General features: G+C 40.3%; 8 protein-coding genes and 1 non-coding gene across 11 annotated transcripts; 2 read left to right on the top strand and 7 right to left on the bottom strand.

The window, feature by feature from the left end:
• Positions 1 to 88,788: 88,788 nt before the first annotated feature.
• Positions 88,789 to 106,657, bottom strand: klf15 (Kruppel like factor 15). The gene is made up of 3 exons (XM_042496567.2): positions 106,461 to 106,657; positions 101,964 to 103,443; positions 88,789 to 90,796 (listed from the first exon to the last, which is right to left on the bottom strand). Exons 2-3 carry the CDS (start codon positions 103,211 to 103,213, stop codon positions 90,628 to 90,630), a joined length of 1,419 nt encoding a protein of 472 aa, XP_042352501.1. The 5' UTR covers positions 103,214 to 103,443; positions 106,461 to 106,657; the 3' UTR covers positions 88,789 to 90,627.
• Positions 106,658 to 128,025: 21,368 nt separating this feature from the next.
• Positions 128,026 to 147,394, bottom strand: LOC121951862 (zinc finger protein ZXDC). Its single transcript, XM_042498350.2, has 10 exons — positions 144,986 to 147,394; positions 144,200 to 144,352; positions 142,961 to 143,039; positions 139,877 to 140,007; positions 138,340 to 138,510; positions 136,353 to 137,137; positions 132,296 to 132,380; positions 132,005 to 132,177; positions 130,639 to 130,740; positions 128,026 to 128,762 (listed from the first exon to the last, which is right to left on the bottom strand). Exons 1-10 carry the CDS (start codon positions 146,967 to 146,969, stop codon positions 128,676 to 128,678), a joined length of 3,750 nt encoding a protein of 1,249 aa, XP_042354284.2. The 5' UTR covers positions 146,970 to 147,394; the 3' UTR covers positions 128,026 to 128,675.
• Positions 147,395 to 150,111: 2,717 nt separating this feature from the next.
• Positions 150,112 to 396,265, bottom strand: LOC121949536 (copine-9-like). The gene is made up of 20 exons (XM_088082828.1): positions 395,877 to 396,265; positions 376,199 to 376,239; positions 352,910 to 352,956; positions 318,361 to 318,464; positions 292,661 to 292,700; positions 286,323 to 286,402; positions 225,052 to 225,115; positions 222,114 to 222,217; positions 221,451 to 221,555; positions 217,415 to 217,456; positions 208,918 to 208,993; positions 208,576 to 208,629; positions 208,337 to 208,398; positions 204,972 to 205,018; positions 203,646 to 203,827; positions 180,008 to 180,135; positions 170,871 to 170,973; positions 170,059 to 170,116; positions 155,579 to 155,652; positions 150,112 to 154,232 (listed from the first exon to the last, which is right to left on the bottom strand). The coding sequence occupies exons 1-20, from the start codon at positions 395,951 to 395,953 to the stop codon at positions 154,002 to 154,004; spliced, it is 1,719 nt and encodes a 572-aa protein (XP_087938954.1). The 5' UTR covers positions 395,954 to 396,265; the 3' UTR covers positions 150,112 to 154,001.
• On the top strand, positions 186,105 to 189,176 carry LOC148190119 (uncharacterized). The gene is made up of 3 exons (XM_088072120.1): positions 186,105 to 187,100; positions 188,754 to 188,922; positions 189,047 to 189,176. Exons 1-3 carry the CDS (start codon positions 186,200 to 186,202, stop codon positions 189,174 to 189,176), a joined length of 1,200 nt encoding a protein of 399 aa, XP_087928246.1. The 5' UTR covers positions 186,105 to 186,199.
• Positions 396,266 to 404,846: 8,581 nt separating the features above from the next.
• Positions 404,847 to 455,499, bottom strand: mtmr14 (myotubularin related protein 14). Its single transcript, XM_042498775.2, has 19 exons — positions 454,220 to 455,499; positions 452,648 to 452,796; positions 450,189 to 450,297; positions 447,966 to 448,041; positions 446,188 to 446,248; positions 445,068 to 445,190; positions 443,788 to 443,861; positions 442,550 to 442,620; positions 442,382 to 442,456; positions 441,371 to 441,437; positions 434,551 to 434,636; positions 433,989 to 434,065; positions 431,441 to 431,477; positions 424,267 to 424,337; positions 423,938 to 423,996; positions 420,164 to 420,296; positions 416,632 to 416,805; positions 415,254 to 415,460; positions 404,847 to 411,547 (listed from the first exon to the last, which is right to left on the bottom strand). Exons 1-19 carry the CDS (start codon positions 454,352 to 454,354, stop codon positions 411,367 to 411,369), a joined length of 1,965 nt encoding a protein of 654 aa, XP_042354709.2. The 5' UTR covers positions 454,355 to 455,499; the 3' UTR covers positions 404,847 to 411,366.
• A 6,160-nt stretch (positions 455,500 to 461,659) lies between these two features.
• Positions 461,660 to 509,838, top strand: lhfpl4a (LHFPL tetraspan subfamily member 4a). 3 transcript variants are annotated; one of them, XM_088082813.1, is made up of 5 exons: positions 461,666 to 462,212; positions 485,470 to 485,706; positions 488,012 to 488,028; positions 500,905 to 500,937; positions 504,900 to 509,838. In XM_088082813.1, exons 1-5 carry the CDS (start codon positions 461,807 to 461,809, stop codon positions 504,951 to 504,953), a joined length of 747 nt encoding a protein of 248 aa, XP_087938939.1. In that variant the 5' UTR covers positions 461,666 to 461,806; the 3' UTR covers positions 504,954 to 509,838. The 3 variants fall into 3 exon arrangements, with proteins under 3 accessions (XP_087938938.1, XP_087938939.1, XP_042352946.1); XM_088082812.1 differs by having other exon boundaries at positions 461,660 to 462,212; positions 500,905 to 509,838; XM_042497012.2 differs by lacking the exon at positions 500,905 to 500,937.
• On the bottom strand, positions 496,859 to 501,045 carry LOC148190118 (uncharacterized). The gene has a single exon (XM_088082803.1). It carries the CDS (start codon positions 497,752 to 497,754, stop codon positions 496,873 to 496,875), a length of 882 nt encoding a protein of 293 aa, XP_087938929.1. The 5' UTR covers positions 497,755 to 501,045; the 3' UTR covers positions 496,859 to 496,872.
• Positions 509,839 to 531,044: 21,206 nt separating the features above from the next.
• On the bottom strand, positions 531,045 to 552,058 carry slc60a1a (solute carrier family 60 member 1a). The gene is made up of 10 exons (XM_042498859.2): positions 551,706 to 552,058; positions 548,140 to 548,338; positions 546,145 to 546,396; positions 543,226 to 543,355; positions 543,021 to 543,136; positions 542,162 to 542,335; positions 538,298 to 538,445; positions 537,168 to 537,238; positions 535,531 to 535,651; positions 531,045 to 531,395 (listed from the first exon to the last, which is right to left on the bottom strand). The coding sequence occupies exons 1-10, from the start codon at positions 551,936 to 551,938 to the stop codon at positions 531,343 to 531,345; spliced, it is 1,497 nt and encodes a 498-aa protein (XP_042354793.2). The 5' UTR covers positions 551,939 to 552,058; the 3' UTR covers positions 531,045 to 531,342.
• Positions 541,325 to 541,398, bottom strand: trnaf-gaa (transfer RNA phenylalanine (anticodon GAA)). Its single transcript has one exon. It is a non-coding gene; the product is annotated as a tRNA-Phe (tRNA).
• Positions 552,059 to 576,716: the final 24,658 nt, after the last annotated feature.

The following is a 576,716-nucleotide window of genomic DNA, read 5'->3' as shown; positions in this document are numbered from 1 at the left end:
CCAGACTAAATAAATAGGTTTTCCGTTGTCGTTTAAAAATGTTCACAGACACCGCTTCTCTTATGGCTTTTGGAAGGGTGTTCCATAGTTTTGGCGCATAGTGAACAAAAGCTGCACTGCCTATTTTCTTGTGTGTATAATTGTGTGTATTTAAAAACCCAGCAGTAGAGGATCTAAGGGCTTGTGAAGGATTATAAAACAACTGTGAGTCTGCAATGTAGGCTGGCCCCAAACCATTAAGAGCTTTAAAAACAATTAAAATAATCTTAAAATCTATTCTAAAAGATACTGGGAGACAGTGGAGTGAAGCTGAGTGTCATGGACATGCTGTTTCTCCTCCTCACCTGCTGCCAGTAGTTTTCCATTCACCCTCCCTCTGCTCTGCTCTACCTGCTAGCCACGCCCACTGCTGCAGCCTGCTCTCCCCTCAGCTGCAGCTCATCATCAATCAGCGCAGTATATAGGACACTCCAGCTCACTCACTCTCTGCCAGATTGTGCCTCTGCACTATGCATGTCTTTCCAGCGTTTACCTACCAGATCTCCCGTTGCCGACTCTGCCTGTTCCTGACCTGCTCTCCTCGCCTGACTCCCCGTGAACCTACCTGCCTTTTGTCCTTGACCACATGTTCAGTTTCGGCGTTCCGGAAATCTGACGGCTCTCCTGGTAAAGACTCCTTCGCTCGGCTTCGACGCTTCTTCTGCCTGATCCCTGTCGGTGCTGTTACCCCCGCGGACGGACTTCCTGGTTTCCGAACTCCTGCCTGCTCCCGACCATTCCTCTGCTCGATCCCCGTTGGCGTTCCAGCACGTGTCGACGGCTCGTGGAGCTACGGGGTTTCCTCCTCGCCAGCCACAGTGGGTACAAACTTCGTTTCTTCGCTTCGTGGGAGACCCAGAGACATTGCTTGGGCTGTCTGCTCGAAGAACGAACTCTCTGCCTGTAAGCTGAGCTTTATTTGTGTTGGTTTAAATAAAAGTTATTACCAACCGAACGAGAGTTTTGGTGTACTGCATCTGGGTCCTAAAACCACCCGTTACACTGAGACCAGGATAATGTGCTCAGTCTTCCTTGTATTGGTTAAAAGTTTTGAATAAGCTGGAGTTGCATTGCATATTAATCCTTTAAAACCTGAGTAAATTGGTTTGATATCTTTCAAAAATATGTTTATAATCGATGAGCAAGTTAGCAAAACATGTCCCAAATATTAGCAGGAAATTGTTGTTATTTTTTTTAAGTAACAAAATATCACCTGAAAATAAGAAAAAGAATAGTGAAAAACAAAATCAAACAAGAAGACAACCCAATCAGAAGACTTCCATTTTATTCAAATGAAAATACTGATGCAAGCAAAACCTGACACAAAACAGTGTGATGCTGGAGTGGCGGATGATGTACTCACACTCAGCTGGCAGCAACACCATCCACTTTGCAGATCACACAGGAATCTAGTCGGCAATGCCCACGTCCTGACTGACGAAGGTTGTCAAAAACCAGCTGGCTCTATTGGATGCTGTGAGGGTCGTAGCGACAGAAATTAAAGAAGTTTTACTGGATGTCCTCATGAATAAATATGTGTAAAATAAGTGTTGTGTGTTTCATTTGCTTTAGAAAAAATGCGCCAAATATAGTATAGTAGCCTATTAGTGACTTAATGCAAAACTCATGGCGAGCCTGAACTGCAGCCACAAGGTCTCGCGTTTTTTGGTGCACCATGTGGCAGTTTGCAGTCTAGTTGCGGCTCTGCTCCAGGGGGTAGAGGAATGCCATGACCTCCTAACACAATGCCACTGTGCTGATCCGTGAAATGAGGGAGTCGTGGCCGCCTCCTGGCCACGATGTTGAGGATGCGGCAGTTAGCATCACAGATTACCTTGCATTGATTGAATGGTAATTTTTCCTCCGCATAAAATGGATGGAGTTGGTGGATGGAGCTTTGATACGCACGTGCAACACATTCTCACTCCAAACACCTCACATGGTGATGCTAGGACAGGTGACCTTCCACGTCAACCGACGAAGTTTTAGGTATCCTTTCCACATCAAGCCACGACCTGCCGGGATGCCGTCACAGAAATGCACGTGGTGGATGATGTCATGGTGGGATTACCCGTTACAGTGATGTCAACAAACGCACGTGTGGTGGGATGAGTCCCTATGTTCACACAACAGCATGGACTGTCATGATGATTGGGATTAGGCACCAAAGTCTTAGATGGTTAAAGGCAAAGGCAAAAGAGGCACATGGTAAAGTGTAGAAAACACAGACACACACACACACACACACACACTGTATGTGATCTCCAGACCCCTGCATGGCCCATCCACCCACCGTATAAGCGCACTTGTGCTCCTTAATCTTATGTGGTTATGTAACCCATTCTTACTCCGAACTCGAAACGTCAAAGCTTGAAGTGGCAGGGATAAATAACAAGTTAGGTTAGGTAGAGGTGGATGGTCACTGCCCGACTGTCACCACATGACGACTTCGGAGTGAGAATGAGTTGCATGGATGCTGTCTATTGCCCCAATGGCACTTGGCATTCCAGCAACACCATGAGACCCCCTCTTCACTTGACTCTGATGTTCTTCCTCATAAGGGAATCTTATTTGGTTGGCCATTTGCCTTATGATGCCATGCACACTGCTCAAGGATGGTTATGAAATCCGTGCCTGACCTGCTATTTCCTCTGAAATGTCCCTGCAGCCAGGAAACCAAGGGTGGACCAGACTTGAACCTGAGAAGGTATCAGGTGCTGTGCCCGATAACTTAAATGCAGTTCCAGGGAGTTGTAGAGCTGTAGTAAAACTTCCCTTGGCAGTCAGAAACTACTGATAAGCCACTCATCACCCTCTTCAAACATGTTATTTCAGTCTCTGAAAATGTCCTCTCTCCTGGAGGCACAGTCTTTAATATCTCCCAGCATCGCTCCATAAGCCATCTAATGTTTGCTTACAAGTAGATCAGCATCTTTTTATCTAACCTGCATGTCTTTCAGTAGGCTTCAAATTAACCAGCTGCAAACCAAGTAACATTCATGGCACTAAATGATGGGAGAGACCGATCATTACAAGCCATGTCAGTATAAACAATAAAAATCAAGACTGCTATATCTGAATATGAACATTCTCTGATACTCCATTGTAAACTAGGACTAGGACACAGTTTTTGAGATTTGAGATCATGAGTGTGTCTCAGATTGGAGAGTTGATGTGACAAGGAATGACCTTGATGGATCTGAATTGAACTTTATTTAACCAGGAAGAGTCCCACTGAGATTCCTGAAGTCCTGGCCAAGACAGTAGCACAAAGAATTACAGATAAAAAAACAAGAAGACAATGATGATGCTACAACCAAATATTGTAGGTGCTGATAAGAGTCCCATGCGTATATTGATAGTGGAGGAATGACTCATAATAATGGTAGTAGAAGGTCGCGACAAGCAGGATCACATCATCTGTGCAACCAAGGGCCACGACACAGGCGCAGCTTAAGACAGGACCACAGCAACAGCATAACCAAGACCACAATCAAGGCGAGCCAGAGGTACAGTATCAATGCAGCCACTGCATAAGCATGGCCAAAAGCAGGGTCACAGCACCAGCAGAGCTATCACCATCAGGCGCAGCCAAGATTGCAGCCATGATCTGGGAAAACTAGGAAATAATGGAGCACCTATGCTCTGGAGGAGCAACTGAGTTAGTATTATGCAGCAAATACAGTAGACATGAGTGTGTGCAGATGGAGGGAGCAAGAGAAGGAAAATGGTAAGAGCTCAGTGTATCCTAGAAAATCCCCTGGCAGATTAAACCTATGTCAGCCTAACTAGGGGCTGGTCCAGGCAACCTGAGCCAGCCCTCATTATAAGCTTTATTAAAGAGTAAGGTCTTAAGTCTACCCTTAAAAGTGGAGATGGTGTCTCCCTCCCTGACCGAACCTGGAAGATGGTTCCATAAAAGAGGAGCATGGTAACTGAAGGGTCTGGCTCCTATCAATGTGCATTCAGTGTCCAAAAGGTCCTTAATACAGTTTTAATAATCTCCCAGGCTGATAAAAGAGTCCAGTTTAAGTGACTCTGCAGCTAACACCAAGATTACGGAGTAAAAACACCAAAAGCACTTTCACCAAAGACAGTACAGGCTCCAGGAATGACATACAAAAGTTGCCCATGTGACCGAAGGTTGCAGATACTGACAGTTTTAGGAGTAAGTAAACAACATGAAAAAGAAAGCAGTTTCTGTAAAATGGCTTATGAAGAAAAATTTACCAGTGTTCCGCATACAGTTGGACAGAGAAGGTATTATGCCTCCCCACCCACGGCCGGCACATCCATACATGTTAACTATAGGTAGTCGGCTAGGGCAGCACTTTGGCAAGGGCAGCAAAATATGTGTGTGCCAAGTATTCATGATGAAATTGTGTCGTAACCATTAGCAGGCTACATCATACTAGCATACTACACTACACCCTCTGTAAGCACGATGAATAGTTGAGACGTGTCAATCACGCTGCACCTGCAGCTGCCTCCCTCCCCCACATACCAGCCTTGACGACTGACACCAACTTTGATTGTCTTTGAAAAAAGCCAAAAACAACACAATATGTTACAAGTGAGTTCAGATGTGGACCAAAATAGAGTGGTGAAGTAATGGGTCCTGAAACGCAGAAGTCCGTTGTCGCACTTCCGGTTCCCTTGTCTTGAAGTCTCTGTTTTTTTTAATGGATTTTCTGTAAAATGCCTTAAATAAGGTCTGTGGTTAACACAGGCTAAAGATATTTAGACGTTTTGTTCTACAACATAAATTTTTGAACTTTTAAGGTTTTACTCATCTTGAAAAAGGCAGTTGCTAATAAGTGGCTAAAAGGGACTTCAGTGTTTGTTGGGGACGTTAGACGTCATCACACCGGACACAGAAACTCATTAAACCCACTTGTACGCCTTTACAGCTTTACAGAGTCGTACTCCAACTTGTAGATTTATCTGTTTATAGTATTTTTTTTTAGTGTTTTTACAGTGTTTGTAGTTGTGACGTTTAAGTTGTTCAACCACAGTGTAGTTTGTGTATAGCCTAACAATAGCTTTTTGATTCTGGCGATTTCATTTACGCCTCAAAACTCACAAAAGTGGTGTTCTGTGAAGATCAAAACGAACAACGAACAAAATGTTTAAGTCTCACATACTTGTGTTCGTCATAGAGCTTACATTTGACGGTAATAGAAAATCAAATTCAAAAATCCCATAAGGTTTTGGATAAGGGAACCAGTGCTAACTTCCTGGTTGGCCTACAAAAATATGTCATCCCTTCACCACTTTATGCAGAATAAAAAAGGGAGACAGGTGGACAAACAAAAAGCCAGCTTAAGTGCCGATAATGATGTCTAAAAAACAAGCAGGTGACAAAAACACAAAATACAAATAAAACACGAATCAAAAAACTAAACTGAAACCAACCAGGATAACAAGGAACACAAGGAAACAAGGGTGAAAGTGGTGAGACACACAGGCATATATACACAGGGAATAATCAGGAGAAGGTGACAGAACTGAGGGAGGTGGACACAGGGAACAGAAGGTGAACAGAAGGTGTGTCAGGAACACAAGGGTGGAGCAAACAAGACTAAAACATAAACAGGTGTGAAGAGAAGACTGAAAACAGGGAAGTTTGATCAAGACTGATAAAAGACAGAAACTAATCAGGGAAATACTGGATGGAAAACACACATAGACAGGAAGAAAAACAAGACATGACACATAAGGACTGATACTAAAACAGGGAAAAGAACATGAGTAACAAGAAAACATAACAGAAAACCCAAAGCAAAGTCCACAATATAAAGAAAACCTACTATCATGACACAATAGGCATAAATGTGATGACAAGGGAGCAGGTAACATTACTGACTGAAAATGTCCTTTGCCATTATAGTTGGATGATAACAATTAAAGAGAGTCTGAAAAGGTCGGGGCTCATTTATCCAAGTGAGAGAAAGTAAACTCTTGCAAGAGATGGTGTTGAAGACTGAAAAATACAGTACGTATGTCAATCATCCTTAGCACCCAAGAAAAATCAGCTGAGCATGTCAGAAGTTTTCATGTAGTCTATGGAACAAGTCGGACAGAAGTTCAACTTTGCAAAACACTGTATATTTGCTTTATAGTTGCAGTCCATATTAGTCATATGTTTCTGATGCACAATTGCAGACAAGAAAGTAGAATGTAGAGATTTGGTGTTGAAAAATTTTATAAAGCTGTGTGCTGTCATCACTGCTATATAGAATTCTAAATGAGGTTCTTGAAGTTGTTATAAAGATTTAATTAGTGCATTATTTGTATTTGGAGTCACAAAATGCCGCGATGATGTCATACATACTTTGATATTGTTGACACTTTAAACACATAATCATTGCACTGACCATTTGTCTTTTGTCTAAGCCACACGTTTGTTGTTACAGTTTGCTTTATGTGTGTGGCATATTGGCCTAAGGTGTTTTTAAACAGGCATTGTTTAGGTTGGCCCAGACCAACATTGGGCCAGAGTGCGGTGCATCTCGGACAGTATGAACACAGCAGTCGCACTCTAGTGTCGATCAAAACGGCCATACCGGGACCTCCCTGAGGTTACCAGCGAACTCTAGCGCGATCTGTTTGTGGTGTGAAAGCGCCCGCACTCAATCTGCCCCTACTATCTGGTGTAATTCATTAGTTCGAGCTAGAAAGGCTCCCGTAGTTAGTAATGCACATTTGGCGTCTACAGTGCGTCAACACAATACTGTCGCAGCTGCGCTTCACTTTCAAACTGTATCGTTTGTTGAAAGTTGTACATACAAACGATAAAGAATACAACGACCAGCACCAGGAACAACGCGCATAGTAGTTGTTATTCCTCTTTACTTCTCAACACTTTTTAATGGAAACACAATGCTCCACCAGCAGTGCGACCTTTGGACAAGAGTAAAAACAAAGGTGTGTGAAAGCAAGCCATACTAGCTGAAAAATGAAACAATGTATAATTTTCTCATCTGGTGCGCACCAAGGGACCGCTCTAGCATATGTGAAAACTACCTTAGTGTGTTATCACTGGTACATGCAAATACAGGGGCAGCATAATAGTTTTTTGCCTAGAGCAGCAAAAGTGCATTTGCCAGCCCTGCCCCCATCCCAGAAAATAAAGAAAGAATACTGACTTACCCACCTGATGGTCTGAGACCTCGGGTCTGTTTAGCTTGGCTCAGCAGCTACTCAGATCTGGCTGCTGCTTCACAAAATCAATCAATTTTGTTTTCAAAATGAACAGGTGTTCTGACAAACACTGGCAGCATGACTGCTGAATGAAAAAATGAGGGTATGGCACACATCCAATTCCCTCATTGAGATTCAGCCTTTTGGTAATTCATTTTCATATAGAACAGAGCTGTGCATTTAGAAGTGGAAAAAAGAAAGAAAAAAGGGTGTGTGTGGCTTACTTCTTTCGGAAATAGCAGGAAAAGGACAGTAAATGCGCTACAGGAATTGAATGATGCCATCAGCAGCAACATGCCCAAGCAACCTGATGGAATCTTCACAGTAGCTGCTATTTTTAATCAACTCATTGTTCAACTCCAAAGATGTAGCAGGATAAAAGACAAATGTAATTTTGTTTTTAAACTTTGTTTAAAAATTGACTAATAAATCTACCTTCTGCCTTGTAATGAAAGTGAGGGCAGGAAGACTGTAGTGGAAACTGCTGCTTGAATCAGGCTGTACACATAGGTACAGATCAATACAGTAGATTTCTGTGGCCTACAACTAAGTCCTGGTTCTAATGTATCTAGATACATTTGTTTGACCACCAAAAGTATATTTTGGATCCGAGTTTCCAACCATGTTTGTGCGGACTAAAGCAGGTTGTTTGTAGCAAGAGGAGGACATTTACAGCCGAGACAAAACCAAGTATTTTGTAAGTTCGCGACATCTCCAACTATGTTTGTAGCAACAGAAGAGCATATTTTTTTGATGAAAGGGTGGGACATTTCCAACTGTATTTGTCACGACAAAAACTAATATTATTTAACAAGTGGTTGGGACATTTCAGGCTGTGTTTTTAGCATCAAAAATAAATATTTTTAAACAAGAAGCCCGTGTGCTGGCCTCTTGTCAAAAAAACTTTTTATTTTTTAACAAGAGGCCAGGACACTGTCAACTGTGTTTGTAGCTGTGGTTATAGCAACAAAAGCATGCATTTTTTTTTTTAAAAAAAGAGGTTAGAATATCTCTGATTGTGTTTGTACCAGCAAGTGCATATTTTTAGCAAGAGGTCGGGACACCTCTGGTCGTTCATATAGTGACAAAAGCAAAGATTTTTTAACGAGGGGTTGGAATATCTATAGCAATGTTTGTAGCAACAAATGCAGATGTGTTTTTTAATAAAGGGGTAGGTCTTTTCCAACCATGTCTGTTGCAACAAAAATGCATAATTTTTAACAAGTGGTCGGGACATCTCTAACTATGTTTTTGGGGCAAAAGCGTATATTTTTTAATGAGCGGTCGGGACATCGCTGGCAGTATTTGTAGCCACTAAACTCATACTTTTTAAGGAGAGGATAGGACATCTCCGGCTATGTTTGTCACCACCAAAGCGCATATCTTTTTTTAATGAGGGGTTTGGACATCTCTGGCCATGTTTGTATGTCAATAGTGAATATTTTTAACAAGAGTCTGGGGAATTTCCAACAAGGTTTTGGCAACAAAACACATATTTTTAAACAAAAGTTTGTGACATCTCCATTCCTAAACTTAACCAAGTCGTTTATGTGCCTAAACCTAATCACACATCAGTGCTGCCACAACATAAAATTGAAACTGTAAAACGTAAGGAAAGTTTCAACAAATCCCCTACATATAAACTTGCAAATGTAACATATCTGCAGTTTGCAGAAATGTAGAAAGAGAACTTCTATACTGGCCACTGGGTCGATCCCAGAGCTCCTCGTAAAATGCAACGATTTTATCACATTGTTCTAACCATCTAACCATCTGTGCCAGCATGTTCCGGCCTTGGTTGCCATGTGCTTTTGTTGCACAAACATAACCGTGTGCAGCATAATTCCACCATGTGCTTGTGTTGACATGGTAGTGGCATCCTCAACGTCAACAGCAGACAAAGAAGGATACCAAGAGTGTAATATGTTATCTGTGGGTGTATGCACAGAATACTAACAAAAACATCATCGCTCAATAGCGCTACCAGACATCCAAAACAGGATATCTTTAAGACTGATAATACTTGGCAAGTTTACATATATATTTCTCTGTAGTCTGCTACATAAAGTCAATATGCATTGAGTTTTATATCAGTGTAGCATTTCAAATAATTCATATGGCATTTTCTGTAGAAGAATGAGGCAATCTTGCTCTACATGCTACTGTCTGCTACAGTGGTCTGTTTTAGTGTCACCACTGGGGGGGGGGCCTCAAAGTTCAAAGCTTTAATGTTGCATGACAGTTCTCAGCATTGCTGTTTGTTTTTGTTCACAGGAGATATGTAATATCTGAGTCGTCATTAATCCACAAGAATCTTTGAATACAGAGTGAAACAGTCTGTCAGATCTAGCTGCATGTGATCTTCTTTTTTCAAGAGCACAAAGAGTTTTAGGAGTCGCTTTAGATTTAGGGGCTTTGTCAGGGTGGACTTTTGCTTTGTTTAGGTTTAATAAAGGTAAGAATGTAATGAAAAGCCTGAGGTGTGAGGATGATGATAACACATCACAATGTAAGGCCACATTTACAGTGTGTAAAATGCAGTTACAGGCCTGCACTCAAATCGAATGTACATGGATTTATGGGCATTCCTTCACGCACTGTGGAGAAGAAACCCCCGCTTGTTCCCCCTGAGCCCCAATCCAACCCCCACACCACACACACACACACACACATACACACACACACAGAGCTTTCTATTACATAACCAGAGCCCCATTATCACACACTCAGTTTTAAAGCCTGGGGGTCCCTCTTTCCCAGCAGCACTGTCACTCAGTTAAACATGTAACACACATACATACATGTACCATGGAGAGAAAGAGAGAAAGAAAGGAGTGAGAGAGAGAGAGAGCTCTCTTGCTTGTCCTCATTCCAGGAATACACACAATTATGTGCTTCTTCACTCATGAGGTCATACACAGCATACATGCAGTTGTGTCTCTCTCTCTCTCTCTCTCCCCCCCTCTCATATTTCAATGATGTGGATTTCCTGAAGTCACATGTTGAAGCTATGTTCTCCTCAATGTCCTTGTGTGTGTGAACTGGAGGGAATGACAACAACAATGACAAGTCACACACACACACACACACATGAATGCACGCACACACGTTTCTGTGTGGTCAACATTCACCTAGCAACCTCTATTTTGGTCTTTTATATGAGCTGCAAACATATCAAACATATTTTCAGACCCAGGAATGTGAAAGTCACCCAGAATAAGAAGAGACATATGATAAAAATGTGTGTGTGTGTGTGTGTGAGTGTGTGTGTGTGTGTATCTGTGGAGGCTCAACAACACCTTACACCAATGTCACCCTGTGATTGTGTTTGTAAGTGCAGCCTGTTCTAATTCCAAACTTGTGAAATAGCGCAGCTTTGACCGTGCTTTCGGTGTAAGATCACAACACCAAAAGCCACCTTACACTTGTGCATGAAACACCACTGGATGGCGTCAGGTGAGAACCTTTTCCTTTATTATTATACGACCAGACAGAACCTGTCGCATATCCATGAAATGCGTTAGGACAGCATCAGGTTAAAGTGCTGCCGGCTACAATATCATATATGAAAGGTGAGGTTGCCTATAAGATGGGTGTGTCCAACAATCCCTGGACTTCCATGCAGGAGTCCAGTGTTTGCCTCTGGATGTGATGGCTTTTTTTCTACACCTTACTCATGGCCTCCTTGCCCTAACCCTCACCATCCATGCCCTTGTTGCCTGATCTTAACCATTTGTACCAGCATGTGCGTTTTTTGACATTCGGCATTGGTTGCCACGTGCTTGTGTTGTCTAAACATGCCGCATCATCCCACCATATGCATTTGTTGACATCACAGTAGTGCCATCCTCCGACATAAACAGTAGACTCAGAAGGATACCTAAAACATGATATTTAGACGTGGAAGTCCACTGCAAGCAAATGTGACGACTTGGGATGTGATTGTGTTGGTAAGTGTATGTGTGTGTGAAGTAAACTTTGGGATGATGTTATGAATTCCAATATGTTCCTAATATTCTTTCAAAACAGTTTACAGGGCTAAAAAAGTCTGTTGTATATCTTTCTATAAGATCAAAACATGAAAATAACTAACCATCATACCTAAATGTTGATGTAGGTTGTTTGACCCTTAAGAGCCAGAAAAACAACAAAAAAAAACAACAACAAAAAAATCACTGTTCACTAGCAACAACCTGTAAATTTAAAGAGAAGACAGTCAATATTCAATGGCCAAAACTAGTCAAGAATAAAAGTGAATGTTTGTTTAAGGATTTGAACAAACATCCACCGCTGTTGCTTCTCTGTTGAAAGACGGTCTGTGAAAATGTAGAACTTTTTTATTTTAAATATATATACTTTATTTTTCCCATACCATTTTCATACAGTTTTTCAGTTTGCAATACATTACAAAGACATTTTTCAATCATAATCAAAATATATATTATTAAAACACAAAAATAACCAATATCTACCAAAAAAGAGAGAGAAAGATAGAAAGAAAGGAAAAAAGAAGGAAAAAAAGAGAAAAGTTTAAGAGATGCAGACAATTTAGTACAGGTAATGACTACCGGATTCTAGTTTGTCACACACTTTACACATTTTTATACTTTAAATTGATTAAATTCATTGGTGTAGTAACAGTTCCCCATCTTCCAAAAGCCACCTTTTCTCAAACAAATCCTAATTTTATGAGTCACTTTTTCCATAAATTTTACTTCTTCAATCATATTTTTCCATTTTATTGATTCTGTGGGGGTTGGGTCTTTTCCACCCTTTTTGTTATCTGTTCCCCAAAATGATATGTTCTGCTTTTAAATAAAGGTTTTTTAATGCTGATGTCTTCCATCGACCTAAATACTTCCAACTAATTTGTATTTAATACTTTGCATTAAAAAAATGCAAATAATTGGCATTATTTTCTCTACATTTTGTTTTTCCAGCACCGTGAGCTTAATCTTTTCTATTTTGATACTATTTCTGGAGTCAAGAAGTATCTCATATTTATTTTCCAAGCAATTTTTTAATTTCAATAAACATCTGTTTCCATTCTTCATCTGTTATTTGTATCTATAACTCTTCTTAACACCTTTCTTTCATGACGTTGGTTGTTTTTTTCCTGTTTTCCTTATAGTATTGCATACACTATAATAGCTATTCCTAATATATTTCAAAAGAGGATCAATATCCTGTATATTCTTTCTCTGTTTACTTTTTACATAACTTTTTATGTGTAGATATTTATAAAAATGATTACTTGATATTTTATAATGTTTAGAGATATTTTCAATCTCATTTTCCTTGTACATTTGCTAGAATCTTACCAGTTCCTTTTCAGAACTTTTCTTTCTTGGGTTAAAGTTCTCATCTATCAATTGGTTTGCTGGATTAAAAAACTATCTTACACTTTTCAAGAACAAAACTAGGCCACAACAAATAATATGTCAACAAACCATCAGAGGCACACACACAAACACACACACACACACACACCAGGAAACACCAATGACTGTAATATGGCATCCTGCAGATGTGTATATAGGATGCATGGATGAACATTACCATTTAGATAGCAGGTCATTTGGCAGCAGCTAGCTATTGTTCTCGGTTGCTGTGTTTTGGAAGGTCCCAGCAGTTTGTGGGCTGATCAGTATTCATTGCAATGGGTCAATTTCACTCTGAATGCTAAAAGATGCTATCTGCTCATCTCTCCATAATAGCAGCAGATTTTTCCCCCCACAAACTGAATGAAAGCAACATTTTCCAATGTAAATATGACAGAGAAGTTGTGCAGTCTGGTCATGTTTGACTTATATGTCTGGGATAAGCAACGGCCATTTCTTCTTTGCTTTTACAGGTATGTGTCTACATTTTTTTCCAAAAGTATTTTCTCAACTTTTGGTGTGTACATCAGTGTGATTTGGAGACAACCATTCTTTTATATCGCATTTATCGCCTCCATAGTTTAGACTGGGGCTACTACTACTGGGGCACTGCAGGGTAACAGGAAGGGCGACAATCTAGGACAACTAACCAAATCCCTATATGGATGTCTTGCGTCTTACAGACTATGTTCAGACTTTATCAATATACTTATTGGTTTGTCTGCGACTGACAATGGTATCAGTGGTAAATCTTGTGATTTTCTTTAAGGCACTAATCCCCTGCTTTGAGTAAAACCAGATGGCTACATTGCAAAACAAAAATTACGGGTTTAGCAGGTTCTTATCTCATTTTCACACTTGAGTGATTTATTTTTAGTCTCTGCAGACATGCAGTTAGTTATAGTGTGCCTGTGGATCAGTCAATGTAATTTTACCAAATGTTAGAATGAGCTGTCACATGTGTCACAGAGTTTTACTAAAATCTGAGCAGGGACATCTGAGACACATAGAGGGACGCATGGACCAGACTTTCCACACTGGAGACAATAGATGCTCTTTGAGGCAGACTTTAGTATGTTAACATGCCCAAAACAATGATTTTATCCAATGAATATTATTTATGGTACACTTAGATTGCTGCTAAACTGCCTCACTACTATGTGTATGCCTTCCTTATTTGCAGGACACCAGATAGCAAGCAGCTTTGGATCAACATATTCTCATCCCAAGTTGTCATATACTACCGCTTTGAAGTCTTCTGTTGCCGCTTTGCAGAGGATCTCTGTGCCTACATATTACACTCCAGGTAACCTTCTCTGTCTGCTTTTAAAGTTCTGGGATGCCATGACCATGATTTCAACACAAGCACATGGTGGGATGTAGGCAACAACAGCACATGGCAACCAAAGCTGGGATGTCAACAAATGCACATGTCTACACCTTACCATGTGCCCCCTTCCTCTAATTCTAACCATCCATGCCAGCATGTGTGTTTGCTGACATCCTGGTGTTAGTTGCGATGTGCCTTTGTTGCCTAAACGTTACTATGTGCAGCATCATCCCACCATGTGCTTCAGTTGACTTCACAGTAGCAGCATCCCAGAACATAAAGAGCAGACGCAAAAGAACACCTAGAGCATAATATTTAGACATAGACGTACACTGCAAAGTGGCAACATGTGATGACTTGGAAAAAGAACATGATGTTGGATGCTACAGTGTCATGTGATAGGGGTCATGGAGGCATTTCTTTAAATCATGTTTCATCAACTTTTTTAAGAATGGGCTACTCATTTTTTTTTACGCAACAGCAAAGATAATGCATTGCAATGCATTTACCATAGTTGATGAGATATTTCCAGTAGTGGACAAACAGACCCACGTAAATATTGCCATCCATAGATATGTATTTAGGGTGGCTAAAAACAAGAGCATCATAATTATCATCATCAAGAAAAGAGGAACTGTTACTTGAATCCCAAGCTTTAGAAATAGTTTTATGCTGTTACTTCATCAGCCAGCAAGGTGCTTGAATAACGAAGGACCAAGTGCAAAAAACAGTTCCAACAATTATTGTAATTGTTAACTGTGGATTTTTTCTAATCTCAACAAGTGGTTTCCTGGGCATAACCACAACGAACCAGGAGGCAGATCAGAAAATGTCTCTGTAGATAGCTTTTGCAACAGTGCTGACAAATGATGTCCTCTTGCCACACCAGAAAATTGTCTTAAGTGTTATTTATGAAGACACAAACAACACAAATGTCCCTTGTGGGTCAATCCACACGTGTGAGTTTTATTGTTCCATAAATGCCTCTCTGCATGTCCCTTTCATTGGGTGACTGTTGGATCAGCCGTCAGGCATTACACCACCAGACAGAAATCTCACCTTAGCCATTTTCACATTTTACGCTTCAGGAGCACAGGCACACAAAATGCTTGCATATGTCTCACATACTAGTACATTTAGTACATGACAAACACACACTTCATGACAAATGCATGCTGTGACTTTCTCTCTTTCTCTTTTATTGTTTGCTCTATCTTTACACACTCAGAAGAATCCCATGTGCTGTAAACAACACATCACCCTGTCCACTGGGCCATGGTGTGGACTGGCATGAATGTGATGAGGAGGTGACCTCCCCAAACAGCCTATGGGGTTTAATAACCATGACACCTGGTTCCTTCATAGGAAACTTCCATTTGCATTCTATGTTTAGCCTCAACTCATGTCTTCTCTCACATTCTCCTTTATAGGGTCATGTTCTGCTGTGCTAGAAAATATAATACATTTAGGGTGCTATGAGTGACATTTTAGAATTTTAGTACCAAAACTAAAAGGTAGTCTTAACTTTAAAAATGAAGCAAAGAATTCTCTCAGAGTCTTATTCCAGTAAGGATGGAGGTCTGGCACATCGGGACACTCACTTATTGCCCTACTCTACAGACATAACACTAGCACCAAAATCTTCAGTATGTCTCCAATAAATTGGAGTATGTTGAGTGGAAAGTGTAGACTTTCACACAAATTTCTATCAAATCATATATGTGATATATCTGAACAACAGAGTTAAGGCAACAGAAACCCTACAGAATTGTTCAATGTTATAGGCTGAGCTTTAAGAAGATCTTTTAAATACTGCAAGAACACAAATGCTCACATCTGTGTAGGTTCGTCTGGATCATGCAGGTGGTGAAATAATAAAGAAAATGTTTTCAATCATAGCTGTACACCTGTAAATTCCAAATAAACCTTCATGGAAACATCCATCCATTGTGTGGTACTACACCAAGAGAAAAAAAAAGGAAATTATTGCTGATTAAACACCCAGGTAAAGCCCACTGAATACAATCTCCCATACACTGTCGTAAACAATAACAAGACTGCTACCAGCTCTGTGGGGGCAGCACCAACACATTTTCATCTCAACTTGTCTAATGGTGCCACTTTGCCTTTGGTTGTGCTCGTGCTGTGGCTGCACTGATACTGTACCCCCCGCTCGCCCTGATCGTGGTCTTGGTCCTGGTTGCGCCCATGCCATTATCATGCCTTTGGACACCTCCCTATCAATATATGCATGAGACTCTTATCAACACCCACAATATCATCATAGAGTGCATTTGATAATTTCACACCTATCGTTATTGTAATATGACATGCATCTGTTTCTATTATTGCTGTGCCTCTCTCCCCCTCTCTCCCCCTCTCTTCCCCTCCCCCTCTCTCTTTCTCTTTCCTTTTTCCCACAATTGTATTTCCATTTGTTATTTACGACATCTGTTGCTCGTCTGTCCGTCCTGGAAGAGGGATCCCTCATCATCCTCTGTCGCTCTTCCTGAGGTTTCTTCCTTTTTTGTTTTTCCTCGTTACAGGGCTTCTTTTTTAGGAGTTTTTCCTTGGGTGATGTGAGGGTCTAAGGGCAGAGGAATGTTGTACACTGTAAAGCCCTCTGAGGCAAACCATGTTTTGTTATAATGGGCTCTATAAATAAAATGACTTGACTTGACTTGTCAGTGACCTTCCATATCAACCTATGATGTATTAGCTGTTTATGGTCCAGGATGCCGTTACAGTGATGTAAACAAATACACATGGTGGGATGACTCAGCCGTTACCCTGATGTTACAGCATGCAGAAAGCAGCATGGTCCTTATGTTAACACAACATCGCAGACTGTCACTATGGTTGGGATTAGGCAACAAAGTCACAGATGGTTAGACAAAAGAGGCACATGGTAAAGTGTAGAAAAAAACACACACACATCCACACAAGAAGCCAACTCCACACTCCCTCATAAAAGTTGGTTGTTTGTGGGACCCAAACACCTCCCCACCATCCTACTGTATAAGCACACTCAAGCTCCTTATATAACATGGTTACTGGCAGCGTTATTACCTTACCCTGTCCTTCAGCTTCTTTTGGCATCACGCTCAATGGTGAAAGCACTGACGGGGCGTCTGTATTTGATGAGTTCCGAATGAGCATGGGCTGGCAGCACTTTGGCAAAGAGTTGCTTTAAGCTAGCTGATGTTGAGCAGGCTTAATATTTACTCTGCTCCATATATTCGCTTAGTGTGTTAGACAATCGATAGTGGGAATGATAACAGGATTGAAATGTCTTTTCTGCAAAATTATTAATGGGTGTTCATGAGGAGAAACAGATACAGCATTGGAGGCAGAGCCCACTCATTCCTGTCAAAGTTGCTCAGTGGCACATGAAGCCAATTAACGCTTGATCTCCACAGTATGGAATTACCTGGATCTTCCATAACCTGGAGCCAGTTAGAAAGCAGACAAAGGACTATGTGCAGCGAACTTCCGCTGGCCGAGCAGTTAACTTTGGGTTAAGCCCCTTTCTAAACTTCAATTTTAGAATGAAATTACTTTGATTTACAAACATAACATAAGTCAATGGGAAAAAGTCTTTTGGGTCCCATGGCATCACGTAATGGACCCAGGTGTTGTAATTCCACATTTGGCCACTATGTTAAATTGGCTTCTAAGCTTGGCACACTTCCTGGGGGTTTGAACTCTACACGGAAAGTCAAGGGAATCACTAAGGTTATTCTAATTCCTCCTGAGGGGAAAGACTGTATGAAATTCCAGGGCAATCCAACCAATAGTTGTTGATATTTCACTAATAGGTACAAAAGTATGACACGAATGGTGGTCCGAGAGTAAAAGTCAGGGGGTCTCAAAAATCATTAAAACACAATGATTTTTTTCTGGGAACCATGATTGTTGATGCCAAATGTTACAACACATTGAAAAGAAGCAGAGATATTATACAAGACAAATAAAACCGTGCCTAGTAGGTGCTTCATCCTCCAGGAACCATGTTTGTACAAAATGTCATTGGAATCAGTTGAATAGCTGTAGAGATTTTTCAGTCTGGACAAAGCCAACAGCCTGAATTTGCCATCCAAAGAAAACAGATTGAGGAGAAACAAATTATTCCTTAACATTTGATTGTAGCAAATCTGGCTTTTTTATTAACCTCAAATTGGATCCAAAATGTAACCAGCTATTGGAAGTCAATCCTACAACTGGCCCAGACTAGAACCAACTCAGTCCAGCTGTGTCAGATCAGTATGTGTGTATATAAAACACTTTCTTATCTCTGCTTTATCCTTGACAACATAAAGTAGGTGATACTATGTGCATCTTTGATGGATTGTACAGAAATTATGTGGTCGCAATCTATTCTGTAGGAAAAGAATCGCCCTGTGGTCAAAGCACAGCAGATAAAAGATTATATAGTAGTGTGTTGTGTCTTTATGCATTCGTTGCATTCATTAAATGGTCAACGTGAATATTTATGCAGAAAATGGCCTCACAGAAGACTAAAAGCTCAGTATGAATGTTATTCAGACACAAATATACAAGCACTCATGTTTTCCAGCAAAGGACCACCTACTTTTGTTGGCATGAGTTTGGGACATTGTGTGGCATCATTCACCAGTACAAACTGAGTGTGACCACAAGCAACGCCCTGAGGCACCTCGCCACCTCACCACGAACAGATCCGCGCCATAAAATGCTTCAGCAAAACACATCAAAATAACAACCAAAGCTCCAAAACTGCAGTGCCACATTGCTGAGCTACATCCAACACCACTCGACACTAACGGATTACATAGGATTCACACACATTTTCTGATGCACAGTGGAACTAGAGATAACCTTTGGTTTGCCAAAGTCGTTGAGCAGTTTGATGTAAGTGTTTTTCGCTTGGTGTAAGAGTATCAACAGATCTTATAACCTCAGTCACATACACACATACACACAAACACTAATACATTTAGTACTGTACATATACATACAGTTGTGGCATCACATGCACCACATCAAAAATACAACAAGCAAAATCGTGATAAAAGTATGGTGGATAATTATGGACAATACTGCAGTTGATGTTAAATATAAAATGTCATACATTATGTCATACATTATATATATATATATATATATTTACAACCTGGACCTTATTTAAATAGTTTTGGCAGTCATTCCTCCTGGTCATAATCATATTTCACATATTTCACTCACTAATTTTACTGCTGATTTTTAAATAATAAAACTGTATTACAAAGAACTTGAAATTTAGTTATCTTTCAGTTCCTTTAACATTTGGATTTCACAGGATTTCTAGGCTGAGTTTCTTTGTTTATATACATATATACATATACACACACACACACACACACACACACACACACACACACGCACACAGCTGTAAAGTTGGACATTTTAACATAGGGGGTCTATGATTGACTCTGTTTAGCCTCAAGTGGACATGCAGTTTTTGGCACTTCCACGTTAGCTTCATTTTTCAGGCTTCATGGTTCCCCCTTGCTCCAACTTGGGGGACACAGTCATCAGTGTGCACATAATCACACCAAGCCACCTTATTGTTGCCCTCATGTTGCCCTCATTATGGGTGAGACTTTCAGTTGTTCCTTTCACTAAACTGGTACTACTAGGGGACTGGAACACCAATTTGAAAATGGTTGCAGATTAGTTTCTGGCCAGTGGATTAACCAATTACATTGAACGTTCAGAAATGTTAGTTATATAATATCAAACGAAACGCATATATCTGACCTTAGGGTTGAAACCCACAGACTACGAAAATCTACAAAGAGCAATACACTACAAATTACATCAACATACGCAGATTTCTTTGCATACAGAAAAAAGCCAATATTCAGCAGCTACTGGGGACTATGATTACAACTGCTTCAACTGCCAAAATTCCACAAGAACACAGACTTTCACTGTTTATTGACATCTGTGAGTAAACAATTTGCTCATTTGTGCTGTAACGTGCAGAAAAGCCACAAGGATAATAAAAAACAAATATATGATAAATAATAGAATAAAAATGTGGCCTGAGATCTTTAACTCCTATGAGACAGAGAAAGGAAAACTTTACAGAGAGGAGGTGAACCTTAGGGAGCTGTGGCTGAAACCTTTCTGTCAACACTTTGTAACTGGGACTATGTCTTTAGCACAAAGTACTTCCAATTAAAACTGTTGACAGTGAGGTCTGTGGATTATTCTGAGTAACTGGGACGCTGTTTCTGGAAAGACACACTGCTTTCTACAGTATCATTTTTGCCATTTGAAGGGAAGAGTAACCTTTTAAGCCAGTGAAACTCAAATTATGGCCTGCAGCTTGAATTTGGCCCTTAATAGTCTGCCCAGTGCCGCCAACAAACAAACCAACCAACCTTTTTCAAATTCTCAATAAAGATAAAGTAATTCACATTTGGAATTGTTTTGTACTTTTACATAAGGTGCCAGAGTGCATAAAACAGCATTATAATAGAGCTGGTATATCAAAAAAGTCCCAATGAAGGATCCCCCGCAACCTTCGACAGAGGTCCAAAGTAAGCCCCTAATGTCCTAATGTGCCCCTAAAGTCCTAGAATGTCACAAAATCCTTGAAATGTCCTGACAATGTAAAAATTTCCTAAGATCCCAAAAATTTCCTAAGATCCCAAAAATTTCCTAAGATCCTATAAATGTCCTAAAATTCTAGACATTTCCTAAAATCCTAGAACATTTCGAAGTCCTAGAAATTTCATTTAGTCCTAGAAATGTCCTAAAATCCTTGAAACATGTATGGGGCTGTTGTGACTAGCCCCTGGCCTCCTGTCATTTTTCAAAAGTGCCCCCCTAGCAAAGCAAGTGCTTCTTATTTTCTAACTGCTTCTTATTTTGCTCCAAAGTCAGCGTTGGATGCTTTAAAATCAGCAGTGCAGAAGGCCACAAATCTGGCAGTGCTGCAGATTTGTGGTTTTGGAGACACTCAGCAATGGGAAGTCAGCCACAGTCACAATAACTTAATTACATTGACAGCTTACAATTTCCAAAATCAGAATCAGTAAAGACAAAACACCAAAATGTGTGCAGTGGGAGGTTTAGTAAACAGCAAGGGGAATATACATGAACTTTCCCACTAACAAACTCTTTTTATTAGTTTGGTTAAAATTACTTAGTGTTTATAAGAATTTAAAATTAGCACCTTTTAATTGATGTTCAACATGTTCACATAAGCATAAAGTAAAAAGAGGTCAGCAGAGATGAGTTACTGGAAGCATCTGGGAAGATATGAAGTTCAATAATGAGATGGCAACATCGCTGCACATTGACCTGCTTTTATTTTGAAATATTAATCAATTCATTTTTCACACAGAGCGATTTCATGCCCCATTTCTCCCCCTTCCTTTTGTGTTAGTTTTGTCAGTGGTTGTGTGTGTGTGTGTGTGTGTGTGTGTGTGTGTGTGTGTGTGTGTGTGTGCGTGTGTGTGTGTGTGTGTGTGTGTGCGTGTGTGTGTGTGTGTGGGAAATGTGCATTCTTTTAGGCCTTCCATATTTGCTTAATTGATTGTGTTTTTCCTGTGAGTGTGTCAGAATTTGAACATGCACACGTGCACCCAGATTAATATGGATAGATTTGTGTGTGTGTGTGTGTGTGTGTGTGTGTTTCCACAAAAGAAAACAAAGCCATGTCTATACATTTACATTCATGAGGAAAATCTTGTTGAATCTCCATCAGACATGTGGCAGCCATTGTAAACATGGCCCAGATTTCTTGGAGTGTGTATGTGTGTCAGTGTCTGCTTTCCATTTGGGGCTCTGTTTTGACCAAACCAAGCATGACCGGGTGTGGATGGCGTGGGACCTGGAGAGCAGCAGGGGTGAATGGCCCTTTGCAGCCCCTCACTGTCAACAGGAGGCCACAGAGTGCTCGATTAACTCTGCATTATCACCATGTCCTTCACTGTGTACTGTATGTTGAAGATGATTTAGTTACTCAAATGGCCTTTTGGTTACAGCTGTTATCCCGCATGGCACTGATGCTGCGGCATAGAGTTAGCATAGAATAATCCGGTTTACAGACCTGATACTGACTGTATATGATGCAAGTACATCACACAGGCCATGGATGATGTCGTTTTCACCAATTTGCTGAGATAACATATGACAACATCCTCCTAATGTAGGGGGATATTACACAATTAGGCAGTCAAAGACTTCCACAACATTAATGTCTCCACCAGTGAGTTCTTTGTTCTCTGTTATTGGGACATCTCATTATCTCTTTCACAACATGGTCACTGATGACGCGGGATAAAACTGCGTTTAAAGCGGAGTTACAGTAGTTGACTTTTTCGGGGGGGCACTTTGGGCACAAGAACTGAACAACAACATGACACATGGTCCTGACATTTTGATTTATACTATTGCAGCGAACATTGTAGCAAACAAATGAGTGTCACAGAGCACCATCGTGAATGGAACTCTGGGGCGACATTCCAACTTGTCACATGATGCCACTCTGTCAGTAACCTTCTGCATCGACTTCTGACATTTTAGGTACCCTTTTGTGCAGCTGTTTATGCTCCCGGATGTCGTTACTGTGATGTCAACAAATGCAGATATCATGGTGGGACTGTCACAATGGTTAGGATAAGGCATAGACTGTAAAAAAAAAGATGGGCGATGCGTCTCCACTTCCTCCCAAAGTGTCAGAGTGCGGTCAAAATATCCTTGATACGGGCATTGAAATCTTGCAAGGATGATGTTATTGAGAGCCAGAGACTGTGCAGTAGTGATATCCGTGGTGGGGGAGTTCCAGCCAAAACACCCATCCAACCAGCAGCTCCAATAAATGCTAGCGCACGACTTAGCTGTCACAGCTGCCAGCCTTTTGTATAATTTAATAATACATTAAAACCAAACTTTTAAAAACAAACACAAACAAACATGAAGGTGATGAGAGCTACCTTCTAGTGACAGAAACCATCTTTGGGAAAAAGGTGCTTGGCATGCACTTTGAATTTTTAGTTTGGACTATGGCCCATACATTAACATTTAGGGGTAGGCTTTATGACCTATACTGGGAGGGGGGTCCACATTGAAAAGCCAGACTTTGGGGAGCTGTCATGTTGTCCATCTTTATATGCAGTCTATGGTATTAGGCAACAAAGTTGCAGATGGTTAAGTTTAGGCAAAAGTGGCAAATGGCAAGGTGTAGGAAAAAATCCCCAAAACAACACACATCCACACAGGAAGCATACTCTGTTGTTTATGGGACCCATCAACCTCCCCACCCACTGTAAGCGCACTTGCGCTCCTTTTATTACGTTGTTACTGGCAGCGTTATTACCTGACACAGTACTTCAGCGTTTCATGCTCACATGTTGGGAAAGTTAAGGCTAAGGTGTTGTTGTCATACAGCTGTCCACTGCAGCAGATCATTCTGTGCTCTTTTTGCTCATGTGATGGCTGTCACAGAAAGAGTCGTAAACAACAACAACAAAAAACATGCTAGATTTCTGTTGGGATGTCATGATATGTCAAAAACACTGTAGTGGTTGTCGTTTACCATGACACACTACTTGGGATAAAACGATCGACTGTTGCTTACAACTCTCGTTGTTCATGATCGATGCCACCATGGTTGAGTCAGAATGCAATGTCGGACTATAATCAGGCTGATACCATGTAGTCTGACCCCAGCATTAACTGTAAAATAACAAACCAAGGTACATCAGTGCGTGATTCCTTGACTCTCCATACTGGCATTTCCAGGCTTTTTTGACTAGGGTGGCCCAAGTGGGTCACTGACTTATGAAGGGGTGGCATAAAGTACGAGCATGAGCATGCGCATGCTCACACACACACGCATGCACGCACACAGCAGAATAGCATTAATTTACCTTTTTGTCTCCACTACCCATACTTACTTTAATTACTAACTGTAAGTGTTTTGCATTCCTGTGTTGAAAGTTTAATTTAAAACATAAGTAGACCTACCAATCACAACAAAGTGTCACCATAGAAATGTAATATAACGCTTTCAGGCTTTATTGGCACAATGAGTAGGATTTTCTAATCAAAACTAAAAATAAATAAAACAGACTCATACAAAATTCTGAGGTATATATACACAAATTAAATAAAATAAACCTGAAAAGTTACAGTTTTATTGTTGTTTGTTGTTGTTTTTTTTTTTGTTTTTTTTACAATGGCAGGGTGCACTCTGGTTCAGAAGTGCTTCAGAAGGATTTAGTTTTAGGTATGCTGACATTGTATAGAATAATCGTTAAGAATTACATGTATAGAATAAGCTTTCTAAATGAATTGTATGCTCTGTAAATGCAAACAAATCCCCTTTCCCTAAAACAGCAAAGCGCCCCTATAAAGAAATTGTACTTCCAAAAGTAGGCCACATTTAAAAGTAAAGAATGCACATTCAAAAATACGGTAACATTATAAAGTACCAAGAAAATAAATTAAATAAGCCTTTGTGGACAAAATAAATAGCAAAATAGATTAACCCTTGTAATGTCCTCCCAATTGCCATACAGCTTTTGTCCTCTGGGGGGAAAAATGACCCCGCCTGATTTGACTGTTATTTACAGCATATAGTATAAATTGTTGATAAATTCTGTGTTACACCTTTAGTCTTGTTTCAGTACAACCCATTACCACAAAATCTTTCCCTTCATTTTGGAATTTAGGGCCAATAGACCTTGTTTACATAAAAGTATACCCTGTTTATGAGTTTAAATAAAATTTAAAAAAATGAAGTATTTTGACTATATATTATTTAGACTATTTGACTTTTTTTTTTTTTTGTAAGAGATCTGGACGCCTTGAGGCGCCATAACAGATTTGCTCTGCAAAGGAGGAGTCTGATATACTTCTTCCTGTTGCAGTCTGCACTGAGATTTATTGGCAAGGCTACCAGACAGCACAACGTTTGAGTGGATAGGGAGAGAGAAAAGAGAGAGGCTGGGGGACACAGAAGGGAGGGGAAGACACAAGAGACAACAAAAACAACAACAAAAATGACAATGAAAACGATGACAACAATGCTAACTACAATAATGATAGCTGCAAATATTTACAACAGTATTAATGGTGGAAGCAGGAAGAAAATCAATAAGTAAAAAAGAGAAAAAAAATAATTAAAAAAAACAAAACAAATAAACAAAAACAAACAAACTAACAAACAAAAAAACAGATTGCATAAATACTTACCCAAAATAACCTTGACATGGATAACATCAACATTTGTAACTGTTGTACGTGTGTGATTGTATAACAGTTGTGTACTGTGTGTGTGTGTGTGTGTGTGTGTGTGTGTGTGTGTGTGAGGGTTTGTCATTGGATGTGGTTTGTAGTTGATGGGGGGGCTGCAACAACACCCCCCAAACTTCCAGGGGCAAGCAGGCCAAGACCCAAGCCACCAGAGCACCCAACAGCCCCCCAGAACACTACAGATCCAACACCACGTGCCCCAGAGACAGCCACGCACCCCACCCAAGGGGGAACAAGCAAGGGAACACAGAGGCAACACCCCCCCGGCCGGGGGAAGCCCACAGAGGGACAAGGGACAGGAGGCCCAGCCCAAGGCCACCAACCCCGGCACGATCTGAGCCCACAGCCACAGGGCCCCACCAACCAGAGACCCGCCCAGACCCACAAAGGGGAGCCCGCCACGGACCAGAGAGGCCAGAGCCCCCCCAACACCTGGCCCCAACGGAGCGGGCCATGGCTCGGGGCCCACCGGCCCCGGGCCAAACCATATACCCCGTAGGGAAGACGGCAGGAGGCCACAGCGGCCACCCCCCCCGTCCCCACCCCAGCCAGGGACGAGACCCCAGGAAGGCCGGGGAGAGCAAGCCCCCAGCCCAGCCAGAGGCCAAACCCTCCACAGGCGCAGACAGAGCCCAGAGCATCCCAGAGCTACCCGAATCACCAGCAGTGAGACCGCCACACAGCAGCAGGGTCACAGAAAGGCCGACCACCAACCCAGAGCCGCCGGCGACACCCCCGCAGCAGAAATGACGCCACCTCCCCCAGACCACAGACCCCCACCCGCCCCTGCCAACCCCCGTCCAACATGGATGCAGGGTGTATGCATGTGAAGGTGTGTGTGTGTAGATGTAGGGGTTGTTATGAGATGTGTGCGTGACTACGGTGCAATTTAAAATTGGGGGGAACAGCCAGGGCATGGGCACCCCACCGCTGGCAGGCAGCGGAGTCTCCCAAGATGCCCCACCGCCCCCATGCCCTCAGTGTCTCCTGTGCAATTAAAATTAAGGGGTGGTGCAATGACCAGAGCAGGGAGGAGGGCCAGGCCGCCATAACGCAGCCCCACCCCCACCCCCACCCACTGGCCCCCTGGTCCCACCCCTCAAGGCCCTAGTGTCTTATGAGGTGAGATATAATGGGATAGGGGGTCGACAAGGAGGTAAAGTGGGGACCGTCCCCATGTGGCCAGCTTCCCGACTGGCCCTGAAACTTACCCCCATCACTGTCCCCACATAGCCAATAGGGAGTCAGGCCTACCTGGCCAAGGGGTCGCACACGAACACCCAAGGGAGCCACCAGAGGACCCAAGAAGGAGGTCCACCACCCATGCGGGAGCAGGCCAGGAGGACACAGACCCCCCGTGCATGGCGAGCCCCCAGCCAGGGGCCCGGAGCCAGGACACCCTAGACCCAGCCACGCCCTGACGGCCTGACCAAGCAGGGGGCCCACCACCCCCAGGCACCCAACATCCCCTATCCCCCTGAGTACCCGGGGGCACGCCTGTTCCGAGACGCCACAGTAGGCACCGACCCGCCCCCCCAGGGCCGGGCCCGGGCAGGCACGCCCCACATGCGCACGACCCCCCCCACCGGTGGACAGCACGGGCCCCAAGCATGCATATAACTATCTAATAAGCCACCCGTGCAGTTCAAACAGATGTTTCTGTGTGTAAGACCCATTTTGAACATCCTTTGTCCTGTGTAGTGTGTTCTGTGAAGAACTTTGTACTGTATGAGAAGACCTATTTATTTTAAGAAATTCCCACCAGGCTGTCAGAGAAGTGCTAATATTAATGCTCTTAAAGCAGCTATGTCCTTTGATAATGGGACTGAAAAATGGCAGGTCAGGGATTTGGGTTTCTTAACAAAACGTCTGTTCAATATCTAACCATGCTTGATCTAATGGACTTTTTGTAATCCATTTTAAGATATATTGTAGTCTATTGGCAAGGTAGTAATTATAAAAATCTGGTAGCTCCAAACCACCGTGATCTTTAGCCTTTTGAAGAGTTTTTAAACTTATACGTGGTGGTTTAGTTTGCCATAGAAATTTGGAAATGCTCGAGTCTAATGATTTGAACCAAGTCAGGGGAGGTTGAGATGGAACCATTGAGAAAATATAATTTATTTTTGGCAGGACCATCATTTTAACTGTTGCCACTCTTCCCATAAGCGATATGGGCAGATTCCTCCACCGAGTGAAGTCATCCTCTATTGTTTTAAGTAGCGGAATGTGATTTAGCCGTGTCAGGTCAGACAGCCTGGCAGAGATGTTGATACCTAGGTATCTAATGTTTCCCGATTGTAGTGGGGCGGTTGACCCACTCTTGAAGTTAGAGTTTATAGGTAGGACTGTTGATTTGTTCCAATTAATAGAGTAGTCCGAAATAGAGGAACATTTGTCTATAAGTGCTGTTGTCTCAGAGAGAGAGGCTTGTGCATTTTGAAGGAAAAGTAGTACATCATCAGCATAAAGGCTTATCTTATGGTTCACATTTGCTGTTTGAAGCTTGGGGAAGTTCGATCATTTGTTCTGACACAAGCCCTGGGTGAACTGCATAATATTTTGATCCAGAACAGAAAATTATCCCAGAACCCAAATTTTTGTAATGTAGCAAAGAGAAATTTCCAATTCACCCGGTCAAAAGCTTTTTCAGCATCTAGTGAGACTATTATGGCTTCCTTATTCTGAATATTACAGTAGTCTATCAAACTGATTAGTCTGCGTGTGTTATTTGTAAAGTGTCTGCCCTTGATAAATCCAGTTTGGTCAGGATGTATTATGTGAGGTGTTATTTTTTCAAGTCTTCTAGCCAGCACCTTGCAAATGATTTTTAGATCTGCATTTATAAATGATATTGGATGATAGCTAGATGGGAGTGATGGGTCTTTATCTGGTCTAAGGAGGAGGCTAATGTTTGCATGGTTCATGTTAGGGGGAGTATGGAAGTTTCCTTAATTTCAGCAACCATTCTGTTGAATATTGGTGTGAGCATTGGCCAGAATTCTTAGTAGAATTTTGCGGGAAAACCATCGGGTCCTGGGGCTTTCTTGTTCGGCATATGCTGGAGGGCTTCATGAAGTTCCTCCATTGAAATAGGTGACTCCAAAGCCACGATCTGTTCATTATTTAATTTTGGTAGTTCAACTGTACTTAAAAATGCATCTGTGCTAGAGTTTGATGGATTCATTTGTGATGAATACAAGTTTTTATAAAAATCCCTAAATGTATTATTTATTTCTTCTGGGATGTGGGTTGTTTTCCCAGCAGAGTCCTTTACTGAGGAAATTGTTACTTTTTCTTTATTCTGTTTTAGTTGGTTTGTTAAGAGTCTACTGGATTTGTTGCTGTGTTCAAAGTTCTCCAAGCGTAATCTCTGTAGCTGAAATTGTGTTTTTATGTCAAGTAATTCATTTAATTTCAGTTTTAATTTTCTCAATTCACTCAACAAATGTTTATCTTGGGAAGCGGCACGAGCTGTCTCCAAAGCTTTAAGTTTCTGTTCTAACCCTATTTCAAGTGCTTTCTCCTTTTTTTTCTTGTATGCGGAATAAGAAATTATTTTACCTCACATGACTGCTTTTGCCGCCTCCCAAAGAACACAGGGGGAGATGTTGCTGATGGTGATAGGGCGAATGTGTGTGTCAGAGATCAGTCAGTCAGTCATTTTCTGTAACCGCTTGTCCTTGTAAGGGGGGGGCTGGAGCCAATCCCAGCTGTCATCGGGTGGAAGGTCCAACCTGGACAGTTTGCCAGACTATCGCAGGGCCGACACATATAGACAGACAACCATACATGCTCACAGTCACACCTAAGGGCAATTTAGAGTCACCAATCAACCTGAGCTGCATGTCTTTGGACTGTGGGAGGAAGCCGGAGACGCCGGAGAGAACCCACGCAGACACGGGGAGAACATGCAAACTCCGCACAGAAAGGCCCCGGCCCGGAACGAACCCCGTTCCAACCGGAACCGAACCAGGGACCCTCTTGCTGTGAGGCAACAGTGCTAACCACAAAGCCACCATGCCACCCTGTGTCAGAGATGTCCATCATAATTGAGTTACTTGTTAAAAAGTAGTCTAAACGGGAATAAGAGTGGTGGACTGGTGAGAAGAAGGTGTATTCTTTGAGCGTGGGGTGACAAGAGCGCCAAGCATCGCAGAGACCACAATCACTCATGTATTGTTTTATTATATCGCTTGATTGCCAGTGGCGATAACTACCTGCTGTGCTAAGTCTGTCAAATTCTGGATTGAATACCAAGTTGAAGTCCCCTTCCCACTATAAGTGTTGTGTCTGAGTGTGCCGAAAGTGCAGTGAAAAAGCTGTGGAAGAAGGAGGGGTCATCAACATTTGGACCGTATATATTGGCAATGCATAACTCTGTATTATGTGTTGATATATTGATTATTATAAATCTTCCTTCTGGGTCTGTGATAGTATTATTACAAGTGAAATTTATTTTTTTACTAATTAAAATAGCTACGCCTCTTTGTTTGGTATTATAGCTAGCTAAGTATGTGTGAGGAAACTGTGATGAACGAAGTTTATGATGTCCTACTTTGGATGTGTGAGTCTCCTGCAATAGAACAATGTCTGCTTGAAGGTTATTAAGGTGTTCAAAAATCTTTTTTCATGTGAGCCAACTCCACGCACATTCCAAGTGACAAACCATAATGTGTTCATATCTAAACTAACTTATGGAGTATAAATTGTAATTTAAATAAGTAGAGGTGTGCGTGTGTGTGTTTGTGTGTGTGTGTGTGTCTGTGACAAGTGTATCCTTGTAAAATATGTGGTAGAACTGAACATCATTGAAACACAATAGATTTAAGCATAAGTGGTGACCCATTGCAACAACTACAACAGGAAACAAAACAAACAGAACAGGTAACACAAATATACAGATTAACAGTCTGGGAGGAAAACAGTACATTATGAGACGTGCACTGTGACTTTAGTTAATAAAGGCCCAAAAGGAAATTAGTGGAGAAATTGTTCTGTAACAATGTTCTGTATTACCTTATTCAGAGACTACCTTTAAATGCGGGAGAAGACGTGCATTCAGTAGAGCCAAGGAGTGACTTCTGGATCACGGAACAGCTGTCCATTAACGTAGAGTTTGTCCACAGTGATGATAGCCCGGGATCCTCCATCGATAAATTTTTTTCTGATTGGGAACAGGCATCTGCGGCACTCCAGGATTGGGGAATTGATCGTTCATGCTGAAGTCCATTCCTCTCAGCTCCCTGCCTTGGCTCATCATGAGCTCCTTTTGCTTGAAGTGTCCAAACTTCGCAGCAATGGGTCTCGGGCGCCGGCTGTCCGGTCTCTTCCCTCCAAGGCGGTGGATCCGATGGAAGGTGATGTTCTTCACAGTGTCCGTTGGGAGTTTCAGTTGTTTCTGGAGAAACTCCTTGATGGACGCTTCGGGATCTTCTTTGCCCGCAGGTTGTCTTGCATACTGCGCCCCTGAATATCGAGGATGGACTCCTTCATTCGTTTGTTATCCTTGGAAAGCTTCGTCATACCCTTGGTGAGCGATTTGACTGAGCCCCTCAGGGTCTCGTTTTCAGCCGCTAGTGACTATTTGACTTATCACTGTGTGGTATATGTCAAAGTTTAGGGAGGATGTTGTTTTTGAATCATTTTAATTTTTTTAATGGCAGCACATAATCACACCTGTTGTCCTCTGGGGTCAAAGTTGACCCCGTGTGGTTAGACTATTATTAAAGAATATAAATTTCACCCAATTCTGTGTTACACCTTTGCTGCCAACTTCATTCAAACACATTAACACCATTTCTTTGTTCCATTTGAAATTTAATAATAGCAAATGTCACACCCCTCCTCATATCTCTCCTGCTTTCTACATTCAGGTTTAAGGCCTGTAGTCTGAACAACCTCAGACTCTACAGTTTTGTGTAAAAACAGTTTCACTAGTTTATGAACACAATACTAGGAACAGTGCAAAAACAACAATTCCTAAATATAGGTCACACTGTGTTATTTACAACAGGCAACCTTTGTCACATTGTTCAGATCAAATGAATGATCACTCATTGCAATTAAGTAGGCACCATAAAAAAGAAAACATTCAAAAATACAATGACAGTATAAAGTGCTATCAAAAATAAATTAAAATAATAATAGTAATCTTACAGAGACCTGAGACCTGTACTACAAAGCTACTAGTTCAACATACCCAGCATTTTTTATTTTCTAAATAATTGACTGGCCAATACGTAGTGCCTTTTATGTTTTGATCACTAGTTAACATAAAATATATCCATAGTAAAAGGTAAACCAATGTTTGTGACACCGATAACCAAGCGTTAAGTTACCTCGCTAACCCCCAAATCCAGCTTCGCATTTCAGGCCTCTAAACTCACACAAGCTTACTTGACATTAAAAAAAACCCTTCAAACACTTCACAAACCAGCAAATCTTGCTTCAACACTGTAAATAAAGTAAACCAGCAAACTATCAACATTACACTAAATTTATCCTCAGGGATAAACTAACATAGGAAATTATTATGAAAAGAGACTAATATGAATCTTACCCCCTAGGGCCTATGTGCTTACCATAGAGCAAATCTCCATAGGGCCTACCATTACTGTTTGCTACAAAAGATACTAGCTGCTTCTTGCAACACAATCTAGGATTATTTAAAACAGTTTGATTCGCCCGTTCTTGTGTTGGCTTGCAAACACTTTTCATCCATGTTCAATGCCTTAGCTCTTCGAGACTCAATGCTTAGCACACCTAAATGGCTTAGCCTGCCTGGTTTCGAGAACCTTCTTTCCATTTCACTAATTATAGAGTCAAGGATGGGGTAGAGTAGTCTCTGTCTGAATGCATCCTTGTCATCAATAGTCTGGCGCAGGCCTTTAGTACATGTCACATAAGATCCACCAAGTTTGGAGTGAACTTTTTGCGGTCTATTCTTCTCAGTATTCTCGACAGCTATATTGCACTGTTTGGTTGTCTCTACTATGTTGTGCCACAGTTGATCAGTAAATGTCCCAGTCCTGTACTCCTGAAATGTTCCACGAAGTGACTCCACCATGTCTACTGCCATAGGCAAATCAACTAAGGGGGACTCTAGCAGGTCAGAAGCCTTGTGTTTCCAAACAGTTTTCGGAAGATCTCAAGGAGGCCTACGAATGTGAGATCAATCTGTACAAGCAAACCTCTTGCATCAATGGATCTGTCTCTATGATTTTCTGTGCTTATATTTTGAAGAACACACAACACCACTGGTAACCGATCCATCAAGTTCCTGCAAACCAACGCTCCACATGCCCATCTTGTGTCACTAACTTTTTGTAACTCTCTAGGCTGGCCACCATACATCTCCTTTTGAACATCCAGCCATTTCTCGTGCACATAAGATCCTGACATGTACACATACAGCTTCTCAAGCAGTGAGAAGAAGCAATTAGCCTCTGGAACTGACTTGACTGTGTCGACTAAAACCAGGTTCAGACAGTATGCATTACAATGCTGTGGCTGTACTGATACTGTGCCCCCCGTTCTCCCTGATTGTGGTCTGGTCCTGGTTGCGCTGATGTTGTGATCTTGCCTTTGGTCATCTCCCTATCAACGTATGCATGAGACTCTTATCATCACCCTCAACATCATCATAGAGTGCAAATAATAATTTCACACCTACCATTATTGTAATATGGCATGCATCTGTTTCTATTATTACTGTGCCTCTCTCCCCCTCTCTCTCCCTCTCTCAACCTCTTTCACCCTCTCCTCCCCTCTCTCTTTCTCTTTCCTTTTTGTCATGATTGTATTTCATTTGTTATTTACGACATCTATTACACGTCTGCCCGTCCTGGAAGAGGGATCTCTCATCATCCTCTGCCACTCTTCCTGAGGTTTCTTCCTTTTTTTCCCCGTTACAGGGGTTCTTTTGCGGGAGTTTTTCCTTGGGTGATGTGAGGGTCTAAGGGCAGAGGGATGTAGTAAACTGTACAGCCCATTGAGGCAAACCATGTTTTGTGATTATGGGCTCTATAAATAAAATTGACTTGACTTGACAATGGACATAAAACGCATTTTTAGCCTCCGTCTTTATTCTGGCTGCCACACCTGAGTGCTTTCCACTCATTACTGAGGCCTCGTCATAACCTTGACCAACAAGATTTGACTTGTGTTGAAGGCCATAGCTTTCTAAACACTGGATGATCAGTTGGCTGAGCCCCTTAGCATTTTGATGTTGTGCATGCTGGAAATCCAGAAAGCTTTTGTGCACAGCCCCATTGTAGTAATACCTAACTACTAATAACAGCTGCTCCTTCTTTTTCAGATCTTTTCTTTCATCAGCAATAACAGAGAATACCTCGCTCTCCTTTACCTCCTTCACAATCGAATCATGCACCATACTTGCCAAACACTGCAGGATCTCATTTTGTATCGTACTGCTGGTGTATTTTGCATTTCCCTGTGCCTTCATTTTTTTGGCTACCACAGGATTGTGTTTTGCTTTCATTTCTAGAATTTCTAAGAAATTCCCTTTGTTATCAGATTCTTCAGTTTCTCTGTGACCTCTTTGTGCTGCATTCTGTGTTGCTGTCAAAAGCAGTACATCTGCAACCATTTTCATGTAACTGCGATTCTTTTCCACTTTATTTCTATACTCTTGTTAATCATGTCTAATATCAAAGAATCTGTAAGTGCTACCCTCTTGTGCTCATTTCAAGCAAACATGGCATTAATATGAGATTCATATTCTCATGCAACTTAAAGCCACCATCTTTGAACATTGTTTTTTTCCAATTAGAAAAACCTGACTCTGAGGTAAAAACAAATTCTGATGCATGAGGCATGGCACCATGAATACTGGTTTTACCACAATGATTAATTAATAATAATAAATTAATAAAGGATCTCCTCTTTACACCTTGCATGGTTCTCGGGAAAAGCTTTAAATGAGGTTGGGTCGGATCAGCTTCTCTTGATTGTGAGATATCTGAAAGTGACAAAAGCATGAGAATCAGTATCTTGCACAGTAAGTCAAGGGACAGAAGTGCTCTTGGGACATTAATATAACTGAAATAAGTGAATGAAGTGCAATATATGAATGAAACACAATATATTTAATATGAAAAATGATAGACTGAGGCATACCATGTGGTCCAGGTGGGGCAACAAGGGCTGCCACATCATCACTACCCCTGTGTGTGTGTGTGTGTGTGTGTGTGTGTGTGTGTGTGTGTGACCTATCAGATAACGTTGCATCAAACAGCGGCAAAGAACCCAATGTTAGCAGATGAAGTATGTGAGCCAAAAAGTTCTAACTAAGCCCAGCTCCTAACTGGTCAGGTAGCCAATCATCGTTTAGGACGATGGGGTGGCACCTGGGGTGGGCAATCAGATTCTAGGGCCACCCCCTGGACTCGCCCCTGTCCACACTAACACTTTTCAACCAGCCTATATGCATCAACAGCTTAATCAAATTCCTGTGGGATTATGCAATACATACATAAACTACAGAATGGTAATTATGCATGAAAACGGAAAGCAGGAATTAGACACGTAAAAGTGTAAAAAGTGTCACAATACGCTTGGGATGTTATTTATGTGTGTTTAGCATGAGTAAAGTGCAAGCATTGACACAGCCTGTTTTCACTGATGGGTTGCAGTTCATCAGTTCTGTCTGTGAGATGGACATCTGAAAAAAGCTGATCTGACCAAAGATGAGTGATATTTCTTTGTGGGTTCATCATTACAGATTACAGAGGTGGAAAATATGGATTACTTTGCTCATTCGTATTGTTTTTATCCGTTCAGTTTTATGACCTGTCGTCAAGGTGTTAGTTGGGAATTAGTTTGTCATTGATTTAAAGCTTTCTTATTAAGAAAAGGTAGGTTTAGAAAGAATTTGAGTCACAGGTCCTTCATTTTTTACCCATTAGAGAAAACTTTTCCATTTGCATGACATTTGAGAAATCAGGTGATTCCAAATTACTGACAATTCATGTGATGACACTGCTGATAGACATCTCTCAGAGAGTTAAGCGATTAACACTACGTTATGTTTGAGAGAAGGAGCTAAACTAACTAAATGAGACACTGACTTTGCAACTGGAGCTTTCATTTATCACACAGAGGTATTGTGTAGCGTAATCTATCCCTTCTCTAATTTAAGACTCGGGGACAGGAAAGGTAGGACAAGGAAGCAGACCTCAGGTATCAGTCACACAATTGTGAGAGTTTATTGCATCTTACAATAGAATACCACAAAAGCAGGTCAAATTATGTCATTTTTCATGACTTACATTACATTATGTTTAAAACACCAGTCACCCTGCACATTGCAAATATTACTTGACCACCACAATACAGTTTGTTTGCTCTTGCAGAATTCTTCTTTCCCATCTGATTCACTCCATGCACTTATGCCTTTTTCAGTGCAGATTACATATTTCATCTTCATCTAGATTTTCTTCTTCCTTTTTTCCTTTCCATCTCTGTAAATTTCCCCCTGCTCTCCCCCTCCTCCTGCCTGGCAAAGCCACAGTGGGTTTTTATGACTGTAAAATACTGCACCAGGAAAGCCGGGGCCAGTTGTACGACAGAATTCCTTTCCCAAGAGGCCTGCTGGAAAGATCTGGAATGAAGGACAATAGTGTCAGCACAATGTGCTAGTCTGTTTGTAAGTATAGCTGCCAGGCTCCTCTCAAAGTGTAGCACAGGGTCACACATGATTACATCTGTCCTGACTGTGAACTCTCTTTATTATCACATTATCATGGAAGACACCCTTTGGCTTACACCTTGAATGGGCTGAAGGAAGATAATTAGAAGGCACAGAGGACTTTTGGGTGACGTAACACACCCTCTGCTAGCCATAATAATAGCACTCAGCAGCTGGTGTTGGGATAAATATCCATACTGATAAAAGAAATATGAAAACGCATCTTTTATTTGCATCTTGAGCATGGAATATGGAGCATTTTGATTATTTTTAAAAAGCCAAATGCAAAGAGGTCTTGAAATGAGGTGGATGTGAGCTTTTTAAAAACACTATGGTGTGATTGACAGCTTGTTGGCAAATCATTACCATGGCCAAAGCGGTTGGCAGACATTTTAGGAGAATTTGTGAATATTAATGCTGGAAACGTGAATGAAGCTAATCAATGACCTTGGACAGCTGCCTTCTTTTTAAAGGGAGACTGTAACTTCTTCAACATGTTCTCATCTCAAGTCATCAAATGTTGCTTCTTGGCAGTGTAATTCCACATGTACATATTATGCTCTAGGTATCCTTCTGTGTTCCAAGATGCCATTACTTTGATGACAACACAAGCACATGGTTTGATTACCCTGTATGTGGCTATGTTTAGGCAACATGGGAACCAATGCTGGGATGTCAACAAATGCACATGCTGGTACAGATGGTTAGTTTTAGGACACAAGGGCACAGATGGTTAGGTTTAAGGGAAGAAGGCACATGGTAAGGTGTAGAAAAATATCATCACATTCAGACAGGAATGAAACACCTGATTCCCACATGAAAATCCAGTGTTTGTTGGACCCATCCATCTTGCCTCCTGCCTGCCCAAAAGGCTCCCACGCACTCCTCATATTACGGTGTTACCAGCAGCGTTTCAACCTGATACCACTTACATAGCTGCATATCATGCGGACACCACAGGTCCTGTATTCTGCTGCATTCTCAAGTGATTCTACCCATCTGCATATCATGCTGCTGCGGCACTTGCATATTATTTTGTCCAGCTGTGTTCTCAACTAATGCCATCCAGTGGCGTATCATGCTGATGACTATGGACTAAGAGTTTTAAAAAAATTCACTTCAACCAAGAATTTAACTTCTACTTATATACCAGACCAACCTGGTGGCTAATGTTACCAAATGTTACCTAACTTTAAGGAAATGTTGCAATATAAAATGCATTACTAATTCAAATGGTTGATTGTCGACAAAGTTAAACAAATTGAACCTTTACTATAATGGCATTAATGTGTGTTGGAAAAAGTCAGAAGAAGAGGAGGAGGAGAATGTGGATGCAGTTGTGGCTAGGGAAATGAGGCCAACTTTGCACGCCATCTACTAACATTGGCCTTTTTGATTATCTCACAATCCCTGACAGGGATGTGTGTAAGGCCTCTCCCAATTCTTCAGACCTATAAGTTATGTTTAGGAGTTTGTAAAAGTGCTCTTTCCACCCCTTGGCAAAATCTCCAAACGTGTCCACAGTTTCCTTCCCTTGCTGAACACAGCCTGAGAGAAGCCCTATTTTCCCTTCCTGAGCCATCTAAAAGTTTGCCAGAATTTCCTTGAGGCAAGCTAATCGTTGCTCTCCATAGCCTCCCTGAACTCCTTCCACCCTCAACCCACATCTGTCTGCTGCTTCAGGAGCACCCTGGCCAAGCCTGACAACCTCCAAGGATCCACCAAAAACTGAACTGAAAACCAGTATATATATATACAAAGTAGACTGATGGGGGGATGACGTTTAGGTAAAGAGGAAGGCAGGAAAAGCTCAGGTGAGAGGAATGAGGTGAAGGACTGTCAGGGAGCTGATTGGCTGGGAAAAACACAGGGGCAGGGGGAGACTAACAAGGCTGATGCAGGACAGGTGTGTAGCTGGGTAAATGAGGGAAAGGCAGCATAGGACAACAGGAGGGGAGGAAGACGGTAAACTGAAATCCTAAAGGCAAGAAAACACAATTTTCTTAATAAGAAACTGGCCGAGTGTAAACAAAGTGAGACCATCTCATAAAGACAACTTAAATGGGTCTTCTACAGACACTTAGTCTATTCTTTCCAAAAGTCTGATGGCATTAAGGCACAGCAGACTGTGACAGATGTGGTGTTTCCATAGTTTACCCATTCGTTTTCATACTCATGCCTTTGATAAGGCCAATGCCTTCAACTGTAGCAAGTGTGACTTCATGCATTACACTGTACGGGAATGATCAATCTGTGAACACTGAGTATGTTTGGAAAAAGAAAAAGATGACTGGTTCCTCTTCAGGCTATGATCAATTAGGTCAAAAACTTGTGTTGGATGCTCATCAAAAAGCACCCGACACAACCAACAGGATAAATGCGAAGGAAATCCAGGCACTCCAAAAATGTGGGAAAAAACACAAAAAACAAGGTGGAATTACAGTAAAAAGACTTTATTATAGTGGCTAAATCATGAAAAAGCCAACATGTTTTGATCACTGCTAGTCTTTATATATATATATATATATAGATAGATAGATAGATAGATAGATAGATAGATATTTTTTCATACATTGACTGTGAGAAACAAATCACAAATAAAACATGTGATCAATGTCCTCATTGAGACGAAGATACCTTAAAGGATCCAGCCAATGCATCCAAAAGCTTACTGAAGCTTACTTACTCTCTAGCCATGTCTCTTTAGTAACAGTTGGTGTGTGTTGGTGTATGTGTGTGTGTGTGTGGGTGGTAAGGGGGGGTGTTCGGGTGCCTTTGCGAATATGTGTGGGAATATCTACATGAATGTGTATGTTTTGTTGCGTACGTATATGTGGGGGTGGGAGGGTCAGGCTGTCTGTATTTTTCTTGATTTTCTTTGATGTTTTTCATTTCTGTTATTGTTTTTAATCTCTGTTAGGCACTTTGTGTTACTCTTTGTATGAAAAGTGCCATACAAATAAAGATTTGATTTGATTTGATTTGATTTGAAGTGTCTAGCCATGGGGTAATAGATGTTACAAGTTCTACCGACAGATTTATGCTCAGCAAGGCATTCGGTCAGGTGTCTGAGCTTCACCACCAGTTGCCTTAATACTAGATTTGATCAAAACAATAGACCTTAAATGATATGAATGCACACATTCTGTTGACATATAAACTGCTGCTGACACAGTTGCCAAGAGCTCTTAACTTGACACTTTCACAAGATTTAAAGAGTTGTTTTAGGGTGATCTCGGCATGATAATGCTGGTCAGCTAGTTGATCCACCACTTTGGTCCAGACTGAAATATCTCAACAACCACAAGACTTGATTCCAAAGAAATTTTGTATAGGCACTCATGGTCCCCAGAGGATGATTCTAGTCCGTTTTCACTCTAAACTTGTCAAATGTATCTGCTCTGTTAGTGCTTTTGGGGTACAAGTGTGAAGCCAAAAGCTACCATCTGCATCCAACCAGAACATGGCTGGACAGCGTCAGATGAGAATGTATTGGGACAGAACCAGTGGCATTGTTATTTCATGGCACTGGGCGTGTCCACATGCATCATTCACAGGCAGCATCACTTGAGAACGTGGCTGGATGGAACCGGTGGCATGCATCATGATTTTTGTGTCAGAGTCCAGAATTTGCTTCCTGTGTGGATGTGCGTTTTTTTTATCCACACCTTTTTCCTAATCCTAACCATCCTGATGGTGGGTGTTGGTTGCCATGTAAACATTAGGACTGTGCTGCTTCATTCCATCATGTGCATTTGTTGACATCACAGTAACCGCATCCCGGAGCGTAAACAGCTGACACAGGAGGATAAAACATCTTTAGAAGATGCAGAGGGTCGCTGACAGAGTGGCACCATGTGGATAAGAATGTGTTAATCACTCTGGTGAAGCCATGACTTCTGCGGTAATGCCACCATGATGTTGACATTATGGGTTTAATATAAACTATCTTCATAAAAATGTTGTGTAATTTCAGGCCTCAATAACATGTTCTGAATGTTGCTTTGAAAATGTTCTTTCTTTGTTGTCATGTAACATTGTGGGAATGCTTTACAGAAGAACATTCTATGATCTGTCGCCTCTAGACATCAGCAAAACATCCTCAGAATGTTGCAGTTGTAACATTACGTCTTAGTTAGCATTTAACTTTACAGGGACATTATTTGAAATAGTAAACATCCGTAAAACGTTTTTTTGAACATTAGATTCAAATGTTTTCTTTAAAACATTATTACAACTTGTAGGTAATGTTAGCCAATGTTGTGGGAACGTTCCGTCTGTTCAGTCACTTGGCTACATAAAACAGTCAGTGGGGACACCCAGTAATAAGGGCACAGGTTAGTCTTTGAAGCTGGCCTGTGACAGTTAAAGGGCAGAAAAAAGCCTACACACGTGGATGTCAGCAGACGTTACTTTGCATCCATGCATACAAACACATTTACATACAGGCAATATCCCTTGACAGCTCATTCACATATAGTGAGTATTGTTCACCTTCTATCCTTCTGTTCTACTTATGTCAGAAGTAAGACCATCTCAGAAGACACAGGAGCCAACTTTGGCTGACAGAGCATATCTGTGCAGCCTGACATGCCATCACATTAATAAAAACACTACACCTCCCATGAGAACTAATTAAGGCCCCCGCTACCGTGCTGATAGGACAGAATGTGGCTCTCGCTTTGTATGTTGGACTACATCACTACCTCTAGCAGGCAGAGAGAAGAAAAAAAAACAGTCCCAAGAATAAAGGTCCATTGTCCGAATTCTGCCTCCACTCACTGTGTCACTGTTCATCCTTCAAACGCAGACCCTGCCACAACAAGCCCCATGCCAAATGTTCCTGCTCCACTGGGCCTGGGAATTTGGCAGCTAGTTTACACACTCAAAAATAGAGGTACAGTTTTGCGGACAGCCACATAATGAGTGGCACAGATGTGAACCATGTGATCCACCAGCAAAGCAGTTTCAGATAGTTAACAGTAAAAGTTCTAACCAGTTGAGCCTCAACTTAATATACAAGAGTGATCCCTCACTGTCACTCATGACTGTTTGACACTGAATCATGCTTTAGTAATCTATTGCAAAGCATTTTCTCTCAAACTCTCAAGTATTTTTGAAATTGTTAATATTTAACATTAAATAAATTTAACTTTTTGCACATTTTCTTTTGTGTCAATGTAGTGTTTCTTTAGCCATCAATACGATTTTGAAATACAATGTATAAACAGAATTAAAAAATCTGAAACCTGAGCAAAGAGGCTTCTCTTTTTGATATATGGGAAGAAGACTATCAGTAATTTCAAAATAATTGAATTTGAAAAACAACAACAACAAATCAACAAAACAAACAAACAAACAAACAAACAAACACAACAAAACAAAATGTAAAAGACAATTATATGATTATTAGGGAAAAGGGTAGGAAATAAGTAAACAAACAAGGAAATGACCTGAGAAAAAGTGCTTAAAAATGATAACTATATTGTAAGAATATTAAAAACTATAAGACTAAACGAAACAAAAATAACATTATTTTATATATAAAATATTTTACAAGACAGTTATCATTTTTATGTTTTTTCTGGGCATACCTTTTAAAAAAATATTTTCCAAATTTACTAATTAGTCAAGTTACTCATTGATTTTCCTCCGTTTTTTTTTTTTTTTTTTTTTAAAGCAAATCATTATTTGTTGATGGGATGGCAGTGAGGGATTACATTCTTGTTACTGCACAAAAAACTTCTACTGGTTGGTTGGGCCACTTTTGTGAAAAGGAAGTAGGATGTGGGGAATATGCCATTAGCCTCTGTGCATTATATGAGATATTGCCATAATATCACTATTGTGCATTATTTTAGCCACGAAAAATGTTGTCAAAATCTGACATCCTGCCAGCACTACTATACAGTCAAAAAAGTCGGTTCTCACTCCAAATGTGTTGAATTGCGCCACTCTGTCAGTGCTTTCGGGCATACCAGCGTGATGCCAAAAGCCACCTTTCACTTCCAACTGGAACTCAGCTGGATAATGTCTGATGAGAAAGCAGTTGGACAGAACCAGTGGCATTGTTAGTGTATGCTGCGGGCCGGCCGAAAGGTGCCAGGCACAATTGGTGGCATCGTTATCATATGCTCGAGGATGGCTGCATGGCACTGGGGTGCGTCTACATGCAATGCACACAGGTGGCGTCATTTGATAAAGCGGATGGACAGAAATGGTCATGTGCATCGAACACTGAAGGACAGTGTCAGGTAATAACCTCATAATATAAGAACGAAAGTATGCTTATAGGATGGGTGGATCCCACAGATTTTCTACACCTTACCATGTTTCTCTTCTGTCTAAACCTAACTATCTGTGACTTTGTTGCCTAATCCCAACCATTGTGACAGTCTGTGCTGTTGTGCAAGCACAAGGACCATGCTGCTTTCTGCATGCTTTGTTATCAAGGTAACAGGCGGCTTCATCCCACAGTGTGCATTTGCTGACATCACCGTAACGGCATAAATAGCTTAAATAGCGGGCACAGAAGGACACCTAAACATCATAAGTAGATACAGAAAGTGACTGACAGCGCGGCACCATGTGACGAGTTGGGATTTAGAATGTGTTGTCAATGACTACAACTCTTTATATTGAAATGAACAAGGTGATTTGAATCAACAGAGTAATTTGTGATTTTTACCTCGGATATGCCCTCCTGGTAAAATTCCTCTCTGTCTACACTGTCTCAAAGACAACTACCACTTATTTCTCAATACTGCCATATGTGACACGTTTTGTTCATTTGGGGCAGATTATTGTAAATGTAAAAACACAGATAAAGGTAGGGGTACAATGCTTTATTTGCAAAACATTTCCCAAGAGAACTGCTGTAAAGACCCGGAACAAAGGACAATAGCATCAGCACAGTGTGCTGGTCTGTTTCTAAGTATAGCTGCCATGCTCCTGTCAAAGTGTAACATAGAATCCCACATGATTACTTCTGTTCTGACTGTGAACTCTTTTACCATATTATCATGGAAAAAAAGGCTCTGCATTACATTACCTGGTCACAATACCCATATTCCAAAGGAAGCATCAACAGCTGAGGTAAATACAGTAAAATTGGCACATTTGGCCTAATAATCAAACTGAAAATCATTCCAAATCATTGACATCCTGTTCATGTTAGCCAATTTCTGCTTGGGATTGTTCAATATTTTTGCTCTAAACAGTGGCAAGTGATGTTTCAGTCTCTGCAACATCATTTCCTGTGCTGATACAGTTTTTAAGAGCAGAGAATTTTTTACATAAGAAATATGCCAATATAAGATTTGTTTTACGTACATCTGGGCCAGTGGATCTCAAGCAGGGGTCCAGAAGCTCCGGGGGTGCTTAAGGGAGTTCCAAGGGATCCCCATAAAAATGGGGAATAGTATTTTTTCACCAATGTGATCATGAGTCATAAGAATTACTATTTTGATTATTGGTTTCACTTCTTCCACGGCCACGTATCCTCCTCAGCTCCTGCTGTGTGGAGTTCCTCAGGGGTCGGTCGGTCTTTGGTTTAGTGCTCTTTTCATTGTACATGCTTCCCTGGGTCATTTGTTCAGCCGTTTCGAAGATGTGTCATATCATTGTTATGCCGATGATACTGGGATCTATTTCTCCGCTAAACCCAATAACCTGAATCAATTGTCCTCCCTCCACGATTGTTTTGTTGCCGCCAAAGGCTGGATGTCTCTCAATTTTCTTCACTTAAGCCCAGAAAAAACAAAAATTCTCTTTATTGGTCCTGATAGCTTTACCTTAGCTGTCAATCAGTTTATTGGTCCATTACAGTCTCTTATAAAACCTGTTGCTAGAAATCTGGGTATCGTCTTTGATCAGTGTATGACTTTTGACCATCATGTCACTAAGCTTGTGCAGTCCTGTTTCCTTCAATTAAAAGATATTGCAAAAATCAGATGCATGTTGTCTTCCAAGGATCTTGAGCCATTAATGCACACTTGCATTTCTCTCTTGCTACACTTATCTCAGTCAGACTGCTCTAAATCATTTACAACTGGTTTAAAATGCAGCTGCAAGACTTCTGACTAGGATGAGCTGCCAGTTCCACATAACTCTTGTTCTTGCATCCCTTCATTGGCTTCACATACAAGGCACTGCACTACCTCGCCCCCAGTTACATTTCTGATCTCCTTGTTCCTTATTCTTCTTTTCAACCACTCTGATCCTCAAATTTTGGCCTTTTATCCATTCACTGCTCCAACTGAAAAACAAACAGTGGTCATGCATTTGCTGTTTTAGCCCTTACCCTCTACCAAAAACCCACCTTTTAGGCAAGCCCTCTAATAGCATTTCAACGTGTTACATTTTTCATTGTTTGTTTTGGTCTTGTCTGTCCCTTACTGTACTGTGTTCCATGTTGTCATTTATTGAAACTCAATTAATTATTCATTCACTCATTTATTTTGAGAGAGTGTACATGTGTTTGTGAAGTGCTTTGTAACTGCATGTCTTTAAAAAGTGCTATATAGATAAAGTTTTACTTACTTCCAATTATTTCAATTGTTGAGGACAGAACTAAAAGCAGTGAAAACATTTCAATATTGATTAATCTACATTTCATGTTCACAATGAATTGATTTATCTCTTTGTTTATAAAATATGTAATTTCCCAGAGCTCAACATAATGTCTTTGAATTTTGTTTTATCCAACCAGCTTTCCAAAAATCAGTTTTGATTTATAGCTTAGAAACATATAAATCCAATCAGTGATCAGAGAGATGTGCCCAGACTCCAAGATCATGGCTGATATCCCTGAGGTCAGGGGGATCAAGCACACCACCTGCATAGAAAGTAACGTAATTCAAAGTCCTTACTTCCTTCGTTGATGAGCAGGGTACCCAGTCATAGGTACAGTCTGAACAACAAGGCTTTTTTTTCTTAGAGTGTGTGAAGCCCTCAGCTGCTGCCCGGCAGGGTGATCTGAGTTTCCAGCACTGATGAGCAACACACTAACTGGGTTAGAGGAAAAATAGGGCACTCTGGGAAATAAAACAAGGTTTGTTTTTAGTCAAATCAAAGCTCTGGTTCCATGTCAACGAGCACATGGGGAGATCAGAAATCAAAAGACGCTAGTGTTAGAACCACTTAAAACACTCAATAAAGAACAGTAGCAGCTCCCTGTATGCCACTTTCTCTGTTTAATGAGGAACTTGAAAAAGAGACGCAATTGTTCCAAATGCAGTGAATGATTTTTCCATTTGTCTCTATTTCCATGTAGGCACAGTGAATATGATAGCCTGTGTGCCTATACAGTGTCCTAACGCATTGCAGTGAAATTGTATAGCTCAGTCAACAGCTTGTAGACGTACCATGATATCCTGGTCCACAGACACCAGTAATCAGATCTCAGTGCTCCCAGCAACAGGGATTCTTTCATGCTTTTAACTTCCTCATCTCTGATCAGACTAGAATAAAGGTCACTCTGCTAACAGCAGACTTCAATAAACACATCAAGTCCATCAAGTCATTTGATTATTTTATTTATGGTATATGTGTTCTTCACATTTATCTATTACTATCATCATCATTATTATCCTGATTATTATTATTAGTATTATTTGCAATTATGTTATTGCAGTTGCTGTACTTATGGTGGCCATCGTCAAAGTAGTATTAGTAGAAGAAGTAGGATTTTTTAAAATTTCTTTCTGTACTCTTTTAGTCCTTGACCCTGTTACTCCTGGATTGATATCAGTTTTCTTGCGCTGCATTCAGATGCCTTTTACTAACATTTTAACCTCTGAAACTTTAACCAGAAAACCTGGAGTAGTACTAACTAGATACAGTTTGGCTCACCTCTACATACAGTACAGGTTATGTAACCAAAGCCCTGGAAATGGGCTGGACTCTCAACTTTTTGAGAGTTGCCCTGGGTGAGAGGCACCAGGCAGATGTAGGGATATTCACAAGCCTCCGGCTGCTGTGTTGGAATTCTCTTCAGGGAATCCCCAGAGGCTGCCTTGATGTGGCTGTGGGTTGCTGTGAGGAGGTCTCTGACTGTTCTTTGTGGCTGTGTACCGAACAGCACTGGCCCTCTTGGAGTCTCTGGGCAGTGTCCTGGAAAGGATGCCAAGTGGGGACTCCATTCCTCTGGGGGCCTTTAATGCTTACATAGGCAAATATGGAGAAACCTGGAGGGGCATGATTGGGAGGAATGGCCTACCCGATCTGAACCCGAGTGGTGTTCTGTTACTGGACTTCTGTGCTAGTCATGGATTGTCCATAACGAACACTATGTTTGAGTATAGGGAAGTTCAATTTACGTTGCATGTGCTTAAAAAAAACTGGTTCTGTGAGTGAGCCTGAGGTACAGAGGAGACCTGCAAGGGGAAAATGTACACATTCACACACGCACGCACGCATATATGCACGCATGCACGCATACACACATGCACACACTTGGCCTTAACTAAAAGTACAGAATGCTACAGTGCTCAAAGAGAAGCCCACTTCTGATTGAAGTCCAGCAGACTCCTGTGTGGAAAAGTAATGTCATATGAATATTATACATGAATAGTAGGTTAAAGTCTATATTTTGACAAGGCACAAATATCCTTTCTACTAAAAACCAACACAAGCATGTATACAGTAGAACTTTATTATTTAGTTATTCAGAGTTTATGATGCCATTCAATTAGCTGAACACACACCAGGTCATTTGAAAGAGAAAAGGGGAAAAGTAAATTCATCATTAAAGCTATCATAACAAAAATTCCTGATTGTTTGAAAACAACATCCAAAGAGTGGTATACAGAATGCTGTGTTTAGCTCACAGAGATCAACCTTTTTAAGCTGTCAACACTCAAACCGTTCTCATTCCAAAGTCGTCAAATACTGCCACTTTATCAGTGATTTTGGTGTGAGATACAGTCGCCAAACCAATCTTTTGCACCAGTTTGATATGCTGCACAGTGGTGGCAGTTTGTTATGTGGCTGGAGGGAACCTTTTGCTGTGTTATGAAATGCCACCAGTCAGGTGCACTGGACAGCTGTGTATGATTTGCAGACAGGTGATGAGTGTTGATAACACAGCTGGCTGGAACCTGTCATGGCCATATGATATGCCTCTGGGCGGCGTCACGTTAAAATGCTACCAGTAAATGTAATGTAAGAGCAGCCAGGAAGGGTGGTGGATGGGTCCAGCAAAGCCCAGACTTTCACCTGGGAGCCTGGCATTTGCTTCCCATATGAATATAGAGGCAAACGATAATTTTTCCTAAACCTTAGAATGTGCTTTTGTTGCCTAAACCTAACCCACCATGCCTTTGTAGCCTAATCCTAACCATGTGCTTTTGTTAACTTATCCTAACACTGTGTTTTGGTTGCAGTATCCCAGAATGTCACCAGCAGACACAGGTGGATGCCTAGAGCATACTATGTAGGTGTGTAAGTCTACCACAAAGCAACAATATGTGATGACTTGGGAAGAGACTGAGCCATGGCTTTTGTTGTCTGGAAACATACTGGCTTGTTATGGATTAAACAAGCAAGAATTAATTCATGAATCCTAACAGCAGCATGCTTATTGTCTAATCATGATTGATAGGCAGTAACAGTGCTTCCATAACCTGCGGAATCAAATGAACTGAGATGAATTAACAAATATGTCCTGCACCAGAATATGTTTAGACATAACGCAAACTGCCTTCGCCAAGCTGCTTTCAGTGGTTACTTTATTGGCTGTTGACACATGACAGTTTTTAAAGCTGGTAATGGAAAGGAGTATTTATCACCACCACTGAAATAAGGTCCTGTTGATGGAGCGTTATGCAATGTGTTTACTGAACGCTCATTCAGAGCCCCTGCAATATTCATATATGCTCGCCTCCCTATATCTTCAAGAACAACATGTATAATAGAGGGTGTCCCTAGATAGAGCAGCTGCTGTTATGGGCTACAGATACTGTACATACCTCAGAGGGTGTTGAGCTCCACAGTGAGAACCACAGCCCTCTAAAGCTCTGGTGTCATTTCTAGAAAGCTTCCACTGGAACATGACTGAGGTGTGGTGGACATCGCAGTGATGATGCAAACAAATTCAATTTCATGTCCGGTAATTCTACCAAAGCATGATATGCTTAAGCCTCATTTATTTATTTCTAATTATTATTTACTCATTTTATCACCGGTGTCCAAATCAGTTGAGAAGACAGGAAAAACTGGCGGAATATGAGCTCTCTTTCAAACTGCTGGTTATATTGTTACAGTCGGACTTTCATGCATGACGAACTGCTGCTATCAGATATTCCTGAAGTAAAACATGATGTCCTGTTTGAACGATAGCCAACGACAGTGACTCAACTTACAGACCGTGGGCTCCGATAGAGTGCCAGATGGCCCCCCAACAATTTTCTAATAACTATTTTCACAATAAAAACAAAATGTTTCACACTGGAAATTGTTTTTGTACTTTAAGTATATGTGAGATGCCAGAGTACATAAAACAGCATCTAAATCAGAATCAGAAAAAGAAATACATAATTGATCCCCAGGGGTAAATATTGGGAAAAGAAGAGCTCCTTGCTAAATCCCTAATATCCTAAAATCCTTAACAGATTAATTCTGAGATCCTACAAATTTCCTAAAATCCTGGAAGTGTCCTAAAATCCTAGGAAATGTCCTGAAGTCCCAGAAACGTCAGAAAATCCAAGGAATGTCCCAAAGTCCTAGAAATGTTCTAAAGTTCTGGGATTGTCCCATAAAATCCCATAAACATCATGAAGTCTTAAAAATGTCAGAAAATTCTAGGAACATGCTACAGTTTCTAAAAAATGCCAAACTATCCCAGAAATGCCCTAAAATCCTAAAAAAAAATGTTCTAAAATATGACAAATGTCTTAAAATCCTATAAACATTCTAAAATCTAAAAAATGTACCAAAATTCTAAAAATGTCCCAAAGTCCAAGAAATTTCCTGAAGTCATTGAAATGTCCTTAAACACAAACAAACATGTATGGTCTGGTGAGACTGGCCCCTGCAAAAGTAGCCCCCAAGCAAAGCTAGTTACATATCCCTGGCCTACAGTCACTATCTATTGAGTCAAGTAAAGTTAATTTTATTTATAAAGCCCATTATCACATTTTACAGCATAGGGCATCCCTCTGTCCTTAGACCCTCACATCGTCTAAGGAAAAACTCCACCCAAAAAAACCCTGTTACTGGGGAAATAATGGTAGAAACCTCAGGAAGAGTGATTGAGGAGGGATTCCTCTTCCAGGTAGGACAGACATGCAATAGATGTTGTAAATAACAATTAAATTATGGTAATGACAAAGAGGAAAGAGAGAGGGAAAGAGAGTGGTGGAGGGTGGGAGAGATGCAACAGCAATAATGGCAACAATAGAATGTCATATAACAATAGTGATAGACGTAAAATTACTAAATGCACTCTATGACAACATGTGATCTTACATGCAAATATTATTCATGTTGATAAGAGTCCCATACGTATATTGATCATGGAGGCATGACTCATAATAATGGCAGTAGAAGGTCGCGTCAAGCAGGATCACGGCGTTTGCACAACCAGAGCCCACGAAACAGGTGTAGCTTCAGACAGGACCACAGCAACAGCACAACCAAGACCATGATCAAGGCAAGCTGGATAACCCCCGGGAGATTAAACCTATGTCAACCTATGTCAGCCTAGCTATCACAATCCACTGGTGTGACCACACCCAGTGCAGAGATATCCCACATATTTGTATTCATATATTTTTAAAATGTCCATATTAAGATGCAGCCCACATTTAACAGGATTTTGAGGAAACATCCAAATGATTATGATGTCCAGCATGAGCCTGATGACTGCTTATACTGTGGGGAGATATGTGCAAGCATGTTATCACAGAGTAATTAGAAGTAATTAGAAATCGTAGTAATTAGAAATCCTTCATTTATATCTTTGTCTCACCACTCTAACAGCGGTAACACATGGGACACGAACAAAATGTGTCATGCTACACAGACACCGTCTTTTTAGTGTGTGGTTGCTGCCAACTTCACTGTGTGTGTATCGAGTTTTGCTGAGTAATAGCTAGTTATGCAGTGTTTGGAGGAGAAGGATGCAAGTTAAAGGAACTGATGGATCACATTTTATTGAAGTTGTACCTTTGTGTAATTTCTATGTGAAGAATAAATGTTAATTTGATTGATTGATTGATTGATTGATTGATTGGAGTGGTGTATGACATCATCATGACTTCATGTGGGACAGCTGCAGGGAACATTGCGTAATGAAACAACAAGAACCCTGGAAAAAAGATGCAATATATAACATCAGGGGCTGCATGTAATAAACGTGAAAGATTATATTTTGGGAACACTTAATCGTCTGTGAATGCATCGGAACCTTTGCCTTCGGGGAACACACACTATTTCACACTGTTGTTCCCAGCTGGAGAACACAACAACACAGGGCTCCGTTCTTGCTGCTGTGTATTAGTGTACCATGTTTGTTGATACTGACATAAGGCAGAGAGGCTCGGGCCTCCAGTGAGGCCAGAACACCGAGATTTCTGAGCATGTGAGAATATGCAATATGCAGAACACGCAAAAAAATGCTCATCAGTGATATTAATGTATTTTAAAGTACTTACATTTAACAATTATTATGGAAATAAAACCTTTTTTTTTTTTTAAAGGGATACTTCACCAATTTTCAACCAGCTTTGTATCAAAAAATGTGGGTAGTATGTGTAGAAAAGCTATGGTAAACTTTGCTTCATCTGACCAGTGCCTGGATATCCCTCCTGCCCCCGGCAAAACTCTGCCAGATGATATAAACTTCCACATTTTCGTATAGCCCACCACCCATGCTGCCACTGTGGAGGAAAATAATATAGAGGCAGATTCATTCTGAGTTCCATTGCAAGTCTGAAGTCGTTTATTCCGTGTCGGTTTTTCCGACTTCCAATCTAAATGCGTTCCAGTGCATCTGCTTGGGAAAACATGGATGCACGCAGGAAACTCTTGGTTCTTTAGCTTGCCTCTGAACATCAGAAACATTTACTGAGGACCTACATAAGCTACCACAGCACCAGACACCCCGCCTCGCATAAAAACTTCATTGATGTATGTAGCTAACAGAGACAGGAAGGCTAGGAGGCTACTACATGCCTTCACTCAAACACAAATCAACTAAGTGGAAATGGAAATGCCACTACAAAGTTGTTATAGCATGTTTCACAACACAAACACAAAATGTAAGTTAAAACTGACAACCAGGTGACACTGCACTCCATTCACAGTGTGCGCTGTCATATTGCTGTGACATCAATTTTTCCAAGTTGGAGGTAATTTTTTCCGAGTTCCAAGTACAATTCAACGCAGTTTAAGACACAGACCAGCCCTTCTCTGTATCTCAAACTCAGACTGAAATCCAATCAAATGGAAAAACTAAGCAGTGCTGCACGAATATCAAGATTATGTTACTGCACTGCCTATTTCTTCATGGCACAATGCATTCTGGTAGTTGTAAGTCCTTTTTCTCTATTTTCTCTGGTAATGTTGCACCAATTTCAGAAGTATTTGCTTCTTTCTAATGCAGGAACAGCCTGTGTGAGGACCAACTTTATATCGGTAAAATAGTTCTTAAAGCAACCTAAGCAAAATGTCCTTAGGAGCAGAAATACTGTGCTTTTTGCTCAAAATGTGACAGAAATGTGTAGTGGTGGAGGAAGCGGGTACGACTCGAAAATGTATGTGCCGGTTAACTCTTGTGATTTGGCTTTGATGATATAAAGTTTTTTTGTGTTTGAAATTAACTTTTTACGTCTTTGCAATTATAAAGGCAGGACAGCTTAAGTGTGAAAGAGGGAGAGGGGATGACATGCAGCAAAGGGCTGCAGGCTGGATTCAAACCCGTGGCTGCTGCAGCGGGCACATAACCTCAGCACATGGGGCGCCCATGCTACCAAAGGGGCACCCCTGACATGAAGTTTTTGACTGGGAGGGTAGCTTTTATTTGCAGATAAATGTCATCTTAACCTTGACCAACGCCTGTCTCTTCCCTAAGTGACTTTAGTTTACATACTGTGTAAAACCAGGGGGAACTCTCTTCCTGCTGTAGTCATGTGGTCGCGTTGAGGATTCTAATGTTTACATGAATGTTCTCCACAACACTGACAGGTCAATGACAAGTTGTTCCAAAGAGCAGCTGCCATCTTCTGAAGGATGACTGATTGACAGGCTGGTTTCATGTCTGCTGCCGTCATCAGCTGTTTACCTGTGTTAGTTTTGGCCTTGCTGCCTGCACAAATATTGACCAGAGCACAGAGCCGCTGTCGTCATCAGCTGCCAGCAGGTCAGCGGCACAGAGTTCGCTGAGGCGAGCCATGAGTGTGGCTTTAAATGTAGAGTATTGCAACATGTGTGTGTTTACACACTGATAACCAGTGGAGGAAACTCCTAACTAAGTACATTTACTCTGGCAGTTTACTGATGTACACTTTTGAGGTACCTGTATACACCTTTGATATTTTTAATTTTGCGCAGCCCACAAATTGCTAGTGAACAAGGCTCAGTGCAACTGAGAATAATCAGTTCACTTCATTGGCATGAATGTTATATGAACAATATTGCCAACGCATCAGGTATAATACAAATCAGTGATGATATTTTTAAAATCAAATAAATGTTGAATATATATGTACATAAATAAGGACAAGATCAAATGTCAGGAAACACTAAACACATGTTTTGTGTGTGTGTGCGTGCGTGTTGTATGTCTAGTGTATATAGTAGTTAATGTTTGTTTTGAGTTGAAAAAAATTTAAATAGCAAAAATATAAAACTTGCAAATGTGGAGAAATGAAGATAAGTGGGCTGAATCAACAGGGCAGGGTGTGAGTGGTGAGGTAGGATCTAGTCTGTTCTAGTTGTCAGGTTATTGTGCTGGTTGTGATATGCGAATAATGTACAGGACAAAACATACAGAAACATTTATGAGATGTGTCCTTTTAAGTTTTTGAGACCTTTCTTCTTAACTCTCTTATTGTCTTTTCCCATGTTTAAAAGAAAAAAGCCAATTGACACAGGTTTTAAAAGGTCAACATGCTAATATCAATCAATGTGACACAAATAACTATAACATTTTCAGAAGGTACACAGGTACCTTTGACACCTGTCAAATACAAACTCTAAACCATATCTGACTGTACCTCTGAAAATGTTATATTAAGGACTTTTTCTTGTAATTATGTGTGTATTTCTTTTTCCACCCCAGTAAAGGGTCTGAATACTTCTGCCACCCTGTGCTGATGTGTTTTGACATTTTGTCAAGCATGCTCTGACACAACAAATAATCCCTGACATGTCCAAGTGCCTCTTTTGCCTGAACTGTGACTTTAATGCGTGATGTTAACCATCATGAAGGTTGCCATGCAGGGTTGCCAAATACATGATAATTTTCTTTTTTTCGTATTTGTGGGATAATTTTGCTCTCTATATGATGTACGATCAGTAATTCCAAAATTGCCGTAATGTCCGATAATTTGACCATTGTGACACATAAGCAGTTTAGTTAACACGTCTCATTTTATAATAATAATAATAATAATAATAATAATAATAATAATAATAATAATAATAATAATAATAATAATTTTGAGCCTCTGGTAGGATAGTTTAACTTTTTCAATGTGGCAACACTGTAGCCATGTGCTGCTTTGTAAACATAAGGATTGTGCAGCATTATCCCACCATGTGCATTTGTTGACATTACAGTACTGGCATCCTGGAAACCTAAGCAGACTTCCTTGCTCTATATAATCGTCAGCTGCTTTTAGCATCAAATTTTGCTGCGGATGTGTCATGGTCTGCGGCCTGTCTGGTGTTTTGTTTTCTCCCTCATGTTTCATTTCTTGTCTTCCTGTTTTATTTTGGTATCACTCACCTCTGTCTCTGTTCCAGGTTCCTGTCTGCCCTGCCCCCTCCTTGTCGGTGTGCACCTGATCCCTGATTGTGTTTCCCGCACCTGTTTCTCATCACGGCCCATTAGTCCCGTATATATTCCCCCCTTTGTGTCTTGTCTCGTCGCCAGTTCGTTGATTATCCTCGTCCACGTTACAGCCTAGTTCCGCAGCCTTGTCAGTAGGTCTTTTTGTGTTTGAACCTCGCTTGTTTTTTTGACCTTGCTTTCTGCCTCGTGCTCTGGACTGCTCAGCTGGTAATAAACCTTGTTTCGCTGCTCTACCTGGTCTGAGTTTTGCATTTGGGTCCTACCTTCCTGCACCACAGTTCATGACAGAACGAACTGGCCATTATGGACTCAGCAGACTCAGATCCGGTTCGTCAAGCCCTTCGGGCACAGGGACACAAGCTGGCTCAGCAGCAAGAGCAGCTAACATCTTTGTGTGCCGATCTGAGAGAACTGGCTGCTCGCTAGGACTCGATGACATCATTGGGCTCACAGATTAACGAGTTACTCGTTCATCTGCTATGTGAAGCACAGGCAGCTGCTCCGGCTGCCTCGGTCACTCTTCCGGGTTTACCCCCGGACTCACAGCCCTCGGCCAGCGCTGTTTCACCGTCTGCGGCTCTCCCGTCCGGAACGATTCTCGGGGGAATCAGGTGATGTGAGACCCTTTTTGACCCAGTGTGAACTGCATTTTGAACTACAAGCGTTGGCTTTTATCATCTCCCACCTCACGGGGCGAGCGGAAGCATGGGCGACCGCTGAATGGAGCCGCACGTCGGTAGCCTGTTCAACCCTCGCTAGATTCACTCGAGCCCTCGAGCAGGTCTTCCAGCACACATCGCCGGGCAGGGAAGCCGCCAGGTCATTGCTGAAATTGAGACAAGGTAAACGCAAGGTTTCTGATTACGCTATTGACTTCCGCACCCTCACGTCTGAAAGCGAGTGGAATCCCCGTGGCTTTGTCTGAGGCTTTTTCAAGGACTCTCTGAAGCTGTTAAAGATCAGCTGGTTTCCATTGACCTTCCTGAGGATCTGTATTCACTCATCGCCTTGGCCATCAGAATTGATAAAAGGCTCGCGGAATGAGATCAGGAGCGGGGACGTCTGCGGACTCGTCAGCCGCCACATCGAGGGTTGAGGAGCGACTCCCAGGATCGGCCGAGTCACGTCCGTCCGCCGGCATCCAGTTTGGTTCCCACAAACCACCCGTCGGAGGAGCCTATGCAGCTGGGTCGGACTCATCTCCCTGTACAGGAACGTCTCCGCCGACAACGGGATGGAAGGTGTTTTCACTGCGGTCAGCTGGGACATTTAGTAAGTGCCCGCCATGTTAAAGGAGGAGCTCAGGTTAAGAAACAGCTCTTTGTGAGTCGAAGTTTTGTTATTAGCAATCCTGCCCAATTCCAGCCCCAAGTTAACATTGTTTCAGACACCAATTCATTGCTGGTCTCCGTGTTCATTGATTCTGGTGCTGACGCTAATTTTATGAACTCTTCTCTCGTCAGGAGACTGGGGCTGAGAAAATTCACTCTCCAACGCCCCCTTGAAGTCAAGGCCGTAGATGGCACCCTGTTAGGCAGAATAACTCACCATGCACAATCGGTTCAGCTAGTTTTCCCTGACGCTCACTCCGAAAAAACTAAGTTTCCACATTTTTGGCTCATCAGGTCATTTTAGGACATCCCTGGCTTAAGACTCATAACCTCATGATTTTGACTGGGTCAGTGGGAGGACTACCTCCTGGGGACCTAAATGTGTAGATTCCTGTCTTCCCAAGTCCTGCAATTCGGCTGCTTCTGATTCTAAAGACCCTGACCTGATTAATGTGCCGCCATGTTACCATGACTTAGCTGAGGTTTTCAGTAAGGCTAAAGCCACCTCCCTGCCGCCACATTGTCCTTATGATTGTGCTATTGACCTATTGCCAGGTAGTACCCCGCCTAGGGGTAGACTGTTCTCTCTCTCTGCTCCAGAACGTAAAGACATGGATGACTACGTGAGGGATTCCCTTGCCGCTGGAATCATCCATCACGTCCGTCTCCTGCTGGAGCAGGATTTTTCTTTGTGGAAAAGAAGGACAAAACCCTCAGACCCTGTATTGACTATCGCGGCATCAACAACATCACTGTAAGGAACAGGTACCCTCTCCCCCTCATCTCAACAGCCTTCGAGCTGTTGGAGGGGGCCACGATTTTTACCAAGCTCGATCTTCGCAATGCTTACCATTTGGTAAGAATTAGGGAAGGTGACAAATGGAAGACGGCCTTTAACACTCCCACGGGTCACTATGAATATCTTGTCATGCCGTATGGTCTTACTAACGCTCCTGCTGTCTTTCAAAACCTGGTTAATGATGTGCTTCATGATATGTTAAATGTTTTTGTTTTTGTGTATTTAGACGACATCCTGATCTTCTCCCCCGATGAGGAGACTCACCCCCACCATGTCCGCTTGGTGCTGCAGCGGTTGCTTCAGAACCAGCTGTTTGTGAAAGCGGAGAAATGCAAGTTTCACAAGCCCTCGGTCTCGTTCCTTGGGTTTGTGCTTGCTGAGGGGGAGATCAGGATGGACCCTGGGAAGGAATCCGCAGTTGCGGATTGGACCACTCCCAGTTCACAGAAAGAGGTTCAACGGTTTCTGGGTTTTGCCAATTTTTATAGAAAATTCATTCGTACTTATAGCACCATAGCCTCGCCTCTGCATGACATTTCCTCTCCTCACAGACCATTTGTTTGGAGCCCTGAATGTGAAGCCGCATTTCAGGGCCTCAAGAAAAGCTTTACCCCCGCCATTGTCCTCATCCTCCCAGACCCCAGCCAGCAGTTCGTGGTGGAAGTAGACGCTTCTGACGTTGGAGTCGGAGCGGTTCTCTCACAAATTAATCCCAGGGATGGTAAGTTGCACCCTTGTGCATTTTTGTCCAAGACACTCTCTTCGTCTGAACGAAATTATGATATTGGTGATCGTGAGCTGCTGGCTGTGAAAGTGGCCCTGGAGGAGTGGAGACACTGGCTGGAGGGGGCTTCTCAGCCATTTCAGGTATGGACAGATCATTAAAACCTTGAGTATTTGAAAACTGCTAAGAGGCTTAATGCAAGGCAGGCTAGGTGGGCTATCTTTTTTAGTCGCTTTGACTTTACACTTTCTTACCGACCTGGTTCTAAGAATGTGAAGCCTGATTCTCTGTCCCGCCTGTTTGCTCATGAACCAGCCGAACCTGAACCCAAATGTATCTTACCTGAAACCTGTTTTGTTGCTATGCTCTCATGGGAGGTGGAGAGTAAAGTCAAGGGGGCTAATGAAGGGGTCACCATTCCTGTGTCCTGATGACAAGCTTTTTGTGACTCAGGCCCTCAGGGGGGAGGTGATCCATTGGGCTCATACCCATAAGACTGTTTGTCACCCTGGTATAGGTAAAACATTGTTTGTAGTGCAGCAACGTTTTTGGTGGCCTAAAATTGCTCAAGATGTTTCGGACTATGTCAATGCTTGCTCTGTAGGTGCCTGTAACAAAGTCTCTCACCAGAAGTCCTCAGGAGAACTCAGGCCCTTGCCCATTCCTCGTCGCCCCTGGTCCCATATTTCTATGGACTTCATCACGGGGTTACCCCCCTCAAACGGTAACACAGTGGTTTTGACGATGGTTGACAGACTGTCTAAGATGGTTCATTTCATTGCCCTTCCTAAGCTTCCCTCAGCCAAAGAAACGGCTGAGGTGATGATGAATAACGTTTTTCGAATTCATGGTTTCCCCAAGGATGTCGTTTCTGACCATGGCCCTCAGTTCATCTCCCGATTTTGGAAGGAGTTCAGCAGCTTCCTTGGTGCCACAGTCAGGCTCTCTTCCGGGATTCACCCACAGACCAATGGACAGTCCAAGTGCCTCAACCAGGAACTGGAGACCGGTCTGCGCATCACTGCTGCCCAGAATCCAGACACATGGTCACAGAAACTGGTTTGGATTGAGTTTGCTCATAACACTCTCCCGTCCGCTTCCACTGGTCTATCACCATTCCACATTGTTCATGGTCATCAACGTTCTCTGTTCCCCTCCATAGACTCTGAGTCCTCGATGCCCTCCGCATTGGCCTTGGTGAGACGCTGCAGGCGAACCTGGGAGTGAGCTCGCCAGACACTCCAACGTCAGTCCGACCTCTACAAGGCGGCTGCGGATCGCAAGAGGACGCCTGCTCCCCACTATAAGGATGGCCAGAGGGTGTGGTTATCCAGGTTCTTGGTTAACCAAGAACCTGCCCCTTCGGGTGGAATCCAGGAAGCTCGCTCCCAGGTTCGTCGGCCCGTTCCCCATTACCAAGGTCATCAATCCTGTCACCGTCAAGTTGAAGCTCCCAAGGTCAATGCGGGTCCACCCCACCTTCCACGTCAGCCATGTCAAACCCGTCAGGACCAGTGGGCTCGTCCCTCCGGCCAGGCCCCCTCCGCCCGCCCGGTTTGTTGATGGCGGTCCTGTGTTTGCCGTCAGGAGGCTCCTGTCTGCTCGCCGTCGGGGTCGGGGGGTCCAGTACCTCGTTGACTGGGAGGGCTATGGGCCTGAGGAGCACTCCTGGGTCCCTTTGTGGTTCGTCGTGGACCCCTCCCTCATCTGGGACTTCCATGCCGCCCACCCTGATGCGCCTGGGCCGTCAGGGGCCGGCCCTTGAGGGTACTGTCATGGTCTGTGGTCTGCGGTCTGTCTGGTGTTTTGTTTTCTCCCTCATGTTTCATTTCTTGTCTTCCTGTTTTATTTTGGTATCACTCACCTCTGTCTCTGTTCCAGGTTCCTGTCTGCCCTGCCCCCTCCTTGTCGGTGTGCACCTGATCCCTGATTGTGTTTCCCGCACCTGTTTCTCATCACGCCCCATTAGTCCCGTATATATTCCCCCTTTGTGTCTTGTCTCGTCGCCAGTTCGTTGATCCTCCTCATCCACGTTACAGCTTAGTTCCGCAGGTCTTTTTTGTGTTTGAACCTCGCTTGTTTTTTTGACCTTGCTTTCTGCCTCGTGCTCTGGAGTGCTCAGCTGGTAATAAACCTTGTTTCGTTGCTCTACCTGGTCTGAGTTTTGCATTTGGGTCCTACCTTCCTGCGCCACAGTTCATGACAGGATGGGTTTACATTGGCTTTGGTTGAAAGCACGGTGCATCTCATATAGGTGCTAAAGGTGCCTTTAGCATCAATATTATACGCTGAGGGGAGTGACAAAGCGACCTGGACATAAGAACGGGCTAAGATACCCATTAACTAAGCTAAGCATGGCCAAGCTCACTAATGAAACTGTATCCAGAGACATCAAAAACAGCAAAGAAGGCTGAATACAATCTCCTCCAAATCCCTACTGTTTTCTTTTTTTGGTGCTTTTAGCCTCTGAAACAGTCTTTATTCAGACACATCATTTGGGGAGGAAGTCAGCAGAAGTTTCAGCTTTCATTCATTTCCAACCTTAATAAAAAGGATTTGTGTTTCTGCTGTAGTGTAATGTCTCTGGTTTACATTAATCATCATGAGGAAACATTACATTACCAAAACGTAATTTTCTCATCATGAAAAAACACCATCAAACCGCTGTTTCATTGTGTTATTGCATAACTTTTGGCTGTTTGAGTGAGCGAGTTTCCAAAGGGATATTTCAGACTGTACTCTCCAAAGAGAACACGCTGCACCAGTAATGCACATTCCTCATATGGAAATCTTTATCATCATTTTGGGCCATGTTGTATTCTTTTAAATGTAATTGAAGACATAAACTGTTGTGCTGTTCACCGAGTTCTTATGTGGATGAGGAGTTCATTTACAGCCGAGGCATTCCTATCAGAAACATATGTTACTGTTGGGAGCTACTGACACTGAAATTGCAGTGTTCTACCCCCCAACACAAACACACACACGCACACACAACTGTGTATTTCTATACTTATGAGGATCCTCACTGACTTAACGTTTTCCCAGCCCCTAACCCTAACCTTCACCATCGCAATCTATGGGGCGTGTCCTTCAGCAGGTTGGTTCTGTGAGATTTCACAAAGGAATTGTGGATTCAAAACTTCTCAATGTCCGCTAAATTTTAAAGAGTTTAAAGAGTAGCATCTGCTGCATCATGCCTGAGGGAGACAGTTCCTGCTGACAAACACATAGCCATAGTATCATGTGACCTAGAAAAGCCTGAAAAAGTGTTTCCATTGAAGTTCTGCAAAATATACTTTTTTCTAATTGTGTGAAATACCACCTCATGCGAGCATAGACACTTTTTTGCAATAAATGGGAGGTTTTTTTTTTTAAGTTGACGCAATTTAAATTTGCGCAATTTAAAGGTTAATAAAACCCGCCTAGTGTCATGCTCACAGCCTTTCTCTCCTGTGTTTTCCTGTGTTTCTCTTCTCTCCCGTGTGTCCCCTGTTTGTCTCTGTGTGTATATGTGTCTTATTACTGTCTTGTGGCTCACCTGGACCCAGCTCTCCACACACTTGAGCTTGTGATCCACAGTTTATCTGCTGCAGCTCTCCTCCCACTCATCATGTAATCACAGTTCCAGTCTCAGTGGTGGCCACACTCAGGCTGAGCTCTTACAGAACGCTTTTTTTTTTTCAGGCTGAGGTAAAGCTAGATATCAAAATCACTACTTGAGTTAAAGTACAAATAATTACTGGAGTTACTTATTAAGTAAAAGAAAAATAACATCACGATTCTAACTTTGTCCCCTGTCTTTTCAAACACAGATAACTAATAATTCTTAGCGCTGACTGAACTGACACAGTTACTCCTCTGTCAGTTCTCTGACAACATACTGACCTCAGAACAGTGATCACACCCACAGCCTGCTGCAAGGTGTGCTGTAGTCTGTTGATATCAGTCTCTAGCGCTGTTTGAAAGCTGGTTGAGAAAGAAAAGGATGTTTTATCTCATATGATTCTTTAGTGACTTTTCAGCAATTATTATGCTGTAAACAGTCATGAGTGGGCCTGGCTGAAGCAGGAGAACAAAGTGTCAGCAGACCTGGAACCAACAGATCTGTTCTTGGCAGGATGTGCATGAATGCATGGAAAAATACATGAATCAAAGCAGCACTAAAAATATATCAAAATGTATCTGACCAAAAATACATAATTTTCTCTAAAAATCTATTAAAGTTGTATAAAAGTATGCTGCATTAAAACCACTACAACAAGTACAATTTACAAAAAAATAAGAATAAAATTTTAACACGTCATGGAGAAAATGCACCATGTCCCTACCCTCCTCTGCTTAACATAACCCTGTCCAGCCTCATTACCTCTATCATGGAGCTCACCAGGTCTGTTTGTCTGATCAACTATTGACTTTATTTTCATGAAACTTGTTGGAATGATGGAGCATGGGTTCAGGAAGAACTCATTTAATTTTGTGACAAATTTGAAACACATGGCAGATACACTCATTATTTTTTACCTTCTCTGACACTGAGAGATGAGAGGCATTTGACCTCTCAGAGTGCCGTTCTAGATAAACCATAGTTTTATTTTATCATTGGTCTGGAACCATCAGCTTTCTGTAATTGTGCCACAGCAGCTGTAATTTACATTAGTTTTCTCTCTACAGTGGTAAATAATTTGTGTGATGTTGATTATACATAACTGTTTCCATGTATCCAACACGTTCTCATTCCAAGTCGTCACAATTGCAGCATCTAGTATCATCAAGTATTACGCTCTAGGTATCCTTCTGTGTCTGCTGGTTATGTTTAGACAACAAAAGCACATGGTCACCAACAACGGAACGTCAACAGATGCACGTGGTGGCGTGGATGGTAAGGAAAAGACAACAAGGGCACATGGTAAGGTGTAAAAAAAACCCATCAAATTGAGATTAGAAGTTAACACCACACTCAGGCATAAAAGTCCAGGGTTTGTTGGACCCATCCACCACCCCTCCCGCCCACCTTACACAAACGTTTTTGCTCCTTATATTATGTTGTTACTGGCAGTGTTTCAACCTGACACCGTGTAGCTGCCTATCATGTGGTCACAGCAGGTTCCATGTCATACTGCCACAGCAGGTGCCGTCCTTCTTTTTGCATATATAATAACACCTTAAACATTTCTGTCCGGAGCGGCGTATCATGTGGACATAAAAGGTGGCTTTTGGGGTTGGGATTGTGCTGAAAGCACTGCAAAAGTGGCAGTATTTGACAACTTCAGAATGAGAACAGGCTGATATATGTGATGTTTGCCACTGTGTTGAGACTGTTGTCCACTGTATTATATCATGTATTATATCATGTATTCTTCAGTCACCTGAAGCAAAAAGCATCAAATGTATCAATTGAACAGTCATAATGGTACCTTTAAAGAAAGAGCTGAGAGAGGTTCTATAGAGTTCAATGCAATTCAGCCAGCAGGGATATAAAAAGTCTCTGACTCATGCAAACACACACACACACACACACTTTCACCCTTGAGAAATCCCTACACAGACAGCTGACACTGCATGTCAAAATTTTGCATGTTGTGCAATTGACCCATCCCTCTGAGCCCCTCTATTTGATGCTTCATTACATAAGTGATTTCAGAGGGCCCGGTTAGCCTGACCTGCTCACCTTGGCAGCCCTCAGATGAAGAGATAATTCACAGGCGGTTGGGCCCACACCTGCTGGTGGGAAGGATTGGCACTGCAATAGGTTTATCAAAAATACAAAGGAGGAATGCATTGCACACTCTTCATATTGCCTCTTAATTTTAATGCTACTAAATCTGTAGCTACAAATATCCTATTTAGTGGTAGTTACACATTAAATCTATATATTAAATATAAAATAATACGCAAAAGCAAAGGAAGAAGTAGAGCGACACAGTTAGTGCTCGACTTTGACATAAGACACTAACAGAAGCTTGTTTCCTACTAAAACTAAATGTTGGCATCATTTAACCATAACTATCAGGGACATGCACGGGTATGGGGTATGCTACTTGCTTGAGATGCTTGCAAGTTGCTTGAGCACCAGTCTATTTGCCCTCTATTTGAAAGAGATTTACAAGTAGCCCATAATTAAAAAGGTGATGGAATGTGATTTAAAACACTGGCTCTATGACCCCTATCACACAGCACATGTTGCATCCAACATTGTGTTCTTGTTCCAAGTTGGCACATTTTGCTGCTTTGTAGTAAACTTCTGCGTCTATTTATTTTACTTACATTTATTTAAGGTAATCATCTGTGTCTGCAGTTTACATTCTGGGATGGCACCACTGTGATGTCAACAAATGCACATTGTGGGCTTACGCTGTATGTGGTTATGTTTAGGCAACAAAAGCACATGGCAACCAATACCTCGTCATCAACAAATGCATCTACTGGCACAGATGGTTAGGGTTAGGCAACAGGGGCACATGGTAAAGTGTAAAAAAAACAATCACATACAGTCAGGAAACAAATACCAGACTGCTGCATGAAAGATGAAAGTCCACGGTTTGTTGGTTTTTGTTTGACCCATCCACCATCCCTCCCACCAGCCCTATAGGGACCTTCGTGCTCCTTATATAACACTTTTACTGGCAGCATTTCAATCTGATGCCATCCAGCAGCGTATCGTGTGCATGCAAGTTCCGTCTGCTGGTGTATAAATGGTAAATAGACTGTACTTGTACTGTGCATTTCTAGTCTCCCAACCACTCAAAGGGCTTTTGCACTATATGTCGCAATCACTCATTCACACACACATTCACATAGTGTTGGCCAAGGTCACCATACATGGTGCCCCCTGGTACTAAGTTACGAATCATGCACATTCACATACCGATGGAACAGCCGTCAGGGGCAATTCGGGCCTCAGTATCATGCCTAAGGATACTTCAATATGTGGAGTGGAGGAGCCGGGGATTAAACCACCATCTACTGATTAGTGCACAACCTGCTCTTCCTCTGAGCCTCAGCCACCCTCTGTATACTAACACTGCTACTGGTTCTGTCTGGCTGCGTTTTCACCAGACACTGTCCAGCAGCATTTCATGTGGCCACAAAAGGTGGCTTTTGGCGTCTGAATCTTAAGCCAAAAGCTCTGTTAAAGCACTAGTATGTGATGACTTAGAAATGAGAACAGGTGTATCCACACTTGGTATTGCTTTAGTTGTGAATCTTTTTTAGTTGTGGAAATGATTAAAGATGAAATGTTTAACGAATGGGATGCTTGGCAAGTGAATCTCTACATATGATTACAAACTATCAACAGCTTGTCACTTTTGCATCACAGCATGCAAAAATGCCATAGGTTATGTTATCACATGAACTTGACAGCAGACTGCATGCAAGAGACACACGCTGGCATGGATGGTTAAGATTAGGCAACAAAGGAACATGGTAAGGCATAGAAAAAAAACCATCACATTCAGACAGGAAGCAGGGACAAAGTCCAAGTGTCTCACCTAATGCTGACCGTGCACCTGTAAAAGCTGCTTTTTGGTGTCAGGATTGAATGCCGAAAGCACTAACAAAGTGGCTGTATCTAATGAGTTTGGAATGAGAATGGGATGGGTGGTAAGGTGTTACCATGTTACACCTTACAATGTCTGTGCACGTCTCTGATGACTTTTATTCTTTCCTTTTCTTAATCAAACAGCTTTGGTGCCTAAATCTAACCAGACCTTAATCAGAGTGATGGCAGATGAGGAAGCACTCACATTGACCATTTTGGTAGAGTTACAACAACATTTTCTGATGTTTCCAGCAGAAAAAAAGCTGCTGCTGGGATCAGTCAGTTCCCACTCTCAGTGAAAGTCTCTCTAACCACTAATATTTTTAGTCTGGCAGTTTAATTGAGCTAAAACCCAGGAATTAAAACCTCTAAACCACACTGGACAGTTGACCCCCATAAAGAGGCATTCAGTTGAATGGTTTCCAAAAAATCTGAGCAGTATTTTTAACAACTGTGTTGGCTAAGAGTTGGCCACTGTTATATTACTGTACTGAGTTTGTGCTTCTTCACTTTGGTTTATAACCACTAAGACAGTTTTTTTCTTAGTGTATGTCTTTTCACATCTTTTTTTCTTTGCCTTAACTTTCTCCTCCTTTCTCTATTTCCAGACTACTCCTACGCAGATATGCAACCTCTACTCTTAAGCAATTGTCTGTCCACTGAGACGTCTGCAGCATCTATTTTCACTCCTCTTCTCTGTCTCGTTGTGTTCTCTCCTTCTGAAACCACACAGTAAGGGGAGATTTCAACAGTAAACCGCTGTAAACAGGACTGCTGTAGCACTGTACTGTACACTAATGCCAGGAGGGATTTATGTGGGGTACATACCTGTTCGGATAACACCATGAACCAATTTGTCACAGTAGACTTCTGTGTCTACTTCTATTGCTTATATTTATTTAAGGTATCCTTCTGTGTCTGCAGTTATGATGCTGGCAAAAACGTACTCCTCATTATTTTCTTTTCCATGTGTCTAAATCAGTGATTGTCAATTTACAGCCCGTGGGTCAAATCTGTCAGAAGGGTGCCAGGCAGCTGCCCAACCATTTTGTAATTCACAATGAAATAAAATTGATTCACACTGGGAATTGGATTTTATTTTTTTGTACTTTATGTAAATACAGTGTCAGTGTGCATTTTAAAAGGCAGCAAAATAGAGCTGTTTAAAATAATAATAATTTGATCAAGAAATCCACTTGCAAGGTACATCGGCTATGACTCGTGTTCCAGCTCCTTTGTGCAAACCCAAGCACTCACATGAGGCTGGAAAAACTTTAATGAGGTTTATTTGGAAAAGCAAAAAAATCCCCCCAAAATACAGCAGGCTAAGTCCATCCAAAATTACATCTTGACTGGTCCACAACTGGCTTGATGTCCTGAAACGATAAATAAAGCATGCTCCAGACTGTGATGCACAATTATGCATGGTGATGCACGAAAACTTATTTCGAACTGCGCCTATGCCGACTTCTTCTTTCCAAGCATGATGTCATCACATCCATGTTTGTCATATGCACTACACAAAAGCTGCGGTACACAGGTAGCCCGCATTCTAATAGAAACACTATAGGTAATACAAATATAAGCATGCACACCACTCAGAACACACAGAAACTGCTAAGTAAACCTTAATAAATCAGAGCCTATATTATGCGTCATAAGCCAGCACAAACATATTTACCAAGTATGAAACCTGTAATCAAGTCGCTCCTACACTGAATGTCCTCAAATCCTAAAGACGCCCCTTCAGACACCATAGCAAAGTGGGAACAAAGTGTGGGCATCCGTTTTAAGCGTTTTGTGTCAGTAGGTAGGTTTCCATTAACCCTCAAAATGCACTAACTGAAATTGCAAATGTATAATACCCCTATGGAAAAAAAACAAAACCTCCCTATTGCAAAAAAAGTTTTTACACTCACATGAGCTGATTTGAAAAAGCTATATTTTACAAATTTGCAATGGAAACACTTTTTTGGCTTTTCTAGGTCACATGATGCTATGGCTATGTGCTTGCTAGTAGGAACTGGCTCCCTCATGATGCAGCAGGAGCTACAAGAGCTGTTACTGCATCGCCTAACTCCTCAAACAAACCCCCCTGGAAATTTTGAATCCACAAATTCCTTATATGTGGCCACTGCCAGTATAAGGGGCTTGCCTTTCCATCACTGCTACATAACTTGGCTACGTGGCCTTGGATTGGAAATAATAATGGTTAGTGCGGTGGCTGCAATAGAAATAAACCTGCAAATTTTTTGAACATCCATCACCATGCTTCTTGGAATGTTAACACCAGAGGAGAAGTTGCAGAACATCACTCAGTGGAAACACAGTCATCTCTGAACTGTATTTTATTTTCTGTCCCCTTGTGCTCAGATCACAGAAACACATGTTAATACCAGGGGTAAACAGGCTCTTGGTAGAGCAGTACTCTGTTGCTGATTTGTGCTCCGAAGCACTTTGCAGCAAATCATTGCAAATATGGTTTTACATGATAAAATGCCTCTTTTCTTCACTGTAAATTCAGTTTAATGCAGCTGTGAAGTGTCAGTGTTTAAATGGTGTACTTGCAGTGTAATGGATTGTTTGATTAATGATCTCATGAGTTTGATGTTAAAGGTTCTGCTGATTTGCAGCTTCATGATGTTCAGTTAAGCTGTTGTTTGAAATTCCCTATGAGTTATAAATGATTTCCTCCTACACGCTGCTGCACAAAGTGCATAAAGAGGTGTAACTGCAAGTCATGGAGAATACTGCTAGCTTTGTTCCAAACTTGTCATACTGGTAGTTAGGAGGACGTCAAAATCACACACACGCATACACACACACACACACACACACACACACACACACACACACACACACACACACACACAACCACATGATCATATGTGTAATGGCCCACAGATGTGTTCTCAGCTCTGAGGAGAGGATATCCTGATGACTGCCTGTTGGAGCTGCCAAATCTGCACTCAAACACAACAAAAGAATAATGCAGAGACAAGATGCAGATGAGAGCATTACTCACATTTAATGTTTTTTTTTTTTAAAGACACTGAAATTGGACTTATTTTGTTAGAGCCAACATACTCTATATATAGTGTTGTGTGTTGAGATGGAGCAGAGTACAGTCTGAAGGGAACATCTGCACACATGATGGAACAAACTAGACAAAATAAGTTCTTTATCAAGTCAGTCTTTACCTTGCCTTGGTATTATGGTGCTCACACCAACAAAAAAATCAGTTTAAGTGGTATTTATTTTACCTACACCAAGAAATGTTTATATTGCTTCTTGCGATTAAGGAGCTCAATATTATATTGTTTTGGGATTTTAAAGCTTAATTAGTGTTCCTGGCATTAGCAGGTAGCAGCAAAGTCAGACACGTCAGACAAAGTGTAAAGTAAATTTTTATCTTGAATTAGTTGGCGGGTTTCCATTACAGATTTGTGCAAAACTTAAGTGATATTTTCAAAATGTCAATAATACACAATTTCCACTGAGTAACATTCTTCAACTTCTTCTCCACTTGGATGTTCAAAACATCAGCAGCTTTATTTCTATTGCAGCCACCGCACTAGCCGTCATTAATCTCAATTGAAGGCAACGAAGGCGTGTCATGCGAGCGATAATGGAAAGGCAAGCCCTTATACGTGGGAGAGGTCATGGGAGGTGATAGTCCACGATTTCACAGAAGAATTGTGAATTCAAAACCTACAGATGATCCGCTGAACTTTTGAAGAGTTATGTGATGCAATAACAGCTCTTGTAGCTCCTGCTGCATTATGTCCGAGGCAGCCAGTTCCTACTGAAAAGCACATGGCCATAGCATCATGTGACCCTAGAAAAGCCAAAAAAGTGTTTCCATTGTAGTTTTGTAAAATATAGATTTTTTTAATCTACTGACATACCACCTCATGCGAGCGTAAAAACTTTTTTGCTATAAATGGTCATTTTTTCTAAATGTTTCCATTAGGATTTGCAGTATCAATTTGCTGAATTTTAGCGTTAATGGAATACTACTGACCTAGTATCACATCCACAGTCTTTCTCTCCCTTGTTTTCCTGTGTTCCTCTTCTCTTCCATGTCCTGTTTGTCTCTGTGTGTATGTGTGTCTTGTTATTGTCTTGCGGCTCACCTCGACCCAGCTCTCCACACACCTAGCCACAATCAGCTCATCATCCACAGTTTATCTGCTGCAGCTCTCCTCCCACTCATCATCAGATTGCAGTTCCAGTCTCAGTGGTGGCCACACTCAGGCTAAGCTCTTGAGTCTTACAGAATACTTTCCTTGTGATGTTGGTAGCAGTACAAAAGTGGGTTTGTGGTGATGGAGAGAACCTTTATAAAGCATTGAAGATTTCTAGCAAATTGGTTCCCAAAAAGGTTCCTTTTCTTGAGGCTTCATTTGGACACAGTTCAAGGTTTCTTTATTTGCAAATCCATGTTAAAACTAAAACTAAATTAAACTTTACAGATGAAAAAAAATAACAAGAAAACATTACAGCGTGGTACAAAAGCCAGTTTTGGTCTCTGTAGCTAATTCAAACATTCGTGAAAACTGTACAGGATATTTTCTCTTTTCTTTGTCATTTACATTTTTTTATTAATTTTCTTTTAATCAGACATTCCACACAAAGACGTGTGGCTTATAAAACAACAAACAGAACAACACAAAACAAACAACAACAATACAATGACAGTTTAAAACTACACAAACACACACACACATTTGTATATAACTTAACTGTTCACATTTTATTAAGGCTTAGAGTTACACATTTAAGAGCATGGTTCTGCTTGAGTGACAGACTGTCTTTCTGTCATGGTTATAAGTCAGATCCACGCCTCGCTCCTTCACATCTCCACACTCTAATCCAAGTATAGTCATTTCTAGCTCCAAAAAGCCTGGATAGCGAAGTCTGAAAAGCAGACCACAAGGCTTCAAAACAGTCGTCTTGGATCAATTGGTGAAGTCAAGATAGCACAAAAACCTGACCGGAAGCTTGTACATCAACCTCTGTCCCTTGGAGGGGTCCTCCAATTGTCCAGTGCAAAGACAAGTACAGCTGGACCACCATCATGCCATCAGCCATCACATTTTTGGTACCACACTGTCGTCCATATGATGCCACAGTTTGTTACCTGAGATTAAAGCAGACCGTGTTAGTGAGTGTAGTATTTATTCCAAATTGACCTTAAAACCAAAAATAAAAATGACCTAGGGTTACAGGTTCAGCATCCTGTGATGTTGATGGCTGTTCTGATGGTGATTCAAGGGCCTAATCATGGCTGCACACTCAGATGAGATGTAATAATGATAATATTTTTTCTTTAAATGGTAAATGGACTGTACTTGTATAGTGCTTTTCTAGTCTTATTGACCACTCAAAGCGCTTGCACACTACATTGTCACATTCATCCATTCACACACACTGGGGGCCGAGGCTACCATACAAGGTGCCACCTGCTACTCAGTAATCATTCACACGCACTCACATTCCGATGACGCGGCATTGGGAGCAATTCGGGGTTCAGTATCTTGCCCAAGGATACTTTGACATGTTGCCAGGAGCTGGGGATCAAACCGCTGATCTTCCGATTAGAGGATGACCCACTCTACCTCTGAGCCACAGCTGCCCCTAAGTATGTAACATCACAATGCCATCCATGGGACGCTAATATGAATCAGCCCGTTCTTATTCCAGAGTTTCCAAATACTGCCACTTTTGCAGTGATTTCCACGTTAAATCCTGACACCGAAAGTAAGCTGCATTATACGTATGTCGCCAGATGGTGTTGGGTCGAAATGCTGCCACTAATGATGTAATATAAGGAGCATAAAGGTCCCTATAGGGTAAGTGGGATGGTAGGTGGATGGATCCAACAAACCCTGGACTTTCATGCGGGAGTCCAGTGTATACCTCCCATTTGACTGTGTTATCCCAACCATCCGTGCTGGCATGTGCTTTTGCTGATGTCCTAATGTTGGTTGCCATGTGCTTTTGTTGCCTAAACATAACCAAGTGCAGTATCATCCCATCTATCTACCATGCCATCATGGTAGATAGATAGAGTGACTTTATTGTCCACCTCAGTGGAAATTTGTCTTTGACTTGGCTGTCAATGCACAAATTTACAAGATAGAATAGTGCAAACAGGTATTTATATTTATATATAAATATAATCATATTATAAAAGAGAGCACATAAAAATAGTAGTTTTTCCCTTTCCATTCTAGAATTTAAACAGCAGACACAGAAGGATACCTAGAGCGTAAGATGTAGGCAAGAAAGTCCAATGACAAAGCAGCAACAAGTGAGGACTTTGAATGTGTTGTAAGAAGCATTGTATGAGGATAAGTGACAGAGAAAGGCCCTCACACTGGTGTATTCACCAGGTGTCAGTGTGAGGATATCAGTGTGTAGAATAGCTAAAGCTGCCCTCATTGGCTCTCTGAGCTCCATCAGATGAGGCAGCATGTGGTAAGTGCTGCTCTCCTTTTTAAAAAATCCAAACAGCATTTACAAGTATCCTAACACAACAGTAACACAAAAAATAATAATAATAGCTTTGGATTTAATGCCTTTTAAGAGACCAGAGGATGCTTTACACAGTAGAGTAAACTAAACAAAACAACATACAGAAACAAATACCAAAAAAAAAAAACATAGTATTATAGAAAATTCTCAAAATTGTCAAAGAGCATACCTTAGCAGCGGTGCTGCTTCTGAAATATCTCACCAGTTTCCTCAACTTGGCCAAAATGTCAGAGCACAGGGATCAGGTAAAGGGCCTTTTCTACAATCAGGTTCAGTGTATTTGCAATTCAGTTTGTGTGATGGAGCCACAGTTCACCACCACAGATGATCTGACCAGAGGCACCATCTGTAACCAGACATGTAACCATATAAGTTAGCTGTCATTCCTCCATGAAGGAGGCTTTCACACTTGCTTAATTCAGCAGCGTGTGTGTGAGGGAATAATCAGACAGGTGGTGTTGTCCACACGTCAGAGGCAAGGTTTACTGTAGTCCCCTTTTGCACTCCAACTTTGGCCTTCTCATGATTTGTTCTGTTTGGCCTCCACCATGGCCTTTATGGCCTAAGACAAGAAAAAACAATGTGTAGTTGTCAAATGCAATGTGAACATACTCTTTTGCTTCATCCATACACCTGCCTTTAGGGGAGAACATAGGTAGATACTAATTTGGAAAAGTCCCTAAATCCCACATCTTCACAGAACTGAATGTCTGTGTGTCCTTATGCAGCTCTTGGTCTCTGTTTGCTAGGGAAAAAGCTAGAAGCTATGTAACTATTGCATCTTTTATTTTTCTATTATTTGCATGAATAACAAAAGTCAACATGGTAAAATTGTAAAGGTGTATTACTTGAACATTTTCAACAACCCATCTTGGCTGAGTCCACCTGTATTTCGCTCATTGTTCTCTGGCAAGGCACCAAGTGTTATTATTGTAAGCCAGTTCCTCTGAGTACAATTAATCAGCACTTTACCTTCGAATAAAAGACAAGATAATGAAAAATTAAGCGTTTTTTTAAACAAATGTAATGCCCCTATAATATTACTATGTGAGTATCTTATAAAGTGAATGGGAAGATCTTGCTCTTCCTTGGCGGCTCCATACAAACAACTACCAAAACTATCAAACTACCAAAACTCACCTTTTTTTCTATCACAAACATGCTGATGTCAATAATGCCAAAGAAGGATTTTGAAGGGATTCCACACTGTGGATCTGTTACAGTCTTGTACCAAGATCTGAACCACTTCCTAAACCAGACTGGTTCATTAACTGGTCACATTCCCAGTTTGAAGTCAAACCAATGTAAAGCAATGCAGTATAATTTGTACATAATCCATGCAACCATAAACCAGGGGGGCTGTGATTACATGACCTTTGCACTGCTGTCCTCCTTTATATGATGTTAGCAAAAGAACAAGTCAGGTCGTCACATGATACATTAAGTGACAATGTCCCCATGGAGAGGAAGGTCAGGGTGGTGGGTCAAATAAAACAAACACAGGACTTTGACCCAGTAGACGGGGTTCCTTTCTCGTGTGAAACTAAAAGTCAGTTTTGAGTCAGTTATGTATGTCACATCATCACATTGCACGATAAAGGCCAACCGTAATTGTTTTCCTAGAACCAACCTAAATGGTAGGTCATTCGTAAGATTTTGCATCTTTATGCAAATTTCATGAGACTTTTCTGCGCTATCTTTGGGATCTGCTCAGTAATGTTTTGGGTTTTTCCTTGAATCATGCAACACCCATATACCAAGTTTCATGAAAATTGGGCCAGTAGTTTTTCAGTAACTTTACAGACAAACTGAACATACTGAAAACACAGCTATAGGTAATAAGTAAGCATACAAATGGTAGTAGGCATATGTACTCCTCCCAGTCTGTACAATAACCAAATGCATCATCTTTTAAAGGAAAAACCATGGTGCCCTACAATTTTAATCACAATCATTGTCTGGCTTTGTCCTATTGCTGATTACACAATGTATAACTATCAAAAAATTGTGCAGCTGTTAGTTTATAGAAATATATAGATACGTCGTGATTTATTAATAAAATTCAATTGCATTAACATTATTCAATTCAAGCCCTGTGGTCCCTACATCCCAAGGTACATGCCCTTATGTAGCAACATACAGGATAACAAGGATTTGCATTGTATTTTGAATATATTCATTTCCCAAAGCATGTGAGTTTTTTTGCATTTTGCTCTGCAACTCTGGGAGCTGCAATCTGACTAAACCAGTTTACAAGTAATAATTGTCACTGCACAGTGTGTGGTGTTGATTGCATCATGCAGATGTGCATGAGGTGATGTGTTCAAAGTAAATGAGAAAGGAGGAGCATGAGCGGTCCATTGTCTGACTCTTTCCCCTCTCACAGGAAATGTTGTTCCGTGTGAGGTACCTCACGTTGCTTGGCAGACATATAGATACACATGTGAGTAGAACAAGTGGGCACTCACATACTCACTTGTCCAAAATAAACACGCTTCCTTTTGACACACAAAGTGCAGAACACTCATCAGCCCATGCTCTATCTATCATTATGTCTACAGTATGAATGATAGATCACCGAGATTCTGCACAGCACCCGACAACTGCAGATCTGCAATCCTTGAAGCCAGTTAATCAGACCAGACTGCTCAGCCCTGGCTCACTGAACCCCATTCAGACATAAGCTATCACCATGTAACCTTGAGCCTGTGTGAACACCATAAAGCCAGCTGGGACACTGATAAGATACAGAAAGTGTATGCGCACCATACAGTTTCATGTGTATGGCACTCAGTGTTACAGAACACGGTGATGTTACAGAACACTGTGATAGGAAATGAGTTTGTGGACTTAAATAACCTCTGGTTAACAGAAGTATTGTGCTGTCTACAAAAAGTGGGGAAAAGAAACAGTTTACTGAATGCTTCCAAAAGACATCAAGACAACTCAGTCTTTTCAGCTGTTAGCATTAGCCTCGAGATTGTCAGATGTGTAGTGCTTAAGTGTAAGGCTGCAACAAACTATCAACTCTTTTTTTTGTATTGAATATATTTTACTATTAGTTGATTCATTTCTCTCTCCAATAAACTCTGTCAACTCTGCTTAATTTGTGCTAAATTTGGGCTCTTATGTCTATTTTGCAAGTGTGGTGGTGCTTTTTGTGGTCGGCTTTTGATGGTGGTTGTGTGTGGCTGTGAGTCACTCATCAGGATAAGTAAATTAAATCACCAGTCTGTAAACTCTAGCTGACTTCTAGCTAGCTGCCAGCTAGCAAGGTCAAAGTTTTTTAATGTCAACATCAGGAAAAGATGGAGGAGATGGGCACCCGCTGAGCTAGCATCCTGCCCTCAACTGTACAGGCAGTGGATATTAAAGAGGATGACCTCCATGCTGTATCAGGTTGAAACAGGAACTTAATATCCTTTGATTCACAGAAACTTGACTAAATAGCTGCGTTCATCAGGTGATTCTTTTTCTAAATGCTGATCTGACAGAGCAGAGGACTCTGAGAGAGAATTAGAGGAAGCCTGTGCTATATGGTGAATGGACTGGTATGTCAATGGGAATATGAGGTGTTGTCCTGTTGTGCTGTGCCACACTCAGAAACTATAAATTACTAGAACCGTCTGGAAACATAGACAATCATGGATCATTGACCAGCAATGTAAGAAGATGCAAAAAGGACTAAATTATAGAGCACAAGCTAAACACTTGGGATGACATTTCACTGGAGTTGTACTGTGATAATTCCACAAATAAATGACAAATATATTATTGATTGATTAAGTCCAACATACTTTTAGGCCAACATGGATAGTGTATAAAAAATTTGTAGATCATGTGTTAGTGATTGAAATGATGAGTAGTTTAAGTTACAGTTCAAAGAGGTTGCTAATCTAACTCAATATTAAACTTTGCTCAATTCTTAAGGGACAGCAAGTGTTCAGTTAGCATTTCAGTGGAGGAATGTTAGCATGTCTACATGCTCTGCAGTCAGACTCACTCTTTTCTTGTTTGTGTATCCTGCAGCTGAGAAGAGGTGTTTTGGATGTGGTTGATGTTGCAGACAGAACAGTGTGATTTTCCAGGATGGCCAAGGTGGGAACCTTGCTTCATTTTCCTTCTACCATTTCAAAGGATTCTCATTCTTTGCTATAGGTGGTTTTGCAAAGTATATCAGTATCTCTTTCCTCACTGTTTTACTGTTAATGTTATCATCTTAATCAGTGTCTTCCTTGCTCACCTTAATCAGCACTGACGGCACGTGCTGTCATTCTGTCATTCTGTTCCAGCCAGTGATACTACTGTGTTTCCTCTCTCTATGATCTTTTTGCTTGCTGTGCAAGAGCTTGAACTATGATTTGCACTTGTATGTGCTCCTCTGTTGATGGGACCATCAGTTTAAAAAATCATATCTCAAGGACAGCTGCAATAGTATACACATTTTGTGCATCATCTCTGAATGTGGTCTCCAGCTCCCATTGTGAAGTCATCTCCTGTGCAGCTGAAGGCTGGAAAGCCTAGACAAGCATGGTCTGATATGGTGTCCTCCGTGTGGACTTTTGGAGACCCTTCACCATCTGAGGCAGAGCAGAAACAGTGACCTACTGATGGTGGCCTCTCCACTCAGGATGACAGTGGCACACTCCAAAGTAGACTCTACTAACAACATCAACCTTTCTTAGTTAAAGAAACTTAACTAATAAATGAATATGCTGACAGATGTTAACAACAACTCTTTATGTGGCTTATTTTGTCAAGTAGCTCCTGAGCCAAACCAGGTGCAGCCTGTACACAGTGTTTGTGTCTGTGAGCAGTTGTCAAGGTAAATGCTTCTGCAGCGGACGGATCATATGGGATGAATTAACTGTTTCTTCTCCCACCTACCAGCTCTCTGTGCTCTCAATAACTACTCTACCAAACTAATACATGTACACACACACACATACATGCTTACCCCTTACATGCTGCACATCATTACCACTGTTCAGTCTCCAGACAAGATCTCTATGAATGGTTAGTCAGGAACTTCTTGTGACTTTAAGGCTCAGACTGTGGTGGTTTTGTGCTGTCTGGGAGTGTTTGTTACTGTGTGTCTGTGTTCTTGGTGTGTCATCTCCTTGTTCTGTGTTTCAGGGGCTGGGCGTGGCTTCCAGGTGCTGGAGCTCACGACACACTTCCTCACCTACTCCTCATCAGTGATCAACCCTCTGCAGTATATATACCGCGGCTTCTCTCCTGTTCGGTGCTAGCTTGTCTTTCCACCTTACCCGTGGTATATCAGCAGACTCTCATGAGTACTTTTTCCTGTGCTTCTAGTAACCGCTACTACTTTGAGATCTATTCTTGTTTCAGTACTTCCGCCTCAGAGCTCCAGGACATCGCCATCCAGTCCCCACCGCCTTTGTGTTTGGAACCTCGTCACTCACCTACAAGGATCTGCACCGCTCAACCAGCTCCACCGCTCAACCAGCTCCACCATTCCCTCCAGCTTCACCAGCCCTCACCACCTACCTCGCCCCTTCGTTTCTCCAAGCCACTCCAGCCTCCTCCGCCATCTCAGCCACTGGACTCATTCTCTCAATACCATTCCCTTCATTCATTCCCTACGCACATTAAAATCATTGTTATATGATTTAACTCCTTGTCTATGTTTGCTCTTGGGTCCTCCTTTCGTTTAGTGAACCCAGAGTCCATTAAGGACGTCCTTTTCTGTCAAGGAGCCCTCATTGCACGCCATGACGACATGCTACGTGTAGTTATGGAAACCCTGCAGAATCTTAATGGCCACATCTCCAATATCACTGCTCAGCTCTCCCAATTATCACTCCACTCTGCAACTTGCATTACCGCCAATCCTGTGAGTAATCCACCTGCTTCGGCAGCTCTGACTCCCCTTTCCCACTCTACTGAAGAGCCCTTTGTTCCTCCGCGTGAGCATTATGGGATTTGGGTTCATGTAGCCATTTCTTGCTCAAGTGTTCTAGTATTAGTATTCCAACAATAGCCCTCCAGTTACCCTTCCGACAAATCACAGGTAGCCTGTGTTATGAATTGTATAATAACGACACGGGACTCGCTGGACTTCTGTCGGAACGTCTGTATTCATACAAAAACAGGAAGTGCCCCCCCCTGTAGGCACAAAGCATTATGGGACGTGTAGTCTAACAGTCCTACCATTACACCTCCTCCTTTTAGCTAAAGTCATACTCATTTTCAAGCAAACAACAATAAAGCATTTGACAGCTTATATGAACATTAATGTACTGTATACTCATTTCAACATAAACATTGTAATGTTTCTCTGTGTTTTCTTTCCATTAACACCATAAACACAAACTGTTTCAAACAACTGCATAAACAGCATTTTGAACATTCGTTTTGTCATTTAAATGAACAGCTGTCCTCTATTTCACCAATCTAGCCTATAAGGAGGTCTTACGACTCGACCAGACCGTGTAATGGAACCTGTAGGTCTAAGGTGACTCCTGTTTCTCCTTAGAAAACCTCTATCAGTCTCTACCACGTAAGATCTGGGAGTACTGGCAGGTCTAACTACTGCTCCTGTAGTTCCTTCTGTAGTAATCCAAACTTTCTGTCCCGGTGTTAGTTTTGGAAGTGGTCTGGTACGGTGTCTCCGGTTGTAGTGTTTTGCCTGCTCACGCCTCCCCTCCTCATCCTTCTTTCGAAAAGCTTGCAAGTCCGGCCACTTAGGATCCAGCTTGGCTGTGGGCTGAGGTAGAGAGGTGCGCAGGTTTCTCCCCATTAGCAGCTGAGCTGGCGAGAACCCATGTTCCAGCGGGGTGGCTCTGTACACCAGCAGTGCTTTGTTGAAGTCATTGTCCTTTTTCCACAAGTCCTTGATGGTGTGAACAGCGCGTTCGGCCTCCCTGTTGGCCTGGGGGTACTGGGGGCTGCTCGTGATGTGCCTGAACTGGTATTCCTTCGCAAACTGCTTGAACTGTTCTGATGAAAACTGCGGTCCGTTATCTGATACCACAGTCTCTGCAGTTCCATGTCTAGCAAAGGCCTCTTTAACAGCACTGATAGTGACCTCTGCCGACGTGTGTTTGAGTTGTGCTACTTCAATATATCTTGAGAAAAAGTCAATGATCAAAAGGTACTGTTTCTTTGACCACTCAAACAGATCCATGCCTACCTTCTGCCATGGGCGGTGCGGAAGTGGAGTGGGTAACAGTGGTTCACGGTTCTGTAGTCTGTATTTTTGACATGTTTCACACTTGTCCACCATTTGGCCTATCTGTGCTGAGATGCCGGGCCACCAGACTGACTCCTTGGCTCTAGCCCTGCATTTCGAGATCCCTTGATGGCCTTCGTGCAGACACTGCAGAACGTCTCCTCTCAGAGGTGATGGTATCACAAGTCTGTCTCCTTTCATGAGAAGGCCATTAGCGATGTGTAAATCCATCCTGTGTTGCCAGTGCGCTTTGATGTCTGCATCTAGCTTGTATTTCTCTGCCCAACCTGCTAGACAATAGTCCTTCACTTTTCTACACAGTTCGTCATTGTCCTGTGCTGACTTTATCTCCTCCAACCTCTTGTCCGTGGCTGGGAGACAGGATACAACTGAGTCCACAAAAACCTCCACCTCTTTCTCCAGATGAAGTTCACCTGCAGAGGGTGGACCTCCCACTGGAGCACATGACAGGGCGTCGGCTGTGACAAGGTTTTTACCTGGAACATGGATGATTTTGAATGAGAAACGTAGCAGCCTCAGCCGAAACCTTAGGATGCGTGGAGGAAGGTCATCCAAACCTCTCGTGCTCAGAAGAGGGACGAGGGGTTTGTGGTCAGTAATCAGTGTGAACTGTAGTCCCATGAGATATGACGAAAGTCTTTCACATGCCCACATGACCGCGAGAGCCTCCTTTTCTATTTGCGCATAGTGCCTCTCAGTGTCTGTCAGCCCTCTTGAAATGTATGTCACTGGTCGCCACATACCATCTACCTGCTTCTGTGTAAGTACGGCTCCGATCCCGTACAGGGATGCATCTGCAGCAACTCTTGTGTCTGCTGTATTAGAGTACTGAGCGAGCACTTCAGGGGAGCTTAGTATGTCTTTTAGTTTCTGAAACGCTGTTTCCTGTGGCTCTGCCCATATCCACTCATTTCTCTCTTTTTGAAGCTCCTTAAGCGGTGTGGTTATCGTGGCCAACCGTGGCATGAACTTAGCGAGGTAATTAGCCATGCCCATGAGATGCCGTACATCTTCCACACACTTGGGCTGTGGCAGCTGCTGGATCGCTTTTACCTTGTTAGGGTCAGCCTCAATGCCTTTCGCTGAAACTTTGTGTCCAACGAACATGATTTCTTCCTTGGCAAACTCACACTTCTCGTTGAGAGTGAGGCCCTCCTTTTGGAACTTTTGGAGCACACGATGCAGTCTTTGGTCATGCTCCTGTCTGTCTCTACCATATACAAGCACATCATCAGCATGACAGACTATTCCATCAAAGTCCTCCAGCATCTGTGACATTCTCCTTTGGAAATGTTCTGGTGCTGATGCTATGCCAAAGGGAAGGCGGTTGAACTGATACCTCCCAAAAGGCGTGATGAATGTTGTGAGGGACCGTGACTCTGGTGTGAGAGGTATTTGCCAAAATCCGGAACGGGCATCCAGCTTTGTGAACACTTAAGCGTCTTTCATCATAGCCAGTGTTTGATCCACTGCTGGGAGGATAAGGCGTTCTCTTTTCACTGATGTATTCAGAGGTGTGAGATCTACACATATTCTGGGTGGCTTTTTGTCTGGTCTGGGAATGACAACAATGCCTGAACACCACTCCGTAGGCTCAGTGACTTTAGAAATAACTCCCATCGCTTCCATTCTGTTTAACTCTTCTCTCACTGCATCTCTGAGAGGGAGGGGAACACGTTGTGGGGCAGAGAGAGCTATTGGTATGGCTCCCTGTTCTAATTCTATGTGGTAAGGGTCTTTCAGCTTGCCTAAACCCTGAAACACATCTCGGTACGCTGCTCTGAAATCTGTCAGGTTCCTTGACTGTGTCTACTCTGTACACTAACCCCAATTCCTCACAGGCTGGTCTGCTTAACAGTGGCTGCACTAGGCCTGACACCAGGTAGACTTCTTGTGATGTACTGCGTCCTTTCGCTACCAACTGTGCCCTAAAACAGCCCTTAACTTTGAGTGGGTGGTTGCCTGGCCCTAAAAGTTTCTTTTTGGGTTTCTGCAGCTTACCGTCTCTTTTGGGTTTGTACAGTTTCTCTGGAATAGACGTGACATCTGCCCCAGTGTCAAGTTTAAACTCCACTTTTGTCCCATTCAGTTCTACCTTTGCAACCCAGGGTTCTGATGTGTTTGTGCCTACTTCTCCCAGGAACACACAATCCTCACAGTCTGTGTCGTCTTGATTTTCTGTGACTTCCCGTAATCCTGCAGCTTCACTACTGCGACAAACTACAGCAAAATGTCCCTTTTTCTGACATTTTCTACACTGTACCTCTCTCGCTGGGCAGTCTTTCCACGAGTGTCTGTTCTTACGACCACAGCAGCCGCACTCTTTTTCGACCTGCTGAACTGGCTTTTGTCCCTTCTTTAACTGTTGCCATGTCTGAGTTCTTCCTTTTTTCATGTTCATCCTTACAATGTCCATGTTCAGTGTTTTGTTTTCCACAGAGCTGCTATGTAATATTGCTTGTTGCTTCTTTACAGTTTCACTCTGTCTGACTTTCTGTATGGCTTTAGGAAGTGTTAACTCTGAGTCCAGTTGTAGCTGTTCTGAAAGTCTTTTGTCCTTTATGCCAACTACAATTCTGTCCCTTATGAGTTCATCTTTAAGCACTCCGAATCCACAGTTTTCTGCAAGTTTGTGTACAGCTGTGATGAATGATTCGGCACTCTCACCGTCCTGTTGACGTCTGGAATTAAACTGTGCCCTCTCAAAGATCACATTATATTTTCCCACATAGTGCTTCTCAAACGCTGCTTTAACAGCTTCATATTTCCTTTTGTCTTCAGCAGTTAATGGCAAAACTGCTAAAACATCGTCAGCAGCATCTCCTATTGCGTATAACAGTGAATTCACCTGATATTCCTCTGTTTTACTGTCCAAAGCAGTTGCAATACGAAACCTTTCAAATCTTCTGATCCACTTTGGCCAATCTGTCGGACATGAAAAGTCAAATGGCTCTGGGGGAGTTAACTGCACAGTGGTCGCCATCGCCGTTGCTGAATCCCTCGTCTCCTCACGTTCAGAATCCGAACTTGATGCGCCGTCTCCCTGCAGTTCGCCCCCTGCCGCCAACATGCGCCAAGTGGGGCCGTATGCTAGCAACGCTCGTACGCTAGCAGCTAGCTACGATCTGCCGTCGTCTTTTTGCCGGTCATTTTCGGTCTAAAACTGCACGACTTCTTCCGCCAGTTTACTGCCCTATACTGCACCTGAAAATACCGCGGAGACTTGCAGTTCGCCGCTTCTGACACCATGTATAATAACGACATGGGACTCGCTGGACTTCTGTCGGAACGTCTGTATTCATACAAAAACAGGAAGTGCCCCCCCCCGTAGGCACAAAGCATTATGGGACGTATAGTCTAACAGTCCTACCATTACATGAATCTTTTGCGGGGTAAGGCAGCTCAGTGGGATACTGCTTTATGGGAGAGGGGGTCCCCCATGTTGCATTCTTTCGTGGAGTTCTCTACTGAGCTCTGCAGGGTTTTTGATCATCCTGTGTAGGGTCAGGAGGCAGCTAACTGTCTATTGTCCCTATGCCAGGGCGCTAATTCCGCCGCTGGGTACTCTATAGATTTCCGTATCCTGGCCTCTGAAAGTGGGTGGGATGAACTGGCACTTATGAGGGTATTTCTCAGGGGATTATCTGACGAATTAAAGCATGAATTGGCTACTTGTGATTAGCCTACGTCACTTGAAAGTTTGATTTCCCTAACCATTAGGATAGATAATCGATTCAGAGAGAGAGACAGGGACAGAGCAGGGATATTCCGCAGGTCTGCACAACCTCCCACTCTAAACTCCCTTTCCACAACTCCCAATGCCACTCAACCCCTTTCCCAGCCTCCAGTGCCCCCTGCAGTATCGGAGGAACCCATGCAGTTGGGAAGGGCCCGGCTCACCCCTGCAGAACATCAGCATTGATTGGAAAGGAACCTGTGCATCTACTATGGTCGAGCTGGACATTACTCACAAGCTGGACTCAAGCTCTCCCCCTCACATTTCCCTACCCGCCAATATCTTGTGTCCCCCTCACTCTTTCCAAATTCAGGTATTGATTTAGGGATTGATGACAATTTCATTGATAAATCTGTAGTCAACCAATTTGCCATCCCCCTCGAACCACTTGATTTTTCGAAGAAAGTTACGGCCCTTGACGGCAGATTAATCGCATCCGTTACCCATCGCACTGTTCCCATTTCCCTTTGCATTTCTGGTAACCACCACGAAACTTTCCAGCTCTTTGTAATCCCTTCCACCCTCACACCTCTGGTATTGCGGTTACCTTGGTTAAAAATTCACAATCCTCAAATGGATTCAGACTGGAAGACTTCAACCATTTCTGGTTGGAGCCTTTATTTTCATTCCCTCTGTTTACACTCGGCTTCTTCCCTCAATTGTCCTGCTTCCCATCCTTCAGCTCCTCCAGATTTGTTGTCATGAACTGTGGCGCAGGAAGGTAGGACCCAAATGCAAAACTCAGACCAGGTAGAGCAGCGAAACAAGGTTTATTACCAGCTGAGCAGTCCAGAGCGAAAGGCAAAAAACAAGGTCAAAAAACAAGCGAGGTTCAAACACAAAAAGAGCTACTGACAAGGCTGCGGACCGGAGCTGTAACATGGACGAGGAGAATCAACGAACTGGCGACGAGACAAGACACAAAGGGGGAATATATACAGGACTAATGGGGCGGGATGAAAAGCAGGTGCGGGAAACACAATCAGGGATCAGGTGCACACTGACAAGGAGGGGGCAGGGCAGACAGGAACCTGGAACAGAGACAGAGGTGAGTGATACCAAAATAAAACAGGAAGACAAGACATGAAACATGAGGGAGAAAACAAAACACCAGACAGACCGCAGACCATGACATTTGTTCACTGTGCCCCCTGAATATCATGATCTCACCACAGTTTTCAGTAAAGACCTTGCCCTGTCCCTACCTCCCCACCATCCGTATGATTGTGCTATTGAATTACTCCCCAGAGCCTCTCTGCCCACCAGCCGGTTGTACAACCTTTCCCGTACTGAAAAGGAAGCTATGGAGAACTACATCCAAGACTCCCTTAACGCGGGTCTCATTCGCCTCTCCTCCTCTCCGTTGGGCGCTGGATTCTTTTTTTGTTAAAATGAAAGACACTTTGCTTCGTCCATGTATTGATTTCCGTGGCCTTAATGACGTAACCGTAAAAAACAAATACCCACTCCCTCACATCGACCCTTCTTTCGAGCCCTTCTGCCATGCCCAAATTTTCAGTAAACTGGTTCTACGTAACACATACCACCTGATTCGAATTAAAGAGGGGGACGAATGGAAGACCGCCTTCAACACGCCCCTCGGCCATTTTGAATATTTGGTCATGCTGTTTGGACTTACTAATGCCCTAGCAGTTTTCCAGGCCCTGATTAATGACATTCTTCGAGACATGCTTAACCGGTTTTTGTTTGTCTATCTTGATGATATTTTGAACTTCTCTCATTCTTTGGAGGAACACAGACGCCATGTGAGGCTGGTTTTACAGAGGTTGTTGGAGAACCGGCTCTATGTGAAACCAGAAAAGTGCGACTTCAATTCCCCCTCAGTCAGTTTCCTGGGCTACGTCATCGAGGACAACTTCAACTGGACCCATCCAAGATTCAAGTGGTACTGGAGTGGCCTACACCATCCTCTCGCAAAGAGTTGCAATGGTTCCTGGGGTTTGCTAATTTTTACCGTAGATTCATCCGTGACTACAGTAAGGTGGCTGCTCCTCTCACCTGTCTTACCTCCGTCAATGCCCCCTACAACTGGTCAAGTGAGGCGGAGACCGCTTTTGTGAAACTCAAGCAAGTCCCTGTTTACCAGTGCCCCTGTACTAATCCATCCCAATCCTTCCCTACAGTTTGTTGTGGAGGTGGACACCTCGGACACTGGAGTTGGGGCGGTACTCTCTCAGCGTAACCTGAACACTCAGAAGCTGCATCCCTGTGCGTTCTTCTCACGACGCCTTTCTCCCACCGAGAGGAATTACTTTTTCGATTTGGACGGACCACAAGAACCTCGATTACCTGCGCTCAGCTAAATGTCTCAATTCCAGGCAAGCCTGCTGGTCTCTTTTCCTGAGTCGTTTCAACTTCACCCTCTCATATCGACCCAGTACCAGGAACACAAAGCCAGACTCCCTTTTGAGATTTCATTCCCCTTCCTCTGGTTCGGGAGACACTGAACCCATCATCCCTGACTCCTTTGTGGTGGGGGCCGCCACATGGGAGATAGAAGCTGTGGTGAGACAGGCACGGAAGGACGGATTGTGGGACTGTGGTGGTTTTGTGCTGTCTGGGAGTGTTTGTTACTGTGTGTCTGTGTTCTTGGTGTGTCGTCTCCTTGTTCTGTGTTGCAGGGGCTGGGCGTGGCTTCCAGGTGCTGGACCTCACGGCACACTTCCTCACCTGCTCTTCATCGGTGATCAACCCTCTGCCGCATATATACTGCAACTTCTCTCCTGTTCAGTGCCAGATTGTCTTTCCACCTTACCCGTGGTATATCAGCAGACTCTCATGAGTACTTTTTCCTGTGCTTCTAGTAACCGCTACTACTTTGAGATTTTTTGCGCTTATCATGTTTCTATGCTTGTTTCAGTACCTGCCACCTCAGAGCTCTGGCGCATCGCTGCCCAGCCCCCACCGCCTTTGTGTGTGGAACCTCGTCACTCACCTACAAGGATCTGCACCGCTTCACCAGCTCCACCATACCCTCCAGCTTCAGCAGCCCTCACCACCTACCTCGCCTCTCCTCCACTGGACTCAGTCCCTCAATACCATTCCCTTCATTCATTCCCTATGCACATTAAAATCATTGTTATACGATTTAACGGCTTGTCTGTGTTTGCTCTTGGGTCCTCTCATTTATGGTACTCGGTACCGCAACACAGACACACCAAACCATGTCGGTTTGGAGAACTAGTGGCAATGAAAGCACCCTGCTGTGTCACCTCACATTGCTGTGTCTCCATCCATCAATAACTTGCACATTAACACACCACACCAACAAGCAACTAGTGCCTGTGTGGGAGGAAGTATGCCTCCACAACAGCAGACAGTGGTTGTCTGTAATCATAATCCAAAAAAGGAAACCAAAAGGCTGTCTTGACGCTAGTTTGCCAGTTAGCATATTAACAACACAGTCCAGTGTGAAAGAACAAAGTATATTTACCAGCAACACAAACCATCAGGAAATGTTTCTCTCTAAAGAGCTTAATGGCTAAAAATAAATAAATAAATAAATAGATAAATAAAAAAGCTCACCTTAGCCAGTTGTTTACATTTCTTACTACTGTTTCTCCTCTCGTGTTTTTCAAGATTATTAGGATTTAGGGCTTTTTCCACCTTAATTTGATAGGACACATCGCGAGGGAGACGACATGCAGCAAAGGGCACAGGCCGGAGTCGAACCCGTGACCGCTGCGGCGAGGACTCAGCCTTGGCACATGGGGCGCCTGCTCTGGCGAGGACTCTGCCTCTGCACATGCGGCGCCCGCTCTATCCACTGAGCTACCGACGCCCCTGACACTCTTTTTTTTACTTACATCTTTTCTTAAAAAAAAAAAATAATAAATATATATATATATATATATATATATATAAAATATCAGTCTAATTTGTGCAGTGAGCACTGTGATTGGCAGTTAAACACTATGATGTCACCCCTAAAATAAGAAATTACTCTCTCCACCACTGGCTTAAGTTTTGACACACCAAAATTGGCCTTCAGATATAGTAACAAAGTCTCCTGGGTTCAACACTGCAGGAGGTCCCAAGGAAAATCATGTACACTGATGTGTCTAAAGAGAATCTTCATAAGTTATACTGGCTCACCTATGATTGTACTTTTGGAATTAGACAGTGTAGCAGCTATCTTGTGACTCTAAAGTTAATAGTTAATCTCAGGATGAGTACAGGGCTCCCCTTTTATTTCAATGTATAGATGCTGCAGATGATGAACAATCACCATGTGTTTAACGCTGTAGGTAATATGATAACATGTCAGGAGATAGAGCGGGTCGTCCTCTAATGGGAAGGATGGCCCAGCTCCTCCGGTCTGCATGTCGAAGTATCTTTTGGGAAGATACTGAACCCCAAATTGCTGCCAGTGGCTGTGCCATTGGGGTGTAACTGTGTATGAATGTGGGAAAGTGGCACCTTGTAAAGTAGCCTCGGCCACCAGTGTATGAATGCATGTGTGAATGGCTAAATGTGACTCATAGTGTTAAAGTGTTTTGAGTGTCAAACAACTAGTAAAGTGTTATGTAAGTACAATTCTATTTACCATTTACCACGATCAGCCATGCACCACAGGCCATTCTTTTTCTAGAGACTGACTGGACGGTAAATATTGGTTATGATTGATTGTATTTACATGCTAATGTGATTTTTGATTGTGAATCAAATTAAAGCGTGTAACAGACAAGGAGTGGATTTTTATAAGCTAGCTTTACAGTTTACAGGGATTTTTTTTTGGGTTGATGCCTAACTCTGAGTGTTGACTTTATGCTCAACTTCTGCGTAGCTTGCAGCTACTATTCATATCCTCTATCTTTTGCTCAGAAAATACTTGAGAATCTGCAGAGCAGTTTATATTTTATAACTTCAAATCAAAGTGTCCTTTTGATCAAGAAAAATGAAGACATATATACATATGAATAAATACACATTTAAATAACTTTGACCACTACAACTTATTTAAAGAAAACAGCTTTTATTGTTACACAGTTTTCAAAGTGTAACACTGTGGCTCTCTCACACAAAATCATTTGACACTGCAGAAAACATAAAGAGGTGATGATTTTCAGACTAGTTCTGTAGTTATAAAGGGTGTCTATCTTTGATGACTTCTACATGGTTTTCTATGTGATTATTTATGAGATGATATCCTCAGGCAGTGTAAGACACCAAATCTAAAAACATGTATCATGGCTGCGTTCACATTTGAATAATTCATTACTCATTTTTTCCACTACAACTGATTACAGAAATCAGGTGCTTAGGCTTTAATCCTTTGCAACCTGAGGAAATAAGCTTGATATTTTTTTCTTAATCATGGGAAAGAGGCAATGATCAGCTTAACAAGAAATGGCCCAACAATTAGCAAGAAATTTGTAAAAAGTTATGAGAAAATTATCTGAAAATAAGAAACAGAAGTAAAAAACAGAAGAAAAAATAGGTGCCAAAAATATATATTTATATGTTAATGTATGTTTGTTATTCTGTAACATAATTTCAAATATATCATGATAAGAATTAAAAATATAGTTTTTTGGACATTTTCCAGATTTTTTTGACAATATTTAATAATCCCTCCGAGCTATTTTTTTTTCTTGTCACCTTTCACTTATTTATTCCAAATTGTGGGATAATTCTTGTAAAGTTGCTTATTATCTTTCCTCCCATGTTCTCAAAAGAAATCAAACCAAATTTTCAGAGGTTTAAATGCTTGTGAAAGGCATCTGAATGCAGTTTAAGAAAACTGATGTCGACCTGGGTGTTAAAGGGTTAACATGGTTAACATGCCTACTGTAATTGCCTGCATGACCTATGTAACAGCCTCACAGTTTGAAAACCTCTGATTTAGGGAACACAACTGTCATTACATGCATAAAAATATATAATAAATAAATATAAAAAATATAAAGGAGAAGTATGGACTATCCAGAATGTCTTTTCAAAATGATCTTTGACAGCTGAGACCAAAACAAACAAAGTCCAAACTAAGGTCCGAACCAGGGTTTGCATTTTTGTTACATTGTGTGCATTTGATGCTGTTAGTTTTGCTTTCACACTGGAATTATGTGAAAGCAGACTCTATATGACAAACCCATATGCTGTCTTCAACAGTCACTTGAGCTGTTGTTGTTAAGCTATCCTCGTGTAGCTATCTCATCCTCTTAGAAAATAATTTAAAAGTGTGAACGGAGAGCGTTGTTTTTGCGAATGACTCTATGAAGTCGTCTCCTTCTCCTCATGCCACCACTCATTTTGTCATTTTGCGTTGTTCATGGACAAACTGAAACCTACTCCGTACATTTGTTACTACATAAAAACTCAACTGCTAATTTCTCCTTTGCTGTGATTGCGATCTGCTGTCTACTCTGATGTTAAACCAAATACACACTCCCAGGTGCCACACTACTCTTATCACTTAATGATAGTCTGCTAAAACTTATATAATTGGTCCAAATGTCTGAACAATCTAGAAAATGTTTTCACACTAGAAACAAACCAAACAGTGCTTTCATTTGATCAACATTGTGCTCACCTGTTTGTCGGACCAAGGTTTTGCTGCTTGAGTCCAGATGGTGATCCAGTTTACACATTGATTTTAATTCAAATAAAACAGATAAGTCAAAAATTTTGAACCGAACATGCTTGGCCTGAAATAGCCCTTAGATTTATAGTACTTCTGAATTCATAACCATGGACCTGGTGAGATGAAAAATGGCATGCTTTTACCTGCAATTTTGGCTGGATTGAGTGTTATATTCTGGGCTTTACTGTGTCACCTCTTATGCAAGTAATGGCCGATTTACTCAAGGATGATGAAACAGGTGTGGCTGGATGAGGGATTGACCCTCAAAACGTGTTTGCAAAAGATTATGTCACTCACTTGGTAAAAACAACAACGGTGTAGACATGTTTTTCTTTCTTTTCAGTTTTATTTGTAAATGCATCTTGGATAGAACAAACAAAAAAATATAATATATTCATATGTACTGAAACGTTAAGTTATGTACACATTTAGAGTTTACACAATAAATCTTCACAACCACTGATTTGTTTTAAGATATGGTATCAGAATCGTCTCTGTGTGTTTCCTGGATGCAGCCATGTACACTCCTGCATATTTACATACATTCATAGGATGCGATAAAACACCTGTGTTCACACAAGCATTAAAAATTCAAAAATTGAATGAAAGGAATGATGTACAATGTTGTATACCCCTGCTTGTTGTCGCTGTACACACATGAATTACACATGGACGGCATCGTCACACCCCTACATACACACAGCAAACAAAGTTTGAGAGCAATTACAAAGTGTGTCATGGCCTCAAAAGGGATGTTGTGACTACATTTCCCAGAAGTTTTTTGTCCTGGTAGTTCAGCACCATGGTGTGTAGTGTGTCCACTGATGTCACCTCAAAGTAACGCAACCTGCCGGCTGAGGTCGAAGGCTGTCAGGGTGTCTCCAGTAACAGATAAAGCAGAGTTGAGGCAGATTTTGTGTCAAGTCGTCAGCAAAATAACATTTCAAATAATAATAGCAGACTGAGACATTCAGTTCTGGGGCAATGCACTGGCTGACATAGCTTTCAAACTGTCACTTAACACCTTGTTACAATATGGATCACTGAAAGGCCCGATTTTCCAAACCACTTGACTCTCCAGTAAGGATTTTGTAGTACAGTAAGGCCAGAAAAGCAATACAGCAAGTAGATACACATGACTTAGCTTCATAAAAAAGATCACATAACACTGATCAAGGCTGATTGACATATCACTGTGCACTTAACCTTTTAGTTGCATTTCACATTTGCATTTCTTTTGTTGTTCTGCCATTCTCCTCCTCAGGTCCCAGCACGATTACAAAGTTACTATTAAATGCGAAACCAGACCCAGGGAAATTCTCTCTCCTAGGTCTCTCCTTGTTCTTCTCTAGGTCATCCCTAGTTCTGTCCTCGGTCTCTCCTAGTTTTCTCAAAGTTCTCTTCTAGGTCTCTCCTAGTTCTTTCTTAGGTCTCTCCTATCTCTCTTCTAGGCCTCTTTTAGGTCTTCCCTAGTTCTCACCTAGATTTCTCCCTGGTCTTTCCCTGTGCATCAACGCCAAGTTGAATAACAAAGGTAAACTCAACCAAACTGTCAGTAAACTGTGATGCAAGGCAGCAAGAACTAGGACAAAGCTTTCAGAACACCCTCACATGAGAAACATCTGTGGACCCCTGGAAGAGTAACTACTGTTCTGGTAGCAGCTAATGAGGAGCCCAATCAAATTCCTCGGACTTCCGAAACATTGCATAAGATGAGGAATGTCCAAGACATTGGCAGCTTTTGGGAAGATTAAAGGCAGTTGTTTTGATCCAGGTAGGATGGACACACAAGACTATTAGCAAAGCTATCACATAATCCAGGCTGAATGAAAATAAGCTTATCTTATCTTGTGCTGAGGCAGGCGATAAGGACAGAACAAACATAAGGAGTACAACATACTAAAGCACCAACAGCAAAAACATTAGCTGATTACAGACAGGATGCTCACTGTGCTGGTTTACTTTTGTACAATAAATTAGAACAATCACAGACTGCTGAAACAAAGAGCAAGGCATGCTTCCACTCACATATTCAAACTGACTTGACGTTGGTGCAAACATTTGCGCGCACACTCATGTGCGTTCACACTCACACTGTGCTCCCCTGGCCTATGTCTGTATGAGAGTGATCCCAGCATTCCCAATGATCCAGCAGGGCGTCAGTTTGCTGAACGAACTGTCCGGCTGTTTCTTGGAAAACGGTGGACTTTGATGTGTTTTGACAGATGGTCACTGCGGGCGAACTTTTTCTCACAGACCGGACACTGGTAGGGCTTGACACCTGAGTGGGAACGCCGGTGTCGGGACAGCTCGTCCGACCGGGAAAACCTGAAAGAAGAATATGCATTGTTTGATATTCAGCAAAGACAAATGGAAAAAGTCAGAATTGTGGACTTGTGCCACATAACTTGGTCTCGAGTCAGGAATCTGATGACCTAAGAGTCAAACTGACAAAATCAAAACAGACTTGCAACTTGACTTCAGCTTAACAAACAATCAGCTCAGTCCCCAGATGAAAATGTTGGCATTGTACATTGCTGCAAACCATAAATACATCACATCTGTACATTTCATACATATATCAACATTTCTACAGTAATATATGAGCTGACTTGTCACTGAGAGGTAGAGGGGATGGGTGATGGTGTGACACCTGTGCGAGTCATACAGGTGGGAGACCTATCAAGCTGCAGATCACTGTCTGAGACCAAAAAACAACAAAACCAGTTGTTCTTTAGTGAGTCATTGCTGTATTCTAGCAGCTTTTCAGTGCCCAAACATGGGTGTTTTTAGCAACATGTTGCTGCTTTTCTAGCAGGAATACAGGTGCAGAATTTTTATTTTTTTATTTTTTTAATTAAGACATCGCTGCATTTCCAGCAGGACCTAGGCCCCTAAAACCAGGCATTTTCAGCCAGACACCCCCCTAACTTTTCCTAACTATATCTAAGAGGTAAACATAACATGTTAACCACAGTGTTGTTGACATGTGAGGTTTCAGCATATCCACTGTATGCTAACATGCAAAATGGAATGTATCCTTTCATTCAATGTATCCTAACATTTTTCTGATGAATGAGTTGCAAAAATTACTCATTTCACTTTAACCTTTTGACTTGGGATGACTTGATATCCAAAAATAAGATTCAAATCAATGTCATTAAAGTGTGCAGCAAATCCTCTTGTTTTTCCTGACAACAGATAGAATTTTAGTCAATCTGACAGAAGCAAATCATGTTGCACAAGCAGGAGAAAATCCAGCACACTACCACACTCAGATATTAAAACATTCAAACATACTCTTGGCATTTTTTCCTTTCCCTGCTTGAGATGATCAGATGCTCTTTCAGATCACAGAAGTTGTATTAGCTGTAGCTAAAGGCCTAGGTGATTTGCTAAAAAACAAATAAAACTTGTCTGTACTCAGCTGCAGATCATTTGTTAGGCAAAACAATCATGACTCTGTAACACTATCATCATATAACATGGAAACCAAAAGAATGGTGAGTCTTCACTGCTGAAACTATGTAGTTGCTTCACATTAGTTTGGGTGTGACTAAAAATGTCACTACTTCTAATAACTGTAGTGTTTCTGCTGTTAAGCTTTGAGTTTTATTTAACTTTTGCTGCAGCTGTTAAAAGCTGAAGACACATGGAAACAGTAAGAGATTCCAAACTAGATTCAGATTGGATGAAATGCTGTTGGCACACCCCATCATTATGCTGTCAAAAAACATAAAAACAAAAAGCTTTCAATAATTTATTATTCCTGTAACTTTACCAACTCTTATTGTGACACATTTCTAATGGCATTAAATTTGGCGCATAATGACTTGCTCAAAACACAAAGTTTAGGGACTTGAACTTGCACCTCAAAGCCTAAAGATTTGCTTGATAGTGACCCCCCGAAAACATGGGGAAAATGAGCAACTTAAGAAATTACCTAAAAACAATTTGAAAAAAAAAGTAAAAAGTACACTAAAAATAATAATAATAATAATAAATAATAATAATAATTAGTAAAATAATTTTAAATATGAAATTATGATCATTTAAACATATTTTTTAATTTTTTTTCCAAGCATTTATTTATTTTTTTCATATCTAGTAATACCTTGCAATTTGCAGGACAGCATTCAGGATTGAACACTGTTGGTTTTTATGTTAATGTGTTTGTTATCTTACCAGATTAGACTGACTGGTCATATATACCCTCTTTAAAGGTTTGTTTTTTCACGTGACTGGGCAATAATAGCAGATTCTAGCATGTATAAGCATGCTTTAAAAGGGTTTAACTCTTTGAAACCTGCACAAATTGGCTTGATTTCTTTCAAAAAGGCAATGAGCAACAAAAGAAGAAATGAACCAAAAGCTATAAAGAAATGAATACGTATACAAAGTATAAGAAAATTACATGGAAGACAAAAAAACAAGGAACTAGCCTGGAAAAGGTGCTTAAAAATTATCACAATTTTGTAACATAATTTTAGATATGCAATTTAAAATGATTAATAGTTTTTCCCCCTAGCTTTTGGATTTTTTTCCCCTGGACATTTTCCCCTAACTTTAAAAAAAAAAAATCTATGAAGCTACCTTTTCCTTGAATATGTGGAAAATTTCTTGCCAAGTTGCTCATTGCCTTTTTTTTTTACGAATAAAAGAAAAGAAAATATCTCTGCCTAAATGCAGCACCAGAAAAGTGATGCCAATCCAGATTTGAAAGGGTTAAAAAGTGATTGCTAGAGAAGTCCTGCTTTATCAGTGTGTGTTCCTGGCAGAGATTATCCCGCTCCACGTGTCAAAGCAGCTGCGTACAACACATGCAGAAAGTGTTCAGTTCATGAGGAAACTATTCCTCTTTGGCTCCTCCGAGCAAACCACGACAAAAACATTTACATTTACAGTAAACACCCCTATGTGTTCTGAGGATATTCAACAGTTCTGAATTTGGCGAGTGACTCGTGAGGTAACCAAAGATGGACACCTTGATGTTTCCGCCTTCATGCTGTTACTTTGTATGTAGTTGTAGCGACTCGATTTGTCCTAACATGTACACAACACAAGGCCAGAGATGCTCTCACTGAGCTACACAGCATAATTACCCCTCACAACCAGGAATGCTTCACACATTGATGCTGCAGCTCATTTGTCTGTTAGTCATTTGGGTGAGTGAAACATCGCAGCAGGGTTAGCATGCGAGGCTACTTGGCTACAGCTGCAGCGATGACAGCTACACTGCTTCTTCCCGGCAACCTAGTTCTCTGAAAGCGCCTGTCCCCTGCCAGGCTCTGCGTCCCAGATGCTGCTCTGCTGACCTGACAAGATGATGAATCGATACAATCGCACCCTGTAATTAAGCAGCAACACATAAGGAAGGAGCTACAGTAAAAACCTCTGTCGTATGTAGATACAACAATTTCACAGCTATGGGTTAAAGAAAAGCTGCTGCAGTTACAGACATGATTCAATTGCAACATGCAACATCTGGCAGCAGTTAAAACAGGAGGAAAGTGCCAATACAACCATTCCAAGAACATCCAACACACCTTCCACAAACTCAGGGGTAAAGATTGAAACAAGCTGATGAAGTCTGCACAGGGACTCGAGGATTTGATTCTGTTTTTTACAGAGGTTCTGACCCAGTTCTATCTTCTCACAAGAGGACCAACAGTGCACTGGGATCCCAGAGGAACCAACACGTGTCGCATGTAAGGCTGGATGCAAACATTTAGCTATTCAAATGTTCGATAATTGGGCAGGTTTTTGGTTTTTAATTTATGGACTTGGATATTCGCAGTTTTTTTTTCAAAGTGTCATTTCAGTGTTTGTGAGAAAAAATAAATAAGAACATGTTAAATTTTAGATTTGTTGAAGTTCGTACACTGTTTGTATTTCACAGAGCTTTTCAGGTTATTATGAGTAGCTTGTAGGTCTATAATAATTTGTCCATGATAACAGAAATTATCACAAGCTGCACAATGTCACAAAAAGTCACTGAACCCAACACCTTGGGCGTTTGGAATGCCTTTAACCAGTCCCTCCAGGATTTCACCATGTTGCGATCTCAACAATTCATATGAAATCAGGCAATCCCTGTGAATTCTGCCAGCCTTGCAATTTTGTCAATTCACTACAACTTTACCCCAACTTTGACTCATTTCATTGTACAGCTGCACACAGTGTATTGATCAGACCAGCCCCTCTCTTTGTCTCTCTGTTTATCATGATCCTGTTGCTGCATCTGTCTCACACACAGTGACAGGAATGATAATTTTACTCAACATTTATTGAATGAGTCAAGCCATTTTCATTTCAGTGTGAGCAGCACTGCAATGCAATAGCCTGAGCTCCCCCGCAGCCCAGTCGTGCAGCACAGAACAGGAAAATTTTCATCTTCCATAGTAAGGACACTTATCATGTCAGATGCACATGGAAGTGGAAATTTAACTTATTTAGAACAATGGACACAGATTATTGTATTGAGTAACTGAGTATTTTAACCTTCCAAACAATAAAGTGTCACATCCACTGTCAAGCAGTCTGAGTCATCTAATGCTGAAACTCTGGAGCACGATGTCTCTCCTTCACCTGATACTTAAAATGTTAGGGGTGATGATCCAGGGCTCTCCCTCTCCTGACAGTGAAACTGTGAAGCACACAGCGTCTCTCCCTCACCTAACACTGAAACTGTTGGGGGTCAGGATCTGCACATTGACGGAAGCTTCAAGTAATCACTGTTGATCAGTGCCAAAGATACAGAGCCCCCCCAAAAAATGGTATTGGGGACAGTCCTAGTTGCATGCAGAATATATTTAGTGTAATGAAGAGCAGTCAGCATCATCCCTGCAAGATGAATGTGGGATGAAACTTTACACATGAACATAAAAGAGGCTACTAGCTCAGACAAATGTCCTATAAACTGCACTGTCTCCCACTACACTGCATGCACAGAAATCTGATCTAGAATCAGTTTATGTAGTTTGTAAAGATGGTCCCATTTTGTAAATGGTAACACCGTCACTACCACTCTGAAGTCTGAGGCTCCAACATCTGCTTTGGATCTGCTGCTGCGCCAAATCACAAAGAATCAGACAAACAGATATGATTTTTTTTATGTTTTTGTCCCTTTTTATAGTCCCAACTAAATCAATCTAAAGCAGTTTTCTTTGTTTCAAAAGAAATTTGTTTTCATTTCATGTCAGCTAAAGGTGCTTTCATTTAAACGGTTGAATAACAGATTTTGAATCAAACCCAAGAAGGCTTTAGTGCCGACTGATTTTCAGCAGAAACCAGTGTTGGTGCATCTGTAGAAGCAGGCAGGAATAAAAATCAGTCCATTCTCTGCAAACCTTCTTCTGACCTTGAAAGAGAGAGGTGCACTGCATCCAGTAAGTTTCTGTGTGTGTGTGTGTGTGTGTGTGTGTGTGTGTGTGTGTGTGTGTGTGTGTGTGTGCGGGCACGTTGCTCCCAGAAACCCCCCCAGGGACTCCCCAGCTTCATACTGCCAACAGTCAGCCTGACAGAGTTTAGTAACACAGCCTGGGCTTCATGATATTATACTCTCTTTCGAGACAAAATAGGCACCATTGTACTGGACAGCTATAACAGTCAGGCATTTAGATTAATGGAGAGTTGCTCAGTGAATACTGAAATACACAGTATGCTGAGAAAGGTGAAAGCTCTGTATGCTCAAAAGCTCTAAGTCGACTTTTAGAGGATGACACAAAGCAACGACTGTAACTAATACCTCTCAGAATACCTTTCTTTGACCTGTTTTGCCACAAAGGAAGATATACAGTATTTAACATGACTTATAGGTGGGTTTCCCTTAACTCTCAAACTGTGCAAACTGAAATTGCGAATATAAAATATGCCAAATGGAAACACGTCAATTTCGAAAAATTTTTATGCTTGAATGAGTATTTTATAACTTCAATGAAAACACTATTGGCCTTTACTATGGGCCTTGCATTGGAAATAACAGCTAGTGTGGTGGCTGCAATAGAAATAAAGCTGCCAATGTTTGGAACATCCATCACCATGCTTCTTGGAATGTTATCAACAGAGAAGAAGTCGCAGAACATCAATCTATGGAAACACAGTCATCTCGTAATTTGTGTTTTACTGACAGTTTGAAAATATTGCTTCAGTTTTGCACAAATCTGAAATGGAAACCCGCTTATTGACACTATGGCAGATGCAGAACCCTGCTGATGATGCAAACTAGTAATGTTGTCTTTATTGAGCAGAAATGAAAAACGCAGTGTTCTTACCATTCTTATCATTTTAGTTCCCTTTGTATGACCTCCACTGTTTGCTGTCTATGTCATCAAAACACCATCTTTGTAAATGTGAGCACCTTTCTTTGGGTGCCACCACTTTGTTGTTACAACACAGAGCTTTAAAACTAAATATAGAATAGACTATATATTTAATTTCAGGGTGGAATTTTTTCTTCAGCCCACTGTGTGTGTTTGTTAGTGAACTTTACTTTTGCTTGTGAACCCACCAAAACAGGGTTTAACCCTGTAACACCTGGATCGGCCACCGTTTTCTTTTTCTTTTTTTTTTGCCTTTCACTAGTATTTAAACTTCTGAAACTTGAGAAAAATGCTTTGATTCAAAAACAAAGGAAAAAAACATAATGAGCAACTCAGCAAGAAATGTCCTGCAAACAGCAAAAAAAATGTATATATATTAAAATATATATATTACTTAAAGTAATAATAATTAGATGTGATGAAAAAACAAGGGAATATGTTCCAGAGAACTGTTTTATAATTCTTCTAATTATATATTTAAAATATGTTACAGAAAAATAAATTAACTTTCTTGAGGTCATTTTCTTCTTTTGTTTCTTTTTTGCTATTTTCAGGTAAAACTTCTTAAAACGTTTTCTAAATTGTTGGTAATTTTTTTTGCCATTTCTTATTAAACTGCTTGTTGCTGCCTCCCTGAAGAACTTCTGGTTAGTCCAATTGCCCATAATATGGCATTCAGATTTGCCATGACCTGGGCGACAAAGAGTCTCACAACATTCAGTGTTATTATGGAGCACTAGAGATCCATAGCTCTGGAGACAGGAGAACGGTTCTGGAGTCTATGTTCTCACAATATATGAAGTGCAAAGCTGACCAGCAAAGCAATCCACTAAAAAATGAGCTGGGATATTTTGGGAGGTTGGTCTACCTGTAAGAGCCTTTGCACTGTACATTAGAAATCTACAGTTGCATGCAGAGTGCACAGTTCCCTCCCTGTTCCTCCAGCTCTGTGTGAGGAACTTCGACTGATCCCTCTCTTCCTTTTCATGCAGCGTGGCAGCCTGGACGTTCCTGGCCCACAGTCATGGTAACTATTCAACACTTTGTCTTTGTTCGCTCCACTTCCTCACTGCTGCTCCCTTCAAGTGATTGTGTGCAAAACTGAAACAGGCCTTTTTCTCCCCCTCTGTCAGCCTCTCTAACCCCCACTCTCTGCCACTTCCACTCTCCTCCTGTCTTTTCTGAAAAAAAAAAATATATATATATATATATCATATATTCTGTGCTCCTCATCCATTTGCTTGCTTCTTTCACAATTCGCAAACTTTTTTCCTTGGTCGGCCCCCTCATTTACCCCATCACACACACACACACACACACACAAACTTGGTTCTCACACACACTTCCATCCAAACTACATCCTGCCTTTTGTGTCCAGACAAGAGCCCTTTGTTAGTGGGAACACACAGCCTGGATTACTACTGGACAAATTTCTGCAGCTCCCTTTTTGTATTAGAACGTACACAGCATTACAAGTACAGTACATGATGGTGGCGGGTTGCCAGCTCGTTGCTACACAGTTAAATGGACCAACACAAAGCTTTTAAGAGAGATTATTGATCACTCAGTACCTGCATGCAGACAGAGGCTTTGAAATGATTGAATGTTTAAAGAGGAGGCTCCTCTGACACTGATCTGTGCAGGCTGTGGCAGCTACATGCAAATGACACACCGGCTTGCTGGCTGGGTTTGACTAACGTGTTCATGCAAGTAAATGTCAGCATACCATATGCATAGATCAATGTACGCATGCAAAACACATCAAAACACGCACACGCACACGCACACGCACACACACACACACACACACACATATACACACCATGTTAGCACTTGCCTCTGACTCACAGGTCTCAGTACTGAGTGTGTGTGGAGCATTTAGACCCCCCAATGATCTAGTACTAGGGCTCATATCTGTCCTTATTACATCCCCTGAGGAATTTTTTTCAGCGCACTTTGTTTGTCTGTGTCAGCAGGATTATAGAAAAAAAACTACTGGCCTGATTTCTGTGAAACTTGGTGAAGGATGCAGTACTGGCCGAAGAAGAACCAATTGCATTTTGATCCTGATCCAGATGGTTGTGCTTAAGCACAAAACCCCTTGATTATGGTTAGAAAAAGGTTATGTTTTGGCTTAAAATACCCACTTTGGGGGGCACAATCACTGCTAGAAAAACAGCAGCGGGTCGCTAAAAGAAAAAATGATTTTGTTTGCTGGTCTTAAACAGTGGTCTGCAGCCTGACAGACGTCTTGCTGTGCTGATATGCCATCCACTATCGCCTTCATATCCAGATGGCAGTCAGCTCTACATCACTTTACAAACAGTCGGTATCACAGTGTTCGAGGATATTTAGAAATCCCAAAGGTATAGTTTTTTTAATACCGTCATAAATACAAATGCTCCTCTTTCTGTTTGACTCATTGTTTGTAGTGCATAGTATGCACCACCAGAGCTCAGTCTCTAGCCTCAACTGATGCAACATGCAGCTGAGCTGAAATACACAGAGACACCTAGTGGTGGAGGGAGAAGTTACTGGACTGTAAACAGCCAGCGGCCAGCAGGCAGAAAGACTTTGGGGAATAATGGCATGTTTTTACATCTAACTTGGTGAATTAAGGATTTATTTGGATCAAACCGGTGCTGGTGATTGTTGGAACAGTGGACTTACTAACTAGATTACTATCCAGAGTAACCAAGAGGATTTGGGTGAGTTTTGAATGAAGTGTGTTTTATGATGAGTTAACTAGACAAGAAAGCTTTGTCAGTCTTATGTGACTGAGAGAAAGTTGATTCAAAAGGTGTGCAGCTGTATTTCTCGTTTCTTTTGTGTATTTATTAATCTGAAAAGCTGGACAAAAAAGGTACTGAAACTTATACCATCATATACCTATACCCCAGTGAAATTTAATAAAGATATGAAATATTATATACCCCCCTCAAGCCTAATGCAAATGTAATGTATTTGTGGTTTACAGAAACGTAGCATGCTAACATGGTGATTGGGCTGCTAACACAATCACAATCCTTTTTCTTTGTCTTTTCTAAGGAGTCACTGATCAGGGGCCACCAGTCAGGGGCAACCGGTCAGGGGCCACCGTTTAAAGACAATATGACTGAGGAAGTGAAACACTGCACTTATTTAACCAGTTTGATCTCACTGGCTGACCTGGTGTCCTCAGGAAAACTGCCAGCTCAACACTGGCAACACACACACACACACACACACACACACACACACACACACACACACTTACAGACTGATAAATGTAAAAAAGTGTCTAACTTTAATGAGTAAAGAAATTGCCTCACTGATACAGTCATTCAAGTTCTCTCCATTACACGCAGCAGGTTCCAAATTAGATCTTGCTGCTTTATACTTAGAATACACAAATACACACACACACACACACACACACACACACACACACACACACACACACACACACACAGATACTGCCCCAGCAACTGCACAGCTGTCGAGTCTCACCAGGAGGTGCCCATGTTGTGTCCATGTGACTGTGGCCCTCATCCTCCGTCCCAGATTTAGTTTACACTCTCAAAAAAAGACAGCCCAGCTATTCTTGCACTGATATCTCACTGCCTGCCACCAAGTATGATTGTGTAAGCCAGCCTGTTTATGTTGCCACCACATCACATCGTTCCAATTAACACTTGGGAGGCTTGCATGACAGCCTTTAAGATGTCTACAGCTCCAGGGCTCCGTGAAAAGAACTGCTGTAGCTCGACTTTTCTATTGCAGATCCGTGAATAATTGTGAGTTCTGTCTCGTTGCTAACTCCACAAACACAGACCCAGTGCAGCCTTGCTTGCATTGTAATGAACCTGATTAAGAATAATGACATTCATGTTGTCGAGCTGCTTCTCTTAATTTTGGGTTGACTGGAGCTTTAGGGGGGTTGAGGGAGAAGGAGGGGTTTGTCTAAGTCCCCTCTCCAGTGCTACAGGATGACCCTCAGAGCGACAGGTCAGATCAAATGTCAGTTAAAATCTGTACCAAACTTGGCTCCATTGAGCAACATGACACCATGCACAGCACATGCACATGCCCCACTGACATATCATTACTGCAGCTTCCAAACAGGCAGCTATGACAAATAAAAGATAACTCTTTGAAACCTGGTGCTACTTTAAGATGCCTTTCACAAGGATTGAAACCTTTGAACCCTAAGCAAATTGGTGTGATTTCTTTAAGAAACATGGGGAAAAAAGGTGGCAACATGGCAAGAAATCATCTACAAATTGCAAGAGAGATAGATTGAGAAAACTATTTTTTAAGCTGGGGAAAATTTCAAGGAAAAAGAAAAAAGCTAGGAAAAAACTTTCTTTATAATAAGTATAATTACATATTAGAATTATGTTACAAGGTCGGACTCAAGGGTTTTTGCAGAAATTATAGAAACCATTGAAATCTCTGGGAGTTCAATATAATTTTGACTTAAACAGATAAAAACTGTGGACAAATGTCTGAATTGAGGACACTGGATTTGAATCGTATTAACATATTCAATGATTATCATTTAACTTCATTGTATTGTGCCTCTTATTATGCAAGTGCAATGCATCCTTTTTTTTCATTAATGGACATGGTTATGGTTATTGTTACTTTGTAAACTTACTTATTGAAAAATATTTAATTTTCTTTACAGTAATCCATTTGCCAAACAGCAGGGGATTTCACAAATCTTAGGTAGACTGAAAAGAATTTTAATCAGAATAATTCCAATAAATATAATTAACAAAGAAATCCTGGACAGCAGCATGTAAAGCTCTTTGTGCAGACGATTTAAGACATTTTTTAAAGTTTTTTTAGTATCAATTTAATCAGAATAAATGGACAAAACAGTTAATCTAAAAAATGTTACAAAATTGTTGTAACTTTTTAAAGTGGATTTTTAGGTAATTTTCTTGTGCTTTCACGCTAATCATGCTAATGCTTGCTCAAGTGTGCTGTTATTGCCCAGTCGTGTGAAAAAAACAAACGTTTAAATAGGCTTCATACAAGTCATATACTGTATATGAGTCTAATCTGGTGAGATAAGGAACACATAAACATAAAAATGTACAGGGTTTAATTCTGATGCTTGATGTAGTCAGCCTGTAATTTCAAGTGCACAAAGCAGCACATTGATTGACACAGTAAGCAGTACCCACCTCCATCCACAGCCCTGCCAGTTGCAGGCGAAAGGCTTCTCCCCCGTGTGCCTCCTCAGGTGGGCCTTCAGGTGGCTGCTCTTGGTGTACATCTTGGTGCAGCCGGGAAAATTGCATTTGTGCATTTTGATAAGATCCGCCACTGGGTTCTTCTGGAACTTCTGACCTCCAACGAGAATTCCTGATCCCTGGCTGGCTGAGCTCTCCCCGAGCCCAAGAGGCTTGGCCGCGATGGGTACTGGGGCGATGCGTACAAACTTGGAGGAGATGTTGAGACTGGGGGAGGGCAGGATGTGGGGCACCAGGGCAAAGGTCTGACCTTGGATGTTGACGAGTAGCTGCGTAATTTTGATGTCTGATGGCGGGGCGGGCAGCGGGGGCTGGGCCGCAGGGGTGAGCGGTGCGACTGTGGGCTCCTGCTTGATGTGAAGGGGCTGGATCTGCAGGATGACCGGCATCCCACTGCTGTTTGTGCCACTGTCTGCTGACGAGGGTTTGCTGGCTGAGGCCTTCTTGGCCCCTGTGCTGGACTCATGTGAGGAGTTAACTGATGAAGTTTTGGTCTCACTAGAGGCAGCAGTGGTTGGGCCAGCAGTGCTGGCAGTGGGGACAGTCTGGTCTGAATACTTTGCCTCTGGCTCCAGCTTAGGCTCAGGGGAGGCATCCCTGCACCAGTCCAAGCCAACCTCTAAACCAAGAGCCTCCTCCAATTCTGCTCCCAACTCTGAACAACCCTCCCGGGTCTCCTGCTTCATCGTTACCACCTCCATATTCTCCTCCAGGAATTCTTCGATCTCTTCCAGTGTGGGCTGGAAGGACACCCCCAGCTGCTCCTCTGTCTCCACATTGGACCAGGGAAGGAAGTCAAAGTTCTCCTCCTTAATGGGCTCGCGTTTGGAGGGCTCATCTTTCCGTGAGTCCCAGAAGAAAGTGGATAATGGGACAGGAGCTGCAGACCCTGCCGGTACACCACTGGTACCTCCCAAAGAGGCCTGGGACAGCAGGTGGTCAAGGATGCTGTCCTGACTCTCAGCGCTGGAGTTGCTGCCGTAACTGGAACTGAGCACCTGGGAGTCCGGGCTGGAGCAGGACCGAGGGCTAGACGACTCGCTCAGGTCGTCCTCTGAAAACGGTGACGGCATCACCTGGTAGGAGCTCAGGTCCGTCACCATGTCAGAAAGCCGGTATGCCTGTGGAGAGTCGCTGTAAGGAAGAAATGTCCCCTTGCTCACTAGGGAGTTATCCACCATCCCTGGACACTGCCAAACGCCTGTCTCTGCTTGGACTAAGACTCTGTCTTTAGGAAGGATTTGTGAGATAATTATTCCTAGTGCTGCTGGGAAAGTAACGTCAAACAGACCCGGGTCACCAAGGCCACACTTCCCACTGCGGTGAGATAGTGGAACACCTGGTGCGCTCCCTCAGTGAGCGTCGGGAAACACTCTTACAATCCAAGGTCTCCAGCCAGGACACAGTACGTCTAAACACAAGTAAAGAGAAAGACACAAGTCTGTTAATATTCACCCCAAACCTGCATTCTGCTCACATGCAAAAAGACAGACTCTGACTCTGAAGCAACAGTGTTACACGATTGCAAGTTTGCAAGTTTTCTTTTAGTTCCCAGGATGTTCTTTCTAAAGTTAGGGTAACATTCTCTATAAATATCAAAAAATGTTAAGTTTTTTTTCTTTTTTAAAATATATCACATTACATTACATTTTCATTAAAAATGTGTAATTTCTGGCCTCAGTAATATATTACGAATGTTGCTTTGAAAATGTTCCTCCTTCAAGAAACATTGTGGGAACGTTTTATAAAAGAACAGTCTATGATCTGTCACCTCTCAACATCACCAAAACATCCCCAGAATGTTGCAGTCATAACGTTGCGTCTAAGTCAGCATGTAACCTTATAGGAACATTATTTGAAATGATAAACATCCTTATAATGTTCTTGGAACATTTGATTAAAATGTTTTCTTTAAAACATAATTGCAACTTAACTTATAAGTTACATTAGCCACTGCTGTAGGAACTTTTCCTGCTTGCTGGGTACTTCAGCCCATGTAACTGAGCACAATGGCTTGATTTCTTTCAAAAATGTGGGAAGAAGGCAATAAGCAACAAACAAAGAAATGACACAAACATTTTCAATAAGTTAGTAAAAAGTATAAGAAAATTACCTGATAATTAGTTTTAAAAAATAAGTTAATTAATTTAAAAAAAACAAGAAATGGCCTTAATTTTGACATAATTTTAATATTTAATTATGATAACTACAAATATAGTTTTTCCCTAGCTTGTTTGACACAGCTCTTTGACCTTTCCACCAAACTTTAAAAAATTGCAATCTGAGGGACATTTCCTACTAAGCAGCTCGTTGCCTTTTTCCCCAAATTTTTGAAACAAATTGCACCAATCTGCTCTGGGTTCAAAGGGTTAAATACTTGTGACAGACATCTGAAAGCAGCACAAACAAAGTGCTGTCGCTCCAAGTTTCAAAGGGTTAAGTGACTGATAGCTTACTAGAATATAAAAATCTGTCACTTTTTCAGCCCTCTAGATATATTTTGCGGCAATAAAAAGACCTCGGACATTGGCTTTTAAATAAAACTGATGTGGACAGTTCTGAAGTTTTTCTTTCCTATAAATTACAGCTGAAAAAGATAATAAAGCAGTAAATGTTATTGGAATACTTAACATTTAAAATCACAATCACCATTAACGATGGTCAGTCTGTGTACATGCAAATCCTTAATTGCTGCAGGAGCATTTTGCAGGTTGACAGTTGTAGGTGAGTGTCACTTGAAGAGCAGCCATGTGACAATATGAGTGACAAAAATATGAACTTAATGACATCACACAGATGACACTGAGTCACTTTTTATCTGCTGCATTACATGTCTTTATTTTCTATGATATCATAACAAGGTTATCAATCAAGAATTATTTTTTTATGTTGGCTTATACAAGTATCTGGCAAAGTGTATGATTTAACCCTTTTAAACCAAAATTGACATCACTTTTCTGGGGCTGTGCTCAGAGGCCTTCACAAGTAATTAAACCTGGCAGAATGGTTTGTTTTTTCCTTTTTCCTTTTTCTGAAGTGGAAAAGAAGGCAAGGAGCAACTTAACAAGAACTGTTCCACATATTACAAGAATTTAGTGGATTTTGAAAATATATTTTCTTAAAAAGCTAGGAAAAAACGTCTGAAAACATGTACATTTTTAAGAATCAATACATATTTGAGATTATTTTTAAGAATTATTTTTATTTTATGAGCACTTTTTCAGTTCATTGGGTTCTCTCTTACTTGTTTCCCCCTTTTTTGGTGGTAGTTTTCGTGTACTACTTACATTGTCTGCTATTTTTGGGGTCATTTTCTCATGTTTCTGACAGAAATTAAGCCACTTTGCTCAGGTTATATTAATTTTAACGCCTTTTAGGTCATTTCCTTTGGGGCCACTCTTGTTTTTTTTCCCTTTATTCTTTTTTAATATATTTTTGCAAATTTGCAAATTTTTGGGTCAGTTAAGTTGCTTATTGCCGTTTTCCCATGTTTTTGACAGAAATCAAGCCAATTTGCTCAGGTTTCAAAGGGTTAAACATCAGTAGGTTGCAGTTATGTCTCAGCAACAATGAGAGGAGTTGTTAATCTGTTTTTAAAAATGTCCTGGTACACACTTCATAAGTAGGTTATTTTCTTGCGTCGGTCATTCTCAGCCCCCCCCGCCTCTGTCCGCCCTCCCTGTCCGGGGCCCCTGCATGGTCTGAGTGACCGGGAATAAACCCGGCCACCGGGGGAAAAAAACACATGATTATCAGACAGCACCGCGTGGGGCAGCCAGGAGCAGCGTGCGTAAATCAGCTCGGCTTGTTTACGGGACACGTAAAGAGCAGTGAATCAGTCACAGCGCCGCCTCTCAACTTTATGCAGAGGAAGATTTTAGACAGCAGCCTTTAGATTTATCATTAGACAGCAGGCTCGTGCGTTACTGTCGACTCCTGCGGGCGCGTTTTGATTCACCTCACGTGTTCTCTGAGAGGAAAGCTTCTTCTTTTCTAATTATCTTTTTTTCATGAGCAACTTAACATTTCTTAAAATAAATCAATAATACGTCATCTTTTTTTAAAGCATAAAAGTAATCAAATTTACATAATTTTACTGTTCCACACCATCATAATTTGCAGGGAGTGTGGGTCGGAGAACTTAAAAATCCTGTCATATACACAGCTGCAAACACAAAACCAAAACTAATTCTAAATCCATTCATTTCCATTGTTGTTAGACTGCAACAGACCTCATCTGACAGTCCACAACACGGATTGCGCGCTGTTTTGCTGCCGTCCTCTCCCGCGGCGCACAACGCATGAGTAGACGCGCGTCTCCGCTCTCAACGTAAACATGTTTTCGTCCTGCCTGCTGCAGCATATGGCAGCGAGCGGACACACGCGCCCCGCAGCCTGTCATTACATAAAACAAACCTCCAGTCTTACCTTGTTCACTCAAATCAAATATAATCCCACTGCAAGAGGCGCGAGGAGGCTTGTATTTCTCCGGTGCATCGGTGTGTTTTCAGAGCAGCTTTTGCCCTTGAGACTCTCCACGCAGCAGCAGCAGCGTTCGCACTGGACTGAGGCTCGCTGAGTTGTACTATATGACCGTCACATGACTGCCAGTGTGTTCCAGGGTTACTGTAGTGAGAAATAAGAGGCTGCTGATGAAGGCTCGTCCCCGCTCTGCAGCCTCATTGGTCAGTTGTGGTGGGCTGGGGGCGGGTCTTTTGTGCTGTCACTCACAGACTCTACTGCGTGGAACAACATGTGGGAGTCCCAGTGAAGGACGGCAGCTGAACTGAGAGCTGTGCACCTGATAAAGAGCAGTGTCTAGGGACATCATAAAGTGTGTCAGATGAATTCATGTTTTCATCAGAAGACACAGTTTAAAGGGTGAAATTTAGAGTCTTAAAGTTCTGTGCACATGGTTTTCAACATGGAGGCTACTCAGCCAGCTGCATGCATGAGCAGACTGAACTTGTGCAGCTTGCCTGCTTGTGGTATTCACACAGACAGTTGTTTGACTGTTTTCCCACAATTAATACTCCACTTATTAATGAAGGTGTAAAGTTTCTACATTGTCAGCAACGCAGTTCTGCAATTGTTTCACAGAAAAATGCCTGGTTCCAACAACTGAGGAGATTCTGTTGACAGAAACATTGTCAGGGGGCTTTTATTTTGAAACGGAAACAGGAAAGGTTGAGTCAAACGGATATATTTGTATATCCTGGTGTCTGTGACAAAACAAAAAACCAAAAGGTTCGGCAATGCACACATGCTGCTCATGTAGGCAGTGTGGCCCAGGCGTAAAGATGCATACTCCTTAAAAAGCGTGAGATTTTATATACCTCATGTATTCATGTGCATCCATAATTAACGTGTTAATATTGGTTACCTGAGTAACCTGAGGAATCCAGTGGTATCATGCCATGCCAGCTTCGCAGAAAGGGGGCTAAATAACGCCCCAAAATAAGTTTTGGTGATGGAATAGTGGCATGATCATTTCAAACCTCTGACCTTCAGATATCTGAATGAAAATGGGTTCTGTGGGTTCCAATGAGTCTCAGCTTTACTACAATGCCCACTTTATGCCAATCCCATGCAGTTTTTTGGTGATTCCTAATCAAGACAATGTGGTTAGAAATAACATACCATACTCATTTGGACTGTTTTTTAATGCAAAATAATGGAATTGAAAACACGGCATTAAAAAAATGCAAGGAATCTCAATATCCAGATGAACTATTGAAATTCTGAAATTAATTGTGATTAAAAAAAGTAGTCGTTTGACAGTCGGAATATATATATCTACAGTACATACATATATATATGTGTGTGTGTGTGTGTGTGTGTGTGACATGTAGTGTGAAAGCACCTTGAGTGGTGAAAAGACTAGAAAAGCGCAACACAAGCTCAGTCCATATACCATTTAGCTCCTGCTGCTGCTGTCCCAGCATGATTACAACACATCAGCTCAGTTGCTGGCTGTCGGTTGGCCTATCAGAGGCTTGTCAGAGGTAAGTGTGGGTCACTGTGGGTCAGAGGCACTCAGAGAGCATCAGTAAGTGGCCCCACATCAACAGCAACACTTCCTCACACAGAGGAACTCACCCTCTCAGGAACAATGCGGGTGAAGCAGTCGAGCTTGACAGGAAGTGTTTCAGAAGCAATGAGTTGTTGCTTAACGTGCTGTTACTCCAAGACTCTAAGAGACTAACAGATCACAGAGCTGGTTATTTTGGGAACAGCAGCTGTAATGAGGTTTAACCACAGAAGTGGCTGTGAGGTAGCAATCTCCTGTACCTCACATTTCCACATTTTAGTGCCTAGAGGAAGCAGCTGAAAATAGAGTGTGAGGCAGCGTGGTGTTTTCAGCTCTCTTTGGGATGATTGTGTTTGTGATTACATGGAGAGCCTATCTGCCCTGATGAGCCTTTGTTCTTATTTTCCTGTTGAGAAAGGGAGAGTGCTGCTGATGACAGGGCTAAATCATCACTTACACTAACAACAGCTGTTACTTACTGTGACCAGAAGAGCCGTGGAAATAAACTTGGGCTGTCAGCGTTTGCACGTTACTCACAACGCATTTACCCTTAGGGCCTGCTTTAATATTACACACACTCGTATTTTTAACCAACATCAGTTCTAATCTTAAATATCAAATTCGTTTTCAGAATTTTACTCTTGAAATGCAAGGTTTGTGTCATGATACCACAATGTTTCTAAAAACATAAAAAAAAGTAAAAATGAACTATTTTCAATATTTTATATGCAAAATAGATTTTTTTTTTATGATAACAGTCTGGGATATGTCAGTGATCAGCAACAACACTGATTTTTATACATTGTGTTTTTTGTGTCAAATACTCACACTCATACCACTCTGTACACAATATGCACTTTCAAAATCAGGCTATAAAAATATAACATACATTAACATGATTTTCTTCTTTCATTGAGTTAATTGTTTTTTAACCAATATCATATATATATAAATATCAGTCCTAATCATTCATATCAGATATTCATTCATTTTCCTAATTTTAACCCTTTAAATGCCAGGTTTTTGTCATGATGCCACTATATTTTTAAATGACATAATCCCAATAAATACGTTATTCATTGGGATATGTGAATTATTTGCAGCAACATTGATTGTCACAGTGCACGTAGTGGAAACAGCATGTATTTCCTTCATATGCCAAATATGGTCAAAATGACGTCATCAGGTGAGAATAGTAAAAATGACAAATTCCAAGGCAAAAGCCCAGAATGACACACAGAAAAAATACAATGCATGTTTTTATGCTTTGATGGCTGTGGGATCAAAAATTGCAGTTTGAATGGGTTTCAATGGAGCATTTTTTGAACTTTTTGAACAGTATGTGTGAAACAGTTTTGTGTTCACAGTGTATTTTAGACTTATTGTAGGAGCTGAGACGGGGATTCCAATATTCTGCATATTGGGGTCCCTAAACAGCATTGAAATGGTGAAAGCACACAGCTGCGGCTAATCAGACTAATGTCAGCAGGCGACCGCATCACCAAAGCCAGCAAAGCACTATTTAGGAGTGTGAGTTAAACACAGCAGTGCTAAATGGTGGAAACTGACTTCAGAGCAGACAGCATCATGAAAGATTCGGGTCTGAATGATGTCATCAGGTTGGCATTTTGTGACCAGTCATATGTCTTACCATCACATGGAGCAATAGTTTCACACATACAGGAACTGTATAAATCAGAGACAGCAGTTAAACTGGAACTCATGAAAAGTACAAATGCTACCATCATTTGATTCCTTATCAAGACAATCTGATAAGAATTGCTTTACCTTGTCAATACGGACTTCAAAACCTTTTGATATGCACAATAACTCATTTCAACAACATTAAACCACTTCAAGCACAGAACAAGTACAAGTACAGTTTTTAGTACAGTAACGGAACATTTCAAAGGGAAATATTTTCCTGCAATTTGTTTCTTTGATGGCTACTAATTACTTTGCAGATTAAACTGTTACATACAGCATATGATCAGCATTTTAAATGTGATGCATTGTTATAGAAAAACACCCTGAATACTAGTTCCACCACCACCCTCAACATTTAATACTGCTTATATGTTTAAATATCAGTGATAATGATCCAAAATTGTATATCATATTACAACATAGAGGCATTCTGTTTGAGGATTACTAATACTTTGTGAATTTAAGGTGTATTTAGCTGCTAATACTAAAGCACTTTTACTTAAACATAATATAAAAGTAGGACTTTTAACAGCATTTTGACAGTGAGGTGTTCCTACTTTTAAGAAGCATGAATTAATATTTTAACTACATGGAGACAGCACAAACCAGCCTACTTTGGCTAAAAATACTTGGTTTTGGTAGTTACGTGTTATAAAGCACCCATTTTGGTTTGGAACCTAAAAAGCAGATGTAAAAACAGCAATGACTTACTAAAACAGCCAGTTTTGTTGATTGTTGGTGTGGAACAGTGGTCTGCAACTTGGCCGGCTTCTTGCCACCATGTCAGTTTAGAAACATTAATATGTCATATATCAAACATGCAAATGTGACACATTCTTAGTTTGCAGAAATTTACAATGCCAACATTTTCTTCTGGTGACTGGGCTGCATTTTGTAAGATCTGGACATAATTTTAGTTTAAAACATTCAAAAAATGAACTAACCCTATCAACAGAGAGTGAAGAAGTAACACCTTTGATGTTCTGTCCAAGATGCCTTTGTATTGTATTACAGGGACAGGCTATCCCCTCTGTAATAATGCAACCTGGCCTGAGAAGCGACAATGAGCCTTCTAGTGAGCCGCAGAGGAAGCATAAAGTCAATGGATACAGCTAGTGCACTGGAATAAACAGAAGCCTGACAACGGAAGTTCAAAATGCTTGAGAGTCACATGACTTACATAGACTGTAGATAGTTCCCCGAAAGTCTTTGGCAGGCTGTTTGGATACATAATACGGGGAGACAAAACTAATATAGTACATGTAGCACATCTTATGTAGTGACATCTTTTGTCGCTTTTAAAGTAAAATGTGCTAAAATTTGAAGATTAGTGTGAACAGCTAGGGTTAGATTACACTTTATTAATCCAACACTAGGGAGATTCACACATTTCAGCAGCGAGTCAGAGGCAACAGAAAAAAAAAGTGATTGAGTGATAAGTAAAGATAATAACATGATTAAAATCCCAAATGTATATAATAAGAAAAATCTATGTACATTTTAAGTATATACATATATATAAATATAAAATATAAAAAAAAGAAAGGTATGAATGTGCTTGAAGACCATAACATTTTTACATTTCAGTGGTTTCTGTAGCTGAAAGACACAGAGAAAGACAGAAAGACAGACAGGTTTTGATTTTACAAAAATACTTTATTTACATTTATGTACCCAACATATTCATAGGCACATCAGTATATCACTAAAAAAAATCCATACTCCTTCCTTTGTTAGAGTTTTTTTTAAAAAATCACTCGATACATGTGCAAACTGCAGCTGCCACTTCATTGGGTTTGTCTTTCTGTAACCTGCACCCGAAATAAAGCTCACCACAGAAAACTTTGCACCAATCAGAATAAAAACGTTCAGTAAAACAGTAAAAAAAAACTCTATGAGCCTCCTGCATTCAGCAAAGATGTGGAATACAGTAGATCACAGAAAGGACATTTGTTAGAGACAGTGGGGTTAAGAACAGAAACAAAAGCATATGATAGCATCGTGTAAAATCCTTCACTGGAGGTCGGCTGTCTGTTTGTTGAGGGGAGGTTTGTATAAAATCCTCCACTGTGGGCTCAGTCCATTGTTTCCGCTAAGCTTGTCCATCCACATGCTGATTGGTCAGTTTTCCTGTCTGCCCTGTGAAGGGTTAATTTTCCAGGATTACATGCCGTCAACAGAGGCCACTTAACTCCTTAAACACATTACTCAGGAATATTTTTGGGAACGGGTCTCTGTGATCAGGTTCAACAGTTCCCTGTCTGTGCTTCAGAGACCCCTTTCTTTCCCAGAAAGCCTCTGTCTCCAGAGCTCCAACACCCTCTGAGCCAGCCGAAAAGACCAGCCACCCAGGAGAGAAAGAAAGAGACAGCGTGACAGACAGAGAGAGAGAAATGGAGAGACAGAGGTTGAGAAAGACATCCTACAGCAAAAGACTCTCAGTTGTTTTGTTAAAATATCTTTACTGTGAGGACAGCACACAAGACTTTGCTGAAGACACCAGTGTATCATTTGTGTGGATAAAGTAAAAGATGACAGAGAAATCACAGGTTTAAAAAGTCCCGACACTGGGGTTTTGCTCAGAATGAAATTAACACTGCAGAATGGTGCTGGGAGGAATCTCTTGCTGCTTTAAGGCAAAAAAAGAAAACAAATCTTTGGCCTATTGCTTAAATGAGCACATGAGGTGAAAGAAGACAAAAATATCTACGTTTTGATCAACAAATTGTTTATGTCGACTGTGGGCACCACAGGAAATTTAGTGAGAAATTTTTGTCAAAGGCCAGAGGCAGAAAGGAAGGAAGAGAATGGTGACTGCTTACTGGTTATGATTCAGGAAAGGCAGTGCTCATCAGAAGACAAAACAGCTGAGATTTCATCAGCTACAGATACAGATATACAAATCATCAAGTTCATCATTGAAAAGCTGGTTTTGCAGGAAGGCAAAGATGAGGTGGTCCAGGCCTTCGTTATGTGTCTTACTAAAAGAACATTGGCCGAGTTCAAGGATGTAGACTTTGATATGACCAGAAAAGATTTAAAAAGCCTTGCTAAGGCCATTTTCCAGGACCTATTTAGGAAGTGGGGTAATGCAGAAAATGTGCTCATGGCCCTGGCTTTATGCGAACAAGCCTGGGTAGACTCCACTGTCATGTCTGTGAAATATCATCTCATGTCGCCACCAAAAAGGGAAGCTTAATCTGCAGGTTCCTCTCCTCGGTGGGAAGAGCCATCGCCGACATCTGATGATGTAGCTGTTGGGGCGATGTGTAAATAAAATGCAAGTTGTCATATAGGTTTACTCCGGGGGCTCCAGTTCACCCAAAATCAGTGAGTATAAACTTCTAACTACTTATTAAATTATTTTTAAAAAGTACATGTTGTATTCATTTTGAAGGAAAAATTATATTTGCACTCTTTTTTCCTTCAAAATGCATTTAGCCCAGAGCTCCACTCCTGCCTCACATTCAAGTTACCGCCTCTTCCACTGACCTTTGCCCTTCATTATAGGAGACACCAGTGGAGCTTGAGGTTACACAAATGTTGGGCAGGACTTGAGCTCTCAGGGCCAATAAATTATTATTATTATTATTATTATTATTATTATTATTATTATTTATTAAATCATCTAGTTCACCTTTTATATCTTATATCTAGTTCGCCTTTTATATCTTATCTCTTAGCACTTTTATTGTAACTCTGTATCCTTTATTATGTTTTATGTTGTACTGCTCAGTGAAGCACTTTGAATTGCTTGTTCTATGAACTGTGCAATACAAATAAAGCTACCTTGACTTGCCTCTGAATTTCCTACTGAGTTGTGATAGAGGAGTATCAAATTGTAGAAAATATAAATGTATCTAAATACATCTAAGTCATATTTAGGCAATTGGGTAAATGAGTGTGTTCCCCTGTAAAAGAGTGTTTCCCACAAGTGCACAAGGACAAGGTGACTAAGAAAATACTTCAAGTTTTCTTTATAAAAACTATACAAGGGCAGAGGAAGGATCACTTATGTAGTTACAGAGTTAAACGGATATTTTACTTAAGTAATTGTAATAATACAGCAGTGCAGAAATAGGCTTCTCTCCTACAAGTAAAAGTCTTGCTTTGAAAGTTTAACTTGTGTTATGCTTTGCTTATTCTTGCACTCCACTACATTTCATATGGAATACTGTACTCCTCACTCCACTACATTTATTTGACACCTGGAGCCAGCTTACCAGCTACTTTATAGATTAAATTAACCCTAACCCATCAACAAAACAAATTTGAAAAAGCATTTCCTTTGGAAAATGTGTGGGGATGCTAAAAGCTGAAAGGAATTCAAAACCATGGCTGAAAATTCAGAAACATAATTAGAATTGCCTGAAACATCTGAAATTCTGGCAAAAATAGAAGCTGACCTGCATTACCGGAAGGGGCTACAAGCAGGAATACATGCCAGAAAAGCTGCAAGTTAACTTATACTAGAAAATGCATTTCCTGCAGAAAGTGCCTGTGAATGCTGACAAATTAATTTCAAACCATGACTGAAAATGCAGAAATATAAAAAAGAATGCCGGAAATATCATAATATCTAGCAGAAATGGAAGCAGAACTGTGTTATCGAAAGAAACTAAGAGTTGAAATACAATACTGTGACAACTCCAGAGTTGGATCCTTTGGGTATAGAGTTGGGTCTTGTGGGCGTGTATACTGGGTATGCTTTGTGTCTCCAGGTCCTGGGCCATGTGGAGCGGACTGCATAATTAGGAACACCTGTGCCAGTGCTCCTGATTATTTAATGCATGCTGCTGATAGTCCCCTGTTTTCTTCTGCCTCGCCGTCAGCCAGCCTCACCACCCTGCACCATTCTTCCCTTTTATTTTCTTTGCACCGACAACACGCACTACACATCTCTTTCTCTTTCCTTTTTGTCATGATTGTATTTCAACTGTTATTTACGACATCTATTGCTCGTCTGTTTGTCCTGGAAGAGGGATCCCTCATCATCCTCTACCACTCTTACTGAAGTGTCTTCCTTTTTTACCCCCCAGTTACAGGGGTTCTTTTTCGGGAGTTTTTCCTTAGGTGATGTGAGGGTCTAAGGGCAGAGGGATGTCATACACTGTAAAGCCCTCTGAGGCAAACCATGTTTTTTGAAAATGGGCTTTATAAATAAAATTGATTTGACTTGACTTGACATTATCACAGCATCCATTCACTTGCAAACACCACTGATGCACCAATCATAAATAGCGTCATTTTATAGTATGTCGTCCAAAAATCATTTTAAAACTTGAAAAATCATAAAAAACAACATCATATACTGTGTCATCCAGAAATCAGAGTTTAGTTTGTCATTCAAAAATTATAAAAAAAAAACATTCATAGTATAGTATACCCTCCAAAAATCATAGAAAAATATGTCATCCAAAAAGCATAAAAAAACGACATAATAAAGTATGTTAGCCAAAAATCATAAAAAAAAACCCCTCATACTTTCGTATGTCATCCAAAAATCATAAAAAATCCACATACTACTGTAAGTTGTACAAAAATCATCAAAAAGACATAGTATATGTTGCTCAAAAATCATGAAAAAACAGCATAGTATAGTATGTCATCAAAAAAAAAAGACATAGTAAAAAACAACATAGTATAATATGTCGTCCAAAAATCACAAAAACGACATAGTATAGTATGTAGCAAAAACTCGAAACGACAGTGTAGTAGGTTGTCTAGAAATCATAATCAAACAACATAGTTGTCTATATCATCCATCATCCAAAAATCCTAAAAAGTGACATAATATAGTATATAGTCCAAAAATCATAAACAACAAGGTATAATATATCGTCCAAAATTCGTAAAACAATACACAGTATAGTATGTCGTACAAAAATAATAAGAAACGACATAGTAAAGCACGTCGTCCAAAATCCTAAAAAGAGACATAATATAATATATCTTCCAAAAATTGTAAAAAAAAAAAAAAAAAAAAAGTATGGTATACTATGTCATACAAAAATCATAAAAACATCATAGTATACTATGTCATACAAAAATCCTAAAAAGTGACATAGTATTAGTAGTAAATTAGTAGAAGTAGTATAGTGTCCTCAAAAATCATTAAAAATCCATACGTATGTCATCCAAAAATCATAAAGCTAGAGCTTCAGCTCCAACCTTCGGGAGAGCTTCGACCATGTCCCGGGGGAGGCAGGGGACATTGAGTCCGAGTGGGCCATGTTCCGGGCCTCCGTTGTTGAGGCAGCCGATCGGTGCTGTGGCTGTAAAGTGGCCATTGCCTGTCAGGGCGACAACACCCGAATCCGTTGGTGGACTCAGGCGGTGAGGGAATGCTGTCAAGCTGAAGAAGGAGTCCTATCGGGCCTTCTAGGCCTTTGGGGCTCCCGAGGCAGGTCAAGCGGCGCGCAGCTACGGCGGTCGCCACAGCGAAAACCCGGGCATGGGAGGAGTTTGGTGAGGCCATGGAGAACGACTTCCGGATGGCTTTGAAGAGGTTCTGGACCACCATCCAGTTTCTCAGGAGGGGAAAGCGGTGCTCCGTCTCCACTGTATATTGTTGGGACAGTGCGCTGCTGACCTTGACTTGGGACATTGTGGACCGGTGGAAGGAATACTTCAAAGACCTCAATCCCACTGACATGCCTTCCGGTGTGGAAGCAGGGCCTGGGGACTTGGGGGTGGGCTCTTCCATCTCTGGGGCTGAGGTCGCTGAGGTGGTCAAAAAGCTCCTCAGTGGCAGGGCCTTGGATGTTGTGGGGCTGTCATGGTTGACACGACTCTGCAACATTGCGTGGACATCGGGGGCAGTGCCTCTGGACTGGCAGACCGGGGTGGTGGTCCCTCTTTTTAAGAAGGGGGACCAAAGGGTGTGTTCCAACTACAGGAAGATCACACTCCTCAGGTCTATTCGGGAGTACTGGAGAGGAGGGTCTGCCAGACAGTCGAACCTCGGATTTAGGAGGAGCAATGAGGTTTTCGTACTGGTCGTGGAACTGTGGACCAGCTCTGGACCCTTGGCAGGATGCTTAGGGTGCTTGGGAGTTTGCCCAACCAGTCCACATGTGCTTTGTGGACTTGGAGAAGGCATTCGACCGTGTCCCGCGGGGAGTCCTGTGGAGGGTACTCTTGGAATATGGGGTATCGGACCCCCTGATACGGGCTGTCTGTTCCCTGTATGACCGGTGCCAGAGCTTGGTCCGCATTGTCGTCTGTAAGTCGGACTTGTTTCCGTTGAGGGTTGGACTCCACCAGGGCTGCCCTTTGTCACAGATTCTGTTCATAACTTTTATGAACAGAATTTCTAGTCGCAGCCAGGGTGTTGAGGTGGTCTGGTTTTGTGACCTCAGTATTTGGTGGCTGCTTTTCGCAGATGATGTGGTCCTGTTGGCTTCATCAGGCCGTGACTTTCAGCTCTAACTGGATCAGTTTGCAGCCAAGTGTGAAGTGGCCAGGATGAGAATCAGCACCTCCAAATCCGAGGCCATGGTTTTAAGCCGTTAAAGGGTGGCGTGCCCTCTCCAGATCGGGGAGGAGATCCTGCCCCAAGTGGAGGAGTTTAAGTACCTCGGGGTCTTGTTCACGAGTGAGGGAAGGATGGAGCGGGAGATCATCGATGCATCTGCACCGATCTGTCGTGGTGAAGAGGGAGCTGAGCCGAAAGGCAAAGCTCTTGATTTACCAGTTAATCTTCGTTCCTACCCTCACCTATGGTCAGTGACATAGTATAGTATATTGTCCAAAAATCATGAAAAAAGACATGGTATAGTATGTCATCCAAATTTTTTTTTGAAATATCTCATACTTTTGTATGTCGCCAAACCTCATGAAAAACGACATAGTATAACATGTAGTCCAAAAATCAACATAGTTTTGTAAGATGTACAAAAATAATCAAAAATGATATAGTAGTGTAAATAGTGTAGCATGTCGTCAAAAAATCATAAAAAAAAAGAACCAGTATAATATGTCGCCCAAAAATCCTCAAAAATAACATAGTACAGTATGTAGCCCAAGACTCGTCAAAAACGACATAGTATACTATGTTGATCAAAGATAATCAAAAACTTCATAGTATAGTATGTATCCCAAAAATGAGCCAAAACTACATAGTATAGTATCTCAACCAAAAATCGTCAAAAACAACATAGTATAGTATGTTGTCGAAAAATCATGAAAAAAACAACACAGTATAGTTTGCTTTCCAAAAATCTGAAAAAACGACATAGTATTATATGACGTCCAAATTCATAAAAACATCATAGTATAGCATGTCCAAAAATTATGAAAGTCGTCATGGTGTAGTATGTCTTCCCATAATCATTAAAGGCGTCTTAGTAATCATTAAATCGCTATTATAGTATGTTGTCCAAAAATCATGAAAAACGTTATAGTACACTATGTAATCCAAAAATCATAAAAAAACCCTAATAGTATAGTCCATTTAAAAAAAAATAGTCATAGTATAGTATGTCATCAAAAAATCATTAAAAAAACTTAGTATAGTATTTCGTCAGAGAATGATAAAAAACGTTGTAGTATAGTATGTCATCCAAAAATCCTGAAAACATCATAGAATAGTATGTTGTCCAAAAATCATGTAAATCGTCATACTATAGTATATTGTCCAAAATTAATGTAAAACATCATAGTATGATATGTTATAAATAAAATAACAACTTGATATAATGATAAAAAATGTCATAGCATGGGAAGTCGTCCAAAAATCATAAAAATTAAAATAGCATAGTATTCTATTTTTTGCTCCTGTAAAGAGCTTTGATTTGCTTCATGTCTGAAGATAAACTTGCCTTGCTTGTACTGCTAGCTCTTGTCTTCTCCCTCTGACCCCACAGTGTCTCCATTGAAGGATAAAGTGAAGAGCTTGACCAGGCTCTGCATGGAGCCCATACAAAATGCATTATGGTAACTGGATGATATTAGGCCTACCATGTTGTACGAAAGGCACGTCTGATCCCACTTGACATCTTAATCCAGCCATCAAACAGCTGGAGCCAAAAGCCATGAGGCTGTCCCTGCAGGGAGGATCTGCCACAGATTACAGGCTCGCTGTGGAGGGATGTGAGTGCCGCTGAATTGAGGATTAGTCTCGTTCCTTTGCCCTACTTCTTTCTCTCTGTCTCTGTCCCCCCGGGAATGAGTACAGGCTCTAACTTTCAGATGGCACATGTAGAAATGTGGTTACTTTTTCCCTCCAGAGATGCAACAAATCTGAGGAGGACACAACACTGATGGAGAAGCTGTCATAAATAAGATTTATTCCAACCGGATTGAGCAGCTCAGAGCACCTATTCATACATTTCCTTTATGATGAAACATATAGCAAAATACAGGAAACAGTGACATTTTTTCTGTCTTTGTGTAAATTCAGCATGTGTAGGTGGTGAAAGACAAATTTGACCTTTTTAAACCCTTACAGTACATAACTTTCACTGTTCAGCACTTTTATCCACATATTTTCTTTCTGTTATTGAGGGTATTCCAACATATGTCTTTCACTTTTGTCATTTTACTTTATACACTATACATAAGCTTTAATAAAACATAGTCAAGTCAAGTCAAGTCAAGTCAGTTTTATTTATAGAGCCCATTATCACAAAACATGGTTTGCCTCAGAGGGCTTTACAGTGTACGACATCCCTCTGCCCTTAGACCCTCACATTACCCAAGGAAAAACTCCCGAAAAAGAACCCCTGTAACGAAAAAAAAAAGGAAAAAAAAGGAAGAAACCTCAAGAAGAGCGGCAGAGGATGATGAGGGATCCCTCTTCCAGGACGGACAGACATGCAATAGATGCCGTAAATAACAAATGAAATACAATCATGACAAACAGGAAAGAGAAAGAGAGAGGGGAGGAGAGGGGGAGAGAGGGGGAGAGAGGCACAGCAATAATGTAAACAGACGCATGTCATATTACAATAACGATAGGTGCAAAATTATCAAGTGCACTCTATAATGATATTGTGGGTCATTGTGGGTCTGTGATGATATTGATAAGATTCTCTTGCATATGTTGATGCAGAGGTGTCCAAAGGCAAGATCACAGCATTGGCGCAACCAGGACCGAGAGCCCGATCAGGGCGAGCGGGGGGTACAGTATCAGTACAGCCACAGCACGAGCACAACCAAAGGCAGGGTCACAGCATCAGCACAGCTATCACCACGGTCAGGCACAGCCAGGGTTGCGGCCAGGATCCAGGAAAGTTAGGAAACAAGGGAGCAGGAACGCTCCGGAGAGGCAAACGGGATTAGCATTGTGCAGTTCAACAGAACCAAGGTGGTGAACAGTAAAAAGGATAGACTTGTGAGTTATATAAAAATTCACCTCCGATACAGTTGTCTTTCGAAAACATGGGGGGAAAAGCAGTGAGCAACTTCGCAAGAAGTGTCCTGCACACTGCAAGAAATTAGTGAAAGGTGACAAAATAAAGACAGGAAAATTAGTTTTTTTTAAAGGACATTAAAAACAAAATTCAGAAAACTATATTCAAAATTATTATTATTATTATTCACAATTATGTTAAACAATTAAGTTAGTCATTTTCCTGTGATTTTATTTCTTTTTTTTAATCTATCTATTCTCTTGCCCTATTTTTAATTTTCTTGTATTTTTCAAAAATACACTTTTAGAAACTTTTTGGCCAACTTGTTAACTTGTTAAGTTGGTCGTTTCCTTCTCCTCAGTGTTTTCAACAGAAATCAAATCAATTTGCCCAGGTTTGCTCAGGGGAGGAGACCTCTATGGATAATTTTGTTCCAGGTAAAAACCTGAATGTCTGGATCTTATCGGAGAAAAAATGGTGAGCACACATTAGCAGGTGGTGGATGAGCCGCCCGCACTGACATGCCAAACACTATTGGAGAATTTTAACATGAAACCGCTCTCTCTGGTGTTTTTATCTGCTGAAACTACAATGTCTGTTTGTTTTGGAAAGGAAGAGACTTCGGTGAATTCAGCTCCTGGTAAAAATCTCCTGAAACATGAAGACTTGTCTTTAGGAATTCTAACCAGGAGAAGTTTCAGTTGGTTGCAACCTGCAGCCCTCATCCCTAGACATGACTGACCTTAAGGTGAAGCTAAGTGATCAGTGGTGTGTACAATACTTTACAATACAATACCCTGCTTCAGTGTGAACCCTGTAATGATAAATGCACCTCCACAATAATAAAATACAATATTTGTACTGTGGAAATGTGCCTGTCAGTCTGTGACCTCTTTAAGATCTTTGACTTCTCCGTGTCGCTGGACAGTGACACGGAGACCTTCATAAAGGTCATAGGCCATTTAATGCCTCTGTCTGGTACAGTAAGTCTCTGTAAATAACAATGCAATATACTGTATGATGTAATTTACTGATGTACTGTAGAAAGTTCCTTTACTTATCTAAAACTGCAAACACTGGACATTTTGCCAAAGGCCAAAGATTTGTCTGTGGTCAGGTTAGAGAGGGGATGAGTAGAGCACAGACAGAGAGCTGCTCCTCACTCTGTCAACACAACTATCAGAGATGCACCACAAGATAAAATCATGGAATCCAGCCATAAAGACTGAGCTGTGTGGAAATCCTGCTCTCATTTCTAAACCAGGGACTGTAATCTTATCAAGAGAAAATACCCACTGGTGCGCGCACACACAGACACACACACACACACACACACACACACACACATTCACACACTCACACTCACCTTTATTACCATTTGGTTCTTTAGGCTCCAGGCTTAAGGTCCAAAGGATAACACCATGGTATCATTTATTTAAGGTTTAGCCTCAAGGGCCATCCATACCAAGAATGATAACTATAATGATAACTATAACTATAATCAAAACTATAAAAAGATAGTTTTAACTGAAGTGGTCGTGGGAAGGGAGGCAAAGGACTTGGTAAAGGAGACACTAAGTGTCACCGCAAAGTACACTATGAAAACATCCATGTAAGTGGAGTCCACACTGCAGTTATAATGACAACAAAAGTGGCAATCAATAGAGCTCGGCAACGTGACATCATCACGCAGTGCATTGTGGGTGTTGTTTGGTTGGAATGGTCTGATCGCCATATTGTGTGGCCACTCAGCAAATTCATAGCTAACAGGTAATAGGTAACAGCTAGCATTACTGGTTAGTTTATGCTCATTTTTCACTCAGTGTGCTGAAAAGTAGTTCAAAAGACAGTGGATTGTCCACGGAAAAACTTTTACCCGACACAAAAAAACATTACATTGAGAAGTTTAACTTTATCAGACGAGCAGATCTCTATTAAGTACCAAAAGAAGATCCGTGACCCAGACGCCTTCCCTCTCCTTATGGCCCTGATATTTTTAGTTATCTTGTGTGGTGTTAGTGCCTACACTGCTTCCCAGTTTCCAAATTTTAAATCTTAGAAGTCCACGTTTAGTTTACATGATCTGGAAATTTATATGATTTATTCACAGCTAGTAGTCTAGTGACATTACAATCATCGACACAAGTCCTTCTTTCCATGCTATTTCCACCGGTTGCATGTTCATTGCGTTACGGCTCCGCTGCAGCTTTTCTCCGTGCTCCCTCATCTGTCAACTCCCACCGGTGACGGGTTGAGTCCGGCAGAGCTCAGCACTCCCGAAACAGCTGGACAACCATAGAAAGGAAATTGCGTGGAAAAACTTATTGGGAGTTATGGGAGTGAATGGAGTTACTGCTTCTTCTTCTGTACTGATATAATGCGCGTGATTCTGTAATAACTGCAGGCTGAAAAGTGGAACTACAGTGTCACGTGATGCACACTGGCCCAGAAAGACTTTTCTCCATTTGTTAACATTGGGAAAGAGATCTCCTTAAATCACTGGATAATTTTTTTTGAGATATGTTGACTTTTCAGAACGCATTTTTTTATAGCCATTATTAAAAATATTAAGTCCTAAAGACGTAAAATGCGCTATTTTCCGAATCAAGATTTGGAATTCGGTCTTTCTCCAGACATAAAATGAATGCACATCGGACTGGCGGGACTCTACCATGAGAGCGCGCATGTAACTCTAAGAGTTTCTGACACAAAACAGGCTTCGCACCAGCTGTAGTAATGGATATTTTTGCTGTAATTCATCATTTTTTAATCACAATTCATCATTTTTACCATTTTACAACACATCCATACACTGTTGGCTGTAAAGCCTGTAATATCTGTCTTACCGTGTCTGTATCAGAGACCGTACAGTCTACGGTCTGTATTCAAACTACCGGTTATCAGTGAGCAGCGCGGAGCACTAGTGACAGTTACTGAAAGGTACTGAACATAGTATTTACTTAAAGTTGAGCTGTGTAATAAATCACGGGGCAATATTACAAGGCACCGCCTTTTATTACCTTTTTATGGGTACAACACGTTCCGATTCTGTTAATTTGATTTGATTTGATGATCCAGACTTCCTTATGATACATCCATGATTTTCTGGGTGGCCACACAATATGGCAGTTCTGACCCAAACAACACCCACAATGCACTGCGTGATGACATTGGTTTCCAAGCTCTATATTGTTTGGATCACTCCTAAATCAATTTCATGAACAAAATATATACTAATAGCCAATCAGAATCTGTCTTATTTAGATGCCACATCAAACATAGATCCTAACATCTAATCTGAACCACATAATGTTTGTTTTATGTTGAAAAAGATGAATGAAGTTGTGCACTATTTTACTGTTTGCTTTTTTTTGTTATTCCTGTGACTTTAGTCATCAGTAGTTGATCCGTCTCACTGACTGTTGCAGATTCTGGCCAGTAGATGGAGCTGCTGACTGCTGTCAGGAGAAGAAGATGAAAGAAGAAGTTCCTTTAGTTAAAAGAATATCACCTTGTCATGATGATTTAAAGGCTACACAGAAAATTTTGAAATAAGATCCAAATCTTTTTCTACAAAATACAAAGTTTCAGGAGTGCTTGAAATATCAGCTTCTTAATATCAGCTGATCTCTTTCATTCAGGATTTAGGAACAACCTTTAACATGCTGTAATCACTCAATCATGCCTACTGACGGCTGTGTGACCCAGTACAGGGCTGCAGATGACACAGAAAAGGAATTTTTCGCTCAGACACTGGCGGGGGTCTCTAAAGTTGGTTTTGTCTTCACTGATGTCCTCTTTTACCATCGCCAGAATGTCAGCAAATTGATGTTGACTCGAACCAAAGGATGAATAAAACTCGTCTTCAAAAGATGACAGCTAGAGATAACAGTGTTTGATTCTTGCTGTCGTCTTTGAAGACTTTGGTGAACCTATATCGTACATTTGCGTACAGCAGCAGCAGCTCATCAACATCCATTTTTGTGGAGTGCGTAGCGCGTTGTCTGCGCTGCTGTTTACAGAACACAGAATCACCAAACCCCGCCAATCACCAAACGGTGGAGTCCACATTACAACTATAATGACAACAAAAGTGGCGATCAACATTGTCTGGACCACTCCTAGAGCAATTTCATGAACAACAGAAATACTAACAGCTTGTCTTATTTATATGTTACAACCAACATAGATCCACCAGTGTGGATGCTGACATTGTTATCATTATAGGCACATCATATAATGAGTCAGAATTTGCCAAACACCAAATGGTTCTTCTTTCCCTGGAATAGACCGTTTCCACAGTGTTATAAACATGGCATTGCAAAAAAAAGCACTCATGTGCCCAATGACACCACATAATGTAAGTGTCCCAGTGAGCCATGTCCCTGAGACATCTGAGTGTACTGCAGCAATCATAAACAGTATTAATTATATCTGTGCTTTTCCTGCTGCATTGAGTCAAAGTCCACTCTGTCTGCAAAATAACATGCATGCAAATGCCTGTGCATTTAACAATATGCACTTTGAATATATTGTTATATTTAAGTATATTTCTATATTTATTACATTGTTGAGCTTGTTTATATTTAATTTTTAATTTAATTTTCACTTCTTTTTGCTTCCTAAGATCTGTTTTAGTTGCATTGATATTTGCCCTGTAGGACAGGACAGTGCATGTATAATATAAAGTCTCTGCAGGCTTGATTACTGGCTTGTTTTGTAAATCTATAAATTAATTATTCCTTCCTCACAATATAGGGAGCGTGCAACTGTCTGATTACATTTTATGTTATGTATTTTTCTTTTTCTTTGCAGATGCTGTTGTTTGTACTGTCCACAACAGTTTGTTAAATTGAGTGGTTCATGCCAGTACAAGCTATATCACATCACTGCTGCTGCTGTCTGTATGGAAGCCACAGGGAGTCTAATAAGTCTATATGACTTGGACGCCATCTACTGGTTCAGAAACAATACTGTACAAAAAAAACGTGGAGGTGGACTACTTGGCTTATCGTGGCTGCAAACCTAATTTCCCTAGTGGGACAATAAAGCTGAACTATGCTGAACTGAATACTTGTGTCACTAGGCTGGTTTTCATTAACCCACAAATTGCGCAAATTGAAATTGTGAATATAAAATATGCCTAATGGAAACATGTCAATATCTAAAAAATTCCCATTTATTGCAAAGAAGTATTTTGCTCCCATGAGGCATTTCAGGCGATTTGAAAAATAGCCATATTTTGCAGAGCTGTAATGGACACTTTTTTTGGCTTTTCTAGGTCACATGATGCTATGGCTATGTGCTTGTCAGTATGAACTGGCTCCCTCATGATGCAGCAGGAGCTACAAGAGGTGTTATTGCATCACATAACTCTACAAAAGTTGGGTGGATCATTCAGAAGTCCACAATTCCACCGTGAAATCGTGGACTATCACCTCCCAGAAATCCCTCATATGTGGCTGCTCCCATGTATAAGGGATGACAGCTAGTGTGGTGGCTGCAATAGAAATAAAGCTGCTAATATTTTAATCATCCATCACCATGCTTCTTGGAACGTAAGGAACAGCCTTAATGAAGCCTCCCAGACAGCCTGTTACTCAAGTGCTCTGCACCAAGATTATGTGGAAATTAATACCTGAATAAAATGTAAACGAATGAGTTATATAATAATCCATCCCCCATACATTTGTCCTGAATGTTGAAATTATCCATAGAAAAAACTCTTTTTGTTACTATGCGCCACGTTTGTGGAGCAGCCCTGCCTGAAGACCTGAGGGCAGCAGAGGAGGCTGATATTTTTAAAAGCAAACTCAAGACCTACTAGTTTTGTTTGCTTTTTAATAGAACTTTATCTACTGACTATTTATTTACATATTTTTGTCAGTTTCACAGTTTTATTACTTCCTATATCATTTCATTTTATTTTTAACATATTTATTATTTTACTTTGTGCTGTTATCCTTTAATATTCCTTATTTACAGTTTGAGTAATATACTTATTTATCTTTTATTATTACTATTATCATTTTATCTGTTTATTTATTTATTTATATATTTACCTTTTTTTTAAAAAACAAAAATCTTTTTATTTATGGGTTGTACCATGCTTCTGCTGCAGTCTTGGTTTATTCATGTGTTAATGTGCTTTTGTGTTTGTGTGTGTACCGGGCTGTAAACATGTTTTTTTTTCTGCTGTATAGTGTTTTAACATGGGGATCTGTGAAGAATGAGATGCTTTTACAGTCAGCCTCTAGTGGCCATTAGAGAAACTGCAGTTTTTGGCACTAACGTGTTGGCTCCTTTTGTCCCTTAATTTAAAATCATGTTTTGGCTTTGCCATTATGGGGTAATGAGTGCAGATCGATAAGGAAGCGAGGGGTGACTTTAACAATTTAAGCATCAATCTGTAACATAAAAAAATTAGAAAAAAGTGAAGGAGTCTAAATATCTCTTACATGCAATATAAATACAGATAATACATGGGTGGTAACTATCGCATGCATCAAATTAATGTTCAACCCAGATATTCCAACAGTCATTAGTGTTTGAGCTGAAGAAGGCTACAATCTCTCAAGGTTCTAATTTTAACATTTTAAAGATTCTTGTCATTACAACATACCAAATTATCATGGAGAATCAGAACTTTGCTATTAGTTGGTTTTGTGAAACATATTTTGTAATATGACAAGACGAAGTGAAATGTTTCTATTAGAAGAAACATTCATTGTTAAAGCTGTGTTCAGAGTTCCCACAGCTTAAGGCAAGTAAGAGTTAAGACTTCTTAAGATGTTTTTAATGACACTCAGAATTAAATAAAAGACCAATTTTACAATAAACAAAATTGCAGTAAAACATGAACTCTCATGAATTAGGGAGAATTTTGTCCCAAATGTTTATGTAACATAAACCTTTTTGGTCAAGTTAAAAAGTCAGATGATGTGCTTCAAACGTTCAAGATTTTATTTAACTTCCTCCTTCCATCCTGAGCTGTGTGACATTAATGCGAGAGGCATTTGGTAAATTCTATTTAAAAAATAGATGTAATTATTATTATTTTGAGATTTTATGGTGCAATGTTTGAAAATAAAATCCTAATATCCTACTTCCTATGTCTTAGCATTTTGAGAGATTGATTTAACCCTTTAAACACTAAGCAAATTGAATTGCTCTTTAAAAAAAACCATGTAATTCTGTAACATATTTGCATAATTTTGATAATTATAAATATAGTTAAATGGACATTTACCCTGGTTTTTAAAAAAAAGAAAAAAAGAACCTTTTCTTAATCTACTAATTTTTGCAATTTCTTATACTTCTAGCCAAGTTGCTCCATGCCCTTTTTTTCCCAATGATATCAAAAGAAACCAAACCAATTTGTTTAGGGTTCAAAGATTTCAATACCTGAGAAAGTGATCTGAAACTGGCACAAGAAAACTGCTGTCGATCCATGTTTCAAAGGGTTAAGACATTTTAATGTCATTTAAGGCTTTGTTTTTAGATTGATGAATTTAATGCCTTTTAAGACTTTTTCAGGACACGTGAGAAATCTATTATTTGGTATCGAACGTAAAAAATCTTTCATAAATCAATTGTCATAAAATCCTGTCATAAATTAAAAATGAACATTTTTGTCAGTTTCTGGTCTGATTTTTTTCATTCTCTCCAATAAAGCAGGTATTCAGTTGTTGTTGAAAGCTCTGTATGTGCAATGTTCTCATCTTGAGCTTGAGCTGAAACATACATCATACAAGTTTAGTTAAATGACTTTCCCGCATACTGCTGAATATTACATTCACTTGCTTTCCTTCATTAAAGATTTATCTGGTCAAAATGAAAAAAAAACCCAAACATCTAATATAATCAAAGGCAGTGAAAAGAAGACATCTCCACAAGCTGCTGTGATTGTGCTTTGATTCTTTAATTCATCTCTGTGTTTGGCTCTGCCATTCTGTAAACCCACAGCTAAATAATAAATAACAAACAGATACAATTATTACAAGAAGATAGTAACTCCTCACATACTGTATAGAAACACATGATCAGGCATGTTCTCAACATGGACTTACTGCTGCCATAGAAAAATAAATCTAAAACTAAATCAAAATAGCAACAAATAAAGCAGATAACCCGCCAGTGGAGGAATGCACAGCGTGAGGTGTCAGTAAGGCAACTGGAGCGGAGACAGCACACTGTGTGTGCATGAGTGGCGATGTGGCACCATGGAATAGACACCGGTACTAGAAAAACCCACAGGACACAGAGAACAGAGAGCCTCCCAGGAAGAGAGCTCTCAGCTTTGATTTTGGTACAAACTGGACTTCAGTAATAAACATAATCTTCTGAACAAACAAATCCTAATCTCCTCTTATCAAGGTGCATTATCTGTGGACTCGTGTCCACACGCCCTCCGAAAACTACGCTAACCTCATGTCCAAAAAGGCTTTTAAAGTCCTGGGAAAAGACGAGGCATCTGTTTGATGGAGTCAAACATGTCGGAGTATGTTTGTTGGTGTAAACTGTGGACGTCAGACCTGCAGCTCTGTGCGCTCACTCCAAGTCCTGGAGGTTGATTGTGCTTCCTGTGAACTGGGAGTTGTCGGAACCGTTGTCATCCTCCGTCATCACTGAAGGCTCCTGGGAGGAAAAACGTCACAGAGCTCAGTTCTCTTCAATCAAAACTCATAAGAAAGAATCCTGCAGAAATCATCGTGCTCTGCATTCATTGGGAAAGTTCACCTTCACTTCCACATGCTGGTTACTACAAAGACACTGCTCACATCAGCTGTCCAGTCAGTGGAAAGTGCTAATTCCAAATTCCCTGATTGAAATGTCACAGATTGCTTCTTCAAACAGACAAGAGTCAAAAAACATTTTTTTGGGTCATTTTTCCATTACCTGCTGTGTACCGGCTGGTATTAATTTTTTAGCCTTGTGAGTCCATTTGCGTATCATCTAGAGATATTCCAATACCATTTTTTTCCTTCCCAATACTGATTCTGATACCTGAACTCATGTATCGCCTGATACACAATACCAATGTGATAAAAAAAACAAACAAAAACTGTCGTGACTAACCCTATATGGATTTGAAATGACTGCTTTCGTTGTTGTAAAGCATGGCCACTCACTGTAACTCTTTGTAAAACACCAACAGATTCATACAGAAAACACATCATAGAACTTTTATTCAGTGTAAACCCCAGTAATGAGTCCTAAAACCCAGAAATGAGATAGCATTTTAGCAGCTCCGTCCACTCGTCTAACAGTCAATGTGTTTTTCAGTTAGATGCTTAATACAAGCTTAGGAGAGCACATACAATGAAATACATCAACATAAAACATAAAATACAGCAAAAAAGACCGCCTGGTAAATTCTGAAGCTTTTATTTGCCTTAAAAAAAGGTGGTTGCTAAAAGTGGCTAAATGAGACTACAAGATGTCATCACGCTGAGCTGAGCAGATCATGAGACGGGGATGCAATTTGTTGACAGCCTAACGTTAGCTTTGTACTTCTGATGTCTGCATTTAGGCTTCTGAAAGTGTTGCTCATTAGTGAAGATTATCTTGCTGAACAAAACATGTAAATATCATAAACATTTGTTTACCACTGAACTTATTTTCTACAGCAATCCAAAAAACAGAGAACCAGGGTGACGCTAACTTCCATGTCAGCCTGCAGACAAACCTCACTGGGGCATTTTATTTTAAGACTATCCCATTCTTCACTAGAAATCATGTCTTCTTCACCGCTCTTGAACAGGAGTTGTCAGTGGCTGCAAATGCAACCCAATGTGTAGGCTACTGTTTTAGAGTAGCAGAGAAGAACTGATTCCCTGGAAAACTGCTGTTTTCTCCATGTGTGACACTACTTTCAAGTTTATTTTTGAAATACTTGGAATCAGATCAATACATAGACTTGCGTACTCGCCGATACTCAAACAGACATTTGAGGAAGTATTGGAGGCATTTCTGATTTCCGTATTGTGATTGGAACATCTTTAGCGTCATCATGGCGAAACGTGGTCCAGGTGACACAATTTGTGGCAGGGACGAGCCCAGAAGTGGGTTTAAGTGTTTTTACGTCTGTCTGACTGTGGATAGATTTCGTGAACATGATTATGTCACAACAGTGTAAGATGCAGTCACCAAACTCTACAGGTCAGATCTACAGATCAAAATGAAGACTGCGTTTGAAGATGACTGTGGTCTGAGTAAGGTGCCGGTAGTAGGGGGACAGGAAGTAGGAAACGAACCACATTAATTTTAAGTCATGGATTACTGTATCACAGCTAGAGTGATCCCATCACAACATGGTCTCTATTTTTTATTTATCTAAAAGTATCATTCTGACATTGTCTATCATCTTTATTTCAGTTTGTGGTTGTAATAAATAATAAATATAAATCCAATTTCTGTCAAATAACACGTCACTGTATCTCAAGGTCAAATTGTGTGAGTGTTTTTGTTCTAGCAGCTGGCATCAGAAACAGCAGATAATAAAGTTTCTCACCTGTAGAATGTTGACGGGCAGGTCTGCAGTGAGCTGAGAGTGGGAGCTGGAGGGCTGAGAGCTCAGCTGGAAGGCCAGCTCTCCATCACTTGCTGGATCATCCTACATTCACACACACACGCACGCACACACTCTCTCTGATCAATAACAACTATGCTTTTCTCTCAACACTAATCAGCTTTAACTCTTTGAAACCTGGAGCAACATCCCTTTTCTTGTGCTGCTTTCAAACCAAGCCTATCAAAAGTATTTAAATCTTTGAACCCCAGACAAATTGTGCAAAATTGTGTGGCGTCTTTCAAAAACATTTATAAATTTATATAAGGACAGTGAGCTACTTGGTAGGAAATTTCCACAAACTGCAAGAATTTGTAGATTTAGAAAATTATTTTGAAAAAGCTAGGGGAAAATGCCCAGGGAAAAAAATAATGCTAGGTTAAAAACTATACTTACAATTATCATAATTAAATATTTAATTAAACATTTAAAATCATGTTACAATGTTACAATTGCTTCTTACCATGTTTTTGCAAGAAAATCAAGCCAATTTGCTCAGGTTTCAAAGGGTTAATCAGGTTTGGTCAGGTGGTAATGTAATCACATCTACAGACATTGTAGCTGTATTATATGCTGCCTTCTCATGCTCCACGGAAATATCGCATTTACTGTATTTACAAGTTACAAGCACATGAACGGCCCTCCAAAGTCACAACTACGATTGGGGAAATTTTGATGATACCCGAGTTGCTGAGTAGTGATGTTTGAGTGCCGTTTCAGGGCAGCAGAAATGACAGAAAGCATGGAAACAGTGTCAACAATCGACAGTAAAAAATATATATATTTGGTTATTTTGTTCCTAGTAGCTATCATTTACTTTTAGTAGTTGGGACATTTCAGTATATGCATCTATTATCTATAGCTTACCAGGCCAGTATACTAATATTGATAAAAAAGTTATTTTATAACATGAGTTGCTGACTTGATATCATAAATGCATAAACATGGTGGGCAAATGTCAATGTTTGATCAACATTAACAAACTTTTCAATTAATTCATGTATTAATATCGTTATTTATCACATGTAAAATATATTACATATTTTTACTGCTGCCCATGCAGAGTGACCTAGATTAAATCTAAAAATATATTAAAATAACATATATGTGAAATATATAAAAAAAGAAAATAATATACAAAATATAAACTGGAAACAGCTATCATCCTCATGTTTAAACATTCTCAGCATTAAAATATAACCCATCTTCTCATGTTGTTCACAATTTACGACCTCAAAGCTCATGAACACAACGAAGTCAGAAGAACGACTTCCCAACTCAGCATTAATCAGATGTGTGGGGGTCTCACCTGCAGCAGCTGAATCTGGACATACTGGGCCCCTGTGACGGGGTCACGCAGCGTCAGGCCCCCGTTGACAGCTGCAGCTCCTTCACCGTATCGAACAGCAGAGGGAGCCATCGGTGCAGGAGCGGGGGCTGTCTTCGCTCCTTTGGTTTTTCTTTGACTTGATCCTGAGGTCCCTGGATTCAGCGAGGAGAACGCCATCATCACTCACTGTTGTACCATCACTACAGTCTCTGTCTAATCTGACTGAGGAGCTGAAAATAAAGGCCTGAAATCAGTCCATATGAGTCTTACCAGAGGAGGCTAAGGGGCCTCTCTGCTTCTTCTTCTTGGCCAGCTGGATGGCTCTGTAATCAGTCCTGGCTGAGCCTCCACTCTCCTGAAAAACAAAACAGGCACACATTAGCTACAACACATCATTATACATGCTATAATAGATTAAGTAGACAGGAATCTGGAAAAGGCAAAAGAAAGGGAAGAATTTTAAAGTAAACCCTCTACCTGCATCTCTCCCCTCTCTGTCCTAAGCCCCTACCACCAGATGACCACAAGCATATATACATGCTTAATACAGTAACCTGTTGTCTCCCATAAATTTATTGATTTAATCTTATTTCATTCTAGAGCCAATAAGAGACAAGAATTAGCACGCTCTCTTATCGCTGTGAACTGCGCTGCCTGGAGGAGAGCAGGCAGCAGCTCTGGAGAGTTGTGGAGGCTACAAATGGGACATCGCAAAGCCTATTTGTGTAGTTCAACACCCTCTTGCAATATTTTTTGTCCTTTCTGTTATCTTCTTGCCTTTATTACTTTATGACTTATGGAAGCTCAAATGCCACCACACTTCGATTAAAAACCAAAGGGTACACCTTTTATTCCAGTATCACCTGTTGCAGAGCCTTTGCTTTGTCTTATTTTCGTTGGCGAGGGCTGGGGTCACGTGTCGACATAATCGATTACATCAATATGTCGATTCACGTAACGTGCAATGACGTGTTGCACTGTTTCACACAGCGTGCATAATGAAAGCATGAGGAGCGCAGCGTGTGTTGTTTTTTGTTTCGGCGCTCATGTATCAAGTTAGAGCGTGCACACTGCTCGCCTAAGCAGCGATTATCAGGCGGGTCTAAGCTGCGTGTCAACCGCAGCACATCTAGAGAAACGGCGGCTCGCCGTTTTTTACGCGTGACGCTCACGTTTGTTGACTCTGTACCACTTTATACTGCAGTGTCAAGTCTCTGTCACAGAGAGGAGGAAATACAAAGACGTTTGTTTTACCTCAACTTCCATCAGTTGCTGATACAATGCATTTTATCTTGAAACATTTACAGGATGGGGTTGTCAGTTGTGCAGGAGCTTGCATAACTTCATAAGTGAGTGGAATATGTGCTTACAAATATGAAAATACTGCACTCATATCAGCAGGCAGCAGTATGCCTTAAGGCCCAGTTAAGGCTGGACTATTCTGATGCAGAAAGAATGTAATAGTTATAATTATTTCTGTTAGAAAAAAGTTAGTGTTATTCAAATTGCACTAATTTTACTGTAAGATGTTTTGTTGGACTGCTAGATTTGAGGTTTGTTACTGTAACAAAGAGTAACTGTTTTGTTAAGAGACTTGAATTTTACATTGTTTTATTTATTTTGCTGTTGGATTGCTGAATGTAGATTGCACTACATTCCTTGAGTGGAACAAGCTCTTGCATTAATTTTATTTTGGAGAGACTTTATATCAGACTGTAGATAACAGACAGATTACCAGTTAAGACTGGGCTGTTTTTGGTGGAGAATAATGCCCTGCAGTGTTTGACAAGTTTTAAGATGTTATTTTCAGTAAATTTAGTTGTTATATTTATTGAGTAATAAAAAAATAATAGTTAGATCAATTCAAAAAATAATCGATAAATAGATATTAATCAATTAATCAAAAAATAATTGATAGAATAATTGATAAAAAAATAATCGTTAGGTGCAGCCCTAAACACGTATTGACATGGCATGTCGAGTAAGTGAAGTCAAAAGCAGATTACGCCCTCTGTTGTTCAAAAAGAGTATCACGGTCGATTTTTCATCTCATGGATTTGAATCTCACATATTTTATATCCATTTTTAACTGTCCTGAGATGCATTGTTACATCCCTAATTCACAGTGGGAATTGCTTTTGTACTTTTAGTATACATAAGGTGCCAGAGTGCATAAAACAGCATCAAAATAGAGCTTGTTGATCAAAAAAGTTCCATCCTAATGAAATCCTAATAGAAATGTCATGAAATCCTACAAACATCTTAAAATCAAAGAAATGCCCTGTAATCCTAGAAATGCAGTAAAATTTGAGAATCATTCTAAAATGTGAAAAACATTCTAAAATCCTAGAAATGCACTAAAATCTGAAGTTTGAGCAACACTCTAAAATCTAAGAAAGTTCCTCAAATTCTACCAACATCCGAAAATCTGAGAAATGTCCTTAAATCCTGTAAACATGGCCCCCAAGCAAAGCAGGTTGAGTATCCCCGCTCTAGTCTGTAGCAGAGATAAGCAGCAGTAGCAGAGATAAGCAGCAGGCAACAAAGGTCCTATAAGCTCACTTCTTCTAACTCCACACCCCCAGATTTTTTTACTTTTGAAACTTCCAAGACTTTAGACCACTGACACTGACAATTTAATTTCTCTAGATGGCATTACCTTGGCCTCTAGCACAACTGTAAGGAACCTCTGAGTTTTATTTGACCAGGATTTATCCTTTGCCTCCCATATAAAACAAACTTCAAGGACGGCTTTCTTTCACTTGCGTAACATCGCAAAAATTAGACACATCCTATCCCAAACAGATGCTGAAAAATTAGTACATGCATTTGTCACTTCTAGGCTGGATTACTGTAATTCCCTATTATTTGGTTGCCCCAACAAATCTCTTAGGTCTCTCCAACTGGTGCAGAACGCTGCTGCTCGTGTTTTAACGGGAAGCAAGAAAAGGGATCATATTTCTCCTGTTTTAGCTTCTCTGCACTGGCTCCCTGTGAAATCCAGGATTGAATTTAAAATCCTCCTCCTTACTTACAAAGCTCTAAATGGTCAGGCTCTATCCTATCTGTCACAGCTCATAGTTCCTTACCAACCCTCAAGATCACTGCGCTCTGAAAACGCAGGGTTACTTGTGGTTCCCAAAATTTCCAAAAGTAGGTTAGGAACCAGAGCCTTCAGCTACCACGCTCCTCTCCTATGGAACCATCTTCCATTTTCGGTCAGGGAGGCAGACACCGTTTCAACTTTTAAGGGTAGACTTAAGACCTTCCTCTTTGATAAAGCTTATAATTAGGGCTGGCTCAGGCTGCCTGGACCAGCCCATAGTTAGGCTGACATAGGTTTAACCTGCCGGGGGACTTCCTCTGATACGCTGAGCTCCTTTCCTTCTCTCAATGCCGCCATCAGAAATCATGCATGTCTGTTTACTGCATTGCCATTTGCAAGCTTAGCTTAGCTCTGTGATAGCCATGTGGTACTCTCACTACCTGGGGCTCACGATTACAGAGCCTGGGTCTGTTGAACTGCACTACGCTAATCCTGTTGCCTCTCGGGAGCGTTCCTGCTCCCTTGTTTCCTAGTTTCCCTGGATCCTGGCCGTAACCTTGACTGTGCCTGACCGTGGTGATAGCTGTGCTGATGCTGCAACCCTGCCTTTGGTTGTGCTCGTGCTGTGGCTGTACTGATTCTGTGCCCCCGTCAGCCTCTGATCGTGGTCTGGTCCTGGTTGCGCCGATGCTGTGATCTTGCCTTTGGACAGCCCCCTTTCACATATGCATGAGACTGTTATCATCTCTATCAACATCATCATAGAGAGCAATTACTAATTTCACACCTACCATTATTGTAATATGACATGCATCTGTTTCTATTATTCTGTGCCCCCCCCCTCTCTTTCCTTTTTTGTCATGATTGTATTTCACTTGCTATTTACGACATCTATTGCTCGTCTGTCCGTCCTGGAAGAGGGATCCCTCACTATCCTCTACCGCTCTTCCTGAGGTTTCTTCCTCTTTTTTTTCCCCGTTACAGGGGTTCTTTTTGGGGAGTTTTTCCTTGGGTGATGTGAGGGTCTAAGGGCAGAGGGATGTCGTACACTGTAAAGCCCTCTGAGGCAAACCATGTTTTGTGATAATGGGCTATATAAATAAAACTGACTTGACTTGACTAACTGACTCATGTGACATCACTTGAAGACATTTATCAGACCTCCAACAGCTCACTCTGGACACACTAAAGGTTTATACTGTTTTTTTTTTTACATGCACCCAACACCTGCAGACAGTGTGATGTGTGAAATCTGTGCTGCATGACAGTGTGAGCGCTCACCAGGAAGCTGCTTGGTGACACAGCGTTGAGTTCCTGGTCTTTCTGTGGGCTGAAACTGCTGCTGTGACCAGGGAAAACAAACTGGGTGAGGACCTTTCCTCCCTCTTGAGGTCCCAGCACCCCCACACAGCCCAGCAGAGGCCCCGATCCCGCCGGGCCACCCACCTCCACCACCTTTGAGGGTGAGGCCAGCAGCTCGGCAACAGGAGCCACAGCCAGGGAGGCTGTGGGCTCCACGCTCAGGGCGCTGGAGGAGCTGAGTGGGTGCTGCAGAGTGGGGTCCACAGCAGCACCAGCACCCTGAATGGTGAGAGCTGTGAGGGTCCCCAGGGCCTCCGGGGTAACTGTCTGCACGTCATCCAGGTTGAGAGTGCCCTGTGGGGGCAGGACATCACCCACTGTTCCTTCCAAACTGTGGTGGGGGCCCATGTCAGCACTGGCTGCCAGGATCAGAGGGTCCACAGCTTTGGCCAACGTAGTGCTGGTGCCGGTACCCAGCGCGGTGCCAACTGAGGAAGGGTCGATGGTGAGGATGCCTGAGCTGACCAGGGACAGGTCCATGGTGAAGGTGCCATTAGAGCTGCTCCCAGCGACGGGGATTCCCATTCCAATGCCAGAGGTGGGTGCAGTGCCACCAGGCACAGCAGAGAAAAGAGAGCTGAGGTCCAAGTTGGTCAGCTGGTCGCCCCCAGCAATACCAGGCCCTGCCACTGTTGTTGGGGGGGAGCTGATAAGCTCACTGCTGGGGGTCAGGGTGGGCGTGGTTTCCATCTGGCTTAGAACATCTAGGATGGAGGAGATGGAAAGGTTTGGAAGTTAAAGGATGGTAAAGATTTTCCCCAGACACAATTGCAATTCGTTATAACCATCAGTTTCAAAGAAAAAGGCATCCTCATTTTCGTCATGTAAACATGTTGCTATTGTCTAATTTCACAGCTAAATAAGCATTTATATACACCGACTAAAATGTGTAAACTAGTCATATCAGCTCAACATCTTTGTGAACATTTTTTGGTGCATTTTATAATTTCTGTTTTTGTCACCAAATAAAAACTTCCATTTAGCATGTTCTTAAACTGTACAAAGACACAAGTGGGTCACCAATGAGTTGCACCACTCAGGTTAAGGAGGAGGCTTAAACAGTATTAACCTAGCCTGCTAAGAACGTCTTGAAGATGTGAGCTCAACATTCATTTTGGTTCTCTGCTTCAGTCCAGACTTGTTGCCACCGTAAACACTTTCCAAAAATTACAGTCCAGTCGACGCCAATCAGGGATCCGCACTGTAGTTAACAGCAAATGGACTGCTTTGTAGTTCATGATGTAAAATCTATGTGTAAAATGCAGGCTGGCGCTTGCAGGACAGTAATGGCGGCTTCTGAAGCAACAATCGCTAACCCTAATGTTAGCAGAGTAAACACAGCAATAAGTCAAGTAAAATCAGTAATACAGTTGATAACATTTAAAAACAACAAGAGGATGCACTCAAAATTTCTCAGAGAAAAAAAGACTTCTTGGTTGTTTGTCTGAGGGGATTTGGCAAAAACTTGATTTACTAACTGGCTCTGTTGGTGAAGAAGATGTTCCCTGGTGCAAATACAATGTTCATTGTTGTTTCACCACTGATTGGCTAATAGACGAGCAGATAGGAGAAGCTGCAAAGCTGGGGATCACAGCCATGCAGATCAGTGTTTACAATGCTTCAGACAGACAGCAAGGATGTCGTCAGCGTATCCCGGTGTCCTGGGAAACCTAATGGGGATTCGGGATTTGGGGACCGTTACTATCTTGCGTAACCACATAATTGTGTAGTAGAGGCTAGTGTTAATGTCAGGATTAGCTGGAGGAGTTTGTCTGTCAAAATGAGTACTCCGGCCCACTGTGCTTGAGGCGGCTGAGAGAGACCGAGACAGAGAGCTCATCAGGACAGTCTTACCAGGCTAGTATTAACCCCCACATTTAAACAATTCCACTGGGACATCACTGACCAGGACTGAGGTGGTGGTGTTTGAGCATGTGGCTCTTAAGGCTGCTGCGAGAGGAGAAGTGCTTGGAGCAGTTGGCCATAGGGCAGCGGGTCCTCAGGGTGCTGGCATCCTGCTTATGCTTCTTGGAGTGGATGTACAGGCTGCTGCGTGCTGAGAACTTGGCGTTACAGCCTGAAGAACATAAAGGAGATAGACAATTATGTTACTGTTTGTCCCAGAGGACAATTTGTGTTGCAGCATGTGTAAAAACATAATAAAAACACAAGAAACTCAAACAATGTGACACAGAAACATACAACAGATTACATTAATCTTTACACAGGATGACTTGCACCTTAACTCCATAGGGCCTGTAATAATTCAGTGAGTGTTAAATATGAAAAATAGTTCCTAATAACTTCAACCACTTCCAATGTAGTATACAGCACCATCACTAGGTCATGACAGTCACAATAATGCAGCATCAGGACCGGCACCATGAAGGCTGATGCTATTGCGCAGTACAAAATGTACTGTTACTGTCACTCTCACATCAACAGATGTCTATTAGCTCTGAACTATAACCTGTGCAGAGCATCAAATGGTGACATTTATGTTTTAAACTGTACATGGCCATTTTTAAATGAAAATAAAATAAATAAATAAATCATCATCAAGACTACAATACAATATGTACTATTACTGTCACCCCATCATCGTCAGTGACTACCTTTTCAGAAAATGTTAAACTACTACAAGTGAAATTTATCTTTTTAAATGCACTTGGTATACTATGCAGGAAGTGTCAGTTACTGTTTGTAAACAGTATAACCTGTGAGAGTGAAAGCCAACCCCATTTCAATATTTGCATTTTCCCCTGTGCTATGTCCATGATTTTCATAGCTTGGATGTGTACTGTGCTGTTTACGCGGTCACAAACTTTTTATAAAGTCGGGACCTGACCCTGCATGCTGTGCCCAGAAATTTCCAGAACACAGCAAAATAAGAAGAAAATAATCAGATCCAGGCAGAAGGCAGAGTCTCTGCAGATACAGACACCACCATACACTGAGAGTGGCTCAGAAGTGATGACTCAAAAAACCATATAACTAGGGATGTCCTGATGAAGTAGCTTTTGGGAATATGTCAATACAAACTTCTGACACTTCTATTTTTCTAGATAACACAACCACACACTGCACACATTAAGTACTTTAAAGTTATCACAGTCAATCTAATGTATATTTTTAACAACTGAACAGGTTTAAACTTGTACTTTCTACTAGAACATGTCAGCATGCTCTAATGGTCAAAGATCACTTTTTTTACTTAAACTGTCTGTGTTGGAACACCTATATTCACCATCTGTCTGAAACACTCCGTTTAGCACCTGTCTCTTTACACCCTCCTCCCAGTCTACTCTGATTGGTCAGCATTTCTGCATCTCAATGAAAAAGCCTTGATCAGCCTCAATATCAATCCTTGAGGTCGGCACATCTCTGTAGGAGCTTTATCATAATTCCTACAGCTGTGTTGAGATTTCAGTAACTGTACCTACCTTCTGCATGGCACTGGAAGGGCTTGGTACCCAGATGGGTGATACTGTGACCCTTGAGGTGCTCTGCACGGGTGAAGGATTTCCCACAACCCACCTCTGTACAGACAAAACGACGGTCATCATCATGTTTCCTGGTTAACACAGAAAGAGACTTTGGTCAGTGAGACACTCATTATCATAGGTGCAACAGGTGGACGGACAGAGAGAGTGAAATTAGACTCAATGCTCAGCTCACCGTTTTCCCCCGTGAGCACGAGCTACACAGCTGCAGCCAACACCATGCTGTTAAACATTCCCAACAAACTCACCCGACACCAAAAGGGCTAAACGCCGTCATTTAACTCTGTGTGTTTATGTGTGTGTGTGTGTGCGTGTGCAGCTGGGTGGACTCTTGCACTCAGCAGCAGAAGCTGAAGTTTCAATTTCTCTGGTCTCCAGATGTTAAAACCTAAACTCCAGTGAATGTAAAAGTCTAACAATGTTGGTGACCAGCTGGGTTGTTTTAGAGGACGAAGAGAGGTGCTGTAATCCTGGTGCTGTTAAACAAATGTCGGTATGCTCTCTCTCTCTGTCTATCCTTCCATCTCTCTAATGATTGAAGCAAATAAAAGCCCAATAACCTGACGTTTTCTGGTATACGTGCCACTACATTCACATTAGGGGTATTCAATTAAGTACTCTATGGTATCAATATCCCTTTATGGGTACTGATATTATACAATTTTAAACAATACCCAGCCATACTAAGCTAAAAATGAGTTAAATGACTTATATGTTAAATCCTAGTTTCACAGAAGATGTTGTGGTTAATGCACATTGTGCTGTGTGCACCACAAAACCCAGAACCCCGTGTAATGCCAAAAGGTGAGAGGTCAAAAGTAAATTTAGCTCTACTTCTTATTTGGTATGAATTGGCAGTAACTAATTGGGTTTCCATTAACCCTCAAATTGCGCAAACTGAAATTAATTAATAAAATATGCCTAATGGAAACATGTCAACTGGAAAAAAACTCCCATTTATCGCAAAGACGATTTTACACTCGCATGAGGTGGTATTTTAGGCAATTCAAAAAAGCCACATGTGGCAAAACTGCAATGGAAACACTTTGATGCTTTTCTAGGTCACATGATGCTATGGCTATGTGCTCGGTAGGAACTGGCTCCCTCTGGCATGATGCAGCAGGCGATACAAGAGCTGTTTTAACTCATTCGAAAGTTTTGAATCTTGAATCCACAGTTCCTCTGTGAAATCTTGGACTATCGCCTCCCAGAAATCCCTCATACATGGTTGCTCCCATGTATAACCCCTGACAAAAAATATGGAATTACCAGTCTCGGAGGATGTTCATTCAGTTGTTTAATTTTGTAGAAAAAAAGGAGATCACAGACATGCCACAAAACTAAAGTCATTTAAAATGGCAACTTTCTGGCTTTAAAAAAACCCTAAAAGAAATCAAGAAAAAAAATTGTAGTAGTCAATAACAATTGCTTTATTCGACCAAGCAGAGGGAAAAAATATGGAATCACTCAATTCTGAGAAAAAAATATGGAATCCTGAAAAAAAAAACCCAAAACAGAACACTACAACACACATCACTAGTACTTTGTTGCACCACCTCTGGCTTTTAACAGCTTGCAGTCTCTGAGGCATGGACTTAACGAGTGACAAACAGTACTCTTCATCAATCTGGCTCCAACTTTCTCTGATTGCTGTTGCCAGATCAGCTTTGTAGGTTGGAGCCGTGTCATGGAGCATTTTCTTCAAATTCCACCATAGATTTTCAATTGGATTGAGATCTGGACTATTTACAGGCCATGACATTGACCTTATGTGTCTTTCTTCAAGGAAAGTTTTCAAAGTTTTTGCTCTACGGCAAGATGCATCATCATCTTGAAAAATGATGTCATCATCCCCAAACATCCTTTCAAATGATGGAATAAGAAAAGTGTCCAAAATGTCAACATAAACTTTTGCATTTATTGAAGATGTAATGACAGCCATCTCCCCAGTGCCTTTACCTGACATGCAGCCCAATATCATCAATAACTGAGGAAATTTGCATGTTTTCTTCAGAAAGTCATCTTCATAAATCTCACTGGAACGGCACCAAACAAAAGTTGCAGCATCATCACCTAGCCCAATGCAGATTTGCGATTCATCACTGAATATGACTTTCTCCAGTTTCTGCCCATTTGTTCCTCATTTGTTTTGCTGTGCATTTTCTGTTTTCAAGACATATTGCTTTAAGTGTTCTGTCTTGATGCTCTGATGTCTTCCTTGGTCTACCAGTATGCTTGCCTTTTACAACCTTCCCATGTTGTTTATACTTGGTCCAGATTTTAGACACAGCTGACTGTCAACAACCAACATCTTTTGCAACATTCCGTGATGATTTACCTTCTTTAATAAGTTTGATAATCCTCTCCTTTGTTTTAACTGACATCTCTCGTGTTGGAGCCATGATTAATGTCAATCCACTTGGTGCAACAGCTCTCCAAGGACGAGCACTCCTTTGTAACTGCAGACTAATGAGCAGATTTAATCTGATGCAGGTGTTAGTTTTGGAAATGTAAATTTACAGGGTGAATCCATAATTTTTTTTCTCAGAATTGAGTTATTCCATATTTTTTTCCCTCTGCTTGATCTAAAAAAGCAATTGTTATTGACTACCACATTTTTTTCTTGATTTCTTTTAGAGCTACTTAAAGCCAGAAAGTTGCCATTTTAAATGACTTTAGTTTTGTGGCATGTCTGTGATCTGCTTTTTTTCTACAAAATTAAACAATCGAGTGAACGTCCTCCAAGACTGGTGATTCCATAATTTTTGCCAGGGGTTGAATAAGGGACTTGCCTTTCCAGTATCGCTCCATAACTCACCTATGTGGCAGCTACAACAGAAATAAAGCTGCTCATGTTTTGAACATCTATCACCATGCTTCTGGAGAAGTCACAGAACATCACTGAGTGGAAATGCATCTCACAGTTGTGCTTAAATTTTGCACAAATCTGTAATGGAAACCTGCCTACTGTTCGCATTCACCCTGTTTATATAGATGGGAAAGAATATGTTAATAAGCGCTTACCGTTTATGTCGGAGCAACTTAGACATGCTGGTGAAGGACCAGCCACATCCCTCCGAGTCACAGACAAACGGCCTCTCACCTGGAAACAAGAAATGAAGATGTTTATTTACCAGCCAACAGTGTCTACGACATGTAACACCAACATTGATGAGTGGTAACCATCTAACTTTGGGCTTCAGCCAGGCTTTCTGATATCACAAAGCTGGTCCATGTTTACTCGGTGAAACCTGTGCTGCACGGCTGAGCTGCTCCAGAGGGGTTCAAGGTAGAGTATTCAGGGCAGGTATATTTTTAGTTTCCAGTCACTCATTTTGTAATTATACTGTTTTGTAAATATGCGGCATTAAAAGCTGCTCTCATGGGAAATGAGTAAACCGAGAGCAGCACATTTGTGGAAATCATGTGATTGAGGAATGACTAATTCTTTATTTAGTGTCACAAACATCTCAGTGGACTGAATACTCACTATTGTAGAATTTAAGAACAAGGTTTAGTCAGAGGCACTGTGCACTGACTACAGTTGGTATAATTCTCTTTTGAACTGATACTGGCACCAGTTCCTGGAATTCTGTGCCAATGTCCAAACTTTTTTTTTATTATTTTACTTTATCTGTAATAAAAAAGGGTAAGTTTTAGGAAAGCTGCAGGGGTGACAGAGTAACATGTAATTCTGCTCCTCTACGCCTTTATTAATCACAAATAGAGCTCACGTTCTGTCTCTGTCTGCTTGTGTGTATGTGTGTGTGCACATCTAGCAGTAATGCCAGGCTATTACTAAAATAATAAAGTAAAGAGAAAAGACCAGGTGCCAAAATTATCGTGGCAGATTGGCGCTGCAGTGATATTCTGGCTTGCTGGGAAGCCAACAGAGCGGCCTCCCAGCTCTGTGGCCAGTTTCCTGGCTTCTGGATGCGTCCCCCTCCCGTCTGAAGTTGTACCCGGTGGCATTGCTACCCTCGGAGCTCCATAACTGGCTTCCAGGCTTTGGGGTGCTTCACAGAATTTCTGCATCTTGTCTAAACCTTGCGTTCTCACCCAGATGTACGCTTAGGTATTGACATTTCAAGATTTAACTTGAATTGGTGCTTGGCAGTACCAATGTAATACTGTTGTTCCTTTAAAATGCCAAGATGGCGCCCAACCCTGGCAGTGACCCTGTATAAGGGCACTGCCTCCCTCCTGGACCACTGGGCAACAGTATAGTAATGTTGCTGACACTCTAATCTCATGTCATCTTACCAGTGTGACTTCTCATATGGATTTTGAGACGACAGGCTTTGTCATACATCTTGTCGCAGCCTGGGTACGTGCAGGAGAAGTGGCCCGTTTCTCTGAAGTGCGTGCGATTGTGGGAGAACAGGGCACTGAAGGTGATGAAGGTTTTCTCACAACCTGCACATGACAGAAGGGAGCATGTACAAAGGTAATGGTAGATGGCATCTGAAATAATGCATTAGACTGATACAGATGGTTAACATGACTATCTTATGTACAGTTTATTTGCAATACCTTACACACTAACAGCTCCAAACACTGTGGGCAGTTTTAAACTGATTATCATTTAAGGTAATTTGCTTCATATTCTATATAACCACATGCCTGTTGTATGATATCAGATCATCAGCCAACAGCAAATGGTAATTGTGTAGAGCTTGACCGATATTGGCCCATAACAGATATATATCGATATCTGCATATATTTTGTCCAATATGGCCTTCATGAAAAGCAAATTTCTAAATGAACATAATGCATTAAAAGTACTTAAGAGTAATGTGTATCTATTCAAATCCCAATTAAATTTACTGTAAGTATATGATAACCATAACCATATCTGAAGGATAATACCAACCAATAAATCAATATTGGATTTTTTTGCGCCACAATATTGGTATTGGAGGCAGTTTTAAACTGATTATCATTTAAGGAGGACTCCGGTATTGGTCAGGCTCTATAAGTGCGTAAGGATTAATGGGGCACTGTAAAGTGACCAATAAAAGACACATCCAACATTTTGCTTGTGTTACCTGGGAATTCACACTTGTGGGGCCTCTGCGGCTCAAAGTGGACCCTCTGGTGATTGGTGAGTCGTGTCGCACTGCGAAACCTCTCACTGCAGATCTCGCAGATGAAGGCATTATCCTGCTCATGGACTTTAACATGAGCCTTGAGGTTGTAGACAGTGGTGAAGCGCCGCCCACAGCCTTCAAACTGACAGGTGTGTGGCCGCTGCTTGTCATGGGACTGAAGGTGCCGCTTTAGCTTGTAAGAGGTGGCAAAAGCCCAGCCGCAGCCATCTACTGTGCACTGATAGGGACGTGGGTCCTCCGCATGATTTAGGAGGTGAACCTTGAGTTTCTGTCGTGTATCAAATGTACAGCAGCAGCCCGGCTCTGGGCACCCAAAGGAGGCCACAGTCTCTTTCTTGGACCTTATTAGTTGTAAAGACTGATAGTCCCCATTGTCACAGTCTGCCACAGTGGCTTTGGGGGACGGGGTGACCAGATCAGCCTCTGTGACAGCACACAGCGCCCCTGCCTCCTGCTTGACAATTGGACAGGAGTCCAGAGAGGTGCCCAGCTCTGATAATGAACAATCATCCACCAGAGCCAGCTCCGAGTCACTCACAGACAAGCCGGGCCTGGGCTCTTCCTGCGGGTTGGAGCTGGACACTGCCAGTGTGCTGATCTTCCCAATGGATTTGGTGCCACTGTCATAGTTTAAAAGAACAATATCCTCATGGTCTTTCATGCCTAGGTGCTCCTTTAGGCTGACCATGTCGTCCTCTTTGTGTACATACCCCTCCGGAGGGGCAGCCAGAGTCAGTATCCCGTTCTCTATGGTCACTATGATGCTTTGGTTGTTTATTGTGATAGTCCCGGAAAAGGTTTCACCAGCAGGCGGACTTGTGGAGGCCGTGACCGGGTTAGCACCAACCTGCAGCCCCGCTGAAATGAAGTCCGAGGTGTCCATGGCTTCAACGATACCCGGGTTCCCTGATATCAAGGTGCTGCTGTCGGAGTGCGACGAAAGCTCCTTGACCAGTTTACTTTCATTGTTTTCGGTACAAATTTGGCCACAAATCTTATCGCCATATTTGTTTGTCAAAACAACGTCTTCGACAGTGTGGTGGTAGCCTGTCTGTTTAGGCACGGCGGAACTGTCGTTTAGTACACTGAAAACACGCTCGGCTTTTTTCAGGGCCTGGGTATCAAGACAGTTCAAGTTGTCATTAGATTCACAGAGAATAACGTCACTGCTGTTTCCAACCTCCATGGAGCCACAGGGACTGGCTCTATCGGGTTTTTTACCTTTCATTTTATCGCCGCTCTCTGCTGATACATCCGGTCGGTGCTTGCTCGCTTCGCCGCTGCCATCGTCCTGAGCCACATTAAAAACAACATACAGTTCCCGGGTGCTTTTCTCGGTCCCGTTGGGCGTGTTGGAGCTCCCCGGCGGGGCAATAACGCTGTGGCTGGCCGCTGAGGGCTGCTTCAAGGCGCCGTCCTCACGCTGCTGCCGTAAAACTGGAGACGGTAACGTTAAGTGCCGCTGCGGCATCGGTTCCTCTTCCCCTTCAAACAGCGGCAGCGCCATTTGCATTACACTGTCCCCGCTTTCTGCCCCGTATTTCCACGCTGTCCTTACAAACTCCTGCGAGCCAAGCAGGGCGTCTAACTCATGTTCTTTCCCCGTGTTCACGTTATAAACATTCGGTCTATTAGCCGGTAAACTGGTTTTCTCGGTTGTTTCTGGTTTGCCGACAAGCGAACAAGCCACTCCGCTGCCATTTTCCGCCAGTAGGTGAAACGGTGCAGTCCTCGGCCTGGTGTTGTTGTTGTTGTCACTTTGAGGCTCGGGCGAATCCGATAGTCCGTCCACGTCATTTTCGGTGGAAATAAAACGAGATGTAGAGCCCGTCGCTGCTCGAAGTGGAGACGAAGTGGTTCTGTGTAGGGCGCCATGTTGAGAGTGAATGTTTTGGGCTTCAGAAAGCCCCTGGATTTCCATCTTGGTATCCCTGTAGCAGCGGAACAGTCAGGGCCCGCCCTGGTAGACGGAGGCGATCCGCAGCACGAGCCATCGAGCCGGTACACAGTTTACAGCAGGCCCGGGGCTGCCTTCAGGGCACGCATGGAAATACTGGAGTCAAGGGTGGAGCAACAAACCTCGTCGAACTTAAAAATGTGTTAATTAATTTATCAATTACCAAGAGTTTTGAAATTGCGAATTTTCCACACGAACCTCTGCGATACAAACTTCAAGTGTGTGTGTGTGTGTGTGTGTGTGTGTGTGTGTTTTGTTTTTCACAATAAATGCATGACCACATATGATGCGTTGACTGACAGGCACAATCATAACGAGCATATGTCAGATAACACGTCTGCGTTTTGGTTTGTCATTTCAGTAGTGTAGCTGTATGACATAAGTAGACAGTGTTGGGCAGGTAACTTTTGAAATGTAATAGGTTACAGATTATTAGTTACTCTGTTAAAATGTAATAAAATCACATAATTATTTTAATTAGGTCTTCCTTCAAAGTAATGTAACTTATTGAATTACACTATTTTTTTTAACAAATGTTTTAAACAGGGCAATAAAGCTGAAAAGACTTAAAAATATAAGTGCATAAAAGTGCTAAAATTTGTCTCAGTGGCTTTGCTGACCCACATTGTCCAAAAATCTGCGAAAAGAAGGCATTCCTGCAAAGGTGTAAAGAAAAAATTATTGTTTTATTCAGCAGACTTTATTGTAAAGATTTTTTTTAAATAACCTATGTAACAATCACCAACATTTTGATCACTAACTATAATTTAACCCTTTCAAACTTTGCGACATCAACTCTTGTGCTGCTTTCAGTATGTAAAGTATGTAAACCTCTGCACCCTGAGCAATTTGGTTCAATATTTTTCTTTTCAGTTAGCAACTTGGTTGTAAATATTTCACAACCTGCAAGGAATTAGTAGATTTAGAAAAAAAAGACTAAAATAAAAATGTCTAAGGAAAAAAAAAAGCTAAGGAAAAACGATTTTATTATCTTAATTACATATTTTAAAGTATGTTATAAAATTATTAGATTTTTTAAAAACTCGATTTCCCCCAAGGTAATTTGTGTTTTTTTTTTTTTTTAAAAATTCTGTACTAACTTTTAGGTGATTTTCTTGTATTGTTTACCTACATTTTGCGATTTTTTGGTGGAATTTTGTCTTTGTCTCTGTTGCTTATTGCCTTCTTTCTTTTTATAAAAAAATATCAAAAAAAATTACTTAGGTTTTAAAAGGTTAATTGCTTTTATTTTGTAATTTAATTATGCCACTGTAATGATACACATTTAGATACTGCCTAACACTGCAAGTACAACAGCCTGTAAGAGGGTAACTTTTCAGAGGGCTGTGCACTGCCTGAGGTTGAAGCTACGAGGAGTACCTGAAGGCAGCATCAGCATATTTCACTTGCGTCAAACCGTGGAGTGGATTTTGTAGCAGTGGATCTACTGACATCTGTTATTACAAATGAGCAGAATATATCAATATAATTGTATGGTCAATCTACAAACGAGGCCTTAATTTTTAATTGCATTATAAGGCCAAAGATCTTTTCGTAATTTAAAGAAATCAACATTCTCAGTCTGTGACAGTGTTCTTTCACTGTACTTCCACTGAGCGGCAGTGTAGTAACATAAAACATTTTAAAAAATCATTCTAAAAAAAAAACAACAAACAAACAAACAAAAAAAAAAAAAAAAAAAAAAGTCGTTGAATCATTGTTATTAACCTCCGTGATTAAACCAATGTTTAAATATCATGGCACCCCCGGGGTTTAAACAATGCATTAAACATTTTCTACTACAAATAAATTACTGATTTTGATGATAAAGGCATGCAGAGGAAAATAAAACATAGGCCACTCTATGTTGTTTTAAAAAAAAAGTTTTTAAAAAATTCAGTAAATAATAAATTGTATGATAAAATCACTTCACTACAGTCTGACAACTTTCTATAAGGTGTAGGCCAATAGCAAAGATGTATTTCTTCACTGAGTAGGCCTGTAGTGAAGGACTGTAGTACTGATATTACTGGAGTGGAGAAGGGGGTGGATCCCTAATAAAGGCAAAAAATTTACAATTTTATCTGGTGTAATCTATATAATATTTTTTTTGTGTGTTTGTTTATAATTTTTAACACATCCCCTATGATGCAAAGTCAACAAAACATTAGGTTACATCACTGATTATGTGTCTTAGTTGCATCATAAGGTGTGGAAAAAAGGGATTTTTTAAAAAGTAGCTACCAATGTGTATATTAGAAGTATAATTTGCAATTTTTAGATTTATTTATTAAAAACTAAAGGCTGAACATTAAAGGTCTAGTTTGTAGGACTTAGTGGCATTTAGTGGTGAAGTTGTTAAATGGAGACCTCTCCCGTGTGCCAAGCATGTAAGAAACTATAGTGGCCGATGAAGGTGAAAATTGCCCTAAAGCCAGAGTTAAATTTGTCTGCTCTGGTATACTGTGAAACAACATGGCAGACTCTGTGGAAGAGGACCCACTTTGTACGTTGATATAAACAACTCACTCTAAGGCAACAAAAACACTATTTGCTTATAAATTAAAGGAAACACAATGATGAATATTATACAAGTTTTGCTAATAAATGCCCCTTAATCTTGCATATAATAATGTAATAATGTAATGTAATTGCATACTTTACATGACACATTACTTTTTAAATGTCTGTTATCATGCACATCAAAATAAAATTAGAGAAAAATGAGGCAAATAACACCTTTATGACCCACTGCACACACTAAAGCAACTTTGCAACTATTTGATACCATTGTTTAAAAAAAAAAGTTTTAACTTAAAAAATATAGTATCCAGGCAGCTTTACAAGTTTAAGTTGAATGAATTTGAGAAGACAATTTTGTTATGATTCAACTTCTCAAATTCAGTCATCTTAAATAAAAATCAGGCAGCCAGGACATTAACATCTTTTAAATTAAACTATTTACATTAATCCCACAACGGTATCAAAATATAAATTTGGGAGGACTAAAAGTCAATAGGCCTTTCTCAGACTGCTCTTCTTTCAGCAAGTTTTTTTCTACAGTCATAACATAACCCAGTAATTACCGTCAGGCACGGACTAGAGATGAGCCTTAAACAATATCTTTATTTGGTTTCTAAGCAAAAGCTAGAAAACACTGACAAACCTCTATATAATTTCTGGCCAACACAAATGGAGACAAAAATAATAGACATATTTTGAGTATCAGAGAGGAACAAAATGGAAGGAAGACTTCACAAAATATTCTGTACATGGCCTCAGATGTATTTTTCACCGTACCTACATATAGGCTGTACAGAACACACAAGACTGGGGAAAGTAGTGAGCAGTATAATGTCTGTCAGTGTCATCAACTAATACTGTACACACTGTATAGAAAGCTCAACATGCTTTATAGAAAAGTATCCAATACATTTTGTGACTTTGGGTTGGTGTACTTGTTGACCACAACACACGTGCATGCATACTATTCACGAATCTCCTCTATGTTTGGGATTATTACATCGGCAGTTCCTTCAGGTAAACTGTACATTGTAGAAATAGAAAGAACGCTCCTGCACAGTACACACGTGAACACATGTAGGAATGTTGTTTGAAGTCATTTTCAGATATGAATAAAGATACATGTACATTATTTTTTCCGAACAAGTACAATCATTGGCAGCATATCAGCCAAATAAGCATGCAAAATAACATGGATATCCTGTTTTATCATAGAAAAATAGAGTCCTCCCTCGCACTTGTAGGATTATGACAGAAATAAGGCCACATATCCATTTCCTTTCTGATACAATATGACACATGCTTAATAATCCAGAGAAATTCGGATGAATCCATTCATTATTGTTATTCTTGGCTTTACACACCTCACTGAATTTCTATTTTGGTGCTGCTGTTAGGTTGAACCTTTCCTTTTTAGTGGTTGTAAGCCCACAGCACGTGTCAAGAGAGCAAAAAGTTCCAAATGAGCTGCACAGTATCAGTTTTTTAGGAGTGTATGTGAGGAAAAGAGAGCACAGCTTGTCAAAGAGAAATGAATGTGGGGTTTCTACTGCAGTACTCGCCCACTTTCACTTGAATCATTCATGCACACAACAAAGGCATAATGAATGGAATCAGGGAATAAAAAGAGCACATTTGGAAAAAATTCAGCATTCATTGCAAATCAGTGTGTTGAGTCTACAGGAGCTGATGAGCCCTGACTGACAGCCGCAGGAATTATGAAGCCATATATCAAACAGCAGAACTGATGAGGGAAAACTGTGCATTTCCAGAAGCAGTCAGGCCGAGGGACTTTAAAAACACAAGCCAGGTGCCAGAATAAATGTTGGCATTGTACATTTCTTCAAACCATGAATATATTGCATTTGCACATTATGTAACATATACATTGAAACCAAAGAGCAGCACCTGCTTTGCTTGGGGGCCAATTTTGCTAAGTGACAGAAGGCCAAAGGCCAATCCCAGCAGCCCCATTCATGTCTCTGGGATTTTAGGACATTTCTAGGATTTGGGGACATTTCTAAAATGTTAGGCTGTTTCTAAGATTTAGGACATTTCTAGGATTTTAGCACGATTCAAGAAATTTAGGACATTTCCAGGATTTCAGGACATCTCTAGGACATTTGGACATTGGACATTTGTCCCAATTAGAAATTTGTCCCCCTGAAATGTCCCAATTAAGGGACATTTCTAGGGTTTTAGGACATTTCTAGAATGTTAGACTGTTTCTAAGATTTAGGACATTTCTAGGATTTTAGTATGATTCAAGGGATTTAGGACAATTCCAGGATTTTAGGACATCTCTAGGATGTTTGGACATTTTTAGGACTTTAGGACATTTCTAGGATTTTAGGATGTCTAAGATTTTAGGACAGCCCGGTGCCATTCGGCCATTTGCCAGCGTATGATAACAACGCCATCGGCTCTGTTCTCAACTGACACCGTTGCAGAAGGTGCCTTTTGGCATCATGCTTGTACTCCAAAAGCACTGACAGAGTGGCGCTATTTAATGAGTCTGGAGTGAGAACGGCTGCCTCCTGATGACAAAGTCAGGTCATACATGCCATCAATTCATATGATGTATGTGAAACATGCAAATGTAACATATTTGTGGTTTGCAGAAACATACAATGCCCATATTTTATAATGGCCGCTGGGTTGTGACACGGCACTGAACCTTTCTCACACTTTTTGCTCTTTTTAGTGGTTTCTTTTTTACAGGTTAAAAAAAAAGAAGAAGAAAAGTAAAGGTGACCCTGACACTTTCACACATTCTCTGCTACATATGAAATGTTTTGGCCTGTGAAATGCACACTGGCCATCTCGATTCATTTTAAACAGGTACACGCTGCAGACGGTTTGAGAACCAGAGGCACCCACCTCATGAATGATTCATCCCAAATGACAGCCCCAGCTGGGAGAGTTACAATTCAGAGGAAGAGGGGGGACAGCAGGGCACAGGGCTTTGAAACCGCGGCTGAAATAGTCTGTTCCTCACAATATTGTTAAATTGTACGGCGGGTGGGGTGGAGAATATTTCAGTCTGTTCTCCATCCCCAGCCAATTTCATGGCCATATATATTTCCTGCTTGCAGCAGGTGCTTGTAGGAGCCTCCCTTTGTGTCCACGAGGGATGAGTTTCAACTTTCTGACGCTCAGTCTCTGGAAGCTGACCTTGAAATGTAGAACATTCTCTGACTCTTTACATAAAAGCACATTTGAATTTCATGTTTAGCATACAGTAATGTACAGCATATATTTTCATGAAGGAATAAAAACAACTGGCTCCCTGATTCCACCACCAGGACAAAATTAAACCCTCTCAAACCTGGAGCGACATCACTTTTCTTGTGCTGCTTTCTGATGCCTTTCACAATTATTTCAACCTTTGATCAAATTGGTTTTAATTTCTTTCAAAAACATCAGTGAGCAACTTGATAAGAAAAGGTTCACAAACTGTGAAAAGTTGGTAGAGTTAGAAAATTATTTTTAAAAAGCTAGGGAAAATGTCTATGGAGAAGGAAAACAGATAGGGAAAAACTTTATTTATAAATGTAATTACATATTTATACTTTTTCAAAATTAAAAAATTATTATTATTCAAAATTCTAATCTTTAAGCACTTTTCCCAAATCATATTCTTGTTCTTTTTATTCTTTTTTTAAATTTTTTTTTATTTTTTTTTACTAATTTTAGGTAATTTTCTTGTACCTTTTTAAAATGTCTTGCTAATTTTTGGGGCTCCTTCCTTTTTAAGCTGCTCATTGCCTTCTTTCAAAAGAATTCAAGCCAATTTTATCAAGTTTTAAATTTCTGCTTCTCCATTTTGAAATTGTCTGTGTTGCTGTCAAGCTATTGAAATGCCCTGAGAATAAACACACAAGGAAAGGACATCAGCCTCGGTGCCGTCTTCTTTACAACTGATAGTAATCAGTTACAGACAACTTCAGGATTTATTACTCGATTACAGCAGACACTTTTCTCACTGTGAGCAGGAACAATGTCATCTGTAGACTCAATCTCAGCAGAAGTTGTTTTGGCAAAAAGTCCACAGAGGCTTTAGTCACTTATTTGAAATGTTGGAACTGATGAGAGGAAAAAGTGCCAAACTACGTCTGTCCTTTTGATTGAGATGCAGCTTGTGGGTATTTTCAGAGTTGTGTTACACCTCCAGAGGGGTGCATCGTGACAGCTGATGACCAAGTCAGAACCAGAAATGTTAAAGAATCGAAAGTGCATTTTCTACATTTCTGGTGTAGATCTTGTTGGAGGAATCCTGCACACCAACACTTTGAAACAAATGTATTCTCCTCTGGCAGGTGTCAATGTGAAAATCAAAATCCTTGCAACACAAATACACACACGCACACACACACACACACACACACACACACACACACACACACACACACACACACATCTCCCTTTGCCTGAATCTCTAACTACCGTACTGTCCCGCTCACTGTCCTCGTCTCAGGCGTGCATGTTGCGTTCCTTGGGGGAGAGTTTGGTGGTTGTGGTGGTGGTGGTGGACATTGATGGGGAGTCAGAGATTGCGGGCAGAGGGGGGCGGGGTTCAATGCCCCGGCTCTTCATGAAGGACAGCAGCTGGTCTGGGATCTCTGCCAGGACGTCCTTAGCCAGCCGGGCCATGCTCAGCACCTGGTTCCCTGAGCGGTCGATGTAGTCCCGGAATGGAACAAACTGGATGAAAAAAATGAAATGGTCAATTATGACAACAGGGAAATTTACCCAAATTTAATATTTGTGAAAGTGATTGGCCTCATGCTTTCTAGTTTGCAGTTCAAAATCTGTTTGGAATGGCAACTTAGGGGCCATTTACACTGCAACAGTTCTTGCATGAAATGTTAAACTTCTGTTGCAGTTTGGCCCTTTGTTTACACAAAAACAGTGATTTGGGGACCTGAAAACTCAAAACCAGGTTGCTGAGTGTAATCTTCTGAAAATGCCACCCTTTCCATCGCCATGCAATGCACAGATCCTGTGAGAATGGTGACATCACAGCTGCACTTCCCGCATGTTCACAGTGTTCTTCTTTGATGTGTCATAACAGAGTTACACCACCATTTACTGGCCTGGCATGCAAACTACAGCATTTTTGGTTTATTATGCAGATCCATGTACACAAGGATCATTCTCACAATGTTATAATATGCATGCAGATTTAAAAAAAGACAAAAAAGTAAAAAATCCCCATCATTTGTGACAAAAAACAGAAAAATGGAATCATTTGCTAAGAGTAGGGATGCAAGATAATATCAGCTTGTCATCGGTATTGGAATATATATAGATATATATACACACACACACACACACACACACATATATACGTATATACTTTGAACTTTTGGCTATCAAGTGAGATGGGCAAAGAAAGTTAGGGTATATGGCAAAATTGTTGTCTTTCTTAAAGTTATTTTTCATATTCAAATTTTCTTGGAATTTAATCTGTCATTATATTATAAAAATAGTCTATTACTTTCAGACAGAAGTAGAAACCAGCAACATCACGAAAAAGCAGATGCAGAATTGTAATCTGCTACTAAAATCTGCAGAAATAAATAATCTCCAATATGAATACTGTATATTTCCAATGTAATTCCTATTAGGAATGCACAATATTATCGGTATGTCACTGGTATCTGCAGGTGTTGGCTTTAAAATGAAATATTGGAGCCAGCCAACATGCAGATTTCTACCGATATGACAAACAGTATTATTTATAATTACTGTTATTGAAAAGAGTCAATATGTACAAAACATCAACCCTACGTTGAAGTATTTTTTAAAGTATTTTTCTTGTTTTGCAGTTTTCAGTGCTGTCTTTCTTGTTTAAAAATCTCATGTGGGTCTCTATTTAAGTTGAATGTCGAACTGAAACAAAGAATCAGTTCTGTGTGTCATGTCTCTGTCTATGCAGTAAACTTTGAAACTGAACAAAGTCAGCTCAATGCAGGTTTTTGCTGATGAACATCAAAGATGCGACAAATGAGCGTTACAGGGCAGAGTGTACATAAAATAAACTTTACCTGGACGATGTCTCTCTCAGCAAAGCGTCCCCTGGAGGACACTCTGACCTCATCCCCGTCCAGCTCCTCCATAGCTGCAGACAATAAACGCAACTTTTAACTGTTAGTTGGCATAATATATTATTTATTATACATGTTGATTCTAGCTCTGTCCAGGTGTATTTTTTGGATTCTGTATTTTATGTCATTACTTCTATCCCATTTTACTGTAGGTATGCGTACCATCCAGAGAATCACTGTCTATGATATTCAGTTCATGGCATCCCTGTCATCTGTCCTCTGTTCATATGCCATTTTTACACTGCATGGTGCAGATCAGCTCGACGCAACAGCAAAAGTCACCTTTCTTAGCCGATACTAAAAGGTGGAGTTAAAACACTGCAGACCACTGAGAGCTTAAAGAATCTCCACTGGAATAGCGACTTCTATCACACAGTTTCCCTTACAAAACTACTTTTTTTTAAGCTACCAGCAACTGCAGACGCATTTTTTTTTACATTTATTGGCAGCATGCAAAACAATGCCAGATCAATTGAAAAGGTGCAAGGTCTCCTTATCCTGGCTGTGGATGAAAAGATCCAGGGAGAGCTAAAGGGAGTTAATAAGCTAAGGATACCAGGACATGTCTACACTGTTGGTCACATATGGTTACAACATTTTTTTTTTTTAAAAAAGGGAAAGTGATTATTAAGCCATCAAAGACCACAGCAACTAGAGTGGTCCCAGCAGGAAGAGCTGGAAATGGTTTCACCTGATGGATGAAATTTATGGCCACAGATGGGAGGCAGGGTGGTCTCGACTCTCCAAAGGCTTTTTTGGAGTCCGTGATGGAGAATGGTAAGTTTTTATGATCAAATTTTGCTTTTGTTTTGTGCAGAGTATAATAATAAATCATATATACATGGCTGTGACTCATCCATATGTGCCCATGTGTTTTTCAGTTTTTTTTTGCTATTGACACCCCAAAGGGAAAGTTAACCCTCTGTCTAACTCTCCCCTCACCTACCCATGCCGGCTGGCTTAGAATGACCTGGGTATCAAAGTTGTATAATTAAAAAAATTACTAAACGAATCAATACATAAATTAATTAATAACAATAATTAAAAATAAAAACATTGAAATGAGACAAAAAGATGAATGATTATGGAAAAAGAAAGCGTGTTTTTGGTCACTGGGAAAGCTCATACAACCAAGCCTATTTTACTCTTTAACGTATATAAAATCAACTTGTTGATCACAACCTCTTTGTGGAGCCCTGAGGAGCTAGCTAGCTGATTAGCTAGTGCTAGTAGCTAGTTCTAGTGTTGTGCTCGTGTTATCATTTACATTTATTCTTCCAGAGTAGTTGTCGCTGTTTCAATATGTGTTGCTGTAGCTTGAGTAATTAAAAAGTCATATGACATATGCTAGGACAATCAGCTACAAATTGCACCAGCATTGAGGGGGTACTGTGTAGTCGATGTTTGTGCTAAATTTGAAAAAAAAAAGAAAAAAAGCTGTCCTTTATATTGTGTTAACAAAAATGACACAGATGAGGTCACAGTAACCTTGACCTTTGATGTATGACCATTAAAATCTAACCATTCCATCACTGAGTCCAAGTGGACATTTGTGCCAATTTAAAAAAAAAAGAAAATTCCTTCTAGACATTCTTAACATATCACATTCATGAGGATGTGACATATGTACAGGTGGACAGACAACCTGAAAATATAATGCCTTCAGCCTTGGCTGCTGCCAGTACGGAGGCATGAAAGCTGAGTCGAGTTTAGTCAAACAGAGTCATACCATGCAGTGGAAACTTTACCATATGAAAAGTCCACTCCATAGTGTAGTTTGGTAAAAGCCCATTGTCATTTCAAAGTCAGAAAATAGTGATGTTTTTTAAGTCCTTTCAGCTTGAGACCATGACACCAAAAGCCACCACCTTTTGTGGCTGCATGATATGCCACTGGACGACGTCAGATGAGAATGTGGCCGGACAGAACTGTTTGTGGTGTCATTATACGCCACAGGGCAGCCAGAACATACCTGCCGCAGCAGCATGATACACGGACAGTACAAATGTGACTGGACAGAACTGGTCACATCTGCATGATACACCACTAGACATGAAATGCTGACCATCTGTGCCAGCATGTGCGTGTGTAGAGGTCCCGGTGTTGGTTGCCATGTGCTTGTGTTGCCTAAACATAACCACATGATGCAGAGTGATACATGGAGCATAATATGTAGATGCGGAGGTCCACTGCAAAGCGGTAACATTGATGACTTGAGATGAGAATCTGTTGTTTATTATTCTATCTTTTTTTCACAAGTGTTGCAAACAAAATCTCAGTCATTAGTGGAATTTATTATAAATTAACAGCACAAAACTTAAGCTGTCTGGCTAACTTGACTCCCTTCCAGTGTAAACAAAGTTAATTGCATCTCAAAGGGAAAACGTCGGCCTCGACAAGTGCATTATGTATTGTTTGTTTCTGTTTTACCAATTCTCTGAACAATAACTGAAATAACTCTCCACTACTTTTAGACAACACTGATAACAAACATTTTCAGATAATAATGTGCTGGCATGTACACAGCTGATTTCTGTGCCAAGACTTTTGTCTTATCATGTGGCTAATGTGACCAAAGCAGCAAACTTCCTACAATTCCAAACAACTCTGTTACTGAAGAGACTAATAAAGAGCTCAGACCAAAGAAAGGTTGTAGGTCCTTCTGTACCACATCTGTTCCCAGCTGCTCTCTAAGTGAAGGAGGAAACAACAAGTTATTCTGTAAATCAACCTCATTAGTGCTTATATAGGCCACAGGAAGGAAGGTAAAGTTCCTAACAGGAAAAACATCGGAGTTCTGCATCAGTCTATTTATAATTTCTATCAACAAAGCAAATCAGATGAGCAAGTGACAAACAATCTGTGACATTCCCAAGAGAGGGACCCTTTCCGTATTTGAATTTAAAGGGGAAAGGAAAAGATGCTGAGGGAGGGATTCTGATGGAGACTGGTGAGGCTCCACATGGCACACAGACATGGCAGATGGTGATCAGGAGCAGCAGGGGAAAAGAAGAGGAGAAGGGGGGAAGGAATAATTTGACATGCTTGTATAACAGAGGAAAGGGTAAAGCAGTCGCCAGAGAGACCAGGCAACCCAGCATCCTGAAAAAAATGTTGGCATTGTACACTTTTGCAAACGATGGATACATTGAGCCAACACTCTGGTTAACATGTGGTTAGGTTTAGGCACAAAAACCACATGGGTATGGTTGGGTAAAGATCATGTTTTGATTTAAACTATCTGGTTTTGGGGGCACAATCTCCCTTGGAAAAGCAACTATGTCTGTGTAAAAAAAACTGTGATGGGATGCTAAAAAAACACTAAATAGCTGCTGGAGAAACAGTGATGGAATAGTACAAAATATGGTTGGTGCCAAAATAAAAAAACACTGAAAAAATTGTGATGGGATGCTAAAAACATTTATGTTCAGTGCATAAAACACCATTAGAAACAGAGACATGTTGCTAAAAAAATATCCACATTTGGTTCCAAAATAGTTGATAGAGAAGCAGTGATGGAATAATACAAAATACCATTTGGTGCCTAAAATCCTCTGGAAACACAGTAACAAGTCGCTACACCCACGTTTAGTCCCTAAAAAGCCACTGGAAAAACTGCAATGGGACACCACAAAACACCAACATTATGTGCCTAAAAAGCCACTAGAAATACAGTCACTTGTCATTACAAAACATGTTGCCCAAAAAGCTGCTGGAAAAACAGCAGTGAGATGAAAAAATAAAATCTGCTGCTTAAAAAAGCTGCTGGAAACACAGTGACAGGTCATTACAAAACATACATGTTTGGTACAACAACAAAAAAAAAAGCCACGGGAAAAACAGCGACGGGATGATAAAAAATATTGTTTGGTGCTTAAAAGCCACTGGAAACACAGGGATAGGTCACTACAAACATTCATGCTTGGCACAAAAAAAGTCACTAGATAACATAACAGCAACATAACAGCAATGGGATGATAGAAAATACATTTTGGTGCCTAAAAAGCCGCAGGAAAAACAGTGATGTTGTTGCTACAGAACACTCATGTTTGGTGCCAAAAAAGCCTTAAAAAACCAAGCTGGAAACATAGCAATGACTTGCTTTTTTTTTTTGTTGGTTTGGAATATTTGTCTGCATTCTGTCCTGCCCCTCCACCTCCTCATGACAAAGTCATTTATGAAACATAAATGTAATGTATTCATGGTTTGCAGAAATGTACAGTGTCAACATTTTTTTGAGGCGAATGCTGGACCAGGTGAGGATGCACAGAGACAGGAGAGATAAGAAGAGATGGACTAGAAATAAGTTCAGGTAGAAGGTGTTGGGACAGTGGTAGTGAAGGAGGGCAAACCTTTGCATGTTGTTGGGGGGAGATCCACAGAGACACTGAACCTCATAGAAAACCTCCCGCCACCCTGAATAACACGACAGCCGTGTGTCTGCGTGTAGATCTCCATTGTGCCAACACTCTCAGAGGCATAAAGATGTTTGAAGATAAAACTCAGCGCCCGAGCTCTCAGGCCTGACACACATTTACACACACGCACGCACGCACACACAAACACACACACACACACACACACACACACACACACACTACACTTATGGGAACATGTGTTTCAATACATGGTTTATAGGGATTTGGAGTGACATGAAAATTCTTAATGATGCTGAGAGTGGGGAAAAAGATGGGAGAGCAGATTGTTTCATCATTTTTAAACATCAGCATGCAATCGTCCGAATAATAGTGATAGTCTGGTTTCATCAGCACTCATTGTCTAATAGTAAAGGTCTAAAAATGTCTTTGTATTAAAACCACATTTCCCATAAATCTTGTTGTTTTTTCCTCTTGTAGAGGATGCACATATCAAAGGTTAGAGGGATCTTTCACAATCGTTACTTTAAATTGTTAATTAACAGTGTTGACAATTAAATTGTCGACAAAACAATCTCATCCCAATGTCCATTTAGTCGATTAGTTTGCCAGATACTGTTTTGATAATCAACAATGGACTTTGTATCTCAGGTTAATTAAAATGCAGTCGCCTCTCAACTCAGAACTGGAAAAGTGAAAAAAATAAAATGAATATAAAGACCATGACATTCATTTTTGAGAGAACATTAATCAGGCTTTGGATACACACACAGTAGCCTGCTCGCTGGTAGATACATTCAGTGTTGGTTTTGGTCTTTTCATAATGACAATTATAGAATATCATCAGCCTTATTTATTAAAGGAGGACATTCAAAACATTCATCCTCAAACAGCTGTAAGCTGTGTAAAGATATGGAAGCGTAAGAGCGTCCTGAGCAGTGTGTGTGTGTTGCAGTCTCAGCTTCTGTGTTCATTGTTGTGGAAGGTGGTCCAGCTGCATGTGAGTGCCTGTATGTTTATCCCACTGGCCAGAAAATCGCCATCCCTCTGCACTTCACAAAGGTGGTAACCGCTGACAACACTGTCCTGTTTCATGGTGTTTGTCAGAGAGGGGTAGCACCAACCCGTTCTCATTCCGAATTCATCAAATAGCACCGCTCTGTTAGTGCTTTCAGCATACAAGCATGATGCCAAAAACCACCTTCTGCATCCAACCTGAATGCGGCAAGACAGCATCAGATTAGAACACGGTCGGGTAGATTCATTGGTGTTGTTATTGTATGCTGGCAGATGGCCAGAAGGTCTACATGCAAAGCACACAGGCAGCGTTACGTGAGAATGCGACCAGACAGAACCAGCCATGTGCGCATGAAACGCTTAAACAGCATCAGGTGATAATGCTGCGGGTAACCATGTAATATAAGGACTGCGAGTGCACTAATAGACTATGCTACTATGCTACTTTCTGTATGCTGTGGCATCAGGGTAATACGCTGCGTCATCCCACCACGTGCATTTGTTGACATCACTGTAACAAAATCCATGAATGTGAACAGCTAATGCAGAATGGTACCGAAAATGTCATAGGTAGATACAGAAGGTCACTGAGACAGAGCGGCACCATGTGATGAGTTTGGAGTGAGCCTGTCCTTCAGTTCTTCCCCTATGCTAACAATAACCAATTTTTTCACAGAGATAGAACTATTGAGCCACCATGAAGTCCCTTTTATATGCCTCCTTTGCATTTTTAAGCATCAAACAAATGATCCGCACACTGCACTTAAAACTCCTAATTTTATTCTTCAACGCTTCGATCAGAGATCTTATTCCTTATATGCAGGAAACAGCGAAGGGGTGTAAAATAAGATTGCTGCCTTGAACAGGCAGTGAGTTGTATGTTATCTAATAACTCTTTGCATCTGTACCATGTGGCCGAGGGGGCGTCTACACCAAGAAGAAGGGCAATCCAACCTAATGAGTGGAAGTGGTGGTAGTGTGAGCAGCTGAGGCTTTGTGTTTTTCTATCTGCAGAGCTCTGATTGCAACTATCTAGTCACATTTTGTGACCACGGAGCAGCAGTGAAACTTGGAAATCTTTGCAATCTCTGAACTGGATCACTTTTAATTTTTAGTTTCCAGCTCGCAGTGGATGAATCCTCTTATCACATGTACACTTTATCTTTCTACTAATATGGTCATCCCGACTCTTGACCGGAAGCTTCATGACCACAGCAAAAACATCGACACTTCCTACCCGACATGAGCCGGGTCCTTCCAAATAAAAGCACCATGGGCGCCACTTTGATATATTCATTTATAACAATACTTTATTTAACTCTTCTATAACAGTAATTTAATTTACTAATTATTTTCTTATTTAACATAACATCAGTGTTAAACAATAGTTTTATGTAACTTTATTCTATGGCAGTAGCTGCTTAATTTGTAACTGTAGTTCATTTAATAATTTTGTATTTTTGTAGTTTACAGTAGTTTAGAGGAGATTTCAAAATATCCAGATATATATTGTGTATCGCGATGTAGCCTAAAAATATTGTGATATCATTTTAAAGCAATATCGGCCAGCCATAAGTGCTGTCATTCAAAATATGAAGAAATTACATAAAAATGAAATTGTAAGTGATATTCAAAAGATGTCTGTCTGACTTGCATGCTATCAAAAGATGTGCTTCATGCTGTGTTCTTGATGTTCACATATTTCGTACTTTTCATTTTTACAGTTTAAAGCCATACGTCCATGTGTTGTAATTTCATGTTTAATATTTCTCAACCGATTGCTTTAACTTCCCCACAGGAATGAACAAAAGTGATTCTGATCTTCTGTTATCTTCATCTTTATCTTTAACATTATGTGAATGAAAGCTACACATATATAAACATGTTTATGGCCCACTTTTATTTCAAACAAATCTTTCAAACATATTCTAAAATATGCATAAAATGTATTTTTAACGGTGCGGGAAGAAAAGAGGCAAGAGGGGAAACCAGCAAGAACAGAGTGAGTTCTACATAAATTTGGCTCGGTGAGAGGCTGGGCTCCGGCTGGGGGTGAGTGATGTGTGGAGTTCTACTCAACCAGGGAGCAGACCTGGGCAGAACTGTAACTGAATACATTTCCAGCACCAAAATCACAAGCGACGCGTCTGCTTTTGAAGCTTTTCAAGCATCACAGACGGTAAATCAGGCACACATCAAGAAGTTCTCGGTGAAGAGTGACAGAGTGTGCAAAATGTTTTGTGTGGCTCTGACTGCCATTGATAGACAGTGAGCAAAAAGGAGAATCAAAGATGGTTCACCAAACACAGCAGTGAAGCTCTGCTCGTGTCACATTAATTTCCCCAGGTCTTTCTCTTTCCTCACAGAGCTCCGTGATTAAAATGAAGACTGTGGAAGATAAATCTATAAATAAGTTGAGCACACGTGTACCATCTTGTCCTCTAACTTTCAACGCTCCGTTCTGTGCTTCTCCTCCTGCCATGCTCCTTCACTTCCATTCTCTGTACTGTAATTTATCTCTCTCTGTCACACACATGCGCTGACCTCTAACCCGAGTCTTACATCAGTGCGCTGAATAATAGGTCCCAACGAGGGTTGTCTACTCCTTCAGGTAGAATCATTTCTTGCATTACCTTTCTTCATGGGGATTTAATTCAAATCATTTTGGCAATGAACTTTTACATAGACAGCTTTGCATTTGGACAGTGCTTGCATGATGAGCATGAGATGAGTCTCTTGTTTTGTACTGAGCTGTTCTGTAAAGCAGACTGAACTTCAGTGCTAAAATCATATATCTGCTGCTGACATAAAATCCTGCAGTTGGTTCGTTTTCTTTCACACCACAAACAAACTGCACCTTTCCTTCAACGCTGACGTGAAAGAAAGAAATAACTAATATTGAATTAACCCTTTGGAACCTGGATCGACATCAGTCTTCTAGAGCTGCATTCAGACGGCTTTCACAAGCTGTTTGAGCCATTTAAACCTGAGAAAATTGGCTTTAAAGCATCGGTTAAAGAGGAAATGACCAACTTGGCAAGCAATGTTCCACAAGTTACTAGAAATTAGTAAAAGATGACAATATTATTACCAAAAAATGAACTTTAAAAAAGTCGTGAGGATATAAAAAAAAAATTAAATGTATAATAATAATAATTTTATATTAAAAATTAAGTTACAGAAAAATATATAAAATAAATACTTTTTTTTTCTTTTTCAGCAGTTTTTAAGTTTTTTCTTGTTTGTTTTTGAGCTTTCCCCCCACATTTTTCATTTTTTGTTTTTTTTGACTAATTCGTTTTTGCTTGTTGCCTTCTCCACATGTTTTTGAAAGAAATCAAACCAATTTGCTCAGGTTTAAAAGGGTTAAAGATGTGCTGATATTAGATGGTGATTACAAATCAAGCTTGCGGAATTGTTCGGCGTTTGAAAAAAGGATTTTCTCAGTCGGATGGAGGGGTCTGAAAAGATGACAGATTCTTCCTCTGGCTTTGAGGAAATAAAAAGAAAATCCATAAAGTGTTAGTGTGTCTCTGCCAGGACTCATTTTGACAAATATCTAATCATCATCTCACTCATCACAGACTGAGGAAGCTGCAGCCTGGTGTCTGTCAGCGTGGCTCGGAGCTCAAAGTGTTTTATAAGAGTCAGAGCTGTTCACTCTGAACTGCAGCCCATCATGACCCTGCAAATGTCCTGTGTGAGATAAATCTGTTTCATAGCCTGTTCAAATGTCATGGCAACCATTAAACATCGTCGTCTGCCAATCTATATTCTTTTCACATCAACTTTTTTTTCTCTCCCACAGACAGCGTCTCTGTTTGCGCAGCGTGTCCTCTTCAAATGGAACGAGTTCAGCCTCCAACGAGTAATCCTTCATCAGAGTACACCAGGTGCTTTTTCAGTTGAAATAACAGCCAGTGCTTGTGATCAGAGTCAAAGGGAGTGTGTTGAACTATATGTTCTCTAAGATGCAGCCAGACTCTCTCTCCGAAAGGAAAAGACTTTCACATCTCCATGGCAACTGATTTGGTAAACAGGTATGTGATAGACCCAGTGTGCATAAGCCAAGTCTTTATAATACTTGTTCATATGAGATGTTGTCAGTCAGTCAAATGCAGTGGTGATTTAATACTTTAAAACAACTTAGGCAGGCAGCACGGTGGCGTCGTGGTTAGCACTGTTGCCTCACAGCAAGAGGGTCCCTGGTTCAAACCCAGGTTGGAACGGGGTTCAGTCTGTGGGCAGGGGCCCATCTAAGCGGAGTTTGCATGTTCTCCCCGTGTCTGCGTGGGTTCTCTCCGGGGTCTCTGGCTTCCTCCCACAGTCCAAAGACATGCAGCTCAGGTTGATTGGTGGCTCTAAATTGCCCTTAGGTGTGATTGTGACTGTGCGTGTATGTGTCGGTCCTGTGATAGTCTGGCGACCTGTCCAGGGTGTACCCCCACAACCCTTGCTAGGACAAAGCGGTTATAGAAAATGAATGAATGAATGAACAACTTTCCTGTTGATGAACGCTGTAGCCACTGGCGCCGAATTGGGTTCAACATGCTATTAGTACATTAGTTTCAGTCTAATGGTGTGTTATACCTTAAAAATATACATATATTAAGTTACTTATATCAAGCGTCACCTTATTTAATGAATTTGTGCAAAAATGTTGTGGAAGCAGCAGCGGGTGTGCCCCATTGTGTCTGTCTATCTAAAGCTGCCACACCCAGCCAAAGCCTAAGAAATATGAATTAACAGCAAATTAAAAGATAATTAAAAAGTTAATTTAATTAATAATTTCTCCTTAGACATTATTATTCCATTCTGCACAGTAGAGCACTTGTTTTTTTCACTGCTAACCAGATCAATACCAGCAACATGGTGACTCTGCTCACTGACCGATTGAACAGTTTCTCTATTCTTTCATTTGGAAAGGAGCTTGCGGAGACTTTGGATTAGAATATAATCATTTCATTCTTTAAGACTGAGCCCTGTCGCCTTACACTGTGCTGTGTCAGTATGTAGTCTGTGTGACGCCCATAAAATATGTGGTCACAATTTTTGGTGAATAAATAATTTTGTTAATATGTTCAAGTTATGATGTAAGTGCACAAGGTACAGATAGTTGACTAGTTTTCAAGTCAAAAATATATGTGCATCCCTGCAGACACTAGATGGCAGCAGAGTGCTTGGAGCCACAGGACTGTCTTTATGATGTAGGTCCTCTCCTTGCCATTCTGTCTAGACCGACCAGACGAACGGCATCAAGTTTCCTCTGCATCATTATTTTTCCTTTTTTTACAGGTCAGTATCGTGTTTAAACACTAAAGATGCATATTTGAGCTTAGCTAGACAGTGTGGGTCAATACTAAAGAGTGCGTCACTATTTTCTGTGGAGTTTACTGTGTGGTGAAAGTGCTAATGAAGCTCCGCCATATTGGAAAATGATAATACCTGTGTGAGTAATGTAGTACAAAGAGACTCCCGCTTCATTATAAATGCCGAGCTTTATGTTAATAACTCCTGTGCACTTTGTTAAATGTTTTGATGTATATTAATTGTATATTGTTTGTAAGTATGAAATGTAGATACATAGTTTGATTGATATGCCATTATCTAACTGTAAACACAAAGCATTAAAGTTAAAATAAGCACAGTAAACTGTAACTTTAGTAGCTACAGAGCTAATTAAGGGTGTGAATCTTTCAGTATCTCACGATTCGTTTCGATTTCGATTTCGATTCTTGGGGTCACGATTCGATTCAGAATCGATTCTCGATTCAAAATTGATTCCCGATTCAAAATATAGGAGGTGCAATTTCAGGATCTACTCCAGTCTGTTTTGCCAGTGGCATATTATGTTATGAAAGCAAACTGTGTATGAAATTATGGAGGTTTTATTATATACAAGCTTTTTTGTTGTAGAAAGCATTTCTCCCAAGTGTTGGGAATCAGAAAGTGAAAAAATAAACATTGTAATTATTATAGTTTATAAAATGGACACACTTTTCCAAAAAAGTCCCATCGTTTTTTGTTTTGCAGTTGTTTGTGTATCCCATTATCTGTGCCATTCTGCAAAGCAGCTCCTATCTGCGCTGCTGCAGAGGGCCACATCACAGTCCTGACACTTCAGAGAGGGGCCTGATTCTCCTGCCTGCTCTGCCTGCAGCAATATGAGGCCCTGCTGCTTGTTAGACTGTCTCCTGATTTATCCTTGTCTCGTTATTATTATTATAGGGGCTACCAGAGTTTATTCTAATACACGAGGCGCTACCGATGACAAAGAGCTATAGATACAGTAGGATTAGGCCAATCACTGTGCAGTTTTCTCCAGATTATGTGTGGCATACGTAAGCGGATACAAAGTGTCGGATCGTTTTCTGATTGCTGGACAAGATCGAAACAAACCTCTGACCTCTCCATAGAACCTTGGGAGACCAATATGGCGTTTAGCATTGATAATATGCTTTTATTATCAAAAATATGGATAAGATATGGACGGAAGACACCCAATATCAGATCTATCATGATGCATTTATTGAACAAGGTCCCGTAAAAACACTTTAATACCCAGGCTGGATACTGAGGCTTCTAAAAGAGCTACGATGCATCAGAGACATCCATCTGAACGGCACAGCCAGCAGCCTTCACTGCTTCACTGGTGAAAAAAGTAAGGTGATCTGACAAATGGTCTCAAAATTATTAAAAACTAAGACACCGCAGTGAAAATGTCTTTTTTTTTTTTGTTTTTACGGAAACCGCCAAATATATGGGTTGAAGCAGGAATTTCTGTCAGATAAATTCCATATCTTTTCAATAAATGTTGACTTTTTGACTTCTTAACACTGAAGTTATAGGACATGTTGGGATCACAGCGAAAACTGTTCAGCTTTGATGATAGATGCCTTTGCATTCTTCATCAGCAGGGCACACGGACACTCATTAATTTTAAGTCATTTTAAATTACTTAATAGGCCAATGTTCATAGCTGAGATGCGGGAACACGGCAGCACAGTTCAACAGAACAATGGGCTTTTAGATGAGGCAACAGTTTATCGAGATTGTCATTAAAAAATGAACCACACCTGTAATATAACAGTAATGTATAACTGTGATAATAGTTGCTCATCGAATTGAAGGCATACTTCACCTATAAACATTTAAAGGATACATTTGTATCCTTTAAATGAGTCACGTTGTATTACATTGAAATTACGAAGTTAAGGTTTTCTCACAAGCCTCTATGGAAAACAGCGGACGTATTGATTCATTGATTAATTGGTCACCACGTTTAACAAGAGCATACTCGATCAAAAGATTTGTTAACAAACTCTCAGACACTCGTTCAGTAATATATTTCAAGAGTTATTTATCAGATGCTCAGTACTTCCCAAACACATGTGTTTTACCTAAAACCTTATGACTGAAAAATGAACTGAAAATGATACTTATGTGTGCTGTCTTTAAAGTCACAATCCAATACTGCAATTTGATGTAAAATGATAACATGTGTGACTCAGGTCACACATGTTATCTAAACTATGTCATACATATGAAACAGACAATAATAAATGCATCATGATAGATCTGCTTTGTTATTTAGCTTTGTTAGCTGATGCTATGCTAGCTTGAAACATGATGTTAAAATGGGCCTCAGACATTAATGAAAAGCAAAGATTTGTTTTGACCAAATTCAGATGAAGTTCAGTCAAGTTGCTTTGTAGCAGGCAGCAGACACACAAACCCATGACAACATAACATTAATGAGCACTTGTGTTGTCAATCAGTGTGAACACAGCATCACAGTTAACCCTGTCAGTGTGTGTGCGTGTGTGTGAGACACTTCTTTCATGTGATGTTGGAAGCTCGAAGTTGGAAAGTCGTTCTTCCAACTTAATTGTGTTCATTAGCTTTGAGGTCGCAAAGTGGGAACAACATGGAAGCTACAAAGAAGATGGGCTTTATTTTAATGCTCAGAATGTTTAATCAAGAGGTTGATAGCTGTTTCCATGACAATGACACTTTACCACATGATCCAAAATTTATATTTAATATTTAATATTTAATATTTAATATTTAATATTTAATATTTAATATTTAATATTTAATATTTATTTAATTATAATTTACCATTGACCAAACACTGACTTTTGCTGCCATGTTTATGCATTTATGACGTCAATTCAGCAACTTGTGTTACAAATTAACATTATCAGTGTTAGTGTACTTGCCTCGCATGCTTCAGAGTTCAAAGTTTGTTTGCTTGTTACAGCTAATAGATGCAGATACTAAAATGTGCAGCTACTAAAACGCAAACGTCACAGCTAGACAACCTGGTTATCATCAAAATTTCCCAATATCCCACTCATAATTACAACTTCGGAGGGCTGTTCATGTGCTTGTAAGTCGTAAATACAGTAACTACAATATTTGTGAGGAGCAGGTGAAGGCAGCATCTGGTCCCAGGCACAGAGCTGTGAACACCAGTCTCATGATAAACAGAGAGAGGGGCTGAGCAAATCAAAACACTGCATGCAGCTCCACAATGAAATGAGATTTTAACAGTTTTAAATGTAAAAAAATTGTTTGCTCACAGGGACAGGCTGAATTTGCATTAACTTAGCAGTCACCACTTTTTGAAATCCTGGATGGACTGTTCTCTTTTCATGCAGATATCAATTTGCTCTTCAGCATAAACAGGTTGGCTTTACCACTGAGATGTTTCTCTCTGTTTCACAGGACTGTAGCTGACATTCTCTGTGTGTCCGCGGCTTACCACAGTCCCCTGGTAAATAATGAAACAGTGTGGATGACTGATATTACTGCTACCTAAGCGGAGGCGACTGAGGATAAATAGAGGATTTACATGTCTATGCCGTGGAAGCTTGAGAGGCATAAAATAGGCTTAAATTTGCGATGTTCATGTGTATTTAAATAATTTCAACAATGCGGCAGGATGGATGCAACCACACAGCTCCCTGATTGTCCTGGTGAAACAGGTGATAAAACCTGTGACACACACACATACACACTTACCATCAAACTCAGCAGGGCCCACTCCCACTATGATGATAGACATGGGCAGGGAGGCTGCCTGTGGAGACAACACAGGAGGGGTGTGAGCCGGCTACTGTTCCCCACTCCAAAATTCAAGTAGTGCTTGAATGTACAGTGTATACAAATGTTGAGAGAAAAAATGCTTTTGGACCATTTTCATCTCTTTAAACTGTTCATAGTTTAGAGTCCAGAGTTCACTTGTGCCCCCTTGACCTGACAGCACTGGTCTGTTCTCACTCAGGTTGTTTATTGTTATTCTGATGAGAGTCTGTTGTCCTGCTTTTCTTGTTCTTCAGTCAACAGAATGCATAATGTTGTAGCATTAATGTGGGCTTAAATAGTTGCTTTTACACTGCCTGTTCAAGGCTGGAATATTGTGCCGTTCTGCTGCCTCAGCGTTCTGCATATAAGGCATGATTGCTAAATGTGGGGACCGACTGGTCTCACGTGTAGGCCACCACGGGAGGTGGTAACAGAACCAACACAGAAGCTCTTTTAACCCTTTGAAAACTGAGCAAATTGGTTGGATATGTATATATATATTTATATATATATTTTTTTCAAATACAAGGGTAGAAGGCAATGAGCAGCTTAAAAAGACATGGCCCAAAAATCAGAAATCAGAAAGAAATTAGTTAAAAAAAAAAAAAGGGAACAAGAAAATTACCTAAAAATAAGCAAAACAAATGAACAAACAAACAAACAAAAACAAAAAAAAACACATAAAAAAAGGAAAATAACGAAGAAAAAAAAAGTGGCTGTGTTTTGTGTGCGGTGTTGTGCCGACTCACGTTGACCACAGCCTCTTTGGTTTGAGCCATGTCTGAGATGACGCCATCTGTGATCATCAGCAGCACAAAGTACTGGGAGCCATCAGTGACCTCTGCAGCACACCTACCATCAACACACACACACACACACACACACACACACACACACGCAAAAGTAAGGTTGTGTGTAGACATAAAATCCAACATCTCAATTCTGATAAAGTGGTGCAAAACACTGGCAGCAGAATGAGTTTTGTTTGTGTGCTAACCTCTGCCAGTCCCACCCCAATCTTGTTGAGTTTCCTGTGATCACACAGCCAAAAATGAGTGAATCTGCAGACCTGATTTTATTTTTTGATAAATTGCGGCAATGTTTTACCAAATTACAAAACCACAGGAAAGAATCCCAGTGAAGAAATATGAGTTAAGTTCAAGGAAGATTATAACTGTTCCACAGAAGAGTTACCAGAATGCTTAAATGGGGAACATACAAAATGTTCTCATCCCTAGTCGTCACGTTGCCGCTTCGCAGTGGACTGCTCTCCTTCAGTTCATCATTGCTGAGTTATGTTACAACAGTAAAAATTCTAATATGGCCTATCCCTTTTTGAAAAAGGTCAGTGTTTTCATGTCTTAGATAAACAGATAAACAAAAATAATACAAAATACTACATGCAAGGAAGATATTTTTTTATGACAGCCTGGGATATGTCAGTGATTAGCAGCAACATTAATTGTGACAATGCAACTAGTGGAAATAGCATGTATTTTCTCCATATGCCAAATATGGTAAAAATGACATAATCAGGTAGAAAATAGTAAAAACTGGAAATTCAACAAAATTACACAGTCTTGCCAAAATGTAAGCCAAATGCATGAACATAGCCACAATTATCAAAAAGCGAAGAATGAAAAGCATGTAAAATGCGCCAAACAGTTGCTAAGGGTTAACAAACATTAGCCCACCCACTGTGTCAGGTCAAATTTAATGCGTTTCAAGATGATAATTTATAAACATTATCCAGGTAACCTAAACCTTGCTAATGTTATATAAAGTAAATGCAGAGCAGAGAGCTGTGTAGACCTGAAGAACACAGGACTCAGGGAACAGGAATGACCCCATTGGGACCATGAAAAGGTTCAGAGGATACAACCTGCTGTGTCACTCATTTATCAGATGGGCTCCACACAATTCTTCTAAGCTTCTGAATGGAATATGTACGTCACGCTCTGCATGTAACCTTAAAATTATCAGACATAAAGATGTTTTTCTGCTGCTTGTTTAGTATGTGCTTTGGATTGAAATGTTCAGGTGACACACACTAAAGACCGGATGCAGAGTCTTTACTTGCCAGCACAGCCTTCTCATAATATAGCTCCCATAAAACAGTGTTGTATAATACAATATTTGTTCTACACTGGCTCTGTGTGTGTGTGTGTGTGTGTGTTGCTGGTAATGCTAGGATCCCAGCAGGGAGAAGGGAGACCTGCTGTCTGACACACTGTTTGATTGGCTCACACTCTCAGTCTGGCCCGAGGCTGAGAGCAGGCAAAATGGCAAACTGTCTCTCTCTCTCTTCCTGTCTGCTGGATACCTCTCTGCCTGTCCTCCTGACTGTCTCAGCAGCCGTCCCTCATGTGTTTCTTCAGTTTTCCTGCCTCTCTCATCAGACATCATCCTCTGCTGTCCCCCAGCTCTCTCACTGTGTCTCTGCAGAACAACGGGGAAGTGACCCAGCAGGTGAAACAGGAGCGCGGTTACAGCTCAAACTACACATCTGCAGTCATGTCTTCCTGTCACATCAGCTGTTAGGAGCATTGTCTTTTTCTGTTGTGCATTCTTTCTCTTGAGTGGAAAACATAATGACAGAGCAAACTTGGTTCACAGTTCTACATAGATTTACTTAAGTATTGCACATAAGTACAAACTGGAGGTACGTGTGCTTTACTTATGTATTTTCTTTTTCATGTCAATTTATACTTTTACTCTACTACATCTCAGTGGAAATATATACAATATATATATATATATATATATATATATATATATATATATATATACACGTGTGTGTGTGTGTGTTTGTGTGATGTTTAATCTGAATGCTTTTGTTACTTTACAGATTAAGATTTTTGCACAAAAAATATGACAAATCTATAAAATTGTGCATTTTATAATGATTTTATTATGCCAGTAAACCACATAGGGTCCTGCCCACTTGGTACCCAGTCCTAGCGTGTGGGGTTAAGCTGCAGCTATAAGTATGGCTGTGGCTCAGATCATCCTCTAATCAGATGGTCAGCGGAGTGTATCAGAGTGTGAGTGCATGTGATTGGTTACTGAGTAGCAGGTGGCACCTTGCACAGTAGCCTTGGCCACCAATGTGTGTGTGAATGGGTCAATATGACATAGTGTCAAAGCGCTTTGAGTGGTCAAAAAGACTAGAAAAGCTCTATACAAGTGCAGTCCATTCACCACAAATTTTACCAGCTCCAAATAGACAGTGCTTTGACATGCAGCACTAAAGCTCCCTGAAGCGATGGAGTGTCTGACTAAAAGGAAAGTTTGTTTTGTATTTCATGTCTTTTTTTCTTAAAAATCAACTGGTCAGGGGGCGCCCCATGTATAAAAGACAACTGCTGCAGCAGCAGCAGCAGGTTCCGTTCTGACCTTAGCCCTGCTGCAGGTCCCCTCTTTCGTGCTGTCACTGTCTTGTAAACAAAGGCAAAAAGCCCCAGAAATGTTAAAAAAAAAGAAACATTTAGTTACCGGTTAATGGATGCTGGCATATCGAAAGCAAAATTCACCAACTGAACTATTGCTGTTTATCTAATTCTGTAATTCTGTCACAAATTGAAAAGTCGGTGTGAATAATTGTTAGGTCTCAGCCTCTAACCTGAGGAGCTGAGGAGGGGAGGGTGTGCTTTTCTTCTACAACCTTCTCTAATCCTCTAATGTATCACCATATGTAGCTGCCAGACCTAAAATCCAAACACAGCTATCCGTTATCAGAGGGGCCCCTACGATCTGGACCTTAACTTATAGGCTTCACCTTCACAGACTTCAAACACCTCATGCAGAACTCAACAACAGCCTTGAAGCTTCAGTTCTGCCGCACGAGGCGAACAAACTGTAGACTCTTTGATGCGGGCTGTGTTTGTGTGTGTAGGCTGGTTACTTGTTTCCAATAATAACAGAAATAGTATTTTCATAGACCGTCAACAGAAAAACAGTCCAGCTCCTCTGCCTACAGATTCACACAACATGGCATCTGACAACACACAGGAGCATACGGACAAAACTTGGACCAAAAAAAGCAGCAGAGACAACAAAATATGTCTAAACACACTAACTGTTGGAGAGAGGCAGTGTCTTTTTCACTGGCTGTGAAAACAACAGGAGCCTTGTTCCAATGAGTTACCGGTATGACTTGTTGCATGTATATTTATAGACATATGAATTATACCATGCATCTTCCTCATCTTCTTCCACCTCTCTTCTATTCTTCATCACTACTCTAAAGTTTCCACATGGATGAAAACAATGAGGAGATGGATAAAGAGGAGGGACAGTGTGAGGAGTGGCAACAAAAAATGTTTAGCCAAGAGGACAAAGAAGAGAAGGATGGGGAGTTTCATTAAAAAAAGAAAAGAAAAGAGGAGGAAGTCAGAGGAGAAGCAGAGAGAGCACATGAGAGATAGCAAAAAAAATGGGAGGATGACAACAAAAAAGATGTAGAGGAGGAGGAGGAAGGTGACAAGCAGGGACAATCGACTTGCTTTGCTCGGGGGCCACTTTTGCAAAAAGACTGGAAGCCAGGGGCCAGTCACAACAGCCCCATACATGTTTCTAGGATTTGAGGACATTTCTATGACTTTAGGACGTTAATAGAATTTTAGGACATTTCTAGGATTTTATGGTCTTTTCTGGGATACAAGGACATTTCTAGGATTGTAAGATGTTTCTAGAATTTTAGGATGTTACCATTTTAGGACATTTTTGGGATTTTAGGATTTTTCTAGGATTTTAAGACATTTCTAGGATTTATAAGACCTCCAGGACCTCTGTCAGTGCAGGGGATCTTCCATTCACACTTTTTTTTGATCAACAAGCTCTATTTTGATGCTTTTTTATGCACTTTGGTGCCTAATGTATACTAAAAGTACAAAAACAATTCCCAGTGTGAATCACTCTATTTTTATTGTGAATTAGAAAATGGTTGGGGGGACAACCCGGCAGGTGCCAGATTTGACTGAAGCTGAGTATCACTGGTGTATAGCAAATCAGCGGAAGGTTTGGAGGGAGAGAGTCGAAAGAAAAAGTGAGAGAGGGACGGGAAGTGCATCATGATCACAAAGCAAAAAATATCTGGAGTTGTAAAAAAATGTGAGGATGGAGAGAAACAGAAAGTTTCATGTTCTCTCTCTGAATGGATGAGAGTTTTGAAGCTCTTGAGCCCACAGCTGAACAACACAACACTGTTCCACTCCACTCCATTATGCAACCACAATCCCACAGAACTGGGACAGCATTTCATTGCTTCATATGGGGGCTAAAAATACAATAGCAGGTGATAAGCAGCCAAGATCCATTAAAAACTTAACAGGGGCTGGACTCCAGCAGAGTTTTATTGGTGAAATTTAGTTTGCTTTTAAAAAGAGCTTGTAGGATTATGTGCTGCAGGGTTCAACAGGCTGAGTTCATGTTTTCCTGTGTTTTTTGAAGCACTGACCTGTTCAGAACATAATCAGAAAATAATCAGTTGTGATGACTCTGCATCTCTTTGTGGTGGTTTTTAATCTGTGCTTTTCTTTTTTTGCCTCTCTGTGGACACTTTGCATCTCTTGGTTTTTGGTTTTTTGTGGGTGTTTAATATCTCTCTGTAGCCATTTTATGACTTTGTGGCCATTTTGACTCTCTTACTGGTTGTTTAAGTCGTGGCTGGTCTGTCCATAAAGACAAACTAGGCAGTGGCCTATGGCGGCACTTTGGCAGGGCACGGAAATGTGTGCCAACTATTAATGAGTTAAATCACGACACCGGTAACTGCAGGCTCCGAGCATACCAGGCTACACTGTAATCACAATGGATTATTGAGATGTGTGTCAAACACACCGCACCTCTCTCTGTTTAGAGATTTGATCCCTCCTCTTTTATTTTGTTTATTCCAAGGTTGTATTTCTTCTTACTTTCATCTTTTTTATTATTTTTCCTGTCTTTTTTTGTTAGTCATTTATTGGCTTGTTATTTGTTTTCTTCATTGTATGTCTTGAAACACTGTGTCTTGTACTATTCTGTTCTCCATTTGTTTTATGAATTTTTTTTTTGGTATCCTCTCAAAAACAATGTGATGCTTCTTGGGAGTTTATCTTAAAATGATAAATTCCAATACATTTCAACAAAAGATAATTAGGGTTAATTCTAACATTATTTCCTTTTTCAATTATTTGGTCATCACACCCAGAAAAAAAGTGTGATACACATTTGCAACTACCCTGAGTGGTCAGATGATCAGACAGAACAAAACTGAAATTTAGAGATATTCCGGTGTTTTCATCCAAGAGAGAGTCAAAGCCTCCAGCTGCAAAAGCAGCAGGGCTCTGTGTTGCTGATCTGAAGGGGCTGGCATATTTTGCAGAGCAGGGTATCATTAACCTTTACGGTGACACTGACACGCTCTGTGGGGAGCGTCCTCCCTCGGCTGCCCCCAAAACACACTGAATATAGCTGTATGCAGGAAGCAACTTTGTCCACCAGGGGTTAAGGAGAGTCATCTACAGCTGAGATGGATCTGAGTGCCCAAAATTCAGTTTTCAGAATGAAAGAACTTTCCCTTCATGGCCGTATTGACAACCGAGGTCACCGAGGTCAGCACCTTTTCCGAGGTATATGCCTAAAATAACTTTACTTTCGTCTGGCAACTGCAAAGTACAACGTCAAGAGAACAGCTTGCTCCTCTGGTAACGGTCATTGATGTGTGTGTGGGGGGGTGGGTGGTAAAGTAAAAGCTCTTGTCCTCAATATGCAATCATTTGTAGGCGCAGTGGTTTTTGGGTACTTTATGGATGGTATTCACGGCATGTGAGGAATGTCAGGATAACCATCAGACAGAATCGAAGCAAAATGCTACAGATGAGGTGATGTAACTAGATCCTTTTACTTGTGAACTGTTTGTAGTTCAGTGTTGTTCATCCCCAGTCAGACATAATTTGAGCTGCAATAATTCTGATCAAACTTTGATGAGATTTATTATATCTTATGCGCCACAGCGGTATACATGCTCCATTTATTCAAGTTTAATGTAACTTTACAGTGAGGAGCACTGATTCACCAAAGCTGCTTGCTTGCAGCAACCAGATTTCTTCTGCTTTCACTTCGTAACCAAGATGTTTTGCGTAAAATGTTATGGAGTGAAAGTACACATTTTATTTAGGAAATGTAGTGGAGGAAAAGTGAAAGTTTGCAGAAATAGAAATATTCCGGTACAGTACAAATTTTCCCAGAAAATACCTAACTACTGTAACAATGTACTAATGCTTCACACCACTGGTCAATATCACACACATAAAAAAACAGATCAGTTATGCTACTGCCCACTGACATGGTTGTAAAGCTATTGTTATCCAATTTTTGCCCTCAAAACGTCTAAAAATGCATATATTTAGAAAGCAAGCTCAGTTTTTGGACCTCAGTATGTCTAAAACCCTCTGAACGGTCCCGTCTCCACTGGAACGCTTTCAGGTTCTTTTGCTTTTTTTTTCTGATTGTAGGTCTACATTGTAGCCGCGGTCCATGTGTGCATGCCTACAAACCTGTCTGTTTATATGTGCCAGAGAGATAATGCAACAGCAGAGGAGGTTTGTAGCCTCGCAGAGAGAGTGTGCAAGGTTTGTTATCTCAGGTGTGGATGTCTGTCCATCTGATGCAGCATCCTGGCTGCATTGTGCATCACTGAAATCCTTGACTGAATGTTATTAGACATCGTCGAAAATGTGTGCCGGGATTTCTTACATAACAAGTGCTAAATTTGTGGAAATGTATGAAATTATGCACAATAATCGCAATATTGCACTAAAATTGAGTTCTGTGTTATTCATACCAAAAGGGCACTAAATCATAGAGAAAGCCACTCGAGGTCAAAACCATAAAAAAGTCATATCACATAAATAAAGTTTTGATTTTAATTAGATTTTAATACTCTGTTGTAGTTGACAGATGAGATCAGTTATGATGACCTGAGGTCACAGGTTCAACAATAAGCACTTTTATCTTATTATCAGAGGAAATAACTCAGTTCCATGATGTATGTGTGGACATGAGTCAGCAGCTGGAGTTCAGCAGGGACCTGGTTTAGTCCAAACAGCTGAGACAAAAGCTCAGTCATGGTGACCGCTTGCTTTTTAATTAACATAATTTCTTTGTACTTCTACTTTCAATACTTATGAACATTTGATATCATAAAATGACTATACAGTAAAAATCAGATACTTTAAGACTTTTACTGAAGTCATATTCTAATAGGTGGCTTTAACTTATATCAAAATCTTCTTCTGGTAAGATGCCTGTACTTTTACTCAAGTTTTCAGGTACTTGATCCAGCAAAGGTTGACACCTGGTGCCAGCTTGGCTTGTTGCATCTACGAATCGTGTTCTAGCTGTTCTTAAAAAATAAAAGTCATCTGCTACAATTATGCTTGTATTTGACGGAGGGGGGGGGGGGCATCTTTTTAATGTTGATATTGATAATATTTGATTTATCCATAGATTTTTTTTGTTTGTTTATATTTCTGATTTAAACTACAAACAGTTGTCCTATTTTTCATTTGAAACACTGAGGGGGAGGGGGTATTTTTAGCAAAATGTGTCAACTGAGTGACAGGTCAGAGTAAAGACTTTACAGCACTGAAGCTCCAACACATTCTCATCCCAGCTCGTCACGTGGTGCCGCTCTGTCAGTGACCTTCCGTGTCTACTTGTGATGTTTTAAGTATCCTTCTGCGTCAGCTGTTTACGCTCCGACATACCGTTACATTGTCAACAAATTAACATTATGGGATGACTCAGCATGGTTCTTAAGTTTATACAATAACACATGGCAACCAACGCAGACTGTCATGGATTAGGCAACAAAGTCATGGATTGTTAGTTTTAGGCAAAAGAGGCACATGGTAAGGTGTAGAAAAAAACCACACAGACTCCCAGCAACGCTGTTACCTGACACTGTCCTTCACGGTTTTATGCGCACCTGACCAGTTCAGTCTGGCCACGTTTTCAAGTAACACTGCACTTTTAAACTTTCACCGCATTCTCATCTGATGCTGTCCAACCGCATTCTGGTTGGACGTGGAATATGGCTTTTGGCATCACGTTCACACACTGAAAGCACTGACAGCGCGAACATATCTGACGAGTTGAGAGTGAGAACGGGCTGGAGGCTCTCTAAACCAGAGGGGCAGAGCTTTAATGAGGCATCATTCTCTGGTAAAACCAGCCCAGGCCGGTTGTGGCTTCTCATTAGTGCATGCGAAGTTTAAACACCTTGTGACAGACTTTTTAAGCCAGTTATTATGAGCTCTATAGATCTGGGGGAACCTTGTTGAAAAGTAAAAAGTCCTCTGACAGATTTCTGTGTGTGAGTGTGTGTGGGAGTAGATTGACAGAAAAGGCAAAGTTTAAGTTGAATGTAAATAGAATCTTTGTTGTTGACACCCCCCCCCTCTGCAGGGCCTCTTTAAAATTTGAAGATGTCTATTAAAAAAAGCAAAATGTAAACTGTGATTCCTCTACAAAGACAGGGATGATTGACAGTTTGTGTGAGCTGCTCATCACGTCTCCCGCTCTCTGCCGACAAGCCACCTCAGATACATTCGGTTTGTATTGATGACACGCATACATAAACAGCTGGCTCCCCATGACTGCACAGGGTAAGTGACACATGCATATGAAACTTATGGAAATGTGCAGATTTTATGTATGAGAGACATTATTTATGAGTGTGTATGAAGCTATGTAGCTATGTGTTTGTAAATGTATGTGAGTGCCTGTGTGTGTGTGTGTGTATATGTGATTATGTGACACATATAGAACACACTTATGTGTAAATGTGTGTGTCTCTTTCCATATACGTATTTGTGTGTGTGTGTGTGTGTTTATCTCTCACCGAGCCACCTGGTTGATGACAGGAGCGAAGTTGGTCGGGCCGTACAGCTGAACGGTCCGCAGGCTCTGGAAGTAAGCTTCGAGTACCCCCTCGATGCCCACGCAGTTTGGGTTTTCTGAGTTTGAATTCTGCGAGAGAGAAAACTGTTTAACAAACAGTGAAACTATTGAAAGGAAACAGATAAGGACTCTTGATCTCTGTCTTGTTGCTGTTCCTGACAGACAGTAAAATACAGTATCAAAAGCCTTCAGGTATAGAGAGGGGCAAGACATGATATCCTTTTAACATTTTATGGCCCGCTTTAATATTACACACACTTATATCTCTCTGCACACAAAATGTGCTTTTCAAAATCAAGCTTTAAAAAATATTATACAATATATATTATACATCAGTTTTGACTGAGTCATTTTTTAACCAACATCAGTCCTATTCATAAATATCATATTTTCAATACTTACTACATTACTTAGAAGTTCAATTAATTTCAATATGCTACATGCTAAGTGGATTTTTTTTTATGATGACAGCCTGGGATATGTCAATGACTAGCAGTCTTTTTTTTTTTACCATATGCCCAATATGGTAAAAATTCTGTTATCATGTGGAAAATAGTAAAAATGACTAATTCCAAGGCAGAATGACACCCTGAAATAATACAATACGTGATTTTATGGTTTGATGGCCGTGGGTTTAAAAATTGCAGTTTGAATGGGTTTCAATGGAGCAGTTTTTGCACATAACATCCTGAATGTAACAATTTAGTTTCCATGATGTGTTTTAGACTTATTGTAGGAGCTGAGCAGGAAATTCCACGATTAAACAAAAATACACAATCTTGCCAAAATGTATGCCATATGCATGAACACAGCCAAAATGATCAGAAAATGAAAAATAAAAAGCACGTAAAATGAGACAAACTAAGGGTTAATTAAGTTTTACAATAAAAGACTTCATCACCTCCAGGTCCTGAAACTACTTTTAGCTTCTTCTATATAGTTGCTTAAGCTTGCAGGGAGAGGTGGCGTTAGGTGACCTTAAAATGGGTTATTAAATGCTCCAAGTCACAAACATCACATTTCTCCCACTGCTCTTAACAACAAGTGAACCCCTTGACTGTGTCTCTGTGCTTTTATGCACTGTGTTGCTGCCACATTGGACGAGTTAATATTTGCATTGATGAGCAGCTGTACTGGTGTACACTGTAAAAAATGTCAGTGGAATTAACAGGGAAATACTGTAAATTCATGACATTAAAAAAATGTAAACGAAAAAATAGTTTAGCACTGTAAAACTTACAGTTATATTCCGCAAAATAGTGAGCCAAGCACAACTGTTAATTTGACAGTATTAACATGTTAAGAAAAATGTACTTTTCTGTATAATTTACGCATTACTGTTGGTTAAACACAGAAAAACTGTAATACAGTAAGCAATGCAATACAGTAAAAATTACAACATGAGGGTGTCAAAATCATGGTTTTCTTAGATAGATTTTTCCTAGCCTACAAAAAAGAAATGTATTTAATTTTACAAATTCATACTTTGTAATCTATGGATGAGAATATGTACAAAAACAGTCAAATTATGTTAAGACATTTTAAAAACAGGGTCAGCTATAACATGTAGTTGACATAGCTAAGTGCAGCATTATGCCTTATGCATTGCCCTTTATTTCCTATGGATTCATGAGAGGTTACATTATCCATAATAAAAAAAATATATATATATTATTATTATTATTTTTTAATCTGCTGCTCACATGAAACATAAATGTTAAACATGACAATTTTTGACCTACTTTGTAAATTTTTAAGTGAAGAAATAATATCTTAGTCCAGTAAATAGGCAATTTGCTTTACATTATAACTTTAATTTTGAACGATGTTAATCACATTTTTATGATCAGAATTGTGTTCTATTTTCATCAATTAATAATTTATGACGATATTATGATTTTCCACATACATTTTGCATTCCCGCAAAAAGTAACGGCTGTGGTTTAGTTTAAAAACTCTGCCGCCATAGAGCGCGCAGCAGCAGGGTTTTATTTGTGATTTCATTGGACGCTTTACTTTTGCAGGAGGAGCCGCCCACTGTGCGTCGAGCAGAGGAGCTCCGCGAGCTGACCGTGACCACGCCGGACCAGACGCATTTTGGACCAGACCAACTTCTACATAGCAACTTCTACCTCACTGTTTTTTCAAATGTGTTGGAACTGACTGTAAGCGGACGTTTTGTAGCTACGCAGCCTTTAAAGCTCACTTTTACCGTGCCCACAATGTGCCCGAACCCCCTGTTATTACCAGGGCCGTTACGGACTTGAAGTGTGCAATGGCGCTGTGTGAGTGCCAATTTCACACTGTGAAGGAACTTATCTCTCACTTAAAACAACATATAGAAGAGGGGCAACCTGTGGCATGCCCATTTGCTGGTTGTAAAAAAACGTTCACTGTTAAATCGTCATTTACTGCTCATATGTCGAGGAATCATCGAGCTTTTACAGTGGATAGTTTAAGTGACTTGTACAGGGGACGTCTGTCTGCGTCTGAACCTGATACTGCATGTACAGATGCTGGGGAGTGCTCAAATGATGCAGCAATGAATGAAAGCACAGAATTACCGCACGATTTCAGTGAGAGCTTTCTTAGGAATCTTTGCTTATTCTATCTAAAATTGCAAGGGCAGCTCCTCCTACCAGCTTCAACAATACAGAAAATTGTTGAAGAGATTCAAAATGTGCATGAGTTGGGACAGGAGTACACTATGAGTAAACTGCATTCACTTCTCAAAAATGACATGTGTCTAACAGATGATTCTGTTGCTAAAATCTGTGATTGTGTAAAGGATTCAGATTTGTTTTCTTCCTGTCATCAGGGACCTCTCAGAACAACATTTTCAAGAGCCCAGACATTTAAAAAGATGTTCAATTACATTGAGCCTAAAAAAGTAAAACTGGGAAATGATGAAAACATGTCTGAAAGGTTTGCCTATTACATACCTTTAAAGGAAACACTAAATAACTTAGTGGAATCTGAATTATGGAAGAATTCAGTGTCACAACGTTATTTTGAAACAGACTGTAACCCTGATGATTTTGGTGACATAAGTGATGGAAAAAACTTTACATCCAACCAGTTCTTCATTGAAAATCCAGGGTAAAGCTTATCCTGTACCAGGACGCTTTTGAAATAGTAAATCCACTTGGCTCTGCCAAGAAAAAACACAAAGTTGTTGCCGTGTATCTCTCTGTGGCTAATCTACCTGTTCATGTACGGTCAAACACTGATCACATGTCACTTGTCCTGTTGTGTGGTGAAAATGACCTCAAACACTTTGGCTGTGCTAAGGCTTTCTCAGAGTTGCTTGAGGATTTGAGTGATTTGGAGGAAAATGGCATCACTGTAGGTGGTGAAACAGTCAAAGGGACACTGTATTCCATTGCTGGTGATAACTTGGGTTCCCATGGCATTGGTGGGTTTACTGAGAACTTCAGTCGTTCTCAGTACTTTTGCAGGTACTGTGAAATAACACTGGATGACTTTCATAACGATCCAAATGTATTTGGTCCACAGCGCACCCCAGAGAGCTACAATTCTGCTGTTTGTGAGCTACAAGCTGGAGACAGTAAACACAACAGAGGCATGAAGGTAAACTCTGTGTTTAATGCTCTGAAGTCTTTTCATGTTTGCCTGCCTGGTCTCCCTCCTTGTTTAGGCCATGACATATTTGAGGGCATCTTATCATATGATGTTGCACTGTACTTGAAATATTTCATTAAGAAAAAAAAGTGGTTTACATATTCACTTTTTAACCGACTGATGCACTCACAAAGCCATGTGCTGTCAACCCAGAGGCTTCCAAGCTTTCAGGTCAAGCTATTCAAAACTGGAATTTCTTAAGGTTGCTGCCTGTAATAATTGGTGACAAAATACAAAATCCAGAAGATGATGTGTGGCAGTTAATGCTCCAGCTCAAAGATATTGTTGATTTTATTTGTGCACAAAAAATTTCCCTCTCACAGGTAACATATCTCGATGTTTTAATCCAAGAATATTTGGAATCAAGAAAGTGCCAGTTTCCTGAGACTCCACTCAAACCAAACCACCATTTCTTGCGGAACTATCCAGGACTTATTTTGAAATTCGGCCCCTTGATTAGAGTGTGGACGATGAGATTTGAAAGTAAACACAGTTACTTTAAAAGATGTGCCAGGCATATGAAAAACTTTAAAAACATCTGCCTAACATTGTCAGAGAGACATCAGATGTTTCAGGCATATCTTTCAGCTGGGCCAGGATGCATTCAGCTTTTGCATGTCAGACAGTTGTACTTTTTACCCCAGCCTTTACAGTGATGCAATTAAGCATGCAGTGGAAGACTTTGGCTTTTCAGAAAACAATACTAGAGTTTCCACACACATACAGTATAAAGGCACATCCTATCAAAAAGGGCATTTTGTTGTGTCAAAAAATGATGAGTTCATGGAGTTTGGAGAGCTTGTCATTGTTTTAATTCACAATGATACAGGTGTGTATTTTGTGATGGACACATTTAAAGCTGACTATCATTCTGAATACCATCTGTACTCGGTGACAAAACAGAGTACAAGGCTGCAGTGTCTTAACATCAACAACCTGGCAGATTTTTTTCCATTAACATCATACATAGTTAATGAGCACCAAGTTATTCTGTTGAAACACAGTGTGCTGTCAAAGTAAACATGATGTTGGTTACTGTGGTGGAGAAACCATACCAATAATGCCTGATGCTATACTATAAAACAAAAAAAGATAAATTGTATCAAGAGAATTGTGAGTGCTGGTTTTGTCCCTGTAATGTTACACTACTGGCTGAGTTATTGTTTACTATGTATTGTTCTTGTATATACTTTAATTCCATGGTTCTGTTTCTTGCACTGTTACACTGTTACTTGTGTTACTTGTTTTGTTTTGCACTGTAAGACTCGTACTTTTTATATTTTATATTTTATATTTTATATTTGTATCTTCTATTTTATCTGTTTTCTTTTTCTATATTTATGTTGCACCAACCCACCAGAACAAATTCCTCGTATTGTGTTAACTATACCTGGCAATAAATCTTTTTCTGATTCTGATTCTGATTCTGATTCTGTATTATGCCATTTGTCAAATTGTACAAAATTGCTTTCCTGAATGTTTAAAAAGTGCTGAAATAAGTTAAAATCCTTGCTCATATTCTATACTCATGGTAGAGGCAATATGTGTATATGTACAGTGTTACTTCACAAAAATGCATAATGCCTTTTGTTGTTCAATTTTAAAAAACACATTCTTCCTTGATTCCAGAAATGACTGACTGCACGCAAACCTTTCTACGCACTGCCATAATTGAGGTCTTGCCAGATCTTCCAGAGGTTTCCAAAGACATTCTTGAAGAGACACTTCAAAACCTTGGTGTGGAGACCTATGATGATTTTCAGTTTATCGAGGAAGCAGATTTGCTGTCAGCACTAAGGCCAATTCAAGCTCGAAAAATCCTTGCAGCTTGGAAGCTTAGATGTAAGTATTGAACCACAGGGTGCAGCCAGCCAAATATTTTGATGAGCACCATGAGCACTCCTCTAATGCGCAACATGGGTCAGAAATGGCCTGCATTTATTTCGATGGCTTTTTAATGCTGGGTAATTTTATCTTTTGCTCCATCTTTATAAATCAATTCCTGTAATTTTGTCACTCATATACACAGATAACTGGTAACAGACAATGCGGCTACTGAACTGTACTTAAATCCATGTTGCGCATTAGAGGGGTAGTGATAAAAAAAAGGTTTTATTAAAAAAGTAAGAAGGAGAAAAGTAAAATACGGATACAAGATGATAAAACAAGCTAATTAAGGAATACCTTAAAGACTGAATGATGAAATTAATTTATGGCAAAGATACAGATAATTAAAATTCAGAGTCACTTTAGACCCATGGTGCACATCGAAGGGTTAACAAAGTGTTCCTATTGTTGTGTGTATGTGTTGGTAGGTCAAACTCCAGAAACCAGCAGCTCTCCTGCCTGTGCCTCGCCAGGACATCCCTCATCATTGCTGTCTATATCACCCAGAAGCTCATCTTCAACCTCTTCCAACAGCTGCCAGAGCCCTGACATAGACTGGGTGGACACCTTTGTCATCCCATGGGAGGAGTTTCCAGAGGAATTGATGCAGTTGTTGGAGAGAGGTAAACGTCCAAGTCCACGAATGAGAAGAGAGATGGTTCGGATTGTGGTTCGTGAAATGTTGAAGAAGAGTTCTTCCATAAGTAAAAGGAGCACCACTGAAGTTGCTAAAAAGATTGTGGCAAAATATCCACAGTCTTTGCAAGATATAATAGAGGGAGAAGTGATTGGGCCAGGCTATCACTCTCTAGTCAAGCAATTGCAAAACAGGATAGAAAATTCAAAGCGATGTACGACCCCAAAAATAAGAAAACGAAAGCATCACTCTGATGAGTATGATACAGAAGAAGTCCCTCCAGAGCAAAGAGCAGCCATCCAGGACACCTATGGGTGCATTAGTTGTGATTTGAAATTCCCACCCCGAGGTGAGACCCATGAGAGCCAGCAGGAGAAGAGAGACAAACTCCAGAAGATGTCTCAGCAAGCTGATGCAGATCCAGAAGAGGTCAAACATCTGATGAAGTTGACTTTCTACACACAGCGTAAGCAAGTAAACCAGGGAAAAAACATTAAATACCTTCTGGAACAGTGGCCGTTTTGGTTCAGTGAACTTGGCATGGCAGTCCACTTCAAGGAGCTAACTGGAATTGGGCTGAAAGAAACCTTCGCAAAGAATGTGGATCTGAAGGGGAAATGGCTCCTGAACTACATGAATACTGTGGCTGTGAACAAAAACAAAAAGTTCCTACAGGCTTCAACAAGATATAAAGTGATGAGGGGAGATCTGAGCGGTTGCTCTGAAGACATCAAGGAGATGATTCTGCTTCTGCTGGCCTACTTTGATGAGAAGGAAGACGTGATGTTCTGCTACGTGGAGGACACATGCCTGGCAGGGGAAGTGAAGATGGATCAAGTGCCCCTGACTCCGACCATTGTTGTTTGTGGTAAGTTAAAGTGAATTTCCTTTTTTGGAGGTCTTTCATTTTTCAGACCAGTAAGGTGCTTTCTTGTTTCACATTGTTGTTGTCTTTTGCTCACTTCTTAAATTAATTGTTTTGCATGTTTGAAGTGAAATTGTATGTTGTATAAACTACTAGACAGTGGTCAGCCTGCCCCAAATTTGGTACCGTTAAAAAAATCTTTGTGCCCTGAATTTGCAGTTTTAAAGCCACAATTTTAGCTACTGTAAACAAATCATGAATATTTTTTTTACCTAGATCTCTTCATCAACATCCACCCTGATCAAAAATATGATTAGATTTGTTTTATATTATGGGATTCTACCCTTTAAATGCCAAACTCACAAGAGATGTCACTATTTTGGAAAAAAACCCCCACAAAGCTACAAATTTTTATTAAAAGAAATGATCAGAGGCTGGAGATATATTACGTGTCTTTCACAGTCTTGAATATCTCAATTTGGTAAAAACATTGACTTTGGTGCATGATAATTTTTTTGCGTGGCGTCAGATTTTAATTTTTTCTCGAGAATTTTTCTTTTTTTCTTTGCTCAAATCTCTTCCTAAAGCTCAGTCCTGATCAAAAATAACAACATTTTTTTTTTTTAAATATGGAGTATTTAAATGCCAATTTCATAGAATATGTTGCTGATTTGGGGAAAAACACCTACACTTGACTGATACTCAGTAAGAACAGTGATCGTGGGATGGAGATTTTTTTATGTGCTGTCACACTTTTGTATATGTCAAAGATTCGTAAAGGTATTGGCTTTAATGCATAATTTTTTTTTTCTGCTGAACTAGATTTTAATTTCTTGTCCCTTCGGTCCTGTTAAAAGCCACAACTTTAGCTACTGTAGAAGCCTATCAATTGTTTAATCAAACATAGTTTTTACTGTATTTTAAAACAGGAAACGTTTATTTTCACTGTTGGAAAATTTATATTAACATTGGCTTTGTTGCGTGATTATTTTTTATCTTCAGCATAAGATTATTTCTTCCGGTCCACATTTACTCCCATTATAACCATGCATTTTTGAATGCAGCCAGGACACAGCAGAGTCATGCATTCTGCAATTGTGGTGATGTGTTTTTGGTTATTGGTTTTTGGTGTGTGTGGGTCTGGTAATCTGATGCTGCTCAAATAATAATCATGCACAAAAACCACTAGTTTTACTAAAGTTTGATTTAACCAAGACTGTGATAGTAAATAAAACATCTCATACATCTGATTTTTATTCATATTAAAATCTGTCATTTTGTCTGTATTTTTCCCCAAATCAGTTATGTATCCTATGGAATTGGCATTTAAAGGGTTTAAAGCCCTAATTTTTTTCAAAAAAAAAATCCACATTTTTTATCACACCTGCTTATGTTTAAACTACATAATCAACCTTTATGACACAGACTTTGACTTAAAGAGGGAAATATTTAGACAACATAAAGGCAAAACTTGATTTTTTTCATTTTTATGATACTTTTTTTTTTTCTTGTTTGGGTTTTTTTAGAGGAAAAAATTGATTAAAACTGGAAATCCAGTGTTGAAAAAATCAGGGATATTATTTCTAGGCCATATCGCCCAGCCCCAGCTTCAGGAAGACATCTTATTTTTTATTAATTTTTTTATTTTTTTTTTAGGAAGTTCCTGCTACTCTTCAAGGCGGTTTATGCTGAGCGTCGATCAAAACATTGTACATGACAACATCCACTCCTTCATTTCCGCCCTGTGCCTGATGTTTGGAAGTTATTACTGCTTTAATATCCACTACCCATCAGAGCTGGCATCAACCCTGGAGTTTCTGCAGAGGTGAGTCTTTTTGGATAGGCCTTATCCAACATAAATACATGCTTGAATATAAAAATGGGAAGTTTGTCTTGTTGTTACTGAGGATGTGAATTGATACTGACATCTGGTTTTTCTATTTTCCAAGGTGCTTTTTCTCCATCAACCCAGAGAAGGGCACCAAAGTGGAGAAGACCCTAACGTCTCGTCTTCACGTGAACCCAAGAGTCTTTACTTTGATCCAGGAACTTTCTGATCATGAGTGGCGTGATATCTGAACAAGGACTGAAACCAAGTAAGACTTTGACTTTGAAGATTGTCATTGTTAAGAGCAAGTAAGTTTTATTTTTGTTGGTTAAAGTATGCAATTGTTATTACACTGTTGTAGTTCTACATCATATCTTCACAAGATCTCTAATGTGATGTACGACTAAATACTAAAAACATGTGGTGATGTGCATCATTCAGGTTAAAATTTCATTTTTGGGTCATAATCTGTCCAGTTTGTCATGCTTAAGAAGCAGATAATGATTCAAGCACAAAATTGTTCTGAGTTTGTATTGTTAAAATGTTATAGATTAATGAGACAAAAAAACCACACTGGTCATTCCATTGTTCATGCTGGCTGCATATCACTATCACTGGAAACCTTAATGGAGCAGAATCGCTGTTATAAAGCCCAACTGTGTTTTTCCAGCTTTGGCAGAACCAAATGCCTGTTGAACAGTCAGTTTACTGTTAGAAAGCTTGTTTGAAAGTATTGGTATGCATGTATGTATGTTGAAAAGGAATGCAATAATCACCCAAGGATGTTTCATTTAATACTTTCTTTATAGAAAAAAAAAGAGGGGAAGTCTTCTCCCTCTTTCTTGCCCTTTTTCAGTCCCAGTAAAATAATCTGACAGACTTTCTACTCTGTAAAATTCATGTAGCAAATGCATGTTTTGGGAAATAACAGATGTTGATCACTGCTCTTGAATAAATTCTTGGAAAGGCAACTTACTTTTTATGATTTTTTTTTCAGTACAGTAACTCTCAGGGTTAATCTTTGCTTTATAACTTTCACTGTTTAATCTTGGTACACTATTTTGTATTACTGGTAAAAGTCACATGTCTATGACAACACGGTGCTTTTTAAATATCCAGTCTCTGTAATGTGTTGAACATGAGCAATAATCCAGATTTTAAAAATGAAAATTTTTTTCTGTTTAATATTTTATAGTTGAAATTGATGTTAAGTATTCATACAGTGCAGATTTATGCCTTTGTTATTACAGTTCTTAGATGTTACTATTACTTAAAAAAAAAAATAAATACTGTAGAAGACATTAAATTATAAATCACTTTCCCGTAGAATTCACAGGAAAATTCATTTCAATAACAGTTTTTTAATGATGTTTTTACAGTTCAATATTGTTTTTTTCCGTTAAATTGAGTGGGATTTAATGTAAAGTAAGCAAAAACTGCACTTAAATTTTACTGAGTTATTTTGTTTTAAAAGCAGCATGTTCATGCTAATTTAGCAAAAAAAAAAAAACTGTTGGATTTACTAGTGAAAAATGTATTTTTATACAGATTTTAACTGTAAAATATACAGGTTGTTTTATAATTGTATTTACATATATACTGTATTTTTTACGGAATTTCTCTGGCAACCACAGCTGCCAGTTTTTTTCCGTAAAAACTACGGGATTTTTTTTACAGTGTACTCATAGACTCTATAAAAAGATGGACGACATGACAACTCCCCCAAAGTGAGGATTTTCAATCTGGATCGCCCCCTGGTGTCTGACTGCAGTATAGGTCATAAAGCCCACCCCTCTATGTTAGTGAATGGATATAGGCCAAACTAAAAACTCAAAGTACACGCCAAATACATTTTTCCCAAAGATGGTCTCTGTCACTGAAGGTAGCTCTCATCACCCTGATGTTTGTTCAAGTATTTGTTTTTATGATGAGTTTGGTATTAATGAGATAATAAATTATACAAAGGGGGACTTTTTTGCCATGATTGACAGCTGTGACAGCCAATCTGTGCGCTTGCATTCCATGGAGCTGCTCACGATTGGTCGGACGGGTGTTTTGGCGGGAAATCTCCACCCACAGATATCGCTACTGTGCAGATGCAGGCTTTCAATGACATCACCCTTGCAAGATGGCAACGCTTGTATCTCTGATATTTTAACCTCACTTCAGCATAGCGGGGGTAAGGGGGGCATGTTGTCCATCCTTATACAGTCTATGGGTGTACCTAATTAAGTGGCCACTGAGAGTTTACACTTTAGAAAGGCTCAAAAATTTTGAACTCAAACAGGTTAAAATCACTAATCCATTTTCCAGTCATGGCTCAGCACTGTCATGTGATGTGAGAACAAAATACAGGATCTTTATTTTCATGTGCTGTACGTCTAAAAAGCCCCTGTGCTTAATTCTCACAGGTTCCATGAATTATCCATGGATGGGTTTTCTCTTGTGACACTTGTGTATCTGACACAAGTTGCACTCGTCTGAATCACTCTGACATGTCTACTTTGTTCTGCCTGAGCCAGTCAGCTCTTCAGACTGCATCATTTAGACGAGCATGTGTCAGGCCTGCGAAACGCTCTTTGATCGCCGTCCTCAGTCAAAAAGAAGAGGAATTGCAGGAGAGAAAGATCTCATTACTCAAAAAGGGGAGGAATGATTGACATCATAACCTTCTTACTTCTAACAAATCCCCCACAGGAGTGTCTTCAGATTCTTTTCCAAGACCTGAAATACTCTCCCTGCATCACTGTTGTAAATGTGCCGTTCCTAAATGCAACAAACATCCATCCACACACATTCATTTTTCATTTTTCAGCCCAGCCATGGTCAATTATCTATTTCTGATGAGGGCTGTGGAAAGCTGCAGATTTATTAGGATACGCACTTCAGGCTCTTTCTAAAGAACAAAGAGATCTCCTGAATCATACTGTATTAACCTTCTCTTGCAGTTATGCAGACAAACAGACAGTTGCAGGGTGTCTTAAGGTAACAGACACTTAAATTTAATGCGCTTAAGAGCTTTTCAAAGCAATTTTTATCTAAATTTAAGACTGATTTTTGGACAAATCATCATTTTGTTATTGATGCATTGCAGGTGATCATAAAGGTAAGTAGTATGTGTACCTGTACAAAGGTAGGCTTTATATGGAAATGTAGTTATTAAAGAGAGCTAGATTCGTTTACATTTTGCTAACAGGAATGTACAAGTATAAAATGAAAAGTCAGTGTTTGGTTTTGTGGAAGGTTTACAGATTTGTAACATCAGAATTCTAAACTTTTGCACAGAAGAGCTTGACTCATTTTGACACACAAAAAAATTGAATAAATTAAATTAGATGTCTGTGGCCTTAAAGACATCAAACATTCAAATTTAAGACAATTTCATGACTTGTAAACCCCCTCTCCATAAATTCCTGATGATTAGTTATCTCACTTCCTATAAACAATGAGAACTGATCAAATTATATATTTCTCCATTTTAAGTCTTGTTCTGCAGACTTCTTCTATCTAATGAATGTAATAGAGCTGAGACTGAGTCACTGTTTTCCAAGTCCCAAGTAACTGGCACTCAAGCCCCAAAACAAGACAAACAAGTCCCAAGTCCAGTTGCAAATCAAGACTGACAAGTCCCAAGTCAACTTCCGCTTTTTTCCCATGTAGGCACTTCAGACTCACACCTTGAGTAGAATGATTGTGCAGTTGAGACAGCTCATGTGTTTGTTAACCACAAAAAAGGAATCTAGTGGATTTTCTTTGTATTGTCATACCAACACATTCTCTTCCCATGTTGTCTCATACTACACTCTAGGTAACCTTCTGCGTCTGCTGTTGATGTTCCAGGACGTTCTGGTGCTTTCAATGCCGGGATGTTAACATATGCACATGGTGGTATTACGCTACAAAAGCATGTTGTTACATGTGGGCAAGAAAAGCACATAAAAACTAATGCCATGGTGTCAACAAAAAAAGCACATACCTAGGATTATGCAACCAAGGCACAGTTGGTTAGCTTTAGGCAAAAAGGGCACATGGTGAGGTGTAGAAAAAAATCCCCATCACATTCAGCTGGGAAGTGAACATCAGAGTCCTGCATGAAATTCTGGGGTTTGTTGAATTCATCCACCACCCCTTCCGCCCACCCAGCACTTTCGCCCACCGAACACTTTTGCATCCCAGCTTGTCACATGGTGCCGCTCTGTCAGTGATCTTCTGCGTCTACTTATGATGTTTTAGGTATCCTTATGCTTCTGCTGTTTACACTCTGGGATGCTGTTATCAGGATGTCAACAAATACACACTGTGAGATGATACAGCATGGTCCCTCTGTTTACACAACAGCACATGGCAACCAACGCAAACCGTCATGATGGTTAGGATTAGGCAACAGAGTCACAGATGGTTAGGTTTGGGCAAAAGAGACACATGGTGTAGAAAAAAACCCTTATAGCTACACAGAAAGTGCAATCCATCGCGAAGGGTTCTGTCCGGCCGCGTTCTCAACTGACACCGCTCGGCGTGGCTTTTGGATTTTTCACTGAAAGCATTGCAAAAGCAATAGTATTTGATGACTTTGGAATGAGAATGGGCTGGTATTACTCACATTTAGATTTCATCGCTAAGTAGAATCATCCAACATGAATAAAGCATGGCTCCATCCACAGAGCACGAAAAGATAGAAATGATTCATCACTTCCTATCACCTGCTTTCAACCACATTCAGTATTTGCTAACATTTAGTAAAACACCACATCTCTGTGTCTCTCTGGCAGTGACCTGATACAGTAGCTGTTGACGGCTAATCTTCTCTTTCTCAAAGACAGGTTCACACACACACACACACACACACACACAAACACACACACACACACACACACACACACACACACTCACACACACTCACACACACTGAGGCTTTCTGTTATCTCTCTACAAGATTACTTTTTAATTATTCCCCCTGAGATTGAAGTTTTAGTTTAATAATATGGATTTCTTTAAAGTATCAAAAACAGATTATGAGGTCGCTGTTAATTAAGCACGATCACAGAGGAGCTGCACAGTGGAGGATCAGAGTTAATCAGTGTCAAATAACCCTTGTGAAAGACAAATATTTTATCTAATGTCCTTGTGAAAGAGAGCCCGCTTCAAGGTACATTTACTCTTAATGTACTGCAAATGTGAGCTATTTAAAACAGCACATGTTTTGTTATTGGGAGTTAATGTATACAAGTGCTGCTTTTTAATGAATTATTCTGACTTTTATCTGAAGCAGGGATGTGTCTAATTACAGAGGCTTTTTGCACAATGCCAGCTTCACTTTATAAACAGAATGGTTGTGAAAGGGTTCTTTTCTGTTCTACATGAGCCATCATGAGACAAGATGCTAAAACTTTGCATTTGATGAACTCTAGATGGCTTGACATGCTTGAAGCAGTTTCCAAACAATAGATTCCTAATTAGAGCTGCCTTAGCTCGACACCACGACGGGATTTGTCACGCTGAGGTGAACTCTAATTGGGAAAGCTGATTGAGCGGTCGCTCACATGGAAAGGAGCAAAGTTAGAACAAAGTAATGAATGTAGACGAGCCAGATGCTGACACTCTTGTCCACCACTGACTTCTGACTGGGAGAGAGCCAGTACGATCTATGTTTGACAAACCTGATTGAAAAAGACAGTTTCAGTTGGTGAAAAAATTCTTCCAGACCACTAATGAAAGACCTGAGGCATGTCACTGAGATGTTTACACCCATATGGAAAAATCCGCCCATATTATCATCTGCTTAAAAAACTGCTAATCTTATCCTGCAGCCTTGGAGCTGCACCAAATATAAGACTCTTTTATTATGTTCGTCTCTCGCCCCCTTTTCTCCTTATTTCCTCTAAAGTAACCATCTAGAGAGGCAGACATTTGGAATCCAAAGATTCTTTTTATGTCATCGCTTTGCTAATTGCTATTGTTTCCATCCTATTGGCTGACAATGCTTAGCGAAGCAGTGCATCATCAGAGTGTTTCTCTGCATGCCTGTCTCTCTGTCCGCTCTCTATTCTCTCTCCATCACTCCCTTACCATCAAACAGATGAACTTCTTTTCTCTTGACGTGCAGGGTGATTCACAGTGTTTTCTTCCTCCCACCTCTTGTTCCTTTCCTCTGCCTCAGTCATCCACTTCACAACACTACTCCACCATGCCTACAGCTTTCATTGACTTTACAAGTGTCCTAAACTCAAGCGAATTCAGTAGATAACGCCATTTTGGGTTAGGAGACTCACACAAACACAATGTTCCTTAAAAAATGTAAATATATGTGAAAAATAAAAAAACGACAAGATGGCAGCTTAGTTTAGGAGCTCCCGACTGCACCCTCTAGAAAGTCATTGAACTACCCCCAAGAAAGCGAAATTTCAACTTTATAGACTTTGTTAAAACGGGGGTAACGATGGATCCCAGGCAGAAGGGCAAGAAGGGGACTCAGCAGCCAGAAATAAATGACGACGAAAGACCACGAGGTGACACGCAGACCACCGCTAGCAAACAGGCTAATGTAATGCCAGGTGAAGAGAGGGCTGATCTGGACTTGATCCTTCAGGAACTGAGGGGTTTTCGCCAGGACAACAAGCAACAGTTGGAGGACATTAAGGGGGAAATTTTAAAGACTAACGTAAGACTAGACGAGGCAGAAGAGCGAATAATGAAAGTCGAGGAACGAGTCCAAAACACTGAGGATATTTTAGCAGAAATGCTAAAGCTACACAACTCGCTAGATGCTAAAATAACCGACCAGGAGAGCCGTTCTAGACGTGAAAACATACGGATCTACGGGGTCGCCGAGGGAGCCGAAAAGCAGTCTCAATCCATGACTTCATTTGTGGAAAAGTTACTCCGCGAAAATCTCGACATACCCGACGAGACGCCTTTGCAGCTGGAGAGAGCGCACCGCGCACTCGGTCCACAGCCACCTGAGGATGCAGCACCAAGATCCATCCTGGTGAGATTCCTCAGCTTCAAAACAAAGGAAAATGTTCTCCGCGCAGCTTGGCAGAAAAGGGGCTTTACCTGGCAAGGGAGGCGAATAAACCTGGATAACGACTACGCACCGCATATTCTTCAGAAAAGAAGGGCATATACAGAAATACGCAAGATCCTGAAGGATCGCCAGATCCCTTTCCAAACCCTGTACCCAGCGCGGCTTAAAGTTAAATATAACAATGAAACCCGGATCTACGAGAGCGCCGAGGAAGCGGCAATTGACATGTCAAACAGAGGATACCCGGTGGAGATCATCAAACCTCCAGAGACTCTGATGGACAAATTGCAGCAGCTGACGTGGGAGAGGAGCAGCCAGTGAAGGGGGAGACGTGCATCCCACCCCAGACGAGAGTCTAACTTCAAGGAGAGACTGCAGTCTTTCAGGCGGACCTCACCTCCAACAACTTAAGCTAAGATTGGTCATTTTTGTCTGGTAGATGGGCCCCCTTTTTGATGTTTTTCCCCCCAATGCCTGATGGATTGGGTAGGTGCATTTACAAATATAAAAACCTAAATTTAAATGGGGAAAAGGCTATATTACCTGGTTATTCTGGTTAATAATGTTATTTACAAAATGTAAGAATCACAGGGGGCAACAAGGTACTCTGGTGCAGCTAACCTGAGTAAGGGCCCCCTCTTCTGGACACGGGGAGGGGCTTTCCCTAGAGGCTCGAACAGGGTCACAACAAAGACCTCTGAAGTGGAAGCCATACACAGCTTTGTTATATTACATGTTTATCTGTTTGACATTTTTGGTTCAATGTTGTTTTTCTATGTTCACTCCCTGTCAGTTCCTTCAGGGAAGGGGGGCTTTCCTAGGAAGTATATGGAGGCTGATTTTTGTTCACATACATGCAAGGTAAAACCTTAAAAGTAGCTTCTTTTAATGTTAATGGTTTACACAGTCCAATCAAAAGATGGAAAATTTTATCCAAATTAAAAAAAGAAAAAATTCAAATCGCTTACAGGAAACGCATTTAAGTGATTTAGAGCATAATAAGCTAAACAGAATGGGTTCCAAATACATATACTCATCTTCTCACAAATCAGGACGGCGCAGAGGAGTGGCTGTATTGATATCTGGTCAAGTTAAATATGAATACGTGTCAGAAATTAGGGACAAAGAAGGAAGATTTGTTTTGGTTACTGGGAGAATCAATGGAGCCCTAATAAGCCTCCTAAATGTCTATGTCCCCCCTGGAAGTGATTGGCTATTTTACAAGAAAATATTTGAAATAATGACTACAAAAAGCCAGGGCATTTTAATCAGTGGAGGAGACTTTAATATTCGTTTAAATTCTCGATTAGACTCCTCCAATAGAAAGTCAGACTCAAATGCAATCAGTAAGAAAGTGAATGCTTTGATGAAAGAAGTGGGAACTATTGACGTTTGGAGAGAATTGTACCCGTCTTTCCGAGATTTTACTCACTTCTCCTCACCCCACGCAGTCTACTCCAGAATAGATTATTTTTTCACCTTTAGTAAGGACTTTCACAGAATAGAGCAATGTGATATTGGTCCGATTGCCTTATCTGACCATAACCCTATATACATGTCAATAAATTTAGACAATAAACCAAGATCTTTACCTTGGCACCTGAATTCAAACCTTCTAAACAACCCACAGATTAAAGAAAAAATTAGGAAAGAAATTAAAACATATCTGGAGCTAAATGATAATGAGGAGGTGACGCCATCTGTGCTCTGGGATGCACTGAAAGCGGTACTCCGAGGGAAAATAATAGCTATCTCGTCGTATGAAAAGAAACTCAGAAAAGAAAGGCTCATTAATTTGGAAGAGAAATTAAAAGAATTACAAAGAGACCATGTAGAGACTCTAAATAAGGAAACCAGACTAAAAATGAACAAAATAAAAAAGGAAATAGATGAAATCAATACTTTAGAAATACAGAAAATGCTGTTATTTACAAAACAACGTTACTATGAAGCTGGTGGAAAATCTCTCAAACTCCTATCTTACAGATTACGCAAACAACAAGCAGACAATTCAATACATAAAATAAGAAATCCTTACTCTGGGAACATTGAGACTCATACAGAGAGAATTCAGCAAAGTTTTGAAATGTTTTATAAACCGTTGTACTCCCAACCAAAAATGAATAATGACCTTCAGATTGAATCATTTTTAGCCACTCTTAATTTACCTACCGTTACCAACGAACAAAATGACAAACTATTGTCTGAAATAGGAATAGGAGAATTAAATGCAGCAATAAGTAAATTGAAAACAGGAAAATCGCTGGGCGCAGATGGCTTTACCTCTGAATGGTACAGGACTATGAAAGAATCACTGGCTCCAGTACTATTGAGAACTTTTAATTGGTTGTTGAAGAAGAAAGAAATTCTGGCCTCCTGGAGATATGCCATTATTTCTGTGTTACCAAAAGATGGAAAAGACAAGTTGGAGTGCAGCAATTACTGGCCAATTAGTGTATTGAATATTGACTATAAATTATTTACAACTATACTGTCCAAGAGAATTGATAATATACTACCAGATCTGATCCACTTCGACCAAACTGGTTTTGTAAGACAAAGACAAACACAGGATAATACTAGGAGAACTTTGCATATGATAGATCAGATTATTGAACAAGGAATAGAATCAGCCATTATTAGCCTAGATGCCAAAAAGGCTTTTGATTCGGTCAGGTGGTCTTTTTTGTATAAAGTTTTAGAAAGATTCGGCTTTCATAAATCTATTATTGAAGTATTTGAAGCCCTATATGACAAACCTTCTGCAAAAATAAAAATTAATGGTGACTTATCTAATCCATTCATCCTTGAAAGAGGAACTAGACAAGGTTGCTGTGCCTCACCTCTCCTCTTCTCTCTATTTATTGAGCCCTTGGCTCAATGGATCAGACAAAATACAGACATTAAAGGAATAAATATGCCATCAGGAGAAAATAAATTGGCCTTATTCGCGGATGATGTATTGATATATCTATCACAACCCACTCAGTCACTTCCAAAGCTTATGAACCTGCTAGAACAATATGGGATGTACTCAGGATATAAACTTAATATACAAAAAACACAGGTAATCACCTTTAATTATTACCCACCTAATCACATCAGAAGCAAATAAAAAATGAAATGGGATGCAGAATTAATTAGATACTTAGGGGTAAACTTAACAAAGGATATTACAAAATTATTTGATTTTAATTATAACCCCTTAAATTCCCAGTTGAAATCCGATATTTCATGTTGGAATGTTATCCCTTTCTTGAGCTTAAGCTCCAGGGTGGAGTCCATTAAAATGAACATTCTGCCAAGATTGCTCTATCTTTTCCAAAATCTTCCAGTGTCAATACCAACCAAACAATTCATAGAATGGGATATGATGATATCCAGGTATTTATGGCAGGGGAAAAAACCCAGGATCAGGTTTAAGACCTTACAACTAAGTAAAGAGAGGGGGTGTATGAGTCTCCCCTCCTTAAGAGAATATTACTTAGCAGCACAGCTGAGGCCATTGATCTGCTTATGTACCCCAGATTGTTCTGCACATTGGAAAGAAGTTGAAAATGCCTTACTAGAAGGGATACCTATTGAAGCTACTATTGCAGATAATGAACTTTTAAATAAACAATTGAACATAAGCAACCCTTGGTTAAATATACTATTGAGAACCTGGCAGGAAATTGTAAAAACTTGTAATTTAAATGACTCAATTAAACTACTGCGATGGTGTGCTTATGACACTGACTTTATTCCAAACAGATCTGATGGCAGATTTAAAAAATGGGCTGCTAAAGGCCTAACAAATTATTACTCATTTACTAAGGAGGGGACATTCCATAGTTTTGAATTCTTAAAGAAGAGATACAATCTTGAGCAAAAGGATTTCTATAGATATCTTCAAGTTAGAAACTATTTTAACCAGAATCTGAGACCAAATGTAGGTAAAGTAGAAACAGGAATTCTGAAAATTCTTTTGTCAGTATCAGAATCTCCGTGTACTAAGATTATCTCTAAACTATATAAAGATGTACTCCATCCCAAATCAGGAAATACGTAGTATATAAAAGAAAAGTGGGAAAAAGAAGGCAATTTGATTATAACAGAGGATGCTTGGAAAAGAATATGTCTCATACAATGGACTTCAACTTGCTCGACTACTTGGCGTGAATTCTGTTGGAAAAACGTTGCTAGGTTTTTTATTACACCTTTACAAAAGAGACATGGGGGAGGGGGTTCCAGCTGCTGGAGACAATGTGGGATGGACGACGCCAATCATTATCATGTTTTCTGGAACTGCCCAGTCATTGTTCCTTACTGGCAGGAAATCCACAAACACATTAACAATATATTTGGAGTCAATATTCCTTTTATTATGAATACAGTTTATATGGGAGATATTCAATTTGATGGATGGAGAAATAACGATAAAAAGTTGGTTCAAATTCTCCTGGCTGGAAGCAAAAAAGTTATTACGAGAAACTGGCTCAAACCCCACTTACCCACTATAAATGAATGGATAGACATTATTTATGAAATTTACATAATGGAGCGGCTATCATATTCCCTTCAAGTCCAGAAAGATAGATTTTACAAAATTTGGAGCAAATGGACTGAGTATGTTAAACCTATAAGACCAGACTTCTCTTAAATTATTGGAAAAGGTCAGGCAAACAGTGTTGTATTGACCTAGGTAATTTTTTGTGACCTTTAACCTGAACCTTTTTATTTTGTTATATGGATGTACTGATATTTTGTTTCTATACCTCTCCAATGTGAAGGCCTCCCGTGTTCATATAAATAATTCACATTTAATGTTTACATAAAGGCTCAAAAACATCTGAAAGAGCTATATGGAGATATAAAAAAAAAAAAAAGAAAAAGAAAAACATATTTATATTCAGTTAGTGTGTCTCTGTCTGTCTGTCTGTCTCTCTCTCTCTATATATATGTATATATACACACAGTATACACACACACACACACATAGATATACATATATCTATCTATCTATCTGTCTATCTATCTATCTATCTATCTATCTATCTATCTATCTATATATATATATATATACAGCATTTAGGGCAAGATGGTGTGATATGACTTTAAAATAATATCACAATATTTTTAGGCTTTACAATGTATATATCTCAGTGTTTTAACATGTCCTCTAAACTACTGTAAACTACTAAAATACAAAATTATTATAAAGTTACAAATAAAGTAGCTACTGCCATGAAATACAGTTATATAAACTACTGTTGAAATAAAGTTTAATAAAATGCTGTTACAATTGTTAATAAAGAAAAGTATTTAGTTCAAAAAAAGTACTGTTTTGGTGAATGTAAATTAAGTATTGTTATAATTAAATAAATCAAAGTGGAACCCATGGGTCTTTTATGTGAAGGACCTGGCTCATCTCGGGCGAAAGCCGTAGGAGAGAGGGAGAAAAACGAAATGCAGATATGTCTCATGCCAGCTGCTAAAAGAACAATGAGACAGTTTATACTTAATGTTTGCAATAAAGTTATTTTATGCATCGCATGTTGAAAAGCCTAAATACAGTATATTCGTTTATTTACCAGCCTCTAGGTCTGTGTCTACACACAGCAAAGGATGGCCCTCTTTTAGGGACGAACTCCTCCTTGTTTTGAGGAGGCCGGTTGATGTCAATGTTTTATGCTGAATCCCCGCGTTCAGTATCGCTTCTTTAGATTTCTTACATCAGCATATCAACATGTATGGCAGCCATTCCATTAAATTCTAACACCTCATTTATTTGACTAAATGAGGGTCTGTTTAGGTGAACCACCTGAGCCAAACCTTGTTTAACAAAGAAAAGTATTAAAACCACGGCTGTGGTCATCAATATCCTCATGCAATGGGACCAGCTGTATTACAAAAAAGAACGAGAAGTACCTGAAAAATAACTGGAATGGAAAAATAACTAAGTTGAAGTTTGACAAAGGCCACAAGGATTGGACCGTAGATCAGCTACATTAAAGTCCGGGTAAAGTGATAATTAAAATGTGTTCTGAGTTTGTTACATCACAGAAAGATGTGTTATTAAACACCTGACCAAATTTGATGTATGTAAAAGAAGGTCTTAAAATCATGAAAAAAAAAAGGACAGTATTCTCTGATCTGAAATGCTGGGGGCGTGTCCGCTGGAGGAGCAGAGGCCACACCCAGTCGTGGGACTATACTGATGATGCTTCTCGTTTTGCTGCGTATAGCTCCATTGCATTATTGGGCTATGGTTTTAGGCCCACCCAAAAAATCTTAAAACAGGAAAATGGTGAAAAAACAGTCAACCGTTTAACTCCACAATTCAGTTCTATATAGTAAAGGGTCTTTGTAACATGTTTTCATCAATCAGTTTCCAACATATGTAATGTGTTCTGAAACAAATCTCCGAATTCATTTTAACCGGACTTTAAGGTAGTTTTCTCTGCGGTGTCTCACTTTTTTTTTTTTTTTTACAGTGGATGCATCATTCTTATTTACTCCATTGTTCATACAAAACAACAAAACAAAACAAAAAAGAACTATTTGAGTGGAAAACACTCAAGTCTCACTGGATCCTATTTTTTGCTCCTTGTTGGATTCACAGTGTTTCATTGCATTTTTGGCCAAAGTCAGTTTTGAAGAAAGTCCAAAAGCAAAGTGGGCTCTGCAACATCGGCCAGGGAGACCTGACATCTAACAGATGGACACATTTACCATCCTGGCAGTGATTTAGCCAGTTACACAAGTCAGCCATAAAACTCAACCTTTAAAAAAGCAAGTTCAAGTTGGCAGCCTTCTTTCTCTGCTGTTGCAAAAATGTGCTTTATATGTGAAAACAGATCATCAGCTGAGGTGTCTTCTTAGTAGAGTAAAAGCAGACGTACTATTCACTGAATATCACAAAATATCTGTCACTTGTATTTAACCCTTAGGGACTGTTTGGTGTATTTTACACACTTTTCATACTTCATTTTTGATAGTTTTGGCTGTGTTCATGCATGTGGCACAAATTTTGACAAGATTTTGTATTTTTATTTAATCTTGGAATTTCCAGCTCAGCTCCTACACAAAGTCTAAAATACACAGTGAAAGTAAATTGTTACATTTATACTGTTAAGTAAAAGCAAAGTAAAAAAAAAAATTAAAAAAAAATCTACTTTGCATGTCATATATTGAAAATTATTCATCTTTTTTGTGTTCCTTTTTTCCATCTAAAAACATAGTGGCATCATGACAAAAACCTGGCATTCAAAGGGTGTGAGTATTTGACAATACAAAAAAAAAAATCAGTGTTGCTACTAATCATTGACATTTCCCAGGCTGTGATAATAAAACAAAATCTGCTGAGCATGTAGTATATTGAAAATGATAGTTTTTTTTGATGTTTTTTAAAATCTAAAATCATTGTGGCATCGTGATAAAAACCTGGCACTGAAAGAGTGAATATTCTAAAAATTGATGAATATTTGATATTTATGATTAGGTTTGACGTTTAAAGAATTAACTCAATGAAAGCAGAAAATAATAACGTTGTGTAATATTTATAAAGAAAGATTTTGAAAAGCGCATTCTGTGCTCAGAGTGATACGAGTGTGTGTAATATTAAAGCCATAAGGGTTAATCAAACAGAGACAACAAAACCACCCTCTCTCTTTCTCATTTTCTCTCTGTGTGTTTTTAGATCGGTGTCTCTTACCAGTGGGAAAGCGTGGGAGATCTTGCCATCCGGAGGAAGTTTAGCTCCAAATCCGTATGCTGGGAAGAGTTTGTCACTGTCGTAGTCCTGGATAATCTCCCCCACAGCCTTCAGAGCCATGGCGTACGCGTTCATCTGGTACGGACTCATGTAGTGCAGGGAGGTGGGCTGGGACGGGTTACCTGGAGAGAGAAGCACCACCACGCCCAACACACACAGAGGGATTAAAAGAATCATGTGGCAACATTAGCACGACCAAATACTTCTTTAGAGATTCAGGACATACAGTCTTTCATCTGTTTATGGTAAATTCATCACTCATGTTCAGTGAAAAAAATAATGGGCACATTGATAAAAGTCTATTATATGAAATATTTGCAAGATACGCATGCAGACATCACACATGAAGCCACAAGTTGCGAGGGAGATGTGGTCTCAAGGTTTATAATTTTTAGTTTTGTGAATGCAGGGGTTCGCCCTCAAGAAATTATTAAAACTTAAAAAGAAAATTACCTAAAAAACAAAACAAAAAAAGAGTTTTAAAAAAGAGGGGGCGATTATTAAAATTGTCCCCCAAAAAGTCCTGGAAACTATCTTTATAATTCTAAGAATTTTAGAATTAGAAATAATTAAAATGCATAATTAGTATAAAATCAATTCAGTTTTTATTTTTCAGCACTTTTTTAAAGGTATTTTATTTAAACTAGGTTTTTTGTGTGCATATTTTCAGCTTTGTTTTTTTGTGTGCATATTTTCAGCTAATATTCTTACTCATTTTTGGGCCATGTTTTGTTATGTTACTCGTTGTCTTCGGCCCATATGTTTGAAAGAAACCAACCAAATTACTCCGGTTTCCAAAGGGTTAAAATGCACCTGGTGCCTGCAATGTATCCCTCGATTATCTGTTATGGTGCAGTTTAAAGTCAGTTCATTATGTGTGGCCTCCACAAGCACATTGCAGTATTTCCATTGTTTTTTTTCTGACACTAATTAGTCATTAGTGCTTTAAATTACTGGGTATGAAGATTAAATTCTAAAATACAGCAGTGAGGAAAATTTGGACTTAACATCTCGGCCTACTGGGGATAGGGGCTCCAGTTCCAAGTTTTATTATTATATGCTTTTATTCACAAAAATTTTTATTTTAATAAAATATCAAAGTTCTATCTTTTATACCTGCAGTAACAATAATAAACTGTGGAAATATTACAAAGAGAACCAACCCAAAGATGAGAACACAATCCAAAACTAAAGTAATAACTGCGACAATCACATATGTTAAAGGCAAAACAATTTCACTGAACACCAGATGTACCCTGGTCTTACCGTTGGATGCTGTGAAGTCTATGGCCACGGTGAAATTGAGTTGTGTCCTGGTGGGAGATGAAGCACATGAGTATCATTCAAAGCAGAGATGCTCAAACTGTGCCAGTATCTCCAGATGGGAGCACATTTACAGATGTCCATGGAAGACTGAGAAACTCATCAACAGCTTACTGCTGACTCAGGGTGGAGGATCTGCACCATGACTCATATAGTATAACAGTGATTTCAAATTCAGTGCTCATTATCACTGTTTTGCACTAAGTTTTTACATTTGTCTGTTTTCATGCTGAAGTCTTTCCATGTGAATGTCCAGCAGTTTTATTCATTTTCTACAAATCACATTTACTGTATTCTACTTTGGAATTGCAGATACAGACTTATTTTAGATTTGTGCTCATGCTTTACAAGCAGCCACTGATTTCAAAGTTTGAAAAAATGTACTTCCAGATCAACTCATAAAGCCTTTTGGTAACACTTTCTATGAAGACCACATCTATAATGCATTATGAAGGCATTCATAGTGAATTCTATTGCATTCCTAAGGCCTGTTTTACACAGCATGCGTCTGCAGCACTGAACATGTTGCTTTTTATTTTGGCGCCCATGTTAATATGTTAGAGCATCCACAATGCCCGCCTGAGCAGCACTTCTCAGGGCCATCCCAGCTACCTGTCAGCCACGGCACATCTAGAGAAACGGAGGCTCGCCGATTTTTTTAAGCGTGTCATGCGCATGTGTCAGCAGAAATAGACAGTGAAAATGATGTTCTGATGATTATATTGACTCTATACCACCTTCTACTTCCGTTTAAAAGTCTCTCTCTGTCACAGAGATGAGGAAATACAAAGCTGTCTGTTTTACTCCAACCAGTCTGTGGATTGAATCCCATCAGTTGCTGACACAAGTCATTTTATTTTGAAACATTTGCTTGACCGTATTGTTGGCAATGCAGGAGCTGCACAACTTCATAAATGAGTGGAATTTGTGCTTATGAATGTGGGAATACAGTACTCGTAGTAGCAGGCAGCGATGCAACAGGAACATTGCAACAACGCTGCAGTTAGGCAGGACTGCCTATGCATGCTGTGTGAAGCGGGCTTAATGCTTTGTGACTAAATTCATACACATAATGCTTACTGATGCACTATATCAACAGTCATAAAACATTATAGATGTGACTTATAATGAATTATAAGTATCTAGTGTCTTATGTATGCTCTTGACTCGTTAAACTAAGGTTGACTGATGGAGCTTATAATGCATTATAAATACACATACTCACCTATAAACACATCAAAAGTTAACTGTAGTAAGTGCCGAAAAAAGTTATCCTTGTTGTCACTGTCAACATGCAACCCACTTGCCGCTTGCAAACTTGTTTAGTATACGATGTAACAGGTCAACCGGAAGTAGGTCCAGTAGCAACTAGCTGAAAAGGGGGCATATCTCCACCTACTGTGGAAGAGTCGAAAGTAATTCTGTCAATAAATTGATTCTCCCCCTGTGCTTGTTTACTGAGACAAGGACAGTAGTCCGATGAAATGGCCTCATCAAGCTATGACTATAGCTCAACTCAACTGCGCATGTACACGTACTGATAGTCTCCTAAGAAAAGGCAAAGACTTTGGTAAAATGGGTACCAGTATGTGACAGAATGATCAGAGCCAGCTTCATTTCCAAACATTGTAAATTAACAATCATACAGTGCTATGCAACAATGAACAAAGCTGAGCGAGAGGACAAGAATAATTTTTATGAGTTACAAGGTCCCGCAATACGCCACTTATCATGGGTAATATTAACGGCAAGGTCAGAACTGAAAATGTCAACCATGGCAGAGCTACCACCTTCCTTCATAAGAACAGCCATAAAATCACTTGAAGGTCACCTGAAAGTCTTACAGCAAACCAGACTGTCTACATCAGGCATGTCAAACCAGTCCACAGGGGGGCCGGTGTGGCTGCAGGTTTTGTTTCCAACCAAGTAGCAGCACACCAGACTTGACTCATTTAATCAACTGATCTCCGTCTTCAGACAGTTGATTGGTCAAACTGTGTGCTCTTGGTTGGTTGGCACAAAAACCTGCAGCCACACCGGCCCCCCTGTGGACCAGTTTGACATGCCTGGTCTACATCATCGATGGGAAGTTGCGCAGGTCTCTCCAAGATGTTAGACTTTGTCTTGATGCAAATTTCAACAGTGACCACTATCTGATGACATGCTGAATCACTGCAATAGTGGATTTGCTTGCAGGTACAAAGTAAATCATTGCATATTTTTCACATCCGATTTTAACCAATACCAAGCTGTGGCAATGTATAAGAGGACAGAGGGTCCATTGTCAAAGAAGCTGTTATAACTTCTTACCACTTCTATTTAAAATGCTCTGTCAGAGTAACATACTGTATCTAGTCTGCACGCAGTAATGAGACAGAGTTGATGGTACTTAAACAGCTTTTGAATTGATCTCAGTGAACGTATTGTTCTGTTGGTGACCGAACATACCCAGCTAGCAGGGAATGTTCCCAAGCATTGGCTAACGTAACCTACATGTTGCAATAATGTTTTAAAGAAAATATTTTAATCTAATGCTCAAAGAAAGTTTTAAGGCTGTTTATCATCTCAAATAATGTCCCTGTAAGGGACATTATTACTGCAACACTGAGTATGTTTTGGTGATGTTGAGAGGTGACAGCTCATAGAATGTTCTTTTATAAAACATTCCCACAATGTTACATGGGAGCAAAGAAAGAACATTTTTAAAGGAATATTCAGAACATGTTATTAAGGACTAAGATTACAGACCATTTTTTATGATGATGTAGTGTAATGTGATATGTTAATAATTTTTTGGATGTTTATACAATATGCTACCCTAACTTTAAGAAGGACATTCTAGGAACTAAAAAAAAAGTGTTGATGAAAACATTACTAAAACATTGCATAGGTTGTGTTGTGCCATTGTTCGATCCAAAAATTGCTAGCTGGGAAGTCAATGAGCTAACAACTTTTCAGTCAACCAACCAATTAATCAAGCTTGTTAGCTCTGATAGCTTCTTTCATCTTTAATAACTTTTTATTGAAGAAAATGGTTAATACAATGCCAGGGGGAGTAAATGAAAAATTTATGACAAAATAGAGACAAGCTCTGGGAGTTATTGTAACTCAGTGGAGCTGGCTGGAGTTAGTTAGCATATTAGCATTAGCTGACGAGCTTCAGCAGTTCACCAGCTAGCTCTGAGTAGTCTCTCAGACTCTAAAATCAAAGATTTTGCAAAGACAGGCAGATTAATTTCACCGTTCCACTGTCTGGCGTGAGTTCTTAAAACAAGTAAAGCCTGTGGTGTAACTGACTGAGCTCTTACCCTCCTCTGATGAAGTCCACAAAAGTGTGTTCTGAGTCCACTTTGAAGGACAGCAGAGTGACCTTGAAGACAAAGAGAGAGTGAAAGGTGAAACAGGGAGGGAGCAACAAACAGAAGACAGAGATAGATTACAAGCAGGCTCATGGCAAACACCATCCGTTTATTGCTCTGACGCATCACGGCTGCTACTACTCATGTCCATGGAAGATGCTGATGAAACACATTCTGACAGGTCTTACCGTCCCTGAATTGACATATTTCTTCTTCTTGCCTTTCTTTTTGGGATTCAAAACCTTGATAGCAAGAAAGAAAACAGGAAGTGAGTTTCTGTTTAGTCATGTTGTTTAGTCATACAAAGCTACCTGTGGTTGGACTTTGATAATAAATTGTGCTCAGATGACAATTAATAACACAAGAAACAAATGAATAACATAACACTGTCAATGAACTATTGATGTTGTCGCAAGTTCCTGAAACAATGTTATATTTTTAATATAATGTGCACTTTTAGAAAAGTTTTGGAGAAAGTCTTGGAATGTTTTTTAATTATCTGCTGTGAATTCCTTGCTGTTGTATTTTACCTCATAGACATTGAACTGGCTTTGGCCTCTGGACAGCTCTCTGTAGCTGGTCGTGAACTCTCCGATAAAGTCGTGACTGGAGGAAAGATTAATTTGGACAGAAACAGACAGAAAGACAAGAAAAATGAAAATAGCTTTAGTACAAGTGCAATATGATTTCAAATCTCTCGTGTGGTTGAAGAAAGGACAAAGTCACACAGGAGAGACAACAAATCCAAGTGTGTGGTATTTTGTCCTAATAAATGCAAGAAAAACATAACATTAAAGCTGTATGAAAACATTTTTGTCTTGTTTGGCAGTGGAACAAGCTGAGAGCACAACTTTATCATATTGTCATCCTTTTAAGGTTGGGCAAACATATCAGCCAACATCACAGGAAACTCTTGGTGCAGATTCTGTGGGGTTGAAGAGGAAGATTTAATGCATCTGTTTTACTTTTGCCCATATGTGGCCCAATTTTGGATGGCTGTTAAGAAATGGTTGTTTGAATTCAAAATTAAAATAGACATTTGTCCCATTAACGTGATGTTTGGAGAGTTTGAGAACTTTCAAATCAATGTAGTGAATACAATATATTTTGTGGGAAAAATCTTAATTTTTAAGGGGAAATCAAAGGAAGATCTATGTATAACCAGATTTAAAAATAAATTACACCAAAAATTCACACTTGAAAAAGTCATAGCGGCAAATCTAGGCAAATTATGCACTCACAAAAAAAAATGGGAAAAAATATTCTGGGACATACTCTGAATAATTTTGGATTCAAATAAGAAACTAAAAACAACCATTTTCTTTTCATTTGCTGTGTACAAATTTATTATAAAACGTACTGTGTATGATTAATTTTGGGTTAGAAAGGGAAGAAAGAAGAAAGGAAAGAAAAAAAAAAAAAAACTTAAATAAATTAAAGCTGTGTATGTATAAAAAATGAAATATACGAATTTAGATATGTATAAGGAACTTGCATGATGAGAAGAGATTATGTCAAATCTTTGGTATATATGTAGGTATGAATGTACGAGTGTTTGAATGTTTTTGTTTTTTTTTTGGGTGGCTCTAGTGTACCAATAGTGCGCACAGTGTATGGTGTAGGTGTTGGTATATATGGAAATTTGTATGTAATATTTTCTTTGTAATCATTGTATGTTGGTACATACATTAATAAAAAAAAAAAAAAAAAAAAACATATCAGCCAACAGTTGCCTACTAACCACTAACATAAGAATTCATTTTGAATCATGTTAACAGTCCAATATTTTCTGTTCGTTGACTCAGTTTTTGTCTTCACTAACTCCTGAAAAGAATGTGTCTCTTTAGTTGCAAGCTTTTATCAAATCAGTGTAATTCCTTTATTCTTTTTTTCTAAAGGTTTTTCAAGAGCACCCAAATCCAGACCAATCCTCTTGTCAAATACACAGTATGTACCAACACATTCTCATCTCAAGTCCTCACATAGTGCTGCTTCTTACACTCTATCTACTGTTGTCAACAAAGGTATGAGTGGTTAGAATTAGAGGAAGGATGCACAAGGCAAGTTGTACAAGAAAAACATCACATTCAGATGGCAAGTGAACAGTGACGCCCCGCATAAAAGATATGTTGGACCCATCCACTGCCCATCCTGCCTGCTGTACAGGGCATTTCCAGACCCTTATAGAACATAATTACCAGCAGTGTTTTAACCTGACGCTGTCCAGCGGTTTATCATGTGGACACCACAGGTTATGGTTATGTATGGCTGTGTTCTCAGCTGACACCGCCTGGCGGGGCATCATACAGCCATAAATTGTGGCTTTTGGCATCGGGATCTTATACCGAAATTAGTGTAAAAGCAGCAGGTTTGAATAAGGACAGGCTGTATGTACAATACAATCTCTGCACCACATATTTACCTTTTAAAACAACTGCAAAACAACCGTGATGTTATCACACCACATTCTGCACTTTATGTCACAGCCTCATGGACTTTCCATGCTGTGACCTCCATTACGTAACATCTGGCCCAGGTCACATATCCACCAAGAGTCCTCAAAGTAGTCATTGCTGAACTTACTTGTGTTGTCTATTCTATTGCTTCCATGATAAAAAAAGTTGACCTGATGGATTTTAATCACATAGATTTCAAAAAGTATGATAAAAGGTCTTACAGATCTTTCAAAATGAACTGAGATTTAAACTCCAATATTGACAGTATGTGGCACGCTCCCCTTTTTTTTAAAATTCTGGTTTTGTCTCTTAACTTTTGGTCACCGTCACTGGCTATAATGAACCCCAATAGCAAGGTCTTTTTAAAACATGGGAAGGGGGTGACAGGCAACTTAACCAGAAATGGCCAAACAATGAGAAAAAAATACAAAAAATAAAAAAAGAAGAAGAGGAAAAAGAAGAAAGAAAATGACCTCAAGAAAATGTTAAAAATTACACATATTTCTTCTGTAACATAATATTAAATATATTTTTCTTATTTTTTATTCATTATTATTTATTTGTTTGTATTTTTGAATAATATCTAATAATCGATTCAGAATCACCTTTTACAAAGGGACAATACTTGCTAAGTTGCTCATTATTTTTTTCCCCATGTTTTTGAAAGAAATCAAACCAATTTCCTCAGGTTTCAGAGATACAGTAGGATATATGTAATAAAACCATGGCATGCATTTGAGCTGCTTTAACAGATGTACGTGGTCTGTCAACTAAAATTTGTTTTGATAGTCTTGGAGATTTTCTTAATATGAGCATCAAACTTGAGTCAGGATCCAAAATGATACTTAGATCTTTAAATTCACCCACTTTCTTAATTTCCTTTCTGTTTTAATCAGTGTTAATATCCTGCAGCCACTGGGAGACTCTGACCAGCTGTCTAGTTCCAGCTCTGCAGCCTAATGAGTTTCTGCCCTTACATAAATGATTGTGCCATCTGCAATACATTTAGTACCCAATCTTTTTACAGCTTTCAGGTAGCTCCTGGAAATGTGAGCAGAGCAAAGGGACCATTATTGAACCTTGCGGAACACCCAATTTGCAAGTTTTGCAGGCCTATACGATAATACATTCTATAGTTAGCAGTGCACCTTGAAAATTGAAAGCTGCCCACCTAAAGTCCTATCTTAGGCACTGTTTGACAGATATGTCCAGATATCATTCTTCAATCATTCTTTTTATTTTTTGCTCTCTTTTCTTTAAAAAATGTTACAGCCATAAGCAGATGCTGGTCAGAATGTGCTGGCATTTTGGATTCATTATGTTTTTGTTTTTTTTTACTTTATAGTCTATCCCAAATGGTGACAGGAATTCTCCTTTAACAGGCTCAATACAATACACACAGTTTGCATAAAAACTCAATCAAAACATCTTAAAAATGCATTAAAAAAAAAAAAAAAAGAAAAAAGAATAATTTAAAAACATTAAAAAAGTTTCTATTTTATGTTGTTCAGAGTGATTATGTGGATATATATATAAATCCTGGTTTGCACTGTGCTGGGCAGGCAGCAGTGTGTATGCACAACATGCTCTCATCCCAAGTCATCACATGTTGCACTTTGCAGTGGATTTCCACATCTACACATTACGCTCTAGGTATCCCTCTGCATCTGCTGTTGATGTTCTGGGATGCTGCTCCTGTAATGTCAACAATATCATGGTGGGAATACGCTGCACGTGGTTATGTTAAAACAACAAAAGCACGTGGCAACCAACACCAGTACATCAACAAATGTATATGCTGGCACGGATGGTCAGGATTAGGGAAAAGAGGTACATGGTAAGGTGTAGAAAAAAACCTCATCACATTCATATGGGAAGCAAACACAGGACTATGAAAGGTTTCTTAAACCCATCCATCACCCAGTCGGGGCCTTTGTGCTTCTTACCGGTAGCGTTTTAACCTGATGCTGTCCAGCGGCATATCACGCAGACATGACAAGTTCCATCCAGTCGTGTTCTCAGCTGATGCTGCCTCATGTTGCCCATTGACTTATCAGTGTTGCAGCAGGTGCCTTCTGGCCATCCATCAGTGTATTATAACACTGTGAATGGTTCTTAGCTGACGCGGTCCAGCAGACATGTCATGCCAACATGAGAGGTGGCCTTTGGTGTCAGGATCACACAGTATTTGACAACTTTGGAATGAGAATGACCTGGTATGGGCCCATGCCAGAGCAAGTTGTTTGCAAATGTCAGCATTGACAGAATGCCCATGTTGGCAGTGGGGTTATGGTGCACAGGTGCATTTTATTGATGGCAGTTTGAAAGCCCAAAAATACCCCGGTGAGATCCTATAACACGTTGTCATGGCATTCATCTGCCGCCATGACTTAATGTTGCAGCATGCTAATGCACAGCCTCATGTTGCAAAGATCTGTACATAATTCCTGGAAGCTAAAAAACATCCCAGTTCTTACACGTATTCTCATTCTCACCAGACATGACAACCACTGAGCACTCACAGACATTTTCACTGACCAAGAAAAATATATATCTTTTAAATTTGAGAGTATATATCTTATAAGATAGGTAGATAGATAGTGTTATGGACGGTGGCGTTGTTTCAGTTGTTTTGCATATGGGGGTTGTGGCAGTCTCATTTTTAGGCAGTGCGACTGATTACGCAGGAGGTTCGGAGGTTCGCCACGTCACTGGGGACTCCTTCCTTCTGTACCCTGGGGGGTTCCTCTGCCTGGGGCTCGTTTCCCCTCTTCCTGCTGCACGCCTTCCTACCGACCAATCGGTTGGTGCCAGTGGTCCCGCCTTCCCCCCTTCGATGAGTGCTTCCTCCAATCATGTGTCTTTTTGTTGTCTATTTAAGTCCGCTGTACCATTGCCAGTGGCGGCTGTTCTTACCAATGGGCAGTTCGCCTCGATATTGTGCTGGCGTGAGTGATGTAAACTTGTAACTGTTAACTCTGTACTGTATGTTAACTTGTGTATGAGGGAGCTGGGCTCTAGATTACCTTTTATTGTATTTCATGTCACACGCAGGCAACCAATTGTCTAGCACACTAGGCTTAGGGGTGGTTGTGCTGTTTGTGTTTTTGGCGACGAAGATGAAGTTACAGTAGTCTGTGGGGTGGGTTTGGGTAGGCTTAACAGGTTCTGTTTTTTGTTTATTGTTTTGCTGCCACCCGCTGCCCTCTCCCTTTGTTTGTTTGTGTGCGTATTGCCCGTTTGATGCTGGGCCAGTTCATTCATACATGCTTGTGCTGAACAATAAACGGGTTTCCCGCCTGTTCAACACCACAGTGCTGTGTTGCTTCCCTTTGTCCCTAGACTTAACATCTGTGGGTTGTAACAGATAGATAGATAGATAGATAGTCAGCCTTCTCTCATGTTGTCACATGGTTGTGGTTGTGGTCACTTTTTTCCCTGTTTAAGGTTTTTGGGGGGCAGTTTTTTCTTATCTACTGTGAGGGTCCAAAGACAGAGGGATGCCGTGTGCAGCCCTCTGAGGCAAATTGTGATTTGTGATAATGGGCTTTATAATTAATTGACTTGACTTGATGTAACTGTGGTATCTGTTTTGGATGAGATGTAACTGTGCAGAGCATTTTGAAATGCTCCCTCCAGATGGTAACTTAACCATCTGAAGGACAACACCACATATTGTAAATACTTGACTAATAATGTCCGGTCCATTAATCTAGCTACACAGAGACCGCCTAGCTGATACTAAAACAGAATGTGAATTAGTCTGAAATTTCTCTGCCTCCCCAGTATATGGTCACTGTACTTGATCTATGCCAGAATGAAAATCTGGTCCTTAAATCTGCTATTCGGAGGGACCCTCAGAGAAACACGGTTTTCAGGAGTTCAACACGTGACTTTTCATCTGAACGTGATAAAAAAAAAATCCCCTCCAGCATCATCAGACTGGTAAATATCAACTCTCTGCATGCCCTCAGATCATCTCTGCATCTCAATATATCACCACCTGAAGCTGTGCGTGACACCAGCGCTGCCGGGGCAAAGCTGATATTTAGAGGGGAATCCTCAAGGAGCAAACAAGTTCATCTCCCAAGGGGAAGAGAAGGAGAATGAGATATAGAATGGGGGGAGGAGAGGAGAATAAACTGCTAGATTGCAATAAGGTTTAGACAAGAAAGAGACAGAAACAGGCAGAAGAGTTTGTTCACAAATTATTTTGATGCACTGTTCTGTTTTCACAACATATCTCTACATATTTCTACTCTCTCTATCTATATGTATATATGTATATATAGATATATGCCTTGGACATATCTGTTTGCAAAAGCCAGCCCTTTCTTATTCCATGGTCATTTATTAACACAGTTTCACTTTGATTATGGCTTAAGATGCCTATGACAAAAGCCACCTTTCACAGCTACATGATACGCCACCAGGAGGTGTCAGCTAAGAATGCAGCCCAAAAGAAAAGTTTGCAGTGTTATTATATGTATTATATATATGGACACCCAGACAGCATCTTCCAGAGCAGCATGATTCGCAAACAATCTGAGTCAGTTGACAACAGCCAGATGGAACCTGTTACATCCTTAAGATAAATCACTGAGTGGCATCAGGTTGAATTGCTGCCAGTAAGAACTTAATATAAGCAGCACGAAGGTCACTATAGGGCTGGCAGGAGGGGTGCTGGATGGATCCAACAAACCAGAGCTTTCACACAGAAGTTATGTGAATGTGATGTTATTTTTTCTGCACTTTGCCATGTGCCTCTTTTGCCTAAACCTAACCATCCGTCCTTGCATTTGTTACCAAGCGCTTTTTTGCCAAAACATAACCACGTGCTTTTGTAGTGTAATTGGATCATGTGCTTATGTTAACATCCAAGCATCGGTATCAGCATCCCGGAACATTACCAGCAGACACAGAAGGATACATAGAACATAATTTGTGACGCGGAAGTCCACTGACAGAGTGCAATATGTGATGACTTGAATGAGAACATGTTGCAAAAGTGCACATAAAGTAAAACTTTCCATATCAGAATTATAGTGTGTATAAAAGTGGGATGCCACAGCAATAACGCTGGCTTGTGTACTTCTCCTTTCAGCTTGTCTGTATGGAGGTGAGAATAGACTTTGTTGGGATAGTTGCACTCACAGGATCCAGACACTGGGTTTAATCTTCTCTGTGTGACAGACAGAACACCCCCTTCACTCCCTGGCACAATGATTACACAGGAGTTTATTTTGACACCATCATGTCCCTATTTTAAAGTTAAAGGCCTGAAATCTCTGATAACAGCTTGTCATCAGAATAAAAGTTCCTTGCCATGAAGCAGTGGAAAGACAAAACATAATTGTCTGTCAAACCTTGAAAGAGCGACTGAATGTGCAGATATAGAACAGAATGACTGCCAGATGACTGCGTCACACTGATACTTTGCTGGAACACTGCAAAACAAACATTTACCTTGACTTTCCTTGTGTCTTGGGTAGGGATTTGGAAATCTGGGACTGGGGGATTTATACAAACGCCACAAGAATTTTAAGTGAATCCTAAGTGAAGTTTATGGAAATCAGTAACATAAGGCCAGACAGGCTGAAAACCCCGCAGAGGGTTTCCAGTTAAGCCCACGGATTTGTGAGAGGAGCCCCTACAGCAGTGGTATTCAACTTATGGCCCGTGGGCAAAATCTGGCCCTGGTTAGGGTACTAGGTGGCCCCCAAAAATCAAAATAAAGTGATTCACACTGGTAATTGTTTTTGTACTTTTGTATAAGGTGCCAGAGTGCATAAAACGGCTTCAAAACAGAGCTTGTTTATCAAAAAAGTGCCAGTAGAGGATCCCCCACCCCTCGACAGAATCAGGACAGAATCTAGGACCAAAATCCTAGAAATGTCTTAAAATCACAGAAGGGCTGTAAAATCCTTATACATGCTTTAAAAAAAATAAATAATTCATATTGTTTATTATTACTTCATTTTAATTTTTACATTTCTATTTTTATATATTTGTGCTTGTACTTATTCCTACTTGTTATAATTCTCGATGCTTGACTTTAGAGCAACTGTAATAAACCATATTTCCCCACTGAGTATCAATAAAGTATTTCTGATTCAGATTCAGATTCTGAAATGTCCTTGAGAGGTCCGAAAATCCTAGAAAAGTCCTAAAATCCTAGAAACATGTATTGGGCTGCTGTGACTGGCCCCTGGCCTCCTGTCATTTTGCAAAAGTGGCCCCCAAGCAAAGCAGGTTGAGTGTCCCTGCTCTACAGTAAGTCATTGTCAGAGAGAAAGAGAAGGACTGTCTGGACTGGGGCCAGCGCCCACAAACCCCGACCTCCTGTCCAATCAGCTGCAACCTTTCACCTGCAAGGTGTTGATTTATTACCCAGCATGTGGCAGGCGGGTGGAGCTCAGCTCTCTATTAGTTCTCATACCTGGTGATGAGACTTAACAAGGTCGGACAGAACAAGGTGTGACATCTGAGGGATTCAATGTAGAGCTGATAATGAAGACAGGGAAGGAAAAAAAAGGATGAAAAAAGAGAGACAGGGAGCATGAGAACTCACCTCCCATCTCTGTCCCAGTCATATACGTCCACCTTGACTGTCCTGGAGAGAGGTGAGACAGACAGAGAGGAAGAAGTGGGTGAGAAACAGAGAAATATCAGAGAGACAGAGGAGAGAGATCAATAGAGATTTGGACAGTAAGTCAGGAAGAACACTTTTCTTGACTTTCATATCAAAGGATATTACAAGTTTTAAAACCAACACAGACCAGTATAAAAACAGGATGATGATTATCAACTTTGAACTTCATAAGGATTGATTTTTGAAGGAATATACCAGTACTTTTGATACTGATCCTTATGTGACATTAACATTCAGTACATTTTCATGATGTTAGAAAAGGTTGATATTAGTGTTAGTCCAACTAAAACTGGACTTTTTAAAACACATGCAAACATGTTAGTCCCACTGAAATCATCAAATTTCTTGAAGTTGGACTAACACACCTCGATAAGGAGGCAGGAGGGTGATTTCCTCTTTCATGTATAAGTCTCAGTCCGACCTGCACATGCTCCATAGTCCCCAAGCCAGGATTTGACCCGCAAGTCAAACAGCATAAATTTGGAGAAGAAAGGCAGGGAAAACAAAAAAGAAAAGGAAGGGAATAAAACAAAACAAGTACAGCGTACAGCAATGAAATATTATCCATATTGTCACTGTTTGATGCAACCTGTTTGCCACTTGCTAACTTCTTTGGTATGTGAAGTATTAGATCAACCTGAAGAAGGTCCAATAGCAACTAGCTGAAGGGGGCACATCTCCACCTACTGTGGTAGATTTGGACATAATTCTGTCAAAAAATGGATTCACCCCCAGTGCTTTTATACTTGGACAGGGACAGTAATCCAATGAAATGGCCTAATTGAGAGATAACTGTAGCTCCACTTACTGTATATATATATGTATATATATATGTGTGTGTGTGTGTGTGTTTGTGTGTGGGTGTGTCCTTTATTTAAAAGACTCACTGAGATTGAAAATCTATTTTTAACAGCTACCTGACCAAGAAGGCAGCATAAAACATTGTTAAAACAATAAATACAAGCAGAAAAATACCATTTTTGCACATTACAAAGAGTGAGCACAACCTCCAGGTAAAAAGCAACATAATACAGTAAAATCAGTGCAGACAGTTTCACCTCCCTCCATTCTTCCATGATGATTGGAAAGCATAGCTTTTTTTGCCATACCATAATATACCTAACAAAGCCATCGAGGTAAATATGGAGGCCACTGAAGTCAAAGCTTATGGTTAATTTGCAGTGTGTAGTGAAGGCCAGGAGAGGAAGAGAGCTGAATTTTTAATTCTAGCTTTTGGTGTAGCACTGGCTGCTGCTTTAGTATGGAAGTGCGTATGTGTGTGTGTGTTTGGATAGGCCAAGCGAGGAGTGACAGGACAGTTATGTCAATGGCTTCAGTAAAACAGATGTCATATAAAATTTCAGGATGTTAAGAGCTACTTTTAAGTGATTCTGTCAACATCCCTCCATCAGATTTTGACCGCAAGACACTGAGTTTGAGTTGAGTATATATATGTGTGTGTGTGTAAGTGTGTGTCTGTGTGTGTGTGTGTGTGTATGTGTGTGCCATCTGAAATCTTAATTTGAGATCATGTGACTTCTCTCTGGCTGCTCCTCCATGCTACAAGTTCCTAGTTGACAAACATAATTTGGGTGCATGATTAAAAAACATGAATTTGGTTAAGCTTTATGGCATGTGTAACAGTCAGATATGTGTGAGATAGCTGCTGCACTGTCTCCATGTTGGTCTCAATAACACCAGCACTGGCCTGAGATTGAGAGCACGGCCGACTGCTGGCATTATTCTGACCGCCACAGAGTCCATGCTCATCGTCTCATATCCAGCACACTCTGGCATCACATGATTTAACTTGGCTTCACTCTGCTTCTGCCAAAAACAGCATCCTCAGAGGTCAGTATTTCCGTTACCAGTTATGATGAAGGAAGATCCACAGTTGTCTGGGTGATGAGCCCAAATGACAAATCTAATAAACAACTGACTAATTTAGCCAGCTGTAAAAACTCTCCCTCTCTCCCTAAAGCAACAATCTATCAAGACAAATCATTTAAGACTTTAAAGATAATCATTCAAAACTTTTTTTCAAAACAAAAAAAAAAAATGAGAAAGGTGGAGACATGTTCTAACCTTCTGTTTTATCTTTTCATATCAACTGTCAACTGTAACAGTGTGCTTTCATTAGCAGTAGTTTTTTTTATTTTTAATTTGACATCTTTTTTTGTCTTTTTTATTTTGAAACCATTTTGGAAATAAATGCCAAACATAAAGAAATGATTCAAATAAATGAAGGTATTAAACAAACAAACAAACAAACAAACAAAAAACTAAACAAACAAACAAAACAAAAACAAACAAGTGGATGGCACCAACTGTCCCAAATTAGAAGTGGAGGGGGAAGTCCAGGAAAACGTAATAAATAAAGCGGCACTTCCAACTAAAGAGATTTGGATCAATACAGGAAATCCAGGTATACTTCAATTTATGCCTGGGCTATTATTTGCTTAAACCACTGAATTCAACAGGCTTATATTTGGGACTGGCATATATAAAGGATGTGCTTTTTATTAACTTTCACTCAAAACTGTTGCCCAGCAAAGATGGGAAATACCATCACTGTGTATTTAAACCTTCTTTTTGCGTCTCTTGTTTACTCTGCCAGTATTATAGTCTTCTTTGGTGCTCATGGTTTTATTGTCAAAATTTTAAACCTTTATATTTGTATGTGTGATCTAAGCAGCTAGGTAATCAGCAGGGAGCCAAAGAACTTCTTTAAAATGAGCTGCATGGTAACCAGACCGAACCTCTAACAGACACAGACACTTGTTTGTGATAATGTGTTGCCAGTAAAAGGGACTGGGCGTTTTATTGGGACTGGGCTTTTATTTGAAGTTTTACGGTATGTTTGGGAGAACTTTTGGCAGTGCAAAGAGACAACACAGAGACAAAGTGAAGTCTACCAGGGCTGTAACACCAGAAACGTGTGGGCTGGACTAACAACCATCACAGACTACAGAATAAAACAAGTACTGCTGAGGTCATGTCTGCACCTCTCCCACAATTTGAGATGAACTTCTCGGCTTAGGAGCTACAAAGGACTCGTGCCCATAATACCTAGAGCATAGGTGTGCATATCTATCAGCAAGATTAATTCACACAAGGCACTTGGACCTGATGGCATCCCCTGACCAGCTGTAGAGGTGTTTGCAGACCAGTTGGCATGTCATCACAGACATTTTAGTAGTGTTTGTGCTGACATGCAGACTTGACCAATAAATAATGATTGCTTTATGGACTTTAAGTTTATGAACTAAAAATAGAATTAAATAAGATGTATTGACGAATGACAGATGAAAACACACAGGTACAATAAAAGAAAATAGTAATAATATCAAATAATAGATAAACCGTAAAAGTAAGGTAAAAGTAAAAACAGACTGAAATTAAAACCAATAAATAAAATAAAATAAAATAAAATAAAATAAAATAAAATAAAATAAAATAAAATAAAATAAAATAAAATAAAATAAAATAGTCAAACCAGACTACTATAATCTGTAGCTAAAATGGAATTTCTTCAACTTGACTTTTAGAGATGATACTGTTGGCTCACTCCTAATGTAATCTGGTAATATGTTCCAGCAGCTTGGAGCATAACAGCTAAATCCCTTTCACCTGTATTCATTGAGACCGGGGGAATAAACAGGCGACCTGTTCCACATGAACTTAGGGGTCAAGCTGTCTCATAACTCACAAGCATATCAGAGAGATATTGGGGGGCCTGACTGTGTAAAGTCTTAAAAACAAGCAACGGAATTTTTGCTAATAAAATGCAAGAGTGGCTTTCAACCTTATAAGCATCTATGCAAATTTCTGATGTAAATTTACAATTTTAATACTCCATTTTAGTCTTAACCTTTCTGGACATCATGCTTATTTGCTTTTTGAAATGTCACATTTATAGCCATCATTATCTGAGACCTTGGTGCTGCGTCCTCACCTGTCGTAGTCTCCGTTACAGAGCGCTCGAACAGGGATGGTGAACGGCTGCCAGACAGGGTTCAGGTTGTTCTTGATCACCTCGGTCTTGTGGCAGATGGTGAACCTGGAGACACAAAAGAGACACCACATTTGAACTTTATGCTCAGCATGATTGGAGCAAGGATGGACAGGAAGTCTGTCCCTTACAGTGGTTTCACCTCCTGTAATGTATCTTAATTAGATGTTTTGTTTGTATGTCTAATAGTGTTTGTTCCTGGCTTAGTTTTCAAAGGCAGCTCATTCAGACACGCACAGCTTCTTATAATCCATTGGACTGAATCAGCTCTGCAGCATGAGACGGCAGAGAGAGAACAGGTTCACAGAGGGTTTGATCCTTAACTGCATGTCTGAAATATTGAAGGATACAGTAAGTACAGATTAGAACTTCCTGTCTCAGTGTCAAGAAAATCTATTAGCCCTTCATCCGTCTGACGGACATGAAGCTTTCAAACTCCTCATGGGACCAGATCCAACAGAGAAATCTGCTGGCACCTTTTCGCTCTCTGTCAGTAACAAGGGAAGAGTGGGCACACTCAGCTGAAGGCCAAGCAGATGGACTGTACTGTAATGGTTTTACAGTCATGTAACAAAACACACACACCTGACAAAAACACACACTTACGTGCCATCCTCATTGCTCCGGTAGAAGACAAGGAACGGGTCGGACTTGCCGAAGAAATCCTTTTTATCCAGCTTGTTGGCACAGAGCTGCATGGTGGCGATATCCTGGAAAAAACAACAACAGATTTATTTATGACATGGCTTTGTTTGTGCTCAGGCTCACAACTGGGCTTTGAATTAAACACCATTTACTCATTAGTTCAGTTGGAATTGAGCCTTAACACTTGAGAGACCTGAAACTTTCCCCTAACTTAAAGAAAAACTCTACGTTGCCATGCACAGTGAAGTTGAGCTTCAGTTATAGCTATAGTTTAGACTGTTTAATTGGACTACTGTCCTTGTCCCAGTATACAAGCAGCAAGGGAGAATTCATTTATTAACAGAAGCATGTCCGACTCCGCCACGATAGGTGGAGATATGCCTTCTTTCAGCTAGTTGCTATTGGACCTTCTTCCGGTTGACCTATTACGTCACATACCAAACAAGTTAGCAAGTGGCAAAAAGGTTGTGTGTTGAACAGTGAACACATGGATAACTTTGTGGCACTGTGCATTTCACACATTTGCTCAAACTTTTTGTTGATATCTTTGTATTGTTTTTTTTTCTTCCCTTCTTCTATTTCTTCTTTTGTTTTTCATGGCTTTCTTCTACAAATTTACGCTGTTTGACCTCTTGGTCAAAGGGGACTATGGGGCATGTGCAGAACACCTAGGCCAGTTCAGGTCTGATTGAGGCATATAAATGAAATAGAAATAAATGGACTTTAACTTTTTCATGCAAATTTGTGCTTTGAGACGATTTTTAAAATGAAAATCTAGATTTTCTCTTGAACTTCTTCTGTCCCTCTCTTTGGGCTTCCATAGTTCATAGTGGCCTGCGCCTTGATGACAATGAGGAGCACATTCCCCAGAAAGGCTAAGTCTCGTCAATCGTTTGGAACTGGTTCTGTTTAGTAGCATCAGATCTTGAACAAACCGCAGTCTGCTGCAAAGTTTGTTTAAAGGCTGTTGCAACTAAAGGCAGCAGCACAACTGATTTATTTCAACAACTCATACACTCAGCATGCAGCTGAGTGGGAGAAATGTGTCTCACTACGAGATGCAGAAGACTGTGTCGGCCCACAAGCAGCCGGTAAAAAGCAGGTGACATTAGTGGAATCATTTTGTGTCACACACAGGAAAGTGTCCCACTGCAAAGCTGTTACTGATGCAGTCGCGCTGCATATAGATAAAGATACGGTGGCCATACGTACAGTGAAAAAGCCTGCAGGTTTATCCACATGATGAGAACTATCCAACCCAGCTATGTGCTACCAAGTCGCCCTGCCTCATCTGTACAACTGCACATGTGAAAATATCACAGAGAGCTGAGGGGACATTGTTTGACTCCATTACAACAGATTTAATTGCAAAATTGTACAATATTCAAAACTGTGCAATATACAGTACTGACTGGAAGCTCTCTACATTTTTCAGTTTGCCTTTGTTCATTTTCATTGCTAAAATCAAAGAAAAAATTGTAGCTTGTTTTTAAGAAGGAAAAAATTGCTTAAACTCATACATATAAATAATAAAATGATTAGTAAAATAATAAATAAAATGAATGGGATACATAGACGGTGATTCAACAATGGAAAGTCAAACAGTCCTATTGAACACAAGTGAGAAGAAACTAGGGTATAGTTTGGATAAAACTAAAACCAGAGGACAAACAATGCAAGATGCAGGACTCAAACTGTTTATATAAAGTAATAAAAAAAAAATAGACCAAAAACAACAAAAAGGGAAACACAAATAAAATGAATTGAAATATAAAAAAAGTTACAAAGGTAAAATAAATAAAACTAAATAAAAGAAATACAAAGATGACATCACATGAAAGCAAAAATAGTGTTTTAACATTGTTGAGCACTAGAGCTACTGGTCTACCACTGTCTCGCCATCCTTCATTTTTTTTTTTTTTATGTGTTATTGCGTGACTTTGGTATTTAAAGAGTAAGTTCAGATTCACTAAAGTCACACAATAGAAAACATAAAATTTCATTGATATACAGTTTAGTTTTTAAGTTTCTTCCAAGGGAAGTTTAGCCCATGTACACCACAGGCAGTTTGTCCACTAATGTGAGACATCTGCATTAATGTAATAACCCAGTATGTCAAATCTAATATCTGATACACCAGTTTGTTATCAAAACCTTAAATCCAGCTAATTTATGAAAATAAATCTAACCAGGGGTGTTTTTATAGACACAGGCTTCATGACCCATAACTAATAAATGTGAATGTAAACTTTGTTCTGAGGCCCTCAAGGACTCTACAATATACCACCATCACTGCTATGCAGTCTGCTGTGTGACTTTAACCCCCCCCACACACACACACACACACATTCATATGCATGATATGGAATGAGGAAGGTTAAATTTAATTTTGTGCATATGTTACAGCAAACTGCTTCCTCAGTATTCACATCATTAGCAGCATGCATGTAATTGCATATGTTTGCATGTAATAGCACATACTGTAATAGCGTGTGTGTGCGCGCATGTTTGCATGTGCTTCTCCCTTTGATTGGAGTGTCTAATTATTTATCCACCGTGGCAAGAAAAGTTAACTATAAGACTGCATAAATAATTCATGAGCGCCTCTCATCATTACTTTGAAGGAAAAGTAGAAATTCACTTTCCCTCCACTTGATGCAGATGACAAAATTATTCAGTGGTCATTTAAATTCACTCGGTTCGGCAAAGTTAAAAAAAATGGAAACAAAGAACGTGACTATCATGAATTGAGATGGCGATGCTTAATTTTTGGCCCCTGACTTGGACTTTTTATATCACAGTGTGTGTGTGTATATTTGTGTGTGTGTGTGTGTGTGTGTGTGTGTGTGTGTGTGTGTGTGTGTTGGCCTAAGATACTAACCCATGATCTGATACTAACCCGACAGTTGCTGAGCTCCTCAGCTGTAAAGATGATTGTTCCACACTTCTTCCCAGGAATCCCACTGAGAGACAGAGACAGAGTGTCAAAGGTAAGTTCAAAGGTAATGGACATTTTTTACCTCCAAAACAACTACGTTTATTAACCCTTTGAAAACTAGACAAAATGGCTTAAGTTCTTTGAGAAATACACAAAGGCTATGAGCCAACAATTAGCAAGACATTTGTAAAACCTTTTTAAAAAAACTTGTCAAAAAATGCCTGAAATTAGTAAAAAAAAAAAAAGTAAAGTAACAGAAGAAAAATAAAAAAGAAAATGACCTAAAAAAGTGCTAAGATAAAATAAAAAATAATAAATATAAATAAAGATACTAACATTTCTTTTCGGTAATCTAACTTTAAAAATATAATTATATATATTGTTTCTTGACATTTTTCCAAGTTCTCCAAATTTTTAAACAAAATTTCTTTCTTTTTTATTATTTTTTTGTTTTAGGTAATTTACTCATCACTTTTAAACTGTTTTTTTCTGCAATTTGCATAATTTATTAATTTCCAAATTAGAAACTGCTTATTTCTCAAATGCAAAGAACAGACTATTGTGAGCAGCAAAATTTTCCTCTGGGCAAGCGTATTTGTTCTCCTAACCCATTTTACATCAGATTATTATTATTCTTTTTTCAAGCAAGTGTTTTCGAAAAGACTGACAAATTATATTGTCCTTCTCAAAGTGGCACCAGATCAAAGGAAGGCTTGTTGGTTCCATCAGACGCACATGGGATGGACAACCAAAAAACATAGCAGAAACACATGCAGTGTTTACAGGGGTAAACTGGGCTTTGAATAGCTTATCAGGGTGTCCCATTTCATACTTCTAATTTTACTTAAAATCATGTTTGTAGTTACATTTTTATCGACCTTGCGAAAAAATCAATAAGCAAACAATGCAGTGAAGCACATCAGCAATTTTAGTAGCAACACAGAGCTGTCACTGTGGACTGTGGTGAGGACAGAGAACCTGTGGACACATGTCAGTAGGATCTACAGAAATGTCCACAGTGCAGCAGATAGTGGAGTGAAAGAGTGAATGACTGAGGAAAAGGGACCTCCAAAATGGAATGCTTTGGAAGCAATAGAGGTTTAAAGTTTGCATCATAAATGTTTCATGCAGCTGACATGAGCCTACATGGTTTCTGACTTCCTCTGTTCAGGCGGGACCTGATTTACTTTACAGATTTGTGCAAAACTTTAGCAATATTATCAAAATATCGAACACAATTGCAAGATAACTGCGTAAGTGATATTCTGGGACTTCTCCTCTGGTGATAACATTCTAAGAAGCATGGTGATGGATGTTCAAAACATTAGCAGCTTTATTTCTATTGCAGCCATCGCGGTCATTGTTTCTAATCCAAGGTCACATAGGCGAGTTATGGAGCGATAATGGAAAGGCAAGCCTCTTATACATGAGAGCGGCCATGTATGAGGGATTTCTGGGAGGTGATGGTCCACAATTTCACAGAGGAATTGTGGATTAAAAACTTTCGGATGATTTGCTCAACTTTTGAAGAGCAATGTGATGCAATAACACCTCTTGTAGCCCAGCTGCAAATTGCCAAAGCATCATGTCACCTAGAAAAGCCAAAAGTGTTTCCATTGCTGTTTTGTGAAATATGGATTTTTCGGTCACCTGAAATACCACTTCATGCAAGAGCAAAAACTTTTTTGCAATATATTTGAGTTTTTTCGGAATTGATGTGTTTTCGTTAGACGTATGTTATATTTGCAATTTAAATGTGTGCAATTTGAGGGATAATGAAAACCTGCCTATTATCCCTGCATCTGCTGATCTGACTGCAGCCAGTCAAATTACATCCTGGTGATTTATCACAGCAGTTGAGACAGACACACTGACCCCAGATCAGATCCTCACCACTCACTATTATCACATATAGGAAGAAAAAGAGGACGATGTGCTCTGGAGAAACGTCACCAATCTTGTGTCTGATCACAGCTCAGTTCCTGCCCTGGAATTTCTCTTAGGGGAGATGCGACTTTTCATTCAGTGATGAATTGTGGAGCAATCTCTGTAATTGTATTGAAATTGGATCTGGATTAAAAAGCGAGGTCTGAAGTCATTTCTCAGAGGGAGAAATCTGCGATACAGCAGAGGCTCAGAGCTGTTTTCTGCTCCATCTTTAAGCTGCTGGAGGACACTTTGTTGCTGCTGTTGCTTCTTATGTGTTTAATAAACCTGCTCCAAACTAACAGAAAAGCTTTCATTAATTTTCTGCATAACTGAATACAAAGCAAATTTTAGCAGCCGATTTATCATACACAAAGTCATAATAATGATGCATGACATGTTTGTTTTAGATTGTGCCAAATGAGGTAAAAAGGCTTCTTTTGGTGAAATGACAACTTGAGAAAAAAAATAGAGCTGCTTGATGTGACCTCATGAAGATACAGTGAAAAGCAGGGAAAGACAGAAACTGATGAAGATAATGGACAGATGACAGACAGAATGGGAGTTAAATTGGGCATTAAACATATTTTTGGCCCACTGAACAAGAACCTGTCTGCTATTATCTCCCAGTTTTTTTTTCCTGTCATTATTTTTGGACTTTAGTTAGATCTGAAACACACATAAATACTGTGGCAACCCAGGGGATTTAGAGGCAAGATGAGTCTTTAATTAACTTCAGGGAAAGGGGTAGAGATTAAAGTTCAACAGAAGATTCCTCCCGGAGTGGTGAGCCTGCGTATCCTGGTAAAAGTGGTTCGGGTTTCTGTGCTCCTCAGTCTCCAGGCATCCGGTCTGGTGTTCACAGATTCCTTCCCTGTTGTAGACTGCCTCTCCCTCTGCAGCCTGCAGCCTTGTCTCTGCATTGTTCCCCTATTTACCTGATGGGCTGCAGGTGTGTCCACTGCCATGTGCCCAGTGGCTGCAGCATCTGCACTGGGTAATAGATTGCAGCTATCACCTCCCCCAACCGGAGCCACTGGATCCACCCCCTGTGCTGCAATGGCTTGTGTGACTCCTCTGGTTTGCCACAATACATACACACGTACAAACACAAAGTCACTGCATATTACTGCCCTAGACTGTATAAATAATGGAGGTAGCTACTGTAAAGTCACATGGTGGTTTGTGGACTGCATTTTTTGAAACCTCCAGTTTGGCATTGTGGCCATCATCATCTTAGTTTTTTGGAGCCAGAAGTGTATTTGGAGGAAAGGTATCACTGGAAATCACAGAAATAATGTTTGGATGCGCCCTGATTTCCCTCGCTGCAACAGCTGAAACAACCTGAAAGCTAAAGTGGGGGGAATTTTAACCCCCTGCAGGTAACATATTTAAGGATGCATGTTTTTATATTTTTCATATGTTCCCAACACGTTCTCATCCCAAGTTGTCACATATTGCTGCTTTGTCAGTGGACTTCCCGTCTACATATTACGTTCTAGGTACCCTTCTGTGTCTGCTGTTGATGCCCCAGGATGCCACTACCAATATCAACAAAAGCACATGGTGGGATTATAGTACAAAAGCAACTGGTTATATTTAGGCAACAAAAGAACATGGCAACCAATGTCGGACATCAACAGAAGCACATTCTCAGGATTAGGAAACAAGGGTACAGATGGTTAGTTTAGGCAAAAGAGGCACATGGTGGGATGAATAAAAATAACAAGAAGCAAACATCAGACTCCCAGACCCCCTCCCACCCACCATTTAGCGATCCTTTATATAACATTGTTAAACGCAGCATTTCAACCTGATGCTGTCCAGCGGTGTATCGTGGCAGGTTTCATCCAGCGGTGTTCTCAACTGACACCACTGCCACCACCACCTGCAGATGTTGTCTGGCGGTGTATCTTTTTTTTGTGATTACATTTTTTCTTTTATTGACATTTCTTATATGGCATATAAACAGGTCTTTCTTATAATGAGCGATAATAATACATACAATCAATATCATGATATGCCGTCCAGTGGCCATGTGCCCAGTCCAGCCGTGTATCATACAGCCGCAAGAGATGGCTTTTAGTGTCAAGATGTTACGCCAAAAGTACTGCGGCAACTAACAACTTTGGAATGAGGACAGGCCATCTAGGCAACGTGTTTTTATACTTTTTATCATTTCTCCTGCAGACTCCTCTATAAAGTCTACTTCTTTAGGTCAATTACTCCAAACTTTTCTATGTGAAGATTTTAACAATTTGTTAATACACTATTCATTTCTTTTGTAAATTGTTCTGGTCTTTGATCCACATAGATCCAAAAACTTTCCTGTAGGACCACACCTGTCAAGTGTTTGGTCCATTTCTCTCTTCACACTGACAAAAAAAACCCTGCCTAATTAAAAGTTTTCAAGTCAAGTGAAACTCAGAAAAAAAGTTGGAAAACCTTTATCATTCACTTGATAATTCCTTGTGGCTGCGAGTGACACTCCACCCCACAATATGACACAGAGATGTGTTCTATCCACTTGAAGCTGCTCCGCTGCGAGCAGGCGGGCCGACGCTGCGCTGTGATTAAAATGCCGGCAGAGATTCAAGGATGCTGCCATAAACATCTGTGACACACATGCAGGCACAAACAGAAGGGTAATACTGTTGCACACACACAATATATTCTCCTTGAGAGGCTGTTTCCTGTAACCTTGAACTGTGGTCTCGCCTCAGTCAGTCTATTATCAATTCCTCAGCCTCTGCTGTGGACACAATCACATAGCCCTGGCTGCATGAGGACAAATTAAACTCCTCACCTTAAAATGGCTTCACTTGAAACAATTAATTCCTACACCTTTAACTTTCTCTCAGTTTGTTTTTCTTTTTAATCAATCTCTGCTGACCCTCCTCTATAGAAGAACGCTAAAAGTGATGTATGAGCGTCTGCAGGCTGCAATTTCTCCCATAATGACTTTTGCATGGTCACGTGGAGCGGTGGGGATACCTGCAGCATGGCAAACCCACACACACATGCACACATACACACACAACACCACTTGTCACAGAGGGTCCTATTTCAATTCTTGCTGCAACACCACTACTAAATGCTCAGTGGTAGTGAAGCTGCAGCCACCTGACTGGAGTAGAAGCACAGCAGGATGGAAGAAATCGATATGGCAAAGATGAAGAAAATATCATAAAGATGGAAGTCACCAAAGAAATTGTGTGTGGATGTATCAAGTCCTTCAGCAGGAGTTTTCCCACACATTTCTTGTCCTCCTCCCACATCTTTTACTGCCTGATGTGGGTCCCCACTCCCACACACGTTATACAAGCAAACACACACACACAAACACACACACACGCAACCACACACACACACACGCACACATGATTACACAACTCTAAACTGAAAGGGCAAAGACTGAACAAAAAAGCTCCAATTAAATATACTGCCATTCAGTATCAGACTTACATTAAATTTGGGGATGCAAGAGGCAAATCCAAACGAGATCTCAGACCAGTGATACCCAATTTATGACCTCCTTACTGGCCCCTGACAGGGTGCTGGGCGGCCACCCAAACATTTTCTTATTTACAAGAAAAATTCACGCTTGGAATTGTTTTTGTACTTTCAGTACACATAAGGTGCCAGAGTGCATAAATGGCTTCAAAATAGAGTTGTTTATCAAAAACAAAAGTGCCAGTGGAGGATCCCCCACACTCCCTGAGCTGAGCCTGTGATGTCCTAAACTCCTAAAAATGTCCTAAGTTCCTTAAATTTCTAGATATGTCCTAAAATCATAGAAACGTCCCCAAATTCTTGAAATATCCTAAAATTCTAGAAATACCCTGTAAATTCTAGAAGTGTTCTTAAATCTGAAAAATGTCCCAAAGTCCTAGAAATGTCCTAAAATCCTACAAATATGTATGGGGCTGCTGCAACTGGCACCTGGCCTCCTTCCATTTTTAAAAAATGGCCGCCAAGCAAAGCAAGCTGATTATCTCCGTCCTTGACTCAAGGCTATACTTTTGTAATATTTCATTTTTCAAAAATCATTAGCCAAGCAGGCTGGAGTGCAACATATACTAAGCACCGATTTACAGAGAGAATCTTATAGAAATCGAAAAAGGGAGTGTGAGTGAGCCTTTAAAGTGAGTAGTATATGCAACAATGCATGGAACCATACAGGAAGATGTTGCTTCCTTTCATCCTGTTTTGGAAGGGGCACAATCAGAGGCTTCCTCCAGACAACCTCACTGGCTGTATGCCATCCTACTCTAGTGACCATCCTGATCACGTGAGCGCAACATTTTCTGTCTCTCCCTGTGTAAGTCTGGACTTTCTGCCACAGCAAACAATTTCAAGTGCACAAAATCAAGCCGGGCTAATCAGAGATCTGTTCTGTAGCTGAACAGGTAAGCAGGACTGCAATTATAGTGGATGACGTAGCTGGCAGTCCGCTGCTTTCAAAACAGAAATGGTGGCTCTCACAGAGTTTGTCGCGGTTTGTCTGACTGGATTTGGACTAAGCTTAATGTACTAACTGGCTCTGTTGATGATGAAGAAGATGTTCCCTTGTACAAATCCATTGTTGTTTCACCACTGATTGGCTATTGGAGGAGTGGATATGAGTTTCAAAGCTGGGGATAACAACCATGCATATTCACATCGGTGTTCGCGAATATACAATGGCAGTGTACTGCAAAAACTTCATGGGAATTGTTGTTGATGAGATACACGTCACATACAGAAGGTGAAGATAAATAAATTGTATTTTTTAGATCATTTTTAACTGAAAACGATATTTAGAGGAAAACATGCTAGAGCTAACATCAGGATTGGCTGAAGGAGTCTGTCTGTCAAAGTGAGCAACTCCTGCCCACTGAAATCATTTGGGTTGGCAGAAAGTTCAGACTGACAGAGAGAGAAACAGAATGTTGAGCTCATGTCATCAGGATGGTCTAACCAGGCTAATCGTACTCATCCAAAATAGTAAAACTAATTCATGAAAAGACTCAGCAAAGGTTAAAAACACATACATGCAGTGGGCTGCCCCTCTGGGTTTAGAAGTAAAAATGATCTTTCTTATGCCAAAAATAAATTACAGTATGATGTTTCCTTGACAACGGATTTATGTTACTAGCAAAACTATGGAAGAAATGCAGATAATTAAATATCCACTCAGATAATGGTATTGTTGCAATGTGGGTAAGGGGGAGGACTTTGTAGGAGACAAGGACTTGACCAGCAACCAATGAAAATGGATGAGGGTGGGGTTGATGTGCTGCATATATACCCATTTTACACCCACATGCAACCAGTTCCCTTCTGGTTCCCACATCAAAGCATTCTAACCATAAAGAAATTGGTTCAGAACCAGAAAAGTTGGTTCTCAGCTCTAACCAGAAAACAGAAGGATTTCCTTGACATCTGTAGGTATGTTAGAAAGAGAAGATGGAGAAGCTAACAACATAGAAGTCAAGTGAGGAACTGTCAGACAAAAAAGGCTGTGCAGTGGCACTTGTAATATCAGAACAAAAGACTGCAAGTTATCAATGTAATCCGCAATTTAGCGACTACTGTTTACTTCCATTGTGCATTGTGCAACACCTTCTGTTGATGACACTTTTTTTTAACCTTTATTTAACCAGGTAACGCTTACTGAGATATCAAATCTCTTTTTCAAAAGCAGCCTGGCCAAGAGGCAGAAGAATTTTATACAATACATAACATGAGAATTAAAATATTCATAAAATAAATAAAAATAAAGAATAAAAAGTGCTTTGTCTGATTTAAAAACATTGACAATGCCCAATGCTATCGAGTTCTTTGGTTCTACAAAGTTCAATGAAGCTGTCAAGTGGGATCAGTTCTGACAGTTTTAGTTTTGCTTGCAGGAGGTTCCATGCAGATGGTGCAGCATAATGAAATGCCTTTTTACCAAGCTCTGTGGGGACACGAGGGACAGTCAGAGTAAGGCAGTCATTGGATAGTAGTCTATAATGTCCTTGATTCCTAGTTTGGCCATGATGGCGGATGATCTGATCATTTGGGAGTATTTAAATGGTACAAGTATAGCGCATTGGGCTACACATTGGTTAACTGGGGCCGGGGTAGAAGTCTCTGATGTTGATAAATTTGACTTGACATAAGAGAGAGATACACTAGTAAGGCCTAGGTATTCAGAAAAAAAAGCTGTTGGTGGATGGAATTTGCTGTAGATTTAGAAGTCAAGGGCACTAAAGCAGAAGTCAAGGGAAGCTGTCGGGTGGGGGCATCAAGGGGGCACAGTAGCCAGTAGATAGTGGATAACAGCATTCTAGGGTGATTTTGCTGGTTACAAGATGAAGGTTATGACATCATGGTGCAGGAAAGAACTACTTTTTAGGTCATCACATGGTCTGTAAGGGTCTTGAGGTGTGTGGTGATCTTTTACACAGCCTCTCCTGTTGATGACCACTGGTCTTTATGGTATGAAGTCCAGGACCAGGGGACAGAGCAGGAGAAGGAGATGGTTGTGATGGGGGGCAAGAGAGTCAAGGCTGAGGGGAAGGTGCTTCATTGAATTGAGCTACTAAATGGGTCAATGTAATGTCACTCAGAGCTGGTGCACTCACTGTCCTGATGTTCTTGAATGTGACTTACTTGTGAATTGCAAAACCGTGACTTAGTTCTAAGTTCTTAGTTCTGCTTTGGAGTCTACTTCATCAGAAATCTCTAACATTGTTGTGCTCACTTTACTCCACTACTGTAGAGGTGCTCACAGTGATATTGAGTTCTATAGAGCTGAAGTTCTAGAGATGACATTCAAGTTATATAACCTCTCTGCAGCAGTTAATACTTGATATACATGTGGTGAGTATACAACACTGATTAACCGGGGCTCTCACCAGTGAATGTGGAAAGCAAGGAATCAGCCTCCCAATGACGTGTGCAGTGCAGGGAATCCTTGTCAGAACCATAAATTAATGCATGGAAATGAGTATAAATGCAATTCTTTATAAGCACTGTGGAAAGCGTAGCGTCTGGATGGCCTCCACTGCTGTCTGCAATAGATGATGTACAGTGCCTTTGTTGTGGGGGTGTGTGGATGCTGTGTGATTAAAGCAGGATAACATTCATGCATGAGTAAGAAGATGTGGAAAGTAAATATAGTCATATACTCGAATTACAGGCGAACTATGCAGATTTTAAACATCAGAGAAGTTCACTCATCAGTCCCCCTGTGCCAGAGAAAAGTGTAATGTTTTCTGTGGCTCGAGAAGCTTTATCAAACCCGAGAAAATAACCCAAGTAATACCATCGTGATGTCATTTGGAGATGTCCCTGCTTGGACTTGGACAGTGCATTTTTACTGAGGAGAAAGGGAAAACAGGCTTTACAAACTGTGGAATAGAGTTTGAAAGTTTTAAGTATTAACTGAGCAAACAGAAACTGACAAAAGGACATGCTCAATCTACAATACGGGAAAAGTAGGCTCCAGTAGTTTTGGAGCTTTATTCATACTAGGGACTGAAACCAGCATTTTCCTGTTGCCTCTGATGCACCAATTTGACTAAGTTGAATTTTTTCTCTCTCCAGAGACAACACTAACACTAAATGGTTAAATTACAGTTTCACTGATTCTTACTCTTATTTTGCGAGTGTGTTTCACTACATTTATAGTATCTGACTGCTGAAGTGAATAATTACTTTTAATTAATAATTACTGCTTTACCAAGGAAAACTGTGGTTTGACTTTTGAGTAAGTGCTTTAATCTGGAAACAGAGCAACATGGGTACAACAAAGTCAGATGGTGCAAAACATTTGCAGCCAAACATTATCCAAGGTTTCTGAGGGGTTCAACAAGCTCAATGTAGGACATTTCGGACCTTTTAAATAACATTATCAAATTATGCACACGGCAGGCAAGAAAACTTTAAGGGCCTGATTTGAGGAAACTGAATTCTATATTTTTTAAGACTTTTCAGAACCTGCAGATATCTAGCTATTGTCAAATAAAAATGTCAACACTGGACAAATATGCAAAACCCTGGAATATATTAAAGAGCAGTGTAAATAATGTACTGCTTTCTCATCGGACATATATTGTGTGGTGTGGAATTGTCCCATGTAGACATAATTTTTAAGGACATTGTGTTGACATAAGCAACTCAACAGATGCAGTTAAATTCTTACCCATTGTCTCTAGTTCCTTACTGATTCCTTGGTTCAACTTTCTTGGCTCTCCTGACAGTTCAGGAGCACTCACTTTTATCAGGAAAATGGGAGATAATACAGCTAAAACTGTTGGCTTGTTTACTACCTGTATGAGTTAACTGCTGGTTCTTTTTTACCATGTTACACCTATTTTTAGTGACAACACTGCGTTCCCAGATCACAGCTATTAATTGTGTACAATGTAAAATAGGGAACAGACATAACCTCAGATCAACAAACATAAACCCAAGAACTGCAGCAACTCCGTGCATAGCAAGTAGACTATGGTTGGGCAAATGTATATAAACTATGATCACTACTACTTTCTGCACCAGACATTTGCACTGAATGCAAAGTTTGTTCCAATTTAGGTGTAATTTCAGGGGATATTGCACTGCAAATAAGATTGACTTATTTATGAATTAACTTTTACTAAACCCTCTTGGGGAAATTCAGTTTTTGACTCACATATGTGAGACTAGATCCAGTTTAGTTTCTTTAGTTCTGGTGGGAAAGTCATTATTGACTGTTTTGGCACTTTACTGATGCACAGTCCTTTTAACATCCATGAAATTGCCTTCTATTGTATCCCTGTATGTCTCTTTACCAAGCAAAAACAAAGAGCATTTCACATTCAAGTTTCCTCACAGTTCAGGCTTCACCAAACATGTTGCACTTTCAGAACATGCATTTTTTTACCATGTAGGTTCCTGGTAAAGTGTGTCTTTATGATATTAGACCTGTACTGATATATATAAAGTACAGGCTGAATGTTTATGTGACATATTTAACTAGATATGTTATTCAACTTCTACTGTGCTTTACTCAATGTCAGGTGTAGGTAATGTGAACACCATAAACAATGAAAAAGTGAGACAGGCTTGAATATATATAAAACACCCCTTAGTTGTCTTGTCACAGTGATAGCAGATAATATTAAAACTTCTTCAATCCCTGTTCTTGCAAAAAGTGTATAAATTCAAACACTCTCAGTGACCCATGTCTATCTTTGTCTGTTTTCAAAACCTTTCAAGGCATGTATTTTTTTTCCCCCTGTAATTTCAAGGATCCATGGGAAAATGACAATCTTAGTCCAATTTTGAACTGACAGCCTTGATGCATAAACTTTTATCTCCTCATTTTTCCTCTGCTAATGAAAGACTCTAAAAGACACCTATTGCTAGGCAAGACATTTGACCAGTTCAACAATGAGTTGTTAGCCACATCTTTTATTCTCCGTGTGTTTACCTTATCATGATGGAAGTGGGAGTTTTAGCTGCTAGCAAGTTGGACCAAGCTAGATTGGCCTCCGTTCAATGGCCTTTAATGAAAGACATCGGACCCTCCAGTTTTGAGTTTAGGCTTGGTGCAGACAGTGCTATTCCATGAAAATATTCTTTAACTAAAACTAAAAAAAGCTTCCAAACAAACAACTGACCTTCTGAAGATTCCGAAGCCTGCTGGAAGACAGTTGTGCAAAGCAGTATCTATAATCCTCAAATTGCGCAAATTGCGGAAATGCAGCAATTTAAAAAAAACAAACTCCCATTTATTGTAAGAAAGTTTTTACGCTTGCATGAGGTGGTACTTCAGAGGATTTGAAAAAAGCAATATTTCACATAATTTCATATACAAGAGGTTTGACTTTTCACTATCGTTCACATAACATGCCTGCGTGGCTAGTGTGGTGGCTGCAATAGAAATAAACCAGATAATGTTTTGAACATCCATTGCCATGCGTCTTGAAATGTTATCACCAGAGAAGTTGCAGAACATCAGTCAGTAGAAATGCAGTACTGCCTAGTGCTGAAGTACTGCGGTAAGTGTATTACCTCACTTGCGGTGCATCTTTCTTTGTGTCTGGTAGTGTTTCTGTGCTGCTCATGCAAGTGATTCCCAGCTAATCTTCTAACTTACTCCTTTGGCTGCTTTTTGCTTGCCTGTGATTGAAACTCACTCGAGTTTTACACAAACACTCACCGCTGCCTTCGCATTTTTTTCTGTTTAATCACATAGCCGCCCACTGTTAGCTCGTTAGCTACTTTAGCTTCAGCCCTGGTTAGTGATGACTTGTCCCTCCTCTTCTCCCTCTTCTGCTGCTCTCTCCTGCTCGTTGTGTCAGATGTTTAGTTACTCCTCTGACTCCTTTAGCGATAATGGTACTTGTAATAAGTGTAGCTTATTTGCTGCATTGGAGTCAAGGCTTAGTGACCTGGAAGCGCGGCTCCACACCGTGGAAAATCCCTCTGTAGCTGCGAAGTTGCGGACCAACATAATGTAGCCTAAAATAGCCATCCCCCGGCAACCCCCGTGCAGCCGGGAGGCTGGGTGACTGTCCGAGTGAAGCATAGTAAGTCTAAGCCCACAGTTCACCACCCACCCCCCCTTAACGATTCAAATAAGTTCTCCCTACTCAGCGACACACCCGCAGAGGACACGACTTTGGTAATTGGCAGCTCTGTTTTGCGAAATGTGAAGTTAGTGACACCAGTAGCCATAGTGAAATACATCTCTGGGTCCAGATCAGGCGATGTCGGGTCAAATTTGAAGCTGCTGTCAAAGGCTAAGCGTAACTTTGGTAAGATCGTTATTCACGTCGACAGCAATGACACCCGGTTACGCCAATCGGAAGTCATTAAAATTAACATAGAGTCGGTGTGTACATAATCTTCTCTGGACCCATCCCCAATCTGACCAGTGATAACATGTTTAGCAGCATATCATCATTCTACCGTTGGCTGTCGAGGTGGTGTCCAGCAAATGAAGTGGGCTTCATAGATAATTGGCATTCTTTTTGGGGAAAACCTGGTCTTATCAGGAGGGATGGCATCCATCTCACTTTGGATGGAGCTGCTCTCCTCTCTAGGAATCTGGCTGAGTTATTAGAGGCCCAAAGCCATGACGATCCAGAGTTGGAACCCTTTAATTGTTTAAATCTAAAATAAGCAAAAGGGGTGTTGTACAAGAAAATCTAATTAAAATGAACACATCTGCTGTCAAAGAGCATCATAGTGGGAGAATTAAATGCGGACTTTTGAACATTAGATCCCTATTATCTAAAGCTCTTTTACTCAATGATTTAATATCGGATAATCATATTGATTTATTTTGCCTCATGGAGACCTGGCTATGTCCTGATGAGTATGTTAGCCTGAATGAATCCACTCCTCCTGGTCATATAAATAATAATGTTGCTCGAGACACTGGCCGAGGAGGGGGAATCGCTGCTATTTTTGATTCAAGCTTAGCAATTCATGCTAAAGCTAAACTCAATTATAGTTCATTTAAAAGCCTTTTTCTTAGTCTTTCTCACCTATCCTGGAAAACTCTACAGCCAATTCTATTTGTTATAGTTTACTGTGCCCCCAGCCCATTTTTATTTGAATTCTCATAATTTATATCAATTTATATCACCTTTCGAGAAGAAAATAATGAAACAAAGAAAATTAGCTCCGTGGTTTAACTCCCAGATTCGCAAATTGAAACAGATATCGCGAAAATTTTGAAAGAAATTGGCATTCAACCAACCTGGAAGAGTCCCGTTTAGTCTGGCAGGACAGTCTTAAAACAGGCCCAAAAACTCATTAGGGCTGGGTAAAAAAATCGATTCATCAGTGCATTGCAACATGTTTTTAGCCAATTCAACATCCATTCATAAAATCCTGAAATCGATTATTTCCGTTGTAATGATGGCCCGCTCCCGTGAGGGCAGTGTGAGTGCCGCCAGAGTGTGATTGACGTTGTTCAGACGCCCCGCTTGACCGCCAAACAACATCTTTTGTTTATTCATTAAAATGGTGACAGTGGTGCGAGGTAGCAGTGTGTTAAAATCAGCGCCAACAACATTAAAAGCCGACGTTTGGATACACAAAGTTGATAATAGTTACGTTGTGTGTGCCTCGTGAGTCAGTGTTAAAACACTGCAACAATACGACGAACCTACATAACCATTTGAGCCGACACCACGCAAATGTTTTGCAACCTGTTGCTAACGCTAAAGCTGTGGATCACTCACAAATGCAGGTAGAAAAATCCTGCATAAATGTTTATTACTTTTGTTAAGTTCGTCTCAGGCAAACTTGCTCTTGCACTTTTCTATACTTTAAATTTGTCTTAGTTTTAATTTGTATTTGATAAAGAATAATGTAATGGTAAAATAAGTTTTGGTGTCAGTTTGTTCTAAATCAATACAGATAATGCACGTTTTATTGAACACATATCAGAAGGTATTCTAATGAATTATCTGGGTATTTCTGACATCAACACATAACTGAATCGATATAGACGGAACTCGATCAATATCGAACTTTATGACTTTATGAGTTTCTTTAAAGATAAAATTAAAACTTTAAGAGATAAAATTCATCACCTCTTGTCCTCAACCGACCTGACCTCAGACACAGGTAACTTGGATATGGCAGTAAGGCCTGACATTTATTTGGACAGTTTTTCCCACATTGACCTTTCATTGACTCTCTACATTGATTTCCACATCCAAGCCATCAACATGCCTAGACCCCATCCCAACTAGGCTACTTAAGGAAGTTTTGCCCTTAACTGACAACTCTTTGTTGAAACCAACTTTCGATTCAGAGGTTTTAGCAAACTATAGACCGATATCTAAGCTCCCCTTTACTTCTAAAATCCTTGAGAAAGTGGTTACTAATAAACTTTGTGACTTTCTCCAAGATAATAGTTTATTTGAGGACTTTCATTTGGGTTTCAGGGTTCATCATAGTACAGAGACAGCACTAGTAAAAATTAATAATGACTTATTGATTGCCTCTGATAGAGGACTGTTTTCTGTATTTATCCTATTAGATCTCAGTGCTGCATTTGACACCATTGACCATCAAATCTTACTTCACAGACTGGTACACTTAATTGGTCTTAAAGGAACGGCACTAAGCTGGTTTAATCATACTTATCAGATCGTTCCCAATTTGTTAATATTAATGATCAATCCTCCGTGCATACTAAGGTCTGCTTCGGAGTGCCACTAGGTTCTGTGCTTGGACCAATCCTTTTCACTTTATATATGCTTCCCCTCGGCAACATAATTAGAAATCACTCTGTAAATTTCCATTGTTATGCGGATGATACGTAACTTTATCTATCTACACTGAGCAGTTATTGAGACTACAAACATGTCTTAGGGACATAAAAGCCTGGATAAGCCGCACACAAACACCTCAGAAATTCCTTTTCCAACAATGTAATTTCTCTAGATGGCATTACCTTGGCCTCTATCACATCTGTAAGGAACCTCAGACTTATATTTGATCAAGATCTATCTTTTGCCTCCCATATAAAACAAACTTCAAGGACTGCTTTCTTTCACTTCCGTAACATTGCAAAAATTAGACATATCCTGTCTCAAACAGACGCAGAAAAATGAGTACATGCATTTGTTACTTCTAGGCTGGATTACTGTAACTCCCTATTATCCGGTTGCCCCAACAAATCTCTTAAATCTCTGCAACTGATGCAGAACACTGCTGCACGTCTTCTAACGAAAACCAAGAAAAGGGATCATATTTCTCCTGTTTTAGCTTCTCTGCACTGGCTCCCTGTAAAATCCATAATTGAATTTAAAATCCTCCTCCTTACTTACAAAGCTCTAAATGGTCAGGCTCCATCTTATCTGTCGCAGCTCATAGCCCCTACCAACCCTCAAGATCCCTGTGCTCTGAAAATGCAGGGTTACTTGTGGTTCCCAAAGTCTCCAAAAGTCAGATGAGAGCCAGAGCCTTCAGTTACTGCACTCCTCTTTTATGGAATCATCTTCTAGCTTTGGTCCAGGAGGCATACACCGCTTCCACTTTTAAGGGTAGACTTAAGACCTTCCTCTTTGATATAGCATATAATTAGGACAGGTTGCCTGGACCAGCCCCTAGTTACATAAGTTTACATAAGTTCAATCTGCTGGGGGACTTTCTAAGGTACACTGAGCTCCTTTTTGTTTACTGGATTACGTAAACACTGTTGCCTTTCCGGAGCATTTGTACTCCCTCATTTCCTAGTTTTCCTGGACCCTGGCTGCAATCTTGCCTGCGCCTGATCATGGTGATAACTGTGCTGATGCTGTGATCCTGCGTTTGGTCGTGCTCGTGCTGTGGCTGCACTGATACTGTACCTCTGGCTCGCCTTGATAGTGGTCTTGGTTTTGCCATTGCTGTGGACCAGTCTGAAGCTGCGCCTGTGATGTGGGTCCCGGTTGCGCCGATGCTTGACGCGACCCTCTACTGCCATTATTATGCGTCATGCCTCCACTATCACTATATGCATGTGACTCTTATCAACGCACACAATATTTGCGCGTAACATCACATGCTGTCATAGAGTGCATTTAGTAATTTTACACCTATCACTATTGCAATATGACATGTCATTGTTACCATTATTGCTGTGCATCTCTCCCCTACCTATCTATCTATTGCATGTCTGTTCATCCTGGAAGAGAGATCCCTTCTCAGCCGCTCTTCCTGAGATTTTATTTTATAAATAAAATTGACATGACTTGACTTACTGTGGCCCTGCGTCCCACAGAGGATGAAGAGGAGTAAGTAAGTAAGCATAGCATGCTTAGTACTTTCCACTTTACAGTATATGTAGTCACAGGTTTTCATTCTTGAGGCAGTCATTCAGCAAAAATTCAGAGGCACTGAATTGGGTTGTCAAGGTCAAGACTTTAGTGTTGAATGACACACAAGTACCAAAATGTTTTCTTTTTAGACGGTCTGCAGGTCAGGTGTTTCTGAAACATTATTGTACTTGAGTGTCTGCTTTGCTGCAGTAGCCTCAGGCTCTAATAGAAAGGTGCTGGAACTACAGAAGTAAAGTTTTTCTTTCCTCTTTGAGCTTGTCGATTACCTAATAGTTTTTTACATTGCTTTGTTTTTTTCCAAACAAATTGTGAAGCAATGTGTACATTTAAATACTAGTCTTAGAGGAAGCAGAGGAACTTTTTGTTTAAACAGGCATCCTGCAGGACAGAGGTCATTAAAAAAAATATTCTGCCCAGCAACACTGTTTCTCTGCTGCTTGGCTCTCTGTCATGGAGACGTGAACACGGAAGAGGAGATGGGGTGGAGGGTGGGTTACCGGTAACAGTGGCCTCTGCCACACACCTCTCCTCCATCCCTTTCTCTCCTGTCACCCACTGACGGGGATGACATGGCAAAAGGGCAACTGACAGCATGAGCAGCTCATTCAATTACACAGCTCTCTGATGAAAAACTTTATGTTCTCAAGAGAGAGCAGAGGATGAAGGGATGGAGGGAGGAGAGAACGGAAGTGGTCTGCGTTTGGGAAAAGGCAGAGGGATGTGAGTCAGGGTGACGATAGGCGGAAAGCACTAGAAGGAAGTGAAGTAGTTGAGAAATGTGGAAGAAAAGGGCATGTTCACATAAAATATTAGGATGTTTGTGAAATCTTCACTTTTATAGTTTGCTTGGCAAGGTTAGAGTAATACCAACAGAACTTGTGTGACACCAAGTCACCAGGTCCACTCAGCCTTTCCAAGCTAGCAAAGCAGTTTAACCATTCAGCAGTGTGTTGCTTAGTAATCTAATTGGATTTTGGTCTCCCATCATGACTTGAAACAGCAGTTTCTCAGTTAAAATGAAAAGCAATGAGCACCATGGGGGTACTAACGAACAGCCAGTCATGGGTTGGACTAACACTGTTGTAATGGTAATGGACCTCCACTTGTATAGCGCTTTTCTCATCATTCGACTGCTCAAAGTGCTTTAACACTATGAGTCACATTCACCCATTCACACACACAGTCATATACTAACAGTCAAGGCTATGGTGCAAGGTGCCTATTCACACAACAACCGTTTGTACACAATAACACACTGATACAACAGCCATGGGGAGCAGTGTCTTGCCCATTGACACTTTGACATGTTGACTGGAGAAGCACTGCATTGCACCTTCAAGTTAGAGGACAGCCCTCTACTTCCATAGCCACAACCGCCCCATTGACATGCTGAAGTCATGCTGTTTTCAAGCGGTGCGCTGGGATCAATGAGGAGTAATAGCAACAATGGTGAGCCCTACAGACAAGATACAGACAAGATAGACCCGGCTATCAAGGCAGACCTAACTCAGCATGTCTTTTCAATATTGTCGGGCATCATTTGTTTTACTTTGCTCCGCTCCACTCGTAAAGAGTAACTTACCCCCCACTTTTGGCTGAAGTGCCTCCTCCGTGGAATGTGAAAAAAAAACAAAAACAAAAAACAAAATGGGCAGGGCTGGGAGGGGGGCTAAGACATGGCCAGTAATCCAACTGTTGATCATCAGGACCTCCCTGCCCCCCTACACACACAAATATCTGTTGGTGACAGGCCGGTGACAGGACAAAATAGAAGGTGACAAAATAGAATTACCGCCTAGTTGTTGCATACTTCCGCTAACCAGTTAGGTTGCAGTTACAGTTACATCCATGTCTGTCCAGACTGTAGCTGTGATAGTTAAAAAGTTCTTCAAATATAGATGCTGCTGCAATGAAAGTCTAAAACTCTAAAACATGGATGCTTCACACACATCTCAAACCCGACAACACAGAAGATCTATACAATCAGCACAGTTTCAAGATTAGCATCACCAATTCAGCTTTTCAGAACACTATGATGTCATGGTAAGGTTGGCCTTTCACTTTTTGGATGTTAAAGGTCATTACTTCATCATTCTATCCTATACAAAATGTTTGTGATTTTAAAAAAAAAATCTTAAGTTGTGGTAAAAAGCATGTTTTGTGAGGTCACAGTGACAGGGATTTAACCACCAAATTTTAATCAAATCACATATGAGTCCAAGTGGACCTTTGTGCCAAATTTTATGAAATTCCCTTTCCTGAGATATCGTTTTGAAAAAAATGGGACAGACAAAGGTCACAGTGACCTTTGACCACCAAATAATATGCTTAATATGCTCATCCTTGAGTCCAAGTGGATGTTTCTGTCAAGTTTGAAAGAATTCCCTCAAGGCAATATCGAGATATTTTGTTCAGGAGATTGGGATGGACTGAAGAACAACCTGGAAACCACAGCTGTCACTGCCACAAAGGCATAAAGATGAAAAGGGGGAGAGAATTAAAGGAATTAGAATTAAAGAAGGATTAAAGCAGGTTATAGCATTCTTCCCTTTTCTTCTTTCTTCCACCCCAATTAAATCTCCACTGAGACAGACATCTCTACCCCCCTGTCTCTTTTGTTCCCCTGCTCTGCCTGATAGTAATTAGATAACAAGCAGTCACCCACTACAAAACTTAAAAAAAAAAAGTCTATTTATTCATCTGCGTATGTGAGCAGACCAGAGTGTAAAGGAAAGACAAAATTACCTCTCTTCTCTCCAATGAGTAAAGAAGTAAATTAAATGAAAATAAAACCTTGCCATCCAAAACTTTGTACCTGATCAGAGACTCGCGATGAGAAACCTACCCATGCTTACAAAAAAAACAAAAACAAAAACAAAACTGAAACCAGTTCTGAAAAAGACCTGAAGACGATGAGACCCTGTCTAATGTGAACCTGTAGCAGTAAAAAAAGAACTTCAGACTAAATATAAATTGGACATGGTCCAAATTTGGGCCAGAAGGTCTTGCCCTTGCACTGGAGGATTGATTTTGTACGACTTGATCCATAGTTGTGTGTCTATAAGGCCAACCTATCCCTCCACTTTAGCTTCTACGACCTGGACTCAGATAACTGGCCAAGTAAGAAAGGTAGCTTTTCTCATTTTGAGAGAAGCTACCTTTCTTACTTGGCCAGTTATCTGAGTTATCTCATTGGGTGTTGGGCTCCTACAAGGTTGTGCCTGGTCACCAGTCCTGGTCGTGATGGTCACAGAAAAATTTTAAGGTCCAACAGGGACTGAAGAAGGTCCAGTGTTGCATATCTGTCTTTTACAGATGATGAGTCTTTGCTGGCTTCCTCATCATTACAACATTCACAATTATGCGTATGACAGGCAGCTGTACCTGTCTGTTAAACCGCCTAACACCAGTAAATTAGCTTCACTACATAGCTGCCTATATGATTTACAAATTAAATGTCCCAAAACATCCGTAGATTTTGTTCAGACAAGACACACTTCTCACTCATGGGCCCCCTTATACTCAATGTAAAGTCTTTTACAAAAAATCTGGGTGATATCCTAGAGAGTAACTGTAACCTGGAGCCACATGTAAAGAAAGTAGTGCAATTCTCTTTTTATCAACTGAATGGCATCTTCAAAATTAGATCACTTCTGTCCTTCAGTAACTGTAAACATGCTCTCATATCCTTCTGCCTCCACTATAGTACTGCCTTATTCACCTGCTAAACAACAGCAGCTCTCAATTGTTTGAAATCAGCGGACAGACTTTTGACCAAAACAAAATTATTCTAAGACATTAAATAATTTTGGCCTCATTTCATAGGCCTCAAGTCACTTTTAATCACCTTCAAGGCTTTGAATGATGTGGCACCATAGCATTTAACTGAGCACCTCACATTGTACTGTCTGATCAGGCCTCTCAAGACCCAAGTCTTGGTCTCCTAACTATTTCAGAGTCCAGGTTAAAAGGAAAGGGTGATTGAGTCTTTGTAGAACTGGCTCCTCTGAAAAAGCCTCCCCCTGAGCACCAGATCAGCTGACTCTGTTGCTGCTTTTGAATGTCGTCAAAAGATGTACTTCTATAGAAAGGCTTTTTCTTTAAGCTGAAAGACTACAATCAATTAAGCAATCATTTATTTGTCACATGGAATTATACAAGGTACAACTCCAGTGAAATGTCATCTAATAGCTCCTTTAACTTTTGCATTGTTTTTAGTCCTTTTTTGCATCTTCTAACATTGTTGGCTGCTGATTTATAATTGCCAGTGTTTTCGGATGGTTCTGGTAATCCAGGCTTTAACTGTCCACACATCTCAACCTCGACAGCCGTATGGTTACTCAACTAGAAATGGGCAGCAACTCCGCTCTTTGTAGCCTAATTCTAACCATGTGCTTTAACAAATGTTGAAGCACATGGTTTTTGTTGCCAAAAACATAACCATATGCTTTTGTTGACAACCAGGTGTTGGTTGTGGCATCCCGGAATGTCAACGGCAGATGCAGGTGGACACCTAGAGCATAATATGCAGACAGGAAAGTCTACTGTAAAGTGACAATATGCAATGAAAACGTGCTGATATGTATGAATATATATGTATGTATGTATATATAAATATAAATATATATGTGTGTGTGTGTGTGTGTGTGTGCACTTTATGTGCAATTGCTTAAAAAGTACTCTATAAATAAAAAATATTATCAAACAGCAGGGACGAGGATTGCCTTCTTGGTGTGTATGGTTGGTCTCAGGGAAGCTGGCACAAAATCAGCATGATGCTGTCTGCAGTTTGTGGTAGTTGGACAGCTCTACCAGAGGAAACCAAATTAGCTGACCCAGTCAGACATCAGAAGGGGAAGCTCCTAAATTAGAAAAGTAATCACCAAAAGGACACTGCATGTAGGAGCAGAGTGGAGAGAGAGGTGAAAGTTTTCTTTTGTTTTTGAATACATAATTCAGGACAAGCATGTCAGGCAGACAGTAACACAGGAGAGGAGGGTATGGCATGTTGGAAAATTGTTTTGTGAACTCTTTTCATCCACTACAGTGTGAGTATGAGAGAGACAGGAGCGCAGATGAGGATATCAGGAAGAAGCGTGCCCCTCTCCAGTGTCCCCCTGGACACGATAATGAAAGATAAAACATGTACATTGACCTTTTTTTCTTAAAAGGAGGACGATTCATTATGCATGTTTGTGTTTCTTGCTTGGCGCTCACTCTCCTGTGAAATTTTACACAGGATGAGAGAGGAGCTTTTTAATTGGCTGTGAGGGGGGATTGTGGGTGATTCTCTTTACACTGGCACTTAAGTAGATTATAGAGGAGTTTTAGCGCACAAAGCAACAGGAAGTGAACAGGAGGAGAAGTTGTTGTCTTTCTGGAAGCTCTCCACCTTCATGCTGGTTTGGCCTACATTCAAACACAGTGTTCCATGAGAAGGAAAACACTTCAAACACCAGAGAAATAATGTTTTAGATGAAACCAGGTCAGAGTCAGACACTTGACAATTCCATAAACATGCATGTAAACTCACTCAACTTCCACTGACACTTAATGGCTATATGTCTTGCAGCATGGATGCAAACACCAACTGTACGCAATGTGCGAAATCTTACAGCATCATTTCCTTTTTGTCAGTTTTGCTCCACATTACATCTCAGCACAAACAGTTCCATGAACACACATCCCAGTTTGTCTGGGATTGTTACTGTTTCAAGCGGAGTGCCCTAAATCACAAACAATAAAAAATCCCTTGGTTTTTAACATTTAATATCAGAAAGTCCAGTTTTTCCACCTCAAATAAAATATAAAAAATAATTATTAAGGTAAAACAAGATTTTTTTTGTTATCGGTTCACGTTCTGTCCGACTCATTATATTCAAACACCATATAAAAACATGAACAAACCACCATACATCTGAGTTCAGCTCAGTGTGTGGATCAATTTGTGTAACGTTGTCGTGGTTGTTGCCATAAGAAGCTCTTTCTGTAAGAACATGACAGTATGCTAACAGTTAGCTGTTGGCATACTGCCACAGAGAAAGTTGATTTTTTGGATGTATGAAGAGACCTGGAAACAGAACCAGTGGTTGGGCTGAAAGTTGCTCAGTGGCACCATAGAGCAGGCACACAAGGTACTTGCGCCCATCAAACTGACAACTTACAGTTTAGTGGTGTCCTAACTTGAATGGAGATAAAAATGATTTAATGTTGAATCTCTTTTAGACTTACCAGATATTAGCAGACCAAACTGATTAAATCGTGATTGTCATTTTGTGTGGGGTTGTTACGCTCAAAAAATTGTATTTACTGATTTACAAATGTCTCCTTCACAATGTTTGTCAGTGGGAAAAAGTCTTTTTGGGTACACTATGCCACTATGTAAAGTGGCTACAAGCGGAGTGAATGCTGGCAACATGGGCAGCTCCAGAGGGAACTTTTGGACTGTTTTGGTACATTTTGGGAGACACAACATATTTTTTTTTTTCTGGTCTGCTGAGGCACTGTCCATGGTTTTGAAAGTTCTGTATGTGTCCATCTATCTTTCTATCTATCTATCTATCTATCTATCTATACATTTTCTTACCTCTGTTTAAAAAAAAGAAAATCCATCCACACAACTCTAGTTTTACAAAATATCTCTGTCCACATGAGAACATAAATTCAACTCCATACTCTCGTCAGCATTAGCTGCCTTTTGCAGTCTCCTCCCTCTTTGCAAAAGTAAAAGCTACCAGAGATCTCGTCACTGTTGATTTCCCTTCAACATAAGGACAAAGATACTAGTGATGCTCAGGACATGCGAAAGTCTTGTCTTCCTTTAACTTCCCATCAACAACAATCCCACTCTAGACCTGCTGGTTCGGCTGAGTCCAATCCAAAACGGTCATCTAGTGGACTTAAATTGTGTACGCTTAGCAGCACCATATAGCTGCAGACAACTCGTTTTGGCCCTGAAGTGGATCAAAACATAAACAAACCGCTAGTTCACCGTAGTTTCTGTCACATGCTTACACAAAGTAACAACGCCAACATGCAAGATTAGGAGATGACGTCATTATTTCCCAAATGCTTTCTTTTGCATTTTTACATGAATCCAAAGAAACTACGTCCGTTTTGGTGACCTACAACTTCGTACAGAAGAAAGGGCCAAAACGTAGAGGAAAGTATCTGATTTGAAAAATATCTGTCTTTAGTGTGTGTCCTGCCTCTGTATGACCAGCAGACTGGTAGCTCTCTTGTAGTTTAGCTAAATAAACTGCTGACCAGGGCAGGATTGATGTGCTGTGTTCACAGCGCCCTTTCCTGAAGACAGATATGGTAATGAGGGAAATTGTTGGCCAAGTTATTACCATCAATATTTTTCACAAAACTTTATAGTAAAAGTGCAAGCTTTCCTATATCCTTTTGTGATACAATGGTCCGCTTTGCTTTCTAATTCACAACTAAAACAAAATTGCTAGAAATAATGAGAGCAGTATAATACATTTAGAGGTTAAAGATTTTGAGTGTATTTAATCAGACAGAGGTACACAATACAATCTGTGCAGTGTAGCATCCACATCTATTGTCTTCTACAATATGCATGGTGTCTTTGCAGCTCCAGGGTGAGCAGTCTGGACAAGAGTCCTGCTTGAGACAACATCTTATCTAGGTTAAAGCCAGAGCCCAGCGAGCAGCTATTAGGCTGCCATTAATAATAAATGGCCAGCAGAATTGAGGTTGAGCGTCGAGGAGGAGCTGTGCAATAGCGAGGAGCGCGTTCATCAGTGAGTGGTGCGATCTTTGCCACGCTAATGGCAGTGGCTGGGAGCTCTGAGATGGAGCTGGAGGAAAAGGAGCAGCGAGCTGTGATACATGTCCTGATGTGGGGAGCTGGTATCAAGTCTTGTTCCGGCTCAGCTTATTACATATTTACCCAGGCTATTTCAGGAGTGAGTCAATTAAGAGAGGCAGAACATGACTTTGTGACTGCAATATAATATCACAGATTTCACTGGTTGATGAATAGTCAATGGTCTGTACAGTGTCCGTGCTAACTGGGGGGTTAGGAGAGGAGCTGGCCTGGAGCTGTTGGCTGGATGTGAGGAAATAGAAAGAAATCTCCCGAGATGCTCTGACCTCTTTTTTCTGCTCCTGTGAAGTGAGGGGGGGTGGTGGTGATGGAAAGAGTGACGGAGGGTGATACAGAGCAGGGTTTCCCACTGCTCCCCCGGTATGGAGCCACACTGGATCTCATTCTAACAGCCTTCATAGCACTGCTTAATACGAAATGGTTTGATAGTACAGCAGCATCTCAGCTGAGGCTTTTGAAACTTTTTAAATTGCTTTATGGTAATTTATCTACTCACGCATGGGGCCCAGGATTCGGTGTTACGCCCCTGTGTATTTATATACGTTTCACTGGCTGTTTTGACGTTTATTCGTGTCATGTGTCAAAGAAGTCAAAAAGAGAAGGTTTGGCTATGTTATATTGTGCCTGCAGAAATCATAAGATATGACCTATGTGCAGTACTCTGTCAAACAGTTAATCGATGTGTCGCTCTGCAGGAGGGGATATGGACACTACAGTATGAACTGCCACTCAGCTGTGACCCACAAAAGCATTCTCGCACATTTACTAAGATTGATTTTAATGACTGTATGAATGTACAGTGGTCTGATCATCATTTAAAATTTTGAATTTAGTTTGTTTCTCACAGCATCTCAGCTGCCCATGTATGAGCTGCCTTAGAGCTGACTGTGCTCTCCGAGTGCTCATTTCTGTCAGAGCTGTTGTTCCCTCCTCTCTGTGCACTACACAGTCACTGTGCTGGTTGTTTTGCACACTACATCCAGATTTCTGTAACACAAAGGGTGGATGACTGTGCCTCATGCAGTAGCATACCTGCCCTGAGAATGGATCATAATGTAGTGACCCTGGAGCAATGATTAATGTGGTGTCTGACAGGCTGTACAGTCTGAATATCAGGATCAGTGCAAAGTCAGTCTGTAGCTAACTGAAGCGTTTATTTAATGCTGAGTGGAAAATGTGATCCTCACAGTACAAACACCAGGCAGACACTACTTCAAAGCAGTATATTATAGTCAGAGGTGGACCCAAGTCAATGCTTTGCAAGTCACAAGTCTTAAGTCTTTACAGTCAAAAGTCAGAGTCCGAGTCAAAACTCACAAGTCCCAAGTACTAAACTTTAGGTTTCAAGAGAGTTTGAATATATTCCCACAATTTGGAAAAATCATGCCTGTTTAAAATTAGCTTTTATTAGTGAAAACATGTCTATTGGAAGCTGTTGCTTCTCAGACTGTAATTTTTGACCAGCATGCTTTGCATAACACAATTTTTTGTTGCGTGGTATACATTTTCAGATTTTTAAAAAAAATAATCAACAGGCACTGAGTAACAGCAGTACTTTGTCATGGTTTTCTCCTGCAATTAAGGACTAGAGTAGATGGGCTTGACAGGAGAAAAGGCTATGAGTAACTGGGCAAGAAACAACACTGCTTTCACCTTATTACAGAGATTCTTTTACTTTTTAAGGATTATTTATAGTGCATGTGCTGGCCCTGCTCCTAGTTTCCAGTCACCTTGATTACAGAAACATACCTGATTATATCAATTGAGGAAACCCAGAGTTGTCCACACTGGGTTCAGACAGAAAATATCATCCTCTCAGCACTTTGAACAATTTCTGCAAACACAAGGTACTCAAGTGATGGGATTACCCTTGTCACATCAAACTACAAATAGCTCCTTTTTCACATTTTCACTGAATCATAATGGCCACCTGTCTGAGATGACAAGTTATTTCTAGTCAGCATATAGTCTCAGTCTAGAATAGTCACAGACAAGGAATTATGTTTTGCTCCTTACATCAGCCTTTGGCAATGGATACGTTAGAGATAAAAACTGAGAGATGAAGAGAGAGACGAACCATGTCTGTGTGATCAGGAAAAAGTGCTCAGATTCAAGGGCTTTCCACTTGGCAAGGTATCATTTGTTCTGATATAGGTACAGAGAGAAATAGACAAGAGAGAGCCTGGGGGAGGGGGGGGATATTACTTTACATGGCAAAGAAGACACTTGAAGGCCTTCCAGTACTCTCAAAAACTATTTTTAATCCCTTTGCTGAAACTTTCTTTGATCCCTGCACAAATTGCCCTCTTCATTACTGAAAACTTTGCTCTGGCTATTTTGTTCTTCTCTGATGACCCATCCTTCTCTATGATTCAGGGACAGATACATACTGATTCTTGGTTCTACACACACACACACAGACACACACACAGCATGGCAGGGAATCTCAGCGTCAGAGCACCCACTTAACCACACAAGATGCTTGGAGGTGTAGTCTTGACAGCGTTGTGGGAGCGCGGCATACATGCCACATGGCCTGAGGCCAGAGTACAGTATGACTGACAGGAGGGAAAATTTGAATGTAAGGTTTGATGAATGAGAGGAAGCACTGGGAGTGACATGGTGAGAATGTCACGCTTTTTAAATGACCGTAAGATACTGCCACCACACATCATATGTGTGAGTAGATCGTCCTGAACAGAAATATACTGTGCTGTCTATTTTTCTTATTGTTTATTATTATATTTTATTTAAATCCCAGGAAAGACCAAAATCAGCAGTGAATATATCTACTACTAAGTGATATGTGTGTTTCTGCAGCCTGATGTATCTTTTTTCTCTGTGCCATAGAGCTACATTGTTGCACTCATAGACTGGATAGGCAGCACGACCCCACTTAACCCCTGCTTTGCTGAAGTGAGTTTAAAATATCTGCAATACAGGCAATACCTTTGAGAGCCGAAGACTGTGCAGTACCAATAACCTGCTGAAACACCCATGCAACCAATCGTGAGCAGCTCTATTGAATGTAAGCACATGGATTGGCTGTCACAGCTGTCAATCATGGTGGAAAAGCCCCCTTTTTTATGGTCTAATAACTCATTAAAACCGAACTTATCAAAACAAACACTTAAACAAACACCAGGGTGTGAGAGCTACCTTCCAAGACAGAAACCATCTGGGAAAAATTTATTTGGCGTGCACTTTGAATTTTTAGTTTGGCCTATGTCCACTCACTAACATAGAGGGATGGGCCTTAGGACTTATATTGCAGCCAGACACCAGGGGACAATCCAGACTGAAAAGACACACTCTGGGGGAACTATCATGGTGCCCATCTTTATATACAGCATGTGGTCAAAAAGTTCAAATAATGTCCTCTCCTAACCACTTTTCCTTAACCTCCAGAGAAAACGTCACGAGGTCAAAGAAAGATGTGAAGGAGAATTCATAAGGACTTAAGAAAAGAGCATTGCGGTTTTAAGAGAATTTGACTGCACTTCTCCTCAGCTCTGTGATGATGCCACAGTGAATGTTATTGACGTGGGTCTGCTGTGATGAAACTAAAATGTTCACATGATGGACTACAAAAAGCACATCCTCACTGAATTGGTTTGCATGCAGAATAAACATTTTTTTTTTGTGATTGTTTTATCTGTTTTCTGAAAATACACTTTATTTTCTGCCTTCTTCAAGCCCTTGGTAATGTGGATCTTAAAAAGTGCACCATTAACACTTAGTATTAATATTATGATCATGACCATAATAATTATTAATATTAATATGAATATTGTTATAATTATAATCTTAATCAGACATACTTCCCTGCGTGTGTACTTGCCACATTGTTTAATGCACATTATAAAGACTAAATGAGGACAACCCAGTGAAAAATAATACATCATTACCAAGGTGAGAATTAAAAATAAAGAGGAATATAGGCTCCCAGTCACATAAGTGAAATGTAATGTTGTCACATGAGATGGTTGCTCACACTCAACCTCCTTTCCCTCATTTTTATCATCATGAATCCTTAGGCTATATGATTTTGTGATAATAGCCTAATAAATATGAATATATGTACAACATCCACTACTGTACATATGATCATTCTTACGTTTCAAATGTGATGAATTGGAAACATCAGTTGTCTTAAAAAAGCCCCTTGTGTTGTGGTTAAGGTGCTAATTCTGATCTTATAGGCTACAAATGTTTATTGTCACTATATTTTCAAAAGAAGCTCTATTAGAGAGAACAGTCAATAGTAAATATTAAATACACATAAAACATAATAAGAAAATAATAACATGATCTCTCTCTCTCTCTCTCTCTCTCTCTCTCTCTCTCTCTATATATATATATATATATATATATATATATATATACTGTATATATATAATAACAAATATGTTTTTTGATAAATTCAGGGCACAGATCTTTCTATTAGCCTGTGTATATAACAGCTTAAGAGGCAGCACACAGCTCAGTAAACAGCTCCATGTTGATGTGATAGTGTTTTAAAGTTGTTTCGGCACATACAGACTGTTGATCTGTGATGCCATGAAACAGCTGATTCCTCAAATAGCGGCCAATGTCGCGTGTCACTTTAAATGTTTTTTTTTAAACATATATTTATTGCACATTTTGTTTGTTATACAAACAGTGAACAATGTAGAACAAGAAGGCACAAGAAGAAACAACAATAATATTAATAATAATAATGAAAATATATGGAATTAAATTAAATGAACTGAAGTGGAAATAAATGAATAAATAATAATAATAATAATAATAATAATAATAATAATAATAATAATAGTAATAATAAATAATTAAATAAATAAATAAAAAGAAGCATTATCACAGTGCTTGTATCACAACACATGTGGCTGTTGAGAAAATATATATATGCATATATACACATACACACAGACATATACAAATGCATATACACACACATACACACCCACATACATTTACATAAAAGTTTAAATAATAAATCAAGATAAAATGAAAAGATAAATAAAACTTCAGTTCAGCTCATCATTCCAGCCATCTACTTCAATATCATTTTTCTCAAGGAAATTACAGAAGACCTTCCAGATTTTCCAAAACTTGTCAAGCTTATTTTTTGAGGTGTAGCTTATTTTTTCTAAAGCAAAGTAAAAAGACTAAAAAGACATCGATGTCAACCATTGTGAAGTGACACATGGTTTTTCTTTTTTCCATGTACGGGCTATACATCTTTTAGCTTCCATAAAACAAATTAAGTAAGGATTTTTCATTTTTGGAGGTCACAAAATCATCCGAGTAAATATTCAGTAAACATAACTTTGTTTCTAGAGGAACGTCCTTGTTAATGATTTGGCTGGTCAGGTTCAACACTTTTTTCCAGAAGGAAAGTACCACAGGGCATTCCCACATGCAATGGAATAAGGATCCTTTCTGATGTTTACATTTAATGCAAGTATCTGGGATATTGGGGTTGAAAAGGTGCAGCTTGCTTGGGGTTATATACTGTCTGCTTATCCATTTGTATGGCTATTGTATTTGTATTTGAGTTTGTATTCACAGTTTGAGTTTGAGCAATAAAACAAGCTCTGTACTGTTCTTCCTCTGTTAAATTTGCAAATCTGATCTCCATGCTTGGAATATGTTTTGTGATGACTCTTTGGAATTACTTACAAACAAATCATATAAAAAAGACACCTGCCCCTTGGAGTCTGAAAATCTCATTGTAAATTCTTCAACGGTAGACAGTGGGGGAAGTTTCAAATTATTACATTGTCTAGCCAGTATGAAGCTTCTCTATTGAAGATATTTAAAGAAATGTTTTGATGGTATTCTATCTTAAGTTCTTCTAAAGACATAAAAGTACGATTATCTTTAAAGAGGTCAGATATTTTAGCTGCACCATGAGATGCCCAAGTTTTAAACGTGGTGTCTGCTCTTCCAGGCTGAAAATCATCATTACCAAAGATAGGAGAAAACTGCGATAAGTTGGAAGTCTCTCCGAGGTATACCAAAGCGTAGTGCCAAATCATTACTGTATTTTTGAGGAAGGGGTCTGTTTGATTAGTTTGTTCTTGTTGGCTGAATATATATACAAATTTAAAGGAATGTTAACTGAATGCGATTCTATAGAAACCCAAGCTCGGGGAGTGTCCTTCACAAAGTAAAACATTGCTGCTCTGATTTGAGATGCCCAGTAACACCACAAAAGATTTGTAGCCTTGGTCCACCTCTGTCATATGGTAGAAATAACAATGAGAGCCTGAGCCTGGGATGCCTATTATTCCAAATGTAGGAGGAGAAAAGCTTTTTAAGTGAGCTAAAAAATAAAAGTGGGGGAGCAAGTGGAATAGACTGGAAAAGATACAAATACCTGGGTAAAACTGACATTTTCAAAATGTTGATGTGCCCGATCATAGATATCAATCAAATCAATCAAATCTTTATTTGTATGGCACTTTTCATACAAAGAGTAACACAAAGTGCCTCACAGAGATTAAAAACAATAACAGAAATGAAAAACATCAATGAAAATCAAGAAAAATACAGACAGCCTGACCCTCCCACCCCCACCTAGACGTACGCAACAACACACACACAATCATGTAGATATTCCCACACATATTCGCAAAGGCACCCGAACATCCACCCTTACCACCCACACACACGCACACATACACCAACACACACCAATTGTTACTAAAGAGACATGGCTAGGCACTGAGACCTGAGGCGAGGGAGAAGCTACCTTTGGGGGCCAACCTCACTGAGAGAGGTCACGGTCCAGCACCGCCGGGGCGCCGCCACAGAGACCATCCCAACCCGGGCGGACAGGAGTGCCCGCACCAAGATGCCGAGCCCTCTAGCCACCCGGGCCGAAACAGTCCACGGTACAAGATATAGGTAATCTTGTCCACCTGTTTATAAGTTCTGTAACTTTATCTGTTAAGGGATGGTAGTTCGTTTCAACAATTTTATCAATGGTAGGAGTGATCTTCACACCCAAATACACAAAACCATTTAAAGATACCAAAAAAGGGGTACGAATTGGAGAGTTGAGTCTCTCACATTCATTCATAAATAATATTACTGATTGCTATTTATTTTATAACCTGCAAAGACCCCAAAAGTGTCACTTTAAATGGTGTTGAAGCAAAGAATTGTGGGGCGGATTCTCTCCTTTCCTTTGGTATAGGATGGTCTGGCGTATCCTATGCTAAGGCAGATTACAAAGGACACATTGACGCACCTTTCCTTAATTTCAGAAGAATTCGAACAGCTCTTACCATGGCAGCCGCTCAGGTACTTTTGGTTCATCTCACTCAGTGAGGAACCTTCCTAAGCAAAAAGAGGTATTCAACCACAGCCACAGTCTATGGTTGCAATGGGTGGCATTTTCTTTCATTACCATAAACACACACATATTTTATACATACTCAATCACACACATCACCCTTCCAAAGTTGTCATATACCACCATACCAGCCAGGACAGGCCTTCTTGCGGTGTCACATTTCTCCTGTATTTCTACCACTTTAGATCCCCTCAACCATGCGCCTAATCTCCACTGGGGTCATCCCAATAAACATAAGAGGGAAATCGGTTGGCAAGGGGCATACCACCACTTTGTCAGTGATGTAAGATACTGATGCAAAAAAGCTACCTTTTAGGGCGATATGATAAACTCCCCGGGTTGAGCAGTAGCCATATTATATGTGTATGGGCAGCATCAGTTGATAACATGGCTCTATGGAACCTGTCTTGGTCGTATGATATGCCCCTGGACAATGTCAGGTTGAAATACCAATGATAATAACCTAATATAATGTGTGCAAAGGCTCCTCTATGGTGGGCGGGAGCGGTGGTAGATGGCTCCAACTAACCATGGACTTTCAGACGGGAGTCTGGTTGCCTATGCATGTAGAGCCAAGTCTAAACCTTGTCCTAAACCTAACCACATGCTTCTGTTGCCTAAATCTACCCACCCATGCCTTTGTAGCCTAATCCTAACCATGTGCTTTCAGGTTGTGGCATCCTAGAACATCAAAATTAGAACCAGAAGGATACCTAGAGCATAATATGTAGACATGGAAGTCCACTGACAAAGCAGCAGGATGTGATGACTCGGGATGAGAACATGCTTTTCTCCCTCAAGCAGTTCTTGTGATTTTGTGTTCAAGAGAATGGGACAGATCTATGGACAGACATCACAAAAACATAATGCCTCCGGTCATGGCTATCATTGGTGCAGAGGCATAAAAAGCAAATATGGAGAAATAACCAAGACTGTAGCCTGATTTGAATTGGATTAAAATGACGAGGGGATATGGAGTATAGATATTCACTGTCCCCATCTGTAAATGAACTCATCTTTCTGCTCAGCATTTTAGTCACCTGGAAATTCTAAGATGTGGTCTGTATTACACATGGACATTTCCGGATCAAAGCCAAAACAAAAAGCCAACAAAATCACAGTATTTTTTAGAGGAGCTCTGTTATACTTTCTTTGCAATCCATTTGCTTGAATTGCATTTGCACTGTTGATTCAGCAGATCAGATGATCAGTGCACCTTCTGGACACCTCTGTGGTATTCTAAACACACAACTTGCAGGGCGACCCCGGAGAGAACTCAGAACATAGTGGAGACACGTGTACCCTGTCTGACCTGGGAACTCCTCGGGATCCCCCAGGAGGAGCTGCTCTGCCTGCTGTGCTGCTGCACCGTGACCCTGTTAGGGGTTGTAAATGGATGGATTGGTTTCCACTTGGTGAACTTTTATCCCAGATGCCTCGTTGAATGACAGCAGCAAGATGATGAGTATCTTGCAAATTGAAAATACAAGGATACATCAATGATAGGAGGGAAAAGTCAGCCTCAGTGCAATGTAATGTATTCCTTTTTTTAACTCTAACATTGGAGGCTGCACTTTATAACTGTCCATGTTTCCAGGCTGGCTGCAATGCATGTTTAGGGCATCCTGGACACTTCTGGTAATCCATGATTTCTGGTTTCTAAATGATTTAACTGTAGTTTTAGGTACAGCTGCTTCTGTTGTTTTACAAATTAAATCTTCCACAGACTCACAGACCATAAATAAAATATGCAGATTACCTGCAGGGTAAATGCTGCTATAAAAGCTAAAGCCAGCTATAAAAGCTTTAGCCAGCTAAAAGCCTCTCTGCAAAAACCCTCAAGAACCCCTCAAGATCTCTCCCGTCACTGAGACTAGCCAGAGCGGGGTGCACCAGTAGAAACAGATCCGTTTTCTTTGCCAGCGTCTCCTCACAGCACGGGTGTGACCGGAGACGGTCAGTGGCATGCTAAGGCATCTCCAGCTAATTATCTATTTGGACAAAGATCAAACACCCCACTGTGGAAATTATGTTCAATGCTCATGCAAGACTGAGCCCTCCATGTGCCAAAAGAGAAAAGCCAGGAGAAAAAGGCATGAACACAAGCATGACAGGTGTAAAAATACTCAAAGTGACACATGACTCACTATTCCACAAATGTTCCCTCCAGGTTCCAATGCTCACACTATTTGTCTCAACAAATCAGGCCTGGATGTAGCCAGGGGGACATATTGTTTCAGTTGTCATCACTATTGTTTCATCCGTGTGGTTTACATATGTGATATGACCACAACCTCTGAAGACCACATTACATAGTATTACATGCATCATTTTAAAATTAGGTGGTCAAAGCACCGTGGGGTTTAGCCACAGAAACTGCTTGGTTAGGTTTAGAGAAATATTTCTATATTTTCAGTTAAAATAACTTTTATTATTAGGTATGGGTTGTACGTACATCATAAAGTTCTCTAAGTATGTCATGTAACATGCAGTAACTACGTAAAAGACCTAAATAATTTAAGTTAAAAGAAAACCATGGTGACTTTTAGTTTCACACAGGACACAAACAGCGGACTCCTGGGTGAAAGTCCTAGGTTTGTTTGACCTGTCCACCACCCTAACCACCTCCCTATGTGGTCTTTCTCACTCTTTATACTACCTAGGGTGCTGTCATATTAACTACAACCCATTACGTGATTTGTTGAACCAGGGAATTTCTTGTCCACCACGACAGAGGATCCTATTTAACTTTTGAATGGCACTGTTTCCATGGTGCTGGCATGTAACTTCAAACATTACGTGTCACCACCACATGATGTCGGGTAAACAGTTTATGGTCATTCAAAACATTTCTGTGTGACCAAGTCTAGTATCCACTTCACATGCTGAAATCAGTGCCTGTAAAAGTTGTCTGAGATTGTTTAAGTTGTTTCTCAGCTGTGACTGGAGCACTGGGTTATAATCTGTTTGTTCTCCTCTCCTCTGTATTCTTTCCCTGTAAGGTTTGAAAACCCACTGGTTGTCCTCTTCTCAACTCCACACTTTGTATTCACTTTTCTCTCTTGCTTCATGTGGTTTATTATTTATGTGCAAAGGCATCATTCAAAATTAAAGTCAGTCCTAAATGGTGCACGCCACAGTTGGGTGTCTTGGTGTCTGAGGAACTCACATTTTTGTGCTGCATTGCGTTCAGCATTACCACATTACCGAACACTAGAAACTCTGTTTGAGTGATCTATTTTAACTCAGATCTGCTGCAGGGCTGGAAAGACCAAAGAGCAAATATGAAAGCTTCATCTAAATTGATATATTCAAGATCTTCTGCTAATTGCAGAGAGGGCACGCTTTAATTAAGAGGGTTAAAGTCAGTGGTCAGTGATGAGATGTGGAAAATGCTTGCGGGGAGGGAGATGTGAATGAGAGGAGCAGGGGAACCTGCCACAACATATTTCATCTGAATCTTAATCTTATCAGGGCTAAGAGGCGCTCACGATGTGGAGGGTAATTACAGGATTTGAAGAGGCAGCGAGTCTCCATGATGCTGCTCTGCTCATCTATGAGGCTGAGAGCAGAGAGAACAAGGACAGGGACGCTATAAATATACCTGCCAGCAATCAACAGCCCAGACATTTTGAGTTAGGCTATTGTACCCATAGTGATTTAACTGTCTGTCACAGTCCGTCAGTGTAATAAGTTTCTGAAAGCTTTTAATCCAGCACTGCTCATTTAATTTTTAATCACATTCTTAATGAAAAGGCTGACCAAAAGCATACATTTACTGAGCCGGCCAGTGTCTGTCTAAATCCAAAAACAGGAATGGAAAAGAAAAAACAATTATAGCTGCTGTGCAGCAATGGGTCAGGGCTGGTATTTTGAGGAACAAGAAGAAGATAAAGCCTAATCTAATAGCTAAACTAAACATACCTATTAGTGTTCAGAAAGGGAGGAAGGAGCACAAAAAGAAATGAGGAAGAAGGGGGGGATGAGGTAGAACAAAAGCAAGAAGAGGAAGAAGACAAATAACAAATCCACAAGGATCCATCAGTTGAACTTTCAGGGCGAAAAAAATTGTAAATGTATACACAGCACAATGTCTGAGGAGGCAAAAGCATGTTTAACCTGCACCACCCGAGACTTTAAGCCTTTAGGCACCAGTGGCACCAAAACAAGTTGTTATCAAGTTGAGCTACCTTACCAGTGTAGAATCTGAAGGTAACACACTGTGATATGGCATAGCAGCTACACAAAGGGCAGATTTCAAACTAGTGTCAAACATTCAGTTATCAAGAAAAAAAAAAGAGAATTTGCATACTTCATCTAGACAACGTAGAAAGCACCTGGAATTTTTTTTTTTAACAAAGCTTGATTGATCCTTAAGTGAAGTAAATGATCATCTTTTTCCATTGACTGCTATTGGCTACATGATAGCAGAATTCAAAATGCTGTCAAATATTCCGTTTTTGACATTTAATTCTGAGACCAAACACACTTCATCTACTCAGACAGAAAAACATTTTCTTTTTTTCATGAACATTGGAGCTTTATTTAGCGAGACTTTGCAGTAGCTGTTTACAGTGACACATTTCTATGTTGGCTCAATTTTTAATCATTCAAAAATCTGTGTAATGTGTTTGTGTATGACAGTCTGAAGATGCTGCACAGTGAGTTTAATACGAATTAAGTAAAAAAATTGGGGGTCTAACAGAGGGATGGACTTCATAATTTGCATGAGGTCAGATTTACAAAAGTGTCTTCACGATTGGGCTTACAGTTAAGTGAAAGCTGCAAAGCCTCAGGCCACACAGATGATTTGATCTGAATTTTCAAGGTTTTAAACTTTAAATATTTGCTGTAGCGCCACCATCAGGACTATTGGCCCCCGATTCCCATCAAAGAGGTTTAGCAGGGGACTGGACCTATGTGTTAAATGTGGTTTATTTGCTTTGGAGGACGAGGAGGCGGGGGAGAGAATATAAGCAAATACAAGAAGGACCTGCAGCCTAAAAATGCTCCATGGTTTCATCATTTCTTTCTGGCTGTACGTGATCAGAGAAAGCCCTGCTGAGGACACCAGGCTTGTGTTTCAGTGGGAGGTTGGGGGGTTGGTGAGTGGTGATGGGGTATCCTGTCACCTTCCTCCTCTGCTGATTTAGCTCTGAATCCCCAGCTCATACATCTCAATAAAGCACCTCGACAGCTTGTTCCTGTTGTAAATGGATGTTTGCTGGATTTAATTTATTTGGGGAACATGACTCGATCCTCTGCACTGGAGGAGATTTAATTATGCATGTATGAAATAAATAGGGAGGCTGAGGTGGCAATTCATGGTGGCACGGTGACCTATTGATGAGCTTTGAATTATCGAAACAGAGGGAGGAATGGCCCCATGAATGTATTTCACATCATGTAACTCCATAATGGAAACTACCAGGGCACATTTCTCAGCATGAGCCACAACAAACTCTCCAGGATCTCTCAGGAGCTGTCAAGGATTTAATAATGACGAAGACCCACTGAAGGCATGAGGAGAAGTCTGCTCTGATTAATTTTCTATGGGATGTTAGAGAATCCCCATATATACTGTGTACTGTACCTCCATGTGGCTCAGATGGCCAGAAACTGATTACATCTGCCTGGGCTTTCCTGGGCTGCATGCAAATAAAAGCTGGCCTTGTCTCACATATTTGTAGGAAGTTCTATCTCACATTAATATGCCAGCGCTGGAGGAAGTCCTGGTTGAGCCAGGCCCCCAGAAAGAGCACTGGGCAATTTTCATAAAGGCTAAACAATGGAAGAACAAGTCTCTCTCTCTCTGTCAGTTGATGCTATTGGGCCCAAAATATTTTTTTTCCCATGGTCTTAAATGGCAAAAGAGACATCTGTAAATCAATGAATCCATGTTTTTCCATGTACTTAATATACGTTATTCAATTTTGTTGTAACAGTACTTTATGTAATTTTATTTAAAGAATTTCTTTACCTTTATTATTACCTTTAACAGTACTTTAATTTCCTGTGTGTATCATAACAGCACTTTTTTTAACTTTATCATAACATCTTAATCATTTTAAACCACTTTATCCACATTTATCATACACTACTGCATTTAACTTTATTATAATACTTTAAATACATTTATCATAAGACTGCTTCATTTAACTTTATTTTATCAGTGCTTTCTTTAACTTTAATACAACAGTACATTATTAACCTTTATTGTAACAGTAGAATATTTATAAATTTAGTATTTTAATAGTCTACAGAGGTTTAAATTTCAAAATATCAAGATATCATGTATCATTATATCGTCTAAAAATATCTTTATATTATTCATAGGTAATATTGCCAAGCTCCACTTCTAGTTGATAATTTTTATGTTGTCATGCACTTTGCAGGCATGTTTAGGTCAGCCTGTGCATTATGGATGGTTCCAGCTCTGTAGCTTTGGACTAAGCTACCTGGTGAAACTGCTGCTTTCTCTGTAAGAGGTTTCATCTCTGTGAGGGTAACATCAACATGTCCATGTGTTTTGGCTGCCATTTGGTTTCTCTTGTGAGTTCCGCTTGACACTGCAAAGTCCTACATAACCAGTTTGACTTTTTAAAAAAAAACTTTTCTTTGCTTTTGGATAGGTGAGCTTTGGCATTAAAATGGCTAAATCCCCTCGAAAGAAAATGCCACGTAAACGTTTTTTAAGTTTGTAGGTTGCTAGCTTGGAGGTTGTTGTTTTACGCATACTGCTAAATGAAGTGCGACGCAAAACGAGCTTCATGTAATGACAGTGAAGTTGTTTGGATAGCGAACAAGTATCCATAAACTACCAAAAACACAAGTTTCCATGAATTCTTTTCACCACTTTGTATCATTAGCTCGATGACGGCTAAGATTAGCATTTCCCAGGCTTACTTCATGACAAGCTATCTATCATTAGTTTTGCCAAACAAGGAAAACAAGCCAATGAAAGTAATAACTGCTAATGGATCTGCATCATTTCTCAATGTTTATATGCTATGAGTTCCATCATTTGCCTCTCTTACCTTTTTGTAGCACACGCTGTGTGTGGCTCAGTCCACAGGGAGAAACACAATGAGGCTTTCTCACAGCAAACAGTTTGAGTCGTCACAGTGGGTACAGGTGTCACTAATGACACTAATGAGGGCTCTGTTGTATTAAAGTGTTCCAGTGAGATGGACAGAGAGCAGGTATGCAGGCATCCTGAGATCAAAGCAGCTACATAGAATTCTGTCATAATTAATTTCATTTTTAACACCTGTGCTTTTCCTCAAAATGTCTTCTGTTAAAAAAAAAATGTACTTGGGTTTGATTTTGATGAAGTCTGGCACTATCAAGAACATTTTAAGAAATTTATCACCAAACTTTTTCAGAGAACGTTATCCAGTTCTAAAGAGGATCATCCTGGGGACTAAAAGAAACAACAACAAAAAAATGCCACTGAAAGCATTACTAAACCATTTCATTGAAACAATCTCAGAACATTATTAGAACAAAACGTGTTATTGTGATTTACAGAAAGTGCTATGTTTCAGCTGAAAATTCAGGTACACACATCTAACACATTGTTCTCAATACGATAAAGTGCAGTCTTCTGTTTGTTGTTCTGTTGTTGTCATGTAAAAGGTTTTATAAAAAAAAAAACACATTGTATTCTGTGTTGCAGCAAAATGCTCTATCTTTGTTAACATTACATTATAGGGATGTTTCATAAAAAATGTGTAATCTCAGGCTTCAATAACATGTTCTGAATGTTGCTTTGAAAATGTTCTCCCTTTGTTATCATGTAACATTGTGGGAACGTTTAATAAAAAACAACATTTTATGATCTGTTACCTCTCAACATCACCAAAACAACCTCAGAATGTTGCAGCTAAAATGTTATTTAAGCAATATCACACAAGAGGGAGTGATGTTGTGCTCAGATATCATCACGGCTGTGATTTGGTTGTAGTAGATTATTACAGCTGTGATGATATACAGCACAACACACGACCTCGAGTGTGATATTGCTTTTATACAACAGTTCTACAAGCGCCTTTTATTTGTTAATAGTAACAAGCAACAACAGATTGTAATTTGTTTGTTTAATTAATGATTTTTTTGGGCTCCACCAACACAAATAGTTCCGCAACCGCTGGACGTGACAGCTGTTGCCTAACAACACATAAACATTTTACCTGCACGCTGCTTGCTATTGCTTAGTCTTCATGTTCTGCACAGAGCAGCTGCTTTGTATCATGGACATTTATCACTGTGTTTTCAGTGAAATCAGAGTCTGTTAACAGACACTTTGGTGGCCTGTGTGATTACTTTGATCAGATAGTTCATTGCTCCGGCATGTGTCCAGTCACTACCATGATCTCCGTCACCTCGAGTTCCGATTCAGACAGCGTGAGTGTGTGTGTCGGTGTCCCTCAGACTGCGGTTGGTGTGAAACAAGTGTGTCCCTGTCTCACTGCACATCATTGTAACATCTGTGACAGCTGGTTTACTTACAGTGAAAACCCGTCCGTCACAGCTGCTCCCTCCTTGGCTTCCTCATAACTTTCAGTAACTACAATGCTACGTGAACAGTGCCAACTAGCTGTTTGAACCTTTGCTTACACTGTACTTTAAACATATCCCACTTTTAAAACATATCCCACTGTCACTCTTACTCTAAGTAGTGGATTTTTAACAGCTGTGAAGTGGAGTGCTACATGCAGAGTTAAAAGTTAACAGTCCCAGTGATGTTGTACTCCTTTATCAGCACTCATGGAATGCCTCTCGACCAATCAAATTGCTTGGTTGTAACTAACTATTGTATAAGTCATAGTTAGCATTTAACCTTGTCAGGAACATTTTTTGAAATAATAAACATCCTTAAAAGGTTCTTTGAACATGAAAATGTTTATTTTAAAACATTATACAACTCGCATGTAATGTTAGCCAATGTTGTGGGAACATTCCCTGCTAGCTGGGTTTTGGCTTTTCAATATCTAAGTCACAAGTCATAAATAAAATTAACACAAGGAATTAAGATTTTTTTAAGACTATTTTTTGGGTAGTTTTAGATAGGACAGCTGTAGAATGACAGGAAATGTGGGAGAGAGAAGGAGAATGACACGCAGCAAAGTGCCACAGGCTGGAATCGAACCCAGGCTGCTGCAAAGGCCTTGGCATATGGGGCACACACTCCATCAGGTCAGCTAGAGGCAACCCACAAAATCAAGATTTTTAACAATGTGGCTGGCTGTGGCCAATGGCTGGCTGAAGCAACATCAGAGATGTGAGCATTTTTTTAACAAATATATTTGGGTTTTTACAGTTTTACAAATTATTTACAGTATAACATAAAAGAAAAACAAAACAAGTAGTGTGCAAGGAGACAAGGACATTATTTATCCATCGAATTTCATGTCAGGACTTTATGTACACTTCTTTGCAATGTTCAAACTGGAGAAAGTTCATTAAGACATAGATAGGGTAATAATAATAAAATAAAAATAAAATAATAATAAAATAAATAATAATAATAATTATATATATATACATATACATATATATATATATATACATATCTATACACATACACACAGAAACACTCAGGCCTACAGATATACATATATACATACATACATACATACACACACAATCAGGCATACACATCAAATAATCCAAGGTGCATTGTAATCAAGAACCCAAAAAGTAAGTAAGTTTTTCAAGAGCAAGAGAATTTGACAGGCTAGCTAGCCAAACCTGCAGAAGTGGTCTAGATGTAGATTTCTAGGATTTAGCAATTGTGTGTTTTGCTTGTAAAAGACAATATGTTGTCATTTTCTTATTCGATTTGGTTAGCTTACAGTTTGTCCTGCGGGGTCCGAAGCATTTACTTTGAGTGTTCAAAGCAGGCCCAGTCACCTGAATACTGCAGGTGCAGAATAATTGAGTAGGACTCCGGTTCCATTTTGTGGGTTTTCTCTCTTTGAACTGGGGCCATGATTTGTTGCATTGTGCTGTACTTTGCATATCTATTTTACAATAAAATAACATTTGTAATACAATTTTCAGATATTTCTTTTTATGTCATTGAAGGCAAAATTATAACATTTAAATCACTGTTTTGCTTGACAGACTCCCTTTCACAAAAATGCATTTTTCTTAGCTTTCTAGAAAAAAAATGTCATTTTTGATGAAACTAGCCCTTTATTCAACTTCAGTTAAATCAAGAATGGAACAAGGTGCAAACAAACGTTTTTTTCCATGATGAAAAAGAGAGTTTCTACTTTCATTTGAGCTATTCTGTGTTTTCAGAGTCTTTGTACAAAATATTCTGTGGATCTTGAAAGATGACTCAAAATGGCCAGATAAGCTAGCACAAGCCACTTTCCATTATATAATAGGGCTGGCACTCAATGAGTTAACACAGGTATCTGGAATATTGGGACTGAATTTGTTTAGCAAGGTTGGTGTCATCTAGGTTCTCATTAACCATTTAAATTGCATTAATTCAAAATGGGGGGTTAATCTCTAAGAGTGCTTAAGAAAAAGAACAAATTAGTCATTTCTTTTATAGCCTGATATACTTCCAAACTTGTTAATAGTGTCCATCAGGCTACGTAGTGATTGCTTTAAACAGGACATAAACAAAATAATGTCATCTGCAAATAATCCGATTTTATTCTCCATACCATTTAATTTAATGCCAGTAATATTCTGATTATTACTAAAGGCAATCAAACTTTAATCCAAGTGGACAAACAACTGCCAAAACCGAAAAAGGAAAATATTTCGTGAAGATACTGATGCTCAACGCAGTCGAAGGCTTTTTCTGCGTCAATAGAAAGTAATGCTGCGACTGGTTGTTCTGTCTTTGCATGAATGATATGCAGGACCCGCCGGACACAGTGGAAAGCTTGGCGACCTTTAACAAAACCATTTTGATCAGGATCAGAAAGAAGAGGGAGGTATCTCTCCAGCCTTCGTGCCAACACTTTAGCTATTATATTAGCATTGCAGTTTATCTGGGAGATCGGTTCACAATTTGTTGGGGTTCCAGGTTTAAGTAGTAAAATTATAAAAGCGCAGGGAGGAAGGTAATTCACCTGTCAGAAAGCTATCTTGCAGTATATCTAAAAGAGGCTGTAACAACTTGTTTTTAAATATTTTATATAGTTCTACTGGCAGCCCATCAGGGTCAGGGGCTTTATCTCCTTGTAGTTTGTCAGGAGCTTCAGATAATAAATTTAGTGTAATAGGAGAATCCAGTTCAGTTTTTGCTTCTTCACCAAGTGTGGGAATCTTTATAAGGTAAAAAAAAATGACAAAAGGACTTACTGGTGGAATGGCATTCTGCTGTGTATAAGTGTATAGTAGGACTCAAATTGTTCATTTATCTTTTGGGGATTTGTAACTTTGTCTCCATTTTTAGTTATGATCTCATTAATTGCTCTCTCATTTTGCAGTGTTTTAATACACCATACTAAAAGCTTTCCTGCTCTCTCTCCCTGATCCCAGTATGACAGCCTTATTAGTGGATAGTTTTTGATATTTTGCTTTTGAAATCACTAGTTACTGACATATTTCCCTGGTAATATTAATTTGTGTTTCCTGTTCAAGCTCCTTCATATTACTTTCCAGTTCTATCATCTGTAAGTGTTGTTTTTTTTATTTATTTTTTGTGGAGCCCATCATCTGCCCTCGGTTATAGGTCTTAAAAGCCTCCCATCTTATTGAAGCAGCTGTTTCAGTTGTATTTTGAAGAAAGTATTAATCTATATTTGAACCAACATATTCCAGAAAACGAGGGCTACGTAGCCAGTGTGGCTTCAGCCACCAAGCGTTCTGTCCTTAAAAAGCTGCTGAGGCAGAATACTTAGGCAGAATTAGAGCATGGCCAGATATAAGGATGTTCTTGTACATGCAATCATTAATTTTAGAGACATTGGAATTTAATAAAGGATAATAATTTATACGGCTGAAAGTATTATGGCTGGTGGAATGGGACGGATATTCTCTCTTCATGGGATTTCTTTCGCTCCAAATATCTTTTAAGTTTAGTTCAAGCATAAATTGAAGAATAATCTCCCTACTTCTTGAGTGAGAGACAACTGACACTGAGGATCTGTCAAGTTTTGGATCTAGTGGGCAATTAAAATCCCCACCTATTATTATGTAACCATGCATTGAGGAGATTAATAAGAAAATATCATTCTAAAAATTGGGGTTGTCTAGTAGGGACCAAACAGATTAACCAAAACCAAGTCTTGATTTAATAGCGAGCCTTGTATAATAATGTATCTACCAGCAGGATCCAAGATTGTTTTTTGTATATGCAGAGGTATGGATTTGTGAATGAGTACAGCAACACCCCTCGCATGTGATGAAAAAGAGCATGTTATTACTTGTCCTGGCCATCCTCTTCTTAAACGGAAAGTTTCATTGGAGAGTAGGTGTGTTTCTTGTAGAAATATAATTTTTGGGTGGAACTGTTTAAGTCTATTCATTACCTGTTTAGGTTTGACAAGTTTTCTAAGGCCTCTTACATTCCAAGAGATCACCCCCAGCTCGATATTATCATTCATTTACAAAAAACCTAAAATCGGCAGTAAAGCCCTGTTTATACCATTTATCATCGTCCACCGAAACAAGCACCCCACAACTTGAATAACAAAACAACCCTAACAATAAACATTTATGAACAAGCCCCAAAGTTTCCCCGCTGTGAGAAATCTTCACAGAAAAACCTTCCGTCCCACAAATAAGAACTCTGATATTTTCTCTGATTCTATAGAAGGAGCAAAAAAGATGCCCTACCTTGGAGACTCAAAACTTTTTCTCCACCCCCTGATTTATTAAATATGAATCACCCAATAACAAAACTACGTTGGATTAAATAAAAAATGTAAACGAGGTACTGATTAAACATCAACATAATTGTTATTGTGTATAAGGCACTACAAAATACCACTATTTTCAAAGGACACTCATAAAAGTATGCATACCCAAGTCTTTTGAGTGTTTGAGAGAGCAGTGTTGTGTTTACTCAGGCCACCTGGCTGCCCTCTGTTGGCGAGCCTGGCGGATGAATTCCTCCACCTCCACTGGGGTGTTGAAAAGATGTCGGGTTCCCTGGTGGAATACTCTCATTTTGGCCGGAAAACATGAGTCCAAAGTCAATGTTCAAAGACCGGAGCTGTTGTTTGGTCCCGTTAAATTGACTCCGTTGTTTTTGTACCTCTGCAAATAAGTCCGGGAAAAACATCTTGGTAGTTTGCCGACCTGGTAGCCTGTGGGCACGCTCGATGATAAGTGGACATGTGTCCGGGCCAAGAATCTCTGGCAGCCGGGTTTGAAGGAAAGATGCTGCATCCCCTTCCTCGACTGCCTTGGGTAGCCTATTAGCCTTGGATCTCCGGTGCCTGTTCTTAAAATCATCCAGTTTCCGTGTTAGCTTGTGAACTTTATTTTGAAAGAATGTTTCCTTGCTAGCAAGCGAGGATATATCATCTTCTGCTTTACGGCTGTGGGTTTCGGCATCAGGTAGCCTCCCAGAGAAAGCAGCAGTTGCCTCTTTTATTTCTTGGTTGGATGATATGTCTTCTCGGAGTTGTCTAGAAAAGTCCGTTCTCAGTAAATGGATTGCTGTCCGGATGTTAGCTTCATTAGCTTGACCACTAGCTGCACTAGCAATAGCTTCATCCTCCCCCTCTCTGTCGAGCGAGGTCTGGTCTGAGCTAGCATCAGCCTCCTTGTCCAACACGACCCTCCTCGAACTGTTTTTATTCCTATTTCTCAGCATTTTGGAAGACAAAGTCTCGTAATATTAACTCACAGGCAAACTTTGTCAGTTGGGTGACCCTAATATGAAACGGAAATGCAAAAAAGGGGCCCAGTGGGTCAGAGCTCAAAATCCCGCAGCCTCTCAGGAAGACGCCATAAACGGAATTCCCCAGATGTCAGCATGCTTAACTATTTTATAACATAGTTTATGTGAGTGTTTCACTGTATAAACATTAATATCTTTGTCTTTTTTTTTTTTTTTTACTGCAACTGTACATTGTAATTCTATGTAATCTTGATGTAAATATTCACCTTTTTGTCCTTCTTTTTTACCATTACTGTTACTGTATGCACTTCATTTCATGTACCCTGATATCTTTTTTTTCCCTCGTCGTTTATCTTTACTAAAAGCCTAACGCGGAACATGAGTTGAAAACTAGCAGTAGCTATAATCTCTATATGGGAAACATCAGTTACTAAAGCTTGTTTGTAACAGGCCGAAGTTGTACTATATTCATATGCATTGTAAAACAAATGATCAAATAAACGTATTAGACGTATTAGAACGTATAGAATTTGCTAAAAAAAAATATTTTTTAAAATGACACACAGAAAACCTGGAATATTTGTGTTCTGGTGTAGGAGTATCCACTGGTTGGTTTCTGGGTAAATTGGGTTGGGGGAACGTGTGTGTCTTGGGCTTCATTAGGTGCCTACAGCTCATTTTTGCCCTGGGACCTCGTTGCTGGTTAATCAAAGTAAATCTCTATGTTTATATCTATCTAGCAGCAAGAAATTACCGAATGGTGGAGAGGTGTGAAAGCTGGAAGCAGACTTTCAGGAGGTCTGTCAAGGTTCACCGTCACCCTAAAACCATTTCCCACACATTTGCTCCCAAGTTCCCAATTCAAAGCTCATCTCATTTTCATGGTCCTGTGATGTTTCTCCATTACAAACAGCCTTGCCACCCAGAGTCTCCCACACAAGAACTTGAGTCTCCTTTCCATGGCAACCCCCTCTCTGCATACATCAAAATAAACACAGACAGGCACAAGGACACACAGACGACACAAACACAAACTTCCCGCTCTGTCAAAACTTATCCGATGTATCAAAGGCATATCGACACGCTTTGATGTTACTTTTAGATTGTAATCAGAAGCTGTCAGAGAGAAGCGGAGCGACAGGTTCGTGTCGGATGAGTTCATGTTAAACACTGGGTGGGCCAAAAAACACCAGAGCCATGGAGTGAAGTGACAAATTAATGCAAGGGTCTGTTAACAGGCAGAAGTGATAGGGATTGATCAAAGAGCTGAGCTTGTGCCAATTTGCTGTATCAGTGGCCCGCTGGATGGGAAAAAACATCAAGCATGCATCTACATATGGCTTTTTAATATTTAATCAGACAGACTGCCAATAGAAAGAGATTTACATCTAAGAGGCAAAGCCCTCATTAAGCACAAAAGTTAATAAAGTGTGCCAGCTGATACAGGCACTGCTCATTAATAATCCTTTTGTCAAACCTCAGATGACTATGCTGTGTGAAGTATTTGGTTTGGCTGAGATTAACAGCACAAGTTTGTCAAAAACTGCATTTGAAGACCAAAGTGGAATCAAGCGAGGGGCCGTGTGTCAACAGATATCTGCAGAGACAGACCTCACAGCTCAGAGGGCCACAGAGCAAATCAATTACGGCTCTGAGGGACTCAAGACCTCCCAATACCCCCCTCCATTATTCAGTCCTTCACATCTGAGAGCTTCACACTGGCTGCACTGTAAATACCAAGCACAGGAGCAGGCCTGGATCTCTCCTCATCATATTCAAACCAATTTGATGTGTGAGGCAGCTGAGGAGAAATTGTTGGAGAGCAGAGAAGTGTGGTGTCATTAAAAAGAAAGAGCCTGGATAGAAATAACTGACAAAAAAGAAAGAAAAAAATCATGTATGTATGTCAGTTGCAAGCAGTTGGAGAAATAATGGAGAGAAAAATCTAGGGCGTGCACATGTGCAATAATCTGCATATTTAATCTGAACCTCAAAGTCACAATTTTAGAGGTGACTGTCAGACAGTCAATATATGCTAAACACTGGAATAATAAAACTGTGAAGGACAATCAATCAATATTTCACAGACGCTTTATATAAAATAGCATCATGAGTGCCCTTCTCCTGTTATTACAGACACCTGCCTTACTGGTGGGCCTGATGATGCTGGTTGCTATGGATACCATTCAATCATTGCAGGTCATAGCTCTCTCAGCCATCGCTTCATGTCAACAGGTGGTATAATAAAAATAGCAACAGTAAAATTAAACTTTCCATCAGGCTTGTTATCATAGTTTTTATATATATATGCATACACATATGAAGCCAAAAGCCACTTTTGTCAGATGAGAACCCGCTAGAACAGAACCACTGGCACTGTTATCATACTCTTGCGAACTGTCGGACAGCACCAGGTGTGTCCACATGCAGCGCACACAGTTGCTGTCACTTGAGAATGCAACTGAATGAAACTGGACAGCGTCAGGTTTAACGCTGATGGTAACAACGTAATATAAGGAGCATGAGAGTTCATATATGCAGGAAGGTGGGGAGGTGGATGAGTCCCACAAACAACCAAAATTTGTGCAGGATTTACTTCCCGTGTGGATGTGAGGATTTTTTTCTTACACCTTACAATGTGCCTCTTTTGTCTGAATCTAACCATCCGTGACTCTGTTGCCGAACCATCCTGACGATCCGCGTTGGTTGCCATGTGATGATGTATAATCATAAGTACCACGCTACGTCAACCCAGCATGTGCATTTGTTGACATCACTGTAACAACATCCCTGAGCGTAAACAGCTAAGGATACCTAAAACATCATAAATAGACGTAGACGGTCACTGAAAGAGTGGCACCATGTGACAAGTTGGGATGAGAACGTGTTGTATGTAGTTAAAAACTTAACGTTGACTTTTGGTTTCAAATGGGACACAAACAGCCGTCTTCTTGATGAATGTCCTGTGTGTATTTGACAAATCCACCACTATCGTCAAGCATCACCAGGCATTTCACACTCTTTGAATGAGGTCATTGCTGTGGAGGAACATACACTGAAACTAGTTGTCTGGTGCATCTCTTACAGATGCTAAAGATTGCACGGTGCACTGGAATTAAAGACAGATAGACGCTGATCATGCATCAGTATTTGGGAATGAGAACTAGGTTTGACATTTCAGTCCACATATATTCTTTGTTACAAAACAGAAGTGTTCATCAACAACTACTCCAACCAGATCTGTTATGGTCTGTTTCTATTTGGGAATCTTAAATATCACATTTACTGCACCTTAAGCAGACCTTTTTCCAGTGAGTCTTGTCAAGTGTTAAAGTAGCTACACTACTTTATGCAGAGCTTGATTGGACTACATTACCAAAGCAAAAGAGGCGGTTCAGTCCAGGTCAGCAGGTGAGTGATTGTTATTACAGACCCATATTTTAGCCTGTGAGAGCTTCGGAGCTGCCTAAACAGAGGAGCGTGAGTCGTGACTAGGTGCTTGAGGTGGGTTTCCCTCGTAATCCTGTCCTCCACGTGTTAAATGCCACAGGGCTCTCTTCCTCTCCCCACCCAGCGTCTGAAAATAGAATCCTTGCCATGGCTCTGATGTCATCTTTAGCACAGAAGAATGGAGCAGCATGGAGGAAATGGCTCACCCAGCTGGATTTTACAGCTGCACACAATATAAAGTACACTTCACGCTCTCAGTTGCCTTGGAAACCTGTCTGCCATTAAAAGAGGATCAATATACTTTATCATTTCCATGTCAGTGTGTCAGGTGTGGGTCTATGCTTTAAAGTTCTTCCAATTCAGGCCCATGTGCCATCATAGGTTTCCTCCTACAGGTTATCATCATCCCTGTCAGTATTTAGGGCCCGAGCACTGAACGGTCTATTATGGATCTATTATAAATCTGGATACAGCGCATGAAGCAGAGAAAACTCTTTTCCGGGTTTAGAAAAGTGTAAAATACCTATCTACTGGCCCATAGAGCATGCGTAGAAGTGATTAACGACAGCCGAACGCGGCTGAGTGTGGCCGAGTGTACCCGAGTATTGACTCCAACTCACTGGCTCGCTCACACAAGTTACCCGAGTCAAGTGCTCAAAGCGAACAGCGATCATTCACAAGCATTCCTCTCTTAGTAGCTTAGCTTATTAGCAACAGCAGCTAATCAGCGGTATACAGATAGCGCTGCAGTTGGCTTTAATGTTTACAAGATAATCAGATAATTGTATATTGATCTCTCTCTCTACACAAACACACACACACGTACACACACACACACACACACACAAACACACACAGTTTATCAGGGAATCATATCGTAATCACGACCGGAGAAATTAAATTAACAGAATCAAAATGTGTTGTGCCGACAAAAATATGATAAAAGGCGGTACCTTGTAATATTGCCCCGTGTATTATTACACACCTCAACTTTAAGTAAATACTATGTTCAGTACTGTTTAGTAACTGTCACTAGTGCTCCGCGCTGCTCACTGATAACTGGTAGTTTGAATACAGACCGCAGACTGTATATACGGTCTCTGATACAGACACGGTAAGACGACCATATTACAGCTTTACAGCCAACAGTGTATGGATGAGTTGAAAATGGTAAAAATGATGAATTATGATTCAAAAATATTGATTACTCCGGCTGGCACAAAGCCTGTGTTGTGTCAGGGACTCCAAGAGTTACATGTGCGCTTCATGTGGTAGAGTCCTGCGGGTCCTATGCGCGCTCATTTTATGTCTGGAGAAAAAACAAATTCCAAATCTCCATTCGGAAAATGGTGCATTTTACGTCTTTAGGACTTAATGTTTTAAATAATGGCTATTAAAAAATGCGTTCTGAAAAGTCAACATGTCTCAAAAAAATTATCAAGTGATTTGAGAAGGTCTCTTTCCCAATGTTAAGCAAATCGGGGAAAGTCTTTCTGGGCCAGTGTGCATCACCTGATGCTGTAGTTCCACATTTAGCCACTATGTAAATTTTGCTTCAGAGGGTGGCGCACTTCCTGGGGGCCTGGCCTGAACACATCCATGACTCTATCAAGTTATCATGACAGGGCCACCTACTGGAGACAAGGAGTTATATGTTTTATATTTTGATGTGCACCTCCTTACAGGTTGACCATATTCAGCTCAAACTTGGTAAGAAAAGCTTTGAGACCTCCTTGCTATGTCAAAGGTTTTTCATGAACATTGTTGCCATGGACAAAATGGTCTTTGCCGCCAAACAGGAAGTTGTTGTAACTTTACTTTGCATCAACTGATTGGTCCCAAATTTTACAGGTGCGATCAAGGTGAAGCCCTGAACCAAGCCATCAACATGTCAATTAAGTATGATAATCATAGCGCCACCAACTGGCAAAAGGAAGTAAGCCTCTTATCACAACTATACTTTGATTTACATGACATTTACATGGTTTGGTCTACAAATGATGTAGACCAAGATGACATGCATTGTGTGGTCCCCAGCGCCACCTAGTGGCCACAGGAAGTAATACCCCATATGTAATATCTAACTGAAGGATCGAAACTCTCCGCCTGCTTGTTCCGACTTTCACTGAAATGAAAGATTATGGGACATCAAACGTTTTTCAGTTTCTGAGTTTTCGTCACACTATGTGGGCATGGCTAGGTTGTCAACTTTGATGTTTCGCCATTAAACAGGAAGTTGTTGTAACTAAACCAGACATTGTCCAATCTTCCCCAAATTTGTCATGCTTGATAAGAGTACAGAGAAGAACACATCTGCATGGCTCACTTGAGTTATCGGCATACCACCACCTTCTGGAAACAGGAATTTTCATGATTTATATTTTTAGTTGCATCCCCTTACAGGGGAACATTCAACTCAAACTTGGTAACAAAAGCTGCTGTAAGACTTTTATGATGCCTCCTTGTAAAGATCACGTTTTCAATGAATGATGTTGCTGTGACAATGCAGTATTCACCACCAAACTGGAAGCTTCTGTAACTTCAGTTTGCAATAACCGATTAGCCTCAAATTTTACAGGTGTGAACAGGTTACGGCCCTGAACACATCAACATGTGATACTCAATGCACCACCTACTGGCAACAGGAAGTATGCTGCATAACAATATCATCCTTTGATTTGCATGCAATTTATATGGTTTGGTCTACAAATGATGTGGACCAGGATGACTTTGATTTTGTGTTGTCTCCATCGCCACCTAGTGGTTTTAGGAAGTATTACATCATGTGAAATATGTCAAGCAATGGTCCAAACCTTCTGCATGCATTTTCTGACTTTCACTACAATTAAAAATTGGGGCAGTTGGAGTCACGCCAGTTACCCCAAGATTCATGGGGGTGCGAGGGCCCTTTCATCGCTGCTTGCAGCTTTAATTATTATTATTATTATTTTCTCAAATGAATTGCCTTTTTGAGGGCTTTATCGTATTCCAAAACTCATGAAACTTTGCATACTTATCAGGTCTGGTGAAATATTTGATATTTTAATGGTCTCGTGCGTGGGTGGGAGGAAATGTATTAGTGGCGCCCCCTACAGATTTTCAACGAAGCAGCCCCTGCAGCACGTTTTACCTAGACCTGCAAAATTTTGGAGGCCTGTGTAACACCCCAAGACCTACAAAAAAAGTCTCTTGGTGCCATACTGTAAAACCAACGGTTTTAATTTTGGTGTAGTTTTGGCCATTTTCAGGGGTCGTTATTTTTAGAACTTGTCCTAGAGCTTTCATCAGATTGACTTCAAATGTAATGGCTGCATTCATAAGACCTTCGACACCAAAAGTTATCACACTGTGTGAGCCTTATGAGGCATCTAATTTGCATGTTCTGCTATGAACTAGGAAGTAAACAGGAAGTGGTATATAACTCTGCTGTGAATGGTCCAATCTGCCCCAAACTTCACATGTTTAATGAAAGTCCTGCCCTGAACACATCTATATGACAATATTAAGTGATAATGAGAGTGCCACCTACTGACACAGGAAAGGCAAAGTTTTATATTCAGTTAGAAAACTGTAAAGACCTACATGATGCACAGAAATGAAACTTGAGTTTCATCAAACGCTGTTGCCAAAGTTACACATTATTTGCTGTAAAACCGGAAGCACTTTTTTAGGGGCAAGGCATGCACCAAAACTCACCAAACGTGGCACACACATCAGAAATCCTAAAATGTGATATTTGATATGCTTTTCTTTGCTTTGATGTGTCTAGATGGCTCTGGAGTTCCACCTAGAAAATTTCAACAAAGCTGCAGTGCAGAAAATGATGCTGGGGTGGTTTTGAAATAGTTGCACTCTATAGTTTGTCCAGCAGATAGAGCTCTTACTCCATTGTTTACCATAATCTCAGCCATATAAAAGGAGTAGATTACAGCAAATTTAGCCCTCCCACAATCACACAGGCTGACTGCTTCCCCATTTCACACCTCTGGAGGTGGCAGGTTTGAATCTACATCTCACATAGAGAGAGAGAGGGAGAGAAAGAGTCAGAGAGAGTCACAAACACCTTCTAAAGAAACTTCACAGGTATCAAGCTCCAGAGAGCCCTGACACAATCACACAGGCTGGCTTCTTTTTCACACTGCAGTGTTGCCCTCTCCCAGAGAGATGCAGCCGCACCAGTCAGCGTCCAGCAAGTAGCCCCGACGTGCGTGGAGGTACGAGGGCCCGTTCATCACCGCTTGCAGCTTTAATTCTGATTGAAACTGCATTTGAACTGTGAGATGTTTGTGTGTGCAGAGCAAACTTTCTGACATTGAGTAGAAATTGATGTGTCAGAGGGCTCCATCATTTAGAGCTTGTGTAAATACAAATCAGAGTTGAAGCATCGTCAGTCATCCACATGGAGGCAAGTCCATAAAATCAGAATATGAATATGTTATCAGGACCCACTAATTTTTGAAACATGCATGGATGAAATTCACAGTCTGATAAAAGGATCGACATCAATTTCATCTGAGATACTGTATGCTCAGGATAGACATGGCCAACACACATGTACGCACACACACACAAGCACATACACACACACACACACACACACACACACAAAAACACACACACACACACACACACACACTGTTGCCTTTCAACTGATGTTAAGATGTTGCACACTTTTAGAAAAGAAGGTTCCCCAAGGGTTCTTCCAAAAGGCTGAGATTCCACCCAGAATCATTTGCTTATTAAAAAAACAAAAAACCTTTTTAAAGAAATTTTCAAGGTTTTTTTTTTCAAAGTAAGGGTTCTATGCTGAACTAAAACTGCGATTAGTGAGAGAGAGATATGGGTAATGTAGTCAGTTACTTTTTTAAGGGCTCCCTTGGGTGGGTTCTAGATGAAATCCTTGAAATTGTACTGATTTCTCAATAAAACTACCTGGCTGTAAAAGCAAATACTTGGGAAAAAAGGATTCTCTATAGAACTACCTGAGTGGGTTCTAGATGAAATCCTTGGAATCTTGGAATATAAAAGGTTCCATGGTAGAACTATCTGGGTTCTCGATAAAATCCTTCGATTAAAAAAGGGTCCTCTATAAAACACACTGGGTGGGTTGTTTCTAAATCCTTGTAATTTGACTGTTCTTGGTAGAACACCCTAAGCTGGGTTCTTATCATTAGAGAGTAGAAAGGTTCTGGATAGAATTCCCAAAGAGGATTCTGGGTGGAACAATTAGACCATAGAAGGGTTCTGGGGGCTCTGTTAATGTAGGAAAATGAGTTTATAAGTTTTCACCTTTAGCAGTTTGCTAAACACACACTGAACTTGTTGCTGAATTGCACACACACGCGCGCACACTCACACACACAATATAGATATCAAATTTCTCATCTACCTCAGGTAAGATGGCAAGAGGTACAGTTATTTAAGATTTGGCATTTTAGTCATATAGCTTCACTTGATGGGACCCAGGCATCAGTTCTTTCCCCCAACACACACACACACACACACACTGAAGTTGGTAGAATCCGGCAGTGGCATCCAAGGGCATCAGTTTCACGCTGTCATTGACAAGCTGTGTGAATTAAGAAATGCTCCCAAAGGCTTCAACAAAGATAACTGACAGCGAGGGATTCACAGCCCAATCAGCTCTGACAACAGAGGAGGGTCTCTGGAATATGATTTATAGGTGGCTGATCATTAAATGTGTGCTTTATGACTCTGAAGTGGAGTTCTCCTTTTGTTTATGTTCTTATTTTAGCGGAGGGTTTTCACCAATCAATCCTATGAAAACTCAGGACACATACAGTATGACAGGGGATATCATTCTACCTAAGTCCTTATTTATGTCTCCAATAAAATAAAATAAAAGAGAATCTCTAATCACCTTAAAGTTTAAATAAGCTTGCAAATGAGTGGCATCGGTTCAGAAGTTGATTTTAGGATGTTGGGAGTGTCTACCTGTTCGTCAAAAGCATCATCAGCATGCCTCCAACACACACACATGGCCGCTTATCAGTTACAACAACCATCTAATTATAGACAGAACATGTGGAAGCCTTCCAGGCTCTCAAAAGTCATAAACAAGGCACGTGGTGAAACGGTAGCTTCATCTGGTGTCACGTTGTCAGCCTCAGGCCAACACACCAATCGCTGCTCTGCTCTCTCAAAGGAGGGAAGAGAAGCTGTCACTGTATCAGACCTGCTGGCCGCAGCCAAGGTGATAGGGACGGATCGATCAAGAGCGCACAGGTGTCTTTCGGAATTGGATCATATTTTTTATATTCTTACAGTAGCAGGTATTTTAGCGACACACCTTGAGTGGCAGAGTGTCATTTTTAACTTTAATATCTCCAGGATGGATCATAGCAGAGGTTGGGCTAGAAATATATTCTAAAGATGTACTATGCAGGAAATGTCACAACGTTCTGATCCCAAGTCATCACATGTGGCCTCCTTGGAGTGGACTTTCGTGTCTACATATTACACTCAGGTATCCTTTTGCATCTGCTCTTTACATTTGATGCCGCTACTGTGATGTCAACACAAGCACATGGTGGGATGATGCTGCAGGTTATGTTTAGGCAACAAAAGCACATGGCAACCAATGCTGGGTCACCAACGTCACATGTTGGCAGAGCTGGTTAGGATTCCATACAGACGGGAAGTGAACAGACTCCATGCTCTATCCATGCATGAAAGTTGGGTTTGTTGGACTCATCCACCACCCGTCCCAGCCACACTAAAGGCGACCTTGAGCTCCTTACATTGCGTCATTAGCAGCAACGTTTCAATTTGATGCTGTCCTGCCATCAGGTGCCATCCCACCATCTGCCAGCATGTAATAACACTGCGACAGGCTCTGTCCAACTGCGTTCTTAGATGACACCATCCAGCAGTGTATCATGTAGACGTGAAAGGTGGCTATTGGCATCTGGATCTTCATCAGCACTGAAAAAGCGGTGGTTATTGGCGACTTTAGAATGAGAACGGGCTGTACCTGCACACCGTTATTTGGCCGAGGTTGGGGTGGGGAGGAAATTGGAAAACACAGGCCAGAGTCTCTGCAGATAAAATACATGCACATAACACACTTTTCTAGTGTGTCATGAGTGATGATTTAGAGGGATTACTTTTGTATGAGTCTATATATTGTCTTTTTAGGAAAATCCTACAGATTCTAAGTCAAGTCAAGTCAAGTCAAGTCAAGTCAAGTCAAGTCAATTTTATTCATAAAGCCCATTATCACACAACAAAGTTTGCCTCGGAGAGCTTCACAGCATACGACATCCCTCTGTCCTTAGACCCTCACATCGCCTAAGGAAAAACTCCACCCGAAAAAAAAACCCTGTAATGGCGGAAAAACAAGAGAAAACTCAGGAAGAGCGACTGAGGAGGCATGCCTCTTCCAGGACGGACAGACATGCAATAGTTGTCGTATATAACAATTAAATTACAATAATGACAAAAAGGAAAGAGAAAGAGAGAGGAGAAGAGAGTAGTAGAGAGTGGGAGAGATGCAACAGCAATAATGGTGACAAAAGTATGTCATATAACAATAATGTTAGGTGTAAAATTACTAAATGCACTCTATGATAGCATGCAATGCTATATGCAAACATTGTGTAAAGAGTCCCATCCATATATTGCTAGTGGAGGCATGACTCATAATAATGGCAGGAGAAGGTCGCCTCAAGCAGGATCACGGCATCTGCACAACCAAGGCCCAGGACACAGACACAGCTTCAGACAGTACCACAACAATGGCAAAACCAAGACCACGATCAAGGCGAGCCGGAGGTACAGTATCAATGCAGCCACAACACAAGCACGGCCAAATTATACCTTTAATGATAAAACATGTCTAATAGCATTTGATTTCATTCATTCAGTTTCATTCATTTTATTGATACAGAGCAAGCTTACAAATTATGAATTTATTAGAGCATGGAGAGAAAAAAATGAACAGAGACACTGACTGTGCGGATGAGAGATGTTTTCCATGAAATCAATCCCTCTTTTTCTGTCTTGCTTATCAGTGGCATCACTATTAAATGGACTGCACTGCACTTGTAAAGCGCTTTTCTAGTCTTCTGACTACCCAAAGAGCTTTCACACTACACTTCACATTCACCCACTTACACATTCACACATTGGTGGCCGAGGCTACCATATAAGGTGCCACCTACTCAGTAACCATTTACACGCAGCATCAGGAGCAATTTGAGGTTCAGTGCCTTGCTGCCAAACTGCCAACCCTCTGATTAGAGGACAACCCACTCAACCCACCAGAGCCGCAGCCAAACCATGACTGATAATATTGTCATTTCGAGACTAATTAATTCCAATGATGATATTATAGTATATCAATACATATTCACCCTTTCTAAGAGCAATAAACTTTTAATTCTGAGGACTATTCAGACATTAAAATATGAAAAATATTTAACTTAATTTATATTTTTAAAAAAAGTAATGAACACCTGGGGCATCCACTCTACAAGGTGAGCTACTGGACACTACATGTGCAAAGGCCTTTGTCTTTGCTGTAGCAGCCGCGGGTTCAATTTCAGCCTGCGGCCCTTCGCTGAATGTCATCCCTTTCTTTCCGCCTTTTCATTCTTAAAGCTGTCCTATCAATTAAAGGCACAAGCCAAAAAGAAGGTAATAAATAATATCTAGGCCAACAACAAGGTTTATATAAAATAATAATACCTCTACAGGAGCAGATCAAAATTACGTAAGATATAATACAAAATTTGGCCAACAAAAATAAGTTATGCCTCTAAAAAGACAAGCTTAGCAAAGTCCAAGCGACACCACAAAGTCAAAATATTGGCATTATCACGATATAAACTTTTCTTATCATATTAAAAATCATACTGGTATTATTTAGTACGATATGATATGGTAAACTCATAGTCTTGACCTAAAGCACCCTTTTTTCTTTGTTTTATTTAGTCATGTCGCACCAGTTTCAAAAGTGTTTTTCTACTACAGAGACAGATTAGTTTTATGTGAGGACCGTCTTTATACTGGCTTTTTTAAATTAACGGGAGCTCGCCCTCAGTGTTCCAATCTGTCAAAAATGACAGATGGCCTTCAGATTTTTCCATCATTGAAAAACACTCAATGATGGAAAATACTAAGTAAACATGACTTCTGGTTCATACTGTTTATACTTCAGTATGTAGGCTACATTTACACTTGGGAGCTTCCCAGTATAACCACAGCTTTCCAGTACTGACCGATGAGTCGCTTCTGTTGAAGCGTAAAAGCTTAGCTCAAGGACGCTTTAATTATATCTGAAGCAACTGCTGACTGCCTGGACATTAGTCTAACTTTAGTCCAGGAGCTTCTGTCCTGCTGAATGAAGTCAGGGTGCAAGATGCACCATATGACTTCCAGCAATGTCCATAATGATGTTCATAAAGATTCCTCAACCAACATTTCATCCTCATCATGAAGAGACTGCCAGGTAGCCACAGAAGATACTGACAAGAGATCTCAGCCCTGAGAGTGGAACTGCATCTCTCATCAGGGTGACTCACATCACCAGCATCTGCACAGTTACTGCTTCAACATACATGACCTGCTACTTTTTATTAACCTATTTTAAAATGACTATACTCATAGTGTGCCTGCATCATCAGCTATTCGGATTTTTATCCACTCATATCATCAAACTGTGTTGTATAATTTTACTTGTACATGTTTAACTATATTGTGTGCCTTTTTTTAATCCATTGTACATACATATTGTATCTTCATATTGTATTTTTTAATTATTATTTTAGCATGCCTTTTAACATCAGGCAAGGGACTAATGAGTGACTTAGGTGCATTTACATTTGTTTAAATGTGGATTAATGTATACTGTACACATTAAATCACACACATAAACACACATTTATCAACATCAGGAAAAGTTGTGTGGGGCTTGGACTGAATGCAGCAGACTGTGAGAGGATCCCCACAAACAGCATATGCCAAGCGGCCAGTCAGACCAGAGAGGAGAAATGTAACCAAAAGCACCAGACAAAGAGAGGGAGGAGAGCCAGCATCAGGGCAAGGCTGACCCGACTTGGACCAAGAGCTGTTCCTCTACCAAGCCTTCTTCTGACCAATGTGGATGAGATGTAATTGAGGCTCACTCAGCAACGGGAGATCGAGGACTGCTCCAGTCACATCTTCACAGAAACATGGTTAACCCCTAAATCCTTGATCAAGCTGTTGCACTGGATGGGCAGACCTTGTTGGGAGCCATAAGGAAGCCAAAACTCTGATGCAAATTAAAAAATGCACTGCAGGAATTGTATGATGCCATCAGCTGTAGCATGCCAAACAACCAGAAGGAATCTTTAAAGATCAAATGTAGCAGGATCAAGGACAGATGTAATTTCATTTTTTAAACAAAGTTTAAATGTGACTTATAAATCTACCTTCTACCTTCTACAACCACATACACCTGAATGAATACATGTTGAACAGTGAGGTCCAACTGTAAAAAGTGTGAGAGCCATGTGCCATTTTTTTGCTGAACAAAATTAAGGCACATTGCTCAAAAACTGACTTTCCATCTACAAACGCACATCACTGTTGGCTGATGTAGTGCCAATGACCTGACCTGACCTCCAACAAATCTGTGTGTTTTAACTGAAGACATGCAAATGTTCCCTGGATATTAAAGTCATGCATTGTGGGAGGGGGCTGTTGTTTTTTGCTGGGGAGGTTTGGCGTCTGCGTTGCTTTGGGTTCATAGGTAGGCGGGTTGAATAATTACACAATTACCTCACTTGTCTTTTTTGGATTCGGCCAGCTTGGGATTTTGGGCCTAGGCACTGACCTTTTTGGATTGAAGCAGTTAGCTTCTGTCTGCAGTGTATCTGTTGTTATCTGTCAATTATCTTGAGTCTGTTCTGGTTATGTGGTATTAAGTGTGTGGGTCAAGGTTACCTTTGCTTGAACAACAGGAAAAAGAGTTCAAGTAATGGAAGATCTCTTTTATGTATGTTTTTTGGCTTTCTCACGATTAAAGAATTGAATATGACTGTGCACATGGACAGCATTGTTGGAAATGACTTATATTTCTCAGTTACACATATCTACATTGAAGTGAATGGGAAGCAGTGTGATGTGACTGTACCTCAGCAAAACCAGTGTATGTTACTTTGAATTTTTACCGTTACATGTTTATTCAGGTAACTGGATTCAAGTGTCGAGTTCAGCCCTTTGAACACTTGAATTTAATACCAAACTCCATGATTTTTAAGGATTTGTTTGTGATGAATGAATCAGTATACAACAGCACAACATCAGCTGTTGTTTCTGCATTTTGTGGATAACATTAAATAATCATTGTTCCAAACACACTTCCCAGAGAGCCCTGGGTGCTTCTCTTTCCATGACACTTCAAGTTGCACAAAATGAAATTGCGACAATAAAATACACCTAGTGGAAACCCGTCAGATTCATTGGTCATTTTTTAAACCATATTTAAAAAAAAAATCAAATAATTCTGAGAAGCTTCATTTTGCAAAACTGCAATGGAAACACTATTTTGGGCTTTTCTAACTCAACGCTTACTCGGTCGTGATGCAGCAGGCCCTACAAGAGGTGTTATTGTATCATATAACTGGTCAAAAGTTGAGCGGATCATCCAGAAGTTTTGAATCTACAATTCCTCTGTGAAATCGAGGACTATCACGGCTGCTCCCACGTGTAACGTGTTAACTCCCCTCCCTAACCCTAACCCTAACACGCCTATGTGGTCTGCCATTGGAAATAATGATGGCTGTGCAGTGACTGCAATAGAAATAAACCTGCTAATGAACATCCATTGCCACGCTTCTTGGAATGTTATCACCAGAGGAGAAGTCACATAACATCACTCAGTGGAAACTCAGTCATCTCGCAGTTGTGTTTTATTTACATTCCAAACGGATCATTGGAGTTTTGCACAAATCTAAATTGGAGACCTTCTGATATCTAGTCACATTGTGTGTATGCTGTACTTACGAGAGTGTCCTCTCCAGCCTGCTGCCAGTTGAGCCAAGGATTTCCCCCAGTGTACAGAACATCTGGCCCAGGAAGTCCTTGATGGAGAAGAGGAGACAGCATACAGTTAATACTGCACAATGCAGTCCAATTAGAGGCAATGGGTCATTTGGGGCAAAGGTGCAGTGTCTTGTTATCAATCAAACCACCGGTAAAAGTAATCAGATTTACTGTGGTGTGCAACACCAGGAGAAAAATGTCTAATCTGTCAGAGAGAACCTCCTGTGCTTCTTGTGTGTGTTATTCATAGGGGACAGTACCTGGTCAAGAACAAATATTCAGGTTCTCAGGCATCCCTCTGAGAGGATTACCAAACAGGAAAGTGAATTTAAATTGTTCCTGCTCAGCACAACAACCACAGCAATGCAAACTGACAGTGCATACAAATGGGGAAATGATGAGCAGTCTACGTTAATGACAATATGTATATGCTCAGTTAGATTATCAACCCTTGGATGCCACTGCTGGATTCTTCGAACTTTGGTGTGTGTGTGTGTGTGTGTGTGTGTGTGTGTGTGTGTATGTATATATATATATATATATATATATATATATATATAAGTATGTGTGTATGTGCATATGTCTACATGGATGGATGTGTTTATGTGTGTGTGCATAGAAGTGTATTTGTGTATACACTCACCGGCCACTTTATTAGGCACACCTGTCCAACTGCTCGTGAACGCAAATTTCTAATCAGCCAATCACATGGCAGCAACTCAATGCATTTAGGCATGTAGACATGGTCAGGACGATCTGCTGCAGTTCAAACCGAGCATCAGAATGGGGAAGAAAGGTGATTTAAGTGACTTTGAACGTGGCATGGTTGTTGGTGCCAGACGGGCTGGTCTGAGTATTACAGAAACTGCTGATCTACTGGGATTTTCACGCACAACCATCTCTAGGGTTTACAGAGAATGGTCCGAAAAAGAGAAAATATCCAGTGAGCGGCAGTTCTGTGGGCAAAAATGCCTTGTTGATGCCAGAGGTCAGAGGAGAATGGCCAGACTGGTTCGAGCTGATAGACAGGCAACAGTAACTCAAATAACCACTTGTTACAACCGAGGTATGCAGAAGAGCATCTCTGAATGCACAACACGTCGAACCTTGAGGCAGATGGGCTACAGCAGCAGAAGACCACACCGGGTGCCACTCCTGTCAGCTAAGAACAGGAAACTGAGGCTACAATTTGCACAGGCTCACCAAAATTGGACAATAGAAGATTGGAAAAACGTTGCCTGGTCTGATGAGTCTCGATTTCTGCTGCGACATTCGGATGGTAGGGTCAGAATTTGGCGTCAACAACATGAAAGCATGGATCCATCCTGCCTTGTATCAACGGTTCAGGCTGGTGGTGGTGGTGTAATGGTGTGGGGGATATTTTCTTGGCACACTTTGGGCCCCTTAGTACCAATTGAGTATCGTTGCAACGCCACAGCCTACCTGAGTATTGTTGCTGACCATGTCCATCCCTTTATGACCACAGTGTACCCATCTTCTGATGGCTACTTCCAGCAGGATAACGCGCCATGTCATAAAGCTCGAATCATCTCAGACTGGTTTCTTGAACATGACAATGAGTTCACTGTACTCAAATGGTCTCCACAGTCACCAGATCTCAATCCAATAGAGCACCTTTGGGATGTGGTGGAACGGGAGATTCGCATCATGAATGTGCAGCCGACAAATCTGCAGCAACTGCGTGATGCTATCATGTCAATATGGACCAAACTCTCTGAGGACTGTTTCCAGTATCTTGTTGAATCTTTGCCACGAAGGATTAAGGCAGTTCTGAAGGCAAAACGGGGTCCAACCCGGTACTAGCAAGGTGTACCTAATAAAGTGGCCGGTGAGTGCTTGTATGTATGTTTATGTATATGGGTGTGTATATATGATATATTATTGTTTTACCTTGTGTTAGTAATTTGTATGGTATTGTATTGTTAGGAACTTTTTAATTCAGTTGTAATATGTGACATTAAATAGAGAGTGAAAGATGTCTGGTTGGACAAGATGTCACTTTATATTCTACTTAGTTGTGATGAGCATTTTTCACTATTTCTGCACTTTATAGACTAAAAGATTAATTGATTAATCATGAAAGTAATACTTTAGTTTAGTTATAGTAACATTATTGACTAATGCACTAATAAATAACAATTGTTAATTGCAGACTCACTCACTCAGTTGCTGAACTGTGATTCCATGTGTATATAAGGAGCTTCATGGGGTTGATGGAAAACAAGATGCCATGATCAAAAGAGATCCAGTCAAACCTGATAACTATGGAAAACCAAGTGGCACACATGATGGAAATCTCCAGCCCATTCTCATTCCAAATTATCAATGCATCGCTTTGACAGTGCTTTCGGCATATGATCCTGGCATCAAAAGGCACTGTTTGCATCGATATGATAAGCCCCAGGACAGCATCAGCTGAGAATGCAGCCGAACAGATGTTATTATACACCGGTGGATGGCCAGATGGCACCTGCAGCATCCACATAATATGAATATTCACTTGAGAACATGGCTTGACGGAACCCTGTATTGTCCACATGACACACAGAAGGACAGTGTCAGTTTGAAACATTGCTTGTAACGATGTAACATAAGGCGTGTGAGGGCGCGCGAGGGCGCCCATAGGGTAGTCAGGACGGGCAGTGGATGGGTCAAGCAAATCCTGGACTTTCACAAGGGAGTCAGGTGCTGGCTGTCTGAATGTGATGTTTCTTTCTACACCTCACCGTCTGCTTCCCTCCCCTAATCCTAACCATCTGTGCCAGCATGTGCATTTGCTGACATCCCGGTGTTGGTTGCATGTGTTTGTGTTGCCTAAACATAACCATGTGCAGCAAAATCCCACCATGTGCTTGTGTTGACACGTTCTCATCCCAATTCATCACATTGCGCCTACATTCTGCATCTACTGTATTTATGACGTTTTAGGTATCCTTCTGTGTCAGCTGTTTATGCTCCGCAATGCTGTTAAAGTGATGTCAACAAATGCACGACAGGATAAAGCAGCATGGTTCTTATGTTTAAGGTAAGGTGTGGTAAGGTAGATTTATTGGGCATTTTTTAAACAAAGTTTAAAAACCAAAATTTCATTCATCCTTGATCCTTCTACATCTTTGAGTTGAAGGTTGAGTTGATTAGAATCAGCAGCTATTGTGAAGATTCCATCTGGTTGCCTTACAGAGCAGCGCTGACCATCACAGTGGTTGGGATGAAGCAACAAAGCCAATGGTTAGGTTTAGGCAAAAGACGCACATAGTAAGGTGAAAAAAAATCCCTACACACATCCACATAAGAAGCAAAGTCCAGACTCCAACATAAAAGCCGTTGTTTGTATCACCCATCCACCTCCCCAGCCACCCACCATTTAAGCACATTGTACTCATTATATTATGTGGTTACTGGCATTATCATTACCTGACGCTTTCAGAGTTTCATGCGCATACAACCACTTCTGTTTGGCAGCCTTCTCAAGTGACCTCACCCGTGTGTGTTGTATGTGGACGCGCCCCTTGCCATCCAACTGTCCACCGGTATATCATAACAATGCCACTCCTCTATCTGAGCAACATTCTCATCCCATGCTATCTAGTCATGATGCAGTTGGACGTAGACATTTTGCCATCACACTTGTATGCCAAAAGCACTAAAAGAGCAGATGTACTTGACGAGTTGTGAGTGAGAACAGGCTGGAGCAGGGTAGAGTGTTACATGTAGATGTGAAAGTCCACTACAAAGCGGTAACATGTGATAGAATGTGTTGGTATTTACTACTGGAGGTTGAGTGATGCATCGTAAAGCTAAATGTGTTTTCATAAATTGGTCCTTAAGTGAAGTGTCAAAACAGTTCATCATTAGATATGGCATGAGATTTGTCAATAAAAGAAACAAAAGAAAGAAAGACAGAAAGAAAGAAAGAAATTAAGAAGTTGTTGGATTTAGATATTTCACTAATATATCTCAGAGATGAGCAGATGGTGTATTATTTGTGCAACAGTGTGAATCTCTTGTATGTCTGAGACAATGCAAAGATTTTAGAAAATGACCATGAGATAACAAGTAGAAATGAAACAAAGGGATGATGCGTGGTGTCAGCCTACCTTCTGCTCATCCAGGTGGGGAGGCAGGGAGGAAAGGCAGACACAAGTTAGAGCAAAAGTTGAAAAGACATAATGAAAACATCTCAAAACAATTTTTAAAGGTACTGACAAAGAAAAAAGAAGAAAAGAGTTGTTCTGAGCTTACATCAAATGCTGTTAACAAAAGTGTAACAGTAATTAATTGCTGCATACACAATAAAATTGTTAAATAACTTTTGAAAAAGGAGAAATACACTGAACAAAAATATAAACGCAACACTTTTGTTTTTGCTCCCATTTTTCATGAGCTGAACTCAAAGCTCTAAAATATTTTCTATATACACAAAAGACACATTTCTCTCAAATATTGTTCACAAATCTGTCTAAATCTGTGTTAGTGAGCACTTCTCCTTTGCCGAGATAATCCATCCCACCTCAAAGGTGTGGCATATCAAGATGCTGATTAGACAGCATGAATATTGCACTTGTGTGCCTCAGGCTGGCCACAATAAAAGGCCACCCTGAAATGTGCAGTTTTGTTTAATTGTGGAGGTCTGGGGGGGTCAGAAAACCAGTCAGTATCTGGTATGACCACCATTTGCCTCACGCAGTGCAACACATCTCCTTCGTGTAGAGTTGATCAGGTTGTTGATTGTGGCCTGTGAAATGTTGGTCCACTCCTCTTCAATGGCAGTGCGAAGTTGCTGGATATTGGCAGGAACTGGAACACGCTGTTGTATACGCTGATCCAGAGCATCCCAAACATGCTCAATGGGTGACATGTCCGGTGAGTACGCTGGCCATGCAAGAACTGGGATGTTTTCAGCTTCCAGGAATTGTGTACAGATTCTTGCAACATGGGGCCATGCATTATCATGCTGCAACATGAGGTGATGGTCGTTGATGAATGGCACAACAATGGTCCTCAGGATCTCGTCACGATGTCTCTGTGCATTCAAAATGTCATCAATAAAATGCATCTGTGTTCGTTGTCCATAACATACGCCTGCCCATATCATAACCCCACCACCACCATGGGCCACTCGATCCACAAAGTTGACATCAGCAAACCGCTCACCCACACGACGCCACACAGTCTGCCATCTGCCCTGAACAGTGAAAACCGGGATTCATCTGTGAAGAGAACACCTCTCCAACGTGCCAGACGCCATCGAATGTGAGAATTTGCCCACTCAAGTCGGTTACAATGACGAACTGCAGTTGGGTCGAGACCCTGATGAGGACGAGGAGCATGCAGATGAGCTTCCCTGTGACGGTTTCTGACAGTTTGTGCAGGAATTCTTTGGTTATGCAAACCAAATGTTGCAGCAGCTGTCCGGGCAGCTGGTCTCAGGCAATCAATGGAGGTGAACATGCTGGATGTGGAGGTCCTGGGCTGGTGTGGTTAGACGTGGTCGGCGGTTGTGAGGCTGGTTGGATGTACTGCCAAATTTTCTGAAACGCCTTTGGAGACAGTTTAGTAGGTAGAGAAATGAACGTTTATTCACGAGTGACAGCTCTGGTGGACATTCGTGCAGTCAGCATTCCAATTGCAAACTCCCTCAAAATTTGCGACATCTGTGGCATTGTGCTGTGTGATAAAACTGAACATTTCAGGGTGGCCTTTTATTGTGGCCAGCCTGAGGCACACCTGTGCAAAAATCATGCTGTCTAATCAGCATCTTGATATGCCACACCTGTGAGGTGGGATATCTTGGCAAAGGAGAAGTGCTCACTAACACAGATTTAGACAGATTTGTGAACAATATTTGAGAGAAATGTCTTTTGTGTATTTAGAAAATGTTTTAGATCTTTGAGTTCAGCTCATGAAAAATGGGAGCAAAAACAAAGTGTTGCATTTATATTTTTGTTCAGTATATAAAGCTTAAAAATTTCCTCATAACCTCAGTCAGCTGGTTAAAAAGAGAAACGTTTTATATTTTATATCCTTTACCTTCAGTCAGTAAAGTGAGTAAGTGAGATACAAATAGACTTTTCAACCAACCTATTATAGGTTGATGAAACCTGTAAAGCCTTTTTTTTTACATTACATTTTAATTATTTAGCTAACAGTAGTAATTAGTCACAAGTGTTTTTTACTTATTTAATACATCTACTGCATCTTGCTGGTTTCAGGCCTCCATACCAGTTGGGTCTTGATCTTGTGGAACATATTAACAGGATTTCACAAAGGCTGCTTACATGTTTGGAAAGGTTGGAGCTCCTGGTGTCCACGTTGTACCTGCAGTTTGAGAAAAAGACAGCACAGTTTAGGTGTTTTTTCTTTGGAATACGCACACTAACAACCAGTGGTGTGGTGGTAGTTAATTTTGTGGGTGTACAAACAGGTAGGGGTCAGTTACAACAGAGGAAGTGCGTATACTCATACATATTCCAAAGGTTTTTTGGCTGATAACCAGGTACACTGTAAACAGCCAATCGAGCAGGCCAATATACCCCAAATACCTGTCTATGCCCTCCACTACACCACTGCTAACAACCCAATGCAATAGACATTCAGGTAGGAAAGACAGAAAGTATAATCTTACTGTGGAATAAAGGCCTACCAGTTCTTCGCTTTAACCCTTTGAAACATAGGTCAACATTACTTTTCTTGCTCCTGCATCCTTCAGATACCTTTCACAGGGTCTTAAACCTTTGAAATCTGACCAAATTGGTTTGATGTCTTCTTGAAAATGTGGGATGAAAGGCAATCAGCAACTTGGCAAGAAATGTCCCACAAACTGCAAGATTTAGTAGTTTTAGAATAAAAAAAAAAAGAAAAGAAAAATGTCTACAAAACTGTATTTATAATCATCATGGTAACATATTTTAAATTATGTTACAGAGTTATTTTTAAGCACTTTTTCAGGGTAAATTCTGCTAATTGTGCTAATTTCGAGGTATTTTTTTTAACTTTAACTTTTTACTAATTTCTTATGAATTTCTATCAGGTGGTCTTTTTCTCAATAGCCTTCCTTCCATAAATAAAAATCAAGCCAACTTGCTTTCAATAGGTTAACTCATTATTATGATATAAGTTTTAAATGTACGATATGCTATACATATATATATATATATATATATATATATATATATATATATATACATACAGAGTAATGACACCATCAGCATTTAGACTGGTTTCCTATAAGCCTTGCTTTTCACAATGTAAAAGAAGGACGTCAACCATTATGCAACCAAAATCTACAGTTACAATAAATATGTAAGTTCTTTGCAGTTACTACTCCCGGTAGCAGAAATCATGCATGGTGGAACAACCAAAGTAACTTTGGATTTTCTGAAATTTTGAAACAAATGCAGTGTGACCTGTGTTTTTGATTGTGTTTTGTCGAATTGTACCAAACCTCGGCCAGAAAAGTGGACTGGAGCTCAGGTCAATTCTTATCTTACCCTCTTATCAAAACCATTGGAGTCGCCAAGATATTCTACAGAAAGACACTTGATGCAGCAGGATCAGATGTGATAGACTTAGTATGCAATTAGCACGCATGAAACCAAGTCACCCTGGGAGTTAGATTGTCTGAGAACAAAGAAATATCATCTCATATACCATAGAGGCTGTTGGAGTATTTAAGTATATGATTCAGTGTTCATACTCAGTCCTTATAAGAGACAAGATATATTGCTGCATAAATCAGTGTCCTGGATGATAGTCTAACCTTGGAGGTCAGTTGTGAGAGTGGGAGCATGACGTGAAGAGAACTTGATATGTGGAGATAAGAGGAGGAGATGTGCGGAATGGATGTGGGTCAGAAGGGAATGGATGTGTGGTGTCTATAATTTTGTTCAACAGGACACCTAGAAGAGAGAAACAATTCCTAATAAGGGATTGTCCTTGAAGTTGACCAATCCTAAAATGATGCCATGCTGAAAGGGGAGCCAGATAATGAGGGGAACCAACCAGAAGATGACTCTACCTTCATTCACATTTTCTCATTGTAATAGTATAAAAGACTAGATCAGGGAAAGACAGGTTGTCAGAATGCAGGCTGACTAGCTGATGTTATTGGCTAGGGAGAGGCATTCCTGAGCTCTGTAACTGCTCACTGCTTGCTTGAAAAGATTCACTAAAAGGTTTGAACTTAAAATTCTAAATTCTGTGTGGACATTCAGTTATTTACTGTTTATTGAGTTGCTTTTAAGAATTCTGAACATAGCACTCACCCTGGGAGGGTGAGAGTTTTTTCTACTTGCAGCAACCAAGAGAAAAACTCCTTCAAGGCTCCTGCCTCCCCTAAGTTTCAACCAATCATAGGTTTACACATCACATTCTATTCCCAAGTCATAACATGTTGCAGTGGACTTTCACATCAACAAGTAACGCTCTCGGTATCCTTCTGCATCTGCTATTTACATTCCGGGATGCCACTATGGTGGTGTCAACACAAGCACATGGTGGGATTACACTGTTTGTCTAGGCAACAACAGCAAATGGCAACCAACACCAGGAAACAAACTTTTATGGATGGTTAGGATTTAGGGGAAGGTAGCACATGGTAAGGCATAACATCACATTCAGACAAGTGGACACCGGACTCCTAAATGAAAGTTCAGGGTTTGTTGGATCCATCCACTACTCCTCCATCCACTCTCGTGCTCCTTATACCTCGTTATTACTGTCCTGCCGCGTATCATGCGGACATGACAGGTTCTGTCCAGCCGCGTTCTCAAGTGACGCAACTGGTGCAATCCGGCCATCCACCACCACACAATAACACCGCAACTGGTTCTGTCAGGCTCACCTGACGCCAACCAGCAGCATTTAATGCGGACAAGAAAGGTAGCTTTTGGCATTGCACTCGTACACCAAAAGCACTGTCAAAGTGGTGGTTTTTTTTTTTTTTTTTTTACCAGTTCAGAATGCGAACAGGCTGGCTTATAATAACATTTCTTACTTGCCCATATCCATGAGGACCACTACTTTTTAACAGTATTTCCATCCTGGCCACATCCTTCAAGGGGAGTCCTGTAGTGCCCACTCAGCACCTCACACTAAAGCAGTCAGGTCTCTCTGGTCTGTGCAGGTTAACATCCTTTTAAAGACATTTAGCAATTTTTGTTGAGCCTTTAGATCTGGAAGTTATCAGACTTGAATTTTTAGGTTTTGAACCTTGATCATTGTTATAATAAATAAAAAAACCAAAAGAAAACATCAGTAGTTGCTTGGCTGTGAGGAAAACACTAGGTGAGTGTGGAAGGGGATGGGGGGAGTTGTATGTCTCCACTTTGGAGAAAAAATGAGCTCCTTCCTTGTGTATCTTATTTAACAAGCAACACAGAGATAATGGACAGCCCTCCTGGGAATACAAAGATAAAAATCATGTATGGTAATTAAATAATTAGATATGGTGTTCATCGGAGGGATGGGTGATAAAAAATAAATGTATGGATCTGGAGCAACATTTCTATATAATGAACTCTGGGATCAACGTGCAGACCGCTTCCTCTGTGGCAGATGTGTTGCTTCTTTCTCCTTTTCAAGGCCACCGAGTCCCCAAAAGGATGTCCTCTAAGAGCTGTCACCAGAGGCTTCTTTGAAAAGGACTCTGTTCATGTTTGACAAAGGAAATCCACTCGTGTGTCGAATAATATTACACAGACATCATGTATTCTTCAGCTCCTCAGCTCTCTCTGTGGATCTCTCTGTCTCCCTCTCTGCTCTACTCATTGCTGTCAGCATCTTTCTGAAGTCTGCAGAAAGGACGGGGGATGACACTGAGCCTCCGCGGAAGCCTGACACAGTCTTTTTACCTGTTCTCCGATCTCTTTCTCCACTTGAGTTACAGGGCCACATATTTAACCTGACATGCTCGGTCCTGCAGGAGTTCCATGGCTGCTTAAAGTAGATGGAGCATGGTAGTCTATAACGAGGGTGTGAAAGGAGTTCTCTGGTGCCTCAGAGGAGGAACGGCAGCGAGTACTGTACCAAGCCAGCTGCCTCAATTTTACTTTAAAGATGCAGAGTACATCTCAGCAGTGTTGGGATCTCTAGAGAGCAGCAGGCTTACAGAAGACGAGTGACAAAGCCTCTAGATTAGTTTTTGTGCTGAGGCCCTGTGGACCAGCTGCTCCCCTGTTAGCTGGGGGTGAAAGCAAAGCTAAGACAATAAAATCTGATTTCAAACATTTCAACGGCACAGTCTTCAGTGTGTGTTCTACACAACAGTTGGCACAAAAACTTCCCCAGTTACTCAGGCTTTTTCACACACTCTACAGCAGTCTCTGCATTTCAAAGTGAAATGATAGTTTGTAAGAAGGAATGTTGGTAGGACAGTTTGTTTTTGTACCAGGCTCTTCTGCCTTGTTCTCCCTTTTGTCCTCTGTCTTTAATAACTGCCTTCCTCCATTTGCCAGTATTTGTTTTCCTTCTTTTTTCCCTCCTAAAAATAAGGCATACATATACACAGTGGTGTCGTTAGGCCTGGGCGTCCAAGGTTTCAGCCCCAAATGTTTTATAAAAAGCCCTGGATCGAAATACATAGGCTATATATATTAATCAAAAACAAGAAAAGGCCTAATTTTGAAAAAAAAAAAAGAAAAAATCAAAAACCTGTCATTCCATTCATCCTTGTACTCAAATAGATGCACTTTGATACATTCCACCACTGTTGTCATAAATGCATACATTTAATTATTTTTCCATCTCTACTTTATACATTTTTAATGATAGCATTTGGAAGGTGTTTTTTTTTTACTCAATATTAATGACTATCAACTTATATTTTTCTCATCACAATTCATAATCAATCTAGAAAGTAAAAAAGTTTTTGAGAATAAATAATGTGCCAGAGTGCATAAAAAAAGCACCAAATCAGAACTTGTTCAAAACAAACAAAAACAAAAAAGCCACATGCAAGGCTCAGCAGCAGACAAGTGTGTGTGTGTGTGTGTGGAGGGGTGTGTTCCACTGCGAATGGAATCTCATACTGGAGCCAATAAATACCAAAGACAACTACAGTCATTTGATCATTGAGCGAATACTGGTTGTAACATTTTCCATCACGTTAAAAAGCCTGATCATGGCAGGTGTCGGTGGGTATTCTGTGCAGTGAGAAAGGGGCTTCAGAGAAAAGTAACATGGCATGTTCTGCAGCATTACTTGGTTCCAGCCATTTCCTGTCACTACCAGTATTCCCCAGGGTTCTGTCATGGGCCCCATCTGTTTATCAGTTGTACTTCAGCTTGGCCATATCCTCTGTAAATTTAACATCCATTTCCAATACTATGCAGATGACACCCAGCTCTACCTATTCACCAAACCAACCTCCACTCCCCCGCCCAAGAATAAACTTTATTTGTATAGCACATTCCATACAAAAAAATGCAGTCCAACATGCTTTCTTTTAGTTCCCAGAATGTTCTTCTTAAAATTAGGGCTTACAATCTCCAATTTTTATTTTTTTTTTGACATTGTTAACATATAACATGACATCAAATTAGAAAAAAAGAAAAGGCGGCTTGTACTCTCAGGCCTCAACAACTAGTCTGAATTTTGCTTTGAAAATGTCCTTGCTTTGTTCTCATGTAACATTGTGGCAATGTTTTATAAAAGAACATTCTATGATCTGAAGCCTCTCAACATTACTAAAACATCCTCACAATGTTGCAGTCAAAACGTTACATCTTAGCATTTAACTTTATAGGACCATTACTTAAAAGGTTCTTTGAACATTGGATTAAAATGTTTTCTTAAAAACATTATTGCAACTTGTAGGTAACATAATCCAAATTTGTGAAAACGTTCCTTGCTGAGTTGGACAGCATAAACCCTGGTCTATAGGGTCAAATTCCTGTGTTTTTTACTCCCAACCACTTCCTCACTATGACAACTTAAATTTAAAAAGGCAGCAACAATGATTCCTCCAAAATGTATCTGTGCAGTAAAAAAAAGTGGATTAGGAGACAAAGTAGAAGACAGGGCTCCTTGACCACCTCTCTGTGATGGACAGGTGAGGGTTCTGCATGGCCAGAAAAGACACCAAGACAGTGTTGCAGCGTGATGGGACTGACAGCTGTGTGGTGAACAGACCAACACACCCTGCATCAAGAGTAGGTGGAATGTAAGTAGCTGAATTGCCAGCTGAGAGGGCACGAGTTATTTTGGGAAACGAATATAACCTCAGCACCCACTAAAATTACTTGAGATGCCTGCTGCTTTCTGGGGTTCACGTTTTCTCGGTTCAGTATGTGCCAAGTGTCGGGTTATAGGGCTCTGAAGAGGAAAGCGAGAGCCAGAGACTAATGGAAATAATGGAATTGAGAGAGAATGTGAAAGAGCCACAAGCTACATATACCACCAACCATGGCACTGCAGCTCAACCAAAAGTGCCAAATGCAGCGCTCTCTGCCATTTAAAAGTCACTTCACACCCCTACTCACTCTTTCATTAAATCTCCATCCTCTGTGAATCACCACTAGTCTTCAATCTCTCCATTCCTCCATTTCAACTGAAACCCTCCTCCCCCCTACACTTGCTTTGAAAAAATCTCCTTCTTCAGCGATGTCAAATTGAGCCCTGTGCCGAGCTCGGGAGGTATCAAATGAAATTACCACACAGTAGGATAAGCCTGTGAGCTATGGCTAAATGAGATTGGAGTGTGGAGGAGCAATAGAGTTGCAAAAAAAAAAAAATCTAATGACCTTGATTTACATGGCAGGCGGCAGGAGAGCTGGAGGGCTTATCAGAAACCAAGGTGAACAATGAAAACAGTTTATGTTTTGATGCGGTGTAAGTCAACTTAATTTTTCGCCATATCCCTCTCTTTAATCATTATATTTCTTTGTGCATTTCACATCACACTGTGCAAAACTATAGGGATCTTTTGTGAACTGAGATCCACACGTTTGAGCTATAGTGGATCAGAATGTGATTTAGGGATTTACAGACTCCTGAGAGACTGCTTTATTAAAAAACATGGATTTCCTCCTCTTCATAGCTTTACTCCAAGACATTCACCCATACTCGTAAAAGTCAGCAGTAAGAGCATTACACTGTGCAATCAGTAAAGTCTTAAGCGGATTCATACAGTAAAGTCATCATGGCGGTGATTAGTGCAGTGGAATCACATTACTGTTATATCAGTGTCAGCCGGTGAAAACCAACACTGTAATGAGAGCTTACATTTTTAACACACACATCATCATCATCTGCCACATGTGGAGGCAGACTGCCCCAAAGAGAGACTAAACCAAATTCAGATTTATGTTGGGACAAAACTTTCAGGGGTCCTAAAAATGTACACTGTGTAACTTTTTATATGATCTTGCAAAAATCTTTTTAGATTCGTCTTTACAAAGACCAATAGCACTTGAAGTTGCGATTATCACGTCAGTACGTAATAATCTCAAGTTAAAAAAAAAAAAATAAAAAATTGTGAGTAGAGACAAAATGATTCACTGATCATAAATGCAGTATCTTCGATTTATTTTTTATGGGATACTTTGCAGATTGTCATCCTGCTTTGTATCGAAACAATGTGAGTAGTTTGTGTAAATGAACTAAACCTCCCTCTATCAAACCAACTCCCAGATCTCTTCACCTCCTATCCCATCACAAATCCACTGGATGGTGATGGGATGATAAGGCTGTTGCTCAAACTACCAGCCTGTTGTTACTTAAACTTGTCAAATACATCTGCTCTGGCAGTGCTTTCCAGTGTACAAGTGTGACACCAAAAGCTACATAGGGCATCCAACCGTAACATGGCTGGACGGCGTCAGATGGTGTTGTTATTACATGCAGGCAAATGGCTGCATCCACAGGCAATGCAAGACCCTGCAGCATACCTTCATGTGCATTTTCTGACATCCCGGTAAGGGCATCCCAGAATTTAGGAGCCATTCTTAGTAAAATGCATGTAGGATGCTAACTCCTTACCGCTCTTCCTGAGGTTTCTTCCTCTTTTTTTTCCCCGTTACAGGGGTTCTTTTTGGGGAGTTTTTCCTTGGGTGATGTGAGGGTCTAAGGGCAGAGGGATGTCGTACACTGTAAAGCCCTCTGAGGCAAACCTTGTTTTGTGATAATGGGCTATATAAATAAAACTGACTTGACTTGACTAACTGTCCTGAAGAGGTCACTATTGTGTATTGGATGTATGTCAATAATGACAGGAACCATCATGCAAAGGCGGTGCATTGCTAAACACTTTTTGACATGTGTCATGTCATGCTGATGGTAGTTGTGAAAAGGTGTTCTTTGTATGTTGTTTATGGACACAGATGGTGAGTTCTTGTGTTTCATTGAAGACCACAATGATCAGAAATAAACTGCATAAAAGACAAGAAAAGGCAGAACTCTTGTTTTCACCAGACAAACAGCTGAATGAAGGCAGTTGAGCCTATCAATTCATGGCTCATTTATGCAGCCCCTTAGCGGATTTCAGTTTAAGCTTAGCCGCTATACGGAGCATAAACATAAGGATACCTAAGATGTTATTAGTAGACACAAAAGGTCACTGACAGAGTGGCACCATGTAATAAGTTTGGATAAGAACGTGTTCAAACTACAGATTGTACCTCCACACGCTCGTATGGACCCCTGCCCGTACCATGGGTACGGACAGTATAGGAACAGGTTGGGTTTCATGTATTTGAAAAAGCCATATTCTAAAAAACTACACTGTGAACACTTTTTGGGCTTTTACAGCTCACATGATGCTATGGCTATGTGCTTGTCGGTAAGAGATGGCTCCCTCTGGCATGATGCAGCAGAAATTGAGCAGATCATCTGGATGTTTTGAATCCACAATTCCTCTGTGAAATCGTGGACTATCACCTTGCATAACACGCCAACATCACCTTCAATGATGGCTATTGCAGTGGCTGCAATAGAAATAAACTTGCTAATATTTTGAACATTCATCACCATGCTTCTTGGAATTGCATCGTAAGAGGAGAAGTTGCATAACATTGCAAAAGAATTACTTATGGAAACGCAGTCATCTTGCAATTGCTTTTTGCCAACATTTTCGAAAATGCTGCTTGAGTTTTGTGCAAATCTGTAATGGAAGCCAGCCAACAGCCCCTTTCTTCTGTTGTGATAAATATTTTTTTAAATTATTTTTTTAGTCTATCTGGCCTGGAGAAAATGAGAAAGTATGGTTGTATATAGTTCAAGCCATTCAGAAGGCAGTTCTGCTCAGTTCCGGAACAGCTACAACTTGGTTAGGTACAATATGCATTAACGGAACATTGTAAGTGTGCAGCTTATACGTGATACCTCTTGTGACCTCAAGAAGTTGAAGAGAAAGGATACTAATGGCAGGACACATTTTAATTGCTTCATTACAGAAAATTGTAATTACATTTTAAATGCTTCAAAACAGTGGACAACATTACAAAAATCACATGCCTTCATTTTTTTTTCATTCAAAGAATTCCTCGTGTTTTTGGTGTATTTCTCAACATGTTTTAGTGAAGATTTGCCTGACACTGTACATCCGCAGGTTTTGGGACTGTAAAGAAATAAGCTATATTGAAATGTGAGGGAGGGCAGGATGTGGTTTACATCCTCAGTTTGCATCATGGATAAGGCCTTTCTTATTCACAGCCTCAGTCTGGAAAAGGCAGAGAGCAGTGTACATAGAAAAACCTAATTACACACCACTGCACGGTATGTTAAGTTAAGGTCTGATTCATTCCTTTAGGGTGCAGAAACAAAATGTAGAACAGCCTTAATTACATTTTTCTACACCAGCCAACAATGGCAACACCTGTGCTCTCAGTGTGATGGAATTTAGGCTATTAGCACTCATGGCTAGCTTTATGGTCTTTGAGTGTTTGTTTGGTTCTGCAGTGGACTGGTCGGGTGGGTGTTTGAATGAGCTCACACCATTACAGGTTCAATGGCTGATGCAGCTTTCTTTTCTATGATGTTGTGCTCAGAAATCGTATTGCAGAGTTCAGATAGTGTTGTATTAAACCTGAACTCTGTTGAAACACAACAATTTCTAAATAGATTAATCCTGTTCTTTGGTCATTATTTGATGCTATTTTGGACTTTATAACTTTATTGAAGACCTTGGAACAATATGTAAAAATCGCATTACTAAGGCATTTATTTTTATTAACTAAATAAGTTTTGCTGGGTATAAGTCAACAACCAGAAACCTAGCTCTAACTAAATGTTGGAGATACTGTTGTTCTTAATTAACTTATATTTTTAACATATTGGTCACTCAGATATGTTGCCTAGTCCAAAGTACAAATCTACATTATAGATTTTTCTAAAGAAAAAAATGGCTAGTATACTTAATGGCTTATACTTTGCTTTTAGATGGTGAACAATTTCAACACCTTCTCTATCGTTTCGGTGTAAAGATGACAGAAAAGAGAGAGGGCCATAAGAGTTCTTGTGAACCTGTGCAGCTGTTTGTTCCTGCCATGCTGCTGAGTTCAGGATTGCATGGAAACCCTAATACAACTGCTGCTGAACCACCTCAAGATATCTGGAAATAAAAAATGGGCTCTGTGGGTTCTTATGAGTATCCCCTAAAAGTGACAAGGCTTTTTTCCAGTTAATATTTTGTTGCTTACAATCAGTGTACTCCTTCATCCATTCATCTGGCCAACCCTATCCTTAATGTCCTGCTGAACCATTTGATAGAGCACGTTTTGAGTCACTATATCTGAGTGAAAAATGTGTTCAATTTAACTGGATTGAGCCATCTTTACCATTCGGTATATATGTGTTATGCCAAAAAAAATCCACTTGATGTCACTGTGTCTTTAAATAGTTTCAGTTCTCTTCCTACAGGAAGTCAGTAAACAGAAAGCTGTAGATGCATTCTGAATTGCATACTTTTTTCATAGTAAGTATTGCAGTTGCCCCAGCAAAGCACGTGCTGTTGCATGCGGTGTGCACACAAATGGGACATACTACTTCTTCATAACACTGCACCCTAAACTTTGACTCTCTTTATCATTACCATAGTAATGTAAAAAAAAAAAAAAAAGCTCGCCTGAGGCATAGGGTGTCAGAAATACTCACTCTGAGTGCCATGGCACACATTCCGGCATAATATAGACCATTCATGAACCATTCAGAGTGTTGTTGGTATGTACAGTTTGGTTATCCAGAGTACCGCACTCTTGGAGTGGCAGGGCGCGCAGAACGGAGCACAGAACGGAGTGAATGTGTGATTAACTACACAGTTAGTGAATTCATGTAAAATAGAACGCTCTGTTTCTATGAACAAATGCTGTCTCATTTTTGTCAAGAGCATCAGGTAAGGTTTACCAACACTACAGAAAGACCAACCCTAAAACCTCTGCTGTTTTTACTTTGCAATGTGGTTTTAACTCTTGAATTATAGCTGGACACTTTTTCAATTCTTACCATTTATATTCATGACAATAAAACTTGCTCGCATATACATTTTCTCCATCAAAAAATTTTTTTAGTTTATTTTGTTCATTTTAAGAATTTATATTCCTCATATAACGTTTTCACTGGTCATCAGTCACTTGAACAAGCTGTCAGCTGTCATTGTAGCTACAGTCATCAGTCGATGTGATGTACATATCCGCTGCACAGAGGATTGTTGGTAAAAAGAACCAGAGAAGCATGCTGGCTTGCATACTGCAAAATGTGACTGGATATTTTGGGCATATAGCATTTGACATACTATATATTGGGACATACTAAATCTTTTTTTGCCACGATATAGTATGCTAGTATAGGCATTGGAACTCACAGTCTACGTGGTGAGATTGTCAAAGGTAGGCGATAATCTTGTACATATTGTAGTTTCAGAGCTCTCACTAAACAGATAAAATCCAAAAAATAAAAATCTCAGAAGGGTCAATTTTTTTTTTTTATGATTCTCTACCAAACCATCGATTTGTTATATTTGTTTTTGTTATGGTATTCAGTTTGATCCCTAGCCACCATTTTTCCAGTCACACTCTATAAGACCTCCTCCTACTGACTTCTAATAAGCTAGCTGCTAGCTATAAAACAATGTATATATATGTTTTTATACATTGTAAATTTGTCTTCTTAATTTAATCAATCTGTTGTCATAATTTGTTTTTTTAACTTTGCCTTGTAAGTTCACCTTGAGCGTTTTGAAAGGTGCCTACAAATAAAATGTATTCTATTTTTTATAATTAAAATTGGCTATTTGCTAAGAAATTGAAAATCTTCATTCATTTTAGTTAATTGATACATTTACACCATAAATGGCTTAACTGTTTGATATAGGCCTATAGTTAAACTTATAGTGGTCTTAGGGAATAGCAAAACAAAAAAAAAACATTAATATTTGTTCCATTTCTTTTTTCTTAGTGAGGACTTTATAGGGTTAAGGCGAAGAGCAACTAGTAACTTTATCTGTCAGATGTGGAGGTTGCAGTGCAAAGTACATGTCCCTCTGAAATGCAGTGGAACAGAAGAATAAAGAAATACAGTATATCATGGAAATACTTAAGGACAGGCACTCATATTGTACTTATAGGTCAGTACATACATAGGAATTGTATATGTTTTGAAGATCAACACATTCAATAACCACCGGCTAAATCTGGCATTCAGACAATATATTTCTAAAGAGAAAATCACAGTGACAATACTTTATGATGTGTCAGATGTATTGCTTTTTGTTGTCATGATACATCATTGGGTCCATTCATCTCCCATTTCTTAGGAAATAATACATCACTGTGCTCCACATCTATCTATTGTGATTCAGCGGGCTAAAAATAGCCTGTGTGGAGAGGTGGGAGTTTAATAATTGATTCCCTCTCCAGGGATGCTCCTTTTTACTGGAATCTCCTCTCATGACCTCGTATCAGGGAGACCACAGCACTCTCCCGGGACTCTGTACATCCATATCTGGGCCATGCTGGATACTGTTTTTCCTGCTCCTAACACTATGTTTTCACCATTTGTGTTGTTTGGTAATGTAAGGCTGTATAGTATGAATGAATATCTGTATGGAAATGAATGAATATCAGTGCTAAATCATGGAAAAGAGGCTAACAGAAAAAAAAGATATTTTATTTGTATATATATAAAGAATACATAAAGGTCATGAGACAATTATACGTGTCGGTGAGTTCAGCAGGCAGTGAATGTAAATAATGAGTCAATGATAACTTTGTGACCATTTGGGTGGCATGACATTACCTCTCGACACCCCGTTGACACCAGCTTGTTTTCTGGAGATGGACTTAAATTTAGATTGAATTGGGATATCTGCTCTGTGTGTTTATCACATGACAATCAATCAGTCAATCATATGTCACATGGAAATATACAAGGTACAACTCCAGTGAAATGTGATCCCATTATCTCCTTTAACTTGTTCTCTGTTCCTTTTTGTGTCTTGTTACACTGTTGGCTCCTGCTTTATAATGGTCCATGTGTTCAGATGGTTCTGGTGCTGTTTTTATCCTTTGGTGTCATGGTTTCTGGCTGTGGGATGATTTGTTCACATGTCCCGTCCTCAACAACACAACTGGATGGTTCTGCACAACAGCCACCTCTAAACTGCTAATAGTAGTGTTCCACAGCAGGAACACTACCACACCTTACATTACCCCCATTACTGTAAAGCACATGCCTCCTCTCCTTCTCCTCTGCTCTGTCAGATCAGCGTATAGAAAGAGAGCCTCCTGGTTGAATGGTGCTGTCCAGGAGTTATCCAAGTTTTGGTCAAGATTGAAAACCTTGACCTTGATAGCTAGCAGCTAGCTTATTAGAAGTCAGTAGGAGGAGGTCTTATAGAGTGTTGAGTTTATTTCCACATGGTAATCACAGACTGTATATAAAGATGAACAACGCATCCCCATTTCCTCCAGCTGTAAAGTGAGGCTAAAATATTGCGGGTATGGCTGCTGTTATCTTGTGCTGGTGATGTCATTTGGAGAAAGAGTCTGCGATAAGCGTTTTCTGTAAGGGGTGAGTTCCCACCAAAACTAATCACAAGCAGCTCCATTGATTGCAAGTGGACGGATTGGCTGTCACAGCTGTCAATCATAGTTGAAATCCTAACCCTAACCCTAAAAAACAAACACTTGAACAAATATAAGGAGATGAGAACTACCTTCGCTGACAGAAACCACCGATGGGGGAAAAAAATTTATATGGCGTGTACTTTGAGATTTTAGTTTGGCCTATGTTCATTCATTAACATGGAGGGGTGGGTCTTAGGACCTGTACTGCAGTCAGACACCAGGGGGCGATCCAGATTGAAAAGCTACACTTTGAGGGAGCTGTCAAGTCAAGTCAAGTCAATTTTATTTGTAAAGCCCATTATCACAAAACATGGTTGGCCTCAGAGGGCTTTACAACATATGACATACCTCTGCCCTTAGACACTCACATCGCCTAAGCTGTCATCTTGCTTATCGTTATATACAGTCTATGATGCCAATGAGTGACTCTACAGGCTTTTGCACACAGAGTCTGTACTTTTTTGTGAATGCATTTTTTTAATGCATAATCTGTGAAAAATTAAAAAAAAAAAAAAACAACTTACACACAGAAACATTGCACAGAGTCCAATGCATTTTATTGTTCTATTTGTTGCAAAAAAAAATGCAATACAAGACACATTTTCTCCCTCTGAGGTACCTTCCTGGCTGTCTCCATTCTCCCTGTAATTGCATTTGGCACACAAGTTGCATGAGGGGACTGAGCTGTCCTCCTATCTGTCTTGTTCACTTTCTCTGTCTTTGTGCTGTCCTCATCCTCCTCCTCGTCATCGTCCTCCACCTGAATATCACTATCTGACCTGTGAGTGAGATATTTGAGTTATGAATACTCAAATGGAATACTCAATACTTTCTTCACAATTTTTTTGGCCAAATAACTCTCTTAAAGCTTTTGACGGATACAAAAATATGTTAAGAAAACTTCAATGTTGGACGGAAGTTTTAGAGTCAGTGTGTAAAAGTGACACGATGAGAGTTTTGAGTTATTTTCAGTGGTGCAATAACTTCGTACGAAAGAAAAAGGACTCAGTGTGCAAAAGCCTTCAGTCACATGACACTACTGTCCAAAAGAGACATGATGTCATGGCTCCGGCTGTGACTGTGACCCCTGTGTGTTTTGGGCATGGCTTTCCCCCACAGGGCTCCTGATTCAACCTACACTCCTGTCTGCAAATCATCAGCATGCAGTATAAGAACACAGGGGCATCACTCATCACCAGATTGTTCCACCAGACTGCTAGTAATGTCTATCTTGTGCTTTTTGAGCCTGTTTATTGACAGTTTTCTCCTGTGCTTCGGATCACCAGCTTCCACAGCCTAACCCTAACCCTAATCCACACCCTGCCAAGCATGCCCATTCATTCATCGGCTGGCTTTTCACAGCCCCAGCAGGTCCCAGATCCTCTTCTTCCTGTCAGACCTGCCTGCTCCTCCATCTCAAGCTTCCCACTTTCCCCCAATTATCTGCCCTAATTAACCCACCATAATCATCCATCCCTCTGAACACTAAGCCCAAACAAATAAAAGCTTAAATCTAGCACATATTTAGCAGAGCTGAAAGTTTCGCATCTCCAGGCTAGTTAAGTTCCCTTTTTTATTTTTCTCCTCATATTTCATGTCTTGTTTCCTGTCGTGTTTCCTGTTTTATTTTGTCCTCTCCTTCTTGCCCCTTCCATCTGTGTGCTCCCAGTCTGTGATTACCTGATGTGTGTCACCTGCTTGATTATCTCCACCTGCGTCTCTTTGTCTCCCCGCTCCTTTGTGTATTTAGTCTCCTCTTTCCCTTCCCTCTTTGCCAGTTTGTTTTGTACCTTTTGTCGACGTCCCAGCCTTTCCCTGTGTACTTTAGATATTTTTCTGACCAGTTTTTCTGAACTTGACTTAGCCTTTAGCCTTCTGCTCTGGATACTTTTGCCCATGTTTTTTGGACTCCTATGTACCGACATTTTCCCATTAAGCGGACTTTGAATATGCCCAATTGTTTTTTTGAGTCGTGCTTTTGGGTCCTGTTCTTGGTTCAGTCATTACAGTACGAACTGGCCATAAATGGACCCAGCTGACTCTGACCCTAAGCGCAATGCCATCCAGGCATAGGGTCACAAATTCGCCCAGCACGACGACCAGATTAATGTACTTCGCCACCATGCAAGAGAGCTTACAGAGCGGCAGGAGTCATTGATGACCAGCTTTGGCAACCAGCTGAACACAGTCATCCAGATGATGCAAAATATGTCTCTGCGTGCCAGTGACGCAGATTCAGCAGTGGATTCACTTCCAGGTCCAGTGGTGGAGCCTTCACCACCTTCACCTGCTCCAGCCTCGTTCCCTCAGTTGTCCCAACCAGAACGTTTCTCTGGGGATTCAGGGTATTGTCGAGCCTTCCTGACTCAGTGCGATCTCCACTTTGAGATACAGGCTGCTGCATTCCTTTTCAACAGAGCTAGAATTGCATTCATCATCTCATACATGACGGGGAGAGCAGAAGCCTGGGCTACAGCAGAGTGGAGCAGAAACTCACCTGTCTGCAGCTCGTTATAAGCCTTCATAAAGACCTTCACTCAAGTGTTTCAACACACCACACCAGGTAGGGAGGCTGCCAGGGCTTTGGTGAGACTATGGCAGCGACAAAGGCGAGTTTATGCAATTGAGTTTTGCACTCTGGCGGCCGAGAGTGAGTGGAATCCTACAGCTCTTTTCGATGCCTTTTTGGAGGGACTTTCCAAAAATTTAAAGGACCGTTTAATGCCTCTTGATCTGCCTAATGACTTGGATGATTTGATTGCTCTAGCAATTACAGTTGATAAAAGACTGTTTGAAAGAGAGAAGGAAAGAGGCAGGCTGAGAGAGCGTCACTCCCCACCTTGCCAAAGGAAGTCACTATCTTCTGACTTACCCTCTTCATGGAGGTCAACCTCAGTCAGTCAACCGATGACTCCCCCTGTCCCTGTAGAGCAGCCCATGCAATTGGGCCAGACCTATTTGTCTCCAGAAGAGAAACAGCGTCGGATGAACGATAGGAGGTGCCTTTCTTGTGGGCAGTTGGGACATTTAATTGCAAACTGCCATGTTACGGGAGATGGAAGACCTGTACAAATAAGAGCTGTGGTGAGTTAAAATCTGATTATTTCTAACCCTGACCAACTTAATTCTCAAGTGAGCAGTTCTATGGGCAAGGTTACACACCGCACTGAATCACTCACACTCTTGTTCCCAGACTCCCATTCTGAAAGGATCAGTTTCCACGTTTTTGATAACCCCAGCCACAAAGTTATTTTGGGACATCCTTGGTTGAAACTGCACAATCCACACCTCAGCTGGAACTCAGGTCAGATAAACTCATCGGGTGAGCATTGTAACACAAACTGTTTTTTCAAATCTGTTCAAGTTGGACTTAAAGCTCCTCGTGTTACTAAAAACACAGACCCTATCCTGAATTATCCTGAGTCCCTTCCTGTTATCATGATTTGAAAGAGGTTTTCAACAGGGCCTGGGCTAAGTCTTTTCCACCTATATAACCTATATAACCACCTATATAACAGACTATATGACTGTGCCATAGACCTTCTCCCAGGTACCTCTCCCCCCAAAGGAAGGCTTTATGCCCTGTCTGGACCTGAAACTAAAGCTATGAAGGAATATGTGGAGGAATCTTTGGCTGCGAGGATTATTCGACTCTCGTCATCGCCTGCTGGAGCAGGTTTTCTCTTTGTGGATAAGAAGGACAAAGGCAAATTTCTATAGAAAATTCATCAGAAACTTCAGCACCATTGCCTCTCCCCGTCATTCCTATCACGGAAACTCTCATCTTCAGAAAGGACTTATGACATGTTGGCGGTAAAAGTGGCCTTGGAGGAGTGGAGACACTGGCTGGAGGGAGCTCAGCAGCAGTTTGATGGTCAGATCACAAGAATTTGTGATACCTGAGAACTGCTAAAAGACTCAACTCAAGACAAGCAAGGTGGGCTTTATTTTTAAATCAATTTCAATCAACTTTACCCTATCCTTTGTCCTGGTACCAAAAATGACAAACCTGATGCTCTCTCTCAAGTTTTTCACTCTGAATAGCCCTCTTCAGATCCCTCTCCCATCCTTCTTCCCTCCTGCTTTATGGCTTCTTTCACCTGGGGAATTGAAAAGAGAGTTATGGATGCTTACCAGTACTCTGTCATCCCAGCTAGTTGCCCCCCAAATCGTCTGTTTGTTGTCCCAGAGTTACATGCAGAGGTTATTCACTGGGCCCACATCTCTAAGATTGCCTGCCACCCTGGAGTCAACCAAACTGTTTTTGTGCTGAAACAACACTTCTGGTGGCCCTCCATGGAAAGGGAGGTATCTGAGTACATTTCTGCCTGTCCTGTTTGTGCTGCTAATAATGTCTCCCGCCAGCATCCCTCTGGTCAGCTGTTCCCACTGCCCATTCCTCATCGACCCTGGTCTGACATTTCACTGGATTTTGTCATCAGACTTCCACCATCTGACAGTAACACCACCGTTCTCAAGATGGTGGATATATTTTCTAAAATGGTAGACTTTATTCCTCTGCCTAAGTTGCCTTCAGCCAAGGAGATGGCTGAGGCTTTGTTGCAACATGTTTTCTGTGTCCATGGTTTTCCTAGGGATGTGGTGTCGGACCCGGGCCCCAATTCATCTCCTGCTTCTGGAAGGATTTGTGTGTGCTGCTAGGAGCTACAGTGAGCCTTTCTTCTGGTTTCCATCCTCAGAGCAATGGCCAAACAGAGAGGTTGAATCAGGAGTTGGAGACTGGATTACTTTACCTTACCTCACAAGATCCCCACTCCTGGACCAAACACCTTACCTGGGTTGAGTATGCCCATAATACACTTCCCTGTTCCTCTTCTGGTTTGTTGCCTTTCCAATGTGTATATGGCTGTCAGCCCCCTCTTTTCCCAGCCCTAGTAAAAGGAGGTCAGTGTTTTGTTGGCTCTGGCTCTGGTTCGACATTGCAGGCTGTTGTAGGAACAGGCTTAACGGGTTCTCCTTTGTAAGTTGGACAGTTAAAAGAAGGCAGATGATCACAGAGGGAATCCACCTCCAACCTACAAGGATGGAAAAAAGGTGTGGCTATCTACCAGAAACCTTCCTCTTCATGTTGAATCAAGAAAGCTCGCGCCCAGGTTCGTTGGCCCATTCCCAATATCAAAAGTTATAAATCCAGTTTCTGTGAGGCTCAGATTTCCCAAAGCTATGAGGGTACATCCCACATTCCACGTCAGTCAGCTGAAGCCAGTTAAGGAGAATCCATTGGTCCCTTCTTCCAGACCCCCTCCTCACTCTGGTTCATCGATGGAGGCCTGGTCTACACCATACGCAAGCTCCTGTCTGTTTGTTGCCGTGGCCATGATAGACAATATTTGGTGGATTGGGAGGTTTACAGCCCTGAAGAATGCTCTAGGGTGCCTGCCAGGAACACTGTGGACCCGGAGCTAATCCAAGAGTTTCACAGGACTCATCCTGACAGTCCTGGGCCGTCAGGTATTGGTCGTGGGGGTGGGGTACTGTCAGAAATTTTCTGACCAGTTTATCTGAATCTGACTTAGCCTTTCGCCCTCTGCTCTTGATACTCTTTCCTGTGTTTTTTGGACTCCTATGTCCCGACCTTTTCTCATTAAACAGACTTTGTCCAATTGTTTTTTGAGTCGTGCTTTTGGGTCCTGTTCTTAGTCCAGTCATTACAGAAAGAGGGGCAACTGGAAACATCAGTGGCTACATCATACTCTTATGGGATATCAATGACTGGTATTTGGTAAACTGACAGGTGTCACCAGAGAAACTGAGTTATAGCTTGTGAAAAAAACTTGATTTTGATTGTAAAATGCATGAAAAAAATATGTGAACAGTCATTAGGTTTTTCTTTGGCAAGTGACTTTGGTATAAGCGGGATTATGCCCTTGAACAAGAAATGAATGGCCTCGACGGATGGACAATTCACACATCCCCATTTTCCATCAGTTCCTCATAATGGACATTCCATCAGGTATTATATCTTATTTATTTGTTGTAATTTATTTTATTTTGTAATAAATGTTTACATGCAATTATGTAGGCACACTAAGCACTTAGTCATCAAGATAAGTACACTTCATTTTTCTGTTAAGAGATCAGGGCAGGCCTTTGTATTTGTTTCCTACATTCTGGTCCTTTTTAGTGATGCAGTGACCTGCACAGTGTTTTTAGTCCTTATCCAACTCTCTTGGAAAATGTAGCTGCATTTTGCATTTTAAAATTCACATGGTAATTTTGTGAAAGTCAAGAAGACCATTTTTGAGTGACATTAGTGTTACATAATTTTATATCATTTATGATTTAAACACCTTTTATGTACACATAAATTGTTTAGAAAAATCTTTCATCAACGAAAAATGCATTTTGAACTTTATAAGCTTTTGAAGATTAATCAATGACAGATCCTCAACATATCACCACTTTTACTCCTGGTTGAGCACTTTGTGGCATTCCATTAGTAATTCAGGGACAATGTTCACTTATGTTCCCCCGCACCCTACAAAATGTGCACATAGCACCAGAAAACAACTATTTGATAAATGAATTCCTCCCTCATTAGTGAAGTAAAAACACAGAATAGAAAGTCAAAGCATGCACTCACAACAAAGATTAGCTGTCATGTGTGAAGGACAGGGATTCAGGTAGCACTGACAGCAGCCACCAAAACCAATGATGCAAAACATGTGGGAGGCAGAGCATGCATGTTGCCATTGTGTGTGTTATATTTTGCCCTACTTAATAATTCAGCATTAATGATTTACTTTGTCAGGAGATTAAGACTCCTTACTAAGAGGGGCAGCTGCTGTCCCAAGGGAGGAAGCTTCAAACCCAGCGCTCAATGCAGTGAACGACCACAGAATAATGATTGAGAATAACAATTGCTCTACAAGAGTTTTGTTATTGGCAAACAGCACACATTGCCAATTTCCCCAGTGTGGGACTTATGAAGGATTGTCTTATCTTATTTACATTTCAAAGTTCACCACAGTTGGTTACTTTTTTGAAGTAACAAGTAGTGTGCAATACACTACCTTTATTAGAAATAACCTCAACAAAGAGGAGCAGCGTACAAATTATTCAGTTAGCAGAAACTATACCAAAAGCACTGGACAAAGGTAGGGAGGAGGCTAGGTGAGGCTGACCCGACTTGGACCGGAAATTAGCCTTCTTCTAGCTAATGTCCGGTCGCAGGAGAGTGGAGTGGATGAGATGCTATTAAGGCTCACTCATGTTGGAGTATGTAAGTATATGATTCAGTGTTCATGTTCACCCCTTAAAGAAAGATGAAACATAATGTTCAAATAGGATAAGAGAGAAGATATATTTCTGCATGATCAGTGTCCTGGATGATAATCTAACCTTGAGGGTCAGTTGTGAGAGTGGGAGCATGACGTGAAGAGAACTTGATATGTGGAGATAAGAGGAGGAGATGTGCGGAATGGATGTGGGTCAAAAGGGAATGGATGTGTGGTGTCTATAATTTTGTTCAACAGGACACCCAGAAGAGAGAAACAATTCCTAATAAGGGATTGTCCTTGAAGTTGACCAATCCAAAGACGATGCCACGCTGAAAGGGGAGCCAGATAATGAGGGGAACCAATCAGAAGATGACTCTACCTTCATTCACATTTTCTCATTGTAATAGTATAAAAGACTAGATCAGGGAAAGACAGGTTGTCAGAATGCAGGCTGACTAGCTGATGTTATTGGCTAGGGAGAGGCATTCCTGAGCTCTGTAACTGCTCACTGCTTGCTTGAAAAGATTCACTAAAAGGTTTGGACTCAAAATTCTAAATTCTGTGTGGACATTCAGTTATTTACTGTTTATTGAGTTGCTTTTAAGAATTCTGAACATAGCACTCACCCTGGGAGGGTGAGAGTTTTTTCTACTTGCAGCAACCAAGAGAAAAACTCCTTCACTCAGCAATGGGAGTTCAGAGACTACATTGCACACATCTTCATCAAAACCCCTAACATCCCAGATCAAGCTGTTGCACTGGATGGACTGACCTTGTGGGGGGCATTTGGACAAGGGACTCTGACGCAAATTCAAAAAATGCAATGCAGGAATTGAATGATGCCACCAGTAGCAACATGCCTAAGGAACTGGATAGAGTTTTCATAGTAGTTGCTGATTTTAATCAACTCATCCTTCATCTCCAAAGATGTTGCGGGATCAAGGACAAAAGTAACTGTTTTTAAAAGTTGGTTTAGAAAATAACCAATAAATCTACCTTCCACCTTTTACCTTCTTCTAATTTTAAGCTATCACTCACTTTCACTTATGTCAGTTAAGATGACCATGAGGTCAAATCAGCTGTGTGTAATTGATGCTTGATTCTGAGAGTAACTTGATGGCAATTGGTAAGTGGTAATATAGGGAGTTGCAGGGTGACTGTAGAGTGGGCGGGAGGGGCGATGGTCCCACAATACCCAGACTTTAATGCCGGAGTCTGGTGTCTGAATGTGATCTTTTTTTTCTACACCTCACCATGTGCCTCCTTCCCCTAATCATAACCATCCGTGCCAGCATGTGCATTTGTTGATGTCCCAATGTTGGTTTTTGGATTTTTGTTTTGAAATAAAAATGTAAAAAAATCAGGAAATGAACTGTTTGCCTACGACCGTTTAGAAACAGGAAGAATGTTTCTGAAATGTAACAGAAGCTTAGAAGTTAGAAGTTAGAAGTTGAATTAAATAAAGTTGCATTAAAATTTAAAGAAGCTAGAAATGCAAAAACTCAAGTAGGTTGCCAGTACCTCAAAATTGTACTAAAGTACTGTACTTGAATAAATATACTTTGTTAGACTCCATCATGGATGTTGCTTGCTATTCTGAAGATGACTCTTTAGTCATAGAGGTAATTAGATTGCCTCCAGTAACTGAAATTAATTCAAACAAGTAACCTGTGTCATGTTCACTTTCCCTTGCTTATAACAAAACAAGTTCCATGAAAACCGGTTCAGAATTAAACAGGTTACAGTCGATTTTGTTGTGAAATCTGCATCTCACCATACACATGTATTTGTTTACTAGTGGATCGTGACCTCCCCAATGGGAGACCCATCGTGCGAGCTCAGCCAGTGAGGTATCACAAGTATTTTAATTCTTCCTTCTTCCTTCTGCTATAAGCACATCAATACATTTTACCAAGGTGGAGCAGGTGAACAGCTATAGGTTCCTTGGAATTAATATCACTGAGAACCTATCTTGGTCATCGCACATCACCACCCAGGTTAAAAGAGCACAGAAAAGGCTCTACTTCCTACGGAAACTTAGTAAGGCTAAATTCACTAAATCACCAAATCACCAACTGGCATGGTTTGTGCACGGCCGTGGACAGGAAGGCTCTACAGCAGGCGATTAAAACTGCCCAGAACATCACTGGTTTTCATCTACAGAGCATCAGTGACCTCAGTGAAGTGAGGTGTCTGCACAGAGCCCAAAGAATACTGAAAGACAGCAGCCAGCCCCAGCCCAGTCTGTTCACCCTGCTGCCGTCTGGAAAAAGATACACACGTATCTGCTGCAGAACCATCAGACAACGGAGCAGCTTCTTTCCCCAGGCTGTGAGACTCCTTAACGCCTCCTTAGACACCAAAAGATGTAGCAGGATTTAGGAACAAATTCTTATTTCATTTTTGACTCATAAACCTACCTTGTACCTTGGCAATAATCTTTACTTCACTCACCCGTCTCTCCTGATTGAACTAATTTTGTCTCCCCTGTTGCTTAGTTACCTTCTGATGAACACAAGCTAGACATCAGAGTTGACAATAGTTTGATTTAACTCCTCATCATTGCCTGCTCTGGACACAAATGTCGATCATGCAGTTCTCTAAATAACCTTTGAGGTTCTAACAAACATATCTGTTCCGATTGAAGAGTCTTCAGTTATCGACTGAGGATCAGGATCGGTTCAGTCAAAAGGAGCAGCCTGCTGGTGCTGATGTTCACAGTTATTGAGCGAACAGTGATGGATGGAGTGTTGAAGAGCTACTGAGATCAATATGAGGGTTGTGATCCTCTCCTTCTGTCTGACCCCATACTGACTCTTTCCTCTGAGCCCCCTGCAGGGCATTGATCCCTTCCATGGAAAGAATGGATGACTTAAAGTGAAGTCCCCCCCCCCCCATTTCTGCCTTTACCTGCTGACTCCCCTCTGAGTGACTTTACAGTAAAAGTCAGAGTGTGGAATGGATCGGTAACTACAGAGAAGCACCGCAGATCTGCAAATAAACAACAACACTGTTCTCTTTTCTTTGAATCCTCGGAGATTAGCGTGGGCCTCTACAGGCTGCACAGCTCATTGTGCTCATATGCAGACTTTAAATTTCTCATTTAATTCTCTTCATGAATACTTCAGAACATCGTAACTTTCAAGTTCTGAAACAAACAAAATAACTCTGAGATGAATAATGAGTTCTTGACAACAGATTTGGAGGGAAGTAGATTGACAAAGATGAAGACATAATGAAAGGCTGCATGAATACTGTGTTTTAATGAATCAACTGCTTATCTAGTGATGCTCAGTTCAACCATGAAATGAAATCAGCTGGGCCACCGTCGGTTTATCAGCAGGACTTTTTAAGCCATTAAAAAAGAGAATGAGCCAGTGGTGGAAAGGTTTGATAAAGAAACAATTATAAGCATTTTAAAGTGATTTCAAATTCATATTTCTGCATCGTTTTGTATCTAACACTGTGAACCCAACAGAGAGAGACTGGCAGCAGCAGTTGGGATTTAATTACCTTGCTCAAGGGCAGTGTGGTAATGAGAGACACAAGCTGTGCTTGTTTATATCCCCTGACCAGATTCTTACCCGAAAAACTCTTTGAGGCACTGTATATAACAACAAACTGGGAAAAAATAAATACATTTAAGAGGATACTGACATTTGATTCTTTGAAATTAAACTTGCTGTCTGCATGTATACACACATGCTCATAGGTGCGGATGGTCTGTGCGGTCACAGAGTTTTGGTGGCAAACAGATGGGTTACAGGCATAACCAAAGTGATCTGAGCAGACCCTTACAGACTCCAGCATCCACCATGATGCAGAAAGTATCAGTTTGTGTAAGATTTTATTGAACCTATTTGATCAAAACATCATATTACAATCAGTCATTACGGAGTGTTTGTAACTTTCAGAACACATTTATTGTTCTTTTTGTAGTATTGTGTATGAAAAAAGGTGAGGAGCAGTGAATGAAGGCGTGTCTCCATTGCAGATTTGCACATTTGCGATGGCTATGTGCTTGTCCAGTTCCTGCAGACAAGCACATAGCCAGAGCATCAAGTGACCTAGAAAAGCCAAGAAAGTGCCAAAAAAGTATTTCCATTGCCGTTTTGTGAAATATGCCTTTTTTTCCAATCACCTGAAATACCACCTCATGCGAGCATAAAAACTTTTTTGTGATAAATTTTTTTTTCAAAATTGACATGTTTTCATTGGTCGCACTTTATATTCGCAATTTCAATTTGTGCAATTTTAGAGTTAATGGAAACCCATGAGTGCACTGCCCATGTGACATTATCAGAGGAAATCGAATATGACACCTACACAAACGAGTTCAGCAAGATGATTGAAATATTTCAGGAGTAATTCATATAATTGAGAATTTGTTTCTTAATTTGAGTAATCCAATAGTATATGTTAAAAATGACATTTTAGGGCATGCATTCAGTAATGTGTAGTGGAATACATTTTTAAAGCAACCCTTCTAACACTGGATGAAAGTCATCCACTCTTACAGTTTTTATGCTAATCAGCTTAGACTGGAGGCTTCTTCACCTTGCAGGTGTGAGTCAGCCAGCCAAAATCAGAGGAGTCCCAACTGAAGTCATTTCCTGGTATAACAAAGGAAAGAGACAGATCGGAGCTGCAGAGAGCAAAGACGGAGACGTTCCCACTTACACATCAAAGCGAAGATTCTGCTTCTCTTCGAAGAAGAAATCAAGAACAAACTTCCTCACAAAGTCGGGGTTCAGTGTGTTATCGATCACTTCTGTCCGGCCAAACTGGAGGAGAGATGGAGAGAAAGAGTCAACACCACACTGATCAATGTTGACATGCAGTGAGAGGGGAAGACAACAGACACTGTCGGAGGCGAACTCCTACTGTCAGGCTGATCTTTTGTAAGTTTTTAATTTCTCAACCAGCAAACATTTTAAAGTTAGACATTGTTATGCAGTCTGAAGTAGATTTAAGCCCCACTCAAAGAATCATTTAATACTTGAACTGCCAACAAGAGGGGGGGGGGGGGGAGCATCAGTAAGCCCAAATACTGCATTTCTTGAAGCAGGAAAATTTCATCTATTTTTTAAATAATACATAAGAAAATTCAGTTTCATATTTTTTTCAATTGCTTTAAATCATTACATACAATCAAAGATTTCAAAATAGGCATTTAAAATTAATCCAAAAACTTCAAAAAATCAAATACATCTGGGATAAAAATAGCCTTTGTTATTGGTAATAAACGGCATAAAGAACCAGAGTGTTGTTTTTATGGGGGGTCAAAATTACTCCTTGCAGTGGCTGGAGGTATAAATAATAATTTTTTTTTTCTTTTTGTCCCACAGCACTTGAAATTCAGTAGATGATCAATAACACAATTCTAAGAGAAGTTGGACATAGAGAAATGTAGGGTTTTATTTGAACAGAGATACATGCATTTGAAATTATCCAACAATCTCACATGGAGTAAAAATGACCTAGTTCCATTTATGCTCCATTTGTAAGTGTAATGCAATAGATGATTTGGCTTTCTTTGCCTTTGGAAGCTCCACATCGGTCATCACGCAGGAAGAGCTGCCAGAGCTGCTAAGTCCAGCGATAACAGAATCAATTTAATTGTCTCATAATCTTACAATGAGAAACGATGGCTCTGCTGAGTCCATTTATCCGCATACTTTGTAGGTGGATTCCGGTTAAGTTAGTAGAAGCAGAGCTGGATATTACTTTTGATCAACACAGTTTTTAGATAAATGTGTTTTGGGCACAAACTGTAACCCTGTGGCAGCTACACTGGGGGCCAGGTCCCTCTGGCTAGATGGCCCCTCACTGTAGATCAGGAATACTCAACATGCTTTGCCTCAGGGCCACTGCTGCAAAATGAGAGGAGGCCAGGGGCCAGTTAACCCTTTAAAACCTGGATCAAAATGAAGTAGCATTAAACAGAAACAATCAAGGAAAGTCCCTCAAAATTGCACTTAAAAGGGACACTTCGCTGATTTTCAACCAGCTTTGTATCAAAATAGTATGTGTAAATGAACTATGATAAACCTGTATCTAAATACTGCCGTTAGATACAGGTCTACCCCTGTCTCTGATGAACACAAACAGCATCCTCACATTAGAGACTCTTCTGCCGATTGCTGAACAATCACACCCTCATTCCTGCGCTCATGCTCTCTGGAAGATGACGGTAATGAGCTAGTTCCTCCAACTCCCCCAACCACCACCTCTGTTTCTGCTCTCCTCTGTTACTGACTGAGCAGAGATGAGAGGATCTTCTCCATCAGCTATTACTCTCTGTGGATGGATTTCAAAGAGTGGTCCTGATGCATGACAGCAGCTGCTGAAATCTTCAATTTGGAAAACAGTCTCATTTATTGCCAAAAAGTTTTAATGCTTGCATGAGGTGGTATTTCAGGTGATTCGGAAAAAAAAACATGTATGGCAAAACTGCAATGGAAACACTTTTTCAGCTTTTTTAGTTCACATGATGCTATGACTATGTGCTTGTCAGTAGGAACTGGCTCCCTCATGATGCAGCAAGCCCTACAAGAGGTGTTATTGCATCACATAACTCTTCCAAAGTTGAGTGGATCATCCAGAAGTTTTGAATCCACAATTCCTCTGTGAAATCGTGGACTATCAGCTCCTAGAAATCCCTCGTAACTGGCCACTCCCACGTATAAGGGGCTCGCCTTTCCATTATGGCTCCATAAAACGCCTATGTGGCCTTGGATTGGAAATAATGATGGCTAGTGTGGTGGCTGCAATAGAAATAAAGCTGCTAATGTTTTGAACATCCATCACCATGCTTCTTGGAATGTTATCACCAGAGGAGAAGTCACAGAACATCACTCAGTGGAAATGCTGTCATCTTACAATTGTGTTTTATTGACATTTTGAAATTTCGAAAGTTTTACACAAATCTCTAATGGAAACCTGCCTACTGTTATGAGATGGCAGAGTCATGTTTTCAATACAAGCCATCAAAAAGTAAATCATTCACTGCCTTGTAAGAAACTTAAAGTTGTCCTTCATTTGTTGAGCATCATGTTGAAATCATATTGTTGAGATGTGTTTCTGTTATGCATTACAAGACAGCAACAGGTGAGTTTAACTTGACCGTAATTTCACCCATCTGATTGAAGGAGGAAACACAGCTATGTGATTACAAAGCTCCAAATAATCACATCTATGTGATGACAAAAGCTAGTCAACGGGATAATGAGCGGTTTGCACTGCATTCCACAGTGTGATGGCACTGATGAACGGTGGTCAGTGGCTGTACAGCTTGCCAGCCAGTCAGCATAGACAATAGTGATGGAGTAATTCAGACAGACTTTTTCCATGCCAATGTTTTATGTTAACATTTTAACACAAATGTTTTTTAAGAAATGTCTATAAAAAAGGAAAAACAAAGAAGAAAATCCAGGTTATCACAAATATATTTAGCTTTACTGTACTTTGGCTCTAGCCTGGAGGAGTTTATTACTTTTTAACTGTTTGAAAGAATTACTTTACATTATCAGTGCATGAAAACTCAATTTACCCAGTCCAACAAACTCACATTTCTGCATTTTTATAACTCACAGTTTTGAGTTAAAATAACTCATTATTAAATTAAATCTATACAACCTGCCATTTCAAATAAAGATGATTTAGCTTTTAAATTTGTACACATCAAATGTATATATTTGGCATGTGCTTTATGTTGTTTCCACCCAACTGTATAAAGACTGACAGGTGGGGACTCATGATTGAGACACTAACGTTAACAAATGAAACAGACACTAGACGGGATGTGTACAGAAATAAGAAATGTGCTTTAGACCAGTGGCTGTAGTCACTGTAACTTTCAAAAGGATATACAAAAAGTTGAAGGTTTTTCTTCGTCTTGGAGATGAGGGGCAGATAAATCCAATTTTTATGTGAATGCTTGAGTTGATGTTGATCAGTTGATGTCTCTTAATATCAACTGTTACTGCACCCACAGTCCCACTGATGCTTTCAGCAGAGCTCTTTGTTTCGTATTTACTTGTCAAGTATTCTCCCTGACTTCACAGAGGAAGACTTCTGACACGCCTCGAGGAACAGGACAGGGAAAGGCTCATCGAGGTGGGGTGAGGGGGGGCAGATATATTGGCTTACTGTTGCATCACAATCTTGTGATCTAGCAGTGACAGAATCATACTGTGAAATACTTGCTGCCTGTAAATAATAACACAAAACAACTACCTGCAGGGAGTGGGTTTTTTACAAATGGTTATAATAAGCTGTCACTAATTTTGTTTTGATTTCTTTTTTTTTTTGACATCAAGAGGACAGCAGAGAGCAACAAAATCTCAAGAGAAGCTCTGGACATATCCTGCAAGTTTCATGATGATCGGCCCAATGTTTATGAAGGTAGATCAGTTTATGTTGCTGAGCCTTACCCTTTTTTTTCAACAAACCTTTGTTAACTTTTGATAAGCTTGGTCCAGTAATGATCCATGGTAAAAAAAAAATGGACCTTCAGTTAAGAAGGAAATGTCAAAAAGGTCAATGTAGATGGATGCCTGTACCAACTTTCATGTAAATCTGACATATGTTGTAAGAGTTTTGACTTTTTAAAGTTGACTTTTTATTACAGTGCCCCTATCAGGCCGATTGGGGTCATATTTCTTGGGTATCATTGTCATATAACTCCCAATCATTAGTGAAAACTTCATGAGTCTACAATGTACCATGTTATGTAAATCTGCAAAAGCATCTCTAAAATGTTGAATTAAACAATGATAATTCAACACAAAAACAAGTTTCAGCCCTTTCGGGCTTGAACCCCTACACAAAATAAATATGGATTTGATGGTATTATTTTGTACCCTGATAAGATTTGGCAATAAGTAAACTGCAGAAGTCCAGTCATGGAAAAATTATTCAATGCATTCAATGCATTTAAATGTAATCATGTATAATAATGTTATTGTTTGGCTGTATGACTCTTCCATTGTCATGGCTTCAGTACTTCTGGAGCCCTCAAAGTCCCTCACTGTCTGCACGCAGGCATGTGAGGAGGCTCCAAGGTGTCTGAAGGCTGAGATACTGCAAAAGATACATAGCTATATGATGTGTGAATTGGACATTATAAGGGTGAAACATTGCTCTGTTTCTGTAAGTTTTTATTATGTCTTTGTGAATATACATATATGCTCTACCAAGACCTCTCCGATCCAATTTTGTGGTGTCATTAAACTCATAAATTCATTTACGATTTATTGTGGCTCGTCTTAGTATTTCATTTAAATATTTGTATTTTTTATTCATCAAGATAATTATTGACCAAGAGTACAAGCTTTTTCTACATCAATTTGCCATTGTCGGCAGGATCCCAAAAGAGACGGACACTGGCTAGGTACAGAATGATCTCTTTTACTCTTTCTTAATCTTAGTGTGCCACCTGACAGGATTACAGAACAAGAGAAAATTGTACTCAATTGAACATTTGACGTGAGTAAAAGTGAATCAAATAAATGATGTGAATCAGACTGTTAAGATCACTAAGGTAGTGGACAAAATTCTTACTTCCTGTTTCTGCATCGCTCCCCTGATTAAAAGAAAAAATAGGCTAATATTAATAAAATTATTTTATGAAGTACTTATATTAATTATGGTAAAATTCCATTTACATATTTGGCAGACCCAGGGAAACATGTGTTGTTCATGCTGGTTCAATGGTGCACCTAAATGCCATAAACAAGCAATTATTGCTGATCAGTAACACCTGTGCTATTCTAGTCATAAGCATGTCCTTAGAATGTACTATGGTAGAAAACAGGAAAGAAATGAAAATGTACATCATGCAATGTGCAGAATACTGGTTGGTCTCTGCTTTGTTGGGAAGTGCTGCCAAACTGGGAAGAAAGCAAGTGTGGTTAATAAAACAACCACCAAAGTGACTTAAAGGTCTTAGATGCATGATTATAAATGTATTGAAGGCATTGCTGTTTTATTGACCCAGTTATGTTCATAGTGAAATTTAAAGTTTCCTTCACACCACTTAAAATACTAGCTGATCTAAAAACAAATCAATCAGAATTTTTCAAAACAGTCAAAGTATGAAGCTACAGCGCAAGTTTTTTAACTTTTTTTTTTAACTTCTTTTTTGTGGTCGTAAATCACAAGGGGTTTCTTGTTTTATGAGTTTTCGTGAAAACACATCCAAAACAAGGTTAGGGATTTCAGATCTTCATAATTTTTCATACACACATTGTCCAGACTCTTATAAAGTAGATTCAAAAAGAAAAATGATAATCTGTTGATTTTTCTTGGCACAGTGTTCATATTGTGCACAGTATAGAGACATTTGATAAAAAATCTCTAAAATCTCTAAAACTTCTACCCCAACTCACAGACACACACACATTTACAAACAGACAGACACACACACATTACACATTACACATTATTACGTCTACTAAAAATCTTGAAATTGGTACAAAAGGTAGGTATTATTACAGACAAAAAAAAATCAAGTGGTAATTGTGTATAAGGAAGTATAAATATAGACTAATAACATGTTTGACCTGCACAGAACTCCCCTCTGCATTATTCTTCCATTAAACATGAGCTGATCCAATTGCAAAACATACATAACTCACAATATATAGCTGTTAATACAGACCTTCACCACTGACCGTATAAACTATAAACTCACCAATGACCGAACTTCATTTCAAAAAGAAAATGAGAAATTCACAACTACACATTAAAAAGGGTAGCATCCGTTTCTCAGTGCTCCTGCACAGGCTCATGGGTGACTGGAGCATATCACAGCAATTTAGACTTCCTGGCTTCCCCAATATCCATTTCATTTGACTTTGGAATGTAACTGGAGCACCCGGAGGAAATCTGGCACCACAATTTACAGCCAGTGCCTTGCTGTGCAGCTACAGTGCTAACCACTGTTCCTCTGTGACATCCAAACAATGTATTCTGTATATTAGAGACTCAGGCAGCAATCTGAGTGTTACAAATGAAGCTACATTGAAGATAGGGTCCCCTGTGAGGCCAGTATGTGTACATAGACAGCTCTTTAAAGCAATAAGATGATGTAGAGTTAGCACAGATCTGTTCAGGAGAGCAGGAAGGGCAGTACAGAGGCTAATGAGCAGGACGTTGGCCTCTATGGGATGTCGGACCATTCAACAGCAAATGAAAATGGAATATAGGACCTGCAGGGGAATTTCTCTGCTACTATTCTTCTTTGTCTCCTCTACAAACCGTACTGCACTGTGGGAATTTTGAGATGAATTTCTTGCATGACATTATAGTAGTAAAAGTTGTCAAATGTTGTCATGTCAAAGAGGTTTGGGACCATATTTATGCCCAGTGCAGCCAGTATAGGTTTTTGCAGGCATTTGACCATTGGCTATGCACTGATTCCTACAGTACTGTTGCTGTGCTTTCCACTCACACACTGCATGTGCATGCTACAGTTTACAGTAAGAATGGTGGTGGATTTCAACATGTTCTTATCCCAAATTGTCACGTTGCCACTTTGCAGTAGACTTTTAGTTCAGTTCAATTCAATTTTATTTCTAAGGCCCATTAACACATTCACAATTTGCCTTACAGCATACATCATCCATCTGTCCTTGGTCTTCTGCATCTACAAAGGTATCCTGTCAACACATATTACTTATGTGAACACTTGTGTGTGTGTGCGTGTGTGTGTGCAGTTTTAGGTACTGCACAGCAAATTTTGTTTTACAAACAATATTTTGTTTTAAGTTCAATGACCATATAAAGCTATTCTTTTCTAAGCACATGGTGGGATGCTGCTGAAAGTGATTATGTTTAGACATCAAAAGCACATGACAACCAACACAGGGACGTCAACAAAAGCAAATGTTGGCACAGATGGTTAGGATCAGGGGAAGGAGACAGTGCTTTTGGCTTAACAAAGCCAAAAGCACTGAGCTGGAATAACAGCGGGTCTCACTCCCAGATCATCTAAATAAGCTGCTCTGACAAATGAGATACCAGGCTGTCAAGTAACTCCAATGTAAACCCATACACAGCGGTGGTCCGCGAAATTACTAATTTTACTACCTAGATTAAAAGATTCCAGTTCGATAAAATTTGTCTAAAAGAGCCACAAGATTTAGGCCACCATTTAAGTTGGCAAAGTGACTGACTTCAGGTTTGGTGCTTTGCCAACTTAAATGGCAGTCTAAAGAAGTTACTGACTTGGGCACACTCAACCTCCGTAAGTCTCTTGTGTTTTCTGCTTTATGCGCCAATGAGCATCTCTCATAGCAATGAACGGGCCCCCACGGCTGTATCTAGACTTTCTTAATACGTCCATGCGTGAAACTAAAAGTCAATATAGAATTATTTTCTTACATCAGTTGTTAGTATGGTGAGTCAGCTCATGTGATCCACACTTTTTCTATTTATCCAAATGTCTTTATAAAGCACCAGAACACTTAATCACATCATTATTCACATATAAGCACTGTCAGGAGTGAGTTATTGTTGCAAAGGTAAGACAACTGTAATATTTAGATATATATACTGTAGATTAGTGAGTTAACACGGTTCACAAACAAGATGAAAAGAAGAGTCTGCCCCCACTCTGAAATACCAATTAAAGCAGAAGGTAGAAGGCTAGTTAATTAATTGGATGTTTTTTCTGTGTAAAAAATACAAATAAAAATAATTAAAAAATAAAAAATAAAAAAAATAAATAAATAAATAACATATATATATATATATATATATATATATATATATATATATATATATATATATATATATATATATATATTTTTAAATCTGTTATTGCATTGCTGGCCTTGTGACTTGTGTTGTGTGTCTGAATGGAGGGCAAAAGTGCACTTTACACACATTTACTGCAGTACGTTGTATTGCTGTCAGTGCAGAGGTCATAAGTTACTCCTGAAATGTTAATGACATGAAGATATAAAGCTGTCTGATGTTTCTCTCTGTGGCTGTCAATAATTCAGTTGTTTATGATGAGATAATGCTACTCTTAATTTTGACAGTGTAAATGGAACTCGTGATGTCACAATAGATACAACAAACAGCTTAGTGAGAAAAAGCTACTTGAATCATTAGCTGCCAAGACAAAAGATGGGGCTGAATTTCAATAAAATCAGCAAATGAAAATGTTAATTTGTTCAACATATTACTGTAGGTGCTGCTAAGTCCATTTGGTCATTGAAATACCCACATTTGGTCAAACAAAAATTGCTGAAAAAGACTGAAAAAGACCCAAAAGGACTGTCAAATGATTATTTTTTGTGATTAACTGAAGAGGTTCAATAGCTAATTGCAAATAATCACAAGTCAATGTGGTGGGATTCTCAAAGGTAGGTAAGCATAAATATTCAAGACATTCACAGTTTCAGAGGTCTTACTAAAGTCTTTTAACTTCATGGAAAAAATTAAAATCTCAGAAGATTTTGTGTGTTTTAAAACATGTTCTACCAAAATGTTGATTTGTCCTTTTATAGTAAAGTAAGTGATGTTAAGCTGATGTAATTAAATTGGCTATTTGTCAATAAAAGACAAAAAGCCCTTCATTCATTCATATTTATAAATAGTTACATGGCAAAAAAAATCACATTTTTTCATTGTATGTTTTTAATTCCCTTATTTTGCATTTCAAAACAGTGTTGAAGTCTGTATTGACACGATTCATTAATTCTTACCAAAATTTTCTTGATTAGAAATCAAATGACAGCAAAATACTGTATATGACTAGCATAAAGTGGGTATGTTTGCAAAGGGGAGACTCATGGGTACCCACAGAACCTATTTTCATTCAGATATCTTGAGATCAGAGGTCAAGGGACCCCTATGAAATTTCGCTGCAGTTTTTCCATTACCAAAATTTAGCTTAACTTTGGAATATTATACCAGCTCTTTATTGGGAAGCTGGCATGATATGGTTGACACCACTCCTCAGGTCATCTAGTTTCATATGATGCCATTATCATCACTGTAACTTTAAAAATTGGGTCGGTGCATCCTCTTAAAGACGAGCATGTCGGCCAGCGATTAACGCAAATAAAAAAATATATACGGACCTTAATCACATTGGGATTAATGCGTTAATGCTGAAAGCTCTAGTTACAAGAGATGCACCATAAAGCACATGAGGTTGAATTTATCTTTTAAAGCATTTGCTTTAAAAAAAAAAATAAAAAAAACCTAAATGTGTAAGATACTACATGGAGAAAACATCAAACTTTCTCACAGGTTCTTTAGTTGGAAAAATTGTTCTTTTTAACAAAAAGGTTGGGTTGGGTGATTTTGCTAAAAATGAGAATCAGTATTGATAATTATCCATGATAACTGCGAAAATGACCATATTGATCAAGAGTTTTATTACAAGCCAAAGGTTATTCATTGTTTAAAGTTTAACAAGTGAGGACTTGGAAAACAAATTTCTTTCCACTGCTTGTCCTGATTATCATTCTTTCTGTCTCTCTTCAAAAAATGTAAATACAATTCTATAATAAAAATAGAAATAATTGGGTAAAGGACCAATTGACTGATCAGTCAGTCAGTATGACAATATGTCATATAACAGTATGACAGTATGATAAATCTTGAAAAACAACCAAACTGAAAATATTTTGTACTTAAAAAAAAAAGTAATTTGAACATATTGGAGCATCTGCAAATTCGTATATATATTCATTGATTAATGCATCAATGTAATTTTAGTTAACAAAATCTTGTCATCTCCACTGCACACAGTCCATAGTTACGTCAGTGTCAAGTCAGTCACAAACACTTGTGTTAAGGAATTGTCCATTTACAGATTTGTTAGGAAAACTTTCAGTTAATTCTCACTTCAGTCATTCTGATCTCTGATACTAATCAAGATAAGAAAAGCTTTCACTGTTTGTTGTACCTTTGTTATATTTCTCCTTAAATAAAAAAGTTCAGTTTTTATGCCCTCAATGTAAATTTTCTGACATGTAAAATTATATTGAATACCAGTATTTTTCATGGTATTGAAAGTATTAAATCGATATAGAAATTTAAATATTGTGACAGCACTTCATTACAGAGAAATTACTATATCCCATTGTATCAGTGCTGTTGCTATTTTCAAACAAAACCTTCATGTGTAAATGCGCACAGTGTCTCATAGCCGGGAACACAGCAGCAGCAGACAGCAGCTCGGCTCTCTATGTTCACATTAGAGAACATCATTAATATTTTCCTCAATAATCATATATTATTTCACCCACTCGCAACCCATCTGCTATAAATCGGAATGTTGTTGTTAGTGTATGAGAGCTGCAATGATGACAGTGTAAACAGCCTGTTGGCTGGTATTTCAAATGTGTGCAGCAGGCTTATCATGGTATGATGTTGTTACAGTAATATTAGTGCAAGAAAAAAAATCTCTCTTTCTCTTGCTTGCTCACTCCACTGCTCAGTAAAAGAGTAGATGTGCATCTACTCAGTACTTAAGCTGTTGCTTCAGATCTACTCGTCGCCAGAGTATTACTCCTGCCAAGTGGTAGATGTTCCTCACGGCCTCTCAGTATTTATCTGTTGTCTCCGAGTTTTCCGGTTTTTGCCTGTGTGGCTAGCTCCCTTGTGTTTTTTCCTCTTGTCTCAGAGATGCCTCTGCTCCTTGCTTCCTGTTCCAGTCGTCAGTGTGTTCGCCCGTCTGCCTGCCTGCTTGCCTGCCCGCTTGCTCACCTGTCTACCTGCCCACTCGCTTCCCACTCCCATCTCCTAATGCTCACCCAAACACCAAAGACCTCACGGAAGGGATCCTCACCTTGGTTTGAACTGGTTCGTTTATTACACGTGGAGATGCACGGAGCTTTCCCCCTCACATGACGATCGAAGGACGGTCCGACTTTACTCACCTTCCCCCCACCCAGCTCAAACATCACTGTAAATAAATTGCACTCTTGATTCACCGAAATTCTTGTCTGGTGTCTTGTGTCAGCGCTTGGGTCCCAGATATGACCAACCAGTCCCATGTATGGTACATGAGTGTTTTATTGTGCACAACTTTGCTACTCTGAAGAGCCTAATTAAGCCTAAAAGTTGACCTCTTAAAAGATACAGTAAAGATAATATCTGCTACATATGAAACAACACCTCCTACATAAGAGAATATATCCCTCGTAAGAGATAATATCTCCCACATATAAGAATATTTCCTACGTACAAGATAGTATCTCCTACATATGAGAATATCTCCCAAGTACGAGATAACACCCTCTACATAGAAGAATTTCTCCTATGTGCCAAATAATACCTCCTACTTAAAAAAATATTTCCTACGTACCAGATAATATCTCTTGCATATGAGAATATCCCCTACATATAAAAAAATACCTACTACATAAGAGAATATCTGTAACATAAGAGATAATGCCAAGAATATCCCCTACATGTGAAATAATGCCTCCTACAGATAAGAATATCTCCTAGGTACTAGTTAATATCTCCGACACATAAGAATGTCTCCTACGTAGGAGATATTGTCATATGTAGATATTGTAGGGTTTACTATTAATGATTTCACAAAATATTTGCACAACAAGATTTCTGAACAATCATCAGTTATGTAGATATAATGACTAAGTGTGTAAAGACAAATAATAGAACGGTTAGACATCACTTTTTTGTTATGAAACATTTAAAACTAGGAAAAGACAACACTTACAATATTACCGAATCCAATATATTGCCAAGTCAAAGTTACAATAAAATCATTCATCCATTTAGCATCCATAACCCATCTAACATTGGACGAGAGGCAGAGCACACCCTGGACAGGTCGCCAGACTATCACAGGCTCTAACACACAGAGACAGACAACCATTTACACTCACAATCACACCTACAACCAATTTAGAGTCTCCAGTTAACCTGCATGTTTTTGGACTGCGGGCGGAAGCGGGAGAAAACCCACACTGACACACACAGAGCATGCAAACTGCCAGGTTTGAACCTGGAAGCCTATGAATACCAAGTCATTATTACAGTCTCTTTAATCCTCTGTCACTATACATCATTTTTATTCCTTTTATCAAATTTGAAAATCATATTGAGTCTAGGTCCCAGGGTTTACTGCTTTCAGCTTGACTGACAGTGATTGACCAAATCAAGTTTCTAGCATGCTCATAGAGGCAATATATCTTTTAAACTTCAAAGTGAGTTGTTGGGGAAATATTAGGTTGCTTGGAGCGATAGAGCAGTAATCCTACCACAAATTTAGAAACTGTGCAGGATAAACTCTCGAGCATCCATCTAAGCACAGACATCACAGTTGGAAAATATCATAAAATGCCTCTTGCTTCTTAGAGAAGATAAAGGTATCTGGGAGCATCCTAAACTTTATTTCCGCTGTCTTTCTATCTCAGCAGCGGGCCAAAGCTTTTCTCCTCCTGCCGTGGAACTTCCGGGGCCTTTTGCCTGTGATTACAGCAGCAACGGAGGCACATGGTTTGGCTGTGAATGTTTTTCACTGCTCTTTATTTTTATAAATCCGAGCTGACTGAGGAGCAGCGGAGCTTTCTTCAGGCCTGGGTTGCCAGATTGGAATGAAGCCACAGTTGGAGATCTTCCATATGGTTCCAGGTCCCACTCTGCTGCCCACTTCCCTTACAGTCTCCTTGGACAGTACTGTAGCTGTCTGTCAATGAGCACAGGAAACAAGCATCCTCCCTGCGACATGTGTATTGTCACCAGCTTGTAGTGTGTGGGCTGTCGGAACACATTGGCAGATTTGGCTCGAGGCACTTTTTGATGCAATTAGCAGAAATCTAATTCTCACACTAATGCAGAGAAAAAAAATAATTACAGCTCTGCCAGAAACAAACTATCTTGTGGGTGACAGAGAAGAAACTGTACAGAAAACTTACTGAACAAAAGAAGAAGCTGTCTAAAACAGCTTATTAAAAGATACTTCTTGTCAGTGCGCGTGTTTGTGAGTGTGGAGAAAGACAGCAAGACAGCTCATATTCTATTATATGAAACCAATCTTCTATTCTACTCCTCGTCTCTGTCGGTGTTGGGCTTGTTACTCCAAACACATAATATAGCGCTTCTTTTTCTTTGCTGTTTTTAGAAATAATTCTACTTATTAGTATGTAGGAGCAGTTATTTTTAGAATTGCATTTGTTTCACCATACAGCATATTTTTGTTTTCACCAAATAATAAACTAGAGTTCTTACTTAAATTGACTATGAGGAAAGATACAATGCGAGATTTCATTGTGTATGATTGGTTCTATGGAAATGTTTATCTCCTACTTGTTATTGGCAGAGCTTACCTGCTATGCTAACTACAGAGCTGCTAAGGACAAAAATTTACTCATATGGTGTACATACTTTTACCTTAAAAAAGTAATGCAATTTGTTAATAACCAATGTAAGCATGAGCCAGGAGGCTGTCACACAACCTATGGGCTGCAGCCTGTCATCAGCCATATTATGGGAGCTCTGATGCTACATTTTCTCAAACATTTTCTCAACAAAGGAGAGGACTGTCTGACCAACATGTTCTCATCCTAAGTCATCAGATATTGCAACTTTGCAGCGGACTTCCACGTCTAAATATTACATTTTAGGTATCCCTCTGCGTCTGCTCTTTGTGCCCCTGGATGCCCCAACTGTGATGTCAACTGTTACAAGCCAGCACCGGCAATAAATTAATATACAAGCTAACTCTAACCTGGAATGGGTGAAACAAGAAAAGAAGTAGATATAAGACAGAAAGGACTGGTTTCATAAAGGGAAACGCTGCGATAGGCCAGCTCACCTACACACCGGTCAATCAGGCCTCCGGCCGTGTTTGTGCTAGATGACGAGGCAACAAGCCCAAGCTTTGTCAAAGTTCAGATTAAGTTTATTTGGTATAAGAAACAAAAAAGTGTTTCAAAACGAGATTCTCCAAATGTACCATTTACCTGTCTCTGGTGACATAATTCAAGAGCAACAGGGACACGTTCTGTGCGCACCTCAGGGATGGTGCGTTTGATACAATCGGAAATCACAGCTCAACCCATAACATTATGAAAACCAGTCCATTGAAACAGAAGAGAAAATAAACAAAAGAAGAGGAAAGTGAGATGTCCTGTAACTCCTAACACAACAAATGCACATAGTGGGATGATGCTGCACGTGGTTGTGATTAGACAGCAACAGAACATGGCATCCAACACTGGTATGTGCACAGAAAGAACATGGTCAGGTGTATAAAGCATCATATTCACACGGGAAGCAAATGTCAGTCTCCTGCATGAAAGTCCAGGTTTATATGACCCACAACCTGCCCATCCCATCTGCCCTATAGTCACCCTCACACTCCTAACCACACCATTACCAGCAGCGTTTCAATCTGACACCATTATACTGCATTGCATACGGACATGACAGGTTCCATCAAAATGTATTCTCAAGTGACGCCTCCGGTTCATGTCTTGGGCAGACCTGGCGAGTGACGCCTGACAAAGGGAGTGCACCAAAATGCTGCGTGTAATACATTGACTTTAGATCAGTATCTTGTACAGCCCCACCTCAAATAACCCAAACTGCCCTTTTAATTCTTTTACTTTTTTAAGTGATTTTAAACATTAAAAATTGTAGTTTTCTGTTTATTTGGAGTGAAAGGTATTATCAGATTCTGCTCCTGGCCCCCAAACTGTCTGGCCCCACAAAAGTAATAAGTTGTTCTGCTGTGACATGAGTTAAGTATTTCCACCAGACATTGCTACATCTGTCTCTCCCTCTCTTGCTTTATTAGCTTATTTCTGACAGCGCCTGTTTGCCAACCTAACCTGTTCCCCCAGAGGCATGCACAGCCATGCTAACCTACTTTTTCAACAACTTTTGGGGAATAACAATATTAATGATCATATCCCAAATTCAACTGACGTATTTGTGTCCACATTGAGGGGAGTTACATGCATTTCTGGATCCCTGCTCCCTTGGGACACACTCTCTCTCCCTCTGTCTAGCTGTCCTCCTTTCTCTCTGTCTCCTAGCTCCTTCACTTGTAGACTCGTCATTACAGATGCAGCAGGCTCAAATAGAGTGAAAGTTGCCCTGATTGCCTCCTTGCTGTAAGGCTGTTTTGCTGCTCACACTACAATGCTACATGAAGACATGCGCGCGCACGCACGCACACACACGCACACACACATACATACAGACAGTTTAATTGACTATCTTGTACCGGTACCCCCTCGAGCTTACTTTAGTCATCAGCTACAGAGAGAAAGGGTCTTCTGAAATCAGCAGATGCTCCTCTACCACTGTCTTGCATCATGCACTTGATTGAATGTGATGCAACTCTGTAGTGTGCAAGGACAATGGGGACATGTCCAAGGGCACTCATTATTTTAGATGATGTTATTGCACCAGCGTGGTGTTGGTGGCTCATAGTGTCATCCAGGTGCCTACATTGGAAGAATGTGTGTTGCAGGGTATACTGATATTTAAGGCCTTTTTCTAATACTTTTCTCTTAAAAATGGTTCAGCAGTCGGTACTATTTGTCTCCGGTAAAAGTGACGAAGTGCCGAAGATAATCATAGCCTTGATGATTTATAGCGCAGCACAGGACCTCCAGTGTGATGTTGGTTTTATATAACAATTCTACAAGCGTCTTTTATTTGTTAATATTAACAAGCGACAACAGATTATGATTTGTTTGTTTATTTAATGATTCTTTTTGCTTAGCCGACACAAATACTTTCGCAACCGCTGGATGCGACTACTGTTGCCTAGCAACGCATAAACATTTTCCTGCATGCTGCTTGCTAATCTGTGTTAGCTCGGTCTTCATGTTCTGCACAGAGCAGCTGCTGAGTATCATGGACATTTATCTCTGGGTTTTCAGTGAAATTAGAGTCTGTTAACAGACACTTTGTGAGATGTAGATGAGTTAGTTTGACAGACAGATTATCGCTGCAGCGTGTGATCGCTCACTGTGGTGATCTCCGAGTCTCGTATCAGACAGCCTGTGTGTATCGATGCCTCTCAGGCTGTCGATAGTGTCAGACGAGTGTGTCCCTGTCTCACTGCACATCCTTGAAATATCTATAACAGCTGGTTTACTCAAAGTGAACGGCGGTTTACCAAAACCCGTCCGTCACAGCTGCCCCCCTCTGGGCTTCCTCATAACTTTTAGTAACTCCAATGCACGCACAGTCAGCTCAAGACACACTTCAAAATTCTCGTCCTTTCTTGCTCGCTCCAGACTCCTCTCTCTCTCTCTTCTTCTCTCCTCCCTCAACCTGACCATCTGACAGCTACGTGAACAGCGCCAACTAGCTGTTTGAACCTATGTTACGCTATACTATGCATTTCCCTCCTACACTCTTACACTAATAAACTAATTTTGAACGGCCGTGAAGAGAGTTAAAGAGTTAAAGTTAACAGTCCCAGTATTGTTATACTCCTATATTGCCACTCATGGAATGCCACTTGAAATTGCTTGGTCGGAAGTAACTGATGTATAAAGTACAATAACAGCATCAAGTAGCCTAAACATCAACAACCTTCAGATAGTCTAAAATATTCCAGGAGGTAAGACACAAAAAAAATATATTGACCAAATATATATACATGCATACATGCATACGTGCATACAGTACATACATACATACATCCATACCAACACAGCCCTTAAACTCAAAATTCAGATTCAGACAAAACAAATGCATAACTTTCAAATAGTATGTAAATCCAGTTCATAAACTGATAACTTTCATATTGAACAGTCTGATAAATGCAGTTTTATGTGATTTTTCTCCCCTTCCCAAGCTTTAAAAAGATAGTCAGACAAAGCAAAAACATTATCAAAGAGATACTTCATTAAGGGGCCATCTTCCATATGAATTAAATCAGGGTCATGATAGTTATTTTTTTAAAGAAAGTTTCCGGTTAATTATGATACATAGGACAGTATAAAATAAAATGAAATTAATTTTCCACCTCGTTTAACCTGCAGTATTCACAGATTATTTCATCTTCAGACACACCCCTATATCTCCCTGTTTCAATGTGTAGCGGTAGTATTCCACATTTACCTGTGCAAACAGTGATCTGCGGCTTTTGGACAAATTATACTTAACATATTTTTCACATTCATAATTACATTTTCACATTATTAAATAAACAGTAAGTTCTCATTGCACACTTATCCCTGCAATGTTTGTAGCTTTTATCTGTTGTTTTATTGTATTTGTTTTGTCTTTGTAAAGTGTCCTTGAGTGTTGAGAAAGGGACTAATGAATAGAATGTATTATTATTATTATTACAATGCCAAATAGTGCCACAAGGTGGTGCCCTCTTTTTGTTTTGTTGTTAGTTGAGTTGAGCACAGTACTTCAACCGACATCAACACGAGAGGACTTGCAACAATAACAAGTTAAAGGTCATGTTGTCTACTACTCATGTATGATCACAGAATATAGTACTGTGGAGACCTGGGATGTATGTAAAGTAGCAGTGTGGAAATCCCCATTTCATCATCTGTTGACTCTTTTACCATTCTGCTATCCAGGAGCTACTGCCTACTAGCCTATGCTGCTAGCTCTCTGCACATACACCTCAAACATTACACTTAACTCTTTCCCTGTCATTGATTAGATTTTCTCAATCAGTGTTTTCACTAACAGGGGACACTGTTATAGATGTTGTGCAATAAAACAACATTTCCACGTCCAAAAAAAAAAAAAATGAACAAGACGATCTCAGGTCCCAGGGTGAGTTGTACAGGGGTTCTTTTTGGGGAGTTTTTCCTTGGGTGATGTGAGGGTCTAAGGGCAGAGGGATGTCGTACACTGTAAAGCCCTCTGAGGCAAACCATGTTTTGTGATAATGGGCTATATAAATAAAACTGACTTGACTTGACTATCTAGCGGCCTACTTAGCAACAAGAGATAGATTTAGCGACTTATTTAGATCATCAGGGAACAGGGAGGAAATATATTTTCATTTATTCCCATGCCCGCTCTGCAAAACACCACTGTAAGCAGTCATCAGGCCAGCACCCCAGGCCCCCTCTCTCTTTCTGCTGCGCCAGGTGTGAGTGTGACAGTGACAGACAGGACGAGAGGACACGGTGTGAGCTCACGTGTAGTGAGTTTCCAGCCCGGTTATGTTGAGAAAACAAAGTGATATCTGATGTTTAAATACCTCCAACTCATAACAAACAGAACTACACGTAAATATGCAGAGGTCGCATAAAAGCTGTTATCTAGGGACTGCTCTGTAGCTTTGGTGCTTCCTGACATTTTGGGGAATGTTCCACTCTGTAGTTCCGCTGTTACTCAAACTATTTTCAGCATTATTTTTGTACATTCAAGCGAACATAAGAAAATAAGAGGAAAAAAGCAAAAAATGTAAAATTGAAATTGATTTTGCTCTTAAAAGGGCTTTCTTTTACAAAAATGCAATTTTCTCAGCTTTATGTCTGCAATGTCGTTTTTTATGAAAATCAGATGTTCAAGTTCAGTTTTTTGTGTGTATGAAAGCTGAAGAGCTGTTCTTTATCTTGATGTATTCATTGTTTATATAATCAAAACGCAAAATATTCTGGAGGTCTTGAAAGATTAGGAAATATGACCAAAAATGCTTGCACTGGCTGGCAATTTAATAAAAATACTCTGGCGGGTCATTCCTAGCAGTTCCGTGACTGTGGAGAGTAAAACTTTGTTTCTCAGTGGATTTAAGGCTCTATAATGACTTTGAGAAACGGATCAATTGGAGCATAAAATTGGTCGCCACTTTGGATTTGAAAGTCAAAAATAAATCAAATAAAATGAACTACATCAATTATGTATTTCAAGACCCAAAAAGTCTCAGAAATCATGCCCTGTACAGCATTATAAGCCAAACCATTAAATGAAGTTGTCCAGCAGAGTTTCAGGAGCAGGACCACACCTCAACTACACCTCTTTTAGCTTAAATACCCTCCTAACCCTCTCCTTATCTTTTGTTCTCATATTCTACACGAGCACGTACCAAAACGCCACTGAGCTTCTCTTCTGTTTTATTGAATACGATTCACATACTCACCCATTTTGAAGTATGGACTCCATCTCCTTATCCCTGTCAGATGACAATCTGTTTGGACAAGGCCAGGACGACCACCCTCAATGTTTCCGTCAGGCTGTACTGGCATACCCAAAATCCAACGCCGAAAACTTCTCCATTGCTTCCTTTCCAGAGACGCCGACCTACGACATACAAAAGCCCCCGGCCGAGTGAGCACTGGCCACTCAATCTCATCCATGGTCCATATTCCGGCTGGTTCTTCTCTGCTCAACATACAAGGTTACAGTTCAGCCGGTGACTCCTCCGCTTCTCCCAGTCCTCCCCCCTCGATGAGAAAAGAGGACGAGGTCACTCACAAGCAGCTCTACACTTCCGCGGTTCTCCTACTCCATGGCCTCAGAGGATAGCGGCAGCCTCCCGCCATTATCCCAACTCCGCTGGCTCCACAACTCACCGGGATGCCAATTCCCCCGGCCTCTCATCCCGTGCACCATGTAGTTCCTTTCCAGGGTTTTGGTCTCTTTTCTGATCCTTTTCTGTTGCAGAGGGCATCACCTGCCTTCACCCCGGCCACAGCTAATCCTCCTATCTACCATCCCAACACTTTCATCAACACATATCTGTTCCTCTCCAGTTTCCCCCAGTCTGCGTAAACAGATTCTTGATGGTAATTACATGGATCTCGCACGTCTTCTTATGCCTTCTCTTCACCAGCCTCCAAGTGACAGATTTCTTGAAGGCCACTAGGAGCTCCCTAGTGGCTTTCACTACCCAGTCCAGAGAGCCAACACCCACAGAATTTGCATATTCTTTCTCCTTCCCTCGGGATGTTCTGTGTTCCTGCAGCAGCAGCCCCTCCAGCACCCATACCTCCACGGCCAGCATCTGCCCCTCCCGCCATCTTCCCTGCATCCAGTGACGTAGACAGAAAAGGCAGGCCCATTATGCATCAAGTGTGTCGAGCCATCTGCAACAACTTCAACGATGCTGGTTGCAACATGTTACAGTTCCACTTTCTCCATGTCTGTTCCTTCTGCAGAGGAGGCCATGCCAGCCCAGATTGTCCTCATAACCCTACTTTGCAGAATCTTGGCAAGTACGTGTTGACACCTATTATGTTCCAGCCTTAGCTTCTGCACTTGAAGACAACCCGACCCTGCTTTCATGCAGTTTCTCATTAGGGGCTTCAAGGAAGGTTTCCACCCCGGACTTTTGATCTCTCCATCTTCATCTTTCGAATGCGAAAAAAATGCAAAAATCTCCTGTCAGCAACAAATGACCCGGAGTCCGTCAACAACCTGCTTCTGAAGGAAGTCAAGGAGGGCTTCACATTCGGGCTGTTTCTAACTTTCTGTGTCAGCCCCTCGGCAACGCAACCAGGAAATACTCTGGAAAGAAGCACATTATAATAGATCTCTCAGCTCCCCATGGTAGCGCTATCTCTAGCATTAACAGCCTGATCCCAAGTGAAGACTTTTCCCTCCACTATGCTACTGTCAACCATGCCCTCATCAAATGTGCCGGGAAAGGGTCCTGGCTCTCAAAAGCAGACTTCACCAGTGCTTTCAACGTTCTTCTCATCCACCCTGACTTCTGGCAATTCTTTGGTGTTCGCTGGCATGGTGCTTATTACTTTGCCATCAGGCTCACCTTTGGCTGTAAAAGTCCAAAACGCTTCGACACCTTGTCAGAAACACTTTGCTGGATCCTGTTGAACATCCACAACCTTCTGTTTCTTGTCCATCTTTTGGATGTCTTCCTTTTCATCACCCCTCCTTCATCGCCACCAGCTTCCGGTCACACTGCACTCACATAAGTTTTCTCCAACCTCAGCGTCCCTTTCTCCACAGAGAAACTCAGGGCCCTTCCACATCCCTTGAGTTCCTCGGTGTCACCCTGGAACTGTTTCAGGCCTCACTTCCACCTGAAAAGCTCAATCGTATCAGCCTTTTGATCTCAAATTTTCTCCTTGCCCCGAGCTGCACCAAACGTCAGCTCCTTTCCCTCCTAGGCCACCTCAATTTTGCATGCCACGTCATTCCCCAGGGACGGGTCTTCATATCTCACCTGTTGTCTATCACTTCTTCTGTCCTATCACTCTTAACCTCCATCTCTCTTGGCCCATCAAGCCGTACTGAGCTCTGCTTCTGGCTCTATCTCCTGGAATGGGATCTCCTTCTACGACAACCAACTGACTCACCATCACAACATTAATCTGTTCGCTGACGCAGCTCCATCTGTCAGTTTTGGGGGCTTTTACAACGAGTGATAGTTCGTAGGCAAATGGCCCCCAGAGTTGGAAAGAGAATGCCAGGTCATCATAGTTGCTGCCATCTTGTGGGGCCATGAATGGTGCCGAAAATATCCGCATCTACTCAGACAATCTCACAGTCATTGATATCATAAACAAAGTTCGCTCCAACTCCTCATCAATCATTCTGTTCTTGCGTCAGCTAATCTGGCACTCTTTCGCACACCTGTACATCCTCCGTGCAGTTCACGTTCCTGGCCACTTCAATGTTATCGCTGACTCACTCTCTCATTTCTCTTTTAAGAAGTTCAGAAGCTTGGCCCCTCATGCAGATGAACACCCGACTCCAGCTCTTCCATATTCAGCCTTGATTTTCAACATCTAAATCCATCTCTAAGGCCCCTGATCATGGAATCTCAGAACTCCATTATCAATAGCCTGTCCCCTGCAACTCTCTCATCATATTGGTCTGCTTGGAATTGTTTACACCACTTTAACGACAGGCGTAACATAACTTTTCCATCATTTGATCTCATCACCATAACCTGCATTATCACCAACGCCTATCTGCCATGAGAAACTGTCAAACTGATCATCTAGTTGAAGGTGTGGTCCTTGCTAGTGAAGTGAAGCTGTCCAGCAGAGTTTCAGGAGCAGAACCTCACCTCAACCACGCCTCTTCCAGCTTAAGCCTCTGGGATCATTATGGACATTTTTGCCCAAATGGATCATTTTTCACGTTTGTTTTTGCAATCATTTTTGGCTGTGTTGATGCATGTGATATTATTTTTTTGTAGGAAGGTTTTCTTCTTCTTCTTTTTTCCAATTTTAATTTTTGTACTGGGTCTATGGGAACTAGGAATAAATTTAGTACCCTTTAAGGCAGGCATGTCAAACCGGTCCACAGGGGGGCCGGTGTGGCTGCAGGTTTTGTTTCCAACCAAGTAGCAGCACACCAGACTTGACTCATTTAATCAACTGATCTCCGTCTTCAGACAGTTGATTGGTCAAACTGTGTGCTCTTGGTTGGTTGGCACAAAACCTGCAGCCACACCGGCTGTGGACCAGTTTGACATGCCTGCTTTAAGGCCATTAAGGACAAAAATGTCCACTTCCAAAACCTTTGATAAAAATACTTTTCCCAAATTTTTTGGCTTGAATCTTTTAATCAACTTCAGTCCTAATCAAAACTATCAAATGATTAAACATTGTTGGTATTTAAACCCTTTAAATGCAAATACATGGGGTCACTGCCATTGTTGACAAAAGAAAACAACAAAAAATGAGATATTTTTAATATAATAAATGAGGGGAGGCTGTCTTTTTTATCACAGTCTTGGAGTTGTCAAAAATTAGCAACAACATTGATCTTGATGCATTTATAGTTTTTGTGCAGGGTCAGATATACAATTTAGGACCCGTTAAAGCCACTAAGTACAAAAATGCCCACTTTCAAAAACTGCTATAAAAATTTTACAGATTAATATTTTTTTTCACTTTTTGGGGTTAAATCTTTTCATCAACTTCAGTCTTGATCAAAACTACCAAACATTTATTTCTTTTCAGGATTTAACCCTTTAAATGCCAGTCTGATTACATGATGTCACTGCTTTTAATTACAAATACACACACAAAAATGAATTATTTTCAATATAATAAATGAGGGGAGGCTGGGAGATTTTTTTAAAATCACGGTCTTGGATATGTCAAAGATTAGGAACAACATTGATTTTGATGCATTTATAGTTTTTTGTGCAGAGTCAGATTTATAATTCAAAACTTGGTCAAAAATATGGACAAAAATACATTTTCCAAAAACTGCTGTAAAAAAATATTTCAGAATAATATTTTTTTTCCCCAATTTTTGGATTAAATCTTTAAATCAACTTCAGTCCTGATCAAAACTACCAAAACATTCTATTACTTTCAGGATTTTAACACTTTAACTGCCAGTTTGTTTATATGAGGTTGCTGTTTTCAAATGAAAACAAATGGGAAAAAAACACACATTTATGAAACTCACAGCAATTACAGAATATAATGATGCATTCTGTAATGTCAGGGTTTTATTTTGGAGGAAAATAGTAAAATTTGTCATTTTTATTTTATTCTACCAAATGACAACATTTTCCCATCATAACCCTATGCATGAAATGCTTGTAATTTCTTGGATTCTGTGCCTGTTGAATTTTGGAGCCCTGCCAGGTATTAGAATAAATCTACGCAACTAATATGATGTAGGTGTGTTGGTACAAAGTGTGGTCTCAGCTGAGAAGTGTGTGTGTGTTCAGTGTGCATGTAAAGAGAGAAATATTTTCACAATTTTCCCCTCGCAATTTGCACTTGTCTCTCTCTCACACAAGCATGCACACACACGTGCACGCACGCACACGCACGCACACACACACACACACACACACACACACACACACACACACACACACACACACACACACACACACACACTTTCAACCCCCTCATACATTCATGCACATAAGATATTATTCAGTATACCCAACATGTTCTAACTCCCTACTTTTCACATGGTGCCGCTCTGTCGGGACCTTCCAAATCTACCCATGATGTTTTATGTATCCTTCCGTGTCAGCTGTTCACCAGGAAGAATTCCTCCGACACGCCGGAACCCGCGTCGTCATCACCAGAGGGAGGACCATCCACCAGCTGCAACGCAGAGGCCCCCGAGCAGCAACCCAGCCCGGACGTCCCAGGAACAGGAGAAGGGGGAGCCGGAACAGAGGCGGAGGAACACCGTCTCCGGACCGCACGGAAGGGCTGATCGGGATTCAGGCGGTGGAACTCCTTCATCAACTGGTCATCCCAAATCTGCCGCACAGGAACCCAGGACCGCTCCTCTGGGCCGTAACCCTCCCAGTCCACCAGATACTGCAGACCCCTACCCCGTCGACGGGAGCGAAGCAAGCGACGCACCGTGTAAGCCGGAGCCCCATCAATGAGACGGGGAGGCGGCGGTGGTCAAGAGGCGGGCTGCAGAGGACACTCCCTGGCTGGCTTGACCTTGGAGACGTGGAACGTGGGATGGATGCGCATGGAGCAGGGCAGTTTGAGGCGGACCGGCACCGGGTTGACGACCTGTTCCACAGGAAATGGACCAACATACTTGGGAGTCAGCTTGCGGGATTCCACCCTCAGGGGAAGATCCTTGGTGGACAGCCAAACTCTTTGTCCGACCCGGTACGGAGGAGCCTGGGAGCGGCGACGGTTGGCCGAGGAGGCGTAGCGAGCGGCGGTCCGCAGGAGTGCAGACCGAGCTCGGGACCAGGTGCGCTTACAGCGGCGGATGAAAGTCTCTACTGACGGGTAAGCAGTCTCTTTTTCCTGGTCAGGAAACAAGGGAGGCTGGAAGCCGTATGCACACTGAAATGGTGAGAGCCCGGTGGCAGAACTGACCAGGGTGTTGTGTGCGTACTCCACCCACAAAAGTTGTGACGACCAGGAGGCGGGCTGATTGGAGGCCATACACCGCAGTGCCGTCTCCATCTCCTGGTTAAGCCGCTCCGACTGACCGTTCGACTGTGGGTGGTATCCGGAAGACAGACTGGTGGATGCCCCCAAGAGCCGACAGAATTCCTTCCAGAACGCCGAGGTAAACTGAGGGCCCCGGTCGGAAACCACATCTGTAGGGAAACCGTGTAGTCGGAAGACATGCAGGAGCATTAGTTCAGCAGTTTCTTTGGCAGAGGGAAGCTTCGGTAATGGCACAAAGTGCGCCATCTTGCTGAACCGGTCTACCACTGTCAGGATGGTAGTGTTTCCTTCCGACAGTGGCAGACCGGTAACAAAGTCCAGAGAAATGTGAGACCAGGGACGATGAGGTACAGGGAGTGGGTGCAGGAATCTGGCAGGGGCTTGGCGGGAGGTCTTGCTCTGACTACAGACTGGGCAGGCATTGACAAAGTTCCTCGTGTCTTCGTCTAGGGTGGCCCACCAAAACCGCCTTTGCAGGACCTCCTTAGTGCGGGAAACCCCTGGATGACAGGTCAGACGGGAAGCATGGGCCCACTGCAGGACCTCGGACCTGAAGTCTTGGGGAACGAACAGACGACCCTGAGGGCATGAACTGGGGCCCGGCTGGTCCTCCAACGCCGACTTTATCCGCTCCTCTATCTCCCAGGTAAGAGCTGCTAGGAGATGAGAGGAGGGAAGAATGTTGTCAGGCTGGGATGAGTCCCCCTCCTCCTCCAGGAACTGTCTGGACAGTGCGTCGGGCTTAACGTTACGGGAGCCAGGGCGATAGGAGAGGGTAAACGAGAAACGGGTGAAGAACAGAGCCCAACGAGCCTGGCGAGAATTCAGTCTTTTGGCTGTTCTAATGTACTCCAGGTTCTTATGATCTGTCCATACCAGAAAGGGAACAGTGGTGCCCTCCAGCCAATGGCGCCACTCTTCCAATGCCAGCTTAACCGCTAATAGCTCACGGTTGCCAATGTCATAATTCCTCTCAGCAGGGGAAAGGCGCCGGGAGAAAAAGGCGCAGGGATGCAGCTTTTCATCTTCTGCTGAGCGCTGAGAGAGGACGGCCCCTACCCCCACATCCGAGGCGTCAACCTCCACCACAAACTGTCTCTCGGGGTCGGGAATGAGGAGAATGGGTGCCGAACTGAAGCGTCTCTTTAAGTCTTGGAAGGCCTCGTTAGCAGCTGGGGACCATCGGAATGGCACTTTGGACGAGGTGAGGGCAGAGAGGGGAGCCGCCACCGTGCTGTAGCCATGAATGAACCTGCGGTAGAAATTTGCGAACCCCAGGAATCGCTGCAGCTGCTTGCGGGAGTCGGGAACGGGCCAGGAGGAAACAGCGGAGACCTTGGCAGGGTCCATTTCCATGCGGTTGTGTCCGATGATGTAGCCAAGGAAGGAAACAGAACTGGCGTGGAATTCGCACTTCTCTGCTTTTACAAACAGGGAATTCTTTAGTAGGAGCTGCAGGACCGTCTGGACATGGTGGATGTGCTCCTCTATGGAACGAGAGAAGATCAGGATGTCGTCTAGGAAGACAAAGACGTATTTATTCAACAGGTCCCTGAGAACGTAATTGACCAGAGCTTGGAAGACAACTGGGGCGTTAGTGAGTCCGAACGGCATCACCAAATATTCGTAGTGACCCGTGGGAGTATTGAAGGCCGTTTTCCATTCGTCTCCCTCTCGGATTCGAACCAGATGGTAGGCGTTGCGTAGATCCAGCTTGGTGAAGATCGTGGCATCTTGCAACAGTTCAAAAGCCGAGGAGATGAGAGGAAGAGGGTAGCGATTTTTAATGGTGATCTCGTTCAGGCCCCGGTAGTTGATGCAGGGTCGAAGAGAACCATCTTTCTTTCCCACGAAGAAGAATCCGGCCCCTGCAGGAGACGAGGAGGGCCGGATGATTGCGGCGGCCAACGAGTCTTTAATATAAGTCTCCATGGCCTCTCTTTCTGGTGCAGACAAGGAGTAGAGACGACCCTTGGGAGGAACCGAGCCAGGCAAGAGGTCGATGGCGCAGTCATAAGCTCGGTGCGGAGGCAGAGAGGTGGCCCTGGCTTTATTGAACACCTCGCTGTAGTCAACATATTCAGCAGGCACCATGGACAGGTCTGGAACAGAGCCGGGATTGGTGGATGGCGTGGGAGGAGCTGGTCGTTGTAGACAGACCTGTTGACAGGAGGGAGCCCAAGACAGAATCGAACCCGTGGACCAGTCTATATGCGGGTTGTGACGGCGAAGCCAAGGGTACCTGAGGATCAATGGCAATCTCGGAGAGTTCAGAATGTGGAACTGGATGGTCTCACAATGACTCCCTGCCAGTAACATGGGAACGGGAGCCGTCTGATCAGTCACCGTTCCCAGGAGATGACCGTCTAAGGCGCTGGCCGGCAGGGGACGAGGAAGAGGGACCAGCTTCATTCCCAGCTGACGAGCGAGCTCTTTGTCCATCAGGTTGACATCGGCCCCAGAGTCGATGAACGTGGCGAGAGTGTGTGAACCGTCTTTGAGCTGGAGCTGAACATGGAAAAGAGGGCGAGGGCTGGGGGTAGAGTTCTGAAATCAGCTCAGCAGTATGTCCCCCTCTACTGCTGAGCCCGCCCTTTTACTGGACATCGGGAAACAAAGTGGCCGGCCTGTCCACAGTAGAGACACAGGTTTCCCCGTCGTCGTCTCTCCTGTTCTTCTGTGGTTAGCCGAGTGTGTCCCACCTGCATGGGTTCCGCTCCTCCCATAACTGGATCTGAAGGAGGTCTGACGAGTGCAGGAGAACCATGCAGGACGTTCTGGCCCCGACGAGCACCTCCCTCCCGGATCTGCTCTCTTCTCCTCGCCTGGATGCGTCGGTCTAATCGTGTGGTGAGTTCGATTAACCCGTCTAGAGAGAAAAGGAGATCGAATGAGACCAGTTCATCCTTTATATATGGGGCTAGGCCATTGAGGAAGGCGTCACATTGGGCTGCCGAGTTCCAGTCGCTTTGTCGAGCCTTCGTCCTGAATTCAATGGCAAAATCAGCCACCGTCCGGTTGCCCTGTCGCTGGCTCAAAAGTCCTCCGGTGGTGTCAGGACCCACAGGAACCGGACCAAAAACCTCGCGGAGCTCCTCAGCGAAAGCAGAAAAAGACACACAAGCCGGCGTGCCTCTCTCCCACTCCGCAGTTCCCCATAGGCGTGCTTGACCAGTGAGATGGTTGATGGTGAAAGCGACCTTTGCTGCCTCTGTGGAGAATGTGAGTGGTTGCAGTGCGAACAGGATTGAACAGTTAGTCAGGAATGGATTGCAACCCTCCGGATCCCTGGCGTATCGCTCCGGCATCCCTACCCGGGGCTCGTGAGCGATGCTTGGGGGTGGTGCAGGAACGGGAGCAGACTGGACCGGACTCGGAGCAGGAGCGGTGTGCTGAGTCAGCGAGGAAGCCATTTGTTGGACCTGGTTAGCCAGTAGCGTTAGCGCCCGTTCCAACGCCGAAGCGGACTGACGAGCCTCCGCCGCGTTGGAGGTTAGTTGAGCCTCATGTTGCTGCAACATTCTCTCAACACGGGCTAAGCGGGACTAGAGAGCGCTGGAATCTGCTGGGTCCATATTTGGCCAGATTGTACTGTAACGGGTGGTTGTAGGACCCAGATGCAGTACGCCAAAACGCTCGTTCAGTTGGTAATAACTTTTATTTAAACCAACACAGTCAAAGTTCAGCTTACAGGCAAAGAGTTCGTTCTTCAGGCGGGAAGCCCTAGCAATGTCTCTGGGTATCTCACGAAGCGAAGAAACGAAGCTTGTACCCACAGTGGCTGGCGAGGAGAAAACCCCGTAGCTCCACGAGCCGTCCACACGTGCTGGAACGCCGACAGGGAACGAGCAGAGGAATGGTCTGGGACAGGCAGGGGTTCGATAACCAGGAAGTCCGTCCGCGGAGGTAACAGCACCGACAGGGATCAGGCAGAAGGAGCGTCTTAGCCGAGCGAAGGAGTCTTTACCAGGAGAGCCGTCAGATTTCCGGAACGCCGAAACTGAACATGTGGTTGAGGACAAAGAGCAGGTAGGTTCACGGGGAGTCAGGCGAGGAGAGCAGGTCAGGAACAGGCAGAGTCGGCAACGGGAGATCTGGTAGAGAAACGCTGGAAAGACATGCATAGCGCAGAGGAGCATCTGGCAACGAGTGAGTGAACTGGAGTGTCTTATATCCTGCGCTGATTGATGATGAGCTGCAGCTGAGGGGAGAGCAGGCTGCAGCAGTGGGCGTGGCTAGCAGGTAGAGCAGAGCAGAGGGAGGGTGAGTGGAAAAGTACTGGCAGCAGGTAAGGAGGAGAAACAGCAGGTCCATGACAGTGGTTAGGTTTAGGCAAAAGAGGCCAATGGTAAGATGAAGAAAAAACAACATCCACAAGGGAAGCAATCTTCAGACTCCCTCATGAAGGTCAGTTGTTTGTGGGCAACATCCACCTCCCCACCCATCCTATAAGCATACTCATGCTCCTTATATTATGTGGTTTCTGTCAGCGTTATTATCTGATGCTATCCTTCAGTATTTCTTTAGTATATTTGAACAGGACCGGCTCTGTCCGGTCACGTTGTAAACTGACACCACCTGCGCGTGTTGAATGTGGACATGCCTGGTGTCCTCCACAATGCCATCAGTTCTTTCCGGCCATGTTGTCAAGTGACACCGTCTGTGTGCATTTCATGTCAATGCATCTGGTGCCTTCCAGCTGTTCACCAGCGGATAACCTCATTCTCATTTGTGGCCTTTGGTGTCACACTTGTATGCCTTAGGAACTGACAGAGCAGTGCTCTTACTTTGTCATCTGTACCAACACACCTACATTATATTAGTTATTAGTGTGGATTTATTTCGGTGCCTGGCAGGGCTCTAAAATTCAACAGGCAAAGAAACTACAAAATAACAAGCATGTCATGTGTAGAGTTATGATGGGAAAATGTTGCCATCTGCTAGTGTACAGTAATTACGACAAATTTTACTACTTTTCTCCAAGGTAAAACCCTGACATTACAGAATGCTTTATAATATTATGGAGTGGCTGTGAGATTAATTTATGTGATTTGTTTTTCATGACAAACAGTGACATCATGTATTCAAACTGCCATTTATGGGTTAGAATCCTTAAAGAAAATGATGATTTGGTCATTTTGATCAAGACTGAAGTAGATTAAAAGATTTAACCCCAAAATTGTGAAAAAAATATTAATCTGTAATATTTTTACAGCAGTTTTTGGAAGTAGACATTTTTGTCCTTAATATCTTTAACGCATCCTAAATTATAAATCTGACTCTGCACAAAAACTATAAATTCATAAAAATCAATGTTGTTGTTCATCTCTGACATATTCAAGACTGTGATGTTTAAAAAAAAATTCCCCAGCCTCCCCTCATTTTTTATATTGAAAAAAAAATCATTTTTTGTGTGTACTTTTCATGAAGAGCAGTGACATCATGCAATCAGACTGGCATTCACATGGTTAAAATCCTGAAAATAAATAAATGTTTGGTAGTTTTGATCAGGACTGAAGTTGATGAAAAGATTAAACCCCAAAAAGTGGAAAAAATATTAATCTGTAATATTTTTATAGCAGTTTTTGGAAGAGGACATTTTTGTCCTTAGTCGCTTTAACAGGTCCTAAATTTTAAATCTGACTCTGCACAAAAAACTATAAATGCGTCATAATCAGTTTTCTTTCTAATCTTTGACAAATCCAATACTGTGATTTTTAAAAAAAATTCCCAGCCTCCCCTTATTTATTATTTTGAAAATAATTTATTTTTTGTGTATATTTTTCATGAAGAGCAGTGACATCATGTAATCAGACTGGCATTCGAAGGGTTAAAATCCTGAAAATAAATAAATGTTTGGCAGTTTTAATCAGGAATGAAGTTAATGAAAAGATTAAACCCCAAAAAGTAGAAAAAAATATTAATCAGTAATATTTTTATTGTAGTTTTTGGAAGTGGACATTTTTGTCCTTAGTGGCTTTAACAGGTCCTATATTTTAAATCTGACCCTACACAAAAACTATAAATGCATCAAGATCAATTTTGTTGACTGTGATAGACTGTGATAAAAAAAAAAAATTCCCAGGCTCTCCTTATTTATTGTATTGAAAATAACTCACTTTTTTGTTTGTTTGTTTTTTCTCAAAAACGGCAGTGACATCAAGTATACAAACTGGCATTTAAAGGGTTCAAATACCAACAATGTTTAATCATTTGATAGCTTTGATTAAGACTGAAGTTGATTAAAAGTTTAAGGCAAAAAAATTGGGAAAAGCATTTTTTATATAGTATTTTTATGAAAGGTTTTGGAAGTGGACATTTTTGTTCTTAATGGCCTTAACAATTTTTTTTTATAAAGTGATCCCAGAGGGTTAAATACCCTCCTAACCCTCTCCTCCTCTTCGCCATGGCGGATTCCCCACCAAAGCTCCCCCACACCGCACTCAATCATCTGTCGCATAATGAATAATTCAGTAAATTTATGTTCATACCAATTCCATTCGTATTAATAAACTGTCAAACTGATCATCTAGTTGAAGGTGTGGTTCTTGCTAGTGAAAAAAGTAATTTCATACATGGAAGCTAATTGGGATTTGGGGGTCTTACAAAAGTTGCTCACATTTTTGCGAGGTGCATGGGGGCTAAATTTGTTTTTTAATTTCCATAGACGACAAATCCACTGAGACACAAAGTTTTCCTCTCCACGCTCAGTGAACTGCTAGGAATAACCCAACTAACTGGTTGCTGGAGGCTACGCAGAATTTATTGAGGCCAGGCATTGAATTCCCACCAATGCACCTATCTGACCCAATCCTGAGCAGCACCACTTATTGCGTGCACATGGATTTACACACACAGCTGTCAGTCATGATGTCAAACTCCCTTCTTAGAGCACTGAGTAACTAATTAAAACCAAACTTAAAAACAAAACACTTGAAAAACATGAGGGTGATGAGAACTAGCTGGTCATATAGGTCATATTTCCATCACTGCACTTACACGTTGTTTCATTTTTTCTTGCACCTTCTTCTTCTGCCATAGTTTAAAACAACGAAGTGTTCCCGCTTGTTGGTGATGCTGGCTGCCGATTGGCATCAGATAACTGTAATTAAAGTAACATGCAGCAGCATCATACACCTGCAAACTGATCCATACTGCTCCATGGGTGCATCGACCACTGCTCTACAGTGTGTCTGTGTGCATGTGGTGTGTGTGTGTGTGTGTGTGTGTGTGTGTGTGTGCATACAACTCAGCTGAGAGCCTCCGCTCCCTGTGAGACTGATTGGGGCTCACTGAGATTTATGTGTATGTGTTTGGATCCCCGCTGGGATGAGACTGATTTTCTTTGATAGCACAAAGCACAAATTACTGCAAGAGAGAATGAGAGACACTGAGGCAGACAGGAGAGAGAGGAGAGCGAGTGATGAGGTTTTCTATATGTTTACACAGCCGCAGCGTCCCAGGCCTACTTTCCAAAGCATCTCGGATGGTTTTCCAATTTATGAATTCCTATATTTGGCTCCTCAGGCTTCACGGAGGGGCTTAGTTTTTATTACATTCTGTTTGCTATAAACCACTCTGATCAGTATGACCGTCACAGGACATTTTGTTTCACACCTGCTTAGACTCTATAGTCGTGACCTTAATGGAGGAAAGCACAGGCCGTTTGTTTGGGGTTTTCTTAAACGTGCCGAGAATGACAAATGCATTTTTAAATGATTGCTGTTATTTTCAATCCTGGCCTTGTTTTAGAGGATTTGTTTTCCTTTTTTTGCCAATTTGTAGAGTGGTGGTTTAATTTCATTAGTGACTGCTTTTTCTGCTCCTGCTACTTCTCAATACATACTCAGCCAAACTCCAAATGCATTTCAAGGTCAGGTCGATTAATTATTATTATTTTTACTATACTGTACTCTTTGTTGAGGTTTTTATAGGCAATCATTATGTAGCCTCCCAGAAGTGTTCCCTATGTATCCAAATCCCAACATTCAAATTTTGGTGGAAGTATGAAGCCCATGTTTTAGCATCAAAATGGTATTTATCCAAGCCCTTTTAAAAACTTCTTCCAGTGTGATCTGATGTAGGTTTCTGCATGTTGATGTTGCTACATATAAATCCCTTAGCCTGCCTAATGTGTCTTTTTGTGACTGAGTTCTGTGTTATTGATCCTCCAAACTATTTATATTCCTCTAAACTCCTAAACATAACAGACGCTAAGGAACGTACTGCTGAGGAAAGGGCTGGGCTTGGTTTGAAACTGAGCATCTGAATATAACATAGCATTGTGAAGCATCAGAGCTCTATGTCTGTATTCACTAAATATGCACAAACCAGGTACCTATTATTCCAGTTAGAAGTGTTCTAGGCATATCGCAGTGGTAGGAGGTCCAGCAGCATAATACATAGATGGGCAGCATCAGTTGAGAATGTGACAGATAGAGCGTGTTGGCATCCACATGCTACACCTAGGCGTCAAGTTGAAACACTGCTAGTAATGACATATTATATGGAGCACAAGGATCCCTTTGGGGCAGGTGGAAGGGGCGATGAACAGGTCCAGCAAATCCCAGACTTTCATGAAGGAGTACAGTGCTCACTTCGTATTTGAATGTGATGTTTTTTTCTTTACCATACCATAAGTCTTTGCCCAATCCTAACCATCCATGCCAGCAAGTGTTTTTGTTGACATCCCAACATTGGTTGCCATCTGCATTTATTGCCTAAACATTACCATGTGCAGCATCATCCCACCATGTGCTTGTGTTGACATTACAGTAGTGGTATCGTGGAACATTATGAGCAGACACAGAAGGCAGCCTAGAATGTAATATAAAATTCCACTGTAAAACGGCAACATCTGACGACTTGTGAAGAGAATGTGTTGAGTAGTTGAATCATTACAGCTGAAGCTCATCTTATTTAATGGTAAAGTGTATATTAAAGCTATATAAATATTCACAGTAAAATACTGAACTAATATTAATGCCAGGAGGCTTAAAATATCATCACACACAAGTTTTACAGGCCATCAATACGGAGAAACAACCATCCCTTCAACAAACTACTACACACCACTGGTCTCTGCTACTATACTGCCGTGTTACCAATACATATCACATGTCCAATGTTACCACCACATGTGCAGACATACAAAAGGTATTTGTACCTGCTGTTGATGGAATTTAGCCATTTACAAAGGTATTATACCCCTCTCAGTCCATTTTCGGCCGCATGTGGGGACCATCATACTTTGTGCCAGGTGCCAACTGAACTTGCAGCAAAGCATCATCTTTCTAATCAGCCCAGTTATCACTTTAATGTTTAAAAACTGACTAATTAAATAACTGAACTCTGCATTTGAAAACCAAAATACCACTTTATCTGAACATTACATTTAAAGACATGTCACTCACCTCTCTCCATTCCTTGGTCCCCAAGCCTTGCACGTACAACACCACCACTGAAAACACAAACAAATGTTCAGGTTTAACAGTTACTTTTGCACTTTCTGCATTTCAACACAGACAATAATCTCAAAGCTACACATCATGGATGCAAATTATTAAAGGTACAACACTGCAGCACAGCTGGCAGTGTTGCCATACATTTAAAAATGGCACAAAAGTTAAAATAACTATAGAATAAAGATTAATAAAAGCATAAATATTTATGAAATGTACTATTATATTTTGTGGGAGACATACAGTTCTCTATCCATGAAATATGAATGAGAGTGATACAACAAAAGACTAAACTTTGATTGTGCCTGCAAGGAAATTAGTGTTGCTGCAGAACAATAACAGGGTACCATGGGGGGAAAATCCAATTTAAATAATAATTGAAATAAAGTCATTGAATGTATGAGGTTTTAAAGAACTATTGTTAAAAAAAAAAACATTGTCAAAGACTTTAATCTGAATCTCCTCCTGTTACTTGTTGCAGAAGGTTGATTTATTTATTGAATACTAAATGATCTCTTTATGAAAACAAGATAGTGAAGTGTGTGGACTCAACCAAAGCGTTTTTTGTCTACCAGTAAATTAATTCCTGCCAAAAAATTAAAAAAAATAAAGTTAAAGCTGCTCTGTGGGCTTTTCCTGTAATCAAATGGTAATGGTAGATGGAGATGCATTTGTAGAACACCTTTTTAATCTTCAACCACTAAAAGCGCCTTTACATCATAGAGCCTCATTCACACACACACACACATGTTCACACTAGTGGCGTTCAGTAACTTGCTTAAGGATACTTTGACATACAGACTGAAGGAGATGGGGATTGGACCACTGATCTAGCTCCGCCTCCTGAGTCATACCTGCCCAAAACTTCACATGCATTGTTTACCAGCCTGTCCTTATTCTGAAGTTGTCAAATACCAACACTTTTGCATGGCTTTCTGTGTAAGACCCTAATGCCAAAAGCCAGCTTTCACATCTGCATGATACATCGCTGTACTGTAGCAGCACATATGGACATATCGTGCATGATGTTATGATATGCTATCAGACGGCCAGCATGATGCACAGAGGGTTGGCGTCAGTTGAGAACACAGCCAGACCAAACCTGTTGCATCCGCATGATACGCTGTTGTACGGCATCAGTGTGAAACACTGCTGGTAATGACATAATATAGGGCAGTTGGGAGAGACAGTGGATGGATCCAACCCACCCTTGACATTCATGTGGGAGACTAATGTTTTCTTCCCATCTGAAAGAGATGTGTTTTGTCCTTACACCTTACCATGTACCCAAACCTAAGCATACATGCCAGTATGTTCATTCATTGACTTGCTGGCGTTGGTTGCCATGTGCTTTTGTTGTCTAAACATTACCAAATGCAGCATCATTCCACCATGTGTTTTTGTTGATATTGCGGCAGCGGCATCCTTTAACATAAAGAGCGGATGCAGAAGGATACCTAAAGCGTGATTTGTAGACACAGGATTTCACTACAGAGCAGCAACATGTGGTGAGATGGGATGAGAACATGTTGCGTTTACTGTCAACATTTCTTTTATATTGTCATCCTTACTTTCCACAATATCTTATTGGTTATGACAAATACTTGACAAATTATTATGGGAGGGTGAGGCAACTAAGCAACACCTTCTCACTCCAAACTCATCAAATATCTACACATTGGACTATGAGCCTTGGACTCATTTGGCCAAGTCTTTTGTAGTGTAAACCAGTGGTGGATGAGGTACATGAATGCCAAACTTGAGTAAAAGTACAGATATCTCCCCAGAAAATGACTTTTATAGAAGTTAAAGTCACCTATTACAATATGACTTTAGTAAAAGTCATAAGGTATGTTATGGTTACTGTACTTAAGTATAAAAAAAAACTACTTTTACGATATTTTATGATAAAATTGCTTAAGTTTTGAAAGTAAAAGTACAAGTAAATTCTATTATTCAAAGCAGTCAGAATTTGAGAATGAAGAAGTTTATTTCTTCTTAACAAACACCACCTTAAAAATAGAGCCTACATTATACTAGGAGATAAAATAGTCTGTTCTTTACAATTAAAATTATAGAAAGAAAAAATCCATCCATCCATCCATCCATCCATTTTCTTCCGCTTATCCGGGGTCGGGTCGCGGGGGCAGCAGCCTAAGCAGGGAAACCCAGACTTCCCTCTCCCCGGCCACTTCATCCAGCTCTTCCCGGGGGACCCCGAGGCGTTCCCAGGCCAGCTGAGAGACGTAGTCTCTCCAGCGTGTCCTGGGTCTTCCCCGGGGCCTCCTACCGGTGGGACGTGCCCTGAACACCTCACCAGGGAGGCGTCCTGGAGGCATCCTAATTAGATGCCCGACCCACCTCATCTGGCTCTTCTCAATGCGGAGGAGCAGCGGCTCTACTCCGAGCTCCTCCCGGATGACCGAGCTTCTCACCCTATCTCTAAGGGAGAGCCCAGCCACCCTACGGAGGAAACTCATTTCGGCCGCTTGTACCCGCGATCTTGTTCTTTCGGTCACTACCCAAAGCTCATGACCATAGGTGAGGGTAGGAACGAAGATCGACTGGTAAATTGAGAGCTTTGCCTTTCGGCTCAGCTCCCTCTTCACCAAGACAGACCGGTGCAGAGTCCGCATTACTGCAGACGCCGCACCGATCCGCCTGTCGATCTCCTGTTCCATCCTTCCCTCACTCGTGAACAAGACCCTGAGGTACTTTAACTCCTCCACTTGGGGCAGGACTTCATCCCCGATCCGGAGGGGGCACGCCACCCTTTTCCGGCTGAGAACCATGGTCTCGGATTTGGAGGTGCTGATTTTCATTCCAGCCGCTTCACACTCGGCTGTGAACCGATCCAGTGAGAGCTGAAGGTCGCGGCCCGATGAAGCCAACAGGACCACATCATCTGCAAAGAGCAGAGACCTAATCCTGAGGTCACCAAACCGGACCCCCTCAACACCCTGGCTGCGCCTAGAAATTCTGTCCATAAAAGTTATGAACAGAATCGGTGACAAAGGGCAGCCCTGGCGGAGTCCAACCCTCACCGGAAACGAGTTCGACTTACTGCCGGCAATGCGGACCAAGCTCCGGCACCGGTCATACAGGGAACGGACAGCCCGTATCAGGGAGTCCGAAACCCCATATTCCCGGAGAACCCCCCACAGGACTCCCCGAGGGACACGGTCGAATGCCTTCTCCAAGTCCACAAAGCACATGCGGACTGGTTGGGCAAACTCCCAAGCACCCTCAAGGATCCTGCCAAGGGTCCAGAGCTGGTCCACAGTTCCACGACCGGGGCGAAAACCGCATTGCTCCTCCTGAATCCGGGGTTCGACTATCCGGCGGACCCTCCTCTCTAGTACCCCCGAATAGACCTTACCAGGGAGGCTGAGGAGTGTGATCCCCTGTAGTTGGAACACACCTCCGGTCCCCTTCTTGAAAAGAGGGACCACCACCCCAGTCTGCCAGTCCAAGGGCACTGCCCCCGATGTCCACGCAATGTTGCAGAGTCGTGTCAGCCACGACAGCCCCACAACATCCAGGGCCTTGAGGAACTCCGGGCGGACCTCGTCCACCCCCGGGGCCCTGCCACCGAGGAGCTTTTGACCACCTCGGTAACCTCAGCCCCAGAGATAGAGGAGCCCACCCCCGGGTCCCCAGGCCCTGCTTCCCCAACGGAAGGCGTGTCGGTGGGATTGAGGAGGTCTTCGAAGTATTCCTTCCACCGATCCACAACGTCCCGAGTCGAGGTCAGCAGCGCCCCGTCGCCACCATACACAGTGTTGACGGAGTACTGCTTCCCCCTCCTGAGACGCCGGATGGTGGTCCAGAACCTCTTGGCCGTCCGGAAGTCGTTTTCCATGGCCTCGCCGAACTCCTCCCATGCCCGGGTTTTCGCCTCAGCAACCGCCGCCGCCGCACTCCGCTTGGCCTGTCGGTACCTGTCTGCTGCCTCCGGAGTCCCACAGGCCAAGAAGGCCCGATAGGACTCCTTCTTCAGCTTGACGGCACCCCTTACCGCCAGTGTCCACCAGCGGGTTCGGGTGTTGCCGCCCCGACAGGCACCAACCACCTTACGGCCACAGCACCGGTCGGCCGCCTCAGCAATGGAGGCACGGAACACGGCCCACTCGGACTCAATGTCCCCAGCCTCCCCCGGGACATGGTCGAAGCTCTTCCGGAGGTGGGAGTTGAAGCTCCTTCTGACGGGAGACTCTGCCAGACGTTTCCAGCAGACCCTCACTATGCGTTTGGGTCTGCCAGGTCTGACCGGCGTCCTCCCCCACCATCGGAGCCAGCTCACCACCAGGTGGTGATCGGTTGACAGCTCCGCCCCTCTCTTCACCCGAGTGTCCAAGACATACGGCCGCAAGTCCAACGATACGACTACAAAGTCGATCATTGAACTGCGGCCTAGGGTGTCCTGATGCCAAGTGCGCATATGGACACCCTTATGCTTGAACATGGTGTTCGTTATGGACAATCCGTGGCGAGCACAGAAGTCCAATAACAAAACACCACTCGGGTTCAGATCGGGGGGGCCATTCCTCCCGATCACGCCCCTCCAGGTCTCACTGTCGTTGCCAACGTGAGCGTTGAAGTCCCCCAGCAGAACGAGGGAGTCCCCAGAAGGAGCACTCTCCAGCACCCCCTCTAAGGACTCCAAAAAGGGTGGATACTCTGAACTGCTGTTTGGACCATAGGCACAAACAACAGTCAGGATCCGTCCCCCAACCCGAAGGCGGAGGGAGGCTACCCTCTCATTCACCGGCGTAAACTCCAACGTGCAGGCACCGAGCCGGGGGGCAATAAGTATTGCCACCCCTGCCCGGCGCCTCTCACCAGTGGCAACTGCAGAGTGGAAGAGAGTCCATCCCCTCTCAAGAAGACTGGTTCCGGAGCCCAAGCCATGCGTCGAGGTGAGGCCGACTATATCTAGTCGGAACTTCTCAACCTCGCGCACCAGCTCAGGCTCCTTCCCCACCAGAGAGGTGACATTCCACGTCCCCAGAGCTAGCTTCTGCAGCCGAGGATCGGACCGCCAAGGTCCCCGCCTTCGGCTGCCGCCCAGCTCACATTGCACCCGGCCCCTACGGCCCCTCCTACGGGTGGTGAGCCCACGGGAAGGAGGTCCCATGTCACCTCTTCGGGCTGTGCCCGGCCGGGCCCCATGGGTAAAGGCCCGGCCACCAGGCGCTCGCCATCGAGCACCACCCCCAGGCCTGGCTCCAGGGGGGGGCCACGGTGACCCGAACCATTGATTGATGTCATCATAGGGGTCTTGTGAGCTACACTTTGTCTGGTCCCTCCCCTAGGACCTGTTTGCCATGGGTGACCCTACCAGGGGCATGAAGCCCCCGACAACTGAGCTCCTAGGATCACTGGGACACGCAAACCCCTCCACCACGATAAGGTGGTAGCTCAGGGAGGGGTTTAAGTTTAAGTGTTCATGCCACTTGGTTGTAAGGCTTGTTTGCTTTTGTTTGTGTGTTTTGTTTTACTTTTATTTTTATTTTTTTTACATGTTTGAAATAAAGATTCATTCATTCATAGGTTTACTTTGTTTTTAGCTTTACTTCCTGAGGTTTTGGTCACAAAAGTATGTAAAATTAGTTAGTTGTTACTAATGTGACATCACATGACAAATGATACTAGCTGTTATAAAAAGTGCTGGTTTCACACAGGACATGAACAGCAGTCTCCTGAGTGAAAGTCCTTCGAGTGTTTGATGCATCTACCACCCCACCCGCCCAACCAACACAGATTTTCTTGCTCTTTTTACTATGACTCATCATTTTTCCTCAACCTGCTCCCTAATGTGTCCCCCATTTCATGGTTTTCTAGGCTGTGTCAGAAACCACCTACTACACTAGCAGTACGTACTGATTTGGTCAAAATGTACTATGCAGTATGCGAACAAAAGCGAAATCATGCTGATTCGGAAAAAGTCCTCAGTATGATTTGGACCAGTCTGCCTCGCCTACTGTTTCCCGCAATGCATTGCACAGAGAGCGCAGCTGTTGTTGTCCAGTGGCTTGAGCCCAGCCATCACACAGCTGGGCAGACCTAAACCACCAGATGGGGTCCTTGGCTTGCTCTAGTGTTACACTTAATTAATTAGGCCTTGCCAAAAGCATATTTTTATCTTTCAAGGTCATTTACATTACTTTTATCAGTAAACCACATACCAATGTATGCTAGTAGGAGTACAATTATACAGGAGACAGGAGCAAATTTATTTTTTATTTTGTAAAGATTATTCTTTTGGCTTTTCATGCCTTTATTATAGTGCAGTTAGAGAGTGACAGGAAAGGGGGAGAGTAAACGGGGATGACACACAGCAAAGGAATGCAAGCCGGAATCGCACCTGCGCTGCTGCTTACATAGGGAACACACTCTACTCGCTGGGCTAGAGGCCACTCTGACATGAGTAAATTTTAACCACCAAACCAGCTTGGGCCTTCATATGAACAAGATACACTCAGAAAGTTTAAAAGGGCACTCCGTATGATTGATACAGAATAAAGAGGATAATAGTGTTTTCCAAGCAAAGCTAAATTAATACTGGAGGAACTCGGCAGTAATGCAAACGTAACAGCGGTACATTTGGTCACTTCCAGTCGTTACAAAGGCGTTATTCATCTCACAGGTAAGCCCTCAACACGATTGTCTATGTATATCAATTGTTTACTTTATTTCAAACCGTAAATGGATGTTACGCAGTAGCACTTTTGCTATTGTTTGCTTCCGCTTTCAAAAACTGGAAACAAGCCATGCCTGGCTCAGTACACTGCAAACGGATCGAACAGAACAGCCATACTGCATGTTACTGTAGAACGCACGTAGTATGCAGTATGTAATATGTAGTGGAAACTGCATACTGAGTTCAACTGTAGTATGCGGTATGGTGTTTTGAACACAGCCCTACTGTCTTCTCTTGTCTGTCAAGTGTGTGTGTGACTTGTCTGTCTTTGTGTTATTTAGAGGCGTGTCCTCACTACACTTCTGGCTCTGCTGCCCAGCTGCAGCTGATCTACTCATCGCCAGTCATACAAGAACTCCAGGCTTTCCTCCACTCAGCGCCACATTATCCCATCAACACGTGGTAAAGTAATTGACCAAACCAAGTTTAAGCCAAGTTTTATTTTTGTGATTAAGCAGCAAGATGTTGTGAACCATGTCCTAACCATGTCTTGCCAAAACACTGAGCCAAGGATCCAGTCTCTTTACTTGAAGCCACATCTGCCAGCCTGCCCTTCTCCCTTCCTCCCTTTGCTCAACCAACTTGCTTTAGTTATCAATGAAACCATCCAATTACACAACATCAGTCTCTGAGTACGCTTCTAGGTCCAAAACTAAATTTAAACTGCTTTCATGACAATGACAGTAAAACTGTCCAAAAAAATGACATTGGGTACATCTCATACTGATGCTAAAGGGTCCCTAACTGCATCAATATCTGTCACTGCGGGACTCTGCCCAGGCACTGGTATGAGTTGGGAGTGGCACCCAGTTAAACAAAAACACTTGGTTAAGGTTACAAAAGGTTGAAACAAACGAACAAACAAACATAAACCTTTGGATTGTGAGCTCCAGTTCTCCACAGGAAGACTGGATGTGTGACATGTCCATCCATGATGGTGTCCATTACTGATTGCTTTGCTGCATAAAGTAGCAGGTATGTAGTATCAAGCATCCAAAAACCAAATGTCATATCTCCACCTTTCCTTCTTTCCTCCTGTCTTCTTTCTTTTTTTCTCTCCTCTCCTCTGCACATCTCTTCCTTCTCCCCTTTCCTTCTTTCCTTTACTCCTCCTCCCCTCCTCCTGTTCTCCTTCTTTTCCCTCTTCTCTCCTCTCCTTTCCTCCTTTCTCATCTCCTTCTTCCCTCTACTCTTCTGTCCTTCTCCTGCCTCCTTTCCTTTCTGTCCCTTGACATTTATTTCTCCTCTCTTCCACACTCCTTTTCTCCTCCACATGTCCCTTTCTCCCCTACCCTGCTATTCACTCAACTACTTCTCCTCCTTTCTTATCCTCTCCTTCCTCTCCTTCATTTCCTAATTCATCATTTTTCCTTCAATCTCCTCTCCTCTCCTCCACTGTAGTGCAGAGAAAGCATCATGTTTCTGCTTCAGTGGGACAGTCGACCACAATGACCGAGCCACCCCTAGGACCCATACATCCCAAATCTCTCTGCTCCTCCCTTCAAAGATGGAAAAAAGGAGAGCAGCAAAGGGGAGGAAAGGAAAACAGGGTCAAGCTAAATTAATAAATACCGAAACAGAGAGAAAGAGGTTAGGGATGGTTGGTTAACTGATTCCATTTGGTTGAAAGAGAAGCATTTATGGGCACTGACCAGGCTTGGTGTGTGTGTGTGTGTGTGTATGCGTGTGTTTGTCTGTGTGTGTGTGTGTGTGTGTGTGTGTGTGTGTGTGTGTGTGGAGGGGGGTTGGGGTGTTGTTCATCCATAAAGAAGACAAACACATACACTATGTATGTACTTTACTTGATGGAGGCCAGCACTCCTAAAACATTTAGGTGTGTGTGTGTGTATGTGTGTGTGTGTGTGTACATGTGTGTGAGGTTGGTTTTCTGCTGGAGTTAGGACTACATGAGTAATTACATAGGATGTCATACGTATGCTTATGGGTTTTTTGTTTGTTGTTTTGTTTTGTGCCTAAACATTGCAGTAACGTATAGAAAAAGCAAGAGACAAAGAGAATGAGACAGAATATGGCTCAAAATGAATGACAGTTGTTGCGCAATTGAATATTTTTCTGTAGCGAGGTGTCATTTAAGGCGACATCAGCCTTCCCTGGATAGGGAAGTTTGGATGTTTAGCATGGATCACCTCTCCATAGAATGTAGTGTAGTCGAACACCACATTTAACTGTGACCTCAATAATAAAAATATTATGTTTTATTAAATCCTAAATAAAATAAAACACATCCAACGTACACGTTATTGCACAGTGGCAGATGACCAGAAGGCACCAGGCGCGACCACATGCAAAGCTCACAGAGGGCATCACTGGAGAATCCGGCCGAACAGAACTGGTGGCATTATTTTCATATGCTGCCAGACAGTCAGATAGCAGTGGGCACATCCACATGCAACATCCACGGGTGGCCTCACTTGACCTGGCAGCCGGACAATACCAGTCCAGTGTGCATGAAATGCTAAAGGACAGTGTCAGGTGATAGCGCTGCTGGTCACCACCTTATATAAGGAGCACGAGTGCACTTAAAGGGTGGGCAGGTAGGGACGTGGATTGGTCCCACAAACAACTGATTTGCCAGGGAGTATGGTGTTCACTACCCATATGGATGTGTGTTTGATTTTTCTACACCTTACTATTTGCCTCTTTTGCCTTACCAACCATTATTTGGTGCCAAATCCTAAACATTGTGATGGTCTACATGGCTGTGTAAACATAAGGACTGTGCTGCTCCATCCCACCATGTGCATTTGTTGACATCACCATAATGGCATCCTGGAATGTCAACAGCTGACACAGAAGGATACCTATAACTCCATAGGTAGACGTGGACGGTCCTGACAGAGCGGCACCATGTGATGAGTTTGGAGTGAGAATGCGTCTCTCTGTCAGTCTCTTTCTCTTAAATACACACATGCTCATGCTAACACACACACACAAACACACATCCCTGCGCTCAGTCCTTGTCTCAGTCCTGTCAGTTTTGCTGCTATTATACATAAAGCTGTTGGATTTTGGGTTGGGTCAGGTGGTTAATTGACACATACTTGGGAGGGTTGGCTGGAAAACAATTTTTTTTCTTTTGGTTGAAAATGTTGTACACATATGATTCGTTCATTTGGACACTTTACACTGGACATGTGTCACATGTCCTGTGAATTCCTTCTTCAAAATGGCTTCTGGCTCTCGCTCCCAACCTTCTCTGAAGAAGGCTGCAGGTCTTTAGGACCTGCGCTACCCTTTCGCCTTTCACACCTAAGCTCACAGCAGGAGCTGCAGCCTTGTCTCAGCTCTACCTTACCAGCCTAAAGAGACTTTACAGAAGTTAGAAAGCCACAGCTAACTTCTCAAGCCAAAAGGAGAACAGAATCGAGATAGCACTGAACTGCTATCTCTGTAAGGACACCAGGACCGGCCAGCCTCCTCCTGGATGCTGGGAACTGTACAGATGTGACTGAACAGGAACCTCTTTTCTTCAGCCAACAACCCAAAGAACTCTTCTACCACTCCTGGATTGGCAAGTAGCATCTGGGCATAGCATTAGGACATAAAGTAAACAGTCTTGCTCAGCCTGTACTTGTCTTTTGACAAATCATGCAAAACATGCCTCACACAGACAGGGTCTTGCATGCAACTAAACATTCTTTTTTCTAACCAAGACACCTTATATACATATTTGATCACATACATACATTCAGAAATTGGCGCTCAACAGAAGCACACAGAGAAGGAACTTAAAGTTCCCACGTTTTCTTTGTTCCTTTGTCTGACCAACCACATGGTCAGCTAAGGCCTTCTCCACTCTGCGGCCATCTTTGATCCAGCATCTTTGAATCTGGCATCTTCTTTGTGCTTCTGTTGTTAGTCAATACACCTCTGCCTCTTGATGTGTTCACGCTCACACCTTCTCTTTGTCTCTCTCTCTTTCTCTCTCTCTCTCACACACACACACACACACACACACACACACATTTACACATCCACAATTGTATATATACTTGCATATATTAGCAGTTAGAGGTGTTTTGTTTAGCATTGGTTTTCTTTTTGAATAAATGTTTTGGAATCATACTTGCTGTCTGCTTAATGTTGTACAAAAGTGTCGTAGTCTCCAACTACTGTGTCAAGAGCTCTGAAATCCTTCAGTCCTCACTATCAATATGGTAATTTTGGTGATAATTATTAATTTAATTATTGATCAGAGTTCAAATTGATAATTTAGTGTATTTTATGAGAATGTTTTTATTGATTGGCTATCATTTTCCCTTTCTGGGAATGGTGCCCCGTGAATCAAGTCACATTATTTAACATAATATATAATTATTTTGAATAATCATTCATTATTTCTGATAGCCATACTTTAACAGTTGGTGACCGTCGCATGAGGCCTAATCACAGAAAGGGTTTAAAACGAAATCCCTAAAATGTCATAAGATACTATGTTTAATGAATCACAGTCTCATTCGAAAACCTTTGTACAAGTTTGGATTATAAAAGAGTGACAATCAGCAAAGCCTTACTTATTCTAGCAGATATACTTTACATGATGCACAGACAGAGGAAGAGGTGGGAATTTATGGGCTGTCCGTCCTTCATTTCTGAGCACAGAAACCCATAGCAGTTTAATATGGCCATGCCTGCTCAGACACTGAGTGAAAAACATCTAACTCTGTCATTTTTCTGGGAAAAAAAGTTAACTTCTCCCCATGTCACACCTTCTTTTGAAGCTCCTCTCTGGCAGGTGAAAAGAAGTGGACAGAGACGTCATGAGTGGAGGATACACATTACTGTCAACAGTGGGAGCTGACAAGGACAGCAGTACAGGGCAGACTCACATTTGAAGAAAGGCTAAAATAAAAAAGCACTGCACTGATTTAAAAAAAATGGCTTCATGTAACATGTTTTGTTTAACGTTTTGGTAATTTGGGGTAGATAACATTACATTTTATCATACAAATGGAAGGACAGACTGGACTGCCTTAGTGACTGTAGTTTTTTTAGGGAAAAAATTATAGAAACCTTGAAAAAAGAGCGACTGAGGAGGGGTTAGGTTATTGCAGACAAAGGGTAAGGGGTAATTGCTGACAATTAAATTATAATCAATGACAAAAAGAACATATGGGAAAGAGACAGAGAGAGGGAAAAAGAGAAAGAGAGGGAGAGAGGGGGAGAAGTGCACCACAGCAATAATGGTAACAATAACATATATAAACTGTAATAGACATTCAATTAATAAATGTTATATATGATAGCATGTAATGTTGCAAATATTGCAGTTTATGTAAGTGGCGACAACAGTCACACATATATAAATAGTGGAGGTATGACTAATAATAACGGCAGTAGATGTTGGCGTCAATTTGGATCATGGCGTCAGTGCAACCAAAATCTAACAGCACTGCAGAAACTGTATTATGGAGAACTCATGGAGGGGCATTTTGAAAAGAGGAGATTTTATATTCCTGTGCTCAACTTCAAAGCAGCAGTCAATTGATGGTGGTTTGGGTCTTTTTAGTGTGGAGGCAAAGATTTGAGTGATGGATTTTCGATGTGAGGAGAAACCCATCATGAAGAGCTTTTCCTGGTCAGTGCTGCCCGCCTAAAGGATGTGAGCAGATGATAGCTGGAATCACAAATCTAATCTCACAGACATTTCCACGGAGATGAAGGCACGGCTGAAGCCCAGCAGTGACTGTAAACACAGTCATCCACACTTGGTGCGGGAACAGTTTAAGCTTTAAAAGAGAGAGCTATCCCAGCTATGTTCTTAGTGTTCCCAACATCTGTTTTTCTTAAAGTGCAGGTAACATACTCTATAAACATCAAACAATGTTATTTTTTGTTATTGTTAACATATCACCTTCCATTACATTTTCATCTTAAAAATAAGGGCTGTAATCTCAGTCCTTAATAACATTTTTTAATTGTTGCTTTGATAGCGTTCTGCCTTTGTTCTCATGTAACATTTTGAGAATGTTTTTATAAAAGACCATTTTATGATCTGTCAACTCTCAACATCACCAAAACATCCTCAGAATTTTGCAGTTCAAACGTCATGTCTTTGTCAGCATTTAATTTTTAAAGGAACATTATTTGAAATGATAAACATCTTTAAAACGTTCTTTGGACATTAGATTAAAATGTTTTCTTTAAAACATTATTGCAACTTGTAGGTAATGTTAGCCAATGTCGTGGGATCATTCCCTGCTAGCTGGGATGTGACTTTAGAAATGTAAGTATGATTCAAATGAAACATACAAATGTAATGTATCTGTGGTTCACAGAAACGTACAATGTCCACATTTTCTTCCGGCAACTGGGCCGGGATATTTCTGCCATTTGCCACCAATAAAACGGCATCTGACCTCTAACACACAGCCGCAATTAATACAGAATGTTACCATTTACTGGCTCTCTCTAAACTGGGTCGTTTATTTGAGCATTGATCCACCTGGTGAACAGGTTCAGTCATTTAACAGTAGCTGTCAATGCTGGGTGACATTATCAGTATGTATTGACCGTGTCCTGTTGTGACCGGACGCTAGGGTCAGATAAAGGGTCTAACTGGGGACATAAAAGAGCTGAGGGGGCATCATGGCCACAGCGAGTCCAGCTTCCCTCTTTTCCCCAGTAGGGAGGACAGGTTTGAAGTTCAGGACCCCTCTGACACAATCATTACCCTCAATCATGGCTCCCCACCTCCACCCAGCCTAGAAAGAAAGACTAATCTATGGGATGTGTCAATAAAGAATCCATGGCCTGCTGACTGACAGTGTGCAGGTGTGTGTGTGTGTGTGTGTGTGTGTGTGTGTGTGCGTGTGTGTTTGTGTCTGATTGCCTAACTGTCCCTACTTGACTGTAAGCAAACCCAGACATATGTTCTGTTCAAAATCGGAAGTTTCTTTCTGAACCTTCAACTTCTATCAGAATGCTACAGTTTTATAGCTTAGACGTAGTTATGTAATATATTCATACATAATCCCCAGTGTGTTGGGTTGATACCCTTGTTAGGTAATAACACCTTTAAAGTGACATGCAAAGATGATATTAGTCATAAAACCGAGTTAAGAGGCAGCACATAAACCAGATAACTGTCAGAATCTTTCATTTAACAGCTGCTGAAATTAAGTTCATGAATGGAAATCAGCACATTTATAAGATACCCTTAATCCTGACTGATCGCCACAGTAGAAAATCTCCTTTCTGTCTGTCTGTCACTATTCACTCACATAAAACTCTGGGAAATGATTGTGATTAATGCTCAGTTTATCACAGATGACATTTACTGTTTTTCCTCATACATGCAGCAACATTTTATAAAATCAGAATGTTTGCTTGAGCTTCCTGGCTCAAGAGAAGTTTTATCATCTATTTAACTATAAATCATCACAGTGTGTTGGTGCAGCACCAAACTACATCTCAGATGTATTTAGATGAATTATCAAAGTCATGGTGTGGGCAACGTAAACATTATTTCAAGTTGACTTTTGGTTAGAAAAGACATGTTGAAGTGTGAAAGCAGTTCAGCATCTGTCTCTGTCTGTCTCTGCCCACTGCGGGCAGCTAGCGAACCCCAATTTATTGACGAGACTAGTTGTTGAGCTGTCTGTAATATGATGTTTAAAGGGTTCTGATTTTTTGCTCTGCTGTCAAAATATCTTGTTTGACTCGAGAATGATCCATGACTGATGTTCACACATTCAGAATTTAATTTGTTAACCTTTTACTTACACTGTGGCACTTTGTTTTTTTGGGCTTTTTTTTTGAACAACTAAATACTATATTATTGTTTTGACTTTTTATATTTTACTCTTCATATGTTTTCTGGGTGTGTTTTTTTATAAGCCAGTATAGGTTTCTACCACAACCTCACATATACTTTTTATATGTTTTAGAAATAGATGAGAAAAAAACTTCACAAAAATGTGCAGTGTTCATAACAATAATGAATCAAAAGTTCATCAGCATGCATCAATCCTTTTAGGAGTCGTCAGGTGATGCATTCTCCAAATCGAGCACGGAAACAATGTCCATGTCGCACAGCCAAAGTAAAAGGAAAGCCAGCCCCTTTTGACACTTAAGCCATTTACCCCTTTAGTGCCCTATCTATGCTATCGTCAAGGCCACCATTAAGAAAAATAGTAATTTTACCTTGCTGACCACAGGAGCTGCTGGTCTACTGCTACCTCAAACAGTTTGTTATTTTGTGTTGAGTGTCTTTGGTGTTTAAAGGGGTTAGTTCAGATTCACCAAAGTCACACATTGACACAAACTAACTAACTGATTGATGTTAAATCACTGTTTTTCTCAGTGGAGTCCGGCTTTGAGGTAAGTGATTTAACAGCTTCGGTTTAATGTCACAACTCTCTAAGTGGGTTTCTGTTAACCCTTAAACTGAAACTGCAAATATAAAATATGCCTAATGGAAACACATCAATTTTGAAAAAAAATGCAACAAAGTTTTTACTCTCACATGAGGTGGTATTTCAGGTAATTATAAAAAGCCATATTTTGCAAAACTGCAATGGAAAAACTTTTTTTGGCCTTTCTAGGTCACATGATGTTGTGGCTATAAACTTGTCAGAAGGAACTGGCTCCCTCAGGATGCAGCAGGAGCTACAAGAGGTGTTATTGCATCACATAACTCTGCCTGCCTCTCCAATCTAGGGACGTGCTGACAAACATTTACTGTTTGTAAAATGATATCTATAGATAGAAGCACCCCATCCGACCCCACTTCAAAAAATCTGAACAATCATTTTAATAGTGGTTCAACTTCCAAACAGTGAAAAGCAATCTGAGGCTTCACCCTGTGGTTATCTGGCTATCCATGAAGGCTGCTCTGCAGGGCATTCAGTTTGTGGTAGCAACAACAATTTTAGTGGAGAAATTATGCTATAGGTCCCATTTAAAAACTAAAATGTGAAATTATTCAAAGAAATAGAAAAAATTTATTGCAAAAAAGGACACTTCTGTAGTAATTACTGATTGTTAAACAGGATGAGAAATCTTGAATCCATTAACCAGATCCAAATCTACAAACTGAAATTAGATACATTTCACAAAGATAAACTTGTGAGAGTTTGTTTTGGGGTTGTGAGATTTAAGGTACTGTCAGGACACACATAAACACCACGCTTCTTATCAGTTCCCAGAAGTGTGAAATGTTGCGCAATGTTCCATCAAATAAATCTCAGTTGGTTTTTAAAGCTGCAAAAAAAAAAAAAAAAAAAAGACAGGGATGAAGCCCTGGATGTTTTATCTTATTTTAGAAGTCCCATGTCTACTTTTCAAGCAGGTTGTAGCTGTTAAAATATGGCTGGTGGTTCTACGTCTTACACGTGGATCGACATCAGTTTTCTTGCGCTGCGTTCAAACGCGTTGTAAATGCATTAAAACCTCTGACATCTGACAAAAGTCTGATTTCTTTTAAAAACATGGGGGAAAATGCGATGAGTGACTTGGCAAAAAAGTGATAAGAATAACCTGAAAATAAGGCGGGCGGGGGGATAATTAGATATGGTAAAAAACATGCAAAAAATGTTGCAAAAAACAATATCTATAAATCTTATAATTATAGATAGATAGACAGACAGAAGAAACTGAAGTATCCTTGGGCAAGATACTAAACCCCAATTTTCCTTCAATACTGTGTTATCAGAGTGTGTGTGTGTGTGTGAATGGTTACTGAGTAGCAGGTGGGGCCTTGTATGGTAGCCTCGGCCGGCAGTTTGTGAATGTGTGTGTGAATGGGTGAATGTGACATGTAGTGTGAAAGCGCTTTGAGTGGTCAAAACATTAGAAAAGTGCTATACAAGTTTATACAACAGTTAGCTCTGACCAAGCAATTTGATTTGTCGAAAGGCATTCCCAGAGTGCTGATATAGGAGTACAACATCACTGGGACCAGTGTTGCCAACTCCTCTGTAAGGAAAGTAGCTATTGGCTCTCCAGAAAGTCGCTAGAAGTAGCTAGATGACGTAATCAACTAATTTGCATAATATGAAACTCTGAGAGAGGCAAAACTAATAGAAAAGGCTGACCAGGTAGTTTACAAACTAACTATTTATGTATTTACAAATTTATTTTTTCGTTTTCTAGTGACCTGATAAAAACAGAGTGAAACAAAAATGTTGTCTTGTAGCTTATATTTGGCTAGAGGAGAAGAGGGACAAGAAACTGACTGAGTGTGTGAGTGAGACTGACTGAAACAGAGAGAACTGTGTGAGGGATTTTGAGGTGTGAAATTAAAAAAAAGGGGGGGGGTATTTAAACAAAAACATAACATCTCTGCTGTAACTGTACAAAATCATCATCTGTGATTAGTCGTAAGCTGCACACGCGTGATTCATTTGCAGGGCAGACAGCTCTCGCTCAGAGGAGCCCAGGTTGGGACTGCAGCGCTGCTGGTCAGACATGCTGCATGAGTGCTGTGTGAGTGGTGACAAGGAGACGGCAGCTGCCCTTACTGTGCTCAGCTCTTGTGAGCGCAGTTGTAACATGGAACCGCAGAATTGGATATATTAGATGCTTTTTGCAGACATTTGTCAACACAATCATTCCCAAAATGACCAGAAAAAGTCACTAGATTTGTCGCTGGTCGCTTTTGACTAATTATACATGCATTATATATTATATATATATATATTATATATGCATAACACGAAGACAGAGCGAACACAGATTAGCGAGCAGCGTGCAGGAAAATGTTTATGTGTTGCTGGCGGAGCCAAAAAAAAAAATTGTTCTATGAAACACCTGAAAGGTGCAGCTTGGACACATCCTCAGTGATGATCCCAGGGTCTTAAGGTGTTTCGGGTCTCAGATCATCAGACACCCTCACCTGGGCGACCCAGCCGGGGGTGATCAGTCCCCAGCTTGTGTCCAAGCAGAGCGCTACACCATGGATCCCCGCTCTTATTACACAACCACCTTGAAGCTTTTTCTGCAGCTTCAGTGATGTTCTTGGTGGCCTTCCTCTTGCGCAACCCTTGAATGCCACAGAGCCTGAATGCACGATGCAGAGACTGACCTGGAAATCCCCTGCAGCCCACCTCGATTGGTTCACAGTGGGCTCTCCAACCTCTCTCTCTGCAGGTTCCCACCAGCTCCAGGTATTTGGTCCTCTTACGCTCATGGGCCTCCCATATCCAGTCTTCCCAAGGGACTGTGAGTTCCAAGAGCACCACTTGCTTTGAGGAGTCTGATGTTAAGACCACATCTGGCCTGAGAAATGTCCTTGCGATGTGCTCTGGGAACTTGAGCTGCTTTTAGCTGCCAGTCATGAGCTGAGGCTAGCAGCCGAGTTGAGACCTTGCACTTCTCTTGAGTTTTGTCCCCTGCCCTTACAAAGGCGATATTGTGCCTTGCTGGGAGCTGATGTTTACTCAGCTGGATTTCCATGCAGATGATGTCAGCTACTGCCTTCAGTACCTGGTCATGGAGCCATGTATATCTTCCTTCTCCCAGGGCTTCCGGGCAGCAGCTCAAGATGTGCTCCAGGGAACCTCGTGCCAGACACAGTGGGCATGCTGGTGTTTCTGCTAGTCCCCAGCTATGCAGGTTAGATGGGCTTGGGAGGACATCATACACCCACTGGATTAGAAATTTGAATCTTGCTGGTTCTGACTTTCAAATTTCTGTCCAGGTTATCTTTCGGGCAGATGCATGGTCCCAATTGCTCCAAGCTCCTGGCACATGGCCACTGTCCTGCTGCTATGTTCCTCCTCCACCTCTGCATGGATCCCCTCCTGAACAAGCTGGCGTTTCTCTCTCTCCCTTGGGCTTTGTCGTAGTGAGGTCTTGTATGGCTACCAAGTCCCACACGTCCAACTGCCACAGGGTCTTACAAGGACACTGTGCCTCAGCCTTGCTTTGCATGGTCAACTTCCTCCTTCTGACCTCAATGCCTGCAGAGGAAACTCTGATGTCAGATGAGTCTCTGTAAAGTAGCACCTCCCAGACTCTGGTGACTTTAAATTCCTCTGTCAGGCTGGTGAAAGGAAGTTGCAGCTTATTTGTGTGACCATAAAGAGCAATGCTGCTTAGACTCTTCGGCAGGCCCCGCCACCTCCGAAGGAACTTGCTGATGTTGCGCTCGAAGCCCTCCACAGTGGATATTGGGACTTTGTATATCAACAGTGGCCATAGGAGTCTTGGCAGGATACCATGTTGATATATCCATGCCTTGAACGTCCCAGGTAGGCTGGATTTGTCCACTGTTGATAGCCAGGTGTTCAGTTCCTTCTGGGTTGACTGGACCCCTGCCTTGTCTCTCAGGGTACTGTTGAAAATCTTCCACAGGCTTTTCACAGGCTTCTCCGACACTGATGGAATTAGTAGTTCATTTACCATTTACCTTACAATTTGCAACCTTTTATATATATATATATATATATATATATATATATATATATATATATATATATATATATATATATATATATATATATATATATATATATATAAGGGAAAGGACATCAAGCCAATTTGCTCGGGTATCAAAGGGTTAAATCATCTATCCATCCATCCATTTTCTTTCGCTTATTCAGGGCCGGGTCGTGGGGACAACAGGCAGAGCAGAACATTCCAAATGTCCCTCTCACCAGCAACGCTTTCCAGCTCAGCCTGGAGTAACCCCAGGCGTTCCCAGGCCAGATGAGTTATGTAATCCCATCAGCATGTTCTGGGTCTGCCCCAGGGCCTCCTACTAGTAAGACATGCCCAGAACACCTCCAACGGGAGGCGCCCAGGAGGCATCCTGATCAGATGCCCGAACCATCTCAATTGGCCCCTTGCGACCTGAAGGAGCAGCAGCTCTACTCTGAGCACCTCCCGGTTGTCCGAGCTCCTCACCCTATCTCTAAGGCTAAGCCTAGACACCGTGCAGAGGAAACTCATTTCAGCCGTTTGTATCGGCGATCTCATTCTTTTGGTCAATACCCAGAGCTCATGGCTATCGGTGAGGGTTGGAACATAGATGGACTGGTAAATCGAGAGCTTCGCCTTCCGGCTCAACTCCTTCTTTACCAGAATGGTCCTGTGGAGAGCCTTGCAAGGGTAAAGAGCTGATCTGTTGTTCTATTACCAGGACGGAATCTGCATTGTTCCTCCTGAATTCAAGGTTCGACAGTCGGTCAGAGCCTCCTTTCCAGCACCCTTGAGTAAACTTTCCCAAGAAGGCTGAGCAGTGTGATACCCTGATAATTGGAGCACACTCTCCGATCCCCTTTTTTTAAAATGGAAACCACCACCCCGGTCTGCCACTCTACAGGCACTGTACCTGACCTCCACGCGACACTGAAAAGGCGTGTCAGCCAAGACAGCCCAACAATGGCCAGACCATTCAGCATCTCAGGGTGAATCTAATCCACACCTGGCACCTTGCCACTGAGAAGCTTTTTGACTACCCCAGCGACCTCTGCCAGAGCTATGGATAAAGACTTGCAGCCACATCACGGCAACCCTCTCGTTCTCCTCTCATAGCGATGCTCAGCCGGGGACTTGTGAGTATCCTCACACCCGCACACCACAGGCTGCAGACTCAGGGTGAGTCATGAGACGGAGGCAGCTGCCTTCAGGAAGAGATGCTTTGCCCAGTCAGGGTACAGATAACGTTATCTTGTGTCCTTTGCTCAGAGCAGTAAATTTACAGCTCACAGCAACTTAATACCACACAGTCTTTAGCTTTTGTTTGATATCAGTACCTTTGACCGTTGCATCTATTACCAGGTTCCCTGAGAGTCTTGTGTCATAGCTCCTCCTGTACTTTAAGAGGGTTTTTCTATCACAAATAAATATCACTGTGACTGTTCAACAGCAGCAAACAGCACCACGTCTACCTGGGAGAGGGTGTTACAGTTAGAGAGTTCCTGCTTAACCTCCGTTTTGTTTTGACTTTTTTGTTGTGTCAAGCAAAAAGCAGGCCAAATTCACCCGGGTTTTTTCCAGTTGTAGTGTACGACTCATGTTCAAAGAGAATTTCATTTCTTTTGGTGATGGTGCTGTGTGTGTTCTGACACTGAGATCTAAGGCTCATTCATCTGAGCTACAGAGTAGCAGTCACTGTGGAATACACGAGCCAACAGCACTTACACACACTCACTATCAAACATCTCAACACACACACAGGCATGCGTGGACACATTGATGACAAACACACACACGAGGCAAACAGGGCATTATACACACCAAAAGGCAGGCTACTGTATATTAAACACATTCACACTTTGAACAGTCGAATTAGAAACCGTTTTTTGTTTCCCTCAGTTGCATGTCTGTGAAACAAACCAGTGTTTAGCCCATCCAAGAACTTTTTCAAAAGCACATCATATACAGTGGCCAGCAAGGGTAAGCATTACAAATAGATAACAACTGCAAAGGAAGTAATATCTTTATAAACTTAACACAAGTAAACATCAATTTTATGGCACATGTGCAACATTTAGAAAAAACAATGCAAAAAGCCCACAACACAGAAGAAACTGATTCTACAGGGACACTAAAAAGTAATTCACATGGCTGGGACACGTTTACTGTTGCCATGGTTTTTGGTTTACAGATAGCCACAATATGTATTATACTGCTCTAGTAATATTTGAACAAAATAATAAGAATTAAAGGACTGCAAAGCTTCTCAAACTGAACAGCCAATCAGAAAAAAAAAATAAGAATCATTGATAGATGGGGAGATTAGTCAGGGGTTGTGCCCTGTACAACTAAACTTCAACTCTAAACTATCTGGTGGAAAATGGGCCCCAGCAACCAGGTTTAAAAAAAATGTCTTTAGTAAAATGATACATTGGGCCTAATGCAAAAGGCGATGTATGAACAAATTTTCTGTTATTTTTGCTTGTATCTAGGATTTTTGTGTATTTTGTTGGTACCCAGTGATATTTGGGATTCACCACTGTTTTCTTATTTTTGCTCTTCTCTTAGGTAAGAGGAAATTTTACAAGTAATCAGGAGCACTCTTTCTAAGATAAGAGAAAATTATCTTCTTATCTATCTATCTATCTATCTGTCAACTATCTTCTTATTATCTTTTATCTATTCCAGTGACCAAATGGCTGCCCGGCAGAAGAGAAAAAACAGTTTTATATAAGAGGAACATATAAAAGGTGCATAAATATCATTTAATCAAATTTAGATAATGTTTTAGTGTAATCAGAATTACTTGATAATTAAATTTCAGGGCTAAAGAAATACTACTATACTTTTTCTATTGATCCTACTATTATCCTACTATCTACTCCACTACTCTTCAGAGTGAAATATTGTACTTTGAATGTTTCTGCATGATGCCCAGTTTGATCAAATTAAATGACATTTCACTACAACAGGCAAAAACAATGTTATGTTCCCAAGATATAGCTGAATCATTGATTCTCTGAATCATTTGTTCTCCTTTTCTCTATCTCTTTCTCTGGTCACTTCTCCCAAAAAGCTCAACGTTGCACTGATCCACTTCTCACTGCTGTATCTCACACTAGGCAGGTTTCCTTTAACCCTCAAACTGTGCAAATTGAAATTGCAAATGTAAAATATGCCTGATAGAAACGCAACGATTTTGAAAAACTCCCATCTATTGCAAAAAGGTTTTCACACTCAAATGATTTGGTATTTCAGGCAATTAGAAAAAGCCATATTTTGCAAAACTACAATGGAATTGTCTTTTCTAGGTCACTAACTAACTCTTTTATAAGTTGAGCAGATCATCCAGAAGTTTGGAATCCACAATTCCTCTGTCACATCGTGGACTATCACCTCCCAGAAATCCCTCGTACATAGCCACTCCCACATATAAGGGGCTCGCCTCTCCATTTTAAATAAGTGCAGTGGCTGCAATAAAAATATAGCTGCTAATGTTCTGAACATTCATCACCATGCTTCTTGGAATGTTATCACCAGAGGAGAAGTCACAGAACATCACTCAGTGAATACATAGTCATTTTGCAATTATGTTTTATCGACATTTAAAAAATGTTGCTAAATTTTTGCACAAATCTGTGATGCAAACCCGCCTTGTGACAGCTGTTTATTTTCAGTCATTCCTTGTCATTTACCATTATGTAATGTGTGTATTATGTATTTTTCCCTGAATCATTTGTTTTCCTTTTCTGTCTTTTTTCTCTCTGGTTGTCTTTCCCAATACCTCAAAGTGTCGCACTGATCACAGTAACTTTGTGGTCCACCTCTCGCTGCTCTATCTCACATTTAGGCTATGTTTGTGTGTGGCCAGCAATCATTAAGTGTCAATAATCCTCTGGTGGTCCGTCACCCTAACTGGGAGCCAATTTGATTGAAAGTGTCACTCACTGTGTTACTGCTCGCTGATGCTTGCTGCGTGCACTGATAAGGAGCATGATGTGGTGTTTTAATAATCGCTGCATGAAATTGAACACAGTCACTTTGAGTAATGTCTTGTGCGGTGTAAATGGTGGGGGGGGTGAAATCACAGCTGAGCTGGAATTACAAACATTGAGTTAGATAGAAACAATGAATGAGGAGATGGCAGCAGTTACCTGGATCTGACTTGGAGAAGGTGTCCATGTCTAACAGATTTCTGTAACAGAAAAGAGAGAAAACAGATTTTTGTCTGTCAGAGAAACAGAGGATACAGTCAGATTTAGCGTACAGTTTTAATCCTCCTAAAATAATTGTGAAGCACCGGGCTTCATCCAGACTGGCCCATTAAATATCTTTAACATAACAGGACAACAGCATTGAAAGACACACATATCCCTTTTCAACAGTCCACAGGCTGGCTTGACTTGGTTTGGTTAGTTTTTGCCCATCAGCCCAGCTCTGCAGAGATTTGCGTCTCCATTAACCCTTTGAAACCTGGAGCAGCAACACTTTTTTTGGGCTGCGTTAGACACCTTTGACAAGTATTTAAACTTTTAAACCCTGAACAAATTGGTTTGATTTCTTACATTGGGAAAAAAAAGGCTATGATCATCTTGGCAAGAAATTTACTACAATTTGAAAGAAATTAGTAATTTATAAAATTGCTTTTTAAAAAGTTAGGGAAAAATGTCTAGAACTAAAGCGTATTTTTAATTATTCATAATCAGCCACTTTTCTGTAATCACACATTTTACCCATACAGAGTATTAATTTCACTGAGTCTCACACACACACACACACACACACACACACACACACACACACAAACTTAAGATGCACAAAAACAAAATGCAGACACCCAAACAGAAGTGCACTGTAAATTCATCTCAAGTCACAAATTTAACAGACTTTTATCAAACATCAAACTTCAACAATTTTCGAATTTTAAGAGTTGTAATGTGGTTCAGTTGGAAGTTCATGGTGACCACAAAATTCACATAATACAGTAAACAAGCCAAGTTAACCCTAATGTGTGCTAACTACATTAACAACAGACCAAAAATATGCAACATTTTTTTCCAGCATATCAGATAAAGCCAGAGTACTGACTCAGGGCCCAAAGCCCTCCTGTACAACAGAGCAGCATGAAAGTGGGTCTGGATGAAATTGTTATATATAGTCAGTGTATGACATACAGTAACTGGAGGTCGGCACGCTCCTTGTTTGCAGAAACAGATGAGGCAGGCATCCCACAGGATCTGATATCAGAACATATTTATGCCACTTTAAAGAAAGCATGAAATTCACTATCATTCTAATGCTGTTTAACTTTGCATTCAGGTCCAGCTGCGTCATGAGCGTTTTTACATACTTGCCTATTCACAATGAGTATTACTGGAGGATACCTCTAGAGGGCACATCAGAGAGCTCAGGCCGTATTCAACTATTGCATGTGTTGGAAGTAAACAGCAGAAGTGGTGACATTGAGGAGGTTACTATCATGTTAATGCTGAGTTCACATCCGCTCTGCCTCTACACTGCCCCCGCTGTTTATATACATAAGGCATCTAGCAACCGCACCACGTTAATTTTTAAAGATCACAGCTGACCAACATGCCAAACCGACACAGGGAATGCTTGGCAGCTATCATGTGTACATGTAGTTAACAGCAAGTATCTGTGGTCTTCGTGGAAGCTATATTTTGAGTTTTTTCACTGCTTTACCTTGTTGTCACACAGCCTTTTCCTTTGGTGCTACATTTCTTATCCTCCGCTGCTCAACTGCCTGGGTCAGAAGTTCTGTCAGCTGCTGTTATGCAATCCGACCAAAATGTAACACTCTCAATGCACCATCCATTTAGACTAATATTGTATTTTTTCAGTGGGCCATTTTTAAGTGACCTACCTAAAAAATTAAATAAAATTCAAAAAAGGTGCATTTTGATATCAACTCCTATACAGCATGGTAATGCTGAGCCATGAGGTGCTGTTTCTGCAAACCAGGAGCGCATCAACTGCCAGCTACTGAAGGTACTGGTGAAGGTGATGTCATAAAACACATTTTTGGCCCTAATTCAAGAATCCATTTGCTCAAATTTCACACAAATGTCTAATAGGATATAATGATGAAGTTCTTACATTCTTTATCCAAGAGTCCACTGACAAAGAGCAAGATGTGACAACTCGGGATGAGAATGTGTTGAGTTATCAGGTGTGCCTGTGATGACAGTGGCACATGGTTTACATGGCTCATGGATCAGGTAGGAGGGCCCCTTAGCAGAATTCTGCTTGGGGACCTAGGGAGGTCAGGACTGGCTTTGAATGACACCCTGTTGCTCAACAGTAAATGTCATATGTGTTTTTGTGAATTGAGATTTTTCTGGGGAGAATCTGAAAGCTCATTTCATTTTGACTGTCTGTTGGGTTTATTTCTTCATTATAGTCTGAAAACTGTTCAGTAAAAAAAACTTTAAACCCTGTGTGATAAAAGCATCTGCGTGGGGGGAACCCATATGGCTCTTACACACTTGTGTTTTAGCACCACAAACTGTCACTGTTGGGTAGGGTACAGTTACTGTACTGAGGTCCCCGCATGAATATGAACATGAACGTATTGTATGTTAACACCAACAGTCCATAAACATGTGAGGATGCTCAGTGTGCTGCTGCATGCGATCGCTGTGACTCGCTTGTCGTCACCTCGACAGCCACAGGCCCTCCAGAGAGGATCGTTTCTATCTGTCAATTTCTGCTTCTCGGCTCTTTATTCAACACTGTGTTTGTTATCGCAGTCAATTCTCACTAATGTGTTAAGTTGTTAAGAGGAAATTGGGTCGTAATCCTGGCAGTGATTTGATGTGTGTGTGTTAGGATGCTCTTTGTGTTTGTGTGTGTGTATGATTCATTTCCCGAGCTCCAGCTACAAAATAAGGAAACATCAAATCCTCTGATGTGTCAGCTTTAATATTATTGACCAGGGAGTTTGCACCTTAACTAATGCCATTCCAATTTTTTTTTTTGCGGTGGGGGTTGTTGGCAGATGAGCTGACTGGAGAAATTCCAAAGACACAAATAAACAGAAACATATTCCAGTTAAGCCCACACAGTACTCACTGACTGACTTAACAGTTATACTTCATTTTTTTTATTTGAAAAGAAACAACAACTTTTCAGCTTCAAATGGACATTAGTCTTATTTCTATAGTTTTATGGCACTGTCTGCTTTTTCCAAAGCTCCCTGACCATCCTACCACTCCTGTTTCTCGCCCAGTCAAACTTCATTGTAGTGATGAAACTGTGTTCCCACATCTCAGCAGTTACTACAGTCACCATCACTTATACACATTATAAGTGATAGAAACAATGGCTAAAACTATTAAAGGGATAGTTCTGTATTTTTTAAGTAGGGCTGCACGAGATACTTATTGAAGTGCAACCACCAGATTCTAATCAGTTAATTCTTTGGTCCATGTGGACATTTGTGCAAAGTTAAAAGAAACTCTGTCAAAGCCATCCTTGAGATATTGTATTCATGACAATGAGAAGGATGCAAGATGACAGTGACTTTGACCTTTAACAAAGTCTAATCAGCTCATCATTAAGTCCAAGTGGATGTTTGTGTCAAGTCTAAAGAAATTCCCTAAAGGTGTTCTTGAGATTCCACAAGTATGAGAGGAAGCAAGGTCAAGGTGACCTTTGACCACCAAAATGTAATCAGTTCATTCTAGAATCCACTCGAACATTTGTGCCTAATTTGAGGAAATGTCCTCAAGGTGTTTTTAAGATCTTGTGTTTACAAGAATGGGACAGAGGTGGTCACAGTGACTTTGGCAGTTCATGTTTCCCATTTAGAAAAAAAGTTCATCCTCAAGTTCAAGTGGATGTTTATGCTAAATTTGAAGAAAATCCCTCATGGTGTTCTATAGATATATTCACTACATTGGGTGGACAGACGGATGGACAGCCGAACAACATAATGCCTCCGGCCTCTACTATTAGTGGCCCTGAGGCGTCACACCTGACTCCCCAACACATTCTCTTCCCAAGTCGTCACATATCGCCCTTTGTCAGTGACTTCCTCATCTCTATATTATGCTCTAGGTATCCTGTTGCATCTGCTGTAGACGTTCCAGGACGTCCACCAAAACGTTAAAATAAGCACACGATTATGTTAAGGCAAGAAAAGCATGCGGTTAGGCTTAGAAAACCTTCATATGGGACATGAACTACAGGCTCCAGGGTGAAGTCCAGGGTTTGTGTAAAGTCATTCGTTCAATCTTTATTTAGCCTCGATGGATCATTGAGAGCACGTTGAGAAAAATACACACAAGTACAACAAAAAGAGCTTTAAAATAATCTAACCAATTAAAAGCAATTAAAATGATGAAAAATCATTTCAGACACTTGCAGACTGTGACAGAATTATTGGTGATCAGAGATCTGAATTGATCAATTGGTAAGAGTGAACTGAGTTTCAGAGTGGATTGTAAGATGTTCCATGTGTTGGGGGGAGAGAAGCTAAAATGTTAGTTTTAACTCCAAGTACCTGAAGTACAAGCCAGTCACTGCATCCACAGTCATTAAGATCAACAGGACCAGTATGACAGTGTGGAGGTATAAGGTGGAAGATCACCAATAACAGCCTTGTGTACGAACAGATGTCAGTGATAATGATGTCTCTCTACCAGCCAGTCCATTGTTCTCCATTCTGCATGAGCTGTAATTAAACCTTGACTGAGAGACTTGGTAATCATTGACTGGAAACATTGACTGGTAATCATTGGTCAACTGGACCCAGAGGCTGCTGCTGAAAAGCATCACTTTGTGCATGCATATGTGATGCACATGTGTTCACATGTATTCACTATTTCCCTGTCTGTAGCCTCCTGGAAAATCCAGGGACATAAACACCAATGTATTCCTATATTATATATATATATATATATATATATATATATATATATATATATATATATATATATATATATATATATATATATATATATATATATATATATATATATTCAGTTATCAGTTTCTATTATAAGTATGATGTAGGTGTTTACTGGTGCCGTATCACTGGTATAAATAGCCTTACAGATGTAAGTGTGTGTTCATGTGTGCCTCAGACTGCTGGCTGGTACTTACAGTATATCTGCATGGAGATGGCATTTCCTCTGGGCTTTACTGCCAAGTCTTTTTACTTTTTCATTACTAAATCACATCATTCCTTTTGCATGTTACCTTGTAGCTTTTATTTACAAGTGTAGACATTTCTTACATAGTGTGTGATGTTAAAGAGGTTGAACATCAGCAGAATTCCAAAAAATGAATTGAAATGAAACAAATATATCCATCCGATAATGAGGCTAAAATGTATGTTTTTCCATTCATTTTTTCTGTGATTTCCCACTAAGTTGCGTTGCATTTTTCCTCTTTGAGTGTATTGAGGGATTTATTAGGTGTTGCTTTTTAGCAGGGGCTCCACTTCAAAAGGGCAACTCCCACATGCGTGAAAAACAAGGGGCAATGTACCACTAGAGAGACCATGCTGCTGTTCTGCAGAAATACCACAGAAATCCCACATGCACATGACGAGGCTGCTGTCTCTGTTCTGAACACTATGCAGGGTTTTATGCACTTTACTACTGCACTTTTGCTCCGAGAACAGAGAATCTGATTCGTCTTTGAAGCCTAATCTCTAAAACACTAATCTTATTTAGGTAACAGAGGTTTTTGCTTGTAATGTGGCCTTATTGAGACCTTCAGGACATGATATGGGGTAGGTTTGGTGTCCAATCAGAGCCCTCCCCTGCTGTGATTGACATTCTCCCACTGAGACGTTCTGGCTCCCTGTGCTCGCTGACCTACCTGGCATTTCAATCTAAAAGCACTACTGAAGTCACTTTTTTAGCATCAGACCACCACAGAGTGAGCAGCCGACACAGCTGCACTGCAGCTCTCAGCTGCCTGCAAAGTAGCACAGTAGAGAACACCTCTGAAGCTTATGTGATCATACATTTAGTTTATTTACATTCTTAAATGTGTAAAAGAACATGTACTGTTTCATCCTCATTTAAAAAAAAATAAGATAAAGAAATACAATTATTTTTTATTTCAAAATTTAAAAGCTGCAGAAAAGGCTGTTCCTACTTTACTGCATGCATGCATTGTTAAAAAGATGTTGTTTAAGTTAATGAATTTCAGTTTGGCCAATGATCTGGCCTTTTTAACACTTAGCCCCAAGTTGTCACATGTTGTCACTTTGCAGTGGCCTTCAACATCTACAAATTTCATTTTAGAAGTCCTTCTGTGTCTGCTATCTAAATTTTATGATGCCGCTACTGTGATGTCAACAAATGCACATGGTGGAATGAAGCTGCACGTGGTTATGTTTAGGCAACAAAAGCACACGGTTACCAACACTGGGATGTCAAGAAATGCACATGCTGGCACAGCATCTTGATTAAGATTAGTTGAAGGTGGCACATGGTGAAGTAAAGGAAAAAAAACCAAAAAAAAAACCCACTACATTCAGACGGGCAAACACAAACACTGCACTCCTGCATGAAAGTCCAGGGTTTATTGGACCCGTCATGGGTACCTTGTTAATGGCAGCATTTGATGATGCTTTATTGCTGCTTTACATGAACAAACAATAGGTTCTGTCTGGCTGAGTTCTCAAGTGACTTCGCCCAAGCACATATCATGTGGACTCTGCAGGTGCTGTCTGGCAGCGGTTCTTTCCAGATGCGTTTTCAGCTGATGCCAGATGGCGTTTCATGCGCTTGCGGAAGGAGCCTGTTGGCACTGCACACTCACGCCAGAAGCATTAACAAAGACATGTTCTTCTACAAGTCTGGAATGAGAACGGGCTGCATCATTGCGGTCAGCAGTTAGAGCTGCAGCAGTGGCTGTGACACACAGCTAAAAAATCAAATTCCTTCTTGGAGTTTATCTCTCACAAATAAACAGCCTGAATCCACTTAGATATCATAGAAAAGTTGCTCCTCACAGCTTCTGACATTGCCCTAGAATCTTTTTTTTTCTGTATTCATTTATTTTAGTATCAAAATCCTGTGACAGTTTTCTGTACATCCTTGGGGACACTGCAAACAACTACTGCTAAATGCAAGTATGAGTGAATTGCTCCCTCTGTGTTGGGAGAAAGTTGCTACACCAAGCGAAGGAGCTCAACTATCTCGGGGCATTGTTCATGAGTGAGGGTAAAACGGAGCGTGAGGTGGTTTGGCGCAGTCAGCAGTGACACCAGCTCATGCTTCACTGCTGTACTGAAGAGAGAGCAGAGCCGGAAGGCAAAGCTCTCGATTTACCAGGCCATCCACATTTTGACCCTCACCTACAGTCATGAGGTTTAGATAGTGTCCTAAAGAATGAGATTGCGGATACAAGCAGCTGAGAGAGCTTCCTCCGTAGGGTGTGTCGTCTCCACCTTAGAGATAGGGTGAGGAGCTCAGACATCCAGAGGGAGTTCAGAGTAGAGCCGTTGCTCCTTCACATTGAAAGGGGCCAGGTGCAGTAGTTCTGGCATCTGATCTGAATGCCTCCTGGGTGCCTCCTGTCAGAGGTGATTGGGCATGTCCACATGGTAGTTTGCCCCGGGGCATACCCAGAACATGCTGGAGGGGTTACATATCTTATCTGGCCTGGTAATGCCTCTGGATTCCCTAGGAGGTGCTGGAAAGCATTCCTGGGTAAAGGGACATCTGGAGTACCTTTCTTAGCCTGTTACATGGTCCAGCCCCAGATAAGCAGATAAAGAAACTTGCACAAAAATGTCCCACAAATTGCAAAAAAAAAGAGTCAATTTAGAATTTTTTTTTAAAAATAGGGAAAAATATTTACAATTATACTAATTGGATTATATTAATATAATGTATTGTGTTGTGTGTTGTTTTTATGACTTTTTAAGTGCCTTTGTAAAGTTATTTCTTTGTTTTTTTGTTTGTTTGTTTTATCTTTGCTTCTTTTTTTTTTTTTTTTTACAAATTTTTAGGTAATTTTCTCAAATACTAATTTCTAGCTAATTTGGGGGCAATATCTTAGCTCATATTTTTCAAATGTGCATTAGTGTATTTAGTCTGAAATCTCACACAGACATGAAGATACATGTATTCATCACACCCGTTTTGTTGAAACCTGAAGAAATTGGCTTGACTTGTTTAAAAGAAGGGAAGAAGGCAATGAGCAACTCAAGAGAAATTAGAAAAAAGTTACAAAAATATTACCTCAAAATAAGGAAGAAAACTAAAAAACCATGACAAACAAGAAAAAGGCCCTAAAAAGTAAGTAATAATTCTGTAACACTTTATTAAATAATTAATTATAATAAAAAAAATTAAAAATTCAAAATCTACTCAATCTTGCAATTTGCAAATTTGATTTTAAATCAAACTAATTTACTCAGAGTTCAAAGGTTGTGAAAGGTGTCTGAAAGCAGCACAAGAAAAGTGATGCTGATCCAGGTTTCAAAGGGTTAAGAAAATAATTTTTGCCTTGTCATTCATATTTCTGGCAGCCCAGAACTCAGGGTTGGATGGTGGGGGGTAATGGGTTTAATAGGTGCCTTGCCTGCACTAAAGGGGAGGTCATTTGTTTCCTCCTGTCTCATTGAAACAGTGGTGCAGCAGTGGTAATCAGTGCAGACTGCAGGGTGGCCGCCACGCTCAGCTTGTCTAATAGGATCTAGAGGAGCGGCATTTGGGTGGCAGGCAGGCTGGCTGCCACTTATATAAGACAGAAGAAAAACACTGCTTCTTTCCACATTATCTGACTGCCTGTCTAACCCATATACACACTGACACATCATCTGACAGAGCTGTTTACACACACATATACAGCAGGCTTATCCTGTAGCCAAACCTGAGTCATTTCTCTAACCTGCTCTTTAAGGTGGAGCCTCTGCATTGGCATTGATGAGCGATCAAATCAGATTTGTGTATTTACACAGCCTAATCAGTTTCTGTCATTACAGATCTATTTGACACGCTCTGACAGCTTTGGACATGATGACAAGCCTGTTAAGTGTAGAGAAAAGACCTTGTCACATCCTGTGTTTCATCACTGAGTTCCGATGGAGGCTGATAGGCAGAACAGCTGCCTGTAACTGATCTAATAAAGGCTTACAACTGTAAATCCACACATCCACCTCTTCAGAACATTGTATACAACTAGCCTCAGGCTCACATTTCAGAGTAGACCTCTAAGACCTCCCTCTTTGATAAAGCTTATAGTTAGTGCTGGACCAGCCCCTAGTTAGGCTGACAAAGGTGTTAGTCTGCCAGGAGCTTTATATGATACACTGAGCTCCGTTCTCCTTCTCTTTCTCTTCATCTGCAAACACTCATGCCCTATTACTGCGTAACACTAATTTGGCTTCTTCTCCAGAGCATTTCTGCTCCCTTGTTTCATAGTTTTCCCAGATCATGGCTACTCCTGGAAAGCTGTGCTGATGCTGTTACAATTGTTATATGTTATTGTTACCAGTATTGTTGCTGTGCATCACTCTCCCTCTCTCTTCCTCCCTCTCCTTCTCTTCTCTCTTTTTCCCTTTCCTATATATCATTTTCATTTCATCTACTGTTCTTTACAATATCTATTTCACTTCTATCCATCCTGGAAGAGGGATCCCTCCTCAGTCGCTCTTCCTGAGGTTTCTACCATTTTTTCCCCATTATAGGGGTTTTTGTGGGGACATTTTCCTTTGTCACTGTGAGGGTCTAAGGACAGAGTGATGTTGTATGCTGTGAAGCTCTCTGAGGCAAATTTTGATTTGTGATAATAGGCTTTATGAATAAAATTGACTTGACATCACTATGGTTGCAGTCTGGTTGCCCACAACTAGAACACAAGAAAAAAACAGCTTGAGCCCTCTGTTATTTTTTTAACATTTACTTTCCATAAAAGTAGTTTTTGTGTAAAGCTGTACTGCAGATGTCTGCAAAGTCCAGACCCCAGTCCACATCCAAACCGAACAATAGGTCTGTTTGGATCCAGCCCACACACATTTCCTGCTTTGAAAAAAGAGTTTTATACTCATCAATAAATTGTTAGTTTTGTAGGATTTAGTCTTTCTGGAGATTGTTACAGTGATCCCATCCAGAGATTAAGTCCTAAATGTAATTGTTTTCCCCTGTTTGACATTGTTGTTGGTATTTAACAAGTTGGGAGTGCCAGTGTGTTGATTTTCAGCTTTTAATGACTAAAAGCATTATTAAACTTTTTTTACGGTTATGCGTAGGCACTGGCAGCACTTGGCAATGTAAAGATTACGGTTTGATTTAAAAAAAGGTAAAGTCCATAGTGACATGAAGCCTGTTATTACCTTGTTAATATGTAACCAGGACCACAGTCTCATCTTAGCCTTAAGTGCTTTTGGTTTCTCTGGTTTGGCAATTCATTCACCTCGACTTCCTCCACACAACTTTTATAAGGTGCAAAAATGTAGCGTCTCCCTCACTAAATCAGAAACCTTGCCTTTAAACATAGTCCAGGCAGCAATTATGTTTCCCCTCACAATATAATTAGAGAAAACAATCAGTAGTAAATAAACTTAATTATTAGAGGACAGAGTTGGGTTTAAAGATTGATTGAATGGCACAGAATTAAAGTGCTGGAGCACTGCTTCATGAGCATTAAAAAAGTTAATGTTAGGTATTGATCAAGAGGAGATGCTTCTGCTACAACAGAAAGACTGGGGAGACACAACTACGAAAAAGAAAGGCTGTCTCAAAAGGAATGCCAAAATCCATGTGTGGACAGAGAAGACAAAGGACATGAGAATTGAATATTGAATTTTGAATATTGAATGAAGGAGAAGAGTTGTTAATGTTCTATGAAGGCAACTATGATATTTTGAGTTTGATATTTTGAAGACACTGTGGCAGGCAGCAATATCCATTTGATTCTGGCTTGCGGCCCTTTGCTGCATGTCATCCCCATTCTCCCTCCCCCTGTCCTGTCACTATCTGTCTGTACTATAATAAAGGCAAGAAAAGCACAAAAAATGATCTTTTAAAAAAAATGGACTAGCACTTGTTTAGTTTGACATCTTAAAACTCGATTTTCACAACTTGTCAGATTCATTTATTCATTGGTGGGCAAGGCTACTGTACAAGGTGCCACCTGCTACGCAGTTTCAAACACTCAAACACATTCAAACACTAACGGTACAGCCATTGGAAGGAATTCAGTGTTCAGTATCTTGCCTAAGGATACTTTGAGATGCAGACTGGAGGAGCTGGGGATCTAAATTAATGTGAGATCGTGTGATAACAAAACAATATTGAATAGTAGGGTATTCACTGAAAGAATTTATTTGAAACATCATACAGTGTAATCATGTCAAAGGAGCAGGAAAATATCAGCCACCACATCACATGGGGGAGGGGGGTGCTATTTGTGTCCAGTTTTGACAAATTGAGGTAGAGGAGCAGACTGACATGCATCGTGAGGTCCTGAGCCATTAAGTTCGCTCAACAGACACCTGTTTTAACATTAACATTTGTATTGTTACATTTATTCATTTATTCGTTTGAAAAATATTTTTGAATAAAAAGCATGAAAGCATAAACAAAGGCTTATCTACAATAGTGTCAAGGGCATCAATCAGTTAGCACGACATGACATGTCGCGTGTGACAGAAATCTTAGGCCTATCACATTTAATTTTTTATCTTGACATGGAAAATGATCCTGTTATCTCAGGAAAACAGAAGGGAAAAAATATGAATATATGGCCCTTCCATAGATTATTTATGTAATCTTTCTGGCAGCCTTTTTATTTGGTTGTGTTTTTGTTTCACTCAATGTTGTATTTTCTGTCTTGCCTTTTATGTCCTTTCAGTATATTCTGTCATTTAAAAACTGAAAACTGTAAATCTAGTATTTAACCTTTTTAAACTGGCTTGATTTCCTTCAAAAACAGGGGGAGAAGGTGTGTGTGTGTGTGTGTCTGTGTGTATGTGTGTGTGTGTGTGTGTGTACATTTTTTTCCTGAGACTTAAATTTAAATCTGTAATCATAATAATAAAAGAGTTTTCTAAAAACTAGGTTCAGGTTGTTTGTTGTTTGGTTATTGGTTATTGGTTATTTGCTTTAAAAAAATAATAATAATAAAAAAAGGGTCTTGCAATTTATGAGACATTTCATCCCAAGTTGGTCTTGGTCTTTGCCTTTTTCCCTTTTTTGTTTTTGAAATATTGTTTTTGAAAGAAACAAAATTTGCTCAGGTTTTAAAGGGTTAAATAGCTTGTAAAAGGTGTCCAAATGCATCACAAGAAAACTCACATCAACTCCGGCTTCAAAGTGTTAAAATAAATATTAAAATGAATAAATAAATAAATAGGCTAAATAAATATTCATTGGAATATTGCTGAGCATCAGTGAAGACTTTCCATCTATGTACCATTTTGTTTTCGAATTGTGAGGAGCAAGAACAGCCTCCTCTTCTTTTCTTGTCCCAGTGTGGCATAAAACAGCATCTCGTAGAAAACACTTAGCACAGGTCTGAGTGGTCAACTGCAGCTGACTGTCCTGACATTAACTCATTCTGTGCAGGGACACGAACCTTCCCAGCTCTCCCCTGACACTCATTTCCCTTTTCCACTTGTGTTTTATCCACTTGAACAGTGCCCTGTGAGTCTAGCATCTTAACCTGAATGAGGAAAGCAATCCACCTCATTACCACCTACAGTGGCTCTGGGCTACAACACCAGGATGAAATCCTTAATGGAAAAAAGAGACGGGAGAAAATAGATGGACCGGGGTGCATAGAGACAGACTGATTTATTTTGCCTTCGGGCCAAATCCTCCTCATATTACAAAACAAGTTGACTTACTTAGAGATCTAAAAAGTGCAGCGGAGTCACAGAGCAAGAGAGCCTTTTAGAAATGAAGTCACACATTCACCTCCAGATGACCTCCCCTGACAATACACCAATGCTCGTGCAATCATGAGACAGCGTGGGTACATAAAACAAATTTTTTAAATCATCCAAATGTCAAGTGTCTGTCAAAACACATCAGGCACATCCTCTCAGACAGAGGATGATGAAAGAAGCTGATTTGGGAGGATGGTGATGATGACGGAGGCAGCAGTTGTTAAGATGAGAAGGAATAACAAGATCACCACAACGCAGCAGCTCAACAATACAGTTACAATCCACCTTCAACGCTGTTTCTGTCATCCGAGATGTTTTTTTTCATGTCGCAGATTCAGCTGATGATGCATGTCAGCTCCAATCAGCGTCAACACACAACTCTATATGACTAATTCACAGCAAGATTGCTTTTCAGGATGAAGAAGTATTCCAAATGTTGTTAAATAGGACTGTGGAGCTGAGGCTAACCTGATCAACAGTCCCATTGGTCCCCTGAGACAGGAGGACCAGTTACGTCGTGTGGTCAGGATTGAGATGAGGGGGGAAAGCCAAACTGCATGAATGGATGGAAGCAATCACAGTTTTATTTAGATGGGCCTAAGATTTTCTTTACATCAGTGTGACCGTCCTCCCCATGTGAAATTCACATTGTGTGTCCAACCCGTTCTCACTCCAAACTCATAAAAAAGTGCCACTCTGTCAGTGCTTTAGGCATACAAGCATGGCGCTAAAAGCCACCTTCCATGTCCACATGCAACATGCACGGGTGGCGTCACTTCACAACACGGTTGGACAAAACCGGTCGCATGCACTTGAAACGCTAAAGAACAGCATCAGGTAATAACGCTAAGGAGTGTGAGTGCGCTCATAGAGCGGGTGGGAGGTGGATGAGTCATACAAACAACTGAATTTCGTGTGGGAGTCCGGAGTTTGCTTCCCGTGTGTGTGTGTGTGTGTGTGTGTGTGTGTGTGTGTGTGTGTGTGTGTGTGTGTGTGTGTGTGTGTGTGCATGTGTGTGTGTGTGTGTGTGTTTGTGTTTTCTACACCTTACTATGTGCCTATTTTGCCTTAACTTAACCATCCATGACTTTGTTGCCTAATCCCAACCATCATGTCAGTCCATGCTGTTGTGTAAACATAAGGACTCACCATGTGCATTTGTTAACATCACAGTAACAGCATCCTGGAGTCAGTCAGCATGTCTCTGGACTGTGGGAGGAAGCCGGAGACCCCGGAGAGAACCCACGCAGACACGGAGAACATGCAAACTCCGCACAGAAGGGCCCCCGCCCGGACCGAACCCTGTTCCAACCGGGATTCGAACCAGGGACCCTCTTGCTGAGAGGCAACAGTGCTAGCCACTGTTAGTGGAGTATATATAGTGGAATATATATATATATATATATATATGTATATAGATAGATAGATAGATAGATAGATATAGATATAGATATATATATATATATACACATACATGTCTTAAATGGACAAATGTGTATCGTCAATGTATGTTCACTAAAAGTGCTTGTTTTTCCCACTATTTTAAGTTTGGCTCCACTTCTCAATCCAAATCTCGATTTTTTAACATTTTGGAAACAGAGATGCAAGGTCACCAAGCTATTGTGTTAGGACGTCCTCACCAACTCACGTTGAGCAATCTTAAATTTATCATTCAATCAAGTTTAAAAGTTTAAAAACTATCATCAAGTGCAAACTTTGTCAATTAATAATTTTTGGGAAGCAAAACATATATATATACACACACACACATACATACATATACATATATACATACACACACACACACACACACATATAAATATATATATATATATATATGTATATATATATATACCCAAAATCCACTGGATGAGGTGCAAAGAAACAGCTGTTAACAGTTTGCAGCGCATACTTTCTCTGGTAACTCTGTCTTGTACCTTCAGTCAGGTTTCTACAATGGGGGAAAATGGGAGGTCCTGTAACATGTTCCGGCAGGATCCGGTTCAAATTAAGCCCTGATGCTTTCTCTGCCTGCTGGCCGCCGGCTGTTTACAGTCCTGTAACTTCTCCCTCCACCACTAGGTGTCGATGTGCCTTTTAGCTCAGCAGCTGTTCCACCAGTAGAGACTGGAGACGTGGTGCATACAGTGCACTACATACAATGAGTTAAAGAGAGATGCACCTGTATTTATGACAGTAATGAAAAACATACCTTTGTGATATCTAAATACCCTTGTGTACTGTATTAACCTGAAACCCCCCCAAGCCTATATCCAACCTCAAAAGCAGTGGTTGCAATCTACCAAAAAAATGGAAAGCTGATTGACGCAAGAAATAGCATGACATTTTCATCATGAATTGATACAGAAAAGGCACAAAGGCATAATTTACTAGAATGCAGGAAATCAAGTGTTTGATGCCCAAACTTTCTTTGGGGAGGACCCCTCACCCAAAGCTTACTATGTGTCCCCCAAAATGTTGAAGAGAAACATATGCCCTTGACATTATGTATGTCAGTGAGCCATCGTGCACAGCAGCAGGGGCTGACCCACCTGAATGGGAGGCAGCTATCATTGACATGTGTAATGACACTGAGACAGGCCTGCTGGGGTCAATATTATTATTATTATCACAGTTTCAGCTCCACAGCTAAAGGTTTCTGCGATATATTCGTCTGATAAAAAAGATGGAATCAGTCCTCAAAAACCCAGCTCTCTCTCTCTCTCTCTCTCTCTCTCTCTTTCTCTCTCTCTTTCTCTCTCTCTCTCTCTCTCTCTCTCTCTTGCTCTCTCTCTCTGCTGCATTTGCAGCTGATGTCCACTTGATCTGCAGTGTGGATCCTTCTGGGGCCCACTGAGCCAACCTCATTCTGTCAGTGTCAGAGAAGTAAAGCAGCCCCTCTCTAACCCCTCTGGACTGCTGGGGCCCAGGGACACTGAGGACCAGGAGCACCTTGTTGCAATCAGCAGCCTCAGGTTCTTTTAGCATATAGACAAAACTGAGGACTGAAGTGACACACTGAACATTCATTTCTCATCTGCCTATCATTGTGCCAGGTGTACTGCCAGGTTTACTTCCCGGGGCCCCGTGGCAGCACCACTAACACTCTATTTATATTTAAACTTAAAGCAGTATATTAACTCCAGTCATGTCCCTGTCCAGCTGACAGTTCCATACTCATTCTCCTTTTATAGCCCTGCTGCTTCTTCACACTTCTTGTCTTTGTCTCTCTTCTCCTTTCATTTTGTTGTCCTCTCTACACTCTGGCTTTTCTTTTGTACACACACACACACACACACACACACACACACACACACACACACACATACCATACAGTTCTGTTCATATTTAAATTGTAAGAGGTCATTAGGGCCGCGTTTAGACGAGAATGCCTCCACTAAAAAACTGAGTCTTTCCTTTGAGGTTTTAAAAAAATGTGATATCATATGATAACATTTTGAGAATGATTCTTGTGTACATGGATCTTCAAAAAGTTTGGAATGGGTTCTTGTAAAGTCATGGAAAGGTTTCGAAATTTTGTCCATGAAAATGTGAGGGAACCCTGATTATATCGTTAAACTGGTGATCTGACATAAACTTTTTAAATATGCTGGTTTGTAACAGTAGTGGGGTGTGAGCTCATCACATGCTGCTCAGAAGCTCAAAAAGCTTTGGCTCACACTTTTCAATACCAATTATATGGTAAATGGTAAATGGACTGTACTTGTATAATGCTTTTCTAGTCTTTTTGACCATTCAAAGCGCTTTTACAGGACATGTCACATTCACCTATTCACACACACATTTACACAGTGGTGGCTGGGGCTAGTAACCATTCATACGCATGCACACTCCGATGACACAGCATAGGGAGCAATTAAGGCTTCAGTCTCTAGCCCAAGGATACTTCGACATGTTGCCTGGAGGAGCCGGGGATCAAACTGCTGACCATCTGATTAGAGGACAACCCAATCTACCTCTGAGCCACAGCCGCCCGATATTCTATCCTTCCGGAGAGGAAACACTTGTAACACATTGTTATTGATTTTACCAAGTGTTTCTCCGCTGAGTAGCCTTTAATTAAGAGTCATAACAGGTGTCTCTGTGCAAAATCAAACATCAGCCTTTGGTGTTTTGATGAGGGAATGAGCCGGTGCCCAGCGTCTGACTCTCACACAGTACAGCCTGCTGTCCACCAGCAGCTCCCAGCACACCTTCACTTCTCTCTTTATTTCCTCTGCTGTATCTCCATCGCATTTTAACACCTGTCCATGATGCACACAGCCACTTTGACCACAGTTCAAAATATATTTATTCTCCTTTACAGTTATACTTTATTATAAGGGGAAGATTATATACTTAAGTACGGCTTGTCTATTGCATGAAATCATGATGAATAAATGCATGAATTAATGTAGGATGTATCATCAATTCCTGCTGCCCAACATTAGTATATTATCGTCTCTCTATGACGTGAATAGTTTGCACTTTGTAGATCATCAGTTCAGAAATGTCAATACACTGAGATTTCACATACATATTAATTGATTATTTTTTTAAAAAAAACTAGATTCCTCTGACATACACCCTATTTCAGGACCATGTATTTGCTCAGCCAATAAATAAATAAATAATAAATGCATTTTAAAAAACAGCTTTTGGGATGGAACATGAATTGTTACACAAGGTCACCATTACTTACCTGACTTGTGTCCCCCAAGTACAGTCATGTTGTGATGCTCATTTGTAAATGATTTATTGACGAACATTTACTAAAAGCAACTACCTGCTAACCATGAGTTGATCATTACTTAATTACGATTTCAATAACAATAATGATATTAAATTAAAAAAAAAAAAAAAACAAGAGGAAAAATAATGCAAGGTGCAGGATGCATTTTATAAAGATGGGTTTTGGGAAGTGATCTAGAAGAAGTCATTGATTCTGCAGCCTTATCTCCTCAGACAGGTCGTTCTAAAGCCGAGGGGCCCTGATGGCAAAATCACCGTCACCTTTAGTTTTAAGCCTTGACTCTGGGTCACTATGATAATATCTGGTCAATAATTTGTAGCCCTTGAAGAACAAAATATTCTTAGTAACAAATATCTAGTGGTCTGTTCCATTTATTGAAACATTTGAAACCTGGATCAACATCAGTTTCCTCATGCTGTGTTCAAACACCTTTCACAAGTTAACTGACCCTTTGAAAACTGAGCACATTGGTTTGATTTCGCTTGAAAACATGGGGAAGAAAGGCAATGGCCAAACTGCTGGTAAATTAGTTAAAAGTGACATGAAAATGACCAAAAATGTTGTTTTAAAACTGAAATGAGGATTATGAGAAAATGATCCACTAAGAAAACTAAGAAATATGTCCAGAAAACTATATCTATAATTGTAATTATTTCATTTTTAAAATGATGTCACTGAAAAGTTTAATAAAAAATATGACATTTCAGCATTTTTAAGGCCATTTCCTGTTTTTATAACCTTTTCTACTATTTGCAACATGGTTAACATATGAGCTCAAAGTTAAAAAATGACAGAATTCCCTTCATTAAAATTTGCATTGAAGATTTATGCACAAGGTGTCTTGTGTCTAAGTTGTCCTTTATGACTTTTTGGTTTATCTTTATTGTTGCTATTTTTCTTTGTTTGTTTTTTTTTTTTTGTTGTTGTTGTCATTGGATTTTTTTTTTTTTTGTTTGGTATTTGGCCACAATGTGTGCTTTAGCTGATGTTTGATATAGTAAGTGTATGTGTGTAATGTGTGTAATTAGATAATTAAACACATTGTTTTGTAATTCAAGTAATTCAAGAAAGCGTTGCCTCATTTGCAATAGTTTTATTAAACCTGCATATTTATATTTCTACTGGTTTATAGTTTTTCTGATAATAAAAAATAAGCTATTCCTATCGTGCCATATTTTATGTTTTTGTTTTGTAATAAAACACAATATAACCCTTTAACACCTGAATCAACATACACCTCTTGTACGCATTCAGACACATTTTTCACAAGCATTAAACCTCTGAAACCTGAGACAATTGGTTGGCAAGTTGGCAAGAAATGCCCCACAAAACGAAAAAAACAATTGTGCAAGTGACCAAAACATTATTAAATATAAAACTATATTTATAATTCCTAAAATTAGATATTAGATTATTTTTAGCTCTTTGTTTGTTTGTTTGTTTGTTTGTTTTTACGATTTTTTAAAAGTATTTTAAGATTACTTTATTTTAAAGTTTTTCTGAATTCTTGCTTACTCTTAGGCCATTTCTTGTAAGGTTGATTGTTGCTTTCTCCCCATGCTTTTGAAAGAAACAAGGACAATTTGCCCAGGTTTTAAGGGGTTGAAAAAACTATCGTTGGTATAACTGCTTTTACCACTTAGCCTTACAGTCTGTGTGTGTGTGTGTGTGTGTGTGTGTGTGTGTGTGTGTGTGTGTGTGTGTGTGTGTGTGTGTGTGTGTTTGTTTGTGTGTGCGCGCGCGCTGCTGGAGCACAGTCTCCATGTGTTAATATTAGATCCTGCACATAAAATGATTTACAGTCATGTTAAATCATTACTCTCCATTATTTTCTCCCCCTCTTCAGGCGTTATTAAAATAACCATTGTTCAAAGCACAATCCGCGCTCCCTCTCTGTGTCTTCTCCTCATTGTCAGTTGGCACATTTAATATCCAGGCGCTCATGTGATCTCTCAGAGTTGAGCTCTCCGGAGCTCTCCAAGGTACTCAGAATAAATCCTGCTACTGTTGGTTACTGCCACCCCAAGCCCCCCCGCACTTCTACACCCACAGAACATACAAATTCCTCTTTAGGAATAAAGAGTTGCTCCATACGCGTTAAAGACACACAATACAGATTAGGAGCGCGAGGAAAAGTCTCACACGACGGAAAATGGCTGGAAACTACGCACAAGAATATCTCAGCCTCTGCGGCTCTTACCTGCAGGAGACGGTGATCTCAATCTTTGTCGCAGGTACGGTGGAGTTGAGTGGGTCGAAATCCCCTATTGTCGCCATGGCTCGGGCTGTTCTTTAATCACTTCTTGTCAATGCTTAAAGTTGTCACTTGTATCACAGCGCTAGTTTTCCAGAGGCTGAGATGTGTTTGGTTGCATCCGCCCGGGAATGAGACAAGGAGAGAAGACCGGCCGGCTCCGGGTGAACGAGTTGTTGCTGATGACGGTCGCTGGAGCGCAGTTGAGGGTTAGGAGGCATACCTGAGGATGAGGCTTTCATTCATGGCGAGAGAGAGAGAGAGAGAGAGAGAGACGCGGATCCAACAGATCCTCTCCTCCTCCTTGTTTCTCTCCATCCATCGGCAGGTGGAGGCAGAGAGACCTCCACAAGTTTTTCTGCTGTTTCTGGTCGCAACTTGTGGCCCGAGGATGGAGAATGATTAGTGCCACAAGGGGTGAGGGTGGGGGGCTTGAGTGAGGGGCAGCATGAACAGGCTTTAAAAAGGACCTCACCTCTTTGGATGCAAAGATGCAAAAAATGTCATTCTATAGTATGTCCTAGTAAGAATCATGGAAAACGTCACAGTATAATGCGTCATCCAAAGCTCATTAAAAAAAAGTCATATTATAGAATATTGTCTAAAACATCATAAAAAAACACTAGAGTATAGTATGTTATTATTAAATCATAAAAACAAAATTGTGAAGTATTTCCTTAAAAATTCCTAAAAAAAAAAGTCATCCAAATGTGCAAAAAACACCCCAAAACTATGTCATCAAAAAATCATGAAAAACAAAATATTAAGTCCTCCAAACATAAAAAAATTTCATTAAAAAAGTTTGTAAAATATGATGTTAAAAAATACATAAAAATGTCATTGTACAGTACGTCAAACAAAAATCTTTAAAAACGTCATAGTATACTACATGGTCCAAAAACCATTAACAATGACATTCTAGTATGTGATCGAATAATGCATGAAAAAAATAACATCATAGTCCAGCATGTCATCCAAAAACCACGAAAAACATCATAGTATAGTGTGTCATAGAAAATACATAAACAACATCATAGTTTAGTATGTTTTGCAAAAATCATGAAACCGTCACAATGTAGTATCTTCTCCAAAAACCTTAAAAAACATTAAAATATAGCATGTTGTCCAGAATTAATTTTAAAAAACCAACAACAACAGAAAACGTCATAGTATAGTATGTCATCCAAAGATGCATTAAAACTCTACAGTATATTGTGTCGACCAAAAATAATAAATAACATCATAGTATATTGTGTCGTCCAAAATTAATCAAAAAATGTCAGAATAAAACGTTATGCTTTAGTATGTCACCCAAAATTGAAATGGACTGCATTTTTTTTCTTTTTTTAATTACATATGTATTTAATATATTTTTACATTACAGGCATATTTACACACCACACCACCACAACCAGAAAGTGCAGCGAGAAAGAGAAAAAAAAGGAAAGTACACCATCTTATATACAGCTATGTATATATAGTTCAAAGATTCCAAGATGTGTTCTCCCAGCATTTTTGTCCTTCAGTCCATTTAATGATTATGAGTAGTGCTTTAATCAGGGCCCGAGCACCGCACGGTGCGAGGACCCTCTTGAAACTAAAGGAATTCTTCTTTTTATTATCATTAGGGCCCGAGCACCAAACCTCTTGAAACTGAAGGAATTATTATTATTATTATTAGGGTGCCTGCACTGCGTAGCATCAAAAAAAAACATGTGAAGCATCAGGAGGTTTTGCTTCGTGGGTAAATCATGTGGTTGGTGTACCTGAGGTTGGAGGTTCAAGACTTTTTTGGGACAAGTGACTTTGGAAAGGCTGCTGTCCAAAGCCCAGAGCTAAAGGGACCGTCAAAAACATGCGACGTGTCAGGAGATTTGGCTCATTGGGTAAATCAGGTGGTTGGTGTACCTGGGGTTGGTGGTTTGAGACTTATTTGGGGCACTTGCTTGGAGTTCCAGAGGTTGTGGAATCAAATTCCCTTTCTCACATCCGAGAAAGGTGTATTTTAAAGGTATCTAGACAAGAGAGGGAATTTGGGTGGAGAGGCTCCAAGGGAAAGGAAGTGCAGTCAAGAGACAGGAAGGATAGTCAAGAGGAGACATGCAAGCACTTAGCTGATTATCAGCCTGACTCATGTATCAGTCGAGTTTCCAACAGACTTCACTGCCGATACTGAATTTTCTGTTTCAACACCATATGACTCTTACGTCAGTAGAGCAGACAGATATGTCAAGCAATATTTTATTTTATTTATGCCATAAAATATAATTTGGCTGTAGATTCATACAGTTTAGACACCTATTGTTTTTCATGTAACATTCATAAAGTGTACGGCAGTGCTCGGTCAGTAATAGGGTTACTGTGAAAAAGATTCTACTCTGTCCCTTCTGTCGGATGATGAGGAGTTCAGGTGACTAGTAATAATAATAGTAATAGTTATTTGAACTATGCATACACACACTGGCACTTGCTGGAAACACTTGTTGGCCAGCAAGGTGAGGAATGTCCACACCTCCTTGAGCGACTACAGTGTGATCCTTCTGGTTGCCACTTTGGGGGGAAAAAGAATGATACAAAACTGCGGCCGCTACAGTAGCTTAGCTCTTTGCACTGTTCAGGGTATTCAGTGCGTGCTGCGCATTGATGATGCAGTGACGTTTCTCTCTGACCAATCAGTGGTCTGCAGTGCGTCCACGTCACCTTTTAGTAGCACCAGTGTTGCCAACTCCTCTGTAAGGAAAGTAGCTATTGGCTCTCCAGAAAGTCGCTAGAAGTAGCTAGATGACATAATCAACTAATTTGCATAATATGAAATTCTGAGAGAGGCAAGACTAACATAAAAGGCTGACCAGGTAGTTTACAAACTAACTATTTATGTATTTACAAAGTTGTTGTTGTTGCCATATAACTATAATGTTAGCTTTTTTCTTTTCTTTTCTAGTGACCTGATAAAAACAGAGCGAAAGAAAAATGTGGTCTTGTAGCTTATATTTGGCTAGAGGAGAAGAGGGACAAGAAACTGACTGAGTGTGTGAGTGAGATTGACTGAAACAGAAAGAACTGTGTGAGGGATTTTAGGGTATGAAATTAAGAAAGAGTGAATATTTTAACAAAAACATAACGTCTCTGCTGTAACTGTACAAAATCATCATCTGTGATTAGTCGTAAGCTGCACACGCGTGATTCATTTGCAGGGCAGACAGCTCTCGCTCAGAGTGGTCACGGAGTCCACTGCAGGTTGGGACTGCAGCGCTGCTGGTCAGACATGCTGCATGAGTGCTGTGTGAGTGGTGACAAGGAGACGGCAGCTGCCCTTACTGTGCTCAGCTCTTGTGAGCGCAGTTGTAACGTGGAACCGCAGAATGGGATATGTTAGATGCTTTTTGCAGACATTTGTCAACACAATCATTCCCAAAATGACCAGAAAAAGTCACTAGATTTGTCGCTGGTCGCTTTTGTCTTATTAAGTCGTCAAGGGGGTCTGAAAAGTCGTTAGATATAGTAACAAAGTCGCCAAGTTGGCAACACTGCTTAGCACTAGTGCACTACAATAAACACTTGAAGGGCTCTGCTCAGTACCAAGCCCCCAGGAAGTGCGCTGCGCTCTAATGCGAAATTTACACAGTAGCTGAAAGTGGAATTACACCGTCACTTAATGCACACTGGCTCAGAAAGACTTAACATTTGCTTAACATTTGGAAAGAGATGTCCTGAAATCACTGAATTTAAAAAAAAAAAAAAACACATTAACTTTTCAGAACAAATTTTTAAATAGTCATAATTTAAAACATCAAGTCATAAAGACATAAAATGCGCCATTTTCCGAATAAAGAGGTATTTCTCCAGACATAAAAAGAAAGCACATCAGACCCATGGGATTCCACTGCATGCATGTGCATGTAATTCTTGGAGTCCCTGACACAACACAGGCTTCGTGCTGGCTGTAGTAATGGATGTTTTTGCTGTCCTTCATTTTTAAATCATAATTCATCATTTTTACCATCTATGGATGTCTTACCATGTCTGTATCATAGATTGTATATACAGTCTACAGTCTGTATTCAAACAACCGGTTATCATTAAACGTAGCATTCACTTGAAGTTAGGCTGGTTTTTTTTTTGGTTTTTTTTCTCAAATATGTTTATTGAGCTTTTTATATTAACATAACAATACAAAAACAACATCGAAAACAATGCACAGTACAACATTGGTCTAGACAGCCAGTGCACATACATATTTTGCAAAATTAAAAATAAATAAATAAATAAATAAATAAATAATAATAAATAAATAAATAAAGTAAAGAAAAAATACACCCCAGATCACAGTTCTAGAAGTTTCAAATGACCAGGTTGTAGGTACAGTGTTGTACAGGTACTGAGGTAAAGTACAAAGGCTAGCCAAGGACAACACTTGAAAGCACTGAAGCCACTGTGGAATTGGAAAAGTGAAGGTATGGAGTCCAAATGTCCATAAACTGTCCTTCTGATGAGTGAAGCAGACAGGTCAGGTACTCAAGGGGAAAACATTCTATAATTATCTTATGCCAGTTTGATTTGGTGGGGGGTTTGTCGCAAAAAGATGTTCTTCCTTGCTGCATATGTAAGAATGTTGTACAGTCTGGTAGAGTTGGCATCCACAATAGTATCTTGACTGGGGTAACCCAGGATTAAAGAAAGAGGGTCCATGCGTAACACAACGCCAAATATGTTTTCCAAATCCTGCAAAACATCTGTCCAATATGCTTGAATTTTAGGACAAGACCAAATACAATGAGTATAGGTACCCACTGAGATTTTACATTTTAAACATGCAGGTGAGAGTTGAGAATTCATTTTATGTCTTTTGTTAGGAGAGATTTGTAGACGGTGGATAGTCTTGAATTGCAGCAATCTGGCACGGTTACATACAGAAATTTTCTTTGTTTGAGACCATATTTTAGTCCATTTATCCCCATCAATATTTATACTAAGTTCGTGTTGCCACGTCTGCATAACATCTTGTACATTTATCACATCAGTCTGGCTTAGAACATTGTAAAAGCGAGTAATGCATTTCTTAGCTGGGCCAAGGAGGAGTAATTGTTCAACTGCAGATGTAGTAGCATCAGTATTGAGAGTAGTTTCCCTGTTTATGAAGTCCCAAATCTGCAGGTATTTAAAAAAATCGTGTTTGGGGAGACTATACTTTTCTTGAAGTTGTGCATATGATAGCATTGATGCTCCCTGAAATAAATTATGCATCCTCTTTATCCCTTGAGTTGCCCAAGTGCTATAGCCAACATCCATCATGCCTGGTAGGAAGTTAGGATTGCCCTGAATTGGGACCAATGGAGATGTTTGTCCAGACCTCCCTTGAAGCTTTTGCGTAATAAACCATGCTTTTAATGTATTAGATATTATAGGGTTGTTTTTGCAATGGCTCCTGGCTGTCTTTAAGTCTTTGAAGGCCAAAAGGCCTGACAGGGAGCCTGAGGTCTGTGACTTTTCTAGACTCAGCAAATCAGAGGTAGGATCCTCCTTGACCCATTCTGCTATAAATTTTAAATGGGATGCTCGTTGATACCATTTGATGTTGGGGAGATCTAGACCACCCTTCGAACAAGGGAGTTGTAGTTTTGTTACTTTTAGCCTTGGCTTTCTCTTGTTCCAAATGAAGTCACTCAACCATCCATTGAGCAATTTCAGTACCTTGCCTGCCAAGAGTAGTGAGATCATTTGTAGGGGGTATAACAATCTTGGTAAAATATTCATTTTGATGATGACGACTCTACCGAGCAGTGACAAGGGGAGTGGAGACCATCTGTTCAGGTCCTTCTTTATGGAGTCTAAGAGGGGGTTAAAATTAGCTTTAAACATTTCGTGAAACAAAGGTGTAATGTTAATGCCCAGATAGACAAAACCTGTAATGGACCATCTAAACGGGAATGACGGTAGTGTGTTAGTTCTATCTCTAAGGCCTCCCATTGGCATAGCCAAAGATTTTGAGAAATTGATTTTGTAACCCGAAAAACATCCAAAGATAGTGATTACATCAACAAGACGTGAAACAGAAGTTCCAGGCTCCAGCGCATACAGTAAAACGTCATCTGCGTACAGAGAAATTTTATGTTGAATCCCACCCACATTTAAGCCTATTATTTCAGGGTCTTGCCTTATGGCCTCAGCAAGAGGCTCTATTGCAAGAGCAAAAAGGGCGGGGCTAAGAGGGCAGCCCTGACGTGTTGAGCGATGAAGTGGGAAATTGTCAGATCTATAGCCACTGGTGATGACTGCAGCCATGGGGCTTTTATATAGTAGTTTGACCCATTTGATGAAATTATCTCCCAAATCAAATTTATGTAAGACATTAAACAGGTATGGCCACCCAACACGGTCAAATGCCTTTTCTGCATCCAATGAAATTACCATGCTATCAATTTCCTGTGTCTGACAAATATTGATAATATGTAGAAGCCTCCTAACATTGTAACTAGAACTCCTACCTTTGATAAAGTCGTCTGATCCTCTCCGATGAGAAAAGGTAGAACTTTCTTGAGACGTAGTGCTAAAATTTTGGATAATATTTTAATGTGCTGATTCAGAAGAGCAATAGGCCTGTATCCTGAGCAGTCCTCAGGGGACTTTCCTTTTTTTAAAATTAAAGTGATATTGGCTTCTCTTAGTGAGTTGGGAAGGTTATCAGTGATGAAAGAATGTTCCAACATTTCCAAGAAGGGGTCCACAAGCACATCTTGAAATTCCCGATAAAATTCACTGCTCAAGCCATCACGCCCTGGTGTCTTGCCTGACTGTAGGCCTTTAAGTGCTAATAAGGCCTCTTCCCTGGAGATGGGGGCATTTAAGTCACGCTTTTGGGGACAGAGATGGTTGGAAGGGTTAGTCTCCCTAGAAATGATTCCATCCTATCTGTGACTCCCTGTGGTTGATCTGATTCATACAACTTAGCATAAAATTGTTGTAGTATTTCTATGCATACTTTGAGTTTTTACTTTGTTAAATGCTCCTCCTACATTTCTGTACGGAAGCCCTAAGCGGACGTGTTTTTTTTTTTTTTTTACAAGCCGTTTTCTCGATATAACGAGATATTATCTCGTTATAACAAGATATTATCTCGTTATCTCGAGAAAACGGAGTTTGTTTTCCTGAGATATTATCTCGTTATCTCGAGAAAACGAACTTTGTTTTTTGGTTTGTTTATTTAAACTTTATTGAATGAACGTCAGAAGAAGAAGTGGCGGGTGGAAGATGTGACAGCAGGTGCCGTGCGATGTTCAGCGCGGACAAATGCGTGCAGGTTCTCGCCCCTGCACGTACCAAAAAGCACCGGAGCAACAGTATAATAATCTAGTTATGATTACTGATGAATTTGGGGGATGTGCTCCTATAATAATCATCTTATCTTGCGCATTTGTCCGCGCTGAACTAAAAAAAAAAAAACAAAGTTCGTTTTCTCGAGATAACGACTTAATATCTCGGGAAAACAAAGTTCGTTTTCTCGAGATAACAAGATAATATCTCAGGAAAACAAACTCCGTTTTCTCGAGATAACGAGATAATATCTTGTTATAACGAGATAATATCTCGTTATATCGAGAAAACGGCTTGTAAAAAAAAAAAAAAAAAGGGCTTCCGTATTTCTGAGCCCATTAGATCTGAACAGTTTATTCAGTGAACAGCAAGAATAATTTAAGCCCATCAACAGTTGATTAATCAGATAAATATTTCATGAATTAATAATTCACTGAAACATTCCAGTGTTCATAACTCTGAGGCTGTGAGGAGATGGAGTTGACTTAATAATCACAAGCTGACTTGGTTCAGGACAGATCCCAGCAAACATCTGACCTGCTGAGATGTCATGTGTCACTGTGTGTGACCTCTGACCTCCAAACTCAAACACTCCCTTCACATGCTCCTTGGAAATATTTTTTTTAGCATATTTACCGTATTTACGAGTTACGAGCACAAGAACGGCCCTCCAAAGTCACAAGTGGAAACTTGAGAAACTTCAGTAATACTGAAATTGCTGAGTTGTGACATTTGCGTGACCTTTCAGGGCAGCAGAAACGGTGGAAAGCATGTCAACAGTGTCAACAACTGATGGTAAAAAACAATATATTTTGTTATTTTGGTCCTAGTTGCTATCATTTACTCTTAGTTGCACATTTTAGTATCTGCATCTATAAGCTGCAGCAAGCAAGCAAACTTTGAACTATAAAGAATGACGGGCATGTACACTGATATTGATAACACGTTATGTTAACGTTATTTTTGCCAACTTGACATCATAAATGCATAAACATAATGGGAAAAAGTAAATTCATGTATTAAATGTCAATTTTTGATAACATGTCAAGTCTAAATGGTATTAATGTTAACTGCTGTCTATTTTAAGTGACCTGCATAAAATATAAAAATATATAAAAATACAATATAAAAAAATATTTAAAAAATGGAAACAGTTATCAGTCTCTTGTTTAAACACTGTTAGTATTACAATGCAACCTATCCTCTTTGTAGCTTCCATGTTGATCCCACTTTACGACCTTAAAGCACATGAACACAACAAAGTCGGAGGAATGACTTCCCAATTCGGGAACTATGACCCTCCAACATCACATGAACGCAGCAAAAGTTAAAAAGGCACAATTTGTTCAGACTAACAATTAAATTTGCTTTGATTCTGATGAAGTGGGAATTTGAAAGCATTCACTTATTTAACTGCTTTATGTAATCACATTAGATCTGACTTGTACTATCTGTGTATAGAAAACACTTAACATCGGCTTAGCCGTTAATGGAAGGAGACTACAGGGTGTAAATAGTTGATATATCTCACTGTGGATAACAAATACATAAGAAGCTACTGAGATCATCTGCTGATGCCAAATCATTTGAAAACGACAGAAATACTCAAGTCACGAAGATGTTTGTTTTGTTGTTTATTCACAATCGCCACCTGCCGCTCGGCTCACCTTTTATCGTAGCCGTTGCCTGCCAACAATTAAGAGCAATTCATAACAAAAAAACAAAAGGTAGAATTACTTAAAAATGCATCAACTGTACAAAGAAATATCTTCACACAGAGAACATCGGGACGAGTGCAATGCAGCATTTTCATTAATAAGAGATTCTCAAATAAAAATAATATGTAAAACAAATAAAACCATCATACGCTGCAACTGAGTCAAACCTGGAGGATGTCATGCAAAACCAGTGAGTGGAAAAGTGATTTGAAGTAGATCAGGGTGAAAGATGACAATGTTTTTGCAAGTGTCCTTTGAAATTCTAAAGAAAATATGAAAGCTCGACTGAATTAGAACTCATTCTCAGGAAAAACACCTTAAAAAGACATTTTAAAACCCGACAGGGAGATGAGAGCATGCCTGAAAAACCGACTCGTCTCAAATAATGCAGGACAGATTGTTCTGCTGTCGGTTTGTAGAGGAGTACAAAATTAAACCGCTTCTTCCACAGCTCATGCAGAGATCTGATACATGCAGCCAGATGAACCAAATGTTCACGTGTTCCTGAATGCATCAACCATAAAGAGACGTAAACTCAAAATGTGATTTTGTGGAACAAGGAAAGCAGAATTTTGGCTTTGAATCTAGTAGAACACCAAATTCTACCAAGAAAGAACAGTCAAACACTTTGGGAAATGCTCTCATTCTAATTCATTCTGAGAGTGAGATGTTAAAATCCAAACCACTTTCAGGTCTGCGCGTTAAGTTCAGAGCCTGAGTCAGGAAACGGTTAGCCTAGCTTTGCATAAAGACTTTAAAATGGGGAAAAAGCTTTCCTATGTCTAATGTCTAAAAGAAAATACACCAACACCTCTAAAATGTATTATACTAGAAACACCACAGAGTATCCAAACAAAGTAAAAGAAAAAACAAAAGTTAAGTAATTATTTTATGAGAATAAAGTTATAATTATGAGGAAAAAGTCATCATATTATAAGAATAAAGTCTTAATATAATGAGATTAAACTTGTACATTTACAAGAAAAAGGATGTATAGAGAAAAGGTCCATCCTGGGCTTCCTGACAAAATACAAAGTAAACAGGCCTGTTTAACAGTGTCCATTCACTAGCTGTACACATTCCTACTGCTTAAAATAATAATTCAAAAGAGTAGGCCATTCTAAGCATCATGAAACTAGACCTGAACCCAAGCTTTCAGCATAAAAGTCCCGAACATGAACCATTCATCCATCACTTCTGATCATTCAGTTATACTTTGTAGCTTTTTATACTATATTGGCCAATTTTCGGGTCTTAATCCATGACTTTATGTCTCACAAAATTACAAGCTTCATCTTGTAATATTGTAACTTTTTTTCTTGTAAATTTACTAGTTTTTCTTCCCCTCAAAATGGTGACATTATTCTCATAACATTATGACTTTATTCTACAAATCTACTTTTTTTTTTTTTTTAACATGTCTCTAATCCTCTGTCATAAGATAAATCCAAGCAGCAACCTCCAAGGCTAAAAAAATGAAGCCAACACTGAAGTGCCAAAACCTGCAGTTCCTCTGATGGCCACTTGAGGCTGTCTCCAATCCGGAGTCAATGCCCATAGACCCCCACATTAAAATGTCCCCACCAGATGAAATGAAAATGTTTGGTACAAAAAAATAATGTTGGTCATATTGCTAATTTCAACATTTGTTTCATATAACATGTCTGTCTACATTTTAGTAAGGCCAAAATTATGAATATTTAAGTCATATCAAAGACCATTGGTCAGATTCATCCCTCAATCCTCCACTGCTCCACTCTCTTGCCCAAATATGGTCACCTCTAGCTCCAAAAAACCCAAGAAGGCGAAAGCCGAAATATCGAACTTTGTCCATTAGCTATACAGTCTATGGATACAACATGGTATTTAAGCTTTTGAGGTCTCGTTATGCATATTTTTTTTTTACTTTAACAAAGTTAAGCTAACCATTTCCTCCCCAGTCTTTATGCATATCAAGGCTAAATGCATCCTGCCTTCAGCTCATTATTTAATGCAGAGACATATATAATTGGTGTCAATCTCCTCATCTCACTATTAGAAAGAAAGATTTCCAAAAATCCTACTAGAATTATTCCTTCGATCAATAAAATACTCTTTGCCTACAGTCTTTCTCAAAGGCAGAAATACACTCTCATTCATCTCAGGGCGAATGACTAAAATCCATCTCATCACCATTATCAGGGGTCTCTATAAGACTCAACAGCTTCATGTTACTGTACAACAACAACAAAAAAACCCAAAACAAAAAGACATATAATCTTGCAACCACGTGAGTGATAACAGGGAAACCCCAAAAGCTTTATTGCAAAGCTAACGCTGCTAATGCTCTACGGTCCAAACTTCCATTAACAACAAGCTGCAAACAGCGGAAGCTCTTAAAACCATTAAGGAAACAGAAATACACCTGAAACTGGACCAGAAGAAGAACAGATCTGATCCAGCGATACTGAAGATAAAAAAGGCACAACAAATGGTCCTGAGGTTTAGCAGCCGTCAAAACCGTTTGGCAACACCGACAAGCTCGTTTCAAATAAAATCCTTCCACAGAATTCATGTCTGTCCGAGCGTGACCTGAAAGAAGACGCACATGCTTTTTGAACGACTTGTGTGTGATAATAGCTGGGCAGAAACCTCAGCACTGGCAGGAATCACTAACCTTCCTTCAATGGAGTCCGATGAAAAAGAACATTGAAAAGGCCTTCGGTTCACAGATTTGCTACCACAATGCTCAGTGTCTCATGTGCTACCTTGTCAGTGCTACTGAAGAAGAAAAGCAAGAACGCAGAAGAAAAAGAAAGACGATATGGACTCAAGTGGAGGATATGGAGACATTAGACTGTGAAACGATTGCTTGAAAATGTTTGTAACTTAATTTTCTGGGTTAAGTTCTTCGAAATTGTATGCTAAGCGGGGCCATTCAGTCCCTGTGGATGTTTGATGATCAAAACATATTTTGTAAAGCTATCTTATTAAAGGATACGATCAGATTCTATCTTCCTCACATGCCATGCGTCCTCTGAAAGAGCTGCAGGCTGCTGTAATCATCCCTTCTAATCAAACTGACTATGAACTTTGACAAACTATTCTCCCAGCCTTCGAGTGTGATCATTCCGAACAGCTTTGACCTTTAGACATGTTCGGATACCACTTTGCACAAACTAGTTTGTGTGCTTCAGTTGAAGCTTTAGCTTCAAACAAAGTGCTTGCTGGGTCATCGAACAGTGTAGAAAACCCCTCCTCCTACAGCTTTACAAGTCAGAATCTAGGCCTTTCAGAAACCGTACATCAGGCCGTTTCACCTGGTGACTGAGCAGGTGTGCAAAGGTGAGAATGTAGACAGGATATCAACTTTTCTCGCAGCACCATAAGTGCCTTCAACAACAAACTCAGAGTGTGCGCTCTTATCACTACCTAAACATTGCCTCTAATTTTCTCTATGACAGCAGGCTTTTTCACTTCAAGTACAGCCTTTCAGAACACGTAGAAAGGCTTTTGTATTGAGACATGGTCAGACAACATGCCGTATGGATTAGTTTGTTGCGGGTAGCAAACACTCGCCAAGACTGAAATCCCTCCAGTCACAGTCAGTCAGTTTGACTGAGGTTACATGGAAAAGAATAACCCACTGATGATACTTATTCTGGTTCTGATCATATTCAGGATATGGTGTTAACATGAGCACAGAGGAATCGAGCTAGCAACATTCCACATTTACACCACAGTAGAGTACTCCAGCTAATATATTCAGATTTCTCATAAACAGATACATGATTTACATGGTCAAACACACAGATGGAATATTGTATGAAAATGCCCGATTGGTAAACAGGTTATTCATGTCGATGTAAGCGCACCCACAGAATGTGATGTAAGACCAGGACACAGCAGTGTCACTGTGTGTGTTTCCATCCACATCTTTTCATGCACACTTTCAGTTTGCACAAAAAAGACATGAATGGAAATGCCCCAAAAGTCTTAAAAAATATGATAAATCACAGTTAAATAAAAAGTTTTACCCGCAGGGGACATGGAAAAATAGGCAAATCAATAAAAGGTAAATGCGACAAAGGGACTGTTTACATGGCAATGGTTCTTGCATGAAAAATGTTAAACTTCTGTTGTGGTGTGGCCTTTCGTTCACATGACAACGGCATTCTGGGGGCCTGAAAAACTGTTGAAACTGTGTTCCAGAATGTAATAGATTGAAAATGCCACCACCTTCTGACGCCATGTAAATTAGCAATGCGCGGATCATTATGGTCGCACTTGCGTGGTGTTCTTCTATGGTGTGTCATTGCAAAGTTACACCGCCAACTACTGGCCTGACATGCATGCTACAGCATTTTTGGTTGCTTCGGTGGATCCGTGAACACGAGGAGCATTTCCACAATGTCATCATATGATCACAGATTTATTTATTTTTTTTACGCAAAGGAAAGACTTTTCTGTTTTTTGCAGCGCCATTCTCATCTAAATGTGAGCGCAATGAAATGTCATTGTATAGGCAACTGCAAACTCTCTTTGTTGCCTCTGGAAGCTTTTAACAGCTGATGCCGGCACACATGGCTGTTAGCAAAACTCTTCCAACATTTCCATTGACCAGTGTACTCTCTGTTATTATACATTAATTGGTGTCCTTCATCTGAGGTTTGACTGGGGCTCTTTTAATAACCTCATCTCGATGCACCCTCTTCTTCTGAGGTGAAACCTGACAGAAGAATCAGCACAACCTACTGATTATTTCGATGAACTTCTAATTTTCGTATAACAGTAGAGGATGGAGAACCACATCAATTTGCATTTTCTGGAAATTTGGTAAAATGTTTTACTATATTTGGATGGAAACACAACTCATACTGCTGAAGCCTCACATTGGCTTCAGCTGAAAGAGGAGCGTACAAATCACCTTACTGCAAGTTTGGAAAGAAGACAATACTGAAAACACTGGATAAGTCTTTCAGGGCACACATGGCATGTGAGTACTGCGTTAAAGGTCCAGTGTGTAGAATTCAGTGGCATCTAGTGGTGAGGCTGCCGATTGCAACCAAATGAAACTGTCAAGCATGTAGGAGAGCAACACGGCAAATGTGAAAACACAAAAGGCCACATCTGTTTGATTTGTCTGTTTTGGGCTACTGTAGAAACAAGATGGCGGACTCCGGGGATGGGGACCCGCTTCATATGTTGATATAATCTGCTCATTCTGAGGTAAGTCTTAGTTTGAGGTGATAATACACTAAAGAAAACATAGCAATGAATATTATATTCCACTTCTGTCAATATACCCCCTAAATCTACACACTGGACCATTTAACCCTTTGAAACCTGGCTGGATTTCTTTCAAAAACACAGGAAGAAAGCAATGAGCAATAAAAGAATCAATTATCCCAAAATTTGTGACAAATGAAATGAAAGTAAAAAGAAAAAGAACAAGAAGAAAGAAATGATCTAAAAAGTAATTAAAAATGTATCATTTTGTAACATAATTTTAAATATGTAATTATCATAATTGTAAATGTAGTTCTACCCAATTTCTTTCTTTTTATTTTCCTAGACATTTTTCCCTGACTGTTCTAATTTTTTCCCCTATCTTTTTTCAAATCATTTTCTAAATCTACTAAATTATTGCAATTTGTGGGACATTTAACAGCAAGTTTCCCATTGCCTTTTACCCCCATGTTTTTGGAAGAAATCACACAAATTTGCTCAGGGTTCACATGGTTAGTGCAGAGTTTATAAGTCTTGACCTCAGCGTTGTGCTCTCTTCAATTTGATTCGATTTCAATCAACTGTGCAAGACTAGAAAAAAACGCTTGTTGCCATTTCTGTCAGAACACAATAAGTGCTGCATTCATCTAACCTTTATAATCCACCTCAACAACACAACATTCCTCTGCTTGGAGCAGTAAGAATAGCAGCACAAAACAAAAGACATAAAAATATTAGGGCTGCCTGTATATTAGGACGGTCACTGCAAGGACTCTGAAGGGATCTGAAGGAATTCGGAATAGATCAAGGAAGAGCAGAGGAAGGAAGAAGTGTGAATATTGTGCCTGTAACAGGTACATAGCCCATGTTCTCAACCATTTACATTTCAACAGCTAGACAGCCTTCTTATTATCCTTTTTGATACTGTGGCTGAAACCGTTTCCCTCCCTGAATGTGAAGGATGAACTCCACATTGAAGAAATCTAGAGAAATGTTGGAGCAGCACAGAAAAAAAAATGTTTGTAAGGTATAAAAAACAAAATCAAAGGAAATTGAAGAAAAAAATGGAGAAAGCTTCACCCCTGGATAGAACAGAGATGTTTGGCACTTTATTGTACTGAGTCCAGGCATGTTGGATCGACTGTGGATGGAGGGATGGATGGAGGCAGAAGGAGGGTCTGAAGTCACATTGAGAGGGTTCAGACGATGGCGTTGGTGCCTCGGAGGCCGACCCCGCGGGCGAATTGCTCCAGCAGGCCGGAGATGGCGCCTGAGGGGCTGGGCGCTGAGGACTTGAGGCCAACAGTGGAGCTGTAGGCCGCCAGGAAGACTTCCCGCACTGCCTCCAGACGGGCCTGACGCTCAGAGGGGAAGGGACACCTGGAGGGGAGAGAGGAAGGAGGGAGGGATGGGAAACAAGAGGGAGCGAGATAAAACATGAAGAAAAAGGTTAGGGAGGAAAGTCCTACTTTAAAAATGCTGCAAAAACAATAACACAAGAGGAAGTCTGCCAAGAAATCAGCAGAGTGATGCAGGCGGAGGCAGTTTGGATCAACCCAATAATGTACTTCTGAATTAACCATCACAGAACTCACACACTCGTCATTATCGCTCCCTTCTCCCCAGCTCCTCTCTTTCAATCCAAATAAAGACAGATGGATGCTATTTTGCCTTTTCTGGCTGCGAGTGATGCTGCTGGGACCCTCAGTTCAGCAGTCAGATAAAGCTGAAATTAAAATGCATCCCCTGAAGGGAGCAGAGAGTAAAAAGATGAGTCAGAGGGAGAACCTGGTGAGAATATCATGTCCCCTGACTCTCATCCTCGTCTGGGGCTGGGTTCAGCGGGGGGGCACAGAGCAGCGACAGAGGTTCCCCAACAGGAACACAACGCTGCTCATGTTTTAAATGAACACATACACAAACACACTTTTGCTTTTTTAGAATATCAGGATGACCAAGATACAGGATCAGAGTTCCCAAACATTTTTAATGACAAAATTTAATGTAATTTATGTATTTTTGTGTATTGTGTATGTATTTACCTCATGTAAACGACTGCAGCAGCCAAACTATGAATGAATGCAGTGATCATTCCCCAGCTAACATACTGTATGACAAGCTCGACTCGCGCAAAAGTTACCTCACTGAAGGCCATTCTCTCCATTTACAAGCAGGCTCTTTAAGTGCTAGACAGAAAACCCAAAACTCACCTTCACTGCAAAAACATTACATCCTCAGTTGGGAAAATCCAATGAAATACGCTGACATCTGCCTGATTTTTAAAATACTAAATGGTAAGGCTCCTCCACCACTCAGCACTGTCATTGGGCAGAAAAACTCTAACAGCAGAAGAGCCACCAGGTATGCACTGAGAGGGGACTGTGAAATCCCTGACAGGTCCAGCGCCTCCAGCCAAGCATGCTCCTCTGTAAGAGTTTCTCAACTAAACCTACACACCTTCACACAAAGGCTCAAGGCCTGGCTCCTGGAAAGTCAGACGTGAACATCTGTAATCAACACTGTGCATTGTTCGCTAAAGCAATACTGTTGTTATATTGGCAAACCTGCTGCTAACTTACCTTATTTCCTTTGCCTGATGCCAGGCGGCCAGCTTTGCATGAATATGTATGAAATATCTATTTTAGTGACAACCTGTCTAACTTTGTGCTGCATGGCCTGCCTGTGTTTTAGTGCATACTAACATATTACTAACCCATAACTGCATCTTTTAACAATTTTGCTTCTTTGCTGTAGCTGCTCTGCATGTCTGCATGTCATGCTCAGTTGTGTGTCACTGCCTCACACTGTGTGCATGACTATTTGTGCTAAAATACTACATGTTGTTGCTGTGCTGTTGTTTTATACTGGCGTTCTGCTGTTTCTTATAACTTCCGGTTCCCTCGTCTCAAAGTCTCTGGGTTTTTTGAATGGGTTTTTGGTAAAATGCCTTAAGTAAGGTCTGAGGTTACAACAGGCTAAATATATTTGGAGTTTTGTTCTGCAAGATAAAATCTGTCCGTATTAACCCAATTTTTTAACTTTTTGCGTATCACATCATAACAGTGTTTGTTGGGGACGTTAGATGTCATCACACCAGAAACAGAAATTACCAATGACACCAGCAGTTGACACAGCCATGATCATTAGCTAGATCAGGTCACGTTAACAAGAGAGAGTTTTGTAGAAAATTAAGCGTACAAAATCAAATCAGTAGTTGAACAATTCCGGGTAGTAATGTTTAAGTTGTGCGACCGCAATGTAGTTCATGTATAGCCTAACTGTTTGTATGTATTTTTATGATTATGCATCCTCCATAGTTAGTTCGAGACTCTATGTGTACCTCAAGGAAGACCTACCTATATATGGCAAAGTCTTAGTGCCTGTAAGTTATGCTTGACCATGGATACCTGAGCTGGACCAGTGCCACTAAATTTAGCAACACAAATACATGCCTCATTCCTCAAAAAAAGTCTAGTACCTGACATGTTAGTAATTGATACCTACCATCTACGTCACAGCATTGTATAAATACTGCCTTTCTATGTGATCGGTGTCAGCCAGCTTTCTATGTTCTGTGTCAGTTAGTCTGCGTTTAGTCTTGTCTCTGTCTGGGCTGACCCGAGCGCTCGTCTTTGCTGTACTTGTCATTTTGTAGGCTTTGTTTTAGTTCATCTTTGTACTCATCTTCATTTATGTTGTACTCGTTTATTGTACTCATGTTTGTTGTAATTGTAATTTTAAGTGTATACTCATACTTTTACTCATATTAAACGTGAGCTGATCGAAGCTTCAACAGGTGTCTCCATCGTTCGGAAGTCATGACAGAAAACTCATACTATCACTAACAATAGCTTTTTGTTTCTGGTGATTTCATTTACGCTTCAAAACACAAAAAAGTGGTGTTCATCTGTGAAAATTATCATGCTGAACAAAAAATTCAAGTATCATAAACTAGTGTATGTCACAGAGCTTATGTTTGGCGATCATCGATAATCCCATTCAAAAATCCTGTAAGGTTTTTGTCGAGGGAACCAGTGCGATGCTAATTTACGGGTTGGCCTTCACCAAACTATTGCTTCATATGGCTCATCTTCAGCGTTCCTGTTTGTTGTAGCTGTTGCTGCCTTTATGTGTCCTGCTGCCCTTGTCAGTTGAAGACTAGTTTGATATCTAGCACTGGCACATTAACAGAGATGTCGGCTAATGTGTGCTGTCCTTATTAATAAATAAAAGGAAATGAAAAATTGCTAAAATTTTCCATGACTTAAAGAGGAAGGAAATCCAGGCACTCCAAAGATGTGAAATGTGAAAAACAAGGAGGAATTACATTAGAAAGCCTTTAGTATAGAGAGTAAATCATAAAAAACAAATATGTTTCAACCACCGCAGCTTCTTCTGTAACAGATTGTGGTTAATGGGTATATGATATCGTCTCATATCGATCGCAGGCCCATCAACCCAATCAAATGGAAATTGTATTGTGGCAGACTTTGTGATATTGACAGATATTGTATCCTTGTCCAAAGTATTGATATAATATTGAATCCTGATAAAACTGGTGATTTTCACCCCTACAGTACATACATATATGCTAGCATTATCCAGTGACACAAGTCCCTAATTTGATTTAAACATTGGGCCCTGCACCAATCAGGGCAAACTTATTTTCATAAGAACGACAGAAAAAAGATGCACACGGTTTCCTTAGCAGAGGCCGAGAATCACTGTCAAACCCATACCTTAACTTAATCTCCTGTAATATACACTAACCTTTCTTTAACCCTTTGAAACCTGAGCAAATTGGCTTGATTTGTTTTAAAAGGTTGTGAAGAAGGCACTGAGCAACTTTACGAGAAAAAAAGCAAAGTAAAAAGTAAAAACAAATAAGAAAATGACCTCAAAAAGTGCTAAAAAAACAAACTAACACTAAACAAAATATGTGGGACATTTTTTTCCAAGTTGCACATTGCAGATAGCATTTTTTTTCCTCATGTTTTTAAAAGAACATCTCTGGCTTCAGAAGTTTAACTGAGTTCCAACAGGAAGACTGACAGTAATGATGGTGAGGTTGTACAGTATTACTCACATTCGTCCACTGGGTCCTTCATCCTGAAAACTGAAGGGCAGGGGGGAGTCGTAGGCAGCAGCCACAGCAGATGAGGTGGAGGAAGCTGAGGCCGCAGGTGGAGGGAAGTGAGCGTGGTCATGGATGCTGCCACAACCCGAAACTATTTGCCAACTCCCGTACTCTGTTGAGAGCGAGGAACCTGACCGAGTGTAGTCTGCCGCTAACCTGAGAGAGGCAGAGGACAGAGAGAGGGAGGATGAGTCAAAATGACTAAATGACAGAGAGACAGTAAAATTACTGGGCGACAATCACAGATAATACATTGTGAAAACAGCTGAAGAACTTTTTACCACCGGACAATTATTTATTCCACAAGTGAAGAAAGTGGGGAATTGCTGAACGTGCTGGTGGTGGCTCATTGTAAACAACGCTAGCCAACATTAGCCAAAGTGTCAACAAAAGTGTAAGGGGAGATGTAATTTTGGGAACTTTTTACTCAGCTATAAAGCTAAACCGCAGGCTCTCCAGCTCTCTGCTGCAGCCTCCTCTACATAGACAAATCAAATATGTGAAGAGCTGAGTTGACAGTTTGACTGAAAGCATGCTAACTTTAAGAGCAGACTTAAGACCTTCCATTGACAAAGCTTATAATAAGGGCTGGCTCATGCTTGCCTTGGACCAGCCCCTAGTTAAGGCTGACATAGGCGTAGTCTGCCGGGGGACATTCTATGATACACTGAGCTCCTTTCTCCTTCTCTCCCTCTCTTCATCGGCATGCAACACGCATGTTCTTTTACTGCACAACACTAGCTTAGCTTCTTTTGGATCAATGTATTTTCCTTTTTATTTGGTTTATTTATTTACATAACCTTCTAGCTGAGGCAGTACAGACTTTAGGGATATGAAGCATTTGAAGATATTCTAAACAATGACATCAACATAAGCAAAAATACCAATGTTGACACTGGCGGACCATTTCTTTTTCAGACTGAGCCTTGTCACTTTACTGTGACCAAGAAAAAGTTGTATTTCTGTTTTAGAAGGATTACTTTTACTTTACTATTACTTAACATTTTTTGGGTTTCTATTGTATGTATTAATTGTGATTGAAGGTCTTCTTTTATGTCAGTAATTAGTGGGAAAATGTATATACACAGAATGTGAACCAAGCAAACTAATAGTTTTAGTGTCAGAGCAGAACACCAGAGGAACTCTCTCTCATTGGCCATGCATGAGCTGCAGTTTGAGGCCACAGGCCCTGCTGGCAGCTCCGCAGCGAAGGCACTGCGCCTCTGGTGATCATCCAAAATTTACATTACTCAAGCTAAGTGCGTGTATAAAAATAAGATGGCACACAAACTTGGACTGGCCGATGGAGTTGTGTCGACTTACTCACCTTCTTCCAGGGACAGCCAATGGGCTGCTGCCAGTGCGTGTGACACCATGTTCTGATTGGTTGGAGGAGGAGCTGGAAGACCTGGCCTCATTGAGTGGATGAGAGAGGTGCTCATCCAGAGGGTTCTGTTTATTCCAAACAACCATCTGAGGAGAGGAGGTGGTGCCTTTTCTCCTGAGGGGAGAGAGAACGCATCAGCATCCACAGAGTGAACAGAACCAGCAGCTTGTAATGAAAGTTTGTCTCCAATTAGTATAAAATGAAAAAATAGCTTTGAATTGATTAAAGTTTATTGATAACACTTTCTATGAAGACCACATCTTTAATACATCATGAAGGCATTCATGGTGAATTATCAATCAGTCAGTAAATCAATCACTTTTTATTTATACAGCACCTTTAAAAAAACCCCGAATTCAATTCAGAAAGAAGAAAAAATGGATCTTAAAATGCAGAATAAGTATAAACCATAAAATTGTGAGACACCGTGAGATACTTCATAAAAGCCGACTAAAAAGACAGGTTTTTAGTTTACGTTTACAAGTATCAATTTTTCCAGCCCCTCTCAGGTCCTCCAACAGGCTGTTCCAGCTTTTGGGAGTGTAATGGCTAAATAATTAGAATGCTTTCATAATGCCTTTTGACTACACTCATAAACGCATATAATGCTTACTGATGCTCTTTCTGTTCTCTTACTTTAATAAATACATACAATCATAACATGATATGTTGATTGTTGATGTGTGTATAGGTTAGCATAGGTATTTATAATGCATTATAAGCCCCATCGTTCAACCTCTAGTTTATAACTAGTCATAAGCATCCATAAGACCCTTGATACTTATAATTGACATCTATAATGTGTCTAACTAACTCTAATCTAACTGTTGATATAGTACATCAGAAAGCATGATGTGTGTTTATGAGTGTACTCATAAAGCATGATGGATATATTCTAATTCACTATGAATGCCCTCACAATGCATTATAGATGTAATCTTGTTACAAGTTTAATTTAAGTAACTTAAAGCATCTTCAAAAAAAACATACTTCCTTCTCAGGATTGACTGAAATGAAAACATCTGACAGAAGTCTGCTGTTTTACTTTTATTAAATTGAACCGAAGGCCCTGTTAAGGTTTCTGCACTGCACAATAAAATTTTTCATTAAAATGTCATTAATTAAAATGAGACCACACTGTTGGCAGAGAGGGGTCATTTCCACTGTTATCTCCATTTGAAGGTCACAACATATACATGAAGGAAATCGTCAACCCCCCAGCACTGCAGCATTAACTGATGCCACAGTGTGAAAACCCTGAACCCTCATGAACTTACTGAGTGTGTGTCAAAGCCCGGGCGTTCATCAGGGTGGACCTTGGAACTGGCCTGTTATACTGATAATTTTGCCAAGTTGTAAGATGCTGTCTCAATATTGTAAATGGTTTTGCAGTGTTATCTTCAAATTACTGATCTGTTGCTCAAACTGAATGTCCTGGATCATATTCCATCGTCTAAATGGTATTCATATTTTAAGAAAGACAGTCTTTTGATAAGAGCCATGTGTCCTATGAGTTGCGCTGATGTGCAACTGAGGCCCACCACAATGGCAGCACTCTGCCACCGCTCCCTGATCCCTCTAGCTCGAGTCAAGCGGCTGAGTTTTATTCTGTGACAAGTGAACATTTTTCACCTTCGGAGTTTGACAAGGCAATTAAGGGTGATAATTACTGTAATCTTATGTTCACAGAGATACCTGAATTTAAATTAACACTCAGTATGTTTACATGATGTTTAAAAAAGTTGAATTATTGTGTTAGTCCAACTAAAACTATACTTTTAAAACACACAATACACATGATAACTTGACTGTTACAGCACACTATGAGTCCTTACTACAGGTGATTGTTGATTTGTGTATAGGTGAGCATAGGTATTTATAATGCATTATAAGCCTCATCAGTCACCTCTGGTTTGTAACTTGTCAAAACCATCCATAAGACCCTTGATACTTATAATTCAGTATAAGTCTCATCTATAATGTATTATACCTGTTAGTCCAACCGAAATCAAACTAAATCTAACACACCCAGATAATTCAATTGGAAGTCAAGCTATTTTGTCATGTAAACACCTTAGTTGGACTTAGACTTAGACAACTGATATATGCATACTCTGTGTTTACAGATAGGGACTGTTCGTCACTTATGAGCAGGGACTTGCATTTTTAATTTTGGCTTAGGGACATACAACTTAAAAAGGTAGTATTTTATATTTGTTTTAAACAAAAAAGTCACACCCCAGCCACTCCCCTCCTCTGATAAATAAAGTGCAGCCCCACGTCACAAGCACAGAAGCTAAATAATGTCCTGCTGTGGATGGGGCTGCAACAAAACATCCTTTAGACACCTAAAAATCAATATCAGGCTTAACAGGTATAAGACGGACAGATAACCTTGAGGTCAACACAGTACATAAATCTACAGATGAAAAAAAAACAGTGTGATATTCTACACCAGTGAATGGTATGCAAAATTTGCTGTTTTCAAAACATTAATAAACAATGAAGGATTAATATTACATCTTTGATTTTTTATATATATCTGCTATGAATAGTACTTCTTTCCCATTAACAAGTTTCAAGGAAATTGGAATAATCCTTCCTGTGAAAATATGCAGGTAAAGTATAATAAAAAGTTGGGATTTGGCTCTGTGGCTATATTTAGCAAGACTTGTTCCATTCTGTTTTTTGATGTGGGATGAAATAACTAGATTAATAATAACTAGAACTAGAGAACTGTGATCAAACTATATTTATACTACACATCATAGACATATACAGAAAATCAAAAAAATGCTGAAATTTAGCTCTGAGGGCCAAACTTCAAAAAATCATAACTTAACAAAAGATTTAAAGTACAGCTATAGGATTTTGCATAGTCTCATGGATTTAATAGGAGTTTCAACTTTTCTTTTTTTTCAAAGACAATTCATGACATGAACTGGGAGGCCTTAGGTGAGTTGGCATGGAATGACCCTATAGCATAGGCTACACTTAAACTGATATTGTTTTTTTTCGGTGCCTTAACACTGATCAATGAAAGCAGAGTTTGCGCAGTGCTGTTTGAATATATGTGTGTGATGTGACAGTTTTCTAACCTAAGTTATTGTAAATAAACAATTATGATTGCGAGGTGATCTATTGTACAAATTATACATGTCTATTGCAACAAGATGAATGGGGGCATATGTCCACATGCCGTGGTGGAGTCAGACATACTTCCGTGAATAAATGGATTCTCCCCCGATGCTTGTATACTGGGACAAAGACGGCAGTCCAATGAAATGACCTAATCGAGATATAACCGTAGCTCCACTGAACTGTGCATGTGAATGTACTGAGTGTCTTAATGATTAACTAGTATGAAAAGGTGTATCTATTTACTTTTCAAGACATACATTACAATTAAAATGTTTGTTTTTTTTTTTTTAAGAAAACCTGAATTTTGGGAGCGTATGTGTGTGATACTGACCAGCTGGAGGCCTGGGGTTGGCTGGAGAACAAGTCCACAGTGTCGTTGGTGAGGCTGGAGGCTCCGCCCACCTCCTCAGTGATAAGGGAAAAATCGCTGCTCAGACTGGTCACACTGCCGCGATCCCTCGACTCTGAAACCAAATACAGCAAACATGTTGAGAACTGAGTGTAGACAACCTGGGACACTCTCTGAATCATTGATATGCTCTGAATATTGTATTCAACTCAATTTCAATATTTCTGTTATAGCGGCCTTTAATCGAACATCATTTCCCATGAACTCTAGACCTTTGCGGGTTAAACGTCAGAAGAGAGCCAGGGTGTCGCACTGTGTTCTATAGAAGTCAGTGACATCGAATATTTTAGACAGGAGCGATCACAAAGAAAAATGAATTTTGAAGAGTGTTGGTGAATATTTTAGATATGGATGAAACATGAACCAACCTACAATGACTTACACATGCATGCTTGTTTTTTTTTTTTTTCTGTGCTCACAAAGTAATCTTTCACTAATCATGCAAGGTTTAAATACCATACTGCAAGTCAGAATTGGCTCTCTGTCTAATAACATTAATTATGGCTACATTCCATTTACAGGAGGTCCTGATATTGTACATGCTAGAATAGCTTACTGGGAAACTTTATGTTACAATGAATTGCACCTGTGTTTTTCCCATAATAGTTATTCAGAATGTCTGCTGTGAAAAACATCTTTTCTTCATACTGTTCCACTGAAACACAGGAGAGCCTGTGCAGTACTAAAAGCCTTTAAGAGACATATTCTGAACGTTGCTTTCAGCAGCTTTTATCTTCCCCTCCTCCTCCAGTTGTGCCAGAAGTGTCTATAAATGTACTTTAAAACGAAAAACTCAGTACAGAACAGAAATGATAAGCCATTTAGGGCTGTGAAATGGATATACTTTGACATAAAGGAGTATACTAATGCGAACGCAAAACTCTACTGAAGGTTAAAAGGCTGCAGACATAAAGGTTTGTGACGCAACATGTTTTGGAATGAAGCCTTGCAGTTCTCTAAAGAGATGAAAGCGCTGTGTTATCAGCCACAGTCTCACTGTTTAGTCTCTGGGCCGACACTGTCTGTGCTCGCAGCACTCTTAACCTCTGTTATTCCTTATTGCATCAGACCAGAGGCGAGTGGCAGGAACTCCCAAAGATGCTCAAGTACGTCACCACCATTAAAAATAATGACACATTTAACACTTTCCCTGCACAAGTTTGGAACTTTTCTTTTAACAATGTAAGGGGGTCAAAAGGAAAACATGGGTTTCCACCGTCACAGAATACAACCACCACTACCAAACTCCATGAAGCATTAAACTTGCAAGTAGCTGACAATGTTAGCTTCAATAACAAGAAACTCTGGGTAAAATTTAGCTTTCTGTACAGGGACACCAACGTGTACAGAACGAAGATGTCAGACTACTCCAATTATACTTTCTTCACCAAAATTAGCACACAAAAACAGGTTAATCCACTAAAAATAGACTATAGACTGCTTTCCCATTGCTGCTAGAGCAGAGCTATGTACACAGCACTGCAGCAGATAAGTATACCTTTCTCTGTGTGTAGGGGGGTTGTTCTTGTGTGTCCATTTGGAAAGGATGGAGAACAGGTAAACAGTAGACAGCAGCATGGACAGAGGTCTGTGAAAACTTTACAGTGGTTACTTCTACTTTAATATCTCTTCGTTATTTGTCTGTCTTTCAAACTTGGTGCAGACTAATTTGGATCGATGTCTTAGCGCTGCTTATGAGGAGACAGACAGTGTTTTGTGTCAGTTCATCACTGCATCTTGCTGGTTAAGGTGCCAAATTAGCTTGTTCACCCAATAGTTGTGTTTCCATCAATGCCAGTTGGAGCCAGAGGTGATAAATACCAGTGACTACTGCAGAGTCATTTGACCTGAGTGTGTATGCTGATTGAACACTTTCCCATTGCATTAAAAAGCCAGATATTGTAACTTTTTTTGTGCAGTGGAAAAGAGGTTTTAAACACATGAGAGCTGTGCCCATTAAAAACACGCCTGTTCAGACCAAGCCCAGCGCTCGGCCTGTGATTTTGCTGCTTGCAGCTTTCTTGGGAACCGCTCATCCAAACAACCTCACAATCAACACTGTTCTTCACTGAGTTCTGGGCAGCACACCTGGGCCCAACAGCTATAAATTTATTATGATGTTGAGCTATGAAAAATATTAAATTACGTTGCTATTCTAAGTCACTGTACCCAAAATAATGTGCAAAAGGCCCCCAAAGCACTTATGCAACTCAACTATACACTAGTTACTTGCTGTCTACTTCTTCCCTTTACTTGAGAGGAAAAGCACTGCAACTGACAGGGACATGTTACTGGTTACATCCCAGATTCAGATTTTACTCACAAAATATAACAACTAAAATATGACACATTATTGTTCATTAAACTATTTAGCATTGCATTAGATTGAAGACTCCACCATGAACAGACATTTAGTAAATGTAATTACATTGTGCTGATAATGCCTCTCTTTTTGTTCCCAGCACATTAATTTATTTGTGACAGGCCGTCACCACTAAATCATCTGCCACCAAAAACTGAGTTTTGGTGCTGGACTGTCATCTAGGAACTCTCCTGATATAAATATATATACAGTTTTTTTTTCTAAAGTGCACTTGGGTCAGACACAGTGAAACTTAAAGTTTACTTTCACTTACAAACAGCTTCTCTCATCTCACACATGGAGAGCTCTGCCTGCTGCTCTGAGTTCACGGACCGGCAAAAATGTGCAAATGTGGAGAGATGATACAAAGGGCCACACAGGCATTAAAAAGATGCACAAAAGAAGAAATAAACAGAACACCCCTGCCCCCACCCTGCTACCACCACACATACACTATCATTCTGTGTGTGAAATAGCCTCCCAACATTCCCAATGAGAGAAAGGGTGTAAAGTAAAGCATCGTGGTGTTTGCCTGGAACCCCCAAATCACTAAACCCGCTCCTAAAACACACACTGAAGTCGCCACACACACTCACAAATTCCAGTGAGATTCATTAAGTGAGTGTATTAATTTTTAAATTGGTCACTTGTTTTGACATTACCACTGTGGTTAAGTAGAGTATATTTAGTAAGCGCAGGTATTTTTATTAGAGTTATATGTTAGCGTGGTAAATTTACACAATGGATGAAGGTGAACGCGTGCTCCACTTAAGCTGCACCATATATTGTACAAGTAATGGATGTAGATACTATAACATCACTAATTCATTTGAGGACTGTGGTTTTGAAGTAATGTAATTAGGTGTGCCAGGCTGTAAATATGTTTATTTCTACAGTATAGCTGGACATTTTAATTTGGGGATCTAGGGGGATTGACTCACTTCTGGAGCCAGCCTCGAGTGGCCATTAAAGGAATTGCAGTTTTTGGCACATCCACGTTAGCTTCTTTTTTGAACCTTGGAGGTTGCACAGAGCTACAGAGCGAAGTTAACTCGTTTATTCAAAGTTAATTCATATTGACTGTGTCACATGTCCAAACTGAATCAAATATGACACTGCACATCATTGGGTCACCCGCTGCATGTGATGTAGATCACATTAATATTTCTGGAAATATGTGGAGACACATTCTTTCCTTGGCAGTTCAATAATAATGAGCTTCATAAATAAAATTCATTAGTGCGTTGAATGAGCACATCTATCAAAGGTCTATCAGAGGCACCCTGTCTGCAGGGATGAGTGCAGGGAGGAATGTATGAGATACACTGACTTACTTAACTGGCAGAGATCCTCCACAGTGAAATCACTGTCTTTGATGTGGGAGTTCTTCCTTCTGAAAGAAAAAAATATGATGATGAAATAACATCAGACATCAAAGACAGAAAAACAATGCCAGATTCACGTGGCTGACATTTCCCTACAGCAGCTGGATATTCAGTCAGTTACTCCTTTACGGTATGAGGTCTACTACAAACCTTTTGCTACTAAGGCTTTATTATAAATCTAATCTTGAATATAAGACAGACAGAAAGACAAAAACAAAGAAAGAAAGAAAGAAAGAAAGAAAGAAAGAACAGAGGAAATAATGAACGGAGGAACCCACCTCTGTTTCTTAACAGCAGAGAACTTCTCTGAGACAATGTGCTTCAAAAAATTGAAGCAAAAAAAGAAAATCTGAGGGAGAAAAAAAAACATTTGCGATCAGAGGGGAAACACAATAATCAAAAGTCAATGACTGAACTCTTACTTTGAGACAGCGGCACAGTAGGTTTCCTAATACGTTCTGTCCTTTCACATCAAACAGTCCTCATACATACTTTAGCTAGCTGCTACCTCCAAGTACAAAAATAGAGACTGATGTCTCTTAAGAAAAATGTTCTTTGGCAAGATTTTATTTGGTTCTACTAACACTAATACTATTTTCATTATGTTTTATGAACACATAACAGTCATTGTGTTTAGCTTCTCCCTAATTTAGCCTTTTTAGTGGTCTCTACAGCCTTTCGCTTTTTAAATAAATCTTTATTTCAACAGTGCACAAAAAAACACAGATCAAATGCACGACCAAAATGCACAAAAATTTATATCTTAAAACTGTACTTAGTAACTTTTATGAAATCTAACTTTTTGTCCTATTTGTTGAAAGTGTCCCTATAACCAAACAGCACAGACAATCTGTGAAATTAATCATATTGCTGCTCTTTGAATGGCCTTATTGCACGTGAATGAATACAACCAATCAGAGCCAAGGAGTCTCTAAGGGTGCAGCCCCACTATAGGCGACTTCACACAACCAGAAATCCGCTCCCATTCATTTTGTGTTGAGAAGCAACTGATTTCCTGTACAAAGCATGCTGGGATACCTGGCGAGGTACCTGCCGAGCTGGCAGCTAGTTAAGAGGGTGTGACAATTTCAAAAGTTCAGATGTATCTCACATGACTCAACTCCACTCAAGCTGCAGCTCCAGTGACTTACAGCTCTTCATGAATTTAAGTCAAGTCAAGTCAACTTTATTTACATAGCATGTTTATAACAACCAAGTTGACCAAAGTGCTTTACAGGGTAAAAAGGGTAAAAACATCACACAACCTAAAACAATGTAAAAAAATTATACGCAATATCAACAAAAACAGTAAAATCTGTTGGGATAAAAACATTTTCATCTTAAACGGAGGCCAGGGAGAAAAGTTGTGTCTTCAACAAAGATTTAAAATGCTCTAACATCGGGGCAGATCTGGTAGTAAGTGGTAAGCTGTTCCACAGGTTTGGTGCAGCTACAGCATAAGCTCGATCTCCCCTGGTTATAAGCCTTGTTTTAGGCACATCCAGGAGCAGCTGGTTAGAAGTTCATTTAAATAATGCCCTGCCAAACCATTAAGTGCTTTAAAAGTTAACAAAAAGATCTTAAAATCAATTCTGTAATGAACAGGGAGCCAGTGCTGTGAACGCAGCACAGGGGTAATTTGGTCCTTCTTTTTCGAGCCTATTGTGAGGGCGAGTGGCCGCATTTTGGACCAGCTGCAGACGTTGGATGGACGACTGGTCCAAACCAACATAGTTCAAGAAAGAACTTAAGTGGAACTTTCTGGGATAGAGAATGGGTGGAGGATTGTGGATACGAGCAACCAGTGGGGCAGGGGAGACGCGAATTGGGGCAAATTGGTCGCGTATAGTGGGGCTGCAGCTTCACTTCCTGCTTCGCTACAGTGCAGACGCTTCTTGCTTGCTCTCTGCTTCACTTTTATTTTTCCTAGTTTTCTCCTTTTTTCCTTCTTGTCACAAACTCCAACATATTCAAGGAGGTTTTATCATTTGGAGAATAATCTTTGGCATTGGGATTATCTACTTTTTCTTCAGAAGGAACTACATGTATTGACACAGAGCCATGGCAAGGGATGGCTCCGACGAGCAGGAGCTGCAGTATGAACAGACCCTGTGTTACATGAGTGTGTCAAATCCTGTAAAATCAACAACAGGCACATCATGCCAGAACTGCTGGAAATATCTACAGGAAATCGCTACAGACGAGGATTTTTACACTTGAAGCAGAAAGAGGACTTCATGAGACACTCCCAGTAACATCTAATGGTAAGACAGCTAAGTCTACCTCAAATATTTTAAACCTGGATGACACAGTGTCTTTCCCAAAACTTGCTAGAACGGGAACAGAATGATAGCACAGCCGCCTGGCATACACTTGGTGCTAAGCCAAAACAGAACAGAATCAGAAAAACAAATGCTGGTATCACAGGAAGAATTACAGCATCGCCAGGCATACAGCTAAGAAACAAATATCAACCACTGTGTGAACTAACTGTGAATGAGGCAGAGAGCAATTTTATAAATGGGAAGCAGGGAATTAAAAATGATCAGATTCAAGAGGGGAAATGTGAAATTCGCTGTGGCATACAGAAGAAGAGGTGCAAGGCACTCAAGGACAAAGGATCTGTGCCAGAGGTGAGGGCGTGAGTTATCCTGCTTGTGGGAGACGGTGCTATCAGTGCTGTAAACAATGAGAGGATCATCACATGCAGCTATCCAAGTGCTGAGGTCAGTGACATAACTGGACTTCTCTCCCAGGAGCTGTCAAACCACCCTGGAATCAAACAGGAAGTTTTAAAAAAGGATTTCTTAGAACTTTTTCACAGACTTGACAAGCTGAAAGTTCCGTCATTCATCAGTTGGCCTCTCCCAACGATTGACAGAGGATCAATAAGCTCAGTCGCCTCCTTGCTTTGAATACTTGGCTTTTTAATGCCTGTGAGTCTCAAGGAAGAAACTTTATTGATAACTTCACCCTGTTTTGGGAACGGGTGGAGCTCCTCAATCGCATGGGTCCCCATCTGGATGGACGTGGACTGATGCGACTGACAGACAATCTCTTGCACTGTCTGAGGAACCAAAAACATACCGGGCCTCCTCTCCATCAGCCAAAGTCTCACCTGCAGAAGGAGAGCCAGCCCCAGGATGACAACACTGACACTGCTCCACCTGCCTTCCCTGTGGATTTCCTTCAACGCCACCCCCACCTCCACCACAGCCCTGGACCTCATCATCACCCCAACCCCTGCCTCAGACCCCATCACCACCCCCATCCCAGCCCCAGATCCACCCATCTCTATCCTCACTCTCCTCTAATTCAGTGACATCCTTTCCCTCCCCTGTCTCACCTCTCAGGCTCACAAGCTAGATGGAGGACTTGGTAAAGTCTCGGATTAAAATGATCCCACTCACCCCCAGTATGGCCAGATCTCAGGCACTACCATCACCTATACAACACCCACAAGCACCCACCCAGTTTACCTGCCCCTGAAAGCCCCCCAGGTGCCCTGCCCCTCCCTCCTCAACCCCCTGCAGAGGGCCACCTCGGCCTGCACCCAGACTCCTGGCCTCTAGGGCCTTAGGCAGCACAAGGTCATCTGCTATCACTGTGTGCAGCCACTAGGACACCCTGGGCCTCTGCTGTTCCAAAACTGTTCCTCATTATCTGTCCTTTAGCAATCTGAGGCTCGGGGAGAGAATAAACATCCCGAGTACAATCGCTCCAGTCTCAAGGCAAAGAATAGATAAGAGGTGACAGTAAGATCCTCCAATCCTAAAAATCTGATTCAAATTCCCTGTCAGCAGAGTATCTCAGGCCCTGCTCAAACAAACAAACCTGAAACTAGCTGTACTTAATATCAGATCCTTGGGTGATAAATCACTTTTAATCAATGATTTTATAACCTTATAACCTCTTATAAGCTTGATTTTATGTTTTTAACTGAGATTTGGTTGGACAACAAAAATGGAATTGCTGTTCTTATTGAATCCACCCCACCAAATTTTAGATTTGAGTTTGAAGCATGACAGAACAAAAAGGAGGTGGTGTCTGTGCCCTTTTCAGGGACAGATTTCTTTTTAAGAAGCTGTCATTTGGTGAGTTTTTATCTCTTATCCATCCAATTTGAAACTGACACAATCTCAAACCATGTTGATGATCTCTTGAACTCCTGCACTTCTGAAATTGCAAATGTAATTGATGCCATTTCTCCTGTTAAGGTGAAATTAATAAGTAAAAGGCAGAAGGCACCGTGGAGAAACACTCCTTCTGTAATGGTCCAGAAAAGGGAGCAGAACTAAAATGGCGTAAGTCAAAGCTTCACGTTCATTTTGAAATCTATAAAGAAAACGTACGCATTTATAATTTGACCTTGAGAAGTGCAAGGCAGTCATTTTTCTCTGATCATCAACAGAAACAGTAACAATTCACGTGTGTTATTTGCTACCATGGACAGATTAACTAACCCTCCTGTTCCAATATCTCCAGAACTAGTTTCCACCAACAAATGTAATGAGTTTGCTGACTTTTTTAATTGCAAGGTTCAAGGCATCAAGACTTGTAATTAACTCTTCAATGCCAAAGAATAATGTGCCATCACTGCAGGTTTCCCAAGGTAACTTACTAAGTATGGAACAATTTAAAGCCATCAGTGCAAAAACACTGGAAGAAATTATCTCCAGTCTCGGTTCTTCCACCTGCTGCCTTCATGTTTTACACACTAGCCTTCTTGAAACTGTTCTGAACAGTCTGGTAAAACAACTCACTCTTATAGTTAATCTGTCTTTCCAATCGGGCACTTTTCCAAATGCTTTGAAAACTCCAGTCATCAAGCTTTTCCTAAAGAGGACCAGCCTGGATGTCATTGTACTGAACAACTATCAGCCGATTTCAAACTTACCTTTTTTCAGTAAAGTTATTGAAGTTGTCCACCAGCAACTTTATAAACTTTATAAAACTAAACAATTGCTATGATAACTTTCAGTCAGGTTTTCGGTCCCATCACAGCACTGAGACTGCACTCATAAAGTCACTGCACTCACTATTTTAGTGCTACTGGATCTAAGTGCTGCCTTTGACACAGTGGACCACACAATATTATTAGAAAGACTAGAAAATTGGGTCAGACTCTGGCACTTTTCTTAAATGGTTCAAGTCATATCTTCATGACAGGAAGTACTTTGTCTCAATAGGAAACCGCAAGTCAGAGAAGATGACTATGGCATGTGGGGTCCCACAGGGGTCCATTTTGGGACCCCTCTTGTTTAATCTCTATATGCTTCCATTAGGCCAGACTATGCAAAATAACAAAGTAGCCTACCACAATTATGCAGATGACACACAGATATACGTATCACTTTCACCAGGTGATTATGAACCTGTAGAACGTTTGTGTCACTGTTGAGCAAATCAATGATTGAATGCATCAAAATTTTCTCCAACTCAATAGAGATAAGAGCGATATCATTGTCTTTGGGCCATGGACTCTCTCATAACTTGGAGTCAAGCAAAAAACCTTGGGGTTATCCTGGACTCTGATTTAAATTTCCACAGTCACATCAAATCAGTAACTTAATCTGTGGCTCAGCACCAAAATATATCTCTGACATGCTTGTGACATATGAACCCTCAAGGACCCTCAGAACATCAGGGGCCGGCCTACTGAGCATCCAAGAGTCAGAACTAAACATGGTGAAGCAGCATTTTGTTATCATGCAGAACAAACCTGGAATAACCTCCCAGATGAGATTTGACAAGCCCAGACTCTGATCACTTTCAAGGCAAAGCTAAAAACATTCCTTTTTCACACTGCCTACTCCACCTGCTGACTACCAACTTATTTTAAATTTGATTGTAAATAATTTTAAATGATCTTTTTACCTTTGCACCTCTTGTCTGCGCTTTTTTAAAAGTAATTTAGTAATTGATTTTAACTTGTTTATCTTATCTCTTTCTGTTTTATTGTAAATCTGTATCTTTTATTGTGTTTTTATATTTTATTACTCTGTAAAGCACTTTGAATTGCCCTGTGTATGAAATGTGCTATACAAATAAAGCTGCCTTGCCTTGCCTTGCAGCATAACTCAGCAGTCAGTCATGTAATTTTACTGTCACCATCAACTACAATAATTGTAAAAAGGGACTCTTTACTGTGCTGGTCAAACAGGTGAGCTTTATGGGAAAATATAATGGAAAAATCAGCTCAATATTTGTTATAAAAATTATTAGAGCAATATGTGTATTTTCAGCATCTACATCCCCAAATATTTCTTTTGTAAGCAAAACTTTTTTTTTCTGAGTGCATTATATAGAGATCACACAGGAGAGGCTGCAATAACCTGTAAAGTTGGAACAACTTAGTAGTTTATAAAGTTTCCAGTGGTTTTGACACATCACTGAAATCAGAGAGAACAGGACTTTATCTTGTTTGGAATTTTAAACCCAGGGCAAAACATTTTTTGGCCTTTCCATTCCATTTGCTTGATCATGCCCTATATCAAATATTTTTATCATAACCTTCTCAGAACAAAACCATTTTTCATGTTGCTTCATCTCAAAATCTGACTGAATGTTTGATGTGTTTCAACCTCAAATATCTCACCCTACTGTATCCCCACTTTGTGATATATCTAAATCAGACGACGGTACCCTGCTGTATATTTTTTGAGACTGCCCTCTGATTAATCCTTTCTGGTCAAAATTTTTTCTTTTTTTTTTTAGAGATTTACCATAAGACTCTCTCCAGACAGAGATCTGACTTTCTCTGGATGCTCTGAGGACTGTTTAATTTTCCGTTTACACATTCAAACAAACCTGATGATGAGCATGGTTTTGAAAAGCAAAACAAAACAAAAAAACTTTGTCCTGGAAGACATCGATCCTACCATGCTTTAGAAACTGGCTGCATGAAATTATTCCAGTCACGCACATGCAGAAGCTGTGATTCAATAATTCAAAATGTCAAGATAAATGGGAAGAATCCTGGGGTCCTTTCTTGCAACACCGTGACTCAATCTGACTTTATGTATATATGATCAGGACTTCTTCTTGTATTCTGATCACGTGTTTCTGTTTTTATTTTGTTTACACAGACCCTGGCTACAGCAGAAGATATATGCTGTTATGGTCCTGGGTCCTTAAAACACATGCATATGATGAACTTGATTTAGTTACTGGTAACTCCTCCTGGATGTGTGTGTATGCCTGGGATTGTGTGTGAGTGTGTTCGACTGCACTTTTAAGTGTTTGTGTTTTGATTTATGTGTGGCTTATGTCCTCACAATTTGCCAATAAAAAAGATATATATATATATATAAATAAAAAAACCTAAAAGGAATATTATTAACAAGATGATGACTTAGCATCCCTGTCAGTCTCCTTCCAGTAAATAGAAGCTACAGTGTATCATCATACTCATAGAAAAAAATGTAAAAATGAATTTGCAGACAAACTTACCTCCTCTCCTTTGGAGAGTCGATCTGGCAGCATGTGACTGGAAAAGACACAGAGGAATATAATGCATTATATGCCAGCTGCCACTGATTTATGTCAAAAACACTACTCAGCATTCAACTAATTATATTAAACTGCATTGGGAAAAGAAAGCCAATTTAGAAATATCAGAGGAATCATGGCTTCAGGTATGGGAAACTCAGTCAACCTCCACAAACTCTCTGTTTTGGAGAGATATCTGCTGGAAAAATTTGACCTGGTTCTTAATTATCCCCAATCAGAAATCCAAATTCAGCAGGTCTCAGCAGTCATGCTGGAGGGAGAGCACATAGGTTTTGATGTATCATACGCATATCTACTGTTCTTGTCCATAGTGTCTGTTCAGGTTTTTTGGGAAAGAGTGGACCATTTAATATCATTTAGTAGGATTCTGGATGTGAGAAATGATTTGCCTTTTACCTCTCTGTGCTTTGGAATTATTTAAAAAAAACTCAATAAGAGGGACACACACCTTCTGAAAATCTTTATGGCTGCTGGCAAAAAACAATGACAAAATACTGGTTGCAGAGAACCTCCCCCACTATTGCCCTTTTTGTCAAAGTAGTTAATTCCATTCGTTTAATGGAAAAAATGACTTTCTCCCTTAGACTACAAAAAGACAGGGGAGATAAATATTGGGAGAAATGAGATTGTTACAATCACCAGATTTTGTAACATTAGTCTGTCTCTTGTTATTTTTTAACCTATTGCATGATAATGCCCAGACCTCATGCCTGTTTGGAAAAAACAATAAAAAATAAAAGGAAAAAGGAAAAAAACCCTCTACTCAACAAAATCCCATGTTTTCTATGTAAAGACGCATGTTACAAAGAGTTGACCAGGAGTACAAACCATTCCTACAAAGTAGTCGGCGCCGTTTATACTGTATTTTCAATAGTCATTTCGCAGTGTATTGATGAGCTTTCACCACAGCAGGCCGCCGCTCGGTCAGTCAATGTTGGGCCGACGGTGAGCATCTGTGACTCTTGTCACTGAACTGTGTCCTTCACTGTTGGCCCTCATCAGCGTTATTCTGCTTTTTTTCCGCAGATTCAGCATGTTTAATCAACGCTGGCACAGTGGAGCATGTCGGCGAATGAAATCACTGTGATTGGTTCAGCTCAGCGCATGAGAAGAGAAACAGAAGTGAGGAATGTAAAGATACAGCTAAAGTCAAGCGGCAGGGAGGTGGAAACAAACTTGTTATATGAGGTAAGATTATTTTTCTTTAGCCACTGAGCTCTTTAGCAGAAACGTCTCCTGAAGGTTCGTGTTTTGGGTAAATATGTTTTGTTCTGTCAACATTAGATTGTGTTGATAATGTGTTAACTGGCTTACTAGTGTAATGGTGGTCTTCTGGTTTCCTGTTTTGAATGACTTTTACAGATGACCACCATCTGCTGGTATCTCACGCAGGTGCAGGACTTACGCACTAGCTGACTGTCGTTTTTGTGTTCATATGCAACTTTTTGGCCGAAACACAGCTACATGAGGTGATAGCAGAGGGATTTAATCGCCCCTGGTTCTCTAATATCAGTTTGGCAAGTCTGGGCCTTAAAAAACTCATATTGTCTTTAGATGTGAGAGTCTGAGAGACTCTAGTCTTTTCAAAGTCTTTTCAAAGTCTTCAAGTGTGTGTCTGACGTCTATGAGAAAAGGAGCTTTTTTCAGAATTAGGGTGAACTTGCCCTTTAATTCAGCCAATCAAAGCATGAGTCAAGGACTTCACTGGGGATCAGAAAGAGCACAGGCACTGGAGCAGAATCCACTATGCTTTCTTGAGAGTGGTTTTGTAACAGTTATTTCAGTGCTGCTCACAGTGTTTGTGGCCATGAAAGAGAACAGAAATCAATAGATCACTCCACAAATAACCTGTAGTCCAAATATAAATTCAGTTGTGACTGATGAGGTGAAGTGCTGCAGCTCCAGCACCTCTGGGCGCTCCCTGTGGCTCTCTGCTTCATCCAACTCCTTCTTCACTGATCTCTCTCTCTCTCACTTTTACACACACACACACATTTCTTCTGCTTGGCAAATGTCTCGAGGGCTTGGGCAAGCCTGCTGATGTATAATTACATGGGCTAGCTGGCAGTGAAGGGGCTTTTTACGAGACTGCCTCTGATGGGCTCAAATTGGAGAAATCATGCTGTTAATTATAAAAGGAGAACCCAGAGAGGGAGTGTGAGTGTGTGTGTGAGTGTGTGTGTGTGTGTGTGTGTGTGTGTGTGCGAGAGAGATAGAAAACGTGGAGAGTGGGAGGATAAAAGATGTGGTCAAGAGCAGAGCCAGAGCCCTTGTCTCATGCTGTCCTGGCGTCCCCCTCCCACTGCTCCCACTGCTTCACCAGTCAGTTCTCAATTACCCGTTGCAGACAAACATGGCACGTCTCAAACCAGATGGCACTGACGAAATGCACCTCTAAAGTATTCATGCCGGCTAATGCGCCATGAGTTATGGCTCACCGTGAAGTCATAAAATTATGATAGTGGACGATGTAAATGATTATTTTTACCCAAAGAGGAACCAGTCGTAAGCAATGGTCAGATAAAGGATCTCGGCTGGCTCCAGGCTGGCATGCACGGCGCCATCCTGTGAAAAATATATGAAAAGAAAGAGTCAAACATCTCAAACATCGCATGTTAAATTAAATGCCATGAGGCCAATCGTCCAGAGAGTGTCACGCAGCTTCTTTCATCCAAACAGGATTTCTACATCTGTCTGAAAAAAGCGCTCCATAGTGGATGTGCGGTCTGTGGTTTTATAAGCAGCTTCCAGTATGGACCACATCTTGAGTAAAAGATTACATATTTATAACATAAGGCTTCTATTTTTAGTAAAGCCGATGAATACAGAAGAGGCTAATTAAAAGGCGTGTTTGAAATGGTAAATTTGTTGTATATGGAGATGTATGAATGAGGCCGAGGCAGATGGATTCAGCGTGGGATTAGTAAAGTCACTAATTAATGTTGGAGGGGCCAAATGAGCTGCCGGGTGACGGACTGTCATGAGTAGAGACACCAGGGGAGAAGAAAGGAGATGAAAAGAAAGGAGGAGAAAAGAGAGGAGGAACTTACTGCCCACAGGGAGAGCCTGAGGAGGGACACAAAAAGAGGCGTTCGGTCCCAGCCTGATATGCAGTGCACCAGGAGGCCACTCTCATCTGAAACAACACACAACACAAAGTTCAGGATCAACAGAGGCACTGCAGAGTGCTTTAGGAAATAGAGACCATAGCCATTATATGATTGTTCAAATCAACGTTTGAATAATCCAGCTTTTAAGTTACACTTCACCCACAAAATGACCATTTCTATATTAACCATAACCCTTTTCCACCAAAATCACCACTGCACATTGTGTTTTTTAAATACAGGTAAACTTGCTAAAAACAGGCTTTAGACTGCTTTCCCATTGCCAGTAGAGCAGAGCTGTGTACTCGATTCTGCAGCAGACAAGAATGTGTGTGTAGGTTGTTTTGGTGTGTCTGTTTGATGTCACAAACAGACTGGAGAACAGGTAAACAGTCAACAGTAGCATGCAGAGAGGTCTGTGTAAACTTTGCGGTGGTTGATTCTGCCATCAGGGCTCCTGGACTCTGGAACTCTCTGCCTGAGGATATTAGGCTTGCCAACACATTGCCCGTTCTTAAATCATTGCTTAAAACATATTTTTATAGGAAAGCTTTTCCTTCTAATGACTGATTTGTACATTTATGATATGGAAATTTTGTGTTTTATTTCTTTTTGCTCTGTTATTTTAACTATATATTTATTGTAACTTTATATTTCTTTGTTTTATTTATTTTTAATGCACTTTGTGAAGCACTTTGTAACTTTGTTCAGAAGAGTGCAATACAAATAAAGTTATTATTAATATATAATAGTAATAATAATTATGATATAATAATAATTTGATGATATATCATTTTTACTAGTATCATTATTATTATTATTATCATTATTATTATTATTATTATTATTATCATTATTATTATTATCATTATTATTATTATTATTATTATTATTATTATTATTATTATTATTATTATTATTGTCACTTCTGTTTATATATCTCTTACTTATTTTGGAGGAGATGGGCAGTAAAGAGTGATGGCGCTTTACTGCATCTTGCTGGCTAAGGAGCTGACATTAGCGCATTAACCAGGCATTGTGTTTCCATCACTGCCGATCAGAGCCAGAGGCAATAAATACCCATGACCACTGCAGATTCATTTATCACAAAACACAGTTTGCCTCAGAGGGCTTTACAGCATACAACATCCGTCTGCCTTTAGACTCTCACATCATATGTTAGCTGGGGTTTTTTGTGCAGTGGAAAAGAGGCTTCATTCTTTTGTAAAGAAAACTTTCTCTCACATGCCTTCATGTTAAATCAAAAAAACATTCTCCCTGAATTCAAATAAATAGGGTCCACATTTTTAACAACAGCAAAACTACATTAAAACATCCATTTAAAAACTCACACAACTCATGCAGTAAAATCCAAGTCTCATTTATCCAGTTGTATGCTGAGTACACCCTAAACACATGCATTTCACCTAAGTTACAATATGTAGCTCTTCTGCCAAGGAGTTGTGCACCCTGAGAGTGCCTGAGCAAGTAGGTGACCAGGCACTCATCTGTGCATGAGACAACATTTTAAAAATCAGAATGTATCTGCAAAAATGCTTGTTTTTTGTTTGTTTGTTTGTTGTTTGTTTTTTGAAATACTGAGCATATGATAAAAGAGACTTGGATTATGCTGCACAAGTTGTCTCAGAGTTTGTGACATTATCTTAATAAAGTTTTGCAGTTAAAAAAAACCAAAGGTCCCATTTACTTCAATTTATGACAGATGTTCACCTTTTTTGGATTCCCTGTTTATGCAAATAAAAAAAGCATTCAAACAATAAGTGTAATTCACAATTTCAAGGTAAAATCATGGGCGCCGACTTGGGCTTAACACTGAGGGGAACAGAAACATGTAGGCAATGTGTGATGACGTCATGTCATAAGGAGACTGCGTGCTCTCACTGAGTTTGGGCCGTTGTTGGTAGTTTACACTATAACAGCTTTTTTTAGCTATATCAGCGTGTCTGGCTGATATCTCCACATGGATGAAGGAACGCCACCTTCAGCTAAATCTGTCTAAGACCGAACTCATGGTCTTTCCAGCTTGTCCATCTGTTCAGCCTCGGATCAGTGTCCAACTTGACTCGCGCCTACTTGTGCCCACAAACTCAGCCAGAAACCTGGGTGTCATGATTGATGACCAGCTGACCTTTAAGGTTCATGTGGCCTCAGTTTCTCGGTCTTGCCGTTATGCCCTCTACAACATCAGGAAGATCAGACCCTTCCTGACCCAACAGGCCACACAGCTTCTGGTTCAGGCTCTTGTGATCTCACGCATTGACTACTGCAACTCTCTTCTGACAGGCCTCCCTGCATGCTCATTCAAACCTCTTCAGATGATCCAGAATGCAGCAGCACATCTGGTCTTCAACCAGCCCAAAAGAGCACATGTCACCCCGCTGCTAATTTCTCTTCACTGGCTTCCAGTGGCAGCCAGGATCAAATTCAAAGCACTTCTCTTGGCTTACAAAACAATCACAAGAACTGCTCCAGCCTACCTGGAATCCCTGATCCAGGTCTACTCTCCTTCTCGCCCACTACGCTCTGCATGCGAAAGACGCCTGGTGCTTCCAGCCCAGCACGGCTCTAAATCTCTAGCCAGACTCTTCTCTTCTGTTGTTCCCAAATGGTGGAACAAACTTCCAAACTCTGTGCGTTCTGCTGAGTCCCTTTCTACTTTTAAGAGACAATTGAAAACTCATTTGCTCCGAGAACACCTAGGCACTTAACCTGACTCTTCTCTGCTTTGCCCTTTGGGGTAAATTAAGTCAGAAGGTCCAAAACCCAGCACCTAATGATTATCTAGCACTGACAAAGTTGTGTGATGTTGTATGTTGACTGTCATCGTAAGTAGTGATACTGAGATTGTTGAATCTCAGATGCTGAGATCACTACTGGTTATTACTTTGGTTTCAAAAAAAAAAAAAAAAAGGGGGGGCTGTGCGGCACTTCTTCTGCCACTAGACGGCAATACCTGTGACCAATCAGACCTGAAGCACTTTTTGCACTTACTAAGGGTTTTTTCCTTAAGTCTAAATTCTTGCTTGTGTTGTACGTCGCTTTGGATAAAAGCGTCAGCTAAATGAAATTGTAGAATTGTAGAATTTTCAACATGCAAATATCAACACTAGTATTCTCTGGTTCACCTTAGTGTTATACACTGAAGGCTTTTCCTTTACACTGCTGTCTCTCTTTACAGTCATCTGAAGGCAGCAGGCATCTGTACCATCTGCAGTCTGGAACTGGAGTGGTGTTACACACTGTCAAACCGCAATTATGCACAGCAGATCTGCTGATATAATTATGTGCAACCAGCATCAGACTGTTGTAAAATAACCACAGACTCCCCTCATGCTTATGAGCGCTCCGCTTTTCAGTCTTTAAAACTAGTGTGTTCCAGTCTTTCACCTCGTGAATCCACCTTTAGAGGAACACCGGTTATTGGGGTAACGGCTGGGTGTCATGTTTTTTTTTTTTTAAGACAGGCAAAGTGTCGCCTGGAGCTCCACATTTTTAATCACAACACAGAATGGTGTGATAAGCAACATGATGTGATAGAGACTGTTCAGGTTCCAAACTTATTTTTTTTATACTAATTTCCATCCCAGACAACACTAAGTTTCCTCTGAGGAGAACTCTCTGCTCTCTTCTCAAACGGTCACGGGCGAGCTCTGTGATTAACCCTTAGGGCCCCGTTTTAATATACTATTAAAATATTACACACACTGGTATCGCTCTGCACACAAAAAGCAATTTTCAAAATCAGATATATTGTACATTAATATTATTTTCTACTTTGATCAGGTAGTCAGGTAGGTCAGGTAGTAATGACACTATGTTTTAAGATAAAAAAAAAAAACATAAAAAATTAATTATTTTCAATATATTACAATGCAAATCAGATTTTTTAAATGTTTTTTTTTTTTTTTGGATGATCACAGCCTGGGATATGTCAATGATTAGCTGCGACGGTGTATCCAGTGGAAAAAGCATGTATTTTCTCCATATGCCTGTAGTAAAAATGACAAATTCCAAGTCAAAAGCCCAGAATGTCACCCAGAAATAATACAATGCATGTTTTTCTGCTTTGATGGCTGTGGGATCAAAATTTTCAGTATGAATGGGTTTCAATAGAGCATTCTCTGCATATAACAGTCTGAATGTAAGTTAGTTTCCACAGTAAATTTAAGACTTATAGTAGAAGCTGATTTTTTTTCAAGATTTAGACAAAAATACACAATCTTGCCACAATGTATGCCATATTCATGAACACAGCCAAAATGAACAAAAATGAAGAATGAAAAGCATGTAAAATGCACCAAACAGTCCCTAAGTGTTCAACAGGTTATAAAGAGTGAATGCAATGTGCCACATTTTGTCACAGCTTTTAATGCACTACCAATAATAATGCCATCCACCCTGCGTCCCACCTACCAAGAGTGTGTCTGACACATTCCCGAAACACTTGGCAGGGCGCACCTGACTGTGATTTAGCCGCGCTGTTTGGTTCACAAACAGTACTATCCTGTGGTGTCTTCTTGTGCGCACAGAAAGTAAAGGGAACAAAAAGTCTTGCCATCCCCCCTTTTCCTGATATGCAAACGTCATTTTGTGGGTGAAGACATGGACACTTTAGGACTTGAATGTCTAAGTTTTAGTTTGTATAGCTTTATGTTTTTGAATGCATGTTTCCCTCCTCTCCCTCCTCGTCTTCCTTCTCCAACAGCTGCTACTTTGTCGGTTTGTGTCCGACTCATTAAGTTGCCATTTAGTCCAAGATGGTATTAAAAAAACAGTTACAAGTTACTATCCTCATGAAATAAAGACACTGTCAAAGTCATTTCCCGAGCCATGTGTCACAGAACATCTGAGCTGCTGATTGTTTAACTTGGTGGGTCATTTATTTTGCACTGTGTAAATGCTCCTGGGGTGTGAATGTATGTGTGGCTCTGGGCTGTAGCATTATACAAATATTTGAAAGAGGGAAACAAGTACTACACACCTACATTTATGAAGCTGCGACTAATTTTATACTACTGTATTATTTACTCAATTTACACAATTTAAAATGTTCATTACAAATTCCCAGAAACCAAGGCTATATGTTTATATATATTTTTGTTATATTTGCAGCCGATTATGCTCCTTTTTTGTGTTGCCGTGTAGCTTAGTCACTCAATTTTCCAGAACCCAAGGCTACATATTAAAATTCCTCATTATTCCTGATCAACAGTCCAAAACCTTAAGATATTTACTCTGCTATTACATAAGACAGAGAAAAGAAGCCAGTCTGCACACTGAGGAATCTAGACCCATAGAACATTTCATGTTTGCTTGAAATATGACTTTAACGTGTAAATGATCATTTAAATTGACTATGGATGCACAATATTGGATTTTTTGCCAATATCTGAAATGCTGATGTAAAAATAACCACATAATATTAGTGATCATAAAGTCTCTTTTAAAGTTTAATTAACATCATATGATGCATACTTTTACCGTGATGGCCCACACACAGATGGAGACGTGAAATAAAATACTTTTCAGTGCATATTCATTCATTGTGCAAAATAAGAAAAATACTTCAACATAGAGTTGATGTTTTGTACATGGTGTGTTTACTCTGTCAATAATAAAAATAATTTAAACAATATAATAATAATAATATTGTGCATCCCTGGAATTAACTATTAAGTAAATAAACACATTCTCAAAAGTAGAAAAAAGCCAACTTTTTTATATCATCTTCATTTGTGCCATAATGAATGAATGCGTCATTTTCCCAGGAGATCATATCTTGTGGCAGATGGAACTTCATACTGAAGGAAAGGCTTAGGCTCCATCTACACCAATACATTATGTTTTAAAATGTATAACTAATGCTAAGTTATAATGCTGAGCATCTGCACTACTCTGGCGCTTTGGAAACCCTCAGATGGAGACCTGCTTGCCTTGATTTAGTTTGAAAACTTTGGGGTTGTGTTTTAGTCTGGATTTCCACTACTCGTTCTGCTTTAATCATAATAATCAGTTGATTGGTAGAAAATGCATGATGTTACTTTAAATTAAATGTAGTACTTTTGATGAACTCAGGAAGCATGTTAAGGTCTTACTTTGATATCTGCTGACTAAAACTTGGGCATAAAGATTTAGTTGTCTGCAAGAATAATAAATCAAAAAAACGTGTCTTTTCCTTCATCTAATATGAACCAAAGTCGCAAACCTAAACTTACATTAACCCTTTAAATCCTGGATCAACATCAGTTTTCTAGTGCTGTGTTCAGATGTCTTTCACAAGAATTTAAACCCTTAAAACTTGAGCAAATTGGTTTGATTTCTGTCAAAGACATGAGAAAAAAAGGCCATGATTAAAAAAAATTGTTAAAGGTAATAACTAAATGAACAAAAATTACTTTTACTGGAGAGGGGGGGGATAGAATTATTAGAAAATTATCAAGTGACGGGAAAATATCTAGAACTTTGTTTATAATTACTTTAATTACATATTTAAAATGATGCTACAGAAATATATTATCTTTTCATTTGCTTCTTCTTTTTGTTTTTTTAAGGTCATTTCCCTTTCTTGATTTTTTTTAACTTTTTAATAATTTCTTGCTGATTTGTGGGTCATTTCTTGTTAAGCTGCTTATTGCCTTCTTTCGATGTTTTTGAAAGAAATCAAGTAAATGTGCTCAGATTTCAAAGGGTTAACCCTTAATACACCTCAAGTGATTTTACTCCCACAACCACCACCACCTACCATCACTGTTGATGATGTGGAGCAGCAGCTTCAGGTAGTTCTGGGTCTGCTCCACCAGGTCCCACGACTGAAACATACACACAGACAAACACACACACACACAGACAAACACACACACACACACACACACACACACACACACACACACACACACACACACACAGGCAAAGACACACACACACAGACAAACACACACACACACACACACACAGTAATTATAGTGTTGCTACAGCAGAGGGTTATTGGTTGCAGTGACGTTTTAGACCAGACAAGTTCAAGTTGGACAAATCACCTCACAGCACAGTGTCAGTCAGTATCGCACAGCATGCAGCTCATTCCAGCTGTTTGTTTAACTAAATGACTTATTCTAAAGCAAGTCTCCTTGTTGTAAAAAGGAGAAAGAGGTTAGACTTGGCACACTAGGCACACTGTGTTGCAAAAGCTGAAAGGCCTTCAATAAATGGGCTTGACACCTACACGTGTCAACTCACAATCCTCATCAGGGCATGGCATTGAGCCCATTTATTAAAAGGCTTTTTAACTTTTAAAACACAGTGTGCCTTGGAATTTTTGGGTTTTGACCTAACGACAAAAGAAAATCAAGTCTAACCTCTCCCTCCATTTTTGGTCATTTTTGTCCTTGAATCCATAATCACTACATTTTTTTTATGGTTGCACTATCATTGTATACATATTTCTTAGAAATTCAGCCCCACATATATATTTGGTACTTTTGGATTCTAAAATAAAAATGATGTGGGTTTGAACAATGTTTGGCAGCACAAAGTGAGTCAGTAAGGTTTAAACCACACTGCAACTGGAACTGTATGGGGGCAGTGGTTATGAAATCATGACCACAGCACTTTGCAAGTTGGACAACAGATGGCACTGACACACCACAAATAGCACAGACAAACAGTGTGCCATGGCTGGCGGAGTGAGTGTGTGTGTGTGCGTGTGCTGGCTGAGGACAACAGTGTGAATCCACTGAATAATAAGAGGAGCAGTAACCTGGTATCGAGTCCAGTCAATGTTCAAGTTCTGAGTAAAGCACAATGGGATTGTCAAAGGAGCGTCCACATAGTCCTGTGAGAGGAGACACAGTGTCTTCAGGTTAATGTGACAGAACAAAGCTACGGTATGATCACAGAGTAAACAGCCAGTGAACAGTCTGTGTACCTGATTCCAGTTGAACACCAGGCCCTCTGCTGTGTAGTCTCTGTCTTTGTAGTCCTTAAAAAACTCACATCCTAAAAAGACAGAAAAAAAACATAGCTACTGTATGTTTCTGTACTTCGAAAAAGATTATTTGTCAGTAAACACTTTTTGTTTGTGCCTGTTACAAAAAAAACAAAAAAACAAACAAAACAAATACAAAACTAGAATTACCGGCTTGCGGTTGTATGCCTCCACGAACCAGTCAAGTTACACTTACAGTTGACATCCATGTGTGAAAACATGAATGCTTCAGACACATCTTGCCCCCAGCAGGACAAAAGATCTCTATAGTCGACGCAGTTTATGGTGGACACCCAAGATCAGTGTCACCAGTTCAGTATCTGACTAAGTGTCTCCTCTTTTGTTCCTGAAATATGTTGGACTGTTGAGTAATGGCCCGTAAAGTGTTTTTGCAGAACGTTGTGATGTCACTCTGAAGTTGACTTTTGACCTTTTAGTTTAGTTTATTAAGTTTATTTGAATCAGGGACAATGTAGAGAATAACTTTGGTCTCAGAGGAGAAAAAGATGCTTTGTACCAGATTTACTAACTAATTTCCATCTCTAGTCCTTGGATATAAATTGTCATTACTTTGTCTTTTTAAAACTATAAGACATTTGAGTGAAACATTGTCATAATTAGTGTATGAATTCCTGAGTTATGGATAGAAACATATTTTGTGAGGTCAAAGTGGCCTTGACGTTTGATCTATAACAACCAAATTACGACCAGTACATTCTTGAGTCCAACTGGACGTTTGTGCCAAATTTTATAAAATTCCCTCAAGGCCTTCTTAAGGGTGCTGAGTTCATAAAATTAGATTGATGCAAGGTCACAGTAACTTTGAAATTTCCTTCAAAGTGTTCATGTGATACTGTGTTCACAAGAATGCCACGAACAAGGTCACAGTGACCTTGACCTTTGCAATATGACCACAAAAATCTAATCAGTTTATGCCTGAGTCCAAATGGACAGTGGTGCCAAATTTAAAGAAATTCCCTAAAGGCTTTCTTGAGACACCTTGTTCACGAGAATGGGACGGATGGACAGAGGCATAAAAAGATTTGATTTGATTCGATAACAAACTTGTCTATCTTATATGCAATAAGTTAACATCTGCCAGCAAATAGTATCAGCGTGTGCAATTTACCGGAGAAGCTCAAGTAGAGTGACTGAAAAAGTTCCAATGAGGATTGTACCTGGGTAAGGCACAGAGAGCAAGGTGAAGTCTGCATAGCGTTGGGCCTTGTCTGCCTTCTCAGAGGACGTCACACTGCAGAGACAGACAAAAGGCACAAAGAGCCATATGAGATACATAGTGAGCATTCATGCGCACATACAGTGTTTTAATACACATTTCACAACACATTTATACTATATACTACACAAAACAAAGTCACTGCCTGTTTCCTGCTTTTCTAGCATTAATATTATGTCTTGCCATTCCTTACATCCTTTTTGAGTTTGTCTAAATGTGTTGTGCTCCTCTTTTGATATCTCCTTGTGCACACCTTTCTAGTCTGGCTTTTAACTGAACTTTACCTATTTGTTTATTGACTATTTATTTATACATTTTAGTCTGTTTTACATTTTTATCTATTGTTATACTTTGTGCTGTTATCTTTTCATTTACCGTTTATCTACTATTTAAAGTATTTTTAAAATGTATTATTTTTATTATTATTATTATTATTATTATTATTATTATTATCGTTATTATCATTATTGTTATTATTATTATTATCATTACTTTTTTATTATTGATACTACTACTACTACTAGTTCTACTACTATTACTACTACTACTACTAATAATAATAATAATAATTTGTATCTTTTAATCTATAGGTTTTAGCTTGTATCTGGTGTTTCCTCACTTGGAAGCGTTGCCCTCCCTTCTCTGACTTAATAAGTATGCTTATTTTAGTACTTAAATTAATATCATTTAACTTAACTTAATTTAATTTATTCAATTTACTGAATTCGGACAATGCACATTCATCAACATATCAGCAGTAAGCATGTAAATATGCCGGAATAAGCAGAATTGCTAAATTTCATCCATAGTCCTACTTACAAGGTCTTCCTTGATATTTAGACAGAACTCTGTTGTTGTTAGCACACTAGCACCAGTTCCATCTGCTCTACATGTGACGTTAACAGCTGCTATTAACAATTACAGTGGGTTAGCCCTTAAAACACCAAGAATGGTGTGACAATGATTACCAAGCTGTTTGGACACAGAGCTGGATCTAATCAAAGCCAGGCGAAGGCCTGCCCAGCTTACACAAAATCACAAGCGCACTGTATACACCAGTCTCAATTAACGGCACAATCTGCAAAACACTCCTGTCAAACATAAAGACACTGAGTCAATATTCAGATGCCTCCCACAGGGTTTCTTTCAACAAAAACTGGTGGAGACAGTGACCTGGACAACAGCCCGAGTGTGGATGAACTAGTCCGTGCTGTTCCTTACTTTAGGCCAAACTTAACCTTCTTGTTCTCCACCATCAGGTCACAGATGTAGCGAACCGAGAGGTAACGTAGCAGCTTAATGTCGTGGCCCCGAACCTTGTCAAAGAGCTGCGAGTCCCCGTTCCTGAAGGAGGAGGAAGCAGGGAAGGGAGGAGGGAGAGACGGAGGGAAGGAGGGAGAGACGGAGAACACCAAGGACGTAGAGGAGAGAGGAGGAAGAGGAAAATTAAATGAGAGAAAGACTGGTTGAGAAATGGACTTTCTCAGGATACATTTTTTTTTCCCCTGATGAGACGATTAAAAGTTGTCTTCAGTCAGTAACATATTACTTTTTAATAGGGGTGTAGATCACAAGTTTCACCATGTTATGATATTATAATGATTCTATGAATAATTTAAGTGTTGGTGTCTGTCAGAATACAATTTATGGGCCTGTAACTGATGTGAGTTGATATCAGTAAATATCCCAATTAGAGTTGGGTACTGTTCACATGGTCTGGAGTTTGGTACTGGTTCCCTGTCTAAAGTTAAGCCCAGCTGCTCAGCAGACTCTTTTGCTGGCCTCAGAGCTCCATGGCTGGCTTCCATGTTTAGGTGCTATGTGGCACTTTTGTCTCTTGTTTAAACCCAATGTTCTCACCCAGACGACCTCTCAGGAACCGAAATTTGGCACCAATGGATTTAAAATCAATAAGCACTCAGTACTACCTATGTAGTTTAGTTGGCACAGAGTTAGGTACCTAAGCCTAATACTCTGCCTTTTTCTTGGCTGTTTGCCATTATTTGCCTGGGGGGAAACTCCCTTTTTCGGAACAATTGCTCCTACTATCCATGTGATAAAACACCGTAAATGTTAAGGATGGAGGTGGACAGAAATGGTGACATAGGCATGCCATGGAAATGTCAAAATAAAGGCATATGTATCTACGACTTTGGATCATTATCATGGGATTAATGTATAGATCCAGATGGATGTATCGTTAAACCCCTACTTTTTAACACTTTGGTGTCCTGCATCATTGTGTTTCATTGTTATCATGACTGTCACATGCTGATTTAGCTCACCATCAGACCAGTGTCTGGTGTTCACTGTACACTCATCTAGATAAAGATGTGTTTACCTGACAGCACTCTCATCCTCTGGAACCTCCTCCGGCTCTGTCCATGTGTCATCAGTGCCCCCTGAAAAAAAACAAAAAACAGAAGCACAAAGGATGAATATCTTCACTCAAAGTGATGACAAGAACTTAAACTCTGTTTACCATTCAGACAATAAATACTTTGCATTTTTTTATCAGAAACCTGTCTTGTTGGTTTTAAGGTCACAAACAAGTTTAGTTTTAAAGAATAAAGAATATCAACATCAATCTATCTATCTATCTATCTATCTATCTATCTATCTATATATATATATATATATATATATATATATAATTTTAATTATATCAAATACATATATATATATATATATATATTTAATGATGTTGTGCGATATGACATATAGATCATAGCATTTCCACTGTTTTCTAATGTTTACGACCGACGAATAAACATCAGATTCAACGTTAATGAAAATGATCAAAAGTTGCAGGCAGGCATTGTGAAAGTGAATGCACTATGCACAAAAGTCACTAATAACCCCTTATTGACCGCTCGCCCTGATCGTGGTCTGGTCCTGGTTGCGCCGATGCCTTTGGACACCTCCCTACCAACATATGCATGAGACTCTTATCATCACCCTCAACATCATCATAGAGTGCAAATAATAATTTCACACCTATCGTTATTGTAATATGACATGCATCTGTTTCTATTATTGCTGTGCCTCTCTCCCCCTCTCTCCTCCTCTCCTCCCCTCTCTCTTTCTCTTTCCTTTTTGCCACAATTGTATCTCATTTGATATTTATGACATCTATTGCACGTCTGTCCGTCCCGGAAGAGGGATCCCTCATCATCCTCTGTCGCTCTTCCTGAGGTTTCTTCCTTTTTTTCCCCGTTACAGGGGTTCTTTTTCGGGAGTTTTTCCTTGGGTGATTTGAGGGTCTAAGGGCAGAGGGATGTCGTACACTGTAAAGCCCTCTGAGGCAAACCATGTTTTGTGATAATGGGCTCTATAAATAAAACTAACTTGACTTGACTTATTGCACAGGTAAAGTATGTGTATGCACAGCTACAATAAGCACAGTAGCTCAAAGTTGAAGCAGGAAGCTGGTCTGTAAACTGTGATGGATTTTTATTACAGACGTTTTGCTTCAAGATTTTGGACACAACATGTCTGATCGTCTTGTACTGCACTGTCAGACATCCCACCACTCTTCTTTGTGAGTAATCTTTTTAGAAGCTGATAGAAATTGGAAAAATGGAAATAACAAGTAAGACCCAAGTAGTATTATACTTCAAAAAAGCCAGCACTGTTACATAAATTACCTCATTCACAACAAATGATAGAATTGAAACTGCAGCCAACACGTCAGAGGCACACCATGATGTCTTCTAAATGTCAGACTTGCTTAAGAAAAAAAGATCTATCAAGTGAACAAGTTTTGTTATTTTTATCCTTTCATCACATTTTTGATATGACAGTAGGTGCCAGAAATACAAATTTCTTTTTATTGTTTTTACTTGTTGACTTGTGAATGCAGTTAAGCCCGAGTCACTTAGAGGAACATTAAGTGTCAGTAGGAAAAGTTTGACAGCTGTCCGAAAACAGACTGACTATTAACATGTCAGAGAGCACACAAGCAACGTCAGCCCGCAATGGAAAATAAGTCAACCACAACTTCCCTGTTAAGGTTATATTTAAGTGTGTGTGTGTGTGTGTGTGTGTGTGTGTGTGTGTGTGTGTGTGTGTGTGTGTGTGTGTGTGTGTGTGTGTGCGTGTGCGTGTGCGTGTGCGTACCTGAGAAGATGTAGTTGTAGCCCGTGCGTCCATACAGCTCACCCCATCCTGCCAGAGTGGACGACCGGCAAATATGCTGCGATGAGGAAAAAAAGTGATTCTGGATCAGCCTGGTGTCTCACAGCAGCATGTTGTTACCGTAACTAACATCTCGTCACCTTCTCAGCCTATACATACAGAAAAGAGGTAGTGGCAGCAACACAACAGCTGCCTCATTTCTTTCTAAGCGGTAACACCTGGAGGGATTTCTTATTTTGGTTTCTCCCCGTTACTGTGTGTTCTCATACAAGCTGCAACGCTGATGTTATTTTAATTTCACGCTCTCTGAGGCAGTGAGGTCTAATGTCTTCAACTCTGAAAGGACAGCTACAGTGGAAGTATTAGATGACACTAGAAGATCTGAGGAATCCAGTGGTACCACGGTATGCTAGCTGGTCGGGAAGTGGGCTAAATAATGTTGTAACACTAGGATAAATTTCGGCGCGGGAAAAACCAGTATGGCCACTTCATAGACTCAAATAATACCGAGACAGCAGACCAAAGATGGCATCTATTAATTCCTGTGGAGTTGCTTGTCCAGAGCAAAAAGTTCAGGTAGAGCTGGGCTACATAGCTTTAAAATCATACTGCTATATTTTAAAGCTATATCGCCACTCACAACATTTACCTCAATATTTTTAAATGTCCTTTAAACTAATGTTAACTACCAAAATATAAAATTATTTAATGAACTACCAATTCTATTCATGTATTGTAATGGTATCCCCCCCTCGTAGCCATTTCAGTGTAATGAAACTTTTTGAGAATTAATATCGATGTATAGAATGACCTATAGTGACCTCTAAGGTAATCACAGCCTAAACAAACTAGAGACCTCAGGCATTCAGAGGATGTTTCGCTATGGTGACAATAAGAGGGTTTCTCAGCAGTTTCAAAACAGAAGTGCTCACCATCCAGTCACTAAAAAAATGTCACCCTTACAGAAATCGTATGTCAAAAGTTTTTGCTTCCAAATCACAGCATGGATTTTTCTGTGGTATTTCTTAAGGTCATGGTGGCTTAATTTTTTTCAATTTTTTAAGTGGTCAAAAATGCTTAAATTTAGCACCAAATCTGAGTAACAAATGGTATCGACACAAAAATTGCTGCAACAACTTATGAGACATAAACATGAGAATCACGAATGAGACTGGCATTCATATACTTTCATCATAATGTTATAAGCCCTTGTGCAAACTTTAAAGCTTGAATGGGCACCTAAACAAAACACTGTGTTTATTACAGATTAATGACCTAAAAAGCTTGACTGAGCTGCATCTAACATAAATGTTCTGGTTTCCAGCTTCCAGATGTTGTATACCATGTCTATGCAGCATATTCTGTTGACCTGCTATCTCCTCATATAGATCCCTCCCCCCCAAAAAGCACACGTAAACATGTTAATCCAACTGAAATTGGACTAAATCAAATTTCTCTTAATCAGACTAACACACCCAGAAAATACGATTGGAAGTCGAGCTATTCCGTCATGTAAACACTTCAGTCGGACTTGACTCAGCGTTCTGTGTGTGCTCCTTGTCACTGTGTCAGCCTCCCTCTGTATTTACGGATAGGGACTGTCCCTTACGTATGAGGGAGAGAGGAAGGGGTGCTGCAAAACAGGTAAGGCTTTTTTTTTTAATGTAAGCACTGTGGAGGGGATTGTGTTTTTAATTTTGACTTAGGGAGGGAAATACAACTTGAAAAGATAGTGTTTTATATTTATTTTAAATAAAAAAAGTCACACCCCAGCGACCTCCCTTCTCTGATAAATAAAGTACAGTCCCACAACACGGAAGCCAAGCGATGTATCCCATTGCTAAGGGCTGTCTTACGGCAAGGTGAAACTGTTAAAATATTCTAAATATTGCGTAGGCTGCACTTGAACTAACATTGATTTTTTTAAGTTTTAAGTTACTGTAAGTAAAAAGTTGTGACTGTGATTGGGTCTATATCATAGACTGTATTAATAATATAGGTTTATTGCAACTAGCTGAAAAGGGGAATATCTCCACCTGCCGTGATATAATGGACATGCTTCCGTCTAAAATGGATTCTCCCCCAGTGCGTCTATGCTGGGACAAGGACAGGAGTACAGTTAAATGGCTTAATGGAGCTATAACCGTAGCTCCACTAAACTGTGCATGCAAATGTTGTTAGTGTGTCTCTGACAGCTGTACCCACCTTGCCATTGTAGAGGATGACAGGACAGACGAACCTCCCTCTGCAGCGGGCCAGTTTACTCCGGTTCACCAGGTCCTGCAGCTTACTGATCTGCACTGTGCTCTCAAACCTGCACACACAAACCAACACATTATCCATCAGTCTTTTAAATGCAATTTAGAGCATAATATAAAAAATGTGATTAGAAAGAAGCACACTGATACCACCAGATAATTGAACTGAGCTCATCCTCTGAGATGTAGCTTACACTTAAGTGAGACATTCAGCCTTTGAGCTACAACAGGACGTGAATACTTTATTACATTTACCCTAACTGCCCGCCTGCTGCTATTTTAGCCATGAAAAGACGAACACTTTGAGGATATCTGATGAGCATTAACAAGACCTCATAAACATCTAAGACAGGCATGTCAAACTGGTCCACAGGGGGGCCGATGTGGCTGCAGGTTTTTGTGCCAACCAACCAAGAGCACACAGTTTGACCAATCAACTGTCTGAAGATGGAGATCAGTTGATTAAATGAGTCAAGTCTGGTGTGCTGCTACTTGGTTGGAAACAAAACCTGCAGCCACACCGGCCCCCCTGTGGACCGGTTTGACATGCCTGATCTAAGATGATATTGGGTGAACCAACACCCAGCAAATGTTTTTTGTGACTGAGACTACATGAAGCTGTCTACTATAACAGTGCTTGTTTCTGTGTGAAACCATTTGTGTCCACATTAGCATTTCCACGTTGTTTTTGTAGACTTAAGTCCATAGTGAAACACCTAAAAAACATGGAATGGCTAAATCTCTTCTTCACCCTCTTTCAGGTTGGCAAACGACAAACATGCATCATAGCCAACACTTGATGAGAAGCGATTGTTGACCAAACAACATGAAGACAGGTTAATGACAACAGCTGTGCCAAATCACGTGTTATATTGACCTTTACAGTGCATTTCAACAGAAAAAGTCAGCCATTTAACAATTTATGTAATCACTGTTGGCCCAGTGTGTAGGCTTTATGTGGCTATATTGGCAGAAATAGAATATACTATTAATGATTATATTTACATTAGTTTATAATCACCTGAAGCTAAGAATGGTTGTGTTTTCATTACCTTAGATTGAGCCCTTTATGTCTACACACACGGGGGAATATCTCCCACTCAGTCTGACATGTCTCTACAGTAGTCCAAAGCGGACAAACCAAACACTTTTGGAGTCTGCTAGATGCAACTAAATCCAACACACTGGACCTTTAATCTGACTATTATTTTCTCAATTCCTAATTTAGTCTATAAATATGTTTATAAGTGTGAAAAAACAATTCCATTTACAATTACTCCTAATCAATGGGGACGTCTTCATTTTGCATGTTTTGGCCCATCAGCAGACCGAGACCTAAATATATTCAGTTTGGTGTCATGAGTGACAAATAAAAGCAGCAAATCCTTACCAGAGAAAGTTTCGCATTTGTTTACTTGAAAAGAATACTGAAATTATTAATAAAATGTCAAAATAGTTGGCAATTTATTTTCTGTTGATCAAATAAGTAGGTATAGAGAAGCAAAAGTGTGCACGCATATCAAATCCAAAAATGTCAGTTAAAGTGCTCAACTGACCGTTTGAAATTAACGTTTGATTTTCAGGCCTTTATTAACTAATGAGACAAAAAGCAGACATTCCACTCTGGGTATTTTATCCATAAACAGTTTCTCAATTAATTTTCCAAACAATTTATATTATCATTAAACATATTTCAACACTGGCATGTAGAACTACACTATTAGTGAAAGAGGATTTTGGCCTTCTTGCCCAGTCCTGGCTGGCAGCTGTGCATATTTGGTGTGATTTGATACAGATCAACATATTGTTTCAACACTACTGAGTATCATTACAAATAATACTGCCTTGAAAGCCCTTTGTAAGTGGGTTTATTGATCACAAGTGGCTTAGATGATATTCCTCAGTTTGTTACTTTGAATCATGGGAAACTGAAAGACAGACCGTAAAATGAAAACATAAAAACATTTGAGTGGAAGGAAAAGTTTTCTGTGCTCATGAGGGTTATTTTCCAACAAGGTGACTTTTTGTAAATACTGTATATAAAAGCCTTTTTTAAAAAATAAATAACGTGTTTCCTCCGATGTTTAAGAACATCTTCTATTTCTAGCACTACACTGGAAAATAGTCAGACTCTATTAAGCAGCAGTGAGAAATAAGGACTTCTGAATCACTGCAGATCATTTTCCATTTCTGGCTACAATCTGACAAAGCAGTCACTCCGGCCCCTCGGCTGCCTTTGATGGGATCAGGGCGGCTGGAGATGGACGCTGACCTTTGCTCCCTGCACTATAGTAAGGTGTGCGTGATTACAAGAGTGACATAAACAAACAGGAGGGTAATTGGTTACTGAGTGAACTGAACTTTGTATTGGAAAAGTTATGGTTTGTATAAGTATTGGAGCGGTACCTGTCTCTCTCCACATCTGTGCATTCATACTCCAGAAAAACGATCTGCCGGGGGTAGTGACCACACACGTCTCCATTGGAGTTATGGATGATACTGTACTTGTAATCTCTGGCAAATAACTCCAGACAACGCTTCTCTATAGCCTCCACCTGCGGGGAAACAACAACAAAAAAAAAAAAAAAACAGAAGTTATGCTAGTGGTTTAAAAGGAAATTCATTTTTCATCAGGACAATGACAGAATTTGGGAATAAGTCTTTATAGATCAAACTAAATCATACAATCAATTGATCAAATTGTATTTCGTAGCACCTTTCAAACAAACTGAATGTAATATAAAGTGCTTTACAGTTTGATTAAAGAAACAATAACAGCAGTGAAAATATGCAAAAATGGATCTTAAAAAATTGAATACATATAAACCATAAAATTGTGATAGTGAGACACTACATAACAGTCAGACTAAAAACACAGGTTTTTAGTTTACGTTTAAAAGTGTCAATATTTCCAGCCAGCTCCTCTCAGATCCTCTGGCAGGCTGTTGCAGTGTGTGAGCATAATGGCTAAAAGCAGAATGACCAAATGGGTTACTTAACTAGGTATAGCAAAGTATAGCCACAGAGACTTCTCTATAGTTTATGATATTCAACGCTGATCAATCATAAATATCTATGAAATTATATGGAGAGTAAATCCACAAATATAAATTAAATCAGGCATCTTTTAGAATTAGGGTTGCACAATTAATTGAAATACTAAATCGCAATATAGCCAAATAAAATATCCAAATTGCAAAAGCTGCAATCTTTTAATGTGATAAAGATAAAATGTATTGCAAAAAAACATAACAGATAAAGAATTGTGGTGCTACAAAGATGACCTGGCCAAGAAACCATATTCCAGATGAAAGGGAACGGGTTTGTTTGTTACAGAAACCAGCAAAAATCACATCTAGGGATGCTCGATATTGGATTTTTTGCCAATATCCAATTTGCATATATATAACAACCCATCTGGCCGATACCGATATTGATATATCCACTTTTTTTCTACTTTTTTTTATACAAGTCCTCCTGTGTGGCATTTAAGATCATGGCAATTCAAAGATCAGTGGCACTTGCCTGATAGCAGGCAACTTCTCAAATAAATAGAAAACTACATTGAATTGGGCAATCGCTATGCTCAAGAGTTTTTCAACAGCATGTGATGCACTTCAAATATGAATAAAGGCTATGATAACAGGAGAGGGGTCTCAACAGCAACATAAACATGCATCAACATAACCCTGGTCTGACAGGGTAGACAGCAGTGCCTTCACCTAAAAACACTGTATTTTTATAGATATCAAGTCCAGCTAGGTGGATCTACTGTATGCCGAATTGAGCAGTGGCTCTATAAGTTAATTAAGAGCTCATTAGTCACTACCTACAGTTTGTGCTGTCTTGCAGAAGTACAAGATCATTTAAATCTTCATGATGCTGTAATGCAATTCGGTTCATGATGCACAAAATAGACCATGGGAGGTTTTGAAGTTATTAAAGCACACAGAGTAATAATGACCCTCTCGGTCTTACCCGAGGAGTGACTTCTTTTGCTCTGTACTGCATCTTGGAAAACAAATCAATCAAATCCATGATTTCCTCGCTCTTTCTGACCGACAGCCCGGAGGCCGTGAAGCCGCCGGCCGCGGAGGGGGAGGCGGCCATCATAGCGCCTCGACCCGCGGTGGTGGCCTCTAGGCGAACTCGACCTCCTTCAAACACCGCAGAGCCTTGTCCTTTGGAACGGGAAGACCGACCAGGCCATCCCTTCCCACCCAGCTTCTTCCTCACTGCCCGCTTGAGGGGGCCGGAGCCGGGGACCCTTCCTGAATTCAGGGCACCGGCGGGCTGCTCCACTCTCCGAACGCGACCCGTTAGCCAGCCCGCACAGCCGGCCACTCAAACCGCTGCGGCTGCTGCTGATACCGGAGTTAGCACCACGAGCTAACAGGCTAGTTCAGCGTCCCAGGCGTAGGTAGGTAGTTTCTACTGACTCAAACCCCCCGTATACTCATTGAGACTATTTCATCACCACTGTTTGGTTTGTGACAACAGGTGAAGTGATGCTCGACTCCCAACACCAGCTGCCTCAGCTCCGGTCAGCTGGAGTCAGGAAATCTCCCGGATCCGTCCCGGCCTGCTCACGTTTCCTCAATGTCACGTCTTCATGTTTCCTTAGTGACCACGACCGTGACGGTAAACAGATTGAGGTTATACAGTAGTCGACCCTGTGGCTTCAGAGTCGCAATATCGCATATGTTGTTGTCGATAAAAGCCGCAGCAGTTAGTCTGGTGTTGCAATCTGTGTACTACAGTCTGAAGGTACAGCAGGCGGTAAACAGGAAGTTGACATGAGCACGTGACACAGCCATCTCCCCCTTTAAATGACGTTTGTTGTTGTTCAGATCAAGCTCTGACGTTTCGGACTGTCTGCAGCCAGACACTTTGTTTACTCAGAGGATCTTCCTTGGACACAGGTCTTCCATGCATATCCAGCTAGCTGGTTTTAAAAACGTAATGAGAATGCATAATGTTATATGTGTGTGTGTGTGTGTGTGTGTGTGTGTGTGTTTTGTTGGAGTGTTCTTGAAGTTTGGGTAACATTTTCTATAAACATCAACAAATGTTTGATTGTTTTTTTTTAAGATATCACATTACTTAATAACATGTTCTGAATGTTGCTTTGAAAATCTTCTTCCTTTGTTCTCATATAACATTGTAGGAACGTTTTATAAAAGAACATTCTGTGATCTGTCACCTCTTACCATCCTCAGAATGTTGCAGTTATAATGTTACTTCTAAGATTAGATCAACATGTTTTCCTTAAAACCTTATTGCAGCTTGTAGGTAACATGAGTCAATGTTGTGGGAGTGTTCCCTGCTGGCTGGGTAGGAGATCTTATCTACATACTGTAACTTACTCCTGACCACTTAAAAATAACTTAGCCTACAGGTTGGATGTGTGAGTCTTCTTTTTTTATGAATGAGTACCAACTCTGTGCAACCAACTCTTGTGCAACTCTAAACACCAATTTTTAGTCACCCCTTCACCCTTTTTTTCCCTGCAAAGTTTTCTTCTTTTTTCAAAAGGATCAGGTACAGACTTTTTTTAAAGAGCCATGTACAGACTTTTTTTTTAAAGAACCATGTACAGACTTTTTTTAAAGAACCATGTACAGACTTGTACTTAGCTCAAGAAAAATGAGTCTATAATGTAATAAAGGGAAAACATCCAAAGCATCCAGCAATAGGATAATTCTATACAGAAGTAAAAATTACAAAAACAAGAGCAAACATAAAATAATCTACCCAAACTTCAGGTCTAACAAACAAACATTAAATATACATTCTGGTTTTGCTTTAAAGAGCTGAATTTTTATAATTATGGGGGTCCTCAATGTTTCTTCAGGCCAATAACCACTTAGCTGAAAGAGAGATGGAGGTGGCACAACTGAGTTGCAGTTTACTCTTGAAACAAACAAACAAAAAAAATAATTTGAGCAATAATTTGGCGACCTTTCTGCAGTGACTCTGGGGGCCTCCTAGGGGTTCCAGACTCTCTGTTGAAAACCCAGGTTCCTTTCACAAGTATTTAATCCTCTGAACCTTGAGAAAATCAGTGCATTTTTTCAGAAGCATGGGAAAAGGGAATGAGCAACATGGTAGTAAATTTGCCACAAGAAATTGCTATGTCTAGGGAAAAAAAAATTAAGAAAAAACTATGTCATTAAATAAAATAAACACATTTAAATCATTCTACATTCTATTGCTTATTTATTCTTTAACTGTCTTTTTCATTTGTTTGTTGTTTTTGTTTGTTTGTTTTGTGCATGTTAGTGCATGTGTGGATTCTACTGGCCAGAGTATTGTCACTGCTTTGCACCACGCTCATATGGCAGTTACTGCTTATCTAACAGTGGTAGACTGGTTTCCATGAACCCTAAAATTGTACAAACTCAAATTGTGAATGTACAATACACCTAATGGAAACATGTTAATTAAAAAATAAAACGGAAAAACCTCCCATTTAGTGTAAAACAAAGGTTTTACACTCACATGTGTCTTAGGTGGGGCGGCACGGTGGCGTTGTGGTTAGCACTGTTGCCTCACAGCAAGAGGGTCCCTGGTCCCTGGTTCAAAACCCGGTTGGAATGGGATTCGGTGCGGAGTTTGCATGTTCTCCCCGTGTCTGTGTGGGTTCTCTCCAGAGTCTCCGGCTTCCTCCCACAGTCCAAAGACATGCAGGTCATGATTGGTGGCTCTAAATTGCCCTTAGGTGTGACTGTGATCGTGTATGTTTGTCTGTATATGTGTCGGCTCTGCAATAGTCTGGCGACCTGTCCAGGGTGTACCCCGCCTTCCGCCTGAAGAAGACGGGGATTGGCTGGGATTGGCTCCAGCCCCCCACGACCCTTACAAGGACAAGCGGTTACAAGTCAAGTCAAGTCAAGTCAGTTTTATTTATATAGCCCATTATCACAAAACATGGTTTGCCTCAGAGGGCTTTACAGTGTACGACATCCCTCTGCCCTTAGACCCTCACATCACCCAAGGAAAAACTCCCCAAAAAGAACCCCTGTAACGGGGAAAAAAAAGAGGAAGAAACCTCAGGAAGAGCGGTAGAGGATAGTGAGGGATCCCTCTTCCAGGACGGACAGACGAGCAATAGATGTCGTAAATAGCAAATGAAATACAATCATGGCAAAAAGGAAAGAGAAAGAGAGGGGGGTTGGGGGCACAGCAATAATAGAAACAGATGCATGTCATATTACAATAATGGTAGGTGTGAAATTAGTAATTGCTCTCTATGATGATGTTGATAGAGATGATAACAGTCTCATGCATATGTGAAAGGGAGTTGTCCAAAGGCAAGATCACAGCATCGGCGCAACCAGGACCAGACCACGATCAGGGCGGGCGGGGGGCACAGAATCAGTACAGCCACAGCACGAGCACAACCAAAGGCAGGGTCGCGGCATCAGCACAGCTATCACCACGGTCAGGCACGGTTACAGAAAATGACTGACAGTGTTTCGGGTGTTCTTAGTTAAAAGCCATCTTTCGCAAACATCAATGGAAACAGTTTTTTTTTTCACTTTTGCAGGTCACATGATGTACAAAAGAGTCACATGACATTTAAAAAAAAAAACATGGTGTGGTATGTGTGGAAGAGGATGTAAGAGAATGAGATCTTCTTAAGTCTTACATGAGACAAAGAAGTTACGATAATATTGAATTTGAAGCAGCAACAAAATGTTATTTTTTATCAAGCCCTCCAAGCAGATGTGAGGAAGAGGGGTTTTCATAAAAGGGACTTGCCTTTCCATTACAGCTCACTTAACACACCTATGTCGCCCTCAGCTGGAAATAATGACAGCTAATGCGGTGGCTGCAATAGAAATAAAGGTGCTAATGTTTTGAACATCCATCACCATGCTTCCTGTAATGTTATGGCAAGAGAAGAAGTCACATAACATCACTCAGTGGAAACACAGTTATCTCACAATTGTATTTTATCAACATTTTGAAAATATTGCTTAAGTTTTTTGCAATAATAATTATAAATAATAAATAATAATAATGCTGAGGATGTTAGGGAGCTACTCAATCCCTGTTTCTTGACCTAAAGGGATGAGAAGAGAAGTCCCACCAGGAATTCCAAGCCCTACTTTCTTGGACTCAGATGAAAACCCATTGAAACTGGACACCCACAATGCTGGTTTAGGGGTCTGGACATACATACATGCATTCATGCATTCACTCATTCATTCATTTAATCAACCAACCAACCAACCAGTCAGTCAGTCAGTCAGTCAGTCAGTCAATCAATCAAGTATGTGAATACAAGCACAAACAACAAAAATAGTATTAATAAAAACCAAGAACTGAGGAAACACTACTGTAAGTGAGGAAACATCAGAGGCCGGAAAAAAAGCTATCAATAGAAAGATTAAAATGAATAAATGAATAAATAAATAAATAAATGAATAAAATGATAGTATTATGAATAGCATTAATAAACAATAAAAAAAGCAAAATATTCAAACTGTAAGAGGTAAATGAAAGGATAACAGCACAAACTAAAATAATACATAAATAATAAAAGCTAGACTAGACTTCTCCATCTGGTGTCCTGATGCTCAGGTTCCTCACTGTTTGCATTACACACCACTGAACATGTCACTGAAACAACACCACACATGTAAATCGCTGTTTTGCACGTACAGCATGCCACGACAGATTAGTAGACCTTAAAACAAAGGACATGTCAAAAACCTCTTATCACCCTCAGTAAGAATCTACAAACATTCCTGTGTCGAACCCACCATCTCATTTCTGTAACAGTAACCAAAGTAACTTTCCACATCTGTCTGCCAATACACCAGATGTTTTTGGATGTTTATGAAGAAACAAAAGAGGTGTCTGTGTTAGATGCAGCCTGCAGCTTCAACTCTAACTTGGAGGAGACCTTTATGACCAAAGTTATTAAATAATAGTCCCCCCTAAATACCATCCAAAAGCTGGTTACAGGAGCAGATTACTTTTTTTGTTTTTTTTTTTATTTTTCATATTTGTTCAGCCAAGGACAAATTCACAGGTTGGTCATTAGAGGGCTGCAACAACTTTCTAAGTACTGTGCTGTCTCTTAAGGCCTCATGCCCATGGCACAAAATCCTGTTAACATCTGGCTTTTTAATAATTGGAAAGTGTACAGTTGGCATTCACACCAATGGCTCTGCAGTAGTCACGGATATTTATCGCCTCCAGCTCCGATTAGCATTGATGGAAACACAAAACCTGAGTAAACGCATTCATTTAAGCTCATTAACTCTTGAGACCTGGATCGACATCAGTTTTCTTGTGATGTGTTCAGGTGCCTTTTACAAGATTTTTGACCCTTTGAAACCTGAGAAAATTGGTTTGATTTACTTTGAAAACATGGACGGAAAAGACAAAGTCAAACAATTTGCAAGAAATTAGTAAAATGTCACAGAAAAATTACCTACAAATTAGTTTAATATCAATAATTTCATATATCAAATTATGCTCTGTCTCTCTCTCTCTCTCTCTCTCTCTCTCTCTCTCTATATATATATATATATATATATATATATATACATTTGTTTTTTTAAATTTATTTATCTATTTTTATGTCTAGCTTATTTGTGGCCCATGTCTTTTAAGTTGTTTGTTGCCAATTGCCCATTTTTTGAAAGAAATCAAACTAATCTGCTCAGGTTTTAAAGGGTTAATCAGTGAGATGCAATGACACACCGCCACTAGTTACCCTCCGTGTCTTCCTAAACAGTGCTAAAACATCGATCCAAATTAGTCTACACCATGTTTGAGAGACATGAATAACTAACACATTCTCATCCCAACTCAGCACATGGTGCCACTCTGTCAGTGACCTTCTGCGTCTACTTATGATGTCTCAGGTATCCTTGTGCGTCAGCTGTTTGCACTGTGGGATACCTTGACCATGATGTCAACAAATGCACATGATGGGAAGAGGCAGCAAGGTCCTTATGTTTACACAACCAACATGGCAGTATCCATGGCAGGAACATGGCAACCAATGTGCACTGTTAGGATGGTTAGGATTAGACAACAAAGTCACAGACAGTTAGATTTAGGCAAAAGATGCACATAGTAAGGTGTAGAAAAAAAACAAACTTCACATGAAAGTCAGTTTTTTGTGAGACCCATCCACTGCCCCACCCTCACGCCCTACTCATGCACCTTATTTTACGTAGTTACTGGTAGCATGATTACCTGACCTGACCGGTCCTTCAGTGTTTCATGAGCAGGTTCTGTCTGGCCACGTTCTCAAGTGACACTTCCCATGCACGTTATGTGTTGATGGCCCAGTGCCGTCCAGTGTTTAATAGCAACCCCACCACTTCTATCTCAGTCCATTCTTATCTGACACTGTCCAATCGCTTTCCAGTTGGACGCAGAAGGTGGCTTTTGGTGTTACGCTTGTACGCTATTTGACAAGTTCAGAGTGAGAACAGGATAAATAGAGACATACTCCTATCCCTTGACAACTGAGTACTGTGTTTGTTTTTAATGTCAAAACCTGCTGTTCCACTGGTCCACTCATTTGCACATGTATTCTTTGGCATTCTAGGCTATTTAGGCTATTAGTGTGCTTGTATGAGTTGTTTTTATTTGGACATAAAGAAAGTACTTAAAATGTGTCTTTAGTCAGAGAGGAATGTGTGTGTGTGTGTGTGTGGGGGGTCGTAACATTTCTGCAATATCAAAAATGTGTGCGCGCCGTCATCCACAAGTCGTCGACGTTCCTCGGATGCGCGCACGAATAGAGAGAGCAAGAGAGAGAGACCTGGAGAGTGAGTGGCAGTCACAGCATCCAACACAACAGTCATGGGGTTGTTGTGCAGTGATGGAGGACTGATTTATATTTTTGTACGTTTTTCACACATTCTCGGACTTTCGTCGTCTCAAATATTCCTTTTTGGTTCAGTGTGATTCCTGATTGAAGCATGTCAAAGGCTGTCTCTGTGTCTCTGTTCCTTTCTTTTGGATCATTTCCTTTGGATTCATCGTCATCATTTCGGGGAAACTCGACTAGTGCGTCTCGCATCTTCTTTGAAGCCTTTTGGCTGTGAATGCACAGGGACACGGTCACGGGCGGAGCTGATGTGCTGAGATAAGACAATGCTGCTCGTCCCGTCCATCAACCGCCGCTGCTTTTGGCTCCGTGAGCTCGGCTGTCGGCTCCGCTGTGTCTTTACGCGCTGAGAGGAGCGGAGGAGAGGAGAGGCTTTCCCGTCAGCTGAATCACGCTTCAGCACTCAATTGATTGACTGATCAGAGGGGGAGGACGGAGGGAGGAGGGGGGAGCATTTGGATGTGAGATTACTCCAAAAATATCTAGATCTGCTGGATGATTGAGCTCCAGGGGGAGGGGAGGGGGGAGTCACTGGACCTTTGAACATTTGTTGCAGAGTTTTTTTTTTTGTTTTGTTTTTTTCGTTTAAAAAAAATCTCTCCTCTCTACCTGCGGACAGAGGAGGATAAAGGGAGATCGGGAGTAGAAGGAACACCAGGTTGACGCTGCTGTTCGGGGGGGTTGGGGGTGGGAGAGTAAAAATGCTGCCTTCGCAAGAAACCTCCAAAATCTACCATGACAACTACATGCGCAACTCTAGGGCCATCGGGGTCCTGTGGGCCATTTTCACTATCTGCTTGGCCATCATCAACGTGGTGGTCTTCATCCAGCCCTACTGGATCGGCGACAGCGTCAGCACCCCCCAGGCCGGATACTTCGGCTTGTTCCACTACTGCATGGGCAACGGGAACTCCAACCGGGAGCTCTTGTGCCAGGGCAGCTTCTCCGACTTCAACTCCATCCCATCGGGAGCCTTCAAGGCAGCGTCCTTCTTCGTGCTCATGTCCATGGTGCTCATCCTGGGCTGCATCACCTGCTTCGCCCTCTTCTTCTTCTGCAACACCGCCACGGTCTACAAGACGTGCGCCTGGATGCAGCTGCTGTGCGGTAAGGATGGAAGACACTTTGACTTGTTTCGGGGGAGACAGGGGTGGGTGAGTCGGTGGTGCTCTCAACAACTGAGGAGAGGAGCATCACTATCCCTCCTCAGCTCTCGTGTTTGGCTACACCAGGGATACTCTACTTGTTTGGCTTGGGGGCCACACACGATAACAGGAGACTAGGGGCCAGTCGCAGTAGACCAGTACACATTTAGGACATTTCATGGAATTTGTTTATAGAATTTTAGGACCTTTCTAGGATTTTAGGACATTTTTTGGATATAAGCACATTTATAGGATTTTGGGACATTTGTAGGTTTTTAGGAAATTTCGAGAAAATTTCTAGGATTATAGGATATTTCTTGAAATTTTAGGAGGTGTTTCGGATTTTAGTATTCTAGAATCATAGGACCTCTCTGGGATTTAAGGACATTTCTACAATTTCAGGATATTTCAAGGATTTTGGAGTCTTTCTAAGAATTTAGGACATTTCTTGAATTTTACGAGGTTTGAAACATTTTCTAGAATTTTAAGACATTTCACAGATTTTAGCACATTTCTGGGATTTTAGGACATTTCTTAGAGTTTTGGACATTTCTCGGATTTTAGGATATTCCTAGGATTTTTGGATATACTTAGGATTTTAGGTCTTAGCTGGGACCTCCGTCGCCGGGTATGGGGGTCCTCCACTGGCACTTATTTTGCTAAACTGATAAACTACGTCCTATTTGATGCTGTTTTATGCACTCTGGCACCTTATGTATACTAAAAGTCAAAATTAATTCCTAAAATAATTCACTTTAATTTTTATTATGAATGAGAAAATGGTTGGCTGGCCAACAGGCCACAAGTTGAGTATCACAGGGCTGCACCTTATCTTTTTTATCAGAAATGCCACCTTTGCCCAGATCTTCCACAGGATAACCACAGCAAAGGCACTGATCTGCATGTTCTTACTGAACTGAAAAAATAATATATGTATCACCAGTCATTATTTTGCTGTGTCACTAAACATTTGTTATCATGTAGATGTTTGGAAGCCTTGTTGGCTGGTCCCTCTTTAAAACCACCATCACCCTGACACCATCTTCATCTGACTGGTTGAAATAATGTCTCAAGAGTGTAATTGTGTGGAATTATGATAATGAGATGCCTTCAGCAGCATTGCATTAAAGATCACAGCTTCTATTTTGGTTGCCATATCAGCCTACCAGATTAGCCTGCATTATGCATGATCTGCACATGCATTCCAGTAATGTATCTCCACTCAGTGCATTCATGCATCTGTGCAACACTGGAACAAACTCCATGTAAAGGCTATGTTGTGAATGTGATTGTATTAGGAGTTGCAATAAACTGTAAGATGGACACAGCTGAGGATATCAGAGAGGGACACTGGACCAAAGTAACGCTCAGTTTTCATCTGTGTATGATGCAGTGTTTATGGATTGTGTGTATGGATTAGAAAATGGCTGGGGGGCCACGTTGCACCCTATCTGGGGGTCAACTTGAGTACCACTGATGTAGTAGCCGTTAAATGTGTGTATGTGTTTATCCCCAGGCTGGTGTTTCCCATCACTGAGCGCTGAAACAGATTGTATCAGTTCAGGTGGAGCATACAAGTGTTGCCAGCTCAGTAAACATCAAAGAATCCCCTGGTAGATTCTTAATCACACAAACTGCTAGTTAACAAGATGCGATGAAACTGACTCAAATGTGTTTTAAAAGGGCCGTGTGTTGATGGCAGGTTTTCACCATGTTTAAGATGAGGTTTTTGTTGCGTTTCTCTCTGGACTCTGTGAGATTAGTTCTTAAATCATGGCTTCAGTGTTCTCGCTGACAGGGTACACAGTTGTGTATGTGTGGAGGGAGGGAGGGGTTGGGAGGGGGTTAATTGTGCATTGGTGTGGAAGGGCTGACATTATCTGGGAGGAGGTATTGATGGCTAGATTATTCCTTTCCACAAGGCAGCAGGAGCCAGGCCTGTGTGAGTGCAGGACCTTTAGAGATTATCGACTTTTCTCCACACTCTGTGGCTCTGTGTCCTCAGAGAGAAAACAAAGAGAGATCAAAACAAAGAGACATTTGGACAAATAAAGAAATTAAGAGATGGTTGAGAGGGGAAGTAAAATATCTTTAGACAAGAAATCAAAAATAAAAGATAGTTGTCCAACAGACAGGTTTCCTATTTCCAAACAAACAGGATGTGAGCATAACTAAAATGACTCATGGAACTCCAATGAGAAACAATGGCTCATAATGGTAACCCAGAAGCTACGCAAAATTAGCTTCACAGGTAATCTGAGACTGTCCTCCCTCATAAAAAGACACCATAGATCATTTATACTCAGTTTATGCTGCATTTATGTGCTCCTTAGAAGGTCCCATTTCTCAAGTTGGAAAGTCTTTCTCTCTTTGGAGTGTTCATAAGCTTTAAGTCGTGTTGTGAAAACAACATGGACGCTGCTAAGAGGATGTGTTGTATTTTATTGTTCAGAGGATTTAAAGAAGAGTTCACTCCAAACTGAAAATTCAGTCATTATCTACTCACCCTCATGCCGATGGAAAGTTGGGTGAAGTTTTATAGTCCACTAAACATGGGGAACAGCGTTGCATTCATCTCCCAAACGAATGAAGCCAATTATGACCAGGATTCAAACGTTTAAAAAATGCATAATAAATCCACAAAATGTCTCCATACTGCTTGTCCAAAGAAACCCAAGAGTCCTGAAGCCCAGACACACCAAATTGTTTTGAAAAATGTCACTGGCGTCATGTTTTCAGCCTAAACTATTAAACTAAATAGCAGGTGGCACCTTGTGCAGTTGCCTGAATGCAGTGTATGAATGCATGTGTGAATGGGTGAATGTGACTTGTAGTGTAAAAGTGCTTTAAGTGGTCAAACAACTAGAAAAGCGCTACACAAGTGCAGGTCCATTCATTAACTACTTAAATTACTTAAATATTGCTACACCTGACAGATGCTATAAATAACTTTTTTAACTATTCTAAATCACTCTGTGTGGTCAACAGCTAATAGTTACAACCTAAAACTCAGATCAAACTTCGAAACTAAGGAGCGCTGATCAAATATAAACCAAGATTGTTACTTGCATATTTCTCACCTCAAATGTTTTCAGTAACATGTTTCACTTTACTGTTTAACTGGAATACAAAGTTGTTCCTTGCCAGCCGACCGTCATTGCCAATGTACAAGTTGGCATTATGTTACCCACCAGCGGAAGCGTTTATTGGTCTGATGCAGCGTGATGCATTCTGGTAGTTGTAGATTTTCTACCTGTTGTCCTTTTTTTCTGTTTTCTCTGGTCATGTAGCACAAATTTCATAAGTATTTGCATCTTTCTACTGCAGAGATGTCCTAGTTTTATTATAAGGCCATCTTTTCAGCAGTAAAATACTTGCAACAAAATTTTAAGTTACATAAAGGATGTTGTGGGTCAACGCCGAGATTCTTCCCCTAAACTTAACCACACTGATAGGGGCGCTACTTTAGGAAGCGCTCCTGTGGGTTATATTAGAGGATAGGAACAAACAATGTATTTATTTGTATGGATTGGAAGACTTGTTGTTTTGGCTGTTTAACCATTGAGACTATGACTCCTTAGATGAAGTAAGCAGCAAAAAACTAGATCGTTTCTGATTGAGGATGTCCTCATGTTACCTCTGTCCTCCCCCTGTGCCTCTCATCATTGCTGGCTGTCTGTGGTGCACTCAGGTCCAGAGGTAGCACAGAGGTCCTGTGTAATGCCGCATGTCTGTCATCAGGTGTGTCTCGGGCCATTAGGCAACATAATGAAGGAGAGCTTCCTGTCTGGAGCGTCTCTCAGCAGGCTCAGGGCTGGCCAGTCAAAACTGAATCAGCGTCTCCTCCTGAGGGAGCCCAGGCCACACAGAGGCAATGCATATGGAATATAAAACCTTGAGGGAACTGGTGTATTTAGTCTTTTGGTGACCCTTCCTTTTGCAGTCCGCTAATTACTAAGTATTTAACTGGGAATTATTTGGTAATTTATAGTGTATTATTAGCTTATCACAATTGGTAAATAAGTAGGTAAATGCAGAGAAACTACAGAATGGTAACAAACACAGCTTCATTTTACATTGCAGTTTCATCTTACCCACTGAGTAAATTGTCATGTTTTACAAAGTAACGTTTTGAAAGATATTTGGATTAAGTTCATTTTTATTGCATGAAGAAGAGAGTAATCTATTACAAATGATATGGTAGGAACATGGTTATACCATGGTAACAAACACAGCTTCCTTTTACAGTACAGTTTCATTTTACTAAGTAAATTATGAAAACTTCTGTAAAAAAGTACCCAGTATTTAAGACGACCGCAGAAAACTGTTGCTAACAGGTAAGTACAGATGTAGCCATGAATATTATCTATATAAGAAAAAGTACTTAGGTGGAAAGTACTATCTTAATTCTTTGGAAGTACATTATAAAACTTGGGCTATTACTAACATAAACCCTAGATAGCTACAGTTATAACTTGAATTGATGGGTAATAGAGGAAGTGTTTCTATGAAATTCTCACCTTCTTTCTTTTGAAGTATGCAGTTATATCAGAGGTAGTACCAGCATAAACAAATCACAACTATATCCCACAAACAACCATCTTTTATGCAGGGCTCCAGAGTTCGCTACCCTTGTGAATCTGAGTTGTTGTTACTTTTCTACACCTTACCATGTGCCTTTTTTGTCTCAACGTAACCAACTTTGTTGCCTAATCCTAATGATTGTGACAGCGTTGGTTGCCATGTGCAGTTGTTTAAACATAAGTACTGTGCTGCATCATCCCACCATGTGCATTTGTTGATATCACAGAAACGGCATCCAGTGGTTTAAACAGCTGGCGTAGAAGGATACCTAAAATGTCATCAGTAGATGCAGGTCACTGACAGAGCGGCACCGTGTGACAAGTTAGAATGAGAACATGTTGGTGATAATTAACTCACGTTTCTGCAGCCTGTTCTCATTCTGATGTAAACAAACTGCCACTTTGTCAGCGTTTTCATGTAAGATCCTGACACCAAAAGCCACCTTTTGTGTCAGCATAATACACTGTTGGACAGCATCAGCTGAGAACATGACCAGACAGAACTGTTTGCTGTGTTATTACATGGACAGCTGGACGGTACCTGCCACATCTGCGTATCCACTCAGGTGAGAACACAGCAGGATGGAACCTGTCGCGTCTGCATGCCACACCACTGGACAGCGTCAGGTTGAGTTTAGGTTTAGGTTAAGTAGCACGAAGGCCCCTATAGGGCAGGTGGGAGGGCGGAGGATGGGTTGAGCGAACAACAAACTCCTGCTCAAAAGTCCAAGGTTTGTTCAACCCATCCACTGCTTCCCATCTGAATGTGATGGTCTTTTTCTACACCTTACCATGTGCCTCCTTCCCCTAATCCTAAACACGTGTGTGCATTGTTGACATCCCCACGTTGGTTGCCATGTGCTTGTGTTTTCTAAAAATAACCATGTGCAGCATCGTCCCACCATGTGCATTTGTTGACATCATGGTAGCGGCATCTCAGAACATCAACAATGGATGCAGAGGGATACCTAAAATGTAATATATGAACATAGAGGACAACTGCAAAGCGAGAATATGTGACTACTAAACTCAGAGTACATATTTAATTTTACTTTACCCAGAAGGGTTCATCGTTGAATTTACCAATGAATAACAGAAACTATGGATAAACTGACATGTTATTTAATTTTAATTTTATTTTATCAAATCAGTGTTCTATAGTCATAAATAAAGCAAACTTCATGTTTGTTTGAGATGCAGCCAGAAATAATGGCTTCTCCACATCCTTGTTCCTAGGCTCCCCAGGCCTGCTGGTGATTCCCATCGACACACTGAGTATCAGCCGTAGCTTCAAGGTGTGAAACTGAGAACACACTTACAGTGCATTAGTTTTACACTTCTCCTCTCAAAGCACAAACATTCTGAGAAATGTTGTCACATTAGTTCATGATTTTTAACAGCATCCATCTCACCATGGGAAAAAAAGCTTTTTGTCCTTGTGTCTCCATAGATTACAAGGAAGCAAAATAGCACATGCTTTTTCTCATATCCATATGTGAATATAGCACAGGGAAACATGATCTTACTGACGGATAGAATACAGTGTTCGAGAAAGATTCCTGTCATGCTCAGATAATTCAAAAATAAGGAATCATCCATGAATACCATTTTTCCTGTCTTATCTTTCCCTGAACTGGCAAACAAATCATGTGATGTTTGTGACTATTTTAAATGTTGGCATGAGCTCAGGTGTAGGCTCAGTGACCTATAAAAGATAGGTCCCATCGGTGGTTTGCTGGGTCAGTGCACAATAGTGCAGTACAGACGAGTTTGGTGAAAATTTGACTGTCTGCTCCAAAGGTGCCAGAAAATGCTCTGATGGAGAGCTTGATATCCCAAACAACACATTCTTCAGGTACTGAGCAAAGAGAATTAAAGTCCTCTAACTCTGACAGGTCATCAGAGGGAACTCACTGAAAGAACCTTTTTGTAGCACACAGGCTGATTGGACGGTCTTGTCTAAACTCTGCGTGCTGCCAAAGTCATACCATTTCTCAGAGGCTACATGCTGTGCAAAGTCATCCTGAGTATTTAGTGTCACTGTGTTGTACATTATTCACGTATTACTCCATCATCCTGTAGCACGCAGGATGAGCTGATGCTGCCTAACTGGCATTTGTCTCATGCTAATTGCATCATCTATACAGGGATGATTTGGTTCTAGTCTTGTGTTACAGGGGTCCCTGACCTCTTTTAAATGCCAATGTTTAAAGCTGCAACAGATTGTTGATTGTCGATTCTTCCATTATTTGATCGAAAGCAATCTGTCCGCATTTCTTAACTGATCATGCAAAAATGCCAAAAACTTGCTGGTTCCAGCTCCTCAAATGTGAGGATTTGCTGCTTTACTTTCTTCATATTTGATGTCAGATGAATTATTTTGGACAAAACAAGATGTGAAGACATCACTTAGGACTGTGAGAAGTCGTGATGGGCATTTTCACTCTACGTTTTGGCACTACATATATGGATGGCTGGATGGATAGATAGATTGATAGACTTTATTGTCACCTCTGTGGAAAATACATAAATAAATAATAAAAGAGAGCACAGCCTACAAAACAGTAGTTTCCTAATACAATAATTCTGTGTTCATTGCCCCAATGGCATAGGGACTAAAGAACTGGTTTTTGGGACCCTAAATCGATGGCCAGACAGGAGCAGCTCAATTTCTGAGTGTAATGGATGTGAGGAACCTGCAATTATATGTTTGGCCTTCCTCTATACAGCACTGTCAGATAATGTTGAGTTGATTCTGTGACCTGCCAATCGCCTTCCCTGCAATTTTGACAGTCGCACACCATAGGTTTAATCCGGCTGTGTTATCAACTGATGCCACCCATCTGTTTATTATATTGCCTACCTACTGGCAGCATATCATTACATTGCAAAATGTTCCATTTGCAGCGTATCATACTGCTGTGAAAGGTAGCTTTTGGCATTGCTGTCTTATGCTGAAATCATTGACGAAGGGAGACAACTTCAGAATGAGACCGGACTGGAACTACACAAACTATATTACAAACTAGGCATTCCCATAAGTTGAAACATTACCAGAACATATTTGTAAACTGAAAAGTGAATCATAAGCTTTAAAGTCTATAACGTAATGACCATTTCTTTCAATTTAAAATCATCACAGCTATTGTTAATATTGATGAGAAAGGACAACAGCAAATAATGATAACCATCCCTTGCAGCATGCCAGCCCACATAATATCTGTCCACAATGGGAATGCATGTGACGAGGACACAGCTCCGTCTTCTCAGCATTGGCAAAAGCCTCTCAGAAAGAGAGTTGTGTGGTGGCAGCAGTGCAGCCCTTGTGTCTGAGTTGTGTAGGAGAGAGAGAGCTCTTCACTGATACACAGAGACAGAGCAGTAAATTCACTTCCATTTACAGCTAGAAAGACAAAAGAGGAGGAGGGCTTCAGCAAAGTGTTCTGATTGCCATCCTGAATTCACAGGGGAGGCAGAGCAACATGAAGCAAACATCTCTATTATGGATTTCATCTTCTTAAGTATTCTTATGGAGAATATATAAGTAATTTGATGACTTAAGAGCGACCTGCAAGAGACGACAGATAGAGAAGAAAGACATTTAATGGATGCTAAAATGATTACACTGAATATGAGTGAAAAAGAATGACAATAAAGAGGTAAAGAAATCCAACAGATAACAGACAGGATTGAATATATAGTGTATATATGTGTTTGTAAGTGTGCTGCAAACCGAGACCCTGCTACTGCAGAGCTAATCTACTATGAGAGGGGAGACTGCCCAGGGTTTCACATCACAGCAGCCCACTCTGTGTACCCATAATTTTCAGTTCTCTCCCTAGAGGTTAAGCCCAGACCAATTACTCTCTGCGGCATGCAAAACCCATCACATCTGACCATCAAGACTTCCTTGCTGCCAGAGATAGCACAGTGAGGGACGCTGGGATATGAGCAAGTTGTTGTAAATTGGAGTTTGACTTGCAACTATAGACAAATCTTAAACCTTCCTGTTATAAGTAAAAATCATTGAAAACTTGTCTGCATATTTACCTCACCCTGTAAAGCCTGTATAATGTGCATGAGTCGGGTTTTAGAGTGAATCACGGCTCTGAAACAGCTCAGGTAAAAATAGTCAATGATCTCAAAATCAACAGAGATGCGAATAAACTCTCTATTCTAGTGCTGTAAGACCTCAATGCCGCTTTCAACACTCTGCTAAATAGACTTTTCAAAAAGTGTATTGGTTTATCCAGACCTGTCCTTCAGTTGCTTTCAATCTATTTAAAGGGAAGGATTTTCTCTGTTTCCCTTGGAAACATTACATCTAAAGAAGCCTGCGTTTTCTTTTGGGGTCCCACAAGGGTCAATTCTTGGTCCACTTATTTTCAACCTACACATGTATTCTGTCATTCCTATGCTGATTTTACACAGCTTTTTGTCTCACTTTCCCAAGACGACCCCAGTCTGGTAAATGAGCTTGTTATATGCATTGATGACGTCAACCACTGGATGTCTCAAAACTTTTAACAACTTAACAAAGAAAAACTAAAATTCTGATAATAGGTCCAAAAGTGCAAAGGCAGGAAATTGAATCAGTATTATCAGCATTTTACATGAATCACAGTGAGCATGCCAGGAACCTAACTTCTAACTTCTAACATTACATCACTACCACCACAGAAAGATAGCTTTCTAACATTTAAAAAACACCATTTCCAAACTAATGTTGCTGGAAATTAATGTATGGACCAAAAACTTGGTCCATACATTAATTTCCAGCATATTAGATAGTTGTAATGCTCTCTTTGCTGGACTTCCTTAAAAGACAACTGGTAGGCTCCAGTTCATTCAGAATGCTGCAGCGAGAGTGTAAACTGGGACTAGGAAAATGGAACACTTCACACCTGTACTGAAAACACTCCACTGGCTGCCGGTACAGTACAGAAGTGATTTCAAAATATTACTGCTTGTCCACAAGGCCCTAAATGGTATGGCTCCCTATATTTCTGACATGATCACTAGCTACAGCCCAACCAGATTCCTCAGATCATTGAGCATGGGTCACCTAAATGTGCCCAATTTATGGTAGAGTGTGACTGTGTGTGTGTGGGAGTGTGCTAGGGTTGACACATGTCCCATATAATACAGGCTCATCCCAATTTGTCCTGTATTTCTGAATGGATTAAGGATAAATTAAGTACTGGTGATACTTGTATATGTTTACCAGGTGTGAAGTTCCACTGGGATTGAATGTTTTCATAATTGAATAGCTAAACAATGTTATTCATAATAATTCATGCATCAATTCATCTTATAGCACATAGTTCTGGCCAACATGAATAAGCAGCTATATATGTTTGCTGTATACAATGTTGTGTTTGTCAAACTGTAAAATGATGAATTGCTTGTGTTTGTTAAAGCTTATATTTTTTGCATTAAGTAGTACAAAGACATATGGTCATTGACCTCAGAAGAGATAATGATAAAATATGGCGCAAAATTCAACAATTGAATTAATCACATTGTTGTATTCAATATTGTTTGTCTGGCAAGAAGGCATCACATGGACAGTATGATGGGATAAAATGTGGTGCAGGTATGCCAGTATTAGGCCCTGTGTGTGTGTGTGTGTGTGTATGTGTGTGTGTGTGTGTGTGTGTGTCAGTGAGGAAGCAGCCTAATGGAACTGGAGCTGGGCCTAATGATCTTGGGCTGGCTGCAGATGATAGTTTAATCAGCTCTGTGGTGCATCTCCACACCGGGGCTTCTTCTGGCTGCTGGGCGTGAAGGAGCTCTGCATCATGCCAGCAGACTGCAGGACTTCACAACAGATGCTCTCCCAGTCAGAAACAGCAGAGGGACAGCTGCTCTGCCTCAGACCAAATGACCAACACCTAAACTATCACAAAAAGAGAAAGGATAGAGGGAGAAAAATCATGTACAGAACCACATTATTGTGTAGAGTTCTGAATTTAGATTATTTTGAAAGTGGCTAAATACATTTCCAGAGGTTCCATTTCCCCAAACAGACTTTGATGTGTAAGATCAGTGGAGATGTTCTGTAAATAAAAGAGGCTCAAGAAGATGTGCTCATATGCAGAGTGCCAAAATTTAAAGAATGGTTAAATGATTGTTTGGTTTTACTGGTCCCAGAATGAATGTTGACATCTTAATCCATTTCTGTGTGGTGATAGCACTAATTGGGGCCCGAGCACAAACCGTGTGAGGACCCTCTTTGAATGCAAGGAATTATTATTTTTCTTCCCAATGAATCGCATTTTTGGAAGCCTAGACATGCCCAAAAACCCATGAAAAGTGGTATTCTTGTCAGGCCTGGTGAAAATGTTCATTTTTTGGTGGTTTTGGAAACGGCTGTGGCTCCGCAGCGCCCCTAACGTGTAGCCCCAATGCCCAGTTTAACCTACATTTACAAAAATCAGTACACTTATGTAACATGCCCAGACACACAAAAAGCCTCATGGATCCAGCCCCCAAACCTGAGAGGAAATCGACCATTTTGAATTCTGTGCTGATTTTTGTCAATTTTGGGTCTCGTGCTTTGGCAAACTTGTCCTACAGGTTTGATTTCTTGACATAAAACAGGACATTGTTGTAACTTTGATGTACATTGTCTGATCGGCCTGAAACTTTTGGTACGATAAGGGTCCAACCCTGTAGACATCTTTATAACAATATTCACTACTCTTAATAGCGCCATCTACTGGCAAGACCAAGTAAGCCAATTATCACTGGAGTTACATGATATTTCCATGATTTGGTCTACAAATTATGTATACCAAGACGGCATGGAATTTGTGTCTCCTCCACTGCCACCAAATTGCTGCTGGAAGTACTACACCATGTGAAATAGCTCACTCCAGGGTCCAACCTCTCTACGTGCATTATCCAACTTTCACAGTCATGAACGACTGCTTTAGTTGGTGTCTTAGTTGGTGCAAGGGCCCTTTCATTGCTGCTTGCAGCTTGAACATGGTTTTATTCTGTGATGAGCAACTAAACCAAACCAAAAGTCAATGTTATTTTCATAACAGCGTAATGTACTAGTGTTTCTACAATACTATGCTATACTATAAATTGACACGCCATCCCTTAGTGTTCAAAACTGAAGCCTAGGGGGTATAGACAGTGATTTTGACTTGTAGGGCCACCGACCAAGCATCAGTATTGATGGATTGGGACTGACAGTGTGTTGACATATGTGGTTGTATGGGTTGAAAAACCTTTTGAAATAAACAACTGTTTGAATCAGTCATAAACTTTATATGTTGATAACATTTTATTGTCGTCTTTTCAGATTATTCTGCTGCCACCAAGAGGCCAAAATCAGTGAATGCAGCTTTAATGTGCATATCAATAAAGCGTATTTACTTCTCCCCAGTGTACTAAACTTCAGTAGTTCATATATTACATTATTAACAGTAATTGTGATACCTCATTCTATCTCTAGAGAAGTGATCAGAACCACTTAGGACTTTTAATTCAATTAAACTGTCCATGGTAGAAGAAGAACAGTAACTTGTTCTATGGCAGGCCTGGAAATGCATTTCCTCTCAGCCCAACACATGCTGGGAGATAATGATGTAATTGGCATACAATAACAAATTGTCAATCAGTAGCTAATATATATTTATTGATTTTGTGACCATTTAGATTTGTATGCTGGTTTAAAGAGCGAGGCCTCAGGCAGTTGAAGTTTTCTAACGGAATACTTTGCTTCATTGAAACACATTTCAGCTTCACACTGCCTTTGCCTAATACCCCCAAACTCAGGGGTCTAGATTATCGGAGTATCGGATTAGAAGAGCATCTCTTTCAGCTGCTCCTCTCCATTAACATCCCATTTGTTTACCCATCTTACACAGCATTTAACATGGATGTGGGAGGGAATACATTTGACAATGAACACACAGAGGATGACTGGCAAGAAGTCTGTACTTGCAATGTAATGAAGGAAACTTGAAACAAACTTTTTCACAGATTACATATAACACCTTCTATTCATAACAAGATGGATAACAATTTGTAAATCATAGAGAAAAGGGTATGTTGCATTGATATTTTATTTAAGTGATATACATATTCTTGGCGAGGTAACTATATATCAGGTTTTTGGAACTACATAGTCAAAGAGTTTAGTGATATTTTCTAAATTAAAAAAGGTCCTATTTTGTTTGCTGCCAGCTATCAGCAATACCAGAAGTTTTCCTACTGGGTTGCTTGAGGATTTAGGCCAATGCAATGTAAAATACATGTACCTGTGAAGCCCGTCGGTGGATGAAATCACTCTGAAATCACTTTTTTTTCTTTAGATATTAAGGTCTTTAGCAGAAGCATTTCCTAATATTGTGTGTTGTTGTTCACTGATGCTCAGTAAATATGTGTGCAATCCTTGCTGTCCTCTAAATGTACGTGGGGTCTAATGTTTGACTTCCAAATTTTCCTTCCTGTTTTTGTGGGGCGATGATTTGGGCCACCTGAGGTTGATCAACATGTCCTCATACATTGGATCCTGTGATATCCAAAGAATAATATTATGTGCTAAACATTAAAGGAAGGGAAAAGGAGCATGGCTGGGCATCATTAGATTAATACAAGTTAAGTTACTTTGGTTAAGTTTTGGAAAAGAAGAATGGTGAGGACATAGCCTAAAATTTGTTTACTCAGAGTTTACAAGGTCCTAAAATCCTGCGTTTTGTGACCCATTCGCTGCTTTCTACTAACTGGACCAGTTCTTCCTTTACTATTATCAGCACACTGGTCACGTGATTGCAACCTTCCAAAATTTTTGAGTAATGCATGTATCATTGGCTCAACATTACATCATATGTACGACTTTTGGTGCATTATTTTTCGTAGTAAAATGTACAAACAGTACATGAGAACAGCCTGTGTTGAGATCTAATGTAATAGTGAGCAAGAGCACATTACATATAAACATAGTTAAATCTTACCCCTAATTTCCACCAGATTCGTGTGCAGTCCAGCTGTGCGCCGTCACGGTAGATGGAGCAAATATATTATACTCTAGTTTATGTGTTAATATCCACTTGCTCCACTGCGTTGTGTATCGACTCCATCTCAGCTCCCGGTGTCTGGATGCTTGCAGATCAGATATGCAGGGCTCCTATTTTTACAGGACGCCTGAGCACTTCGCATAAATTCAGCTGAATTTAACGCAGAGCAGACAGGAAATCAGACAGTGACACAACATTAAAACACCCATTTAATTTTCTGAATAAAAAACTCCATGTTAGCATCTGATTGTATTTCACTTAACTACATCAACAAAATGTCAAAATGAGTGGATCCAGGCCTGTATTAATACAGGTCTCACTACCGACAACAATTTATTGGGAGTTATTGGAGTGAACTGAGTTATTACTTGCTGTACTGATAAAATGTGCGCGATTCTATAATTACTGATTCGGTAGTTCTGTGCCATGTTGGACTCAAACTGCAACCTGTGGGAATTGACAGATGAGGGAGCACAGAGTAAAACCGCAGTAAATGCAATACACATGCAAACGGTGGAAATCCTGGGTTAGGAGATTGTAAGACGTGGTTCTTGTGGAAAACACCTCAAACATTGATACAGTTTTATCAATGTTTATCTGGATAAACGATACACTGCAGAAACATTGTGCAAACACAAAAAAACACTGGCACAAAATTATACAGACCCAGAGAAAACAATCACCGTCTGGATGCTTGCATGGAGCAGCATCAGCTTTCCACACACAGCAATGCTCGAGCAACTGGAAGTAAACTGAGCTGCAAATCAAGAGAAGAACATTACACAACAGATATGATGACGCAAGCTTGACTCTTGTTTAAAATGGCCCCTTTGCTCTAATGAGCCCTCACCGTTTCTTTTCTGAAGTGACCTGAGACATGTGTGACGCTGACTGCTGAGTCTAATCTGGTGTTTGGTCCGGGGCAGATGATGATACATGTGTGAGCCGCTCTGTGTGTCTGCAGCCTTAGACACAGTTCACTGGACCCTCCAAATCCAACATTACATAAAGACTCTCTATATTCAGAGTTAATGGCCTATTTTGGGACACATGCTACTCGGAAAGCAGTTTGTATTTTTTTTTTCAACACCACTGCATGCTTAGTACTCCTAAACTCGAGAAAATAACAAGGTTGGTAATTCCATTGATGTCCTGCAACATCTGTAAAACAAACAGCAATAGAATGTTTTATTCATATATCCCGTGTACTATATACAGTATGTGTCAGCTCCGTCCTTCAGGCAGTATTGTGTTTATCTCCTCTGTGACTCAGAGTTTCTCTCTGGTTCATTAGTGCTTGACATTTTTTGGAGTGTGTTAACTGGACCAACATGGATCACTCATCCATATGTTACATGACACATTTTATCACATTTTTTTCATTCAGTGTAAATCAATGGACAGGCACTGGAACAAGAAGTGTGCTGGTGATGTATTTAGTCATCAAGGCTTTTAAGAGCACAAATGTTCAAATCAGCGGGGGAAATCTCCACAACAGCACTGACATCATCGTAGGAGGTCAACAATAGAAGGGATATACACTCTGAGCGAGCTAAAGAAGTGAGAAGAAAAGATGTTAGCATCTTTAACTGGTGGCAACTGCCAAAAGTCACCTGCCAGTTTCAAAATTTGGATTTGATCAAATTGTTATATGGAAGTTAAAAGTTTATTTCTAAAGGTAACAATGCTGCAATTGACATTAGGTCTTCTGTGGTCATCTGTAAAGGACATCGATAGATACTATTCCAAAACCTTTGAAACCGGAGCAAATTGGTTTGATTTCTTTCAAAAACATGGCAAGAAGGAAATGAGCAACTTCACAAGACATTGCCCAAAAGTTAGCAAGAAACTACTAAAAAAAAAGTCAAAAGAAAATGACCAAAAATAAGAAAAAAAAAGTATTAAAAAAAGTACAAAAAACAACAACATGTTCAGAAATGTCGATTCTGCTGTGGTCCAGGTCCATACTTAAATGTCTGACAACATTCACACTCATTGGTAGCACCTGCCGGCTAACTTTACATAAAATATGATTTGGTGATCTGAGATGTGGGAAACTCCCCCTTCATTAGTCAAGTTCAAGTTTCACCTGACAGCCAATTTACCAGTTTGTACCAAGGAATCCATATTGCTGTGATGTTATTCATGTTTATATGCCTGACAGACACAGCACGTTGACTTGCAATTTAACCTTGAATCCTGAATCCTCAAAGTGGATATCAATACAGTCAAAAATAGGACAGTGGCAATAAAAAACAACCCCCCCCCCCACCACCACCACCACCACCATTGTGGAGTGCTGTTCTGCCTGTAAGACATGCAAAGGCATTTGCAATTTGTTGGAAGGAACTAGAAATTCAAATCTGTTGTGAACAAGTGCCCACTGGTTTGAGGGTTTGCACATGTTGTTTTGAGAATATTCATCCCCATTTGAGAAATGATTAAGCAATTGAGAAAAACTGTAACATAAAGGGGCAACTCAGATTTTAGGTTTTTACCTTGCTTTTAACAACACGAAATAATGAATATAAACTTTGCATTTTGTGCCACTCTCTCAGTTGTGTGTGAATTGCCACGAGTGACAACAAGAGTGGCAGCAAAGCCTCTGTTTCTGGATGTTGAAAGCTGCAGAGGAGAAGAGTACTTTGCCAAATATTTTCCATAGTTGGAGCCTTTTTGTTGACAATTGTTGTAGGAGGCATCAAGAGAGAGGATTTTTAAAAAGAACTCTTAAATGCAAATTTTTGCATTTTTTCAGCATTTCCATAACAACATGAGGACTTATTAATGCCCCTCCTCACCTATCATAGTTCGTAATCCACATGTGAAAATCCAACAGTGTCATTGCACCGCTGCAAGAAAATGAGCAAGTAAAACAAACACAAGTCTATGAAGTCGTGTATTTACTGCTGGAAAATTTACAGTCTTTAAAGAGGCCATGAGCTGCAGTGTAACAAGATTTAAAAAAATATTAAATAAAAGCTCAGGGGCTCAAAAGAGGAAATAACTAATCTCCTCTCTTTGTGTCTTTCTCAGTGGAGCTCTCTCAGAATATGAAACACACATCAATTTTGTTATAGTTTTTTTTTTTTTCTTCATTTTTTTGCCTCTCCTTTCAGAAGAACAAAAGAACTGCATTTCCCAGGTACCTTTGAGGCTTTGGGGTTTTAGAGGCATTAATAAAGTGTGTGTACAGACTGTGAGGAGGTGGGATAGATGACCTAACTGACTCTGTTCATTCAAGGCTTAAACAGCCCAGGAAAAAACACCATCTCAGACTTGAACATGCAAGAAAAAATGAAAATAAAATAGATGAGCACTTTTTCAATTTCTCATAGCTAATTTAAGTATATATATACATCATTTATTTAACATATCTGCAAAAGGATAAAATGTTAGTTATAGAATGCGAGGTTATTGTTTTTTGAAGTAGCACTACATGTATATACTGTTAAACTGTTTTGCCAAATGTGCAGCATTGCATTTCCCTCAAAGCATATTTGCTGTGCAAGTTAGCACCTCCTGCTTCAACCTTTACCTTCCGTGCTTACTGTAGTTATTTGCATAAAGTTATCATGTGCAATCAGGGGTTAATAGCCACATTTGCAATTGCATTTATTTTTAACCTCAAAATAAAATTGTTTACTTAAATGGGGTGAAATATTTACTGTATAAAACCTGTGATTGTCTGCCATATGACCTTTCAGAGGTGTATTTTGAGGTGTTACTTGTGGGAAGTTTAATGTTGTCAAAATAATAAAAAATGATAGCCAAAATGACAAAAGAAAAACAAAAAAAAACAAAAGACCCAACCCAAAATTCCTTGTATTGTAAGGTAAGGGTCATGGTCATGGCAGTTGGATTGGTGTATGCATTAAGCTTCACTGAGAGGCCCTGCACTCCCATGGGACACCACACAGGTGATTTCACATGCTCCTCCAATCCGTTCTCATCCCAAGTCATCACATATTGCTGCTTTGTCACGTCTACATATTACACTCTGGATATCCTTCTGTGTCTGCACGATATTCCAGGATGCAACTACCGATGGGAGATGTCAAAAAAGCACATTGGTGGGATAATGTTACAAAAGCAATGTGGTTATATTTAGGCATTAAAAGCAAATGGCAACTCAGTAACAGCATGCTGGCATGGATGGTTAGCATTAGGAAACAAACATCATTACTGGCAGTGTTTCAGCCTGATGATGTCTAGTGGCATATCATGCGGACCCAACAGGTTCCTTCCGGTCGCGTATCATGCTGCCATGGCAGGTGGAGTCGATATTGTTGTTAGAAAACACTTGGGTAAGATGGTATAATGACTTACGTTGTTGTAATGTTCACTATAAGTGCATGTTTGCATGACAGAGATGGACAGATTTTAAGGTTAAGGGGTGTGTGTGTGTGTGTGTGTGTGTGATTTGCACAGAATTTAGATATTTGGCTTCACAATTAGTGCAACTGTGACACATGCAGCATTAGTCGATACAACCAATTATTCCTTGAGCTGTGCTCCTACAACTGTCAGCACAACACGAGGACAAGATGTATGATCACACACACACACACACACACACACACGCATGCACACACACACTAACACACATAGACACAGTATCCCCTACGGTCCCCCAATTTGTGAAACATTAGATGCAGTCATGATCCTATTGAGATTGTGAAGAGGAGAGGAAGACGAGGAAAAGAAAGAAAGAAAGAAAGCATGAGCAGGTAGAGGGAGTTGAGGAAAAGAAAGAATGAGGGAGATAAAAAGGAGTGAGGAGGGAGCATGATGGAGAAGCAGGCTGACAGAACTAGATGAAGGACAGGGAGTGAAAAAGAGAGACAGAAAGAGGAGCAGACGATAAAGGTGAAAAGATGGAGGGATCCCAATGCAGGAAGGGAAGGGAGGTGGGGGTTGCTGTGGCAACTGGCCGGACCTATGAGAAGGAGGGGCTGGGGAGCTGGAGTAAAATATGCATCTGCCTTCAGTTCAGAGACCCTGTGCACATGGCGAGACGATAAACAGACATGAGGACAGTGAGGAGGATGGTCAGTGTGTTTGTTGTGAGGATGAGATGAGTCACATGAACGGGAGAAAGTCCAAGGAACACACAGCGGCAGTATACACACTGACAGGCCAAATACAGCAAACAGCCAGGACACAGACACACACATACACACAGACCCCTGGTGCGTTTCACAGCTATACTTACACATTACTAATTGGGTGTGAATGTGAAGCATTCACAACCTATGTTCTTCTCCATCTTTATTATTGTTTGTGAATGCAAAGCATTTGAATGGGAAGCAAACACCAGACACCTGCACCAAAATCTGGGTGAGCGGTACCCATCCACCCATTACTGATGCCGTTCTGTGGCGTCACTTGCGTACTTAAACCAAAAGCAGAGTGTTATGATTTCTGAATGACAACAGGCTGGACTTGCACAGGTAGTTGCTGGGCTTACCCTGCATGGTACCAGCCCATGTGCTCTAGTTGGATGAACATACTGCCGAATCCAACCATATGTGGTAGAGCATCCTGGTATTTTTGACATACCACATCTGAGATACTATGTACTGGTACATACTAAATCTTTTTCTGGCATACCATTTTGTGTGGTAGTATGGGTGTTGGAATGTTCAGTGTTCCACATCATCTAATGTGGACTACAGTAGAGCCATGCCCCCTCTTCTTTTTTTTAATAAGCATTGCTGACAGTGAGGAGGAGAGGAAGCAGAAGGCTTGGCAAAAGAGACATTTGAGGAGTCCAAGATTTTTGGGACCTACGTACTATTCTACTTTTTCAATAAATCCAGATTCCTGTCAACCCTCTCCACCTTGTGATGGGGATAAACATGCTTTAAATCATAAAGTGCGAGCAGAACGATGCTTGCTTGCTATTATATGTCATGTCCAACAAGTTGAGTTTATAATGATGTAATGAACATTAATGTTTTCATGGTTTAATGACTAAAAATGCGTTAACAGGTTATTGGTTTAACGGGATGGGATTAAGGTCTGTACATAACGCCTTCTTTTCTCGTCCCTTGACCTCCATATGTTTGAATGAAAATGAGTGTTCTCATTGCAGACATACCCACTTTATGCTAGTCCTATGCAGATTTTGCTGTCATTTGATTCCTAATCAAGACATTCTAGTAAGAGTTGCTTCACTTTGTTAATATGGACTTCATTGCTGTTTTTCTATGCAAAATAATGGAATTGATTGATGGATGTGATTAAAAAATGCCATCAATCACAATTAACTATTGAAATTCTGCGATTAATTAACTCTGCGAGTTTTAAAAATTTGTCGTTTCACAGCCCAACTAAAAATGTGACACACAGAGATTTCATGGAATTTTGCAGATTGGTGAATGTGAAACAGTTTCATAATGGAGCTGAAGAATGGCCATTCTTTTAGTGGAGACAGTCAAGATGATGCTCAAGTTTTACTGTGGCCCCTATTGTCAGTGTGCATTATTACTGTGGAGTGAGAGGCTGAAATAAAGCCTCAGTGTGTGAGGAGAACACTGAGTGACTGCAAGAGAAGCAACAAAGTACCACTTCAAAGTATAGTGTCACAAAAATGGGATCAAGTCAGCGGCAATCTAGAAAGCCAGGCCACACACACACAGACACACAGAATTTCTTTTCACATGAGTGAACTAATTTACAGACAATCCTAAATCCTTGATGTTTCTAGCATACATGAGAGCACACACACACACACACACACACACACACACAGGGTCATAAGGAGGAGGGTTTTCTGCTGGGCAGTGTAACCCTCTCAGCACCCGTGACACACATCTAAGCGAGGCTGGATGAATTATTAAGACTGAGTCTTGTTCACTTGTGTCAGCCAGGCAGGACTAAAGGAAAACCACAGGGAACACACACACTCTTCAAACCACATTAAACCCGTCGTGGCTGCCTTCAAAGCATGCTGCACAAACTGGATGTCATGTTTTCAGTGTGCCAGCAAACACAGAGGGAACACAGCTCAAACCTGCACAGCGTCTGTAGGAATCGTGGATAGTTGGGACATGTTCAGCAGCTTGTAAAACTTTCCCAAATCTTACAAGGGTCAGTGCTGCGAGGAGCTCCAGACATCTGACACAAACACCAGAGCACATGCACTCACCTGTGTGCCTGCTCACTATTTCACCATCCACCTTTTTTCATTTGCAGTTTGGGACAAATTGTATGTAGTATTGCGGAGTAGTTTTGAGACAGGTGAAGTCTATATAACTGTTGCCCCAAAATTCTGTGTATATACAACTGATGTGAAACAGCAAATACTATAATAAATATGAATATGATCATATGAAGGCAGGATAAATAACACACTAGACTTAAAATGCTATTGTGTGAAGGCTGAATTATTGTCACAATTTATTGTCAGGATGCAAGAAAATTCAAATAAAAGCTATGTTTCCACAGAGAAGTGGTTTTCAATCTACAAAAATAAACAGGAGGTCTGCGTTGCTGTAATGCATAGTTACATTTCTAGAGAGGTGCACATCAGGCATTGGGTATGCTTCTATGCAACCTTGAGCCTGCATAGTAGGAACGGCATTGATTCAACACAGAGGAATAAATCATGCTGAAGTTGTAACTAATGACTTGTCTGTATTTCCAGCTTTGGAGCAAAATACTTTGACCTATCAGCCATTAATATACAGCTTTTTCCTACACATTTAAAAATCTCAATACATTTGAAAATCTAAATACAGATATGGAAGGCTGTTTCACTTTCTTTTTTTTCTACGCATGAGCAAATCTGATTACGCACACACACATTCTAAATACTAGTTTGCAGATTCCAGTACACTCACACATTTCAATTTGTATTTAGAGATTCTTTTAGACATTAAAAAAATCTGATTTCATACACATGGATTGAGATACTGTTACACAACTCTCCACACATAGTGGCCAACAGTAGCTTACAATAGTGGCCCCATAAATCTTCACTGTGCTGCCATATTCTTAGTCTTACTAAAGTGGATGTATATCATTAGCTCCTCGGAGCCCCTGCAGCTCAGTCTCAGAGACAGTGGGGATTTCCTCCTCCTCACTCTTCTCACATCAGCTGAAACCTTCAGTCCTGGCTGTCCCTGCACACACTGAGCTGTGCATCAGCTGGGCTTCCTCTGGTCTGTGCACAGCTCCCAACAGTAGCAGTGGTCCAGTAAATGAGGCATTCAGGGACCCATCTGTTAGGGCCAGCCTGGCCTCAGCTGGACCCTCTACACACCAGGGGACTACTCCGGCCTTTTGGGAGCATGCACACACACAGTTTTTCCACAGGAGAACAGGATAAAAACATTTGTGCCAAATGTGCACAAACACACAAAGACGGAGGCCCTCTGATATAATGTGGGAGTGTTTATAATACACATATTTGGAATGCATTTTAATTTGTGCAGAGGAAGAGAAAATAGTCTCTCAAGGCATTATGGTTAACGTCAGCATCAGAGGAAACCAACCACCTGTGTGTGTGTGTGTTCGTGTGTGGTCTGAACAAAGATGATCACATAAAAAGCTATGGTTTTTACAGCATGTGCTGTGCTGAGACTATTTCTTGGTTATCAGAAGCCTGCTGCAAACAAACTATATTTAATGTATTAATTAGCAAACTTTCGAGGTGTCGGGAGGATTACTTCTAGACTTTGGACACAGACTGAAGAGGAGCATCAGCTCAAAAAGTTGCTCATGGATGCAAGTTTAGAAATGAAAAAACTGAGAAAAAATGGCCCTCATTTATCAATCTAACCTAGAAGCCAGCACAGATCTGAACGCATAAATAATCTTGCAATAAGGTTTATGTGTGATTCATTCAACATTCTTATCTCACCAATCACAATGTATGAATGATCTGATGTTAAAAAATAGTTGACAACATGGACGAGAAACTTCACTGAGCTAGAAATTAAAATGCTGACATCTCAGGTCCAAATGCATCAACTGGCTTCTGTTTGGCAGCCAGAAACATTTCATTACTCTCTTACTCTCTCTCTCCTTCATGTTAGCATGTTCTATGTCTCCATTTCTGTCTCTGTTCAAAGACTTGCCTGTGCAGAAGTGTAGAGAGAAGAACAGGAAGCGGAAGAGATTGAGTGATGAGGATTCTGGAAATACCAGCACAGCAGACTTATAACCCAGAGTGAAACGAAAAAATAATATTGTCTTTTCTCCTCCGTCTTCCGTCTTTTCTCTCACTTTCATCTTGTTAACTTCATGTAACCTGCTGTTTTACACATAAACCTATTTTCTCTTCCAACCTTCCTCACTCTACTGTTACATTGCCCTGACTTTCAATCTTGCTTTGTTCTCCACTTCAACCTTCCTCCTGTATTGATTTTCTTTCCTGTGCTGCTTTTCAACGGAAAATAACTGTCACCTTGACCCATCGCTCTGCTCACTGTTACACACACTGTTGCTGACACGATCCAATATCACACCAACCAAACGCTATTACACTGTTGTGTATGTGACCACCATACCCATCACACACATTCATTCAATCTTTCCTCTCCCTATTTCCTGGTTCTCTTCATTCCTCCCTCTCTCCCTCTCTGCGCTGCAGCCGTGTGTCTGGTGCTTGGCTGTGTAATCTTCCCGAACGGCTGGGACTCCGAGGTGATCCGGGACATGTGTGGAGAGGACACAGGGAGGTACGCCCTGGGCAACTGCTCGGTGCGCTGGGCCTACATCCTGGCTATCATTGGCATCCTGGATGCCCTCATCCTCTCCTTCTTAGCCTTCGTGCTCGGCAACCGGCAGAGCGACTTCCTGCAGGAGGAGCTGAAGGCCGACAACAAAGGTGAGAAGTAGAAAATGAGCAGTTATTAAATTTTTCATTAAATTACAGGGGACAGAAAGGGCCACGAAAAGCAAAAAGAAATGTGTTTTGTGGTCAAAAAACAATATGCTATGCATCCAAATTATGTCAACTTTTATGTCAACTCAAATAGGATTACATAAGTTAAGAGATCAGCTTATCCAGCCCCTTTCAACACCGAAATCATCAAATATCACTGCTTTTGCAGTGCATTTGGTGTGAGAGCCAGACGCCAAAAGCTACCTTTTGGGTCTGCATGATACGCCATTTGACAGCGTCAGCTGAGAACGTGACCGGACAGAACCTGCCACGTGTGCATGAAATGCAATTGGATGGCATCAGGTTGAATGCTGCTGGTAAAGACGTAATAAAAGGAGCACAGAGGGGTGAGTGGAAGAGGTGGTGGATGGATCAAAGAAACCCCAGACTTTAATGTGAGAGTTGGTTTGCTTACTGTCTGATTTTGATGTTTTTTTCTACACCTTAGTATGTGCCATCCCTAATCCCAACCATTCATGCCACTATGTGCGTTTGTTGACATCACAGTAGCAGCTTCGCAGTAATGGCATCGCGGTAGTGGTATCCAGAAACATCAGCTGCCGACATGGAAGGATACCTAGAGCGCAACATGTAGCATCGGACAATGTGCAGAAGAATCAATTGATCATTTAAGACATTTTTCATGGTAATAAACAAAATATTTACGGCTTTAAGGTCTAAAAATATGAGGATTTACTGTTATTTTTTCCACTGAATGGAATCGCACTGCAACTTAAATGGCACCATACACCATGCACTGTATAGAGTGCAATTGATTAAAGGGAAACTTTGCTGATTTTCAATCAGCTCTGTGACATCACAATGTGCTTACAGATGAAGAGATGGTGTTTGGCTTCCCCATGTGCCACGATTGCCCAGAACAGCAATCCGCCAGCATCATCATAACCATTATTTGTATCCAACTTTTAATTACAGTAGCAGAATATTTGTATAGAGTTATTGAAAGTAAAAATTGCCATTGGTTGTAGTCTGTGGTGGTGCTTGCCAGGGGCTATACTATAGGCGCAATCCTGACAGGGGTTCCAAAGTTGCTCCCAGAAAAAAAGTGCAAAGGTTTAAATACTTTTGAAAGATGTCTGAAAGTAGCACAGGAAAAGTGGTGTTGCTCCAGGTTTTAAAGGGTAAATGAATTGATTTTCATGATTAATGTATTTTTGCAGGGTGTGACCTCAATAAATGAGCCTGTTGTACACATAATTGATCATAATGTTAGCACACAACAGCATTATACAAACTTCACTAGAGGTGTAAATATGCAGCTACTTTTTTGTGATGATGGTAAAGAAAGATGTCTTCAATAGTACTGAATAAACTGATTAACCTCAAAAGTCCTCACACTTGCATTGTAATTACAGCGAACTGCACAGCTGTTTGATTGATATTCATAGCTGCTATATTACAGTAGATGTAGGTGTGTGTATAACTGATGTTGTGATGGGAGATATCGCAGCCTCATCAGAAGAGGTACTGTGTTGAGCTACCTTAAGAGAAAAAAAGAATAACCCCAATTCCTGTGAGTGTGTGGAGGAAGTTACCATGGTTACGTGTCAGATTCCAGAGGGATGAGGCTGTGGTTTCCTCTCTCTGCATATGTCTCTGTTTGTTTCTGTCTGTCTCTCTTTCACACTGTCTCTCATTTCGTTTTTTTGTTTTTCTCTCTTTTGTTATGTGTTTTTGTATCTCTGTCTATTCTTGTTTATCTCTGTGTAAAGCATCTTTTATGTCTGTAAACATGCAATGTGCAAAAACATCGGTTTGCCATCTGGCAAGCTTGTAAAGATCAACTCTGATGTTGTTATAGCACATAACTGCACCTTCTAATTCCTATTTTCTCACCCAATTGATATCTTAATAGTCAACTAGTGCACAGAAAAGAGTTCAGATAGAAGAGGAAACGAACTGGAGCAGCAGCACAAATGCATAGGAAGTCAGTCAAGCAACATGAGCAGAGCTGAGCCGACATGACTTTGATCTGTGCAGCATAAATGTAAAGATGTATCTGCTCCACTTGAAAGTTATGCATGGTTTATTATAACAATGGTAACTGGTATGTACATGCTTTGCTTCATGAGAAAGCAGTCTATAACCTATTTTTAACGATTATCCGCTGTTTAAAAAAAAAAAAAGGTTATGTCCTAATTTTTGTGGAAAAAGGGGTATATGACTTTCTAGGTTCAGGCAACAAAAGTAAAATTATATGACACTCTTTTTTTGTCCTTTTTTACAGATTTTGCTGTGTCAAGGGTAAGTTCACATCGTTATTGTTATTGTTGTGGTTGGAGTGTGTGGAGAATGATCTGTGTTTGGTAATGCATGGCAGAGTGTGTATCTGAACATAGTAACACGGGAAGTACTTAAAGACATAATACTGTATTATACATCTGTTTTGTGCAAAGCACTGAAAGGCTGCAACATTTCTTACTGATTCACTTACTGTACCTTCGCTCAAACCGAAAGAGCAGTGGACTTCTGTCTCCATCTACTTTTTTTTGTGTTTTGATGTTTTGATAATGTAAATGGAAAAATAAGCCAAAAAACTGTGCAAACTTGTTTACACTTGGTCGAGGCTGCAAGTTAGTGTTCAACAGAATATGGAATTGATTTTTACATTAAAGATTCTTCTTCTTCATCCATCTTGTAGATGTGGCATAAATATATTAATGTATTGTTCCAAAGACTAGGAGACCAAAATGTTACTGGAAGTCATTGCCTTTTTACTTTAAAATAAGGATATAAAACACATGCTTTAGTAACTAATGTATGACTCATGATGATTCAGCACAGGATGTGCCAAAATGTTCTGTTGCTAAGGGTAAGTAACCAAGGGGCTGTTTATAAAACAACGGTTCTTGCATGAAACGTGAAACTTTTGTTGGGGTTTGACCTTTCATCCACATGACAGCAGTGTTTTGAGGGCCTGAAAACGTAAACTTTAGAAACCAGGATCCAGAGTGTAATTATTTTGAAAACACTGCCTTCTGTCAGTGTGTACACTGGCAATGCATGGATCTTGTGAGAATGTCATGGCTGCACTTCTCACATGCAAATTACGTTTCAGGCAAATAGCCATGTGCTAGAGGACAACAATAACAACAACTACTGAGCTGTGTTGATGCTGCCGACTCTACTGAGTTTATCAACGCTCCTCCAGTAAAGTGTAGATATATGTTGCAGTACTATTGTGATCAGCTGTCAGTTCTTGTGTGTGCATTCCCTACCAACCCTCAAGAACACTGCGCTCGGAAAATGCAGAGCTACTTGTGGTTCCCAAAGTCTCCAAAAGTAGGATGGGAGCCAGAGCCTTCAGTTACCACGCTCCACTTTTATGGAACCATCTTCTAGACACCGTTTCCACTTTTAAGGATAAACTTAAGACCTCCCTCTTTGATAAAGCTTATAATTAGGGCTGGCTCAGGTTGCCTGGACCAGCCCCTAGTTAGGCTGACATAGGTTTAATCTGCCAGGGGACTTTCTTGGATACACTGAGCTCCTTTTTCCTTCTCTTGCTCCCTCCATCTGCAGATGCTCATGTCTGTTTACTGCATTATGCTAACTCCGTTGCCTCTCCGGAGCAATCCTGCTCTCTTGTTTCCTAGTTTTCCCGGATCTGGCTGCAATCTTGGCTGTGCCTGATAGCGGTAATAGTTGTGCTGGTGCTGTGACCCTGCCTTTGGTCGTGCTTGTGCTGTGGCTGCACTGAAACTATACCCCGGCTTGCCTTGATCGTGGTCTTGGTTTTGCCGTTGCAGCAGTCCTATCTGAAGCCACGCCTGTGTTGTGGGTCTTGGTTGCGCCAATGCCGTGATTGTGCTTGACATGACCTTCTACTGCCATTATTATAAGTTACGCCTCCACTATCAATATACGCATTGTACTTTTATTAACACCCACAATATTTGCGCATAAAATAACATGCTATCATAGAGTGCATTTAGTAATTTAACACCTATCATTATTGGAATATGACATGCGTTTGTTACCATTATTGCAGTGCATCTCTCCCCCTCTCTCCCCTCTCTCCTCCCCTCTCTCTTTCTCTATCCTTTTTGTCATTATTGTACTGTCATTAACCCCATTTCAGGGGTTCTTTTTGGGGAGTTTTTTCTTAGACAATGTGAGGGTCTAAGGGCAGAGGGATGTCGTATGCTTCAAAGCCCTCTGAGGCAAACCTTGTTTTGTGATAATGGGCTTTATAAATAAAATTGACTTGACTTGGCTTCTTGTTTGTTTACACTCACCGCTTTGTAGAAGAACATCTTTATGTACAGGCCCGTGGTGTTCTTCAATTGTGTCATTACAAAGTTACATTGATGCAGTAGAACTAAAGAGATCATCAGTTTTGTTTCACCTTCTTCATTGTCAAAATCTGGCACTTACATACAACAACTCTGTCACATTGACCGTGAGACTCAGGTAACTGGCACTTGTCACACAGTCTCACACTTCACATAGATTTTCTTATGCAGAGAAAAACACATTTCTAACTGATAATTACCTGCACTCTCATGTGAATATTTAGAACAAGCTGACAAGTCTGAAACCCTGTGGCATATTACAGTGGAATAAACAATATGGCACATATGATTGAGGCATCATGAATGATACATTATGTTTACCTCCAGAAGTCATGGGTTTGTTGCTGCTCTGTACGCATAAGAGGTCACTGCAGGCTTGTGAATCAAGCATAACAGCCAGATTGCAGGCAGGTGTACACTGCCAAGTGTGTCGCAAGCATGCCAAAGGCACTTTGGTCATTTTGTGGCCAGGCTCCCTTAATGCACCTGTGGTGTTGGAGCACCTGTGGCGCACTTGGGCACAAAACAATGTGCAGGAGAAGCTGTGTAGAAAAAAAAAAAAATTAAACCCCCATGGTTAATGAGCACATAAGCACCGGGGGTTCTGTGGTTATGTGACAACTGCCAGTTGCACAAAATGTAAACAGCAGATCTGCTGGGACTAGACAATGTGCCACATCACTTCAGTTAGAGAGTGTAGATGGAACTGATACCTGCCGTCCTTCAAATGGATGTATACACAAGTCACAAGCCTAAAGGAAAGGCCTTCAGTGTTATACAACTAACTCACTACAGAAAATTACACCTGGATGTTGGCAAGAATGCTGATTAACAATTATGTCATTATAACAATGGCATATTACTGTCATTATGCAATACAGCATTGTGCCTCCTCCATGCTACCTAGTTTTTTGTTTTTTTTGCAGCACAACAGTTACCATGGTAAAATGAAACCAGAATTGTTCCTGTTTTTTCCCCATAGATAATAAAAATAAATATATGACATTATAACATTAGATATTGTAGTTTAGATATTTTATAACATGAGATATTCAGCTAATACGTTGCCCACCAGACTGGAATTTTCCTTGGTTTTTATTTCCAAATTCTGATCACCGTAAGATTATGTATCATCTTTCATATTAGTTCATATTAGTTATGGGGCTAACCCCCCCGCATTCAAAGCAGTCTACAATCGGGCCTACTCCAGTCTATTAAAAGTCCTGCACACATAATGCCTCAGAGACCATCAGATGTGAGAGTAATCCTGTATGTAACTGCCAGCTATTGTGACAGTGAATGCAGTTTCCGGTTAGCAGACACTACCTGCTGTCAGTTCAGATATCTTATACTCCTCCTCATGAGACAGATGATGTTTGGTCACATAAGAGACGCTGCTAAGGTGATAGATTTTATTCAGGGAACATGGGCAGGCTAAAGGGGCGTGATGAGGCAGACAGAAAGGAAAAGAGAATGAATTACCAAGAAAACAAAAGGTGGTGGCACACTGTAGGAAACATCCTCAGGCACAATGCTTTCCCAAAGAAGCCAGGCCTACTGCGAGTAGAGTGGAGACGTCAAGTCGAGGAAGGCCTTTCACTGAGGAGTGTGTCTGCGGCATTCACCAGGCCCTGCAGCTCTTCTCTGTGTGTACGTCAGCATCAAAGAGAGAGAGGGCAGGAGGAAACAGTACACATGTACACAAAAATCCCACAAACATAAAAGTGACGTGAGCAGCTGGGTGCTGTGGTGCATGAAAAGTATTTTACAAGAGGATAAGATTGGGGAACTGTTAATGTGCCTCACTGTTTGTTTTTTGTATGTTTCAGAATGAAAACAATGCTGTAATATTTAATATGTAATTTTTTTTAAAAATAAATAACCTTTTATTGTGCATCTATTGTTTGGAAGTAGATGAAGAGCCGAATATTTTTTTATTTATTTACATATTTATTTAACCATAATTTAACCAGAATAGGTCCCATTGAGACTAAGGGTGCATTCTCAATCTAATCTGATGCTCTACACTAAAATGAGAGAGCTGTTGTTCAAAGTAACAGAGCATTGTATTTCTGCATGAATTAGCGAACGGTGTAGTCAATCACACATTCTATCTGTTCTGCACTCTGCAGCAGAGCGCGCCCTGCCACTCTGAGAGTGCGGTGCTCTGGATAACCACTTGGTACATTCTAACGGCACTCCAAATTTACGGAAAAAATGAGTAAAATGAGTATTTCTAAACGCACCCTAAAAATCTCTTGTCAAGGAAGCCCAGGCCAGGACAGGCAGCAGAACAAAATAAAGTGCATATAGACAGACACAAAACAGAAGGACTGACAATATTACAGTATAAAACATCCCAATGAACAAAGTGCAGAACAAGCATCTAAAATATCACTACTCACTAAACACAGACACTCCGATGATCCTGTCTCCAAGGCAACCTGGTCTAAATGATGGTGGCACTTCATGTGTTAAATTACATTCTGGTAGTACATTCTGGTAAAATAACTAGCTGTGTTTGTTACTTATGGGACGCAAGGTTGTCATGTAATGTAACATAACTACTTAAAGAACAGAATCACGTAAAATTACGCTTATGCTGCACCGTCCTTAAGTTTACACAACATGAGCAAATGGCGACCAATGTGACTGTCAAGTTATAGATGGTTAGGTTTAGGTAAAGGAGGGACATGGTGAGGTATAGGGAAAAAATCTCACATCCACATGGGAAGACTCAAGAAGACAAAAGTCAGCTGTTTGTGGGACCCACTCAACATCCCTCCTGCCCGCCCTATTAAGTCAAGTCAAGTCAAGTCAGTTTTATTTATATAGCCCATTATCACAAAACATGGTTTGCCTCAGAGGGCTTTACAGTGTACGACATCCCTCTGCCCTTAGACCCTCACATCACCCAAGGAAAAACTCCCCAAAAAGAACCCCTGTAACGGGGAAAAAAAAGAGGAAGAAACCTCAGGAAGAGCGGTAGAGGATAGTGAGGGATCCCTCTTCCAGGACGGACAGACGAGCAATAGATGTCGTAAATAGCAAGTGAAATACAATCATGGCAAAAAAGGAAAGAGAAAGAGAGGGGGGGAGAGGGGGGAGGGGGCACAGAATAATAGAAACAGATGCATGTCATATTACAATAATGGTAGGTGTGAAATTAGTAATTGCTCTCTATGATGATGTTGATAGAGATGATAACAGTCTCATGCATATGTGAAAGGGGGCTGTCCAAAGGCAAGATCACAGCATCGGCGCAACCAGGACCAGACCACGATCAGGGCGAGCGGGGGGCACAGAATCAGTACAGCCACAGCACGAGCACAACCAAAGGCAGGGTCGCAGCATCAGCACAGCTATCACCACAGTCAGGCACAGTCAAGGTTACGGCCAGGATCCAGGGAAACTAGGAAACAAGGGAGCAGGAACGCTCCCGAGAGGCAACAGGATTAGCGTAGTGCAGTTCAACAGACCCAGGCTCTGTAATCGTGAGCCCCAGGCAGTGAGAGTACCACATGGCTATCACAGAGCTAAGCTAAGCTTGCACATGCAATGCAGTAAACAGACATGCATGATTTCTGATGGCGGCATTGAGAGAAGGAAAGGAGCTCAGCGTATCAGAGGAAGTCCCCCGGCAGGTTAAACCTATGTCAGCCTAACTATGGGCTGGTCCAGGCAGCCTGAGCCAGCCTTAATTATAAGCTTTATCAAAGAGGAAGGTCTTAAGTCTACCCTTAAAAGTTGAAACGGTGTCTGCCTCCCTGACCGAAAATGGAAGATGGTTCCATAGGAGAGGAGCATGGTAGCTGAAGGCTCTGGTTCCTAACCTAATTTTGGAAATTTTGGGAACCACAAGTAACCCTGCGTTTTCAGAGCGCAGTGATCTTGAGGGTTGGTAAGGAACTATGAGCTGTGACAGATAGGATGGAGCCTGACCATTTAGAGCTTTGTAAGTAAGGAGGAGGATTTTAAATTCAATCCTGGATTTCACAGGGAGCCAGTGCAGAGAAGCTAAAACAGGAGAAATATGATCCCTTTTCTTGCTTCCCGTTAAAACACGAGCAGCAGCGTTCTGCACCAGTTGGAGAGACCTAAGAGATTTGTTTGGGCAACCAAATAATAGGGAATTACAGTAATCCAGCCTAGAAGTGACAAATGCATGTACTAATTTTTCAGCATCTGTTTGGGACAGGATATGTCTACTTTTTGCGATGTTACGCAAGTGAAAGAAAGCCGTCCTTGAAGTTTGTTTTATATGGGAGGCAAAGGATAAATCCTGGTCAAATAAAACTCCGAGGTTCCTTACAGTTGTGCTAGAGGCCAAGGTAACGCCATCTAGAGAAATTAAATTGTTGGAAAAGGAGCTTCTGAGGTGTTTGGGGCCAAGAACAATAACTTCAGTTTTGTCTGAATTCAACATCAGGAAATTACGGCTCATCCAGGCTTTTACATCCTTAAGACATGTTTGAAGTCTAGATAGCTGATCAGTTTCATCTGGTTTCATAGATAGATATAATTGCGTATCATCAGCATAACAATGGAAATTTAAGGAATGTTTTCTAATTATGTTGCCTAGAGGAAGCATATATAAAGTGAAAAGGATTGGTCCAAGCACCGAACCTTGTGGCACTCCAAAGCAGACCTTTGTATGCGGAGGGTTGATCATTGATGTGAACAAATTGGGAACGATCTGATAAGTATGACGTAAACCAGGCTAGTGACGTTCCTTTAAGGCCAATTGAGGTTTCAAGTCTGTGCAGTAAGATTTGATGGTCAATGGTGTCAAATGCAGCACTGAGATCTAATAGGATTAAAACAGAGATCAGACCTGTGTCAGAAGCGATAAATAAGTCGTTATTAATTTTTACTAGTGCCGTCTCTGTGCTATGATGAACTCTGAAGCCTGACTGAAAGTCCTCGAATAAACTGTTGTCTCGGAGAAAGTCACAGAGCTGATGAGCAACCACTCTCTCAAGGATTTTAGAAATAAAGGGGAGATTAGATATCGGTCTATAGTTAGCTAAAATCTCAGGATCGAGAGTGGGCTTCTTTAGAAGAGGTTTAATGACAGCTACTTTAAAAGACTGGGGTACATAACCTGTCAATAAAGACGCGTTGATTATATCTAATAAAAGTTGTCTAATAAAGGCAAAACTTCCTTAAGGAGCTTAGTTGGGATGGGGTCTAGCAGGCATGTTGATGGCTTAGATGCAGAAACCAAAGTATAGAGTTGATGAAAGTCAATGGGGGAGAAATGGTCTAGATAAATTTCGGGCCTTGCTGCCATAATCAGGCTATCTGAGTTCGGGGTCAGGTCAGTTGAGGGTAAGAGGTGATGGATTTTATCTCGAATAGTTATGATTTTATTATTAAAGAAATTCATAAAGTCGTCACTGCTTAGGGCCGAAGGAATACAGGGCTCTATAGAGCTGTGACTCTGAGTCAACCTGGCTACAGTGTTGAAAAGAAACCTGGAATTGTTTTTGTTTTCCTCAATTAGTGATGAATAATAGTTTGCCCTGGCATGGCGGAGGGCCTTCTTATAGACTTTAAGACTGTCCAGCCAGACTAAACGGGACCCAGTTTGGTCGAACGCCAATGTCTTTCAAATTTTCGCGATGTTTGTTTCAATTTGCGAATCTGGAGGTTAAACCATGGGGCTAATTTTTTTTGTTTCATTATTTTCTTCTTGAAGGGTGCAACAGTGTCGAGAGCTGATCGCAGTGAGCCAGTAGCATTATCGATGAGACAGTCAATTTGGGAATGACTTAAGTTAGTAGTAGTGTGCTCAGGAGTTGTAAGACATGGTAATGATGTCAAAGCAGAGGAATTAGTTTCTTAAATTTAGCCACTGCTGAATCAGATAGACATCTAGAAGAGTAGCTCTTACTGAGAGGCTTGTAGTCAAGTAATAAAAAATTAAAAGTTATCAAATAATGGTCTGACAGAGCAGGAATCTCAGGAAAGACTAATAAATCTGCAGTATCGATGCCGTATGCAAGGACTAAATCGAGGGTGTGATTGTAGCGGTGGGTGGGTTTATGTACACACTGACTGAAGCCTATTGAATCCAAAAGTGTGGAGAAAGCAGAACTAAGGCTGTCACTATTAACATCCATGTGAATGTTAAAATCCCCTACGATAATAATTTTGTCTGATTTGAGCACTAAACTTGATATAAGCTCAGAGAACTCAGATAGAAATTCAGAGTATGGGCCGGGGGCGCGGTACACTATGACAAATAGAATTGGCTGTAAAGTTTTCCAGGATGGGTGAGAAAGACTAAGAAAAAGGCTTTCAAATGAATTATAGTTTAACTTGGCCTTAGTGTGAATTGCTAAGCTTGAATCAAAAATAGCAGCGACTCCCCTTCCTCGGCCAGTGTCCCGCGCATAGCGTGACTATTTATATGACCAGGAGGAGTGGATTCATTCAGGCTAACGTACTCTTCAGGACAAAGCCAGGTCTCAGTGAGGCATAATAAATCAATATGGTTATCCGATATTAAATCAGTGACTAAATGAGCCTTGGTTGATAAGGATCTAACGTTCAAGAGTCCGCATTTAATTCTCCTGTTATGATGCTGTATGACAGGAGATGAGTTAATTTTTATGAGATTTTCATGTACAACTCCCCTTTTGTTTATTTTAGTATTAAACAAATGAAGTGGTCGGGGGACAGACACTGTTTTTATAACATAAACATAATGGGTGTGTGACTGTGCTAGAGGAAGCTCAGAGAAGCGTGTAAGACTGCGACTCCGAAACCTGGTCCCAACTCTGGTTTGTCATGGCTTTGGGCCTCTAATAAAATCGGCCAGATTCTTAGAGAGGAGAGCGGCTCCATCCAAAGTGGGATGGATGCCGTCCCTCCGGATAAGACCAGGTTTACCCCAAAAGGAACACCAATTATTAACGAAGCCCACATCATTAGCTGGACACCACCACGACAACCAGCGGTTGAGTGCTGACATGCGGCTAAACATGTCATCACTGGTCACATTGGGGAGGGATCCAGAGAAGATTACGGTGTCCGACATCGTCTTGGCGTACTCACACACCGACTCTATGTTAATTTTAGTGACCTCCGATTGACGTAACCGGGTGTCATTGCCGCCAACGTGAATAACAATCTTACTGTATTTACGTTTAGCCTTAGCCAGCAGCTTCAAATTTGACTCGACGTCGCCCGCTCTGGCCCCAGGGATACATTTGACTGTGGCCGCTGGTGTCACTAATTTCACGTTTCGCAAAATAGAGCTACCAATGACCAGGGTTGTGTCCTCGGTCGGTGTGTGGCTGAGAGGGGCATACTTATTTGAAACGTGAAGGGGGGGTGGGTGGTGTACCGCGGGCTTCGGCTTACTATGCTTCGCTCGGACAGTCACCCAGCCTCCCGGCTGCACGGGGGCTGCCGGGGGACGGCTAGCAGAGGCTACGCTATGTCGGTCCGCACCGGCTACAGGGGGCTCGCTAGCTATCGCAGCTACAGAGGGATTATCCACGGTGCGGAGCCGCGCTTCCAGATCGCTAAGCCTCGCCTCCAGCGCAGCAAATAAACTACACTTGTTACAGGTACCACTATCACTGAAGGAGGCAGAGGAGTAACTAAACATCTGACACACTGAGCAGGAGAGAGCAGAAGAGAGAGAGGAGCAGGGAGAAGCCATCGCTAACCAGAGCTAATGCTAACAAAGCTAACTGGCTAACAGTGAGAGAGCGGCTGTGAATACACAGGAAAAACCGCTGAGAGGAGGAGACAGCTGTGAGTGATTAAGTAAAACTTATGTGAGTTTTCAGTCACAGATAGATAAGAGCAGCCAAAGTAAGGAACAAGTTAGAAGATTAGCTGAGGATCGCTCGTAGGAGCAGCTCAGAGACGCTACCAGAGACACAGACAAGATACACCGGAAGTGATGTAACACGCTTACCCGCAGTACGTCAGCACGTCACGAGGTCTATTAGCATACTCACACACCTTATAATACATTGTCACCGGCAGTGTTATCGCCTGACACTCTCTTCAGTGTTTCATTCACAGGACCCATTGACGTTGCATGTTTACTCGCCCGGTGCCGTCTGTCGGTGTATAATTAAAACTCCAAAGTTGTAAAGTGACTTAAGGTTGTCATGTAATGTGACATAACTAAGCACAAAAAGTAAGGAAATTTGTGTTTGGTAGATTATTTGTTGTAACCATGCTTCTCGCCAATAAATCTTATACCATAGGAAAGCCTGTTTATTTCCCTTTTTAAATGGTGCCACATTTGTAAGGAACATGGATTTGTGGGATGAGCAGCAGAGCTGAGTATGTGGATTGTGCCCATGAAAAAATTGCCAAATCTTCTCTGCCAATGCCAAACAGCTTTTTTGCTGTTGCTATTGACTCTTGTTTTGAGCTTCTGTTACCTCCAGGTGCTGACAATCAGGTACCTGATTGGCACTTGATTGTCAGCACCTGTGAGCATGGGCCCTTCTACAGTGGTCAGTTGGTTTCTGCTCCAAAAATCGGTATGCCATGTTTAACTGATCTGGATAGGGCCCGTGCGATAGGGCCACTTCAAGGTGGTGTTCCGCAAAACCAAGTTGCGGCATTATTTGGAGTGAGCCCTAGTACCATCTCCAAACTGAAGGCCAAGTACCATATAATGGGGGATGTCAGAGACAGGCCGCAAAGTGCATGTCCCAAGAAGACGATACCCCAAGAAGACTGTTTCCTCACCCTGTCAGTACTTAGGAACCGTAAGCAGTCTTCTACAGATTTGCAGTCAAGGTTAGCAGGATGATATGGCTGACGGCTCTCTGCCCAGACAATTCTGAACAGACTGCATGCAGCCAATTTTCGGTCTCATGGGGCTGCCAGGAGGCCTGCCATGACTGCCCTTCAACGTCAGGCCTGTGTGTGCTGGTGTCGGCAACACAGATTCTGCTTACAGCAGTTGGATTGTAGGGTCAAAGTGTGGAGAAGACGCGAAAAATGCTATGCTGATTGCTGCACAGATAAAGTAACATTTTGTGTGGAGGCAGTGTGATGGTGTGGGTGTGTCATCATTAGAGGCAATCTCAATGCAGAGAGATATCGAGATGAGATTCTGCAACCAGAGGCAATCCTATATCTCCACAGTCTGGGACCGAGCTCTATCCTCCAAGATGACAACGCTTGCCCCTACAGGGCGGGGTTTATCAGAGACTACCTGATCTGAGACGTGACCTCAACCTGATTGAACACTTATGTGATCAGCTTGGGCGTGCTGTTCATGCCAGAGTGACCAACACACCCACGTTGGCTGACTTGCGACAAATGCTGGTTGAAGAATGGGATGCCATCCCAGTGCTCAGTTGAAATCCGTTTCTTGATTCTTGTGCTCAGTTGAAATCACCGTCCGTTTGGCGGGGAGGAGGGAGAGGTGGCAGAGCTTTCGGCTCAATTCAGCGGGGTGGTTTTGAGTCCGTTCAGACCTGCCACTCTGGCTCTGCTTCCTCTTTCTTTCTTTATTTTCTATTACTGCTCTCTGGCATTCATATTTAAGTCGTAACTGCTGATCAATGACTCTAGGATCCTCATTGAGTGCTTATCCTTTTTACTGCTCTCCACCTTGGGTCTGTTGAACTGCACTACGCTAATCCTGTTGCCTCTCTGGAGCATTCCTGCTCCCTTGTTTCCGAGCTTTCCCGGATCCTGGCCGCAACCCTGGCTGTGCCTGATCGTTGTGATATCTGTGCTGGCACTGTGACCTTGCCTTTTGTTGTGCTCGTGCTGTGGCTGCACTGATCTTGGTCCTAGTTGCGCAGATGCTGTGATCTTGCCTTTGGACACCTCACTATCAATATATGCACAAGACTCTTTTCCACACCCACAATATCATCATAGAGTGCATTTGATAATTTCACACCTATTGTTATTGTAATATGACATGCGTCTGTTTCCACTATTGCTGTGCCTCTCTCACCCTCTCCTCCCCTCTCTCTTTCTCTTTCCTTTTTGTCATGATTGTATTTCATTTGTTATTAACAACATCTATTGCACGTCCGTCCGTCCTGGAAGAGGGATCCCTCATCACCCTCTGCCGCTCTTCCTGAGGTTTCTTCCCCTTTTTTCCCCCTCGTTACAGGGGTTCTTTTCCAGGAGTTTTTCCTTGGGTGATGTGAGGGTCTAAGGGCAGAGGGATGTCGTACACTGTAAAGCCCTCTGAGGCAAACCTTGTTTTGTGATAATGGGCTCTATAAATAAAATTGACGTGACTGTGTTGCGCAGTGGTCCTCTGGGAATCCCCCCCAAAAAAGGTGTCCAAAAACACACAAACAGTCTCCCTCTCATCCAGCGAGTAAAAGAGACGCGACCTAGATCGGTTAAATTCAAACATTTGAATAGTGCTCCCTTACAGTAACTTCTGAATAAGTCGGAGCTTTCTCCTAGGTGTGAATTACCGGACCGATGGAGCTTAGGCACGCTTATATTGTTCTTACAGCTCTGCTGGTTGAGGGGCCTTAGCTATTGTTCAGGACATGTGGATGTGGCCAAAAGAAATTGTTAGGGGGGTTTTCCTTTTCCGAAACATTGTAAAGTGGTTTCCATTGAGAAATAACAACGAGGTGTGGTTAAGCTGTGTGCTGCTAAAACTGGAGTTATCTAATTATACATATCATTGCAAACCCCCTAGAACACAGGGCAGCTCTCAGTGTTTATGTTGAAACTGGTGAAGGTGAAACATTGAGTTGCTTGAAACAGCATACATGCTTTATCAACATTTCATTAGACAGATGGTAATAAAACGAAATAAACCATGATGATCTGATTTAAAACTGCTTCCTCTCTTCAGCTCCACCTTGGCTCATCTCTACGAATGGACGGAGTAAGCCCAACCAGTTTTTCCCATTCGTCTCCACGACGTGTTAATCCAGCCCTGCAGCATGTCACCTCTGCATGCACTAAGATCAGTTATCTCTTAGTGAGAATCTGGTGGCTGTCCTCTCCTCTTGTCTTGTGAAAGGCGATGTACTGTGAACCCATTTATACCCTCATATGTTCTCTTTGTTTTGAATTTGCTTCCTTGAGTTGTTTATGTTTTATGCCACTAATGGTATGAATGAAATGATCTGAATACTCTGTTGTAACATATTTCTTTATATGGTCATCTGCTCCAGGCACACCATTCTAAGTGTTTATGTTGCATAGCCAACAATGCTACATGTAGCTACATGCTAACATTAGGGAAACATGATTTTGGTTTCTGATGTTGTTCATTTCTTTCTGATTCTGGATCATTTTCTTGCTGGAACATGTATGTCACGTTTAGAAGATGTCATTGGTCATTTTTTAATGGTATAAAGTGCCACAATAATACATCTCAGCCATTTTATGGTGCAGAGATGCTGAAGTGTGGAAGACCCTGAAACTCTGACCAATCAGAGCAGACCAGGCTTTCTCAGGAGGGGGTTTAACCCTTAGGGACTGTTTGGCACATTTTACACGCCTTTCATTTTTAATTTTTTTATAATTCTGGCTGTGCTCATGCATATGGCTTTCATTTTAGCAAGATTTTTGTTTATTCCTGCAATTTCCAGCTCAGCTCCTATGATAAGCGTAAAATAGCCTGTGTAAACAACATTGTTCATATAAGTGCAAAAATGCACCATTGAAATACATTCAAAAGCATAAAAACACACATTGTATTAATTCTGGATGTCATTTTACACTTTTGCCTATTTTCCACTGGGTGATGTCTTTTTTTTTCTTTTTTTTTACCATATTTAGCATATCGAAAAAAAATACATGCTATTTCTGCTTGGTGCACTGTCACAACTAGTGTTGCTGCTAATTATTGACATAACCCAGGCTGTGATCAGGAAAAAATGAACAAACAAAACACACACACACACACACACACACGCACACACACACACACACACCTTCTTTGCATGTAGTATATTGAAAATAAATCATTTTTTCTTGTTAATTTTTTTTTATTATCTAAAAACATAGTGGCATCATGACAGAAACCTGGAGTTTAAAGGGTTAAAATTCTGCAAATTAATGAATATTTGATATTTATGATTAGGACTGATGTTGGTCAAAAAATAAACTCAATGGAAGTAGGAGGTAATAATATTTTTAAGCTTGATTTTGAAAAGTGCATTTGGTGCGCAGAGCAATGCGAGTATGTGTAATATTGAAACGGACACTAAATGGAGCATTTCAGAAAGAGGGTGAATACATGTGTTTCAGTGCAAAAAATCTGAAAATGATGTTCTTTTTAATGTATTTAACCTGATGACATGGAGTTTGTTGTTTTAGACAACTCTACCTTATTTGATATATTTTGGATGTCATGTTAGAACAAATAATCATGACAAAATATTCCATCTCAACAAAAAGATTAAAAGCTCTCTAAGCTAATGCTGCATTGAAAGGGAGCATGGAAAATGTGAGAGAAGCTATATTGAAGGTGTCACCTTTCAAGCTCGTTGCTTTTGTATGTTTCTTTATGTTGGTTTTTCATCTCTCCGGCTCACACTGACTCATATGTCAGAGCCCCTCTGCCGCCTCCCAGCTGCTGCCAAATGGAGCAGAGTGGCACACATGGGAAGGAAATGAAGTGCAGAGAAAATTATCCAAAATCACAAAATACAAATGATGAGGATGTCAGAACATTGCTGGTGCAAGTTAGACATCTTTTAGTATTTCCAGAACCAAGAATCCAATTCAGTTAAACATGCATTAATAACTAATTTGGGAAATTAGCTGTTGTGAATTCCCTGAATCAAATGAGCGGGGTCACCTGTTGTACCAAAACAGAACTAAAAGAAGTGAATACTGGACATCACATGACCATAAACATGGCTCCCAATAGATAATAATGTTAATCTGTGTTTGCTGGATGTGAAAGTGGGCAGTTCTTTGCCAACATGTGAGCCACAGGCCATGATGGTGGCTGTGGATGTGTGGTGTTTGCATCCTATCGTCCGCACATTGGGCCTCATGCACCAGCATTCTCTTAAATTGTTCTTATATTTTCTTTTAAATTTATGGTAAGAGAAAATATCAGAGAAGTCAACTCCAGATGCACCAAATGCTCTTAACCACCCAAATCTGCTCTGACCAGATATGTTCAATGATAATTCCCACTGATCATAAGTCACCTAGGTAACAACCTCAGGTAACAACTTTAAACACTTTATAAGGGCAGGTGTTGTGCCGTGTGCAAAGACTCTGACACATGGCCAAGACTGGAGAGATGACACCAAAAAAGGCTGAAAAAAGAAGAAGCACTACTGAAGGTGTGAAACTGATGTACTGTTAAATAAACTTAAACAGTGTAATTTCAGGGAAATTTATTGAAGTATTAAAAGTAAAAGTACACATGCAAAAAGGATTAAATAAATGTAAGAAATCAAAAATTCCTCATACATACAGTTTATATGAAAAGCTTAAACCATAAAATGTTTTTGTGCATGAAAAATGACTTACACAATGAAAGAAATAGTTGCCAATTAATTGACTTATTGTTTTAGCTGCTCTTGTATATTTTCATATTTTTGGTTTGTGTGCAGAAATTCTGTTCTGATTCCTTGGTCTGAAACTAATGTGAAGTTCCTGATCTCTGTCCCTGGGAAGTGGCTACATCTACTCATTGAATTAAAAGTGGTTGCAGCCATACAAACTAGTTCTTAAAAAGTGGTTACTGAATATTTACCCTAAGTAACAATCAGGGGTAACTGCTGCTAAGTTTGATTTATTGTTTGGCCTTTTAACTATGTCATTTTTGGAAGTTGTTGCAGATGTTGAGGAAGTGACCTGTTTACATATTTGATTATTTTTATTTTTTAAGTGTTAATGGTGCAACTTGATTTCATAAATCACTTTGAAACTATGCTAGCTGTTACATGGTAGGACTTCATGCAGAGCTGGATGATCAAATCCTGCTTGCCAAAACGTTCTTGTATTTAAATAAATCATTCCTCAGGATGGAAACAAATCTTGTCGTCTGGTATGAACTCTCATCATTTATAATTCAGCCAATAATGGTGGTGTCATTTGCATACTTCACAATAGAGTGCAGAGTGCAGTGGGAGTGCAGTAATCGGTGTACAGTGTGAACAGGAGGGGACTGAGCACACAGCCCGAGTTGAGTGCTAATGTAGAGGAGGTGTGACTGCCAATTAGAACTCTCTGGGGTCTGTATGTGAGGAAGTCCAGTATCCAGTTGCAGACTGTACTGAAACCAAGAGTGTTAAGTTTTCCAATCAGCGTCATGGGAGAGACTGTGTTGAATGCTGAGCTGAAGTCAACAAGCATCTTATTCTCCATTCTCCAATTACATTAAAAAGTCAGATGTTGGGGGGTGTACAGCGGGGAAGGGGCTTCATGCAACAAAACCACAATTCTTAGTTTCAGGTGATTATACACTAATGAAAATATATTAGACTACATTTCTGCTAATAGATGCCCCTAAATCATACTCACTGGACCTTTAACTAGCTGCACTATTTATGTGTTTATTTATACTTTTGACTCTTAAATTATGTAGCTTTGACTCCTTAAAGTGAGCGATGTTTATAGATTAATTATGCATTTGTGACATTTGTCACTTCTGTAGCTTCATGAAACACAACTTTGTGTGTGTCAGTTTAAGTTGAGTGTTGTTTACAGTACAGTGCAGTGTAAAGCACATGGCATGAATGAGTCCTGGCTGTTCCCTCCTGTGTCTCCCCTCTTCTCCCTCACCTGATGAGGCACATTTCTTTCCAAACACATTCTCATTGAACATAATGCTGCAGTCATACTGAAACTGTCTCTCTCTGTTTCTACCTCCAGATTGAAATCCGGGACACCAAAGACCCAAGATTTGGAGTCCAGCGGTTCCACTGAGAACCAAACTTACTCTCCTCCTCTTCCAGTTCCCTCCCTCCATCCATCCGTCCTTCTCTTGCTAATCCTCTTCCCTCCGAATCTCTTCAGGTTAAAGCTCTGATCTTGGCCTGGAGGCCAAACTCCAGCAGTTTGCAAAATAGAACTGAAGTGGCATCACCTAACAGAGGAAAACTCAGTCTGTTGGAAGAGAAATACATCCTGAGAGGAAGTATGATGATCAGCTTTATCAAACTCTGGGATAAGATTATTCATAACACAGAGTATTACTGTCTCATACTGTTGTTAGAACAAAGATTATGAAGTGATTGTCAATGATGATAATGCTTGCAGTAGGAGTATTCTATGGAAATATTTTTATTGAGTGGGGAAAAGGTGTTTTCCAGCTTTAAAAGCATTATGTGAAGGCACTAAGGTGCTACTTCTGACAAAAACAAAAAAAAAGAAATGAAAAAAAAGAACAAGAAAAAAATGATTTTGTACAGCCACAGAGTAATTTTGAAGCCTTTTTCAAGCCAATTTTCAACTGCTCTTTGTATATGACAGAGTCTGATCCCAGGAACTACAAAAACAAAATACTATGTACATGAGATGTTTCTTTGGAAACAGGGTAAAACGAGACATTTTGAAGCACTTTTTATGCCCTCATACATGAAACATTCCTGTAAGGTGTGGAATAGGAAAAAAAGGTGTGTATTCCATTTGTCTTTTAACTTGGCTTATAACTTTGAGCCACCCATCATCCTTCAGCCCACACTACACTGAGAAACACACAAGCTGAGAGGCAGAGAAACATCCTTCCTGTCCTCTGCTATTTCATTTATTCACATCTCACGACATTCTGTTTCCCTTTTGTTTTAGGTACGTTTCCTCTCCCCACTCACTCCTTGTGTTCAGTTCTGCTCTAGTCCACTGTGGTTTGTTTGTATGTCCGCCACAAGGAAAGGCCCTGCATGCTGCATCAATCTCAGGCTTGCAAAGACAAAGCTTCCTCTAAACGCTCAGCGGGCTCAGACTCTGTTCAGTCTCCAACCGGCAGTCTTCTGTACCACTCAGTCCCGCCAGCTGAGGAGTACAGAGTGAGAGGACAGACCCAGCACAGACTTGCATCACCACAACAGACGTCCCTCACTGTGCTGCTCCCCTGTTCCTATTTAACACAGGACCCCTTCTATGGAGTGAGATTAGTGCTTACGCACATTTAAATCTGACATGTTCATTTTTTAAAGGAAGACACAATTAAATGTAAATGCTGAACAAAATAGTAAGGATGACCCAGTTGTATTTTTATGTAATTTTATCTTTAAACCTACAGTTTTAGGCCACTGTCTCAGCAAAATTAACAATCAACACATTCTTGTTCCAAGTTGTCAGTGGACTTCCACGTCTAAATATTACATCTTAGGTATCCTTCTGCATCCACTCTTTACGTTCCGGGATGCCGCTGCAGTGATGTCAACACAAGCACATGGTGGGATCACGCTGCATGTGGCTATGTTTAAGCAACAAATGCACATGGCACATGCACATGTCCAGTGGCATTCCATGTGTACATGAAAGATGCCTTCTGGGGTTGCGCTCTTACAACCTTATTGACCAAGTGGCACTATTTTAAGAGTTTGGAACAGGCTGAAATATTTGCCTCCCCTTCACTTTCATTCAGTTCAAGCCAAGTGACAAATACAAAATTTGCTTCCAGTGACAAAACAAATTTACATCTTTGCATCATGTGGAGTTCAACTTTGGTGAACTTTGACCGTTGATGTTGCAACCTCAACCAATAGAGTATGCAAGGAATGAGTCCTAAAATCCTGAAATCAGTTAGCAATTGATCACCTCTGGTTCCCTCATCTGGAAGTCAATGGGTTTTTTGAATGTGTTTTTAGTAAGAAACCTGAAACAAGGTCTGTGGTTAACATAAGATGAAGAGACTTTAATGATTTGTTCTGCAATACGTCAGTAAATACCTCACTGTGAACTTTGAAGCTTTTATGTGTCTTTAAAAAGGCAGTTGCTAACGAGTGACCATAGTGTAGTTTATTTATAGCTTAGCAATAGCTTTTTACTCCCAGCGATTGCAGTTAGACTTCGAAAGTCCTGAAAGTGGTGTTCATTTGTGTAGATTATCTTGCTGAGCAAAACGTGCAAGTATCAGGACCGTTTGTTAACCACAAAGCTTATTTTCTGCAATGTTCCAAAATCCAATGAAAAAATCCCATAGAATTTTGGCGAGGGAGCCAGGGCGATGAAAGCTTATGGGTTGGCCTGCAGAAAAACATCATCCCTGGGACACTCTATACATGTAGTTTTATGGGGGGAATGAGGGTGTATCAGTTAACACAAAGTGCAACAAAGTACAATAGAAACAGACTTAGAGAGAGAATACATCAAAATGTACATAAAGCAGAAAAAAATGCAGGCAGCAGCATTGGCATCTCTCACTTCACTGTTGCAGCTGTTGGGAGGGAACATTTTACATCTCATTGTAAACTCATGTAATTTTTAGCATAGATACAATTGCAAACAACTGTATGGTGTGCAGTGCCTGTAACATAATGTACATTAGCATACACACCAGACTGGGCATTTTACTGGAGACAAAGATGATTTTTGTGTCAATCTTCAAATCACATAATGTTTGGGATGAATCCCATGAGCAGCTGCAATTATCTGAGCCTAACCCTGGCACTGAGATTATTCTTTTTTAACCCAAATTTAAGGATACACTCCATGGTTTTGTGATAGCTCCCAATGAATTTAAGGTGCAATGTATAATGCCACATGCCTCAGTCTAATTGGGGGCAGCAAGCCAATTTGTCAATCAATCAATTTACCTCCAAGCCAGCTAGCAAAGTATAGGTTTGGAATACAAATGAGGACCATGTTTAACAACAGAAAAACTACATCAAAACATGTTTCTCACACAACTCTTGCAGAAATATCCAAATCTCATTTGTCCAGTAGTATGCTCAGTGCTTCACAATACATGGAGTAGTGTGCCTGGACACAGATGTGGATTTAAACTCTGCTCAAGCGGTACTCATATTTAGATTTAGATCCAGTTTTGTAAAGAATGGACATAGAGGCATATGAGAAAAACAAATTTTACTTCATATTTCAAGGTAACATACAATGAGTCAGTAGGCGAGTTTCCATTAAGCCTCAAACTGCACAAACTGAAATAGCAAATATAAAATACACCTGATGGAAACACCTCCGTTTTGAAAAAAATCACATTTATTGCAAAAAAGTGTTTACACCCACAGGGTGGTATTTCAGGCGCTCTGAAAAAGCCATATTTCGCAAAAGTGCAATGAAAACACTTTTTTAGTCTTTTCTAGGTCACATGATGCTATAGCTATGTGCTTGTCAGTAGGAACTGGCTCCCTCATGATGCAGTAGGAGCTACAGGAGGTGTTACTGCATCACATAACTTTTCAAAAGTTGAGCAGCTCATCCACACGTTTTTGATCCACAATTCCTCTGTGAAATCATGGAATATCACCTCCCAGAAATCCCTCATCACTTATAAGGGGCTTTCCTTTCCATTATCGCTCCATAACATGCCTATGTAGCCTTGGATTGGGAATAGTGACAGCTAGTGCAGTGGCTGCAAAAGTGACAAACCTGCTAATGTTTTGAACATCTGTCGCCATGTTTCATGGAATGTTATCACCAGAGGAGAAGTCGCAGAACATCACTCAGTGGAAACACAGTCATCTCGCAATTATGTTTTATTGATATTTCAAGAATATTGCCTAAGTTTTGCACAAATCTGTAATGGAAACCCACCTATTCATATACAAATGGTCATTTTGCAGGTAATGTATTCTTTTAAGACTCATCAGTAGCAGTTAGTCCTTCTCAACAAATCATGTGTCAGGACCAAGCTTACTGACTACCCTCACTCTCACTCTTTTTTATTGTACATCCATCCACAAATATTAGACTGTCTTTCTCCCTCTACACTGTTATTCAGCTGTGCCAAATGACGGTATAAATCAAGTCGTAGAAACTCCAGCAACGCTTGTAGTAATTAGAACAACTTTCTTAAAAGATCAACATGTTTTGGCTTGTGACTTTCATCAGGTTCATAGGTCAGGGTCATGGCTCAAGCTGTTATGCGTTGGTCTTTTAATAAAGTTGTTCTTAATACTTAAAGACTTGCTGGACTTTCTACACCTTTGATTCATCTCACTTCTCCATGCACCTTGGAAGTAGGCAAAGTTAAGATTAAGATATAGAAAATGTTTTATATTTGACCCCTTACTTTCTATTTAATTGCTTTTTAAAGTGTTTCATTTGTACATGGTTTTATTTCCATTGCCCTGCTGTTGTATTGTTACTTTCTAAGGTTATGGGATGCTGTCATGTCTCTTATATTGAAATAGGGATGTTTGTGCAGGGTTGTTACAGGAAGCATCATACACCACTTTCTCACTATGGGTGTTGTTTTAAGAAGAAAATGAATAAATAGATTGACAATTATTAATCTTCTACTTTTCTTCATTCTACCATTTCGGTTTCTGTTTTAATAACAAAGACAAGTATTAATGTAGAGAGTTCATCATTTAACCTCACTGAGTGTTACCTGTTAAAGAAGAATATCATGACTGTTGCCAGGTAAAAACCTTCCACTGAAGCTCCAAAATGTCAGATTTTCAGGAAATAAGAAACAGCCTTGTCTTAGCTGAAGAAGCAACTCTTTCATTTTGCTCTCATATTTGTGCAGGTTTAAGTTAAAGTTTTTATGTACATGTATGTATTTCTCTCAAATTTTAGTACAAATCAGTTAAAATCCATGTTAGTGAGCACTTCCCTTTTCCCAAGATAATCCATGACAGGTGTGGTCTATGATGATGCTGATTAAACAGCTTTATTACTACACAGGCGTTTTTTTTTTGGGGGATCGTCACAATAAAAGGACACTCTAAAATGTGCAGTTTGGATCACACAACACAATGACACAGTTGGTAAAAGTTTTGAGGGAGTGTTGGATTGGATGCTGACTGCAGGTATGACCACCAGAGCTGTTAACCATGAATGTTCATTTCACTACCATAAGACATCTCCAGTTTCTTTTTTCTATGAATTTGGCAGTAGATCCAACCAGCTTCACAACCTACATGTCCACAATTTTAGCTTGCAAGATGGCCTGAGACCAGCCATGTGGACAGCTGATTCAATAATTAGTTTGAACAACTGAAGAATTACTGCACAAACTGTCAGAAATGGTCTCATGGTCATGTCACTGGCTGGTCTCAGTGCCATCTTGCAAGTGAAGGATCCAGATGTGGAGGTCCTATATGCTGGTTCGCTAGATCGGCCAGATGTTGGAGACAGTTTATGGTAGTATAATAAATATTCAGATTATAGGCAACAGCTCTGGTATAATATATATATTTTTAAACCATTAACTCTGTCAGCCACTGTCAGTTAGCTAACAAGCTAACATAAAGATGAATATAAAAAAATAAAGATGCCAACACACTCATAGAGAACCCCAGGAATGAGTACTAAAACCCAGAAATCAGTTAGCATTTCAGCACCTCTGGTTCCATCGTCTCATAGTCAATGGGCTTTTTGAATGGCTTTTTGGTTAGAAGCCTGAGATAAGTTCTGTGGTTAACACAAGCTGAAGAGACTTTAATGTTTTGTTCTACGTCATATAATATTTCAGTTCAGTTTTTCACTACTGCAAAAAAAACTAGGGCCCTGTTTGTCAAAACTCTACACACAAAAAACAAAATTAGATGCACAAAATACAAAACATTTTACATCTCTTGCAAGAGTAAACACTACATTCAAAAATATGTAAACTCCTCTAAAAATACCTTTGCATCAAAACTTTACACACAAACACCAAATAATTAGATACTTCCACTCACAACTGCACAGTGCTGTGCTAAATCGAAAACACTTTGAATATTTCTACTTCTCTAATGATATGTGCGTAAGTGTAAAAATTCTATTGCTATATGTCATTTTCTTTTAAAGCATGCTGTAAAAATGAACACAAATGCACTGGGGAAACAAAATCGGATTATTCACAATACTCCATACACCTCTTCCTTCTTCTTCTGACTCCTATTTATGTTCTTTAGGTTGTGATTTCTTTGTGATTTGATTGGTTACATGTGTCTTATGTGTGTGCATTCTGAGACCAGGTGATTGCTAATTGAGTATGGTGTTTCAGTAGGAGTGTTCAGCAATACACACACACAGTCTTTCAGTTTCGAATGATGTGTCTAATGTAGAGAAGTGTGTTTGGTGTTTTGCAAATCACTGTGTGTACAAAAGGGGCTGAGGCTGAGAATATGCTTATAGTTTTGCTAATCTTGGCTGAGGTTTTGTTGTAAAGACAGTTGCTAACAAGTGGATGATTCAGAATACACTACGTCATAAGGCAGAGCCGCACCAATTATGTCTTTACAGTCTCATAGTTGCGACAATGCCACCATAGTGTGATCAGTTTATAGCCCAGCGATCACGCTTCAAAAATCCTAAAAATGATGTTCATTTGTGGAGATTATCTTGCTGAATAAAATGTGTAAGTGTCATAAATGTTTGTTTACTACAAACCTGATTTTCTGCAATGATCCAAAATCCAATGGAAAAATTCCATAGGCGTTCTGACGAGGGAACCGGGGCGACGATACCTTCCTTGTGGGCCTGTAGAAAAACATCATCCCTGTGACACCCTGCTTGAGTCGAGGTCTGACTGAGGCATGTTTGGCTGATTCTCACTGGTGTTTCCTCTGATGCTAATGCTAGCCATCTTGATGCACACTGATGTTTCACTGGTCATGCGCAAGCTGTGGTGAGCTCAAGGCCAGATCCAGAATTTCTCAATGAGGGATAAAATGAGTTAAAATATAATTATAGAAATATTAATATAAATATTACATGTATGTGGGGGGACTGTGGGGGATATTAAAAATTATTCAATATCATAAATACATATTAGCAGCTTTGAAAGAAAAAATGCAGTCTGAAACAGTTTTCTTTAAAAATAAATAAAGAAATAAAAATCACCCCAATTGTTTTCTTTAAAACAATCACACAAAAAAAAGAAAGAATTGCCAATAGAAGGTAGACTCCCTTTAAAAATCTCCAGTAAAATAAATACTAAATGCAGCCATTTAAAATTGTATGGCCCTCCCCTGAAGCCAAAAATTATTTGACATGTCGGGTTGAGATATGTAAGAAGAGGACACATTCGAGAGAACTCCCAGTCCACTATCTGTAACTTTCCTATTTTGCCAGATTTTTTCTTAAAACTTCGACATATCTGCTGTTGCTTGACCTTGCGCAGACTTTTTCTCGGAAAGATTAGCAATTGTAAGAACTCCAGACCAGCTAACAACCCTGGCCACACGTGCTGCCACAAGTGCTGTGGGTAAGCTAGCATTGTTTGCGGCTAGCAACCTACTAACTTCGACAAAAACCTTGACGGCATCTGAAGAAACCGAGACCACTGCAGTCATTGCCATTGATCAACTGTCTGCACAATTTGCAAAACAGAGGACCTCATTCAGGGAAGATGTCTCCTTCTTGATCCAGGAAGCCATCAAACCACTGCAGGCATCACTGGATTCACTACAGTGAACTCCTTCCACAGTCGCCTTACCTCCATGGAGTCTGTAGCTGGTGATGACTTTGAACAGCTAGCAATAGCTGAGTCCACCATCAGAGTGCTCCAAACGCAAAATCAGTCACTTTTGGGGCTTGACGACCTCGAGAACCAGTCACAGAGAACTAATCTCTGCATGCTAAAAATTCCCAAAGGTAGTGAGGTCCACAAAGACCCAGTGAAATTCATGTCGGAGGTGTTGATGCAAGCGACGGGTCCTGATGTTTATCCTGCATCACCCGAGCTGGAGAGGGCCCACCGAACCCCAACGTTCAGGACCAGTCACTTTCCTGGTTTGTTTCTCCAGATTCCAGCAGAAAGAGGCTTTGCTGCGCTGGGCCAGAAATTACGACCTGAAGTATCAAGGTGCCACCATACAGGTCTATGAGGATGTCAGCCCGGCTCTCGCTAAAAAACGAGCAACATTTAATGGGGGAGAGATATTAGGAAGCTGTATTACCAGAAGTTTTTTGAAATAGTATGTAGCCTGCAGGTTGCCTCAGAGACAGGGACAAGTATAGGCTTAGTTCTAGTTTTGTTTGTGTTCGGGATGTGGGATAGGGTTACGGTAGGGACACCACTAGATTTTTGCAGACTTTATTTTATTTCTTTTTTTTAGAGAGATACCACTTATAAAGCTGTGGACTTAGTTTCAACCTTTTTTATACTTTGTTACTGCTATCACCATTTTTGCATTGGTAAAAGACCAGGTTAGACTAAAGAAGGTTTGGTTGGGCACGTTTTCCACTCAAATTTAAATTCCAAAAAGTGGAATAGCTATATTGATACATAAATGATTCAACCGCTGTTATCTCAGATCCACAAGGGAGATTTGTGATGGTACCTGGGTTCCTCTTCAATAGACCTGTTGTTTTGGTTAACATTTATGCTCCAAATTGGGATGATGATGAATTTATGAGAAAAACTATTTCATTAATACCAGATTTGAATTGTCAACAACAAATTTTTGGTGGTGATCTTATTTGTGTTGTGTTATATGTTATTCCGGTATTGGACTGTTCAAGTCCCAAATTTACATATCCTCCAAAAATGGCAAATTCACCATCAGCCTTTATGGATCACACAGGGGGTGTCGGCCCTTGGTGTTTTCTATTCCCATAAAAGCAAATCCTTTTCGATCTTTTCCCCTGTACATCGCTCATATAGTAGAATAGATTACTTTTTTATTGACAGAACCCTTCTTCCTTTTTTCACAAAAACTGAAACTATAATTGAAGCAGATCGTGCCCCTGTGTTACTAGACCTTACATTTCCTCCTAGCATACGGGAACTCCCCCCTTGGAAATTTGACAAAAAATTACTGGCTGATGGTGCCTTTTGCAATCTGATATCCCAAAAAATTTATGACTTTTTAGCACTAAACAAAACTGATAATATTTCCCCCTTCCTTCTTTGGGAAACCCTAAAAGTTGTTATCAGAGGTGAGATTATTTCGTATTCTGCTAAAGTGAACAAGATGAAAAGAATTAAACAGGAAGAGCTCATTAAATCAATAAGTGTGGTAATGCTCAGAACTCTATCTCCCCCTCCCCATAACTCTACAAAAGAAATTTGGACCTTCAAACACAATATAATTTGTTATAAACTGAAAAGACTGTACAACTTGTGTTAAAATCATGGGATATGTTTATGAACATGGCGATAAAGCTGGCCGTTTATTAGCATAGCAGCTGAAGAGCCGCTCGGTTTCTCAACAAATCCCACAAATAAGGAAAGTAAATGGTGAATTAACTTTTGACCCAGAAGAAATTAATGACATATTTACTTACATCTTCCCCTTTCTATTCCACACTTTACTAAAAATCCAGTTGTCATAAATACCCTTAAGATATGGTTTCAGTTTAGACAGAACTTTGGGTTTAAAAATCTTCTCCACATAAATCCTATATGCAATAATCATCATTTTCCCCCAGCGAGATTATACTCTGAGTTCTCTCTTTGGCAAGGACATGGCAGTTTAAAGTTTAAAGATCTGTATATAGACTGTGTGTTTGCAAGCTTTGAGGACTTAAAATCCAAATTTGACCTCCCATGGTCTAGTTTATTTTGGTATTTCCAAGTCCACCACTTCCTTCCGCACCATGACCCTAATTTTCCAAACATACAGTATCTCTAGCCTCAGGTTAAATGGAACGTTAGAAGCCCCTTTATCTCAAAAAGATTAATTTCAAGAATAAACGACTGTATAACCTCCCTTAAGAACACAACCCTAGTAAAAATTAGAGCAGACTGGGTGGATGAACTGGGGGAGGACTTAGAGGAGGACGTCTGGAAGAGTGAATGACAACTCCTCCTGTGTAAAACTTAACATAATACAGTCCAAAGTCTCACACCCATCTCTCCAAGGCAAGGCTGGCTAAAATATATCCAAATACAGATGCGAGGTGTGATAGGTGTCATAATACCCCTGCCAACTTAAACCATGTTTTGATCATGCCCTGCTTTGACAACCTATTGGTCTGTGACATTTGAAACATTATCAGAAGCACTTTATATTGACTTCCAATCTAATGCAGAAGCAGCTGTATTTGATATTATGGATAGGACATAAAAATATTATTATTATATATTATTATTATTATTATTATTATTATTATTATTATTATTATTATTATTATTATTATTATTATTATTACAACACTGCCCGCATGCAGAAGAATATTATTAAATTGGAAATCAAAAAACCAACCTAGAGTTTATTTGTGGTTGAGCGACCTGATGCATTTCATACAGTTTGAGAAGATAAAATACACGCTAAGAGGGTCTAGAGATGAATTCTTCTCCATCTGGGACCCGGTACTGACATACGTAGGTAAACTGATTCCAACTAGCAGTCATCCCTAAAGTAGTATCTGTCCATGCAAATCACAGCATACTGTTCAACTAGTCATACTGTTTTTTGTTATTTATTATTTATTTATTATTTATTTATTGTTTATTTTGGGGGGGGGGGGTTCTTAACACTTATATATTTCATACAAAATACCTATTCTGTATTTGCTTTCTCACCCTAATATTTGGGCTCTTGTTTGTAATCAAACAAACATACATGAGGAATAAAAAAACAAAAATAATAATATAACCAAAACATTGTCACATGTGGACCCACACTGGAGCTACATTACTCTGACAGCTACAGAAAATAAATTCACCATTATGTTATATGATTGTAATTTAAGTTATTACATACAAGATATTTCCATGATTTTTACAAGTCCAATGACTTCACTATGCCTGGAAAATTTAATTTTAAAATTCCATGACTTTTCCAGGTTTTCCATGACCATGGATACCCCGTGTTACTAAGCAGCACTGTCAGTGTGGACCAAGCCGTGTCCGAAAGACACACACACACACACATTAAAAATAGTCAGTGTTGCTGCTTCCCTTTTTAATAATGTAATCATAATATGGCTTGATTTGTTGAGTGATGAGCATAACAATGTTGATTATTTCAAAGTCATCTGACATCTGAATGCAGTATACAAAGGGGACTTTCAGCACTGTCACAATTCCATCAACACTTCACCCCCAAAATGATCATTTGTATATCAATAACACAAACAACTTTGTAAAGAAATCTGCTTTTCCCACATGCCTCCATGGTGAACAGAGAATCCAAAATCAGAGAAAATTCTTGATGAATTCACAAACGGGGGCTGCATTTAACAACAACAAAACTATATAATTTGTCAACATACTCTCATGCAACTCGTGCAGCATAATCCATAACCCACATCATTTTGCTCAGAACTCCACAAACTGAGTCCACTGATCCCAGTTACTCTAATTTCAGTCACTGTCCCTCTGCTGACCAGTGCTGGGATGTAACTAAGTGCAGTATTTAATTACTGTATTTAAGTACAACTCTGAGGAATTTTAGTCTCATGTGACTTTTACTCCACTATACTTCAGAGACATAAATTGTACTTTTTACCATTACTTTACCAATTAGGATTTTTGCACACAAACCGTATGAAAGTATACAAGTGCAGCTAAAACAAGTAGTTGATTGGTAAGAAAATCAGTTAAAATGTGTTCCAGCTTGCCATATGTTTGAGGACTTGCTCCTTTTTTCTTAATTATTATCATATTATCTTTTACTTATTAAATTTGTTTAAACCTTTTTGCATGCATCATTTTACTTTTAATACTTCAATTCATTTCCATGAATTCACTTTGTTTACATTTATCTAACAGCACATCAGTTTCACTGCTACATGAGGACCGGTGTGTAGGATTTAGTTGTGTTTCGTGCAGTCGGACTGCATTTGTGTGCTGCTCGCTCTCTGGTGTTTCTCCAGGTGCCACACTTCCTTCCTTCTTTGGCTCATCAGAAACATACAGGTTAAAAGCAGAGACATGCAAACGGAGCCAGCAGGCCAGTTTGGCAGCTGAAGTGCTTTGAGTTGGTTGCAGTTTGACGATACTCAAGTTATGGTGTACTTAAGTCAGTGATCTTCTGAGCTGTTTAGAGGGAGGGGGCTAAATCTATTGTTTGAATTATCGACTAAAAAAATGTATTCACAAACTTAAACTTGCTTTATCATTTAAAGAAAGTTGTGTGAAAGTTTTGTGCGCATTTTTATTTGCTTTTTTTTTTTTTAAATAAACCCTAACTTTTGTTTACTTCCTTTGTCTTGTTCCTTTTTGCACCAGTTTCATATTGTTCTTACTCCCCTCAACCCCTGAGCCTGTTTGGGGAACAAAATAAATTGCATCTAATCTAAAGGTGAGAACTGCAGATTGCAACCAGCTGAAACTTCTGCCTTGAGCCAAATGTGAACTGCACACGAGATTCCGAGTACAAAGACTTGCTCATGAAGACGTTTTCCAAGAATCAGTCAGTCATTTTCTGTAAGCGCTTGTCCTTGTAAGGGTTGCGGGGGGGCTGGAGCCAATCCCATCTGTCATCGGGCGGAAGGCGGGGTACACCCTGGACAGTTCGCCAGACTATCGCAGGGCCGACACATATAGACAGACAACTAAGGGCAATTTAGAGTCACCAATCAACCTGAGCTGCATGTCTTTGGACTGTGGGAGGAAGCCGGAGACCCTGGAGAGAACCCACGCAGACACGGGGAGAACATGCAAACTCCGCACAGAAGGGCCCCCGCCCGGACCAAACCCCGTACCAACCGGGATTCGAACCAAGGACCCTCTTGCTGTGAGGCATCAGTGCTAACCACAAAGCCACCGTTTTCCAAGAATCTCCCCTTAAATTTAAGACTAGATCCTGGTAAAGACTTTAGTTATTCACAGTCTCATATTGTGATGTAGCTCATTTTATTTTCACTGGGTGTCCAAACCTTGCAGACTCCAAAAATGTTGATATGCATCGGTCAGAGTTTCTCTACAGGTATATACATTCTCTCATTGTTTGGTAAAAACACTCTTATATTCAAAAACATAATGCTAGTTTTTAATACTAAGATTATACTGCACAGTTTGAGTGAGGGTTTGTAAAGAGATGTTTTGTTGTTTTTAAACGCAGCCCACCGTGACTTCAATACATGTATTCTTTTCTCATTTTAGTTCATTGTAAGAGCTGAGCTGGAAATTACAAGATTAAACAAAATACACAATCTTGCCCAAAATGTATGCCATATGCATGAACACAGCCAAATTGTTAAAAAAAAGAAGAAGAAATATGAAAAGTACATAAAATGCACCAAACAGTCCCTAAGGGCTGAAGACAACTGAATACTGTTTTCTTCAGATCGGTCTGGGCAGGATTACGTCATCACATCATCAACACAAAAATGCAAAGTCTGTAAAATTATATTATTCAGTCTTGAAAAAATATTGGAAAAGAAGCTGTGAAAACACTGTGTACACAAGGCCAAAACGAAAGATAAGATGCTTTCAGCTGTAGTCCATTTAGTGTGGACTGATTAATTGAATCCTATAAACTGTACAGTTGTAGCTTGTGTATGCAAGTACATTCAAATACATAATTGTGAAACTGAAAGCATAAAGAGAAGGGTTACAAAGTAATCCTTCAGTAATCTGCCACATACTGTAGAGACTACAAATGCCGTGCTACAGATGAATAGTATCCATTTCAATCATGCACTTTTTTTCCATCAGTCGATGCAACATCAAGCTCATACATATGAGAGGCTGTTTCAGAAAACACATGCACATGAAACCTAGACCTCATGGAAACATCTCCTGGCAAACCGCACAAATCTCTACACCCCTCTAAGTTAGTTAGCCCACGCTAGCTGTCGCTATTTATAGCCATGACAGAGCAGCTAAAAGATGGCTGGGGGGTGTCAGGCCGCACGGTACGTCAGAAGAGATTGGTGCTTTCTTTGTTGTGGAGCAGTGTGTCCAGACTGTTGGCTGGATTGGGGATAATAAAAGAGATCCTTAGATATGTGCCTCGCAGTCCTCTCTACCGCCCACTCGCTCATTTTGTCATCTCTCCGTCTGCCTGTCTTTGCAACTCAAAGAAGAGCTGTGACCTCACAGAGCTGACGTGTTCTTTCAAGTGATCATCCAGGGGGTCAAATGGGACTACATACACCAGAGGATCCCCGAAAATGTCAGCCACTACTATGCATGTTACTGGAGGATTCCACTAGAGGACACACTAAAGAACTAATACCATATACATATACTATGGAGGATATTTTTGGTCAAATTAAAAGTCCCAAATAGAGAATTTAAAGAAATAGAAGTTTAAAGGATTGTTATTTTACTATACTTCTAGCAATCATGAGGCCATAATTAAACTTAAAAGGAAAAGAAAATTGAAAAATCAAATTGAACATGTGAAATGTAAGTGTAAAGTGACACAAAAGAAAGTGGCATTTAAAATGCAAAAGCTTAAAAGGAAATGCTCAAACTGAAATACTGAAATCTTAAATTAAGAGAAAAGGTGAGATCAAAAATGGCAATGATGGAAATAAGAAACGAGTAACACCAGCTATGTAACATAAAAAAGAGAAATGTAAAAGCTTAAATGGAAATACTTAGCGTTAAAAGATATATATATATATATATATATATATATATAAAATACAGGTTTACCCAAGAAATATCAAGATATATCAAGCATATCAAGATACTGGTTAAACAGCATCATTACTTCCCAGATGGCGTCACTTGACAATGCGGCCTGGCAAAACCAGTCCTATGGACCTAAAGGACAGCGTCAGGTATTAACGTTGCTGGTAATAGTAACCTAAGGAGGGCGAGTGTGCTTATAGGGTGGGCGGGTGTGGAGGTGGATGGGTCCCACAAAGTTTGCTTTCAGTGTGTGTGTGTGTGTGTGTGTGTGTGTGTGTGTGTGTGTGTGTGTGTGTGTGTGTGTGTGTGTGTGTGTGTGTTTTCTACCCTTAACCATGTGTCTCTTTTGCCTAAACCTAACCATTTGTGACTGTGGTGAGTTCCTAGAGTTCCTTCCACAGTGAAAGAGAAGCATACCATTTGCTTACTAAATTATTTGGCAGAGTTACAAATTAGTATAAGCTCTATTTAGGATGGAGGCATGCACTGTGTTTGAGCTGGTTCTGGAGGCTTCCATGGGAACATTCGTAAAATCCAATCTGACACTCTTCACTAAAATGGGGATGCTAATGTTGGAAATACAGTGTTCTATTACTTAAGAGTTAACCTTTGAAACCTGAGAAAATTGCCTTGATTTCTTTCAAAAACATGGGAAGAAGGCAATGAGTAACAAAAGCAGAAATTACCCAAAAGATTTGCAAGAAAGCAGACAAATCTTACCTGAAAATTAGTAACAAAACGAAATAAACCAGACTGGAGAAAAAGGGAAAAAGAAAAAGTCTACTAAGACTTGGAAAAAGTGCTTAAAAAAACTAATTAGAATTAATTATTCTCTAATATTATTTCAAATTCTATAATTATAATTATAGTTTTTATCCTCTGTTTTCCCTTGACATTTTTCCTTATTTAAAATAATTTTCTAAAGCTACTTTTTTTTCAATTTGAGAAACATTTCTCAATTAGTCATTGTTTTTTTTCCCCTTGTGTATACCCCATCTAAAATATAGTAATCAAAATGTCTTTAAATTTTAAGTGACATTCTGACACAACAGAACTGCAGATATCTTGAATTTAGTAATGATCTAATTAGAGAGATACAAAACACAGACAAAAAGTATTGAAGGTATTTTTACATATATTCTCTGCTACCTAATAGTACATTCATATCAATCAGAATTTAATCAAAGGTTTCCCAAATCTGAATTGAAATGTAATTAGACACATTTCAAATTCATGTTTTGACTATGCATGAACAAACTGCAGTTTATGTGAACCCTGTCAGTCTGATTATGAATCTGTTTGCCACATGCGAAATTTGTACGTAAAGCATTAAAATAACGACTCATTTCTGCCCACCTGCAATTGCAAACTCTTATTTGTATGTATGTAGGAGGGTGCCCCTCGTGAAAAATGGATGGGCGAGGACTTCACTTGGTGTAATCCTCTCATTGGGGTTCAATTGAAGCATTGCCTTAGGCAAGTCAATGCACTCCATCCTTTCATCCGTGTCCACCATATGCAGGTTCTCCAGGGGTAACTAAGGTCGGAAAAAAACAGCGAATTCAACAAATTCAACAGATGTAAAGGAAAATTCCTGATTCATAAAAAAAGCTCCAGTTTATCTTCAGCAGCTACAGCACAATCTATGTAAACACACACCTTTTCCAAATCGTCCAGGTTTTGGAATACGAAGAGCTTGTACTTGCCAGGTGGTGGGGGGTCTGTCCAGTTCTCCTCTTCAGGAGGTCTGGCCAGTTCTCCTCCTCAGGTGTCTAAAAGAAGAAAAGAAATTTAAGTTTATTTCCTCTTTATCATTGATTAAGTTGTGGAAAATGTTGGAAAGTATAATCTAAACCACAGAAGAGAATGTTACGAATGAGAACTCTTGTCATGCCTTAAGTCTCCAGTGGCCAGCTTGTTTTACAAAGTATTTTTGTCAATTCCTACCAACATTTAAAAGATGGTCTGGAGGTACACCCAGATACCTCACGATGTTTCACATCTTGAGACAAAACAGTGTCACATCAAGATATGGAACTGTATACTTAGCACTCTTTTGTCCCATGCTCAAAATTATGTGTATAACAAACTCTGTATGTTGTATGGCATCTTTAAAAGTGCAAATGACATTACATCTGCCAGACAGCATGCAGTATTACCTAAAAGGGTATGATTGGTTAGATCTTATGTCCACACCTGCTAGGTGACTTACTGTTTTTTCAGGAAGTGGATCGATTTTAATTTGAATTAAGGGTCCCCTGTGGAGCTTCAGCTAGCCTTAGATATAAACCCTCAATATGTTTTGGAACCAACTGAAATGTGTCCATAGCACAGGCTGTTAAGAGTTTTAAAAAAGGACTGAAAACATTCCTTTATAGCAGAACCTCTGACTTTAACTCCTTGCTGGTTGCTCTACTTGTTTTTATGCTGATATTTGTTATGACTTTTAAATCAGCATTTATGTTGGTTGTTTTATCTGGGGGTTTGCTTTTACATTGTAGCACTCTGAGATTTGTTTCAAATGTAAAGTGCATTATGAATAACATCTAATATAAATATTTTTTTACATAACAAAGATGCAGATGCAGACACAGATGCAGCATCCACTAGGTCTTTCAGGAAAAGAGATAAAAGGAAGCAATCAATGACCTTCTATGGCCTCCGAAAATGGAAGTCCCAAAAACATTTCCGGACACAAAATAAAGAACACTGTCATGTTTGAGCAGATAGTAGACATCTCCTGCAAACTCACTGAATTATGAATCATATCTCTATGTTGCTCAGTTTTTTGTTTGATGGGATTCTCCCTCCTCATACCACAGCCAAGAGGTTGGAAGAGCCAGTCCAAAATCAGTGAGCTTCACCCTGAGAGGATGCATCCGTGGATCCACCAGCATGACGTTATCTAACTTAATATCTGTGTGGATCACATCAATGGTCTTCAGGGCGTTTAATGCTGTGGCCATCTGCAAGTGCAACAGCAGGGAAAACATTTTTGACATTTAGATGAAGGCAAAATAAACGCCAATGACTAAAGGGACCTAGACCTTTTGGATCCTGCAGCCCGCTTCAGGTCTCTCCACGGCAAAAATCTCGTTGGTGTCCTTTTTCAAACATTTGACCACCTCTGCAAAGCCTCCCTGTCCCAGATATGTCAGCAGTTTATAATTGCTGAGGAGCAGGTCAGAGGCCCAGTGTTTACTGGGGTGGCAGGTGCCTACAGATGAATATGCATGCTGTTCCATTCTGAACTGGTTAACCTAAAGAGACAGAAGAAAAGGTCATCATCAGAACAACTCAATGTTTAGTTTATGTTTAACCTTAGATACATATATGGACATGGACAGAGCCTTCTGTCTGTACTCTGTGGTCTTTGTCCAGATTTATGTAGGTTTTCTCATAGGACACAAAAACAGCACACTGTAAAAAGAAACAATTTGTTTTAACCCTTTGAAACCTGAGCAAATAGGCTTGATTTCTTTGTAAAGCAAGGGAAGCAGGCAATGAACAATGTATGAAGAAAAGGGATCAAGTTCTCCAAGTTTAAGTTCTTTTTTCTGGTGATACATTTTCTGAGTCCAAAAAAAGTTTTTGTTCATGTGTGGGGGCGTAAAAAAAATCTTTTTTTTGGGTGAGAAAACAAAAAATTTCAGGAGTGTTTCTTTTTATAATACTCATTTTGAATCTCTTATTATTCAAATTCTGATTCATGAGCACTTTCATTTTACATAAAAGGTTATGGTCATGATGATATTGCAAATAGTGTCCTGAGTAGACAGTACACATTGACCTACAGCACAGGTTGCAGGAATGCAGCTCAACAGTTTAATGCCCCCCCAGCCTCTTTAGGGCAAGATGAGTATTACAAAAAGAAACACTTAGAAAAACTGTCCAGAGAAGCAGGTGGAGGACTTGGAGGCGGTGGAACATGTTGCTTTGGAAACTCTGTGGTGTAAGGAATGCCGGGATCCTTCTGAGAAAGTCCCTAGACAAGTTGTAATACTAGTTTTCAGTGCATGCAGGCCCATTTATGCCAGTGTGATGATAAAAGTTCCTACAAGTCATTAGAATGAGAAACTTTCTCAAAATAATGAAAAGCTTTCTTAAAATAATGACTTATCTTATAATAATGAGAAACTTAATTAAAAAAATAATGACTTTCTCATTTGATTTCTCATTATTTTGAGATATTAACTTGTAGTTTTTGAGATATTATGTCATTATTAAGGGAAAGCTTATCATTATTTTGAGATAAGTAAGTCATTATGTCGAGGTTTATCTTAATATTGAAATACTAACTCACTATTTTTGAGAGATTCAGTCATGATTGTAAGAAAATCCATTCATTTGAGATATAAAAAGTATAATTTTAGAAAGTTTATCAATCAATCAATCAGCCTTCATTTGTAACGCATTTTGCATACAAACAAAATGGTAACACAAAGTGCTTCATACAATAAAACACACACACACACACACACACACACACACACACACACACACACACACACACACACACAAATAAAAAAGCAAATTTAAGTGAAGCACTAAAATAAGAGCACTCATTAAAAACAGGAACTGAGGAAATGCTACCATAAGTGAGGAAACACTAGAGACAGGATAAAACCCAACAATAAAAAAAGTAAAAATCAGCTGATAAATAAAAACTCAGTGGATAAGAAGTAAATTGAAGGACAACAGCACAGAGCAAAAAAGGGAATAAATAAGTTAAAAACAGTAAAATTATATATCAACTAATGAAACAGTAAAACAGATTAAAATGTATAAATAAGTAGTCAATAAATACATTAATGTATATATATACTGTATAGTATATATAAACATCCTTTGTGCCCCCCAATTCTTCAGGCAGACTGTTCTGCAGATGTGAACCATAATAATAAATAGGTGCCTCACTGACATGCCATTTTTAAGATAGTGTGCCATTACTTAAATTTTCATCACAATAGCAGAAATTGGCCTCTGTATCTGTAAGTATCTATGTAGGACTTTGAGACATGAAATCCTCCAATAATCAGCTTTTACCAGTAGACTGTCTGTGTTTGTGGGTTGCTGGCTCTGTCCGAGCGGGCTGGTAGACGGTGTATGAAGGCCATCTGGAGCGGTGAGAATGAAGACTTCCACAAGCTGACAGGCCTCAGAGCAGCCATCTGCTCTCTGCGCTCTCCTCCAATCAGACAACCTGTCATCAGCGCAGCCTGTGCTCCTCACCAACATACCTGTTCACTAACTCACTTCAATTAGAATGTGTGTGTGAGTGTGTGTGTGTGTGTGTGCGTGTGTGTGTGTGTGTGTGTGTGTGTGTGTGTGTGTGTGTGTGTGCCTGCCACCAACAGAGAGGGGAGACCTCAGCGGATTTCTACATGCTTTCTGGAAGGGATTCAGGTCCATGAGGCGCTCAGAGACAGCTGTTCAAAACTAGTCAGTGTGATCACCCTGGTAGAAACACAAGCAACAAAAATGTTGGAAATGCTTTTTAGGGCACAGACAGTGTGAAGCATCTTGTCTTTGCTGACTGCAGTGTACCCTGTGTGTTCCTTAGGCGATGTGAGGGTCTACAGGCAGAGGGATGTCGTATGCTGTCAAGCCCTCTGAGGCAAACCGTGTTTTGTGATAATGGCTTTATAATTAAAATTGACTTAACTTGACTGTGCACAGGGTCTGCAGGACATTTTATGGATACATGGCTTCAGGGACACATATGTGGTAGTAAATTAAAAGGAAGGTAAAATGTGACATCTAGTGACTGTTAAGAGAAAAAAAATGCCTAGACCAACAGACACTTCCAGCCTTGAAGCTGCTGCTTTGTATGATTTATGAACTTTGTGGTGTAAACAGCAAACTGCAATACATCCCTGTATTTTTCCAAAATTAGCAATATCAAAGACAGAGAGGATATACTCAACGACAGTGATTCTTTCTATCACTGAGCTTTAACACACTGAGAAACCAAGTCACAGGTTCTTCTTCTGCACATTATTCACCTGTGGCTCAGTGCTTCCCTCAAGTGGAAAAACACTAAACTGATGCTCCAATAGTAACACTGAATCAAGATGAAATTGATTTAAAAAAATACAAAATACAAAATTGAAGTTGCAAGCCACATTTATCAGGATTCAAACAGATTGCAAGCATTTCAAAGCTTGTTTTTTTTTTTTAATTGACAAGAAGCAAAACTTTTTATTTCATTTAAGATCTATGATGCATCCTATGTCTATTAATGTATACACGAATCATGCTACCATGTGAAAAGTGTCAAAAGTCATCATGGAATGTACAAAGCTTCAAACCGCCTTCAATATAGAACAAGCAGGAATCAAATTCTGACCACTCAAACAATGAACAAATCAGCTGATGATTGTAGGTCATAGTAGGATGAATTATGAATTGAATGTTATTTTTTACTTGAGTTAAAAGTATTGGATATTACTAGAGTTGATTGGATATTTGAGATTTGTCCCCGGAGATTGGGAATTTCAGTGTGGAAATTAATAAAGTGGAATAGGATATGGCATGTCAACTTTTAAGCCACAAGGGTTCACAACAGATGTGCAGAAACAGGAGATGTACCCATGTGCAGGCAGTTCCCTGACAACCTCTTTAACCCCACCCACAGGCTCCAAAGCCAGGAAGCAGCCTCAGAAGATGGCGTTAGAGAGTAAAAAATAATACTCCCAACAATTTAACTGTTGGGAATCAGTCCTGAAATTTCTGGTTTCTGGTGTATCATCAAAGTTTTTAGTGAAAGTTCAAAAAATATAGTGTTTGCCCAGCTGGGGATTTTAGCCTTCAATCTCTGTAACTGCACAACAGGTGACTTTTCTCTAGCACCACTAGGAAAACATGGCTTCTTTCACACCTTCTGACAACTGAAGTCATGATGTTACATGTGCAAAACCAAGGTAGTATGTTTGTCTTTTTTTTTTTCTTTTCTTTTTTTTTTTACAACATTTCTTACAATATTAAAAGCATTGGTGATACAATTCTGAAAAAAGTCTCTATCAGTCTGCTGATTTCAGGTGTACTTTGATGGCATTTGCTTACAGATTAAATGAAATGGAAAGTATTGTGTATACAGTACAAATTACAGGGGGAAAAAAATAAGAAGTAAGAAGAAGATAACAGTAGGACTCCAGCAGCATGTTGCTGCTTGGACATTTAATTATACTGTGACATTTTTCATGTTATCCAATGAATTTTTATAACTTTTTTTGGCAAACTATACAATGAAAATTTTCATTTTATTCTTTGCAATGACATTTTTCATTGCATAATATAGTATAACAGTTTTTTGCCATGCAATACATTGACATCTTTCATGACATATTATACTTTGGATTTCTAAAACTTATTTTAAGCATTTTATACTGCAGCATTTTTCAATCTGTATTATATTATGACATTTTTCACAACATAGTATACAATTCATTTTTATGACTTTTTGGCATACTATACTATGATATTTAATGACTTTTTTTTTGCCACATGATACAATAACTTTTCCTGAAGTTTTTTGCATACTATAGTAAAACATTCTTTATGACATATGATACAATGACATTTTTATGACATGCTATCTTATGAGTTTTAATGACTTTTTTGGCATATTATATTTTCACATTCTTTATGACATATGATACAATGACATTTTTATGACATGCTATCTTATGAGTTTTAATTACTCTTTTGGCATATTATATTTTCAAATTCTTTATTACATACCATACTATGACATTTTTAAGGACATACTATATAATGACTTCTTTGGCATACTATTACAGACAGTTTTCATCACATACTGTACTATGACTTTATGATATTAAGTACAGCATCATATACTCTGACAATTGCTATGATACATTACACTGTGACATTTTTTATGGCATATTCTTGCCATAAAACAACTTAAAACAACCATAAAACAACAACTAACTTCAACTTTTTGGCATGCTATACTACATTTTTCAGAACATACTACACTGACATTTTTTATGACATACCATGAAATGGCTTGTATAATTTTTTTGGCATGCTTTACCATGACAATTTTCATAATATTTTATGCTTTTTAGGTTAAAGGAACAGCGTTGACAGGTAGGCTCTTTCCTTTAATAGATCAAACTGTGAAATGTGGGTTGGAACAGGTAGGTACAGCTTTCTTTAGTATGTTTTTTGGTTTGCTGTCACCCTTTGCCCTCTCCTTGTGTTTATATGCTGCTACTGCTACCGTTGTTTCGTAAAACACCTAAACAATAAACAGCTTCCCAGCCTGTTTACCACCAAAGCATTTTTTTACCTCCCTTTGCCCCTAGGCATAACATCTGTGGGTCGTAGCATGTTTTTCATTATTATTGGACAGAATACTATATTTCAGGTTTTTAATGATTTTTGGACGACAAAGTAAACGTACATTTTTTTTATTAGGTTTTGGACATCATATTGTACTCTGTTCTTTTTTATGATTTCTGGATGACATACAATACAATGTTATATAGGATTTTCAGGCAACGTAGTGTAGATGTCATTTTTTTTTATTTTTAGAAAATATATTGTATTCTCTTCTTTTTTATTATTTTCAGACGACATGCAATACTGTCATGATTTTTATGATTTTTGGACGACAAGCTACACTATAACATTTTTTTTATTATTTTTGGACAACATACTGGACTATGACATTTTTTTAAATAATTTTTGGAGGACATACAGCACTTTTGTTTTGTATGATTTTTGGACGTAAGATATTACAACGTTTTCTAAGATTTTCAGATGACATGCAATACTGCATTGTTTTTTATCATTTTTAGAGGACATACAATGCTATGTTGTTTTGTAGAATTTTTGGACAAAATACTATATTGTGACATAATGTTATGATTCTTGGATGATGGTGTTTTTTGTGATTTTTGGACACCTATACTATGTTGTCTTTTATGATTTTCGGATGACATACTATACTATGACATTTTTTCTGATGATATTTCAACGACATACAAAAAATAAGACTTTTTAATGATGTTTGGAGAACATGCTGTACTATAACATTTTTTATGATGTTTAGAGGACATACTATACTTTCACATTTTTGATGATTTTTCGATGACATAGTATACTATGTCTGTTTTGATGAATTTTGGATGAAATACTTTATTATATCGGTTTTGATCATGTTTGGACCACATACAATACTATTAAGTTTTTGTCAATTTTTGGACAACCTACTATAATATGATGTTTTTGATTATTTTTGACATGATGACATGCTACACTATGTCATTTTTGATGATTTTGGACCACATACTATTTTGTAACATTTTTGATTAATTTTGGACGAAATACTATACTATGACGTATTGGATGTCGTCCAAAAATCATAAAAAGCGATAAAGTATAGTATGTCGTCCGAAAATCATTGAAAACAACATAGTATAGTATGTTGCGCAAAAATTGTCAGAAACAACATTGAATAGTACGTAGCCCAAAAATCATAAAAAACGACTTATGTCATCCCAAAATCAGCAAAAACGACATAGTATAGTATGTCATCCAAAAATTATCAAATATGACATAGTGTGCTTGTCACCCAAAAATCATCAAAAACTTCAATGTATGGTAACTCATGCAAAAACCATCAGAAATGACATGGTATAGTAATTTGCCCTGAAATCATCAAAAATGTCACCCAAAATTCATCAAAAACGACACAGTATAGTTTGTCGCCAAAAAATAGCCAAAAACAACATAGTATGTCACCCAAAAATGTATATATCTGTCTGCTCTGCTGATCATTCCGTGTTGAAATGGACATTTCAGTATCAGTATCAGGCAGAGACATCTGTCAAAAAGCAGTGATCTTTGGGTCAGGCCAGTAACTGAGCCTATATTTTCTTGGAACAGATAAATTAATATCATAAGTTAGAAGGTACAAGGTAGCTTTATTTGTCATTTTTCTTAAACGTGGTTTAAAAAGAAAACAAATTAAAGTTGGCTGTTGTCTTTCAGTATTCTTTGTGCTCTGTGCAGACACCTCACTTCACCGAGGTCACTGATGCTCTGTAGATGGGAACCAGTGATGTTCTGGCCAGTTTTAATCACCTGCTGTAGAGCCTTCCTGTCCACGGCCGTGTATGAACCATGCCAGTTGGTGATGTTTCCAGTCAGTATGCTTTCTATTGCTCCTCTGCAGAAGTTAACCAGGATCTTGCTCTGAAATTTAGCCTTCCTAGGTTTCTGTAGGAAGCAGAGTCTTTTCTGTGCTCTTTTAACCTGGGTGGTGATGTGTGATGACCAAGATAGGTTCTCAGTGATATTAATTCCAAGGAACCTATAGCTGTTCACCTGCTCCACCTCAGTTCCACTGATGTAGACAGGGGTGTGTGTCTTTGCCTCCTTCTTTCTAAAATAAGCTCTAAAATCAAGCTCCTTGGTTTTACTGACGTTGAGGAGGAGGTTGTTCTCTGTGCACCACTCTGCAATCTCTCTCTCTGCATTGTTGATTTCCTCCTGGTATGAACTCTCAACGAACTGGGTAGAGTGTCAGTATGAGTATAGATAGTATTTTTCTATTGCAGTCTCTTGCTTCTTATTGACAAAATTCTATGTATTTTAAGATTATTTTTTTCTTACTTTATTTAACAGTGAGAGCCACAAATTTTAACCTAAAGGTGGAATCATTACAATTCATCCTGCGGGGCTCAAGTACTAAAAATGTCCCCACAGTCTGTATAGAGGATGCTGATATGTTTCAGTTGCGATCAAAGTGATGTACTGCATGTGTGTGAAACAAAGAGATCCAGTCTGTTGTCTGAAATTCAATGAAATGACCATGTGTTTATTTCAAAATCCTCATCTAAGGCATTTAATAAGACACTGCATAAAGACAAAAACAGACACTTTGGAGATGTCAGTACGAATCAATGCTTCATTGTGTCATGGAAAGTCTGCAACCTGAAAAGACGACATAATATAGTTTATCTTCCAAAAATCATCAAAAACGACATAGTAAAGTATGCCGTGCAGTATGTATGTCAATCAATACGCCAGTATAATGTAATGTGAGGTGTAAATTAAAAAAGTTTTAAAAAAAGTTATTGAGACTAACCCTAACTTTAAGAAGAACATTCTGGGAACTAAAAGAAAACTTGCGCTGGTTGCATAGTACCATTCTCAGAACGTTTTTAGAACTAAAAATTGCTAGCTGGGTACTTAGTGATATCAGATCATCGTGTTTCATGACCACACCTAGATTTTTTCAGTGGGTTTTACATTGGATTGGAGCAGAGGAACCACTGTGTTCACATACCTAGACTTCAGTTTTACTCTCAGAACATTTTCAAGGATTTTAGCCTCCAGACCATTTTGACATAATAATAGCAGACATACAACACCATTCACACTCATACTGAAAAGGCAATACTTTATTATTAAAGTGTCTTTAGAATCAAGCTACAGTTCTAGAGATGATTGTGCCAAAAATGAAATTAAGTCAAGTTATGATCATCCATGAGCTGGGTGTTGATCTTGAGGCTTCAAAGTAGCTCTCTCTTCAGGTCAGAGGAGGACAGGAAACAGCTCCTTCTCTCACACTGAGCTGAGATGTGGGAATGCCAGAGATAGTTTCTCTCATTCTCCCTCTCCATCGTCCACAGCAGAGACACTTGGATTGGTCTCCCCCACAGTCCATTAAGGAACCCCAGATCACGAAGCTCCTGTCTTTGGCTTCTCCTTCATGTCGGTGTTTTCAGATGAATCTGAGAGAAAAGGAGTTAAGTTTATAAGGATCCTCATTATCTAACACCCTGTTGTCAGCTGGTCTTCCTTGGTTCATACTTTAACTGTCATATACAAGAAGAATTTACATTACATGCAAAAATATCAGACAACAAAAATCAACAAGCGAGATTTCACATTTTACCGTTCATTCATGAAGTTGATTGCATTAACCCCTTTGAAACCTGAATCAGCATCACTTTTCTTGTGCTGCGCTCAGGCCCCTTTTCAAAAGTTTTTTAACTTTTGAACTCTGAGCAAATTGGTGCAAATTATTTTGAAAGAATGGTGAAAAAGGCAATAATGAGCAACTTGGCAGGAAATGTCCCACAAAAATTGCTAGAAATTAGTATATTTGGAATATATTGTTTTATTTTCAAAAGGAGAAAATGTCCAGAAAACTACATTTATGGATATCATAATGATAAATTTAACATTACATTGCAGAATTATTTTCATTTTAAGCACAGCTTTTCCCCCAACAAGACGAAGCTGTCGTACAACGTAGCAGAGAAAAGTTGCAGCAGTGTGAAACGGCCGTTCAGCTTGACTCCACTCAGCTGCTGGTGTCACCTGCGACTCCACTTGTCAGATAGAGTGGTGAAGTAATGAGTCCTAAAAGGCGGAAGTCCGTTAGCCCTTTTGCACTTCCGGTTCCCTCGTCTTGAAGTCTATGGGTTTTTTTAATGAGTTTTTAGTAAAATGCCTAAAATAAGGTCTGTTGTTAACACAGGCTAAAGATATTTAGACGTTTTGTTCTGCAACATAACATACGTCCGTATAAACCCAAATTTTTTAACTTTTAAGGTTTTACTTGTCTTAAAAATGCAGTTGCTAACAAGTGGCAAATGGGACTACAGTGTTTATTGTGGACGTTAGATGTCATCACACTGGACACAGAGACTCAGTAAACCCACTCATCGTTTACAGCTTTACAAAGTTGCGCTCCAACTTGTAGATTTATCTGTTTAAAATATTTTTTGACTGTGTTCTAACGTGTTTTTACAGTGTTTGTATTGGTGACGTTTAAGTTGTGCGACCACGATGTAGTTTGTGTATAGCCTAACAATAGCTTTTTGTTTCTGGTGATTTCATTCACGCTTCAAAACACACAAAAGTGGTGTTCATCTGTGAAGATTGTCATACTTAACCAAATGTGTAAGTATCATAAACTTGTGTTCGTCACAGAGCTTATTTTTGTCAATAAATGAAAATCCCATAGAAAAATCCCATAAGGTTTTTGACATGGTAACCAGTGCAAAACTAACTTCCTGGTTGGTCTACAAAAAAATGTCATTCCTTCATCACTCTATTGCCAGCATCTGGTGTTCGAAACATAAAACCTGTTTTAACAGCCAATTGGCTCGCAGCAAAGTCTGATGGGCAAATCTCTCCGCAGATGGCGTGTTTACTTGCTGTGGCTGAAAAAAAGCCCTCAGGTCGTTTTGTTTATTTTTTCGGTGTTTCATCACTACTAGCAATGCAGCTGGAGCAACTATCTCACTATCCTCATTCATATTTTCAGATGCTAGAAATTATATTCAGCAATTGTTGAGTTTCGTTTGGGTGTCAGCCTAAATGCCTGCTTAAACTCTGCTTTTGCAAGAACAGAGGAGGCAGGTCAACCACTCACTGCCTTCATCTACTGAAATAATGATTCAACCAGTAAATCCACATCTTAAATAAATAAATGAATTTAGAAATTAATATGATACATTAATCAAATAATCAAATCAAAACAGTTCTATCATCTTAGTAACCATCATTAATTTAATCAATCTCATGCTGTTTCAAATAATTATTAAATGTATTTCTAATAGTTTTTTTTTAAAATATTTATGCTTTGTTTTAAATATTTGTACTACTTTTAAATAATTGTAACACAAACACAAACCACATCAGTGAATCAAATTACTTACTCACTTATCAAATGCTTCTATAAATAAAGTCAAATCTTGGCCTATTACTTTAAATCTTTTTATTACCTTTAAAATATAATTTTCGCTGTGAAGCAAATCAGTCATCAAACAACAAAATCTTATTAATGAATAACTCAGGGATTGACCACACATTTCGCTAAGAAAATAACCATGTCTTATTCAATACAGCCACATAACATCCCATTACACCTGGCAGGAGACAAAAAAAGAGTAGCTTAGTCTTTTTATCTTGTTCATCTGGTTTTCTACCAAGCGATAAGCGATAAGTTGAGAATTATTGACCAGCATATATCTAGAGCCCAACACCATATTACTGCTTTTACATTGGCAATATTATTGACCCCTGTTCTAGGCTCATTCCTCAGTACATCCGTTTGCTCTTGAAATGTCAATGCTGTACATCCAAAGTTGAAATATTCTGCATACATCACCATTCTTGCTTTATCTCATACCAATGGAAGAGGATCATTAAAATACTGAATATAAGAGAGGTCCCAACTAGCTACCCTGAGTAACCCCACCCTGCTGTCAGAAAAGCTACCATTGAAGAATACTCTCCTGGTTAGCTAACATCCCGTTCAGGAAACGATGGTGAGTTTAAAACTTTCTCATTTGATTTTTCTAAGTCACAAACATCAAACCCTAACATCAAATGCAGCACTAAAATCAGCTCATCAGAGCCCCCACCAGCCTCCTGTCACCCATGTTATCTAAAAGGCCTGGGCAGTGTGTAATATTTCATACCTTCATGTACTCAGCACTACAAGAAGACTTAAGGACAACTACTGGGTGGATGAAGACAGAGCTATTATCCTGTGATAATTAGTTTGACGCAGTAGACAGATAAATACAAATATGACAAAGTGACGCCCAGCAGGCTTTTTATGGATGCCTATATACAACAGCTGTAACAGATCTCGGGATACATTGTGACTTGATGAAATATTTACTGTTGGTACAGTAGAGTGAAGTGTATTTACTTTGATTTAATGTCAACATATAATTGGTTGAAGGTTGTCATGCTCCCTGTGTACACACTCACACACCTGCTGGAAAACAAAGCAGTCTTTGGAAGTACTTGAAATGACAGTGTTATTCTGCTAAAATTTCTAAAATACTTTTAGAGGACCTAAACACACTTTTAGGTGAGTAGAGCCTTTTGTTTCATGTTATTTCTATTTTCTTTGGATGTTCCCCTTTACTAAACAACAAAAAACCTACAAAATCATTACCCTAACACACACACACAAATATATGTGTGTATATATATATATACACACACACACACACACATATATATATATATACTGTATATAATATCATAAAACATTAATGTTTCCAGTGTGTGCAACCAATATGCACATTAAAATTTAATTTGCAGTTGTCATAATATAGGACAACAAGTTATATGTCACATGTTCAAATGAAGACATCTGTCACTCCATGTGTTTGACACACAAGCTACTAACTGTTGCACTGCAAGTAAGATCTTGTTTAATGCAAAGTGAAATACCATCAACGTGAAAAGTCGTCTGCGGTGAATTACCAAAGTAAGATGAAGGAGATGATAATTGTCAATTTGTCCATGTTGCATGTGTATTAATGAATTCTTGTATGGTGTGTTTTGGTTACCTTTTCACACCCATCTGATCATATTGTTCCTTTTAGAAGATTGAGCCACATTTCAAGTAAGCACTGAACACCCAAATGCTCTGTTTGGCACACAGTTACCAAATAGGAGGTCAAGGGAATCTAGGAAGTGCTTATCTTTGGAAGCACAGTTAACTTGTGTCACATGCAATGCAGAGTCCCACCCATCACATGTCACCACACTGGCATAACACTGTCTTTTAGTTAACTGCCACATCCTGATTCAGTGTGTACACATTTGCATGTTTTCCTTATGTCACTGCAGCTTCTCCTCCACTGCTGCCTCCACCTGATTTAGTGTTGACACTGATTGGATACTTCCTGGACTGTATGCTTCATAGTCATATTGCATCAATTGTTACATAGCAACAGGCTGCTGTCAATGTTTCGTACGGTAATTTCTGCACAGTCTTTTTCTGAAAGCTGTTTTGAATATTTATTCCCAAATAAAGTCAAATAAAAATAAAAAATGTTATTGGAAATTTCATTCACTCTCTCCATATAAGTATACCTTCTGTGTGTTTACCTGTGTGGCAGTTTGTGTGCCTGCGCTGGACATAGAGGAACATCAGGAACAGACAGAAGCCAATGAATGAGGCTATTGTACAACACAACAGGAAAGAGTAGCTGCCCTGACTGTGGATCACCTGCAGGATGATGGACAGACAGAAAGACACACATACACACACACAGACACACAGGCACACACACACACACACACACACACAAAGTGAGTTTTTATTTCAAAGAGCAGGCCGTTACACTAATCCTTGTGAACAATGATGGTGAGCCAGTTAAACAGTACTGTGAAGAAAATAATACTGTATCAAAAGTCAGGATGTCCCCATCACGTGCATTTGCTGTGATCCTGAGCCAAGTCATTCCACACTGAGTATGTGCCAATAGTCCCTAACCGATATTTCTATTTTCCTAGATAATCCACTATAAATAGGCTTCATTATAAAAAAACAATCCAAAGTTTTGCCTTTGCTTGACTATATAAACACTAGAGCATCAGTGACCTTGGTGAAGTGAGGTGTCTGCACAGAGCCCAAAGGCTACTGAAAGACAGCAGCCACCCCAGCCACAGTCTGTTCACCCTGCTGCCATCTGGAAAAAGATACAAAGGCATCATCTGCAGAACCGCCAGACTACAGAGCAGCTTCTTGCCCCTGGCTGTGAGACTCCTCTACTCCTCCTTTGACACCAAAGATATAGCAGGATTTAGGACCACCTTAAATTTCATTTCTTTTTGAACTACGTTTAAGAAAAATGACAATAAAATTACCTTGTACCTTGTATTGCTCTGCACTGCATTAGCCTATTTTTGTTTGTTTTACAAAATAATATATAAAAAATCATAACCCTTCCGTTAATCTTTTTGGCCTCGTCAACGTCTCAAGTTAATGTGTCTGTCCCTTTAAAAGTATTCTCCTGAGTTTGTTGCTTTGGTGCAGCTTGTGTCTGATTTACCTTATTTCTTTCATTTTCACATATTTTGGGTGGATCATGCTTATGCATGTTGGTTTATTGCTTGTGTGACTTTCATTGTACTTGCAGGGGCAAGTGAGTGTGGTTATTTTAAGCTCTGCACTGCACTCCTCTCCTCCTCTCTCCCTCAAGCAGGGTGCAGAAACACTGTGTGCTATACTTCAGAGCAAACCATGAGACTCTCACATTGAACTGGAACGAAGCGAGGGTTCCTAAGTTTGGTAGGCTAAATAGCAAACATAAAGATACTGCATTTTCGTTTGTCTTATGTTCTCAGACTGCATTTTTGCTCTGTGTTTCAACACAGAGCTTATCAGAGATTACAGAAAAAGACAACTGAGTGAAGGACAGTTGTGGAAGGCTGTGCCCTGCGTTGCTCTGCATGAACATAAAAACACCTGTGTGACAGCTGACACACAACAAAGGATCGGATCACTTTACAAGGTAAATTTAGCTGATCCTGATCAGACAAAAAAAATGCCTTGATCAGCCTCGAGTCCAATGTCTGAGATTGGCTCAGGACGTCCCGAGAAAAGAACCAAGCTATTTGCAAAAATCATTCTTATAAAAGTCATATAAAACACTGATTGTGGAAACCTTGGATTAAATGTATTCATTATTGTGAGTAAAATTGCATTCAAGAAGATAGGACAGCCATAAAAGATGTCTTACCAATCCAACAAGCAGCTGCAGCGTCATCTCTCCTGTGCTGGCACTCGTTACCAACACAGTTGTGGCACAACCTTCAGTGCAGAAGAAATAAACAGAAATTATCTAAAGTCACATACACCCAATACTGATGTAAACATCAATAAATAAATATGTAAATACTAGGACTGTACAGCAAACACTGATGATTGGTGGTATCAGTGTGAAAGGTGAAGTCAGCTAAATCACATGTGAAGCAGACACTGGTACAATCTCCTGGACTGATATATGCCAGTGTGGATTTGTAGATATGTACAATTTTAAATGTATTTTTTTCCCTGATTATTTACTAACTAACTAACTAACTTTACTAACTATGTATTTATCTATCAATTTAATTCTTCATTTATACACATCTTTCAGCTTTTATATTTGTTTGTTATTTTATTTATTGATCTCAGCATTTAACCCTTGGTTAAATGGCTGTGTTCATGCATATGGCATACATTCTTGTAAGACTGCTGTGTACTTTATTTAATATTGAAATTTCCAGCTCAGCTCCTACTGTGTAAACAAAACTGTTACATGCTTAATGTTAAATGCAAAAAATGCTCCATTGAGACCCTTTCAAACTGTCAATGCCATCAAAGTGTCAAAACATGTTTTGTATTATTTCTGGGTGTCATTCTGGGCTTTTGCCTTGGAATTTGTTCTTTTGACTATTTTCCACTTGATGATGTCATTTTTACCATATTTGGCATATGGCGAAAATACATTCTATTTACACTAGGTACACTGTCAAAAAACAATCAATGTTGCTGCAATTCACATATCCAGGCATCATCACAAAAAAATCATAAATAAAAATCTAATTTGCATGTGGTATATTGAAAATATATATATATATTTTTTTTTTAAATCTAAAAACATAGTGGCATCAAGACAAAAAAAAGTCATTTAAAGGGTTAAAATTCTGAAAAATAATGACTTTTTGATATTTATGATTAGGACTGACATTAAAAAAACCTCAATGAAAGTAGTTATAATAATTATAGTAGTAAATAATAAAATTATTAATGTGTAACATTTTTTAAAGCTTGATTGTGAAAAGCACATTTTGTGTGCAGAACGATGTAAGTGTGTTTTTAATTGACCTTTGTAGTCTAGAATGTCCTCTGTGAAGGCCAGCATGGACGGGAACACACTGCTGATACACAGTCCCAACACACAGGTACCGATGAAGAGAAACACACAGCTGGTGTAGAAGATCAACAACAGGCACTGCACCAGTATGACCCCCACCTGAAAGATTTCAACACACAGACAGTGAGAGTTTAGAGAAGGACTACAAGTTAAGAGAAGCCTGTTTTCTGCTGGAAACTCCCCAAAACGTACAACTATACTTGCAGTGCAGAATATGACCCATGCATTCAGTAACTATCAAAACTTAAAATGGGCCAAAAGCAAACAAATCTTGGCCCAGTTTCTAATTCTTTAATCTGAGTATCACATTACCAGCATCTAGATTTCCTCAAAATATCTTGTTCAAAAAGCCATTGTTTCTTTTTTCTAATATTATTACTTGTGTTTCAACTGTTGTCTTTTGTATTTTTGAGATACAGTTTGCATGAGGCCATCAGTGCAGCCCTCTGTCCACCTGACAGAAGCAACACAAGCCTTGAAGAAGGTTGCAGGAAACCCATGATCACACGGAGGAAACAGAGAAAGCTGTTTCAGCACAAAATGCAGAAATTGCAGACAGTAACTTTTCACAAATTGTCATGGGGCTTCTATGTATGAAGAACAAAAAAGGCTATCAATAAATAAATAAAGGTATATATAAATACTGATATGAATACATTAGTATTGAAATAAAAAATAACTAAATAAACGGAGGGATAAATAAATAAACACTAAAATAAGTAAATTTAAATACAATTAATATAAATAAATCCATAAAAATATAGTAAATAATGACTATGAAAATAAAAAATATGCATTATTGATTTTTAAAAAGTCAATAATTGAACTGGGTGTTAATAAATACTTAAATATATTAACTTTATTTTTGGATACAAGACAGAGAGAGATGGAGAGTCTGTCAGCATGAAACCCCTTCTTTTTTGTACATTATAGATTATCATCTCCATTGAGTCACATATGAGGCTCATAATTCCTGAGTACTGGTTTTAGAATAAGTTAAACAATTTAAATTAATAATGATTCCCATTATTCAAAAGACACTATAGTCATATTCCAGGTTATTAAATAATGAATTCACTATCAGAATGTCATAAAATAATAAAAACGCACTCAGAAGAAAGACAGTAGAAATGGTTCCTGCGCCTCTGAGCAGGAAAACAGTATCAATACAGAAAGTAGGTTGTTATTCATGTGCAGGTGTTTGAGGAAACAATGCTGCTCTGCCACTGATGACTTTATTGGCAGGGTCATCATAAAGAGGGAAAAAGTGAGACCGATTACACAGGACCCAAATAGGAGAGGGTCCCTAAACAGCCTGGAATAAACTTTGTATTGTATTTGTACAATAAAAAAAAAAAATAGGGGGGGGGGGGTGTCTCTAAGGCTCCTCTCACACCTTAAAGGCACAAAATGATTTAGTCCAGCCCTGCACAGGGTTCTGTCTCCGAACACAGCTACTGTAGAGTCAAGTGAGTAACTGCTTAGTGCTGCTGGAGAACCAACAAACACTGTCATGTCTTTTCCCAAGAAAGGGAAATAATGGTTCTAAAAAAAAAAGAAAAGAAAGAAAGCAAATAGATTAGTTCATTCATCACCAAAGGGTGCGACAGACCTCCACAGCACCTGTCTCAGATGCATCACACTGCAACGTCAGTTCGTCTTCCTGGTTATAGTGCTTTAGAACCGTAGCATTGGCTATTTTGTCTTTTCGCCTTTTAAAAGCTTCTTCATGTGTGTCACTTCACTCCCACATGTTCTCTTGTGTGTAAGCTGTCTACAGTCATCTGACAGGTGATGACAGAATGTGATGAGGTAGCTTGACTTCTCTAATTTGACGTGCCAAAAGCCGTGCTTTACATCACAAAGAGTGAATACTTCTGCCTTTGACAGCTGTAGGAGGATGTCATCAATTTTAGGGAGGGGAAAATGGCTTCTTTTAAGTGCTTGATTTAGTGGTTTTGGGTCTATGCAGATCCTTGGCTTCCCGTTTGGGTTTGTAACCGAGACCATACTACTTATCCAATCTGTACTTCTTTCCACAGGTTTTATGATCCCTTGTCTCTCCAAGTCCTTTAGCTCCTCTTTAAGTGGTGCCATCATGGCAACGGGCACTCTGCATTTTGGCAGTTTTACAGGTGGCACACTGTTGTCTATTTCAATGCTATAATCTCCTTCCAAACATCCATCACCGGTGAACACATCCTTAACTCAGTTTTGATTTTCTCCATTGCCATGCGTTTGTCACAGCTTTCCTTATTTTCCACAGGAGTCAGTTAATGTTTTACTATGTTGTCAATGGCCAGGATATTATCATACTACACTTTAATGAACCTCATGGCTTTACTGGCCTTTCTGCACCGTAAGTGGATCCTGGCATGTTGATCCACCACTTGAAACTCCAGTCTGTACAGTTATTACTGTACGGTTGTTTCTGGGGTTTCTGACCTTGCATTTACCAAGTGGACGTAGCCTTGTCTTGTTATATAGCACTTTCCCCGTGTGCTCCAGCTGTATGTCTGGATTTAGGAGATGTAAGGGGATGATGTTGCATGTGGGTCCACAGTTTACCTGAAAGTTAACCAGTTTTTTGTCTATCAACATTACTGCAAGAAGTTGCCGGTTCTGACTATGGAAAGAGGTCCCAACCAGACTGCTCTGAGTCAACAGCTCTGTAGGCCTGTACCCGACTCAGGATCAATTCAGTGGAATCAGATTTGTCCGTGTGATATGAATATTTGGCGATTTCACTGATTTTTGGGGGGAGGGTTTCTTGTCGTACAGTATTACAGTATACAGTTTGAACAGTCTGAACAGAGCTCAGGCAGATACTCAGTGTTACTAGAGAGACTGGATATCAATCAAAAGACAGAGACTGTGTCGTATTAATTTGCTGTGAGCTGTAAATTCACCACTTCCAAGCAGAAGAGAGGAGAAACAGCTGGAATTATCAATGAAATAAGTCCCACACAGCTCCTCTGCTGCCAAAACCCAGAATTGAACCAGGGACCTTTAGATCTTCAGTCTAACACTCTCCCATCTGAGCTATTTCGCACACATCTGCTTCTATGGTGGCCCCCACATGGAAAAATGAAACTAAGTAGCTGAACAATAGCAACTACTCAGAAAGGATCAAATCAGCTGTGACATCAACAATGAAATCTGTACGACATTAAATGGAAAGAGGTCCCAACCAGACTGCTATGAGTCAATAGCTCTAACCATTGTCATAGTTTGATCCCACAAGGGCCCAACTGCTGCCAAAATTCAGAATGGAACCAGAGACCCTCAGATTGTCAATGTTATTAATTAGTTATTCTTTTTTCTAAAATTTTGCATTTTGCATCTAAGGGCTGCCATACTTATTAGTTTCTTCACAGCTCTCAATTTATATGATTCCTGAGATTATGTTAATTTCATTATCCAAAGGTACAATTGGGGGTACATCACGCCTTTATCACTGCATTTATTTGTCCATATATTTAAAGACAAACAGCAAAATGCAGTACATGATATTTAGTTGTCCTTAAAGTACCTTAATCAAGTGTTGAGTATTACGAAGCTCTTAAGTTTAACTGTCATATCCTGTTGTTTGTACAACTCGTTATCCCTCATCATGTGTATTCCCACCCAGTTCAAATATTTGGTTAGAACTATCATACGACAGCTGTGCATGAGCTCTACAAGAAGTTACCGCTCAGTGACAGGCGCAACTTAATGTGGGAAAAACCTGATGCTGACCTGCTGAGCTCTGGCCTCACTGCACTGTGTTATCAACAACTCTACAGAGGATCTGTCTTGCAAATGTTTTTGCGTACCAGACTGAAGATGAGCAGCCTCTGTGCTGTGTATCTGTAGGACAGGTAGATTAAAGCCAGTCTTCCTACTGTGATGGAGGCCCAGAATACACTGTCCAGACTGCCAGCGGTCTTATGGCCCATCAGCAGAGGAGGGGACACTGCGTAGGTGTAGACGAAGCCAGTGTAGGAGCCCTGCAATACAACAAACACAGCAGGCTGTCAGCACAGACAGGAGCTTCCACAATGGTGCTCCCCTTTAAGTTCTTAAAGAGATAGTTTAGGTTTTTTGAATCGGGGCTTCTCCGTCTTCATTCTTCTGTGACTAAGAAAAAAAGTTGAATTTAAAAGGTGCACAGTTGTACTGCTCTGTTTAATAAGGAAAATAGGTGTGAGAATATTACTTTTCTTAACATTTTGTGGGTTGAAATATTACATACTGCCCAAGCCTAAGAAGTTATTTTGTGGGTGAAGTATTCTTTAATATGTGATGGATATCAGACATAGCTTTACTTAGAAAGCGAAGATCACAATGAACTTTACACATACGTGTATCATGTTTGTTTCTTCAGATTTGACTGAGTCGTGACTCAGATAAGGATTTAAATGCAAACTGCAGCAACTGAGTGCTAAGGGTTTTTAAGTAACTTAACTGCCTCCATTAGTTGTGGGTCACAGCGACTCCTGACTGTAACGTGCCAAATCAGCAGCCAAACAAAAAAAACTACCCTCCTCTTTTATGAACCCCAGCATGCACCTTTTCATTTTTACATCACGCAGTATCTTTGCCTTGTGTCTCACCCTCCACACACACCCACATACCCTGCTTTTGAGAGCTGTGTTAAATGCATGGTTGTAAAAAGTCAGCAGAAAGTCTCACTATAATCCCATCAGTGATGAAGAGGATGGCTCCACCCAGGGCATGTACGATGTAGAACGTAGCAGGGCGACCCCGCAGTTTGGCAGGGTTACAGCAACCAAACAAACTGCCATGACCTGGAGAGAGAGAGAGAGAGAGAGAGAGAGAGACTAGGGTTTTGTCATTTCTTTTGACTATAGCACTCACAAGCACACACATGCATTACCTTGACCACTGTCCCCAGCTGGGTTCACACTGGACAAAGAGTCTCTTTCCAGCAGACGTGGTCTGCTTCTGGAGCACGGTAGCAGTCTCTCATGGTACATCAGAGCAAGCACTGCTGCTGGCACAGGAAGCTTTTATGACACACACACACACACACACACACACACACAATGAAGTTATTGTTAACCAATTTAAAAGTCATCACTTCCTGTCAGCTGATTGAAAATTGTGACCTCATAAAAGTGGAATCTGTGTTTTCTTATCTTGTCCTCTGCTTCAAACATGTCTAGTTCAAACAGAAAAACACGGCGGCATCTCTGCTGAGGTGAGAACTTAGGAACTTATTGTTTCACCTCAGAGGCAACATCCAGGCTTACAGCCATCTGATAAAATGCAAATAATATGAACAAAACTGAAAACAAAGACATAATTCTAAGTTGCTCTAAGGGGCAGCAACACACAGTACGTTTCCATGCACTGTTAGGTGGAGCTACAGTTAGAGCTCAAATAGGCCATTTAATTGGACAACTGTCCTAGTCCCTGTACACAAGCACCAGGGGAGAGTGGATTTATATTAAGTATGTCTGACTCCACCACAGCAGGTAGAAATGCCCTTTCAGCTAGTTGCTACTGTACAACAGGTAGCATGTTGAACAGTGATAACTTGGATAACTTTTCGGTACTGTACATTTCACGCTCTGTTGACTTTTTTTATTTTGTATGTTTTCTTCCCTCCTTCTTCTCTTTTGTTTTTCCCAGCTTTCTTCAATGAATTTATGGGATCAAACCCCAGGGCAGAGACTATGGAGTGTGCACAGAGCATCCAAGCCAGTTCGGGTCAGGTTGAGGCATGAAACCTTGAGGTTGACCAACCAACCTCAAGGTGCGTTAGTCTGATTTCCATCAATTCAACTTAGTATGATTTCAGTTGGACTAACAATGTTTACATTTTTTTAAGTCCATTTTTTAGTGGGACTCTTAAAATAATTTCCCTTTTCCAAACATCATGTAACCATACTGACTCCTTGATTGGTGGCACACTATTTAAATAACAAACACTGGATTTTTTAGGCTTGGGGGATGATATCAAGTATTTTCAGGTCAAAAGGCTAAAGTCTAAGTGGAATCATTCGGGTTAAACTCTAAGTCATGCTACAAGTCTTTCTTGATTTAGTCAGGCCCAGCTAAACTAGCTAAAATGGTTAAGTTGGTTGACCAGCATGTTGAATGTATGTTTTTGCAGCATTTTTTTAAGGTTTAGCTGGTCATACCAGCGTGTGATGGTCACTCTAGCTGGTTTAACAATTAAAGTTCCTGTAAAACGCCTACGTGGCCTTGGATCGGAAATAATGACGGCTAGTGTGGTGGCTGCAATAGATATACACAGTCATCTCACAGTTGTGTTTTATCGACATTTTGAAAATGTAACAGGAACCTGCCTAGTGTTGCTGACTTCTGGTTTTACATTTTGGCCTACAACTACATCTGTATACAGTCATGTATCAATATTAAATTAAATTATACACCTTGACGTTCATTGTTACAATGAAAAAACCACACTTGTTTGACTGTATTATAAACTATTTATCATTACTACACACCCTGTGTGGAAAATGAGTAGAAGCTTTTTAGTTTCTAGCCACAGCATGATAAACACATAAAAGACTAATGATAGAAAATTACTTGGTAATCGTTTTTCCTGTTTTTTAGCCATGGGAGTGGCGAAGCATGTGGATTAGCATTGTTGGCCCACTACTTTAGTCCTAAATAATATATCTCAACAAAAATAAGCGATAAAATGGTAAAAAAAAAAAAAAACTAAAAAAAACTGGACAAAGAAACATTAGCATTGCTTTATCTCAGGGCACTGTATGTTCTGAGCATAGACCGTATAAATAATGGACATAGCCACAGGCATGCCACCCATTGGTATGTGGACTACTGTTTTAAAGCCTCAAGTTCGGCCTATTGGCCGTCGCCATTTTTTTTTAGAGCCAGAAGTGACCATATTTGAGTGAGAGGTTGGAGCTGTGAAGAAGTGTGGGTGTGATGGATCTGACTGTGAAGGCGAGGACACTATCAGCAGACAGTCTGTAACTCATAGTGGCTTGACCATAAATTCGCCCAACTTTGGGCCTTAACACAATGTAAACGGGTGAGTCATTTAAAAGTTCGCCCCTCCATGCAGTTGTCATAACTGTTGAAATTTGTTATTTGACCCAAACCATTTTTTAGCAGGCTGTAAACATCTGCATTTCTGGTGTAAAGTTGGGCATTTTTAATATGGAGGTCGATGGGGATTGACTTGCTTTAAGCCTCAAGTGGACATTAGAGGAACTGCAGTTTTTGGCACTTCCACAATAGCTTCATTTTTCAGCCCCCAATGTTGCAGCTTAATCATGAATACTCTTTACTCTTAAGTCAAGTGGCACAACTATACCAAGGTTTTACATCTAGCCTGCCAACCTGCTGCAAGACTCATTGTCATTTAACAGATTATAACTTACAATTGAGTCAGTGTATTAACCCTCAGGGACTGTGCATTTTACACTTTTTTCATTCATTTTTTCCCCTTTTTTTAAATTTTGGCTGTGTTCATGCATATGGCATGAATTTAGGCAACACTCTTTATTTTTGTTTGATCTGTGAATTTCCAGCTTAGCTCCTACAGTAAGTCTAAAACACACCATGGAAACAAATTTAATACCTTCAGACTGTTAAGTACAAAAAAATTTACCATAGAAACCCATTCAAACTGAAATTTTTGATCCCACATCCATCAAAGCATAAAACATGCATTGTTTGCACTTTGTGCGCAGAGTGATTTGAGTGTATATAAAATAAAAGCGGGCTCTAAGGGGTTAAGTATACTGGTATGCATTGGATATTTTTTTTTTTTTTTTTGATAATGCAAACTCACATTGATAAAAGCCATGATCCAGAAAGCGTACGACACCCTGGTGATGACCACACCCTCAGTGTGCAGAGGATACTGGGAGATGTTTGGGAATGCTCCGTGTCCAGCCAGGCTGCTGCGGAGGTGCTGCAGGTCTGAGCGAGATGTGGAGTTTGAGGTCCGATTGGCATCCAGGACACAGCTGTCCTCTGCCAGGAAAGGATCCGCCACCAGGGGACTAACCAGTGCTCCGAGGCCTATGAAGAAGTGCAAGGCCTGGGGCGACATATGAATATAGATCCCCTTGTGATCATACAATCAGCTTCAGAAGTATTTGGACAGTCACATCATTTTTGTTATTTTCGCTCTGGACATCACAACAATGGGTTTGAAATAAAACAATTAGTATGTGTGTTCAATGCAGACATTCAACTTTTAACCCTCTGTAGTACGATGTTGCCTCTGGGTAACATAACAATTTTTGGCTGTTTGAACTCAAACAATACATCCTCGATTATGTTGCAATACCTTAATAAAGAGCCAGGGCCCCGAGGAAACCAACACTAATGTTTATATTGTAATATGACTTTCTGAAGGTTATGTTAAGTCCCCTTATCAGGACATACCTCACATGGCTTGGCTCCATCAGCTTTCTACACAAATATTGTCTGAAAACATCCTTTTCTGTATTTTACTACCTGGAATAAATTGAATTCAAAATAATAGATGAGTAGAGTTTGATTTTTAGTTGTTTAATGGACTCAATTTGATAATTAATTCATCAAATGATAATGCAAATGTTGCCTTGAAGCAACATGATACCATTAGGGAATCCCACCAAGACAGTTTTTGGTTTTGTGTATTTAGATTTTTGTGCTATTAAAATGTATAAAAGTCATTAGAATTTTCTTTTTATCTCCACATATTAACTTGATTAAGTCTAATAATGTTTGCTGTATGCTTCAATGTTTTCCTTCCACAGACAGAATGACTGCAGTATGATTCTGTGACTCTTCCAAGACGAAAAGGGTAAAATAGTTAGATGAATTATAATTAACTTATGTTTGGTTAAGTTCATAAGTTTGGAAGACAAAAAGCTGCTGGCAACCAGCAGCAACACAACAAATAGTGGCAACATACTGTCTGTCAGAACGAAACTGAAAGCAGGCATTTAAATGTAAAACAAATATCAAAAACTGAAATGTAGCACTTTCATGTTTTGAAGAAACATTTTGGTTTGATAAATTATTGATGTAAGGTTTGCTGAAATATGCTTCCACTCTAACCCATTTATTCCTAGGGGCTTGTGCACTGTGCTACAATGTTGCCTTGAGGGTAACGTTCAGACAAATTAACTTATAAAAAGAGTTATTTTTTAAACGTTTTTTCTATATTAAATGGAATGGATCTTAAACGTAAAGGCTTTTGAATATTTCCCATAAAAAGTCTATGACATTTTATTAAACAGCAACCTTCTTTTTAAGCCATTATGATATAGAAAAAAAACCTAAACCTAAAAGGCCTAAAAAAAAAACCTATTGCAAACATGTTTTTACCAACTGCCATCATAATGCATACCATAAAATTAATATCATGTTAAATAAATTTGTCACATTCAAAGCAACATTATACAAGAATTTGTATTTTTGCAATTTGCAGTTTTAGAGTTTTAAATCACTGTTGTAAATACAAATTGCACCTGCAGGTTGCAAACTGTTTACACTGTCCTGATCACTGACTGTATTAAGGATGTAGCTACAGTGATGTCACCCACTGGTTTGTGGGTTTCTGTTTTGAAGCCTCTAGTTCAGCATTTCAGCTATCACCATCTTAACAGTGCCAGGAGCAGCAAGGAGCTGGCACTGAGGTCTGTAAGTATATAGTCTAATTAACCAAAAGGAACTCAAATATGTTGTTGTGTGGTACATATTTTTGTGCTGGTCCACATGAACAGTACAAACACACACACAAATTCACAGCTGTTCCTTCCCCTCCCCCCTCCCCTCCCTCTCCTCTGACCTGCAGGAAGGTGGCTGAGTCCTTCTGGTACAGCTTCACCAGCTGGAGGTTGGCAATGGTGTCAATAACACCCATGGCTAAACCAGCAATTGCCATGGCGACGGACAGCAGTACCACATGGTTACATAGTGGTATGAAGGAGAACACAAGTGAGATGATGAGAGTGCAAGAGAAGAGGGCAGACAGGGAGGACAGGAGACTGGAGGAGACACACAAAGACAAGAAAACAGACAGCATTATGCACCAGATTCATACTATGAACAGTCACTTAGTGAGAGGTGTACATTTAAGGCAGTGTTTTCTTAAACCCTTTGAAACCTGGATTGATATCAGTTTTAAGCAAACTAGTTTGAATTCTTACAAAAAAAAAGTGGGGGAAAAGACAATGAGCAACTTGACAAGAAATATTCCACAAATTGCAAGACATTACTAAAGGGTGACAAGAAAAGTTTCAATTATTATTACCTTTATTATTCCTTTAAGACTCTTAGTCAGCATTGTAAGTCAGATCAGGCTGATTTAAACAGAGAATTTCCAGCGTGTTGTCACAGTAAAGTCACCTTGATGGTCTGCTGCTCTGTTATCTTTACGTTATCACACCTCCACATTATTTTCACCTTGTACTCTCCTTCCTTCCTGCCAACTTTCCACTCTCCTTTTCACCTCGTCCTAGATAAAATTTAGTTTAACATTTAGTTAATCAGTAGTGGCAGCAATCATCTTAGGTCTTTTAGTCTTTGGTCCAGAAATATCTCAAAAACCACTGCATGAACTGCTATGAAATTTTGTACATAGATTCATAATCCCTAGATGATGAATCCTACTGACTTGAGAATCCCCTGACCTTTCCTCTAACCCCACCAGCAGGTCAATATCTTAAATCATCCTGTGAAAAAGCTTAACATCTACTGGACAGATTAGCACATTTTGTACTGGCATTTATGGTCCCAAGATGATCACTTACTTAACTTACTTATGTGATCCCCTGACCTTTTTTTAGTGCCACCAGCAGGTCAGCACTTTTAATTATTCTGTGAAATAACTTAACATCTACTGAACACATGTGCACCTCATTTGGTACAGGCATTCATGGTCCCCAGGTAATAATTCTCGCAGACTTATGTGATCCCCTGACCTTTCCTTTACTACCACCAGCAGGTCAACACTTTCAAATATTCTGTCAAATAGCTTAACATCTGCTAAACAGATGTTCACATCATTTGGTACAGGCATTCATGGTCCCCAGTTGATGAATCCAACTGACTTAGGCAAACCACTGACCTTTCCTCTAGCACCATCAGCAGGCCAACATCTTAAATCATCCTGTGAAAAAGCTTCACATCTATTGGACGAATAAGCACATCATTTGGTACAGGCATTCATGGTCCCCAGCTGATGAATCCTACTGACTTCAATGATCCCCTCACCTTTCCTCTAGCACCACCAGCAGGTCAACAATCTCAATCTTCCTTTGATATAGCTTTACATCTAGTAAATGAATTGGCACAATATTTGGCACAGAAATTCATGGTCTCCCAATGATGAATATCGCTGATCTTAGTGATCCTCTAACTTTTGTTCTCACGCCACTACAACATGGACATTTTTTTTTATTATGAGTGAACTGTCTCAACAGCCATAAGGTGGACTGCTATGAAATTTGCTACACAGATCCAAGCCCCCTTATAATGAATGGTAATAATTTGGGGGATCCCCTAACTTTTTATCGAGTACCACCATCAGATAAAATGTTCCAGCCCACTTCACAAGCTTACATTCCCTCTACTGGTCACAGTTCACTGGCTGCTTAATGTGTGAGGTAAGGCACAGACCTGAAACAACCGTCCGTCATTTGAATGTTGTAGATTTGCCAGTCAAATTTATAATGCAGTCCAAGTTTTAAAGGTGAACTCCTCGGGTGGTCATTGAAATACTCAGAATCCATACATCTAGTCAATCATATTAAATATTCAACCTGTGGTACACTACATTTTAGAAAATAAATATTAGTAGGAATATTTCTTTGCTCTTTAAATATATACAGGAATATTGACACATTCAAGATTGTTGGATGCATTTATACTACTCTTTAACTCTGCATTAATTAATTAATTTATTTACTTTGAAATCAGCTTACCTATGGTTTAGCGTCCCACAGATCTAAACACTGAATGTCTACGAATATTACAATTAATTGCTAAATCAACCAATTTCGCAGTCACATGATTTGTTATAGATCAAGAAGAAAACCACCTAAAATTCTGAACACTACTTTAGGTTTTACTTTAGGAACTTGTTATGGTTCTCTGCTATATTTTCATAAGGAAAATATTGTAATTACAGAAAATACTGTACATTGTCAAACCCCCCAACCTCAGTCCAGAGCATGTTCAGGTAAAATGGTTCACTCATACTTGTTTGTTTGCTTTTTAAATGGATAAATCCATTTATTAGGTCAGTCACTAATTCACTAAATCATTTATAAGATCGGGCAACTTTTCTGAGTGCTTTCCTGTTTCTCTCGCTGCTTGTTTCCCTGGTGCAGTACTGTCTACAACAGACGTGTGTGTGTGTGTGCACACGTGCGCAACAATGATGGCTTATTCTAAACTACTTAGGCTGACATGAACTCACTGCATCATCTTTTATATCTTTAAAATGACAAATTTAGTATGCATTAGGGGTGGGAATCACCAGAGGCCTGATGATACAATATTATCACGGTACATATGTCCCAACACAATATTTTTGCAATTTTAAAGCTGTTGTAATATGCTACATATTGCAATGAAATATATTGCGATATATTAGATATATTATGTCCCCAAAGGAAAACTTTATGAACACGTATTTTATCTAATAAGAAAAAAAGGTTTTAGTCTTTTCATCTCACTTTAGTAATGTTGTCATTCCTTTAAGGGTGATTCTGACTGATAATAATAATTCTGTAATACTGTAATGCGACGATACTTTTTTACTTTATTATCTTACCTTGAAAATCTCATAGCTCTGCAACCTAAATTTGAACCCTAAGCAAATCTGTGCAATTTCTTTAAAAAAATAAACAAAACTAATAAAAACAAAACATGGGGAAAATGCAATGAGCAACTTGGTGAAAATGTTCCAAATATTGCAATAAATCAATAAATGTAGAAAATGACTTCAATAAAGCTAGAGGAAATGCCTATGGGAAAAAGAAAAAAAGCAAAGGGAAAGTTGTTTTAGTTATGACTAATTATTTTAAGCAATTTTTTAAAATTATTTTTATGGATTATTTATTTTCTTTATAATTATTAGTAGTAGTTGTAACAGTAGTAGTGGTGGTAGTAGTAGTTTTTTTTCTAATTTGTTTTTACTGTTTTTTTAGGTAAATGTCTCGTGGTTTTTTTCTTCTTTTCTTCTTTTTCTTCTTCGTGATTTCTTGCAAAGTCCTTGATAAGTACGACAAATACAATTAGGCCTAGTGTTAATGGGTAGGTACTGAATATAAAAAATCAACAACTGCTGAGGTCAAGCAGCTCACGGACACACTGTAGGACACACACTCGCGCACTGAACACACTCACGTCTTCTTGAAGAGTCCTCCCAGGCTGCTGCCTCCCAGCAGGAAGAGCTGTTGAGAGAAGAAGACCCAGGTGATCTGCTGCAGGGTGGACTGGGTCTGACACCTCAGGTCCAGGACGGTGGGCCCCAGGAAGGCAATGCACAGGCCGAAACTGAAGAACACGCTCCAGTAGGTGAGAGTCTGCTGCCAGTGGCGCTTAAACAGCGTCCACATCCGCTCGTCCAGCAGCTTCATGTCGGAGGCCCAACAGCTGCCAGCGGCTCTCTGACACTGAGCGGCTGTGACATGCTCCAACACACACACTGCCAACCAACAAAGTCAACAAGGACTCACCAGTCATCCGGCCTACCACTCCCCACTTCACTCAGAGAGTCCTGTTGAGGGATGTGGCGCTGATTGGCTGATGTCCTAAGGTCCCGCCCCCTGTCTGACTGTTCATCTTTGATGCATGAAGACTTTGGTCATCCAAGTGCTGCATTTTCACTTTAAACAGAAACACAACACTATTCATCCATGAACACACTGGCCATGTTGTACATATCATCACCTTTTTCATCAAGTCATGCAGAAACAAGCTGAGAAAATATTATGGGGCTTTCATTGAGCAAACTTTTAATAGACCATAAAAATATTTACCTTAAATAATTTTGAAAACTGGGAATTCATATTTTTATGACATAACCAAACACAGCGTTAATAATCAGAATAACCCTTTGAAACCTGGATCAATATCACTTTTCCTGTGTACTTTACATACATTTAAACCTTCTAACCTGAGCAAACTGGTGAGCTTTCTTTCAAAAACATGGCAGAGAAAAGGCAGTGAGCAATGCTGTAAGAAATGTTCCACAAATTGCAAGGAATAATTAGATTTAGAGAATGATTTTTTAAAATAAGCTTGGGAAAATTGTTTCATGGAAAAAAAAAGCAAGGGTAAAAATGTATGGAGGAGGGAAAAGGAAAAAAATGAAGGGAAAACTATAGTTATGTGTATCATAATTACATATTTAAAATTATGTTACAGAATTAGTATACATTTTAAGCACTTTTTCCAGCTCATTCTCCGTTGTTGTTTATTGAACTTTCTTTTTCTTATTTATTTATTTATTTAACCAATATTTAGGACATTTTTGAGTCATTTCTTATTTCATTGTTCATGGCCCTCCCCCTGTGTTTTTTGAAAGAATTCAAGTCAGTTTGCTCTGGTTTCAAAGTGTTAATTTGTAACAATGTGCGATTTTTATTTTGAACACTGATCATGAGTGAAAAGTCTAATATTCCTCTTAATTTAATCAGAATAAATGTATCATAACATGTTATTGCTCAAGTAGGTGAAACTGGAAGTCGGCATAATACTGTATGGCTAATACTGTGTGTGATATTGAAAGACAAAGTGTCTAGAGTGCCCTACAGTTAAAGAGTAAACCGGATACGCAGACAAATGATTAGCAGCTTTAATGCAGATGCACTGTATGTAGACTAACATTACATATACATTATAAAATAATTAAAGAAAATAAATATGGACACCTTTAAAAAAAACTAAAGTGACACTGGATCAGATAATGTCATGACAAACAAACAGAATGGCACGTTTGGGATAAAGTCAGTGATGATGACAGATATAGATCATCTGATGTCGCTGCAGTATGTTCCCACTCAGGTCACCAAGCATTCTGTTAAGTAATGATGGAATGTAAAAGTTATGGGAAAAGCACATGAATGAATTTCAGATAGGTAGGTAGATTTGGCTCTTTAACTGCCTGGAACAGATCAGGAAACATTGGATAGTGGTGTCATGTGTACTGATGCTGCTGTAAATTTCAACCTCCAGCTGTGCATCAATTAAAAATGGTGACATCCGGTTGTGACACAAAGTGGACTGACAGCACCATCTTCTGTTCCTCTTTGTCATTGTGTTTCTGCCTCTGTACTGTACCCTCCAACATCTACATTATATCATCATTAATAACTAAGTAGCCAGAGAAAAAGAATTTCAGTACGTCATTTTTTACTTATTTTATTTAACAATTCAATCTATTAATATCACGCATATTCACTCTCTCATTTCATAACAAACCACACAACATACCAGACATACCATTCACACTCACACCTACGGACAATTTAGAGTGAACAATTGACCTGCATGTCTTTGGAATGTAGGAGGAAGCCAGAGAACCTGGAGAAAACCCAACACTGACAGAACGTGCAAACTCTGTGCAGAAAGGCCCCCCCGCTCAGGGTCCAAAGCTCCTCCCACCTGGGACCCTCTTGTTGTAAGGGGACAGTGCTAACCACTGCACCACCATGCTTCCTTTTATTGTGACCATCCAGAAGGCACACCTGTGTGGTAATGATGCTGTTTAATCAGCATCTTGCTATTCCACACCTGCCAGGTGGATGGATTATCTTGGGAAAGGAGAAGTGCTCACTAACAAATTTTAACAATTTGAAAACAAAATTTGAGAGAAAAATATCTATTCAGTGCATAAAAAGTGTTTGATCTTTACCTTAAAGCTGTAAAAAACAAAAGCAAAAATAAGAGTTGCTTTTTAATTTTTTTGTTTAGTGTACGCTTACAGCCATACCACCCTGAACATGCCCGATCTCGACTGTGAGTGTGCAAGGTTATCTGTCTATGTGTGTCAGCCCTGTGATAGTCTGGCAACCTGTCCAGGGTGTACCTCGCCTTACGCCCGATGACAGCTGGGATGGGCTCCAGCCCCCCGTGACCCTTACGAGGACAAGCGGTTACGGAAAATGAATGAATGAATGAATGAATGAATGAATGAATGTTTAGTGTACAAAACTGCAATTGACTGTTTAATAGGGGTTGACTGCTTAGTTTACGGGTAACTTGAAAGCAAGGGTCAAAGCAACAGCTCTCTGGTTACTGGCTAGAGTCCCCACCTCTGTCTTTAATGAAAAGTATCAAGGCGTTATTCATTTCTTCTTACTTGATAACCTGTTCAATTCTATGGATCAGATCCAACCATGAAGAAGTGCTGACTCAAATGCAGCTGTAGATTTACTCTAGATTTCTTCAAGAAGTTTTTCTTCTCATCTGAAAGGCTTCCTCACTTCTGACTGGCTGGGTGCCAAGCATTTAACCTGTGGGCTCATTCACACATTGAGAGTTGGTAAGTTCACAAGGATTGTTTGGCAACATCAAGTCATGTGAGAGAAGTTCTGCTGTCAGCATGATCCATGTAGCCACTGTTGCCATTTCTCTTAGAATCCAAGTGTAGTGGGTGTGGACTTCTTCTACACCCTTTTAAAGGCAGAATTGACAGGCCTCCATTCAACCATTTCTGTCATTCTCCAAAGCCCAAGTTATGAATAGCATGTATAATTCACCCAGCGACTTACAGGATGTGCAGACATGACAGAGTATATAAGACATTGTCGACAACAGCATCATTTTTTTTTAAGTTGTCAAAATGTAATTTCACTGAGCAAACTTCAGCTGGTTTGCTTGTTATCTGCAATCAAGAGAGCAATACGTGAAGATTGACTCAAAAAAAATCTGCTCCTCAACAAAATAAAATGAGTATCCCCCAAGGCTAAATGTTAGGCCCAATGATTTTTAGCCTTTTTATTAATGATGTGCCTGTCCATGGGCTGGTTGTCAGCTTTATGCTGATGATACGGTCATATATGCCTCAGCAAATACATCATCATTATCTATGAAAGGGGTATGTAAGTGGCTTTATCCAAATCAGTTCACCTTGAACATGGGAAAAGACTGTCACAAAAAACAAAACACTAGAATTAGAAAAAATATAGCATAAAATATAGCATAACAGCACAGGGAAAAGAAATTGAGATGGTAAATGTATTTAGGTTTCTAGGTATGTTTCTAGAGTCCAAATTCAAATTTGACAAATGTGTCAAAAAGCTGCCGAAATTGCTTCAAACTAACTAGACATTACATACTAATCAAAGCAGCACAACTGGACATGCATGCAATGATTTTTTTGCAATGATGAAAGACACCAAAGGTGCTGACATAGGCTAGCAACCCACGCCGGCAGTGGTGAGGTGTAGTAGCCTTTCTACAACCACAATAAGCTACAGCCAACATAGGAAAAATACCCCAAGAGTCAGCAAGAGCAGGGGTGGAAGATGACTCACAGGTGGATTACACGGCAAAAGACATCGGAACGGACATGACTATGCATCGGATACGTGACTCAGTGAGGGATAGGGGCACGGACCACTAGGGTTAAAACTAGCAGCATTCGGGGTAAGGTGAGCTCATCTGTGGAGGTAAAAGGTAGTACAATAGTGGGCAAGATGCTTCAGGTTTGTCCTTGTGGCTGACAGAAAGTAACATCAGTCGGAGGCCTTAAAGAGAGAACCATGGAGCAGAAGGCTAGAGTTAGACGGCCAAGGGCAAATGATGGTAAAGGGTGGGAGACAGTTAACAGTGACTTGTTGGTAATCTTAAGTGGGCTTAGAGGAAATGTGGTTGAGAGGTTAGAAAAGATGGGAGAGGTGATTTACTCATATGGTGCTGAGAGATTCGGGTTGCATGACAGAAAGAGGGGAAAGAAAGTACAGGTAGGCAAGTCTAGAAGGCAAAGAGACATAGAGAAGTTAGTTAAGGAAAGGAGACAGTTAAGAAAACAGTGGAAAAGGGCTACAGACAAAGAGAGGGGGCGAATCAGTGTTTTGCAAGAGGAGTTGAGAGACAGGATAGCAGCACTTAGAAGGGCAGAGCATCTTAGGAAAAAGAGGAAAAAGAAAGAATATGCAAGGACAGCTTTTTTTAGGGACCCCTTTGAATTTGCGAAAGGTTTGTTTAATCAGGAAAAAGGGGGGCAACTTAAGGCAACAAGGCTAGAGGCTGAAGAATATTTGAGAAAGACTTATTCAGACTTAGAGGAGAATAGGTGTGGATGTCTTCCACCTGATATGCCTCCATTAGGAGAGATAAGTCAGGAGTTGTGAAGTGGCTAATCAAAGTCCATTCTTTAGCCATCTGAGGTTAGGTGAGGAGTTACTGGCACACAGCTTTGTAAGGCACGCACAAAGACATCGGCTGCATTAACTCAAGCTGAATTTATTACCGAGCTCCAGTTGACTTTTCCAGTGAAATAAAACAAATTCAAACATAACAATTAAACAGAGATGGAGTCGGAAAACTGTTGCACTCTGCCATCTAACCCTCAAACAAAGAAAAAACACTACCTATCAGCGCTTTCATGACCAAAGAAACCAGGTGAAGCGCACACGTCACACAGACATCAGGTTACTCAGGTAATTCAAGATTTAAAATTAAGAAATAAAAATATTTATCTAATTTATTAATCATAATTAAGTGTCTGAAGTAACAATTTTAGTGATGCTAAATAAAGTTATTCAACTCAAATATTCATTTCAACATTTTCTTTTCTTAATTCAAAAGACTTTAAATCTGGCTCCAACAAGTTGGATGTTAGGCCGCCTAGGTGGAAAGAAGTTCAGGAAGTGGTTAGGCATGCAAAGGATTCTTCGGCCCCAGGGCCTAATGGAGTCTCCTACCGGGTTTATACAAGTGCACCTGACATCCTTAAGTTTTTGTGGAAACATTTAAAAATAGTCTGGGAGAAACAAATTATCCCAAGAGCATGGTGCAGGGCAGGGGGTGTCTTCATCCCTAAGGAGAAGGGGTCCTCAGATCTTAGCCAGTTCCAGATGATCTCTCTCCTGAATGTAGAGGGGAAGATTTTCTTTAGTGTAGTAGCGCAGAGATTAGCTGGGTACATAGAAAGAAATGGGTTAATAGACTTGACGGTGCAGAAGGCGGGGATACCAGGTTTTTCAGGATGCTTAGAGCATACTTGCATGATCTGGCACAAGATTCAGGCAGCCAAGAGGGAAAAAGAGACCTGCATGTAGAATTTTTGGATCTGGCTAACGCGTTTGGTTCAATGCCACATAGCCTTATTTGGAGTGCTTTTGAGTATTTTAGGGTGCCAGGAATAGTTGTCAACTTAGTGAAAGCATATTTTCAGGATATTAGATTATGTATAAGTACAGCAGATTTCACAACAGACTGGCAAAGGCTAGAGATAGGTATTATGGCAGGATGTACAATTTCGCCATTGGCATTTACAATGGCAATGGAAGTAATTATCAGGGCATCCAAGTGGGTTGTAGGTGGAGAGAGACGTCAAAATGGGATGTGTCTTCCACCAATTAGGGCTTACATGGGTGAGATGACGATAGTTACTAGAACGGTGCCATGTACAAAGAGGCTATTGAAGGACAGAAGAGAAGAGAAGAGAAGAGAAGAGAAGAGAAGAGAAGAGAAGAGAAGATGTAATAGTTAGGAGTGTGGTTCCAAATCCAAGTGTGGAGAAAATGGAACCCAAGAGTGGCAGTTCAGGACGCAGAGACTGCTCTTAGGCATGCAGAGATAGTAGGTAATGTTCAGTTTGGCCAGGGAGGCTTGGGGCTTGGGCTAAGCGAACCGGTGTAGAATACAGTAGGCGGAGACTGTAAGAGGTGCTCCTCCTGGATGACCGAGCTTCTCACCCTATCTCTAAGGGAGAGACCAGCCACCCTACGGATGAAGCTCATTTCGGCCGCTTGTACCCGCAATCTTGTTCTTTCGGTGACTTTGCATATTTACTTTACAGTAATAACATTTGTAATACAATTTTGAAGGCAAAATTATAACATTCAAATTCCTGTTTTGCTTGACAGATGTCCTTTCAAAAAAATGCTTTTTTCTCAGCTTTCCAGAAAAGAAGTGGTCTTTTTGATGAAACTAGCCTCTACTCAACTTCAGATAAATCAAGAATGGAACAAGGTGCAAACAAACGTTTTTTTGCCATGACGAAAAGGAGAGTTTCTTCTTTCATTTGAGCTATCCGTTTTTTTCAGAGTCTTTGTACAAAATATTCTGTGGGTCTTGAAAGATGACTCAAAATGGCCAGAAAAGCTGGCACAAGCCACTTTCCATTACATAATAGGGCTGGCACTCAATGAGTTAATCTGCCAGCAGAGATCTTGTCATGTGCAGCTGCAAGTTGGCTACACTCTTCTGATCCACATGGTAGTCAACTGTTTGACCCAACAGAATCTGCTTTGCAAGCCAAAAAGTCTGATAAGTGCAATTCTGGTGAGCTTCTATAATGACAGATGGGTACAGAGATAATCAAGCCATTAACTTGCACACAAACACGCTGCATTATGTCATGTCCTGCTGTCTTGGGTGAGAGATGGTAGAGCATGCCTATTTCCTAATGGCAGGCCATATCTGCTGGAGCAGTGCTCTCCACAAAGAACAGATTGATTACAATCTGCCAAGTTTAACATAAACCTAAGTAAGAACTTTTTCACTTTGAGATCAGTTGAGTCAACCATAGACCTCCATTCATTCTTTATTTCAGGGAAACAGCAAATGAACACCACACAAAGAAGTTAAGGTTCCAGCAAAGACTGAACTGAAAAGCAGGTCTAAAATACAAACTAGTGTGATGACAAGATGGAATAGAGGTTAGGAAAAAGAGCAAAGAAGCTCAGGTGCAGGTAACAAGATGATGAGACAGAAGAACAGGCAGAGAGCTGACCTCCTGATAAAACTGAGGAGCAGGAAGGACTAACGAGGCTCATGCAGGACAGCTGTGTAGCTGGGCAATGAGGAAAAGGAGCTCAGGAACAAAAAAATTCAAAACAACTATTACACCCCGGTTGTCATGTGCAGGACCCAAAAGCCAAATGGAGGCAACAGTTACTCAAAGATCACTCTCTTTTCCAGGGAAACGGCAATAGAACATCACACAGTCACATCAAGGCTTTAACAAAGACTGAACTGAAAAGCAGGACTTATACACCAACAGGACTGATGAGGCAAAGAAGCTCAGGTAAGGGCATAAGGTGATGAGGCAGAAGAACAGGCAGAGAGCTCACTGGGTGGGAGAAACGGAGGAGCTGGAGGGACATAAGTGTGATGTAGTGGGCACACCTAGTACCACGTAAAAAAACCAAGCACTCAGGAGGAAAGATGAATGAAGGTTATATATCGATGTTACATGTTAAGTTTTCTATTAAATAAATTGTTGAAATTCCGATGATGTGGAAGTTTGGTTTTGTCAAGCTGTGTCAAGCTGAGCTGTAGGACTAATAGCCCTCCATTTAGTTCACTCGAGCGAGCTCAGTAGCTGTAGTTAGCTTGCAAGCTACTGGCCAGCAGCCCTTTCATGCCAGCTCCTTCCATTGTTGTTTTTCTCTTCTTCTTTTTTTCCTCCAAAAATACACGACCGCATTGCATTGTGGTATACGGGACTAAAATGTAGGGTAAATTGTATGCACACACAAATTTGCTGTGCATTGTCGGTATTTTATAGTGCACTAGCGGATGAAATTAACCGCTGAGAGCACTATAAAATGTTGAACGCACTATATAGTGCACTATTTAGTGATAGGGAACAGTTTCGAACACAGCCTCTGTCTATGCTGATAATTTATGAACACACTTTCTCAAGAGATTAAAATGGGGTGCATCAATTATCGGGTAGAATCCAACAAGGTGCTATAAATGTCAAAGAAAAGGACATGTAGCCAAACAGTGGCTATGGTTACATGCACACCAATATTTCCCTATTATACTCAATATGAAAATATTCTGAATTTGATGAGGGTCATATAAACAACATATTCCATTTAAGTATGCGGAAGTAGGCTGTTTTGATCCGTTGTGCACAAACCAACTCACCATCACTTTGCAAGGTTGAAGTAGACATGCGTGCAGAAAAGCCCACGTCAGGTTGGAAGGTGAAACACAACTGCTTTTAAAAAATGTGAATGACTTGGATAATGACAGATTTTGGATAAACATAATATCGCAGCGCTGACCTTTTAAGAAGGTGGATTACGAAATGAAAGAGTGATCTGTCAGACCATTATTTGATAACTTTTAATTTTTTATTACTTGACTACAAGCCTCTCAGTAAGAGCTACTCTTCTAGATGTCTATCTGATTCAGCAGTGGCTAAATTTAAGAAACTAATTCCCTCTGCTTTGACATCATTACCATGTCTTACAACTCCTGAGCACACTACTACTAACTTAAGTCATTCCCAAATTGACTGTCTCATCGATAATGCTACTAGCTCACTGCGATCAGCTCTCGACACTGTTGCACCCTTCAAGAAGAAAATAATGAAACAAAGAAAATTAGCTCCATGGTTTAACCTCCAGATTCGCAAATTGAAACAAACATCGTGAAAATTTGAAAGACATTGGCGTTCGACCAAACTGGAAGAGTCCCGTTTAGTCTGGCTGGACAGTCTTAAAGTCTATAAGAAGGCCCTCCGCCATGCCAGGGCAAACTATTATTCATCATTAATTGAGGAAAACAAAAACAATCCCAGGTTTCTTTTCAACACTGTAGCCAGGTTGACTCAGAGTCACAGCTCTATAGAGCCCTGTATTCCTTCGGCCCTAAGCAGTGACGACTTTATGAATTTCTTTAATAATAAAATCATAACTATTCGAGATAAAATCCATCACCTCTTACCCTCAACTGACCTGACCCCGAACTCAGATAGCCTGATTATGGCAGCAAGGCCCGAAATTTATCTAGACCATTTCTCCCCCATTGACCTTCATCAACTCTATACTTTGGTTTCTGCATCTAAGCCATCAACATGCCTGCTAGACCCCATCCCAACTAAGCTCCTTAAGGAAGTTTTACCTTTATTAGACAACTTTTTATTAGATATAATCAACGCGTCTTTATTGACAGGTTATGTACCCCAGTCTTTTAAAGTAGCTGTCATTAAACCTCTTCTAAAGAAGCCCACTCTTGATCCTGAGATTTTAGCTAACTATAGACCGATATCTAATCTCCCCTTTATTTCTAAAATCCTTGACAGAGTGGTTGCTCATCAGCTCTGTGACTTTCTCCGAGACAACAGTTTATTCGAGGACTTTCAGTCAGGCTTTAGAGTTCATCATAGCACAGAGACGGCACTAGTAAAAATTAATAACGACTTATTTATCGCTTCTGACACAGGTCTGGTCTCTGTTTTAATCCTATTAGATCTCAGTGCTGCATTTGACACCATTGACCATCAAATCTTACTGCACAAACTTGACACCTCAATTGGCCTTAAAGGAACGTCACTAGCCTGGTTTAAGTCATACTTATCAGATCGTTCCCAATTTGTTCACATCAATGATCAACCCTCCGCACATACAAAGGTCTGCTTTGGAGTGCCACAAGGTTCGGTGCTTGGACCAATCCTTTTCACTTTATATATGCTCCCTCTAGGCAACATAATTAGAAAACATTCCTTAAATTTCCATTGTTATGCTGATGATACGCAATTATATCTATCTATGAAACCAGATGAAACTGATCAGCTATCTAGACTTCAAACATGTCTTAAGGATGTAAAAGCCTGGATGAGCCGTAATTTCCTGATGTTGAATTCAGACAAAACTGAAGTTATTGTTCTTGGCCCAAAACACCTCAGAAGCTCCTTTTCCAACAATTTAATTTCTCTAGATGGCATTACCTTGGCCTCTAGCACAACTGTAAGGAACCTCGGAGTTTTATTTGACCAGGATTTATCCTTTGCCTCCCATATAAAACAAACTTCAAGGACGGCTTTCTTTCACTTGCGTAACATCGCAAAAATTAGACATATCCTATCCCAAACAGATGCTGAAAAATTAGTACATGCATTTGTCACTTCTAGGCTGGATTACTGTAATTCCCTATTATTTGGTTTCCCCAACAAATCTCTTAGGTCTCTCCAACTGGTGCAGAACGCTGCTGCTTGTGTTTTAACGGGAAGCAAGAAAAGGGATCATATTTCTCCTGTTTTAGCTTCTCTGCACTGGCTCCCTGTGAAATCCAGGATTGAATTTAAAATCCTCCTCCTTACTTACAAAGCTCTAAATGGTCAGGCTCCATCCTATCTGTCACAGCTCATAGTTCCTTACCAACCCTCAAGATCACTGCGCTCTGAAAATGCAGGGTTACTTGTGGTTCCCAAAATTTCCAAAAGTAGGTTAGGAACCAGAGCCTTCAGTTACCATGCTCCTCTCCTATGGAACCATCTTCCATTTTCGGTCAGGGAGGCAGACACCGTTTCAACTTTTCAGGGTAGACTTAAGACCTTCCTCTTTGATAAAGCTTATAATTAAGGCTGGCTCAGGCTGCCTGGACCAGCCCATAGTTAGGCTGACATAGGTTTAACCTGCCGGGGGACTTCCCCTGATACGCTGAGCTCCTTTCCTTCTCTCAATGCCGCCATCAGAAATCATGCATGTCTGTTAACTGCATTGCCATGTGCAAGCTTAGCTTAGCTCTGTGATAGCCATGTGGTACTCTCACTACCTGGGGCTCGCGATTACAGAGCCTGGGTCTGTTGAACTGCACTACGCTAATCCTGTTGCCTCTCGGGAGCGTTCCTGCTCCCTTGTTTCCTAGTTTCCCTGGATCCTGGCCGTAACCTTGACTGTGCCTGACCGTGGTGATAGCTGTGCGGATGCCGCGACCCTGCCTTTGGTTGTGCTCGTGCTGTGGCTGTACTGATACTGTGTCCCTCGCTTGCCCTAATTGTGGTCTGGTCCTGGTTGCGCCGATGCTGTGATCTTGCCTTTGGACAACTCCCTTTCAACATATGCATGAGACTGTTATCATCTCTCTCAACATCATCATAGAGTGCAATTACTAATTTCACACCTACCATTATTGTAATATGACATGCATCTGTTTCTATTATTGCTGTGCCTCCCCCCCCCCCTCTCCCCCTCTCTCTTTCTCTTTCTTTTTTGCCATGATTGTATTTCATTTACTATTTACGACATCTATTGCTCGTCTGTCCGTCCTGGAAGAGGGATCCCTCATTATCCTCTACCGCTCTTCCTGAGGTTTCTTCCTTTTTTTTTCCCCCGTTACAGGGGTTCTTTTTGGGGAGTTTTTCCTTGGGTGATGTGAGGGTCTAAGGGCAGAGGGATGTCATACACTGTAAAGCCCTCTGAGGCAAACCATGTTTTGTGATAATGGGCTCTATAAATAAAACTGACTTGACTTGACTTGATGCTGCTCGCATGGTCCAGCGAGTCCACCACCACATGACAAGCAGCTTTTACATGTTTGAAGTTATAAATGACAAGATTAGGCACAATAGTCAGAGTATGCACAGCTTAATGTTAACCGGGATATAAAAATATGAATATTCTTTTTTTTTGTGCATATAAACACACTGTCAGGGTAAACAAAGCTTGCTGGATTTGGTTTAGAGGATGTGGGGATGAAAACACCATTAAAAGTGCCATTTAAGAATGCTGGGCGGAAAATAAATTCAATGGACATAATTTTTGGATGCAAAATAAATGATAAATCAGAAAAATATGATATTATATTAATTTTCCTTCTCAAATAGGCAATGTTCCTTCATGGCTATTCCCTAAGACTTTTGACTTTTATATCCAGTCAGATCTCACTCCAGAGTAATCAAATACTGCTGCTTTTGCAGTGATTTTGGGATAAGATCCCAACACCAAAAGCCACCTTTCACAGCTGTATATGCCACTGTACAGAACTGTTTGTGGTATTGTGATACGCTGCTGAATGGTGTCAGGTTGAATTGCTGAAATTTACAACAAAATATAAGGAACACAAACGTCCCTATATGACTGGTGGGAGGGTGGTGAATGGATCCAACAGACCCCAGACTTTTATACAGGAGTTCCATGTTCGTTTCCGTCCAAATGTGATGTTTTTGTTTACGCTTTACCATGTGTCTCTGTTACCTTAATCTAACCATCTGTGCCAGAGTGTGTTTTTGTTGACATCTCAGCCCTGGTTACCTTATGTTTATGTTGCCTAATCTTAACCATGTGCAGCGTAATCCCACCATGTGCTTTTGCTGACATCATGGTAGCGACATCCCAGAACAACAGCAGATGAGTACTTTAAACATTAAAAAGACCAAAATAATCATGTAGGAAGAGGAGTCTACATCCAACAATTCAAGTTCAGTTAAGGCATTGAATAACAGATAATTTATGGCAGCGGTTTTTGGCCTGTAGTGGGTAAAAGAAATGAGAGCAGATGGGGTGGTGTTATGTATTGACTCTGCAGCAGTTCTTCTAAGTTCACAGAATATGAAGTTAATTAGGGAAGATTTAATGGTCAAAATTTTTCAGTGTTTATTTAGGAGTAGTCGTAGGACCTTGTTGGATACCCACATATGTGGGATTTAAGGGGAAAAAATCTGCAGACCAGCACTTAAATGATCAGACAGACATTTCATTTGGATAAGGGGGATGATTACGAAGCCCCCAAATGGACATGAAGAAAAAAGAAAGAAAGAAAAAAAAATACCTGTAGGCAAAACAGATACAGAGAGAAACTCTCTTTGCTTCAGATTAGGTTACAATGGTAGTTTAGCCAGAGTTTGTTACCTCTCTTTCTAAAATGGAAAACCCTGTGTTCCTCTCGTGTTACGGTTAGCCAACTCAGAGTTTTTCCATAATATAAGGTAATAATTCTGTTGGGTTTTTTTTATTATTTAATTATCAGCAGCTGGGAGAACAATACAGCCAATCAAGACCAGCCCCTCCTGAGATGACTGACATAGAGGACTTGCATTCACTATCTTCGGATGATGTTGGCAATCTTTGTCAGTCCACAAGCAGGTGTAACAGCCACCACAGGTGAGTATATTAATGATAGTTTATGGGATAATGGGCCAGTATCAGTAGAATCCAGGAACAGCTGCAGAGCCTGAAAGTGTGTATTAGCGGAGAACTAAGACACATACACAATTGAGCAGTTTGAATTTGAATGTATTGTACAGAAAAATATAAACATAAAATCACAGACCCTGCCTAACTAAGCCGGCTTCCTAATGTGCACAACCGCACAATAAATGGGCCCAAGAAAATAAAATAAATAAAATTTAAATAATAGTGTCTCCTTTGGAGGTTTCCTCACAGAAAATTAAGAGCAAAGTTCAATGTCCAGTGTGCATTGCTCCTTTATGGAAAGGAGCTGAGGTCTTTTGTGTATATGTGTGTGTGTTCCTGTAGTGTGTGTGTGTGTGTTCTTGTAATGTCTATGTTCGGACTACCCGGGTAGATTTTTGAGTGTCAATCTTATCTGTTTGTGCATGGAAAGAGGAGTCGATGATGCTGTCTTCTGCAGAGGGATCCTGCGGCTGGCCACACCACGTTGCTGGTTCCTCTATAGTCAAATCTCCTCTATGCTGGCTCGCCACTGAACAACAAGTTCAGGTCTCGACTAACCCGGTCTCAGTAAAAAAACAATCTACAGGTGTATAATGCATAAGTCAATCTTTTTTCTCTTAATCAATCTCCTTAACTCATTACTATCATTCAAATTTCCTTTTCAAATGTGATCAACTATGAAGGATAACTACCATAGTGATTAGCTTGACGCTAGTTCCAGTCATTCATAGCAACTTAAAATGATCTGTATTTCTATCTTTCTATCGTAATATTAAAGACTTAACAGTATCACAGCTCCGATTGTTTTTTTTTAGAAAGATCACTTAAAGCAGTCAGAAGAATTAATATGGTGCTCGCGTTAGCATTAGCATTTCTTACCGGAGCTAAAGCCCGCTAACAGCAGCATTTCGTTTCACTTCAGGCTTTACACAGTGTTTCACCCTGATAACAAACAACATATTAGTAGTTGGCACAAGAGGATGTTCTTTATGAATTTCTGGCTGTAAGAGTGTATTTCCGTACCGGGAGTTCTCAGAGGCTGATCGTGTGCTCTCAGGGCAACATCTTCACCCGAAAAGAGTGAATACAGGCTGAGAATCTCCCTATAGCGTACGCGCCACCCTCTGGCAGGGAAGGGACTTGCACTTCTCCACAAAAGCAAGCTTAGTAACCTCATGTGGGTTACACAGGCATGGATCTGAAGATGACTGTTCAATTCCTGCATCAAATCAAGATGCTGACCAGTTGTTCAGTGAAGAGTTGGATTCCCTTCTTGCCCATGCCATCCATTCATCTATTGAAGACGTCAAAGTAGGTTTTGGGCCTGTTAATGGTCAGGATGGTGATGATTATTTCTTCTTCATTGAACTCGTTACCATGTCTCAATGTGACTGAGAACACTTTTACTAATTTAAGTCATTCTCAAGTTGATTGTCTTGTTGATAGTGCTGATGGCTCACTGTGATCAGTTCTCGACTCCATTGCACCTTTAAAGAAGAAAGTAATGAAACAAAGAAAATTAGCTCCATGGTTTAACCCCCAGACCCACAAATTAAAACAAATATTGCAAAAATTTAACATTATTTAATAACACCTCAGAAACTCATTTTCTAAGGATATAACTTCTTTAGATGGCATTACATTGGCCTCTATCACAACTGTAAGGAACCTCAGATTTATATTCGATCAAGATCTATCTTTTGCCTCCCATATAAAACAAACTTCTGGCTGCTTTCTTTCATTTGCGTAACATGGCAAAAAATCAGACATATCCTGTCTCAAACAGACGCCGAAAAATTACTGCACACATTCGTTACTTCTAGGCTGGATTAATGTAACTCCCTATTATCCAGCTGCCCCAGCACATCTCTGAAGTCTCTCCAACTGGTGCAGAATGCTGCTGCACGTGTACTTACGGGAACCAAGACAAGGGATAATATTTCTCCTGTTTTAGCTTCTTTGCACTGGCTCCCTGTAAAATCCAGTATTGAATTTAAAATTATCCTCCTTACCTACAAAGCTCGGAATGGTCAGGCTCCATCCTATCTGTGACAGCTTATAGTTCCTCCTCTTACACTGAGCTTCTTTTTCCTTCTCTTGCTCCCTCAGTCTGCAAATGCTTATGCCTATTTACTGCATTACACTAGCTCGGTTGCCTCTCTGGAGCATTGGTGCTCCCTTGTTTCGTAGTTTTCCCGGATCCTGGCTGCAATCTTGGCTGTGCCTGATCATGGGGATAGCTTTGTTGGTGCTGTGACCCTGCCTCTGGCCATGTTCATGCTGTGGCTGCACTGATACTGTACCTCTGGCTCACCTTGATCGTGGTCTTGGTTTTGCTGTTGCTGTGGTCCTGTCTGAAACTCCACCTGTGTCGTGGGCCCTGGTTGCGCAGATGCCGTGATCCTGCTCGACATATACCTTCTACTACCATTATTAGGAGTCATGCCTCCACTGTACATCAATATACGCAGAGACTCTTATCAACACCTACAATATTTACATGTAACATCACATGCTATCATAGAGTGCATTTAGTAATTTAACACCCATCACCTATGTTGTTCTATGACATGCTATTGTCACCATTATTGCTGTTGCATCTCTTCCCTCTCTCCCTCTCTCTTCCCCTCTCTCTTTCTCTTTCCTTTTTGTCATTATTGTAATTTTTATTGTAAAACTGTTATTTACGACATCCTTTGCACGTTTGTCTGTCCTGGAAGGGGAATCCTTCCTTAGTCACTTTTCCTGAGGTTTCTACCGTTTTTTTAACCGTTACAGTTTTTTTGGGGGGGAGTTTTTCCTTAGACGATGTCAGGGTCTAAGGGCAGAAGGATGTCGAATGCTGTAAAGCCCTCTGAGGCAAACTGTGTTTTGCGATAATAGGCTTTATATATAAAATTTACTTGACTTGACTTGACTTGGACAGTGAAGGTGTGTCAAGAGAAGTGTACTCCGCTTTCTGGGAAGATTTTTTGGAATAGTGTGAAGTAGAAGATGAAAGAGTACAGAGACTGCGACTAAACTATTCTGAGAAGGAATGGCAAGCTGTTGGAAGAGTTTGCATAAGAGGATACTTGGACCACAACATCATACCCCATATTTGACAAAGTAATGTTTGATGAAAATACTATTTTGAATGGCTAACCATAGTTATTTTGTTTAACCTCAAATGGGAAACATGCTGTGCTATCCTGATTTTTAAAATTTTGCTCAAAACTAGTTCAATATTTCTGATGATTAAGAACAGTATGTTCCAAGTGTAAACATCCCTTTTTGAGGCATGTTCCATTTTGTTTGTTTTATACATTTCTTACCCAGAAAGGATACGTCAGTGTGTTCGAATGGCAGAATATTGTTCAATAAACTGTTGAATTCCTCATTCATATCCTCCATTGTTTTGTTTTTGTCTTTAGGTGTGGTTGTGTTCATTTGTTCCTGTACAGGACTGAAGTAAAGGATAAGTTAAACATCTATGACAACACTCTTTTATGCATTTTCCCACAAATTAAAGTGACAGTTCCTTAAGTTCCAGTATAAGGTGCTGAAAAGAGCTACTGTCACTGTTCAAATGCAGATACAAATACAGATCTTGATAAGCAACAACTAGAAGATGCAGTTGGGACTGCCTCTGAGTAATGTTACAAAATGTTCTTAATATATATTACATAGTACTGTTTTTTTGCAAACTTTGTGAGCACAATGACAAATCATTCCTTTCTCTTAGGCGGTTCCAAATATCATTCCATGAGAGTTGATGGGAAATCTTCACAGATGGTCCTAGTCTCTTTATCGCGTTATTTTACGAACACAGAATAAGAAGCATAACAGTTTGAGCTTAGATGTACCTCTAACTAAAACCTATTATGCAGTTCTTCTCTGGTCGAATATGATTTCATTTTGTAATTGATTGACTTTTGATCACTTAATATTTCCAGCTATCTCCCTCTTGCCTTCATGATGGTGGTGTTAGTAAATACTCAAAAGCAAATGTAGCATTTCATGAAACCAATACTGGTTTTATTTTTATGCGACAGAAAAAAGCAATAAGAATTGTAAAGCCATGAACTAACCAACACATTGTTTATCAAATTATATAATATTTCACAAAGGTGAGTACACCCCTCACATTTTTGTAAATATTTTATTATATCTTTTCATGGGACAACACTGAAGAAATGACACTTTGCTACAATGTAAAGTAGTCAGTGTACAGCTTGTATAAGAGTGTAAATTTACTGTCCCCTCAAAATAACTCAACACACAGCCATTAATGTCTAAACTGCTAGCAACAAAAGTGAGTACACCCCTAAGTGAAAATGTCCAAATTGTGCCCCAAGTGTCAATATTTTGTGTGGCCACCATTATTTTCCAGCACTGCCTTAACCCTCTTGGGCATGGAGCTCATCAGAGCTTCACAGGTTGCCACTGGAATCCTCTTCCACTCCCCCATGACGACATCACAGAGTTGGTGGATGTTAGAGACTTTGCGCTCCTCCAACTTCCATTTGAGGAAGACCCACAGATGCTCAATAGGGTTTAGGTCTGGAGACATGCTTGGCAAGTCCATCACCTTTACTCTCAGCTTCTTCAGCAAGGCAGTAGTCGTCTTGGAGGTGTTTTTGGGGTCGTTATCATGTTGAAATACAGCCCTGCGGCCCAGTTTCCAAAGGGAGGGGATCATGCTCTGCTTCAGTATGTCACAGTACATGTTGGCATTCATGGTTCCCTCAATGAACTATAGCTCCCCAGTGCCGGCAGCACTAATGCAGCCCCAGACCATGACACTCCCACCACCATGCTTGACTGTAGGCACGACACACTTGTCTTTGTACTCCTCACCTGGTCAGGGCCAGATTAACACTTCGCTGTACCCTGGGCAACAATATTCAAGGGCCCCATCATGACAACCCCAGGATCACTATAATCTGGCAAAATACAGAATAAATTCCAGTAATATATGTATATATACTCAATACTTCAATATCTAATTGTCATCAAGTGCATTTTGATGTACAGATGTGCAAATGATCATAGAACTACGAATGCACCACTATGTCCTCTTGTCAAGGCCACTCACTCACATATGATGCTATGAAAACAAAACACATCTGCATCAGTATAATGTGGCAAAATTGACCCACTACATTAGGGAGGGAAGTGTCCTCCATTTTCACAAAAAAATAAATAAGCAACCACTTTCAAAGCATGGATATTTATTTAACAACACTTATTGCCAACACAAATGTATTAAATTGATAGAGCCATCACAGAGGAAGTCCACAGACAAGACACAAACAAAAATCCATAATCTGATAGAATTAAGTAGCATTTTGCTCCTCAGCTCATTTTAAACAGAAATCACCCTGGCATCTCAGAATTCAACAGGACAATCAAGTACTGCAATGTTTAAATTTTGAAATCTGCCAGCTTTCTCTCAACAACAATAAACAATTTACAGCATTTTCATGGAGCCACCACAAGGAAAAAAATAAATAAAATGCAGCACCATCTGCTAAAATAAAAATTTTGGTCTGAAGCTCATTTTAACTTGTTTTAAAACAGAAAAAAACCTGTCACATCTCATTCAACAAGACGGGCAGGGGGTTAAACGTTTTAGTGCAACATAAACATATGGAAACCTGTCAATTTCTCTCAAAGAAATGCTAATCTGGCAAAATACACAATTTCTATCCTAAATAATGGGGAAGTGCATGTTTAAATTTGAAATTCCTGATTTCATTTGGCACATCTTACACTGGCATTTTTCTGGACTTTGAATGTGCAAACTGTTGTACAATGTCTTCAAAATCAAGGGCAATAACAAGTTCATGTTCAATGGCCAGGAGAGAAAGTGCAGAGAGCCGTGTCTGTGACATTGTGGTCCTCAGCTCATTTTTAACTCGTTTCAACACAGAAAACGTTCTCTCACCCTCGCAGTTAGACACAGGCAAGGTTAAAAACAGTCTTAGTGCAACATAAACATTTGGAAACATTGTCTTAAGTCCATGTTTCTCAAGAGCTTGCAGCAGCTGTACAGGTGAAGTCTCATTCTGCACAAAGTGCTTGAACTGAATAAGTTCGTCTGACAAGGCACCATCCAGATCTGTCGCATAAGTGGAGCTCAGCTTAGCAGCTCTTTCACGCACATCACAATCACTGCAGTCCTTCTCAAATAAAACTCCAAAGAGGTCACACACATGTGTGTAGGCTTCAATGCGCTTGGATAGGCACGAACAAAGTCTGTCAATGATGACATAATATGTTTCAACCTTAAATCTCTGACTACTATCAGTTAAAGCTACTTCTCTGTCATCACCAGACTCATCTGCAAATGTCTTTCTTTTTCTCACACGTTGAGTGTCAAACTGGTAGTTTTGTGTGGCACTAACAGCGCGTGCGGATTCTTCAAGCTCTGCAAACTGTTCTCGTAGAGTGCCAACATATGAGTGCAGTGACCGCAAAAGGCCAAGAGCAGTAGCTAAATCCATATCGCTTTTTTGGAGTTGGTCACTTGTTGCCTTAAATCTATGCAGTATACGGTCTCACAACATAGTCATTATTACTGTCTCAAGTTTATCAAGCTTTGCAACCGATGCAGCAGCTTCGAGTTTTGTTTGTGTCTTCTCATCACAGTCTGCAGCTATTTTGGCTAATGTATCTCTAATTGCCGCATAATTTTCATTGAGAGCTTTTGTAGAGTCTGCTCTGCAACTCCATCTAGTGGTGCAGAGGGATTTTAGAGTGTATTTAATGTGATGTTCGCTGTTATGGAAAACTGTATGCCAGCGAAGTGTTGATGAGCTGCCGAATGTATACATAGACTGCAACAGGTCAAAGAAAGAGTTAACCTCATCACAGCAATTATCAATGCAGTTAACACCTACGAGGTTCAGCGAATGGGCAGCACATGGTGTATAATGAATTAATGGGTTTTGTTTTTTCAAGTGCGTCTGGAGCCCGCTGTATTTGCCAGACATATTGCTAGCATTATCGTAACTTTGGCCACGACAGTTTGACAAATCTAACCCCAAGCCTCGCACCATTTCAATCACAGCTTCAGCAAGGCTTACACCTGTGTGGCTGTGGATGGGCTCAAACCCAATGAATCTTTCCACTACTCTGCCATCTGCACCGACAAAATGAAAAACAAACGTGAGCTGATCTACGTGTGCTAAATCTGGTGTTGAATCAACGATCACAGAGAAATATTTATCCTGTCTGATTTCCTCTGCTATCACTTTCTTAGTTTTGTCACCCATTAATGAAATAAATTCTTCACACACAGTTGAGGACAAGTAAGATGGCTTACCTCTACCCTTATTGCCATGCTTCTCAATGTGCTCCTTTAAAAAGGGGTCAAACTCCGCTATCAGTTCAAGCAGTCCCAAATAGTTCCCATTGTGCGCGGAGCCGAGCAGTTCGTTGTCGCCTCGAAATGGTAGTCCTCTCGCTCCCAAAAATTTAATAACAGCAACCACATGTCGAAGGACTTCTTTCCAGTACTGCTGTTCTGCCTCACACTGTCGGGCAAGAGAAGCGTCCACTCTGCATGCGTATTTAGACCTGTGCAATAAAGAAAGCATACTTTGTCTGTGTTCTGCGCTTTTTTCGTGATCACTAATCCTCTCTGGGTGTTTCCAATCACAGAATCCGCTGATAAATGCATGCTTTTGGGATGACAGGAGTTTGCACGCATAGCAATAAACTGATCCAGTTGATGGTGAATAAAGAAGCCATTCCCTCGGCACAATTTCGTTGTTTGGGAGACGGCAATGAAGCAAATCGTTAGTAAGGGAGCGTGTCCTACTCCCAAGACCGGACTCCCTTACCGACGCAGGATACTTGGCAGCCCAGTTCTGGAAAGCTGCAGGCCCTCGGAAGATCGCCTCTTCCCGGAGCTGCTCTGTAACAGGCCCCCACAGTGCAGGATCGCCAGGGAGTTGAGACGTTGAGGTGCAGCTCGTTGACTCGGCGAGCGGCTCAGATGGAGGTGTGACCGGAGACCCATCACCGCTTCCCTCAACGGTCGCACTCACAGCAGAATTCGGGACGTCGGCTGAAGATGCTGCCAGGAGCTCTTCTCTGTCTGTGCTGTGAACATGAGCTGGCGCCGGCGGCGGCAGTGAAGAAATAGCTGAGCTGTCCGGCTCGTTAACAGACACTGCCTTAGCAGAATAGTTGGTATCGGTAACTGGAGTGAAATTACCTATTTTCGGTATGTACTTCAAATTTTCTGCGTTTCTGATTGCCTTCTCCTTTTTTAATTTCCGTTTAGCGCTCCCACTTAGCTGCTTCTCCATGTTTGCATTTTTTTGAGTCGCGTACGTCGCGTAGAGGCGCTTGACGTCACACATCCCGCTCAGTGCACGTTGATTTGCGTCACCTTTGATCCGCCTTATACGAGCTGACCAATGAGGCCAGGGCCTCAGTCCACGGTCACAGTCATGGGATGACCAATGAGGAGAGGTTCTCAGCTCACGGTACAGACAGTCACAGGCCAGGTGCAGGATTTCTGTGCAGTGCAACGGCTCCGGGCAGCGGACAGTTTAACTTATAAGCAAGAGATAACCGGATATTTTCCTTATGCCCTCACTGCCCTGGGCCCTTTAGAGGTCGCAGGCCCCTGGGCAATCGCCCAGTTGCCCATATGGATAATCCGGCCTTGCACCTGGTTGCCGACACCATCTAAACCAAATAAGTTTATCTTGGTCTCATCAGACCACAGGACATGGTTCCAGTAATCCATGTCCTTAGTCTGCTTGTCTTCAGCAAACTGTTTGTGGGCTTTCTTGTGCATCATCTTTAGAAGAGGCTTCCTTCTGGGACGACAGCCATGCAGACCAATTTGATGCAGTGGGCGGCGTATGGTCTGAGCACTGACAGGCTGATCCCCCACCCCTTCAACCTCTGCAGCAATGCTGGCAGCACTCATACATCGAGGCCTGTTCTGAGTGGAACCTGTCCTGTTACACCACTGTATGGTCTTGGCCACCGTGCTGCAGCTCAGTTTCATTGTGTTGGCAATCTTCTTATAGCCTAGGCCATCTTTATGTAGAGCAACAATTCTTTTTTTCAGATCTTCAGAGAGTTCTTTGCCATGAGGTGCCATGTTGAACTTCCAGTGACCAGTATGAGAGCGTGTGAGAGCGATAACACCAAATTTAACACACCTGCTCCCCATTCACACCTGAGACCTTGTAAGACTAATGAGTCAAGTCAAGTCAAGTCAAGTCAGTTTTATTTATAGAGCCCATTATCACAAAACATGGTTTGCCTCAGAGGGCTTTACAGTGTACGACATCCCTCTGCCCTTAGACCCTCACATCACCCAAGGAAAAACTCCCAAAAAGAACCCCTGTAACGGAAAAAAAAGAAAAAATAAGGAAGAAACCTCAGAAATAGCGGTAGAGGATGATGAGGGATCCCTCTTCCAGGACGGACAGACGTGCAATAGATGTCGTAAATAACAAATGAAGAAAGAGAAAAGAGAGAGGGGAGGAGAGGGCAGGAGAGGGGGAGAGAGGCACAGCAATAATAGAAACAGATGCATGTCATATTACAATAACGATAGGTGTGAAATTATTAATTGCACTCTATGATGATGTTGAGGGTGATGATAAGAGTCTCGTGCACATGTTGATAGGGAGGTGTCCAAAGGCAAGATCACAGGATCGGCGCAACCAGGACCAGACCACGATCAGGGCGAGCGGGAGGTACAGTATCAGTACAGCCACAGCACGAGCACAACCAAAGGCAGGGTCACAGCATCAGCACAGCTATCACCACGGTCAGGCACAGCCAAGGTTACGGCCAGGATCCGGGAAAACTAGGAAACAAGGGAGCAGGAATGCTCCTGAGAGGCAACAGGATTAGCGTATTGCAGTTCAACAGACCCAGGCTCCATAATTTCGAGCCCCATGTAGTGACAGTACCACATGGCTATCACAGATATAAGGCTAAGCTGAACTACTGAGGCTAAGCTAAGCTTGCAAATGGAAATGCAGTTAACAGACATGCATGATTTTCCAATGGCGGCATTGAGAGAAGTAAAAGGAGCTCAGTGTATCATAGGAAGTCCCCCGGCAGGTTAAACCTATGTCAGCCTAACTATGGGCTGGTCCAGGCAACCTGAGCCAGCCTTAATTATAAGCTTTATCAAAGAGGAAGGTCTTAAGTCTACCCTTAAAAGTTAAAACGGTGTCTGCCTCCCTGACCGAAACTGGAAGATGTTTCCATAGGAGAGCAGCGTGGTAGCTGAAGGCTCTGGTTCCTATCCTATGTTTGGAAACTTTGGGAACCACAAGTAACCCTGCATTTTCAGGTAGCACAGTGATCTTGAGGGTTGGTAAGCAACTATGAACTGCGACAGATAGGATGGAGCCTGACCATTTAGAGCTTTGTAAGTAAGGAGGAGGATTTTAAATTCAATCCTGGATTTCACAGGGAGCCAGTGCAAAGAAGCTAAAAAAGGAGAAATATGGTCCCTTTTCTTGGTTCCTGTTAGAACACTAGCAGCAGCGTTCTGCACCAGTTGGAGAGACCTAAGAGATTTGTTGGGGCAACCAAATAATAGGGAGTTACAGTAATCCAGCCTGGAGGTGACAAATGCATGTACTAATTTTTCATCTGTTTGGGACAGGATATGTCTAATTTTTGCGATGATACGCAAGTTAAAGAAAGCTCTCCTTGAAGTTTGTTTTATATGGGAGGCAAAAGATAAATCTCGATCAAATAAAACTCTGAGGTTCCTTACAGTTGTGCTAGAGGCCAAGGTAACGCCATCTAGAGAAATTACATTGTTGGAAAAGGAGCTTCTGAGGTGTTTGGGGCCAAGAACAATAACTTCAGTTTTGTCTGAATTCATCATCAGGAAATTACGGCTCATCCAGGCTTTTACATCCTTAAGACATGTTTGAAGTCTAGATAGCTGATCAGTTTCATCTGGTTTCATAGATAGATATAATTGCGTATCATCAGCATAACAATGGAAATTTATAGTGTTTTCTAATTATGTTGCCTAGAGGAAGCATATATAAAGTAAAAAGGATTGGTCCAAGCACAGAACCCTGTGGCACTCCAAAGCAGACCTTAGTATGTGTGGAGGGTTGATCATTGATGTGAACAAATTGGGAACGATCTGATAAGTAGGACTTAAACCAGGCTAGTGACGTTCCTTTAAGGCCAATTAAGTGTACCAGTCTGTGCAGTAAGATTTGATGGTCAATGGTGTCAAATGCAGCCCTGAGATCTAATAGGATTAAAACAGAGACCAGACCTGTGTCAGAAGCGATAAATAAGTTGTTATTAA

This window comes from Plectropomus leopardus, chromosome 2, assembly GCF_026936395.1.
Source record: "Plectropomus leopardus strain MGB_pleo_1.0 chromosome 2, ASM2693639v1, whole genome shotgun sequence".
Taxonomy (NCBI): domain Eukaryota; kingdom Metazoa; phylum Chordata; class Actinopteri; order Perciformes; family Serranidae; genus Plectropomus; species Plectropomus leopardus.
This window is presented reverse-complemented; position numbering and strand designations above follow the sequence as displayed.

Coding starts and splice junctions, on each gene's coding strand:
- klf15 (XM_042496567.2), bottom strand. CDS start 103,213: ATGGTGGATAACTCCCTAGTGAGCAAGGGGACATTTCTTCCTTACAGC. Junction 90,797..101,963: donor TGGCAGGGCTGTGGATGGAG/GTGGGTACTGCT, acceptor TTCTTCTTTCAG/GTTTTCCCGGTCGGACGAGC.
- LOC121951862 (XM_042498350.2), bottom strand. CDS start 146,969: ATGGAAATCCAGGGGCTTTCTGAAGCCCAAAACATTCACTCTCAACAT. Junction 140,008..142,960: donor AAGTTGCTCCGACATAAACG/GTAAGCGCTTAT, acceptor TGTGTTAACCAG/GAAACATGATGATGACCGTC. Junction 130,741..132,004: donor TCCAGATTCAGCTGCTGCAG/GTGAGACCCCCA, acceptor GTGTGAATGTAG/GATGATCCAGCAAGTGATGG.
- LOC148190119 (XM_088072120.1), top strand. CDS start 186,200: ATGCAGTTGTTGGAGAGAGGTAAACGTCCAAGTCCACGAATGAGAAGA. Junction 187,101..188,753: donor TCCGACCATTGTTGTTTGTG/GTAAGTTAAAGT, acceptor TTTTTTTTTTAG/GAAGTTCCTGCTACTCTTCA. Junction 188,923..189,046: donor ACCCTGGAGTTTCTGCAGAG/GTGAGTCTTTTT, acceptor CTATTTTCCAAG/GTGCTTTTTCTCCATCAACC.
- LOC121949536 (XM_088082828.1), bottom strand. CDS start 395,953: ATGGCGACAATAGGGGATTTCGACCCACTCAACTCCACCGTACCTGCG. Junction 217,457..221,450: donor TGTAACGGAGACTACGACAG/GTGAGGACGCAG, acceptor ACCTCTCTCCAG/GACAGTCAAGGTGGACGTAT. Junction 170,117..170,870: donor CCAAAGAGGCTGTGGTCAAC/GTGAGTCGGCAC, acceptor TTGTCTCCACAG/GCAGCCTCCCTGCCCATGTC.
- mtmr14 (XM_042498775.2), bottom strand. CDS start 454,354: ATGATGGCCGCCTCCCCCTCCGCGGCCGGCGGCTTCACGGCCTCCGGG. Junction 442,457..442,549: donor TGGTGTTCAACTGGAATCAG/GTACACAGACTG, acceptor CTCCTCTCACAG/GACTATGTGGACGCTCCTTT. Junction 441,438..442,381: donor TTGACTGGACTCGATACCAG/GTTACTGCTCCT, acceptor TGTATGTTTCAG/TCGTGGGACCTGGTGGAGCA.
- lhfpl4a (XM_088082812.1), top strand. CDS start 461,807: ATGCTGCCTTCGCAAGAAACCTCCAAAATCTACCATGACAACTACATG. Junction 462,213..485,469: donor CTGGATGCAGCTGCTGTGCG/GTAAGGATGGAA, acceptor TCTGCGCTGCAG/CCGTGTGTCTGGTGCTTGGC.
- LOC148190118 (XM_088082803.1), bottom strand. CDS start 497,754: ATGGCTTCTCCCTGCTCCTCTCTCTCTTCTGCTCTCTCCTGCTCAGTG.
- slc60a1a (XM_042498859.2), bottom strand. CDS start 551,938: ATGAAGCTGCTGGACGAGCGGATGTGGACGCTGTTTAAGCGCCACTGG. Junction 548,339..551,705: donor GGAGGACTCTTCAAGAAGAC/GTGAGTGTGTTC, acceptor TGTCTCCTCCAG/TCTCCTGTCCTCCCTGTCTG. Junction 542,336..543,020: donor TCATCACTGATGGGATTATA/GTGAGACTTTCT, acceptor GTTGTATTGCAG/GGCTCCTACACTGGCTTCGT.